Below are 576,716 nucleotides of genomic sequence, written 5' to 3'. Positions count from 1 at the left end.
AGATATGGAGTAAATTAGGCCAATATTTTCTGGAGTTTAGAAGAATGAGGAGTGATCTTATCGAAACATACAAGATTCTAATTGGGCTTAACAGAGTAGACAGAGGGCAGCATGGTGGCACAGTGGTTAGCACTGGGACTGCGGCACTGAGGACCTGGGTACGAATCCCAGCCCTGGGTCACTGTCCATGTGGAGTTTGCACATTCTCCCCGTGTCTGCGCGAGTTTCACCCCCACAACCCAAAGATATGCAGGTGGATTGGACACGCTAAACTGCCCCTTAATTGGAAAAATAATAATTGGGTATTCTAAATTTATATTTAAAAAAACAGTAGAAACAGAGGTGGTTTCCCCTGGCGGGGGAATCTACAGCATGGAGGCACAGCCTCAGGATAAGAGCCCAAACATTTAGGACTGAGATGAAGAGAAATCTCTTCACTGAAAGGGTTCTGAATCTTTAACATTTTCTGCCCCACATAGTTGTTGGATGCTCCATTGTTGAAGGCATGCAGGGCCGAGAAGGACAGATTTTTGATCTCTCAGGAAATCAAGGGATATAGGGAATGGTTGGGAAAGTGGATTTTGGTTGTCTATTCCTCTTCATATTCCTCTTCATATTTCTAATCTTATCTTACGTCAGCACCCTGATAGAAGGCTTCAGTTTAACTACATTTGGTGTCTTTATTAAATATTTTTCTTTCCCGTCTCTCGTTAAGTCTATTTTATTCTTCTGTGCCAAACATATTATCAAAATCCCTTTAGGAGTTTGAACAATCCAAATATAAAATGTCACTTTGTATTATCCTTCAGTCTGTCTTCTGAATACAACAGAAATAAATCAGCTTTCCTTGATTTTGGCTGGACCGAATTTAATGGACATGACAGACCAATCTAGTACTCATAAACCTGTCTTTCTGCAGTTCAACCATGATGGTCAGTCAAAGGGAATTATTTCGAACAACAACATAATCAATCAAATCATTTAAATAAAGCCGGTGCTGGTACTTGATGGGCCTCTATTTCACAATACAAACCTGTGCTTCATTTCCTGCTGTGATAGTGCCATTTTGTACTATTTGGACTTCTAATGTTTTAGAACACAGAACATAGAAGCGCAGTACAGGCCCTACGGCTTCGCTGTTGCGCCAACCTGTGAAACCACTCTAAAGCCCATCTACACTATTCCCTTGTCATCCATATGTCTATCCAATGACCATTTGAATGCCCTTAGCGTTGGCGAGTCTACGACTGTTGCAGGCAGGGCATTCCACACCCTTACTACTCTCTGAGTAAAGAACCTACCTCTGACATTGTCCTGTATCTATCTCCCCTCAATTTAAAGCTACGTCCCCTCGTGCTAGACATCACCATCCGAGGAAAAAGGCTCTCACTGTCCACCCTATCTAATCCTCTGATCATCTTGTATGCCTCAATTAAGTCACCTCTTAACCTTCTTCTCTCTAACGAAAACAGCCTCAAGTCCCTCAGCCTTCCCTCATAAGATCTTCCCTCCATACCAGGCAACATTCTAGTAAATCTCCTCTGCACCCTTTCCCATGCTTCCACATCCTTCCTATAATGCTACGGCCAGAATTGCACGCAATACTCCAAATGCGGCCGCACCAGAGTTTTGCACAGCTGCAACATGACCTCATGGCTCCGAAACTCAATCCCTCTACCAATAAAAGTTAACACACCGTACGCCTTCTTAACAACCCTCTCAACCTGGGTGGCAACTTTCAGGGATCTATGTACATGGACACCGAGATCTCTCTGCTCATCCACACTACCAAGAATCTTACCATTAGCCCAGTACTCTGTCTTCCTGTAATTCCTTCCAAAATGAATCACCTCACACTTTTCTGCATTAAACTCCATCTGCCACCTCTCAGCCCAGCTCTGCAGCTTATCTATGTCCCTCTGTAACTTGTAACATCCTTCCGCATTGTCCACAACTCCACCGACTTTAGTGTCATCTGCAAATTTACTCACCCATCCTTTTACGCCCTCCTCCAGGTCATTTATAAAAATGACCAACAGCAGTGGCCCCAAAACAGATCCTTGTGGTACACCACTAGTAACTGGACTCCAGTCTGAACATTTCCCATCAACCACCACCCTTTGTTTTCTTCCAGCTCGCCAATTTCTGATCCAAACTGTTAAATCACCCTGAATCCCATGCCTCTGTATTTTCTGCAATAGCCTACCGTGGGGAACCTCATCAAACGCTTTACTGAAATCCATATACACCACATCAACTTCTTTACCCTCATCCACCTGTTTGGTCACCTTCTCAAAGAACTCAACAAGCTTTGTGAGGCACGACCTACCCTTCACAAAACTGTGTTGACTATCTCTAATCAAATTATTCCTTTCCAGATGATTATACATCCTATCTCTTATAAACCTTTCAAAGACTTTGCCCACAACAGAAGTAAGACTCAGCAATCTCCTCCCTGGCTTCCCAGAGAATCCTAGGATAAATCCTATCCGGCCCAGCGGACTTATCTATTTTCACTCTTTCCAGAATTGCTAACACCTCCTCCTTATGAACCTCAAGCCCTTCTAGTCTAATAGCCTGTATCTCAGTATTCTCCTCGACAACATTGTCTTTTTCCTGCATGAATACTGACGAAAAATATTCATTTAGCACCTCTCCTATCTCGTCAGACTCCACGCACAACTTTCCACTACTGTCCTGGGCTGGCCCTACACTTACCCTAGTCATTCTTTTATTCCTGACATATCTATGGAAAGCTTTAGGGTTATCCTTGATCCTACCTGCCAAAGACTTCTCATGTCCTCTCCTGGCTCTTCTTAGCTCTCTCTTTAGGTCCTTCCTAGCTAACTTGTAACTCTCAAGCGCCCTAACTGAACCTTCACGCCTCATCTATACATAAGCCTCCTTCGTCCTCTTGACAAGTGTTTCAACTGCTTTAGTAACCCATGGTTCCCTTGCTCGACCACTTCCTCCCTGCCTGACAGGTACATACTTATCTAGGACATGCAGTAGCTGTTCCTTGAACGAGCTCCACATTTCAATTGTGCCCATCCCCTGCAGTTTCCTTCCCCATCCTATGCATCCTAAGTCTTGCCTCATCACATCATAATTGCCTTTCCCCCAGATATAACTTTTGCCCTGCGGTATATACCTATCCCTTTCCATCACTAAAGTAAACATAATCGAATTGTGGTCACTATCACCAAAGTGCTCACCTACCTCCAAATCTAACACCTGTCCTGGTTCATTACCCAGTACTAAATCCAATATGGCCTCGCCTCTCGTTGGCCTATCTACATACTGCGTCAGGAAATCCTCCTGCACACATTGGACAAAAACGGACCCATCTAAAGTACTCGAACTATAGAGTTTCCAGTCAATATTTGGAAAGTTAAAGTCCCCCAGAACAACTACCCTGTTTCTTTCGCTCCTATCCAGAATCATCTTTGCAATCCTTTCCTCTACATCTCTGGAACTTTTCGGAGGCCTATAGAAAACCCCTAACAGGGTGACCTTTCCTTTCCTATTTCTAACCTCAGCCCATACTACCTCAGTAGACGAGTCCTCATCAAACGTCCTTTCTGCCACCGTAATACTGTCCTTGACTAACAATGCCACCCCTCCCCCTTTTTTACCACCTTCCCTAAGCTTACAGAAATATCTAAACCCCGGCACCTGCAACAACCATTCCTGTCCCTGCTCTGTCCAAGTCTATTTTGCTGCATGACAAGAGCCAAATAAAAAGTTACATGATTTATTATGGGCCGGTTCTCTTCAATGCCAGAGACCATAACTTTGAACGAACAAGGGTAACAACAATGGCCACATAGTAAAATCACAAATTTTGATTCACTTTCAAGGTTCACATTCCTCTTTTTAAATGTAGCACCCCAATTACCACTGGAAAGGGCGCATATGTGGACAGTAGTTGAGAAAAAGATCAAGCTTCACATTGCTGGCAACACCGTGCAGGTTCATAAATGGCAACACGTATAAGTTACTAAAGGACATCAGGCACCTGTGCAAGTTTACTTCAGCAAATTATTTGAGAAGAAGGAAGAAAGGCAAAATTTTGCAGTCTTGATTGTTTTAAAAGGAATGCAGTTAAAATTATGCAGTCACTTTGTCAGATTAGTAAGCAGCGGACTGAAAAATAGCAGTGTTGCAGCTAATTGCTGTTACAATTTCCAAGCTTTCGCTTATACTCAGCAACAAAGATCACTTCCACAAGCAAGCCCTGACTTCCCACAAACCAGTGTGTGACCTTATGTGACCTGGTAATGTAGAATTATCTAGATTCAAAAGAAAACACCTGTTAACATTGTACTACTCTTCAGATAATGGAGGTAATATCAAGTGACTTGAGCTTTTATCAATGAATCAGATTTGTTCAAACTTAAAATTAAACAGTTGCAAAAAATGAACAAAGCAGATTTCACTCACTTGAACAAAATGAATTGACTTAATGAATCCAATTGGAAATACTAGTTACATTAGCCCCTGGGCGGGATTCTCCCAGCCCGGGGCCAGGCCGGAGAATCCCCGCAACCGGACCATGCCGCCCCAACGCCGGCACAGATTCACTGCGATCGTTTGGCGCGGCGCCATTCGCGGGCCGCTGTACGCGGCCGGGCCACCGATTCTCGGCCCAGGATGGTCCGAGCGGCCGCTCTAAAACGGCAGAGTCCCGCCGGCGCCGCCCACACTTGGTCGCAGCCGGTGGGAACTCTGCACACCGGGTCGGGGGGCTCCGACCCCGGGAGGGTCCTCCGATGGGGCCTAGCCTGCGATCGGGGCCCACCTCTTGCTTCCCGGGCCTATTTTATTCCCCGCCGGACCCTGAACTCCAGCGCAATGGTGCATCAGGGCCGGCACGTTGAAGGAGGCCATCGCGCATGCGCGGGCTGGCACCGGCACCACTGTGCATGCACGGGTTGGCGCCGGCGCCACTGTGCCTGGCGCAGTTCGCGCCGGGATTAGAGTCTGGAGCGGCATGAACCGCTGCAGTGCCGTGCTGGAGAATCGGTAGTCCCAGCGGCCTATTCACGCCGTCGGGAACACGACGGTGTGGACACTCTGCCGCTGAATGGGAGAATACGCCCCAGGTGTTTAATACTTTTACATGGAGTTTCAACACATTCCTGCTTAGTCAACTGCCTGGCAAGCGCAGAACCACCGAAGAGTCTGCAACAGGGCATTATTCTCTGAAGTCTGCATCGTCACAAGCAAAGCAAATGTTTTCTTTCATGAAATAAAATAATTAGGGCGGAACGTGGCACAGTGGTTAGCACTACTGCCTACGGCCCTGAGGACCTGGGATCGAATCCCGGCCCTCGGTCATTTTCCATGTGTAGTTTGCACATTCTCCTTGTGTCTGCGTGGATTTCACCCCCGGAACCTAAAAATGTGCAGGTTAGGCGAATCAGCCATGCTAAATTGCCCCTTAATTAGGGATAGAAAAAATAATCGGGTACTCTTTAAAAAAAAAAAAAAAAATTTTTTATGAAATAAAATAATCAATCACCGGTAAGATTAAATACACAGAGATTGCCGGCTGGGACAAATTGAAACCTCTTGGTGTCAGGTACCAAAAATGATTAACTCCGACTCATTCTTATTGATCAAATTTAACTGTTTCTAACCTCATACGCTGTAAATTCTCAGTTGCTGAAAAATAGGGAAATATTGCCAAGCCTTAATTTTGCAAACCCTCCCGAGTGCAATTAACACTGGAGAAGAAAACAGTTCAAAATCATTATCGAAATAGCTACTCATAAATCTTGCACATGGGAATCAAGCCCATGGTGAAATGGGATTTGAGAGCGCAAGATATTGGACCAGGTTTTGCAGACGTAATTTAGTGCCCATTTTAAAGTTTTTATTCTATCTTTATTTTGCAGCAAAATGTCAGAACTAGAGAAGTGAAGTGGGCTGGAGCACTGGAATTATACTGCAGTACTGGCTGAGGAGCTAGGTAATAGATGCACAACCGAGCTGCATCGTCACAACAGAAACAGAACATTTAGTGTGACAAATTTATGTTATCCATCTCCATTATAAATATGAGCATAAGACTTTACAGTATTTAAAAGTGAAGCAAGGGGCACGATCGACAGGCACATCCCACCGGAATCTGAGCAGGACAGGCCGACAGATCTCTCCTGAGATTCCAGACAGTCCTTTTGCCTTGCAAAATCTAACCAGATCCTGCAAGACGTCTTGCTCTTTTAACTATGCTCGCGCCAGAACGAACGGCAACCTGTCATCTATCAACCTTGCGGAGAAGACCCCAGCTGGGCGTCATTCAGCAATGGTCACCACAAACGGGGAACAGGCGGAATGGCATTTTTTTGGGGGGGGGGGGTCTCCCAGGTGATCTGAGGCCAGGTGGTCAGCCTTTGGGCAGAGTGGCACCAGGAACTGCAGGTGCCATGCTGACCGTGCAACGATGCCAGGCTGGCATTTTGCCCACGTCGGGATCTGGCCAGGGGTTAGGTGGGGTGCAGGGGGCTCAAGATCCCCCTTGTCAGAGAATTTCAGAATAAATGTTGGTCAAGCTTTGAAGTCTGGGAAATGTTCCTTGACAGTAATATGGCATGTCTCAAACATCCTCAAATCTCCAGCAGCAAGTGAACAGCGAAAGCTGAGTACAGGTAAAGCAGCATTCAAAATCCTCAGCAGCAACATATTTATTCCAGTTCAGCTGTTTAGTCTTCGAAAAGATAATTAATAGAGAAGCACTCGTCACAAAATGGCACACGGCCTCTTTATTGAGGACTAGCAGGCACTTAATTGTCAATCGGACCTTTAATTCTCCTCCTTGTGGCCATTTCAACTCCTTTGCCAAAATGGCACCATGCACTAAAGATGGCCTATGCCTTTTTTTAACAACTCAAGACCCATTTTGGCTACCTGAGGTGATTTGGTGCCAAAACATATGGGGGATAATCACCCCTTACGTTTAAGTAATACATTGCTCAAACAAAAGCAAGAAATATTGGGCGCGATTTACCTAAAAGAGAATAAAATCCCATAGCAGGCACGTTTAGCTGCATGTTCTCCGGCGCTCACAGCGCCAAGAAACACATGACTATAAAACGCTACCCACGTTACACAAGAGGTCTCGGTGGGGAAACGCGCAGCCGAGGCCGCACATAACCCAATTTTGTGTACTGAGGAGCTTTGCTCGCTGGAACTCCCCAGTACAGCGAGAGATCGAGATGCCATGTTTAAATGCTGTACCGATCTCTTGAGGCCCCCAACATAACTAACCCCCAAGTTCCAATGCACAATGGGATCGGTTACGCTTTTGGAATCATGGGAAATAGGAGCAGGAGGAGGCCATTTGTTCCTTCAGGTCTGCTCTGCCATTCATTTTTTAAAAATAAATTTAGAATACCCAATTATTTTTTCCAATTAAGGGGCAATTTAGAGTGGCCAATCTACCTATCCTGCACATCTTTGGGTTGTGGGGGTGAAACCCACGCAGACACGGAGAGAATGTGCAAACTCCACACAGACAGTGACCCAGGGCCAGGAATCGAACCCGGGTCCTCAGCGCCATAGGCAGCAATGCTAACCACTGTGCCACCGTGCTGCCCTTGCTCTGCCATTCATTAAGATCGTGGCTGATCATCCAACTCAACAGCCTAATCCCGCTTTCTCCTCATCTCCTTTGATCCCCTTCACCCCAAGTGCTATACATAACTGCTTCTTAAAAGCATGCAATGTTTTGGCCTCAACTACTTCCTGTGGTGACGAATTTCACTCTCTGGGTAAATAAATCTTTCTCATCTAATAATAATAATAATAATAATCTTTATTGTAACAAGGGGCTTACATTAACACTGCAATTAAGTTACTGTGAAACGGCCCTAGTCGCCACACTCTGGCACCTGATTGGGTACACAACAGAGGAAGAATTCAGAATGTCCAAATTACCTAATAGCACGTCGTTCGGGACTTGTGCGAGGAAACAAGAGCTCCTGGACGGAACCCTCGCTAGCACAGGGAGAACATGCAGACTCCGCACAGACAGCGACCCAAGCCGGGAATTGAACCTGGGACCCTGGCACTGTGAAGCAACAGTGCTAACCACTGTGCTACCCTGCCACCTTTGTTCCAAATGGTCTACCACGTATTCTCAGGCTGTGATCCCTGATTCTGGACACACCCACCATCGGGAACATACTTCTTGCATCTACCCTGTCTAGTTCTGTTAGAATTTTATAGGTTTTTCACATTAGGTAATTTGGACATTCTGAATTCTTCCTCTGTTGTGTACCCAATCAGGCGCCGGTGTATGGCGACTAGGGGATTTTCACAGTAACTTTGTTGCAGTGTTAATGTAAGCCTACTTGTCACAATAAAGATTATTATTCTGAACATCAGAATACAATCCTAACCGATTCAAATCACACGTCAATCCCGCCATCCCAAGGCCCTCTATAGCTGCAGCAAGAAATCCCTGCTCCTGTATTCCCTCTCGCTATGAACATACAAGTTGCCTTCTTTACCGCCTGCTGTACCTGCATGCTTATATTCAGTGACTGGTGTACGAAGATACCCAGATCTCCTTGTACATTCTCCTCTACTAATTTATGTCCATTCGGTTAATAGTCTGCCTTCTCGTTTTTGCTACGAAAATGGATAACCTCCCATTTCTCCAAATTATACTGCATTTGCCATTCATTTGCCCACTCACTTTCCTTGTCCAAAGCACAGTGAAGGATCTCTGCAACCTCCTCACGGTCGTTAAGTCCGCGATGCCGTGATTCCGGGGGTCCCGCTCCTAGCCCCGATGGGGGGGGGGGGGAGAATCGGGTCCCGGGAACGGGCGTGAAGGCTGCCGTGAAACACGGCCAGTTTCACGGCAGCCTTTACGACTCTCCGCATTTGCGGAGAATCTCGTACATAACATTTTGTTCCCTCATCTAAATCATTAATATATGTTGTGACTAGCTGGGGTCCTAGCACCGATTCCTTGGTACCCCACTAGTCACTGCCTGCCAATTTGAAAAAGACCCTTTAACATTGCATTTCATGAAAGTCAATGCAAAACAAATAAACAATCCCATCAGTTAGATTTAAAATTAGCTTTGGTGTCTGAAGGAGTGGAGAATCTCCTGTAGCTGCTTCAAGTTACTTCATTTTCAGAGCAGACTGTTCTGGGCTATTCTTAACTCAACCTCAATAAAAGACTCTTCCATTGTGATGATACTGGACAGTAAAAAATATATGTTCAAAACATGCATATATATTGGCCTGGATTTTGTTCTCAGTAGCAATGGAACAGCTTTTGCCATTCACCTTGTATACTGTTGCCCAGAGACTGATTGCGGGCTTGTCAGTGGGGATTTCCATTAATCAGTCATGGCGCTCTCTACAGGGGTCTGCAGTATGAGAGTCTGACAAGCAATAGCTCTTTGTCCAATCAAACTGAAGCATAATAATAATAATAACAACAACAACAATCGCTTATTGTCACAAGTAGGCTTCAATGAAGTTACTGTGAAAAGCCCCTAGTCGCCACATTCCGGCGACTGTTCGGGGAGGCCGGTATGGGAATTGAACCCGCGCTGCTGGCCTTGTTCTGCATTACAAGCCAGCTGTTTAGCACACTGCTAACCCAGCCTCTATCTTGATGCATGCAGACTGCAAACAAGGAAGTAAAAAAAGAAATGCAAATTACATTTAAATCATTGTTCAGGGTGCAAAATGAAATTTGATGGCATCCAAATGAGATTATGGGAGAAAGAGAAAAATTAAAAACACAAAAACTAAAAGAAAATTTGACACCTGTAACATTTTTATTCTGAAGGAATGAAACCCAACACTTATTCAGCACTGCAGAGAATGTTTGGCAGTAATTATCATTAATTACGTATTACGTTTTCTTAATAAATATTTTTATTAAAGTTTACATTTTTACACTGAACATAAGGATAGATGAGACGTTACAATTTACATGTTGTTCCTTTTGCATTCCCCCCAACCCTACTTCCCGTCTTCCGCTGTTTCTGGATCTTATCCTAAATTACGTCATTATGGCTTACCAGGCCAACATTTTCATCTGTCTTTAGGACTAAGGAAGTGGGTAATTTCCCCAAGTTATGTAATTACAGTGATTTTAAAGCCAAATTGATTGGGGAGGACAGCAACAGTGCACCTCTGACAGCAACTTCTGTTTTTTTATGTTTAACTGTGCACGTGTGAACATACAAGAACTAGGAGCAGGAGTAGGCCATCTGGTCCCTCGAGCCTGCTCCGCCATTCAATGAGATCATGGCTGATCTTTTGTGGACTCAGCTTCACTTTCCGGCCTGAACACCATAACCCTTAATCCCTTTATTCTTCAAAATCTATCTTTATTTTAAAAACATTTAATGAAGGAGCCTCAACTGCTTCACTGGGCAAGGAATTCCATAGATTCACAACCCTTTGAGTGAAGAAGTTCCTCCTAAACTCAGTCCTAAATCTACTTCCCCTTATTTTGAGGCTATGCCCCCTAATTCTGCTTTCACCCACCAGTGCTGAAACCTTATACAATTGTAGCATAACCTCCCCAGTCTTAAACTCCATCCCTCTAGCAATGAAGGACAAAACTCCATTTGCCTTCTTAATCACCTGGTGCATCTGTAAACCAACTTTTTGTGACTCAAGCACTAGCACACCCAGGTCTCTCTGCACAGCAGCATGCTTTAATATTTTATCATTTAAATAATAATCCCTTATGCTATTATTCCTACCAAAATGGATAACCTCACATTTGTCAACATTGTATTCCATCTGTCAGACCCTAGCCCATTTACTTAACCTATCCAAATCCCTCTGCAGACTTCCGGTATCCTCTGTGCCTTTTGCTTTACCACTCACCTTAGTGTCGTTTGCAATCTTGGACGCATTGCCCTTGGTCCCCAACTCCAAATCATCTATGTAAATTGTGAAAAATTGTAGGCCCAACGCGGATCCCTGAGAGACACCACTAGCTACTGCTTGCCAACCAGAGAAACACCCATTAATCCCCACTCTTTGCTTTCTATTAATTAAGCAATCTTCTATCCATGTTACTACTTTACCATTAATGCCATGCATCTTTATCTTATGCAGCAACCTTTTGTGTGACACCTTGTCAAAAGCCATTTGCTCCCCGCTATCTACTGCACTGGTAATGCCCTCAAAAAATTCCACTAAATTAGTTAGGCACGACCTGCCCTTTATGAACCCATGCTGCGTCTGCCCAATGGGACAATTTCCATCCAGATACCTCGCTATTTCTTCCTTGATGATAGATTCCAGCATCTTCCCTACTACCGAAGTTAAGCTCACTGCCTATAATTACCCGATTTCTGCCTACCTCCATTTTAAAAATGGCGTCACGTTTGCTAATTTCCAATCCACCGAGGCAACCCCAGAGTCTAGTGAATTTTGGTAAATCATCACTAGTGCATTTGCAATTTTCCTAGCCATCTCTTTTAGCACTCTGGGAGGCATTCCATCAGGGCCAGGAGACTTGTCTACCTTTAGCCCCATTAGCTTGCCCATCACTACTTCCTTAGTGATAACAATCATCTCAAGGTCCTTACCTGTCATAACCTCATTTCCAGTCACTGGAATGTTATTTGTGTTTTCCACTGTGAAGACCGACCCAAAAAAACATGTTCAATTCCTCAGCCATTTCCTCATCTCCCATTATTGAATTGCCCTTCTCATCCTCTAAAGGACCAATATTTACCTTTGCCACTCTTTTTTGTTTTATCTATTTGTAGAAACTTTTACTGTCTGTTTTTATATTCTGAGCAAGTTTACTCTCATAATCTATCTTACTCTTTATAGCCTTTTTAGTAGCTTTCTGTTGCCCCCTAAAGATTCCCCAGTCCTGTAGTCTCCCACTAATCTTTGCCACTTTGTATGCTTTTTCCTTCAATTTGATACTCTCCCTTATTTTCTTAGATATCCACAGTCGATTTTCCCTCTTTCTACCGTCCTTCCTTTTTGATGGTATAAACCTTTGCTGAGCACTGTGAAAAATCGCTTGGAAGGTTCTCCACTGTTCCTCAACTGTTTCACCATAAAGTCTTTGCTCCCAGTCTACCTTAGACTTCTACCAGTCTTCTCTCATCCCATTGTAATCTCCTTTGTTTAAGCACAAAACACGAGTGTTTGATTTCACCTTCTCATCATCCATTTGTATTTTAAATTCCACCATATTATGATCGCTCCTTCCGAGAGGATCTCTAACTATGAGATCATTGTCTCATTACACAGGACCAGATCTAGGACCGCTTGTTCCCTCGTAGGTTCCATTACATTCTGTTCTAGGAAACTATTGCTTATACATTATATAAACTCCTCCTCAAGGCTGCCTTGACCAACCTGGTTAAACCAATCGACATGTAGATTAAAATCCCCATGATAACTGCTGTATCATTTGTACATGCATCAGTTATTTCTTTGGTTATTGCCTGCCCCGCCATTATGTTACTATTTTGTGGCCTGTAGACTACTCCTAACAGTGACTTTTTCACCTTACTATTCCTGATTTCCATTCAAATGCACACCGCATGTTGTTGTCTGATTCAACCTTTATTATTGCCGATGCCGATACCCTTGTCACTTTTATTACTGAAAAATCTGGATCATTATTAGTTTAAATTCTGTCTTTTAACCTCTGGTATCTGACCATAACCATTCCAGACTAATAGAATAAAAATATCACCATTGACTTCAACAATTGTGGGTGAGATTCACTTTATTTTATTCTAATCATAGAATTTACAATGCAGAAGGAGCCTATTTGGCCCATTGAATCCGCACCGTCCCTTGGAAAGGAGCACCCTACCTAAACCCACATACCAACCCCATTCCCATAACCCAGTAATCTCACATGAGCATGAGTCCACAGCATAAAATTGCCTCAGATTATTCACAATCGCATACAAAGGCAGAAGATGGAAATGTATCACTGGTCCATTCTTCTGAACAATAATTACTACTTGCTTCTGTGTAGCCTCTTTAACAGAGTAAAAGATGTTAGGTTGAAGCAGATTTGAGGAATCATACCATTCTGTACCTAGCCCTGGAGCGTAGAAGAAGCTAACCTCTGTATCAATTTATATAGTATTGACATGTGCTTGATGTGGAAGTATAGATGGAGATTCACTCTGCATCTAACCATGTTTATACCTAACTTGAATGTGATAATGCTGATACCAGTTGTTAAGGTTGAAAAATATTGCAGTTCCCAGCAATCACATCTATTACCTCAAAAAAACAAAAGAAATTAAGGACTTTTTTGTGTGAAAAACATACTATGGACACCTGCCAGTAGCAAGTTCTCCTGTATGATGATACTCGATCATAATCACTACCAGCAGTGTTTACAATTAGTCATGACAGACTATAGGTATAGGTGGTCTGATTAGCAAGTTTGCAGATGATACCAAGATTGGTGGAGTTGCAGATAGCGAGGAGGACTGTCAGAGAATACAACAAAATATAGATAGATTGGAGAGTTGGGCAGAGAAATGGCAGATGGAGTTCAATCCAGGCAAATGCGAGGTGATGCATTTTGGAAGATCAAATCCAAGAGCGGACTATATGGTCAATGGAAGGGTCTTGGGGAAAATTGACGTGAGATCTGGGAGTTCAGGTCCATTGTACACTGAAGATGGCAACGCAGGTTGATAGAGTGGTCAAGAAGGCATACAGCATGCTTGCCTTCATCGGACGGGGTATTGAGTACAAGAGTTGGCAGGTCATGTTACAGTTGTATAGGACTTTGGTTCGGCCACATTTGGAATACTGCGTGCAGTTCTGGTCGCCACATTACCAGGAGGATGTGGATGCTTTGGAGAGGGTGCAGAGAAGGTTCACCAGGATGTTGCCTGGTATGGAGGGTGCTAGCTATGAAGAAAGGTTGAGTAGATTAGGATTGTTTTCGTTGGAAAGACGGAGGTTGTGGGGGGACCTGATTGAGGTCTACAAAATTATGAGAGGTATGGACAGGGTGGACAGCAACGAGCTTTTCCCCAAGAGTGGGGGTGTCAGTTACAAGGGGTCACGATTTCAAAGTGAGAGGGGGAAAGTTTAAAGGAGATGTGCGTGGAAAGTTTTTTTACGCAGAGGGTGGTGGGTGCCTGGAATGCTTTACCAGCGGAGGTGGTAGAGGCGGGCACGATAGCATCATTTAAGAAGCATCTAGACAGGTATATGAATGGGCGGGAACAGAGGGAAGTAGACCTTGGAAAATTGGAGACAGGTTTAGATAAAGGATCTGGATCGGCGCAGGCTGGGAGGGCCGAAGGGCCTGTTCCTGTGCTGTAATTTTCTTTGTTCTTTGTTCTTTGATTGATAGCGTTATTATAACCTAAAATTTGCTTACCCTAAAAGGACAAGCATGTCTGTCAGTATCCAGTGTACATACACACGTACTTTGGGCAGGGTCGACTTGGCAGCACTTTAGGAGTGGGAACCCAAGCTGATTTTACCTAGCCTCCAAACTTGGAGGCCTTGAGTTCCTTAAACAATTCAAGTGAGGTAGCCTAACTGGTTGGGCAGGTGCGCAACCAACCATAATCGGTCAACAACCACAGGGCAGCCCGGTGGTGGCGGTTACCCTCAAAATTTGGGGGCAGTGGAGGTGGCACAGGGGGCTTGGTGGAGGCCCCCACTGCGGGGGAACCACCGGTTTGTCCCAGGGAATATTGATGGCGGGTTCCTGGGGTGGCACAGGGCGGGCATTAGGAAGTTGGGAGACCTGTTTATTGACGGTAGGTTCGCGACCCTGGGTGAACTGGAGGAGAAGTTTGAGCTCCCCCCGGGGAATATGTTCAGGTACCTTCAGGTCAAGGCGTTTGCTAGGCGACAAGTGGAGGGGTTCCCTTCACTGCCCCCGCGGGGGGTAAGGGATAGGGTGCTTTCGGGGGTTTGGGTCGGGTATGGGAAGGTGTCTGACATCTACCAGGTGATGCAGGAGGTGGAGGAGGCGTCGGTAGAGGAGCTGAAGTCTAAGTGGGAAGTGGAGCTGGGGGAGCAGATTGAGGAGGGGACATGGGCGGACGCCCTGGAGGGTGAACTCCTCCTCTTCATGTGCGAGGCTTAGCCTCATCCAGTTCAAGGTACTGCAGAGGGCTCATATGTCCGGGACGAGGATGAGCAAATTTTTTGGGGGTGAGGACAGGTGCATTAGGTGTTCGGGGAGCCCAGCGAAACATGCCCATAAGTTTTGGGCATGCCCGGCACTGGGGGAATTCTGGCAGGGGGTGGCGAGGACGGTGTCGAGGGTGGTAGGGTCCAGGGTCAAGCCAGGCTGGGGACTCGCGATATTTGGGGTTGGGGTGGGGCCGGGAGTGCAGGAGGCGAAAGAGGCCGATGTCTTGGCCTTTGCGTCCCTAGTAGCCCGGCGGAGGATCTTGCTGCAGTGGAAAGATGCGAGACCTCCGAGCGTGGAGACCTGGATCAATGACATGGCGGAATTTATTAAGCTGGAGAGGGTCAAATTCGCCCTGAGGGGTCGGTACAAGGGTTCTTTAGGCGGTGGCAGCCTTTCCTCGACTTTTTGGCTCAACGATAAGGAACCAGGTCAGCAGCAGCAGCAACCGGGGGGGGGTCTCAGGGGGGTATTGTTTAAGTTAATTTGCTTATTGTTCATTTATTTTGTTGTTTATTGGGTTGGGGGGGGGGGGGGTTGTTACATGTGCTGTTACGGGTGCCGGGGGGGTGTTTATTATTGTTATTATTATTATTGTTCTGTTGATATATATTTTTCAAAAAATTCCAATAAAAATTTTTTTTTTTAAAACAACAACCACAGGGCAGAAAGGGAGGAAATTAGGAGGGGAAAAAGAAATACTTGGGTGGTAAATACTTTCAATTCTGTCAATGCCCACTCAACATAGTGTCAGCCAAGAATATCTACAGGGAATCTTTTAGAGCTTATACAAATGATTTTCAACAGGCTACTCCTTTTACGCAGAGGACAATTGAAATAAATTCTGTTAATACTGGTTCTGACAAGAGTTGTAATGTTGGAAATCATTACCCTACAATTTTACTTATTGTCACATGTCCGAGGTACAGTGAAAAGTATTGTTCTGCGTGCAGCTCAGACAGATCATTCCGTACAAAAAAGGAAAATACATAATAGGGCAAACATAAAATAATGTAAATACATGGACCCCGGCATCGGTTGGAGCATCCAGGAGTGTAGTACTACTCGGTAGAGAAGATGTGTGAAGAGATCAGATCAGTCCATAAGAGGGTCATTTAGGAGTCTGGTAACAGCGGGGAAGAGCAGTTTTTGAATATTTTCGTGCCTGTCCTCAGACTTTTGTATCTCCTGCCTGATGGAAGAAGTTGGAAGAGTGAGTTAGCAGGGTGGGAGGGGGTCTTTGATTATGCTTCCCGCTTTCCCAAGGCAGCGGGAGGTGTACACAAGTTAATGGATAGGAGGTGGATTTGTGTGATGGAATGGGCGGTATTCACGACTCTGTAGTTTCTTCCGGTCTTGGGCTGAGCAGTTGCCATACCAGGCTGAGATGCAGCCAAATAGGATGCTTTCTATGGTGCACCTGTAAACGTTGGCAAGAATCAATGTGGACATGCCGAGTTTCCTGAGAAAGTATAGGCTCTGTTGTGCTTTCTTGGTCGTAGCGTCGACATGGGTGGACCAGGACAGATTGTGGGTGATAAGCGCACCTAGGAATTTGAAGCTGTCGACCATCTCCACCTCAGTCCCATTGATGGTGACACGGGTGTGTACGATACTTTGTTTCCTGAAGTCAATGACCAGCTCTTTAGTTTTGATGACATTGAGGGAGAGATTGTTGTCATTACACCACTGCATTAGGTTCTCTATCTCCTGTACCCTGACTCACCATTGTTCGAGATCAGACCCACTATGCTCGTGTCGCAGCAAACTTGCAGATGGAGTTGGAGCCAAATTGTGCCACACAGTCGTGTGGACAGCAGATCAAAGTCTATCTGTAGCTTTTTCCTCCTCGCCAGTAGTTCCACAGTTGGGGGTCAAGGTGTACCACCAAGCCATCTCCAGTATGGAGTCCACCAGCTGTTGGCTAGCCGCCCACTCGTTCCTTTTTGCACCTTGCTGGTAACGTAACAGCCTATGGCCTGTGATATCTGTTCGCAGATTGCCTCATCAGCCAGGAGCTCCAGCCTCCATGGGGAGGTGTTGTGCCTGGCCTGTCTCCAGCCTTACATCCACATAATCAGAGATTGCGATTGTGGAGTACGCCACTCCCACTACCCCTGGAAGCACCGCTTTCCCCGCTACAAACGTTGTTCTGGTATCATAGAAACATAGAATTTACAGTGCAGAAGGAGGCCATTCAGCCAATCAAGTCTACACCGGCCCTTCGAAAGAGCACCCTACTCAAGCCCACACCAGCACTTATTGTCACATGTCTAACTCTCTATCCCCGAAACCCAATAACCCCTCCTAACCTTTTTGGACACGAAGGGCAATTTATCATGGCCAATCCACCTAAGCTGCACATCTTTGGACTGTGAGAGGAAACCAGAGCACCCGGAGGAAACCCACGCAGACACGGGGAGAACATGCAGACTCTACACAGACAGTGACTCCAGGAATCGAACCTGGGACCCTGGAACTGTGAAGCAATTGTGTGAACCATTATGCTACCGTGCTGCCCCTAACCATTATGCTACCATGCTGCCTCTGTGGTATAAACCCTGTGTACCTGGGAGAAGAAGGAGAACTCCTTCTCACCTGCGTGCGTGAACCTCCATGGGTCCACTACCCCCATCTGTTTCATGAAAGTGTTCAATTCTTTTGCCATGTTTGATCTTTTCCGCGACTTGTGGTTTGAACTGTCTGTCTGTCCTATATGCAGTTAATGTCTTACCCCCCCCAACCTCAAGATGAATTGGTGCAAGTCAATGTTGGAGTTTTCTGCCATAGTTTTCTTTTTTTTTAAATTTAAAGTACCCAATTTATTTTTCCAATTAAGGGACAATTTAGCGTGGCCAGTCCATCTACCCTGCACATGTTTGGGTTTTGGAGGTGAAATCCACGCAAACATTGGGAGAATGTGCAAACTCCACATGGACAGTGACCCAGGGCTGGGATCGAACCTGGGACCTTGGTGCTGTGAGGCAGCAGTACTAACCACCGCGCCACCGTGCTGCCCTGCCATGGTTTTCTTCATAGATTTTGTGTCATTCCAGTTGGGAGTATACACGTTTACAAGGATGACAGCTGCTCCTTCCAGGATACCATTAACCATGACCTACCGTCCCCTTTGTTCCGTGACCATCATCATCGCTGCGAATGCTGTCCTCTTCTTGAGCTGTATGGCCACCTCCCTAGCCCTCATCCCATAGCACGATTGGTCAGTCTGTACCACCCAGCTCTTTCTTACCCGCCGTCGGTCCTTCTCCCTCAGGTGGGTCTCCTGGAGGAAGACTATGTAGGCTCTCAGACATTGTAGATGGCGAAGACTCTGGGTGTTTTCATCGGTCCATTAATTTCCCTGACATTCCAGGTGCCTACCTTGTGGGTGCTCCCCAGCATTCCGGGGTTTCCCTTTTTTGGGGATATCCAATATGTCCGTGGTCATCATACTCAACATGTGGCGGTGCCCCTGCACTCCGAGGTTCCCTTTTGTCCAGGGGCCAACCAAGATGGCCACCATCATGATGTACATCATGTAGATGCACCACTGCACTCCGGGGTTTCCATTTGTTTGGGGGCCCTCCAAGATATCTGTCTGCAGTGCTCTTATTTTCGTTGTCACAATATACGGTTTGTCGTAGCCAGCATTCTACCCCTAACTCTCTACTCCCCCCCCCCCCTCCCCCCCGGCCTCTTTGCCCCCAGCTTTCTCCCCCCGCCCTGTTTTACCCCCTTACTTTACACCCATCTAGAGTTTTCTCCCCCACTGCTGCCAGGCATTCTCTCCCCGTCGGGATTGTGCCATGCCCCACCTCGCGCCCGTAATTCCTTGTGCTAGCTCACCCACTAGTGTGGCGGTGCCCCCTTCCACCTCCTCATCCCTATCTTCCCCCCTTCCTCTTCCTCACACCTTTCTGTGTCCTACCTCTCTCACCCCCTCCTTCCTGAGACTCAGTCAGATCTAAGATGAGGCAAATCCATCCCATGCAATTAGTCTCTTCTTTCTAAACTGATGAAACAAGAGTTCTGGTTCAGTGCTGGTGTCGCTGTCTTCCCAGCCCATGCTTGCGCACAAAATCGTCTGCTTCTGCCGGTCCAGTGAAGTAGTACTCCCCATCGTGCAGTCACCCAGAGTTTGGCGGGGTACAGCATGTTAATCTGCACTTGGCTTTTGTATACTGCCACCTTGAATTCTGCCTGGCATTTGGCCAGGTCTGCCCCAATGCTCTGGTACACACAGATCGAGTGACCCTCCCACTTACAGGAGCGTGTGTGCCTTTCCTAATTCAGGATCTTGCTCTTGGTCTTGGTACCGGTGCAATTTTGCGATGATGGCCTGCAAATGCTCCCTGGCTTTAGCCGGAGTGACCTATGGGCTCTGTCCACTTCTGGGGGCTTGGAGAAGCTTTCCCCTCCAACCAACTTGCAAACATAAGGGCCATGTACTCCGTGGAGGGTTCCTGCCCTCGGTACCCTCTGGTAGGCCCAGGATTTGACAGAGTGACCAGTCACCTTGGTCTTCAACCTTCCCCCTCACAGCGTCCCTTGTGTTACCATCAATCTTGCCATCTCCGTCTCCAGTGAGGTGATCCGGTCGCAGCCTTCTTCAGCTCTCTGATCGCTGTCTCCAGTCGCTGCTCTGCCTTTTCCAGTGCCACTTGAAAGGCGACCAGTGCCTGCACTACCGCTGCCTTCATCGTTGCCATCATTTCCTAATTTGACGGCATCTCGGTGCAATTGGAGCTCCTTTGTCCATCCATTCTTTTATCGGGGGCATATATCCTAGCAGCTCATCCCGCTCAGGTGCGGCAGATTTGCTTGTTGCCCCGCGTGTTTAGCGTCGCCTCAATCTTCCTCTCCAAGCCTTTTCTCATTCTGCCGTCTTTTCGGATCCTCAAATTGTTGCCTGGCAGGCCTCATTTGTTGTGGTGGTGTTGGAGGAGGGTGGGGAGTTTTTCCTGGGTATAGCCAGCCATCTATTTCTGGCCCAAAGTGCCTAATTTTAAGTTTATAGAAGAACCACCTTTCATGCATCAGCACATTCTCATCACCAGAGGTCCTGGAATTGCAATTACAAGTGGAGGTGGTTATCCAAACTTTGTTTGGAAATTCATTCATGGACTTTGTGCTGAAAGAACACCCCTCCCATGCCCACTTCACCGCAATCCCCCAGATAGATGGAACGCCCCCACCGACCCTCTGACGGTGAACGTGACCTTCTCCAAATCCAGAAATGACACTGGGTCAACAGGCCAAGCTGAAGCATTAGGCAGAGTGGGAGACCTCCACCCAAAGAAAATTTGCCGACCGGCTACCAATGAGGCAAAGACAAGGACATCAGCCTTCATCCCAGATTGCATCACGGGTGAATCCGAAAACCCAAATATGGCCTCTAAATGTTAGATTTTAATTATTTTTATGGGAATCTGCACAGTAAAACCTCACTCTTTGTGGCAAAATCCACTTCTTCAAGTGTCAAACACTTGTTTTCAACTAATGGCTTTCCATTGATATTCATGGAAAGTCAAAGGATACATTGTTTTATAACAAAAGTAGTGTCATGTCATACTACATACAATGTATTATTTGGTAAGTGGGGAGAGTATGTGTCTAGGTTGCTCTTTTTTGGTGGGTGTAAAGCAGTGCTTTTCAAACTTTAGTATTTGTAGTGCGCCTGAGGAAAATTGACACAGTCCCAGGTACTACCCTATCCAAACTGAAAAGCACTGTCACGTACAACAAATAGAATCAGCTTGTAAAAGCAGCAAGTAACAGACAGATTTTTTAAAATAAACATTTTATAGAGGTATTTTTTGGGTTTACAGCAACAACAAAATAAACAATATACATGAATCTATAAACATAGTGCAAAAGCCGTCTTCCTCCCGAACAGGTCCCAGCTTTATTAAGCCCCTACTCTAAGCTAAACTAACCCCCCCCCCCCCCCCCCCCCCCCCGATGATTAATTTTCCGCAAAGAAGTCGACGATCGGTTGCCACCTCCGGGTGAACCCTAACAGTGACCCTCTCAAGACGAACTTGATTTTCTCCAGAGATAGCTATCCATGTCCGATAGCCAGGTCTCCGACTTCGGGGGCTTGGAGTCCCTCCAAGCCAATAATATCCGACTCCAGGCTACCAGGGAAGCAAAGGCCAGAACGTCTGCCTCTTTCTCCTCCTGGATTCCCAGGTCTTCTGACACCCCGAAAATCGCCACCTCTGGACTCGGTGCCACCCTTGTTTTTAACACCGTGGACATGACATTTGCAAACCCTTTCCAGAATCCCCCAAGCTTTGGACATGTCCAGAACATGTGAGCATGGTTCGCTGCCCCCCCCCCCCCCCCCCCCCCCCCCCCCACCCACCTTGCGCGCCTATCTTCTACCCCAAAGAACCTGCTCATCCGGGCCACTGTCATGTGAGCTCGATGAACGACCTTGAATTGTATCAGGCTGAGCCTGGCACATGTTGCGGGTGCTTTAACGCTACTCAACATGTCTGCCCATAGACATCCTCTATCTCTCCTCCCAACTCCTCTTCCCACTTGCACTTCTGCTCCCCAGTCTGTGTCTCCTCTGACACCATACGTTCCTTGTAAATGTCAGAGACACTCCCTTCTCCCACCCACCCTCTGAAAACTCCCCTGCCCTGTATCCCCCTTGGTGGTAGGAGCAGGAAGGTTGAAACCTGCCTGCGTAGGAAGTCCTGCACTTGCAGGTACCTGAATTTGTTTCTCCTTGCCAATCCAAATTTCTCCTCCAGCTCCCTTAAGCTAGGAAAGCTCCCCTCTATAAACATATCCCCTATCCTCTCAATCCCTGCTCTCTGCCATCTCCGGAGCCCTCCATCCAACCTTCCCAGGGCAAACCGGTGATTATTACAATTTGGAGACCCAACCAATGCTCCCTCTGCTCCCACGTCTCCTCAATTGCCCCCAGACTCTTAGGGACGCCACCACCATGGGACTGGTGGAGTACCATTACGGAGGGAACGGCAGAGGCGCCGTTATCAATGCCCCTAAGCTGGTGCCCTTACATGAAGCCGCCTCCATACGCACTCATGCCAACCCTCCCCCCACCACCCACTTCCTAAGCATGGCTATATTCACGCCCAATAGTACTTACTGAAGTTTCGTAGCACCAGCCCACCCTCTCCCCGGCTCCGCTCAAGCATCCCCCTCCTTACTCGCAGGGTCTTGCCCGCCCATAAAAAGCCAGTGATCACTTTGTTGACCCGTTTAAAAAAGGACCGTGGGATAAAGATGGGGAGACACTGGAACACAAACAGGAATCTCAGGAGGACCGTCATCTTCACCGTCTGCACCCTCCTGGCTAGTGACAGCTGGAGCGCATCCAGCCTCCAAAAATCGCCCTTCATTTGGTCAACTGGACGGGCCAGATTTGTAATAGACAGAGTTAAGCGATTGCACAACCAACGCATCAGATCTAAGCTCTGCAGTCCTGCCACATCCAACCGTGAATCATGGTGGATTACTAAACAACTCCCTGGAGGAGAAGGCTCCACAAATATCCCCATCCTCAATGATGGAGGAACCCAGCTTTTCAACCAGAAGTGCCAAGTGGATGATCCACTCCTCCAGAAGTCCCCAGCATCACAGATGTCAGTCTTCAGCCAATACGATTCACTCCACATGATATCAAGAAACGGCTGAAGTCATTGGATACTGCAAAGGCAATGGGTCTTGATAACATTCTGGCAATAGTACTGAAGACTTGTACTCCAGAACTTGCCGGATCCCTAGCCAAGTATTTCCAATACAGCTACAACACTGGCATCTACGCAGCAATGCGGAAAATTGCCCAGGTGTGTCCTGTACACACGAAACAGAACAAATCCAACCCAACCAATGACCACCCTATCAGTCTACTCTCCCTCCTCAGCAAACTGATGGAAGGAGTCATTAACAGTGCTATCAAGCGGCACTAACCTGCTCATGGACACTCAGTTTGGGTACCGCCAGTGTCACTCAGCTGCTGGCCTCATTACAGCCTTGGTTCAAACATGGACAAAAGTGTTGAATGCCAGAGGTGAGGTGAGAGTGACTGCCCTGGACATCAAGGCAGCATTTGATTGAGCATAGCATCAAGGAGCCCTGGCTAACCAGGAGTCAATGGGAATCAGGGGGGGAAATCTCCACTGGTTGGAGTCATACCTGGCACAAAGGAAAATGGTTGTGGTGGTTGGAGGTCTATCAGGATATTACTGCAGGAGTTCCTCAGGGTAGTTTCCTAGGCCTAACTATCTTGAGCTGCTTCATCAATGACCTGCCTTCCATCATAAATGTGGGTATGTTTGCGGATGACTGCACAATGTTCAGCATCATTTGCAACTTCTTAGATAATGCAGCAGTCCGTGTCCAAATGCAGCAAGAGCTGGACAATATCCAGGCTGGGCTGACAAGTGTCAACTTACATTCGTGCCACATAAGTGTCAGGCAATGACCATCTCCTACAAGAGAAGATCTAACCATCGCCCCTAGACATTCAATGGCATTACTATCGTTGAATACCCCACAAACTTTTTGGGGGTTACCAGTGATCAGAAATTGAACTAGACGAGCCACATGAATACTGTGGCTACCAGGGCAGGTTAAAGGCTAGGAGTCCTAGGGCGATTAACTCACCCCCAAAGCTGTCAACTATGTACAAGGCAGGCAGCACGGTGGTGCAATGGTTAGCATTGTTGCGTCACGGCGCCGAGGTCCCAGATTCGATTCCGGCTCTGGGTCACTCTTCGTGTGGAGTTTGCACATTCTCCCTGTGTTTGCGTGGGTTTCGCCCCCACAACCCAAAGGTGCGCAGGGTAGGTGGATTGGCAACGCTAAATTGCCCCCCAATTGGAAAAAGTTAATTGGGTGCTCTAAGTTTTTTTTTAAACTATCTACAAGGCACAAGTCAGGAGTGTAATGGAATATTTTCCACTTGCCTGGATGAGTGCAGCTCCAACAACACTCGAGAAGCTCTGCACCATCCAGGATAAAGCAGCCCACTTGATTGTTCCTCCTTCCACAAACATTCAAACACTCCACCACCGACGAACAGTGGCAGCCATGTGTACCATCTACAGGATGCACTCACCAAGGTTCCTTCGTCAGCACTTTCCAAAGCCACGGCCACTACCATCTAGGAGGACAAGAACAGTAGATACTTAGGAACCCCACCACCTGGAGCTTCCCCTCCAAGTCACTCACCAACCTGACTTGGAAATATATTGTCGATCCTTCGCTGTCGCTGGGACAAAATCCTGGAACTTCCTCCCTAACAGCACAGAGGTGTACCTACACCGGAAGGACTGCAGCGTTTCATGAAGGCAACACACCACCACCTTCTGAAGGATAAGTAGGGATGGGCAATAAATGCTGGCCTAACCAGCGACACCCACATCCCGTAAATGATTTTTTAAGAAAGTAGTCAGGAGTGGGGCAGAAAATAAATCAGATAGAAAAGGCATACATGGCAATATTACAATAATCATGGGGGACTTCATTATGCAAGTGATGAACAGTTTGGTAACGAATCCCATGAAAAATAATTTGTGGAACGTCTACAAGATGGTTCTTTTGCAGCAGCTTGAGGTAGAGCCCACGACGGAAGAGGCAATTCTGGATTTGGTGATGTGTAATGAGGCTGACTTGATTAGGGAACTTAAGGTGAAGGAACCTTAGGGACAGTGAACACAATATGATCAAATTCACCCTGCAATTTGAGACAGAGAAACTGGTATCAGGTGTAATGCTATTGCATCAGGCAACACGGTAGCACAGTGGGTGGCACTGCTGCTTCACAGCTCCAGGATCCCGGGTTCGATTCCCGGCTTTGGTCACTGTCTCTGCGGAATCTGCACGTTCGTCCCGTGTCTGCATGGATTTACACCAGGTGCTCTGGTTTCCTCCCACATGTCCCGAAAGACGTGCTGTTAGGTAATTTGGACATTCTGAATTCGCCCTCTGCTGTGTACCCAAACAGGCGCCAGAGTGTGGCGGCTCGGGGATTTTCACAGTAACTTCATTGCAGTGTTGATGTAAGTCTACTTGTGACAATAAAGATGATTATATTATTACAATTGAGTAAAGATGACGACAAATACATGAAGGAGGAGTTGGCTAGAGTTGATTGGAAGGAGAGACTGTGGAACAGCAATGGCAGGAGTTTTTGAGTTATTCAGGAGGCACAACAGAAATTCATCCCAAGAAGGGGGAAACATACCAAGGGGAGGATGGGCAACCATGGCTGACGAGGGAAGTCAGGGACAGCATTAACACATAAGAAAAAAGCATACAACGTGGCAAGGATTGTGAAACCTTTAAAAGCAGCAGAGAACAACTAAAAAAAAGCAATAAAGGAGGAGAAGATGAAATATGAGTGCAAGCTGGCTAGTAATATAAAAGAAGATTGCAAGATTTTTTTTTAAAAAGGTAAGAGAGAGCCAAGACATTGGACCATTGGAAAATGAGGCTGGAGCAGTAGTAATGGGGAACAAAGAAATGGTAAAGGAACTGAATAGGTACTTTGCATCAGTCTTCATGGTAGAAGACACAAGTGGCATACCAGAACTTCAAGACAGTCAGGAAGCAAAGGTGAGTGTAGTGGCCATTACAGAAGGTTCTAGGGAAGCTGAAAGGTCTGAAGGTGGCTAAATCACCCAGGCCAGATGCACTATACCCCAGGGTTTTGAAGGAGTTAGCTGAGGAGATTGTGGAGGCATTGGTCATGATCTTTCAGGAATCACTGGAGGCAGGAAGGGCCTCAGAGGACTGGAAAATAGCTAATGTCACATTCCTGTTCAAGAAGGGAGGGAGGCAGAAGATGGGAAATTATAGGCCGGTTAGCCTGACTTCGGTCGTTGAAAAAATTTTGGAGTCCATTATTAAGGATGAGATTGCAGAGTATATGGAAGTGCATGGTAAAATATGGCTCAGTCAGCATGGCTTCGTCAAGGGGAGATCATGCCTGACAAATCTATTAGAATTCTTTGAGGAGGTGAGTAACGAGGCAGTTAGACAAAGGAGAGCTAGTGGACCCGATCCATTTGCATTTCCAGAAGGCCTCTGACAAGGTGGCATATAGGAGGCTGCTAAATAAGGTATGAGTCAATGGCGTTAGGGGCAATATACTGGCATGGAGGTATGAACATGTATGAACATGCAGGTTCAGTTGGCAGTTAAGAAGGCAAGTGCAATGTTCACATTCATTTCGAGAGGGGTAGAATACAAGAGCAGGCATCTACTGCTGAGGCTGTGTAAGGCTCTAGTTAGACCATTTGGTACACTGTGTGCAGTTCTGGGCCCCAATTCTAAGAAGGATGTGCTGGCCTTGGAGGGGATGTGTGGAGGTTCAAAAGAATGAAGGGCTTGTCATATGAGGAGCGATTGAGGACTCTGGGTCTGTTCTCGATGGAGTGTCGAAGGATTTTGGGAGTGGGTGGAAATCTCATTAAAACTTACAGAATACTGAGAGGCATAGATGGAATGGACGTGGAGTAGATGTTTACATCTTGTAGGAAAGACTAGAAGCCGAGGGCACAGCCTCAGACTCAAGGGGCGATTCTTTAGAACTGATGTGAGGGGTAATTTCTTGAACCAGAATGTGGTGATCTGTGGAACTCTTTGCCGCAGAAGGCTGTGGAGGCCAAGTCACTGAGTGTCTTTAAGATAAATATAGATAGGTTCTTGATTAATAAGGGGATCAGGGGTTACGGGGTGAAGGCAGGAGAATGGAGATGAGAAACATATCAGTCACAATCGAATGGCAGAGCAGACCAGATGGGCCAAATGGCCTAATTCTGCTCCTACATCTTATGGTCTTATTTTTTTAATATACATTTAGAGTACCCAATTCATTTTTTCCAATTAAGGGGAATTTAGTGTGGCCAATCCACCCACCCTGCACATCTTTTGAGTCGTGGGGGCAAAACCCACGCAAACACGGGGAGAATGTGCAAACTCCACACAGACAGTGACCCAGAGCCGGGATCGAATCTGGGACCCCGGCGCTGTGAGACAGCAGTGCTAACCACCGCCACCGTACTGCCATTGTATGGTCTTATTTATTTATTTATTTTATAAATTTAGATTAGCCAATTATTTTTTCCAATTAAGGAGCAATTTAGCGTGGCCAATCCACCTACTCTGCACATTTTTGGGTTGTGGGGGCGAAACCCACGCAGACACGGGGAGAACGTGCAAACTCCACACGGACAGTGACCCAGAGCTGGGATCGAACCTGGGACCTCATCGCCGTGAGGCAGTTGTGCTAACCACTAGGCCACCGTGCTGCCCTGTATGGTCTTATAATGGTGAACGACAGTAAGCTGTTCAACTTCAGGGGTATCACAGCCAAATCAGATCCTCACTCTACATCCACAATGTACTTTCCAGGGGGGCCATCAGATATTCATCAGGGCAGTAATTCCTGAATATATCTCCTTAATTCAAGGTCAGTGAGAACAATGTAGCAACCCAGCTCCGAACTGGCCAAGATTAGTTAACTGATCACACTGCAAAAAAGGACATCAACCATTTTAGAGCAGGGGAAATGCAAGACAAGAAAAATAAAGACATCTTCCATGTTTTCTGACAGCAAGAAAGGATGAACAAATATGGGTTGTTGGCAGAGTGAAAGCCAATATGACTAGCCTCATGTGAAAAGGATTCAAACACTTCTGAAACTGTAGCTCCGAGTGTTCTCCATTATGTTCAAGACCAGGTACTTAACGGCAATGCAATAACCTTTAAAACAGTGGCTTTTTCCAACTAGGTGCCCTTCCTTCTTTAACCAACTCAGAAAAATTAGAAGGTTTACACAGATTCTCTGGTTAATTGAGAACAACCTGCCTACAAGCGCCACATGGGCTTTTTTTCCAGGCTTTGTTTTAAGTTGCTCACTGTCTCATTTTTTTTTCCACACAACAAATTCCCACAGGATAGGCTTTAAACAGAGCAAACTTGTTTTGACCTAAACCAGCTGTATGGTGTTTACAGCCAAGGTATGGAAACTGTTTGAACACAGAACGTGTCGCAATGACATGTTGCAGCAGTAACTAGCAAGGAAGTGTTGCAAACAAAACAGTGCACTCTGTCTATCAGATTTGTAATTGAAAATTTGGAAAAATAACGTTCTGCCCAATTATAACAACAAAATAAGGATCCTGTAAGTAATTCCCAGTTAGAGTCCAACCACATATACTTCATTTTGCATGGAAGCTACATTCATTCACTTCCCTGTTTTCACTCCTCATTTATTAAAAGTACTATAATACAGTTGTGTAGGTTCCAGCAAGCCAAGTTATTCTCACCTGCCAACAATAAACACACACTTTCCAGCAGAGGTCACTGGACCAGTCAAGAGCAGAAACCGCTATTGCTTTAATCCCACTTCTTGGGTTAGGATCAGTGAGGCACTTTTCAGGAACTACAACTGTGATCTATCTCCTGGTACATAGTTTAACAGCATACGAGGCAGGGTATTTACACATCAAATGACCTTAGTTGTGCCTGTCGATATATCCGTCACTATTTGTTTCAGCATATGACATAAAAACAGACAAACTTAATATAAATTTCACAACTCTGGTTTCCATTTCAGATCACTATGAAGTGACTCCCTGTTAGAAAGTACATGCCTATGGATACTGGTTGGTCCATATAGGGCCAAGATGTAATATCTTCCTTTGAAGAATAGCAGATGAAACTCACTGTTTAGTTCGCTGCTTCTAAAGCAACCTGGATATGATGCTACATATATGCAACAAAATCCTCAAACGGGTCTGTGCCAATAGGAGAAGGAGCATGATTTTAAAAAGGAAAACTGTGAAGTGAACTGTACAGATAATTCGCACAGCAGACATAATGAGTTCATTTAAAGTCAAGCATTCCACTGCTCACTCCTTGCTTGTTTCATTGAAAGCAGCTAGATATTTGCAGTCTGCTAAACGTGTGTCCAACCCTGCTGCTCCCAGTGGAGTCAAGTACAAGAATTCCCAGATTCTGGGTGGTGCCCACTAATTGGTACAAATAGGCTGTTTTCTGGATTGTGATGTTTAGTGTTCAACCCTCACAGAGATAATTTCCAAAGATTCAGATCTTGTTGTTTACCTTAAACTTTTCACAGAAGTATCCGTACCTCAACATTATGGCAGTTCTTCACATTATCACAGTCACCACCACATTTATAAATTTGCTAGCTCTTATGCCTGGATAACCATACACCTTCAAGTAACACAAACATACAAAACAAGTAAATATTAGATTGCAGAAACCAAAAGCACAGTAAGTGATAGAACATGGTTTATCTTCTGAATCGGCTGGTCAATGGGTTTCTGATCTCAGCTCAGACTTTTGCAAGTGCATTTTTCGTGAAGGATAAACTTCAAAAGGAAAGTGCCATTATGAGAGTCCAGAACACTGTATAGCAAGAGCTTGACAAGAGGCCATGATTATTGGAGCTGCTGTTTCATGTCCAAATGCCGAAATATATATATGTTTTCCTAATTTACAGGATATCTCGAGTTACTGCAGAAATAGATGCAGAAAAGGTTAATGAATATTCCTGTGATTCAGCAGCCTGGCAAATATAAAACCATCCACATCAAAAAATGTTTAAAAGTTTAAACGTTAGGTCCTTCATCTCAAATGCAACAGTCCTAAAGTCCATATACTGCAGCTCCAAATGGCAATTACTAGTCAGTTATTTTGCTGATATTGATGCATGTGTGCATAATAGGAGAGGGCAGGATGAAGAGCACTTTTGATGACCTGTTAAAAATTTTGACCATGTTCACCGTCTAGACTGGGGAGGGACGGTGGTATAGTGGTTAGCACTGCTGCCTCACAAGTGGCAAGGGACCTGGGTTCAATTCCAGCCTTGGATGAAGATTGTGTGGAACTTGTGACTACGTGGGTTTCTTCTGGATGCTCTGGCTTCCTCCCGCAATCCAAGGATGAGCAGTTAGGTGCATTGGCTATGCTAAATTGCCCCTTAGCGTCCAAGGATGAGCAGTTAGATGAGGTTACAGGCAGAGGGCGGAGGAGTGGGTCTATGTAGGGTTCTCTTTCAGGAGATCAGTGCAGATTCGATGGGCCAAATGGTCTCCTTCTCCACTGTAGGAATTCTACGGTTCTAGATTCACAGGTGAATTATAATTAAGATTTTCAGCATATGTTAAATGATACCTCATCATTAGTTTTCACCTTCAGAAACAGGAAAGAATGGTCAAAAATAAAGTTTCCATGGTTTTCGGAACGTATGAGCCCGTTCCTCCAATCAATTAGATCATGCTAAAACTGTATTTTAACTCCATCTACCCATCATGGCTTCCCATTATGGGGCAGCCCCACACCGTTGGGAAGCCCCCGCCCGGACTGCCGGCAAAATGGAGCATCCCGCCGGTGGAGAATCCAGCCCCATGTCTAACAATTTCACTTTAACATGTTCAAGTAGCGTAACACCTTTTTGGAGGGAGAGTCCAGGATTTCCACTACTTTGCGGTATTATCTGATTGTTCTTTGGGACTTGGGGGCAGGGGGGTGTATAAGTGGGGGAGAGAGAGACAAGGGCAGTTCAAGTGACAATAATAAATCACATGAGACTTGACTAATTGTATGTGAAATCAGCTGTAAATGGTACTGGTATAATGCATGGAGAAGTATGCAGTCCCCATCATTAAACGATAGAAAATCTAGGACAGCCAGTCTGTGTGGGTGCTTGCTGTATTATTGATGCAGCTTTTTACACAACACACTTTTGAGTGCAGGAGACTGCAGCATGTTTTAAAGCTAAAATGGGAACTGCACGGAAAGCCTTCCTTCCTCTTTGCCTTAAAAGTCCTGTGGTGCAACACAGCTGCTATATTCAATCAGAGTATTGACCTGACTGTGCATTTTCATTGTAGGATCCCCTTCTGCTCTTTCATACACGGTACTGATCCAAACCTCCACTCTCAATAAAAACAAATCAGGGATCTTCTAGAATAGACTTCAATTGATGTTCCTCATGAGTTGAAGCAATAATTCACTGTGCATTGTACTTACTCCTGATAGAGGTAACGGATTCTCTAGAATAAATACTGAGGTGAATAACTTAAATGCAGACAAAAACCATGCCTAAATTCAAAATCTAAAATAATTGCCAAAATGCCTGAATATTTTCAATAGCTGAGAAGATTAAAGACCACAGGATACTGAATGAAAGCCTAGTATGTTAATGAAAATGGTCCCAGGGCATGCAAAATGAATTTATCAGACTTTTTAAAAGATTTTACAGCATAGCTCAGCATGCTACACAATAGATTACAAGAAGAACTGGTAATCATGCACAACATTCTAGTTATTTTTTTTAATTTAGAGTATCCAATACATTTTTTCCAATTAAGGGGCAATTTAGCGTGGCCAATCCACCTATCTTTTGGGTTATGGGGGCGAAACCCACGCAAACACGGGGAGAATGTGCAAACTCCACACGAACAGTGACCCAGAGCTGGGATCGAACCTGGGACCTTGGCGCCGTGAGGCAACCGTGCTAACCACCTGCATCACCATGCTGTCCTAACATTTTAGTTCTTAACCACATTACTATGGTGAGCAGAGACCAGACACTTGCACATAGAGCAAAGGGGATAGCCAAAGACATATTGGGCTGTTCTTTGAGAGAATGAATGGTTGAGGGCTCAGAACCAATAGTTTGCGCACAGGCTAAAACACACATGCGGCACAATCTAACGGCCATGCTGCCTCCCACTCAGGCCAGTAAATCTCATGAGAAGTCTCTCGTGAGATTCACCCAGCTGGTTACGCCTCGTGAGATCCAACAGGATCTCGTGAAGTGTCGCAATCTGGATCCTGCCACTCACAAATGTGCGGGACCCATTTTTCCACATTCAAGTGTACTTATTCGAATATACTCTCGCCAGAGTTACCCAAGGTGCGGGATCTAATCCCCACGGCTTGAAGACCCCAAGTGTGCTCCATTTAGCACTGGTCTCCACCAACATGGACAAGGCATACTGGCACTTGGGAAGGGGGATATCTCTGTGGTGAGGGTCTAGAGATTGAGGCAATTAAACGCGCTCAACGCAGGACCCTGTTTCATTTCTGTTAAATCATGCCCAGAAGTGTGACATCCAGAATTCACAAAAGGGGAAAGAGAAAAAATTCTCACGCTTCAAGATAAGCAGAATAACAGGAACCAAATGGATTAAACTCATAAAATGTTATGAAAATAATTTTACTTCAGAGGTCATTTAATGATACATTGACGTTCCAATGTTTTGTGACTTAATGTGATTTCATGCATACGGCTTCCCAATCACGTTCATCTCAAACTTAGAAAATGTTGACTTTTTGCAATTCTTTTCCAATTTTCCCCATTTCCTCTCCTCTACTCTGAGCACTAACTTTCATGCCATGATCCATTTGCACAAACGACAATTGCCACATTATTCACATGTAAGCTTTAACAGTGAATACTGATAGACAACCTAACTATGGAAGGCAAAGCACGTCTGCATCCAATAGGCACAAAGCCTGTCTGCATCCAATAGGCACACACTTTCCAACAGGGGCTGACCAACAGTTGATTTTTTTTTGTTCTGTAATTGAAGGCCAATTGTAATGCCTTGAAGAGACTTTGACTTTCAGTGCCAACTTTGACTCAGTTGTAGCACTCTGCTTTCTGCCAGAAGGTTATGAGTTCAAGCTTCACTCCAGAACTTGAGCACAAAGCCCTTGCTGGCTTTCAATGCGGTACAGAGGGGTGTGCATGGCAAACTCATGATTGAATCATCTGAACCTCGGGTTAATCTATGCTCTGCCTCTTGAAGACATTCGCTAAACTCTACTTCCTTGACCTACCTTCAGATCACTTGTCTTACTGCCTATTTCTTAAGCTTGGTGGGTTTCTTTGGTTTAACTACACTCTTGTTAAGCATGTCGAAGCATTTTACTTTCTTAAAAAGTACCATATAAATGCATTTGGTCGTTGATGAAAAAAACAGGGATGAGGTAGGAGAAATCAAGATCCCCAGACATACTATTTTAAAATGTCCAGTTTGCAACCCTGCAGATGACATATTCCTGCATGCATTAATTGAATAAGCTCATGTTTTAAAGACTGGCAGAATCATCCATGGAAAGTAATTTTCCAGGCAAATTGTTTTATGTTGAAGCTGCAGAGGATCAGTCATCAAATATTTTACCATTGCCTTTCTGGAATCCCAGCACCAATGTGATACAAAGAATCCCAAATGCTAAGCAATGCTCTTCTCCATTTACAAATACATATGTTGCTGATGCAAAACAAAAGGTGACAGAGTGGTTAGCACTGCTGCCTCACAGCACCAGGGACCCGGGTTCGACTCCTACCTTGGTTGACTTCCTCATTCTCCCCTTGTCTATGTGGGTTTCCTCCCACAGTCCAAAGTTGTGCAGGTTAAGTGGACTGATCATGCTAAATTGCCCCTTAATTTCCAACGGTTAGATGGGGTTACGGAGATAGGGTGGGAGAGTGGGCTTAGGCAGGGTGCTCCTTCAGAGAGACAGTGCAGACTCAATGGGACGAATGGCCTACTTCTGCACTGTAGAGATTCTATCTGAAGGCAAATATAAAGAGGCCATGTTGTCTGTGCCTTTCAAGGGACACTCTCGGTACTCAAAAGAATTGGATGACTGAATTAACTATTTTGATATGACAGCAGAAGTTGGTACTTCCCATCAGCAGCACACTACCTTTGTATAAGTCACTTCAGTAGAGCTACATTTATGATTGGTTTGAAAAGGATAGAAACTTGAAGGTGCCAAAATAAATGTTTTTAAAAGGCTGATTTGTCACTGCATGATTGAGCCTATACCATACTATGGGTGGTATCAGAAGGAGGAACTTAAAAATTCAAACTGTGAATACTACAAATTCATGCAACGTGACAGGACATGTTGAAAAATAGGCAATCCATTACAAAGTACAGAGCACGTCCTGGCACGTTGTATGTACTAAACACTCATAATTTTGAACACAGTACCAAAATGCTATTGTGGCATTCCAACAGCTAATAGTCAGGCGTGAGAAACTGAAATAGGCCTCTTTCCTCTCCGCAGACCTCCCTTCCCCCTTACTTCCTGCTTGGCTCAATACTTCCTATATTCTCAGGTTACAGATTTTCTGCAGAAATTCTGCCTCACCCAGCAGTGAGAGTTTTTTTTTAAATTGAGGGTGTTACTGACTTGGGAGTAATAGAAATAAAATAATTCAATTTGCATTTTATGTGATTCTCCAGTACTGGAAAAAACCTTTATGACTGATGGGGGTATCTAATGTAACTGGGTTCAACACAGAAGCAATCCTATTATATTTACAATTTATCAAATGAAATCCACAGTATGTAACAATCCTAGGACATATAGTTCTATATCTAGAATAATTTATGATAAATTACTACAGTGTAATCCTATAGATTTTATTATCAATCCATTGGATATCTGTAAGAGTCACTAACAGCCCTACCTATCATTAATCATCTGGCACAATCCATTAAAACCCAGTAGATTGCCTAAAAAATCCTAGGTCCATTGCAAAGTCCATAATAAACAAAATTACTTCAAAGTAGCTGTTCTCCAGGTTGTTTTGTGACATAGTTCCTGGCAATGTATCACCAGGTAACAATTAGCTCATTGCAGTTCAGTCAGTACAAAATGCTATTCAGTTCCTTCCAGTGCAATCCAGTACAGATTTTTCTTGCTATGTGCCCAATAACAAAATGACAACAGTACTTACTGTCAAATTTAAATAGACTGTAAAGGTGGGGAGAAAATTGTGGTCATAATTACTGCGGCATACAATTGCCCCTGTGAATTGTAAAATAGCACCTCCAGTTCAGCTAGTTTCCTTTCTTATTTGAAGTCAGACACCACTTGTGCATATGTACATTACCCTACTTCCTGCTCCAACAGCCACCATTCTTTATGCTTATTGCTCTCATTCATCATACTCATCAAACACTCTCTCCTGGCTAATGCACTTGTGCGACAGGCAACAGCTGTCCTAAAGACACACTGCATGGATTGTTTCCCCCACCCACTCCCTCTTCACCACCCGCCGTTCCCCCCCCCCCCCCCCCCCAAAAGCCCCAAGCCCCAGCCACAAGCACTTTCGAGATTGTTACCTAACATAACTGCTTTTTTTTTGGGGGGGGGGGGGGAATCAGCGAGCGATGTGGTGATTAAATGGCTCATCACTTTTTTCATAAACTCAACAGTGTGAGTTTTTCTTATTAAAGTGAAAACTTAACTGCCTCTTCCAGTGTTCAGGTAGATATTAAAGATCATAGGGAATTCCCCCCGTATCCTGGCCAACAATTTCCCTTAAACTAATAGCACCGAATATAAGCATATATATAGTAGCAGCCTATTTACATCAAAATTATCTGCTATATAGATAACTCATCAAAACTTGTACGAGACACAATAAGGTGGTATATAAATCCAAGTCTGTTCTTCTTCTCGTCTCAATTGCTTAGGAAAAAACTACGCACTTGAAAATAGAGTTCTACACAGCAGCTTGTATTGATAGTGCATAATAGTGCATTTCAGTTCCTGAATACTGCAGTGCATGAAGGATGCAATATAATTTATATCACACTGCTGGGGTAATATGATGCAATGTAAAGACTGCAGGCTGTTGTCAGCTTTATCTGGTCAAATTACAGCAGTGGTGGAAGGGTACATTTTTAAAAATAAATTTAGATTACCCAATTCATTTTTTCCAATTAAGGGGCAATTTAACGTGGCTAATTCATCTACCCCGCACATCTTTGGATTGTGGGGGCGAAACCCACGCAACCATGGGAGAATGTGCAAACTCCACAGGACAGTGACCCAGAGACAGTATCGAACCTGGGACCTCGGTGCCGTGAGGCAGCAGGGCTAACCCACTGCGCCACCGTGCTGCCCTGGTGGAAGGATACATGATAACTGGAGACCGAGCATCACATTCCATAGGATGGTCAATTAAAAGAGAAAGATTAATTGGAAAAGGCACGTGCCCAGGAGCGTTGCTATGATTCTCCCAGCAGCCCACAGTATCATAAGCAGGTTATTATTGTTGAACAATAATAATGGGCGGCACGGTAGCACAGTGGTTAGCACTGTTGCTTCACAGCACTAGGGTCCCAGGTGTGATTCCTGGCTTGGGTCACTGTCTGCGCAGAGTAAGCATGTTCCCCCTGTGTTTGCGTTGTTTTCCTCCGGTGCTCCGATATCCTCCCACAAGTCCCGAAAGACGTGGGTCGGGATTCTTTGAAATCCCGGCCAAGTGTTGACGCCGGCGTAAACACCGGAGTGCTGCACGGTGGCATCAACGGACCTCCTGGCCTAACGATTCAGCGGCCCTCAGGGGACCAGCACGACACCCGAGTGCTGTGCGCTGCTACAGCACCAAAAGGTGGCCCTGCACTGCCGTTGCGGGTTCGCGCATGCACACGACGGCCGTCTCCGTCCCGGCACATGGTGGCCATCCCCACACCTGCACCGAGCAAAATGGTGGAGCCCTACAGCGCGGATGGAGGAAGGCCCCCTCCAGATCGCAGGCGCTTGCCAATCGGTAGCCCACGATCGCGAGCCTGGACGCCGTGAAGGCAGCCCCCCGGTGTCTGTTCCCCCCGCCCCTCCACCAGGGCGGCCATGGATCCGAGCTCCCACCGTGGTACCAGGTTGGAACCACGCCAGCGGGACTCGGCAGAACTAGGTGGGAATTCGGCCGATCGACCGCGGAGTATCGCCGCAGGGTCCTCTTTCACCGGACCCGACCTGCGTCGCATCAACCCTGCGGGCAGGATTGGCGCCGTTTCTCCAGTACCCGGAGGATCGCATCCCTGCGCCGGAATTTCCCGCTTCACCGGTGATTCTCCGAACCGGCGTGGGCTCGGAGAATCCTGGCCGTGCTGTTAGGTAGTTTGGACATTCTGAATTCTCCCTCTGTGCACCCGAACAGGTGCCGGAATGTGGTGACTAGGGGCTTTCTCACAGTAACTTCATTGCAGTGCGAATGTAGGCCTACTTGTGACAATAAAGATTAAAATTTAAATTTAAAATTAAAGCGTTATATTGGACTCAAAGCATTAATTCTGTTTCTCTCTCCACAGATGCAGCCACACCAGCTGAAATTGTTCCAGCACTCCAGCATCTGCAGTATTTAGTCTTTATTAACAGGTCCCTTGTTTAACAGCCCCAGTAGCAGGCCCAGTTGGCAAGTTAGCGGTCTATCCTTTGGTCGAGGAATCACGCATGATAAATTATATTACATCTGAAAGTTTTTTTTAAAAAAACAATTCCTGGACTAAACTTAGGGAAGTACCATTTTGTATAATAATTATTTGTAACTAGAGGTCCAGGATAGAATTGGTGTACTCCACAGTACACACTAGTTCCTACCTTGTGCAGCAAGACAAATAATTTTAAAAACAGATCAGGGTTAAATGATCAGGCACAAAAATCAATGAATACTGTTTGATCATTTTTTTAAAAATAAATTGACAGTACCCAATTCATTTTTTTTTCCAATTAAGGGGCAATTTAGCATGGCCAATCCACCTACCCCGCACATCTTTAGGTTGTGGGGGCGAAACCCACGCAAACACGGGGAGAATGTGCAAACTCCACACAGACAGTGACCCAGAGCCGGGATCGAACCTGGGACCTCGGCGGTGTGAGGCATCAGGGCTAACCCACTGGGCCACCGTGCTGCCCCCCCTGTTTGATCATTTTTTAGAATCAGACAGTACTTCAGCAGAATTTTCTCTTTGGCGACTAGATTGATGGGATTGAGTTTATGCTGTTGTAAATTGTGCAACAACTGTAGGAACAGCTTCCATTGTCTTCAATGGAAATTAAAACTGGGAGAGATGTGCAGCAGGCAGCTGATCGGAAGTTGGTCATTTTGCATTATACCCTAAAGTCAATTTTCTTTATTCACTCATGGATGTGGGTGTGACTAGCTTGCCCAGCATTTATTGCCCATCAACTGAGTGGTTTGCTAGGCCATTTCAGAGGGCTGCATTGCTGTGGATCTGTTCACATACAGGTAATGTGACAAATGGAGGATTTTAGGAGTATTGGGACAATTTAAGGGTTAAAAAGCCTGGGATTATAGTGTGTTTGATTGCAGTGGTCATGTTTTTAAAAAGGATTTTGTTTTGTAAAAGGTCTGGAAGCTTCTAGGAGCCAACAGGTGAAATTTACCAAAGGAATGTGGTTTTCAGTCTGGGCTAATGCACTATGGTTTGACTGAGGAAAAGTACCTGGCGAGTTAATGTACTTTCATCTACAGAGTAAATTTGTTTTCAGCTTGGGGAGATGAAATCGTTGCTGTGAGAAATGCGGAGAGTAAGGTTTTGGACAAGGCTTCCGAGAGTAGGGAGGTGAAGTCTGATCTGTCTGACACAGAGTTCACAATTGTCTCACAGTACGATAATTATAAAAGAATAATAATATTTCAAGCAGAGCAGTCTTGTCTCAGAACAAAAAAGAAGCTGAAACATGTCAGGTAACCCAGCTTTTTGACGACATTCAGCCAAAGTCTGAAGGGGTTCTAACAGGAACTATATCTGTTTTGTAAAGCAAGTATTACTCTATGACATTCTGATTTTAAGCTAGATTGATAGCTGCATGTGCTTTTTCTTGGTTCTTGGTTGTCAAATTGTGTAGTAGTCTTTAAGGAGGTAAGCTGTTGTTTTCAGGTGTTAAGTTAAAGAGTTTAAGATTGTATTCATAATTAAGTTTTGAATTAAAAAGTGTACCAAGGGGCAGCACGGTGCCACAATGGTTAGCATTACTGCCTCACGGCGCCGAGGTCCCAGGTTCGGTCCCGGCTCTGGGACACTGGCCATGTGGAGTTTGCACATTCTCCCCGTGTTTGCGTGGGTTTCGACCCCACAACCAAAGATGTTCAGGGGAGGTGGATTGGCCATGCTAAATTGCCCCTAAATTGGAAAGCCCTCGGCGCGATTCTCCCATGCTGCGCGATTCACCGCCATTTGCACGGCGCGTTTGGCTGGGCCGCCAATTTTCCGGCCTTGATGGGCCGAGCGGACAGCGCCATTCACACCTGCTCGCAGCCAGCGGGAACTCTGCGCGGGGGGCAACCTGTGGGGCGGGCAAAAGCGTTCCTTCACCGGGGGGGGGGGGCCTCCAATGGGGTCTGGTCCACGATCGGGGCCCACCGATTGGTGGGCCGGCCTCTCCAGCCCCAGCCCTATTTTATTACGCGGCCGACCCCTGAACTCCCACATCATGTTGCGTCGGGGCTGGCGCGCTGAGGAAATCCCCCGCGCATTCGCGGGTTGGCGTAGCCCAACTGCCACAATTCGCGGGTTGGGGCGGCGCCCATTTGGTGCAGGGAAGGGAGGCTGGAGTGGCGTGAACCGATCCAGCGCCATGCTGGCCCCCTGTGGGGGCCAGAATCGGTAGTGCCCGCACCAGTTTCGCACCATCGTGAAACGTGACGGCGTTCACAACGGCGAGAACACTCTTGTCTCCATTTCGGAGAATCGCGCCCCCTATTTCTTAGAATCATGTGCAGGAGGTGGTCATTCAGTCCATCAAGTCTGCACCGGACCTTGGAAAGAGCACTCCACCCTATCCCAGTAACCCCACCTAACCTTTTTGGACACTAAGGGCCATTAAGCTTGGCCAATTCATCTAACCTGCTCATCTTTGGACTGTGGGAGGAAACTGGAGCACCCGGAGGAAACCCACGCAGGCACAGCGAGAACGTGCAGACTCCGCACAGACAGTGACCCAAGCCAGGAATCGAACTGGGGACCCTGCAGCTGTGAAGCAACAGTGCTAACCACTGTGCTACAGTGCCGCCCCTTTCATGCAATCACTCCTGGAGAGAATCATTCCTTCTGCACAAATAAACTAAAATATTGGGGTTTTGGTCCAGTATCCTTACCACGGTTCTGTCTGGTCTGAGATCTTAATAATAAGGATGGCAGATTTCCTTTCCTAAAGGATGTTAGTAAACCAGGTGACAATGGCAATGGTTTTATGGGACCTCTGCTGATGTCATGTAAGAGCAAGACGCGTGACAAGTGGCTCCCTGCAGGATCTTTTTTTTAAATCCCTTTTATCCATTTTTCCAGGGGGGGGTTTTGGTGTCCAAACTCAGTTTGTTGAGTGTGTGGACTCTTTCCTGACGGAGGCATGTGGAAAACGTCGACAAAGAAGCTCAATACTAAAAAGAGTCAGGAGAATAATCATTGATAAAAGCTGAAGGAGGAAAGATGGCCACCGCGCCCATTACACTAGACATGACAGGTTTGCCGTGGTGATGGCGCAGAAGCTGGAAAAATTGGGCTAACAGATGAAGAGGCTGCGGTCTTTTGAGCCAAGTTGCATTGCCGCAATGGGTCTAGCTGTTTGTTTGTCTGTGTGGGGAGGGGAGGGGGGGGGGGCAATAACAATTTTTTTAAAACTATGGTTTCATGGTCATCATTTGACTTTCTAATTCCAGATTTTTAGTGAATTAAAATTCTACCATCTGCCTGAATCACTAGTCCAGTGATAATACCACTATACACCACCTCATGTACCAGTGCATCCCCACGACAAATTGACAAATTACCCCGCGAATTTTCATCCTGTTTACAATTTTGTTTCGAGTAAGTTTTTTTTAAATCACCGAATGCTATAAATTCAGATGAATAAATCTACGGAGTGACCCCTGTTGAATTAGTATATCACATGGTGTGAGGCTTTTTAAGTGCGTAGTGCCACAGAAATCGGATTAATTAGTAAGACCCCTCAAGGCATGGTTTGCATTTACCAGAGGTGTTTTAAAATAAACTCTCCATTTGTAACATTTTTATGGCTTTCATGATGTGATGAAGCTATAGCCAGCTGCTCCAGTTCTACTTTAAATGAATAAATCATGACTTGCATCATTTACTAAAGGCTCCAGATGGACATTAGAAAAATAGGGCTACAGATAGACATAGACATAGAATTTACAGTGTAGAAGGAGGCCGTTTGGCCCATTGAGTCCGCACCGGAGAGACCAACCCACTTCAGCCCCCACCTCCACCCTATCCCCACAGCCCAGTAACCCCACTTAACCTTTTGGACTCCAAGGGTCAATTTATCATGGCCAATCCGCCTGGGAGAAAATGCTGAATGAAAAATGACAAAAAATATCCCATGTCAAAGGAAGTGACATCAGCCATTATTAAACCATCCTTCATAGAATCCCTATAGTGCAGAAGGATCCAGTCGGCACCGAATCTGAACCAACCATCTGAAAGAGCACTCTGCCCAGGTCCACTCCCCTGCCCACCCTATCCTATCCACATAATCCAACTTGCACATTCCTAGAGACTACGGGTTAATTTAACAGGGTCAATCCACATAACTTGCACATCTTTGGACTGAGAGGAAATTGGAGCACCCAGAGGAAACCCACGCACACATAGGGAGAATGTGCAAACTCCACAGAGACAGTCACCTAAGGCGGAATTCGAACCTGGCACTGTGAGGCAGCAGTGCTACCGACTGTGCCATCGTAACCATCTTATACAGAGTCTTACTGATATACGTCAAAAAATTGTCTCCCTGGGCAGCATGGCGGTGCAGTGGTTAGCTCGGTTGCCTGACAGCACTGAGGATCCGGATTCGATCCAAGCCCCAGGTCAATGTCCATGTGGAGTTTGCACATTCTCCCCGTGTCTGCATGGTTTTTACCCCCACAACCCAAACATGTGCAGGATAGGTGGATTGACCACTGTAAATGACCTCGTAATTGGAAAAAAAAAAGAATTGGGTACTTAAAATTTATTTTTAAAAAGAAAATTGTCTTTGTATTTGTACTTTATCAACCTATACAGTTTCCTGTATGTTGCATGAACAAGATTTACTGCATATCAGCCTACATAGCTCCCCATACAAATGCTCAGTCTGTACAGCTCCATGATCAATTTATGCAAACCCATGTATTGCCTTATTTCAATCCTTCCATGCTATCCATGCATACAGGTCTTTATACATTGCTTAATCCATATAACTTCCCATGCAACACATCTTTCAGGTCATCTTGAACCATGACACTGATCAACACCTTGCAACTCAGGTCTTTTAATTAACAGAACTCAATCCAGTTCACACTTTATGTCTGCCCTTTATCATAATACTGTTCAGTGCAGCTCCTTCTGTGAAGTCCACTGCCCATCTCCCTGTCCGGTTGTCCGATGGCTTTCCATTACTTATACATGTCATGCCAACAAGATTAAAGAGGTTGACATAGTTTTGCTGGGTTAGTTCAGTGAACAGCACAGCTATTTCCAGCCTCTCACATTTTGAAAGTTCAACAGGCGCAGGAAATCAGCCATTTGTACAGTTGGATTTATTTTTTTTTTTAAACACGTAGCCTGGACTCCTTAGAATCAGAAAAGTCCAGAGCGCACCACGGCGCAGTGGTTAGCACTGCTGTCTCCCGCCACCGAGGTCCCGGGTTTGATCCCGGCCCCAGGTCACTATCCATGTTGTAGAGTTTGCACATTCTCCCCGTGACTGCGTGGGTCTCACGCACACAATTCAAAAAGATGCGCAAGGTAGGTGAATTGGCAATGCTAAATTGCCCTTAATTGGGGAAAAAATTGACTACTCTAAATCTATAAAAAAAACATTTTAAAAAAGAATCCGAAATGTGCCACAAAATTAATTGCTGAAAATGCATCATTAATCAGAATTTAATCGTCACAATCACCAACAATGCCGAACCCTGTATCCTCAATGACAGAATGCATACCCATCAGTCAGAAGCTCAATTCCATATGCTCATGTGTATTCACATATGCAACAACTTTTAGGTTTCCTAATTTTAGGCTGCGAAATTTAAATTAGATTGCTACAGTTGTCAGATATTGAAATTGTCCGCCAATACATTTTTAAATGCCTCCGAAACATTGCTTGTTGCTGGCACTGTTACCAACCTACAAGTCTTACTTCAGATCTCTGATCTACATGAAGGGCCTGTTCTGTGCTGTATTTTTCTATGTTCTATGTACATCTGTTCTGTGAGTGTTGCTGAAAACCTGTTTTCAAATAGAGTCATTAGTTTGTATTAAGCTGCATTTGTTTATCCTTCTCTGCCCAATAACATCCAGTTTGAAGATGGACTATGTTAAGATTGTACAGCAATTAAGTCCCTTTTCTAGCTTTGATTTATATTTTTATTAAACCGATATGCAACTCGCAAAACTGTTCTTTTTCCAGTGGCAGTAGAATTTCTATCTATTGCAATAGAATGTTTTCTAAGTACCTTACGAAAGAAAATGAATTTAGCATTTTCATTTAAATCAAGAAATGAAGGAGAGCACGGTGGTGCAGTGGTTAGCATTGCTGCCTCACGGCGCCGAAGTCCCAGATTCAATCCCGGCACTGGGTCACTGTCCATGTGGAGTTTGCACATTCTCCTCGTGTTTGCGTGGGTTTCGCCCCCACAACCGAAAGATGTGCAGGGTCGGTGGATTGGCTACGCTAAATTGCCCCTTAATTGGAAAAAGTGAATTGGGTATTCTAATTTTTTTTCAAAAAAATGATGGCTAACAATGGCATCATCAGATGCAGACCAATCAAACTCTTCAACAAAATAGGACCAAAAAAAGGAGCTTTGCCTCTTAAAGCATGCATTAGGAAATCCACTATGTAGGAGGATTATTAGGCAGCACGGTGGCACAATGGATAGCACTGGAACGACAGCGCTGAGGATCCACGTTCAAATCCGGCCCTGGGTCACTGTCCATGAGGAATTTGCACATTCTCACCGTGTCTGCGTGGGTTTCACCCCCACAACCCGAAAGATGTGCAGGTTAAGTGGATTGGCCATGCTAAATTGCCCCTTAATTGGAAAAAAAAATCATTGAGTACTCTAAATTTATTTATTTTTTAATGTAGGAGGATTATCAAAAATAAAGAAAACAAATATTGTTTAAAATGCAGCCAAGGTTTTCTGTTGTGCAGTCTTGACTACAGATTCATACTGGATTTAACAAAATGGCTTTATGTACACAGAAATAGGAGCAACCTCTCCCTATATTATTGCAAACTGAACATTTAACAAGAGAACATATCAAAATACTGAGAATGCTTTAATGGTACACTGGACTTTGCAAAGGAAGAACAGCTAGTCAAGTTAACTCCATCAACAGATGCATTACTTCCAAAATGCTTTTCATTCTGTGGACTCCAAGCATCTCAAACAAGTTCATGGGCTACGTGGCTTATTTGCATGTTTGAACTGTACTCTTCTGTGCACCTGAAAATTATCAGGCAACATTAGCTAAATTGTAATAACCAAAACATTGCACAACACGACAGCAGAGTGAATCAGAATGTGAAACTTGAAACAATATTTAGTAACCTGACTTAGAGCTGTAAACTGAAGCAGAGAAACTGCTCAGTGAATTGTAGAAGGGCTCAAATGATTTTGCATCTTCCAGTTGCCCAAGCTACAGTCACTATTTCTGAGAAATGCAATGCAAAATACTAAATGCTCCATTTGGCAAATATAGCTGAATTACTAGCCAATGTGCCTCAGTAAAGATCTCATTGTAAACTTTAAACATTCCCACAGAAACACTCCTTTGTATCACAGAGACTAAATAGTATTTCTTCCTCGAGATTTGTTTATTGTCACGTGTACAGAGGTATAGTGAAAAGTATTTTTCTGCGAGCAGAACAAACAGATCATTTAGTACATAAAAAGAAAATACATAATAGGGCAACACAAGGTACACAATGTAAATACATAGACACCGGCATCGGATGAAGTATACAGGAGTATCGTATTAATCAGGTCAGTCCATAAGAGGGTCGTTGAGGAATCTGGTAACAGCGGGGAAAAACTTGTTTTTTTAATCTGTTTGTGCGTGTTCTCAGACTTTTGTTTGATTTTCGTGTCGTCTGTCATCTTACTGCCCGCGATAAAGCTTTGCAAACTTACTCGCCAATTTCCAGCAGCAACACAAGTCATTTACTCCATTCGGTGTATTTTTGACTAGAAAGCATTGGATGGTACAGAACCCAGAGAGCTGCAAAAAATGAATTTATTTATTGAGGCCATCAGCCACATGTGCAAATGGGGTAGGAGGGGACTGTGGATCTAAAATGAATAAAACCTGTTTATCAGGGCTTGCTTTACAGAGGTTTTTTAAAAAGATTCACTGAGTTACATGTTTAGGAAGCTATCCAAGACCATAACTACAATCTACAATTCCAATGTGCTTTTTAACTTATTTTTCAAATTATTAGCATTTTAAAAAATTAATTTGGAGTACCCAATTCATTTTTTCTAATTAAGGGGCAATTTGGCGTGGCCAATCCACCTAGCCTGCACATAGAACATACAGTGCAGAAGGAGGCCATTCGGCCCATCGGGTCTGCACCGACCCACTTAAACCCTCAGTTCCACCCCATCTTCGTAGCCCAATAACCCCTTCCAACCTTTTTGGTCACTAAGGGAATTTATCACGGCCAACCCACCTAATCTGTACATCTTTGGACTGTGGGAGGAAACCGGAGCACCCGGAGGAATCCCACGCAGACACGGGGAGAACGTGCAGACTCCGCACAGACAGTGACCCAGCGGAGAATCGAACCTGGAGCCCTGGTGCTGTGAAACCACAGTGCTAGCCACTTGTGCTGCCATGCTGCCCATCTTTGGGTTGTGGGGGCAAAACCCACGCAAACACAGGGAGAATGTGCAAACTCCACACGGACAATGACCCAGATCTGGGATCAAACCTGGGACCTCAGCGCCTTAAGGCAGCAGGGCGAACCCACTGCACTACCGTGCTGCCCTTATTAGCATTTCCAACACACATATTTAGTGTAGATCACAATATAGTTAACTTCAAATTAAAAGTAGGCTCCAAGCATAAAAGATTCCGTTGGGCCAAACCCTTCTAATATACTGTACTGCAGAGAACCAACTTCTCATTTCTCCACAGAGATTCTCAGGAGATTAATACAAACCAACGACTCCCTTTATGTAAAATGTGAGTGGATGAAACCATTTAGTGCCTTTGACATAGAAACATGCTCAAATTTGTTTCACAGGATCGGGGTGGGTACAAGTGGTTCAAATGAATGTGCTGCCGCGATTCCTGTTTATTTTCCAATGCCTGCCGATTTTCTTGCCAAAGGCATTTTTAGAGAGATTGAAGGGATGATTACCTCGTTCACATGGGGAGGGAAGGTGACCAAAATTTAAAAAGGTGCTACTACAGACAGGAAGGCAGGCAGGGGGCTTGGGTCTTCCAAACCTGATGTATCATTACTGGGCGGCGAATGTAGAGAAGGTACAGAGCTGGGTCAGAGGGGTTGACTCCCAATCGGTCAGAATGGAGAAGAGTTTGGATATGGGGGTCAGGATTGAAGGCGCTAGCGACAGCGCAGTTCCCGACGGCCCCGGGGAGATACTCAGGGTGTCCGGTAGTAATAGCTTCGTAGAGAATTTGAGGCAGTTTCGACAGCACTTCGGGTTGGGGGCAGGGTCAAGAGAATGTCGATTCGGGGGAACCATAGATTTGAACCAGGGAAGTGGGATGGAAATCTTCGGAGATGGGAGGAGAAAGGAATTAGGACACTAAAAGATTTGTTTCTTGGGGGTCGTTTTGCGGGATTGAAGGAGCTGGGAGCGAACAATGGGCGGGAACAGGGGGGAAATATTTGGATACACGCAGGTTCGAGACTTTGCCAGAAAGGAGATACAGAGCTTCCCAGTACAGCCGGCTTCAACATTGCTGGAGGAGGTGCTGACGACAGGGGGACTGGAGAAGTGGGTAGTATCAGAGGTTTACAGGGCTATTTTGGAGGAGGAAAAGGCACCACTAGAAGGGATCAAGGCTAAGTGAGAGGAAGAGTTGGGAGAGGGTATGGAGGAGGGGTTCCCATGTGATGTGCTCCGGAGGGTGAACACCTCCACCTCGTGTGCGAGGTTGCGGCTGATACAGCTGAAGGTGGTGTATAGAGCGCACCCTACAAGGGTGAGGATGAGCCGGCTCTTTGAGGGGGTAGATGATGTGTGTGAACGTTGCGGGGGAGGCCCCGTAAACCACGTTCCTAAGTTTTGGTCCTGTCCAAAGCTGGAGGATTACTGGATGGAGGTGTTTAGGATAATCTCTAAAGTGGTGCACGTGAAACCGGACCCGGCACGTGGGCGGCCATATTCGGGGTGTCGGACCAGCCGGGGTTGGAAACGGTCAGGGAGGCAGATGTTGTAACCTTCGCTTCGTTGATCGCCTGAAGGCGGATCCTGTTAGGGTGGAGATCAACCTCTCCGCCCTGTGCCCTGGCGTGGCGGGGGGACCTGCTGGAATTCTTAACGCTTGAAAAGGTCAAATTTGAACTGAGGGGAAGGATAGAGGTGTTCTACAATTCATGGGTGTTATTCATTATGCACTTTTGAGAATTGGATCACATCGAACATAAGGGGGTTTGGGGGCTGGGAGGGTTGGGGGGGGGACCCTATGTGGTAATGGTGACTATGGGTGATTCCTGATTCCTTTTTGTCATTTTTTTATGTTAACATGCGGGCCATTGTTATCGATATGGGGATTGACATTACATTTGTTTCTGATTATTGTTTATTGTTGGGTGTAAATTTGGGAGAAAATGTGCAAAAGGAGAATAAAAAAATATATATATTTTTTAAATTTGTTTCAGAGACATAAAATGGACACCTCGCAAAGGAGGGGATACTTGGAAGGTTATTTGATCCAAGAAGCGGACATTCCTGAATTGCCCTCTTATGGACTAAACTGATCTCTCTATGCATCTTCTCTACTGTAGTAGCACTATACTCTGTGCTCCACCCGATGTCTATGTATTACATTGTGTATTTATCATATGTACTATGTTTTCATGTATAGAACGATCTGCCTGGACTTTATGCAGAACAATACTTTTCACTATACCTCAGTACACGTGACAACAAATCTAAATCTATTGAGGATGACTTTAAAGGAGGAAAGAGTGGTGAATAAAATCCAACACAAACAACTTCCCATTCATTCCCAGCATAAAAATTCCAAAGGAACTTATTTTCCAAACACTGTACAGAAATACAATGAAACATTCCTGTTCTCATTGGCATTGTGTAAAATTCCAATACATTTGAGCAGTTTCCTAAATTTTGGAGTTTTATGAAACAACTTTTACAGACAAGCTTTGATATGAAGACCAGGGATATCAAACTGTCCAAAAACACATTTTCAGTTCTTCCATGCAGCTGTTTGTATATGTAACCTCTGAAATGGCTGCTAATACAGTCTCTTTGATCAAATTCAAATTCAAGATCTAAGCCTTTACACTTTTCAGAAGATATAAAGATAAAGATTTTCGCTATAAAGTAATGAATTTTTTAGAACTGAAAATAATGCACCTGGGTGTTTCTAAGAAATGATATCAATTAACTGCACTTTACTCAAATAATATTAAAACAGCTAAATGATGGTGAACACACCACACCTTTGGGAGGATGTACTTGTCTTGGAGACAGCACAGCATAATTTTACCAGAATGATACCCTGGATTTCAAGAGTTAAGTTACAGCGAAGGATTAATAAAATTGGGTTGTGACTGCTGGAAGTTAAGAGAGTTAAGAAGTTGTTTGATCAAAATCATCAAGATATTAAGAGGGATAGTGAAATGATAAAAATAAACTATTTCTGCTGGTTGGAGGATGACTAGGGACCTAATTTACAAATTAGTGCCAGACCTCTCAGGGGTGAAATTAAGAAACACTTCAGATAGAAGTTTGGAACTGTCTTCCGTAAAAGGCAATTAGTGCCAGGTCAACTGTTCATTTTAAATCTGAGACTGATGCATTTTTGTTTGCCAAAGTGGACATGGAGCAAAGTATATGGAGTTCGGGAAACGGTCAGCCATTGAACTCATTGAATGGAGGAACAGACTCAAGGGGTTAAATGACCTAGTCATGATTCTATAGTCCCATACCAAAGGCGGCCTCGAATGTATATTGCAGGATTTAAGATTTAAGCGTTCTGTAATTTTACTTACTTTGCCTAGAGATTTCACAGACCATTTTATCAGATGTCAAGTTTGGATGGTAATGTTCATATGTTCCATTTTTGCATTGTTTTCAACAACTGAGGCACAGAAAAAGCTACGAGTTCCCAAATCATAGAATAATTTGGAGAATAACACATTGGGCACGATTCAATGAAAAAGTTTCCAAGTGTAGTAGCGAGTGGGAACTGCTGTGAGATTCCTGGCACTCGGCGCGGCAATAGAGAGATAATTGATCCAATTAAGGAAGCCCCACGGGCCTCACACCACAAATCATGGCGCTCCAGCAGATTCACCAGGACCGCCACCCCCACACACAATTCGGGAACGCAGACCTGGGGAGGCTCAGAGAGGAGGTCATGGCCTGAAGGAACAGCACCCAGTGCCGCAAGAAGGTGAACGACCTACACCAGGCTGTGCAGGTGTGTTAGCACCGGACTACCCCCCCTCCCAAACCTGGAATGTGCCACCACCCAGCACCATGCCCTGGTCCACCCACCCTCAACTCCCCCCCCCCCCCCCCCCCCCCCCCCCCCAAGGAATGTGCCTGGTACCGCTCCACCCAGCACCGTGCCCATGCCACCCACGCAACACCCCCGCTTGCATAATAATATCTCGGAGAGCCCCAAGGATGCCACCATTGATTCTTCACAGCTCACAGCTTCCATCCCTCCACCAGCGCAGAGACACACGTCGGTGGGCAACAGCAGTGGTCAGACTTCTGGGACACAATTTGGTGAGCACCAGTTGTAGATGTATATCAGGTGGAGGCGAGAACTCACAGGCGAGGCGGCAGTCGGAGTTCTGCTGAATCCCAGTCAGATGATGAACATCTGGACCAGGTTTACTCAAAGCTGATGCAGATGACAGAGTGCAGCCGTGATACTTAGAGAGGGGTGTCAGCAAACCTCCAGCAATGAATGGCTCACGAGTGGCTATGGTCTCCACACCGGTCACCGGCTTCTGTACTGGCACCATTACACAGGTCTTTAGCGGGTACCCTTATCCACCAAGAGGCAATCAGCCATCCTGGGGTGGTCCTCGAAGAGGTTAGGGAAGTCTGACTGCCCCAGGATTTAACTGTTGTGCACACGCTCTGGGAAGCATGCAAGCACATGCATGATCGTAAGGTGTTGGTTGCACAGAAGCTGGATGTTCAAGGAGTGGAACCCTTTCCTGTTGACATAGGGCACTCCCAAATGGCCCAGTGAGCACAGGTGACATGCGTGCCATCTATGAGCCCCTGGACCTGGAGCATCCTGGCGATGGCAGAGAATCCTGCACCTTGTTGCGCTTGGTCATGTCCAAGTTTATATAGTTCTCTCCAAGGCAAACGGGGCATCTGTGATTCTGTCGGATCTCCCTGTGGGCTTGTTTTTTTATTTTTTTATTTTTTGCTTTATTCACTTACGAGATGCGAGTGTCGCTGGTTAGGCCAGCATTTATTGCCCATCCCTAGTTGCCCTTCAGAAGGTGGTGGTGAGTTGACTTCTTCAACCGCTGCAGTCCTTCAGGTGCAGGTACATCCACTGTGCTGTTAAGAGAGGGAATTCCAGGATTTTGTCCCAGCGACAGCGAAGGAACGGCAATAAATTTCCAAGTCAGGCTGGCAGTGACTTGGAGGGGAACCTCCAGGCCACACAAATCCCCACTTGAGCCCTGGAATGATCCTGAGGTGTAAATGTTCAGGGCTGCGATGACTTGACAACCACTGGCAGCAGGTGTCCTCCTCCTCCAAGTAGTGCAAGGTCCACAAGTACATCGCACAGTGGCCTGACAGTCTGATTGTTGCGGCGGAGCCTCCTGCAGCATGTGCTGTCCGTCATCAGCTCGAAACAGGGCTCCGTCCCTAGCTGGATAGAGTTTGGGGAGGACCCCTGCAAATGGGCTGCCGCCTCAAGTCTCTATCGATGCTGCTGCTGCTGCTGTCTGGCCACCTGGTCTGCCAGCAGCACCACTAGGGCAAGTTCTGCGGGGTCCAGAATATTGTCCATACCATTCAATCTCTGTAAGGAATTGGGAGAGGGTGCGAGACTGACAAACAGTGATGTCTTCCACCCCTGGGATCCTCCAGTCCCCCCCATTGCTCTCTGCCACCCCCCCATGCCACCCAGCATGTCCTGCCCAGGCACATCCAGCCGCAGCAGGGGCCCCTACTCACGGCCCCCACACTGCACCCCAGATACCCGCACGTAACGTTATCTCCCCATTGCACGAATCCACTCTTTGGCCGAGGACATATCCCCGGGGCTGGGGCACATCCCCGGTTAGTTGGATGATGGTTGCTGCGTCCGTGGTGTTGACTCCCGCAGTGTTCAGGCACAGTGTCCAGACATCACGGTCTGATTGGGATGCTAGACTCCCACATGGTACATGGCATGCCCACCACGGGAATCCACTTGGGATGTATGAAGTGCTCACTTAACTAGGATTGACAACTCTCTGTTAGCAATAGCCTTCGGCTGCACGGCCAGAGGCCTCCGGGGACAGTGGGATTTATGGGTGGTCGGTGGGACAGACAGGCAGGGACTAGGGATGCCCCTGGAATGATTACACATGATCGAGGAGCTGGCATGGCAGATCCGCGAACGGTTTCCCTCCACCCCCCCCCGGCCAGCTTCAAACCCCGCCCCCCCATGGCAGTGCACGAAACTGAGGCTAGACCCCACCCTCCCCTCCAAGCACAAGAGCAGCAAGTCCAGTGCGAAGATGGCTTCTCACCTCTTCGGGTCCCTGCAGCAGCCCTACCGCCGGCTTCAAGCTTTTAAAAAGGAGTACTAATCTGCGCCCTTGTGACCACTTGCTGGGAAGGCAATTAGATCACTGGTGGTTGTTGGATGTTTGATGGAAATCGGGCTTAAGTGGTGATTATTGGTTTCTCGCCAGGCTACGGTGGGATCCCAATTTCGCTTACGGGAGCAGGCTGGTTGCATAGCGAACGGTTTGCCGCCAGAGCGGTTCTCATTCTTGGCCTCTCCAGCTATTTACAGGCCTCATCATGCTCTCGCTCAAGTGCAATGAGACCACTGAATCGCGCCCATTGTTTCTAATGTTAATATTTCCCGATCTCTTGTTAGCATTTGATGCTCTATGCAGTATGCTCAGACAAGAGGACGTTGAAATTTGAGGTGGTCAAAGTCTCCATGAAATATTGAAGTAAAATTCAATCCAATAAGCAGTACAACATGCTATGCATTACAGTAATTTACATCTTAATATCTCAACTTAGCCCTGGAGTTTCATCGGTGTTTAGTTTGCTAATTTTTGAGTAGAGAATTTAGTAATTGGTTCTGATCGTGCAAAAGGATGGTGATGCCTTTGGTATGAAATTAGTGACATTCACCAGGATCGTAGCAACGTGTGGGATGGTTGTGGTGACATCTGAAATGGAAACTGTGAAGACTGAACAGGCTGAAGGCAAAAACCTGAGGATGCAAAACCAGGAGATCGGAAACATGATCTGGGATTCAGGAGGCAGCAAAGCAGCAGCTTTCATTAGAAAGGACAGGAAACGTGGGAACAATACTGAACATGCTTCTGACTGGTCCAATTAGGATCATTTCTTTCTCCCATTTCAATCCCACTGATGCACCTATTCCTTTATTAAACTTGATTGATTTTGTCAGGGATCCAGTGCATTGGTCAATAAACAGCGTTTTCAAATTGCTCTCTATTCTCACCGTTTGGTAACACTCAAAATTTAAATGCAACAGAATATTGTTATTGAGATATAGCGGAATTGTGCTCACGTTGGCTTAGCTGGTAAATCCCAGGCAGCATGGTGGCGCAGTGGTTAGCACTGCTGCCTCACGGCGCCAAGGACCCGGGTTCATTCCCGCCCCAGTTCACTGCTCGTATGGAGTTTTCGCATTCTCCCTGTGTCTGTGTGCGTCTCACCCCCACAATCCAAAGGTGTGTATGGTAGATGGATTGGCCGTGCTAAATTGCCCCTTAATTGGAAAAAAAAAAGAATTGGGCTCTAAATTTATTTATTTTTAATTAAAACAAACTTGGTAAATCCCGAATTCATTACAGCTAAGAAGATCCCTGGCTCAATCCCCGGTCTATCCTGAACTATCTGAATATGGTCAGGTGACACTACAATTGGCATCACTCAGGCTAATGGCAAGTGAAAATAAACAAGGATGTCCGCGCCTTGTCAATTATCTAATGACTCCTACTGGAAAGTATGCAAGTGTGGGTCAGGCTCGGGTGTAATGCTCTGCGTGGTTGCATTTTTTTTCATTCTAAATTATGCATGAGGACTGAGCACCTGGTTATGTACTGGATGGCTGCAGGCCATATAGAGCCACATCCTAGTCCAAGCTACTAAAAGAGAACTGAACAAAAAGATTTTTTTTTTAAATAAAAAAAATTATCAAATCAACAAAATGTGAGATCTGTAAAATTCCAGGACAGCCAGCATTTCAAAGGGTTGAATTTCACACCCCCTTTGGTTGAATTTCATGCCCCTTTTGATAACACGTCTGCTGATGTATGATACTATTAAAAACAGAACTCAAAAATCAAATCCCTGCAGCAGGAAATCATTACCTCTGAAACATGTGCAATTTTTTCACTCACCAATTTTCTGGTTGAAGATCTTCTCAAAGGTTAGTTCATCTCTTTCCTCCAGGTACTTTTGCATAACACTGCGTATGCTGAAAATTAAGAAAAAGTAAAAATGTAGAAATCTGCCAGTTGTTTCAATAAAGTGCAAAATGTTGACTCCCAACACACCACATGAAATCTTTTTAGTTTCACTACTGGCTGACGCATATGGTTTCGTTAATTAGTTTCTGAAAATCAAATGTGTAACAAATTATGGTCGAGTGAGAAGACAGAATGTTACAGTTTGCCTTTCAATACTACAGAAATTGTCCTAATACATGGCACCTCCTTTTAAAAAGGTTTAATTTGAAAATGTTTATTTTTTAATCTTTCTATTTTTCTTTGCTGCTTCCAGACCTCAAGTCCTACACAGCCAAAGTGGCGAAATGCAAACCTAGTCTGTCAATGCTGATATCTGTCTTGGGCACTTGCAGGGGCTTTTCACAGTAATTTCATTGAAGCCTACTTGTGACAATAAGCGATGATTAATTAATTATTCAATTGTACAACAGCTCCTCTTCCTCTCTCTGGGGAATTGCTTATTTCCACCCTCCATCTCAGAATGACTCTTACTCTGATGTTATGCTCTCTTAGTACATAAATGACCACTGAGCCCTTACTAACCATCACTTTTAAGTGATTTTACCTTTGTTATCTCCAAGTAACAGCTCGTCCCTCCACTCAATATAGTATGGCTGAAGTCATGGCATGGGAAGTTGCAACTGCATACAGCTACAATCTCATGATTTACTATGTTACTGTTATTCTTCATAAACAAACACATTTAGAGGACATGGCCTTGAAAACCAAGTGTGTCAATTATTTGTACAAAGTTCTGACAATCAAATTTAATTTTCACCACTTACTTTCAGATTATATATCATTTGATCATCTGACTTAACGAACTGCAATCAAATCCTCCTAAAAGCAGACATCAGTAGACAACGGCACAGAGATAAAACCCACTAAGGATTAATGTGCTTCAGTTTTATGATATTCTTTATTGATTGCAGGAACAAAAGGTACGTGCATGCTGACACTTGGAGGTTGTTGCCACTTGTTATTTTTACTATATTGATCTCAATAAGCTATAAGGGAAATCTCACATCAACGTACAATATATTATTAATTTATCCTTTCAAATTGAACCGACCACTACCACTTACAGCGAAAGATCGGTTACAACCAGGACTTTATTCTAGTGTTCAGCTTGCCATTGGTTACGTATGCAAGGGTCTCGCGTAAGCAAAAACAAAGCCAAAGTGGGATCTCTTCATGGCTTTCTTATTTCTTGTCTCTGCACCTCTTTCAATATTACTTCCTCACCCTTAACTTCCATTCTGACAACTCTTGTCTTTTGTGAGTGGCCCCTCATTTTGACCATCTTTCAGCCAACAGTGTTGTACTCTCTGAAAATTATTTTCTGAACCCTTCTACTTCTTAACTTCAATGGCCATTTTAAGAAGTTTTTCAACTCTCCTAACTCTTGCACCATGATTCACCATATTTCTTGGATTTCTTTTAACTATTTTGTCTTTGGCGTACTGATGTAAAAGCACCTTGGCACATTAATGGAGCAATACTACAAGTTAAGCTGTTGCGTGTTTTACATGAGTCAGAATTTTAGTCAATCTTCAAAAGGAAGAGTTTCACTTTGTATTGCAACTGACAGTGCTTGCAGGGATCAGTTCCACGGTTTTCTCAGGATCACCCCTTTCCACCCAGCATGTTGTTGTGTAAACACTATGCACTGATGGCTGTGTCAACATCTATATTCCTGATCGCAACACATTCAGAAGAGGATGCAAACCATTTTCCCCAAGAATCAAGACCAGAAGACATAGGAGCAGAATTAAGACACTCGGCCCATTGAGTCTGCTCTGCCATTCAATCATGGCTGATATTTTTCTCATCCCCATTCTCCTGCCTTCTCCCCATAACCCGTGATCCCCTTATTAATCAAGAACCTAAACCTATCTATCTCTGTCTTAAAGACAGTCAGTGATTTGGCCTCCACAGCCTTCTGCGACAAAGAGTTCCACAGATTCACCACCCTCTGGCTGAAGAAATTCCTCCTCATCTCTGGTTTAAAGGATCATCCCTTTAGTCTGAGATTGTGTCCTCTGCTTCTACAAGTGGAAACATCCTCTCCACATTCACACTATCCAGGCCTCGCAGTATCCTGCAAGTTTCAGTAAGATACCCCCCTTACCTTCTAAACTCCAACGAGTACAGACCCAAATCATTCCTCATACGACAAGCTGTTAATTCCAGGGATCATTCTTGTGAACCTCCTCTGGACCTTTTCCAAGGGCAGCACATCCTTCCTTAGATACAGGGTCCAAAACTGCTCACAATACTCCAAATGGGGTCTGACCATAGCGTTATATAACCTCAGAAGTACATCCCTGGTCTTGTATTCTAGCGCTCGTGACATGAATGCCAACACTGCACTTGCCTTCCTAACTGCCAACTGAACTTGCATGTTAACCTTAAGAGAATCGTGAACAAGAACTCCCAAGTCCCTTTGTGCTTCTAATTTCCTAATCATCTCCCCATTTAACCCATCTAACCCACCCCCTAAAATGTTTCCACACAGCATCATTGACATAGCCCTGTGAAGAGATCACTTGATGGTGCCAATCCTAGTGGCACCATTGCAGTGTCAAACCCAAGATGAGGAAGTCAGTGGACCCTGATGACACCAAAGAATGGTGAAGAGACCTGAAAAACATAGACTTTGTCCACAGTTTTTCATTCTTTAAATGTGTATATTATGCCACTAAACTGGAAAGGAGCCAATGCATACCTTTGTTCAAAAAGGGAAGGTAGGATAAAATGGATCTGTTGGTGTAATGTCAGTTGTGAGCAAACTCTCAGAAGCCATAATTCAAAATAATATTAGTAAGTATTTAGAAATGCCAGGGTTAGTCAAGGACAGCAACAACAGACTTGTTAAAAGTAATTCATGTTTGAAAAATTTGCGACCTTTTGGAAAAGTATCTAATTGAATACAAAGTGAATGAATAATATGTACAGTGTATAGGTGTCTCTCAAGAGATTTATTTTAGCAAAAATCAATCATATGCAAGAACCATAGCCACAAAGAAAGAAATTTAAAAATTGGTGCAAATAAGTATTGCTTGAATTAGGGGAGAGATGGAATTAGCCTATTTTTATTATTGGTATACAAAGATGATTTGGCTTGAGCATGAATGATCCAACCTTAAAATTAATTCAAAAAATAGAAGGAGGGGTTTTGACAAACCACAAGAGCTGTAAAAGACTTCAGGGAAAGGCAAACAGGTTAGAAAGACAGACAGGTGACTGATGTAATTTCATGCAAATACTTCTGAGGTAATAGCTGGAAGAAATAAAACAATGAATTGGAGTACATATTAAATGCAAACATGCTGACAGCACAGATCAATAGGGAAGCCCAAGGATGCAAATATTCATGCTCGGAACATGCAAGTGCAAGAACATCTAATCATCAAAAAGTCAACAGTATTTTGGACCTTGTAAATAGCAGCATTGGCGTGAAAAAATGTATACATTTGTGCAATTTATTTGTCAGGTCACAATTAAAATGATGTATGCAGTTTTAGTGGCCCCATTTTGGAAGAATAAATAAAACCATTGAGGTCCTACAACAGATTCACCTCAATGAGGTGAGGATCCATAATTAGGAAAATATTTAAAATTGGTGGTATTATTTCCACAGATGCAAAGAAATTAAAATAAGATTTAATAGTGAAGATGAAGGATTTTGTTTGAGTGAATAGCAAAGAATTATTTCCTCTGACTGGGCAGGGGCCAGTGATAAGATGCTATCAATTTAAAATTGTTTTTAAGAGAGTGAGAGGGGTTCAGGGAAATTCCGACATACATTTCTATGAGTATGCAATGTTTTGTTACACCGACTACTTGAAGCAGAGCCCATTATACCGAAGATTTAACAAATATTTGTAGCAGAGGAAAATAGAGGGCTGTGTGAAAGGGGCAGAATAGTGAAAGACCAATCAAAAATCGAATGCCAAAGAACCTGCACACTGTTGGGCCAAATAGCCTTCTTCTGTATTGTAAGCTTCTGTGAGTCTGTGTATGGGAGAAGTTGCACACAAACTTGGAAACAAATTTTGTTCTCAATACATTTATTATAAAGGTATGGTTTTTGTTCCTGGCAGGTTCCTGCCTTTGTACAATCGCAATCTAGGAGAGCAGTGACCCCTTGTTTGAACCCCTCCAATCTAAATGCCAACCCTGTCACAGTACAAAACAGCTCTTAAGAAAGTCACAAATGACATGTATGTCACTATAACAATGGTAAATTCTCCATCTTCATCATTCCCAAGTTACCTGCAACCTTTGACACGGCTGACCACAGCATCCTCCTCCAAACCCTTTCCACTTGGTGGAACGGCTCTGGTTTGTTTAAACTGTGAAGATGACAACCTAATATATTTTACAATTTTTTGTTCTGTCATTTATAAAATAAATTCAATTTTCTCACCTCTCCCTTTCCACGTTACTGGTTGTCCTCCCAAGTTATTAATATTTAAACGTCAATAGTGACTGCTTGGCTAAAAAAGCGGGGGAGTCATCTCCGCCATGCCCAAGCTTAGATCCATCACGTGGCACAACCCGCCATGCCCAAGCTTAGATCCATCACGTGGCACATGAACTCCCCCCCCCCCCCCCCCCACTTATTCAGGGGCACTGATACTACTTTGGCATACTTTACATTGTCCAGACAACTCAGCGTATACCAACAATGAAATTGGGACCTTTTTGGGTTTGTAACAGCGGTTACTTAAAAACATTGAGCCATTGGGGAGCTTAAAATTACTTAAATTAAAATAAATTCCATGTGGGTGCCTTAAGCCAACTGCCCAACATCTTGGGAATGGCATTCAGAAAGCTAGCGGAAGCAGCAAATTAATTTAAAGGGGCAAATAATGATATTAATGTTCCAGAAACTCAAGATCTTGGTGTGATGTACTTGCAGACATGGTGTAGATCAACATTTTCTGCATTAAGCTTCCTGGTGAACAATAATTCATGGCTGAACACAGAACTGGGCAATTTTCAACAATGTTTTGGATTGGATTTGTTTATTGTCACGTGTACCAAGGTACAGTGAAAAGTATTTTTCTGCGAGCAGCTGAAACAGATCATTTCGATTACCCAATTATTTTTTCCAATTAAGGGGCAATTTAGCTTGACCAATCCACCTACTCTGCACATTTTTGGGTTGTGGGGGCAAAACCCACGCAGACACGGGAAGAATGTGCAAATGCCACACAGACAGTGACCCAGAGCCGGGATTGAACCTGGGACCTCAGCGCCGTGTGGCAGCTGTGCTAACTACTAGGCCACCATGCTGCCCTAAACAGATCATTTAGTACATGAAAATAAAATAAAAAGAAAATACATAATAGGGCAACACAAGGTACATAATGTAAATACATAGCTCCCGGTTTTAAACCTTTGATTTTAGACAATATATATTGTTGCATACATTAGAACATAGAACGATACAGCGCAGTACAGGCCCTTCGGCCCTCGATGTTGCACCGACATGGAAAAAAAAACTAAAGGCCATCTAACCTACACTATGCCCTTATCATCCATATGCTTATCCAATAAACTTTTAAATGCCCTCAATGTTGGCGAGTTCACTACTGTTGCAGGTAGGGCATTCCACGGCCTCACCACTCTTTGCGTAAAAAACCCACCTCTGACCTCTGTCCTATATCTATTACCCCTCAATTTAAGGCTATGTCCCCTCGTGCTAGCCACCTCCATCCGCGGGAGAAGGCTCTCGCTGTCCACCCTATCTAACCCTCTGATCATTTTGTATGCCTCTATTAAGTCACCTCTTAACCTTCTTCTCTCTAACGAAAACAACCTCAAGTCCATCAGCCTTTCCTCATAAGATTTTCCCTCCATACCAGGCAACATCCTGGTAAATCTCCTCTGCACCCGTTCCAAAGCTTCCACGTCCTTCCTATAATGAGGCGACCAGAACTGTACGCAATACTCCAAATGCGGCCGTACTAGAGTTTTGTACAACTGCAACATGACCTCATGGCTCCGGAACTCAATCCCTCTACCAATAAAGGCCAACACACCATAGGCCTTCTTCACAACCCTATCAACCTGGGTGGCAACTTTCAGGGATCTATGTACATGGACACCGAGATCCCTCTGCTCATCCACACTACCAAGAATTTTACCATTAACCAAATATTCCGCATTCCTGTTATTCTTTCCAAAGTGAATCACCTCACACTTCTCCACATTAAACTCCATTTGCCACCTCTCAGCCCAGCTCTGCAGCTTATCTATGTCCCTCTGTAACCTGCAACATCCTTCCGCACTGTCTACAACTCCACCGACTTTAGTGTCGTCTGCAAATTTACTCACCCATCCTTCTGCGCCCTCCTCTAGGTCATTTATAAAAATGACAAACAGCAACGCCCCCAGAACAGATCCTTGTGGTACGCCACTCGTAACTGAACTCCATTCTGAACATTTCCCATCAACTACCACTCTCTGTCTTCTTTCAACTAGCCAATTTCTGATCCACATCTCTAAATCACCCTCAATCCCCAGCCTCCGTATTTTCTGCAATAGCCGACCGTGGGGAACCTTATCAAACGCTTTACTGAAATCCATTTACACCACATTAACTGCTCTACCCTCGTCTACCTGTTCAGTCACCTTCTCAAAGAACTCGATAAGGTTTGTGAGGCATGACCTACCCTTCACAAAACCATGCTGACTATCCCTAATCATATTATTCCTATCTAGATGATTATAAATCGTATCTTTTATAATCCTCTCCAAGACCTTACCCACCACAGACGTTAGGCTCACCGGCCTATAGTTACTGGGGTTATCTCTACTCCCCTTCTTGAACAAAGGGACCACATTTGCTATCCTCCAGTCCTCTGGCACTATTCCTGTAGCCAATGATGACCTAAAAATCAAAGCCAAAGGCTCAGCAATCTCTTCCCTGGCTTCCCAGAGAATCCTAGGATAAATCCCATCCGGCCCCGGGGACTTATCTATTTTCACCTTGTCCAGAATTGCCAACACTTCTTCCCTACGCACCTCAATGCCATCTATTCTAATAGCCTGGGTCTCAGCATTCTCCTCCACAATATTATCTTTTTCTTGAGTGAATACTGACGAAAAGTATTCATTTAGTATCTCGCTTATCTCCTCAGCCTCCACACACAACTTCCCACCACTGTCCTTGACTGGCCCTACTCTTACCCTAGTCATTCTTTTATTCCTGACATACCTATAGAAAGCTTTTGGGTTTTCCTTGATCCTACCTGCCAAAGACTTCTCATGCCCCCTCCTTGCTCGTCTCAGCTCTCTCTTTAGATCCTTCCTCGCTTCCTTGTAACTATCAAGCGCCCCAACTGAAACTTCACGCCTCATCTTCACATAGGCCTCCTTCTTCCTCTTAACAAGAGATTCCACTTCTTTGGTAAACCACGGTTCCCTCGCTCGACCCCTTCCTCCCTGCCTGACTGGTACGTACTTATCAAGAACATGCAATAGCTGTTCCTTGAACAAGCTCCACATATCCAGTGTGCCCAACCCTTGCAGCCTACTTCTCCAACCAACACATCCTAAGTCATGTCTAATGGCATCATAATTGCCCTTCCCCCAGCTATAACTCTTGCCCTGCGGGGTATACTTATCCCTTAAATACTATTAATGCTATTTTTGTGTGGATTTTGTGCTCATCCATGTCAGGGTTAATCATGCTTGGTAATTTAAAAATTACCGGATATCGGAATGAAAAATAAAGCTGCCTCTCACCTGAGGTAGAACCAAAATCAAAGCGCTTCTAGCAATTCTCTGTCAAGCACTTTGAGTTCAAGTACAACCCAGCCAAATGCAGAATTTAAACTGCCTCCTTCAATGAGATCAGGAGAGCAAAAATTAGATGCAGAGTGATGACTCCCATCTCATCAATATTCCCAGTTCCAACTACACCACAAACCCTTGAAATTCCACACAACCATTTTCCTGATTGTTCTGAAGCCTGTTTATTACTGGCAGTTCTAGTTCAGGGACCAGCTGTTTATACCAAACCTGCCTCTTAAATCCAGTGGCAGAATCGTACACCCTTGAAAAACTGACTGCATTAACCTGTATTGGGGTACAGTTCCATGTATACCAGCAGCCAGCCAGTTCCTCACCCAAATGATAATTCTTCTAGTTGTTTGGTAGTACAGAGCTTGAGTATTGGACGTGCTGTCAAAGCTTTTTGTCTTGCACTCGTCAAACAGGTGCAAGAATATTGATTACAAAAGAAAGCAACAATTTATACTGCATGGGAAAAGGGTGCTGTCAGCTCTGATTGGTTGAGGCATTACCATAAATCCACCAGGGAGCAGTTATTCTTCATTTGAGAGTCTGGGGTGCGTCAGTCATGGTAGGCAACACTGACCATCACCCACCACTTTCTAGCAGATACAACTCGGTAGTAGGAAATTAGAACCTTCGCTGATTTTCACATTCCTAGTCTCAGAGCTTTAATTTCAATTTGAACACACCAGGACATGTCAGCTAACTCCAAAAAGACCCAGTACTGAACCCAAGATATGATATATTTTGCCACTGCAACTGGTTGTGTACTTTCTCATTCAAATAGGGAAACTTCCAAGCTGACTTGAATCCAGCCAGCTTCCAAAGAACAATTATTACAAACTACAACAGCAAGAGGAGTATGATGCATTCAGGCTCCTCTTTCATTAGTGGGAGAGCTCTTCGTAATACGCAAATGCTGCAGGAGTGAGTTAAGAATCTTTCATGCTTGTGAAAACATAATGATGATTTACATTCATTCAAAATATATTATAAGCAGGGGTTCATTCCTGGAATCTACATTTGCTTAATTCCTAGTTTCATAACATTCTTCATTTTGGATTCTCTCCCCCCCCCCCCCCCCAAGTTTATCAATTTATGGGGGAAATCGAAATAGGTTTGCCAAAAATCTGAAAAGCCTTTCAGACACAGGCTCAAAATTTGGATGAGATTTAATACTTTATGACCATCATCAATGATGCATAATAGATTGTCATCAGATAACAGCGTAATTACACTGATACTTTATTTAAAGCCTTTTTTTAAAAGCTGTAAAACTTTATTTTTGAAAAATTATTTCCAACATCCCTTGTCCAGGCCGTTCGGTATCACAGTGGTTAGTACTGTTGCCTCATAGCGCCAGGGACCCAGGTTCGATTCCCAGCTTGGATTAATGTCTGTGCAGAGTCTGCACGGTCTCCCAGTGTCTGCGTGGGTTTCTTCCGGGTGCTCCGGTTTCCTTCCACAGTCCAAAGATGTGCGGGTCAGGTGGATTGATCATGCGAAATTGCCCATGGTGTCCAAAAGTTAGATGATGTTGCTGGGTTACGGGGATAGGATAGAGGTATGTGCTTAGGAAGGGTGCTCTTTCGATGGGCTGAATGGCCTCCTTCTGCACTGTAAATTCTATGATTCTATGAACTAGATTCCCCCTCTGGGAATCAGCTAACTTATTTTGTTTCTGTGAGTGCATTAGAACCACAACAAAAACTGCAAGGCTGGTCAACTGAATTGAAAATCTAGTCTAAGCTGGCAAGTCGGTCTCTTTGGGAAAAGAAAATGACATAACTTTAATTTTTATTAAGTCCTACATCAGACACCACATGTAACAGGTATAGTTACATGTATAGTTTTGTAAGTATAGATTTTATATGAACACAAACGATCATCTACAGAACACTATATTTATAACAAAGTAGCTTTGTTCTTTAAGTAGTAGGCAGTAGGGAACAATCGTCAGCAATTTAGGCAAATTTGATATCAGTTTACTTCCTCTTTCTCAAAATTTAGTTTTTCAGGATAGATTGAGTTACAGCCCTTGAATGCGTACAATATGTAACAATCAAAACACTGCAGATATTCAGAAAACATAACACACATACACATGGAATCAGAGAATTTTACAGCACAGAAGTCCATTCGGCCCATCGTGTCTGCACCAGCTCCCGAAAGTGCTACCTAGCCAGTCCCGTTAGCCAGCCCTATTTTCGTAGCCCTCTAAATCCATCACTTTCAAATATATATCCAATCTTCTTTTGAAACCTACTATGGAATCCGCCTCCACCACAAGGCAGCGCTTTCCAAATCACAATAACTCGGAGTAAAGAAGTTTCTCATCTCACACCTAGCTCTCTGGCTGACCATCTCGAAATTGTGACACCCCCCCCTTCCAAATCACAATAACTCGGAGTAAAGAAGTTTCTCATCTCACACCTAGCTCTCTGGCTGACCATCTTGAAATTGTGACATGACACCCCCCCCCCCCCCCCCCCCCAGTCACTGACCTACGAACTAGTGGAAACAAAATATCCTTCTTTATCCTGTCAAAATTGCTCATAATTTTGAACACCTCAATAAGGTCAACTCTTAATCTTCTCAATATGACAAACATGCACCATATTTGCATGTAAATTCATCTAATTTCCCTATGCTCCTGTTTTATTCTGAATTTTTTACATATTATTGTGGAAGCAACGTTATCGACAAACTCTTTCCCACAACACACATTGCACTGCTGTGCTTATGTTTGTTCAAATCAGACAGGAAGGAACCATAAAACCTACAGTCTCATTACTCCTAGCGCGGGTGGCCTATTTACAAAAAAACAAAAAATCATATTGCACCTTTCCCTCCAAAAATGGATTTTGCTGAATATATACCAAAAACTAAATTTTGTATTCAATTTTAAATATTGCATTCACATTTAATCACACGTCACATAAGCTTTTCTGAAAATAAATTATATCATTGCAGGCAGTCCCAATTCTGAATTTTGATCAGTACTATTTTTTAATTTCAAAAACATGTGCTCCAATTGAATTTGCTTATGAATTTTTGATCAAATGAAACAAATTCTCAAATATAATTTCAACTGGGGATGTGTTAATGCAGAAAGTTCACGTGATAGCCAGGCAAAAACAAACTAAATCATTCTAACCTATATTATTTTGGGTTTACACAATTTATTGTGCAATGGTAATGTATATTTTTTTTTATGTATGACCCTGTGTGTCAGGATGTTTTGGACAAATAGATGCACTTCATACATTTTTTTCTTTAAATTGATTTTAATTAGGTGTTAAAATTTTCCCCAAAAAAGCTAATTTGTGTTTCACTCAATTTGGGATATTAACGGTGGGGATGCAGATAATCTCGTATTTAACTGTCGACTAGGTGCTGTTGCATTTGCACCCAGGTTGGGCGCGTTTGATTTCTTAACTTCAGTTTATAACGCACTTTATCTTTCAACGCATTGATGATATTAAGAATTTGTGCAATAAATGACAGCTGCTGCTGCTGTTGTGTTTTGATGGTGATTCAGAGGTGCTACGTCCGCTTGATATGACAAACGGGCTGCAGCTTTTAAATTCGGATTTGGAGGCATTTATACCTCAGGATTCGTTCTTTTTTTCTTTGATTTCTTACCTGGGTTCTGGAAGTACAATTTTCTTGCTAGCTCTGGCGGCTGGAGTCGATTTGCTTTTCTCCATCGCCATTAAATAGCTCACATCAGCCAGCACAGCCTCCAAGTCCGCCATCTTGGTGGGAGAGAGAGAGCGAGAGACACACACAGGCGGCAAGGAAGGCTCTCAGTTCAGCTCAGAGAAAGAGCAAAAGGCAGAGGGACACGGTCACCCACAAACAGCCAAGAGACGGGCACCAGGCAGGGAAGAGAAGACTTCAACCCCCCCGGGGGACAAAACAAGGAGCCCCGTTTCCAAAAACAGAAGAGAGGGGGAGGGGGAAGAGAACCAAGAGCTTCTTCAAGGAGCCAACAGTCAGAAAACTCTGTCCAACTGTATCATCTGGGAACCAGCCAGGCTTCAGTCTTCATTCCTGGTGTCAGAAACCTCCAGGATGGCTCTTGACAGAAGGTCCTTTTCCCCCCTCCCCAACCACCGCTTCCTTCTTCTTCTCCTCCTCCTCCTCTTCCACCACTTGGATCTTCCCTGCTTCCCAACTGCTGTTATTTTGCCCCTCTCTTTTTGGTGCAGCCTGATGCTTTCTGTTGTGCAGTGGCCATGAGCAGAGACTGAAGCCTTCCACTTCCTCCTGGTGTCAAAAAGAGGATCTCTCCGAAAACCTGGAACCGGAGCCGGCTCTTTCTGTTTGTAAACCAGAGGCTCGCCGGATCAGGGTCAACTGGCTGGCCGAGCCTTCACCTCTTTGAGTAAACACCGGAGGAAGTTTAACATTTTTAAGAGGACGCGCAAAAATATATATATATATATTTTAAAGCGTCCGTCGGTAAAGAGAAAACAAACTTCGCTATCTGGGGCTCCACTCGCCTTGCCCGCGGATTCAGGAGGCGCTCGTTTCGCACTTGAAACGGCACATGGGGGTTGTTATCGGAAAGAGCAAGGTTTCGTTAGCTTCAATCACCATCCATATCCTTCCCCACCAACCCACCCACTCAGAGATCCGCACCGCAAGTCAGAACGGGGCATGTTCATCTTACTCCGCCCAACCTGCCATTTACACACAAAGTCATCTCCCAGGAGGGGAGGCTTCAGAAACTCATCTCGGGGATTGGCGCAAAATTGGCGCTATCGGATCGGCCGCCCGTTCCAGGCAGAGTCTGATATTCCGTATTTAACACCTATAGAGATGTCAGAGCCTGCGGAGAGGCTGATTCGAAACCACCCATTTTGCGCCATTTCTCGGTGGATTTCGACCCCCCCCCCCCCATATTAATTGTCTCCTGGGTTACGGTGGGCATTTTAATTAGAAATATCTAATTTCGATTAGAAAGTGAAAACGTTTTTTTTTTAAAACGAAGCAGTCAGTCGTGGGGGTAGATTATATTGGTGATTAATTTTCAGAACATAAACTAGCGGATTTTGTTCGCCACCACACTTGCATTGCTCACTCACACACACGGATGGACCGTTTTGATGATCCTCCGTTCAACGTGGGTGACCTGCACCACAGCAAAAGCAACACGGTCAGGAGTGAAGATGTGAAATCTTGATTATTTTTTTGGGTGGGGTAAAGGAGGCAGGTTGACTTTATTTTCCTTTTGTCGCTCGGGTCTCCTTTTCTCAGAGGAGCTGATTTATTTTTTTGCTGGGGTCCCGATCCACAGCCACTGAAGCTACTGCCATGTTCGCCGAGAACCAGTAAACTCGGCATACACCAGCAAGCAACCTGCATGAACTGAAGGCTAAAGCGTCGTTTACCCCCGCGAAGCATCATGAGAAACCAAAAGAGACTGGTTTAATTTGACATTTTTGGTAAGTTGTCTATTTCTGGGGGTCAATTTTATTTTGCTGATGAGGGATCTTTCTACCTTGTGCCATGCATGATGTTACTCACATCAACATGTGTATCTATCTACATTTGGCAGGTTTACCAAAATCAGCAAAACTACTTTGAAATAATCGTCCATTTCAACTTCCAAGTCAATTCCATTGTGTTCTGTAAACAACCATAATTGAGGAAAACAACTCGTGTCAAAGCTATCATAGCTCATTTGAATAAAGCTTTCACTTCTTTATTTTAAAAAAAACTGTTTCCTCTCTCCCCTGGAAGCATTCACTCTCATTGCAAAATCAGAGGCACGCGTAGTGCAGTATATTTTGTATCCCCAATAAGTTCCAGTAACACTGACCATTGATCCTTCTGGGTTGCACTGCAGCCTGAAATTTCCCACACAGGCTGCACACACGTCCTCCCTCTCAGTTTACCACTTGTGCAAATTCTTTTTAAATGTCGCACATTTAAATTATCCACGCACTCCAAAACATAAATTGACTCATCGGGCAGCGTTTTACGTTTGGGACCAGGAGTCAAATGGGGGTCTCGATGCGGTGATTTTTCCAATTGATTGGCCAATTAGTGGTCAGCAGGCTCTTGAAGTTGGTAACCAATTGGAGGCCGCAGCCAGCCTTTTGGGTGGCGGGAAAGGGCCCATCTATCTTGGTGGGCTACTAACAACTTTTTTTTAATGTGAATTTAATAAATGGTCACAGCTGCCTGGCCACTATTGTGACTGTGGGGGAATCACCTCCATATGACGGCTTGAGGGCACAGGTGGGGAGGGGGAGCCACAGCGTCCACTTGGGAGTGCTGGTGCCACTGGGGGTGACATTTCAGTTGGGCTCTGATAATTGGCCTTAATTGATATTTAACATGTCACTAACTTGTAAGCAAGTAACCCTTGTTCCCACCTCTGAGAAAATGGCTCTAAGAGTAATGATGCCAGAAAACTGACATGCAGTCAATCGCGTCAAATTACACTCCCACCCAACTCTGTTCTCACCCTCTTATCTGGGGAAAAATTCTGCCCATAGTTAGAATGACATGTGTTCACCATATAAATTTGATGTTGTATCTCACAATGATCATACTTCCTCCAGCAATTCCCCTGCCAACACCCTTCCCCCCCCCCCCCCCTTCAATTAGTCTCTCCCTCCCCCTTCTCCCCTATCGTCCATCACTGGCCAAGAGGGTGGCAACACCGCTTACGCCAGTGGCGGGACCCTCTGCAGCCACCTATGCAGGAGTGGTGGCCTCCACCATCCCCGCTGCTCCCAAGGCTCCATCACCGTTTTGTCTTGTGACACAAAAACTCGGGGTGAAGTGTTACCCCACCCCACTATGTCAATCGAGGCCTGTGTCTGTGCTAGGCCGGTTGTCAGCCTTTCAGCCATAGTTACAGCTTCAAAGGTGTATGGCAAGGCTGTCTTCTTTCTGAGCGAGCGATCTACCACAACCTGGAAAAGGAGCTTCACCCTGTTGGGGGGGAGCCATGAAGGCGCCCACCAACACCTCGGCTGCCGACATGACGGTGAGGGAGCACCCGCGTGGCCAAAGGGTGCAAAAGAAGACAAACAGGAAGGTTCAACAGCAGTCAGTTTTGGATCCCTCTGACCTTGACTGACCTAGTGTCCCTGGCTATCAGCTCGAGTGCAGCCATTACGCCTCGTCCCACCATCACCCCCAGCCCGGTGACATTTCATCATCGGGTGCCGGGCTCGACGATATTTCTGCGCATGCACATGTGGGTGGAGGTGCACGGTATTGACTCGGAGGGTGCTCTGTCCCAGCCACAAATTCGAGGGAGCAGCATTGAGGGACAAGGAAGCAGGGTGTGGGGGGGGGGGGGGGGAGCAGCATTGAGGGACAAGGAAACAGCCTTGGGGGGGGCCTCTAGAGATAGACGTCTTTTCGGTGCGTGACCCTCTGCCCCGCAAACGGCGTCAGTCCAGGTGCGTTCCCATCAACATCACGGCCAGTCCCCAAAAGAAATGAGGCAAGGGGATTCTTCCCAGTGTAATTTAGCACTCCGGACTTGTTTGATTTCTCAGGGGAGAGGGTCAGCGATAACCCCCTGCTTCTTGGGTTCTTAGCGGGCTATGATTTGGAAGACCCTCTGTCCCAACCCCTGTCTTCGGGCAACTCCTCCACCATCCCGGAGCTGTTTCCAGAGTTGTTTCAGCGGCCTTTCAGTCACCGGGCGGTGGGGACAAAGCAGGGGTCTGCACCACCACCTCCCGCTGGCACGGGATCCCAGGAGGAGCCCCAGGGATCCTGCCTGTCGATGAACCTGGTGGCAGGATCGAGGCAGGCCCTGGGTTAACTGGTGGGCTCGTGTCGTCCGCCGCACTCAGTGTGGTGGAGGACCCGGGCCCGGAGGGTGACTCTCCGAAGGCTGTCAACTGCCCGATGTTGGGAGCAGAGTGTGCACGTGAGGCTGTTTGCAGCGGCGTGCGGGGCTCACTCGTGCCTGACACTATGTCGCCCCTCACCCCCTCTGGGGGACTCCCGGAATTTGTCACATTATAATTGAGGGTTCTTTTTTTCTTCTGCCGCCATAGATATTTCAGACAGTTCCCTATTGGGCACACCTCCACCAACCCCATCCCTCCATCCATCCCAGCACTCTCCTTTCCCCTCTCTCCCCACCACCGCCCTTCCCTCATCCCCTTCCTCCCCTTATGTTGGTACAGAGGTGAGAGTATCTGGTCTCTCCGGCGCAATGTTTAGTGCTTGTACCGTTTGTTTTTGTACAACTGTGTTGTTTACCATTTTAATGATCAGAATATCCTACCCGCACCCCGTACGTTGGTACTGAGGTGAGGGTACACAGTTTCTCAAATGCAAAATTAGAGTTTGTACTATTTGGCCTTGTCGAACTGTAATGTTTACTGTCTTAATAAAAATATGTCTGGGTGAAAGGTCTGCCCATAGTTAGAATGACATATGTTAACCACATAGATTTGATGTTGTACCTCACATTGATTGTATTTCCTCCAGCAATTCCCCTGCCGAGAATGTTTTCGAGATAGTTTCTTAGAAAAGCGCATTCTGGACCCAACCAGAGAGTTGGCTATACTAAACCTGGTATTATGCAATGAGATAGGATTAATTGATAACCCATGAGGTTATCAATGATTAGTATATTGAATTTTACGTTCAGTTTGAGGGAGAGAATAGTGAGTCCAAGACTGGTATTTTAAACTTAAGTAAGGGCAATTGTGGAATGAAAGCAGAGATAGCTAAAGTGAACTGCCAAATGAGGTTAAGGGATAGATCAATAGAGATGCAATGGCAGACATTTACGGTGATATTTCAGAATACATAAACTAGATATATTCCAACAAGGAAGACAAATTCCAAGGGGAGGACCTAACATCTGTGGTTAAATAAAAACAAAGTTGAAGACTTTATCAAACTTAAAGGAAAAAAATATAATTGTGCAAAGATGGGTGGCAGGTCAGAAGATGGCACAGAATATAAAGAACAGCAAAGAATGACAAAAAGATTACTAAGGAGTGGAAAATTAAAGGTAAGGTAAAGTCGGCATAAACCCAGATGACCATAGGCTGCATTCCCCATTGTGGATCACCACACCTCAGGCAAGGGGCAAGGTTGAGAAGGCGGGGCTTTCATGAATAACCTGGAAAATTAGAGTACGACAGAAAGCTAACTAGAAATATATCGATGAATAGTAAGAGTTTCTATAGATACTGAAATACGATCAGAGTTAGGATTTTGGAGGAGGATAGGGCATCTCTGGAGGGGGTGAAGGCCAAGTGGGAGGAGCTGTGGAAGGCACTGGAAGAGAGGTTGTGGTGGGTGTGAGGTGCAGTGGAGGGTGAATGCCTCAACCCTGTGCGCAAGGCTGGAGTTGATACAGCTTAAAGAGCTGTATCCGTGGAACACAGGGCATACTTGACAAAGTTGAAGATGTGTCGGTTGTTCGAGAGGGTGGAGAATATTTGTGAACGGTGTGGGAGGGGCCAGCCAATCATGTACACATGTTCTGGTCGTGCCTGAAGTTGGAGAAAATTTGAAGGTGGTTCTTCAGCACCATGTTGGTGATCTTGCATGTGGATTTAGAGCCCAGTCCCCTGGGAGCCTTATTCTTGGTGTCGGACTTGCCCGGGTTGCAGACGGGAGCAGGAGCAGATGTTTTAGCCTTCGCCACTTTGATTGCTCGCAGGCAGGTCCTGTTGGGGTGGAGGTCAGTTTCTACGCCCTGTGCCTCGGCATGACTAGGGGATTTAATGGAGTTCTTGTACTTGGAAAAGGTGAAATTTGCTCTGATGGGGTGCATGTAAGGGGTTCCATAAGAGCTAGGATTTGTATATATTACATTTCAAGGAGCTGGTTACCGTTGAATGATCGGAGAGGTGGATTAAGGTGTTGGAGGGAGGGGGGGGGGGCGCAGTTTTAGGGTTTTGTGTTGGTTTTACTTTGTAATGTTAGGTGTTTTGAATGTTAAAAATTTGAATAAAAATACTTTAACAAAAACTACGATCAGTGTTAACAAACTGAGCATTGGTCCTATAGAAAATGAGTCTGGGAAATTAATGGAAAATAAGGAGATGGCAGATGAATTGAACAGGTATTTTGTATTGGAGACAAGTAACATCCCAGAAATAGCTGTAAATCAGGAATTATAAAGGAGAAGGGAACTCAGAAAATTACAATCACCAGGGAAGTGGTGTTGAGCAAGTTGTTGGAGCTGTGGGCAGACAAATCCCCAGGTCCAAATAGACTTCATCCTGGGGTATTAAAAGAAGTGGCTCGTGACATAGTTGATGCATTGATTTCAATTTTCCAAAATTCCCTGGATTCAGGAAAGTTGCCATTAGATTGGAAAATAGCAAATTAAAGTTTTTATTTAAAAAAAGGAGAGATAGACAGGCCTGTTAGCTTTATAGGGAAAATGTTGGAAGCTGTTATTAAAGTTTTTACAACAGGATTTTGTGAAAGGAAAATCATGATTAACCAATTTATTGGAGTTCTTTGAAGAAGTCACATATGCTGTCGATAAAGGGGAACCAATGGTGGTCTATGTTTCTAGAAGGTATTTGAGAAGGTTCCACATCAAAAGCTTTGCGGAAAATAAATGCTCATGGTGTAGAGAGTAACATATTGCCCCATAACATACAGGTTCCCCCAGTGTCGCGTTTAGGGGGAATCCCTCTAGGAAGTTCCTACGTAAGAGTTTACCTGACAATTACTCAGAAGTGCTAACTTCCGCTGGACAGTTGCGCTGGGCTGGGAACCATCCGGCAGAAGTGATTAAATCACTAACTTTGGTTCGTCCCGCCAACCTTACTCTGATAGTTACTTTGAAAAGAGTTAGAAGGGAAAAAACACTTCTAACTCCATAGGAACTATTTTCACATTTTCTCACATTATCACAGGATCATACTCTATCTGCCAAGTTTTGCTTACCTATCTATATCCGTTTGCAGATTCTTGTGATAGAAGATTGGAGAATATATTATTTTGGAACAAGGGGAGTATTATTCCATACAATATAGGATGCATTACAAGTAACGTGATGGCCAATAGCAGATCTCCAATTGCTTACAATGTTTAGAGGCTATGTTATTTTAAAGGAGTGAGTGCAATAATAATCACTTATTGTCACAAGTAGGCTTCAATGAAGTTACTGTGAAAAGCCCATAGTCGCCACATTCTGGCGCCTGTTCGGGGAGGCCAGTAATGTGGATTCCCACAGTATGGGAATATAGAAGCGCAAGAGGACATCAGTTGTGAAAGAATTCAGAAATAAGAACCAAATTCACTGGCTGTTGGGAATCTCTGTTCCCGTTGGCAGCGCACCCCCGCCTGTGCATTTCCCGGTGCCGTGGGGTGGCTTTAATAGGAAATCTCATTTAAAAGAATGGCTGAAAAACACGCGGCTGGGGAACAGGAGAATCCATCCCAACCTCTACCCTTACATAATACAAGAAAATAGGGCTTTCCTTATGTATTACTATTTGTATAAGTAAGTGTATTAATATTCTTTTTCCCCTAGAATAATAATCAAATAGATAATTTATTAACCATATAAGCTCCATAAATAATTAATCCTGCTACACGCAAAAGTCATGTGAAGAAGCAAAAATATCATCACAAACATTACTTGTTCCTAACCTTTATTTAATGTGTTTGTGTATAAAAAGCCCTTACATATTTTTCAGCTGTCTGTACCTTTTGTTATTTTTTTTGGCCAGATGACAGAACACTCTAACTATAGCAAGTACAGCTGCATAATCAAATCTTTTTGTAAACAATTACTTTGGAGTTTTCGGTATAAACAAATGACAATCTAGATATTGTAATAATCTTTTGTTTCTCTCTCTCTTGTTTCCCTTTTCCAACTCTGCTTCCTGAAATAATAAAAAAAAGTCAACAGTGCTTTTCATTGTACACTTTTTACTCAAACCATTTCTGAAATTTATTTTCCAGGTTCATTTCCAAACATTTGGAAAACTCAGAATTCCTCTTCCAAGATGAGGAAAAAGAAATTTCATCATGAGAAAAATAAATATATTCTGTTTTTGAATTCTCAAATGAAAAATAAAAATGGAAATCCTGTAATCGCCTCCTGTTGTTGGCAAGTTATTTTCACTCTGTGCATAAAGGATTGAACCAAGAACATAGAACAGTACAGCACAGACAGGCCCTTTGGCCCTCGATGTTGTGCCGAGCATTGTCCGAAACCAAGATCAAGCTATCCCACTCCCTGTCATTCTGGTGTGCTCCATGTGCCTATCCAATAACCACTTGAAAGTTCCTAAAGTGTCCGACTCCACTATCACAGCAGGCAGTCCATTCCACACCCTAACCACTCTCTGAGTAAAGAACTTACCTTGGACATCCCTCCTATATCTCCCACCCTAAATCTTGTACTTATGCCCCCTTATAACAGCTAAAGAAGTTACATAAACTTGCTAAATTTTACTGGACAGCACACATGATTAACACAGGTAATCTGGGGATACAGACTGTTCTCCAGACTGAGTTCACCTAACAAGATTTAATTATATATTCATAACCTTGCTTGAAACACATCTACTTTGTCAATCATATTGACTCAATAGGAATCTTGTGGCTGGTTTTGCTTTCAAAACCAATGCAAAACAGAGGCCCTAATTCCCATCAAAACCAGACCTAGAGCTGAATCCTGCTTTCCTTAACTTGTTGCACTCATCTCTCATGTATTTTTCTATGATATGTTGCATTTACTTGACATGTTCTGGCACTATCACATTGTTTGTGTCATGATTAACTGGGCTTAATCCTAAAATTGCCTTACATGCATGCCAGCCCTAACTAGTACTTATCCACATATGATACACTTTACTGAAACTCTCCTCGTCTTATTTTAATTCTGCCTCCCTGTCAGCTGAGTTCAGTTCATTCTTTATGCTCCATTGCACATACATACTTTGTTTCTTCACATTATGTGCTAACTATCTCATCATGCACTGGCAATATGCCAAATCATTTAGCCTGTCGTGGTTGAGTATTGTTCACCTTTCTCCTCTGTCTGTGAGTTAGCCACACTGTCTAAAGTAAAAATTATACCGCTGTTAATAGTTTAAATTCAAAACATTGGCTGAAAAGAATTATTAAAATTAATTTACCGGTGTCTTCTTAAATAATTTGAAATTCTGCATATTGAAATATCCTCAAATTGTGACATTCTGGAACTTGTAGGCGCATTTGTTAACATATCAACTGACAGAGTGAAAGCTCTGGAAAAATTATCAGCTGCGAGCCCAGTCATTTGAAAAAAACTGAGACCTCCAAGTGATAATGTTAACAAAGGCACTCCAATGTACAAAGCACAATTTTATATGTCAGTCTAATCATGCTATTAGGTATAAACATTTTAAAAGTATGTTTATTGAAATTTTGCATCACAAAATAACATTCAACCACTCTCCCAACTTGCCGTCACCCCATTTAGTGGGGCGGGATCGAACGAGAGAATATAACCATATAGGTCCAAAATAGACCTCTCGCCAGTCTGAGCCAAAGATCAAATCCTCTTCAGCAAGAATGAAGATGGAGCCAAAGTAAAGGAAGGAATACCCTAACAGGAAAAATCACAAATCTGAAAATAATGAAGGAGGCTCGAATTGGGCGGCTGAAATTTGTCAGACAGCCCTCTCAAGCTGGCAAACCTCCCTCCTACATGTAGGTCCCCAAAATGCTCAGGTCCCTTTGCTTCCTAAGATTTGAATGATGGCTCCAAACCAGAAGGTAAGAAATGGTGATTGTTACAAATAGGGGCTAATGAAGACAGCGAAAGTGGCTTAATGTGCTGCTGAAACAGTTTCCAAATCCTAAGAGAGGAGACCACCATGGGGTTTGAGGAAAATCTAGTGGGAGAAAAGGGAAATGGTGTAGTAATTATGGCAAGAAGAGTAGAAGTAGTGCACGTGGGAACCTCCATTTGGCCCCAAATAGAATCTGGGTCATTAATCGACAACAAAATGTTATGTCTGTTAGCAGCCCAGGAATAAAACAAATCTAGGCGAGCCAAGCCTCCTGTCCGTCTATCCTTTTGGAGCAGAAGACGATGGGTGCGGCCCCTCTGGTAACCCCATAATACAAATGTTCTGCCTCCTGGATCTATTTTCCAGGCCATTCAGTTTGGCGTTTAATGACTTGTTGTTTTCAACCACCAAAGTAAAATCGGCCTCCAGAGAGGTGATCCGACCACAATGATCTGATAATGTCGCCTCCATGTTGTTAACTGTAGCTCCATGAACGTCGACGGTCTTATCTGTGCTTTCATAGAACATAGGAAATACAGCACAGGACAGGCCCTTCGGCCCATGATGTTGTGCCGAACTTTTGTCCTAGATTAAGAACAAATCAATCTATGCCCCAGCATTCTATCGTAATCCATGTACCTATCCAATAGCCGCTTGAAGGTCCCTAATGTTTCCGGTTCAACTACTTCCACAGGCAGTGCATTCCATGCCCCCACTACTCTGGGTAAAGAACCTACCTCTGACATTCCCCCCTATATCTTCCACCATTCACCTTAAATTTATGTCCCCTTGTCTCTGACTGTCTACTCTATCCCCCGATCATCTTATAAACCTCTATCAAGTCGCCCCTCATCCTTCTCCGTTCTAATGAGAAAAGGCCCAGCTCCCTCAACCTTTCCTCGTAAGACCTGCTGTCTATTCCAGGCAACATCCTGGTAAATCTCCTTTGCACCTTTTCCAAAGCTTCCACATCCTTCCTAAAATGAGGTGACCAGAGCTGCACACTACTCCAAATGTGGCCTTACCAAGGTTTTGTACAGCTGCATCATCACCTCACGGCTCTTAAATTCAATCCCTCTGCTAATGAACGCTAGCACACATAGGCCTTTGCACAGCTCTATTCACTTGAGTGGCAACTTTCAAAGATCAATGAACGTAGACCCGAAGATCTCTCTGCTCCTCCACATTGCCAAGAACCCTACCATTAACCCTGTATTCCGCATTCATATTTGTCCTTCCAAAATGGACAACCTCACACTTTTCAGGGTTAAACTCCATCTGCCACATCTCAGCCCAACTCTGCATCCTATCTATGCCTCTTTGCAGCCGTCAACAGCCCTCCTCACTATCCACAACTCCACCAATCTTCGTATCGTCTGAAAATTTTCTGACCCACCCTTCAACTCCCTCACCCAAGTCATTAATGAAAATCACAAACAGCAGAGGACCCAGAACTGATCCCTGTGGTATGCTACTGGTAACTGAGCTCCAGGCTGAATATTTGCCATCCACCACCACTCTCTGTCTTCTATCGGTTAGCCAGTTCGTTATCCAACTGGCCAAATTTCCCACTATCCCATGCCTCCTTACTTTCTGCATAAGCCTACCTTATAAGCCTACCTAATCAAATGCCTTACTAAAATCCATGTACACTACATCCACTGCTTTACCTTCATCCACGTGCTTGGTCACCTCTTCAAAGAATTCAATAAGACTTGTGAGGCAAGACCAAGGCCTCTTCAATTGATCTTATAAGATCCACCGCCAAGCTTTGACAGTGTTTATTAAGATCGCTCACCAAAATCCTGGTGAAAGCCTCAACCGTTAGTGGAGTGGTCGGAGAGGAAGAATCCACCCCCGCCATCTTACCTTCAGAAGATCCCTGTGGGGTTTCAGAATCAGTCAACGGATTTTGGCTCGGGATCTTGGCTTTGTTTCTCCTGGGCATCTCAGAGAAGGAAAACTCTATTCCGCTGAATTACAAGAATTCCTGAGAAGTAAAAGGTTTGTGGCGCCAGAAAAAAGGGGGGGGGGGAAAAAAATCAGCTTTCCAGCATGATCCTCCTCATGTGCGTCCTCCCCTTACGCCACCAGCAGTCATCAGGAATATTTTATGTGTACATTCCGCTAGAATCCTTGGGTCTTACAATCTGCTGCCCTTCAAGCGCACTCATGCCATAATAATGGTGCAAATGCAATACAAGGGTAGCAAATTGCTTCAGAGTTCAGATATACCAAGTTAGAACAGTGTCTCAGTTTTCATTGGGCATTGTGTAACATCACTCGATGGGCTAAATGCCCTACATCTTATAGTCTTATCACTAAAACCGATAATCTGTTCATTATCGCAGTTTTGTTTAAATGATCTTCCAATGTGCAAATTGGCTGCTGTCTTCTTAAATTGCAACAGTTACTGCATTTCAAAAACAATTTGATTGATTGGTAAAACAATTTGGTATGTCCTGAGATAGTGAAATACAGTGGAACTGCATTCTTTCCTTTATCCCTATTGGCATGGCTATGCATTATTCATTTGGCAACATCAGTGCTAGAAGTCCCAGGATGGCAGATCATAGCATATGCTCCCTTCCTTATTTGGATTTTCTCCCCATCTATTTTGAGCTCTTGGTATTTTAGTTTGGGGAGAAAAGGACATAGAACACAAACCGTTTTTTAAAATACTTTGAACGTTTTGACTGATTCAGTTTGTTTTCTTGGTAACTGTTACTGACTGCCCACCCTCATTTGTATTTCTTTTACTTTCGCTGGTCGTGGGTTTTCATTCATGGGATGTGAGCGTTGCTGGCTGGGCCAGCATTTATTGCCTATCCCTAATTGCCCTTGATGTGAGTGGCTTGCGAGGCCATTTCAGGTGGCAATTACGAGTCTTGCTATAAACTTAATCTGGCCCGACTAGTAGACCAAATGAAGGACGATTTCTGAAGGTGGGACGCGCTCCCGTTGTCATTAGCTGGGAAAGTCCTTCTGAGATTCCTTTTTGTGTTCCAGTGTCTCTCCATCTTTATTCCGCGGTCCTTTTTTAAACGGGTTAACAAAGTTATCACTGGCATTGTATGGGCGGGCAAGAACCCGCGAGTATAAAAAGGGGATGCTTGAGCGGAACCGGGGAGAGGGCAGGCTGGCGCTGCCAAATTTCAGTAACTATTATTGGGTGGCGAATAGAGCCATGATTAGGAAGTGGGTGGTGGGGGGAGGGTTGGCATGCGAGCGTTGATAACGGCATCTCTGCCGTTCCCGCCGTCATGGTACTCCACCAGCCCCGTGGTGGTGGCGGCCCTCAGAGTCTGGGGGCAATGGAGGAAGCATGTGGGAGCAGAGGGAGCATCAGTCTGGTCTCCAATTTGTAATAATCACCAGTTTGCTCTGCGAAGGATGGATGGGGGTTTTGGAGATGGCAAAGGGCAGGAATTGAGAGGATGGGGGATATGTTTATAGAGGGGAGCTTTCCTAGCTTGCGGGAGCAGGAGGAGAAATTTGGATTGGCGAGGGGAAACAAATTCAGGTACCTGCAGGTGCGGGACTTCCTACGTAGGCAGGTCTCAACCTTCCCGCTCCTACCACCAAGGGTGGATACAGGATATGGTAGTTTCCAGAGTGTGGGTGGGAGAAGGGAAGGTCTTGACATCTATAAGGAACTCATGGGATCAGAGGACATGCAGACTGAGGAGCTGAAGCGCAAGTGGGAAGAGGAGTTAGGAGAGATAGAAGATGGTCTCTGGCGGATGCATTGAGTCGAGTCAACGCATCCACAACATGCGCCAGGTTCAGCCTGATACAGGTTAAGGTCGTTCATCGAGCTCACATGACAGTGGCCCGGATGAGCAGGTTCTTTGGGGTAGAAGATAGGTGCACAAGGTGTGCGCGGGGGCGGGGGGGGGGGGGGGGGGGGGGGGGGGGGGGGGTGCAGTGAACCATGTCCACATGTTTTGGGCATGTCCAAAGCTCAGGGGATTCTGGAAGGGGTTTGCAGATGTCATGTCCATGGTTTTAAAAACAAGGGTGGTACCAAGTGGCGATTTTCGGGGTATTGGAAGATCCGGGAATCCAGGTGGAGAAAGAGGCAGACTTTCTGGCCTTTGCTTCCCTGGTAGCCCGGAGACGGATATTATTAGCTTGGAGGGACTCAAAGCCCCTGAAGTCGGAGACCTGGCTATCGGACATGGATAGCTTTCTCTGTTTGCAGAAAATCAAGTTCGCCTTGAGAGGGTCACTGTTTGGGTTCTCCTGGAGGTGGCAACCGTTCGTCGACTTCTTTGCGGAAAATTCATCGTCAGCAGAAGGGGGGACGGTTACTTTAGCTTAGAGTAGGGGGTTAATAAAGGTGGGACCTGTAAGGGAGGAAGCAGGCTTTTTGCACTATGTTTATAGACTCATGTACATTGTTTATTTTGTTGTAAAACCAAAAATACCTCAATAAAATGGTTATTAAAAAAATGTCTCGCTGTGAATCTGAAAGCAAATGAAAATGAAATGAAAATGAAAATCGCTTAGTGTCACAAGTCGGCTTCAAATGAAGTTACTGTGAAAAGCCCCTAGTCGCCACATTCCGGCGCCTGTTCAGGGAGGCTGGTACGGGAATTGAACCATGCTGCTGGCCTGCCTTGGTCTGCTTTAAAAGCCAGCGATTTAGCCCAGTGTGCTAAACCAGCCCCTAATGTAGGCCAGACCAGGTAAGGATGAAAGATTTTCTTCCCTAAAGAATATTAGCGAACCAGATGGGTTTTTATGACAATGGATATTTGTTTCATGGCCATCATTACACTTTTAATTCCAGATTTTATTGGATTCAAATATCTCCATCTGTGATGGTGGGATTCGTACCAAGGTCCTCAGAATGTTATCCCTGGTCTCTGGATTGCTAGTCCAGTGACGATACCACTATGCCAACGCCTCCCCTATTTGCCCCTTTGCTATTTGTTATTTGGCATGGTGTCTACATATATAGTTCTCATTTGTCACTTTTCTAATGGGTGTACAATTTCAGCCAATGAATTACAGAAATTTGAATGACGTGCAGCCTGATGTATAACCGGAAGGCTTTTGTTGTCATACCATTTTATAATACCACCAACAGGTCCCTGATGGAATTGTTCATGTTTGAGTTAGAGGATATATTGTTTTATAACACTAGGGACGTTAAGCTGTGTAATGTGAATTGTATTATCAGGGCTACAGATATAGGGTGAACCATTTAATTAAATTGTATTTTTATCAGTTGATATTTTGGGATTTTTATAAGTATTTGGAAATCAATTTTCATTTCCCCATTTTTTGTGAAAGCGATAAATCTTTCGATTTGCATGTCATTAAATGTTTTTACTTACATGACGAATTAAGTCCCTAATTATATTTTATTATCTAGGGTATACAAAAAGCTGGTAAACAATTTAACAACTTGCAGATGGGTACCTTACATTTTGCGACGTTGGAGAACGGGAGAATTGTGTGTGATATAATAGCACTTGAGAGGAGGGATCTAGGCTTTGGCTGCAATGGAAAAAGGAGCGACCCTAGGTGGGAAATTTGGAAGGAAATTGCAGGACTTTAAAGTCCAGGAGATTAGTAACATGCAGTGAAGGCGCAACCAAATCAACTCAGCTCACCGTAACCCCAATATTGTTGAATATGAGGTACCTTCTACAAACCGGGGAAGGATTTTCTCTCTGAGCGTCTGGAAACCGAGTTTGGGATTATTTTGGTTCCCAAACCTGCCGCAGGGGGAACCTAGCCCCAATTTCAAGAGAGGTGGAAATTGTCCTGGTAACAATCTCACCATCCAAGTAAGGACAGTGAGTGGGTTCTGAAAGCTGGAAGGCCAATCAGGGCCATCAAACTTGAAAGGAGCAGCAGTTTGCAATACAGGGTGAATTTGATTTGGTTTGATTTATTGTCAAGTGTACCGAGGTACAGTGAAAAGTATTGATCTGTGTACAGTCCAGGCAGATCATTCCATACATGAAAAACATAGGACATACATAAATACACAATGTAAATACATGGATACAGGAATCGGGTGAGCATACAGAGTGTAGTGCTACACAGTAGAGAAGATGTGTGAAGAGATCAGTTCAACCAGTGTACTTCCTGAAGTCAATGATCAGCTCCTTAGTTTTGCTGACATTGTGGGAGAGATTGTTTTTTTTAATGCATTTTATTCCAAACTATTATAAAAGGTTACAAAACATAAACAAATCGGAGAGCAAACTCCCCAACACACAACTGTACCGTTTGTACAAAATGTTTCCAATTTCCCCCCCCCTCCCCCGCGACAAACAGCTCCTCAAACACGGCCATAAACATCCCCCACCTTGCCGCGAAGTCCTCTGCTGAACCCCTTAATTCGTACTTGACCTTTTCCAGCCGAAGAAAGTCATATAAGTCCCCCAGCCAGGCTGCCACCCCTGGCAGTGTTGCTGACCGCTGTTGTGTTCCATGTCTGGCAAAAAATCCACAGAACTTCTTGTAACTTGTCCAAACCGGGATCTTTATTAAAGCACACATGGTAAGGTAACAATCTGATACATAGCAGGTTATCATGGAGTTTTTTTATACTCCCATGGAACTACCCCTACGCACAACTGCCCTCATGTATGTCTGGGAATCACCGATCTGCCCCCACTTATATCTGAGTGCCTTGTCACGTGACCACGGTCTTGGAACAGCATGGTGGATCTGTACCACCACCTGCTGGTTGGAGGTCTCACCACCAACTATCTACAATATTGTTCACCAGCATATCGCCACTCCAACAGAATTCCTCACCGGGCAATCAGAGTGGTGAAGGCCACAATGTCAGCCTTCCTACCCTCCATCATCTCCACCTTCTCGGATATCCTGAATATCGCCACCAAAGGCTCAATGTCCTCCCCCACTATCCTTGTTAGCGCCGCGAACATCCCGCCCAGAATCTCTCCAACTTTTCACAGCCCTAGAATATATGAAGATGATTTTCTGGTTCCCGCCCACACTTCTCACACTCGTCTGCCACTCCCTGGAAGAACCCACTCATTCTTACTCGAGTCATAAGTACCCTGTGTACCACCTTGAATCAGGCTCATCCTTGCGCATAAGGAGGTCGCATTTACCATTCATAGAGCCTCACTCCATACACCTGAGTTTATCTCCCCTCCCACGTCTCCTGAATCTTCATCACCTGCTCACCTCCCTGCTTTGCAGCCACCCATATATGTTTCCGATCCTGCCCTCCTCTTTCTGGGCTCTGCGTATTTCCTTGGCACTATTGGCTATTGGTAATACTGCCGTCACCACAGCCCTCATGCTGGACCCCCAACAGAAGTCTTCCTCCATCCTAACCCATTCTGCGCCCTTTCTCCTTTCCCCACCGCCTCACCTTCTCCACGTTCACCACTCAGGAATAGTGTAGCAGGTTTGACAACGCCAACCCTCCCTTACGTGTCTGTCACTGTAACAGGATCCTCTAAACCCTTGGTACCTTCTCTTCCCATTCAAAGTCTGACATAATCATGTCCAGTTTTTGAAAGAAGGCCTTCAGTGCAAAGATTGGGAGTGTCTGGAATATGAACAGGAACCTCGGCAGAATGTTCATCTTCACCACTTGGATCCTCCCTGTCAGAATCAAGTGCGGCGTGTCCACCTCTTCAGATCCTCCCTAACCTCCTCCACCAGCTTTGGTAGATTCCATTTATTTAGCATGGCCCATTCCCTCACTCCCTGAATGCCCAGGTATCTAAACCTGTCTCTGGCCACCTTGAATGGCAACCCTCCTTGATTGGCTCACCGACCCAACTCATTCACCAGGAAAACTTTACTTTTCCCGACATTTAGCTTATATCCTGAGAACACCCCAAACTTCCCCAACAGGCTCATGATCCTCTCCATGCTCTCCAGCAGGCCCTAAACATACAATAGTAGGTCGTCCACGTACAGCAACACCCGGTGTTTCCTTTGTCGCCTCATAATTCCTTGTCGCTCTGTCGACCCCCTAAAAGCCATTGCCAGAGGCTCTATCGTTAGCACAAAGAACAGCAGCAACAGGGGGCACCCCTGCTTGTTCCCCTGTGCAGTGAGCCCATGTCATTGGTCCACACACTCACCTTCGATGTCACGAATAACAGGCGCACCCGTGCCACAAACTTCAGCCCGAACCTTCCCAGGACCTCAAACAGGTACCACCACTCCACCTGGACAAATGCCTTCTCCGCGTCCATGAACACCACTACCTCTGGTACCTGAACTCTTGACGGGGTTATGATCACATTTAACCACCTTCTTATATTACTAGAAAGCTGCCTGCCCTTTATAAAACCTGTCTCATCCTCCGCCACCAGCCCTGGGACACATTATTCCCGCCACCACGTTGGTCAGCATTTTCACATCTATATTTAACAGTGGCATAGACCTATATGACCCACATTCCAACGGATCCTTCCTTTTTTGGTGTTAATGTGGTCGTAAACTGCGTCATCATCTCTGATAGCTCTCCGTTCTCCAATCCCACGTTCAACGCCCCAAGAGATGTGGTGCCAGGTCCGTCACAAACTCCTTATGGAATTCTGCCGGGTAGCCATCAAGCTCTGGGGCCTTCCCCGACTTCATACCCCTAATACTGTCCAATACCTCCCTCACCCCTAAGGGCTCCTCTAGTGCCTACCTCTTCCTTTCCTCCAACTGTGGAAACTCCAGTTCATCTAAAAACCATCCCATATCCCCCTTCACCCCCGGATCCGCCCTGTAGAGTTCCTTACAATAATGCCTAAACGCCTCATTTATCTTCTCCCGCTCCGTCCGACACTGTAGTGATTTGCATAAGCAATTGTACATATAAATATGTTTGACCTCCGACCACTAGGTAGCAGGTAAGTTACACCATGTGACACTGCAACCTAGGGGGAGTCTGTAGGAGACGTCGTCGTGGCTAGCTGTGTTTGTGATTGTTCAAGTTTGTTCGTATTAGTTGCCAACCACAGTTTATTATACAATAATAAATTTGACTAGTCTAGAACTACATGTTCTTTGGTGCACTGACTCAATCATTGTCAATGCACTAGAACATAACATGGTACCAGAGGTGGTGAACAAAAATGGCATAAACGCGTTGCTCGCTGCGCAGTGTTTAAGTACAGTAAGCATATCATTAGTGGGTCTGACACCCTATTCTCCGTGTCCTCCGAGATTCACCACCTCCGATGGGCCAAGTTCCCAACGGCGTGGTTCACTTGTGGTCACCAAAATCATGAACTTGGCATTGTGGCTGCTAAGCGAGAGAGAGAAGAGGTAGCACACGATGAAGTGACTGCTCTGGGTCACTGTCCATGTGGAGTTTGCACATTCTCCCCGTGTTTGCGTGGGTTTCACCCCCACAACCCAAAGGGTAGGTGGATTGGTCACATTAAATTGCCCCTTAATTGGAAAAATTGAATTGGGTACTCTAAATTTATATTAAAAAAAAGAAAAAGGTTTGCAGATAGTCAAACAACAACTGAGAAAATCCATGGACAGTTAAGATGATCCATACTTAGCATTGCTCAGCTATCGAGCATCACCTTTAAGTTGTGGTTTGTTGCCATCAGAACTGTTAATAGGTCGAAAGCTACGAACAACTCTGCCATGCCATATCAAACAGCAAGTAAATGAGAAGATAAGGAATCAGTTGCAATCTCAAAAGAAGAAGCAGAAGAGGTACTATATAATAATGTATATTGTCACAAGTAGGCTTACATTAACACTGCAATGAGGTTACTGTGAAAATCCCCCAGTCACCACATTCCGGCGCCTGTTTGGGTACACAGAGGAAGAATCCAGAATGTCCAATTCACCTAACGGCACGTCTTTCACGACTTGTGTGGAGCACCCAGGGAGAACGTGCAGACTCCTCACAGGTAGTGACCGAGGCTGGGAATCGATCCCGGGTCTCTGGCACTGTGAAGCAACTGTGCTAACCACTGTGCTGCAGTGCCGCCCAAGTCAACCAGGACTCTGAAACATTTAAATCTGAATGGTGTGAGAGTGGAGGATCCTGATGACTGGTCAAAATATGCAATAGGATTATAGGAAATAGGCCCAAGATCTTACACTGTAATCACAGAGCAAGGACAGGTACTAAGGAGAAACAGACTGACACTCCTAAAAGTTAAACCACCTGTTGCTCAACTGCAAGCGGTGGTGTCTCTGAAAACTTATATTCTTCAAAACCAACACAACCAGAGAATGAATCAAATATCATTGTACGGTCAGAAGTTTCGAACAGTGATGTAGTCATACCAGTTGCACCTACATAAATGTAAGACTGTCAATCAGATTCATCAGATCTACTGAAGTTAAGAAGATCAACAAGACATAGAAAGAAACCTGGTAGATTGAATCTGTAATTGGACAATATAACTGTACATGATATAAATTATTGTTCTATGCATATCATATCTGATATTTATTGAAATGATGTACCGGTATATATGTTTTGTTCAAAATCTCAAAGAAAGGGGATGTAATAATATGCATAAGCAATTGTATATGTAAATATGTTTAACCTCCAACCACGAGGTAGCAGGCAAGTTATATCATGTGACACTGCAACTAACGGGAGTCTGTAGGAGAAGTCATCGTGGCTAATTGTGTTTGTGACTGTTCCAGTTTGTTAGTATTAGTTTCCAACCCACAGCTTGTTATACAATGATAAATTCGACTAGTCGAGGACGAGATGTTCTTTTGTGCGCTGACTCAATCATTGTACATGCACTAGAACATAACAGACACCACATCCTTTGCTCCAGTCCCTTCCCTGGACGCGGCCTGCCTTCATAGCTGATGCGCTAACATTCGACTCGCCTTTTCCCCGTATTCATACTGCACCCCTTTGCCCTACGCAGATGCCGTACCGCCCACCCCGTTATCAACCTATTGAATTGCCCCTGCAATTCTTTCCTCCTTGCCAATCCGTCCATGGTGGGTGCCCACGAGTACTCTCTATTTACCTCAACTATTTGTTCATTAGCCGCTCATATTCCTCCCTCCTTTCCCTATCCGCATGTGCCTTGAACGAGATAATCTCCCCTGATTGATTTTAGTGCTTCCCAAAATGTGGCCGCCAACACCTCCCCATTTTGGTTCAATTCTATGTAATCTTTAATCACAGCCCGCACTTTATCGCAAAGCTCTCTATCTGCCAACAACCCCAAATCGAGCCTCCACCCCGGCCTCTGCTCCTGTCCCGATCTAAGCCGAATCTCCAGCCAGTGGGGCACATAGTCCGAGATTACTATCCCAGCATTCTCTGCCCTCTCCACCCCAACCAAAACCTCTCGGCTCATCACATAAGTCACATCTCATAAACATATGAGAAAAGGGAAAATTCCCTTCCCCTGGGTTCTTGAAGCACCACGGGTCCACCATAACCAACTTTTCCATAAACCCACCCAGTTCCTTAACCATTAGTATCCTACCCATTGACCTGGGGCTCGATCTATCTACCCTCGCTCTAGAATACAATTAAAATCTCCTCCCATAATCAACTGGTGCATGGCCAAGTCCGGGATTGCTGCCAGCAACCCCCTCATAAAGCTGACATTGTCCCAATTCAGTGCTTTCACATTCATCATTACCACCGCCACTCACCATTACATGTCTCCCACCCAGATCCCTCACTTCCTTCGCGCTCACAAACCCCATTTTCTTGCTCATCAGAATGGCCATCCCGCGACTTTAAATCAATTCCCAAGTGGAAACCCTGCCCCACCAATCCATTTCTTAGCCTAACCTGCAGAGTGGCGCAGTGGTTAGCACTGCTGCCAGTGCTGTCCCAGGTTCAATCCCGGCTATGGGTTACTGTCCATGTGGAGTTTGCACATTCTCCCCATGTTTGTGTGGGTTTCGCCCCACAACCCAAAGATGTGCAGGGTAGGTGGATTGGCCATGCTAAATTGTCCCTTAATTGGAAAAAATGAATTGGGTACTCCAAATGTATTTTTTAAAAAGCGAAACCCGGTCCTTCACATGGAGGTGAATCTCCTGCAGAAAGACCACTTCCGCTTATAAACTCCTTAAATACGCAACGCCTGAGAACTTTCACTGGTTCATTGAGTCCTGGCATGTTCCATGTTATCAGGCTTACCGTGGCTTACTCCACCATTCTCCTCTACCATCTTCTATCCTCCCCTTTCGGTTCTACCCCTGTTAATTTCACCCTGTACCTGGCTCACCCAAGATGGCCCCTTTCTCCGCCCCGACCGTGTTTCTTCTCCAATCTCGACACATCGCATACTCCACCCCCACCCCCGTTCACCTGCATTACCTGCCAGCGTGGCAACTCCTGCCCAAAGGCTCCTCCCACTGAACCCCTCTCTCCCACCCTCACCTCTTTGTTCTGTGAAGAAGGCTCCCCGCTGACCTCTCCCTCCCCCACCCAAACAAAGACTCATTTCAAACCTGATGCACTATCAATTACAACGAGACGAGAGTAGAGAGTAATCGAGGCTTTATTACGCAGAGATGTGTAGCCTCCTGCAGCTGCTGCCGAAATTGCTGCAGCTCGGTGAGCCCACACATTTATACTCCGCCTACTGGGCGGAACCAGCAGGCAGAGATCTACCCCTGTACCTGTAGTACAGGGGCCTTCACGTAATGCACCTTATATACGATAAATACAATACAACAGTGGTGACTACCACATTCACCCCCTTTTTAAAAAGAGTCCAGCGGGGGTGGTGGAAGGCTTTTTACATACAGGTGCTTAACATTTTAAAGAAAGTTTACAAATTCAGACGATCAGGCGCCTTGATCCATCATTGCGAGCGCCGCAGTCCCGGTGGCGATGCAGGCGTCGGTTCTTGTGTCGGTGACTCCGGGAGCATGTCGACCTCATCTTCATCCCCGGGTGGAACTAAGGGGTGGACGGATTGTCCTGGAGCGGGGGCTGTGGTGGGGTGCGCTGGGGGGAGGGGGATGGCACCGGGGTAGGGGGGGGGGGTGTCCAGCTGGCGCCAGGTCCCTGAGGGAGACTGTCTTGGCGGCCGTCGGGGTACGCCACGTAGCCGTACTGCGGGTTCGCGTGAAGTAGCTGTACCCTCTCAACCAACGGGTCCGCCTTGTGGAGCAGCACGTGCTTACGGAGAACGGGTCCTGGAGCTGCAAGCCACCTTGGGAGCGAAACTCCGGAGGTGGACTTCCTGGGGAAGGAGCGACCGAATGGAGTAAAGGGCATCGGGGAATGACCTCCTGCCAGCGGGAGGCCAGGGGATTTCTGGACCGTAGGGCCAAACTGGACGGCCTTGCAGACCATTCCAATCTCCCGATCCACCTGCCCATTTACCCGGGGGTTGTAGCTGGTCATCCTGGTTGAGGCAATGCCCCTGTTGAGCAGGAACTGGCGGAGCTCATCACTCATAAATGAGGATCCCCAGTCGCTGTGGACGTAGGCAGGGAAACCGAACAGAGCGAAGACGGTGCTGAGGGCTTTGATGATGGTGGCAGACGTCATATCGGGGCATGGGACGACGAAGGGGAATCTGGAGTATTCGTCGACCACGTTGTGGTGGTATGATTAACATAGCTGCCTGCCATTGTTGCAGAACACCGGCTTACCATTGGCCCTGGTCTGTCATGTGCCTCTCGGCCGATTGGTTGAGACCAGTCATGTGACGGCTCCCCGATTGGTCGAGAGGCTGAGTTAACCCCGCCTCCAGGGTGAGGTATAAATACCCAGTACGCCGGGCGGTCGTCCATTTACTGTAGTCGACCGCAGGGCTAACATTTAGCTTATTAAAGACTAACCTTTGTACAGCAACTCGTCTCGTGTTCAATTGATGGTTCATCACACGTTAAGAAAGTACGTGTTTCGGTCGGTGGAGGGGAGGGGCCCTTTGAAAGCCATGCTGAGGCGTTCAAAGGGGCAGGAGGCCTTCACCAGGTGCACTCGGTCTGGCCGGTAGAAGTGCGGTTTACATTCCGTGCAGACCTGCCAGTCTCTGGTGATACCCTGATTTCCTCGATGGAGTAGGGCAGATTACGGGCCTTTATGAAGTGAAGAAAATGGGTGACCCCTGGGTGGCAGAGGTTGTCGTGCAGGGTCCGGAGTCGGTCCACTTGTACGCTGGCATATGTACGGCGGGATAGGGCATCGGGGGGCTCGTTGAGCTTACCGGGGGCGATACAAAATCTCGTAATTGTAGGTGGAGAGTTTGATCCTCCACCTCAATATTTTATCATTTTTGATCTTGCCCCGCTGTGTGTTATTGAACATGTAGGCAACTGACCATTGGTCAGTGAGGAGAGTGAATCTCCTGCCAATCAGGTAATGCCTCCAATGCCGCACAGCTTGTACGATGGCTTGGGCCTCCTTCTCGGCGGAGGAGTGCCGAATTTCGGAGGCATGGAGGGTGCGGGAAAAGAATGCCACGGGCCTGCCTGCCTGGTTGAGGGTGGCGGCCAGAGCGAGGTCTGATGCATCGCTCTTGACTTGGAAGGGGAGTGTCTCGTTGACCACGTGCATCGCGGCCTTGGCGATATCGGCCTTGATACGGTTGAAGGCCTGGTGAGCCTTGGCCGTCAGTGGGAAAACGGTGGAGTGGATGAGTGGACAGGCCTTGTCCGCATAGTTTGGGACCCACTGGGCGTAGTACGAGAAGAACTCCAGGCATAGTTTGAGGGCCTTGGGGCAATGGAGAAGGGGGAGTTCCATGAGGGGGCGCATGCGATTGGGGTCGGGCCCTAGAACCCCATTATTAACCACATAGCCGAGGATGACTAATCGGTTAGTGCTGAACACACACTTCTCCTTGTTGTAGGTTAGGTTGAGGAGTTTGGCGGTGAGGAGGAATTTGGAACGGTTAGCGTTGTGGTCCTGCTGGTCGTGGCTGCAGATGGTGACTTATCCAGGTACGGGAAAGTGGTCCGCAGTCTGTAGCGGTCAACCATTCGGTCCATCTCCTGTTGGAAGACCGAGACCCCGTTAGTGACACCGAAGGGAACCCAAAGGAAGTGGTAAAGGCGGCCGTCCGCTTCAAAAGCGGTGTATGGGCGGTCCGCCTTGCGAATGGCGAGCTGCTGGTAGGCAGATTTTAGGTCCATCGTCGAGAAGACCCGGTACTGTGCAATCTGATTGACCATATCAGATATACGTGGGAGGGGGTACGCGTCGAGCTGCGTGTACCGATTGATGGTCTGACTGTAGTCGACGACCATCCTGTTTTTCTCCCCAGTTTTTACAACTACCACTTGAGCTCTCCAGGGGCTATTGCTGTCCTCGATAATACCTTCCCGTAGCAGCCGCTGGACCTCAGACCTGATGAAGGTCCTGTCCTGGGCGTTGTACCGTCTGCGCCTGGTGGCGACAGGTTTGCAATCCAGGGTGAGGTTTGCAAACAGGGAAGACGGGTCAACCTTAATGGTCGTGAGGCCGCAGACAGTAAGGGGTGGTAGGGGTCCGCCAAATTTTACGGTTAGGCTCTGGAGGTTGCACTGGAAGTCCAGGCCGAGTAGTAAGGTAGCGCAGAGATTGGGGAGGACGTAGAGCCGGAAGCCACTGAACTCTTCGCCCTGGATGGTGAGGGTGGTGGTGCAGTACCCCCCGGATCGCCACGGAGTGGGATCCGGAGGCCAAGGAGATTTTCTGGTTAATGGGGTGTACCGTGAGGGAGCAGCGCTTTACCGTATCAGGGTGGAGGAAGCTCTCAGTGCTCCCAGAGTCCAGAAGGCATGATGTCTCGTGCCCATTGACCTTCACTGTCGTCGGCGTGGTCGCGAGTTTGTGTGGTCGGGACTGGTCGATCGTGATGGAGGCGAGACACAGCTGGTCGGCGGCGGTTGCAGGCGATGAGCAGCCAGATGAGGTGCCCGACGAGCAGGGGTCCTGAGGCGGGAAGATGGTGGCGCCCTAGCGGCGCATGTGGCGGACAGTGTTAAAGATGGCGGCGCCCACGGGCCACACATGTTGTGAGGCAAGCAAGATGGCGGCACCCACGGGCCGCACGTGGTCTGAAGCGAGGAAGATGGCAGCGCCCACGGGTCGCACGTGGGGGATTCAGGGACTATAGCGGCGATTGAGCAGACCTGGCACACAGCAGCAAAATGTCCTTTCTTCCCGCAGGCCTTGCAGAGCGCTCTCCGTGCCGGGCAGTGCTGCCGGGGGTGTTTTGTCTGTCCACTCGGGTCCCCCGGGGCTGGTTGGCTGCCGCGCGGCCCAGGCATGGGGTTGGCTGGGGGCGGCTGCTGGTGGGGTCCACTATGGGGTGTTCGTGGAGGGGTCCACGATGCCCAGGAGGGGTGGGCAATGCGGTCGGGGGCATACGCCTGTACATTGCGGGACGCGACCATGAGTGAGGTCGCTAGCGCTTCGTCGCCGCAAGGTCGAGGGTAGCCCCTTCTAAGAGGCGCTGGTGGATGTAAGCTGACCCTATGCCAGTAACGAACACGTTTCTAATTAGCAGTTCAGAATGTTCAATGGCTGAAACGGCCTGGCAATCGCAGTCCCTCGCCAGGGCGTGCAGGGCACGCCAGAAATCTTCCACAGACTCACCGGGGAGCTGATACCGCGTGAATAGGAGGTGCCTGCCGTAGATTTTGTTGGTCTGCTGAGCGTAGTTCTCCTTCAGTAGCGCCAGGGCCTCAGCGTAGGTAGGCACGTCCCAGATAAGGGGAAAGATATCGGAGCTCAGCCGCGTGTTAAGGATCTGGAGCTTCTGTGCCTCTGAGGGTGGTTCCGCCGCAGATCCGATGTATACCTCGAAGCAGGCTAGCCAATGTACGAAGGCCGACTTGGCATTGTCTGCTTGAGGGTGCAGCTGCAGGCGAGCAGGCTTGATGCAGAGATCCATCGTTGTAAAATCTCCGCGTAATAAATCAATTACGACGAGGCGAGAGTAGAGTGTAATTGAGGCTTTATTACGCAGAAATACGTAGCCTCCCGCAGCTGCTGCCGAAATGGCTGCAGCTCGGAGAACCCACACATTTATACTCCGCCTACTGGGCGAAGGCAGCAGGCAGGGATCTACCCCTGTACCTGTAGTACAGAAGCCTTACCGTAATACACCTTATATACGATATATACAATACAACAGTGGTGACCACCACAAAACCACAAGACACCTCCCCCAAAGACAAACAAAAGGCAAAAGCACAGCCAACAGGAAGGGTATGGGGGGGGGGGGGGGGGGGGTGCAGGGGGGAGATAGCTGTCCTCTTACAAACTTTTCCCCACAACTACTCTTTGTCAACCCAACAGAAAAAAGGAAAAAACCCCTTCATATCGGAGGAAATGAAAAAACAAACTCCCAACCCCCACTCTATCCATATTCTCCATTATTCTAGAGTGCCAGCACCTCAGCCTCCACAAATGATTCAGTTCTCCCCCAGTTTGCGCTTCTTAATAAAGTCAATGGCCACTTCTGGGGTCTCAAAATAATATTCCCGTCCTTCAGAAGCCACCCATAGTTCCACCGGGAAGAGCACCCCAAACCTGATCTGCTGTCGATATAACACTCCCTTGGCCCTGTTGAACCCTGCACTCTGGTTTGCCAGTTCAGCTCCGATGTATTCGGACCTTGTTCCCCTTCCATTTGCAGTTCCACTTCTCCCTGGCCCACTGCAAGATCATCTCTTTCTCCACAAACTTGTGACGCCTCACGATCACCGCAGCGGCCCCCCAGCTCTTGGCTTCTCCCTCAGAAACCTGTGCACTCTGTCCACCTCAGGGGCCTTGTCCAGCCACCTCCTCCACCACCAGCCCCGCCAGCATCCCCAAAACATATCTTGTGACATTCGCACCTTCCACTCCTTCAAGCAAGCCAACTGTTTGCAGATTCAGCCTCCTCGACCTGTTTTCCTGCTCATCCACCTCTGCTCTCAACATCTTACAAAGGTCTCCTAAGAGCCCCACATCCACCTCCAATGCCACCGCTCTATCACTGTGTTCAGAGATCACCCTCTTGATCTCTGGAGTTGTGACCCCTGACCCACCAGACATTTCTCCATCAATCCCTTCAGGGTTCAATAGACCCTTTGATGACCTTCAATCGATCCTCTTGCATCTCCTTCCTTTGTTGGCGGAACTCTTCCTTCATGAAGAGTTCATCTGTTCCATCTGGGGCTTTTCTACTTGCACTGACCCTTCTCCCTCTGTCATATTTCCACTAGCTGCTGTCCCACAGGTCCCTTCCAACTCCTTCACCAGATTTTTACCTTCTTCTGCCAGGTTTGGTAACCAGCACATATACCACTTCCGGGGGTAGCTTCTCCTCCAACTTTCAGTTGCACTATTCCATCGAAGTTACACCCGATGTTGGATAAAAAGAGCTCTTTTCTACACCTTCACGGAGGAGCTGCCTTGTGTGCAACCACTCACCGAGTGGCCGTCCATTTTTGGCCAGTCCCGCCGGCGTGAATTATTCACCTCACGCACAGCGGGACCTGGCAGATGAGTATGCGGGGGTGGTCCTTGGGGAGGGCGTGGAGGGATCTAACCCGGGGGGGGGGGGGCCCACCGTGGCCTGGCCGGCGATCGGGGCCCACCGATCTGCGGGTGGGCTTGTTCCGTGGGGCACTTCTTTTCTCCGCGCCGGGCCCCTATAGGGCCCCGCCATATTGCCTGGGGGCCGGCGTGGAGAAGAGAACACCCACGCATTCGCGGAAATACGCCGGCCGGTCCACGCTTACACGAGATCATGCCGGCTGTTCCGTGCATGCGCGAATGTGCGGCGGCCCTTCGCCGCCGGCTGGATTGGCACCAACGACTCCGGCGGCAACCTAGCCCCCTAGAAAGGTGAGAATTCCTCACCCGGGGGGGGGGGGGGGGGGGGGGGGGGCATTGACGCCGGAGTCATTGGTGCTGGTTTTCTCGCGGCATGGGGACATAGCCCCATTTACTGAGAATCCCGCCCCTTGTCTCTCATGACTAACCTCCCAAAGCACTTCATAATGATAGATGTTAAGGCCACCGAAGGTTCGTCTTTGAGGCACGTTGCCTAGTTCTCATTTGGCACCGTTATGATGGTGATCTTCTTGAAGCAGGTGAAATAGAATAAGGAGAGGTTGAAGATGTCCGCGAGCACACCCACCAGTTGTTCGTTAAATAAAGGAGAAGATGCTTCAAAATGGAGATACTCCATTTTGAGGGTGTAGAGAGGAAGAAACTTCTTTCCAGGGCAACCTGCAGCTGTTCCTACACCCAGATAGCCACAGGGGGCCTCTACTGCCGGGAGGTCACCTATAGGCACCTGAATGACCCCTGCCATCTTTAATTGGCCTAAGTGGGCCCTTAGGCTGTGTCAGCTATCCAGCACATGCATGCAGGTCACCCTGCTGTCTCTTACTATCCCTATCCCGCTGCTGCATCAGTGGTCCAGAGGCAGGATGGTACTAGGGAACCGGCACACGGTCTGGCAGAACTATCTGTAGCTCCCATCTTCCTCCGTTCCCAGACCTAGCAGAGGCCAGAATACCTGCCCCTCGGATCAAGCAACACCTCATAGTAGGTGCACATAAGGTTTGACAGCAGTGGGGAGGGATAAAGTCCGAAATGAAATGAATGAAATGAAAATTGCTTATTGTCACAAGAAGGCTTCAATGAAGTCACTGTGAAAAGCCCCTAGTCACCACATTCCGCCGCCTGTCCGGGGAGGCTGGTACGGGAATCGAACTGTGCTGTGGCCTGCTTGGTCAGCCAGCGATTTAGCTGAGTGAGCTAAACCAGCCCCTGGAAAGATAAAAGACACAAAAAAAGAATCAACTCTCGGGAATTGGAATAATCGAATATCAATGTTTGACACGGCTCCATGCTTTTACCTAAGATAGTTTGAATGTAAATATAAATTTGCTAAATATAGTTTATATTTTTACTCCAACAATTTCAATAACTTGTGGGCTAACAACCAATTGTTATGCATGGCTAATTGTGCTGTCAATCATAACTATTGTGGAATCCTCCGTGAACACACATCAGCCGAGTGATTTAATTGGTTTACCTTTATCTTTCTGAGAAGACTGTTCATGATAAAATTATAATGGTAGGTTACTGTTTCTTAATGGATGAATAGCTAAGGAAATATAACAGACAAAAAGAATAGTCTTTATTCGTGCTATATCTTGTTTATCAAAAAAACTGCTCTAAGAAAATGCAGTTTCATATCTCTGGCACAAGTTACTTTGAAAATTATTATAGTCAATGATCCCCAGCTCAAGGAGCAGACTTCCTTCTGTTTATTTTTCTAGATCTAACCGCCCAATCAGGGAACAGAGCTGGAATCGCTAATTGAATAGAGCTACTGTCCTTTTTGTTCTATTTAAACCATATTTTAAAAGGAATTAAGAAGCATATCAGAATGCATTGTGACACTTGTTAGACTAAGTACATTTATACTCGTGAATATTTATTTTGTAATTTTGTGATTCAGTTCCAAAATATGAATGGAAAATGTATCATAAGGCCTGTAAGCTTGGAAACTGTGTGAGAAAAGTCTTTCTAACAATTTGCTGGAACCTATTATAGATTTGAAAAGATCATAGAAAACCTTCTGTTGATCTTGCAGAGTTCAGCTCTCGGTTCATCCTCCGAAGCCCATTGTTGTTTGATAGCATGTTGTTAATGTTTGTTTCTTGCTCTTCTCCATCTTTAAGTAGTCACGACTAATTTCAATTTGGCTTTCGACCAGGATCTGAATGTCCCAGCCTGTAAATCAAAATTTGCAAAGTAATTGTTGGGCCATATTAGGAAGCTTTAGATGAATGAATTAAATACTGTCCACTTTCACCGTTTTCTGTGTCGAGAATACCTCCCTCCACCAGACAATCATCGCCGGCATTCCACCCCCACCCCAGACAATCCCCCCCCCCTCCCCCCCCCCCCCCCCTCCCCCCCCCCCCCCCCCCCCCCCCCTTACAGCGCTGTGGATGTTTTGCCGCCATTGCCTCCCCTCAGTGCCTGCTTCCCCCCACCACACATAAATGGAACCCCCTCCCCAGAGCGACTCCCAGTAGTGCCCATCCCTACCACTGCACCCTGGCTCATCACTGAGCCAGCCTACACTCATCAGTGAGACGCAAGTATAAATGCCCTGTGGATGAGGGGATGATGTTATTATATATGCCAAGCACAATCAGCAGGTTCAGAAGAGGAAATATCAAGCTGAATTACCCACCGATTCCTCTTCCACTACATTACAAAAGTAATTATAACTACAAAAGTACTCAATTGGCTATAAAGTGCTTTGGGGCATCCTGAGGTTGTTAAATAGAAAGACAAGTCTTTCATTGATGTTCCATCAGTATCCCCCACACAGGCTTTCCAGTAATCCCTCCTCCACTGATTTTTCAGCAGATTTTGGATGGACGGTAGCACAGTGGTTAGCACTGTTGCTTTACAACACCAGGGACCCGGGTTCAATTCCTTGCTTGGGTTACTGTCTGTGCGGAGTCTGCACATTCTCCCTGTGTCTGCGTGGGTTTCCTCCGGGTGCTCCGGTTTCCTCCCACAGTCCAAAGATGTGCGGGTTAGGTGGATTGACCATGATAAATTGCTCCATAGTGTCCAAAAGTTAGGTGGGGTTGCTGGATTATGGGGATAGGGTGGAGGTGTGGGTTTAGGTAGAGTGCTCTTTCAGGGGCTGGTATAGAGATGATGGGCCAAATGGACTCTTCCTGCACTGTAAAGTCTATGGTTCTATGACTAAATTAGTCTAGGCTGATGTCCGAATGCATTACTGACGGAGTACTGCACTGTTGGATCAGAAGTTAAACTGAAACCCCATCTACCCTCACGGTTGAACATAAAGGACCCGAGGGCACTATTTTAAAGAATGGCAAGGGAGCCATCCATGGTGTTCTAGCCAGTATTTAATCTCTGAATCACAAAAACAGATTATCTGATCATTGTCACATTGGTGTTTGTGGGACCTTGCTTTGCACAATTTGGCTGCCTTGTTTCATTCATTACAACATCGATCAAAAGTACTTTATTCACTGTAAACTCTTTGGAACTTCCTACGGTTGTGAAAATAAATTTGTTTTTCTTTCTCAGTCACTTCTCCACAGTTTCCTATATACCTCCAGACCCACTTAGGCCCAATTGTATGCTGGGAAATGTAAATCAAGCCCTTTGAGGCATTTCACTTCTTTTGGATCGTTTGAATGTAAAATGCAGGCACCAAATGACAACTGAAGGGTAGCAAAAATGCTTTTTGTAAGTCAGGACCTGTGCAATTGCTTGGAGAGTCTGGACTTGTATTGGATAAAATAGGATTGTAAACAAAATACAGAAAGCGTAAGTGGGTTTTGCAGGCAGTGCAGATATTCCCTTTACACTTTAATAATCTGTCAGGCATCAGGGTGGGCTGCGGCAAAATTCCACCACTACCCCCATCCCCATACAGGCCCCCATCTGGATTAGGCCAGGAAACCCACCTCCAGTACTAAAATACCCCTTGGGCTTGGAGATCAGCTGGCGTAAGCACATTGTGAAAGGTGTGGCAAGCGGAAGACCCACCCCCTGGAGATGTGTGCCAATTACTAAAGCATTGAAAATCCAGCCAATCCTCATTGAGAATGAGCTTTGTTTCCAAGGTGGAAAGACTGAAGAATATTGTGCAGGTGCTTAATGCTGCAGATCTGAGCTTTTTAATCATTTTGCTAAGGTAAAGGAAGCTGTGATCAGTGATTAAGGAGGAAGGGTTGGGATTATATAACAGAGTAAAGCAAATGGGAAATTAATTACTGAATGGATTAAGTGGGGTGGAATTGCGAATAGGAATTGTTGGGACTGAGGTTGGTGTCTAGAATAGTTGGGGCTATGGTTATTAATTATAATTGATGGGGCTGGTATTGTTGGCTGAAGTAATAACATAGAAAATGCTGGAAAGACTCTGCATATCGGACAGCATCTATGTTGAGAGAAACAGAGTTAATGGGCGAGATGTTCCGGCTGTTCACACCAGCGGGTTCTTCAGGCCTGCTGATGGCACACCCCGTCATGGGTTTCTCTGAGATGTGGGCTGGATTCAATCAGAAATCCCATTGAGAGTAGCAGGACTACCACCTAAATACACGCTGCGGGGAGGCCAGAGAATCTTGCCCAGCATTTCAGCTTTTCTTTAGGTTTCAAATTCTGATGAAAGGCCATCAATCTAAAACATTAACTCTGTTTCTTTCTCCAGACCATCACCTCTCATAATCATGGCATGAGTGATCCCCATACAACAATGTTTTTCAAACTTTTGTTCCGGGGACCCATTTTTACCAACCCACCAACCTTCGAGACCCACGCCAGCCGACCGTCATGACCCACATCGTCAAAACTTCATGACCCACCATTTTCACTTATCTTTAATGCGACAGTTGAGCCTGCTTGGTCCTCATTAAATGTTACCATAAGACATAGAAGCAGAATTAGGCCACTCGGCCCATCGAGTCTGCTCCGCCATTCAATCATAGAAGATATTTTCCTCATCCCCATTCTCCTGCCTTTTCCCCATAACTCCTGATCCCCTTATTAATCAAGAACCTATCTAGCTCTGTCTTAAAGACACTCAGTGATTTGGCTTCTACAGCCTTTGACCAGAGCCTAATATAGCCTTAGAAGTACATCCCTGGTCTTGTATTCTAGCTTTTTGACATGAATGCTAACATTGCTTTTGCCGTCCTAACTGATGACCTAACCTGCATGTTAACCTTAAGAATCATGAATAAGGATTCCCAAGTCCCTTTGTGCTTCTGATTTCGTAAGCATTTCCCCATTTCGAAAATAGTCTACGCCTAAATTCCTCCTTCAAAGTGCATAACCTCACACTTTTCCACATTATATTCCATCCGCCACTTCTTTGGCAACTTTTCTAGCCTGCCCAAGTCCCTCTGCAGCCCCCTACTTCCTCAATACTACCTGTCCCTCTACAGATCTTTGTATTATCTGCCAACTTAGTAACAATGCCATCAATTCCTTCCTGCAGATCATTAATGTATATTGTGAAAAGTTGTGGTCCCAGCACAGATCCCTGAGGCACACCACTAGTCACCGGCTGCCATCTTGAAAAAAATCCCTTTGTCCCCACTCTCTGCTTTTTGCCAGTCAGCTAATCCTCTATCCATGCCAGGGCCTTAACACCATGGGCTTTTAACTTATTTAACAGTCTCCTATGCGGCATCTTGTCAAAGGCCTTCTGGAAATCGAAATAAATCACATCCATTGGTTCTCCTTTGTCTAACTTCCTTGTTACCTCCTCAAAGAACTCTAACAGATTTGTCAAACCTGACCTCTCCTTAATGAAGCCGTGCTGATTCAGCCCTATTTTACCATGCACTTCCAAGTACTCCGTGATCTCATCTTTAATAATGGCCTCTAAAATCTTATCAATGACCAAAGTCAGGCTAGCTGGTCTATGATTTCCCGTCTTCTGCCTCCCTCCATTCTTAAACAATGGTGTTACATTAGCCACTTTCCAGTCCTCTGGAACCCTTCCTGCCTCTAGTCATTCCTAAAAGATCACCACCAATGCCTCCAGAATCTCCTCAGCTATCTCTTTTAGATCCCTAGAGTGTAGTCCATCTGGTCCAGGTGATTTATCCACCTTTAGACCTTTCAGTTTCCCTAGAACCTTCTCCTTCATGATGGCCACTGCACTCACCTCTGTCCCCTGATTCTCCTGGAGCTCTGGCATCCCACTGGTGTCTTCCACCGTGAAGACTGATGCAAAGTAACTATTCAGTTTGTCTGCCATTTCCTTTTTTCCTATTATTATTTCTCCAGCGACATTTTCCAGTGGTCCAATGTCTATTTTTGCCTCTCCCTTACCTTTTATATATGTTGAAAAAACTCTTCCTATCTTCTTTCATACTATTAGCTAGCTTACATTCATATTTTATCTTCTCCCCCCTTATTGCTTTTTAGTTGTCCTCTGCTCGCTTTTAAAGGGCTTCCCAGCTCCCTGGCTTCCCACTAATCCTCACCACTTTGTATGTTTTTTCTTTTGCTTTTATGTTGTCCTTGACTTCCCTCATCAGCCATGGATGCTTGTGCTCCCCTTAGCATGTTTCCTCCTCCTTGGGATGAATTTCTGTTGTGCCTCTCTAATAACCCCCAAAAACACCTGCCATTGCTGTTCCACTGTCTTCCCTGCTCGGCTCCTTTTCCAATCAATTCTGGCCAGCTCCTCCCTCATGTCTTTGTAGTTACCCTGATTTAATTATAATTTGGTTCCATCTGATTCCAGTTTCTCCCTCTCAAACTGCAGGGTAAATTCTATCATATTGTGATCACTGCTCCCTAAGGGTTCCTTCACCTTCAGATCCCTAATCAAGTTTGCCTCATTGCACATCACTAAATCCAGAATTGCCTGTTCCCTAGTAGGCTGTGCCACAAGTGCTCCAAAAAACCCATCTCTCAGGCATTCCGCAAATTCCTTTTCTTGGGATGCACTACCAACCTGATTTTCCTAGTCCACCTGCACATTGAAGACCACATGATTATTGTAATATTGTAAAGGGTGAACAGTGAGAGCCTTTTCCTCGGATGGTGATAGCTAGTATGAGGGGACATAGCTTTAAATTGAGGGGAGATAGATATAGGACAGATGTCAGAGGTAGTTTCTTTACTCAGAGAGTAGTAGGGGTGTGGAATGCCCTTCCTGCAACAGTAGTGGACTTGCCAACATTAAAGGCATTTAAATGGTCATTGGATAAACATTTGGATGATAATGGAGTAATGTAGATGGGCTTTAGATTGGTTTCACAGGTCGGCGCAACATCGAGGGCCGAAGGGCCTGTACTATGCTGTAATGTTCTAATGTTCTAAATGTTCTATTGCCTTTTTTACATGCTTTCTCTATCTCCTGGTTTATTTTCTGCCCAGTCCTGACTACTGCTCGGACGTGACTACTACGATCAGGGTCTTTATACCCTTGTGAGTCCTCAACTCTACCCACAGAGTTTCTATGACTTCTGATCCTACATCGCTCCTTGCTATCGATTTAACTTCATTCCTCATTAACAACGCAACCCCTCCCCCTTTGTCCATCTGCCTATCCTTTCGATAGGACACATATGCTTGTAAATTTAGATCCCACCCTGATTCCCTTGCAGTCACGTCTATGTGATGCCCACAACATCGTACCAGCCAATTTCAATGTACGCAACAAGCTCATTTACCTTGTTCCGTACACTGTGGGGATTTAGATACAACACCCCAGTCCTGCATTGACCACCTCCCTTCTCATACTTGTCACCTTTTTTGTTCTGCCTGAGGGTGATGTTCTTCTCTTATTTTTTCTCTCTCTTTCCCCTTCAATTATTACACCTTCTAAGCTAACATTCCGGTTTTCACCCCATTGCTACACAAGACCAAATCCTCCTGAGTGACTGCAGCAAACCTCCCAGCCAGGATATCGGTGCACCTCCGGTTTAGATGAAACCCGTCCTTCATGTATAGGTCCCACCTGCCCCGGACAAGATCACAATTGTCCAGAAATCTGAAACCCTCCCTCCTACACCACCAGTTTAGCCACGTGTTTAGCTGCATTATCCTCCTTTTTCTAGCCTCACTGACACATGGCACAGGGTGTAATCCTGAGATTACAACCTTAGAGGTCCAACTTTTTAAATTACTGCCTAACTCCCTGAACTCCTTCTGCAGGACCTCATCACTCTTCCTGCCTATGCCGTTGGTACCTATGTGTACTCCGACCTCTGGCTGTTCACCCTCCCCCTTCAGGATGTCATGTGTTTGTTCAGAGACATCGATGACCCTGGCACCAGCGAGGCAACATACCATCCTGGAGTCTCTTTCACGTCCACAGAAGTGCCTATCTGTGCCCCTACTATAGAGTCCCCTATAACTATCGCTCTCCAGTACTTTGCACTCCCCTGCTGAGCAACAGAGCCAGTTGTGGTGTCACTGTTCTGGCTGCTGGTGTATCCAAACAGTATCCAAAATGGTAGAGAGGGGAACAGCCACAGGGGATTCCTGCCCTCTCTAGCGGTCACTCATCTGTCTGCCTGCACCATGGGTGTGACCACGTCTCTACAACTCCTATCTATGACACTTTCTGCCATCTGTTTGTTCCTAAATACGTCCAACTGCTGCTCCAACCGACCTGGGAGGAGCTGCCATTGGTTACACTTCCGGAATGCTGAAAGTGTCACAGATCTGCCACATCTCACAGTTACAGCACGGCACCCCGCTGAGTGACATTTATGCACGAGTTAATTAATTCAAATGAATACTTCAATTGTTATTAGATTAAGTTACAATTTAACCAAATGACCCCAGTGCTCGATTTTTATTGTAAAATTAAATGCTAAATACTAATCTCTGTCCTCAGGTTTAGTTACTTCTCTACCTAGTTAATTGATTCATTTTAATTCGTTTTTTCAATGTTTTGTTTTCAAATTTAACAGATTCCCAGCAGTCAATCAGATCACAGCTTTACTGTGATGTCACTTCAGATTTCCGCCCCCCCCCCCACCCCCCCACCCTCAATCTGAAACGGTATTTGTATCACTTACCTTCCCCGGATGCTCTCTGGATCTCTCCCTGCAGATCAACAGTTACGAAGCCAGAAGAAATAAAACAAAACAAAAGGGAAAAAGTACCTCCTCCCACTCTGCACCGAATTAGCACACTGCTCCAAATGACCAAATTTCAATCCTCACTCGGGCTCTCTTGCTCAGACTGTCTCTATTTTGCGTACGCGAAGCTTACTCCCGAGCCTTCCAGGGTTCCCTACTTCTTCCAGCCTTACCTTTTACTCTAAAAGGAATGTGCTTATCTTGAACTCTGGTTAACACACTTTTGAAAGCCTCCCACTTACCAGCCGTCCCTTTGCCTGTCAACAGACTCCCCCAATAACTTTTGAAAGTTCCTGTCTAATACCATCAAAATTGGCCTTGCCCCACTTTAGAATTTTAACTTTTGGGACAGACCTATCATTCTCCATAGCTATCTTAAAACGAATGGAATTGTGGTCACTGGTTCCAAAGGGATCAAGTTTTGCCCCCTCTCAAGTTGGGCCATCCACATATTGAATGAGACATTCCTCCTCAGTACACTCAACAAATGTCTCTCCATCCAAACCCCTAATGCTATGGCTGTTCTAGTCAATGTTGGGAAAGTTAAAGTCCCCAACTATTACCACCCTATTTTTCTTGCAGCCATCTGTAATCACATATTTGCTGCTCAATTTCCCGCTGACTGTTGTAATTGAAAATATGGAAACATGTGTCATTTGAAACATGGAAGCCTAGCAATATCTGGTCTGATTTAAGAAACATGAGAGGATACAGGGAAAGATCCCACAAAGGGTTAATAGCAACTGCAAAGAGCAGGATTACAAATTGCAGATTCCTTCTCCCAAACAAACAGGATTTTTGTATGAACCTAAAAGCAATGTTTCACACCTTCATTGAAATTAACTATCTTAGTAAGCATCTGGAAAGGAAAGGATGAGGTTCAGTTGAATTTGGTGACAATTCTAGGTGTGAAATTTTGCTAATATCAGGTAAATTAAAGAAAATTGGAGACAACCTGTCTACGAGAAACATAATTTAAAGCCAAAATCAAAGTCAAAATTATGAGCTGGGACACAATTGGAAAATAAAACTATAGAAATGACAGGAACCAAACCAAAATTCACACCTCTATTGAAACCAAAGCCTTTTTGAATATCACAAAGGAACTTGAACATCACAAAGGAAACAATGTAATCAGAGACCTGAGAGTGAGGTCATGCCAAAATGAATACTTAGTTGTTTAGAATGTTTAGATCAAAAAAACATTTTACAATCAAAATGAAATAATAGTTACCTTACAATAAGGTCATAAAAACTTAATAACTGTTAGAAAGAGAACATAAACTCAGAGATCAGAGCAGGAACTACCAGAACCAGAACTCAGAAAGAAGCAGAGAAGGAACAAGAGAAGCAAGCAGATTCAGCTTACAGCCAGCTCGGTCATGGGAAAGATAAGACATAGCAGCCGAGCTAAAACAGCTAATACATCTAAGGAAGACTAGAATTTAAAGAGGAGGCAGAGTCAGCTCAGAGATAGCCAGCAGAGCCAGCTCTCATAGCTCGGTACATGAGAAAGATAGGACATAGCAACCGAGCTAACCAGCGAATACATCTAAATAAGACCAGACTTTAAAGAAGATTGATTGTCAATTTGGGCCTGAAGGTCCCTTCAACCAACCAGAAGGGTCCAGAAGCAAGATCTTTTTACCTTTCTGTAAAGACAGTGATTGCAGCTTTCAAAAGAAAAAAATATAATAATAAAATAACTTAATTTAACCTGAAACAGTGGTTATTCCAAAGTCTACTTTACTTACTTAGCAATGCAGGGCCCAGGCTCGATGCTACTAAGTGGTAAGTAGATGAAATCTTCGATGAAGGTATGGGTTATACCAGGGGATAACTTCAAAATCTAGTTTGACCTGAATAGCACCCACTGAAACCTACATCGGAGTCAGGGAATGAGAATCCCTGTTCACCATTTAGAATGTTGGCCCTTTTTGGTTTAGGGGGAATTCTAAGAATAGTGGTGAGTTTTCAACAACACTGTTTGATAGGATCAAAGTGATCTCTCCCTTCTTATTTTTCAGTTCTACCCATATTGACTCAGTCGGTGAACCCTTGGATATATCCCCTCTGCATAATATTCTCTCTAATCGAAAACGCAATGCCCCTCCTCCAGTTCTATCTTTCCAAAAGCATCTGCACTCTGGAACATTGAGCTGCCAGTCCTGCCCCTTCCTTAGCTATGTTACAGTAAAAGCTATAATATCCCAGTCCCATGTACCCAGCCATGCCCTGAGTTCGTCTGCCTCGACCGTCAGGCCTCTTGAATTGAAATGAATGCATTTTAATCTAGACGCCCCTTGCTCTCTGCCCTGCTTTCTCAGACCATCTACCCGGTCATGTTTTGTACACTTGCCCTGTGTTTTATTTCTCTTACCCTTACTGAACCCATTCACTGAGTTATCCACAGTCTCTGTACTCTGTACTATGGCCCTTTTTGATTTTTGACTTTGGTTTTTCTGCCTTTCACTTTTTCCCTTACTGCCTTTTGTTTCTGTCCCTACTTTATTTACTTCCCTCCGACTTCCTGCATTGGTTCCCATCCCCCTGCCACATTAGTTTAATCCCTCCCCAACAGCGCTAGGAAATAATCCCCCAAGGACATTGGTTCCAGTCCTGCCCAGGTGAAGACCGTCTGGTTTGTACTGCTCCCACCTCCCCCAGAACCGGTTCCAATACCCCAGGAATTTTTTTCTCTTAAATTTAGAGTACCCAATTCATTTTTTCCAATTAAGGGGCTATTTAGTGTGGTCAATCCACCTACCCTGCACATCTTTGAGTTGTGGGGGCGAAACCCATGCAAACACGGGGAGAATGTGCAAACTCCACATGGACAGTCACCCAGAGCCGGGATCAAACCTGGGACATACCCCAGGAATTCGAATCCCTCCCTCTTGCACCATCTCTCAAGCCACGTATTCATCTTATCTATCCTGACATTCCTATTCTGACCAGCACGTTGCACTGTTGGTTGGACAAATGCTTTGCTCTGCCTATCTTATACTGTTCCTGCTGTGTTGTAGCTTCACCAAGTTTGCACTTCAGTTTTAAGTATGCCTGATATTATTCTCAGCAAACTCTCCAGTACTTCTCATTGAACCATGTTGTTCTGTTTATCTAGCTCTAAATATGGTGGTCAATATGGTCGACTTCCTTAATCCTGATTATGTTTGCTCTAGAGTCGCCAGGTATCTTTCGATACCGCCACAAGGTTCAAACCCGAATACTGATCAAAGAACCAATGCACCAGTTAGTTAGTTCAAAGTCAATACTATTTATTTACGCACACAATAATCTCTACCCATGCACAGATACCATAAACTAAACTATCTCTCATGCTAACACCGATACTTAACTTCGGGTGCCCACTCAGAGGAACAATGCCCATTGTTCGGATCTGAGGCTGTTGGGTACGAAGAGGTAACAGGAAAACAGCTAAGGTCGTCTGTCTGATGGCGAGCATTGACCTTGGACTAACTTGCTTCTGGTGCAGCTGGTGGACGGGTCTCTCCGCTTCGAGAGCCGTGTCCAAGAGAGCGATTCTCTCTCGGGAGCTTCTCCTTATACCCAAAGGAGCTTCGCAGGCTTTTGGGCGGGCCTTGAACTTGGCCCCAATTAATTGGACCACATCTTGATCATCGGTATCGATCTCGACCAATAAAGGGGTGGGTGCGCTGATGGCTGGACATGTCTTAGGTGGCCGTTGGCCTTGCTTTATTTGTGTCTTTCTGGCGCTGGGATGTTGGCAATAGTATCGGTTACTTGAGTGTCATTCCTTTGTTCCCGGAGATGGGCCATCAATATGCTAATTGACCTACAGTTTCAGTCTCGTCTGGGAGTTGCCTTCTCAATACACATCCAGGCTCTGTGCCTGCCTGCTTTCTTAGCACTGTTCATGTTTCCCTATAGTCTTTGCAAACATCCATTTTGTATTCTGGAAGTGGCCATCCCAGATGGCTACAACCATTTGTGAGAAATTTTAAATAATGACTGTCATTCAATGAGTCCCGAAGCTCTGGTGAAAATGGATTCTGCGAATTGAAGAAAGAAAGAGTGTTATTTATTTGTAGATGAATAAAACGGGAAGGAGACTGACAAACAACTATCCTCTGCTTAGGAGCCAGCAGGTCCAGTCTTCAGATTGATTAGATTCTGTGTCTTTCTCAAGGTAAATAAAGATCTGGCCTTGCTAGCAATGCTCATCTCTTAAGAATGAATAAAAAACTAATTTATCTCATTTCCAGGAGTGTTTCCATGCATTTGTCTGAAATGTTTGATAAATGGGAGAAGTCCACTACCTTTGGCTGCAACACATTGCAGGCGGTTTCTCACAACCTAAGATCACTCTCTCAGACATCTCAGAAGATTGCTACTGCACTATGACACCAGGTATACAAGAATTTTCATGGAACTTCAAAGACTTGTTTAGGGCTTTACAGTCTGTGATGACACTGAATCTGCTTCTGTGCATATTTTATGTTGATGCATGGGATCCTTTGCCTGCTGTCGCACACAATCTCTATATTCAGGAAGTGGGGGTTGTTGTTTTTGCTCCTTTGTACTTCACAAAGGAATCCACCAAACACTGTGACTTGTCCAAACCAGAATATTTTATTGAGTCTCATGTGGTAAGATAGCAATCTAATACAGAGCACATTATCATGGAGTCTACTAACTACACCTCTGGAACCTGCACCTAGCACTGACCATTCATATGTACGTCTTATTACCCTCTCAATCTTCTTCTGAAGATGGCTGGATGTGTCTCCCTTTATATCCGAGTCACAGGTCACGTGACCTTGGTCTCAGGACTGCATGGGGTGTCTGTACCGCCGCCTGCTGATTAGAGGTTGCACACCATCCAACTATAATATAGCCCATAGGCATATCACACAGGAATAATTTAAATTGTTTTTTATAGGTGTTCAATTTATGGCATCCAGGAGCCCAGGGAAGATAACTAATCTGTAAAATTTAATGGTCCTATCTTGTTGTAAATGTTGCTCGTTCTGGGTGAGTGTGCTTTACACTCAATTGGCTCTGTTTTATTCCTTAGCTCTAGAGTCGCCAGGTATCCTTATGATACCGCCACAAGATTCAAGTTCAAGTTCAGATCAATGACTCAATACACCAGTTAGTAAGTTCAAACAAGACACGTTTATTATTACACAGTTATTTACTACTCATGCACATAATACTAAGTCTAAACTGTTCCTACCACTACTAGGCAAATACTGGAATAAGGGAACTGCCAGATCAGGGAACAATAGCCTCTTGCTTTGTTCTGGATCCGCAGGCTTCCAGTTGGTGTGGACAATTGTACGTGCGTTGTATGACACTTACTTGTCGGTGTAGCAATTGGCCAGGCCTCTCCTTCTCGTGTCCAAGTTCCTGGAGAGCTGCTGCAAAGATGTTTTTGCAAAGATGCAAGACTTCAGGGTCCCAGGTTCGGTTCCCGGCTGGGTTACTGTCTGTGCGGAGTCTGCACGTCCTCCCCGTGTGTGCATGGGTTTTCTCCGGGTGCTCCGGTTTCCTCCCACAGTCCAAAGATGTGCGGGTTAGGTGGATTAGCCATGCTAAATTGCCCGTATTGTCCTAAAAAGTAAGGTGGGGGGGGGGGGGGGGGGTTGTTGGGTTACGGGTTATAGGGTGGATACGTGGGTTTGAGTAGGGTGATCATTGCTCGGCACAACATCGAGGGCTGAAGGGCCTGTTCTGTGCTGTACTGTTCTATGTATGCATAAGATAAAGATGCATGGCATTAAGGGTAAAGTAGTAGCATGGATAGAGGATTGGTTAATTAATAGAAAGCAAAGAGTTGGGATAAATGGGTGTTTCTCTGGTTGGCAATCAGTAGTTAGTGGTGTCCCTCAGGGATCCGTGTTGGGCCCACAATTGTTAACAATTTACATTGATGATTTGGAGTTGGGGACCAAGGGCAATGTGTCCAAGTTTGCAGATGACACTAAGATGAGTGGTAAAGCGAAAAGTGCAGAGGATACTGGAAGTCTGCAGAGGGATTTGGATAGGTTAAGTGAATGGGCTCGGGTCTGGCAGATGGAATACAATGTTGACAAATGTGAGGTTATCCATTTTGGTAGGAATAACAGCAAACGGGATTATTATTTAAACGATAAAATATTAAAGCATGCCGCTGTTCAGAGAGACTTGGGTGTGCTAGTGCATGAGTCACAGAAGGTTGGTTTACAAGTGCAACAGGTGATTAAGAAGGCAAATGGAATTTTGTCCTTCATTGCTAGAGGGATGGAGTTTAAGACTAGGGGGGTTATGTTGCAATTGTATAAGGTGTTAGTGCGGCCACACCTGGAGTATTGTGTTCAGTTTTGGTCTCCTTACTTGAGAAAGGACGTACTGGCACTGGAGGGTGTGCAGAGGAGATTCACTAGGTTAATCCCAGAGCTGAAGGGGTTGGATTATGAGGAGAGGTTGAGTAGACTGGGACTGTACTCGTTGGAATTTAGAAGGATGAGGGGGGATCTTATAGAAACATTTAAAATTATGAAGGGAATAGATAGGATAGATGCGGGCAGGTTGTTTCCACTGGCGGGTGACAGCAGAACTAGGGGGCATAGCCTCAAAATAAGGGGAAGTAGATTTAGAACTGAGTTTAGGAGGAACTTCTTCACCCAAAGGGTTGTGAATCTATGGAATTCCTTGCCCAGTGAAGCAGTTGAGGCTCCTTCATTACATGTTTTTAAGGTAAAGATAGATAGTTTTTTAAAGAATAAAGGGATTAAGGGTTATGGTGTTCGGGCCGGAAAGTGGAGCTGAGTCCACAAAAGATCAGCCATGATCTAATTGAATGGCGGAGCAGGCTCGAGGGGCCAGATGGCCTACTCCTGCTCCGAGTTCTTATGTTCTTATGTTCTTATGTTCTATGTTCTGCTGGGAGGGTCGGCTAAGAGCGAGGAAGGCTGGCTAAGAGTGAGGAGGGCTGGCTAAGAGTGAGGAGGGCTGGCTAAGAGAGCCTGGCTAAGAGAGAGAGCTGGGGTTGAGGTCTCTGTCTTATACTGTTTTGGGTTTCGCGCCCATCTGGGCGGACCCTCTATAAACTTGCAATCGATTGGGTCTCTTCCCAATCGATTGATTTGAATTTCTCCAATAACGGGGCTGTTCCTTGATCACTGGGCGGTTCTTTCCACCTTGTTTGTGTCCTTTTGTTTCAGACTCCACTGGCGCCGGGATGTCTGACCTGCTGTAGAATGTTTCAATCTCTTCTAATTGTTGTGTCCATTGTGCCCGGGAATCACCGGGAATCGCTCAATTAATATGCGCAGCTTGTTAGTTTCTGTGCTGTCTGGTTTCTTCACAGACACAATCCACAGAGAGGTTCTGCAACCTGCTTGCCTCTCTGTCATTGTCCAATTTTCCCAGCATGCAACTCAATGTTCCATTTTATGTTGGGAAGTGGCCACCTTCGGTGGCTACACTACCTTACTATGAAGCAAAATGTAATGAATTCTCCAGTTGCATGCCAATACTGCACCCCAGTTAACATCACAGAGATTCCCCTAAGGTAGCCGAATGTGAGCCTATACGTTAAAAGTCAAGTGTGGTCATCCCCTTTCTCGGCACAACATGCAGGCAGATGACCATGACTGTGATACCTCTTGCGATAGGTGGCAGAGCTCCCTAGTTGCCTCTTGATGGGGCATATGCTGCCTCGAAACATTCCTCCCTCAGCAACACAACCTTATTTTCCTACATATTTAACGTGGGGTGGGGAGGGTTGAGTTAATATCTGGTAAGTTCAGTCTTCCATAAATGCAATGGGGCTGATCTTGCTGCAAGAATACAAGGGTGAGCCCAAAAGGAACGCCATTCCTGCTCTTCGGAAGACCTCAGGTGCAGGTGAGGGAATGAATTACCAGTTAGAAGAAATATATTCAAGAGCAGCACAGTGGTTAGCACAGCTGTCTCTCGGTGCCGAGGACCCGGGTTCGATCCTGGCTCCAGGTCACTGTCAATGCAGAGTTTGTACATTCTCCCTGTGTCTGTGTGAGTCTCACCCCCACAACAACGTGCAGGGTAGGTGGATTGGCCAAGCCAAATTGCCCCTTAATTGGAAAAAAAGAGTTTTGGGTACTTAAAATTAAAAGAAATATGTTCAGGCAGTATCGGCAAAATGTAAAAATGTTGTAAAACTGTCATTGTTTATCTTTTTTAAATATAAATTTAGAGTACCCAATTCATTTTTTCCAATTAAGAGGCAATTTAGCCTGGCCAATCCACCTAACCTGCACATCTTTTGGGTTGTGGGGGCGAAACCCACACAAACACGGGAGAATGTGCAAACTCCACACGGACAGTGACCCAGAGCTGGGATCGAACCTGGGACCTCTGCGCCGTGACATCATTCTTTATTAATAAGGGGATCAGGGGTTATAGGAAGAAGGCAGGTGAATGAGGATGAGAAACATGTCAGACATGGTTGAATGGCGGAGCAGACTCGATGGGCTGAATGGCCTAATTCTGCTCCTATGTCTTACGGTCTTATTCTCTGCTGTAGGAACTCTCCTTAGGCTTCGAAACCCCTCACTTTAACCTATCTCAGTTGATTCTGCTTGTAATTCTCAACAAAAATAATTTGAAATATTTTGTCAGCGTAAACGCAGGATCAAACATCAAGTTGCAGTACCATTGGCCTACGTAATATGTGCATGATCCCACTCGGGTCTCAGCAGGTGGATTGAACTGAGGACCAAAATGTGCAAGGGAATTTACAGGGAACGATTTAGCGGCAGGAACTGGAATAAATTATTTCCCTATTTAGCTGCCAAAAAGTTACTTACTTTGATTAAATGCTGAAACTCTGCCAAACCGGCATAAAAATTCCAGGCCACTGTGTTTATCAGATTGGCAATAATTCAAAACAATTCAGGTTTATCATTCAATTTCCAGGCAATTTGACTAAACTCACTTTGAGCATCTCTACTTCCTCTCTGTTTGATTTATTCCTGGATCGATAACAACACTGGTAATCTTCTGTTCTCTTTCACCGTTTCACCCACCTCTCCTTAGCCCTCAGCAAATTTGTCATGCCCAAATTTCCTTTTCCTTAGAATAAATAGAACTGACCACAAACTCCACCATTGATCCTGAATAATGATCCTGAAGGTCAGCATGATAGCACGGTGGTTAACACTGTCACTTTACAGCGCCAGGGTTCGATTCTCCACTGGGTCACTGCCTGTGCGGAGTCTGCACGTTCTCCCCGTGTCTGTGTGGGGTTCCTCCGGGTGCTCCGGTTTCCTCCCACAAGTCCTGAAAGATGTGCTGTTAGGTAATTTGGACATTCTGAATTCTCCCTCTGTGTACCCGAACGGGCGCCGGAGTGCGGCGACTCGGGGATTTTCACAGTAACTTCATTACAGTGTAATGTAAGCCTACTTGTGAAACTAATAACGATTATACAGATTATTCTAATAAATAATATGAGCAAACTATGCAACTGTGATGGGCACCCTAGCGAAACTCATTCCTGTCCTCACCTGAAATCCTTTTTTAAAAATTTTAGAGTACCCAATTTTTTTTTCCAATTAAGGGGCAATTTAGCGTGGCCAATCCACTTAGCTGGCACATTTTTGGGCTATGGGGGCGAAACACACGCAAACACGGGAAGAATGTGCAAACTCCACACGGACAGTGACCCAGAGCCGGGATCGAACCTGGGACCTCGGCGCCGTGAGGCCACAGTGCTAACCCACTGCACCACCGTACTGCCCCCTCACCTGAAATCCTTATGTTGGATTGGATTTGTTCATTGTCACGTGTACCGAGGTACAGTGAAAAGTATTTTTCTACGTGCAGCTCAAATAGATTATTTAGTATATGAAATGAAAATACGTAATAGGGCAACACAACGTACACAATATAAATACATAGACACCAGCATCGGGTGAAGCATACAGGAGTGTAGTGTTAATCAGATCAGTCTATAAGAGGGACGTTTAGGAGTCTGGTAACAGCTTCTCCAACAAGGATCACTGGACAGCGATGATAACCTTGACAATAGATGATAACCTTACCCCCCCCCCCCCCCCCCCCCACACACACACACACACACACCACGTTCCTCTGTCCAAACAACCTGGAAACACCAAAGATGATTGTTGTTTACCAATGTCATCCTAATGAACACCGGCTAAATCAGCACAAATTATACATTAAACCTGCTTGAATCTTATGGTTCTAATTGACACCACCTATTACATTTATCTCCTGAAGAATTAAGGAAGACCAGTTAAAGTAGCCTGAATGTGAAACCTGCTAAGTACGAGACGTTCTGTACAGTTATTGCTGGTAGTTGTGGGGTGTTTGTGAACTATTGAGCTTGGACTGTGCCTAGTTTGTGTCGACTCCACAGACCGTGGGTCAGTTGCAAGTTTCCTCTGGACCACCATAGAGAGGATTGTACATTGAAAAACATGGAGAAAGAATAGAGAAAATATAAAAGCAGACTTGGAAAAAGAAACTGGAGGCCAGAAGGTGGGAAGTTGTTGGATCATTTGGCTGTAAATATGTGTACTCAAACATCACAAAATCATTTTACAAGAAAATGTAAAATGAAGGCGATAAAGCTGTTCAGAGAGAACCGCAAAGGGATCACTAATTAACAGCCATCTGTTGCTGGAATCTGAATGGTGAGTTTGTAAACAGAATTCTAATGACAGCAAAATTTTGCAGGTTCTCTGAGAAGGATTAGACGTTGTTACAGACAATGCTGATGCTATTGCACCAAAACCATCAGGGTGGACTTTAACACTACACATGGCAGAAATAGAGCTGGTGTGGGGGCAAGGTTGGACAATTAAAGTTGCCCAGGTTACTCGCCCATTGGGAACTGTTTTCTTTAACCCACTCAACTGAGCAACCAGCTCCTCATGATGTCTTCAATAATCCCATAGGTATTAGCCAATATTTAAATCTATTTGGTATTGACGGTGATGCAATTTTCCACTTCTTCCTGCTAACTTCCCAGTCAGTTCTGGTTGGAAGGCAAGGGTAGGCACAGTGAGCTGATCGACAGGATAGCCCAGTTCACATTTTAGCTGCAATGGATTAGTTAATCCCATAAACTCCCCTGATGTTCCAGCTGACTATCCTGATGAAGGGGGTTTCTGCCTCCCCTCCCCATGTGGGGTCAGCCAGACATACCTTATGAATGCCCTCCGGGGTCTCCCTTTGCTTGGAGGCCATCCAGGATGGCCTCATTCACCGTATTTTCCATGTAGCTGCATCCCTGCGTCCAAGAGATCTGTCTTTGCCATTCACGCCAAGTGGCTGAGCACCCGCACTCCGGGGTTTCCCTTTTTTTCAGGGTCCACCAAGGTGGCTGCTCTTGGTACCGTTGTTTTTGCTGCCACCATGTGCAGCCTGTCGTAGCCAGTTTTCTACCCAGCCCCCATTCCCCCTGCCCATTTCAGGGTCCCCTTCTTGGGTCTGTCCTTCCATTTTGGGTCCCCTCCCCTCTGTTGCCCCCCCATTTTCTAGTGCTCTCCCCTCCCCGTTCTGCCAGGCATGCCCTCCCTGTCGGGAGCTGTGCCGCGGGTCCCCCCTTTGCCCGTACTTCCCTGCACTGGCTTCGACCCCCTCCTGTGAGCGATCCCTTCCACCCCGTGTTGTGTTCTCCCCCCCACCCCTCTCCACTGCCCTCATCTGTATCTGCCCTTCTCCATGCTCACTCTCACCCAGAGACTCAAAGCTGGGTTGAGAGCGAGGCAGTTTTGTCCTGCACAATATATTTTTCTTTAAAAGGAATTTAACTTCACCGTTGAGGCTGTTGCTGCTAACATCCCAGCATAGTGTCCTCACACCACCCCGTTTGCCTCAGTCAGTGCAGTGAATTAGAACTCCTGACTGTTACCCACAGTTTGGCCAGGTACAGCATACCGAATCACATCCCACTCTTGTACAGGGCTGCCTTTGCTGTGTTAAATTCAGCATGGCGCTTGACCAGGTCTGGCCCAATGTCCTGGTAGACTCGGATTGAATGGCCATCCTATTTGCAGGAACGAATCTGCCTTGCCTTGTTCAGGATCTTGTCCTGATCTTGGTATAGGTGCAGCTTCACTATTATGTCACTTGGCTGCTCCCCGCTTTACGTTTTGGCCGGAGTGATCTGTGGGCTCTGTCTATCTCAGGGAGTTTGGGCTGTGGGCGGTCTATTTCAGGGGGTTTGGGCTGTGGGCTGTCTATCTCAGGGAGTTTGGGCTGTGGGCTCTGTCTATCTCAGGGAGTTCGGGCTGTGGGCTCCGTCTATCTCAGGGGGTTTGGGCTGTGGGCTCTGTCTATCTCAGGGGGTTTGGGCTGTGGGGATGTCTATCTCAGGGAGTATGGACTGTGGGCTGACTATCTCAGGGGGTTTGGGCTGTGGGCTGTCTATCTCAGGGAGTTTGGGCTGTGGGCTCTGTCTATCTCAGGGAGTTCGGGCTGTGGGCTCCGTCTATCTCAGGGGGTTTGGGCTGTGGGCTCTGTCTATCTCAGGGGGTTTGGGCTGTGGGCTCCGTCTATCTCAGGGGGTTTGGGCTGTGTGCTCTGTCTATCTCAGGGGGTTTGGGCTGTGGGCTCTGTCTATCTCAGGGGGTTTGGGCTGTGGGCTCTGTCTATCTCAGGGGGTTTGGGCTGTGGGGATGTCTATCTCAGGGGGTTTGGGCTGTGGGCTCTGTCTATCTCAGGGAGTTTGGGCTGTGGGCTCTGTCTATCTCAGGGAGTTCGGGCTGTGGGCTCCGTCTCTCTCAGGGGGTTTGGGCTGTGGGCTCTGTCTATCTCAGGGGGTTTGGGCTGTGGGCTCTGTCTATCTCAGGGGGTTTGGGCTGTGGGGATGTCTATCTCAGGGGGTTTGGGCTGTGGGCTATGTCTATCTCAGGGGGTTTGGGCTGTGGGGATGTCTATCTCAGGGGGTTTGGGCTGTGGGCTCTGTCTATCTCAGGGGGTTTGGGCTGTGGGGATGTCTATCTCAGGGGGTTTGGGCTGTGGGCTCTGTCTATCTCAGGGGGTTTGGGCTGTGGGCTCTGTCTATCTCAGGGGGTTTGGGCTGTGGGCTCTGTCTATCTCAGGCGGTTTGGGCTGTGGGCTCTGTCTATCTCAGGGGGTTTGGGCTGTGGGCTCTGTCTATCTCAGGGGGTTTGGGCTGTGGGCTCTGTCTATCTCAGTGGGTTTGGGCTGTGGGCTCTGTCTGTCTCAGGGGGTTTGGGCTGTGGGCTCTGTCTATCTCAGGGAGTTTGGGCTGTGGGGATGTCTATCTCGGGGAGTTTGGGCTGTGGGCTCTGTCTATCTCAGGGGGTTTGGGCTGTGGGCTCTGTCTGTCTCAGGGGGTTTGGGCTGTGGGCTCTGTCTATCTCGGGGAGTTTGGGCTGTGGGCTCTGTCTATCTCAGGGAGTTTGGGCTGTGGGCTCTGTCTATCTCAGGGGGTTTGGGCTGTGGGCTCTGTCTATCTCAGGGAGTTTGGGCTGTGTGCTCTGTCTATCTCAGGGAGTTTGGGCTGTGTGCTCTGTCTATCTCAGAGGGTTTAGGCTGTGGGCTCTGTCTATCTCAGGAGGTTTGGGCTGTGTGCTCTGCCTATCTCAGGGGGTTTGGGCTGTGGGCTCTGTCTATCTCAGGGGGTTTGGGCTGTGTGCTCTGCCTATCTCAGGGGGTTTGGGCTGTGGGCTCTGTCTGTCTCAGGGAGTTTGGGCTGTGGGCTCTGTCTATCTCAGGAGGTTTGGGCTGTGGGCTCTGTCTATCTCAGGGAGTTTGGGCTGTGGGCTCTGTCTATCTCAGGGAGTTTGGGCTGTGGGGATGTCTATCTCAGGGAGTTTGGGCTGTGTGCTCTGTCTATCTCAGGGGGTTTGGGCTGTGGGCTCTGTCTACCTCAGGGGGTTTGGGCTGTGGGCTCTGTGTATCTCAGGGGGTTTGGGCTGTGGGCTCTGTCTATCTCAGGGGGTTTGGGCTGTGGGCTCTGTCTATCTCAGGGGGTTTGGGCTGTGGGCTCTGTCTATCTCAGGGGGTTTGGGCTGTGGGCTCTGTCTATCTCAGGGAGTTTGGGCTGTGTGCTCTGTCTATCTCAGGGGGTTTGGGCTGTGGGCATGTCTATCTCAGGGGGTTTGGGCTGTGTGCTCTGTCTATCTCAGGGGGTTTGGGCTGTGTGCTCTGTCTATCTCAGGGGGTTTGGGCTGTGGACTCTGTCTATCTCAGGGAGTTTGGGCTGTGGGGATGTCTATCTCAGGGGATTTGGGCTGTGGGCTCTGTCTATCTCAGGGGGTTTGGGCTGTGGGCTCTGTCTATCTCAGGGGGTTTGGGCTGTGGGCTCTGTCTATCTCAGGGGGTTTGGGCTGGGGGCTCTGTCTATCTCAGGGGGTTTGGGCTGTGGGCTCTGTCTATCTCAGGGGGTTTGGGCTGTGGGCTCTGTCTATCTCAGGGGGTTTGGGCTGTGGGCTCTGTCTATCTCAGGGGGTTTGGGCTGTGGGCTCTGTCTATCTCAGGGGGTTTGGGCTGGGGGCTCTGTCTATCTCAGGGGGTTTGGGCTGTGGGCTGTCTATCTCAGGGGGTTTGGGCTGTGGGGATGTCAATCTCAGGGGGTTTGTGCTGTGGGCTCTGTCTACCTCAGGGGGTTTGGGCTGTGGGCTCTGTCTATCTCAGGGAGTTTGGGCTGTGGGCTCTGTCTATCTCAGGGGGTTTGGGCTGTGTGCTCTGTCTATCTCAGGGGGTTTGGGCTGTGGGCATGTCTATCTCAGGGGGTTTGGGCTGTGTGCTCTGTCTATCTCAGGGGGTTTGGGCTGTGTGCTCTGTCTATCTCAGGGAGTTTGGGCTGTGGGGATGTCTACCTCAGGGAGTTTGGGCTGTGTGCTCTGTCTATCTCAGGGGGTTTGGGCTGTGGGGATGTCGATCTCAGGGAGTTTGGGCTGTGGGCTCTGTCTATCTCGGGGAGTTTGGGCTGTGGGCTCTGTCTATCTCGGGGAGTTTGGGCTGTGGGCTCTGTCTATCTCAGGGAGTTTGGGCTGTGGGCTGTCTATCTCAGGGGGTTTGGGCTGTGGGCTCTGTCTGTCTCAGTGGGTTTGGGCTGTGGGCTCTGTCTATCTCAGGGGGTTTGGGCTGTGGGCTCTGTCTATCTCAGGGGGTTTGGGCTGTGGGCTCTGTCTATCTCAGGGAGTTTGGGCTGTGGGGATGTCTATCTCAGGGAATTTGGGCTGTGGGGATGTCTATCTCAGGGAATTTGGGCTGTGGGGATGTCTATCTCAGGGGGTTTGGGCTGTGGGCTCTGTCTATCTCAGGGAGTTTGGGCTGTGTGCTCTGTCTATCTCAGGGGGTTTGGGCTGTGGGCTGTCTATCTCATGGGGTTTGGGCTGGGGGCTCTGTCTATCTCAGGGGGTTTGGGCTGTGGGCTGTCTATCTCAGGGGGTTTGGGCTGTGGGGATGTCTATCTCAGGGGGTTTGTGCTGTGGGCTCTTTCTACCTCAGGGGGTTTGGGCTGTGGGCTGTCTATCTCAGGGGGTTTGGGCTGTGGGGATGTCTATCTCAGGGGGTTTGGGCTGTGGGCTCCGTCTATCTCAGGGGGTTTGGGTTGTGGGGATGTCTATCTCAGGGGGTTTGGGCTGTGGGCATGTTTACCTCAGGGGGTTTGGGCTGTGGACTCTGTCTATCTCAGGGAGTTTGGGCTGTGGGCTCTCTCTATCTCAGGGGGTTTGGGCTGTGGGCTCTGTCTATCTCAGGGGGTTTGGGCTGTGGGCTCTGTCTATCTCAGGGGATTTGGGCTGTGGGCTCTGTCTGTCTCAGTGGGTTTGGGCTGTGGGCTCTGTCTATCTCAGGGAGTTTGGGCTGTGGGCTGTCTATCTCAGGGGGTTTGGGCTGTGGGCTCTGTCTATCTCAGTGGGTTTGGGCTGTGGGCTCTGTCTATCTCAGGGGGTTTGGGCTGTGGGCTCTGTCTATCTCAGGGGGTTTGGGCTGTGGGCTCTGTCTATCTCAGGGAGTTTGGGCTGTGGGGATGTCTATCTCAGGGAATTTGGGCTGTGGGGATGTCTATCTCAGGGAATTTGGGCTGTGGGGATGTCTATCTCAGGGGGTTTGGGCTGGGGGCTCTGTCTATCTCAGGGGGTTTGGGCTGTGGGCTGTCTATCTCAGGGGGTTTGGGCTGTGGGCTCTGTCTATCTCAGGGAGTTTGGTCTGTGGGCTCTGTTCTATCTCAGGGAGTTTGGGCTGTGGGCTCTGTCTATATCAGGGGGTTTGGGCTTTGGGGATGTCTATCTCAGGGGGTTTGGGCTGTGGGCTCTGTCTATCTCAGGGGGTTTGGGCTGTGGGCTGTCTATCTCAGGGAGTTTGGGCTGTGGGCTCTGTCTATCTCAGGGGGTTTGGGGCTGTGGGCTCTGTCTATCTCAGGGGGTTTGGGCTGTGGGCTCTGTCTATCTCAGGGAGTTTGGGCTGTGGGCTCTGTCTATCTCAGGGGGTTTGGGCTGTGGGCTCTGTCTATCTCAGGGGGTTTGGGCTGTGGGCTCTGTCTATCTCAGGGGGTTTGGGCTGTGGGCTCTGTCTATCTCAGGGAGTTTGGGCTGTGTGCGCTGTCTATCTCAGGGGGTTTGGTCTGTGGGCTCTGTCTATCTCAGGGGGTTTGGGCTGTGGGCTCTGTCTATCTCAGGGGGTTTGGGCTGTGGGCTGTCTATCTCAGGGGGTTTGGGCTGGGGGCTCTGTCTATCTCAGGGGGTTTGGGCTGTGGGCTCTGTCTATCTCAGGGAGTTTGGGCTGTGTGCTCTGTCTATCTCAGGGGGTTTGGGCTGTGGGCTGTCTATCTCAGGGGGTTTGGGCTGGGGGCTCTGTCTATCTCAGGGGGTTTGGGCTGTGGGCTGTCTATCTCAGGGGGTTTGGGCTGTGGTCTCTGTCTATCTCAGGGAGTTTGGGAAAGCTCTTCCTTCCCACCAGGTTTCCCAGCATCTGGGCCAAATATTCCATAGGGTTCCTGCCCTTGATGCCCTCTGGCAGGCCCATAATACAGAGGTTCTGACAGTGCGACCAATTCTCCTGGTCCTCGTCCTTCCCCTTCAATGCCCCTTGCGTTGCCACCAATCTTGCCACTTCTGTTTCCAAGGAAGCGATTCAGTCACTTTGGTCCATTGCAGCTTTGTCTAGGTCCCTGATTGTTGCCTCCTGTGCCTCCAGTCATCTCTGTGTCTTCTCCTACGACACCTTGAAGAGGGCCAGGGCATCCATGACCACTGCCTTCACTGCCGCCATAATTTCCAATTTGATGGCATCTCCGTGTTTCTGGAGTTTCTGAGTCATGAGGTCCATCCACTCGCTTCTCGGTGGATAGTCCGGCGTGGCTCCCGGCGACCCAGCCTGCTCGGGTGCGCCAGCTCTGACTTGCTCCTCGTGTTCGCTATCATCCCGTTCTTCCTCTCCAGCTTTTGCTGGCTCTGCCATCCTTTCGGGTCCTGGAGTTATTGCCGTGTATTTCTTGGTAGTTGTGGTGTCATGTGAGAATGTTGGGGTGGTGGTGGAGAGAGGATTCAATCGGTCTGATGGGTTATTTTTGTACAAAAAAATGCTGTTTTTTTGAGTTCCCGGAGGAGAACCGTCTTCCCTACATCCGCTCAGCATATCTCCCTCACCAGAAGTTGGGTAGAATCATTTAAGAAATGAATATCAGTTGTAAAGACACAAGAAGCATTAAAGTCATATTTGATTCTGTCTTTGCACAAGATCCTTATTAACAACACGGTATATATCATGGGTTCCAAGATAGAAATATAGGGCGCGATTAAACTGCTTCAAGAAGACCACTATCATACCAGTGCCAAAAAAGGAACAGGCAACGTGCCTCAATGACTATTGTCCTTGGCTGTGAGTTCAAGTCACTTTTCTTTATATCTTTAAAATTCTGCTTTTAAAACTCAATTGATATTTCCAGTCTATAGATTAAAAATCATCATTTGGCATAAAGCACATCTTCGTGACAGGATGTATCCCATATTGTAGCACACAGCCCATTCCATCACTGATATACCATGTGCTGCTCTACTGTTTGATATATCATGAACTATACATTGCAAAACTCAGAATGACACTGCACCCTGGTGGTTCAGCCATTTTATGCAAAAAATAATGTGGTAGCAAGCCAGTCAAAGGAGGAAGATCTCAGGTTTGATTACCAAACTAAAGCAAATTGTACAGTAAGAAGTCTTACAACACCAGGTTAAAGTCCAACATGTTTGTTTCAAAGACTAGCTTTCGGAGCACTGCTCCTTCCTCAGGTGAATGAAGAGGTATGTTCCAGAAACATTTATATAGACAAATTCAAAGATGCCAGAAAATGCTTAGAATGCGAGCATTTGCAGGTAATTAAGTCTTTACAGATCCAAAGATAGGGGTAACCCCAGGTTAAAGAGGTGTGAATTGTCTCAAGCCAGGACAGTTGGTAGGATTTCGCAAGCCCAGACGAGGAGGAGCTTAACAGACATCTACAGACGCTGAAAGATGCCCTCGTACGAACGGGATATGGCGCTCGACTCATCGATCGACAGTTCCAACGCGCCACAGCAAAAAACCGCACCAACCTCCTCAGAAGACAAACACGGGACACAGCCGACAGAGTGAAGTTTGGCTAGTGTAGACTTGAGAGATGAACAGACACTTCCAACACTGATGAAGGTTCAACTCAATTTTATTAACTACGTCTAACTAATTAATAGACGATGACTGTGGGTCTAAATGATGCTAACTTAAACTAGAGACCTAAGCCTTGTCCGAACCAGTTGATTCTCTCAGCACGTGTTGTAAGTCTGTGCTAGGCTGGATGAGTTCTTGTTACACTCAGAGGCAGCATCCAGAATGAGCGGGAACCGTGGTGCCCTCTGCCTTTATATTCTGTGTATTCTAACTGTTGATTGTCTGCGGTGTTTGTACATGTTGATTGGTCCCTGTGTGTGTCCATCAGTGTGTGTCTGCACCATGATATACTGGTGTATATTATGACACAGAGTACCCTCCGTCGTCCAGTACTTTCCCGGAGCGGAGAAACTACGACCTCTTCTTCGCAGCCTTCAAGACGACATTGATGAAGGTGAACATATTGCCAAGGTTATCCTGACCCCCCACTACTTGCCTTCAAACAACCGCGCAACCTCAAACAAACCATTGTTTGCAGCAAACTACCCAGCCTTCAGAACAGCGACCACGACATCACACAACCCTGCCATGGCAATCTCTGCAAGACGTGCCAGATCATCAACATGGATACCACAATTACACGTGAGAACACCACCCACCAGGTACGCGGTACATACTCGTGCGACTCGGCCAACGTTGTCTACCTCATACGCTGCAGGAAAGGATATCCTGAAGCTTGGTACATTGGCGAAGCCATGCAGACGCTGCGACAACAAATGAAAGGACATCGCACGACAATCACCAGGCAGGAATGTTCCCTTCCAGTCGGGGAACACTTCAGCAGTAAAGGGCATTCAGCCTCTGATCTCCGGGTAAGCGTTCTCCAAGGCGGCCTTCAGGAGGCATGACAACGCAGAATCGCCGAGGAGAAACTTATAGCCAAGTTCCGCACACATGAGTGCAGCCTCAACCGGGACCTGGAATTCATTTTTTTTTTTTTAAATAATTTTTATTGAAATTTTTACAAAATATAAACAACTCAACTCTATTAACAAAACTACGGTAACACCCCAAGAACAATTCCCACCCAACTTCAAAAGCAACTACAAACAAAAGAAAAAAAAAACAAAAGAACACCCAACAACAAAAGGGAAAGAGATAACACCCGCCACATCCCACAGACCCATGTACACAGTTCTCCCTCCCCCGGATCCAAACCCCCCCCCCCGGGTTGCTGCTGCTGCCAGCCTATTTCCCTACCGTTCCACCAGGAAGTCCAGGAAAGGCTGCCACTGCCTAAAAAACCCTTGTACTGATCCCCTCAGGGCAAATTTCACCTTCTCCAATTTGATGAACCCCGCCATATCATTGATCCACGCCTCCACGCTTGGGGGCCTCGCATCCTTCCACTGAAGAAGAATCCTCCGCCGGGCTACTAGGGATGCAAAGGCCAGAATGCCGGTCTCTTTCGCCTCCTACACTCCCGGCTCCACTGCAACCCCAAGAATTGCGAGTTCCCAGCCTGGCTTGACCCTGGATCCCACCACCCTCGACACCGTCCTTGCTACCCCCTTCCAACACTCCCCCAGCGCTGGGCACGCCCAAAACATATGGCCGTGGTTCGCTGGGCTCCCCGAGCACCTAGCACACCTGTCCTCGCACCCGAAAAACCTACTTATCCTCGTCCCAGTCATGTGGGCCCAATGCAGCACCTTGAACTGTATGAGGCTAAGCCTCGCACAGGAAGAGAAGGAATTCACTCTCTCCAGGGCATCCGCCCACGTCCCCTCCTCAATCTCCTCACCCAGCTCCTCTTCCCATTTACCCTTCAGTTCCTCCACCGAGGCCTCGTCTACCTCCTATATGTCCGAAATCCTCCCTCCTCCAACCCCGAGAGCAACCGATCCCGCACCCCTCGTGGGGGCAGCAAGGGGAACCCCTCCACCTGCTGCCTGGCAAACGCCCTCACCTGCATGTACCTAAACTTGTTCCCCGGGGGGAGCTCAAACTTCCCCTCTAACGCCCCCAAGTTCGCGAACCTCCCCTCCACAAACAGGTCCCTCAACCTCCTAACCGCTGCCCTGTGCCAGCCCAGGAATCCGCCATCAATGCTCCCTGGGACAAACCGATGGTTCCCCCGTATCGGGGCCTCCATCGAGCCCCCCATTTCTCCCCTGTGCCGTCTCCATTGCCCCCAAATTTTGAGGGTAGCCGCCACCACCGGGCTCATGGTATACCTCGTTGGAGGGAGGGCAACGGCGCCGTTACCAGCGTCTCCAGGCTCGTGCCCACACATGACGCCGCCTCCATCCTCTTCCATGCTGCCCCTTCCTCGTCCATTACCCACTTACACACCATCGCTGCGTTGGCAGCCCAATAGTACCCACAGAGGTTGGGCAACGCCAGCCCCCCCCATCTCTGCCTCGTTCCAGGAACACTCTTCTCACCCTCGGAGTCCCATGCGCCCACACAAATCCTGTGATACTCCTGTTGACCCTCCTAAAAAAGGCCTTCGGGATAAGGATGGGGAGGCACTGGAACAGGAACAAAAACCTCGGGAGCACCGTCATCTTAACGGATTGCACCCTCCCCGCCAGTGACAGCGGTAACATATCCCACCTCTTAAACTCTTCCTCCATCTGCTCCACCAAACTTGTGAGGTTGAGCTTGTGCAGGGCCCCCCAGCTCCCAGCCACCTGGACCCCTAGGTACCTGAAGCTCTTCCCTGCCTGCTTCAATGGGAGCCTACCAATCCCCTCCTCTTGATCCCCCGGATGCACCACAAACAACTCACTCTTGCCCAGGTTCAACTTATACCCCGAGAAACCCCCGAATTCACTAAGAATCCTCATCACCTCCGGCATCCACCCTACCGGGTCCGCCACATACAGCAACAGGTCGTCCGCATACAGCGACACCCGATGCTCCTCCCCACCCCGCACCAGGCCCTCCAGTTCCCTGACTCCCTCAATGCCATGGCCAGGGGCTCAATCGCCAACGCGAAGAGCAAGGGGGACAGGGGGCACCCCTGTCTCGTCCCCCGGTACAGCCGAAAGTACTCCGACCTCCTCCTGTTTGTGACTACACTCGCCATCGGGGCCTCGTAGAGCAGTCTCACCCAACGGATAAACCCCTCCCCAAACCCAAACCTCTCCAACACCTCCCACAAATACTCCCACTCAACCCTATCAAAGGCCTTCTCCGCATCCAATGCCACCACTATCTCCGCTTCCCCTTCCATGGCCGGCATCATAATGAAATTGAGGAGCCTTCGCACGTTCGTATTCAACTGCCTTCCCTTCACAAACCCCGTCTGGTCCTCATGAATGACCCCCGGCACACAATCCTCTATTCTAGTGGCCAGGATCTTTGCCAGCAGCTTAGCGTCGGCGTTCAGCAGCGAAATCGGCCTATATGACCCCCACTGCAGAGGGTCCTTGTCCCGCTTCAGGATCAAGGAAATCAGCGCCCGTGACATAGTTGGGGGCAAAGCCCCCCCCTCCCTTGCCTCGTTAAAGGTCCGGACCAACAGGGGGCCCAACAGGTCCAAATACCGTTTATAAAATTCCGCCGGAAACCCGTCCGGCCCCGGCGCCTTCCCCGACTGCATGCTCCCTATCCCTTTGACCACCTCCTCCAGCTCGATCGCCGCCCCCAGTCCCCCCACCTGCTCCTCTTCCACCCTCGGGAATCGCAGCTTGTCCAAGAAGCACCCCATTCCACCCCCCTCCACCGGGGGCTCCGACCGGTACAGTTCCCCATAGAAGTCTCTGAAGACCCCATTAACATCTACTCCCCTCCGCACCACCTTCCCAGCCTTATCCGTCACTCCCCCAATCTCCCTGGCCGCATCTCGCTTCCGGAGCTGGTGCGCCAGCATCCTGCTCGCCATCTCCCCATACTCATACACCGCCTCCTGTGCTTTCCTCCACTGAGCTTCCGCCTTTCTGGTAGTCAATAGGTCGAACCTCGCCTGAAGGCTACGCCTCTCCCCCAGCAATCCCTCCTCTGGAGCCTCCGCATATCTCCTATCCACCCGCACCATCTCCCCTATCAGTCTCTCCCTCTCCCTCTGCTCCCCCCTCTCCCTATGGGTTCGGATGGAGATCAAATCCCCCCTCATCACCGCCTTCAGTGCCTCCCAAATCATCCCCACTCGGACCTCCCCGTTGTCATTGGCCTCAAGGTACCTCTCGATACACCCCCGAACCCTCTCGGCCACCTCCTCATCTGCCAGCAGCCCCACCTCCAAGCGCCAGAGCGGACGTTGGTCCCTCTCCTCCCCCAGCCCGAGATCCACCCAGTGCGGGGCATGATCTGAAATGGCAATGGCAGAGTATTCAACATCCTCCACCCTTGAAACCAACCCCCTACTCAGGACAAAAAAAAATCAATCCTCGAGTGGGCCTTATGTACGTGGGAGAAAAACGAGTATTCCCTGGCCCTTGGCCTTGCAAACCTCCAGGGATCCACCCCCCCCCCCCCAAATCTGGTCCATAAATCCCCTCAGCACCTTAGCCGCCGCCGGCCTCCTACCCGTCCAGGACTTGGATCGATCTAATGGGGGATCCAGTACCGTATTGTAGTCCCCCCCCCATGATCAGGCCCCCCACCTCCAGGTCCGAAATGCGGCCCAACATGCGCCGCATAAACCCCGCATCGTCCCAATTTAGGGCGTAAACATTCACCAACACCACCCGCTCCCCCTGCAGCTTACCACTCACCATCACATATCTCCCGCCACTGTCAGCCACCACATTTAACGCCTCAAACGACACCTTCTTCCCCACCAGGATTGCCACCCCCCTACTCTTCTCATCCAGCCCTGAGTGAAATACTTGGCCCACCCATCCCTTCCTCAGCCGAACCTGGTCCGCCACTCTCAGGTGTGTCTCCTGAAGCATGGCCACATCCGCCTTCAGTCCCTTCAGGTGCGCAAATACCCGGGCCCGTTTAACCGGCCCATTCAGCCCCCTCACATTCCAGGTTATCAGCCAGATCAGAGGGCTCCCTGCCCCCCTCCCCTGCCGATTAGCCATACCCCATCCCTTGCCCACCCCCGGCCAGCGTCCCCCGCTCTGCCAGTTTCCCACGGCGGCAACTCCACCCCTCCAGCACCCCCTGCGTTCTCCAGCTCCTTCCTGACCGTTTCAGCAGCAACCCGGTACCCCCCCCCCCCCCCCCCCAGGCTAGGACCCCTCCTAGCCGCACCCCTCCCTCCATAGCACTCCCGTGAGCCAGCTAACTTCTGCTGACCCCGGTGACTCCCGCCCTACCTCCGACTCCTCCCCATGTGGGACTACCCCTCCTCCATCGTGCCCGTCAACGGGTCCTCCCCCCTCCCCTGCTCTTGCGCGGGAAAAGAAAACAGCCAGCAACGACCAGCGCTTCCCAGCCCCGACCCTGCCCCCACCATCTCCTAGCGCGGGAAACCCGCAGAAAGCCCGCGCTTTCGCCCTGTCCGGCCCCGCCTCCTCCAGGGCTACTCCCATTGTCAGACCCCCCCACCAGCTCCCCGAACTCCCCGTTTACCCCTCTTCCCGAACCCGTCCACCCGACCCCTGCAGAAAAACCCATAGAGAAAAGACAAATCGACATCACCCCACCCACCCTAAGGCCAACCCACATCTTACATTAAACCAAGCAAATACAAATACAGTATTATACAGCATCCCCCATCTTAGACCCTCAGTTTGAGTCCAATTTCTCGGCCTGCACAAAGGCCCACACCTCCTCCGGGGACTCAAAATAATGGTGCCGATCCTTATTGGTGACCCACAGACGCGCCGGCTGCAACATGCCGAACTTCACGCTCCGTCTGTGGAGCACCGCCTTCGTCCGGTTAAACCCGGCCCTCCGCCTTGCCACCTCCGCACTCCAGTCCTGGAAGATCCGCACCTCCGTGTTCTCCCACTTGCTGCTCCGCTCCTTCTTGGCCCACCGGAGCACACACTCACGATCCACGAACCGATGAAACCGCACCAACACCGCCCGCGGCGGCTCATTCGGCTTGGGCCTCCTAGCCAGAATTCTGTGGGCCCCCTCTAACTCCAGGGGCCCCTGGAAGGACCCAGCCCCCATCAGCGAGTTTAACATAGTCACCACATAGGCCGCTAGGTCCGACCCCTCCAGCCCCTCCGTGAGGCCCAGGATCCGCAAATTCTTCCTCCTCGACCGGTTGTCCAGCTCCTCGAACCGCTCCTGCCATCTTTTATGGAGCGCCTCATGCATCTCCACCTTCCCTGCCACGGCCACGACCTCATCCTCCCTTTCGGAGGCCTGCTGCTGCAGCTCCCGGATCGCAGCCCCCTGGGCTATCTGGGTCTCCATCAGCTCCCTGTTGGTTACCTTCAGCGACTCCAGCAGCTCCAACTTAAGCTCCTGGAAGCAGCGCAGCAGAGTCGCCTGCTGCTCCTGAGCCCACTGCCTCAGCTCCTCAAGGCCTCCGCCGGCCGCCATTTTGTCTTCCTTCCCCCGCTTTTTCAGGGGTGCTTTCTCCGGTTTTCTCCTTACCCCACGCCTTGTCCGGACCATAGGACCGTTGGGGTCGACTCCTGACCTCTTCCCACGTCGGGATTTGCCGCCACAGCTCCGTTGAGGGCCCTGAAAAGAGCCCCAAAGTCCGTTCTCAGCGGGAGCTGCCGAATGTGCGGCTTAGCTCCTCATTGCCGCCACCGGAAGTCCGGGACCTGGGATTCATGTCGCATTACATTCACCCCCCACCATCTGGCCTGGGCTTTCGAAATCCTGCCAACTGTCCTGGTTTGAGACAATTCACACCTCTTTAACCTGGGGTTACCCCTATCTTTGGATCTGTCAAAATTTAATTACCTGCAAATGCTCGCATTCTAAGCATTGTCTGGCATTTTTGAATTTGTCTATATATATGTTTCTGAAACGTACTGATGTGTTGGGTATGCTGGGCAGAAGTAGAAACATGAACGCACCCGCATGCAACTGGATGGAGCAGTGGGGTTGGCTCAGGGCCAGGAGATATGTTGGGTATGCTGGGTCTACGTGGACTGCGTTTGATGCAGTGTAGAGAGAGACAAGCTTCCAACACTTGAAGAAATGCAACACGATTTTATTGATCAACTTGTCGTAGTCAATATTTTCCCCGCTTGATGCAGTGTAGAGAGAGACAAGCTTCCAACACTTGAAGAAATGCAACACGATTTTATTGATCAACTAACTATAATATATGCTTAACTGTGGGTTGACACTATGCTGACTTGACTGGAGACCTGAGGCTAACCTGACCAGACTATCTGACTACCACATGGTGATTGTACTAATTGCTGCTCACGAGCTCCGACTGTCTAAGAGGCTGGATCCCAAGAGAGCGGGAAAACTGGTGCCCTCTGGCTTTATAGTGGTCGTGTCCTGTCTGGTGATTGGCTGCTGTGTTCTGTGTGCTCACTGGTCATCCTGTGTGTCAATCACTGCCTGTCTGCACTCCATCATATACCTGGATGTATATTATGACACATATCTTTTCATTCACCTGAGGAAGGAGCTGTGCTCCAAAAGCTAGTGTTTGAAACAAACATGTTGGACTTTAACCTGGTGTTGTAAAACTTCTTACTGTGCTCACCCCAGTCCAACGGCAGCATCTCCACATCAAAGCACATTGTGTGATCTCAGTCAGAATGAGTAAAGGGTGTAGAATTACTCAAAATAAAGAACGCAAAAATCACCTGATGAAGGAGCTATGCACCGAAAGCTCATGATTCCAAATAAACCTGTTGGACTTTAACCTGGTGTTGTAAGACTTCCTACTGTATTTGTATATGTGGACTTCGGGTGAATGTGCATATACAGTAAATTCTCACTTAAAGTTGTGTTAGAATTCCTAAAAATCATGGGCTGGATTTTCCGCAGCCCGACGCCGAAATTGTGGCTGGCGCCCGGGCAGAGAATCCAATTTGACGGCATAATCGAGCCCAGCGCCAGTTCGGCGATTCTCCAGGCACTGAAAATCGGCGTCACCACGGAGTACGCCGCACCGCCGGGGGCCCATTTGTAACCATCTGGGTTGGCCACTTACAAAGGATCCTGGGAAATATGGCCACCTGCAAAGGTCCCGGAAGGGTCACTGTCTGTGCGGAGTCTGCACGTCCTCCCCGTGTGTGCGTGGGTTTCCTCCGGGTGCTCCGGTTTCCTCCCACAGTCCAAAGATGTGCGGGTTAGGTGGATTGGCCATGCTAAATTGCCCGTAGTATCCTAAAAGTAAGGTTAAGGGGGGGTTGTTGGGTTACGGGTATAGGGTGGATAAGTGGGTTTGAGTAGGGTGATCATTGCTCAGCACAACATCGAGGGCCAAAGGGCCTGTTCTGTGCTGTACTGTTCTATGTTCTATGTTCTATGACCATGGGAAATATGGTCAACCCAGGACTCAGATGCTCAGAGCATATGTATATTGGCAACTCAGATAACTAGACGCTATCGAAATCCCCAGCTACTTTGCATTCTAATTTCCCCAGAACAAAAGACCTGTACTCAGGTAGCACATACAGAAACAGACTCATCGGCCCCACTCCCTTTGCTCAGAGAGCCCAAAAAGCCAAGGTCAATGACCGCTCAGGACACGTCCCGCCATCAAGGCACCCGCCCCTTTATAGGCCAAAATCGAAGGCAGTAATCAAAGCCTGCCGAATTATTGGGTCCAAAACTAAGGACCGGCCAAAAGAGCACAAAACCCCAGAAGGATAAAGAGAGACACTGCCATGTGTTCAGTCTCTCTTGGCCCCGGCCTACGCCTAAAATCAATTGCAGCATTACGACCAGAAGACAAGTTCAAGGCCAATGATCGCTACCAGACGGATAAGCCCAGTAGAAAAAAAGCCACTTCTTCTACCCAGCCACGCAAGATCCGAACAAAGGCCTTGTTCATCTGCAAAGAGCCGGTTGCCCTGAAGTTAAGTATAGGTTATTGTGGTTGTTAGGTATAGTTTAACTTGTAATGTGTTATGTTGCATGTCGAAGTAATCCTCGTGTATAAATAAACTATCTTTGAACTTGAACTGACTAACTGGTTGTTTGGTCTTTGATCGATATCCGGTAAAGCCTTGTGGTGGTATCATTTTATACCTGGCGACTCTGAAAAGCAATATTATCATTAATAACTGCCATATCTAGTTAATTTGGCAACATTATTTGTGACACTGGTGGGATAGTATTCCATTCATTAAAAAGAGCAACATTATTGGCGTCTCCGGTGCAAATTGGCAACACATTGCCAGAGGCCCGCGTCCTGGTCGGGGGCAGGTGGATCGGAGACCAGGGGGTTCTTATATGTGGCCGGGGATTTAATGTGCGGGGGTTGTGGCTCGGGGGCGTGGCCGACCGGGGGGTCTCTCTCTTCGGTCTGGCGCCACGGAGCAGGGCGCGATCGCTGGAGGCCGCCGCTGGGCGCATGCGTGCCCTCTGGCCCGTATCTGCAGCAAAAGCTGCAAGATTTGCTCCGGGTCCCTGCTAGCCCCCTGCAGGGCTGAATATTTGTTTAACTTTTTTTCAGGAATTTCAGGAGTAAAATTCCACCGTTTTGACGCCGGCGTGGGGACATAGTCTCAATAATGAAGAATCCAGCCCCATGTCTTTGAATAAAAAATAGGTTCCCATAGGAATCAATGTCAAAGTTAGAGTTAGGTTTCTTCAGACATTTCTCAGCTGGAAAACACAATTTGAAATACTGGACCATACATTTGCAGCAGGGGCTTGAGAACATAAAATCTCATGTTCAAGATGAATTGAAGGGAGATGATAACTCAAATTTCTTTTATTTGTTTTGGAAGAGGCATGTAAAGTTTAGCTAAGTACATAATGATATTAACGTGCGTTGTGTTTACATTCCATTGGGGTTTTTTATGATCACAGTGTGTAAGCAGTTAAGTAATTCAATGAATTAGCAAGTATATCCTTTTCCAACACAAAAGATCTGTTGCAGTCAAAGGAGAGGGTAAAGAAGGGAAACATTTGACAACTATAACCCTCCACATCCCCCCCCCCCCCCCCCCCCCCACCAACCTCCACTCACTTGGTTGTAACAATCCCAATCATTTTTATTCATATTGTTCACTGAAGTCAACTTCTGCATGCATCTATAAATTGAATCTTAGTCTTATACTAATCTTAGTCCAATACTTTGGATTTGTTAAAAAAGTAAAATTATGCGGAAGCATGCCCTAATCAGATAACATACATGTACTTCGCTAAACTTTACATGCTGCACCCAAAACAAATAAATTCAAAAAAATACAAGAGCAATTAATCTCTTGGAGCTTCAACTCATATAGTGACACATCAAAATGGGAAAATGAAGAGCAGGGAACATCAGGTTGGTTATTTGTGTTTCTGTTCTTTGATCTCTTGGTAATACCACAGAGGATATTCAAGAGGGCATTAGATAATTATTTGGAGAGAAACAATTTGCAGGGGTATGGGGAAAGGCAGGAGAATGCCACTAGGTCATGATGCACGTTTGGAGAGCTGGGGCACTCACAATGAGCCAAATGGCCTCCTTCTGCACTGTAACAATTCTGTGATTCTATATAATCACTATGGCTCCATTTTGAGGTTTTTCTCTATTAATAATGGACCAGAGACTAAAGGAGTCCACAAATATAAAGAACTTCAGTAAATTGTATGAAATCAAAGAGCTATTGTTGTTCACTGTCTCCATGCTACCCTCTATGCTATTTGGGTTTTAGCCTCCTTCTTCTATAACTGCTTAGAACGTTGTGAAGTCAGCAGTGATTAATTTCCCTAAAAGCTTGTGCAAATTGATTTAATATCTATTTGGTTTAAACACAAATTATAGCCACAGTTCCTTTAAATACAGCTGTCAACAAGTAGTAAAATGATGGCAGATCCATTGAAATGTTTATGAGTTCTTACCATTTTTAGGATCTCATTCAATGTTCGTCTTCAACTGAATTTAGAAACTTGACACTTGCTGCAATACACTATAATTCTGAGCTAGATTATATTAGATTTGCCCAGTCATTTATTAGACGTTAAATACTTTCTACATTAAAGAAAACTTTGAGCTTTAAAGGTCTTTATGTGATTATAAAATTCATCACTTGAACAAGTTATTTCAATGATCTCCACAGAGGGGATTGGATGATCTCGCTTTCAACACTTTTCTTTTCTGTGGGAACTGGGCTTGAATCCAGCCTATGTTGAATGGATAAATGATTTTCCTTTTTGCCAAGGTAAGGTGAAGTAAATTAAGATTATTTCAACCATTGCATAAAACTGACCCTAATTTATATCTTAAAGGATCAAAATCTGTTATTCTGCAACAAAGGGTGGCTTTGTCAGAACGGGGATTGGGGGGGGGGGGGGTCTAAAAACACCAGGATTCTGAGATCAGGGCGTCTTTTTGAAAAGATCTCAAAGTTGATTTTAAGGCTCCCCCCCCCCCCCCCCCCCCAAGGATATCGGGCCCCCGGCAGATAAGGGGACACCCCTCAACCCCCACATGCAGAAGGGGAGCCCCCTTACCCTCATGACTGCCCACCACATGGCTTTTCCCAGGGTGTATTTTATGTGTTGTTGGCAATCTTCCCATCAGCATTGGGAAAATAATTGTGCATGTTAATGAGCAATGACCAGCCATTGTCTCAGGGCAGTGGCATTTTCCCAGCAGTGCAGGTGATTCATACAGTGTCTGAACTTGTCCATTCAGAGGTGAGTGCACAGCAGGAAGCTGCTGAGCTTTGAAACAGACATTCGCTGAGTATGGGAAAGGGTAAGGCCCCCGTCAGCCATAGACAGAAGCTTGCCATTACAAGAGAAGCTCATTGAGACTTCTGCCGGAGCTTTCTGCAGCATAATCTGCCAATTTGACAGAGCTACAGGCTCTTGTCTATTTCAGGCTCCATGGGGACATGGGTTCAACCTAATCTGAGGTGGAGTGGACCACTGAGGAAAACCAACAGCATGCTCCAACTCCGCATCAACGGGTGGAGGGGTAACAACTGGAGGAACAGAAGTAGAAACATGAACGCACCCGCATGCAACTGGATGGAGCAGTGGGGTTAGCTCAGGGCCAGGAGATAGAAGAAGGTGCACCCCTCAGCACAGGGTATATAGGCAAAAGGTTAGCTTCCAGGACTCACAGCAGCTATGCCTCCAGAGACTGTGGTACTTGTAGATGGTGGTGTCAGACCTTGTGCCCTTTTGGAGGAGGATCTGAAAGAGATATCGAAGTGTATGGATCTCCATCTGAACACTATCGCCAAGAGTTTGGCTGAAGAATGGATAGACATGCAATGGATAGATATGCATTGCCTGCAGTGCTCAAGTGAATCCCATTGTGCAACTAAGGTCATTTCTCACTTCAGGGATTCGCTGTTAACATCTTCAAGATTTCACAATTTTCTGCTTGTAACTGTACAGGTTGCCCTGAGGGCTGCTGGCTCTGCCTCCATGGGAAGATACTTTCTGGTGTAGGCATGATAGACCTCACCTTTCTGACCATCAAGGCTCTGTCAGACAAAGCAGATGTATTTGTAAATAAAAGATTCCATTCCTTCAAAGTGCATCTGGTATGAAACCACTACAAAGGATCCCACAAGTCTGTGCATAGTTTGCAGGGAGCTGGCATGATGTATCAATTTTTAATTTTAATTTTTTAAATTTAGAATACCCAATTCATTTCTTCCAATTAAGGGGCAATTTAGCGTGGCCGATCCACCTACCCTGCACATCTTTGGGTTGTGGGGGCAAAACCCATGCAAACATGGGAGAATGTGCAAACTCCACACCTACAGTGACCCAGAGCCGTGATTGAACCTGGGAACTCGGCGCCGTGAGGCAGCAGTGCTAACCACTGTGCTGCCCCTAGCATGACGCATTTATGAGGCTGTTAATCCCTGATTAATTTGCTGTCAGTCTAGATTCAATAAAATCTGAGATGGATTTGCAGGTATCATATCATTTAATAATAACTAACTTGCAAGGCTGACTCAATCCATAGGACCTCAGGACACACACACTGTCTTCTGCAGAGCCCAGAATAAAGAGAGACTGGGAAGACAAAGGGTCTCTACAGATATATTCAAAATCACAGTAAGATTCACATATAAGCTTCCCATTGGTCATTCTATACACCTCCTGACCTGGCCCTATATCCTAATTGGTCACTTTGCATTTCTCAATCCTGGGCCCCTGGTTACCCAGCATCCTTTTCACCATTCTCACCATGAGGCTACCCTCCCCCGAGCCATGCTTTGCTCATCCCTTTGTTCTCTGTCTGTGAACACATTACCCTCAGGGTCCTACTGTCCATCATATTCGTTTGCTCACTTCCTCGTTCCCTCCTTTTATCATTTCATGATAACCCATCATTCCTAGCTGTAGTTATGGCCCCTCAGCTAAGAAAACTCGTTGCTGCATTTCTAAATCCTATTGCAGCACCCCATCGGCCGCTGCATGCTCGTGGATCCTAACATTCAAGACTCTAGGGGCGGCTATCTGTTCCAGCGCACCCTGCATTTTACCCATCACGCATTTAAGGATGGCCAGGCCCACAAAGATGCAGGCGAGATAGTCAAGAGCATACCGGTTATCCATGGCAAACAACCTGAGTTGAGATAGTACCCTGATTATTGCCCTAAGTTTTCGTTGCCCAGGATGGTAAGGCCACAAATAACTGAACCTGCCCAGCGTGCCAACGGGTGGTGCAGTATCCACGCAGAGGGGCAAGGGACCGTAATAGGGACTAGAGTCCCGATAGCAAGTTGGTGGGGAAATGGGGGTGACAAAACATTGGCCGCTGTACCATTAAAGAAAAAGTAGTATCCTTGCTCCGTGTACAGGCTAGCATCACAATCAGTATATTGATTGAGCAGGGAATCCCCAGTAGCCCATTTGATCCAGCTTTGGAACGCCCATTCGGGCCTTCTAGCAATGCGGAATGCCCTAGACCCAACAGTGATATGAGAGACATTCGCCCAGCCACAAAGGAGCTGGAGGCCTGGCGTCAGCGGGACACAAGTGGCATTGTAACCGGAGCATTGACCTGTTGTCAGGGTTATGCAATACTTTGGATCAGTACAAGTGGAGAACAGACATGTTATATTCATTTTCATCTCTACCAGCAAACACCCGTACCCTGGACTGCTGAAACAATTCTCGTACGACCGGGAATCTCTATTGGGAGTGAAGTGGCTAGGTATATACGCACTCCACCGTCGAAGCTTATCGTACTGAGAGTGGGAATTATCCCGAGGAAGGGGAAGGCGAATAGCTGGTGGGGCCGAACCCGGATCGTAGTGGTGGTTTTCAGCGCTCTGCTCAACTTGATGCTATAGAGAGGGATTGCACTGGGGCCCGGAGAGGGGACGACCCTTTACCTTTCTCAGAGGGAGAGGAAGATGATGATCAGCTAACTGAGCACCCCATGCACAGGCCCTGCTGAAGACTGTGCCCGGTACATAGCATCAAGTTGAGCAGAACGCAGTAAACCGCCACAATATATGAGACCCTAGAAGAGATGTATTGGAGGGTGCCCATAAGGCACTAGAACCATATTTTCAGCAAGTCAATGGTCTGCTCAATAGTTGCCCTGGTTGTCAAATGGCTATAGTTAAATCTCTCATGTGCCTTTGTGGTGAAAATGGCCATGTCTTCAGTGGCAAGAAAAACCTCAGCTGATCAAGAATCTAGGCTTCCATTCCATCACATGTTGGTAAGTTTGAAATGTTCACTTATGGGTACAAATATACTATTGACGAGGTTGCTTGGATCCAGTTGCATGATGGAGACATAATAATTTCACCACTCTCTGTTCCACTCCCATCTCCCCTTTTCCTGCTAACACTCTGCCAATCTCCAGAGACTCCTCCTCCATTGGTATCAGGCCGCTTCATCCCTGAAATAAAAAGTGGGTGGCACTGCTGCCTCACAGCACCAGGGAGCGGGGTTCAATTCCGGCTTGGGGACTGTGTGGAGTTTGCGCTTTCTCCCTGTGTCTGCGTGGGTTTCCTTCGGGTGCTCTGGCTTCCTCCCATAGTCCAAAGATGTGCAGGTTAGGTGGATTGGTGATGATAAATTGCCCGTTAATGTCCAAAGATGTGCAAGTTAGGTGGGGTTGCGGGGATTGGGCTGGTTGTTGATCCTATGTGGGGTGCTCTTTCAGAAGATTGGTACTGATTTGATGGGCCAAATGGCCTCCTTCTGCGCTGTAGGGATTCTATGGGTTTTATGATTTGATATCTTGCTGTGAGTGAGGTGCTCTATTCCCCTACAGTGAGAAAGAGTGTTACTGTTAAGAAAGGTGCAGTGTATGAATCATAACAAGCATTAACATGAAATTAAAAATGAAAATCGCTTATTGTCACGAGTAGGCTTCAATGAAGTTACTGTGAAAAGCCCCTAGTTGCCACATTCCGGCGCCTGTCCGGGGAGGCTGGTACGGGAATCGAACTGTGCTGCTGGCCTGCTTGGTCTGCTTTAAAAGCCAGCGATTTAGCTTAGTGAGCTAAACCAGACATTTGATGAGCTACACTATGGAATGGGGTGTGCCAGGTTATCTCTTCAGGGCTGAGTATACGTGCTGTTTCAGTGTATGAAAGCATGAGATAGAAACATAGGAACAGGCAGGCCTTTAGGGAGCTAGAATGGATGCTCAGAGCGAGAACAAACAGAGTTGTTATCTCTGGGTTGTTGCCCGTGCCACGTGATAGTGAGATGAGGAATAGGGAGAGAGAGCAATTAAACACGTGGCTACAGGGATGGTGCAGGCGGGAGGGATTCAGATTTCTGGATAACTGGGGCTCTTTCTGGGGAAGGTGGGACCTCTATACACAGGATGGTCTACATCTGAACCTGAGGGGCACCAATATCCTGGGGGGGAGATTTGTTAGTGCTCTTTGGGGGGGTTTAAACTAATTCAGCAGGGGCATGGGAACCTGGATTATAGTTTTGGGGTACGGGAGATTGAGAGTATAGAGGTCAGGAGCACAGATTTGACTTCGCAGGAGGGTGCCAGTGTTCAGGTAGGTGGTTTGAAGTGTGTCTACTTCAATGCCAGGAGTATACGAAATAAGGTAGGGGAACTGGCAGCATGGGTTGGTACCTGGGACTTCGACGTTGTGGCCATTTCAGAGACATGGATAGAGCAGGGACAGGAATGGTTGTTGCAGGTTCCGGGGTTTAGGTGTTTTAGTAAGCTCAGAAAAGGGGGCAAAAGAGGGGGAGGTGTGGCGTTGCTAGTCAAGGACAGTATTACGGTGGCGGAAAGAATGCTAGATGGGGACTCTTCTTCCGAGGTAGTATGGGCTGAGGTTAGAAACAGGAAAGGAGAGGTCACCCTGTTGGGAGTTTTCTATAGGCCACCTAATAGTTCTAGGGATGTAGAGGAAAGTATGGCGAAGATGATTCTGGAAAAGAGCGAAAGTAACAGGGTAGTTGTTATGGGAGACTTTAACTTTCCAAATATTGACTGGAAAAGATATAGTTCGAGTACATTAGATGGGTCGTTCTTTGTACAATGTGTGCAGGAGGGTTTCCTGACACAATATGTTGACAGGCCAACAAGAGGCGAGGCCACATTGGATTTGGTTTTGGGTAATGAACCAGGCCAGGTGTTAGATCTGGAGGTAGGTGAGCACTTTGGAAACAGTGACCACAATTCGGTGACCTTTACGTTAGTGATGGAAAGGGATAAGTATACCCCGCAGGGCAAGAGTTATAGCTGGGGGAAGGGCAATTATGATGCCATTAGACATGACTTAGGATGTGTAGGTTGGAGAAGTAGGCTGCAAGGGTTGGGCACACTGGATATGTGGAGCTTGTTCAAGGAACAGCTATTGCATGTTCTTGATAAGTACGTACCAGTCAGGCAGGGAGGAAGGGGTCGAGCGAGGGAACCGTGGTTTACCAAAGAAGTGGAATCTCTTGTTAAGAGGAAGAAGGAGGCCTATGTGAAGATGAGGCGTGAAGTTTCAGTTGGGGCGCTTGATAGTTACAAGAAAGCGAGGAAGGATCTAAAGAGAGAGCTAAGACGAGCAAGGAAGGGACATGAGAAGTCTTTGGCAGGTAGGATCAAGGAAAACCCAAAAGCTTTCTATAGGTATGTCAGGAATAAAAGAATGACTAGGGTAAGAGTAGGGCCAGTCAAGGACAGTGGTGGGAAGTTGTGTGTGGAGGCTGAGGAGATAAGCGAGATACTAAATGAATACTTTTCGTCAGTATTCACTCAGGAAAAAGATAATATTGTGGAGGAGAATGCTGAGACCCAGGCTATTAGAATAGATGGCATTGAGGTGCGTAGGGAAGAAGTGTTGGCAATTCTGGACAAGGTGAAAATAGATAAGTCCCCGGGACCTGATGGGATTTATCCTAGGATTCTCTGGGAAGCCAGGGAAGAGATTGCTGAGCCTTTGGCTTTGATTTTTAGGTCATCATTGGCTACAGGAATAGTGCCAGAGGACTGGAGGATAGCAAATGTGGTCCCTTTGTTCAAGAAGGGGAGTAGAGATAACCCCGGTAACTATAGGCCGGTGAGCCTAACATCTGTGGTGGGTAAAGTCTTGGAGAGGATTATAAAAGATACGATTTATAATCATCTAGATAGGAATAATATGATTAGGGATAGTCAGCATGGTTTCGTGAAGGGTAGGTCATGCCTCACAAACCTTATCGAGTTCTTTGAGAAGGTGACTGAACAGGTAGACGAGGGTAGAGCAGTTGATGTGGTGTATATGGATTTCAGTAAAGCGTTTGATAAGGTTCCCCACGGTCGGCTATTGCAGAAAATACGGAGGCTGGGGATTGAGGGTGATTTAGAGACGTGGATCAGAAATTGGCTAGTTGAAAGAAGACAGAGAGTGGTAGTTGATGGGAAATGTTCAGAATGGAGTTCAGTTACGAGTGGCGTACCACAAGGATCTGTTCTGGGGCCGTTGCTGTTTGTCATTTTTATAAATGACCTAGAGGAGGGCACAGAAGGATGGGTGAGTAAATTTGCAGACGACACTAAAGTCGGTGGAGTTGTAGACAGTGCGGAAGGATGTTGCAGGTTACAGAGGGACATAGATAAGCTGCAGAGCTGGGCTGAGAGGTGGCAAATGGAGTTTAATGTGGAGAAGTGTGAGGTGATTCACTTTGGAAAGAATAACAGGACTGCGGAATATTTGGCTAATGGTAAAATTCTTGGTAGTGTGGATGAGCAGAGGGATCTCGGTGTCCACGTACATAGATCCCTGAAAGTTGCCACCCAGGTTGATAGGGTTGTGAAGAAGGCCTATGGTGTGTTGGCCTTTATTGGTAGAGGGATTGAGTTCCGGAGCCATGAGGTCATGTTGCAGTTGTACAAAACTCTAGTACGGCCGCATTTGGAGTATTGCGTACAGTTCTGGTCGCCTCATTATAGGAAGGACGTGGAAGCTTTGGAACGGGTGCAGAGGAGATTTACCAGGATGTTGCCTGGTATGGAGGGAAAATCTTATGAGGAAAGGCTGATGGACTTGAGGTTGTTTTCGTTAGAGAGAAGAAGGTTAAGAGGTGACTTAATAGAGGCATACAAAATGATCAGAGGGTTAGATAGGGTGGACAGCGAGAGCCTTCTCCCGCGGATGGCGGTGGCTAGCACGAGGGGACATAGCCTTAAATTGAGGGGTAATAGATATAGGACAGAGGTCAGAGGTGGGTTTTTTACGCAAAGAGTGGTGAGGCCGTGGAATGCCCTACCTGCAACAGTAGTGAACTCGCCAACATTGAGGGCATTTAAAAGTTTATTGGATAAGCATATGGATGATAAGGGCATAGTGTAGGTTAGATGGCCTTTAGTTTTTGACTTCCCATGTCGGTGCAACATCGTGGGCCGAAGGGCCTGTACTGCGCTGTATCGTTCTATGTTCTATGTTCTAAGGAGTAGGCCATTCAGCGCCTCGGGCCTGTCCTGCCATTCAATGAGATCATGGCTGATCTGTGACCTAACTCCATTTAGCTGCCCATGTCCCGTAATATCTTTGTTTAACAAAAAAAATCAATGTCAGATTTAAAATCAACAACTGATTTAGCTTCAACTGCTGTTTGTGGGAGGGAGTTTCAAATCTGCGGCACAGTGGCAAAGTGGTTAGCACTGCTGCCTCACAGCACCAAGGACCCAGGTTCGATTCAACCCCAGGTCACTGTCTGTATAAGTGCGAGCATGGTGGCTGAGGCCTGGGGTCCCAGAGGATTTTCCTGATCAGCACCACCTTCATTGGTCCGACAAAGAACAAAGAAGAGTACAGCACAGCAACAGGCCCTTCTGCCCTGCGCTGACCTAAAACCTTCCACACTTCTGGGGCCTGTATCCCTCCATTCCCATCCTACTCCTAGAGAATTTGCAGTAAATACTGAATTGGAGAGAGAGGGCTTTGCAACAGACTACTTGCCAATCCCATTAGAATCAAATACTTATCTTCTCAGCCAAGGGAAACAGTGACAATCTTTGTCTCAATCTCCAGTGCACCTCTATCCCTTTTACGTTCCTCACCGCTGGCTTTCTGCCCTGCCTACAGGCAAGCTCCATCTCGGCAGTACAAATCCCAACAGTTGCTCAGCATCGTTTTTGTTATTAATTCATGAAACCTGGGCGATGAAAACAAGGCCGGCATTTATTGTATATCTCTAATTAGCCTTGAGAAAGTGATGGTGAGCTGCCACCTTAAATCACGGCAGTCCCAATAGTGCGGTTCTTGTGTAGTGCCATCAGGTAGGAAGCTCTGAGATTTTAACTCCGTGATAATGAGGTAATTGCAATACATTTCCAGTAAGAAGTCTTACAACACCAGGTTAAAGTCAAACAGGTTTGTTTCAAACACAAGCTTTCGGAGCGCAGCTCCTTCCTTAGGTGAATGAAGAGGTGGGTTCCAGAAACATATATATAGACAAAGTCAATGATGCAAGACGATACTTTGAATGCGAGTCTTTGCAGGTAATTAAGTGTTTGCAGGTCCAAACGGAGCAACTGGAGAGGGGGAAATTCACAAGTTAAAGAGGTGTGAATTGTCTCAAATCAGTACAGTTGGTAGGATTTTGCAAGCCCAGACCAGATGGTGGGGGGTGAATGTAAAGCGACATGAATCCAAGGTGCCGGTTGAGGCCGCACTCATGTCTGCGGACCGTGGCTATAAATTTCTGCTCGGCGATTCTACATCCAATATATTTCCAAGTCAGGATGGCGTGTGATTTGTTGGAAACTTGGAGTTGATGGTGCTTCTATCCATCCGCTGCCTTTGTTCTTCATGATGTGGAGATGCCGGCGTTGGACTGGGGTGAGCACAGTAAGAAGTCTTACAACACCAGGTTAAAGTCCAACAGGTTTGTTTCTAATCACTAGCTTTCGGAGCACTGCTCCTTCCTCAGGTGAATGAAGAGGTATGTTCCAGAAACATATATATAGACAAAGTCAAAGATGCCAGACAATGCTTTGAATGCGAGTCTTTGCAGGTAATTAAGTCTTTACAGATCCAGAGATAGGGGTAACCCCAGGTTAAAGAGGTGTGAATTGTTTCAAGCCAGGACAGTTGGTGGGATTTCGGAAGCCCAGGCCAGATGGTGGGGGGTGAATGTAATGCGACATGAATCCAAGGTCCTGGTTGAGGCCGTACTCATGTGTGCGGAACTTGGCTATAAGTTTCTTCTCAGCGACTTTGCGTGTCGTGCGTCCTGAAGGCCGCCTTGGAGACGCTTACCCGGAGATCAGAGGCTAAATGCCCTTGACTGCTGAAGTGTTCCCCGACTGGAAGGGAACATTCCTGCCTGCTGATTGTCGCGCGATGTCCGTTCATTTGTTGTCGCAGCGTCTGCATGGTCTCGCCAATGTACCACGCTTCGGGACATCCTTTCCTGCAGCGTATGAGGTAGACAACGTTGACCGAGTTGCATGAGTATGTACCGTGTACCTGGTGGGTGGTGTTTCCACGTGTAATTGTGGTCCCCATGTTGATGATCTGGCACGTCTTACAGAGATTACCCTGGCAGGGTTGTGTGATGTCGTGTTCGCTGTTCTGAAGGCTGGGTAGTTTGCTGTAAACAATGGTTTGTTTGATGTTGCTCGGTTGTTTGAAGGCCAGTAGTGGGGGTGTGGGGATGACCTTGGCAAGATGTTCACCTTCATCGATGATGTGTTGAAGGCTGCGAAAAAGATGTCATAGTTTCTCCGCTCCGGGGAAGTACTGGACGTCGGTTGTGTCCCGCATTTGTCTTCTGAGGAGGTTGGCGTGTTTTTTTGCTGTGGCGTGTTGGAACTGTCGATCGATGATTCGAGCGCCATATCCCATTCGTGCAAGGGCATCTTTCAGCGTCTGTAGATGTCTGTTACGCTCCTCCTCGTCTGAGCAGATCCTGTGTATACGGAGGGCTTGTCCATAGGGGATGGCTTCTTTAATGTGTTTAGGGTGGAAGCTGGAGAAGTGGAGCATCGTGAGGTTATCCGTGAGCTTGCAGTAAAGCGAAGTACTGAGGTGACCGTCCTTGATGGAGGTGAGTGTGTCCAAGAATGCAACCGATTTTATAGAGTAGTCCATGGTGAATCTGATGGTGGGTCCAAAGGAAAAAAATGTCATTGATGTAGCTGGTGTATAATGTGGGTTGAAGGTCCTGTGAGGAGGTCTTGTTCAAGCCTGTGCATGAAGATGTTGGCATATTGAGTTGCAAATCTGGTCCCCATTGCTGTTCCGTGCATCTGGATGAAGAACTTGTTGTCGAAGGTGAAGATGTTGTGATCCAGAATGAAGTGGATGAGTTGCAGAATTGCATCTGGAGATTGGCAGTTGTCAGTGTTGAGTAATGAGGCTGTTGCAGAAATGCCATCGCCATGTGGGATGCTGGTGTAGAATGCCAAGACGTCCATTATGACGAGGAATATTCTTGGTTCAACTGGTCCATGGGTGCTGAGTTTCTGTAGGAAGTCCGTTGTGTTGCGATAGAAGCTGGCGTTCCTTGTACGATGGGTTTCAAGATGCCCTCAATGTAGCCAGAGAGGTTCTCCCACAGGGTTCCATTGCCTGATACGATAGGATGGTCTAGTGCAGGGGTGGGCAAACTTTTCCGTGCAAGGGCCACATTCAGAAATTCACAATTCACAAAGGGCCGCATAGTATATTAAGTAAAATAATTACTTCACCCGGTTATGATTCTGGGCGCCTCATATAGAACATAGAACAGTACAGCACAGAACAGGCCCTTTGGCCCTCGACGTTGTGCGGAGCTATGATCATCCTACTCAAGTCAACGTATCCACCCTTTACCAGTAAGTAACCCAACAGCCCCCCACCATTAACCTTAAAAAAAAATTTGAAAAAAAAAAAATTTTTTTTTTTTTTTTTTTAATGACTTGGTGGGCCGCAGAAATACCTTTGGCGGGCCGCATGCGGCCCGCGGGCAGTAGTTTGCCCACCCCTGGTCTAGTGTGTTGACGTTGTGTATTTTCGGGAGGCAGTAGAGATCGCCAACGGGGGGAGTACATGGGATGAGAGCACGTAGGGTGCTCTGAAAGTCTGGATCCAAGGTCTTGATCAGTCTGTTGAGTTGGCAGGTGTGTTCTTTGGTCGGATCTGCTGGTAACTGTCTGTAGTGTTCCTGTTTGTTGAGTTGTCGGTATACTTCTTTGCAGTAGTCCATTCTGTTCAGTATGACGGTGGCCCCTCCTTGGTCTGCTGGTTTTATGACTATGTTGCGGTTGGTCTTGAGAGCGCGGATGGCTTTGTGTTGTTCTTGGGTAACGTTCAGGGCTGTCTTGTGAATGTGACTGATGAATCGGGCATTGACGCGACTCCTGACAGCTTGAGCATACATGTTGAGTCTAGCGCAACGGCCTTCCGGAGGGGTCCAATTCGACTCTTTCCTCTTCGGTTGCCGCACCGCAGATTTCTCGGTCTGCTGTTCTGGTTCATTGGTTGACTCATTGGGTTTGCTGTCGGCCTCTTGTGGTCTGTGGAAGAACTCCCGGAGCCTCATTCGCCTGATGAATTCCTCCATGTCTGCCGCGAGACTGATGGGGTCCATTTTGGTGGTGGTGCAGAAATTGAGCCCTCTGCTGAGGACTTCGATTTCATCTGGTTGAAGGGTGTATGCTGAGCACAGGTTGAGAATATGGCCTCTATCTTGGTTTCCAGGTTGCGGAGTCTACTGTAGAGCTGGTGTACGAGGTGGTTGAGGAGTGAGAGAGGTACATCGGCAGTCTCTCAGCGTAGTCTGTGTTGTAGGTCGACTTGTGTGGGTTTGTGATCTGTAGCCCTTTCGGGATCTTGTCTGCTTTCTTGCATCTTTGTTCTTCATGTTTGGGAGGTGCTGACAAAGAAGCCGAGGCAAGTTATTGTATATCGCACATACTACAGTCGCAGTGTACCGGTGCTGGAGAGAATTAATGTGGATGGTGTGCGAACAAAGTGGGCTGCTTTGTCCTGGATGGAGTCAAGCTTCTCAGGGGGTGGTTGAAGTTGCAGTTATTCAATTTAAATGAAAAAGAGGAAAATCATTAGCATCAACAAGTCCAAGCTTCAATTTCCAGAAGAAATGATTGGTTAGTGATGAGAAGCAGGAAGACTTGTTGAAATCTCCTGTCCATTTTTACCCATTGTGTTGGCCCCAGCCGCCAGCATTGGCTGAGAATCAGTTAAGATAATACAAGCCAAAGTTTCGACATGTCTGGTCTCAGCATCTCTGTGCCACACGAGGCAAGACCATCACCCAATGTGCCATTTGAAGAGCTTTCAGCTGTTATTGCACATTCACAAAGGTACTCAGCAGCAAGCCGTATAGCCCTGTTCACACCTTTTGGTATAAATTTACTGTATTAGAAAAGAAATTACCAGCACATTTTGTTAAAAATTGTACCAGTTTAAAGGAGAAGTTTTCTATTTTTATTTGTTGAAATAGAAAGGCAGGCCCCAAATTTTATTGGGGTAACTTAGAAAGTTGACAGGCGGGGCGGCATGTGGCGCAGTGGTTAGCACTGGGCCTGCGACGCTGAGGACCCGGGTTCGATCCCGGCTCTGGGTCACTGTCCGTGTGGAGTTTGCACATTCTTCCCGTGTTTGCGTGGGTTTCACCCCCACAACCCAGAGATGTGCAGGTTAGGTGGATTGGCCGTGCTAAATTGCCCCTTAATTGGAGAAAAAATAATTGGGTAATCTAAGTATATTTAAAAAAAGAAAGGTGACCGGCACACAACCCCTCACCTTCCCTGTTGCTGCTAAGGTACTCCCTCCCCACCCCCCCCCCCCTAACATCACAGTCCACTCTGAGGAGGGGGATTAAATCCCACCAATATATGCAGGTACTTTTGCGTCGCGATTCTCCGCTCCCGAGACTAAGTGTTGATGCTGGGGGAGGATTCGTGGATTTCCACGACAGCAGAACTGGCGCTGCTCCTGGACCAATTCAGCAACTGTTAAGGGGCTAGCACCGGCGCCATGTGGAACACAATCGATTCCAATGTGAAACGGAGTGGCATTCGGCGGATTCGCAATTGACCCTCAGGAGGCTGACAAGCTGCTGTTGCACATACACACTGCACTCCCCACACAAACCATCCCAGCCAACAGGATGGCAGCAAGACACATGGCCCCACGATTTACCAACGGCGAGCTTGAGACCCTCCTGGACGCCATGGAGGAGAGGCAGATGACTCTGTATCTCGGCCCGGGAAGGAGGCTGCCAGCCGCTGCCGTTTGCTGTGCCTGGGCGCAGATGGCAGAGGTGGTCAGTGCCATCAGCATCACCATCCGGACCGGCCTGCAGTGCCGTGGAAAACTGCACGACCTCCTCAGGACGGCCAGAGTGAGTAGGCAGCACTAAGCCCCTGGCACCAAACCCATCCCACACACCTGTAACCCCACCCCCCACCAGGAAGGCAGTAGAACCCCCAACCTGCCCCAAATGCCAACACCCATGGCTGGGTACCCTGGTCACTGAAGCCACCAGCTACCCACCCCTTGGGATGCATGTGTCAGACTCTAACGCTTTTTAAAATAAATTTAGAGTGCGCAATTATTTTTTTGTAATTAAGGAGCAATTTAGCATGGACATACCCTGCACATCTTTGGGTTGTGAGGGTGAGACCCACTCAGACACGGGGAGAATGTGCAAACTCCACATGGAGAGTGAGCCGGGGCTGGGATTAAACCTGGGTCCTCAGCTCTGTGAAGCAGCAGCACTAACCACTGCACCACCATGCCGCCCTGAGACTGTCTAACACTGTGCATTTTCTGTTCCCCCCCCCTCCCCTCCCTCCCTCCCTCAGGAGACGTCCGCTCACAACCACAGGGAGCGAGAGAAGAGTGGAGGGGGACCGCTGGACTTGCAGAGCTGTGGGCCTGGTAGCTGGGCCCGAGGAAAGGGAAGTCGCCGGGGTGGAGATCGGCCTCGGGGGAGGAAGTGAGACCCGCTGAGTTGCGGTTCCCCATGCCATGAATTGCAGCCCCACACCCCACCTCCCCAGGACCACTCCCACCCCACCACAATCCCCACTACCCCGGCTAATCATGCGTCTTGTCTTGCCTTGCAGCACCCGCTGGTGATGGGGTGGGTCCTTCTAGTGTCTCCCGTCCCCAATACATGTGACAGCTGGAATCCCGGGAGCAGAGCAGCAAAGGCGACATAGACACAGAGGTGACCCACCCTGGAGCTCGAGTACGATGTTGATACCGATTTCCCGTCACAGCTGTCTCTCCAACACCCTCCACTGTCCCAGAGACACTCCCCTCGGTCGGGCACTTTAGTGAAGAGGCTCCTGGGACACTTTGACGCTCACCACAAAGGTGCTGCGGTACATCACAAGAAGAAGTCTTACAACACCAGCCTTCAAACAACCGCGAAACCTCAAACAAACCATTGTTTGCAGCAAACTACCCAGCCTTCAAAACAGCGACCACGACACCACACAACCCTGCCATGGCAATCTCTGCAAGACGTGCCAGATCATCAACATGGATACCACCATTACACATGAGAACACCACCCACCAGGTACACGGCACATACTCGTGCGACTCGGCCAACGTTGTCTACCTCATACGCTGCAGGAAAGGATGTCCCGAAGTGAGGTACATTGGCGAGACCAGACAGACTCTGCGACATTGGATGAACGGGCATTGCACGACAATCGCCAGGCAGGAATGTTCCCTTCCAGTTGGGGAACAATTCAGCAGTAAAGAGCATTTAGCCTCTGATCTCCGGGTAAGCGTTCTCCAAGGCGGCCTTCAGGACACGCGACAACGCAGAATCACCGAGCAGAAACTTATAGCCAAGTTCCGCACACATGAGTTTGGCCTCAACCGGGACCTGGGTTTCATGTCGCATTACATTCACCCCTCACCATCTGGCCTGGGCTTGCAAAATCCTACCAACTGTCCTGGCTTGAGACAATTCACACCTCTTTAACCTGTGAATTTCCCCCTCTCCAGTTGCTCCGTTTGGACCTGTAGATTTAACTACTTGTAAAGACTCGCATTCAAAGCATTGTCTGGCATCTTTGACTTTGTCTATATATATGTTTCTGGAACCCACCTCTTCATTCACCTGAGGAAGGAGCAGTGCACTGAAAGCTAGTGATTCAAAACAAACCTTTTTTTAAAGACTTGGTGTGCTCACCCCAGTCCAATGCCGGCATCTCCACATCCAGTACATCAGGTGGAGGTAGGTGTCATAATATCCACTCATGTATATAATGAGGTGCAGACAGGCAGTGATTGACATACAGGACGACCAGTAAGCACACAACACAGTGCAGCCAATCACCAGACAGGACACTACCACTATAAAGCCAGAGGGCACTAGGTTTCCCGCTCTCTCTCTGGGCCCAGCCACTGAGACAGTCAGAGTCCACGAGCTAGCCAGTGCAAACACCATGCGGTAGCTAGTAAGTCTGGTCAGGCTAATACAAGGTCTCCAGTCAGTTCAGTATTGTGTCGACCCACAGCTGAACACGCATATCAGTTCTATCGTTGAATAAAACAGTGTTGGATTTTCTCCAGTGTTAGACGTCTGCTTCTAGCTTCCCTGCATCAAGTGCAGTCCACATCGAACCAGCCTGCCTAACACATCAGTAGGAACCCCTGAGAGGGCGGGCGGTCGGAGGGTGGGCCATTATTAGGGATTAGCTGGCATTTAGCCGGGTTTCTGAATCCTGGAAGGGACAGTCCCATTGTTTGTGAAAATGCAATTGCAGAGCCAGGGACTACATGAGGGTTTGTCGGCAAGCATCCAGCAGCTGCAGGTACACATGGAGGAGTTCAACCTCGTGCAGGAGCAGGAAGTGGTGCCGGCTATGCGTGCCACCAAGGCCAACACTGCATGGATGGCGTCCGCGATGGAGGCATTGTGGGCAAAGGTTGCAGCTATGGATCAGCATGTCCAAGGCCTGGGGCAATCTGTGCAGGCAGTGGCTGAGGCCCAGAACAGGGCTGCCCTCCCACAGGGGGCCAAGTGCCAGAGCCACCTGGACACTGCAGCGGTGTTCCTGAGTGTGACCCAGTCACAGTAGGCCGTGGCTGAGCATTGCCCTGGCGCTGGCTGATGTGGCACAGAAGCAGAGAGAGGTTGTCCAATCCCAGAGGGAGATGGCACAGTCACTGGCTGATGTGGCACAGACCCAAAAGGTGGTGGCACAGTCACAATGGTATGTGGCGCAATCTGAGATGGAGGCAGTCCACTCCCTGTGCTCCATCACCGCGACCATGCAGACCTTGGCCGAGACAAGAGCGGGCCTCCAGGACTGGCAGTGGCAGGTGACGGGGAGCCTTGGGGATAGCTCCGCTCGCACCCCCATCCCATGGGATGGCCCTGGGCCTACCGGGCACCCCAAAGGAGGAGGAGATGGTGGGTCCAATGCCGGTGACTCCCAAAGGGGAGGTGTCGGAACACCACAGCACCTCGGACCTCCCCAATCCCTGGTGCATCTGGTGGGCAGCAGGTAGAACAGGGTGGCACCACGTCACCTCGGACACCCGAGTAGCAGCCTAGCCCATCCAGGCCTGGTCTCCTGAGAATACGCTGGTCAATGGAGATCCAGGTCACAGAGCAGGAATCACAGTAGGCCGCCTTCACAGCTGATATACAGTCTAGGATTCACTTAGATGTAGCATTATGAAATGAAAATGAAAATCGCTTATTGTCACGAGTCGGCTTCAATGAAGTTACTGTGAAAAGCCCCTAGTCGCCACATTCCGGCGCCTGTCCGGGGAGGCTGGTACGGGAATTGAACCGTGCTGCTGGCCTGCTTGGTCTGCTTTAAAAGCCAGCGATTTAACCTGGTGAGCTAAACCAGCCATTAGGACCCATAAGGCCAGAAAAGTAGACACCAGTTAAGCCAACATGGTGCAGGGTACAGTTTAGTGATAGGGGCTAGGTCACGTATCTGTTGTCACATTAAACACCCATTCACACTGTTAGAACCTGCCTCGGTGCTCTATCAGATGGGTGTGAGGGGTGAGTTGGTCTTGGCCGGTGTGTGAAGGGGGGTGGGGGGGGGAGAATTGGCAGACATTGGGGGTGGAATTGGCTCAGGGCTGCAGTTCAGCCCGCGCTCACCCTTACGGTGTCCCACCCCTACACTGGCATCGTGTGATGGAATGACCAGCTCGCATGCAGGGATCACCCAGCTGGACGGTGGAAAGTGTTACTGTGGGCAGGAGTCAGACGTTGTCAAACGATGAGGAGCACAAACTAATCGCAGATCTTCCTCCATCCCATGGACCGGACCCGCTATTACTGCCAACCCAGAGCCTGTACCCCCATAGTGTGCCAGGTAGATATCATGGAGGCAGGGGCAGGGGAATGTGATGCCCATGCCCCATGCCAGTCCCCCCCCCACCCCATCCAGTCGGTGAACCTGAAGGTGATCAGAGCGCCCCGTGCACGTTGGCACTGGCGCACAAATGCCATGTGGCCTCCTGTGCCTGCCCGGGTCCCATGTCTTGTCCATCCTCACCCTCCCCCGCATCTTCCTTGTTGGATAAGGACTGCTGTTCATCCTCCTCCTCCACCGCATCGCCCTCTGCTCGCAATGTTGTGGAGGACACAGCAAGCTGCCACAATGCCGGCGACCCCCTCAGCATCATACTGGAGGGCCTCTCCAGAGCAGTCCAGGCCCCTGAACTGTATCTCCAGGCACCTGAAGCACCACTCGATCACATCTCTGGTTGCTGCATGGGTGTTGTTGTAGTGGGTCTCCACGTCAGTCTGTGGCCTTTGAATAGATGTCATCAACCATGACTGCAGCGGATAGCCCGTCGCCCAGGAGCCAATCCCCCAGCTGGCAGTGCGCTTCAAAGAGGCCGGGAATCGTCGGGTGTGCCAGGTTGAAGGCGTCGTGCACACCGCCCGGGTATCAGGCGCAGACATGCATGATGGGCACACATCAGCTGCATGTTCATCGAGTGGAACCCCTTTTAGTTTGTGTGGAGCGGCCTGTCATCTGCAGGCGCTCGTAGGGGCGACATGCATCCCATTGATCACCCCCTGGGCCCGGGGCATGTTGGTGATTGTTGCGAACCCAACTGCCTGGGCATCCTGGTGGGTTTGGTCCACATTGAAATGGATATATTGTGCCATCTGGGCATATAGGGCTGTTGTGTTATCCTTCTTCATAGTCAGAAATCCATAAGGGCGACAGTACAAGGTACAGTGACTGAGGGGAGCACAGTGAATAGGCCCAGTAATAACAAAAGGAATAAAACTGGAGATGTTAAGATTCAAAACAGAGGTAAAAAAACCAACATAAGTGTACTTTACCTGAATGCTCGTAGTATTCGGAATAAAGTAAATGAGTTGGTGGCACAAATCATCGTAAATGACTATGATTTAGTGGCCATTACTGAAACATGGTTAAAGGATGGTCACGACTGGGAGTTAAATATCCGAGGGTATCAAACTATTCGGAAGGACAGAGTGGATGGTAAGGGAGGTGGTGTTGCTCTGTTATTTAAGGATGACATCCGGGCAATAGTAAGGGATGACATCGGTGCTATGGGGGATAAAGTTGAATCCATTTGGGTGGAAATCAGGAATAGTAAGGCGAAAAAGTCACTGATAGGAGTAGTCTATCGGCCACCAAATAGTAACGAGATGGTGGGGCAGGCAATAAACAAAGAAATAACTGATGCATGTAGAAATGGTACAGCAGTTATCATGGGGGATTTTAATCTACATGTCGATTGGTTTAACCAGGTCGGTCAAGGCAACCGTGAGGAGGAGTTTATAGAATGTATCCGCGATAGTTTCCTAGAACAGTATGTAATGGAACCTACGAGGGAACAAGCGGTCCTAGATCTTGTCCTGTGTAATGAGACAGGATTGATTCATGATCTCATAGTTAGGGATCCTCTCGGAAGGAGCGATCACAATATGGTGGAATTTAAAATACAGATGGAGGGTGAGAAAGTAAAATCAAATACTAGTGTTTTGTGTTTAAACAAAGGAGATTACAAGGGGATGAGAGAAGAACTAGCTAAGGTAGACTGGGAGCTAAGACTTTATGGTGGAACAGTTGAGGAACAGTGGAGAACCTTCCAAGCGATTTTTCACAGTGCTCAGCAAAGGTTTATACCAACAAAAAGGAAGGACGGAAGAAAGAGGGAAAATCGACCGTGGATATCTAAGGAAATAAGGGAGAGTATCAAATTGAAGGAAAAAGCATATAAAGTGGCAAAGATTGCTGGGAGATTAGAGGACTGGGAAATCTTTAGGGGGCAACAGAAAGCTACTAAAAAAGCTATAAAGAAGAGTAAGATAGAGTATGAGAGTAAACTTGCTCAGAATATAAAAACAGACAGTAAAAGTTTTTACAAATATATAAGACAAAAAAGAGTGGCTAAGGTAAATATTGGTCCTTTAGAGGATGAGAAGGGAGTTTTAATAATGGGAAATGAGGAAATGGCTGAGGAACTGAACAGGTTTTTTGGGTCGGTCTTCACAGTGGAAGACACAAATAACATGCCAGCGACTGATAGAAATGAGGCTATGACAGGTGAGGACCTTGAGAGGATTGTTATCACTAAGGAGGGAGTGATGGGCAAGCTAATGGGGCTAAAGGTAGACAAGTCTCCTGGCCCTGATGGAATGCATCCCAGAGTGCTAAAAGAGATGGCTAGGGAAATTGCAGATGCACTAGTGATAATTTACCGAAATTCACTAGACTCTGGGGTGGTCCCGGTGGATTGGAAATTAGCAAACGTGACGCCACTGTTTAAAAAAGGAGGTAGGCAGAAAGCAGGAAATTATAGGCCAGTGAGTTTAACTTCGGTAATAGGGAAGATGCTGGAATCTATCATCAAGGAAGAAATTGCGAGGCATCTGGATAGAAATTGTCCCATTGGGCAGACGCAGCATGGGTTCGTTAAAGGCAGGTCATGCCTAACTAATTTAGTGGAATTTTTTGAGGACATTACCAGTGCAGTAGATAACGGGGAGCCGATGGATGTGGTATATCTGGATTTCCAGAAAGTCTTTGACAAGGTGCCACACAAAAGGTTGCTGCATAAGATAAAGATGCATGGCATTAAGGGTAAAGTAGTAGCATGGATAGAGGATTGGTTAATTAATAGAAAGCAAAGAGTTGGGATAAATGGGTGTTTCTCTGGTTGGCAATCAGTAGCTAGTGGTGTCCCTCAGGGATCCGTGTTGGGCCCACAATTGTTCACAATTTACATAGATGATTTGGAGTTGGGGACCAAGGGCAATGTGTCCAAGTTTGCAGATGACACTAAGATGAGTGGTAAAGCGAAAAGTGCAGAGGATACTGGAAGTCTGCAGAAGGATTTGGATAGGTTAAGTGAATGGGCTCGGGTCTGGCAGATGGAATACAATGTTGACAAATGTGAGGTTATCCATTTTGGTAGGAATAACAGCAAACGGGATTATTATTTAAACGATAAAATATTAAAGCATGCCGCTGTTCAGAGAGACTTGGGTGTGCTAGTGCATGAGTCACAGAAGGTTGGTTTACAAGTGCAACAGGTGATTAAGAAGGCAAATGGAATTTTGTCCTTCATTGCTAGAGGGATGGAGTTTAAGACTAGGGAGGTTATGTTGCAATTGTATAAGGTGTTAGTGCGGCCACACCTGGAGTATTGTGTTCAGTTTTGGTCTCCTTACTTGAGAAAGGACATACTGGCACTGGAGGGTGTGCAGAGGAGATTCACTAGGTTAATCCCAGAGCTGAAGGGGTTGGATTATGAGGAGAGGTTGAGTAGACTGGGACTGTACTCGTTGGAATTTAGAAGGATGATGGGGGATCTTATAGAAACATTTAAAATTATGAAGGGAATAGATAGGATAGATGCGGGCAGGTTGTTTCCACTGGCGGGTGACAGCAGAACTAGGGGGCATAGCCTCAAAATAAGGGGAAGTAGATTTAGGACTGAGTTTAGGAGGAACTTCTTCACCCAAAGGGTTGTGAATCTATGGAATTCCTTGCCCAGTGAAGCAGTTGAGGCTCCTTCATTACATGTTTTTAAGGTAAAGATAGATAGTTTTTTGAAGAATAAAGGGATTAAGGGTTATGGTGTTCGGGCCGGAAAGTGGAGCTGAGTCCACAAAAGATCAGCCATGATCTAATTGAATGGCGGAGCAGGCTCGAGGGGCCAGATGGCCTACTCCTGCTCCTAGTTCTTATGTTCTTATGTTCATGTACCATAAGCTGCTTCCTTGATGTATGCTCTGACAAAGGAAGGTTCAGACTTGGAGATAGGTTTAACACATTTATTGAACAATTAACATTCTCCCACTTGAGTTCGACTCTCCTGTTAATCTTGCTATAATAACTCAGTCTAACTAACCAGTCTGCTCTAATCCATGCGGTGGGTGTGATGCTTCCGATCTGCACCTATCCTTCTCTCTGAGTGTCGCCTGTGGAAAGAGAACTGACTGGATGTATCCACCTGTGCAGCGAGCAATGTGCGATCCCAGACAGAACCCTGTGACGTAAACGATCAGGGTGACCATCACCTTGTCGGCCACTGGGCATGGGTGCCCACCCCTATTCTTCCGGGGTGCCAGGTGCACCATGATCCGGCAGAAGTGACGCACTGTCTCCCTGGTCAGCCGGTGTTTTCGATGGCATTCCCGGTCCTCGAATGACAGGCGCTGGCAGTACACACGAGACTTCATGCGCCGCCTGCATTGCACCACCTCCTCCTCCTCGGCCTGTTGCACGCTCCACTGCTGCATGCTCCGCTGGTGCACTCTCTGCTGCTGCACTCTCTGCTGCTGCACGCTCCACTGCTGCACGCTCCACTGCTGCACGCTCCGCTGCTGCACGCTCTGCTGCTGCACGCTCCACTGCTGCACGCTCCACTGCTGCACGCTCCGCTGCTGCACGCTCCTCTGCTGAACGCTCCACTGCTGCATGCTCCACTGCTGCACTCTCTGCTGCTGCACGCTCCACTGCTGCACTCTCTGCTGCTGCACGCTCCACTGCTGCACGCTCCTCTGCTGAACGCTCCACTGCTGCACGCTCCACTGCTGCACTCTCTGCTGCTGCACGCTTCACTGCTGCACTCTCTGCTGCTGCACGCTCCACTGCTGCATGCTCCACTGCTGCACGCTCTGCTGCTGCACGCTCCGCTGCTGCACTCTCCACTGCTGCATGCTCCGCTGCTGCACGCTCCACTGCTGCACTCTCTGCTGCTGCACGCTCTGCTGTTGCACGCTCCGCTGCTGCACGCTCTGCTGCTGCATGCTCCGCTGCTGCACACTCCGCTACTGCACTCTCTGCTGCTGCATGCTCCGCTGCTGCACTCTCTGCTGCAGCATGCTCCACTGCTGCACGCTCTGCTGCTGCATGCGCCACCTGCATTGCACCACCTCCTCCTCCTCGGCCTGTTGCACGCTCCGCTGGTGCACTCTCTGCTGCTGCACTCTCTGCTGCTGCACGCTCCACTGCTGCACGCTCCACTGCTGCACGCTCCGCTGCTGCACGCTCTGCTGCTGCACGCTCCACTGCTGCACGCTCCACTGCTGCACGCTCCTCTGCTGAACGCTCCACTGCTGCACGCTCCACTGCTGCACTCTCTGCTGCTGCACGCTCCACTGCTGCACTCTCTGCTGCTGCACGCTCCACTGCTGCACGCTCCTCTGCTGAACGCTCCACTGCTGCACGCTCCACTGCTGCACTCTCTGCTGCTGCACGCTCCACTGCTGCACTCTCTGCTGCTGCACGCTCCACTGCTGCATGCTCCACTGCTGCACGCTCTGCTGCTGCACGCTCCGCTGCTGCACTCTCCACTGCTGCATGCTCCGCTGCTGCATGCTCCACTGCTGCACTCTCTGCTGCTGCACGCTCTGCTGTTGCACGCTCCGCTGCTGCACGCTCTGCTGCTGCATGCTCCGCTGCTGCACGCTCCACTACTGCACTCTCTGCTGCTGCATGCTCCGCTGCTGCACTCTCTGCTGCAGCATGCTCCACTGCTGCACGCTCTGCTGCTGCATGCTCCGCTGCTGCACGCTCCACTGCTGCACGCTCTGCTGCTGCACGCTCCGCTGCTGCATGCTCCGCTGGTGCACGCTCCACTGCTGCACTCTCTGCTGCTGCACGCTCCGCTGCTGCATGCTCCGCTGGTGCACGCTCCACTGCTGCACGCTCCGCTGCTGCACTCTCTGCTGCTGCACGCTCTGCTGCTGCACGCTCTGCTGCTGCACGCTCCGCTGCTGCACGCTCTGCTGCTGCACGCTCTGCTGCTGCACGCTCTGCTGCTGCACGCTCCACTGCTGCACGCTCCACTGCTGCACTCTCTGCTGTTGCACGCTCCGCTGCTGCACTCCCCACTGCTGCACGCACTGCTGCTGCATGCACTGCTGCTGCACACTCCGCTGCTTCACGCTCCACTGCTGCACTCTCCACTGCTGCATGCTCTGCTGCTGCACTCTTTGCTGCTGCACGCTCCGCTGCTGCACTCTCCACTGCTGCACGCTCTGCTGCTGCATGCTCCGCTGCTGCACGCTCCACTGCGGCATACTCCACTGCTGCACGCTCTGCTGCTGCACGCTCCGCTGCTGCACTCTCCACTGCTGCACGCTCCGCTGCTGCACGCTCAGCTGCTGCATGCTCTGCTGCTGCACGCTCCGCAGGTGCACGCTCCACTGCTGCACGCTCCACTGCTGCACTCTCTGCTGCTGCACGCTGTGCTGCTGCATGCTCCACTGCTGCACGCTCCACTGCTGCACGCTCCACTGCTGCATGGTCTGCTGCTGCACGCTCCACTGCTTCACGCTCCACTGCTGCACTCTCCACTGCTGCATGCTCTGCTGCTGCACTCTTTGCTGCTGCACGCTCCGCTGCTGCACTCTCCACTGCTGCACGCTCTGCTGCTGCATGCTCCGCTGCTGCACGCTCCACTGCGGCATACTCCACTGCTGCACGCTCTGCTGCTGCACGCTCCGCTGCTGCACTCTCCACTGCTGCACGCTCCGCTGCTGCACGCTCAGCTGCTGCATGCTCTGCTGCTGCACGCTCCGCAGGTGCACGCTCCACTGCTGCACGCTCCACTGCTGCACTCTCTGCTGCTGCACGCTGTGCTGCTGCATGCTCCACTGCTGCACGCTCCACTGCTGCACGCTCCACTGCTGCACTCTATGGTGCTGCACTCTCTGCTGCTGCATGCTCCGCTGCTGCACTCTCTGCTGCTGCACGCTCCGCTGCTGCACGCTCCGCTGCTGCACGCTCCACTGCTGCACTCTCTGCTGCTGCACTCTCTGCTGCTGCACTCTCCACTGCTGCACGCTCTGCTGCTGCACGCTCCGCTGCTGCACTCTCCACTGCTGCACGCTCTGCTGCTGCATGCTCCGCTGCTGCACGCTCCACTGCTGCATGCTCCGCTGCTGCATGCTCCACTGCTGCACGCTCTGTTGGTGCACGCTCCGCTGCTGCACTCTCCACTGCTGAATGCTCCGCTGCTGCACGCTCCGCTGCTGCACGCTCTACTGCTGCACGCTCTGCTGCTGCACGCTCCACTGCTGCATGCTCTGCTGCTGCATGCTCCACTGCTGCACTCTCTGCTGCTGCACGCTCTGCTGCATGTCCGCTGCTGCACGCTCCACTGCTGCATGCTCCGCTGCTGCACTCTCCACTGCTGCACGCTCCACTGCTGCACACTCCTCTGCTGCACGTCCGCTGCTGCACTCTCCACTGCTGCACGCTCCGCTGCTGCATGCTCCTCTGCTGCACGCTCCACTGCTGCACTCTCTGCTGCTGCACGCTCTGCTGCTGCACGCTCCGCTGCTGCACTCTCCACTGCTGCACGCTCTGCTGCTGCACGCTCCGCTGCTGCACGCTCCACTGCTGCATGCTCCACTGCTGCACGCTCCGCTGCTGCACGCTCTGCTGGTGCACGCTCCGCTGCTGCACTCTCCACTGCTGAATGCTCCGCTGCTGCACGCTCCGCTGCTGCACTCCCCACTGCTGCACGCACTGCTGCTGCATGCACTGCTGCTGCACACTCCGCTGCTTCACGCTCCACTGCTGCACTCTCCACTGCTGCATGCTCTGCTGCTGCACTCTCTGCTGCTGCACGCTCCGCTGCTGCACTCTCCACTGCTGCACGCTCTGCTGCTGCATGCTCCGCTGCTGCACGCTCCACTGCGGCATACTCCACTGCTGCACGCTCTGCTGCTGCACGCTCCGCTGCTGCACGCTCCACTGCTGCACTCTCTGCTGCTGCACGCTCAGCTGCTGCACGCTCTGCTGCTGCACGCTCCGCAGGTGCACGCTCCACTGCTGCACGCTCCACTGCTGCACTCTCTGCTGCTGCACGCTGTGCTGATGCATGCTCCACTGCTGCACGCTCCACTGCTGCACGCTCCACTGCTGCACTCTATGCTGCTGCACTCTCTGCTGCTGCATGCTCCGCTGCTGCACTCTCTGCTGCTGCACGCTCCGCTGCTGCACGCTCCGCTGCTGCACGCTCCGCTGCTGCACTCTATGCTGCTGCACTCTCTGCTGCTGCACTCTCTGCTGCTGCACTCTCTGCTGCTGCACTCTCTGCTGCTGCACTCTCCACTGCTGCACGCTCTGCTGCTGCACGCTCCGCTGCTGCACGCTCCTCTGCTGCACTCACTGCTGCTGCACGCTCTGCTGCTGCACGCTCTGCTGCTGCACGCTCTGCACAGCTTACATCTCAAGCAGCTCCAGCTCGTACAGCCGCAGGGCATTGCCCAGGGCTGCGGTGACTAGCAGGAAGGCCACCATTGCTGGTTGAATTCCAATATCCATTGTCTGCAGGGCGTGAGAGGCCGACATGTCCACATGGTGTGTACCCCCGTGCCCAACCAGGTCCAACGGGCTACAGGATGCCCAGTTGGCACTGTGGACCCTGTCCCCACATGTCTCCCTCCCGCCTCCTCTCCACACTCTGGGCCCTGTTGGTGCCCAGCAACGTGGGGGCCTCTGACCCTGGCATCTGTCTCTGCTGCCAGGGGTACCATCAGCTGGCGGTGTGCTCCATGGCCCCTGTCGGGCGCCCCCTCTCCGTAGGAGCTACTGTGGGCATTGCCCTTGTTTGGGCTGCGTGCTGCCTCGTCGGTAGGTGTCGGCCAGTTGGGGGAGAAGCTGTTATGGTGGAGGGTGGAATGTGAGGCTGAAGGCTGGGGACTGGGAGGTGGGAATGGTGGGTTGGGGGCATCATTACTGCCGGTGTCACTCTGTAGAACCAGGGACCAGGGTGGGTGGTCAGCGGGGTGCACAGCAAGATGGCTGCCTTGCAGGCCGTGACAATGGTGGTCCATGCCTGGACAGCACCCAATCCTGTGGGGGCTCATCCCGGTTCCACGGCCCTTCCCCTCCGCGGCCCCCCCCCCCCCCCCCCCCCCCGGCCCTGGAAGGCCCCCCTCCCACCCCAGCTAGTGTCAGGACCGGCAGACCACGGTTGTGAATCTCCATATCCTCCCTCCTCTCTCTCATCACCCCTGGCACCAGTTTCACGATTTTTAAACCACAAGTGAACCTCGCCATTGTGGAGGCAGAGAATCAAGGAGGCCCCGGAGAAAACCGGGTCAGGCCCGTTAATGATATGTCAATGGTGTTTACTATACGTGCGGAGTGGACGTATTGGCGCTGCTGTCATGGCAACAGAGAATTGCGGATTTGGCGTGAAACCGGTGCACGCCAAGGGTTTGGCATCAAAACTGATTCTCCACCCAATCATGTTTCCCGATTTTGGCATCGATCGTTGGAGAATCCCAGGCGGAATTCTCCCCTACCCGGTGGGGCGGAGAGTCCCGGCGTAGCGGAGTGGCGCCAACCACTCTGGCGTCGGGCCTCCCCAAAAGTGCGGAATTCTCCGCACCTTTAGGGGCTAGGCCCGCGTCGGAGTGGCTCCCGCTCCACCGACTGGCGTCAAAACTGGTGCCAACGGCTTTTGGCGCTACGCCGATCGGCGTCGGGGCTGGCTGAAAGGCCTTCACCGGTCGGCGTGAGTCCACGAATGCGCCGGAGGGTCAGCGGCCGCTGACGTCACCACCGGCGCATGCGCGGTGGAGGGGTCTCTTCTGACTCCGCCATGGTGGAAGCCGTGGCGGCAGCAGAAGAAAAAGAGTGCCCCCACGACACAGGCCCGCCCGCCGATTGGTGGGCCCCGATTGCGGGCCAGGCCACTGTGGGGGCACCCCCCAGGACCCCGGGGGCCCGCTCGTGCCGCCAATCCCGCCGGCACATAGATGGTTTAAACCACGTCGGCGGGAGAGGCCTGACAGCGGCGGGACTTTGGCCCATCGCGGGCTGGAGAATCGCCACGGGAGGCCTGCCAATCGGCGCGGGGGGCACGCCAATCGGCGGGGTGCGATTCCCGCTCCCGCCGATTCCTGGGTGGTGGAAAATTCCGGCCACGGAGGGGGCGGGATTTACGCCGGCCCCGGGCGATTCCCCGACCCTGCGGGGGGTTGGAGAATTCCGCCCCCCATCCCTGATTTCTGACCTGTACTGAGTTAACTGATTTCAGTGGTTGAACTGTTGGACCATTATATTAGATTTCCCCCAGACCCAAGAGAGATAAATAAATTAAAGTTTTTCCTGTGATTGGAATCCAGTGAAGTTTATTGCAGAATGTACAAGTACAGACCTCAGGTGAGAATAGAGTTCAGCACTTCCCTTCCTTCTCTGCAGTGGAATAGTTTACTGCCAATCAATCCTGGGTTTTCCAGTCGGTAGTATTATTTGGTTGGTGGTGATTCATTTAATTTAAATGGGTTACCGCACAGTAAAATACCATTGATCAGAAAATCAAGGCTGATGTTCCATGTTCACACAGGAAGTATTTCCAGTGTAAAAGATGGCATTAATGAAAGGTACCCAACAGGAGGCTATGTGTTCCGTCATTACTGATACCCCATATTTTTAAAAATAAATTTAGAGTACCCAATTATTATTATTTTTTTCCAATTAAGGGGCAATTTAGTGTGGCCAATCCACTTAGCCTGCAAATATTTGGGTTGAGGGGGTGAGACCCATGCAAACACGGGGAGAATGTGCAAACTCCACACGGACAGTGACCCGGGGCCGGGATCGAACCTGGGACCTCGGCGCCTTGAGCTGATACCCCATATACCAGATTCATCATTAATCAGATTCTTCAGACCCAGGTAGGAACAATATTGATGTGAAATGTCTCCTGTATCTTCTGAAAATTGCAGTTAAAAGGATAAATGTTAAAATCTGTGGTTTTACGTTGAATTGGATGGCAAATTAAAATAATGGATTATCAGTTTATAATAAATGTATTGTTACTATGTAAAGTCACAGATAAAAATTGTTGTATTTTCATAGTGAAATAAAATGCACCAATCACTCATAAAGGATTGTGTAAATACATTGTGGGTTCATTATTTAATCTAGGCACATGAAAACAAATATACATGGTCAGAAAGTTTAAGGACATCAGCAGCAGAGCTGTGTTGTACTGTGTTCTGCTCACAGGCCAATGTGAAATTGGGGCTGGATCACATGACACACTGCAACCAAGGTCAAGTCCAGACAAAACGTGATTGCCAAACTAGCCGGCTCAACATGGGGTGTCGCTACCATTGCCTCCGAACCTCAGCACACGCACTCTCATACACAGTTCCGACAATACTGCATCCCTGTTTGGCCAAGATCACCACACACACACACACACACAATTGACACCAAGATGAATGCTGTCATGTGTATCATTACTGGAGCACTGTGGGATCTCTTATTTTCCAAAAGGAGTCAGGGTCCAATGGGAGGTTGAGATTCTGTTTATTGCAAAACTTGTTCAGTGCAGTTTCAAATATAAACAAGAGAAACAAAAGGCCTAGTGGGGCAAAAGAGAGAGATCAATGGAAAGAGAGCAAAGAAGAGAGAGAGAACCATGACACCAAGAGCTTTTTGCTGCCTCCCCCCTACCCCTATTTGGCTTTCAAGTTTTAAATTGTGACTTCTGAATGGTGCTGCATAGCATCACTCACCCTGGTCCTGAAAGGCTGGTGTGAAATTTCACTTTTATCATCGTGAAACTGCAAATGTATAATCTGACCTTGACTCAGAACAATACAAGCTTGTATCTACAACCCGACTAATTCTTTATTTGACTTTCCCCACAGTTTCAATATTTTCAAAACTTAGTTTTAATATTTCCCCACAAACACTTAGCTCAACACCACTCCCTTGGCTCCCTATTCTGGCAAACATCACTCGTCCACATATCCGCGACTTGCAAAAACCCACAAGGTGATAGGAAAAGTTTGCAATGCCCCCCACCTGTCACTTCATGCTGATCAAGAAGGCCACATAGAACTTCAACGTCAATTCCACCTGGAAAAATGAATGGGATTCATTGGACAAGACAAACACGTACCTGGTCTCAAACCCAACCTACCAGCTGCCTGGTTTCAACCTTCCAAGGAAAGATTGATCCACCCTCAACTGGTTTCGGACCGGCCACGGACCCGACTTAGCCAACCTCTGCAGGTGGGGCATTAGTGCCAGCCCCCTGCGTGCCTGTGGGAGAGAGGAACCTATGTACCACTGTGATGATATGATCTGCATACTCGTCTGCCATTGGGCCAGAACGTCGGCTTACCATTGGCCCTGGTCGGTCATGTGCCTCTTGACCGATTGGCCGAGAGGCTGAGTTAACCACGCCTCTATCAACGAGGTATAAATGCTCAGAAGCCTGACGATCGTTCCTTTCCACTGTAGACGATCGCCAGGCTGTGTTCTAGTTAATTAAAGCCTGACATTGGTAAATCACTCGCCTCGCGTGCAATTGATGGTGCATCAACCACATCAGAGAAGAATGTTCAATCCACAGACTCAGTGGACTCAGGCCTATCCGCACTCAACACAGCAGGACCAGAAAAAAATGTTTGTCTTAGGTACTTTGCATTCAATAAATACAATAAAAACATGACACACTTCCCTTCCAGTGATGGAATGCTGTTATCTCTTAAAGGCTTGTTACAAGGCTGTGCAATGTAGTTTGGACTGCCACATTGTTAGCTGATGGGGGAAGCTTTCATTTAATTTTAAAAAGTTACATTTTACATCATGCTCTGGATGTGTGGAATAGGCTGCCAGCTGAAGCAGTTAATGTGTGCTCATCTGCATCTTTACAGAAAACAAAGGTGGGCAATATCTGGTCAGAGACATGATTGAGAATTGTTTGGGATATAGTAAGAGATGATAGAATACTCAGCTGCTGGGAGCATAGAAATGCCTTCAATTCACCGGGTCAACAATTAATTTTGTGGAGTATAAGGTTGGATTGATAGTCAGGATTTGCCTTTCTGGGAAGCAAGATGACATTCGTGTGATCATCTCACAGGCCGCATTGGTACAGCCGAACTGACACTATTCAATTTGTTACAAGTGGCCAGCCCAGGTTGTTCTTAATCGCAGCCCTGCACTGACACCCAGTGGCCACACTGCTTTATGACAAGCGATAAAGATCATCAAGGTACATGTCACTGAAGATTTGATTTGCTTTGATTTATTGTCACATGTACCAAAGTACAGTGAAAAGTATTTTTCTGCGGCCAAGGGAACGTACACAGTATGTACATAGTAGACAAAAAGAATAATCAACAGAGTACATTGATAAATGGTACATCGACAAACAGTGATTGGTTACAGTGCGGAACAAGGGACAAACAAAGCAAAGATTTCACTTTTTCTCCACATTGGCTGTTTTCATTTTTTTTCTCTTATAAATTTAGAGTGCCCAATCCACCTAGTCTGCACATCTATGGGTTCTGGGGGTGAGACCTACGCAGACACAACGGGGACAATGTGCAAACTCCACACGGATAGTGACCCGGATCAGGATCGAACCTGAGTCCTCAGTACTGTAGGCAGCAGTGCTAACCACTGCACCACCGTGCCACCCCTGATTTTACATATATTATTAAGCAAAGAACCAGCCTTCAGAGGTTTGAGCTAGCGAGGGGTAGTGAGTAAGGTAAATGCAGGTGCGGGACTTCACACAAAAGGAGAGACCAGCGTTCGCCAGTGGAGACGTTATTCGAGCAACTGCTGCTCCCTGCTGACTTGGAGGAGGGTAGGATTGGGTGAACTCAACCTTCTCCTATACTTGGTTCAGTTCAAGATGGTGCACAGGGTACACATGACAATGGGCGAGGATAAGTGTGTTCTTCCAGTGGGTGACAGATGGGTGTGAGAAGTGTGTGTGAGAGGGGCAGTGAATCATGATCACATGTTCTGGAGCTACGGGAAGCTGGAGAGCTTTTGGGGGGGGGGCGGTGTTTGGGACGTTATCCAGGATAGTGGGGCTGAGGTCAGGCCGGACGGACCCTATGATGGCAATCTTTGGGGTATCGGATGAGCCGGAGTTGCTGTTTGGAAGGGGCTTCTGGAGGATGTCATGACCCTCCCCATTCTGATTGCCCGCCGATGGTTCCTTTTGAATTGGAGGTCGGATATGTCGCTGGGCTGGTGTCCTGGTTGGGGGACTTGTACGACTTTCTGCAGCTGGAGAGGATTAGGTTCACTCTGAAGGTGTCAGAAGGGGGCTTCGAAGTTCGGGGGAAGCGTTCATGACTTTATTTGAGGAGCTGTTCGTCGCAGGTGGGGGGGAGTGGGAGAGGAGGGTTTAATATGGGGAAAAATTGTACAAATTGTTAACTATGCTTCGATGGACTGTATATTTTGTTGATATTGTGTATGTTTGGAATAAAATATTTTTTATTAAAAAAAAGAATGCCCCAAATTTGGCGCATTAGGATTCTGTAACCCAGGATGAACTGTATCAAAACATTGGGCGTGATGTACCGGCCGCATCCCATCGGAATCGGGGCGGGACACAGCCGATATATCTGGGAGAGGCCACTCCCGGGATTCCCGATGGCCGTTAGGCCTCCCTAGATCTAATGAGATCCCGTAATCTGGTTCCCGCCCACAATGGTTGAGACCCAGTCTCGCAGAGTTAAGTAAATTAAAAACCCACCCAGCCGTGCTGATGCCAGATCGAACAGCCACCTGGCATCTACTGGCCTCGCCGAGGAGATCCAAGGCAAGTGCCCATTAGTACTCGTCCCAAAAGCGGGCACCAGATGTACTGGCACTTGGTGGGGGGGGGGGGGGGGATCTCCCAGGCGATTGGAGGCCCCCGGATGGTTGTGCTCTGGCCAGGCAGGCACCCTGGTACTGCTGGTGCCACCCTGGCATCTTGGCACTGCCACCTGGGCACCAGGTTGGCACTGCCAGAGTCCAGGGTCGCACTGCCAGGGTACCAGGCTGGCAGTGCCAAGGTGCCAAGCTGACATTTGGCCTATGCTGGGGATTGGGCCACTTCTCATTCTTTTAAACTCTAGAGAATACAGGCCCAATCTCCTCAATCTCACTGTCATCCCAGTCTGGTGAACCTTGGCTGCACTCGCTCTATGGCAAGAATATCCTTCCTTGGTAAGGGGACCAAAACTGTTCACATTACTCCAGGTACGGTCTAACCAAGATTCTGTACAGTTGAAGAAAGACAGTAGCCCAGCAGCACAGTGGTTAGCACAGTTGCTTCACAGCTCCAGGGTCCCAGGTTCTATTCCCGGCTTGGGTCACTGCCTTTGCGGAGTCTGCACGTTCTCCCCGTGTCTGTGTGGGTTTCCTCCGGGTGCTCCGGTTTCCTCCCACAGACCAAAGATGTGCAGGTTAGGTGGATTGGCCATGCTAAATTGCCCTTAGTGTCCAAAAAGGTTGGGTTACGGGGTAGGGTGGGTTTAAGTGGGGTGCTCTTTCCAAGGGCTGTTGCAGACTCGATGGGCTGAGTGGCCTCCTTCTGCACTACAAATAAATTCTTTGAAGACCCCTTTACTCCTATACTCTAAACCTCTTGTGATAAAGGCTTCCTTTATTTAAAAAAATAAATAAATTTAAAGTACCTAATAATTTTTTCCAATTCAGGGGCAATTTAGCAAGGCCAATCCACCTACCCTGCACATCTTTGAGTTATATCATAGCATTCCTAGAATTTACAGTACAGAAGGAAGCCATTTGGCCTATCGAGTCGGCACCAGCCCTTTGAAAGAACACCCCAAATAAGCTCAGACCTCCTTAACCCAGTAACCCCACCCAACCCTTTTGGACACTAAGGCCAATTGAGCATGACCAATCCACCTGACCTGCACATCTTTGGTCTGTGGGAGCGCCCGGAGGAGACCCAATAAGCCATGGGGAGAAAGTGCAAACTCCACACAGGCAGTGTCCCAGGCCGGGAATCGAACCAGGGACCCTGAGGCTGTGGAGCAACTGTGCTAACCACTGTTCCACCATGCCGCTGGAAGGGGTGAGACCCATGCAGAGACAAGGAGAATGTGCAAACTCCAAATGGACAGTGACCCGGGGACGGGAGCGAACCTATGTCCTCAGCACAGTGGGGCAGCAGTGCTAAACACTGCGCCACCGTGCCACCTCTCGAGAATGGCCTTCCTAATTACTTGCTGAACTTGCATATTAACTTTCGGTGGCTCATGAACAAGCACACCCAGGTCCTTTTGGGCATCCATATTTCCAAACCTCTCACCTTTAAAAATACTCTGCACATCCATTCCTCCTGCAAAGTGGATGATCTCACACTTATCCACATCATATTCCGTCCGCCATGTTCTTGCCCATTCACTTATCCCAACCAAATCTCTTTAAAGCCTCTTTGCATCCTCCTCATAACACCCATTCCCACTTGGTTTTGTGCAACTGTAAACCTGGAAGTATCACCTTTAGTCCCCACATCCAATTCATTGATATAGATTGGGGACAACTGGGGCCCAAGTACTGATCCTTGTAGTGCCCCACTAGTCACAACCTACCAGCCTGAGAATTAATCATTTAATTCTATTCTCTGCTTTCTGTACATTAACCAACCCTCAATTCACGACAGAATATTACTCCCTATGCCAGCTGCTCTAATTTTCTTCACTAATCTCCAGTGTGGGACTCTATCAAAATCCTGAAAATCCAAATACACTATCTAAACTGCTCATAAAGTCCTCAAAAAAACCCAAACGGTTTGTCAAACGTGATTTCCCTTTCATAAATCCATGTTGATTCTGCCCAATCAGATCATTCTTTTCTAAGTGCCCTGTTTTAATGGTCTCATATTTCTCCTACTACAAACATCAGGCTAACAGGTGTAGGTCTGAGTTTTCTCTCTTCCTCCTTTCTTAAACAGTGAGGTTACATTTGCAACTTTCCAATTTACAGACACCATTCCAGAATCTACAGAGTTTTGAAAGATACCAGCAATGTATCCACCAAATCTACAGCCACCTATTGCGACTCTCTGGGCTGTAGATCAGCAGGTCCTGGGGATTTATCAGCTTTCAGTCCCATTCATTTCAACAATATTACAGTTTTTACAAATACCAATTATCTTTAGTTCCTCATTCTTACTAGTCCCTTCTTTCGCTATTATTTCTGGGAGATCTCTTGTATCATTGGGCACAAAGTAATTATTTAACTTCTCTGCCATTTCCCAAAGCTCAATTAAAATTCTCCTGTAATTAACTCCTTGATAATCTTTTCCTTTGTAAAAACCTATAGAAACGTTTACAGTCCATTTTTATGTTTCTCATTAGGGGTAGTGGTATTGTCACTGGATTAGTAATCCAGAGGCCTAGGATAATGATCTGGGGGGGACCCGGGTTAGAATTCCACCACTACAGGTGATGGAATATGAACTCAATAAAATAAAATACCAGGAATTAAAGGCCGGGATTCTCCGACCTGGCGCCGGGTCGGAGAATCCCTGGGGGGGGGGGGGGGAATCGCGCGCCGCCGTCCCGACACCGGCTTCCCCATTCTCCGGTGCCGTTTTTCAGGCGCCAGCAGGATCACCGCCGCGCCGGTCAGGGGCCGTTCACAGCGCCCCCCCCCCCCCCCCCCCCCCAGCGATTCTCCGGGCCCCGATGGGCCGAGTGGCCGATGAGTTTGGTCGTGTCCCGCCGGCGTGGATTACTCACCTCTCACACGGTGGGACCTGGAAGGTGAGTGTGCCGTCCAGGAGGGGTGGCGGGGGAATCCGAACCCGGGGAGGGGGCCCCCACGGTGGCCTGGCCTGCGATTGGGGCATACCGATCGGCGGGCGGGCTGGTTCCGTGGGGGCCTACTTTACGCTGCGCCGGGCACGTGTAGGGCTCCACCATATTGCCTGGGGACCGGCACGGGGAACGGAAACCCCACGCATAGCGGAAATATGCCAGCAGTTCCGCACATGCGCGGGGAATACGCTGGCAGTTGCATGCATGCGCGGAATTGCGCGGGCTGTTCTCCGCCGGCTGGAGCTGCGGGGATGATTCTGGCGGCAACTTAGCCCCCTAGAAAAGTGAGAATTCCTCACTTTCGGGGGCCGTTGACGCAGGAGCCGTTGGTAGCGGTTTTCACGCCGGCGTGGGGACATAGCCCCATTTTTAGAGAAAAAGTCTAATGATGACCATGAAACCATTGCCGATTGTCAGAAAAACCCATCTGGTTCACTAATGTCCTTTAAGGAAGGAAATCTGCCGTCCTTACCCGGTCTGGCCTACATGTGACTCCAGACCCACAGCAATGTGGTTGACTCTTAACTGCCCCACCAAGAGCAATTAGGGATGGGCAATAAATGCTGGCACAGCCTGCACACCCACATCCCATGAACGAATAAAAAATATAGTTTACATTCATCAATTTTTTTTAGCAAACATTTTATTAAGGCATTTATGGTTTTATAACAACAAAAGATACAAATACAAATGTAAACATAATTCAATGTGCAACACCCCCCTAACCAACAACCATACCCCGCTAACTTGGCCTACTCTCACACTCCCCAAGTCCCTCCATCTATTCTCGCTGTTCCTAAACTAAACTAACTTACATTCATAATCTTTAAAAGTTCCTTGTTCCTCCTTTGCTAAATTTTAAAATGCTTCCAATCATTGAGCTTACTGCTCTTTTTGCCAACTTTTTAAGTTTCTTCCTATGATCTAATACAATCTTTAACTTCCTTTGTTAGCCATGGTTGGCTCACTTTTCCTGTTGGGTTTTGTGCCTTAAGAAAATGTGTATTTGTTGTAAACAATGTATTAGTGCTTTAAATAATAACCATTAACATATCTTTTAATGTGTTTTCCCAATCCACCACACCTAACTTGCCCTCATACCTTCATCGCTTCCTTTATTTAGATTTAATTCCTTGGTTTCAGACAGAACTACATCTTTTTCAAAATGGAAAATTCTATCATATTATGGTCACTCTTCACTAACGGTACTTTTACAATAAGATTATGATCTCTCGCATTGCACAATACTAGATCTAAAGTAGCGTGTTCCCCAGTTGGTCCCTCAACATACTGTTCTCGATGCACGTTCCAGGAATTTGTTCTCAACAGCATTATTGCTCATTAGATTTACCAAGTCTATATTTGGATTAAAGACTCCCATTATCAATGTATTACACTTGTTACATGCACCTCTAATTTCCTGATTTATATATCACCGCTATAAACAATCCCTACAAATGTTTGATCCCCTTGCTGTTTCTTAGCTCCACCCAATCTGATTCTACATCTTGTTCTTCCGCTCTATGATCCACTCTCACTAATGGACTGATCTCATCCCTTATTATCAGCTCGACCCCACCACCTTTTCCTTTTTGCCTGACCTTCTTAAATCTTTGGCTATTTAGTCTGTTATACAAATGTCTCTTTAAGAAAGGTTTGGTATTACCACATGACTTGGAGCACAGCTTCAGTGTAATTTGTGGGTGGAGCTGGGCTGTGGCTGTCAGGTGAGAGGGTTTTTTAGTGTTTGGGTTTCAGTTTTGTTTTAATGCTTTGGACTGCAGAAGAGAAGCAGTGGTTCCCTGTTTTTATTTTCGAGCTATTCCAGGGAACTGAAAGCACATTGGGTGTGGAAAACTGCCCTGGCAACTTTAAAGATAGAGTTTCTTTCCGGAAGGAGTTTTGAATCTGTTGGTTGGAACTGGATCAGAATCTCAGGGAAAGGACCAGTCCCATTGAAGTGAGATTACAGTGTGCTGGGCCACACCCTTAAAAGGAGTTTTGGTTCATTGGATTTTGTATTGAATTGGAACAGTTACTAAGGGGGATTCATTAAGAGTTGTATACATAGATTACTGTAGATATTGTGTTTTCTTTATGTTTGTAATTGATAACAAATTCTTGCTGTGTTTTATATATATTAACTACACTCATAATAAACTTTGTTTTGAATGCAGCGACTAGGAAGTCTGATGAATCACAGCTGAAGTGAAGGCTCTTGTCCTCATCCTTGCCAAATTCAACATAAAAGTTGTGGGTCAGGTGAACTTTGGAGTTTCTAAGCCCTGGCCCATAACAAGTCCCAAGCCTTGGTCACCCTGCAGCCATGTCCATATGGTGATTATATCAAACTGTTTGCTTCTATTTGTACCATCAATTCATCTACTTCGTTGTGAATGGAATCAGAAAGTATGCATTCAGAAAGAGTACCTTTAATTCTGCCCTTTTAACATTATTCCATGTTTTAACTCTATTTAATGCTGGCCTATGGTTCTGCTGCCTTCCACTTTTCTTTACTACTTTGTACTTCTCATCATCAGCTTTGTTTTTCTCCTATTTGAATTCCCTCTCTTGGTCCCATCCTCCTGACACGATAGTTGAAACATTCAGCAACAGCATTAGTCAATCTCCCCCCCCGTAACCCATCCTCCTTGTATAGGTCCCACCTGCCCCAGAACTGGTTCCAATACCACAGAAATCTAAAGGCCTCCCTCCTGCACCATTTCTCTGGAAATGTGTTCATTCCCTCAATTCTCCTGTTTCTGTACTCCTGAGATTACTGCCTTTCAATCTCTTTCCTAACTTCCTGTAATCTGGTTTAGGACAGCCTCCCTCTTTCTACCTATGTCGTTGGTACCAATGTGGACTCTGACCTCTCGCTGTTCACCCTTCCCTAAAACAATGCCCCGCAGTTGCTTAGTTACCTCCCTGACCGTGGCACAGGTAGGCAACATACCATCCTGGAGTCACATTTGTGACCACAGAAACTTCTGTCTGTTCCCATAACTATTGAATTGGCAACTACTTTTACCCTTTCCACCTGTGCAGCTGTGGTATCATGGACTTAGTTCTTGCTGCACTCCTGTGAGGAACCATCACTCTCACCAGAATCCAAATGGAAAACCAGTTAGTGAAACTCGGGGAACCCCTCAACCTACCTGGTAATCCTACAGTGTCTGGCGGTCACCCATTCCCTTTAGGCATGGTCTCTCTTAACCAGCAGTATAACCACCTCCTAAATGCGCTAACCACATTTTCATAGTTTTCCCCCTCTACAAAGATTTATGCTGAACTTTTGCTGTGTGCTGGTCATGGCCAGGCATCCTACCCAATGTATTCCACTATAGGAAACAATCGGAGTGATTCTTCCACATCAATTTACAAAAGTGAAAACACGATAGAGAAGATGAGTTTGAAGTGCAGGATTTTATTGAATTGGCTCAGCAGTTGTATTCATACAGAACACTGTGGGAAGGCATTCATTTAACCTGTGGTTAGGCATTTAGCAGCAAATCAGTGAGAAACTGATGGCAAGCAGCTTAGGAGCAGAGGTATCTTTCAATTAGTGGGATGAAAGATTCCCCTCTGGTGCCACTGCATATCTCGAATACGTCTGACAGACTGGATCTGAGGCTGCTGGGCTCCAAATTCATTTACATCCTTGTACTCTCTCTTCTCAAGCAGGTACTGGTAACCTCTGTAGCCTGGGTACTGGTATCCAACCCATCTGAAATAAAGAGAAAACAGGAACTACTGAAAGAGGAACACTACAAATCTCATCCTCTCATGCCCCAGATCTCAGCAGGGACAGCAGCTGCTACAGCTGGCCCCACAGCCCTCAGTGAGAGAAAGACATCAAGGCATCATCTTCTTGACCACTCCTGCCGAACATGTGTATGTATGGACATCATGTGAAACAGAATTGGGTTGAATTGTTGAACACTCAGTTGACATTCACTGTCCAGGTTAGACATGAAAAATAATCAGTTGGGTGAAATGGAATTGGAAATAAATTACTCTTTCCTCCCAGGTCAAAATACTCCCTATAGATTAGAAAAATACGAAGAAGTACATCAATGAGCAGGTCAACCAAAGCACAGAATTCTTTGGCATTTAAAAGGACATCTATAGACTGTACCACTGATTTCACCAATGGGTGGAAGGTGTAAATGAGCTGCCAGCATGGCTGAGTGGTAGCACTGTATTCGCTGATTCAGAAAATAGAAAGTTCAAATTTCACCCAGAAACTGAAGCTGACTCTCGGCTGACACCTTTAATTACAGCACTATTGGAGATAATTCAAACTTGGTCTACCCCTCAGGGAGGACTCTTGAACCATCAATATGCTGTCTGTGGAAGCTTACTGTGCACAAATTGTCTGATGCGCTCCCCGCAGTGGCACACAAGGGATTATTTCATTACTTTTGAGAAGTCAAGAATAATGTTATTTAAAATCAATTTATGTCTTTTAATTGGCCATTTTGGGGAGGAAAAATGAAATAAAAAAACATGAAGAGGAAACTTTTTTTTCATTCATTAAGGAATTGGGGTGAGGGGGATACATTTCCATGGGGTCTCCACTCTCTCTCAGTAACCCAAATGGAAACCCTGAGAAATGGCATAAATGATTCTGCTAACCTCCTATCAAAAGACCCATGTGGGAATTTCAGATGATTCCAGATAACGGTGATTAGATTGGTATTGTTAGTGTGTGTATTATCAGAGCTGGGTTACAGAGTTTATGGTAATTTAAGATTGTGTTTGGATCTCTCTTATACTGAGGACTGCATTTTATGCTTAAAACAGTCTGGGGAATACAGCTGAAACTGGGAGTAGCTGGAATTTTCCAATCAGCCCAGACCTTCAAGGTCATAAATATAATTGTTTGTTTTTTGTGTAGTTCTCACCTTCTGGTAGATAAGGAATAGCTTTAACCGTTTTCCTAAATGTACTTAGACAGGCAGCTTATTAGTGAAGACTGTATCTCTACTATAGAGACAACAAGTTTCTGGAATGCTGTGCCTCTGGGAGATAATGTAAACTCAGGGTAAAGTTCATAGGAGGTTACTAATGTAATGGCCTGGAGCCGAGGGTATAATAATCAGGCCATTGTAATTGGAAGTTGTGGAAATTGAGAGTTGGTCTACCTGCTACTGAGCTCACCGACTGTAACATAAGGCTTCCCATAGACTATGTATCATTGTGTGTGTTGTTGGTCAGTATCTAAATATCTTAAGCAAAAGACTCCATTTAAAACTATAATTTCTAGCGTAGAAACAACAGCTTCAACTTTGACAATCCAGCATTTCTAAGTTTGCTCAGATCTATGGACATAGTGCTTTACTCTCCTGACATCAACGTTTCTGAACATGGAAAAGACCTCACAAAATTGGACTTAAATTTTTTTTCTTGTATCTTTAGGGGTGCCACCTGCCTAGTTTTGAACTGGATAGTTTGTGCTTCGAGTGGGAAATCTCAAATCAAATCCAAAGTATTTTTTAAGTAGAATAGAGATCTATGTCTACTTTTGTGTTTTATGACATGGAGTTATTAAGGTTATGGGGGCATAGGAACAGGAGTAGACCAATTAACTCCACAAACCATGCAGTGAGATGGTAGCTGATCTCTGACCTAATCTATAATCTGCCTTTCCCCAATATTCCTTAATACATTTTGGTTAATAAAAATCTAACAATCTTAGATTTATAATTAACAATTGATCTATCATCAAGGAAGAAATAGCGAGGCATCTGGATAGAAATTGTCCCATTGGGCAGACGCAGCATGGGTTCATAAAGGGCAGGTCGTGCCTATCTAATTTAGTGGAATTTTTTGAGGACATTACCAGTGCAGTAGATAACGAGGAGCCAAAGGATGTGGTATATCTGGATTTCCAGAAAGCCTTTGACAAGGTGCCACACAAAAGGTTGCTGCATGAGATAATGCATGGCATTAAGGGTAAAGTAGTAGCATGGATAGAGGATTGGTTAATTAATAGAAAGCAAAGAGTGGGGATTAATGGGTGTTTCTCTGGTTGGCAATCAGTAGCTAGTGGTGTCCCTCAGGGATTACTGTTGGGCCCACAATTGTTCACAATTTACATCGATGATTTGGAGTTGGGGACCAAGGGCAATGTGTCCAAGTTTGCAGATGACACTAAGATGAGTGGTAAAGCAAAAAGTGCAGAGGATACTGGAAATATGCAGAGGGATTTGGATAGGTTAAGTGAATGGGCTAGGGTCTGGCAGATGGAATACAATGTTGACAAATGTGAGGTTATCCATTTTGGTAGGAATAATAGCAAACGGGATTATTATTTAAATGATAAAATATTAAAGCATGCCGCTGTGCAGAGAGACCTGGGTGTGCTCGTGCATGAGTCGCAAAAAGTTGGTTTACAGGTGCAACAGGTGATTAAGAAGGAGAATGGAATTTTGTCCTTCATTGCTAGAGGGATGGAGTTTAAGACTAGGGAGGTTATGCTGCAATCATATAAGGTGTTAGTGAGGCCACATCTGGAGTATTGTGTTCAGTTTTGGTCTCCTTACTTGAGAAAGGACGTACTGGCACTGGAGGGTGTGCTGAGGAGATTCACTAGGTTAATTCCAGAGCTGAAGGGGTTGGATTACGAGGAGAGGTTGAGTAGACTGGGACTGTACTCATTAGAATTTAGAAGGATGAGGGGGGATCTTATAGAAACATTTAAAATTATGAAGGGAATAGATAGGATAGATGTGGGCAGGTTGTTTCCACTGGCGGGTGAAAGCAGAACTAGAGGGCATAGCCTCAAAATAAGGGGAAGTAGATTTAGGACTGAGTTTAGGAGGAACTTCTTCACCCAAACGGTTGTGAATCTATGGAATATCTTGCCCAGTGAAGCAGTTGAGGCTCCTCATTAAATGTTTTTTTAAGATAAAGATAGATAGTTTTTTGAAGAATAAAGGGATTAAAGGTTATGGTGTTCAGGCCGGAAAGTGGAGCTGAATCCACAAAAGATCAGCCATGATCTCATTGAATGGCGGAGCAGGCTCGAGGGGCCAGATGGCCTATTCCTGCTCCTAGTTCTTATGTTCTAGCATCAGTTTCTGTTTGTGGAAGAGGGTTCCAAACTTCTACAACCGTTTGTCTTTCCTTTGAAGACCTGGCTCTGACTTTTAGACCATGCCTCCAACTAGTGACTGACAGCTTTCAGAGAACATTCAGCAACAGCAATGCATAAGTCATTATGTTATACTCTAGCCTTCACCTATCTGGATTGGCAACTGGGAAAAGCTGGCAACCCGATTCACATTAGCATACCTACTACCAAAATGCCAAAGGAATTGGGGCATCAGCAAGACCATGCCCTGCATTGAGAAGACAATGCAGTTAGCAAAAAGGCAAAGGCACTCATTGTTGACCTTGAAGAAATGCCTACAAAGATCTAGCAATCTCTGTGGCATGGATTTTATCTTTCCTAACGTTAGCTTAAATATGGTGCAAGTCAGGGGAATGTCGAGCAACCATTTGCATTGAAGTATTCCCACAGACAGCAATCAGGAAGTAAAATGTATTGATTATCCTTCAATTTTAACAAACTTTTACAGAACAAGATTAATAATTGGGATATATGCATTTCAAGCTGAGTAGTCAATAACAAAGTTTTATGATGTATTTTGTCATATTAAAATTTGTGATTTAAAAAAAAATCAAAATGGAAAAATGTTGGCTTTACATAAACCTAAAATTAATATTTCAGGGCCAGAGAGGTTCTTCATCAGGAGTTATCACTTAGTACACCAGTCACATCATATTAATAAGGAGTGAGTTTTTGGGGGCTGTTTCTAACAGCAATATTGCTTCATAAAGGGAGATCTTCACATTTCAGTGATTTCTAATTGACTGCAGGCTGTGGGAACTTCAACAGGAAACCCGATGGAGATGCATAGGATAATTCACTTTTGGGTTTCTGTGATTAACTGCTCATGTGAATTTCAGACGTTACTGTCATTTTCAGAGAAATTAACATGACGAACTGGCATTACCACAAAATTAAGGTCAATCATTCAATTACTCAAAGGAGTAATTTCCTAATGCACTGGTGGCTCTTCTCAAACGTACCATTGGAAAATTGCTCTCAATAAGTGGAGTCAAAAGATGTTCCTACAATAGTTTTTCCAGAAGTTGAACCCCAGTACTCACGTTCCATTCAGAACACGAATGGATGACACTTTTTCCTGGTATCCATGAGCATGGAAACTTGGTACATCGTCATCTATAATTTCTATTTTCTTTCCAGTAAAGTTAGGGTTTTCGTAGAGTACAATCTTGTGTTCTTGTCCGTCCTGTAGATGTAATGACACAAAGGTTAAGTTAATTTCAAAATAGGGGTAATTAAAAATTGATCTTTTACTGGCCACCCTTTGATTTTTTACTTCCAATTTCCTCCCTGTTTTTCTCCCCCTCTGACAGTTGGGGAGTGTAATGTGATTGCCACCAGCTTTCCACCACCTCACGTAAGTGACCTCTCCTCATCTGGGAGACTGAACACTAAACATCTGGAGGCTGTTTGACTATGGAGGTATCAGTCAAGTTCAACACCATCCCCATCCATCGTCCACATGTATAGTGTTAATGGGATCGATGATAAAAGGGAACCCTAATTCCTTCCTTTTCTATGTTTAATCATTAAACAATTGATAGAATTTGACTGCTGCCTGGGTAAGATTGCAGACTAATGATGGAAGCTAGGACCTTCCTGATCTGCATTAGCATCGGACAAGGACGTGTTTTTACCATCTAGGCAATCAGGCATTTTAAATATTGGTCAGAGTTGCAATGTTTGTCACATCTGCTTGCCCACTTTACTAGTGATTAAAATGAGTGTAATGTCTAGGTCTCTAACGACTAAGATTTGCTGTATCTGTCTCCCGACAATGAGAAGGGCAAACACAAGAAAAACCGTCTGGTGCAAAGTCCCAATTCCTGCTTCATGGATGTCAAGTGCCCTGATTGTTACAAAATCACTGTGCGTTCAGCCGCACACACACTGTAGGACTGTGTGTGGGATGCTCTACTATAGTCTGCCAGCTCACCGGAGGAAAAGCCAGCTTAACAAAAGGCTGTTCCTTCAGAAGAAAGTAGCACTAAAAATGAAATTGGCATTTGAGGGTGGGCGAGACTCCACACAGCCGGGCATCGAGAGTCTGACTGAAGGATACTGATTCTCTTCCTTGGGATCTGGGTGGCAGCATGGGAGAGATAGAGCTGGGAAAGGACGCCATACAACAGTGTCCCGAAGCCTTGCCCACCTGGTTCATAGAAAGCTTTTTTTACTCTCTGGCTGGTATTGAAGTATCTGTTATAATTAAATGAGAATGTTAAAACAAAATTCCTGTTTTGACTATATTTTCATGACCATTAAATTGGCATTGGCGGATAAAATGTCACAAGGAACTATTTACCAGTAAACCAGAAATCCCTGTATGCAAATAGTGAGAAGGACTTTAAACCCTAGCTTCCTCAATAATAAGGAACTTTATATAGATGTAACACAGGATTTCTTCCTAGCCCACCATCTACAATCGCAAAGTGAAGTGTTCACATTTTGGGGAAATAATAACTGGCGGAGTAGGCTGAGAGGGGCCGAGTGGCCTCCTCTTGCTCCCAATTTGTATGTTCTTCCACTGGAGAAGTCCTGAAGAAAAACCTGCAATGTTCCAGTGCCCAATAAGCAGAATCTCCATAGAGGTAGAAGAATAATCACAAGATACACATATTAATCATTATCCAACGAAATAATGAACAAAATCTCCAAACTGTGGTACATTTAAAATATTGGCCGTTTTAAAATCTGACCCATGGGAGGGAGTTACTCTGACCCCCGCACTATAAGGAATCACCAACATTTTCTCTCTAATTGCAATCAGTACATGCTCATTACCGTTGCCTACAGAGGTATGCAACCTTCAGGTTTCCTATTTCCTATTTTTAGAAAGATTTCCATCACTCCCCTGCAGTGCTGATTCATGCTGAGTTCCAAAAAAAGATTTTTTATGTTTCACTTGAGCCACCATTCTTCTTTCATGGGCTTTGATGGTGTGTGTTGACAGCTTCAAATGTATGCCTGAAACTCCACATATGTACATCACAACCTTGGATCAGTGAATTAATTAGAATCAACCCCCGCCTTCCCATTCTGATTGTCCTCCTTCCTGAGCCAGAGATGGACAATTGTAGCACCTCAGTCGCTGCCTCGGTTCAGATCAGCGAACTGAGCTTAGTCAGGTGTTGAACCTGCATGGCTTCCTTATCTAGAAGACCGGGTACTACACCATATTTCTGTTGGTCTGATTCTATTTGGTTGGATTTAGTTAGGTTTTAGCTCGGCAGTCAATGCCAACATACCAGTTTCACAGGTTTGAAGGAAGCAAGGCTATCACTCTTGCGGCTGTTTGTCCAAGTATCCCAACGGGGATATTCTCCTTTCTCAAATACAAATTGTTCACCCTTGCAGCCTGCCTGCTCAAAGCCAACCCATCTGTAAATAAAACAAAGCAGATTTGGTGTCAGTCATTAATGGGTGTTATGCACCTTGTAACAATAATGTGGCACAGTGGTTAGCACTGCTGTCTCACAGTGGCAGGGACCCGAGTTCAATTCTAGCCTTGGGTGACTGTATGGAGCTTACACTTTCTCCCCAGCGTCTGCCTGGGTTTCCTCCGGGTGCTCCAGTCCAAAGATGTGCCGGTTAGGTGGAATTATGGGGTTGTGGGGATAGGGTGGGGGAGTGGGCCTAGGTAGGGTGCTCTTTTGGAGGGTCGGTGCAGACTTGATGGGTGAATGGCCTTCTTCTACACTGTATGGATTCTATGCATTGCCAGCATTATACTTCAATTTTCTTAAATGTGGAAATTTGACATCTTGTTCTTATGGCCTGAGATTAGAGCAAATTTTCTGTGGCATCCTTTCCTGAAGGTGCTGACTCATGTCGAGGTGCAATTTCATGAGCGCCCAAGGATTTCTACTTACTGAAGTTGGATGTTCAATTTTGAGGGTGCAACATGTGATTGCCCAACTTATCCTTACCTTCTGCCCCACATACACGCATTGCAGAAGCGGTCGCTAGGTCATCACCAGCTCCTTGACTCATCGACATTGAAGCTATTTGACGTACCTAGCTAAACACAGAACAGCGGCCTTCCTGGACTGTATCCCTCAGTACAATGACATAATTACTTCACCAGGTAGCCTACTTACCCGCTTAACCAGAAGGATTTCACACATGTCTCTTTACTTTACAAACATGTTCCTAAGAAGGTGGATTGGAGACCAGCTCCCCATTACTCTCTGCAATTGGTCTCAGGGAGAATGAGACCATGCTAGGGCTAATGAGCAGTGACACCCAGAAATTTGATTAAAGTCTTCTTCTTGCTATCTGTTCTTCGGACCCCATGCTCTTCCCTCATTGACTTCTCACCTGCTTCCATTTATAAGACATTTTATTTCATAGATTCATGCATACCCTACTGTGCAGAAGGAGGCCATTCGGCCCATCGAGTCTGCACTGATCCTCCAAAAGAGCACTCTACCTGTGCCCACTCTTTTTCCACCCAGTCTCTTTCCTTTCATTTACCTGTTTTTACTTAAACGACCTTCATTGTTGTTTGCAGTTATCTTCCCTCCGAGTCTTCCGATTCACCCATATTTTTCTTTATAATGTTCCTATAATTACTCAGGTACTGAATTAACATAGATTCAGAGAATTCCTACAGTGCAGAAGGAGGCCATTGGGCCATCAGACTGCACGGCCCCCGGAAAGAGCACCCCACTTATGTCCATGCCTCCACCCAATCCCCCTCCCTAACCTTTTGGATACTAAGGGGCAATGTAACATGGTCAGTCCACCAAACCTGCACATCTTTGGACTGTGGGAGGAGATCGGAGCACCTGGAGGAAACCCACGCAGACACAGGGAGAAAGTGCAAACGCCACAAAGACAGTCACCCGAGGCTAGAATTTAACACAAGACTCTGGAGCTGTGAGGCAGCAGTGCTAACCACTATGCCACCTTGACACCCATTATGCCACGATTAGACCAATTATCTTTTTTTAGTCAGGTTTTTCCAATTCTATCCATATATTTTTGAACAGTCTAACTGAAGTACAGTTCAGTCTGAGAACCTATTTTGTTGAAAAATCTCTTAACTTTGCTTCGGATTTTCACCTTTCAATCCCCTTTGACAATTCATTTCTGACTCCTTTCCTCCATTCCTCCTGACTTCTCTCCATTTGTAGGGATAAGCTATCGATCAATATCCACTATAAACCCACTGAGTCCTACAGCTACCTCGGCCACACTTCCTTACTCTGTGCTTCCTGAAGATCTTTATACATTCTTCTGGTTTCCCATTCTCCTTTGCATCTGTTTTGACGATATACTTTCCACACCAGTGCTTTTGCTAGGTTTTCCTCTATCTGCAACTGAGGAATTCCCCTCTTTATGGTTGATGGGACCGTCATTGAATTTCCTGCACTTCTACTGTCACCACTCCCTCTTCCTCCAAGAACCATGAAATGATTCTGCTTGTCATCACCTTCCACCTCACCGTTCAATGGATCAGCCTCTGCTACTTCCAGCATCTACAATATGACACCATCAAATACCCTCCCTTCTCATTGTCTAAGGTATGCAACATTCGTGATGATTTACTGATGATTCTTTCAGTTTATTTCACTGTTCACCCCAGCCCAATGCCGGCATTTCCACATCATGAAGAACAAAGTCTTTTATTTAAAATAAATTTTTAGAGTACCCAATTAATTTTCTTTTCCAATTAAGGGGCAATTTAGCGTGGCCAATCCACCTAACCAGCACATCATTGGGTTGTGGGGGGTGAAACCCATGCAAACATGGGGAGAATGTGCAAACTCCACATAAGGGGCAGCAGGGTAGCATGGGGGGCAGCAGGGTAGCATTGGGGCAGCAGGGTAGCATGGTGGTTAGCATAAATGCTTCACAGCTCCAGGGTCCCAGGTTCGATTCCCGGCTGGGTCACTGTCTGTGTGGAGTCTGCACGTCCTCCCCCTGTGTGCGTGGGTTTCCTCCGGGTGCTCCGGTTTCCTCCCACAGTCCAAAGATGTGCGGGTTAGGTGGATTGGCCATGCTAAAATTGCCCGTAGTGTCCTAATAAAAGTAAGGCTAAGGGGGGGGGGGTTGTTGGGTTATGGGTATAGGGTGGATACGTGGGTTTGAGTAGGCTCGGCACAACATTGAGGGCCGAAGGGCCTGTTCTGTGCTGTACTGTTCTATGTTCTATGTTCCACACGGACAGTGACCCAGGTCCGGGATTCGAACCCAGGTCCTCAGTGCCGTAGTTCCTGTGCTAGCCAATGTGCCACGTGCCACCCCGTACATGGCATGTCTGATTCATAGTTACCTAGTATATTTGTTCATTTGACCACAAATTCTGTTGACTTTCCTGCAATCTTTCAAATGAAGCATAACATCCACCAGTGGGGCTGAATGGCTTGTTACTGTGGTTTAAAGTTTATATCATTCGATGTAATACTTACGGTCCAGTGTGCACCACAAGGGAGCCAACTTTCCCCAATCCAGTCTCCTTCAAGTTGGGACAAGGGCCACTAACCTCATGGAAGCGTCCCTGGAAATTCTCCTGCTCATACAGGGTCATCTACAACAATGTGATAAAGTCTGATTCAGGCAAGTCATTTCATTATTTTAAATAAGTATGGAGAAACCAATTCAAATACATTTTTAGATTGGAAAGCATATAGCTGAGGGTATCAAACAATTAACCTTGTATAAACAGGGCAGGGTGGCAGACACAGCATTTATGGATGGAATAGGCCAACGTGAAGGAAGAAAGAAGAAATGAATAGACAAACCTTAAGGGCAACTGTGGAGGTGGGATGTTGCTTGGGAGTTGGGTTTTGTTCAGATGCCATTGTTGCCGGAGGGGAGGGGAGGGTATTTGTGTTTCTGCCAAACAAAACAGACAAAAAGGATTGAATGGATTATATTTGTCTGATCATTACTGAAGCAAACTGCAACGGCCTGGTTTTGTGGTTGTAACGAGAGCACAACTTTCAGCATTCTCCATTATTACTCTGTGAAACTGACAACAACTTCTGACATCTGCCTATGTGTAGTCAAATCCAGAAATCCACAATTTCTGTTTTTGATTTCCTGCTCCTCCGTTGGCTGTGTCATTGAAGTTTCTGCAGATGGAAATCAGTCAGTAATCACTGAATTGATGCAAAATTCCACTTTTGCCTTATTTTACTCATGCAAAGAAAACAAATCATGCCTTGTTGGATGGGGTGTAACTTGGTTTTTAAATGGCATGCTGAATCATATTTACTCCTGAACAACTTGTCTAGCCCTGAAAAACAACTTTGTTATTTGTGGAATGCCTTTCTCATTTCCATGATAAAAAATATACTATATTAAAATTATTTTTAATATTTTATCTTCTACATTAATCCCATATGTATGTTCCAATCCTTATTTAAATTCAATTTTCAGTGAATGAAGAGCCTGCTTATTATTCTGAGAATTCTTTAACATGACTGGCTGATAAGCTCATTGAACAGCATCACTGCTGCCGGATACCTGTGTTGACCCAGAACTAGCACCCGCACACAGCAGTTGAATGAGCCTTACTGTCAGGATCTTTCATTGACACAATTAAAACGTGAGCTATTACATTTGATTTTGTTCAAAGTAAATAACGTGAATTGACCCTCCCCAAAATACAAGGCAAGCAATTGCAGGAGGTAATTCAACATGCAGCTGTTCCTCATGACTTCTGCCACTTGCTATCACTGAGGTCATTTGTTAATATTGAGAACAAGTGGAATTTTCAGCTTTCGAGAACAGATTTTTTGGTGCATTTCAAATGGTCAATTTCATTAGAGTCAGACAATGGTCTAAAGCCACAATTGCTCACAATATTCCAAGAGATACTGTAATGGGGTAACTATAAACTATTGAAAAATCTTGTTAATAAACTGCTATTTATTTCTCAATAATCTTCCAACAATAATGCCACAGTGGCTATTTCTTCAGTGTCAATATTATCACTCAGGGAGGAACGTCTACAGTTACTTGATACATTGACAATTGATTTTGGCATTAAAGTTTCCAAAATGGTAAAAAGAAGTGAATCATTTAGACATTAATAATATATTCATGTGGTACAAATGCCTCAAGCCTCTATCCCAATGTTCATGATGTTACTTAAATTCCTTGATTCACTGCAATTTTTTTTTTCTTGGGTGAATTGCATATTTCTAGCAAATGTTCGACTTTCTTTATTGATTAATCCTGCCATGTAGTCACTCCTGAGTATCTGTGATTCTTTATATAAACCATCACCATGCCATGGTTAGATTCCAGACTCTTATGAGTTATCTTACAAATATGAATCATATACATGGTGTGGAATGGTGGCACAGTAGTTAGAACTGCTGCCACACGCCGCCAAGGACCCGGGTTCGATCCCGGCCCGGGCCACTATCCGTGTGGAGTTTTCACATTCTCTCATGTCTGCATGGATGTGCAGAGTAGGTGAATTGGCCACGCTAAATAGCCCCCTAATTGTAAATTTTTTAAAAATAATAATAATAAAGAACCATAGACATGGTATCCATTATTATTCTTGTAATAATGATCTAATTTTGATAATTGATCTAAGGGACTTTTCACGGTAACTTCATTGCAGTGTTAATGTAAACCTACTTGTGACAATAAAGATTTTTATTATTTATTAATTTATTCTTCAGTGTAGAAATTCTGTTTAAACGTGTAAGACAAGGCCATCAAAAGACCATTACTAACTTAGTTTCTCCAACTCTAGGGCTGTTTAAACCTTGCTTTCCAGCAGTCAACAAGCAGGTAGTAAATGTCTCCCATGGAAATTGCCCACGAAGATCACGCTATCTTTCCATGGGTTCTGATTATAATCTGCTCATCTGAACAAGCGGGAGAGACAGCCACCGAAGGCCTTCTATAAATATAAATAGTTCCGGTTCTGATTATGTCATTGGGCCTGCCTGAAAATTTAACTGAGGCCTGTGGGGGAAATTCATTGTGGTTGCCCTGCCAGGCAAACCTAAAAAGTAGAGTAGCCGGCTATAGCAGGTCCTGAAAAGATAAATGGTTTTCCTTTTGTTTTAGCTCCCTGGTGGGGCCAGGAGGAATGGAATACATGCCTGGTAGGGCCAGGAGGAATTGAACGTGTCCTCCACATCAGACAAGGAAACTTAGGCCTTCCTTGCTCCAGCCTCGGTGCCTCTCACCTGCTGACCATCCGGCCCCATCAAACCATGTAACTGAATGAGGAGACCATTCATTTGTGTCCCTCCTGCCCCCTTCAATTCCTCCCTGCAGGCCAGCTGTCACTTACTGTCACCAATATTTTTATGACTAAAATTAAAATGTTCAAAAAATGAAAAGCATGATATCTATTTAATGCCTTGATTTTCTCTTGAATTGGTTGCAACAGCATCCTGGAGACTCGTTTTATATTCCTGGAGTCTACAAGGCAACCTTCGCGGATTAACTGCTCCATTTGGACAGTTCTGATGTAGGTGCGACCCAGCTGTTAAATACCCTCAGGCTGCTGAAGTCCAAATGGTTTTCTTTACGCCCAGGTCTCTTCCCGCACAACACTCGACTCGAGTTAAAATCAGCAATCATGTCTCATTTGAAGAATATATTGTGTTTCATCTTATACAACATTAAAAATAAGTACTTTATCTCAGCTTATACATGCAATTATTGGCTTAATTTTTTATCTTGTTAGCAAAACAACGTATTGCATGCTTAAAACCCTGTACACATATCCAGTCACTGATCTGTACCTTTTAGTTAACTACATCCAGACATCTTACTAGATAACAATTGCAGAACATCTATTTCCTCAAGTAACCCTCAATGGACAAATATACAATAGTAGACAGACACCAAACAAGAGAACATAACTAGCTGTATTAAATTATTTGAATTCTAGTTATTTTACGAAAGTGCATGATTACTTTGCAGATGTAAAAGCTCTTACCAGTATCCAGTCGTGTCAGTGCAGGATAACGGTCTGTCAGAGAATTTATACTGAACTCACACAGAACCATGCCAAAAACTATTTGTTAAATGGTTACAGGGGGCATGTGGATAGATGGATTGGGATTAATGCTAAATAAAGCTTCGCTTTTACTGACGTGCAGAGAGCATTGTTTTGCTGAACACAAGACGGGTAGAATTATTTCATTAGCTTTCAAATTCACCGGGTGCCCACATTGTTTGGGTTTAGAGCAGAGAGATTTGAAGAGTGCCTACATCAGCTCTCCCAGTGCCAGCAGCTGCGAGCATGACCCTGCAGACAAAGCACACATCAGCCCTACTCCAGTGGTTTCCGAGCCAGAATCCTGGTCCCCAGTATTAACCAGAACTTTACCGTAGATTTGGAAAAGGCTGGAAATGAGAGTTGCCGACCAAGTTAAGCATAAGTGGAAGTTGCTGAATATGGTGGAGGAAAGCATGGATACTTTTGCCTGGATTTCCCCAAGTGGGGTTAAATCACTTGACTAAAGATATCACACTGCAGTTACTGGTGCAACATAACATCAATTGCCACTAGTTCAGATACAGCCCATCATCTTGATTGTATTCCTTTTAATCTTTTCGCGTCTGTTCTGAATGTATTGGGAATGTACGTTTTCTCTTTTTTGACATAGTTTATGTTTGTATACAGGAACAGGGTTGTTATTTTGTACAAATAAATCCAGGTGGAACACCTTTAAAATGCTTCCAGATGCTTTTTAAATCTTGCTGCAACCCATCCACTGAGTAGCCCCCTGACCTGATTGGCATCCGTAAGCCTGAATACCAGAGGTGGGGCAGCTCTGAGTTTCCTGGATCTGCGCTGCTGATGTACTCTGGGTAATTAGAGCGAGATATGTGAGGTACAGGAACAGCTGTGATCACTTTATCGAAGCAGAAATGGGGAATTGGTGAGCTTGAAGAGTCTGGGAACTTTACATTGAGATTTCTGTCACTTGGAAATGTTCTTATAAACTTGGTTTTGCAGATGGTTAGATTGCAGAGCTTGGGGCAGGGGAAGACGGGGCAGAATGAAGCTAATGGAAAGGTGGCCTAGCTTTACCTGCTTAATTTTCTCTGACAAGTGTAACGAAGGGAGACATTTCCCCAGGTTTTCCTCCTCCACCTCACACTGAGGCATCACACCCTGAACCATTGAACCATAGAATTCCTACAATGCAGAAGGAAGCCATTTGGCCCATCAAATCTGCACCAGTCCTCTTGAAAGAGCGCCCTGTCTAGGCCCACTCCCTGCCCTATCCCCATCGCCCCATAATCCCACCAAACCTGCGCATCTTTGGACACTAAGGGGCAATTTAGTATGGCCAATCCACCCATCCTGCCACGTGCTGTTTTGCTCCTCTCCTGTAGAAGATCAGGCAGAAAAGAAGGTAGAAGTTCAGAATGATTAATTTTGCCTTTCTGGATTAAAAGAGAGAAATGGGATAGAAAGCTATGCCTGTGCTTCATGAAGGTGCCAGGGCAACAGTGGAGATGTTCAGTCAGTAACCTGCAAACTGCCACCAACCTTGCCAAGAGCTGAGTAAATGACCACCAGCAACGTAACCCTCTTCTTGAAAGACCTCAGAGTTTGAAGGTAACAATGTTTATTTTTCTTCAACTGCTTAGCTCTGTGAAATTTCTTGCCTTGTCAGAACCTCCCTTCTCTCTATTACAGCAGATGCAACATACATTTTTTTTCTTCCTCCCATATCAATGCTCAAGGTCTCAAACACATTCTCCATCAGCAGTTCTTTAAAAAAACTTCTTGCAATCGAGTATTCATATTTACTGCTTAGTGTGGCTCGGTCCTTATCACTGAGGCCAAATGCAGATTGGGTGAATGTTTTGTCTAAACCTCTGTTTTATCCACAACATGAGCTTGACCTCCCTGCAGCCTGTCATGTCCATCTACTGCTCCCACTCTAATTCTATTTTTTGGTGCTCCTTGGCCTCCTGTCCCTACACTACTCTGATCATGTTCAATCTAAATTTTAGCAACAGTGGAAGTCATTTTCTGAATATACGCAAATGACATGGAACTTTGCCTTTTATTGGGAAATCATGGGAAATTGCCTCTGCTATCGATGACAAAGGGGAGGGCTCCTCTGCTACCGGCTCATATTGGAAAACTCATATTTCATATGAGTATCTCATATTCTTCCTTGACGTTCGCCAGCCCTCAGATCTGAATATTGAATTTAGCGACCTTAAACATTGGCTGCCTTCTGGATTTTTCTGTTAGATTAATAATAATAATAATAATAATAATCGCTTATTGTCACAAGTAGGCTTCAATGAAGTTACTGTGAAAAGCCACCTAGTCACCACATTCCAGCGCCTGTTCGGGGAGGCTGGTACGGGAATTGAACCCGTGCTGCTGGCATTGCGCTGCATTACAAGCCAGCTATTTAGCCCACTGTGCTAAACCAGCCCCATTACTGTTAATAATAATGATAATCTTTATTATTGCCACAAGTAGGCTCACAGTACGCAGCAATGAAGTTACTGTTCAAATCCCCTAGTCGCCACACTCCGGCGCCTGTTCGGGTAAACTGAGGGAGAATTCAGAATGTCCAATGCACCTAACAGCACGACTTTCGGGACTGGTGGGAGGAAACCGGAGCATCCGGAGGATAACCCACTCAAACACGGGGAGAACATGCAGACTCCGCACAGTCAGTGACCCAAGTGGGAATTGAACCTGGGCCGGGATTCTCCCCTACCCGGCTGGGCGGGGGGTCCCGGCGTGATGGAGTGGCGTGAACCACTCCGGCGTCGGGCCGCCCCAAAGGTGCGGAAGTCTCTGCACCTTTAGTGGGCCAAGCCCTAACATTGAGGGGCTAGGCCCGCGCCGGAGTGGTTGGCGCTCCGTCTACTGGCGGGAACGGTCTTTGGCGCCACGCCAGCCGGGACCGAAGGGACTTCGCCGGCCGGGGAGGGGGTCACTTCCGCCTCTGCCATGGTGAAGACTATGGCGAAGGCGGAAGGAAAAGAGTGCCCCCACGGCACAGGCCCGCACGCTGATCAGTGGGCCCCGATCGCGGGCCAGGCCACCGTGGGGGCACCCCTGGGGACAGATCACCCCGCGCCCCCCCCAGGACCCCGGAGCCCGCCCGCACCGCCTGGTCCCGCCGGTAAGGATGGTGGTTTGATCCATGCCGGCGGGACCGGCATGACAGCGGCGGGACTTCGGCCCATCGTGGGCCGGAGAATCGCCGGGGGGGGGGGGCCCGCCAACCGGCACGGCGCGATTCCCGCCCCCGCCGAATCTCCGATGCCGGAGACTTTGGGACACAGCGGGGGCGGGATTGACGCCGGCTGCCGCCCATTCTCCGACCCGGAGGGGGGTCGGAGAAGCCCACCCCTGGGATCATGGCGTTGTGAAACAACAGTGCTAACCACTGTGTCACCCATACATCACGTTTCCTTATAAAGCTGCTTGATTCAACACTAAATCTATCTAATGCCTTTTCGCAGATTGACAAATATGAGTTTTGTACATCCACTTTTCACCTCTTTCCAGTTTCATTTTATTTATTGATGTGGAGATGCCAGCGTTGGACTGGGGTGAGCACAGTAAGAAGTCTTACAACACCAGGTTAAAGTCCAACAGGTTTGTTTCAAACACAAGCTTTCGGAGCACTGCTCCTTCCTCCGGGGAATGGAGAGGTATGTTCCAGAAACATTTATACAGACAAAGTCAGAGATGCTGGACAATGCTTGGAATGCGAGCATTTGCAGGTAATCAAATCGTTACAGATCCAGGGAGAGGGATAATCACAGGTTAAAGAGGTGTGAATTGTCTCAAGCCAGAACAGTTGGTGGAATTTTGCAAGTCCAGGCCAGATGGTGGGGGATGAATGTAATGCGATTTTATTTAGTGGCTGATGATCCCATTTGTTGCTATTATGTTTGTCTGTACGCTTGACTTTCAATCTCCACTTCTTCATTGTAGTTTTAAAAAACTATATTGAGCTGGATTCGCCGCAGTCCCGCGCTGAAATCACGTTTGGCACGGGGGCGGAGAATCCACTTTTACGTGAGAATCGGGCACGGCGCCGTTCCCGCGTGATTTACGTGACGCAGCTGGGAGGCCATTGTCAGAGGTCCTCCCAGCGATGCTCTGGTCCCGACTGCCTGAATTCCCGATGGCCTGGTTCTAACCACGTATGGCCGGTTGGGATTCTCGCATGGCGTCTGCGGACTCAGTCCACGGCCGCCCTGGTGGGGGGCAGGGGATCAAGTGCCAGTGGGGGGCCTTATGAGTGGCCATGGCATGATCAGTCGTGTTAGATGGATTGGCACGAGGCAGATCATTGGGACCATGTTTGTTGGTCCAGGTCCGCCGGCTGAGTCCGCCATCACGTTTGGCTCGGCCGCTGGGGGCCGCCGCCCTGCGCATGCGCGGACTTGTAACAGGAAGTGCCCGTATCTGCAGCTAAAGCTGTGGGAAGCACTCCGGGGACTTGCTAGTCCCCTGCAGGTAGGTTGATAGCTCTTAATTTTTTTAAGGAAAGTCTGGCATGTAACGCCAGCCTTTTTAAGCCGGTGTGAGGATATAGCCCCATTTTTGGAAAATCCAGCCCAAGGTATTCCGAACTCAAACGAGGTTGGATTACAAAAACCATCACAAACACAATAGTTATGGGGCAGCACGACGGCGCAGTGGTTAGCACTGCTGCCTCACAGCACCCAGGTCCCAGGTTCGATCCCGGCCCACGTCACTATCCGTATGGAGTTTTCACATTCTCCCCGTGTCTGCCTGGGTCTCGCCCCCACAACCAAACCCCGCATTTGTCCAGGTTAAATTCCATCTGACATTTCTCTGCCCATTTGCAGCCTATTTATATCCTGTTGTATTCTCTGACAATCTTTGTCATTATCTGCAACTCCTGCAATCTTAGTATCATCCGCAAACTTGTTAATCAGACCTGCTACATTTTCTTCCAAATCATTTGTATATATTGCAAAGAGCAGAGGTCCCAGAACTGATCCCTGCGGAACACCACTAGTTACAGACTTCCATTAGGAAAAACACCCATCTACAGCTACTCTCTGTCTTCTATGGCCAAGCGAGTTCTGGATTCATCCAGCTAGTTCACCCCTGATCACTAAGATGAGTGGTAAAGCAAAAAGTGCAGAGGATACTGGAAGTCTGCAGAGGGATTTGGATAGGTTAAGTGAATGGGCTAGGGTCTGGCAGATGGAATACAATGTTGACAAATGTGAGGTTATCCATTTTGGTAGGAATAACAGCAAACAGGATTATTATTTAAACGATAAAATATTAAAGCATGCCGCTGTTCAGAGAGACTTGGGTGTGCTAGTGCATGAGTCACAGAAGGTTGGTTTACAAGTGCAACAGGTGATTAAGAAGGCAAATGGAATTTTGTCCTTCATTGCTAGAGGGATGGAGTTTAAGACTAGGGAGGTTATGTTGCAATTGTATAAGGTGTTAGTGCGGCCACACCTGGAGTATTGTGTTCAGTTTTGGTCTCCTTACTTGAGAAAGGACGTACTGGCGCTGGAGGGTGTGCAGAGGAGATTCACTAGGTTAACCCCAGAGCTGAAGGGGTTGGATTATGAGGAGAGGTTGAGTAGACTGGGACTGTACTCATTGGAATTTAGAAGGATGAGGGGGGATCTTATAGAAACATTTAAAATTATGAAGGGAATAGATAGGATAGATGCGGTCAGGTTGTTTCCACTGGCGGGTGACAGCAGAACTAGGGGACATAGCCTCAAAATAAAGGGAAGTAGATTTAGAACTGAGTTTAGGAGGAACTTCTTCACCCAAAGGGTTGTGAATCTATGGAATTCCTTGCCCAGTGAAGCAGTTGAGGCTCCTTCATTACATGTTTTTAAGGTAAAAATAGATAGTTTTTTGAAGAATAAAGGGATTAAGGGTTATGGTGTTCGGGCCAAAAGATCAGCCATGATCTAATTGAATGGCGGAGCAGGCTCGAGGGGCCAGATGGCCTACTCCTGCTCCTAGTTCTTATGTTCTTATGTTCTTATGATCCCATGTGATCTAATCTTTTGCACCCAGCCTGCCATGAGTGACCTCATTTACTAAAGTTCATGCAGCGACCATCCACAGCCCTTCCCTCGTCAATCATTTCTGTCACCCCCTCAACACATTCAATCAAATTTATGAGTCATGACCTCCCTCATACAAAACCATGCTGTCTGTTGCTAATAAGACCATTCAAATGTGCATGGATCCTGGCCGGGATTCTCCAAAATGTCCCCACGCCCGCTGGAAAATGGGCCAGAGTGATTCTCTGGTTTTAAGAGGGATAGCAGGGCCCCGGCACGCGACACGCAGCTTCTGCTGCCGATACGGGGCCCTGCACTTCTGCGCATGTGCGCGGTGGCCAGCCGTGGGTCCACGCATGCGCGTGGCGGCTGTTTTTGCACCGACCCTCGTGCAACATGATGGAGCCACACAGCGGGCCAGCACAGAGGAGATAGACCCACTCCCCCGAATCGCGCGTGTGCACCCGCCAATCGGTAGGCCCCAATCGCGGGCCTGTCTGTTGTGGAGGACCCACCCAGAGTCTGATCTTCCCCCACCCCCCCCCCCCCCCCCCCCACACCAGAATGGCCACCGCGGACGCGAGACCGAGTTCCCGCCGGGTGGAACCAGGCGGAACTTGGCGGGAACCCGACTGGTCGATCGCGGAGAATCATCGCGGGGGCCTCTTTCAATGGCCCCACACCGGCACTGCATTAACCGCTTGTGTGTGGCTGGGGTCTATTCTCCGGTCTGCGGAGAATCGTGTTTCGTCGCTGCGTGTCTGAGACCCCATTCTCCACCCCCATGCCAAGTGCGATTTTGGCACGGAGGCTCGGAGTATCCCTTATCTCAGTGATAAGGACCGTTATAGCGGCTGGCGTGGAGGGAAAGAGTTCCCCCACGGCACAGGCCTGCCCGCGGATTGGTGGGTCCCGATCGAGGCCAGGCCACCATGGGAGCACCCCCAGGAGAATTCCGCACATTTGGGGCGGCACGATGCCGGAATGGTTCACACCACTCCAACATGCCGTGACCCCCCGCCCCGCCAGGTCTGGGAGAATCCCGGCCCTGTTTAGGTACCTTCAGACTTGAAATTATGTGCGCAAGGACTTTCCATCTTTTCCCCTAATACCATCGTGCGGAATTCTCCGACCTTTAGGGGCCAAGCCCTCACATTGAGGGGCTAGGCCCGCGCCGGAGTGGTTCCCACTCCACCGGCTGGCATGAACGACCTTTGCCGCCACGCCAGCCGGGGCCGAAAGGAGTTCGCCGGCCGGTGTAAGTCTGCGCATGCGCCGGAGCGTCAGCAGCTGCTGACGTCATACCGGCGCATGCGCAGGGGAGGGGGTCTCTTCCGCCTCCACCATGGCGAAGGCCATGGCGGAGGTGGAAGAAAAAGAGTGCTCCCACGGCATAGGCCCACCCGCCGATCGGTGGGTCCCGATCGCGGGCCAGGCCACCATGGCGACACCCCCCGGGGTCAGATCACCCCGCGCCCCCCACAGGACTCCGGAGCCCGCCCGCGCTGCCAATCCTGCCGGTCAGGTAGGTGGTTTAATCCACGCCGGCGGGAGAGGCCTGTCAGCGGCAGGACTTTGGCCCATCGCGGGCTGGAGAATCGCCGCGGTGGGCCCACTGACCGGCGCGGGGGGTCCGCCGACTGCCGTGGCGCGGTTCCCGCCCTGGCCGAATCTCGGGGGGGCGGAGAATTCGGGACATGGTGGGGGCGGGATTGACGCCGGCCCCAGGTGATTCTCCGACCCCCCAGGTTTGTCCCAGAGAGTCAAAACTTTTTTTTAAAAAAATATTTTATTGAGGCATTTATATTATAAATTTTAACAGAATTAGCAACCACACACTAAACATCAAAACCCAGCTAACATGACTTATATATGATGTGGAGATGCCGGCGTTGGACTGGGGTGAGCACAGTAAGAAGTCTTACAACACCAGGTTAAAGTCCAACAGGTTTGTTTCAAACACGAGCTTTCGGAGCACGGCTCCTTCTTCACCTGAGGAAGGAGCTGTGCTCCGAAAGCTCGTGTTTGAAACAAACCTGTTGGACTTTAACCTGGTGTTGTAAGACTTCTTACCATGACTTATATAAACAGCTCCCCAACCACAATTCCCCACCAACTTTCCCCCTCACCATACCCAACTCCCCATGCCTCCCCTTTTTAAGAACCCCCCCCCCCCCCCCCCCCCCCCCCCACCCCCCACACTGCTGACAGCTTAATTTTTCCCAAAGAAATCGATAAATGGCTGCCACCTCCGGGCAAACCCGAGGATCGATCCCCTCAGGGCGACCTTGGTCTTCTCAAGCCTGAGAAACCCAGCCAAGTCACTGACCCACACCCCTGACTTCTGGGTCCACGAGTCTCTCCATGCTATCAAGATCCGTCTCCGGGCTACCAGGGAGGCAAAGGCCAAGACATCGGCCATTCTGGCTCCCTGGACTCCTGGGTCTTCCGACGCTCCATAAATTGCCACCTCTGGACTCGGTGCCACCCTTACCTTCAGTACCTCCGACATGACGTCAGCAAACACCTGCCAGAATCCCCTGAGCTTCGGACATGCCTAAAACATATGGACATGATTCGCAGGCCCACCTGCACACCGCCCATACCTATCCTCCACCCCTTCAAAGAGCCTGCTCATTCAGGCCACAGTCATATATACCCTGTGGACCACCTTAAATTGTATAAGGCTAAGCCTGGCACACCACGAGGATGCATTGACTCGCCTCACGGCCTCCTCCCATAACCCAGCTTCCAACTCCCAACCCAACTCTTCCTCCCACTTCCGCTTCACCTCCCCTATCGGGGCTCCCCAGAGAGTCGAAACTTTACCGACAGTCCCTCCAGACTAGCAAACTGTCCTTCCATGATCGAGTCCCCAAATCTCTCAAGACCCTTCCTTTCCCATGACCTAAACGTCGCATCTCAACTTGATGGCACAAAGAGATGGCTAACACAAACAGGGGCCAATATTGACGTGGATATAAGCTTAAAATGCTGCCTAAATTGCTTCCATATCCGAAGGGTAGACACCATCACCGGGTTCGACAAATATCTCGCTGGGGAAAACGACAACTGGGCTGTAGCCAATGCAATTAAGCTGGAGCCCCTACATCAACCCGCCTCCATCTGTACCCTATGGAGCTCGGATCACTGAGCTATCCCAACACCTTTTCAATATTGACCGCCCAATAGTAAAAAAGCAAATTTGTCAAGTCTAGACCCTCCGACTGCTTATCCCTCTGAAGAACTACTCTACGTATCCTTGGGGTCTTCCCTGCCCACAGAGAAGGAGCCAAAGCTGTTCAGTCACTTCATTATTTCATCCATAGTAGTGACTGATCCATAATATAAAGCAGCAGGTCATCCATATGGAAGGATACCCTGTGCTTCCCCCCCCCCCCCCCCCCCCCCCGCCTTCTTATCCCCCTCCACTTTCCAGGGAATCTCAGTGCAATAGCCAAAGGTTCAATCGCTAGGGCAAACAGGAGTGGAGACAACGGGCATCCCTGTCTAGTACCACTGTTCAATAAAAAGTACCCCGACCTCAAGGTATGAGTATGCACACTTGCCGTGGGGGTATTATACAAAACCTGGACCAAGGAAATGAACCCTTGCCCCAGAACATCAAAGAGGAATGCTTTCTCAGAATCTACAGACGCGATCACCTCGGGCATGAAAGAGGGGGAAAGTATCTCATTCAGCAAACTATGTATATTGGCTGACAACTGACGACCCTTAACAAAGCCTGTCTGGTCTTCACCTCCTGAAGGCAGGCCTCCAAACACAAAGTTGACACCTTGGCAAGTAATTTGACGTCAACATTCAATAACGATATGGGTCGACGTGACTCACATTCTGAGGGCTCTTTATCCTTCTTTAATACAAGAGAAATAGAGGCCTGCAAGAAGCTTGGCGAGCAGAGACCCCGGGACAATGAGTCATTAAACATGTCCACCATCAGCCTGGGGGAGTTAGAGGGGAAGTTTGGGCTCCCCCCGGGGAACATGTTTAGGTATATGCAGGTTAGGGCGTTTGCCAGGCAGCAGGTGGAGGGGTTCCCTCTGCTGCCCTCACGTGGGGTACGGGACGGGTGCTCTCGGGGGTGTGGGTTGGAGGAGGGTGGATTTTGGACGTATATCGCGTAATGCAGGAGGTAGACGAGGCCTCGGTGGAGGAGCTGAAGGGTAAATGGGCAGAGGAGCTGGGTGGGGAGATTGAGGAGGGGACATGGGCGCATGCCCTGGAAAGGGTGAATTCCTCCTCTTCCTGTGCGAGGCTTAGCCTCATACAGTTCAAGGTGCTGCATAGGGCCCACATGACTGGGACGAGGATGAGTAGGTTTTTCGGGGGCGAAGACAGGTATGCTAGGTGCTCGGGGTGCCCAGCGAACCACGCCCATATGTTCTGGGCATGCCCAGCGCTGGGGGAGTTTTGGAAGGGGGTAGCAAGGACGGTGTCGAGGGTGGTGGGATCCAGAGTCAAGCCAGGATGGGGACTCGCAATTTTTGGGGTTGCAGTGGAGCCAGGAGTGCAGGATGCGAAAGAGGCCGGTGTTCTGGCCTTTGCGTCCCTAGTAGCCCGGCGGAGGATTTTGCTTCAGTGGAAGGATGTGAGGCTCCCAAGCGTGGAAACCTGGATCAATGATATGGCGGGGTTCATCAAATTGGAGAAGGTGAAATTTGCCCTGAGGGGATCAGTACAAGGGTTCTTTAGGCGGTGGCAGCCTTACCTGGACTTCCTGGTAGAACGGTAGGGAAATAGGCCGGCAGCAGCAGCAACCCGGGGGGGGGGGGGGGGGGGGGGGGTTGGTTCGGTGGGAGGGAGAATTGTGTACATGTGTTTGTTGGATGTGGCGGGTGTTATCTCTTTCCTTTTTGTTGCTTGCTTTTTTTTTTGTGTTTTAGTAGTTGCTTTTGTAATTGGGTGGGTGTTGTTCTTGGGTTTTTACCATGGTTGTGTTGTTAATATTGTTTTGCTGTTTATATTTTGTGAAAACCTTAATAAAAATTATTAAAAAAAAAAAAAACATGTCCACCATCAATGGTCCGCAAACTTCTTATAAAGCTCAATGGGAAACTGATCAGGACTGGGAGTGTGGCCGGTTTGCATTATTCAAACATCTTTTAGTATCTCCTCCAGGCTTAAAGGGGACTCCAACTCCTCCCGTCTCTTACTATCAACCACCGGAAAGGCCAACCCACCCAAGAACTTCAAACTCTCCTCCAGGGGTTCCGACCTGTAAAGATTCTGATAGAATGCCTCAAAAGTCGCATTCACTTTGACCAGGGTAGAGACCAAGCTGCCACTCTAATCCCTCACCTGTATGATCTCCCAGGAAACCAGCTGGTGGACCAAAAGGCAGCTGGCCTTCTCCCCAGACTAATATAAAACCCCTCTAGAGCACTGCTGCTGACTCACCACCTTGCCCGTGGACAGCAGATCAAACTGCATCTGCAGCATCTTCCTGTTTGCCAGCAGCTCCAGGGTAGGGGCATGCGAATACTGGCAGTCTACCTCAGGAATAGCATCCACCAGCCTCTGCCGCTCCTTCCTAGCCGCTCTCTCCGTCTTCGCCTTATTGGAGATTATCTCCCCTCTGATAACCGCTTTGAGAGCATCCAACAACGTGAAGGGCGCGACAGACTCATTTTTGTTGACCCCTTCCAGGTGAACCCAAACTTGGGAGGAATAGAGCTGAGGGAGCTCCCTTTTAAAATAGCCCAAAATAGATTCCGATACCTGGGATCCAGATAGACAGAGACTGGTCACAGATCCACAGTGGAACCTGACAAATCTGGTGGAGGAAGTGAAAAAGAACCTGCAAAGGTGGGACACTCTCCCACTCACCCTGGCGGGGACAGTGTAGACGATCAAAATGAACACAGAAAAGTACAGCATAGGAAGAGGCCCTTGGCCCTCCAAGCATGAGCCGACCATGCTGCCCGTCTAAACTAAAATCTTCGACACTTCCGGGGTCCATTTACATCTATTCCCATCCTATTCATGTATTAACATGTATGAATATGCTGCCGAGGTTCCTCTTCCTGTTTAGTTCCATATCGATCTTCATCCACAATTCCTCTTCCAAAACGTGGACAGCTTAATCATGGCCTTTGTGTGTGTGTGTGTGTGTGTGTGTGTTGGGGGGGGGGGCAGTTGGAGTTGCCACACTGAAAATGTCGAACCAATTGATGCAACACTTCAGGCTAATCCAGATGTCTCCCATGGCCCCCATTTGTGGAAACCACAGGTTCCCACCAGCCATGCAAGACACAACCTTTAGAAAATGGAGACAGGATGGAGGACGCTGACAGTTAGGGACCTCTACATAGGAAACAGACTAGCAACGCTGAGCGAACTGACGGAGGAATGGGAACTACCGACAGGACAAGAAATGAGGCACTTACAAATAAAACACTTCCTCCACAAAGAGACAATAGTGTCATAATATCCACTCATGGATATAATGAGATGCAGACAGGCAGTGATTGACACACAGGATAACCAATGAACACACACGACACAGAACAACCAATCACCAGACAGGACACTACCACTATAAAACACATGAGGAATTAAGACTCTGCCTCTTCTCACTGGATACAGCTACAGAGATAGTTAGAGTGCACAAGGCCATGAGAACCTTCTCCATGTGACAGAGAGGTAGCCTGGTCAAGCCAGTCTGAGGTTATCAGTTTAGATAATAGAGTGTCAACCCACAGCAGATTATGTACAGCAATCAACAGGTTCAATAAAACAGTGTTGGACCATCTTCTGTGTCGGAAGCCTATTTCTCATTTTACTGCATCCAGTTGCAGTCGATGTTAGACCAACTCAGATAACACATCAAATAGGCTACCCCAGGACCCCAGAGACCATACTATTAAAGGACCTAATGAAAGAGGGACTCTGTGGGAAAATATATGGACAGCTACTGTACAGGGCCCGAACGCCATTAAACGAGACCAGACGGAAATGGGGGGAACGAACTGGGGACAGAAGTGGGTTGGGGACTTGAGAGCGAAGAACTGAGCAGGGCCAACTTCACCTCCTCCTGCGCAAGGCTCAGCCTCATGCAGTTTAAAGTGGTGCTCAGAGCACACCTGACCAGAACCCGAATGAATAAGTTCTTCCTGGAGGTGGAGGATAAATGTGAGCGGTGCCAGAGGGGCCTAACTAACCACACCCACATGCTTTGGGCTTGCCCCAAGCTTGTTGGGCTCTGAACAGCCTTCTCCGAGGCAATGTCCAAGGTTGTGGGGGTGAGGGTGAAGCCATGCCCAATAATGGCAATCTTCGGGGTATCGGAGCAGCCAGAGCTACACATGGGGAGGAGGGCCGATGCCCTAGCTTTCGCTTCCCTAATCGCATGCCGGAGAATCCTGCTCGGCTGGTGGTCAGCAGCATCAACAACAGCTGCAGACTGGCTGGCAGACATGTCAGAATTTCTCCACTTGGAGAAGATCAAATACACCATCCGGGGATTGGATGGAGGCTTCCTTAAAGCATGGGGGCAATTTGTCGGCCTGTTCCAAAACTTGTCTGAGGCCAACAATAACTAGGATGTGGAGATGCTGGTGTTGGACTGGGGTGAGCACAGTAAGAAGTCTTACAACACCAGGTTAAAGTCCAACAGGTTTGTTTCAAACATTCACCTGAGGAAGGAGCAGTGCTCCAAAAGCTAGTGTTTGAAACAAACCTGTTGGACTTTAACCTGATGTTGTAAGACTTCTTACTGAACAATAACTAGCAAAGAGGAAAATAAAAAAAATGAAAAGAGGAATAACTGGAATACACAACCCAGGGTGAGGGTGCAAATTTGGTGCAGAAGTGGATGAACGCTTCAAGAAACAAGGTCAGGAATTGAAGGCTTCATTTAAAACCACGGTGGAGGAAGCTTTGGGTCCAGGGAGCAAGTGAGCAAAACAATTAAAGCGGTAGGTGCGCTGGCGGAGAAACTGGAAAACGTGGAGGAGGCCGTATCGCAGCACAAAGACAGACGGGCGACCTTGGAGGCTGAAATGGTGATCGGCGGAGACAGGAACCAGGGCTTCAGGGCGAAGCTGGATGATTTAGAAACTAGGTCCAGGCGTATGAACCTGAGGCTGGTGGGTCTACCCGAGGGAGTTGAGGGGGCAAGGCCGACCGAATACTTTGCTGCGATGGTGAGGTATTTGCTGTGCTGGAGCTCCTCAGGCTGCACAGGGCCTTGAGGCAGAAACTGCGATCGAATGGCCACCTCGAACGGTGATCATTTAGTTTCATGGTTTTCAGAGAAAGGAGCAGGTCCTGGGATGGGCCAAGAAAACTCGGAACATCAACCTGGGATGGCAACATGGTGAGGATTTACCAGGGCATTGGCACAGATCTAGTGAAATGACGGGCGGCCGTCAATAAGGCGAAGACAGTCCTGTTTAATCAAGGAGTGCGATTTGGGGTTGAGTACACAGCAAAATTAAGGGTCACATTTGACTCAAAATATTTTTATTTTGAAACTCCCGAGCAGGCGGAGGTCTTTATCAAAGATCGTGGTCGAGACACAGCTTGAGGAATGCGGGCAGACGGTTAGTAGGTTGGGATATTGATATTTTACTGCTTTTATTCATGTTCATGTTGTTAAGGTGTTGAGTTGGTTAATGGTGGAGATGTTTGGATGGGGTTGTTTCCTCAGTTCTGTTTTTGCTAGCACTGCTGCCTCACAGCACCAGGGTCCCAGGTTCAATTCCGGCCTTGGGTCATTGTCTGTGTGGAGTTTGCACATTCATAGAACATAGAACATAGAACATAGAACAGTACAGCACAGAACAGGCCCTTCGGCCCTCGATGTTGTGCCGAGCAATGATCACCCCACTTAAACCCACGTAACCCGTATACCCGTAACCCAACAATCCCCCCATTAACCTTACACTATGGGCAATTTAGCATGGCCAATCCACCTAACCCGCACATCTTTGGGCTGTGGGAGGAAACCGGAGCACCCGGAGGAAACCCACGCACACACGGGGAGGACGTGCAGACTCCACACAGACAGTGACCCAGCCGGGAATCGAACCTGGGAACTCCCCATTGTCTGCGTGGGTTTCCTCCGGGTACTCCGGTTTCCTCCCTCAGTCTACAAATGTGCAGGTTAGGTGGATTGGCCATTCTAAATTGCCCCTTAGTGTTCAAAACAAAAGATGTGTAGGTTAGGTTAAGGGGTTATTGGGATAGGATGGGGAAGTGAGCTTGGGTGGAGTGCTCTTTCAGAGGGTTGGTGCAGACTCGATGGGCCGAATGGTCTCCTGCACTATGGAGATTCTATGGTCTTATGGGCTTAATAGTTGTTGGGACACCAGGGGTGGTGGGCTTTATTTAGTATTGGTGGGAAAGAAGATTGGGGGGAGAAACGTGCTTGGGGCAGATATGAGGAATCGGTGGTCACCTTACTCGCATTAGAAAGTGAGCTAGTTGGTGGATGTCAAGTGGGGATGGGGCTGCGACTTATCGGGGTAGTTTGGTTAAATTCGATGGGTCAGAAGGGGGTGAGATGGGGAGGGGCTAAGAAGAAACAACAGGCTATCTATTGCCTGGGCGGGGGGGGGGGGGGGGGGGGGGGGGGGGGGAAATGACAGTGACCAGTTATTATTTTTCTGCCCCACCATTTTGGTGGGATGGGTCACCATCATAGGTGGGCCTGCGGCCTGGGTATCATCGGTGAAGTTATGATATTCTGCAGTGGTAATGACTGACTTGAGGTTGGGGGTAAGCGACCCCCTATAAGGGTGGTCACCTGGAATGTGCAGGTCACCTGGAATGACACAGAGCCATGGAGTTTCGGTCACCTGGGGAAAAAGAGTTCTCGTTCTTCACCTCAGTACACAATGTTTTTCCCGGGATTGACTTCAGATGGGGGCGGGGGCAGTTGTCCTGGCCCTTACTTCACTGGTGGCAAGGAGGCGGATCCTCACGGGCTGGAGATTGATTACACGGCCAAGCACCTCAGCGTGGCTGGGTGACTTGATGGAGTTTCTACAACTCGAAAGTTAAGTTTACGGTGAGAGGGTCATAGAATCATAGAATCTACAGTGCAGAAGGAGGCCATTCGGCCTATCGAGTCTGCACCAGCCCTTAGAAACAGCACTCTACTTAAGCCCACTCCTCCACTGTATCCCTGTAACCCAGTAACCCCACCTGTTGGACACCAAGGGCAATTTAGCATGGCCAATCCATCTAACCTGCACATCTTTGGACTGTGGGAGGAAACCGGAGCACCCGGAGGAAATCCATGCAGACACGGGGAGAATGTGCAGACCCCACACAGATGGTGACCCAAGCTGGGAATCGAACCTGGGATCCTGGACATATGAAGCAACAGTGCTAACCACTGTGCTATCACAGATGGTGGCTGTTCATATTGTGCTTTAAAGAGCTGGTGACTGTTAACTGTTTTGGGGGGGGGGGGGGGGGGGGAGGTGGGAACAGGGTGAGTGGGAGGGGGATTTAGTAAATAAGTTTTATTTTTGTAAGGGAGGAGGGGGTGGGGCGAGGAGATTTTTATTGTTAATTGTTATTCTATGTTTTTGTAGGTTTTGTACTAAATTGTAAAATTTTAATAAAAATTGGGAAGATTCTGGGCGGGAGTGTTCGCAGTCTTAGCCAGGATAGTGGAGGAGGAGATGGACCCGGACCCTTTGGTGGCGATATTTGGAATCTCAGCGAAGCCGGAGCCCATGGAGAGGAGGAAGGCTCATGGAGAGGAAGATGTCTTGGCCTTCGCCTCTCTGATTGCACGGCGGTGAATTTTGCTGGAGTGGCAGTCGGCATTGCCACCGGGGGTAGCGGCTTGGTTGGGTGACCTGTACGACTTCCTGCGATTAGAGAAGATAAAGTATGAGTTAAAGGGCTCTTCAGGGGGGTTTGAGGAAAGGTGGGGGATGTTTGTGACCGTGTTTGAGGGACTGTTCTTCGCAGGGGGGAGGGGGGGTTGAAAAAGGGGAAAAATCTGTACAGACTGTATAGTCGATTGTTGGGAAGTATGTTTCCCGGGGTGTTTGTTCGCTATAACCTGTTTTGATACATGTTTGAAATAAAAAACATTTATAAAAAAAACAATTACTACACAAAATAAGAGCTCATGGTGTAGTGGGTAACGTATTTGCATGAACAGAGGATTGGTTAGCTAGCAAGAAACCAAGAGTAGGGATAAATGGTTCATGTTTGGGTTGCCAAGATATAACGAGTGGACTGTCCCAATGATCAGTGCTGGGACCTTGGCTATTTACAATTACTTGGATAAAAGGACAGAATGTATAGTTGCTAAATTTGCTGATAGCACAAAGATAGGTAGAAAAGTAAGTTGTGAAGAGCACATAAGGCATCTACAAAGGGACAGAAATAGGTTATACAAAGAACAAAGAACAAATAACAATACAGCACAAGAACAGGCCCTTCAGCCCTCCAAGCCTGCGGCGATTGCGTGTCCTATCTAGACCAACCGCCTGTATCCTTCTATACCCTGTCTAATCATGTGCCTATCCAGATAAGTCTTAAAGGTCGCTAACGTTTCTTCCTCAACCACCTCACTTGGCAGTGCATACCAGGCTACTACCACCCTCTGTGTAAAAAACCTTCCCCCGCACATCTCCACTGAACCTATCCCCCTCACCTTGAACTTGTGCCCCTTGTAATTGTTATTTCCGCCCTGAGGAAAAGGCTCCAATTGTTCACTCTATCTGTACCCCTAATAATTTTATAAACTTCTATCAGGTCGCCTCTCAGCCTCCGTCTGTCCAGGGAGAACAATCCCAGTTTATTCAATCTCTCCTCAAAGCTAATACTGTACCCTCCATACCAGGCAACATCCTGGTAAACCTTTTCTGTACTCTCTCTAAAGCCTCCATGTCTTCCTGGTAGTGCGGTGACCAAAATTGGACACAGTATTCCAAATGTGGCCTAACCAACGTTCTATATAACTGTAAAATAGTTATGGGCAAACATTTGGCAGGAGTATAACGTGGGAAAATGTGAACTTGCCCATTTTGGCAGGAAGATTTAAAAAGCAGTATATTAGTTAAGTAGATAGAGATTGCAGAGCTCTGCGGTAACGAGGAATCTAGGTGTCCCGGAATCTGAATTGCAAAAAGTTAATATGCAAATAGAGCAAGTGGGAGGCAAATGGGATGTAGTCATTTATTGCAAGGAGAATGGAATATAAAAGGGAAGTTTTGCCACAGTTGTACAGAGCATTGGGAAGATCACATCTGGAATACTAAGTAATCTAGTGGCCCAATTAGATGAAGGCGCAAATCCCGCAATGGCTGCTAAATCTCGCCTGATCCAATGCTCTGTGCAATTTGGGGGAAATTACACCCACTGTGTGCAGTTTTAGTCTTCTTATTTAAGAAAGCATATAATTGCAATGGAAGAAGTTCACAGAAGGTTCACTCGACTAATTCCTGGGGTGAGGGACATTTCTTGTGAGGAACGATCGGACATATTGGGCCTGTATCCAATGGAGCTTAGCAGAATGAGAGGTGCTTTTTTTTTAAACATACAAGATCCTGAGGGGACTTGGCAGGATGGAAACTGAAAGGATCTTTCCCCTTGTGGGAGGAATATGGGGCACAGTATAAAAATAAGGAGACTCCCATTCAGATTGAGATAAGGGACTGGATTCTCCGCCGGCGGGATGCTCCGTTTTGCCGGCAGCCCGGGGTTTCACGAGGGTGTGGGGCTGCTCCACAATAGGAAACCCCATTAAACCGACTGGCATAACGGAGAATCCCGTCGGCGGGGTGAAACAGAAATGTGGTGCGGCAGGGCGGAGAATCTGTCCCAGAAGTTGTTTCTCAGTTGTTAGTCTGTGGCATTCTCATCCCCAAATTCATTGAATATTTTGAAGGTAGTTACATGAACTTAAAAAATATAATAAATTTAGAGTACCTAATTCATTTTTTACAATTAAGGGGCAATTTAACGTGGCCAATCCACCTACCCTGCACATCTTTGGGTTGTGGGGCGAAGCCCACGCAAACACGGGGAGAATGTGCAAACTCCACACGGACAGCGACCCAGAGCCGTGATTGAACCTGGGACCTTGGCGTCGTGGGGCAACAGTGCTAACCACTGTGCCACCGTGCTGCCCTATTAGATGGATTTTTGATTGACAATGGTGTCACACCGTATATGGATTGGACAGAACTGTAGAAGCCACAATCAGATTAGCCATGATTTTATTAAATGGTGAAGCAGATTCGAGGGGTGGAATAACCTACTCCTAATTTCTAGATTAATATATAACAAGTGCTTGAATCTGACAGAACAAACAAAAATATTATGTTACTTTTCTATTTGTTCCAAAAATTAAAGCATTAAATGAAGTGAAATCATCTGAAGTAATAGAGGTCATGATTAATGACCCACTCAGGCTTGTTCCTCCTGAGGGAGGCAGCATGCAAATTTGGTGCTTCCTCCTCATTTTGATTATTGTAGAGTTGGTCCAAGTAAGGCCCATGCAGCTGTCTGTCTGAGTGTGTCGCATGCAGCGATCTCATGTGGCGCAGCCAGTCAGCTCCTCTTAAAGGGGAACTGCACTCAATGACGGAAGCTGCGGCTGATTGTGCCAACACTGGCTGCAATTTGGAGCTGCATGAATGAAGCAGTGAACAGGGAAGGCTCCAAGGTTTCCAAAACTTTGCAAGGTGTCGGGAGTAGCAGAGAACAAAGCAAACAGACACACCTTCATTCTCTAAGCCTAACCAAGGAGATGGTGCTTCACATTATAGAAGCAACTGTGATGGAGCCCAAAGCATTCGGTATTGTCGTGAATAGTTAGGATGACATTACTGTCGTATGCCCGTTCTCAACTCCCACCTCGCCCTCATCCTGGTGTGTATGATGTGTAACCACAGATGGTATTCCCATGGACCTCTTGCTATAACTTTACCTCAACTTTCTCTTTCTGTAGGTACATGCAAGTAAGGGCGTTTGTCAGGCGGCAGGTGGAGGGGTTCCCCCTGCTGCCGCCGCGTGGGGTCCAGGACAGGGTGCTCTCGGGGGTATGGGTTGGAGAGGGGAGGATCTCGGAAGTGTACCAGGTGATGCAGGAGGTAGACGAGGCCTCGGTGGAGGAGCTGAAAGATCAATGGGAGGAGGAGCTGTGTGAGGAGATTGAGGAGGGGACGTGGGCAGATGCCCTAGAAAGGGTGAACTCCTCCTCTTCGTGTGCGAAGCTTAGTCTCATACAGTTTAAGGTACTGCATAGGGCGCATATGACCGGGACAAGGATGAGCCGGTTTTTTGGGACCGAGGACAAGTATATTAGGTGCTCAGGGAGCCCAGCAAACAATGTCCACATGTTCTGGGCATGCCCAGCGCTGGGGGAATTTTGGAAGGGTGTAGCAAGGACGGTATCGTGGGTGGTAGGATCCAGGGTCAATCCAGGCTGGGGACTCGCAATATTTGGGGTTGCAGTGGAGCCGGGAGTGCAGGAGGCGAAAGAGGCCGGCATTCTGGCCTTTGCGTCCCTAGTAGCCTGGCGGAGGATTCTTCTTCAGTGGAAGGATGCGAGGCCCCCAAGCGTGGAGGCCTGGGTCAACGATATGGCGGGGTTTATTAAGTTGGAGAGGGTGAAATTTGCCCTAAGGAGGTCAGTGCAGGGGTTTTTCAGGAGATGGCAACCATTCCTAGATCTCCTGGCAGAACGGTAAAAACAAAAGGTCAGCAGCAGCAGCAACCCGGGGGGGGGGTCTGTTTTTTTTTTTGTTCTTAGAATTTTCTGTTATTGTTTTCCTTTTTGTGAAAATGTGAAAATTTGAATAAAAATTATTTAATAAAAAGAACTTTCTCTTTCTGAATCTATGCTTTGAGATGCCCAAAAAATGCCACCTGCCCAGCTACAGCCGTTACAGAAAGAAGAAAAGGATCAAAGCCACAGCACTCCTTTCTTAAAATAAATTTAGATTACCCAATTCAGTTTTTCTGAATAAGGGGCAATTTAACGTGGCCAATCCAAGTACTCTGCACATCTTTGGGTTGTGGCGGCGAAACCCACACAAACATTGGGTGAATGTGCAAATTCCACACGGAGAGTGACCCAGAGCTGAGATCGAACCTGGGACCTTGGTGCCGTGAGGCAGCAGTGTTATCCACTGCGCCACCGTGTTGCCCCAATGCCACAGCACTCTTGAAGAGACCCTGTCACTGGATCTGGCACTCACAGTGACCAGCTCAAATATTAGCATCCTGTGTACCTTTAATGGCTAATATAGAGTTGAAATTTGCAAGTAGTGAGTTATCGGGCATTAATTTGCTGTAACCGGGTAGAGAGAAAGGGTAATTTTTATGACTTCTTACAAGAGTGTAAGGTTGAAAATGAGTTCTGGTACAGAGGATTTTGATGGAAGTTTATGGGAATTAGGGGGGACATTCTCCACTAGCTGGAGTCATACCTAGCCCAAAGGATGATAATCATGGTTGTTGAAAGTCACTCATCCCAGCTCCAGCCCATTGCAGTCATGCAGGAGTTGCTCTGGGTAGTATCCCAAGCCCAACCATCCTCAGTTGCTTCATCAGTCGCCTTCCCTCCATCATAAGGTCAGAATAGGAATGTTCATTGATGATTGTTCAGTACCATTCGAGACCCTTCAGATTCTGAAGTAATCCATTACTGCTTGCAGCAAGAACTGAACAACATTCAGGTTTGGGCTCCTAATTTTCATTAAGCGGCAAGTAATGTTTGGGTCACGCAGCTAGGATGTGCTGTATTTATACTGCCTCTGGATCTGGAAATGATATCCCAAGATTTTGATGGAGGAGGATTCAGTGGCAAGGATGACTTCCAAAGGACGACTTCCAACAAAGGAGAATTTTTTTGACTTTAAAGTGCTCAATTCTTTTTTTCAATTAAGGGGCAATTTAGCGTGGACAATCCACCTACCTGCATGTCTTTTGGGTTGTGAGGATGAGACCCACGCAACACAGGGAGAATGTGCAAACTCCACACGGGCAGTGACCTGGGGCCGGGATTGAACCTGAGTCCTCCGTGCTAACCACTGCACCACCATGCCACCCCTAATAAAGCAGAATCTAACCATCTTCCTTTGACATTCAATAGTATCACTAAATCACTAAATGCTCCTCCATCAATAAATTGGGATATCATTGCCAGATCCAGAGGCACGCCCTAGCTGTAACAGCCTTTGTCTGGACAGGTCACCATCCCATGAGGGTACGGCAACATTCCTTGTCAAATTTGGCACTTCAATCATTCTAAAAGCACTCAACAGTGCTTTCACAATTTTGCAATGGCACAAGTTTGATAAATGCCTGATAACTTGCTACTTGCAAATTCCAACTCTATATTACCCTTTAAAGGTACACAGGATGCCAATATTTGAGCTGGTCAAAGAGTGCCAGATCCAGTGACAGGGTCTCTTCAAGAGTGCTGTAGCATTGATCCTTTGCTTCTTCCTTCAAATTGGCAGACTGTCCTTGTAAAGGGTTTATGTAAATGAATAGTCGACATCATCAGTGATTTTTAAGAAATATATTTATATTAAGGCATTTATAAATATGTACATATAACACAACCAAAACTGAGAAAAAGAGGACAAGTGCATCATCAGTGATGAAAGATCACATGATGGCACGGTAGCACAAGTGATTAGCACTGTGGCTTCACAGCGCCAGGGTCCCAGGTTCGATTCCCCGCTGGGTCACTGTCTGTGCGGAGTCTGCATGTTCTCTCGGTGTCTGTGTGGGTTTCCTCCGGGTGCCCCGGTTTCCTCCCACAGTCCAATGACGTGCAGGTTAGGTGGATTGGCCATGATAAATTGCCCTTAGTGGCCAAAAAAGGTTAGGAGGGGTTATTGGGTTACAGGGATAGGGTGGAAGTGAGGGCTTAAGTGGGTCGGTGCAGACTTGATGGGCCGAATGGCCTCCTTCTGCACTGTATGTTCTATGTTCTATGACAACAGGGAGTGGTGAGAGATAGTTCCATGCAGAGCCTCTTGCTGAGTCTACCTTGTAAATGCTTAGCAGGTATGTTGATACGTTGGCTGGTCTACCTTGCAGTAGTACTTGGTGTTCCTTGGTGAATGCACTGAGCAGACCTGTGTTGGCCCATGAAAATATGAAAATATGTGCATAGAATCAGCTGGAATGGATGTTTGACATTATGACCTGGCCGATTAAGAAACTTCTGGTGCCTGCGTGAGCTACCTTCCAACACAGCCTGTGTGGTGCCCCATGCTGGGAAGTGGTCAGGAGCTGTACACTCCATTGGGAGGGCCTCCAGCTTCCATTGTGCCTGCTCCGGTGGTGCTATGGGAGTGGGTTATTTTGTCCATAATTGAAATGGTTCATGAAAGAAACATTTAATATATTTTATGTTAGAATCCGATTGTATATTAAACCTTTTATCATTTAATTAGCATAAATTATTGTCCCTGCATCTTTTCTGAAGTTTTACCTCAGAATAAACAATTCCATCTCAATAATGTCCGATGTATTTTATTTGGATCCCAATGCCAGTGTAAAAGAAAGATACGTCTTTTATCAGTAAGATCTTTTCAGTGGATTTAACTGCAAATCCCTTGATCCTGCCACGCCTTCTTCCATACACTCCTTTATAATAAAATCTATAAAATAATGAGGAGCATAGATAAGGTAGACAGTAGACATATTTTCCCAACAGCAGAGGAGTCTAGAACTAGAGGGCATATGTTTAAGGTGAGACATACAACAGAGACCAGAGGGGACGTTTCTTCACACAGAGGGTGGTGAGCATCTGGAACGGGCTGCCAGAGGCAGTGGTAGAGGCGGGTACAATTTTTTTCTTTAAAAAGCAGGTAGACAGTTACATGGGCAGGGTGGGTATAGAGGGATATGGGCCAAATGCGGGTAAATGGGACTAGCTTAGTGATAGAAACTGGACAGTATGGACAATCTGGGCCAAAGGGCCTGTTTCCTTGCTGTAAACATCAAAAAGTTGGTTTACAGGTGCAACAGGTAATTAAGAAAGCGAATGGAATTTTGTCCTTCATTGCTAGAGGGATGGGGTTTAAGACTAGGGAGGTTATGCTGCAATTGTATAAGGTGTTAGTGAGGCCACACCTGGAGTATTGTGTTCAGTTTTGGTTTCCTTACTTGAGAAAGGACGTACTGGCACTGGAGGATGTGCAGAGGAGATTCACTAGGTTAATCCTAGAGCTGAAGGGGTTGGATTACGAGGAGAGGTTGAGTAGGCTGGGACTGTACTCATTGGAATTTAGAAGGATGCGGGGGGATCTTATAGAAACATACAAAATTATGAAGGGAATAGATAGGATAGATGGGGGCAGGTTGTTTCCACTGGCAGGTGAAAGCAGAACTAGGGAGCATAGCCTCAAAATAAGGGGAAATAGATTTAGGACTGAGTTTAGGAGGAACTTCTTCACCCAAAGGGTTGTGAATCTATGTGAATTCCTTGCCCAGTGAAGTAGTTGAGGCTCCTTCATTAAATGTTTTTAAGATAAAGATAGATAGTTTTTTGAAGAATAAAGGGATTAAGGGTTATGGTGTTTGGGCCGGAAAGTGGAGCTGAGTCCACAAAAGATCAGCCATGATCTCATTGAATGGCGGAGCAAGCTCGAGGGACCATATGGCCTACCCCTGCTCCTAGTTCTTATGTTCTTATGTTCTATGACTATTTCATTATTGCATATTCCACATCATGTTAGGGTATTACAAATCCTAGTGTGGGGAGAATGTAAACTTGTTTAATAGAAGTGGGCTAAGTCCCCAGAAAGCACTTGTCCATTGGAAAAGATGACCAAATACATTTATGTATTACCACAAGTTGTATTAAATCACTATTGTATCTCTTTTCCCCCCACCCTCCAACAATTATTAATTTATTTTAATACCTGCTTTTTGAATTTTAGTGTCAGAGGTGCTTGTGTTAGGAACACTTGTGTCCTGGGATCTCATTATCAGTCATTTAGCAAGCAGCTTTTAAAAGCAGACTGTTTGCACGTACTTCAATAGGAAAGGAACTGATGATCAGTGTTTCACATGGTGCTGGTTGCATGAACAGAGGGATATAACACTAAACAAAAGAGGTATTGAGGGCTTTGTCATTGCATAAAGCTTTAATCAAATCTGTAGTAGTATGCAACTCTTGGCACCTAGAATTATAGCAAGGATATTAATGCCTTTGGGAGAGAGGTCAAAGCAGGATGATGATATCAGGAATTTAAATTTAAAATAAAAGTAAGGGCCTTCTCCTATTCTCTTCAGAACAAAAATATACCTCATTTAAGTTAGGAACAATATGTGAGAAATTGAAGCAAGTTATTTTTGTAAATTTGTCACTTTGGTAAAGGGTTTGACTGTTAGGGTCACAAGTAAAAAGACCATAAGTTAGGATAAGAACAAAAACTGTTTTACATGATAGATAACAGAAGACTGGAAAAGTTACGCAGGAAAACCATTATTTCTTGAACCCACTAGCACAATTCATTTTACGGTTATCCAGGAAAAAACACTGAAATTAATATAGTTAGTTGGTACAAGAGGTAGTTAGGTACATGTACTTCTGCAGAGAGTTGATTGAGGAATACAGTTTGATTGCACATAGGTAGAGTTGGAAGCTAACTAAAAGGAATTATTTTTGCGAGTTTAATAGCTTTTTTCTCTTCCTAATAAATCAAGTAGTCTGGAGTCTATAGTGGAACACATTCCGATACACTAATTCCTGCCAGATGGGACTACAACACTTTGTCAATATTACCAACACTTGACCAGTCAACTTGCAACAAAGTGGTCTCCAGGGTCAGGTCCATGCCTCACCATCTCAGATGTGAGTAAATCTGAAATTATAATGAGGCTATTTATGGTGGCTGGCTTTTGGCAGAAACATTTTTTCTTTATGAACTTGCACCAATCAATTTCCCCTTTCCTGTGGGTGTCCTGAGGTTGTGAAAGGCACTATATTAAAATGTAAGCTCTCAGTTTTGGGGATGACGTAAGTGGGAGATCTGAACGAACCCAATGAACCATTAAAACCCACTCATCATCAATGATAAATTCTCAAAAGAATATCTTTGAACCTAATAAATGGAGCTGGGTTTCAAGAGACTGAAGCTACATATCGTTCTCTGGTGATTGACAAAGCTAATATGATTTTTGATAGTCTTTCATGAAGTCAAAAACACTTCTGCATAACAGGCTGTTCTTTGAGGTTTTGAGGGTATACCTCAACTCATTTGCAGTGTGAAACTAGGTAAAGCACTCATTTTGTTATTTACTCTGAAGGGAGTTTTTTTGACCCTATCAGTAGAGAAGAAATGGGTGGTACAGTGGCAAAATGTTTAACACTGCTGCCTCACAGTATCAGGGACCCCGGTTCAATTATGGCCTCAGGTCACCATCTGTGTGGAGTTTGCACTTTCTCCCGTATCTGCGTGGGTTTGCTCTGGATGCTCCAGTTTCCTCCCATTGTCCAAAGATGTGCAGGTTAGGTGGATTGGTTATGCTAAATTGCCCCTTAGTGACCATAAGGTTAGGTGGGGGTTACTGGAATAGGGTTGGGTCTTGGACCCACAGTACTCTTTCCAAGTGTTGGTGTAGACTCGCTGTGCCGAATAGCCTCCTTCTGCACTGTAGAGGTTCTATGATTCTATAAGTTTACCCATAAACGTGAGGCCCAGCATTACTAATGTGATCCTCTATGATTTGGAGATGAATGGACTGAGATGCCTTCTATTGAGGTGTTGTAAAGTTCTCTAGCTTTATTTTTATAGCGAGGTTACTGAAGAATTCAGGACAAATTACATGTTTTTATTACAGGTCCTGTCATGTTAATGACTAGTTTAAGCTCACAGTGCAACAGGTGATTCATTGGGACATTTTTAGAACTCTTTTAAAAGGGAGTCATTTATATCTAAATTTTCTCACCTCTTCCCTTGAAAGTTTTGAATTATGCAAGGATCTAGTACCGTGGTCACCGGCATCTTATCTATCATGCCGCAGCCTGGATGGTGAGCTAGTTCTCAGGAGCATCATAACTAAGTCTAGCCTTGTACGCACATACAGGCACTTCCCAGTTGGGGCCATTGGACAGTGATCACAGCTGGAACTCTGGCCAATGTATTTTTGCCCCCTTATTAAGGGGTGTATGGTGGTCTTGTGGTGCAATGGTGATGTCCCCACCTCTAGGCCCGAGGCTCTGGGTTTATGCCCCATTTCATGAATTAATGACCATGTTTGTAACATGGCCCAGCAGGTTGATTATCAGCCTGTAATTCCTTCCAACACATCGAATGGCGGATAGTAATGTGGAAGAGTTTCCTGGTCAGTCAAACTGCAGTAGGCAATAGCAAACCACTGCAGTATTTTGCCAAAAATAGTCATAGGCCAGTCCAATGGAAGTCCATGGCCACCAATACACTATTAAGTTATAGTATCTGAAGGAGGAGTCAAGGACTACTGTTAAAGGGGGTGGGGGTAGTGGAATTGTCACTGTGGGTGGCACGGTGGCGTAGTAGTTAGCACTGCTGCCTACAATGCTGAGGATTTAGGTTCGATCCCGGCCCCGGGTCATGGTCCGTGTGGAGTTTGCATATTCTCCCCGTGTCTGCGTGGGTTTCACCCCCACAACCCAAAGATGTGCAGGTTAGGTGGATTGGCCACACTAAATTACCCCTTAATTGTAAATTCTAAATTTATTTCAAAAAAAGGTATAGTCACTGAACTATTAATCCAGAGACACTCAGCAAGATCTGACGACCCAGGTTCAAATCCTGCCACGGCAGATGGTTAAATTTGAATTCAATTTTTTAAAAATCTGGAATTAAAAGTCTAATGATGACCATGAAACCATTGTCAAGTGGCGTTAAAATCCATCTGGCTCTCTAATGTGGAGGAAATCTGCCATCCTTACCTGCTCCGACTGACATGTGACTCCAGATCCACAGCAATGTGTTGACTTTCAAAAGCCCTCTGAAATGGAGGGCAATTAGGGACAGGCAATAAATGCCGGCCCAGCCAGCAACGCCCATGCAAAAATAAATTTTGAGGGAAAAAAATGTGGTTTAAGAAGAAAAGAAATAGAAAACACATGTGAACAAATACATTCATACAGTGGTTCCAGTCAGTCACCATTTTATTTGCAGCAATATTATTTCACAGCATAGGATGAAAGGCTTGTATGTTCTATTTCATTCTTCTCTTTTTTGCATACATTTTACCCCTGACCTCTAGGTCCTCCTCCTGTCTCTTTCAGCTGCTGGCTGGAGTGGTGACCTGAAAGCAGCCTCGCTTGTGCCACTGCATGTCTCTGACACGGCGGATAGACTGGATCAGTGGCTGGTTAGAATCCCATTCATTCCAATGTTTATATTCTGCCTTCTCAAACACATACTGACGTCCTCTATAACCAGGATACTGATATCCCACCCACCTGCAGGAAACAGAACACAAGGTACTTATTAAATCTCTTTTTAATACCAGGATAACTTTCCCTAGCTTCTAGTCCTCAGGTGTAACTCTTATGGTTATTGAAGCCTCTAGATAAATGAAGTTAATCAATATCAGCTTGACTGATTTTTTTTTGGATCTCCCCCAACTAATTCAGGAAGCATGTAATATTTAAATGCTAATTACTGGCAAGAATTAAGATTCACAGGAGACGCAGGTCGGACAATGTCAGGTTTACAGCCTGTAATTTTCCATCCACTAAAATTAATGGATGAATCATCATGGATATGAGTCTGCGATTTGCAACTATATACTCCCTGCCAATAACCTTCCCGATTGTCCAATCCATTCATTAATCTTTTGAGTTTTGTAGGATATGGATTCCTGAGTAAAAATGTTGAACGATACAAAGTCTTCGTTTGCAAATAATTCATTTAATGCATATAATTTCCTGATCCTCTGCAACATTTATATATCTAACTTTTCCTCTAAAGATCAGTCAGGCATGGTTAAAAAATTGACCTGATCTTTGTTGCAACCAGCTATAATCTGTCTTTCTGTTGCTTTTTCACTCCTAAGACCTCTTCTACTTACCCACAGCTGACTTTCTGAAGAAGGCTTTGGGGTTGGGAATTGACACTTACTCAATCCCGCATTCGGAAAGCACAAATCATTTTCAGGTCTGATCTCACTGACATTTCTGTTGCTAGGCTGCAGCTGCCAAAACGTGCTTGAAACTATCCAGGGGCAAAAGAGGCCGGCAAACATAGCCAGTTGACAAGTAAGGCCTGTTGGGGATTGCATTGAAAGTATTTCTGAAGGTTTCATCACATAACCTCAAGCCTTCCATTAATTCACTCTCAGCAGTAGTCACCCAACATGTCTCTCTTCACTGATCCTGAGATCCCATGTCAATCGGAAAATTAAAAGACTCCTCATCATCCATCTGGTTTATTCTTCACTGTTGGATTAACACCATTATTTCTAATTTCCAATATTTTCAGAATTAATAAAATGAAACGTTCAAAGAAAATGTAATTTCCCCATGATTTATCTGCATAGTTACTCACAGGAGTCTCCTGCAAATTAATCTGCACTCTTTGGAGACTAAGCCTGGGCAGTTGATTACTTTAGTTCAGAAGGGGTGGGTGGGAATGGGGCGAGAACGGGTCAGCAATGGGCTTGGAGAGTTTCGAGGGACCAGGAGGATTACTCCTGTTCCTCCTAAAGTCTTAACATTTGTATCTGGGTTTCAATGGTCTGAAGAAAGTGGGCCAGGTCACCTGGCAATTATCGCACAATTCTTCTCAGGTTGTAATTAGGGTCTTACAATAAGCACATAACCTCAATTTTCATTTTTACGTTGCCTCCTGAATGTTTATCCCCCCCTTAATGCCGTAGACAATTGGAGTGGGGAAATATGTCCTCAGCAGATTTTCCACCAGACCACATATCCTAAATTCCCAAACAAAATATTCAGTGATCTACAAAGTCAATTCTCTTTACATAATGACCACTCTATAAAATTATTTTATTTTGTGTCTGATACATTGACAGTAATCCTGGTAGCACCACTTTTGGATGTTTTACCACAAGCTTTACCACTGGGGCTGTTTAGCTCACAGGGCTAATCGCTGGCTTTGAAAGCAGACCAAAGCAAGCCAGCAGCACGGTTCAATTCCCGTAACAGCCTCCCCGAACAGGCGCCGGAATGTGGCGACTAGGGGCTTTTCACAGTAACTTCATTTGAAGCCTACTCGTGACAATAAGCGATTTTCATTTCATTTCATTTCAAGCTTGCCATATTGTTGTGCTGCTTCTTTAGTTGTTCAATTTGGTCCAGGATATAATTTGTTCCCATGTGTAAGACCTCCTGCCCTCATTTCCCTATGTTTACTCTTGATAGTTCTATAGTATGGGCACAGCAGAGCATGCTACAGTGACAGGTATAAGGTACATCAGGAAGAAAGGTGGGCTATGCATTCATTTTTCCAAACACTCAGCAAGAGATCTTCAAACAACCTGACTGCCACAGCAACAAGAGGGGGAGAAGTTCCAGGGGAATTTCATTGATCTAAATAGTGTAAGGTTGCCTTACGTTCCATTGATGACTTTGATGCTGGCTACCCTATTCTGGAATCCATAAGCCCAAAGACTGGGAACATCATCTTCTACAATCTCCATCTTCCTGCCATTATACACAGCATTTTCAAAGAGGTGGATCTTGTGCTCACCGCCATCCTAAAGGAAAGCAAAACAAAGTGTCGGGTGGAACATTTAGTATGATTTTCAGATGCCAGAAGGCAATATGTCGGTAGTGACCCGGAGAACCTAGAAATGAGAGTTGTCTCAAAATACACCAGAATCTTGACAGAAAGTCTTAAGATTTAAATCTCAGTTTAATTAACATTAATGCAACAATAATAACAACAAAAATCTGCATTCATACAGCACCTTTAACCTGAAGTGCATCAACTCCAAGATGTTCCAGAAACATATATCTGGAACATACCTCTTCATTCACCTGAGGAAGGAGCAGTGCTCCGAAAGCTAGTGATTCAAAACAAACCTGTTGGACTTTAACCTAGTGTTGTAAGACTTCTTACTGTGCTCACCCCAGTCCAACGCTGGCATCTCCACAACATGTTAAAATGACATCACTATAATATTCAAATGATCAATCTACCTCCTGCAAGGAGCATTGTCAGCCACCCCTCTGAAACCTGAAGTGGGTGGATTCAAGGCAGATTGATTTCTGTTGTGGTTTCTTTGAATTTTAACCTCTGATAAACCCTAATCCATCCATTTTTGGGAGCTAATATTCAGTTGTCAGTATCTGTTTTTATCTCACTTTTTACTTTTCCCCACAGGATCTGTCTCTCGCCCTCACAGTTTGCTCCACCTCTGCGTATTTGTCCCTCTCATGGATGGTGGGGCTGATGTTTGAGGAGTGATTGAATCGGTTAGGATTGTATTCGCTGGAGTTCAGAAAAATTAAGAGGGATTTCATAGAAACCTGTAAAATTCTTTTCCTTTTGTATAAATTTAGAGTACCCAATTCTTTTTTTTTCCCAATTAAGGGGCAATTTAGCGTGGCCAACTCACCCAGCCTGCACGTGTTTGGGTTGTGGAGGGGTGAGACCTACTCAAACATGGGGAGAACGTGCAAACTCCACACAGGAAAACCGAGAAAATTCTAACACACTCAACAGGGTAGATGCAGGAAGGATGTTCCTGATGGTGAGTACGTCCAGAACCAGGGGTCTCAGTCTGAGGATACGGGGTAGACTATTTAGGACAAAGATGAGGAGACATTTCTTCACCCAGAGAATGATCGGCCTGTGGAATTCGTTACCACAGGAAGTAGTTGAGGCCAAAACATGTTTTCAAAGAGCAGTTAGATATTGCACTTCGGGCAAAGGGGATCAAAAATTATGGGGGGAAAGCGGGATTAGGCTATTGAGTTGGACCATCAGCCATAATCATAATGAATGGTGGAGCAGGCTCGAAGGGCTGAATGAATGGCATCCTCCTGCTCCCATTTTCTATGTTTCTATGCTGTTTTCTTTCTCACTGTGTATGTCTCACGCTGCCCCTCTTTCACCGTTTCCTCGATATGAGAGTGTCTGTCTTTCTTTAACTGTTTGCTCTCTCTCTCTGTCCCTCTCACACTATGGGCTAGATTTTACAGGCCACCCACACGTGGGAAAGGAGGCTTGTGGATCAGAGAAAGAGGATGAAATGTCACCAGGGCTGTGCCCGCAAGCTGCCTGGTATCCCCTGCTGCAACTGTACAAGAAGCAGTTGATGCTTTGCGAGGGCTGTCTGCCCAGGGGCCAATTGAGGCCCTTAAAAGAGCAGTTAATGTCCATTTAACTGCCTTATCCTGTTACAGTGGGAGAGCAGATGCCCAAATCCTAACCCCTCAGTTTTCCCTCGCACTCGGAGGAAACCCACACAGACATGGGGAGAACGTGCAGAATCTGCACAGACAGTGATCCAGCGGGAAATCGAACCTGGGACCCTGGCGCTGTGAAGCCACAGTGCTAGCCACTTGTGCTACCGTTTTGCCCTATGGCATTGCCAATATGACAGATCTGCCAGTCTCTGATTGGCAAGTTGGTCTATGAGATGGAACCTCCTTGTAGTGCAGGTCAGAGCCTGACCTCAGTGATAAATCCAGCTGTATGACTCCCTCACATTGCTCCCACATGGTGTGCCCTCTATCATGTTGTCCACCTCTTCCTGGTTGCACTCCTCGCCTGTCTCTTTCACACTGCTTTCTCTCATTGTGGCTGTTTCTCTCATTGTTTCTATCTCATACTTATTGCTCTTTCAATGTGCGTGTCTCTTTCTTGTTTTTATATAAATTTAGAGTACCCAATTCCTTTTTTCCAACTAAGGGGCAAATTAGTGTTACCAATCCACCGACCCTGCACATCTTTGGGGTGTGGGGTTGCGACCCACGCAGACACGGGGAAAATGTTCAAACTCCACACGGACAGTGACCCGGGGCCAGGATCGAATCCGGGGCCAAGATTGAACCGGGACCTCGTCGCCATGAGGCAGCAGTGCTAATCACTGCATCAATGTGCTGCTCTTTGTGTCTCTTTCTTTGACTGAGTGCATGGATCGTTTTTCTCTGTCTGTTGGTTGTGGTGGAAAAAACATGTAACAAAATGGTACTTACGATGTGGATGGGTCGAAGTGACAGTAGTCTCTCGCTACTGTGACTGTTGGACCATGTGTCCCAGCGTGGGTATTCTCCCTTTTCCAAAACAAACTGTTCGCCAGTGAACTTTTGTCGCTCAAATCCCACCCATCTGGGGGAAACAAAAAATGAACTGCTAAGCACTACATGGATCCAACTGAGAGACTCCATCATTTGTTAACCACCTGGGGTTGAGACTTGGCAGAGGAGATCTTTCAGATAGACTGGGCAGAAAGCTGTTTCTGCACCTATCAGCAGAAGTGACGTGACATTTTCATCAAATTGGTGCTAATTCTGCATTTCAGTTCAGCAGTCTGGGGCAATCACCAACTTTCAAGGGAGATGGTGACAAAGTGGCAAAATCACTGGCCTAGTAATCTAGTGGCGCAGGTTCATAGTCTGGGGACATGGGTTCAAATCCCACCATGGATTTAAATTCAATGTATTAATAAGTTCACTCAATAAAGGTTGGAATTGCAAACTAATCTCATAATACTGCCATTGGTTGTCGCAAAACCCATCTGGTTCAGTAGTGCCCTCTAGAGCAGGCCATCCTTACCTGGTCTGGCCTACATGTGACTCCAGAAGGTTGCCTCTTAACGGCCCTCTGCAATGATCTAATAAGCCACATAGTTTAAGGGCAATAAGGGTCAGGCAATAAATGCTGGCCATGTCCGTGACACCCACATCCCATGAAAGAATAAACCAACATGTGCTGTCTTTAGCAGGGGCACCATTCACTGAGTGGCAGCTGTCTTTTGACACCTCAGCAGTTCATTTCACTAAGTAGTGGAGAGGAAGTGTTATAGCCAAGATAAATCTGGTCTTCTCCCGACATCCAAAATAAATGCACCATACAACAGGAATCAACAAAATATCAATCAGGGCCAGGAATTATGGTTAATTAGCTTGGAGCTGATCCATTGATTATGGGATTTCTGATCTTTGTCTCTCACATTCTGCTTCCACTGTTTGGCATGCAAGTTGTCCTTTTTGTAGCTTCATTTTTAGGTACGCCTATTGCTGCTCCTGGCATACCCGCCTGCACCCTTAATTGAATCAGGGTTGATTCCTTGGCTTGATGGGAATGGTAAATTGAGGTTATGTCAGGCCGTGAGATGATATATTGTTGCTGTGTACAATTCTGGTACTGCCAATGGCCCCCATGGGGCTGGTTTAGCACAGTGGGCTAAACAGCTGGCTTGTAATGCAGAACAAGGCCAGCAGCAGGGGTTCAATTCCCGTACCGGCCTCTCCGAACAGGTACCGGAATGTGGCGACTAGGGGCTTTTCACAGTAACTTCACTGAAGCCTACTTGTGACAATAAGCGATTATTATTATTATTATTCATGGATGCCCAGTTTTGAGCTGCCAGATCTGTTCAAAATCCATCCCATTTAGCACAGTGACAGTGCCACACAACATAATGGAGGTCGAGTTCCCAATTATGATTAAAAACATTCCTGGAGGTTTCATCAAATGATTTGCCCTAATGGTCCAGCCATTATTTGGCCAAGACATCCATCCTTGTGATGCACTGCCAATTGGAAAGCAAAATGATTAATTACCTAATTGTCAGTCAAATAGCTCTTTCCCCCCATTTTCAATATTTTTATATCTGGTAAAGAACATTACAAAAAAATATTTTTTTAATGTCCCTGTGATTTTTCTCTCGGATTGCAAAGAGCAGTGTCCTGGAGATTGATCTTCAATTTGTGGAGACCAGGTCAATCCTGGAGGATTGACATCCCAAGATGGATGGAGACCTCAATGTGAAAATGAAATGAAAATGAAAATCGCTTATTGTCACAAATCGGCTTCAATGAAGTTACTGTGAAAAGCCCCTAGTCGCCACATTCCGGCCCCTGTTCGGGGAGGCTGGTACAGGAATTGAACCATGCTGCTGGCCTGCCGTGGTCTACTTTAAAAGCCAGCGATTTAGCCCAGTGTGCTAAACCAGCCCCTGGTAAAAATGGGATACCGTTTTCACAAGCACTGTGCGGTGGTCACGCCTTCCTATAATGTGATGGACAGATGAATGTAGGTTAAGGTCTAGTAGTCCCCCCCCTCACCCTCTTGTTGTTTCACTTACCTCCTGCCACAGGGGCTATCCAGCAGATTTATCCTCAGAACTTAGCCAGCTCGTCGGTAATGACGCTACCAAGCCAGTCTTGAAGTCCCTCTGCCAGTGTACATTCTGTGCTTTGAGATGTCCAGTGCTCATACAAGGTACTATATAAATGCAAGTCTTCTCCCTCAGAAGATGCAAATATTGGGTCGTAATGGATAGATATCTACCTATATCATCTTAAATACCACATAAATCTTTCAGGCAAGCGATTGGCCTGGTTGTTTTTCATCTTAAAACAACTTGCTGAAGGTTATCAAGAATAGGGTTCTCTTTGCTGATGGCATAGATAACCATATAATTACAAACAGATATAATCCAGACTTAGACAGTGCGCACACTGTGAAGGGTTATCATTGTTTCTGGGTAAAAAGATAATTAACAGTTCAAAAGAATTTGCTGCAAAAACAGCCCAAACTAAAGGGATTTTAAATTCTATTCAGCTGGTTTTTTTTCTAATCATAATTGAGCTATCCTGAGCCAACATGAGCAGTGAAGAGGGCTATAAAAGCTGTGAGGAACCGCCTGACCTCGGCACAATTTCCTCAAGACTTTTCATGGTCCTAGCCAAATTCTTGAGATGTCTATCCTTTCTGCAGTTTACAAAACAAACCTCAAGTTAATTGTTACTTAAGCAATAACAGCTTAACAGATTGTCACCCGGTGCCGTTAAAATGGACAGAGTCGAGAAAAAATCAAATGCAGAAATCTGGAAATAAGATCATCTGACAGAAATCTTTCAACAATAATCATTAGGCTGTCTGTTCTTTTCACATATATGTAAATGTATATACTTACGGACCACTGTCCACATGGATTGATCCTACTTTTTCAAAACCTTTTTCTGCCAGGTTCATACATTCTCCCGTAAACTCAGACTTGCGCCCCTGGAAATTCTCAAGCTCATAAACTGTGAGCTTAAAAATAATAAAATAAAATAAGTCAATGATAGATAAAAAGTAGGATTGTGCTATTACAAAGCTTTTAGGGCTACATGGGAAACCATCATGAGCCATCGTTTGCTGTTGCAGGTTATTTAACAACTCCTGCCATTCGGTGGACTTGCCTGGGCACATTTAAAACATAGAACATGCAGTGCAGCCCATTCGGCCCATTGAGTCTGCACCGACCCACTTAAGCCCTCACTTCCACCCTATCCCCCTAACCCAATGACCCCTCTTCAACCTTTTTGGATGCTAAGGACAATTTAGCGTCGCCAATCCACCTAACCTGCACATCTTTGGACTGTGGGAGGAAACCGGAGCACCCGGAGAAAACCCACGCAGACACGGGGAGAATGTGCAGACTCCACACAGTGACCCAGCAGGGAATCGAACCTGGGGACCCTGGCACTGTGAAGCCACAGTGCTGACCACTATGCCAAATGTGTGCGGCAAATTGCAGAAAGTGAGAATTGATAAAGTTACAATGAGGGAAAGTGGTCATCTGGGACCAGAATGAATAAGGCAAGCAACTACGATTTCCTCAACAAATCAAATTGAAGGATTATGAAACTAACAGGGCATGGAGTGATAAAGGGTGAATTTCATGTCATATCAGGTACACTAAGAGTGTTTGAATATCCATCAAGACTTGAAGAATGCCAGTGTTACAGAATAGAGCAAATTCATTTTGGGCAGCTGATAACTCTATCACATTAGATGCTACACAACTAGATGTAGGCTTCTGCTGACCCAGAAATATTCAATTTTTAAAAAATTCTATTACCTAGTAATATTCCTAAAAACGGTCAGGGCAGCACCCCTTCACTGGTTTCCTGTTAACTATTATTTATTTGCACACCAACTATGCTTCCAGCCCCTCTGTTAAACCTACAATTTAGCAACTGTCAGTGCAAAGTTCAGGGTGTTTTCCTGCTTTGGACTCATGTCTAAGATGGAGAACCCAAAACTTATTTACCATATACAATCCTTGTAACCGACAGAAAGAGTTCAGTTTTACCAATTAGTTTGTACTGGATTCGAACCCAGTGCTCAACAGTTTCCTGGTGCAATTATTTAGAGAATTGTCAGCTGCCGATGAACAGAAAAAAAGAAAAATACAGTGGATTCTGGGAATCTGACATCAGAACAGAAAATGCTGGACATGCTCAGCTAGTCTGGCAGCATCTGTGGAGAGAAACAGAGTTAACTTTGCGGATCTGCGACCTTCATCAGAACCAGGAGAAGTTAGAAATGCAACAGGTTTTGAGCAAATGGAATTGGGGAATTTTGGAAGAAGATCAAAAAGGAAGGTTAACGATGGATGGATCACAGGAAAGATTAAATGATGAAAGGTTCCATGGTACAGGGAGTGGTAATGGGTCAAGAAAAGAAACAAAAGATGTGTCTAGAGTGTGTGTGTGAATGGAGGATGCTGAATAGCGGCCAGCTGAAAGAAAAGTGTACAAATTGAGTAAAAAAAAGAGTAAACCGATCAAAAAAAATAAACAAATTGGAGACAGAGGTTATGAACAAAAATTGTTGAGTTCAATGCTGTGTCCAGAAGGCTGTTAAGTGCCCAGTTTTAAGATGAGAAACTGTCCCTCAAGGCTGAGTTGAGCATCATTGGGACACTGCAGCAGGCAGAGGGCAAGATGGTCAGAGTGGGAGCAAGGTAGAGAATTAAAGTGTCAGGTGACCAGAAACCTGTGGATTGGATGGAAGGTCATTTGGCAAAGTGGTCACCCAGTCTTGAGCTTGATCTCCCTTGGGGAGACCAGAATATGATTAATGAATACTGCGTGCGAAATTGAGAAAAGTACAAGTAAATCACTATTTAACCTGGAAGGAGTATTTGGGGCCTCAGTGGGAAGAGGTAACTGGATGGGTATTGCACCTTCAATGCTTACATGGAAAGGTGCTATGTTGGAACTAACTGGAGAGTGAAGCAAGGGAGTACCTTGGGAGAGAAACAGCTCTAAAACCTGCCACAGGGTAATCAAAACTTGGCGCTAATTTAGCGTTTCATTGCACTGTATGCCATTGTTAGGGCAACAATGTTAGGGCAACAATGACTGAATATTATGATGTAAAACACAAAACTCTTTTTAAAGGGAATAAAAGTAACCCAATCTGAGAAGGTACCGGATGATCACAGCTAAGCAGCCAACAAACTCATTAAAACACTGGAACAATTTGACAAATTGACCACCGTGGGCGAGATTCTCTGGTCCCCCTGCGGCGTGTTTTTCGGCGGCGGTAGGAGGGAGTGGAAACTCCTGGTCCCGCCGCTGTCAGTTTCTAATTGAATGCACCGCACGCCACCAGCTACATTTGGTACCTTGTAGTTGGCTCCTGGGGCACTCTGGCCTTTCCCAGCTCCCAGCTGCTCCGGAACGCTCTGCTGCTCTGCCATGGGCTCACCTTCACACACAATAAAAACTGTTACATTGGACAATGGCTCAACTCTGGCACTGCTCTTCGCCCCAACACAGAGCAACATCACCCAGCATTGCTAATCCCTGCCACACCCCACCCCGGGCTCAGAATTACCCCCACACTGGCACCAGAAACGGATCGCCTCTCCAACCTAACCTAACCCACAGCCTAAATGGCCTTCAAACATCCAAATGGAAAAGGAGCAAGTTACTGTCAAAATAAACCAGCCACTGGCAGAAGTTGGTTTGCAACGTGCGGAGGGAATGATTGAGGAAAAATAACCATTCGACCTGTGAATAAATCTGCAGTCTATAGAGATCAGACAATAAGGAAATCAGCGGAAGAGTGTGTCTGATTGGACTGAATTCTAGATTATTCAACACTTTTATCGGAATAACAATGTGGAATAAACTATCAATAGTGAATGTTACAAAATACCGGTTAATAGGGAGAAGCAGTCTTTATAAACATAATTATTGAAAACAAGTAACCAACCTACTTAAATACAAAATTGTAAAGCCTTGGATTTAAATAACTGAATATAAAAATATAATTCTGATTAATTTGAAACAACGTGTAAGTGTAAAAACGGTTAAATTTCTATTATTAAAATAAAACAAGCAAACAGCATCATTAACTGTTAGAAACTTGTAACTGGAGAGGGAATGTTGCAGGATAGCAGCTGGATACCGTGAGGGCTGGACTCGGCTCGGCGTCTCTCCCCTGCTCCAACCTGGGCGCTGCTTCCTTCTCCATACCTGCTCTGTCCTATATATGGCCTCAGCTCTGAACCTGCTCTTGTCTCCCAACCGCCGACGCAGCAGAATCAAGCGAACATCATCTGATCTGACCGTCAGCGGCACGGGCTCAATGCCACAGCCCACCCAAAAATAAATCTTCCCCACCCTGCCCGCTGATTTGGGGGAAGATTAAAATCTGGGCCCTGATCAGCAATTTTATAACAAACGAGAACTCGCAGCACCAACCGTGCCAAAAAAGCAATAGTGGCCCAAACTGCTGCCATCGACACTTCCATTTGGCTCCAACTGCCATCGCAATCACTTCATTAATGATTTGTGACAGCCTTAATGGAGAGATAAAGAGCTTTATGATTGAAAAATATAAGGGGGAATCAAACTGGGCAGCAGTGTGATGGAGTGATTTAACCCGATTAAGTTGAACCAAAATAAAATTACAGAAAGCTCAGAGCCAGAGATTGGCTGCTTCTGAAATGTGCTCCACAAGGACATTGGCATAAGCAGAATGGATGGCCAAACAGGCTGACCAACTCGCAACTGTTGAAGACATGCCGGCGTTGGACTGGCGTGGGCACAGTAAAAAGTCTGACAACACCAGGTTAAAGTCCAACAGGTTTATTTGGAATCAAGCTTTGGTAGCACCGTTCCTTCCTCAGGTGGGTGATGAGGTTGCCATAGCAGGGCTGTGGGGTGTGTTTGCTGTTCTCCTGAAGGCTGGGTAGTTTGCTGCAAACAATGGTCTGTTTGAGGTTGTGCGGTTGTTTGAAGGCAAGTAGTGGGGGTGTAGGGGTGGCCTTGGCAAGATGTTCATCTTCATCGATGATGTGTTGAAGATGTAGGTTCTCCGCTCCGGGGAAGTACTGGACGACAAAGGGTACTCTGTCGGTTGTGTCCATTTTTGTCTTCTGAGAAGGTCGGTGTGTTTTTCCGCTGCGGCGCGTTGGAACTATTGATCGATGAATCGAGCGCCATATCCCGTTCTTGCGAGGGCGTCTTTCAGCGTCTGTAGATGTCTGTTATGCTCCTCTTCGTCTGAGCAGATTCTGTGTATACGGAGGGCTTGATCATTGGGGATGGCTTCTTTAATGTGTTTAGGGTGGAAGCTGGAGAAGTGAAGCATCGTGAGGTTATCTGTGGGCTTGCGGCAAAGCGAAGTGCTGAGGTGACCGTCCTTGATGGAGATGCCTGTTCCAAGAATGCACCCAATTCTGGAGAGTAGCCCATAGTGAGTCTGATGGTGGGATGGAACTTATTGATATCATTGTGTAGTCATTTCACAAGCCCATCTGGCCTGGGCTTGCGAAGTCCATTCAACACCTCTTTAACCTGCGATTATCCCTCTCTCCAGATCTGTAAAGACTTAATTACCTGCAAAGACTTGCATTCAAAGTATCATCTTGTATCATTAGCTTTTGTCTATATGTGTTTGTGTAACCTACCTCTTCACTCACCTCAGGAAGAAGCTCCAAAAGCTAGTGATTCCATATAAACCTTTTGGACCTTAACCTGCTGTTCTAAAACGTCTTACTGATGAAGAGTAGCATAAATAAATGCCATCCATGAAGCAATAGAGTCTGTTAGAGAGGTGATTATGCTGAAGACATGTATCCACTGGTGATGGAATAGATCATCATAATTTTTATCTCTGGTTATGAGATTTAGAAAGCTCCTGCCAGTCCAACCTTATTTGTGTAAATGACTCCCCAAGTTGGAAAGCTCCATTGGGTCTTATACGTCCAGAAATTAAATTAAGGGGAAAAAACAGCAGGTACTTGCAGGAGGAATTATGTTAGTGTGTTGTACTGGATAGTCTGTAGAGATGTACTGAATAGGATGCTATGTAAAAGGGATTATTATTTAACTGATAAAATATTAAAACATGCTGCTGTGCAGAGAGACCTGGGTGTGCTCGTGCATGAGTTGGAAAAAGTTGGTTCACAGGTGCAACAGGTGATTAAGAAGGCGGATGGAATTTTGTCCTTCATTGCTAGAGGGCTGGAGTTCCAGACTAGGGAGGTTATGCTGCAATTGTATAAGGTGTTAGTGAGGCCACACCTGGAGTATTGTGTTCAGTTTTGGTTTCCTTACCTGAGAAAGGACGTACTGGCACTGGAGGGTGTGCAGAGGAGATTCACTAGGTTAATCCCAGAGCTGAAGGGGTTGGATTACGAGGAGAGGTTGAGTAGACTGGGACTGTACTCATTGGAATTTAGAACGATGAGGGGGGATCTTATAGAAACATATCAAATTATGAAGGGAACAGATAGGATAGATGCGGGCATGTTGTTTCCACTGGCGAGTGAAAGCAGAACTAGGGGGCATAGCCTCAAAATAAGGGGAAGTAGATTTAGGACTGAATTTAGGAGGAACTTCTTCACCCAAAGGGTTCTGAATTTATGGAAATCCTTGCCCAGTGAAGCAGTTGAGGCTCCTTCATTAAATGTTTTTAAGATAAAGATAGATAGTTTTTTGAAGAATAAAGGGATTAAGGGTTATGGTGTATGGGCCGGAAAGTGGAGCTGAGTCCACAAAAGATCAGCCATGATCTCATTGAATGGGAGAGGAGGCTCGAGGGGCCAGATGGCCTACTCCTGCTCCTAGTTCTTATGTTCTTATATAAATCATTATTGAGAGCACTATTAATTCTTATGTATACTAACAATCGAGATTCAGAAACTCAATCCAAATGGATCAAATTCACTAAGGTTACTGCACTATAAGGGGTGGCACAGTGGTTCACACTGCTGCCTCACACAGCCAGTGACTCAGGTTTGATTCAGATCTTGGATGACTGTGTGAAGTTTGCACTTTCTCCCCATGTCTTTGCATCAGTATTCACCAAAGAGAAGGAATTGGTGGATGTTGAATCTGGAGAAGGGCGTGGACATAGCCTGGGTCACATTGAGATCCAAAAAGATGAGGTGTTTGGCCTCTTGAAAAATATTAAGGTAGATAAGTCCCTAGGGCCTGATGGGATCTACCCCAGAATACTGAAGGAAGCTAGAGAGGAAATTGCTGAGGCCTTGACAGAAATCTTTGGATCCTCACTGTCTTGAGGTGATGACCCGGAGGACTGGAGAATAGTCAATGTTGTTCCTTTGTTTAAGAAGGGTAGCAAGGATAATCCAGGGAACTACAGGCCGGTGAGCCTTACGTCAGTGGTAGGGAAATTACTGGAGAGAATTCTTTGAGACAGGATCTACTCCCATTTGGAAGCAAATGGATGTATGAACAAGAGGCAGCATGGTTTTGTGAATGGGAGGGCATGTCTCACTAACTTTTGAAGTGGTCACAAAGATGATTAATGCAGGTAGGGAAGTGGATGTTGTCTATATGGACTTCAGTAAGGCCTTTGACAAGGTCCCTCATGCAGACTGGTACAAAAGGTGAAGTCACATGGGATCAGGGGTGAGCTGGCAAGATGGATACAGAACTGGCTAGATCATAGAAGGCAGAGAGTAGTAATGGAAGGGTGCTTTTCTGATTGAAGGGCTGTGACTAAAGGTGTTCCGCAGGGATCAGTGCTGGGACCTTTGCTGTTCGTAGTGTATATAAATGATTTGGAGGAAAATGTAACTGGTCTGATTAGTAAGTTTGCAGACGACACAAAGGTTGGTGGAATTGCGGATAACAATGAGGACTGTCAGAGGATACAGCACGATTTAGATCGTTTGGATACTTGGACGGTGAGATGGCAGATGGAGTTTAATCCGGACAAATGTGAGGAAATGCATTTTGGAAGATCTAATGCAGGTAGGGAATATACAGTGCATGGTAGAACCAGGGGCTAGTTTAGCACACTGGGCTAAATCGTTGGCTTTTAAAGCAGACCACGGCAGGCCAGCAACATGGTTCAATTCCCGTACCAGCCTCCCTGAACAGGCGGCGGCATGTGGCGACTAGGGGCTTTTCACAGTAACTTCATTGAAGCCTACTCATGACAATAAGCGATTTTCATTTCATTTCAAGAGCATTGACAGTCAGAGAGATCTGGGTGTACAGGCCCACAGGTCACTGAAAGGGGCAACACAGGTGGAGAAGGTAGTCAAGAAGGCATACGGCATGCTTGCCTTCATTGGCCGGGGCATTGAGTATAAGAATTGGCAAGTCATGTTGCAGCTGTATAGAACCTTAGTTAGGCCACACTTGGAGTACAGTGTTCAATTCTGGTCGCCACACTAGCAGAAGGATGTGGAGGCTTTAGAGAGGGTGCAGAAAAGATTTACCAGGATGTTGCCTGGTATGAAGGGCATTAGCTATGAGGAGCGGTTGAATAAAGTCAGTTTGTTCTCACTGGAACGACGGAGGTTGAGGGATGACCTGATAGAAGTCTACAAAATTATGAGGGGCATAGACAGAGTGGATAGTCAGAGGCTTTTTCCCAGGGTAGAGGGGCAATTACTAGGGGACATAGGTTTAAGGTGCAAGGGGCAAGGTTTAGAGGAGATGGACGAGGCAAGTTTTTTTACACAGAGGGTAGTGGGTGCCTGGAATTCGCTGCCGGAGGAGGTGGTGGAAGCAAGGACGATAGTGACATTTAAGGGGCATCTTGACAAATTCATGAATAGAATGGGAATAGAGGGATACGGTCCAGGAAGTGTAGAAGATTTTAGTTTAGATGGGCAGCATGGTCAGCACAGGCTTGGAGGGCCGAAGGGCCTGTTCCTGTGCTGTACGTTTCTTTGTTCTTTTTCTTTGCGTGGGTTTCCTGCATGTGCTCCTGTACCTCCCACAGTCCAAATATGTGCAGGTTAGGGGGATTGGCCATTAATGCCCAAAGGTGAGATGGGTTAAGGGGATAGAATGGGGGAGTGGGCTGAGGTTAGGGTGCTCTTTCAGAGAGTTTGCAAAGATGTGATGGGCTGAATGGCCTCCCTATGCACTGTAGGGATTCTATGAATCTTTGGAATTCTGTGCCCAGAGGGCTGTAGAGGACCAGTCATTGAGTATGTTTAAGACAGGGATCGATAGATTTCTACATATTAAAAACATGAAAGGGAACAGTGCAGGCAAATGTGTTGAAGTCGAAAATCAGCTATACTCTGATTGATTGGCAGATCACGATCAAAGGACTGAATGAATGGCCGATTCCTGCTCCTATTACTTATGCTCTTATGTAAATGGATGCTGAAATGCAAGGACTTTGGGGTTATTTGGTTGAAATAATTGGTCAAATGAGATTCCTATCTGTTTGACATAGGGAGGGAGAAGGTACTGGATGTTTTGGTGGGCTTATAAGTAGCAAAATTCCCAGGTCCACATGAGTTGTATTATCGCAGGCTGCTGTGGGAAGCAAGGGAGGACATTACAGGGGCTCTGACCCAAATTTTTAATTCCTCTCTGGTCATGGGGGAGGTACTAGAGAACGGGAGGACAGATAATATGGTTTCACTTTTCAAGAAAGGTGGGAGAGATAAATTAGTGAATTACAGACCAGGCAATCCCACATTAGTGGGAGGAAATTATGGGATAAAATTCTGAAGGACAGAATAAATCTCCACTTGGAGGGAGGTTTGATCAGGAACAGTCAGCATGACTTTGTCAGGAGGTCACGCCCAACAAATTTGATTGAATGTTTTGAGGAGGTAACCAGGTGTGTAGATGAGGGTAGTGCAGTTGATGTAGTTTATATGGAAGGACTCAGAGGGTGGTGGGAAAGCTGTTTGTATGACTGGAGGCCAGTGTCCGCTCGTATACCACAGGGATCAGTGCTGCATCCCTTATTGTTTGTGGTATATATATATATATATATATAAACAATATAGAATAAAATGTGGGAGGGATGATAAGTAAATTTGCAGATGACACAAAGATTAGCTGGGTGGATGGCAGTGAAGAAGCTGGTCTTAGGTTACAGGAGGATATAGATGGATTGGTCAGAGGGGCCGAGCAGTGGCAGATTGAATTTAACCCTGAAAAGTGTGAGGTGATGCTCTTTGGAAGGAATAACACAAGGCAGTACTCAATGAATGGCAGGACACTAGGAAACTCAGAGGACAGATCATTGGGATACCTTCTGGGGAAGGTGGGACCTGTACATGAAGGACGGGTTGCACCTAAACTGGAGGGGCACCAATATCCTGGGCGGGAGGTTTGCTAGAGCTCTTTGGGATGATTTAAACTAGTTTAGCAGGAGGGTGGGAACCAGAGCTATGGACCAGAGGATAGGGTAGCCGTTGAACGGGCAGAAATAGCATGCTGCAAGTCTGTGAGAAACGATAGACATAGGGTAAAGTTGCACTCAGCAGGATGGGCTAAAGTGTGTCTGCTTCAATGCAAGGAGTGTCAGAAATAAGGGCGATGAACTTAGAGCATGGATCAGTACTTGGAACTACGATGTTGTGGCCATTACGAAGACATGGATTTCACACAGGCAGGAATGGTTATTAAATGTTTCGGGGTTTAGATGTTTTAAGAAGAATAGGTAGGTAGGTAAAAGAGGAGGGGGAATGGCACTGTTAATTAGAGAGTGCACCACAGCTGCAGAAAAGTAAGTAGTCGAGGAGGGTTTGTCTATTGGGTCAGCATGGGTGGAAGTCAGAAACAAGAAAGGAGCATTCACTTTATTGGGCATTTTCAATAGACCTCCCAATAGAAGCAGAGAGATGGAGGAACAGATTGGGCAGCAGATCTTGGAAAGGTGCAGAAGTAACAGAGTTGTTGTTATGGGTGACTTCAACTTCCCTAATATTGACTGGAACCTCCTTATTACAAATGGTTTAGATGGAGCAGATTTTGTCAGATGTGTCCAGGAAGAATTCCTGACTCAATATGTAGATAGGCCGACTGGGGAGGTCATATTGGATTTGGTGCTTGGCAACGAACCAGGCCAGGTGTCAGATGTCTCGGTGGGAGAGCATTGCAGTGACAGTGACCACAACTCCTTGACCTTTACCATAGTCATGGAGAGAGATAGGAACACACAGTATGGGAAGGTATGTAATTGGGGGAGGGGAAATTATACTGCTATTCGACAGGAGCTGAAGAGCATAAATTGAGAACAGATGTTCTCAGGGAAATATACAACAGTAATGTGGGGATTGTTTAAGGAGCACTTGCTGAGAGTGTTGGATAGTTTTGTCCCACTGAGACAAGGCAGGAATGGTAAGGTGAAGGGATGACAAGAGAAGTGGAGCTTCTAGTCACGAGGAAGAAGGAAGCTTACATACGGTTGAGGAAGCAAGGATCTGGTACGGCTCTAGAGAGTTATACGATAGCCAGGAAAAAAACTCAAAAATGGACTTGGGAGAGCTAGGAAGGGGCATGAGAAAGCCCTGGTGGAAGGATTAGGGAAAACCCCAAGGCGTTCTACACGTGAGAAATAAGGGATGATCAGAGTGAGAGTAGGGCTCTCACTCTGATCAGGTGATGATCAGGGCTAGTAGAGGGAACTTGTGCCTAGAGTCTGAGGAGGCCCTAAATAAATATTTTGCTTCAGTATTCACTAGAGAGGGGCCTTGTTGCTTGTGAGAACAGCGTGAACCAAGTTAATAGACTCGAACAGGTTGATATAGAGGAGGAGGATGTGCTGGAAATTTTGAAAAGCATCAGGATAGATAAGTCCTCTGCGCCAGATGTGATATACCCAAGGTTACTACGGGAGGTTAGGGAGGAAATTGCTGCACCATTGGTGATGATCTTTGCATCCTTACTCTCCACGGGAGTAGTACCAGATGATTGGAGGGAGGTGAATGTTGTTCCCCTGTTCAAGAAAGGGAATAGGGAAATCCCTGGGAATTACAGACCAGTCAGTCTTACATCTGTGGTGAGAAAAATACTGGAAAGGATTCTGAGAGATAGGATTGATGATTATTTAGAAAAACATAGTTTGATTAAAGATAGTCAGCCTCTCAACTGGTCATGCCTCACAAGCCTCATTGAATTCTTTGAGGATGTGATAAGACACATTGATGAAGGTCGGGCAGTGGATGTGGTGTATATGGATTTTAGTAAGGCATTTGATAAGGTTCCACATGGTAAGCTCATTCAGAAAGACAGGTGACATGCAATACAGGGAAATTTGGCTGTCAGGATACAGAATTGGCTGGCCGAATGAAGACAGTGAAAGTATTCCGCCTGGAGGTCGGTGACCAGTGGTGTCCCGCAGGGATCTGTTCTGGGATCTCTGCTCTTTGTGGTTTTTATAAATGACTTTAATGAGGAAGTGGAAGGGTGGGTTCGTAAGTTTGCCGATGACACGCAGGTTGGTGGAGTTGTAGATAGTGTCGCGGCTGTTGCAGGTTACAACAGGACGTTCACAGGATACAGAACTGGGCTGAGAAGTGGCAGATGGAGTTCAACCTAGATAAATGTGGTGATTAATTTGGAAGGTCGAATTTGAATGCTGAATACAGGGTTAAAGGCAGAATTCTTGGAAGTGTGGAAGAAGAGGGATCTTGGGGTCCACAGATATAGATCCCTCAAAGTTGCCACCCAGGTTGATAGGGTTGTCAAGAAGGTGTATGGTGTGTCAGCTTTCATTAACAGGGGGATTGAGTTAAAGAGCCGTGAGGTTTTGCTGCAGCTTTATAAAACCCTGGTTGGACCACACTTGGAATATTGTGTTCAGTTCTGGTCGCCTCATTATCGGAAGGATATGGATGCTTTGGAGAGGATGCAGAGGAGATTTACTAAGATGCTTTCTGGACTGGAGGGCATGTCTTATAAAGAAAGATCGAGGGAGCTAGGGCTTTTCTCAATGGAAGAAGGAAGAGAGGTGATCCGATAGAGGTGTACATGGTGATGAGAGGCATGGATAGAGTGGATAGCCAGAGACTTTTCTCCAGGGCGGAAATGGCTGTCACGAGGGGACATAATTTTAAGGTGATTGGAGGAAGGTATAGGGGAGATGTCAGAGGTAGGTTCTTTACACAGAGAGTGGTGGGTGTATGCAATGCACTGCCAGCGGAGATGGTCGAGTCAGAGTCATTAGGAACATTTAAGCGACACTTGGACAGGCACATGGACAGCAGTAAATTGAAGTGTGTGTAGGTTAGGTTGATCTTAGATTAGGATAAATGGTCAGCACAATGTCGTGGGCTGAAGGGCCTGTACTAAACCCGGTGACTATAATCATTGGGCAGCTATGGGCCAAAGACATAAGGCGTTTTAAATGGATTATTGGCTAATTCACTTGTGTTGTGTCTCCTGGGTATGTGGGGCTGGAATTGACCGCGCACTTGCCCAGGGTAGATTAACACTTGCCATTTAGCCCAAGCCTGGATACTGCCCAGGTCTTGCTGCATTTGGGCAAGGACTGATTCATGAACTGATTCCTGGTGCAAGGGCATTCACATTAAAAGGAACCACTTGTTTGCTCAAGGACAAAGCAGGCACGAGTTCAGAATAAAGTTTTTTTTATTACATATGAAACTAAGTCGTACAAAAAAATTTAATACCACAATATATTAATCTTACTGTGATCTGTATTTACACAGCTTGATAAGGGCTGTCTGGAACAAGCATCAGGAAAAGTCAAACCATCATTTAAATCACATCCTCTAACACAATGCTGCAACTGTGTTCCAAGTACAAACCAAACAACCGTCTTCTCCTGTGGGGTAGGGGTAGGAAAATCAGTAGCTCTCACACACCTAGAACTGTGACTAAACTCAGACGGTGTTTTTTTATACAACACAGATCATTCACCGAATCCTCATTCAGCATTGCAAATAAGTATTGTGGTGATTCATTTCTGCCGGAGGTGGATCAAGGCTTTCGGGATGCATTTCATCAAAGACCCTCAAATAGACATCAAGACAGATAATCGTCACCCATGCACCAGGAGTGATTATGAAAATGACCCAAAGACATCGAACATTTTTATTTCTATTCAGGTAAAATAGCTGAAACAGAATTAGCTCCATCACATCAACATAATACCATTATTCCAGAGGAGCTTCTTGGTGGATGCAGTACTGCTGGGTCAGCAATGACAGTTGACAGTTTATTCTTCCTGACCCCCCAAAATCCAATATTGTAATCCTAAATAATGAGTTATATTGCGTTGACAAGATTTGTATGCTACTTTATTTACCCACTAATATTTAAAAGTCTAAAGTTTGAATAGTTATACTTCCCCTATTGGCACATATTCAACTAAATTAAGGGAAAGTGTGCTTTCCCAACTTATTAAAGACTCCAAGTTGATTAATTCTGAACATGGACAATTTGATGTCAGATATTGTGCTTGATCCGATGTTCACATGACATTGACTACCTTGCATAATTAACACAAATTATTTTCTCCGTTATGGGGATGGTCAGAATTAGGGGAGCCAGAAAGCTTTGGTACAACTTCCTCCAAATACTATACTTTGGTACAATACAAATATTAAGATGGTCAATATCTGCTGTACTATTTCCCTTTCTAGATGAACGTTTTAAAATATCAGTACGATTCATCAATGCAGCTTCTGTGCATTCTGAAAACAACAATGCTTTAAATGAAGCTAGACCTATATAACATTTCAAAGTGTTCTCTTCCATCATGTTCCACATCCCTGCACCCACACCACAAGCCGCCTAAATTCACTAAGTACACTGACGCTAAATGAAACTGGAGTAAATGTTGAGAAGGTAGATTTGAAATCCAAACATACCCATTTGAAGCAATTTGGAACTTCGTTTTTACCTCTGCTCATTCCAATCAGACATTACAATGATTGGAGTTAACACAGGAAGCAGTCCATCAGTACAATGGAAACATTCCTATCGTCTTCAGATGCATACCTCTGGTCCCTATTGTGCTCAAGTCTAAAGGAACACTGATGTGTAATGAAACATAAACAATTTATGTCAGCTCCTGCTGAGTTATCCATACCAAATAATATCAATGACATTTCTGGGTCTGCTCCATTGCCTAGTTGCTTTATCCAGTAATTAGCTGGGCCACGCAGATCAGGAAAGTCGTAAATTTGATTTCTGGATTGTATTGATTTAGCTAATATTAGCTAAGTTGACATTAGGCCTCAAGTGTCCTGGGTCATGAGGGAAATACCAGAGTTCCCACTTGTAGTAACTATCCAGCAACCCTTGCTGGAAGAGCACATCTATGGAATCAAAGAGTTTTAGGCTCTGCTGTAACGGTCAAAAGTAAGAAACAGTTAGTCATCATTGGCCATCAATGCTTATTATATATAAACATATATAAATAGTCATTTGAATGAGATAACAAAAGGCAACAGTTTCTACAATAAGGCCAGAGCACCTTTCAGTATAGGAAGAGTAATCACTCAACCAAAACAAGTATTCTCATCTCTCGCCTCCATTATTTTGGGGTATTTCATTGTAATCCAAGTAGTTAAAATGTGAATGCCCAAAGGGAATCTCTCTTCCTCAGTGGACACCTTACCCAAACAACTGCATAGTAGCCTGGAGGCAGAATGTTAGTGATACCACTTTGCTTTAACCTTTACAGCAAGGGTAGCATCGTAGTAATCTTACTGGACTAGTAATCCAGAGACACAGTTTAATGTTCTGGGTAGAGAAGCACAAATCCCACCATGGCAGCTGGGAATTTAAAATCAAGAAATAAATCTGGATTAAAAAGCTAGTCTCAGTAATGGTGATTGCTGGAAGGACCATCTGGTTCACTAATGCCCTTTAGGGGAGGAAATTTGCCATCCTCACACAGTCTGACCTACTCAAAACAATGTGGTTGACTCTTAGCCTCCCTCTGAAATGGCCTGGCAAGCTGCTCAGTTCAAGGGCAATTTGGGATAAATGCAAGTCTTGCCAATGACACTCACATCCCAAGTACAAGGAGGGAGATGTTGAGTTGGAAAGTTGACTCTTTTGAGAGGGATCACCTAACCACAAGCCAATCAGGCAAGTAACATGTTATTGGTAGGCCTGCCACAGGGATCAAGACCCTCAGGGTGAGAAGTCCTGCCCATTAATCAATCAGAATCCAGCAGCTCTTTTGCTCAGCAATGCCAGTGGAGAGAGTATGGCTGCTGTAGAAAATACATACACTAGAGGCCCAGGATCACAGAGTGGCCAAGGCCCAAGATAAATGATGATGGAAGGGGTTTCATGAGGAGAGGGCCATAGGGGAAGTACAGGGTTTGACAGCAAGGGCAGGTTCTCAGTGGCCACCCCCTATCCCTCTTAATGCCAGTCTGAGTGCCCTTCAGCGAGCAACACCACCACTCCCCCACCTCCCAACGAGGCCAGAAGCTACCGACATAGGTTTGCTTGCTGTGCTCCCTGCATGGTGACAGACTGCCTGACATTGGATTAAAACCAGTGGTGGAAGGATGAGCCCCTTAAGTGGACATTAATTGCCCATTAAAAGGCCTCAACTGACAGCGAGTTGAGAAGACCGCTCCTGGACCTTCTGGGCAAAGACTTAACTGGGATGGATGCAGGAAAGTGAGAGAGAATAAAATATCGCCCCAATATAAACAAAATTGTTGCTGCAACATGATAATTCCAGCCATTATTTAAGATTTAAAATTCCTCCCTCATATCTGCTTTGTCCCAATCGCAAATTTAATTATTTTTTTGTTGCATACTGCTGACTATGAACTTTTATTTTAAATATTGATGCTACCCAATGCTTCTAATTTAAAATTCCATAAAGAGCAATTCTCAACATTACCTGCTTCCACACGAGTTTGGCTCTGAACAGGTTTGTGGTTGTATATTTAGGCATTGCATTCTATTTTCTATACCCTTGATTCCACAGTTTTACTATTCCAGTCAGAAATAAAATTATACTAATGGTCTTGTACTTTAGTAAAATCTATAATACCTTTCTGACTTGCACTAAGTCCAGAACAAATGCAGGCAATTAAAAGTTTGCAGAAGCAGAGACCTCAAAATCACATCTCTATTGAAAATGCTGTCAGGCCTCAAGAATGTTTCCATTTATATTGGTAGAATTTTGGAGTAAAAGCATGAAAAGTTACTTCCCAAGTAGGTGAGGTGTTATTCTCGCTTTCCCCCTGAAGGTTTAATTAGAAATGAATATGTTTGTTGAGTGGCTGGAGAGACCACTGCAACTCACTGGAGAGAAGACAGAGACTTTTTTAAAACCATTGTGCTAAATTAGTTCGACTTCCTGTTGTCTGCACGCAGTCTTATTTTTGTTATATATGAAGTTGAGTCATTCATTTGGAGAAATATAGAAGCATCACAACTTCAGTGTTAACTGCTATCATGCCCAAAAATAGTCTGGAGGAAATACACTGTTCCTTTCATCAATCGGACTTGTCAAAGTGTTGGTCAACTGAAATACTTTGCCCATTAATGAGTGCGCGTGGACAAGTTACAATACAATCTGCAACTCTATTTAAGATCACATCAACATTTCATTCTTGACCACAGTCTCACGACAGCACCAGGAGAGAGGTTGCATTATTCTGTCCCTTTCATTTGGCATTTATAGAACTGGGTTATTGCATCTATCATGAAAGATCGACTTCATAAGCTTTGTGCAAACATGTGCTTTTCTGCATATGGAAATAATAAAAGCAAACTAACTTTGCAATCTGTACTAAGTGATGTGAAGGCATGTCCTACAAGTACTTTGCTTCTCCACTGAATTAGAAGACATGGGCAGCATTCAAACTGCATTAAATGGTGGGATTGGAAAGTTGAAATATTAAAAGGTGACACTGATACGAAAGAAAATACTGCAGCTGCTGGAAACCAGAAATATAAACAGAAAAGGCTGTAAATACTCCGTAGTTTTCAACATCTGTGAAGAAGCAGAATTAATGTTCAAAATTTCACCAAAACAGTGGAGGTCCTGTTGTTTTTTATTTTTAATTTAATAAATTTAGAGTGCCCAATTCATTTTTTCCAATTAAGGGTCAATTTAGCATGGCCAATCCACCTACCTGGGTTGTGGGGGCAAAACCCACGCAAACACGGGGAGAATGTGCAAACTCCACATGGACAGTGGCCCAGAGCCAGGATCGAACCTGGGACCTCAGCGGCGTGAGGCAGCAGTGCTGCCCTGAGGTCCAGTTGTTGAGGTGGTTTTTTGGGTGGCCAGGACAATTGGGTTGAATGAGGGGCTTCACGCACAATATGGCAAATTGGAGACAATTAAGACAGGTGGAGGAGGTGACGAATTACGGATGGTGGGCGTGCCATCCACACTGCTAGACCAATCAGAGGCTGCCTGCTCTGAGCTTTAGCAGTGCTGTAGCAGCAAGGGTGGGGCACCTCCATTTTGAGGTGTCCTCAGAAGGGTGGGTGTTAAATAGATGTTCACATGGCTCAAGGTGGCAGGGAAATTCCCTCCAGCTGTAGTTTGAAACTATGGGGACGTAATTTGCTGCCCGTGGCCTTGCAGCAGGCGGCCTCCCCATACGGCATGGAGCTGCTCTGCCACTGGTAATATGCCAACCACCTGTGAAAGTTGCCCTTAATTGGGCCATCAATCATTGAAATTAGCTGTCTGCCTCGGGTTGGCAGATAGCCAAACTGCTGCTCTTCCCACTGGAGGTGGCTCTGTTATTGCTACCTGGGAGGCCGGTAAAATTCCATCCAATGTTTCAGGTCGATGACCTTTCATCAGAACTAGGAGAAGTTGGAGTTGGAGTAAATGGTCTCCTTTTGTGCTGTGAATAATTCCAAGTTTCTACATAATAAGTCACCTGAACACAGAGCTTCCTTTTGATCTTTTTCCCACCCTCCCCTTTTCACTCATTTATAACTTATTGGGCAGGATTTACTGACCACCCGGCTGTTTTTGGGTTGTGGAGTCGACCCGCCAGCGGGCCCCACCGTTGCCAACAGGAATTCCCGTTGACAAACCCCTCAATCGTCAGGAAACCCTTGCGCCAATGGGAATTCCCGTTGACAAACCCCTCAATCGTCAGGAAACCCTTGCGCCAGCGCGGGACCGGAATTTCCCGCCAGTAATTCCCACTGATTGTGTTTCTAACTTTTTCCAATTCCCATGAAAGGTTACAAACCTGAACTGTCAACTCTGATTCTCTGTCCACAGATTCTGCGAGATCTGCTGAGTATTTCCAGCATTTTCTATTCTTATTTCAGATTTCCAATGTCTGTAATACTTTTGTTCTTCTGAACTTGTTGGATGAATTGCTTTTCCTTGACTGCGCATCTTCTGTTCTGCTTTCAGATGATTCCTGAGTTGCCTCGTTTCACCCATCTCCGAACTCAGACCTTGAGAATGAAAGGTCAAAAGAGGGGTTCTGTCTGTACCACTTGGGGGCGGGGACATGGGGATTAACTGGTGCAGTGTACTGCTTGCATGTCTGTTCCAATACCTGCTCAATTTTCAGTTCAACTGATTTTTCCAGAGGGAACGAATTTCTCCAGCAATTTACCATTTTTTGATGAAGGCAAAAATTACCTCCAAGTGTGTTTGCCTAAACCTTGCTCGCATTTGAACTGAAAGCATACAGTCTGAGGTGCTCTAATGGTGAACAGGTCTTCTGGAGCAATGGTCTTGAAGAGGCAAGAGTTCTCAACAAGCATTTCTGAAGTTTCTGAGGCAGAAACTGTTGAAGCAATTAATTCCATCGCCAAACCAGTCAACTCAATTGATCTGTTTAAGGTGATATTAAAAAGGACCATTTGTATTATACGCACTCCTAAAAGAATAATGATGAATAATCACCCCCTGCACATAATGCAAAGCATGATTTGGAAACCAACTGGCAAAGTGCACTATTCAATTTCAAAGGTTATGAGACATAGAGCAATGATATCTGCAGAGAAGGTGGGTATTATACGGATGCCATGATGAGTTATTCATGTTGTATAATGGGATAGCTCTTGCAGTAAAAGTAATTATAAAGATCTTCAAGGTGGCATGATGGCGCAGTGGTTAGGCACTTCTGCCTCACGGCGTCGAGGAACCAGGTTCGATCCCGGTCCCGGGTCACCATGTGGAGTTCTTCCTGTGTCGGTGTGGGCCTCACTCCCAAAACCCAAAAATGTGCAGGTAAATTGGCCACGCTAAGTTGCCCCTTAATTGGGGGGAAAAAAGGAATTGGACATTTGTAAAAAAAAAAAGAAATAAAGATTTTCACAGTAGCCAGGCCCCAGCGGGGATGTTACACCAAATTGAACCTGTAAATTCTCCATACAGAGGTGAAAAGAAAATTCAGCCATCTCAGAGTTACACATTTCTTGGCCTCAATGTGAGAGCAGCATTGGCTGAAGTCCAAGAACACACTCTCTGCCTATCCTATTGCCCAGCAGAGACCCAGGAAAGGGACAAGCATTTAGGATGCTATGCTAAAAAACCCAATTGGACACAGCGGCCTTGCTTAAGAAAGGACTGAGGAATTGTACTAGTTAGAATTTCAGTTTGCTGTTTGATTTCACTGTTGTGAAGAATCAAACTAAACCCACATAGCTGAGTTGACAGATACACACATACGCCTCTAAACACACAGATAAATAAGCAATACATTAGTTAGTTCTTTGAAAATTGGCCATGTGTGTTGGTGACTACTTAATAATTAGATTTGGCACAGTCCAGCTTTGGACATCACTGTTTCAAAGTGGAATGCGATGCACTAAGGGATTGAACTAAAAGCATTAAACTGACTTTCTATGCAGCAACTAAAGAGCTCAATATGGGTTGAAATGGAGAAAAAAAATATTGGTGGTGGGAAGACAAGGAATTCCACACCTCATTATTAATTAAACATAACAAAGGACTCATTTATAAACAATGAATAAACTTTGATCAGATTGTAAAACTAAAATACAAAAAAAGGAAAATTTAGTGATTACAGATATCACATTCACCATCATCGATCTTTTGAAATATAAAATACCACAAACGTTATAATTTCATAAATTTACATTCAGAATAAAGGCTTAGAGAGACTTGCGCAACATTGGCGATTACCCAGATGTCAAGTTTACATACAAACTCCATTATTTCCAGACTTGGTAGCAATCCAAAATTCTGCAAGAAATTCCCCCCCCAGAAGTTCATCACCAGGTATGAAGAAGATGGCAACATGGCTAATACCTGGTCTCTAGGTGATAATGAAAACACATGCAAAACCCAAGATATTGTCTAGGCTGGTGAGTTTACAAAATAGGAAACGTCAATTTAAACAGTATGAAATCTAATCATGCTCAGCCCGTTCAATGGAGTGTGGGACAATTATGGCAACATTTCAAAATTAAGGTTCCCATCATTCAGTGGGATATTTTGGGAATGCACTGTACAATAGCAATGAGGCAATAAGAAGCTTCATTCCAGCCAAAAGACAACTAGGGCTGTAGTCAGGTTGAAAGAAAGAATTACAATGAATGTATATCGAGTCAGGTTGGTGTAGACAAGGTAGGGTTTCCATGTTTGCCTTCTTCGTTAGCTAGAAGCTGGTCCAGTGGCTCAAGTTTGAATTGGCCAAATAACCCAAAACCAAGCTTAAAAGCTCGAGTAAGGGGAGTATAAAGACAGGCACTTAACATAATCTCAGTGTGGAAGTTTAAGTGAGTACTTTGGCCAAAATCACAGGAATTTCACACTCCGTAAAGCTTTATTCTGAATGTTTCACCATAAAAAATATACAACATCCAGGCTTCCTCTCAGGAGCTCACTCTCATTTTAGTGCATTCTCTGAACATTGAGAAACAAAACCCAGATTTAACCACAGTTGTGATACAGCAGTAACCAAAGGTTCCTTTACAGAATGGTAGGAATGTAAACACATAGCACAAGATCTGTGGCAGTTCACAACCAGATAAGGTAGGGTGACTGGAAGCTTGCCTCAGTTCAGGTACTGAAAAACTGAAATCAAATCCTAGGAATTCAGAAGCCTTTTTAAATTGCATCACCAGCACAACGTTCCTTTCCATCAACAATTCATTAACTGTGTGTGGTTGGTCATGTATCTAATAGACTCAGGGGAATCCATCATAACTGTTAACAATGAAATATCCAATATATGCTTTATCATGATGCAGCCCCAATTTGACTGGGTGGAGCAAAGAAAAGAAGGCAGTAGAGGAAGAGAGCATATTCAGGATGCACCAGTAACATGTTCACTTCCTTTATTTTTCTATTTTACCTAGTAATGTAATAAAGTAATTATTACTAGGCCTGTAATAAAGGATATACTGGCTGAATATAGTGCCACACCCTCTAATTATTCTTACATTGTCTCCATTTTAATCAAGCAATTTCTTTTTTTTTGCCTTTCTGTAGATCCACCCATTGTGTAACATCGTCTGGGATGAGGGCAGACAGGTTACTTGGGTCCCAGCATCTGCCAATATTGGTACTTAGGAAGGGGTTGAGAGTTGGTTGACCAGCTGTCTGATATTTTATCCCAATGGATGGTGGAGCTCTTGACTGATACATGGTATTGCTTTCATTCAGATACTGTTTTAATATATTGGCACCTGTGTAAAAGACCACCAAAACCAGTCACCTTTGCAATGGGTATGGGATGACATCTCCACGTGAGGGGTGATGTCTATGTACGCGGTAATGTCTCGCCATGTGGAGATTCCGTTCTGTTGGGGTGGGAGGAGTATCAAAACAAACCTGGCTTTTGCATCTCTGTCACATCAATACTGTGCCACTGTGGATGACACGGTTGCACAGTGGTTAGCACTGCTGTCTCACAGTGCCAGGGACCCGGGTTCAATTCTGACCTCGCGCAACTGTCTGTGTGGAGTTTACACATTCTTCCCGTGTCTGTGTGGGTTTCCGCCCACAGTCAAAAGATGTGCAGGTTAGGTGGATTGGTAATGCAAAATTGTCTCTGGGTCGGGTTACAGGGATAGGGCCTAGGTTAGGCTGCTCTTTCAGAGGGTCGGTGCAGACTCAATGGGTCGAATGGCCTCCTTCTGCACTGTAGGGATTCTGTGAGACTTGTTAATTATACTGTTAAGGTTTGTTAATGTCAATTACAATGTTATGGTTAAATGAAGCAGGTGATGGGTATTAATTGTCACCCCCTCATTAACTTAATTTATTGATTTTGTTTTATTAGAAAGAACCATAAAAATTGGTGATAGCTGGGACACTGGTGGGAATCGGAAGAGAGTTAAAGAAAAGCTCTGAGTCATGGTTTTGGCTTCATAAATTGGTTTGGATTCTATTAACAGCACAGACCCAGGCCGTTACTTTGCTAACGTATGGAGACTACATGTTAAAAAAGTGTATGCGAGGGCAGCACGGTGGTGCAGTGGGTTAGCTCTGCTGCCTCACGGCGCCGAGGTCCCAGGTTCGATCCTGGCTCTGGGTCACTATCCGTGTGGAGTTTGCACATTCTCCCCATGTTTGCGTGGGTTTCACCCCCACAATCCAAAGATGTGCAGGCTAGGTGGATTGGCCACGCTAAATTGCCCCTTAATTGGAAAAAATGAATTGGGTATTCTAAATTTATTTTTTAAAAAGTGTATGCCAAGCCGCCCCATACCGGAAAATGGCCAGCCTAGCTAAAAACTGGGCTTTCCGGTACAAAACCGGATTCCTGGCCTTATGTCTTGTCAGGGCAAAGGGCTGGAGCTGGTTTAACTCACTGGGCTAAATCGTTGGCTTTTAAAGCAGACCAAGCAGGCCAGCAGCACGGTTCAATTCCCGTACCAGCCTCCCCAGACAGGCGCAGGAATGTGGCGACTAGGGGCTTTTTACAGTATCTTCACTGAAGCCTACTCGTGACAATAAGCGATTTTCATTTTTTTTCAGTCAGCCACATTTTCAAGTTTCAAGCCAGTCTTTTCCTCTCCAGATTTACAATTTGTTTACAAAGTCAAACCAAAAAAAACCCCCAAATATTTACACCGCGTTGTGCAGTTACTAAGTTTTAACAGGTTATTGCTTTTCTCCCTGCATCTGAAGGAACAAAATAATAAAAATAAGAAAGATTCCTCTACATTTTAAACAGGAGCACATTTTTTTTAAACAAGGCATTTTGCCGACCTGGCAGGTTGGCAGATATTTCAATAATTCATAAAACACAGGCGAATGTTGCTTGCAAAAAATCAGTATTAAAAGAGAACAGGTTTTGCCAATGATACAAGTACTTTGCACAGATTTGTCAATATCTAGCCCATCAAATTGCGACATACCAGTCAGTCACACTGGCATCCCTGTCATGTTCTGTTGTTTACATTTTATAGAAAACCGATACACTGTCTAGTTCTTCTTAACAAGAGTTCAAGAGGAGTGAATGAACTAAGGATTCTACAAATCAATTCTAGGTGCACTAAGGGGGAATAGGGAAGCGATCAGTGGTTTGAACTTACTCTCCTGATGTACATACTGCTATGTCCATGGCCCCAATGATATCAAAATGTATATATGAGAAGGAGCTCACTGTCGTATTATTATGAAAAAAGATCACCCAGAAAGGTGATGCAAACCTGTTTAAGCTAAGGAATTGATCTTTAGAACTTTCTTTTTGTTTTAATACCATGAGCACCATAGCCTCAGTAGTACACAAACGGATGAGCAATGTAGGGTAATCGCAGTCAGGTGACTGGTGAATTTCATTCCAATGCATTCAGTTCATCTGCTCTTTGTATTAGAACACTATCCAAGAATTTCCCGAATAATTGTAGCTTCGGGAGGCAAGAGTGGGCACGTACACCCAAACTCCGGGGTCACTTTCCCTCCGCATGTACTACATCTATCTTCACTGAAGCACTGTGGAGAGCACCAGCTCAATCACAGCTGTTAGATTTTATTTATTATTTATTTTAAAGTGACATTTCTTCGGGTTTCAGGCAATGAACCCTAGCATCTGACAAAATAGAGCATTATTCTGATTCATTATGAACTTTTAAGCAGCCTATTCACAAATTACTATGGGAAGGCACCATGCAGGTAGCGAGGCAGGAAGCAACAGCAGCAGCACATGTTTTTTTCTTTCTTTTTAAAGTTGGTGGACAATTAAGGCTCGTATCAGACTCATTTTCCTCTTGAGACTTATTCATTCATTCTTCTGTAAAACAAAATACACCAAACATTTCAGTAATGGAAAGAAAACTCACTAAAATAGGGGCTATTCCTCCAGTCCATGATTCAAAGGGGCATATTTTTAACAAGTACACACACGTCTAGTCAGTCAATGGGCACAGTTAATGCATCCATCACACAGCACTATTTCCGTTCTCAACACGGAAATACACTAGTGTTTCTTCTCAACTTGTCACTTGTGCACACCTGTTTGGCAAAAGGCTGCAGCTACTGGCACAGCAACACTAGGGGGAGCACCTCCCACAGCCACTCTCTTGCAAGCGAACACACCAGCCGAACCCAAATCCTTATTTTCTTGCAACGAGGTAACTGCACCTTGTCGACAGTCAATCCCTTTTCTGATTCTAGGGTTCAGCTCCAGAGCTCTCAATAAGACAGATGCTTGGGTGGCCTTGGAGAGGGCACACACAATGTCCACTGCCATGCTATAGAGGTCTTCAGTGCCCAGTGGCAACAGACAGACTTGTACAAGCTGATAATGTTCTAGTTAAATGGTGGAGATCCCTTTGGTTATGTTGGGACTCAGAGTACAACACATGTTTAGGTCATGAATTTGTGGGCTTTCGTTTTGCTGGTTCCAGTTTTGATAAATCAGAGGGCAGCAGAGCAGAGCTACTGATCAGCTGTTCTGGGAAAATTTGCATACGTGCAGTGCGGTCAGCCTAATTTGAAGGTGGCTTGTGGAGGGGCTGTTGTCAAGTGACAGTTAAACCCATCAGAAAACTTCATCAGTGTTTCCCACCCTACCTCCTCCTCTAACCAAAAAACAACCACGGTTGTTGGGAAGCGGGAGCAGGGGCTTGTCGTGAAGGTGAGTGAGTGCCTTTAAATTTGCTTACCTTTCAGCGGGCGCAGGGTTTGAGGGCAGGGTTTGAGGGAATATCAGGTAAGCTCTTCCTTTCTTTTTCTTTTATTTTTCTTGTTTTTTGTTTTGTTTTTAATCTAGAGGTGATGTCAGGGAAGGCAGTACAATGCTCCTCCTGCAGAATGTTTGAGGTGAGGGACGGCGTCAGTGTCCCTGCTGATTTCATCTGTGGGAAGTGCACCCAACTCCAGCTCCTCAGAAACCGTGTTAGGGACCTGGAGCTTGAGCTGGATGAATTTCGGATCATTGGGAGGCAGAGGGGGTCATAGATAGGAGCTTCAGGGAAGTAGTTACACCAAAGACTAGAGATAGATGGGTAACTGTAAGAGGGACTGGGAAGAAGCAGTCAGTGCAGGGACCCCCTGCGGTCGTTCCCCTCAGTAACAAGTATACCGTTTTGGATACTTGTGGGGGGGACGACTTACCAGGGGTAAGCCATGGGGTACGAGCCTCTGGCATGGAGTCTGTCCCTGTTGCTCAGAAGGGAAGGGGGGAAAGGAGTAGAACATTAGTAATTGGGGACTCATAGTCAGGGGCACAGATAGGAGATTTTGTGGGAGCGAGAGAGACTCACGTTTGGTATGTTGCCTCCCAGGTGCAAGGGTACGTGATGTCTCGGATCGTGTTTCCCGGGTCCTTAAGGGGGAGGGGGAGCAGCCCCAAGTCGTAGTCCACATTGGCACTAACGACATAGGTAGGAAAGGGGACAAGGATGTCAGGCAGGCCTTTAGGGAGCTAGGATGGAAGCTCAGAGCGAGAACAAACAGAGTTGTTATCTCTGGGTTGTTGCCCGTGCCACGTGATAGTGAGACGAGGAATAGGGAGAGAGAGCAATTAAACACGTGGCTACAGGGATGGTGCAGGCGGGAGGGATTCAGATTTCTGGATAACTGGGGCTCTTTCTGGGAAAGGTGGGACCTCTATAGACAGGATGGTCTACATCTGAACCTGAGGGGCACCAATATCCTGGGGGGGAGATTTGTTAGTGCTCTTTGGGGGGGGTTTAAACTAATTCAGCAGGGGCATGGGAACCTGGATTGTAGTTTTGGGGTACGGGAGATTGGGAGTATAGAGGTCAGGAGCACAGATTTGACTTCGCAGGAGGGTGCCAGTGTTCAGGTAGGTGGTTTGAAGTGTGTCTACTTCAATGCCAGGAGTATACGAAATAAGGTAGGGGAACTGGCAGCATGGGTTGGTACCTGGGACTTCGATGTTGTGGCCATTTCAGAGACATGGATAGAGCAGGGACAGGAATGGCTGTTGCAGGTTCCGGGGTTTAGGTGTTTTAGTAAGCTCAGAGAAGGGGGCAAAAGAGGGGGAGGTGTGGCGCTGCTAGTCAAGGACAGTATTACGGTGGCGGAAAGGATGCTAGATGGAGACTCTTCTTCCGAGGTAGTATGGGCTGAGGTTAGAAACAGGAAAGGAGAGGTCACCCTGTTGAGAGTTTTCTATAGGCCACCTAATAGTTCTAGGGATGTAGAGGAAAGGATAGCGAAGATGATTCTGGAAAAGAGTGAAAGTAACAGGGTAGTTGTTATGGGAGACTTTAACTTTCCAAATATTGACTGGAAAAGATATAGTTCGAGTACATTAGATGGGTCGTTCTTTATACAATGTGTGCAGGAGGGTTTCCTGACACAATATGTTGACAGGCCAACAAGAGGCGAGGCCACATTGGATTTGGTTTTGGGTAATGAACCAGGCCAGGTGTTAGATCTGGAGGTAGGTGAGCACTTTGGAAACAGTGACCACAATTCGGTGACCTTTACGTTAGTGATGGAAAGGGATAAGTATACCCCGCAGGGCAAGAGTTATAGCTGGGCGAAGGGCAATTATGATGCCATTAGACATGACTTAGGATGTGTAGGTTGGAGAAGTAGGCTGCAAGGGTTGGGCACACTGGATATGTGGAGCTTGTTCAAGGAACAGCTATTGCGTGTTCTTGATAAGTACGTACCAGTCAGGCAGGGAGGAAGGGGTAGAGCGAGGGAACTGTGGTTTACCAAAGAAGTGGAATCTCTTGTTAAGAGGAAGAAGGAGGCCTATGTGAAGATGAGGCATGAAGTTTCAGTTGGGGCGCTTGATAGTTACAAGGAAGCGAGGAAGGATCTAAACAGAGAGCTAAGACGAGCAAGATGGGGACATGAGAAGTCTTTGGCAGGTAGGATCAAGGAAAACCCAAAAGCTTTCTATAGGTATGTCAGGAATAAAAGAATGACTAGGGTAAGAGTAGGGCCAGTCAAGGACAGTGGTGGGAAGTTGTGTGTGGAGGCTGAGGAGATAAGCGAGATACTAAATGAATACTTTTCGTCAGTATTCACTCAGGAAAAAGATAATGTTGTGGAGGAGAATGCTGAGACCCAGGCTATTAGAATAGATGGCATTGAGGTGCCTAGGGAAGAAGTGTTGGCAATTCTGGACAAGGTGAAAATAGATAAGTCCTGATGGGATTTATCCCAGTATTCTCTGGGAAGCCAGGGAAGAGATTGCTGAGCCTTTGGCTTTGATTTTTAGGTCATCATTGGCTACAGGAATAGTGCCAGAGGACTGGAGGGTAGCAAATGTGGTCCCGTTGTTCAAGAAGGGGAGTAGAGATAACCCCGGTAACTATAGGCCGGTGAGCCACACGTCTGTTGTGGGTAAAGTCTTGGAGAGGATTATAAGAGATACGATTTATAATCATCTAGATAGGAATAATATGATTAGGGATAGTCAGCATGGTTTTGTGAAGGGTAGGTCATTCCTCACAAACCTTATCGAGTTCTTTGAGAAGGTGACTGAACAGGTAGACGAGGGTAGAGCAGTTGATGTGGTGTATATGGATTTCAGTAAAGCGTTTGATAAGGTTCCCCACGGTCGGCTATTGCAGAAAATACGGAGGCTGGGGATTGAGGGTGATTTAGAGATGTGGATCAGAAATTGGCTAGTTGAAAGAAGACATAGGGTGATGGTTGATGGCAAATGTTCAGAATGGAGTTCAGTTACGAGTGGCGTACCACAAGGATCTGTTCTGGGGCCGTTGCTGTTTGTCATTTTTATAAATGACCTAGAGGAGGGCACAGAAGGTTGGGTGAGTAAATTTGCAGACGACACTAAAGTCGGTGGAGTTGTAGACAGTGTGGAAGGATGTTGCAGGTTACAGAGGGACATAGATAAGCTGCAGAGCTGGGCTGAGAGGTGGCAAATGGAGTTTAATGTAGAGAAGTGTGAGGTGATTCACTTTGGAAAGAAAAACAGGAATGCGGAATATTTGGCTAATGGTAAAATTTTTGGCAGTGTGGATGAGCAGAGGGATCTCGGTGTCCATGTACATAGATCCCTGAAAATTGCCACCCAGGTTGATAGGGTTGTGAAGAAGGCCTATGGTGTGTTGGCCTTTATTGGTAGAGGGATTGAGTTCCGGAACCGTGAGGTCACGTTGCAGCTGTACAAAACTCTGGTACGGCCGCATTTGGAGTATTACGTACAGTTCTGGTCGCCTCATTATAGGAAGGACATGGAAGCTTTGGAATGGGTGCATAGGAGATTTACCAGGATGTTGCCTGGTATGGAGGGAAAATCTTATGAGGAAAGGCTGATGGACTTGAGGTTGTTCTCGTTAGAGAGAAGAAGGTTAAGGGTGACTTAATAGAGGCATACAAAATGATCAGAGGGTTAGATAGGGTGGACAGTGAGAGCCTTCTCCCGCGGATGGAGGTGGCTAGCACGAGGGGACATAGCGTTAAATTGAGGGGATATAGGACAGACGTCAGAGGTAGGTTTTTTACGCAAAGAGTGGTGAGGCCGTGGAATGCCCTACCTGCAACAGTAGTGAACTCGCCAACATTGAGGGCATTTAAAAGTTTATTGGATAAGCATATGGATGATAATGGCATAGTGTGGGTTAGATGGCCTTTAGTTTTTGCCTTGCCATGTCGGTGAAACATCGTGGGCCGAAGGGCCTGTACTGCGCTGTATCGTTCTATGTTCTATGATAACATCGCTGTCTCTGCGCACATGCAAGGCTTGTGCATGAGCAAACATAGTTTTCAAGAAGTGTCAGGATTTCATGTCTTTGGAAGATTCCTATCTGTGAATCAAGGTCTGACGGCAGAAGCCCTGGTGAACAAGTCATTATCACGCTGGAGAGCCTGGGAACAACTTTAGCCTTGACATACATTTCAGACTGATATACTGTCCCAACAATATTCTTCAACCATTTTCAGAACAGCACCCACACTGCACAACTAGGACATTTTAATTTCACACATTAAATTATTTGTTTCTGAGCATCTCTCTTGTCCCGAGACTTATTGCACAAAGTGTGCAGAAATTCAGGGATGTTGAATATTTGCCCAGCCGTCACTGACCCTCACCTCAGCATAGAATCATAGAATTTACAGTGCAGGAGACCATTCGGCCCATCGAGTCTGCACCGGCTCTTGGAAAGAGCACCGTACTTAAGCCCACACCTCCACCCTATCCCCGTAACCCAGCAATCCCATCTAACCCAAGGGCAATTTAGCATGGCCAATTCACCTAACCTGCACATCTTTCGACTGTGGGAGGAAACACACGCAGGCACAGGGAGAACGTGCATATTCCACACAGACACTGACCCAAGCAGGAATCAAACCTGCGTACCGGGCGCTGTCAAGCCATAGTGCTAACCACTGTGCTGCCCGGTATTAGCATGAAGAGCATCAATGGGGGGTGGCCAATGCTGATGCTCTGTGTTCACTTGGTTGTAATTCTTTTTCAAATCCTCAAAATCTACTTCATTAACAATCTCTTCCACGCCCACCACTCAATCCAATGTTACTCCATAGAAAAATTAGTATTGGTGATTTGGCATGGCAAAACATGATAAATAATAGAGGACAGCTGTTCATGCAGTTAAGGAAGTTCAAGTTCCCTGAAAAAATTGGTCCAGTTAGGACTGAGTAACAGATTGCCCAGCCACTGCATCTTGGCGAACCGGCTGTTAAATCATCAAAGCAAGCAACTAGTACCCTATCCTGCTTGGACATTCCTACCAAGTGATCTACTGCCTTGCACCATCCACACACTCACTGTAACTCATATCTGCAATCCGCTCTGAGACATCCATCATCCACCTATACCTGGGTCGACCCCTCTTTCTGCTGTCCTCCACTTTGCCCTCGACAAGAGATCCCTGCGTTTTTCAGCTCTGATCATATGGCCGAAATACTGACATTTTCTTCACTGGATGTCACTTGGATCTCTTTACTCTTGCAATTTTATTTCTGCTTTTGCCTGATGTTCGGTGCTAATATAACACCAAATGGATGTTGTTGCTCTCCCAACCCGAAACCTGCTCCAGGACTGGCTCCTTCCACACCATGGTATTGCTACTCTTTCTTTCCTAATTTTGTCCATACGTAGCTGGACGTCACATAATGAGAAAGCACGAGGCTGATTTCCGGGCCCAGACCAAAACCTCACACCATTTTCAAATTGTTCTCATCCGTACAGTACTAAACAGGGGATCAAATTTGGGTGAACGGATGGAGTGGCAAGTTCACAGCAGTTCATGAGGTCTTACCCTATCTGGGTGATGCTGACTCAATCGTTTCTTTGATTTTAGTTCCTGTAACCACGGAGGAGGCATTTCCTCTGATCTAAAGGGAGGGATAGAAATGCCAAAGTGTCATCACAATCACATACATCAGAGAATAAAAGATGACTGAAAATGCAGTAAGAAGTGCTAACATACATGATTAACTTTGCATCACTTGTTGAGCTCCTGAAACTGTCCAAACCCAAACAATTCGAACACATTCATCTCCTGTACTGGAACACAGAGCATCGATACACTTAAAAATCTTTTCTTACCCTTCCACTCTGCTAGTTGTAGTTGATATCATTCTGAGTTCATGCTGAGCAGAAGAAGGGGTGCAAGAGTTGCAACGCTGCTCACAGCTCGATTCATCATCATCATCCTCCTCCTCTTGTCGGTTTCTCCGGAGACTAGCCTAGGAAAAAGAGGTAGGAATAAAGCCATAACCATGATGCTAACGTGGAGTACAATTCATTCAAACCAGAAGAAAACAGTTGCTGTGTGAAAAGTGTGCGACTGCATGATTCAGGCTTAAATTGTGTCAGGGTAGCCTTGTGTGAATCACAGTCACTTTACCTCAACAGTATGTTGACAAAAAAAAAAAATCAATAAGCAAGGAAAGATGTTAAACACATCAGGACATTGTTTAAGCTGATCCATCATGTATTCCATGTCACTCATTTACTCTCCGGAGGAATGGTTTTGCAAACATTCGCCCTGCCCCCCCCAAAAATAAATCAAACAAAACTAACATGTATCTAACCTAGCACTCTATATTATACATGCAGGACCAGTTCTTATCCGGTGCATTCCTATGAGCCCGGCAGCTCAAGCTGTTATGGAGGTTTTTATCTTTACAATCTGAAATCCTATCCTTTTCCACAGATTCATCCATAATTAAGGTGTTAATTGACAGTATTAATTGCTCTATCTGAGAGTTTATTTGATACAAAAAAATCCTTCGAACCTCCATTTTTGCACAATGGTTGTTAATGACATACAAAGTTCCTATCTCATTTTGTTTTCGGCTGGCAGCTCAAGTTGCATCTATATTATTTATTTAGTTTTTAAAACCTTTATTGTCACAAATAGGCTTACATTAACACTGCAATGAAGTTACTGTGAAAAGCCCTTAGTTGGCACATTACGGCTTCTGTTCAGGTACACAGAGGGAGAATTCAGAATGTCCAAATGACCCAACAGCACGTCTTTCGGGAATTGTGGGAGGAAACGGGAGCACCCGGAGGAAACCGACACAGACACAGGGAGAACGTGCAGACTCTGCACAGACAGTGACCCAAGCCGGGAATCAAACCTGGGACCCTGGCACTGTTAAGCGACAGTGCTAACCACTGTGCTACCGTGCCTCCCAACATTATCCATTATTCCCACTTTTAAATCTGGGTAATTTCTTCTCAATCGCTTATTTCCAAAAAAAAAAATGTAGTTCTCGGAGTCTCTAAATCTTAGAACCCAAAGTCTTGGTTAAATCCTCCTTAATGTTCTCTGTGCTCTGCCGAATGTCCATTTGAAGAGTATAACGTCCAAAATTACATACATTACATTAAATGGAACATCACCAAAGATCTAAATAAGGTTGGAATAATTTGTTGAAACATAGCCAAAAGAATTTAATTTAAAAATTTTGAAGGGGCAATTTAGCGTGGCCAATCCATCTACCCTGCACATCTTTGGGTTGTGGGGGTGCGCCCCACACAGACACGGGGAGAATGTGCAAACTCCACATGGACAGTAACCCGGGGCTGGGATCGAACCCAGGTCCTCGGTGCCGTGAGGCAGCAGTGCTAACCACTGCACTGCCGTGACAAGGCATAGTCAAAAGAATTTGAGATGGATCCCAGTATTTGATAATAAAAATAGAAATTGCTGGAAACATGATTTTTTTATTCGTAGATGGGTTCGGGGCATTGCGGGCTGCGCCAGCATTTATTGCCCATCCCTAAGTGCCCTTGAGAAGGTGATGGTGAGCTTTGTGGGTAAATAAAATGACAAGTTAATGTTTCAAGTTGATGACATTTCATTAGCAGTTCCAATGAAAGGTCATTAGCCTGAAATGTTGATTTGTTACTTTTCTCCACAGAGGCTGCCTGACCTGCTGATTATAGATTGGCTTTGGCGGAAACCTAAGAGCACATTGGGCGTATGGCCCCTTTGCCGCAGGTACGAGTTTACACAGTGTGTTTGGAAATATAGGAATGTTTTTTTTCTGCACTTCCCTCACTTACCACAAGGTGCCCCCCTGGTCTGCACTTGGCCAGGATCTCTCTGTTTGAAATGAATGAAACTGTATCATGGAACTAGATTCCCCAAGTCTTAATCAATGCAGGTCTCACACAGTGGAAAATGCCTTGAAGTTGGAATGGTGAATCAGCCAGGAATTACAGTGTGCTGTGACATTTATGCCCTCTTTAGCATGGTAGACGACCTAGAAGAAACTCATTTTACCTTTAGTACCGAGGGGTCCATCCCAGGAAACATTGCGACTTTTGAACACGGTGTTATCTTCAGCTTCTGGGTTCTACTCGGACCCTCATCAACCAAACTTCCTACAGATGGCTTGGATTCTGATGAGAGAAGTTTAGAGGAACTGCAATTGGTACAACAGTGAGAAAAATGTGCAAATGCCCCTTTTCCCCTTCATTTCCCAGGTTCCTTGTCCTCAGAAATGTGTTTAAGACACCATTACTCATGCCTGAGCATTGGACATATCAGCAAAGTTTCATTCACAAGGCCATCACAGTTGAGCCAGATATTTCCCTCACCCAACATTCACACACAGCCCAAGTCCTTGACTGCTTGGAGTTGCCATGATGGTACAACTGAGATTTATCCCGTGGGGAATCAGGATTGAACCTTTTTCTTCCCATTCAATGGCATAAGGAGCTGCTGTAACACCAATTGAAATCACGCTTGATGGATGTTCAGAACAGATTAGTGATCGTACAGCTGACAGAAGCATTTGGGGAGAACTCATTGCGGCTATCATGCCCGTCTCTGCCAATTTTCTCTCATTAAATATATATCCAATCCAGCTCATAATGCAGTTTGGGTAAAGGTGGATGAATACACCAACTCCTGGGGCACGAGCAGTAAATTCTGGAAATACTCAAGATGGCCCCTTTGACAAAGAAACAAAATTAACGTTGCAGGTCAGTAACTCTTTGATAGAAAATCTAATGAAGTGTCAGCAATCTGAAATATTAACTCTTCCTATATCTATAAATGCTGCCTGATTGCTGAGTATTTCCAGCATTTTTGAAATTTCCAACCTCTACACTATTTTGATTTTGTGTTTGGTTATTGTTAGGAATGTGGGAGGTTAACAAGATTAACAGTGCACGTGAAAATAAAATAACAGAAAAGTAACAAGATTAGCAGACACCTAGAGGAATACTGAGATGCAATTTTCCCAGTAACAAGATTAGCAGGAGTCTAAAGACATTGAGATGCGAATGGCCATATCAGAAACATTGTTTACCAGAGATCAGTGAGGCTGTACAAATGATAACTTCTAAAGGCCAGAAATTTGAGGGAGGTACACAGCAGAATCCACAGAGAGGAACCTCAAAGAGACTGAAGATTATAACTGCTAGCACCCTCATTGGAGAAGGTGGCTAGATTTCTATTCAACAGACAGGCCAGTGTTAGGATGTTGTCTATCTGTCCTGTGTTCTCTTTTAATCCCTGCCCTGCTGTCTATTTTGATATACATCTCTGTTTAAATTGGAGTCTTTGGACACTGGAAAAACTCCCCTTTTAGATGGGTTGGTCCAAAACATCCCCTTTAGGTTCTGTGGCAGAATCCGTGAAGTTGTTTGACAGACTTGGCAAGGAGCCAATCAGTGCGTATAAAACTTTCAACATTTTCCTATTGTGGCCTGTTGTTGGTGCAGCCAGTCAGAAACTTTCAGGGAAGAAGGTGGGTCTTTTAGATCTTTTGTTCAGTTCTGTTCAGACCCTGAAGTCTCTCCTTTTCCCTCTCTCTTTTTGAGTAAAACATTAACAAACTATTTAATAATAAAAAGGAGAAAAGTTGAACATAAAAGGAAATAACTTGATAAACGTCCACTAGGCTACCTAATCCCAAGATCCTGTCCCACCCTGTCCCAATGCTTTTAAGAAGCATTGTTGCCAAATCTGTGAAGACTTTCCTGTGTAAAGGGATCACAGAGCCCAACAGAACTGAGAAAGAGATCTTGCATGTGAAAGAATAAGTTTTGCAGTAACCTTCGAACTGTATGTGACAGGGGCTGGGAACAGCTGAAGAATTAATATAATAATTGCTTATTGTATGGGGCTGGTTTAGCACAGTGGGCTAAATCTCTGGCTTTTAAAGCAGACCAAGGCAGGCCAGCAGCACGGTTCAATTCCCGTACCAGCTTCCCCGAACAGGCCCTGGAATGTGGCGACTAGGGGCTTTTCACAGTAACTTCATTGAAGCCTACTTGTGACAATAAGCGATTTTCATTTTCATTTCATTTCACAAGTAGACTTCAATGAAGTTACTGTGCAAAGCCCCTAGTCGCCACATTCTGGCGCCTGTTCGGGGAGGCCGGTACGAGATTTGAACACGCGCTGCTGGCATTGTTCTGCATTACAAGCCAGCTGTTTAGCCCTCTGTGCTAAACCAGCCCCTCCCAGTGTGCTAAACCAGTCCCTGAATTAAAGCTTAAGGCGGAAGCATTTGTGATAAAGCCGCCAGAGTTTTGTAAAGAAATCAGGCAATTAAAAACTGCTAATTTCCAGGATCAGAGTTGTATTGTTCTCACAACGAGGCGAAAGCTCCATCTGGTGGTAAAAAGGCATAAGTGCACCAACCTGAGCATCCTGTGTACAGCACCATCTGGTGGCCGGCAATGAGAACTGCACTGACCTGGAATTCCTAGGTGAAGCAATATCTGCTGGTCAAAGGATGGAATTGTGCCTACCTGAACCTCTCGAATAAACATATTCCCAGAGACTGCAACCACAGAGTGAAGACTCATCTCAGGTCTACCACTTTAATCCCGGTTTCATTTTATTCCCTGCCAACCCATACATGGTGTTTATCTTGTGGGTGTCTGTGCAGAGGTGGGACAGGATCTTAGTATTAGGTAGTCTAGTGGACGTTTATCAAGTTATTTCCTTTTATGTTCATCTTTTCTCCTTTTTATTAATAGTTTGTCAATGTTTTACTTATAAATCTGGTGTCTGTAACTCATAGCAACAGTCAAGGGTTAAAGATCTTCCTAAAATACGAATCATTAGTTAATTCACTTATGTTGAGACTCCGAGGCTCTGTGGGGCTGGAATTGACCGCGCACCCGCCCAGGTTGTTATAACACTAGCTCCATCTATGATCCGACTCACATCTAACATTTAGAGCCATGGCAGATTACAGATATTCTCCTATAAAACACACAATTTTGTGCCTTTGCTGAGAGGTTTACTCAGACTTGATCACCCAAGTGATATTGTGCGGTAACTATTAGTTGGATTCGACCTATATATAGTTAGTAAAATTGGATGTTACTTGGGAAAAGGGGTGTCTCGGTGAGTTCAGGTATCGGCATATTATGGGAACAAGAGGTAATTTCAGATAGCACGGTGTTTTTAGTTAATTATACTTCAGTGCTCTAGTGTATATTAGGCTTTTGAGGCGTTTTTTTCTTTTCTTTTACTTGATCAAATATTCCTTATTGATTGTTCACACAACTGCACCGGTTCCTCATTGAGTTGTACATTGTTCCTCACATTATTCAAAACAAATATACACCGCTAAGAACCAGTGTTACAAACTATCCTTTGGGGTTTTAGAGACACTCTGCAGGTAACATCAGCAGATTTCTTAACATTACATACAAGGAATCCGACTGGTCTACATCCTATGCTTATTGTTCTCACTGGTCAAACTCATCCAGTCCCTCACCTAGTCCAGTACCAATTTACCTGTGGAATCTTTGTACATCCAGGAATCTTCACCCATTGGAAAGACGGGGAACATGCTCTCAGTCTGGTCTCCAGAGCCTTTCTTGTGTTTTGTTGGTGCTCGACGGATTGTTTTCTTGCGAAGCTGTATCCGACTCTTCTGGGCACCACTGTCCAGCATGCTTACAGGCTGGAGGAGGGAAATTGGGAAAGAAAGCAGTCAAATTACAAGTTCAATTCTGTATAACCGTATCCCATAATCAATCATTTTGAGTTCATCAGTACAAAGGATGTCATTGCTCGGGAATGAAACATGGCATCTAATGTCAAATGAGGGTGGCACAGTTGTTAGCACTGCTGCATCACAGTGCCAGGGACCCGGATTCAATTCCGGCATTGGGTCACGGTCTGTGTGGAGTTTGTGTGTTCTTCCCTTGTCTGCGTGGGTTTCCTCCGGGTGCTGCGGTTTCCTCCCACAGTCCAAAGATGTGCAGGTTAAGTTATAGAGTTAGGGGATAGGGGGTCTGGGCATGGGTAGAGTGCTCATTCTAAGGGTTGGTGGGCCGATGGGCTGAATAGCATCTTTCTGCATTATAGGGATTCTATCAAATGTCAACATCAAACATTCCCAGCAGGAAAAAATGTTTTTAAAAAAAGCATATGGGATCTTTGGCTTTATTTATGGAGGCATAAAGTACAAAATCAAGGAAGTTAGGGTAAACCATCATAAGATGGTCCTAGGGGGTGACATGGTGGCGCTGTGGTCAGCACCGCTGTCTCACAGTGCTAAGGACCCGGTTTCGATCCTGGCCCCGGGTCACTGCCTGTGTGGAGTTTGCAGATTCTCTTCATGTCTGCGTGGGTCTCACCCCCACAACTCTGTGGAGGGTAGGTGGATTGGCCGTGCTAAATTGCCCCTTAATTGGGAAAAAAAAATGTTCATCACTTTTTAAAAGAATGTCAAGTCCTTAGAGAGATTAGAGAAGAGATTTACCAGGATTGTATGAGGAACTTCAGTTAAATGAAGAGACTCAAGAAGCTAGGCTTGTTCTCAATAGACATGAAAAGATTAAGAGGAAATTTGATCAAAGTGTTGAATTTTGATAAAATATGGAGAAATTGTCTCCAGTGACAGAAATGTCAGTAAGCAGAAGACTCAGATTTATGGAGACAGGCAGAAAAACTAGGGGTGACATGAGGAAAACCATTTTTACACAGTGAAATGTTGTGATCCGTAATACATTTCCTGAATGGCTGTTAACTTTCAACGGAGAATTGGATAATTATTTGAAGAGACTCATTGACAACACTGTGGGGATAGAGCCGGGAATGGGACAAATTGGACAGTTCTTTCTCAAGCAGACATACGTGTGATGGGTTGAACAGTCCCCTTCCGTGGTGTTTCATTCTACCTCCCGAGATTTAATTCTTGGGCACGCCAGGATAATCCAGGTTGGCAGCCCATCTTCTGGTTTGTATTACAGAATGCATTGCGTGAGGAAGTTGTAAAAGTGGTGATTTAGGCTTTACTATAGGTCAGGGGTACCTTTTGGTTGAGCCAGTGTGGGAAGTTCGAAGGAATCGGTGGAATGTCGAGAAGTCAGAGAAGGAAGGGGACGAGCGAAAGTCCCCGGGGAGTGCTGCTGTGAGTCTAACATCAGGAAAGGTCACGGGTGTTGGCTTGTCGGGTGGGGCCGCTCCCAGTATGGTTGGCACTTTTGACCGAGGTGGTGTGAAAGGCTGTTCAGCAAGCTTTTAGAGGTGCATCAGAGAGAGATGATGTCCTCACTCAAAGAGTGGGTGGCGGGGTTGCTTGCCCCAATAAAGGCTGCATTAAGGAAGACATCGATGGAGGTGCGGGAGCACAGAAAGATGGCGAAGGGCGTGGAGGCAGGATTATCGTAGCATCGCGACCAGTTCACCTTGTTGGCCGAGGAGCTGACAAAGGTGGCGGAGGTCAATAAAGGGGGAAGAGCAAAGGAGGAGGACCTGGAGAACAAGTTGAGGAGACAGAATTTGAGGATCGTGGGCTTGCCAGAGGGGGTGGATGCTCAGAGGCCAACTGAGTACTTTGTGGACATGTCGCTCCAGTTGAAGCCCAAAACGAATGAGCCACCAAGGGTAATCCTAGACTCTTCCACACTTACCAGGTGATGGAGAAGGTTTTGAGCTGGGCGAAGCAGAAGCGAGACGTGAAGTGGGAAGGCATTGGTATTCATATATACCAAGATCTTAGGGCGGAATTGGCAAGAAGAGGTGATCTATGGTCGGGTGAAGGCAGCGTTGTCCAGCAGTGGTGTGAGGTTTGGAGTGGTCTAACTGGCAAAGCCGAGAGTAACTCACAACTCAAAGGACTTCTATTTTGAGAATGCAGAGGTGTTCGTGAAGACTGATGATCGGGACTGAGATGAGTTTGGGATTTAGACTTGGATGGCGTGGACTGGGATCTTTTTTTGATTTTTTTTTCCACTGGGTTTTTGTGTGTTTTTTTTGGTGTTCTTTCTTCTGTTCTGTGGGTGTATTCTCCCCGCTCTGACTGTTTGGCTGAGGGGTTGAAGTTTGCTTTTAGTGGTGCTCAAGAAAAATATACAAAGAATTATTTTCAACCTTGCCCGATTCCTACGAGTAGGCACCTTTGCTTACCTCCAAAAATGAGAATCCATGGGGAGTTGGACCAACTTGTGTACCTGGGTCAGTGGATTGCAAACTGTCTGTATCATCTGGCGATTCCAGTTCAAAACTTGAAAGGCCATAATTGATACTTCTTGGGTCCTGGAAGAAGCTCAGATGATGCTCGCTGGTGGGGGTCAACTCTGACTGAGAGGACATTGAAACTCGGCTTTGTACATATTCCTTTCTGGGGCAGGCAGCCGGAATAGTGCTGGGTTCCTTGCAGGGCGATACTGGCCTATAGCTGCAATTGAATAAAACGACAGATAATTGGTCAGGAAAACATTTAATGAGCTTCTTTTTAATTGACCAGAACTGCAGGAAAGTTTTTAGCTTTTTTGTGTCGTACAGTTTGCAATTCAAGCCCAATCCTGCCTTTCCAAAGAGTAGCATATTTTGGAAGGCAATGAAAGCTTGAGAAGCTCTCAATAACTCAATTTGCTTTTGTAACATATCAGCTAGAAGCTACATTTCAAGACAGAGCAAATGATTGCTACTGCAATTTTTTTGAGGAGAATTATTTCACACTTTTTTGAATGCTGTTCCTTTTTAAGATATGGTGTCATGGGACCTGACAATTGCCTCACCCAAATGTCCATTCTTCCTAGATGAGCCTGGAGTGGCAGTAGAACATTTGGATGTGGAGGACCATTCGGACCAAGCCTGATCACCAGCTTCAACTAATGTCCAAAGACACTTTATTCATCCGGGGAAAATATTACAATCAGAAGCTGGAATCCCAACCTGCATTTTCCCTCTTCCTTGTCTGGCGTAGCTGTAGCAGCCCAAGTATTAACTCTGTACACATCAAGATCAAATAAAATACATTATGGTTTGTTATGCCTCAATTCCTTAGGGATTTTGACGACTAAAGTTACCAGGAATCCCACCCACACATTTTAAGGACACAACTTCATTTTCTCCTCACCACATTTTGTAAACTTCATCACCAAGAATATAAAATCAGTATTAATTTGGTGCCCCTATAATTGTTGCTGTTGGATGGATGCCTTGTTGGCAGAGATACCCATTGACTAAGAAGCAACGCTCTCCATTAATAGGGAATGGCAACAAAGCAAGTCCTGCAGCCCTCCCACCAGCAAATTGACCAGTGGAGTTAGCACTCTTAAGCAAACCAAGAGGTAGCTTCAGAATTAGGTAGTGACCACAAACCGTTGTTCCACAAGCGTACATGGCTTCAATCACAGCTCTTGTCTCATTATTCAAAGTATTCTGACATTTATGCAACAGCCTTGAAGCTCTTACATTTCATGCTTGCTGTATTTGTGCTCTTGGCGTGTGTCGCACGGATCAACTTCATCATTTGTGCTGGAACTTCTCTCCTCGTATGTGCCGTATTGATCTCTCTCCTCACAGTTGCAAAATTGGCCACTCTCTTGTATTAGGTCATCGGTGTCCTTAGCCTTTGCGGAAGGGCCTATACAGCACTGCTTCACCCTGTCCTGAAATGAAATAAAGACGAGAGTGTTAGAATAATAATAATAACAACATTATTAATAATAATAATCGCTTACTGTCACAAGTAGGCTTCAATTAAGTTACTGTGAAAAGCCCCTAGTCACCACATTCCGTCGCCTGTTCGGGGCGGCTGGTATGGGAATAGGAAGCACTATAATATAGGATTACTTTACATAATATATTTAGCAAAAAACAGAATTCAGCTGAACAGGTCCACGCCAGTGTCTATGCTCTCACCCTTCTTCAACCAACCCCATCCACTTTTTTGTTTTCACCTTCATGTATTTATCTAGCCTTCAGTGCCTCTGTGCTGTTCACCTCAACTATTCATGTTGTCATGAATTCCACATTCCACCAGAGCCACTCAGCTTCCAACCTCATTAGAGTCTTAGTCCAAACATGGACAAAGTCGAGGCGTAAATGGCTGCCCTCAACATCAAGGCAGCATTTGAGTGTGGCATCAAGGATCCTTAGAAAACCTGGAGTTGATGGGAATTGGGGGGAAAACTCTCCACTGGCTGAAGCCATGTCTCAAACAAAGAAAAATGGTGTTTGTTACTGGAGGTCAATCATCTCAGTTCCAGGACATCACTGCAGGAGTTCCTTATGATAGTGTCTGAGACCCAATCATCATTGACCTTCCCACCATCGTAAGGTCAGAAGTGGGGATGTTCGCTGATGATTGCACAATGTTCAGCACCATGCATGACTCATCAGATACTGAAGCATTCTAAAAGCTGGATAATATCAAGGCTTGAGCTGGTAAGTGGCAGGTAACATTCACCCCACACAAGTGCCAGGCAATGGCCATTTCTGACAAGAGAGGATCTAACCATTGCCCCATGATGTTCAACGTCATTACCGATGCTGAAACCCCACTATCAACATCCTGGTGACTAGAAACTAAACTGGATTAGCCGAATAAATATTGTGGCTACAAGATCAGGTCAGAGACTGGGAATTCTGCAAAGAGTAACTCAGCTCCTGACTCCCCAAAGCATGTCCCAAGTCAGGAATGTGATGAAGTACTCTTCACTTGTATGGATGAGTATATATCCAACACTTGACTAGGGTGGTGAGGTGGTGCAGTGGTTAGCACTACCTCGTGGCGCCGAGGTCCCAGGTTTGATAACGGCCCCGGGTCACTGTCCATGTGGAGTTTGCACATTCTCTCAGTGTTTGCATGGTCTCACCCCCACAACCCAAAGATGTGCAGGGTAGGTGAATTGGTCACGCTAAATTGCACCTTAATTGGTTAAAAAAAAGAATTGGGCACTCTAAATTTTTTTTAAAAGCTTGAGACCATCCAGGTCAAAGCTGCCCACCAGTTACATCCAGTTCCTCCACCACCAATTCACAGTGGCAGCAGTGATTATCATCTACAAGGTACACGGCAACAACTCACCAAGACTCCTTTGACAGTACCTTCCAAACCCACAACCTGTACCATCTAGAAGAACAAGGGCAGCAGAACTTGGGAACACAACCACCTCCAAATTCCCCGCCAAGTTACACACAATCTTGACTTGGAAATATAGCAGTATTCGTTCACCATTGCTCCCTCCCTAACAGCACTCTGCGTGTTCCTACACCACAGGAACTGCAGTGTTTCAAGAGGGCAGCGCACCACAACCATCTTAAGGGCAATTAGGAATGGGTAATAAATGTTGGCCTAACCAGTGACGCCCACATCCCGTGAAGGAATGAAAGAAAATCCATTCTCTGGATAAAGACTTCCCTGCTGGATTAATTAGCAGCTATCTTATATTGATAGCCCCTGGTTCTGGTCTTGACCCTAAGTGGAAATATCTTCTCTAACCAATCAAACTGCGGAGGTGGTGACATAGTGGTATTGTCACTGGACTAGTAATCCAGAGACCCAGGCTAATGCTCTGGGGACCAGGTTCAAATCCCACCACTGCAGATGGTGAAATTTGAATTCAATATGAAATGAAATGAAAATCGCTTATTGTCACGAGTAGGCTTCAATGAAGTTACTGTGAAAAGCCCCTAGTCGCCACATTCCGGCGCCTGTCCGGGGAGGCTGGTACGGGAATCGAACCGTCCGTGCTGCTGGCCTGCTTGGTCTGCTTTAAAAGCCAGCGATTTAGCCTTATGAGCTAAACCAGCCCCAATATAAATCTGGAATTTAAAAAAGTCTAATGATGACCATGAAACCATTGTCGATTGTTGTAAAAATCCATCTAATATTCTTTCTAATTAATGTCCTTTAAGGAAGGAAGTCTGCCATCCTTACCTGGTCTGGCCTATATGTGACTCCAGACCCAGAAATGTGGCTGACTCTTAACTGCCCCATCCAAAGCAATTAGGGATGGACGATAAATGCTGGCACAGCTGCGATGCCCACTTCCCATGAACGAATAAAAAAAACCTGAAAATCTTTAATACAGGTCACCCCTCAGTTCGTCTTTTCAAGAGCCACAGTTGTTCAATCTTTCTTGAATTGTACATGCTCTCAAATTCTGGATTCATCCGAGGAAATCCCTTTTACACCTTACTCCAATCGTGGTCGAATCAAGGTTCTCCACATATCTAACACAAAAGCAAAATTGCTTTCCACTGTTTCTCAATTTCTTGGTTTTTCCAGAAACTATTTTAGTCCTCAGTCCCTTAAATCAGCTTTTTCTCGCCAATGTATTACTTGTGTCCAAGTTATTATGTCGATATACCTTTAAATAACACTGCACTCCCTCTATTTACACATCTGGTTATATAACATTGCGGCTTTCCCTTATTCTATGGTTATCGATTATTTCACTCTCGGCAACTGCATTTGAACTTCCAGCATCTCCCAATGACACAACTATCATTGATACCACCATCCCAACAACAACGGGTGATATACTGGATCAGCATGTTCATCGCTCACCTCTCAAACTTTCATGCTAGCAAAAGGTGTCGCTGTGAAATAAGTTTGGAGAGTTGCAACTTAATTAATTTTCCTAAAGTGTCAGGCTTAGTGTCTGCAACACATATTATTTGCTAAACACAGCTGAAAGTGAAGAGAAAGCCATCTCTACCCATCTTCATTACTGCACAAATACCCTCATTACCAGATCCCAGGAATACAGGAACAAACGTCCTCATCACAGCAACTCATGAGCACCCACTTGGTACTGCTGTAAATGCCAATTGACCAGAGAGTGAAGAGCTCACCTATGAAGTGTACAGCACCATATCCACAAAGTGCTTATGAGACCCTTATCCTCAATACATATTCAACAGCAGTCCATGTGAAGTAGGCTGGAGAGGATCTGTAGTTTTTTTTATTTAAAATAGGAGGGCAGCTTAATAAAGCAGAAGTATGACCCGAATTCATAAAATGCAAATAGTAGCTCTTTTGTCCCCGAGTTCAGGTTCATTTGCAAAAAGCCACAACACTGAGCACAGTCTAACACTGAAGAAGGTACCATTTATTTTGTAGCTGTCTATGTATTATATGGCCGGCAATACATACTATGGCTACAGTCTGCAAAGTGTTGATTTGTTACATGTACTCCTGTTCTGTGAAGTATATTACTCTGCTATGTGTGTCCTACTCTCTTTTCTCTCCCCCATCACTCTCCATTTGAAGTGATGCCACACTGTTGCCCTATCCACTGGTACACAACAGTAACCTGACTCTGAACCAATAACATTGACTTTCTGCTATCTTTTTTGCCTTGGATCATGTAGAAGTTAATCAAAACTCTCCACAATAAACTCCTCGGCTTACCTAGTGGTCTGTACCCCAAGTCCATAAGACTATTTTGATCTATGCTCAAGAATTTTTTATTTATTCATTCATGGAATGTGGGCGTCACAGGCTGTGCCAACATTTCTTGCCCATTCCTAATTGCCCTTGAGGGCAGTTAAGAGTCAACCACATGGCATGTAGGCCAGACCAGGTAAGGATGACAGATCTGGATTGGATTTGTTTATTGTCACGTGCACCGAGATACAGTGAAAAGTATTTTTCTGCGAGCAGCTCAACAGATCATCAAGTACATGGAAAGAAAAGGGAATAAAAGAAAATACATAATAAGGCAGCACAAGGTGTATACCGGCCACAAAGCAGTATACTTTGGAGGCATAAAACATGTTTGAACTGGAGACTCATAGATTGTGTTTCCTTAGGTGACACAGCACCTTCCCAGCACCTCTTTTTACATCGTTTTAACTAGACAGGAAAACTAAATTGAAGTCAAATCTTTCCAAATTGCCTGACACAACCACTTACTGCGGCCATCAGCTCACCTCACTCTGCTTACCACCACTGGTAAAATTAAACTTCATAAACTTCTCTCATTTTCCGTGATTTCTCAAAGAATCACTATGTTTTATAGTCGATAATAACAACAGGTTGATTCAGTTCTGTAGATCTGCAACACTCATCTTTCTTCATTATCCAGTTCTAATAGTCTTACCTGGACTCGATTGAACGAAAAAGATCAATACAACAAAAAAATCATTGGGGCCTGAATGATGCAATGCGTCCCCCACTCTGGGACTTACAACAAATTAAGCTCAAAAGCTCCCACATGAAATGATTTTGGGAATGCCATTAGGAAGGGAGTTGAAGGATTTTGAAACATTGACAGTGAAGGAACAGCGATATATTCCAAAGTCAGTATAGGATATAGTTTGGAGGTGACCTGTAAGTGAGTGGTGTTCTCATATGTCTGCTGCCCTTGTCCTTGTAGAGATATTGGGTTTTGAAAGTGTTGTCCAAGGAGCCTTGGTGAGTTGCTGCATTGCATGTTGCATATATGGTACACACTGCTGCCACTGTGTCGGTGGTGGAGGGAGTGAATGTTTTTTAAAATAAATTTAGAGTACCCAATTCATTGCGCCACAGTGCTGCCGGGGAGTGGATGTTAAGTTGGTGGATACAGATCAAGTGGATTGCTTCGACCTGGACGGTGCTGCTCTTCTCAAGTGTTTTTGGAGCCGAGCCGGATGGATGATCCATCTCGGTTTCCTCCAGAGATCCCCAGCATCATAGATGTCAGTCTTCAGCCAATAAGATTCACTCCACGGGATATCAAGAAACGGCTGAATGTACTGGATACTGCAAAAGCTACGGGCCCTGACAATATCCCGGCAATACTAGTAAAGACTTGTGCTCCAGAACTTATTGTGTTCCAGTACAGCTACAATATTGGCATCTACCCAGCAATATGGAAAGTTGCCCAGGTGTGTCCTGTACACAAAAAACAGGACAAATCCAACCCAGCCAATTACCGCCTATCAGTCTACTCTGCATCATCAGCAAAGTGATGGAACGAGTCATCAACAGTGCTATCAAGCAGCTCTGACTCAGCAATAACCTGCTCATGGGGGCTCCGTTTGGGTTCTGCCAGGGTCACTCAGCTCCTGATCTCATTACAGCCTTGGTTCAAATGTGGCCAAAAGAGCTGAATGCTAGAGGTGAAGTGAGAGTGACTGTCCTTGACATAAAGGCAGCATTTGACTGAGTATGACAGCAAGGAGCCCTAGCTAAACTGGGAATCAATGGTAATCAGGAGGAAAACTCTCCACTGGTTGGAGTCATAGCTGGTACAAAGGAAGATGGTTGTGGTGGTTGGAGATCAATCATCTCAGCTCCAGGCCATCACTGCAGGAAAAGGCCCAACCATCTTCAGCTGCTTCACCAATGACCTCCCTTCCATCATAAGGTCAGGAGTGGAGATGTTTGCGGAAGACTGCACAATGATCAGCACCATTCGCGATTCCTCAGATAATGAAGCAGTCCATGTCCAAATGACAATATCCAGGCTTGGGCTGACAAGTGGCAATTTACATTCGTGCCACACAAGCGCCAGGCAATGACCATATCCTATAAGAGAGGATCTAACCACCACCCCTTGACATTCAATGGCACTACCATCGCTGAATCCCCCACAATCAACATCCTGGGGGGTTACCATTGATCAGAAACTGAACTGGACTAGCCACATTAATACTGTGGCTACCCAGGTAGGTCAAAGGCGAGAAATCCTACGGTGAGTAACTCACCTCCTGGGCACCCCCCCACCTCCTGGGCACCACCCCCCCCCCCCCCCACCTCCCGGGCACCCCCCCCCCCCCAACCTCCTGGACACCCCCCCCCCCCCAACCTCCTGGACACCCCCCCCCCCCCAACCTCCTGGGCACCACCCCCCCCCCTCCTGGGCACCCCCCCCCACCTCCTGTGCCCCCCCCCCCCCACCACCAAAAGCCTGTCCACCATTTACAAGGCACAAGTCAGGAGTGTAATGGAATACTCTCCACTTGCCTGGATAGGTGCAGCTGCAACAGCACTCAAAAAGCTCGACACCATCCAGGGCAAAGCAGCCCACTTGATTGCTCCCCCTTCCACAAACATTCTAACCCTCCACCACTGATGAACACTGGCAGCCATGTCTACCATCTACAAGATGCACTGCAGTAACTCACCAAGGTTCCTTAGACAACTTTCCAAACCCACGACCACTACCACCTAGAAGGGCAAGAGCAGCAGCTCCCTGGAAACCCCACTACCTGGAGGTTCCCCTCCAAGTCACTCACCACCCTGACTTGGAAATATATCGCCATTCCTTCTCTGTCTCTGGGGAAACATCCTGGAACTCCCTCCAGCTCAGTGGGTGTACCTATACCTCAAGGACTGCGGCGGTTCAAGAAGGCAACTCACTACCACCTTTTGAAGGACAACTAGGGATGAGCAATAAATGCTGGCCTAACCAGCGACACTCCCGTCCCAGAAATGAAATGAAAAATCCAAGCAAGTGGAGACCGTTCCATCACACTCCTGACTTGTGCCTTAACAAAGTTCACCATTTATGATAATTACCATGATAACTGCGGAAAAAAACTTAGGCTTGGCAATAGCATCTATATTTAGAAAATGTGGATCTCCGTACGAAACAGTAACTAATTTGCTCTCTCCACAGATGTTGACAGACTCTAGATTTCAGATTTCAAAGAACTACACTTGTTTTGCTTTTTGTTTAGGGTAGCTTCTAGGCTTATTTGACTGTGTAAATATGTACGTTGTTATTGCTGGAAAGGACAGAGTGTCGTTTCATTGGGCTGTCATAAATGCCTCATAATTGGTGCATGAGGTTAGCGAGTTACTCTACTTGAGAGTTATGTAAAACTAGATAAACAGTCAGCATGATTTAAGGCAGACTTGCATTCATATCATGCCTTTCATAACATCAGGGCATCCCAAAGTGCTATAAAGATTATGATATGCTTAGGAAGTGTAGTCACTATTGTAATGTAAGGAACTTAGCCACCAACTTGCACACAATCAAGTCCCACGAACATTGTGATAATGAGCAGATGAAAGGGAAATATCCTCCATTACAAATGACTTTCAGGGATATGGGTAGATTGTGGAACTCCTCTACAGGTCACTGGGAATTTTACGAAACTTTAGAAAACTTTCCCCCCAAGTTCCACACAAAAAGTCTTGAAGCTAAAAACACCACAGGTGCTGCAAGCAAAACTTAGAATGAACACAAAGGTGGTTTGAGGAAAAAAAAATCAGGAATGAAAGGCATTGTGTGGGCTCTTGCAGGAGTCAATGCTCAGACCCCAGCTTGATCTAATTGACATAAAATGGCCAGTATCAGTATTTTGGTGAAGTTTACTGCGCACACTAAAATAGGGAGTGAAAGTTGAAAATCTGAAATAAAACAAAATGAGTTAGAAACACAGTGCTCATACCTTTTTTCATGCTGAAGAATAAGGGATAAATAAGCATAATGATTGAAAAAAAGGAACGGGAAAGAAAATAAACAACAGAGTAGTGTGGAATCATCAGTGACTTTCATTGCTGAATGATGCAAAAGATCATTTCAAGTAACTAAAAGAGCCTCAAGAAGGGCAGCACGGTGGCACAGCGGTTAGCACTGCAGTCTCATGGCGCCGAGGTCCCAGGTTCGATCCCGGCTCTGGGTCACTGTCCATGTGGAGTTTGCACATTCTCCCTGTGTCTGCGTGGGTTTTGCCCCCACAACCCAAAGATGTGCAGGGTAGGTGGATTGAACACGCTAAATTGCCCCCTAATTGGAAAAAATTAATTGGGTACTCAAGGGTTAAAGAAACAGCGAGTTTGCAATGGGAGGTTTTAAAAAATGGCAAGGAAATTGAGATGATAGTAAATATGGAAAGCCTGTTTTAAATTTAAATATTGAAGATTCCAGCCAGTCTACCATTTTGAAAAAGAGAAAGACAGGATGATGAAGGATTTCCATTTTGAGTTGGGGATGGAGAATAGACACTTGAATAGTGTCTTATATAGTGGGCACTGTCTCTTCATCAAAGCCCCTCATATGAGGATCCAGAGTAGATGGTTGCTAATGAATTGGCTTGGTACATTGTACTGGATTTCAACATGTCAGCGTCAAGAGGGCTGCAGAAAAACAGAAACTGGTGTAAATACTCACCAAGGCAGGCAGCAACTGTGGAAAAAGAGTTAAACTTGCAGATGAATGACCTTTCATCACAAGTGTACACTCAGTTTTGCTCTCCACAGATGCTATCTCCAGCATCTGGGTATTTCCAGCAAATACAGTTTCATTTCTAAATTGCAGAATCCACAATATTTAGTTTTTTGTAAGGCAGGTTCGTCATAATAATAATAATAATTGCTTATTGTCACAAGTAGGCTTCAATGAAGTTACCGTGAAAAGCCGCTAGTCGCCACATTCCGGTGCCTGTTCAGGGAGGCCGGGACGGGAATTGAATTTGCACGGCTGGCATTGTTCTGCATTACAAGCCAGCTGTTTAGCCCACTGTGCTAAACCAGCCCTTCATTTACCACTTCGACATAACAATAAGACGTGAAAATAAGCGATTATTATTGAGGGGCTGGTTTAGCTCACAAGGCTAAATTGCTGGCTTTTAAAGCAGACCAAGCAGGCCAGTAGCACGGTTCGATTCCCGTACCAGCCTCCCCGGACAGGCGCCGGAATGTGGCGACTAGGGGCTTTTCACAGTAACTTCATTGAAGCCTACTCGTGACAATAAGCGATTTTCATTTTCATTTCATTTCATTATTACATACTGAAACAACTAAGACAATGTTGATACCTGTTATTATAGCCAGTGGGAAAACTAGGAGGAAGAGAGAATAGATGCGCCAATCCATTTCCTGGAGCCTTGGTGTCAGAGGGTATGTTCCAAAATGTGGCAGGCTTATTTCAACTCCTACTCTCCCAGTTGGAATCTGATGGGATCGAATTGACTGTGTATATTTTATTCCATGGTAAAGAGAAAGTAAAATCAGGTGTGGTTTAAAATGATCTGCCAATCAATTCTTTTCAACTTCCTGCTATATGGGTGGAGTAAAATAACAGCACAGAATTCAGCATCTGAAATGTGTTTTAAAAAATAAATTTAGAGTACCCAATTATTTTGTTTCCCCCCAATTAAGGGGCAACTTAGCGTGGCCAGCCCACCTTTCCTGCACATCTTTGGGTTGTGGGGGTGAAATCCACGCAGACACGGGGAGAATGTGCAAACTCCACACGGATAGTGACTCGAGGCCGGGATCGAAGCCAGGTCCTCAGCGCCGTGAGACAGCGGTGCTAACCACTGCGCCAGCGTGCTGCCATATTCAGCATTTGAAATGATTGGGTTTCAAGGCAGTCAAGAAATGTGCAGAGAATTCTCCACATGACTCAGTGGTGGAATCATCATTCTAGGTAAGGCAATGCTATTGTTTTGGCATGTGGTGGTAATACACTCACATTTTATGATGTATTATGCTACCCACATGCTCCTGGTACCTGCTCTGTGCCTAGCCAGGGCACAAACCTGCTCATTATCTAGTTACTATCCTCCTTGTAAGGGCAAGGGAGATAAGTGGGAAAAGGTTTTGAGTCAGGATAGTTTGAAAAAGATATGGCAAATAAAAGACTGGAGCCTGATGGCAACTGTCCATGTTGTACTTGCTAACATGTTTCCAGTATGAGCACCCCAAGGCAGTATCGAAAACTGAACAGCAGATTTAACTCATTAATGAGATATAGCAGAGCCAACCTATCACTCTGAGCTTATTTCCAGATAACTCTACAAGTTAATACTCCCAAAATGTAGGGTGATCCAAGCTGACATTCTTACCAAAATTCTGTGCTGGTGGGCTACATGGTTGGAGATGCTTGACTTTCATCAAGACCCGACATAAATCAACGGTGTCCTGGCCTGGGGTATTTTCCTTCCTCCTTATTCTTTTATGGGATATGGGTGTTAATTTCCCAGTAACTGAATGGCTTGCTGCACAATTTCATAGGCAGCTAACAGCCAACTACATTTCTGTGGTCTGGAGTCACGTGTGGGCCGTGTAATGATATGTATAATGTAAGGAGTGTGAAAGGTTAACAAGATGATGTTCATGTATCTCAACACTAGATGGCACCAGAGTAGTCTTATAAAAGTCCGTGTCTTTAGGCATTCAGGGAGAAGGTTATGAAGAAGGATCGTGAGAGGTTTTGATAGATTGTTAGCTGTACAAAAAATATATTATAGATTTCTGTAACATTGATTTTCTACTACTGTTTTATTAGCTATTACTTAGTGAAGTGTGCAAACCATTTGAAGTAGTGTAAAATAAACTAGCTTTGTTTCAAATACATAGCTTGATGTTCTTTGTCCACAAAACGTTTTTTAGCCATCTTGGAGAACTATACAAGGAACATCACAGGCCGGACTGCATAAGGACGGCAGATTTCACTCCCTAAAGCAGGGATTTTCAAAGTGCGGTGGTCACCCATGGGTGGGTCCCAGGTGGGTTTCAGGAGGTTTGCGGAGCGATTGGTCACGGCATTGCTGCGGTGGTCCTGATTGTGGGAGAAGCACAGTCCAAAGATGTGCGGGTTAGGTGGATTGGCCATGCTAGATTGCCCGTGGTGTAAGGTTAATGGGGGGATTGTTGGGTTACGGGTGTACGGGTTGCGTGGGTTTAGGTGGGGTGGTCATTGCTCGGCACAACATCGAGGGCCGAAGGGCCTGTTCTGTGCTGTACTGTTCTAAGTTCTAAGTTCTAAGTTCTAGGCACTCAACGACCGCTGCTGGCAGTTTAATTGAGAATGGTGGCCGCTTCCACCATTTAACTGAGAAGAAATTAGGCCGTGTTCAGTCTTCCAGCCATAAGTGGCAGCAGTGAGCAGGTCACACGCCCTGCATGTACACTTTATGTCAAGTGCCCTCTATGTACATGTTTTTGCAGCCAAATCACAGAGGACAGCTTCTTCCATTTTCTAGCTGATGGCAAGTAAGTGGACTGTGAAGATTAATTGTTTGTTTACAAGTAAGAGTCAGCCAGAGACAAAAAGGAGGCAGTGTACCTACTGGACACGATCTCATAACTGAATCTGCTGGAGAGAGCTGCACAGGAGAGTCCAGAGCAGAGCTAGTGTTAGCTCTCGACAGAGCTCCAGTGAGCAGCCTATAAAGAAGAACTTGGGAACAAAGCAGGAAAAAGATGATTTCTTGATTTGTGGTTTTGTCAATTGTGCCAATGCAAATAAGGATGCAAAGCCCATGTGCGTTACATGTGGGGAAGTAAATGAGAGAAGCTTCAGATTTTGAAAGAGAAGTGGTGAGTCAGTCAGTTATTAACTTACAGCTGACTCCAAATGAAAAGACGATGCTTTCAACTGAATTGTGATACCACATTAAAAACACGCCAAAAGCCCATGAAGCTGCCAGCATTCTGAAGTAGCATTTCCCAGGAGTATCCAGTGCTGAGTAAAACGAGCATTTTGTTCCTATTGCCCTTCATAATGACCTACATGTGCGAAGCTGGATTATCCGTTTTCACAAAGGTGAAGATGGCTGAAGTCTGCATCTGATATGCGCATTGCCCTCTCTTCCTGTGAACCTGATTGGAGTGAATTTGTGAGCACCAAGCAGGCTCAATGTTCGTGTTAAAGGTAAGCAAACAGTGCGTGTGTTGCGAAGGTGGGGGGGGGGGGATGAGTCCTGAAGGCTGGTTGGTTGGCAAAAGTGGATCCCAGGAAGAAAAGTTTGAAGAACACCGCCCTAAAGGATATTAATCAACCAGATGGATTTTTACAACAATCAATGATAATTTCATGATCATTACTAGACTAGTTTTTTTTAAAATTGCAGTTTTATTAATTGAATTGCAATTTCACCAGTTGCCATGGATGGGCTTTGAACACACATTAATCCAGGCCTCTGGATTACTAATTCAGTAATATTACCACTATCTCCCTACAAATTAGCTGATCTCAACTAGGGCAACATTTGGATTCCTACAACTGGCTTTTAGGTGGCCCTCAGCTGGAGAAAGGAAGTTTGGCTTTTTGTCGCCAAGACTTATTCAGGTGTCCCCGGCAAGGAGCACATAATTGCCAGGGTTCACTATACAGTTTCACAAAAGAAGAATGCTGACTTGGTTGCACAGCATAGGAGGACAAAGTGCCTAGACTCAGATGAGGAAAGGAGAAATTGAAAAAAACATGTTTCCTAAGAATATACAATATTAATTCCCGAATGCTCTGTGGTCACAGACTGTATAAGCAAGATGTCCAATGTATTATCTGCAGCAAGTTTCCATGAAACCTAATTGCATTGGGATGTTTTACTGTGTTAATGGTGCTATATAATTCAGATTGCTGTTGAAACCAAAGCAGCAATAAAAGCTAATTGAACAGAAAGGTTGATGTTAAATGTAAATACTGTAGGGGAAAAGTTTGCACTCCCAGTAATCTTTAGATTAAACATTTTTGAACAGCAGGTATCATCTCATTAAATTCACATAAAACACAGATCAATTTACTTGCAATCATTTGCAAATCACCGCTCCTCAGGAGTGATTGGCATCAGAAAGAGAACAGCAAATGGTCATCGAAAGATCTTAATGACTGCCCAACACGTACAAATCATTAAGCACAGCAAGCTTAGGGCCGTTTATTATATTGGATTAACTATCAATATGTAGGGTAGGGAAAAGGAAAACGTTGCCAGGTTTTAAACAAGTTATACTACACAAAGATTCACAGCTTCTTCCTTCTTGTGACTCTGAAACACTCCTTACATAAACTAAAATGCATTTAAACCCAGAGCACTACAAAGAGTAGGTAAACATGCTTTAATTGATGACTTTATTGCTGTTTCTGGTTCACAAACAAGAAGGTTGCTCAGGGCCTGACCGAACTCTGGTGTGAAACTTCCGGAGAGGCTATTTTAATACGAAATGATGTCAGACTGGACCTAAAAAGATCTCATACTCTTTAATGCTGACCATACTGTGTAAACATTTGTAACATATATGGCAGATGAGGTGGGTGCAAATGTGTATCATCACACGTGCACCATGGCTCCAACTCTTAGCCACAGTCCAAATGTACTGCAAAGCTTAGGCGGTTTTAGCCCACTGATCCATAAAGGTTAACAACTGGACAAGCTTCAATATTTATTGTACTATCAGGCACACAATCCACAACCAACAATAACCTGTTGTAAAACTCCAGACTGATGCATCATTCTTCACTTACATCAATTTCTATTGATAATGAGGGGTCAATGTCTTTTTAAAAATTTGTTCACCAAAAATGTTTCATTATAAACGGAATAATATAAAACAATTAACCCAAGTTACAATATCAAAGAACAAGACAAACCAGCAAAAGCACAGACTAAATTAATCCCACAGAATTAAACTAAACACATTAACAAATGACGGTGACCAGCTCTGAATGGCTGCTATCTTAGGTAGAATCCTTCTGCCGACCCTCTGATGGTGCATTTAACCGTTGCCAAATGCAGGAAAGACATGTGGCCACTCAACCATGCTGAGGCACTGGACGGAGCAGTTCTCCTCCACCCAAACAGAACTCGCCTCCGGGCTATTAAGGGCTGGTTTAGCTCACTCAGCTAAATCGCTGGCTTTTAAAGCAGACCAAGCAGGCCAGCAGCACGGTTCGATTCCCGTACCAGCCTCCCCGGACAGGCGCCGGAATGTGGCGACTAGGGACTTTTCACAGTAACTTCATTGAAGCCTACTCGTGACAATAAGCGATTTTCATTTTTCAACGAGGCAAAGTCTGGAGCACCGGCGAGACTGAATCCCAAAAACGGGCACCAGGGGACATGGCTCCAAGTCAACATAGAACATAGAACAGTACAGCACAGAACAGGCCCTTCGGCCCTCAATGTTGTGCCGAGCCATGATCACCCTACTCAAACCCACGTATCCACCCTATACCCGTAACCCAACAACCCCCCCCCCCCCTAACCTTACTTTTATTAGGACACTACGGGCAATTTAGCATGGCCAATCCACCTAACCCGCACATCTTTGGACTGTGGGAGGAAACCGGAGCACCCGGAGGAAACCCACGCACACAGGGGGAGGACGTGCAGACTCCACACAGACAGTGACCCAGCCGGGAATCGAACCTGGGACCCTGGAGCTGTGAAGCATTTATGCTAACCACCATGCTACCCTACAGCCCAACATCGAGCATCTCTGACATGATGTTGAAGAAAGAGACCCAACTTGGGACAAGACCAGGACATATGGTTAGGCTGTTCCCGAGAGCAATGTCACACTCGTCTTCCACCCCAGAAAAAAGTCCACTCATTCTCGCCTTGGGTCAAATGACCCCTGGACGCCACCTTGAATTGGATCAGACTAGGCCGAGCAGAAGAGGACATGGAATTGACCCTGTGAAGGGCCTTGCACCATCCTGATCATCCAGAATGGGACCCAATTCACCCTCTCATTTCTCCTTATCCTCATTTAACGATGCCAACTCAGCTGATAGGATCTGGCCACATATGCACGAAACAGCCCCTCCACCAGACCCGGCCAAAGACAAAAATCCTCTTCAACAGGGAGGAGGGTGGTGCAGAGGGGAAAGAGGGATAAACCTTGCACAAAACCTACAAATCTAAAGGTATCTGAAAAGACTGGAACCGGCTCCTTAAGCCTGGCAAATATTCCCTCCACGAACTGGTTCACAAATCTCTCCAAACCCTTCTCCTCCCATGACCTAAACGACAAGTCCAAACCCACTGGCAAAAAAAGGTGATTGTTGGAGAGAGTTGCCCCGGGTTCAAAAAATGCTGTCTGAACTGCTTCAGGCAGCAAGGGCAGCACGGTAGCATTGTGGATAGCACAATGGCTTCACAGCTCCAGGGTCCCAGGTTCGATTCCGGCTTGGGTCACTGTCTGTGCGGAGTCTGCACATCCTCCCCGTGTGTGCGTGGGTTTCCTCCGGGTGCTCCGGTTTCCTCCCACAGTCCAAAGATGTGCAGGTTAGGTGGATTGGCCATGATAAATTGACCTTAGTGTCCAAAATTGCCCTTAGTGTTGGGTGGGGTTACTGGGTTATTGGGATGGGGGAGGTGTTGACCTTGGGTACTGTGCTCTTTCCAAGAGCCGTGGCAGACTCGATGGGTCAAATGGCCTCCTTCTGCACTGTAAATTCTATGATATAAGATTTTCAGGGGGACACCACTACCGGATTCAGGGAAAATCTTACCGGAGAGAACGGCAGAGATGATGTTACTATTGTCCCAAGGCTAGAAACTGTGCAGGTGTTCACCTCCATTTTCCCCCATATGGAACCCAAATCACTGAACTACTCAATGGTACCTTCTGAGTATTGCCTGCCCAATAACAAAATAATACATCGGGTAAAGCCAAGCCTCTTAATAATAATAATCTTTATAATAATCCTTATTGTCACAAGTAGGCTTACATTAGCACTGCAATGAGGTTACTGTGAAAAGCCCCTAGTTGCCACATTCTGCCGCCTCTTCAGGTACATGGAGGAAGAATTCAGAATGTCCAAATTACCTAACAGCACATCTTTCATGACTTGTGGGAGGAAACTGGAGCACCCGGAGGAACCCACGCAGACACATAGAGAACTAGCAAGCGCCGGACAGACAGTGACCCAAGCCAGGAATCGAACCTGGGACCCTGGCGCTACGAAGCAACACTGCTAACCACTGTGCTAAGTGCTGCTCCTGATTGTCTATCTATCTGGAGGAATGCCTGTTGTGTTTGGTGTTCGATGTCTAGCAAGGAATCTACCAAACAACTTGTGACTTGTCCAAACCATGATCTTTATTGAATCGCACATGGTAAGATAGCGATCTGTTACAGAGCAAGTTATCATGGAGTTTCTTTGTACTTTCCTGGAACTATACTTAGGCATGACTATCTACTTGTGCATCTTATAACCATCTCCCGATCACCAGATGCCCTGCACTTATATCTGAGTGCCTTGTCACATGACTCCTGTCGGAGACCGTATGGCGAGTCTGTACCACCACCTGCTAGTTGGATGTTGCATCTACAATATTCCTTGCAGGCATATCACCACAATGCCCTACAGATAATATTTGGGGTCTTACTTGCCCAAATAAATGAGGACACTAATTTATTAACTTTGACAAAAAAGGGCTTGGGTTGAAAAATGGGGAGACATTGAAAATAAATAGAAATCTCGGGGACACATTCATTTCAATAGTCTGAACCCAAGGACAGGCGAGGTTGATCCACTTCTCCAAGTCAGATTTGACACCATTAACCAGACTGGTATAATTTAATTTATGAAACAAGGCTCAATCATGGGCCACCTGGTTTTTCAGGTAACAAAAGCTAGATCTGGCGAGGTGCTAGCGTAATAATCCAGATATGCTCGCCTCCCCAGGGAGGTTAACTGGGAAAGATTCGCTCTTATCCAGATTCAACTTATTCCCAGAGAAGGAGCCAAAACTCCCAAGTAGCTTTATTATCTCATCCGTATTCTTTATTGGATCTATAATATAAAGCAAGTCATCCATGTACAAGGACCCCTATCACCTCTGGGATGCAGGGCTTCAACTGCTTTTCCCGCACTTAAGCAAGTAACTTGCCCTCCGCCTTTAAAAGTGAAATAGGTCAGTACAACGCAGGGCCCTTGTCTTTCTTAAGGATCAAGGAAATAAAGCATTCGCAAGTGCAAAGAGCAATGAATTCCAGGCTAAGAAGTCATTACTCCTATCTTAAATTAGAGGTAAAAATTTGAGCACCAGTTTTTTCTACCAATCAGCCACTGCGTCACCGTGCCACCCACCATGGGAACCTTTTTATTGATTAATTGCCACACCCGGGCCTTACCATCAAAGCCCAAATGAAAACTTGTCCAACCCACCTCTTCTGCAACCTTGTCTAGTCTCTGAACCGCAAGTGAGTTCTTGCAGTAGCACCAGGTCAGCATTTAAACTCTTAAAGTGAGGAAATACCCGTGACTTTTCACTGGGCCATTCAACCTCCTGACATTGCAGGTGACCAAGCGAATCGGGGGCCTCCACTTCAATCTAGAGTCTGCCATTTCCACCAAAAAGGGATTATCCAACAATTATATTGAAAGTACAGCAACCTGGCCCACTGAAGATGGTGGCCAAAGCCCACTAACAAGATTAAACAAATAAAAATCTGCAGTTACCATCAGCAAACTACTCCTCCCCCCCCCCCCCCCCCCCTGTCCTTGTCCACTGACACTACTACACCCAAATATGCATACAGAAAACAGCAAGGCAAACCTAAAATAAACTAGTAACCCGAACCCCAAACAGAACAAAAACACTAAGCGTATTATCTAAAACAGAACTATAATGAGCTGCAGTCAACCCCTCAACGCTTCTCCCGTTAGCTAACTCTTCAGCGAGCAGGGCGGCTCCGACCAGAGTGAAGAAAAACGCTTTCAGGACAAAAAAAGTATAAAAACCCCATACAACATAGTACTCCAAAAGAGTACATTGTATGATTACAGTTACCACAAAAGCCACAGAAAACTAAATCCCAGACTCTGCTTTTGTACAGGTGGCCTTGGTTTTGTTGAACGCGGTCCGCTTCTTTGCTAGCTCTGCTCCCACATCCTCATAAAACCTGTTGGCATGGCCTTCCATTTGTAGTTGCTACGCTCCCTTGCCCATCGTAGGACCCGCTCTTTTTCTTTGAAGCGTGAAACTTCACAATTACTGCTCGAGGTAGTTCGTCAGGAGGAGTCTTCTGTCGGAGTGTCCAGTGGACTCGGTCCAACTCGGGAGCGGATGTTAGTCCACCCTCCCCATCATCTTCCCAAATATCTCTGCAAATATTCTGCAGGAGTTGGGCCTTCCATCCACTCTGGTAGCCCTATAATTCGGATGTTTTGCCTGCTGGAACGATTCTTCAAATCATTCACTTTGGACTTCAGTGCTTTATTTGCATCGGCCATCAGAAACATCTCTGCTTCCAGAGAGGCAATCTGGTTGCGATGCATCAAAAACTCCATCTCCATGCCTTGTATTGTGGGTCCATGTGCCTTTATCACTTTGTTGGTCCTCTTTAATGCCAAACAAATTGCAGCCAAGGCCTCTGCCAATGATTTGGGGATGTCCCAGACACAACCCACCAGTGTTTGTCAAATTCTGTTTCCAAGGTGCTGGCAAGCATCCCGGCCGTTATTGGAGTGGCCAGAGTCCCAGAGGCTGCCTCTGCCATTATTTCCATCGAAGGGCATCGAGAGGCCTTGGACTCTGTCGACAAACTGCTACTTTCAGACTTTTTTCCTCTGGGTGGTCTGGGCATTTCACCTACATAGGTTTCTTATCCCATTAAATATATGGGCTTTTAAACAGAAATACCTCCTGAAACTAAGCTAAAAGGGCTAAAAGTGCAGTATCCTAGTGGGAGCCACCTACTGCACATCTTCCCCCTACATAACACCACCAGAAGTCCAGGAGGGATCAATGTCGTGTTGGGTGGGAATTCTTACTCATGTGGATCCAATTCTTTAAACAACTTGCATTCTTCTTTTTTAATCACCCTGTTCTGCAATACAGTCTATTCTTAAATTGCTTTTGAGGATATTCCTTGCAAAATGGGAAGGAAACTATAATCTAAATTACCTTTCTTGCAAAATTCTCGATGTCAGCAAGTTTTTTTTGGAGTATTACAGAGATAATATATTGGCTGAATGAAATGTACAACACGGTGTACGCAATAACTGGGATTGTTCAAAGTCCAAAAAGCAGCCAAAGACATCATGGGCTGTATTTTGACATTCTGACCCTGAGCAAACCTGCATTGGCAGATCAAATTGGATGTTGGGGGGGATAAATTAAAATTTTGCAACCAACTCCTGCCAGCTACTTTTTGACCGGCACAGGAAACAGCGAGGATTGTGCGTTGATGCCCTCAAAAATGATGCCCAGTCCAGCCTTTTAAATACCTTTCTAAGTTTTAAATGTCCATGAGATTGAGATCTTCAGTGAGGCGGCTGAGTTCCTGAACTGACGCCTGTGTAAAATATGTCAGGTCAATCAGTTCATGAACCTTGGGGGAAGCCTATTGTGGAGTTGGGCACATTTTTCTTTTCTTAAATTTTTTTAGAGTACCCAAATCATTTTTTCCAATTAAGGGGCAATTTAGTGTGTCCAATTCACCTAGCTTGCACATCTTTGGGTTGTGGGGGCGAAACCCACGCAAACACGGGGAGAATGTGCAAACTCCAAACGGACAGTGACCCAGAGCTGGGATCGAACCTGGGACCTCGGCAACGTGAGGCCACAGTGCTAATGCACTGTGCCACCGTGCTACCCGTTGGGCACATTTAACAGGTAGGCTGAAAAGATGTTATCAACTTCAAATGTTATAACTAGATACTGTATGATCAGTTAAGTTTACTGAGGAAGACTGTTTGATGATTACACCATATAAAATTTGCTCCTTCCTTAGAACTAGCGGGTCTCAACGATTCAGGCAGCGTACTTGACCCATCATCTGGAGAAATGACTGGAACAGGTGAAAGAGGTGGTTATATACTTACTGTGGAAGGTAGGAATTTTACTTTACTTTTAGGATAGGAATATGGAGGAGATCCCGATTGGTCAAGTCGTTTGTCATTCTTGTTTGAGACTTTGAAAATGTTGCATTGGTACAGAGGCAGTAATAGGAAATAGGAGAAGCAGGCAATTAAACCCTTCAAGCCTGCTCTGCCATTCAATCAGGTCATGGTTGGTATCTTCCTGGTCATAAATTCCCTTCCCTACCTGTTCCCCATATCGCTTTATCTCTTTTGAATAATCAGAAATATATCTATCTCCTTCTTGAAACCATTTAATGGCTCAGACTCCAACACACTACAAGAGCAGCAAGTTCCACAAATTCACCACCTCTGCGAGAAGTAGTTCCTCCTCATCTCAATTCTAAATCTGCCGCCTCTCAACCAAAATCTGTGACCTCTCGTTCTAGACTGTCCCACAAGGGGGAGTATTTGGTCTACGTTTACTTTATCAGTCTCTTTTAGTATTTCACGTACATCGATCAGATCCCCTCTCATCCTTTTAAACTCCAGCGAGTAGAAGCCCAAATGGTGTAACCAATCAGGGCACAAATATCGCACTGGAGGCAGTTTGGTTTCAGGGAATCAGAAACTTACAGCACAGAAGGCAGCTATTGGACTGCAATGCCCATGCTGGCTCTTTGGAAGGAAAGTTGTGCTCAGTCCCACTTTTTATCACTCTAATTTCCTCATCCTCACCTCTCTGTCCAGCTCCCTTATTAAATTATTGATGGACTCAGCTTCCACCACCTTAATTGTCACAGCAGGAATAATATTCTGCACTCCACCTTTTTCTCAGCAGGTTGACTAATGGTAGGCAACCTATTTCTGGTGGTCATGTGATTGTTGAGTTGTACAGTCATTCTTTTAGTAATATAAACCAGGGGCTGGTTTAGTGTACTGTGCTAAATAGCTGGCTTGTAATGCAGAACAAGGGTTCAATTCCCGTTCCAGCCACCCCGAACAGGCGCCGGAATGTGGCAACTAGGGGCTTTTCACAGTAACTTCGTTGAATCCTACTGGTGTCAATAAGCGATTGCTATTATTATTATATTCCTGCTATTGTTTCGAAAAAAAATCTGCAAACAAGAAAATCAGTAAACTTTTATAATTTCACGTTTATTAGGCGTAGGGATGGCACGGACATCCGACCGCAAGCTCAACTTGGGGACAAATATAACAGCAAGATTGTGAACAGTCTGGTTTTGTGTCAAGACAGTTTCCAGGGAATGGGATGGAGTCAGTAGCTAGGGAGTGGAGTTTGGAGGGGGTCAATAAACAATTCTTCAGTCATCCCATATTTAATTGAAGAAAATTGATGCTGTTCCAGTACTTCCCTGAATAAGCAGTCTGATAATTTAGCAATAGTGAACGAGTGGTGAGAGGTGGTGGTGAGATAGAGCTGGGCACCAACAGCATCCATGTGAAAACTAACACTGGGCTTTTGGTGACGTCACTGACGGGCAAATAGACGGGAAGTAGCAAAGAGTCAAGAGTAGATCCTTAGGTAACATTAGGGGTCAACAGTGCGAGAGTGTAAATAGTATTTATTGAAGACAATATTCTGGCCACAATTATATAATGAAACAATCTAAGTAGCCCAGCCAACTGGATAGCAGTGGAGAGGCATTGGTGAAGGATGGTGTGGTCAACCATGTCATAAGCTGCAGACAGGTCAATTGGGATGGAGAGATATATTTACACATGTCGCAGTCATGTAGAATGCCATTTGTGACTGTGTTAAGCGCTGTTTGGCACGGTGGCAAGGATGGAATCCTTATTGTAGGGATTCAAACATCAACTTCTGGGAAAAATGGGAATGAATTTAGGAGGCGACAACAAAATTCAAGGATTTGGCTGCGGAAAGGGAAATTAGAGATGGGATGGACATTTGCAAGAGTGGTGGAGTCAGTCAAGAAGTTATTTTGAGGAGGGGGTGATGATAGGAGATCTAAAAAAGAGATGGGTAACACCCTAAGAGGGGGAACCATTAACAATATCAGCTGACATGGGTACCAGGCTAGGGAGAAAGTTAGGTGGTCAGCAGTTTAGTGGGAAGAGGGTGAAGGAACTCGGAGGTGAGTCGCATGGTCAAGACCTACTTGAAGAGGGTACGAGAACAAACAAGAAATAAACTAGAGAAAGATGTGAGTTCAGGGCCAAGGCAGAAGGGAGCTTTGGAGGAAGCTTGGATTGATCTGCTTGTGGAAGGAGGGATGGGCAAATCCTTGAGTTCATATTTACTGTTGGAAGTGAAAGCGTAGGAGGCAAAAGAGAGAGGTTTAAGAAGGCGATATGCAGCCAAGAAAAGTCAGGGTTTATCTTTGCATTTCAGGATGATCCTGGAATAGTGAGCAGTTTTAACAGATCATAGCAGGACTCGTGAGCGCTTTATATGGTTCAGCAGATCAAGCAGTGAATGTAAAACAGTTGTCTGCCATTTCTTTTCAAGTCTGCATCCTTGTGCTAAAGGAGTAGTGATGGGGGCTGGACTGGGGGACAGCCAGGGTAAGGGAGAAAGTAACTGTTTTATTGAGAACTACAGCATTAAAGATGGAGGTGAGGTTGTGGTTGAACAAGTCAGGAGCTGAAGAAATGTTGTGGCAAGCAAAAGGTCAAAGGCTAGATTGTTGAGATTTTGAATGTGCAGCTGTAAGTCAATTGGGGGATAGTTTTTCCCAGGGACAGGTACAGGGGAGCTAGGCAAATCGTCTACATTGGCTCCCTGCTTTGAATTCTTACTTTTTGAACTATTTGAAGTTAAAGTCTAATCCAGATCTGCAAATCCTACCATTGCCTTGCCCCAATAACCACTGCAACTAACTGTATGTTGCCGTACATCCATCCTGTCATTCGAATCTGGCACCTTGCACATCCTTCACTCCATTCCACTACTGGAGACAGTCTTCAGATATCTTGCCTCTAAACTCAGAAACTCCTTCCCTAAACCGTCGGAATATTTTCCCAACTTTCAAATGCTTTCTCAAATCATACCTCTTTGCTTAAGCTTCTAGTTATCTCTTGTAACATTTCTACAATGTTCTGCTCTGGAGCCCCTTTGTTTGCTTTTCCTGTTAAAAGGTACAATTTAATTGCACAGATTTGCCCCATCTATCCTCCCAGACCTATTGGTATACTGCAGTCTGGTACATAACTTTACAAAGATTCATTTTGGTTTATCTATACCGTTCCACCCATCTTAGTTATTCTAGTGAAAATCAAACTGCTACTTCCATGTGGGATCACAAGGAAAAAAGATCCACCTCAGTTTTATTCCTCAGGTGTGCCACAAAGAGATCACAAAATATCCTAATGGACACATTCCACCTTGAGGCTTCGCAGAAAATAATCTCAATTAACTGAAGTCCAGTATTGTGCAATGGTTTCATCAATTGAAGATTGGAGACAAGCCTTAGAGATGGAGATTTTCTTTCAAATGAACATCATTACTGGCTTGGGGGAGGGTTCAGAATGCATCAAACATTTTGTATCTCGTGAGTAATGACTTATGCAAAGCAATTTTGAAGTATAAGATGTTGCTACTCAAGAAAAATAATTTTGTACCCAAAGGTACAATGAAGAAGTAATGTTGCTGCACAGATTTTAACAACATTTCTTCTCAATTATAATAGAATCTGACAGAGTACAATACTGCAGTAACCGGCAGCATATTTCATTTAAACAAAACTGCTTTCCCCAGAACAGTTGGATTTCCATTCTAGGATGCAAACCCTTTTGACCAGTGACTAGACTGGACTCGCTATATTAACACTGTGGCTACCAGGACAGGTCAAAGGCAAGGAATCCTACAGTAAGTAACTCACCTCCTCACCCTACCATCTACAAGGCACAATTCAGGAGTGTAATGGAATAATCTCCATTTGTCTGGATTGGTGCAGCTCCAACAACACTCAAGAAGCTCGACAACTTCTAAGACAAAGCAGCCCGCTTGATTGCTCCCCCTTCCACAAACATTCAAACCCTCCACCACCGACAAACAGTAGCAGCTGTTTGTCTCACCCACAAGATGCACTGCAGTAACTCACCAAGATTCCTTGAACAGCACCTTCCAAACCTATGACCATTATCATCTAGAAGGACAAGAGCAGCAGATACCTGGGAACACCACCACCTGGTTACCTCCAAGTCACTCACCACCATGACTTGGAAATAATTTGCCATTTTTTCACTGTCGCTAGGGCAAAATTCTGGAACTCCCTCCCTAACAGCACTGTGGGTGTACCTACACCTCAGGGACTGCAGCGGTTCAAGAAGGCAGCTCGTCAGCACCTTCTGAAGGGCAACTAGGGATGGGGAATAAATGTTGGCCTAACCAGCGATGCCCACTGCGATGCAAATGAATAAAAAATAATATTCACAACTAAATGCAATTTTGCAAATGAACAATAGGTACATGGATTACGGTAGAATGATGGAGTGTAGGTTAATTTGTTCTTACTCTAGGACAAAAGTTTGGCACAACAACATCGTGGGCCGAAGGGCCTGTTCTATGCTGTATTTTTCTATGTTCTAATTTGAGCACAAATGAATAACTAATAGTGAGAGGAGCGGGGAGGAGAGGAGGACAACACAACAGTGAATATCTCATTAGCTGCACCAACCTGAATGCTCGACCTGAGCTGGTTACTGCTTTAGAGAGAGGCATTAGGAGTTAGGCATTGGGAACATAGGACTAAGGAGTAGGGATAGGCCATTTGGCCGATTGAGTTTGCTCCATCATTTAATAAAGGTCATGGTTCATCTAATTGCATACTCAACTCCACCTTCTTTGTCTGCCCCTAGCTGAATCTGAATTGTCAGTGGCTGCATTCATGTAACAAGAATTTAAACACACCCTATTGGACATGACAACGTCTTCAGTCTCTTCAGATATCAATGTCACTGTTCAAAGCAAATTATCAGCTCAGAGAAAAATGTGTTTACAAAATGCTAATCCTCAAAAAAATTGTAATATTAAATAAAGTGTATGGAAATTAAATCCACATTGCCCAATTTCTAGAATTTGTATATCATTACAAGTTATTATAACAAGTCAGACATGAGTGCCCAGGGCTCAATTTCTATATTTTTTAATTCAATATTCTCTTTGAGGCTGTACAATACAGAAAAACTAACCCCTGGGATAAGGTTCTGGCCAATACTATTACGTATGCAAAAATTAATTGCAGTGAATTGTACAGAAAGTCCATGTTCAGCTTTTGTTCCAAATTTTCCACATCAAAGTGAAGAATCTACCTTGGGGAGTTACTTACTATCCCATTGCAGACACATAATGACAAAGACATATTCCCAAGTTCAGTTAGTTACACAGTAAAACTTCCTTGAAGGTCAATCAATCATGTTCTTCAGATTCAATCCCAGAAGTCTCGCTGAATCAGTGATTTTTTTTGTTTCATTTTCAACATTAGCTTCCTTGGGCTGGTTTAGCTCACTGGGCTAAATCGCTGGCTTTTAGAGCAGACCAAGCAGGCCAGCAGCACGGTTCGATTCCCGTACTAGCCTCCCCGGACAGGTGCCGGAATGTGGCGACTAGGGGCTTTTCACAGTAACTTCATTGAAGCCTACTCGTGACAATAAGCAATTTTTATTTCATTTCATTGTGGTCTTTCATAGTGTGAAATGTCGGGTCATGCTGCCCCTAGCTCGAGTGTGCAGAGAGACCTGGGTGTGCTAGTGCATGAGTCGCAAAAAGTTGGTTTACAGGTGCAACAGGAGATTAAGGCGGCAAATGGAATTTTGTCCTTCATTGCTAGAGGGATGGAGTTTAAGACTAGGGAGGTTATGCTGCAATTGTATAAGGTGTTAGTGAGGCCACATCTGGAGTATTGTGTTCAGTGTTGGTCTCCTTACCTGCAAAAGGACATACTGGCGCTGGAGGGTGTGCAGAGGAGATTCACTAGGTTAATCCCAGAGCTGAAGGAGTTGGATTACGAGGAGAGGTTGAGTAGACTGGGACTGTAGTCGTTGGAATTTAGAAGGATGCGGGGGATCTTATAGAAACGTATAAAATTATGAAGGGAATAGATAGGATAGATGCGGGCAGGTTGTTTCCACTGGTGGGTGAAAGCAGAACTAGGGAGCATAGCCTCAAAATAAGGGGAAGTAGATTTAGGACTGAGTTTAGGAGGAACTTCTTCACCCAAAGGGTTGTGAATCTATGGAATTCCTTGCCCAGTGAAGCAGTTGAGGCTCCTTCATTAAATGTTTTTAAGATAAAGATAGATAGTTTTTTGAAGAATAAAAGGATTAAGATATGATATAGATATAGAACAGTACAGCACAGAACAGGCCCTTCGCCCCTTGATGTTGTGCCGAGCAATGATCACCCTACTCAAACCTACGTATCCACCCTATACCCGTAACCCAACAACCCCCCCCCCCCCCATACCTTACTTTATTAGGACACTACGGGCAATTTAGCATGGCCAATCCACCTAACCCGCACATCTTTGGACTGTGGGAGGAAACTGGAGCACCCGGAGGAAACCCACGCACACACGGGGAGGACGTGCAGACTCCGCACAGACAGTGACCCAGCCGGGAATCGAACCTGGGACCCTGGAGCTGTGAAGCATTTATGCTAACCACCATGCTACCGTACTGCGCCTTATGGTGTTCGGGCCGGAAAGTGGAGCGGAGTCCACAAAAGATCAGCCATGATCTCATTGAATGGCGGAGCAGGCTCGAGGGGCTAGATGGCCTACTCCTGCTCCTAGTTCTTATGTTCTTATGTGTTTTGGGAAGTGGATGGCAGGGATTGAGACCATGTAAAATTCAGCTTGTACAATCAGTAGTTGGAGGTGACTTCATTCTGGGTTGGATCTAAATCCAAAGGTGAAAAATGAGTGTCTAATCCACTGAGGCACTGTCCATAACTGTTCTCCATACTTAGATGAAAACAAAATACAAGGGAAACTAATGGGGCTAAAGGCCAATAAATACTGATGGATTACATCATAGGATATTAAAGGGAGTGGCTACAGAGATAGTGGATATACTGGTAGTAAACTTCCAAGAGGGAGGGAGACCAAAAAAAGGTAACTAGCGGCCAGTTAGCTTACCTTCTGTCATTGAGAAAATGTTACGAGTCCATTATAAAGGATACAGTAGCAGTGTATTTAGATATGCAGAATATAATCAAGTAGAGTCAGTATGGCTTCATGAAGGGGAAATCATGCCTGACAAATGTATTCAAATTCTTTGAAGTGGTAACGAGTAGGATAGATAAAGTAGGTGCAATATACTTGGATTTCCAAAAAGTCTTTGATAAGGTACTGCGCAAAAGGCTACTTAATAAATTGAGAGCCTATGTGTTGGGGGTAGTATATTAACATGCATCGAGGATTAGCTGACTGATAGAAGACGGACAGTTGGGATAAAAGGAAATTTTCAGGATGGCAACCTATAACGAGCAGAGTGCCACAGGGATCTGTGTTGGGGCCACAATTATTTACAATATATATTATTGACTTGGATGTGGAAAGTGAATGTACTATTGCCAAGTTGGCGGATAGGTTGGAAGACAAGTGGTGAGGATGACACAGGGTCTACAGAGGGATATTGAAGATTTGACGAGTGGGCAAAAACCTGGCAGATGCAATATAATGTCAAGAAATGTGAAGTTATGCACTTTGGTGGGAAGAATAAAGGAGCTGAATATTATTTCAATGGAGAAAGACATATAGGATTCTACAGTGTTCGAGAGAGTAGATGTGGAGAGATTGTTTCCCCTTGTGGGAGAGTCTAGAACCAGAGGAAATAATCTCAAGAATATGAGGTTGACCATTTAAGACAGAGATGAGGAGGAATTTCTCTGAGGGTAGTGAATCTTTGGAATTCTTTACCGCAGAGAGCTGTAGAAACATGGTTGTTAAGTAGGTTCAAGGCTGATATAGACAGATATTTAATCAGTTAAGGAATCAAGGATTATGGAGTTAAGACGGAAAAGTGGAGTTGAGGATTAAATCATCTGAGTCATGATCTCAGTAACGGCAGAGCAGACTCGATGGGCCAAATGGCCTACTTCTGCTCCTACGTCTTATGGTTGAAAGGCAGCATCTTATCCAGGAATAACTGCAAGGGCATTTGAAATAAATATCATGATTAAACAAAAATCAAAAGCAGGCCTGGCAAATGCCTAACAGGGGCCTGTACCATACATTTATACCTCTTTTCTTCTACAAAAACAAAACATATTCCTGTTATTAAAATCTCCAGGGTGAAAGAACAAATATTATTAAAATGGAATAAAGTGTTGAGTAAGCCGTGGCTCTTTGAGCAGCAAAGTGATGGAAAGTATCATTGACAGTACAGTTTGGGTTCCATCAGAATCACTTGGTTTTAGACCTCAGTACAATCTTGGTTCAAACTTAGGCAGAAGAGCTGAATTCCAGGTGAGGTGAGAATGACTAGCCTTGATATTAAGGTGGTATTTGATCAAAAGTACCCAAGTAAAATTGAAATTACTGAGAATTTGAGGTAAAACTCTCCACTGGCAGGATTTAGACCTAACGCAAAGGAAGATTATGGTGATTGTTGGAGGTCAATCATTTCAGCTCCAGGACATCACTGCAGGAGTTCCTCAGGGTAGTGTCCATGGCCTGATCGTCTTCAGCGTGGCCAATTTAGCATGGACAATTCACCTAACATGCACATCTTTGGGTTGTGGGTGTGAAACCCACACAAACACAGGGAGAATGTGCAAACTCCACATGGACAGTGACCCAGGGCCAGGATTCAAACCTATGTCCTCAGTGCCGCAGTCCCAGTGCTAACCACTGTGCCACATGCCGCCCATTTGTACCATCTATAAGATGCACGGCAATGTGCTAAGGCTCCTGCAACAGCATCTTCCAAACCCACGACCTCTACCATCTAGAAGCACAGCAGCAGGAGGATGGGAACGCCACCATCTGTAGGTTCCCCTTGAAGTTGAATACCATCCCAACTTAGAACCATATCACTGTTCCTTTATTTTCACTGGGTCAAAATACTGGAACTGTCTCCTTTCCTTAACTGCACTGTGGATGCACTTAGACTACAACGTTTCACTGTACCTCGGTACATGTGACAATAAACAAATCCAATCCAATCCAATCCTAAAGGTGGCTCACCACCACTTTCTTACGGCTAATTAGCTATGGATAATAAATGCTACCCTTGCCAGCAAGGCCCACATCCCACGAATGAATAACAACATTTTTCTTTTACAAAATTATGTTTAAGGAGGGCTTTGAACATTGTTAACAAAAGCGGTCATGCACAGCAGGAAGTAGATGTATTTTATTTTACACTTAGATAAAGGTCACCATCTTCTGGCCACATTACCACAGTCTATGTAAAGATCTGCGAGCCAGAGGTTCGCGTGTCCAAATGTTGTGGGCTGCAGCAAGTTGTGAAACTTTGCACACAACAACGGCCCTAAAAGTAACCCACAGTAGGACATATATATATATATATATAAAATGAATGTAAATATAAGCTGTAGCATGGTGAAATGGTTGGCACAGTGGTTGAACAAATGAAACCAACTGAAAGGGGAGAATCACAGCTCTCCCAGAGTGCAAATTACTAACTGTGCATAGCGTAGCTAAATCACTCCTCAATTACCCACATTTTAATGCGTTTAATATACTCAACCAGTTTCTGCATTTCACAGGCAACCCTTTTTCAAAATTCCTGAAGACATTGCCTCTGGGATCCCCAAAATGTTGTACCATTGCTACATTCCGTCATCTAAAGACAGGGCATCAGGGCACGTGGGGATTCTGGGCTTCAATTAGAAAATGTTCAATCTCATTCCACATTGACTTGAGTAGGTGGTCACTTGTTTTAACTATGGCTGGACCCCCCATCAACACATCTCCTGAGATGCTCTATTCAACAAAAATCATCACTTTCTAATGGAGGCCTTGAGATGACATCAGTGCCTTTCCTCTAGCAGAGATGTGAAAACACATAATTCCACATTCGTTTGGACATTTGCAATTTGGCCATGGCAAACCTAACGCTGTTATCCACAGCAACCAACTTCACATCAGCAAAATGGGATCTGGACCAGCTCCATTGCAACATCCATATGGGCAGTTTACACTTAAACTGGAGCCTGAAGTATTTCCTCTGTTAACAGTAGCAGTATTGTGTGTGAGCAGCAGTTGCACTGGGTTTTTACATCTTCATCACTTAAAGAAAAACGAAATCAAAATTCAGCAGAAATTCACTCGGTCTGAAGCATTTTCATTTTTAGAAATGCAGTCATTTTGCTTCTCTGTCCTGTGAGATATCTGCAGCTCAATCTGAAGCCCAAATGAACAATGGCAATGGTACAAAGTTGGCCGTTTCAGGTTTTGCACAGAATTATACAAAGCAGCTGGATCATCTAGTTCCCAGGACGCCCTGTTCTTATTAAAAATAAATATAAGCACTTATGTGGATCTGCTGATATTCAGATCCCCGAGGTCAGGGGTTCCACATAGGAGAGAGTGAAGGAAAAACATACAGAAGGGTTTCATCTGAGCCATTCAAATGAGCTGTCAAATGAGCCAGTTATAGAGCAGCACATGCCTGGTAGCGGGCTGTTCACCTGTACCTCTGCCCTAGAACTCGAGCATTGTTTGGAGTGAATGACTGAAAGGAACTACCAAAATAATGATACTTGTTTTTGTCTGTTCAGAATGCTTTAATTGGTTTGTTTAAAGGCTGCTTTAATTGGTCAGTTGGTTTATTTGTTGTGCAGTGCCCAAGTGCACATCAAGGCATGTGGGATGCACAGAGGAGTGGATGGCTTGATGGACTTTTGGTCCCGGGGGGGGGGGGGGGGGGGGGGGGTGGAGCAGGGTGAAACAGAAGACAAGGGGAGCCCAACAACAAGATTACGCTGGATGGAGGGATTGTTTAAATTTGAATGAAAAAGTTTCAGAAATGCTGAGAGTTGAATTAGGAGAATATATTAGTGTTGATTCTACAGATGAAGATGATGGAAACAGTCTGCTCCCGCCAGGGTTTCTGCACAGTCCAATGGGCTTTCCACCGCATTTGTGACTCTTGGAAGCAAAATTGCTACAATCCTAAATCCTAAATAAGGACTATGCTATGGAACCGGCTTGATGTTAGAAAACTGGTTTCTTTGATGACAGATGCTGAAGTTAGAACAGTCAGATTTCAAGAAAACGGAGTGTTTAATCCTTGAAGAATGTTGAGTCTACTAGATGTAAGCCTGCCTTTTAAACTCAAGGAAAAACAGTTCCTAATTTGTGTTTCATATTCTATAACTATAAACAAGTTAAAAGTCCACACTTGTGACAACATTTATATTTCCAGGACTGAACAACCACAGCCGTATGCAGTTTTTCTTTCCTCAGAGTGAGACATTTTGTTTCTGTTAAAAGTCTTTGATTAAAACTTTTTTAAAAAAATGTTTTTATTGAACTTAATACTTATATTTCAAAAATTTTCAAAACAAAACCAACACATGTATCAGAAAATTCCAAATGACAAGTGACAATAAACCCAGTACTAGAAGTACAGCCCAAACAAATCCCCCCTTCCCCGACTAACAATGACCAATCCCTTAAAGTACATAAACTTGACCTTCACGAGGTACAAAAACCCCGTCAAGTCATCTAGCCACATTGAGGCACCAGGTGGCATCGCCTGACCCCAACTCAGCAGAATTCACCTCCGAGCAATCAACAAGGCGAATGCCAGGGCATCCACCCCCTTACCCGTCCTCAACTCTGGCTGGTTCGACACCCCAAATATAGCTAATAACAGACAGGGCTCTAAACCAACATTTATCATTACCAATATGGCGTTGAAGAAAGACCGGCAAAGACCCATCAGTTTGGGACCAGGCCAGAACACGTGTGTATGGCTCGCAGGCCCTCTTCAACACCGCCTGCACCAATATTCAACCCCCGCAAAAACAAAAACCCTCATCCTGGCCTTGGTGAAGTGTGCCCTAAACACCACCTTGAGCCGGATCAAATTCAGGAATACGTAGCATTCACCTGGCGGAGGGACTCACTCCACACCTCCTCATCTAAAATGGGTCCAAGCTCCTCCCTCCCACCTAGCCTTTACCTCTTCTACCATGATCAGTTCTTCCCCCAAGATCCGTCCATATACCCTGGACGTGCAGCCCTCCTCCGACCCCGCACAGGAGAGTATCCTCTCCAATAAAGTGGATGGTGGAGCGACTGGGAATGTCGGAAAAGTCCGCCGAACAATGTCCGCTACCTGGAAGTGTCCCCCTCCCAAGTCCTACTTTCTCTTTCAATTCCACCAAGCTGGCAAACTACCCCTCCAGAAACAAATCCATCTTTGGTTAAAAATAACTAAGAATCATGCATTTAAAAAAGTAATATTCCAATAAAGATACTCATTTGAGTGCAAATGCTTTATGTATCTCTACTTCATAAAATATGATACACACAATTAGTAGAAATGGCTGTACTCAATAAAAGAGAGATCCCAAAGATAAAAGACAAGGGGTTTTGAGACACCTTCATTTTATAAAATTAGCTCGACCAAAATTGTTTTCATATTTTTTTGATCCAAGTAACTCTGAATTTGTTTGGACATATTCAAGTGACACCGAAAGGGCTGAAAAAGTGTTTTTTATTTTCTTTACATAAAGCATATAACTGGCACACTGCCAACATAGCCTTTCCCTGGTTATATTTTTATGAAGTCAGCCTCTCACAAATCCACCCCAATTGAACCGTGTCTCATCTACTCAACAATATACAGGTACATGTTTCAGGGTTCTAATTTATCGATTAGCACATTCTGATTGCTTAATGTGCCACTATCAGCACCCTTCTTCGTCATCATCACCACCGTTTACATTCCCCTCATCTCTTTGGCCACGACATCTTTGTCACACTCTCCGCAGTCTCCACCTATCACTGGTGCTCTATCCAGCCCCACTGCTACCTGCCCGCCACCCACAACAGTATAAATCTCATCCATTTTTCATTTCTCTGTTCTCTCTCCACAGATCCTGTCAGACCTCCCGAAATTGCCCAGCATTTTCTTTCTTTGCTTCACACTGCAGCATCCGCTGTAATTTGCTTTCATCTTGTAATTTATCTGGTTAGACCGAGAGCAAGATGTCAAAATTCACAAGCAACGTACATAAACTCTCATTGAATTAAAAGCAAAGAACAGAAGAAACCTATACTTAGTAATCTTCACCATCATAAATATTGCCCAATAGGACAGCACGGTGTAGCAGCGGTTAGCACTGCTGCCTCACGGCATCGAGGTCCAAGGTTCGGTTCCAGCTCTGGATCACTATACGTGTGGAGTTTGCACATTTACCCTGTGTTTGCGTGAGTTTCGCCCCCACAACCCCAAAGATGTGCAAGGTAGGTGGATTGGCCACGCTAAATTGCCCCTTAATTGGAAAAAATGAATAGGGCATCTAAATTTAATAAATAAATAAATAAAATGATGCCCAATACAATTAATCTCCTGAAGGAAGGGAATAGCCACAAGTAACTAAAACATCCAAGGAAGATAAACATCTCACTCATTTCCAAAAATCAAGTAAATGCTCCAGCAGATCAGATTTAACATTGCACCGTGCAGCATGGTGGCACAGTGGTTAGCACTGCAGCCTCACTGCACCAGGAATCTGGATTCAATTCCAACCTGGGGTGATTGTCTGGGTCAAGTTTGCACATTCTCTCCATGGGTTTCCTCCGGATGCCTCGGTTTCCTCCCACAGTCCAAAGATGTGCGGGTTAGGTGGATTGGCCATGCTAAATTGTCCCTTAGTGTCCAAAGGTTAGGTGGGGTTATGGGGTTGCAGGGATGGGACGGGTGAGTGTGCCTAGGTGGAGTGCTCTTTCAGGGGGGTTGTTGTAGATTTGATGGGCCGAGTGGTCTCCTTTTGTACAGAAGGGATTTATGGATTCTAACCAATATCATTCATTCCTGGCCAGCTACATTCCCTGATAAATTTTCTGTGGTGTTATTGGGCAGGAAACACTTTGCCCTTGGAGTTTTTGAACCACTTCTGCCCATTCTTAGTCCTGCAACCACTGATCATTTTTAAAAGAGTTAAGTGACACAGCATTAAATGCACGTGCCGAGAGTCTATTCCATGACTCCACTGTGCCAGGGAGAAAATCCTCAGAATCCCGATCCCAGCACGTCATGCTCAGTAAAATGCCCCATAAATTACTTATCATTCTCTCACTCCAATTTTCTCCATCTCTTCCCATCAGATCATTAACACCTTTCTGCACAACTGGTCAGTTGATTATGGGTTGGAATCTTCCTACATCTCCAAGGGTTAGCACACAGATCATGTCTAACTGTGAGCAATGCCACAGGGGATTTGATACTGTGTTTAAAAGGTCTTGCGCTAACCATTTAATTTCCCATAGTTCAAAGTGTGTTTCCTTTTGCTATAGATGCAAAATAAGCCTACTTACACAGCTGCTGTCTGAGTGAACTCAGCAGTTTGCATGTAGCGACCAGGATTTTCCCCATTGAGAACAACAGACTTAAAGGGATAAGCTAAGCCATCAGTAAAGTTGCCCGACATTAGATGAATAAAGTTAAAGAGGTAGAACCAGGAGACAAGTGGCAGAATGAACTGACAGTCAGCTTCAACAAAGAATGAGAGTAAAAGGCAGTTATTCAGAGTGGCAGTAGGTGAGAAGTAGCAGGTGGTGTCCCACAAGTCTCTTAGCTGGTACCACTATTGTTCAAAATTGACATTAAGAATTTGGAATCAAAAACATTTATAAATTTGTGGATATCACCCTCAATGCACCCTCTGCAGCCCCTCTAAATACTTTTAATAATATTGTGACCAGAATTACACACAGTACAGCAAAAGAGCGGCCTAAGGTTCAGTACAGGTTTAGTGCAAACCCCCCTTAACTACTTTTCAGTTCCATCTCTCGAAGAATAAAGCCTAGAGTTTGATTTGCTTTTTCTTTGGCTTTGCTAACCTGTCACACAGTTTCCAGTGTTTGATATCCTTGTGCTGCGAGATTCCTTTTGTTCACTCCACCCAGACTTGCACCTTGCAAGTAGTAAGTAACCTTCCTATTCTTCCGAGCTAAATTCCCCCTTAAGTGTCCAAAAGGTTAGGTGGGGTTTAGGGCAGAGGAGTGGGCCATCAGAAAAGCGTGGGATCTCAGCACATCCCCGGAGGATAAAGTAGAGTGGGAGGAAACGTGTGCTAACAATGTGTTTTATTTACATGTTCTCTGCCAACCAGCTTCCTAGTCAGTCTCTGATTCCATGCCCTTCATGCGCAGAACCTCATCAAATGTATGTAAACTACACTCATTTGTCTGTTTCCACCTACCACCTCTACGTCTCAGTCAGAGTTTGCCTTTCATAACACTGACTCTAATCATCTTAGACATTTTATGATAAGTTGCTTTGCTCAGATTATGGATTTAAAAAAAAAAATTTAGATTACCCAATTATTTTTTCCAATTAAGGGGCAATTTAGTGTGGCTAATCTACCTATCCTGCACATTTTTGGGTTGTGGGGTGAAACCCACGCAGACACGGGGAGAATGTGCAAACTCCACACGGACAGTGACCCAGAGCCGGGATCGAACCTGGGTCCTCAGCGCCGTGAGGCAGCTGTGCTAACCACTAGGCCACCGTGCTGCCCTAGATTATGGATTTTGGCAATTCCCCCATGATTGAAGTAAACGGCCAGGCAGATTTATTTTTATATAAAGGTGGATTATATGATGCTTCCAACTCTCTAGCAGTATTTGCACGTCCAGCAAGTTCTGGACAATTAGAACTATAATATTTCCAATTTTCTTGCCTATTCATTTAATGGATCTAGAGATTTGAACAGCTTCTACCCTTTTATTTTTACTTAGCATAAATTTTCTATTTATATTCATCTCTGTAAAAGTCTTTACGTATCTCTAGTTATTCTTGTAATTTTAGTATTGTATCCTCCTCTTGCACTGTAAAGACCAAAGTAATATATTCATTGAGCACTCAACCATGTCTTTATCCTCCACTACTGACATGTTTTTAAGAACCAGTTCCTTCACTTTTCTACTTCAAAAAAAATCTCTGCTATTACCCTGGATACCACCTGCAAGCTTTTTAGACTCCCCCTTTTGTCCATTTCTGATGCAGTTGGGGATTACATCTGTTCAACAAGGTAAGTTAAATGCAGTTGGTGATCACTAAAAAGCATTTTCAAAAAACAAGAAGGTTTTGGGTGTGTTATAACATGAATATATCATATGGATGTTAAGATCTAGAATTGGAAGACTGATCTATTCCAAAAAGGATTCATTTTAATATCTGGTCTGAAGGAGGGCACTTTTAAATTCCATGTTAAGTGTTTGTCTAGATTTTCCAAGTCCTGGAGTGGGGATTGAAGCCACAGCATTTTACATTGAGGCCAGAGAGCTACAGACTGCAGTAAACCATCACTATAGGAACTTGATGGGGCACTGATAGTCAGCAGATGAGGAATTTAATTGATGGAGAAACAAAGAAAGGAAACTCAAATCATCTTTGTGAACTTAGTGAATATCAGATCTGCACAGTGTAACATCATCTTCTTTTAAAAATTTAAAATAAATATAGACTACCCAATTCTTTTTTTCACAATTAAGGGTCAATTTAGCGTTGCTAATCCACCTAGGCTGCACATCTTTGGGTTGTGGGGGTGAAACCCACGCAGACACAGGGAGAATGTGCAAACTCCACACAGACAGTGGCCCAGGGCTGGGATTCGAACCCGGGTCCTCAGTGTCTATGTAGCAGTGCTAACCACTGCGCCACCATACCGACCTTGTGTAACATCATCTTAATAAACTCCTGTTCTTTATTCAGTGCCGCTCACCTTGTGCAACTGGGCACCAATTTGGTTTTTTATTGCACAGGCTATTCATAGATAGATCGAGCTTGGCGCTGACAAACACTCTTTAAAAATCTGTAGTGAAAAATGTTGTCCTGTCATCAGCTGGGTAACAGGAGTTAACAGCCACTGGAAAGCACAGAAAGACATACAAATACAAGTCCTTTCACTTCAGTTGGAAGGAGACAGATGCCATTATCAATCTCAATTGCTGAGGATGGGTGAAATTCATGCTGTCAGCTATCCTTCAGTCCCCTATTTAACCCTTAGCTCTCAAGTTACAGTGAGCATCTGACCAGACTAAACACTTAACTTTTGTGCTTGATGCCAACAGAGGGGGATGAAATGATTCCATCCATCACTCTGACAAACACAAACTATGCAACAAGGAGAAAGATAAAAATGAAGCATCCGGAAACGAAGCCCTGCTCATCCTCTTAGGTGGATGTAAAAGATCCCATGCCATTATTTCAAGAGGAGCATGGGAGTTATCCTGGCCAATATTTATCCACAGAATCATTTCCATACAGGAGGAGGCCATTCAGCCCTAATACCATTGTCCTGCCTTCTCCCTGCATCTCTGCAGATTCTTAGAAAATAAACAATCATCTAATTCCCTCAAATTCCTCAATTGAAACTGCCTCCATTCGGGCAGTGCATTTCAGGCTGTGGGAAAAAGTTTTTCCTCATATCACTTTCCAATTACTTTAAACCTATACTGGAACAAGGAACAAAACGGCACAGAAACAGGCCCTTCGGCCCTTCAAGCCTGCGCCGATCACATGTCCTGTCTAGACCAACTTCCTGTATCCTTCCATACCCCGTCTGTTCATGTGCCTATCCAGATAAGTCTTAAAAGTCGGTAATGTATCTGCCTCAACCACCTCACTAGGCAGTGTATTCCAGGGCACCAACACCCTCTGTGTAAGAAACTTCCCTCACACATCTCGGGCGAAATTCTCCGACCCCCCACAGGGTCGGAGAATCACCCGGGGCCGGCAAAAGTCCCGCCCCCGCCGTGGCAGAAATTCTCCGCCACCCGGGAATTGGTGGGGGCGGGAATCACGGCCCGCCGATCGGCGTGCCCTCCACGCTGATCGGCGAGCCCCCTGCGGCAATTCTCCGGCCCGCGATGGGCCGAAGTCCCGCCACATAAAGGCCTCTCCCGCCGTCGTGGTTTCAACCACCTCTGGTGGCGGCGGGATCGGCGGCGCGAGCGGGTCCCAGGGTGGGGGGGGGAGAGACGACGCGGGGCGAACGGACCCCGGGGGGTGCCCCCACGGTGGCCAAGCCCGCGATCGGGGCCCACCAATCGGCGGGCGGGCCAGTGCCGTGGGGCACTCTTTTTCTTCTGCTGCCGCCACGGCGTCCACCATGGCGAAGGCGGAAGAGAACCCTCCTACCGCGCATGCGCCGGTGGTGACGTCAGCAGCAGCTGACGCACCGGCGCATGTGCGAACCGGCGAAGTCCTTTCGGCCAGCCCCGACGCCGGGGTGCAGGCGTCAAAGGCCATTGGTGCTGGTTTTGGCGCCAGTCGGCATGGCGCCAACCACTCTGGCGCGGGCCTAGCCCCCAAAGATGCGGAGAATTCCGAACCTTCGTGGAGGCCCGATGCCGGAGTGGTTGGCGCCACTCCGCTACACCGGGACCCCCCGCCCCGCCGGGTAGGGGAGAATCCCGGCCCTCCAGTGAACCTTTTCCCCCCTCACCTTGAACCTGTGACCTTTGTAATTGTTATTTCCGCCCTGGGTAATAGTCTCCAACTGTTCATCCTATCTATACCCCTAATAATTTTATAAACTTCTATCAGGTCGCCCCTCAGCCTCCGTCTCTAGTGAGAACAATCCCAGTTTATTCAATCTCTTCACATAGCTAATACCCTCCATACCAGGCAACATCCTGGTAAACCTTTTCTGTACCCTCTCCAATGCCTCCACGTCCTTCTGGTATTGCGATGACCAGAATTGGACAGAGCACTCTCTCATTTTCAATCCTTTCACGAGTGGGGACAGTTTCTCCAGGCTTGTGATTCTGAATACCGCTATCAAATCTCCTCTCAATCTTCTCTTCTCGAAGGAGCCCTAACTTCTCCATTCTATCTTCATAACTGAAGTTCTCCTTCCCTGGAACTATTCTGTAAATCTCTTTTGGACTTTATCCGATGTCTTTCCATCCTTCCTAAAATGTGGTGCCCAGAACTGTAAGCAATACTCCAGCTGAGGTCTAACAAGGATCTGATACAAATTCAACATAACCGCATTGTTCTCGTCATCAATGGCCCTATTAATAAAGCCTAGGATACTGTATGCTTTACTAACTGCTCTCTCCACCTGTCCTGACACCTTTAAAGACTTATGCACATATACACTGTGTTCCTCTGCTCCTGCACCCCCTTTAGAATAGTGCCCCTTACTTTATACTGTCTCTCCTTGTTCTTCCTACCAAAATGTATCACCTCACATGCCTCCGCACTGAAATCCATCCATCAACTATCCATTCATTCTGTCAACTCCAATTTATCTATGTCCTTTTGGTCATGGTCCTCCTCACAGTTCACTATACTTCCAAGTTCTGTAGTGTCTCGGGCAGCATGGTGGTGCAGTGGTTCGCACTGCTGTCCCACAGCACCAAGGACCCAGGTTGGATGTGGAGTTTGCACATTCTCCCCGTGTCTGCATGGGTCTTACCCTACACAACCCAAAAAGATGTGCAAGGTAGGTGAATTGGCCACGCTAAATTGCCCCTAATTGGGAAAAAAGGATTGGGTACTCTAAATTTGAAAAAAAAAGTTCTGTAGTGTCTTCAGATTTTGAAATTGTTCACTGTTCACCAAGGTCTTGACCATTAATATATATCAGGAAAAGCAAGGGTCCCAATACCGACCCATGGGGAATTGCGCTAGAAATCTTTTTCCGGCCCGAAAAACACCCAGGAACTAGTACTCGAGTCACTCAGACAATTTTGAATCCATGTTGCTGCTGTTCAGCAGAATTCCTTGCCAGACTGCAACATAATGGTGTTGATCTACATCTAATTTTACAGGGTAAGGAAGGAGGTCTCCAAGTCAAACCTGCAAACTTCTACTTAAAAATCTTTAAGAAAGAAAGACTTGCATTCATACAGCACTTTACATGACACTGGGTGTCTGAATGCGCTTTACAGCTGGTAAAGTACCTTTGAAGTGGAGTGAGTCACAGTTGGAACGTCTGAATAAAAATGTTTCATGCACGAGAATTGTTGGAGGCACTATCAAAATTGCAAAATTTCACACTCCCATGGAAACAAAGAAAACAGTTTCAAAATAAGGAAATCACAGATAATACCCTCTGGCTCCAGCCAGATGCAATACCTGTAGCTTCTTGTCTTTGATCAAAGACAGAGGAACAAGGAAGTAAGGCACCCATAAATTCATCCCTCAATTCAGCTGCTCTGAAAATAAACACCTCACACAAGACTGCAATATAATCCAGTAACCTTTCTGTTTAAAAGGTGGCAGAATAAATAGGAAATTCTCCGCCAATTTGATTTTAATAGTATTATCATGGGGATTAACTGGAAAAGTGAGTTGCATGCTGGTCTTTCACTAGAGTTGTCAACTCTGGCTGTCAACTCTGGCTGAACATACTGTGGGAGAAGTTCATGGGAATGAAATCACCGAGATCTGGAAGGGTGGCATGAGGAAATTCTCAGAGAGTGTGAGAGGGGAAACAAACCAACTTAAATTTGGCAAATAGGATGGATTTGCAGTGGGGATGAATACGGATTTGCAGTGGGGATGAATACTGATTTGCAGTGAGGATGAATACTGATTTGCAGTGAGGATGAATACTGATTTGCAGTGAGGATGAATACTGATTTGCAGTGAGGATGAATACTGATTTGCAGTGAGGATGAATACTGATTTGCAGTGAGGATGAATACTGATTTGCAGTGGGGATGAATACGGATTTGCAGTGAGGATGAATACGGATTTGCAGTGAGGATGAATACTGATTTGCAGTGGGGATGAATACTGATTTGCAGTGAGGATGAATTCGGATTTGCAGTGGGGATGAATACGGATTTGCAGTGAAGATGAATATGGATTTGCAGTGAGGATGAATACTGATTTGCAGTGAGGATGAATACTGATTTGCAGTGGGGATGAATACTGATTTGCAGTGGGGATGAATTCGGATTTGCAGTGGGGATGAATACGGATTTGCAGTGAGGATGAATTCGGATTTGCAGTGGGGATGAATACGGATTTGCAGTGAGGATGAATACGGATTTGCAGTGAGGATGAATACTGATTTGCAGTGAGGATGAATACTGATTTGCAGTGAGGATGAATACTGATTTGCAGTGGGGATGAATACTGATTTGCAGTGAGGATGAATACGGATTTGCAGTGGGGATGAATACGGATTTGCAGTGAGGATGAATACTGATTTGCAGTGGGGATGAATACGGATTTGCAGTGGGGATGAATACTGATTTGCAGTGGGGATGAATACTGATTTGCAGTGAGGATGAATAGTGATTTGCAGTGAGGATGAATAGTGATTTGCAGTGGGGATGAATACTGATTTGCAGTGAGGATGAATAGTGATTTGCAGTGGGGATGAATACTGATTTGCAGCGAGGGTGAATACTGATTTGCAGTGAGGATGAATACTGATTTGCAGTGAGGATGAATGCTGATTTGCAGTGGGGATGAATACGGATTTGCAGTGGGGATGAATACGGATTTGCAGTGGGGATGAATACGGATTTGCAGTGGTGATGAATACGGATTTTCAGTGAGGATGAATACTGATTTGCAGTGGGGATGAATACTGATTTGCAGTGGGGATGAATACTGATTTGCAGTGAGGATGAATACGGATTTGCAGTGGGGATGAATACTGATTTGCAGTGAGGATGAATACTGATTTGCAGTGGGGATGAATACTGATTTGCAGTGGGGATGAATACGGATTTGCAGTGGGGATGAATACGGATTTGCAGTAAGGATGAATACGGATTTGCAGTGAGGATGAATACTGACTTGCAGTGAGGATGAATACTGATTTGCAGTGGGGATGAATACTGATTTGCAGTGGGGATGAATACGGATTTGCAGTGGGGATGAATACGGATTTGCAGTGGGGATGAATACGGATTTGCAGTAAGGATGAATACGGATTTGCAGTGAGGATGAATACTGATTTGCAGTGAGGATGAATACTGATTTGCAGTGAGGATGAATGCGGATTTGCAGTGGGGATGAATACGGATTTTGGTGCGGAGAGAAAAAAATCTTGACTCATTCTCGGAAAGGCTTGATGCAAGATCCAATGCTGTGGTTTCAATCAGTGACAGTAAAAATCGCTAAAAGTTTGATTTTAATTAAATGAAAAAGTGATCCGAACCTTGCTCACCGCATCCCTACTAATGCTTGCTGCTTAGGCCAGGTCCCTCAGTGAAATTGCAGCCTGCTAAAATCCTAGCCAATCAGTTTAAGGTTTGAATTTGATTGGACACGCTGTGCTGGGAACAATGTCATCGCGTGGCAATGTCTCATGCCACAAGTTGTAGTTTCTTTCCCCTTCCTGCTGGTTGCTGATGACACATTATAGGACTGCTCCATTCAAAGAAAATCACCCAGATTGTTTTCTTTGTCCACTGGGAGACTGATTCCAATTCGGATATCCTCCTGGCTATTCCAAGAGGCTTGACAAACCTATCTTTCACTCCGATGTAATGAAAAATATCTTCACCCTCAGTGAGGGTGGTTACGGACATGAAGGGCTTTAATTTAAACAGCTCTGATTTCTTCTTACCACCATCCACAAGCAGAAAGGGGTTTCAATTTTAATTTTGTCTTGATCAGCAGTGGTGTGTTTCCCAACCCTTCAGTTTTGGAGTGATTCAATTTTCTATTTAAAATGTTCTATGTTCTAAAAATAACCCCACAGAGTATCCACAGTGTAGACAGGGGAAAGGCATTCAAACCTGGACAGAGCCCCTTTTCTGAGATGCTGCTTGTTTGGTGCAAGATGTTTGTTCGACTTACTTACAGTACAGTAAACAGGGTAACTGGTTCTATCTGTTTGGGGAGCCATGTCCCATGACTCCCCACCTTTCCACTTTGGCTTTGACAGAGGGTGGACATTCCTTGGTCTAGTTTCCTGAGGTTGTTCATGTTCCAATGAGATCGATTTCAGGGTCCTTTGTCCAAGCAGACTAGATTTCAGTGGCCAGACTTGGCTAATAAAATGTAGGTGCCCTGTATATCAATTCCCTTTCATAGTAGTTTCATAGTTCTGCACACTGAAACAATCACTTTTCACCAGATTACATAGTTCAATATACAGTTCAATGGAGGAAGTGTTTGCCAGTCTGGAGGAGCTCAGGGAGAGGGTAGAGCTGCTGAGGGGGAGTGAGTTCAGGTATCTGCAGGTTAGAGACTTTGCGCGAAAGGTGTGGGTGTGGAGGGGGTTCCCTAGGTTACTGAGTTTCACCCTCCTGGAGCGACTGCTGCTTTCGGATGTGGAAGGGGAGGGAAGAATTGGGGATATATACAAGTGGCTGGGGGAGCAGGGAGGCGAGTGGGTGGTGAAGATCAAGAGGAAATGGGAAGCAGAGTTAAGAGGGGAGATCAATTGAGGAGTATGGAGTAAGGCACTGCGTAGGGTAAACAGAACCTAATCTTTTGCAAGGATGAGCCTGATACAATTTAAGGTGGTGCACGGGGTGCATATGACCCGAGTGAGAATGAGTGGGTTCTTTCAGGGGGTAGCAGATGAGTGTGAAAGGAGTGGGCGGGGACCAGAAAATCACACGCACATGTTTTGGGATTTCAAAAAATTGGGAAGATTCTGGGCGGGAGTGTTCACAGTCTTAGCCAGGATAGTGGAGGAGGAGGTGGACTCAGACCCTTTGGTGGCGATATTTGGGGTTTCAGAAAAGCCGGAGCTCATGGAGAAGAGGAAGGCCGATATTGTGGCCTTTTCTTCTCCGATTGCACGGCGGCATTTTACTGGAGTGGCAGTCGGCATCACCAGCGGGTAGCGGCTTGGTTGGGTGACCTGTACGACTTCCTGCGGTTGGAGAAGATAAAGTATGAATTAAAGGGCTCTGCAGGGGGGTTTGAGAAAAGATGGGGGATGTTTATGACCATGTTAGAGGAGCTGTTCATCGCCGGGGTGGGGGTGAAAAAGGGACAAAATCTGTGGACTGTATAGCTGATTGCTGGGAAGTATGTTCCCCGGTGTGTTTATTTGCTGTAACTTGTTTTGACACATGTTTGTAATAAAATACATTACAAAAAAAATATACAGCACAGAAATGGGTCATTCAACCCAACCAGCCACGCCATTGTTGATTCTCCTCTCAAGCCCCTCACATTTTTTCCCTTCTCAATCTATTAACATAACTCTTGATTTACTTCTCCCTTATATGTTTCTCTAGCTGCCCCTTAAAATGCATCTATCTAATCACTTCAAACAACTCTCTATTGTAGTGGGTTCCAAATTCTTACCACTCCTTGAGTAAAGAAATTTCTTCTGAATTCTCTATTGATTGCTTAGTGACTACCTTATATAGATGACCTCTAATTATGCTCTTCCCCACAAGAGGAAACATTCTCTCTGTATCCACTCTATCAAAACCTTTAATTATTTTAAAGACGTCATTAGGTCACCTGTCAGCAATCTTTGTTTGAGAAAAAGAGACTCAGCTCGTCAACCCTTCTCCGAAATGTAAACCCATGCATTTCTGGTATCTCTGCATTCCTTGCACCCTCCCCAGTTCCTGTGCCCTTTCTATAATATGGCAACCAGAACAGCATTTGGTATTATACATGTGATCTAACCAAGGTTTGAGGCAGGTTTAACATAACTATTTGTCAATTCTATCCCTCTAGAAATAAGCTTAGTGCTTGGCCTACTTTATTTTTTTAAAAAGGCTTTGCTAACCTGTGATGCAACTGTTAATGACAGATATATATGTACTCTGGAATCCCTTTGCTCCTCCACCCCACCTAGACTTGCACCTTCCAGGTAATAATTGATCTCTGTTCCAAAATGCGCAACCTCACATTTATTCGTGTTGAACTTCATTTGCCCATTTTGCATGTTTTTTTAATGTTGTTCTGTAATGTAGTGCAGTCCTCCTCAATATTTGACTATCCCCCAATTTAGCGGCATCTACAAATTTATTTTGTGATTCCAAGTTCAAATGGTTTATATAAATTGCGAAGAGCAGTGGTCCCAGCACCGATCCTATGGAACAATACCTCATCCTCTGTACCTTCATTCCCACTCTGCTTTCTGTCTTGAAGCCTTTCAGCAATCCACTCTGCCACTTGTTCCCTGACTCCACATACTCTGACCGTATTCATTAGTCTATTAGTAGTACCTTAAGGTCTTTTTGGAAATTCAGATAAATGATACTACTTCAATACCACTGAAAACTCCCTTTACCTACTTGAAAAATTCAACAGGATTGGGAAAGCAGGTTTTTTCTTTTGAAATCCATGCTGGCTGTATATATATATTTTTTAACTTTTTAAAAATTAATTTAGAGTACCCAATTCATTTTTTTCCAATTAAGGGGCAATTTAGCGTGGCCAATCCACCTATCCTGCACATCTTTGGGATGTGGGGGCGAAACCCACGCAAACACGGGGAGAATGCGCAAACTCCACACAAACAATGACCCAGAGCCGGGATCGAACCTGGGACGTGCCGTGAGGCAGCAGGGCTAACCCACTGTACCACCTTGCTGCCCTTGCTGCTGTATATTATTGCATTTCTCATTTATTGACGTTCTTCTATTCTCTGTTAGTAGGTATTCCATTACTTTGCCTTCCACTGATGTTAAGCTAATTGCGCTACAATTCCCTGGCCAGGTTTTGTCCCCATTCTTAAATAGAGGAATTAAATTAGCTATCCACCAGTCTGGCACTGTTTAACTATTTTAAAGAATAGTTAAATAGGAATAGTAAGGCCTCTTTTATTTCTTCACTAGATTCTTTCAAAATATATGGATGCAGTCTATCCACAGCAAGGTGCTTTATCCTCTTTGAATTTGTTTAGATGGTTCCTTGCATTACTTTTTTATTGTAAAGCAATTATCTCATACTCATCTCATCATTCAATGTCACTTATGGGCAGAGGCAGTGGTAGTGGTATTATCACTGGATTAGTAATCCAGAGACCCAGGGTAATGCTCTGGGGACCTGGTTCAAATCCCACCACGGCAGATGATAAAATTTGAATTTATTATCTGGAATTAAAAGTCTAAAATAAGTGACCATGAAACCATTGTCGATCGTTGTAAAAACCCATCTGGCTCACTAATGTCCTTTAGGGAAGGAAATGTGTCATCCTGGCCTAGTATGGCCTACATGTGACTCCAGATGTGGTTGCCTCTCAAATGCCCCTCAGAGATCAGCAACAAATGCTGGCCCGGCCAGCGATGCCCACATTTCTATCTTCCTAGTAAACAGCAAAGCAAAATAATTATTTCATGTAATATTTTTGCCACCTATTACCTGTGGCATCCTTGGATCCCTTAATGGTCTTATTCGTACCATAGCCTTTTTTTTTGCAATTGACTATTTGGTATTATGTTCTTTGATGATTTCCTCATTGTTCTCTTTTAAAACTTCCTTCCTAATCTTTTCATATTGTCCCTTATCATTCACACCGTTGCCATTGATGTACTTAATGCATATTCCTTCCGTAACACTCCCCTCAATTAATAAAAGTAAATTACTGCGGATGCTGGAATCTGAAACCAAAGAGAAAATGAAAAATCTCTGCAGGTCTGGCAGCATGTGTAGCTTTGACAAGGGGTCATCTGGACTCGAAATATTAGCTCTTTTCCTTTCCTTGCATCTTTATTCATCCCTGGAGCCCCAACCAGTGTTTAGTTTGTTCATTCCTTTACTGGAATGTATTTTTCCTGCATTCTGAATGTTTTCCATTGTTATTCTATTTCGCTTTGAATTGTCAACATTGTTTTTTTTTAAACAAACAATTTTTAATGAGGTATTTTTGTGATAACAAACAAGCACAGTACAAGAACAATAGAGTACAAAGAACAGTAATCAAAAAGCAACCACCGACATCCGTCCGTCCAAGGCCTGCCTATTTAACCATCTACTCAATACTACCCTAACCCCCTTCCCTCACCCCCCCTGCTGATGATTAATTCTCCGCAAAGAAGTCAATGAATGGTTTCCACCGCCGGGCAAATACTGACACCGACCTCTCAAGGCAAACTTGATCTTTTCCAGGCCGAGAAAGCTCGGCATGTTGGATAATCAGGCCTAGACTCCTTCCAAGCCAGTAATATCCGATGCCGGGCTACCAAGCAGGAAAAGGCCAGAACATCTGCCTCTCTCTCCTCCTGAACACCCGGGTCTTCCAACACCCCAAAGATCTCTGCCCCCGGACTCATTTCCACCCTGTCTTCAATACCCCAGACATGACACCCGCGAACCTCTGCCAATACCCCCTAATTTATAGGCATGCCGAGAACATGTGGACATGGTTCGCTGATCCACCCGCACACCTAACATACTTGTCTTCCACCCAAAAAATCTACTCATCGGGGCCGCTGTCATGTGCACCCGATGCCCGGATCAAGCTGAGCCTTGCGCATGTAGCGGTCACATTGACCCTGCTCAGCACCTCCACCCATAGGCCATCTTCCATCCCACAGTTCCTCCTCCCACTTACACTTCATCTCTTCTATATGCGTCTCCTCTGCCCCCATTAATCCTTTGTAGATGTCCGAGACACTCCCCACCCCCACCCATCCCCTAGACGCCACCCTATCTTGAATCCCTCTTAGTGGCAGGAGTGGGAAGGGTGATACCTGCCTGTGCAGAAAGTCCCGTATCTGAAGATATCTAAAATCATTCCCTGCTGCCAACCCAAACTTCTCCTCCAGCGCCCTCAAGTTGGGGAAACTCCCTTCCAGAAACGGGTCCCCCATCTTCTCAATCCCTGCCCTTTGCCATACCCAAAATCCCCCATCTAGGCTCCCAGGAGCGAACCGATGGTTGTCACATATTGGGAACCAAACCGATGCACCCACTGCACCAACGTACCTCCTCCACTGACCCCAGATCCTCAGGGCCGCCACCACCACGGGACTGGTAGAATATCTTGCCTGCGGGAACAGCAACGGTGCCGTTATCAGCGCCCCTAAGCTAGTGCCCCTGCATGAAGCTGCCTCCATCCAGTCCCAAGCCACCCCGGCCCCACCACCCACTTCCCGTAACAGCCTCCCCGAACAGGCGCCGGAATGTGGCGACTAGGGGCTTTTCACAGTAACTTCATTTGAAGCCTACTCGTGACAATAAGCGATTTTCATTTTTTCATTTCATTTCATTTTTTCACTTCCTTATCATTGCAATATTGGCCGCCCAGTAATAATTACTAAAATTTGGCAGGGCAAGCCCCCCCCCCCTGATTCCGCTCGAACATCACTTTTTTCACTAGTGGAGACTTACCCGCCCAAAATAATTTTGTTGATCCTCTTAAAAAAGGACCGCGGGATAAAAATCGGGAGGCATTGGAACACAAATAAAAATCTCGCCAACATCGTCATCTTAACCATCTGCACCCCCCGCTAGTGACAGCGGGAGCGCATCCCATCTCCGAAACCCGCCCCTCATCTGCTCAACCAGCCGGGACAAGTTCAACTTGTGTAACCGGCCCCAGTCGCACGCCACTTGTATCCCCAGATACCTAAAATTGTCTCCCACTAACCTGACCGGTAACTCCCCCAGCTGGCCCTCCTGACCTCTTGCCTGGACTACAAACATCTCAATTCGTATCTCAAAAACCATCCGAATTCCCCCAGAATCGCCAGTCTCCCTCATCCCTACCCCTGGATCTGCTACATATAGGAGAAGTCATCCGCATACAGTGATACCCTATGCTCCACCCCCACTAACCAGCCCTTTCCAGCCCCTAGAAGCTCTCAAATTGCCAGCGGTTCTATGGCTAACGCAAATAGCAGCGGGGAGAGGGAACATCACTGTCTTGTCCCCCGGTGCAGCCTAAAATAGTCCAAGGTCGTCTTATTCGTCCTTACACTGGCTTCCGGGGCCTGGTACAACAGCCTGACCCAGTCGATAAAGCCCCTACCAAACCCAAACCGTCCCAACACCTCCCATAGATAGTCCCACTCTACTCGGTCAAACGCCTTCTCTGCATCCATGGCCATAACTACCTCTACTTCCCTTCCCTCCGGGGGCATCATAATCACATTAAGCAGCCTTGTTATATTGGCTACCAACTGCCTACCCTTGACAAATCCAGTTTGGTCCTCCATAATCACCTCCGGCACACAATCCTCAATCCTGGAGGCCAGCACCTTAGCGTCCACATTAAGCAACAAGATCGGCCTATAGGACCCACATAGCTCCGGGTTCTTGTCCCGCTTTGATATTAAAGAGATGGTGGCTGTGACATCATCGGGGGCAGCACCCCTCTATCCCTCGCCTCATTAAAAACCTTAACCAGCAACGGCCCTAATATTCACAAAAATCTCTTGTAAAATTCCACCAGGAACCTGTCTGGCCCTGGAGCTTTGCCCGACTGCATCGCCTTCAAGCCCTCAGATATTTCTTTGGCCCTAATCGGAGCCCGAACTCGCCAAGCAGCTCCCTACCCACCCTTGGGAAAGTCAACCCATCCAGAAAGCTCTTCATCTCCTCGGGCCCCGTGGGGGTTTCCGAGCGATAGAGTTCACTAAAGAAGTCCTTAAACGCCCTGTTTAGCCCAGCCGAGTCCCCTGCCAGGTTCCCATCTCCGTCGACCACCTTATCGATTCCCCGGCCACCTCCCTCTTCCTCAACTGCTGTGCCAGCATTCTGCTGGCCTTCTCTCCTTATTCATACAGCATCCCCCTCACCTTTCTAAGCTGCTTCACTGGCTTGTCCGTGGACAGTACCCCAAACTCAGCCTGCAGCCTCCGACGCTCCCTTAACACTTCTGCCCCTGGGGTCACCGCATACCTCCTATCTACCCTAGGACTTCCTTGATCAGTCGGTCCGTCTCTGCCCTGCCCTGCTCGGATTGAAATCAACTCCCCTCTCACCACTGCCTTCAGCGCCTCTCAGATGTCCAATCGCCACTGCGGCGTTGGAAGCTCTCCTCACTGGTCTGCAGTTCCACCCAGTGCGGGGCATGGTCCAAATAGTGATGGCCGAGTACCCAGTGTCCACTACCTCCGCCAGCAGATCCCTGCTCAAAACGAACAAAAGTACATGCGAGTAGAAAGAATACTCCCTAGCCGTCGGCTGCCCAAGCCACCATGGGTCAATCCCCCCATCCGCTCCATGATCCCTATCAGCTCCTTTGCCATCTCTGGCACCCTCCCCATTTTCAAGTACGACTGGTCCAGGCTGGGGTCGATAACTGTATTAAAATCCCCTCCCATCACCAGCTTGTGCAAGTGCAGATCCAGTATCTTCCACCCTCTTGATGAATTCAACATCATCCCAGTTCAGCGCATAGACATTAACCAATACCACCTTCCTCCCCTCCAGCTTACCGCTCACCATTACATAACAGATCACCCCCCCCGTCCGAAACGATATTGCCCGCCTGGAATTGCATCCGCTTATTAATTAAAATTGCCACCCCTCTCGTCTTGGTATCCAGCCCCAAATGGAAGACCTGACTGACCCAGTTATTCCTCAGCCTAACTTGATCCGCCACTCTCAAGAATGTCTCCTGCAACATCACCACGTCCGCCTTCAGGTGCGCGAACACACAGTCCCTCTTGACTGGCCCTTTCAGCCCTCTAACGTTCCAGGTGATCAGCCTGGTTGGGGCGCACCGCGCCGTGCCATCCCCCGACCGATCAGCCATCCCCCTTTCTGGGCCCACCTCCCGCCATGCGCCGCCATCTTCCCGCCTCCAGGTAGCCCTCACCCCCAAACTCCTCTCCGTCCCCAAACCCAGGTCCCTCCGTCGTCAGCAGAGTAACTAGCCCCCCCCTCCCAGCAACATCACCCGATAACCCAACCCCTGCCCCGTATTGAACCAATACACACCCCCCACTGTGCTTCCGTGGACTAGCTCACCCAGCTAGCCTGGTGACCCTCGCCTCCGGCGCCACAAAGTCTAACCGTCAACATTGTTGCTCATTTTCTTTTCCCCCAAGTGGCGGCACGTTACAGCGCCTCACAGCGCCAGGGATCCAGGTTCAATTCCAGCCTTGGGTAACTATCTGTGTGGGAGTTGCACATTCTCCCAGTGTCTGCATGGGTTTGCTCCGGATGCTCAGGTTTCCTCCCATAATCCAAAAATGTGCAGATTAGATGGATTGGCCAAGATAAAAAACTGTCCCACAGTATACAGGTTAGGTGGGGTTAGGGGGATAACTGCTCTCTCAGACGTGCAGACTCATTGGGAAAATGGGCTTCTTCTGCACTGTAGAGACTCAGGGAGGGATTCTCCCTTCTGGGGCTAAGCCCGCCGGAAAATGGGCGAGAATTTCCTTGAAGATCCGAGGTTATTCTCCGTTTTCCAGGGGGCTAGCAGAGCCCTGGGGTGTGTCCCGCAGCTCTGGCTGCCAGCGGGGCCCTGCTAGCCAGGCCGCACATGTGCACGGCGGCCGCAAACGGGTCCGCGCATGCGCGCGGCGGCCCACCTCGGCGCAAGTGTCGCCGACAAGGTGGAGCTACACAGCGGGCCTGTGCGGAGTAAGGTAAGTCCCTCCCAGATAGCGATGGCCAGCCGATCAATTGCGGGCCAGGCCACCGTTGAGGCCCCACCTGGAGTCAGATACCCCCATCCCCCCCCCACCAGGACCGCGGGTCCCAGCTCCCACCAGGTGGTACCACATGTAAACCACGCCGGCGGGAGTTCGGCCGGTCGACCGCGGAGAATCACCGCGGAGGACTGTTCCAACGGTCCCCGACCGGTGCCACGTCAACAGCGCGCGCGGGTCCGTGGAAGCGCCGTCGCGCCGGATTTCCGGCGTGAACGGCTATTCTCCGCCCCCCACGCAAGGTGCGATTCTGCCGCGGAGAGTTGGAGAATCCTGCCCTCTATGTCCATGTTTACGTGATATTCTCAGCCCTTCAGAATCAGTTTTTCTCCAATCTATTAACTTGGTTTTCATCACAGAATCCTAATAGTGCAGGAGACGACCATTTGGCCCATCGGGTCTACACCGACCCTCTGAAAGAGCACGCCATCTAGGCCCACGCTCCAACCCTTCAACCACACCCAATACACACATCGTTTGACATACTTATGCCCTTCTCTATCGGCATCTTAAAACACATAATATTATGGTCATTATTGCCAAATGTTCTCCTACTTCCTTCTCCTATCTGGTCCACTTTATCCAAAAGATTCTACCTTTATCCTGATTTCCAGAAACTATAAAATTTAAAATGTGTTGATTTTTCCAAAGCCTGAGAAAGCGTTCTGACCTCATAACTTAAAGAAGTTCTTCCTCATCTCAGTCCTTAGGCTGAACTTAGCAGAAGCAGCGCAGATTGAACCAACCCCTCAATAGCTCTTAACACCATTCTTCATGCATGATTCTTCATTGTGAGCTGTTCAGTTTTTTATGAAACTTCCACACATGTTCACTTTCCAGCTGGAAGCATTATGTAGTGGTCTGACGTTGGAAACCTCGCCTAGAGAATCCCTAAAGTGCAGAAGGAGATCTTTGGCTGATCAAGTCTGCACCAATCCTTTATAGAGCACCCAACCTAGGCCCAATCCCCACCCTGTACCTGTAAACCCACCTCGGGGCAATTTAACATATCCATTCGACCTAACCTGCACATCTTTGGACTGTGGGAGGAAATCGGAGTACCCGGAGGAAACCCAAGCAGACAAGGGGAATGTGCAAACGCTACACAAAGGTTGAAATTGAGCCTGGGTCTCTGACGCTGTGAGGCAGCAGTGCTAATCACTGTGCCACCGTGCCGTCTATCTTAACTTGATGTAACGTTACAACTTAAACTGTTACTTCACTACTGACTGCAGACATCATTGGCTCCAAAATTTTTGCATTTCTCTTTCAGAACCTTGTGCAGTTTCACTTGGAACTGTCTCCTCCAACATGGCGTGTTGGCCATCTCCTTGGCAGCAGTGGGCGGGGGAGCGGTCAAGATCTCTGGAAGCTTTGATGTCTGGTCTACCTGGGAGAAACCTCACCCGCAATGAGCTCAAAAACGTTGTTGACGAACGAGTTTGTGATGTTCAAGGCCTTGGAAGACATGTCGGTGTCAGGGTGAACCTGTTTCATCACTTTGGGGATGTAGATAGTGTAACTTTCTTTCCTGATTCTTCCCTTCTTGGAAACTGTTGTCAGGCATGGTCAGTGCAAACTGCAGACAAAGAATAGTCAGCTCTAACAATCACTTTGTTTGCCAAGAACGACTGGTAAAAGAAGCCCAATTTCCATTTAAGTGTCAATCAAGGTAAGAGAACCCAATAGATGGATGAGTTTAAATTCTCCCTACTGGAAGAAACTTTCTCGGAATATGCGCAGAGGTAATATTTAAATATTTCACGGTGAGAGTTTCTTTGACGAGAAGAAGTTTCTTTAAAACATTGCAGAGTTTTAACTTCAAATCTTGCTTTCTCCATATTGCAGTGAATAACGCGGCATTCAACTGACCCATTTGTCCATTAGAATGGAAAAGATCCCTCTTGCCAGACTGAAGGGGCTGGTCTGATGGTGGAATTGGCTTGATGACATTTTCTTCGAAGCGACCCACTGCAAATGAATACAAGCCTGATTATATTACACTGGCAGCAGATTAGAGGGGGCAGGGGATCATCTTGGGTTTTTTTCTTCTGCTTGCATTGGAGAGGAAGGAACAGGCAGCTTAAGCAGAAAAAATTCAATCCCTTTCAGCGGTACTGTTTGAATCTTTCCCATTGTAACCAGAATAGTGTTATTCCTAACCCTGTGATTACTGCATTTCTGATCAGTGATGCTGGAGTCTGGATTTTGTAAACTCCCAGGTCTATTCAAGCAGCTCATGATGTCACGCTGTCTGCCTCTGTGGCAACTCTTGCCCATATCCCCTGGTCATGAAAACATTTTTATTCCTTCCTCTGTGCAAGAAGTTCAGTTACTGAGCACAGTTCCCATGCTTTACTGAAGCCAGTGAAGACGTTTACAGATGCACTGCTCTTGAAACATTGCTGCAGGGTTCCCTGATCTGTTTACTCCTCCCACACAGCAAAGGCTATGATTATAAATCAGCTAGACAGCGTGTAATGGTATTGTGGAAACTCCAGAGATAAGAAGAAAACATGGATTAAGCAGCAGTTTAGGCCTGTTCCTTCTAAGAAACTGAACGTTCTGTCCGGCAATGCACTCACCCAATTTATTAAAGCTCTTGAGGGAGATGAAAAAAAACAAGAAAACTTCCTCAGAGGGGAGGAGAGGGGGCCTGCTGAAAATTTTCTGTGACATTTCAAATGCCTTAAAATTTCAGGATGTCAATCCAACATAATAATCTTTTGTCTTTAACCCATTTGAATACATTCCCACATGAATGTTCCTAACCCTGCAACATGACGAGAACAAAGTATTCTATACACCATTGGATTGTCTTTATCCTCCAAAATAAGGTTCAATCTCTTTCCAGTTTCTGATAGGGATGACTGACCACAGGCAACCTGAAAAAAAGTTCCAACTGGTAAGAGCTAAATAGCATAGGCTTTGGTAGAATAATCAGATGTTTCTCTTATAGTGTAAAGCTCAAAATTCTAATGAATGGGTGTTGTCCTCTTGACTAAAATCCACTGGTAAAGTGGTTGATATCCTCTTAAAGTCTGTGACATGTCAGCCAATGTCCAAATAAAATACTTTTAAATGCTGGTGGAGGTCTATGCTAGCAACATGAGTTTAAGCTTGGCCACCTAAAGGTCAAGCTGTCAGAATTGGCTGAGTCTGACTGCTGAGGTGACCTGCTCTCTTTTAACTAGGTTTCCCTGGCGAGCGGCCTTAAAGAGGATTTTAGTCAGCAGGACAACACCCATTCATTAGAATGAGTTTACACCATAAGAGAAACATCTGATTATTGTACCAAAGCTCATGCTATTTAGCTCTTACCAATTGGAACTTTCAAAAATTAATTGACAGGACGTGGGTGTCGCTGGTTAGGCCAGTGTTTACTGCCTATCCCTCGATGCCCTTCAGAAGGTGGTGGCGAGTTGCCTTCTTGAACCTCTGCAGTCGTTGAGGTGTAGGTACATCCACCCTGCAGAGGGAGGGAGTTCTAGGATTTTGCCCCAGTGACAGTAACGGAACGATGATATATTTCCAAGTCAGGGTGGTGAGTGACTTGGAGGGGAACCTCCAGGTGTTGGGATTCCCAATTATCTGCTGCTCTTGTCCTTCTAGATGGTAGTGGTCGTGGTTTTGGATGATGCTGTCTAAGGAACTTTGGTGAGTTACTGCAGTGCATCTTGAAGATGGTACACATGGCTGCCACTGTTCATCGGTGGTGGAGGGTTTGAATGTTTGTGGTAGGGGGAGCAATCAAGCAGGCTGCTTTGTCCTGGATGGTTGAGCTTCTGGAGTTGCACTCATCCAGGCAAGTGGAGAATATTCCATCACACTCCTGACTTGTGCCTTGTAGATGGTGGACAGGCTTTGGAGGGGTCAGGAGGCGAGTTACTTCACGGTAGGATTCCTAGCCTTTGACCTGCCCTGATTATTCATTCATAGCCCAGGTTGGGGGCAGCATGGTGGCACAGTGGTTAGCATTGCTGCCTACGGCGCTGAGGACCTGGGTTCGAATCCCGGCCCTGGGTCACTGTCCGTGTGCACATTCTCCCGGTGTCTGCGTGGGCTTCACCCCCACAACCCAAAGATGTGCAGAGTAGGTGGATTGGCCACGCTAAATTGCCCCTTAATTGGAAACTCTAAATTTAAAAAAAAGAAAAAATATTCACAGCCCAGGTTGGGCAGGAACCATTGCAACTTAAGGGAAAAATCTCTCAGAATTGTCAACTTCAGATAAACTAAGCCATTTTAAATTTATACAGCATCTTTCATTATTTCCAAGGAATCCAAATAAATTATTTTGCAGTGCAGTCACTGCTGTACTGGAAACACGGCAGCCAATTTATATCTAACGAGGCTTCACAAGTAGCAGCGAGATACAAGGTCAAAAATGTTTCACTCACGTTGGTTGAGGCTAATTATTAGACAGAACTGGATTTTTCCCTTCTTCTTTCAATAGTGGCACGGGATCTTTGCTGTCCACCCGAAGGGAAGACAAGAGCTTCAGTTTAGCATCTCATCCCAACGGCGGCATTTCCAACACAGCACCATTATCTCAGTATTACACTAGATTGGCAGTGAGATTGTATTCTCATTTGATGATAGTGGGCATTGGACCCACAATCTTCTGACTCAGAAGTCAGAATAGCATCACTGATCCCAAGATTGACGCTTAAAAAATAATCCATTCCACCACTGAAATTCGATGGGGCATGTGTCTTTTCCCCATTCACTCTGATTCTGCTAAATTCCTGATTAATATATGGTGTTTTCCTATTTCACAATACATAATAGAAACTGTTTTTGCTTTTGTTAACATGGAGCTGAAAGAAAATGTTATTGGTGGAAGATATTTAAGTGACAGATGTCTCCAGGTGCAGAAGTTAGCACCATAGATGGGTTACGCTGCAGAAAGAAGCCATCCAGCCCATCGTGTCTGCGCCAGCCAGAAAAAAGAAACTAGCCGCTCATTTTAATCTCATTTTTCAGCACGTGCTCCATAGCCTCACAGGTTACAGCGCTTCAAAAGCAGATAGAGGTACCTTACGAGTTGTGCATCTCAGCCTCAACCACCGACTTCAGCAGCGAATTCCAGACGGCCATCACCCTCTGGGTGAAAAGGATTTTCCTCATGTCCCCTCTAATTCTACAATCAATCACCTCAAATCTGTGCCCCTGGTAATTGATCTTTCAGTTCGGGGAAATAAGTATTTCCTGTCTACCACCCCGTCTAGGCCCCTCAATTAGGTCACTCCTCAGCCTCCTCTCTTCTATGGAAAATAACCCTAGCCTAGCCAATCTCTCCTTGTAGTTTTCAAACCCTGGCAACATTCTTGTAAATATCCTTTGCACTTTCTCCAGAGCAATTATGTCCTTCCTGTAGTGGCAATCAGCTGTGGCCTAATCAGAGCTTTATTCATTTCCTTTTGTATTCAATATCTCGTTCAATGAAGAAAAGCATTCTATATGCTTTCTTTACCACTTTATCACCATCAGGGATCTGTGGACGTACATTCAAAGGTCTCTCATGTCCTCAATCCTTCTCAATATCTTCCCGATTATGGAGTATTCCTTTGCTTTGTTTGCCCTCCCCAAATCCACTACCGCACACTTTCCATAATGAATTCCATTCGCCACTTCTCGGTCTGTCATGTGAGAGTCCCTTTAAGAATTGGATGTTTAGGGAAGCACGGTGTCACAGTGGTTAGCATTGCTGCCTACGGCGCTGAGGACCCGGGTTCGAATCCCTGCCCTGGGTCACTGTCTGTGTGGAGTTTGCACATTCTCCCCGTGTTTGCGTGGGTTTCACCCCCACAACCCAAAGGATGTGCAGGATAGGTGGATTGGCCACGCTAAATTGCCCCTTAATTGGAAAAAATTGGGCACTCTAAATTTATATTTAAAAAAAGAATTGGATGTTTAAGAAATGTACCTTTGAGAAATGAGGCCGATCATATTACTGAAGTGATGTCACGGGGGGGGTGGGGGGGGGGGGAGCAGAGCTCACTTCTGCTTTTTGGGAGTTTTAGTTTCAGTTTGAAGAAAGCTTGGGTGTGGCTGTGAGCTGCATTGCTGGTGATCTCTGCAATGAAGGGCTATCTCTTAATCCTTTGGTGAAATCGGAATTGTAAAAAGGTCTCAGTATTGAATATAAATCTAATGTGCTTCTGTTTGAAGGATTTGTCAAGTCCTTTGGATGTGTAATGTAACAGTTTGCAGGATTGGGTAGTGTATTATTTTCGGGGTTATCTTTGAAGTAAGGGGTGTTAAGCGATCCAATGTTTATTTAAAAGGTTAATTTGAGTTCATGGAATAAACATAGTGTTGTTTTAAAAAGCACGTGTCCATAATTGTAATACTACACCTGGGGAACAAGCCGTGTGCTTCAAAAGCAACAGTCCATTAAAGGTGAGGGTTCGTTGAACTCCATGATACATTTTGGGGTTCTGAAAACACCTCTCCCATAACATGTCCATTCAACTAAATCATTGATATCATTCTGGAGTCAACAGCTATACTCTTCACTATCAAATACACGGCAATTTTGTCATCTGCAAATTTTTCAGTCATGCCAGCCACATTCAAGTCCAAATTATTCATATATACAGCAAACAGCAAGGGCCCCAACAAGGAGCCCTCTGGAACACCATTGGAAACTGTTTTCTGGTGCTGAGCCAATTTTGGATCCAAACTGCCACCTTTCCGTTTCCCATGAGATCTTACTTTTCTGACCAGTCTGTGGAACCTTGACAAATGCCTTACTGAAATCCATGCAGACACCCTCCACTCCAGTACACTCATCAATCCTCTGTTACTTCCTCAAAAAGTTCTATTAAGTTAACGAGACATGATTTTCCCGAACAAAACCATGCTGACTTACCCGAATCAATCTGTGCCTTTCAAAGCGACAGTTAATCCTGTCTCTCAGTCATAGAATCCCTACAGTGCAGGAGGCCAATCGGCCCATCAAATCTGTACCGATCCTCCGAAAGAGAATTCCATAATTGTTTCCAATAATTATGCACTGGCCAGATTGACAGGCCTATAAGTATCTGGCCTATTCCCTGCACCATTTTTAAATAATGGTACAATATTTGCAGACCTTCAGTCATCTGGTACCTCACTTGCTTCTGGTGAGGATTGGAAAATGATCCTCAGAGCATCTGGGATTTCCTCACTGGCTTCCTTGAACAGCCTGCGATACAATCCATCTGACTTTGGTGATATATCCACCGTCAAACTTATTGTATCTAATATTTCACACTCCTTCCACAAGAATGTCTGAATCACACTTCTCATTGACGAGAGAGACAAAGTACTCATTGGGAACCATGTCCACATCTTCTGAATCAATCCACAAGTTACTATGTACATCTTTGATAGGCTCTCAATTTTTCTTAGTTATTCTCTTAATCTTAATGTATTGGTAAAACATGTTCAGATTTTCTTGGAATTTACCTGCCAATACTTTTTTGTATCCTCTCTGACTTCCTAATTTCCATTTTAATTACACTCTTTTACTTTCTATGCTCCTGTCAGTTTTCAACAGTATTAAATCTTTTGTGATGTCATCAGATTTCTTTTTCTGCTTTATCTTGGCCTATTTGCTTCTGGATAACCAGGGGGCTTTAGACTTGCCGGTCCCACCCTTTTTCTTTGTGGGAACACGTTTACACTGTGCCTGTAGAATCTCACTTTTGAGTATCGCCCAACTGTTTGACAGTTTTTCCTTCTAATACTGTAGTTGCATTTAGTCCGCTCTTGCCAGCTCATCTCTCAGCTTTGTAAAATTTGTCTTCCCCCAATTTAGAACTTTTACTCCTGTTCTTTCTTTGTCTTTTTCCATAATGATGTTAAATCTAACTATATTATGGCCACTGTCTCCAAAATGGTCCCTACTGCTACTTCATCCGATTGCCCAGCTTCATTTCCCGAGACTAAAACTAGAATTGCACTCCCTTCTCATCGGGCTGGTTACATGCCAGCTAAAAAGGCTCTCTTGAATGCAGTTCAAGAATTATGCGCCTTCTGTGCCCTTTGCAATGTTGCTATCTCAATTTATATCAGGATAGTTGAAGTCTCCAAAGATTACTGCACTATTGTTTTTACACTCCGTAATCTGTCTACATATTTGCTCTTAACTCCCTTCCACTACTTTGGGTCGATAGTACTCTCCTAGTAATGTGATTGCCCTTTTTTCATTTCAGAGCTCAAGCCCATATGGCCCCATTGGGTGCTTCATTCAGTGTATCATCCCTCTTCACAACTGTAATAATGCTGCATCCCCACCTTTATATCCCCCTCCCTATCCTACCTAAAAATACTATATCCAAGGTTGTTTGGTTGCCATTTTTACCCATTCTTAAGTCAGGTTTCCATGATAACATGGGTGGCACTTGGCACAGTGGGTAGCACTGTTGCTTCACAGCTCCAGGGTCCCAGGTTCGATTCCTGGCTTGGGCCACTGTCTGTGCGGAGTCTGCAAGTTCTCCCCGTGCCTGCGTGGGTTTCCTCCGGGTGCTCCAGTTTCCTCCCACAAGTCCTGAAAGATGTGCTGTTAGATCATTTGGACATTCTGAATTCTCCCTGTGTTCTTGAACAGGCGCCGGAATGTGGCAACTGGAGGCTTTTCACGGTAACTTAATTGCAGTGTTAATGTAAGCCTACTTTTGACAATAAAGATTATTATTATGCTGCCATGTGTCTGTGCCCTCAGCTCATCAGCTTTTTATTTACTATACTCCTTGCATTTACATATGTACCGTTTAACACTGCCAAATTCCTGTTCTGTGCACCATTTAACCTGTCCTGCTTCTGACTTTCACCGTCACTCACTAATTCTCCATCTCCTTTTCCTTGCTCTGAATTTTCCCTCAGGTTTGCCTCCCCTTGCCAATCTAGTTTAAACACCCACCCCCTCCCCTCCCAAACAGCACCAGCAAATCATCTCCCTGCGAGGATATTCGCCCCAGTCCTTAGCACAGGGCTAAAGAACTGGCTTTTAAAGCAAACCAAGGCAGGCCAGCAGCATGGTTCAATTCTCGTACCAGCCTCCCCAAACAGGTGCCGGAATGTGGCGACTAGGGGCTTTTGACAGTAACTTCGTTTGAAGCCTACTTGTGACAATAAGCGATTTTCATTTCATTTCATTTCAGTCCTGTTCAGGTATAACACCACCGGCTTGTACAGATCCTATCTTCCCCAGAACCAGTCCCCCAATGCCTCAGAAATCTGATGCCTTCCTACACCAGCTTTCGAACCACATCTTTAATCGTTCAATTCCCCTGTTTCAATACTCGCTTGCATGTGGGACTAAAAAAAAACCTGTACATTTTTGAAACCCAAAATAAAAACAGAAAATGCTTGAAATATACATTAGGATCAGATAAAATACAAAGTATGGTTAATAATTTGGGTGTAGATTCTTCCGTCATCGGTTGTTTGGGACTACGTGGCTTGGTTTGCATACATTATTGTGTTGTACCAGCATAGTTTAAAAGTCAAATTGGCAGCATATTTACTCTGAAAATTAATCTTATTGACTAACTTGAAGGCAATTCAATGAATCTCAACAGCTTCAGTAGTTTTGTAATGTTAATTAATTAATTCCTGGACTATGCAAAAGCTATAACTCATATCATGGTACAAAGTTTTCACCTGGAAGTATGTCAGTGTGACTGTTTTCTGTGTGAGTACATGTACAATTTGTACATACCCCATGTGTATTCACTGTATGTTCCCTATTTATCTCTCCATGGTGCACCGTCAAAGTGCTGACTGTTATCTTTCGTCTCATTTTCCAAATATTTGTCCAAACCATCATTTTCACTCCCCACCTCCCTGGCCAAGTCATGCTCCATTTGGGACAAACGTTTACTTCCACAAATGAAATGAAAAGAAAATCGCTTATTGTGACAAGTAGGCTTCAAATTAAGTTACTGTGAAAAGCCCCTAGTCGCCACATTCTAGCGCCTGTTCACAGAGGCTGGTACGGGAATTCAACCGTGCTGCTGGCCTGCCTTGGTCTGCTTTCAAAGCCAGCGGTTTATCCCTGTGCTAAACCAGGCCCTCAAATGAAGATGGTCCACAGAGAATTGTGATCACACACACACACACACACACACACACACACACACACACACACACACACACACACACACACACACACACACACACACACGTTAGCTCGCAATTTAAAGGCAGGACTGGTGTACAAAAATACAGGCCCTGTTCGATAAAAAAAACTCGCAATCTACGATACACAGGAAACATTTTCTGTATCAGTTGAATAAAGGTGTGTATCATATTTTCAATCACATGGCACAAAGTCCACATTTACGTTATGCTAACAAGTGTTATGCTGTTTTGTGGATTACATCATTTCAATGCCTTCATATGTTAATGCGTTCTAATATGCTGGCTCAATTATCCTATACGTAACACACGCCCAGTAATTTATGTATAAATTTGAGGTGGACCTATGTTAACAGTCCTGAACACATTCATACTTCACAATACAACATTTTCCGCGGGGATACATTACAGTTGAATTCTGACTTAAAAATGATCAATAATTACTGTGAATACCTCAGGTCTTCATTCACTTCTATTCCTCAATCCATCCTTTTCCAGAAAGTTTGATATCATTTGGGACTAACTAACCCTATATTACAGGTTAAGACTGTAAGATGTAGGGGACAGAAGTAGGCCATTCAGATCATCGCTTTGGGCACCATCCTGGTTTTATGGCTCAGAACCACATAAGATTTCACCCACTAGGCCATTTAAATAATGTTATGGAGTTAAAAGAACATTGATTGGGGCAGCACAGTGGCACAGTGGGTTAGCCCTGCTGCCTCACGGTGCTGAGGTCCCAGGTTCGATCCCGGCTCTGGGTCACTGTCTGTGTGGAGTTTGAACATTCTCCCCGTGATTGTGTGGGTTTCGCCCCCACAACCCAAAGATGTGCAGGCTAGGTGGATTGGCCACGCTAAATTGCCCCTTAATTGGAAAAAATGAATTGGGCACTCTAAATTTATATTTAAAAAAGAACATCGACTGATACAATGCAACAGTGCTCAGAAACTTTGAAATCCAGACACAAGGTGAATCTCCCCTCAAGAAATAGAACTCATTCTGCAATAAGGTGAAGGTCTTTATTATCTGTGATGACAGTGTATCAAGCTGGGAACCTAATTTTAATAATTCGACTAAACCACCTTAAACCATGCCGGCAATTTAATGGAACCTGTTGGAGCGGGCACAATGGCGGTTGTGCGGGAGTTCATGCTTCCATTTCCGACATCGGGAAAACAGCCCCCAATTTAATGGGGTGAGAAAAGTCTGACCGCCCACCTACTGGTGGCAGGATGATTATAGGCCCATTAATGAGCCACGCGAACCCAATTACTGTATCGCTGAGCGCATTGGAACTTAATGGTGGCTCAGGAATTTAATGGATCTCTGGTGGCTCTCAAAACCCATTTAGCAAACAGAGTGGGCTTTGTCAGCTACCTACCAGAGAGAGGGGTCCTTTTTTCACAGTTACTCAATGCCCAATGACGGAATACCATCATCAGGAAGTGGGGTGCTGGAAGCCAAACCGCTACCATAGCATCCAACCCCGCCTCCCCCTCTTGCTGGTGACCCCCTCCCTGTGACCCCCCAACATGGCACACTGTACCTTTACCCAAGGATCCAGCCAAGATCCCTGGTGAGGACAATGGAACATTACCGACAACAGCCACTGCTCTGGATGTGCTGCCAGCAATGGAAAGGTGCTTGGCCTCTGATTGGCTGGTTACCATTGACCAGAAACTGAAGTGGATTAGTCGGATAAATACTGTGGTTGCAAGAGCAGGTTGAAGACTAGGAATTCTGCATTGGGTAACTCACCTCCTGACTCCCCAATTCCTGTCCAGTATCCACAAGGTTTAAGTCAGGAGTGTGATGCAATATTCTCCACTTGCCTGGATGAGTGCAGCTCCAACACTTGACACCAACCAGGACAAATTAGCCCACTTGATTGGCACCCTATTGACCACCTTCACTCCCCCAACCATCAACAGAGCATAATATGCACGGCAGCAACTCACGAAGACACCTTCCAATCTGGTGACCTTTATCCCTAGAAGGACAAGGACAGCAGATGCACGGGAATATCACCACCACACGTTCCCCTCCAAGCCACACACCGCGGAAATATATTGCCAATGGGAAGGGAGCTAAGCACCATGTTCTGAAGGGTAATTAGGGGTGGATAATAAATGCTGGCCTAGCCAGCGAAGTCCACATCTCGTGAAAGAGAATTTTAAAAAAGTGCCTGATTGCACTTAAATTTCATCTTGCCTTCCAGACAGACACAGTATGGGGCTCCCAATGATTCTCCAAGCAGTAAGGGGGGACCTTATAAATTCCACCCCATATCCTAAACTCCAGCGTGTTCACTATGAGGTCACACGGCAAAGAGTCACTAACAGCAATCACAATCACTCTCTGCACAACTGCAAGGAATATGCCAGCTGCCACCCTCCAGGGCTGAGGGTCACTCAGGAAACAATGACACAGATTTAAGAATGTCGCCAAAATCGTATAAATCATTAGGGAAGGAGTTTTAAACCCGATTGTAATTATTCTGTAACAAGAAAAAATAATTCCGTGTCAATAAACACAGTTTAAGCTTACCATAATGTGTGATCTCTGATGCAGGTTTACCTGCATTTAAGTGATATAATAGAAAACAACTGCTTGGCGACAAAGGAACACAAGATAATTTCTATCTGTGGGGTATGCAAACTCACTCTCTACCCTGGATGTCTGTTTCCAAGTAAGAGGACAGTCTCCCCATTTCTACATTTCAACCAACAGCAGCAGGTAGAAACTACTTTCAGTGGGTTATTGTCCTTCTCTGCAGTGGCCGTGGTGCTATTGCTCCCACCTACCATCACTGACCCATCAGTGATTCCCAGCCTCATCTACCGCCTTTGCTCAAGTAACCTCAAAGTCCCTGTTGCCTACCCACATCCATGATTCCCTGATCTGACCTCTGTGCTTCTCCAATTCTGGTCTCCTGTCCAAACCCCACTTTCATTGGCCCACCACTGGTGACCTGGGGGTCAGCTGTCCCGGCTCTGGAATTCTGTCCCCAAATCTTTTCATTCAAGAGACTGGTTTGAAAATCCAACCTCTCTGATGAGATTTGTGACTAGCTGCACTAATACCTCCATCTCTGGGCTGGTGGCAGCTCTCAATGTTCCTGCGAAGTGCCATGGGACATTTTACTACCTTAAAGGCACTGTAGAATGTCAGGGGCTGAGGCCTCACATTCTGTATATTTATAAAATATATAGATATCCCCGTGGCTAACTTCTAAAATTAAAAATAATGGACAAATACTTTAAAATGCCTAAAGCTATTTCTGGCTGTGACATGCAAACAAAAGGAACTTTCTGGCAATATTAGAGAAACTGACATCTCATTATCTCTGAAGACAGGCTAACGACCCTTTGGGCTGCAGAGAACAAATTCAAAGGAAATTATACAAAGGCTAACTATATTTCATAAATTGGGCCTGGACACCAGTGTCTACTAGCACAAAGGACCCGGTAACCCCTTATCAAATTCTTACCCGATTCACTCATAAATTCACTCACCTGATGAAGGAGCTACGTTCCAAAAGCTAGTGATTCCAAATAAACCTAATGGGACTTTAACCTGGTGTTGCAAGACTTCTTACTGTGCCAAATTCTTAATGGTTAGAACATTAACAACCTCAGGAATCTAGACAAAGAAATATGCACCCTTGGTCAAAACCAAAATTGGGGTCACTTTCAATGCCTCTCCCCCCCCCCCCCAACCACAAAGCTGGGAGAACTAGTTGTACGGTATTGCAATGCTGCAACCAGTTTGCCATTTTCTATCAGCCAAGCAGCAGCACCAAAAGGACTGTCCAGGTTTGAAAGCCTGGCTCCAATCCACACTCACTGTTTCTACTTAGGATCCATCTCTACTGGAAAACGGAATTATCCAGCATCAATTTTGAGCCTGCTGGCCTCTGCGAAGGAATACACCATTAGATTATGATTTGGGACACACCTGAAACAATTATTCTTTACTCTTGTGGCCTTTGCCTTTTAAATCTTTCTTTCTCTTCCTCCCTCTTTTATTGTGAGTGACAAGGTGACTACATTGTGATCATCCCCTGTTGTTTGAGTGCATGCAAATAACCTAACCCTCTGAGTTTATCCTATCTCGAGTTTGTTGTGGGGTTATTAATACAAATCGAATCACACCAAATCCAAGGAGTTGGGAAATATACCACCGCTTATAAAAGGGAAAATAAAAATCGTAACACCTTCCTGCTTACGTATGGATGGTGTGAAGAAATAATCAAGGCTGTTTTAAGTTAAATCCCCCTCCAGTCCATAACAATAGCTACAATTTGGTGTTGCGTCCACTTGCTATTAGCAACTATGCTGACTGCTGCCCAGTGATGCACAAATCCTTCCTGCGCCACAGTGCTTTAGTATTAATTAAGCCATTTTTATCATCATTAAACCATATATCCGAGCCTGCGCAGTGTGAACCCTGCAGTTTGCTGAAATCAATATTGATGCCACACCAAAAGGTCAGGCTGCAGACCCTAATTACAGAGCACTGGACAGTCCAGCCATTCTCTTGGAGACTCCACCCAGGGAGCACTGCACAACACCCGCTGGGCACATGTTCTGTTGCTGCCTTTCCTGATGTCGTCAGGTCATTGACCTGATGTTAGTCAATTGTATTGATATGAAAACAAAAAGCAAATATTCAAATTCCTGGCTGTACCTACTCTCCACTTCAAAACTCACCAATTGGCTGCAAGTGCATGGAAACGGCCAGAGGATTCCTTAAATGAGAACAACACTCCAGACTCAAGAATCTATGGAGGCAAGAAACAGGGAAATGGGGGAGGGGTACGGACCATGAGGGGAGGTGAAAGTGGATAGCTACGTGGCCTGGAATAGCCCGACTTGCTTTGTGTAGCTTGAGAACAGCATGTGACCTAGCCTGTACACTTTAACTCAGCTGTGCTCTGATTCTTAAAACATAAATTAATCATTTACATACAAGTAAATGTTCACCTTTTCTTTTGCAACATATACAGCTGCAACAGCACAAAACAATTTACATGTGGTAAAGACACACCTAAAACAACAGCATCTTGAATTTGTATTGCCCCTTTCATTGAATGAAATACTTCAGGGTGCTTTGTATAGGAAAGAACGAATTGAGTGATGTTAGATTTGGGAGAGCTGCCTGAAAGCAAGGTCAGTGGATCAGTTTCGAAGGGGGCTTTTAAAGGTGGGAGGGAAATAGCAATGTTTGAAGGGTTATGTGGGAGTTCCAATGAGTAGGGACTTAACCGATGAAAGCTGATCCACTGAGTGAAAAACATGACAAATGGGCAGCACGGGACACCAGAGTTGAGCCACCATCGTGCCTCAGCTCGGATACAGGCCAAGCCCATGGAAGGATCCAGAAACAAAGAAAAAAAGAGTTTGAATTCAATACGTTAAAAATGAAACAGTGGAGGCCGATTACGGTCGGAATGATGGGCAAGTAGGACTTCTTCTGGGGCAGGTGGATGTAGGTGCTCAAGTTCTGATGTCAACCTGAAACGCTAACTTGATTTCATTCTTCACAGGTGTTGCCTGGCCTGCTGAGCATTTCCAGCATTTTTTGTTTTCATTGCAGATTTTCAGCTCCTAAAGTATTTCGATTTTTGTGTTGATGTATGTGGAAGGTACAGCACACTTAGCTGGTTTGGAGAGTGTTCAAAGGGTCAGGTCTGAGATAACAAGTGTAGGCAAAGGTTTCAATTAGAATGTGGTGGGGGAGGGGCGGGGTGTGTGGAGTGGTAAAGGTGGATGATGTTTCAGAGTTTCTAGCATGTGGCTTTAGTTATGAATAGAGTTCGGGCTTCGGAGCTCAACTCCAAGTTCAAAATGAAAATTAGGTTATGCAATGGCTGACCAGAAAGGGAGACTGATTAAATTGGGAAAAGAAATTAAATGAAATGAAAATCGCTTATTGTCACAAGTAGGCTTGAAATGAGGTTACTGTGAAAAGCCCCTAGTCGCCACATTCCGGCGCCTGTTTGGGGAGGCTGGTACAGGAATTGAACCGTGCTGCCGGCCTGCTTTGGTCTGCTTTCAAAGCCAGCCCTTTAGCCCTGTGCTGAGCAAGACTACACGTTTTAGTTAAGTAGATGTTCAATTTTTTTTATACTGAGCACAGTTGTAAAATAAGGTGAATAAGATGTATGCTTTTTCTAGGGCAGCACGGTAGCATAGTGGTTAGCACAATTGTTTCACAGTACCAGGGTCCCAGGTTCGATTCCTGGCTGGGTCACTGTCTGTGCGGAGTCTCCATATTCTCCTCGTGTGTGCATGGGTTTCCTTCGGGTGCTCCGGTTTCCTCCCACAGTCCAAAGATGTGCTGGTTAGGTGGATTGGCCATGCTAAATTGCCCCTAGTGTCCAAAATTGCCCTTAGTATTGGTTGAGTGGGGTTACTGGGCGATGGGGATAGGCTGATGTGGGCTTGGCTTGGGTAGGGTGCTCTTTCCAAGAGCCGGTGCAGACTCGATGGGCCGAATAGCCTCCTTCTACACTGTAAATTCTATGATTCTGGGTAATCATCTAAATCAGAGTTTTAATTTAATCTGAGCCAGAAATTCTACTTCAGCCCTTTGAGAGGTGATAGGATTCTGAATCAGGTGAGGCAGGGGGAGAGCAAGACTGAAGCAATGTCTTAAATTGTGTTTCTAGAAATTACTGGAAGAGTGAAATTGCAAAATGCTAACCTAAGAGAAACTTCTTGACTGAAATTTCATTATAGACCCTGCTAACATTTGACAACCTATCATGTAACAATCATCGTCACCTACTCCAACACTTCCAGTTGCCGTATAATGTTGAAGATTAAAGGTTAGCATGGCAGCAAAGGGCTTCACAGCACCAGGGTCCCAGGTTCGATTCCCGGCTTGGGTCACTGTCTGTGCGGAGTCTGCACGTTCTCCCTGGTTTAGCTCACTCGGCTAAATCGCTGGCTTTTAAAGCAGACCAAGCAGGCTAGCAGCACGGTTCAATTTCCGTACCAGCCTCCCCGGACAGGCGCCGGAATGTGGCGACTAGGGGCTTTTCACAGTAACTTAATTGAAGCCGACTCGTGACAATAAGCGATTTAAGGGCTGTTTAGCACAGGGCTAAATCGCTGGCTTTGAAAGCAGACCAAGCAGGCCAGCAGCACGGTTCGATTCCCGTAACAGCCTCCCCGAACAGGTGCCGGAATGTGGCGACTAGGGGCTTTTCACAGTAACTTCATTTGAAGCCTACTCGTGACAATAAGCGATTTTCATTTTCATTTCATGGGTTTCCTCCGGGTGCTTCGGTTTCCTCCCAGCAGTCCCGAACGACGTGCTGTTACGCAATTTGATTATTCTGAATGCTCCCTGTGTACCCGAACAGGCGCTGGAATGTGGCGACTAGGGGCTTTTCACAGTAACTTCATTAAAGTGCTAATGTAAGCCTACTTGTGACACCAAAGATCATTATAAAAAATGAAGAAAATTTGGAAAGTTGAAAACAGGGAGCTCACTATTGAATAAATTCTATTCCATTGTACTGGTTCATCTCTCAAATCTAAGATTAGTCCACCTTGGATGAAAATTGCCCCTACTGACTGCCATGGGTTATAATGGTGGTTGAAATGTTCATCGAATCCATAAAGTGCAGAAGGAGTCCATTTGGACCATCAAGTCTGCACAAGCCCTCTGAAAGAGCACCTTATCAGGACCCGATCCCCCATCCTATCCCCGTAAACTAGGGGCAATTTAGCATGGGCAAAACAGCTTTGGACTGTGGGAGGAAACTGGAGTGCCCGGAGGACACAGTCACCCCAGGTCGGAATTGAACCCGGATCTTTGGCGCGGTGAGGCAGCGGTGCTAACCACTATGCCAGCGTGCCGCCCATTCCCACTGTCCACCATGCAAACCTATTTAAAGTACAGCGACGGAACAGCCGCATAATTTGAAGAACGAAAAATATGGCTAGTCAGAATTTTGTAAAAGGTCGTGCAGTTGCAGTAGGCAATGTTTTGCTGAGGTTGAGGTTATGACAGGTTTTTGTCTCCCTCACCTGTAACCTGCCCGCATTAAACAGGACGCCCTCTCTACACCTGACCATGCTAATGTTGATTTGAAAGTGTTTGATGGGATAGTGCAGACGGAGTTTTACTCTGCATCCAACTTGACAAGTTTGAAGAGCACAACAGTAACTTGAACGACAAATTAACAATCCCAACTGCACAAAAAACGCGACTTCACCAGCAGCGTGCAAACTTTGTTCACTGGCGAGGGCGTACAGGGATTTTTTTTTCATATGACCACGCGCCCATCACAAAATATTGTTTTACAATACAATTCAATACAATATTCTGCCACTCACTTTAGGAAGACACCTCTTAAATTGCTGTTTTGGGGGGAATATTTTGCACTTGGCACAAGCCAATTTCTTGCTGGTTGATGCACAGGTAAGAAAGGGATTTCAAATGTATTTTTTTTTATAAACACCAAGGGTGAAAAGCTTACAGTGTCTTGAGGGTCTGAGGTGGTTGAAAGTGTGCTGCTCCTTTTCCTCAGAGATTGGAATCGCTGCTGGCTGCGCACCGAAAACCGCCTGAAGGACTCCCTGCTCCTGGAGGCGAAGTGGCGGAAGGACGAGGTGCGTTTCAGGGGGGCCCTGCCCGGGTGCCCCCCGCCGGCCGAGGCGCCATTGCGGTCCGCCTGGCTGACGGCCGTGCCCACCAGGTTGAGGGCTTCTTGCAGCGACCGCCTGACCGAGCCCATCCATTGGGCCACGTGACCGTGAGCCACCGTCAGTTTATCCCCCAGATAATCCATTTACCAGGGGGAAACGGGCGACACAGACATCCTCCAAAATATGTCAACGAAATAAAAAAAGTAAAAACAAAAACAACAGGTGCTTGGAAAAATCCGCCGTCAGTCCCGTCCCATCTTCCTGTCGCTGGCAGTGGAACCCCGCCGTCTCTCTGCCTGCTGCCTGTTTACTGGAGCCTTTTCCACTTCACTTTCAGAGCACCCGTGGCGGGGGCGGTTAAAAGTTCACACCAAGAACCTCGTTCCTCCAGTTAGACAATCTCCGAAGCCTTGCCCGTCACTGGGCGCCTAATGAAGCTTTAATTAATTCCGAGGTCCCTTTTCACTGGGAGAGCTGGCAGGCAGGACTGGCACCATAAATCCGGCTGTTCACAACAATCCCAGGTAATGGGGACAGATAGTGGCCCATTGCACCCCGGGGGGGGGGGGGGGGGGGGGGGTGATTTCCTTGCCTTGATTTCGAAGAAGGCAGGGCGTGTATTCGGGCTGACACTTGTAAAGAAGAAAAAAAAACCCCACTGATTGGAGGCAGCCGCAGATTACATTTATGCCCCCGCGGTTGCCAGTCGGCAGCCTGGGGGAAGAGTCAGGCGGACGCGGGCAGATTGGAAGCAGACAGTCGCCAGCCGAGGCTGCACCGAGTCGCTCGCAGCTTCTCCGTGAGAGCCAGGGAGATTGACGGTGATATCAGCTCTCCGGCACAGGAATGGTGATCACGACTCAGGAATGTGACAGGCGTTGATAAGTGCTGCAGGACCCCTGTCTGACAAGCCGAGAGTGGATTTAACACAGAATCCGCCCCCCCCCCCCAGCAGCTCTCTGGAGGCTGGGTCTGGAGTATGGCAGTAAACAGTAACACTCACTGCCTTCAGTCATGGGGCTGTGTGAGCAGCGGCCGGTTCTTGCTCTCTCCTTCACACAGGCTCAGCTTCGCCATTCCCTGAAATTATTAGCAAAGATAGGGGAAACAGAAGAGGACATTCCGCACGGGAGAGCTGTGCTGTTGATCATATAGCAGATTTTCTCCCCGATCTCTCTCCTTCCTGCTTTTAACCCCCTGGGAGATCCAGTAATGAGCTATAGGTGAACAAACTGCAGAGGCCTGCCTTCCAGAGGAAAGATCTGGGTTGGGCTTCGTCGAAGTAAAGATCTGTTGCCATAGTAACCAGAGCTCAGCATTTGCCTGTTTGAACGCGCCTTTGTGCCAGGAGTCACCGGACTGAATGGAGCAGTTTGCAGGTAGGGTTGGATAGGAATGGGCTGTTTGGATTCATTCCAGGGACATACAAGCCTCTGGAGAGAGTTTTTTTTCTCTCTCTCTATCCCTCTCACCTTCAGTGAAGTGAACGTAATATTAACCCCTGAGGCACCGGAGAGTTCTTCGATTTGATTTTTCACCGCGCTGAATTGGCCAGAAAGCGATCGGCCTCTGTGTGCGGATCAATAGGGCAGCAGACTCTACCTCAGCGGTTCACCGACTGTGCAGCATTCACTTCAGGGTCACACAAAACAGGAGCCGGCTGCAGCCAAATGGCTCCATCCCCCTGTGACGGGCACCAACACCGAGCATGTCCCTGCGCATTCATTAAAACTGGCAACTGGACCCCGGCACAGGGCAACAACATCCCCTGGCCCCTGTGACTAAGGAACACTGCGCGGCAAATCAAACGCCACCAGAAACTGCTTGGATAGAAAAAAAATACTTTCGGCTTGGATCTGCAAAAAGTACCAGACCTGGATAGTTTTCGCAAATGAGTGTATATGGTGAGTGGAACAGCATCCTTGTGTGATTGCAATCTGTTCACATCCTGGCACTCACGCCCACCCAACACTGGGTCAGCAGCGGCACCAGGTCTGCAAGATCTAAAAACAGGAACGGAAGAGTGTGCGCATTATTCATGCAGATATTTATATTCCTGTGCCGAACAAACCTCTGGATGGCGATCCTGACAGAACGCAGCTCAATAACGGAGTGAGCTCCAATGTCACCCACCAGGTAACACCCATCCCCCGGGCCAGGAAAGGGGGCAAGAACGACCTTGATTGCGACAAGCAAAAAAAAGGGGCAAAACAAACCCCCCCCAACAAATTTAAAATGCAGCAGACAGTCTGATTTTTGTTTTATAACCTCCTGTCCCGGGGTAACCCGTGGATTGCAGAAGACTGGATGTGAATGAAAATTAAAATTGCTTATTGTTACAAGTAGGCTTCAATGAAGTTACTGTGAAAAGCCCCTAGTCACCACATTCCGGTGCCTGTTCGGGGAGGCTGGTACGGGAATTGAACCGTGCTGCTGGCCTGCATTGGTATGCTTTAAAAGCCAGCAATATAGCCTAGTGTGCTAAACCAGCCCCTGATTGGGGCGAGTTAGAAATAAATCTGGATGGTGCATTTGGTACGGTCATGGTTGATCTAATTGTGGCTTCAACTCCACTTTCCCAGCGGAACCTCAATATCCTTTGCCCCCCCCCCCCCCCCCTTGTGAAATAAACATCTCATTCAGCCTGCCGCTACTGCTCCCTGTGGAAGAGAATTCCAGAGACAAACAACCCTCAGAGACAATTCTCCTCATCACCAACTTAAATGGGAGACCCCTTATTTTTAAACTGATACCTGGTTTTGGTCTCTCCCACAAGGGGAAACCTTCTCCAGGAATCAACCCCATCTGTTCCCCTCAGGATCTTTGGAGAGTCTGGATGACGTTTTGTCAAAGCTGGTCATCCAGACTCGAAATGTTAGCTCCCTTTTCTCTCCACAGATGCTGTCAGACCTGCTGAGATTGTCCAGCATTTTCTGTTACAGATTGCGGCATCCACCACAATTTGCTTTTATTTACCCTTCTGGGTTTTACATGTTTCAATAAGATCGCATTCTTCTAAACTGCAATGGATACAGGCTCAACCAGACCAACCTTCATTATAAAATAACCCCTTCATCTCAGCAATCAGTCCTCCAAATGTGCTTTCACTAATGCCCTATACAATTATAGCAAAATTTCCCAACTTCTATGTTCTATTTCCTTTGCAATAAACAACAACATTCCATGTGTCTTCCTAATCTGTACCTACTTGCTGTACCTGCAGTCTAACCTTTTTATGTACCAGGACACCCAGCTTCCTCGGTGCAACAGAGATTTGCAATCTTTCTCTATTTAAATAATCTGCTGCTTTTCTATTCTTCATGCCAAAGTGGATAAGTTCACATTTTCCCACATTCCACTCCATCTACCAATTCTTTGCCCACTCACGTAACCTATGTAAAATCCTTTGTAGACTCTTTACATCCTCCTCACAATTCATTTTCCTACCTATCTTTGTGTCATTAGATAATTTAGCAAACATATATTCGGTCCCTTCTTTCAAGCCATTGACATAGATTGTAAGTAACTGAGGTCCCAACATCGATCCTTGTGGCTCCCACTGGTTACAGCTTGTCAACCTAAACACTCTGCTTCCTGTTAGCCAACCAATCCTCTATCCATATTATAACATCCCCTACAACAGGAACTCTTTTACTTTGTGCCATAGCCTTTGATGTGGCACCATATCAATACCTTTTGGTAAGTACACCACATCCACAGGTTCCCCTTTAACCATGTTACTTTGTGATGAATGTAAGAAATTGGTATATCTATTGTATTTTATATCTATTGCAGTAAGGCTTTTATAAAAGCCTGAGTTAAGGTATATATATGTTGCAGTAAATATTATCAAATAACCAGGTTAAGGTCCAGACTGTGTGTCTGCTAATTCTGCAATTAAGAGGTTGTAAAATATTTAGTAAAAATTAATTTTAATCATCTACTTGTTTACTGAGAGATCCCAAATGCAACATTGATTTGATTGCTGGAGATTCCCTGAAGAGTTGATAATTCAGAAAGGGTTGTATATATTCCTAGCTAAGCAGGTGATGGAACATCTTGGTGGGATACAGATGATGTAATTAATGGGAGGAGCCAGGTGTGTGTAGTTTGGCAATCTGCTAGACGTTTTTATGTTGAACAGCAGCTTTGCCAAATGCTGTCAGGTTGAGCAGAAGAGTCTGACAAGACAGAAGGATTTTCCTGAAAGTTGCTACACTGATGAGCAAGTAAACTTGTAAACTTGTGTGGGTGAATGTTACTTGCTACTTGTCAGCCCAAGCCTGGATATTGTCCAGGTCTTGCTGCATTTGGGCATGAACTTCATGAGCTGCATCAGTACGTGAAAAGTCCCAAATGGTTTAGAACATGGTGGTTGACTACATAGTCGTCAGCAAGCATCCCATTTCTGACCTTATGATGGAAGGTAATTAATGAAGCAACTGAAGATGGTTGGGCCAAGGACATGACCCTGAGGAACTCCTGCAGTGATGTCCTGGGACTGAGACGACTGACCTCCAACCACCCATTATTAGTTCTCCCGACACACTCTCTGGAGGACCCATGCACACTTCAGTTAATCTTTTCTGTTTTTACATACAAAATAGAAGGAGTAGGCCGTTCGACCCTTTGGGCCTGCTCCGCTACTCATTATGATGGCTAATCATCAAATTCAATACCCTGATACCGCCTCCCCCCGTATCCCTTGATCCCTTTAGCCACAAGAGCTAGGTCAAATTCCTTCTTGAAATCCCACAATGTTTTGGCCTCAACTACTTTCTGTGGTAGTGAATTCCACAGATTCACCACCCTCTGGGAGAAGAAATTTCTCCTCACCTCAGTCCTAAAAGGTTTATCCCTTATACTCAAACTATGACCCCTAGTTCTGGACTCCAGAATCGGGAACATTCTTTCGGAATCTACTCTATCTAATCTTGTTAGAATTTTATAAGTTTATGAGTCTTCTAAATGCCAATGAATATAATCCTAACCAATTTAGTCCTGCCCTGCCACCCCAGGAATAAGTTTGGTCAACCTTTGCTGCACTCCTTCTATAATAAGAACATCCTTCCTCAGATAAGGACACCAACACGGCACACAATACTCCAGGTGTGGCCTCACCAATGCCCAATTGCAGTAAAACATCCATATACCTATACTCAAATCCTTGCTCTCTATTCCCCCTCGCTCTGAATCCTTACTTTATCTTTATCCATTTAGCCTCCCAGCTTCACTCCCTAACTGCTTTAAATACTTGTAGAAAGTCTGACTATCTAGGTTAAGGGTAGGTCAGTTGAAATGCAGTGGCAGCTCCAGGGTCCCAGGTTTGATTGACTATCTATTTTATATTTCTAGATAGCTTTCTTCCTCCTTATTATATTTTTAGTAATTTGGTTCTGGTTTTTAAAATCTGACCAATATTCTGACCTACCACTAATCTTCACAAACTGTAAATTACCTTTACATCCTTAGTTTGCCACAGATGGTGCATATGTCTCCTGGAGCATTTCTTTCTCTCAGGAATGTATCTTTGCTGAACATTATGAAATAGCTCCTTAACTCCTGCCACTGCATTTCAACTGACCTACCCTTAACCTATTTTCCAAGTTCATTTCAGTTAGCTCCATCGTCATAACCACTAATCTTCGACCCATTCTTCTGTTCCTCAAATTTTATGTGAAAATCAATCATGCCATGATCACTGATACCTAGAGGTTTCTTTTCAAGAGGGCTAGAATACAAGACCAGGGATATACTTCTGAGGCTTTATAAAGCTTTGGTCAGACCCAATTGGAGATTTGTGAGCAGTTTTGGATCTCGTATCTAAGGAAGGATGTGCTGGCCTTGGAAAGTGTCCAGAGGAGGTTCACAAGAATGATCCCTGAAGAACTTGTCGTATGAGGAACGTTTGAGGACTCTGGGTCTGTCCTCGTTGGAGTTTAGAAGGATGAGGGGGGGATCTTATTGAAACTTACAGGATACTGCGAGGCCTGGATAGAGTGGACGTGGAGAGGATGTTTCCACTTGTAGGAAAAACTAGAACCAGAGGACACCATCTCAGACTAAAGGGACGATCGTTTAAAACAGAGATGAGGAGAAATTTCTTCAGCCAGAGGGTGGTGAATCTGTGGAACTCTTTGCCGCAGAAGGCTGTGGAGGCAAAATCACTAAGTGTCTTTAAGACAGAGATAGATAGGTTCTTGATTAATAAGGGGATCTGGGGTTATGGGGAGAAAACAGGAGAATGGGGATGAGAAAACATCAGCCATGATTGAATGGCGGAGCAGGCATGATGGGTCGAGTGGCCTAATTCTGCTCCTATGTCTTATGGTCTTTACTATGAGGTCATCCATGAATCCTCTGACCTACCACTAATCTTCACAAACTGTAAATTACCTTTACTTCCTTAGTTTGCCACAGATAGAACATAGAACAGTACAGCACAGAACAGGCCCTTCGGCCCTCGATGTTGTGCCGAGCAATGATCACCCTACTTAAACCCACGTAACCTGTATACCCGTAACCCAACAATCCCCCCATTAACCTTACACTACGGGCAATTTAGCATGGCCAATCCACCTAACCCGCACATCTTTGGACTGTGGGAGGAAACCGGAGCACCCGGAGGAAACCCACGCACACAGGGGGAGGACGTGCAGACTCCACACAGACAGTGACCCAGCCGGGAATCAAACCTGGGACCCTGGAGCTGTGAAGCATTTATGCTAACCACCATGCTACCCTGCTGCCCCTTAGTTATTGACATTTTATAAATCCATTTTTAAGTTTTGTAACATCTCCGGTAGTTCACCTTGCATGGAAAATTGCAGATTTGTATTGCACATCCTTCTAACAACCACACTGCACAGAATTACAATGGTAGTGTGTTTCCTCTATATTGTCCATCTCTTTCAATATTAACCTGATTTACCAGCACTTGAAAAACAATTACTTACATTATAGTATTCATTGAGAGTCTACTTTAGTTTGAGAAATATTACTGCAAAGTGGTCATTTCTCCTCTCACACTGCCTCATAATAACTCTACACTTGATACATAACCAAACAGCCAGCTTGGAGTACAGAAGCACTTAGAAGCTCAATTGCCTATTTAGGAAGAATTCTGAGCGAGCACTTCATTGGTCAAATAGGTCACAGGCTTTTCTAATGAAAACACAGTGGTAAACCAAAAATTTCCCCACAAAAGGAAAACATGTAATAAGCACATTAGTCATATACATCTTGGTCAGCTCACCAAAACAGAATTAAATACACTTCTAAATGAGAAAAATTACAAAAATACTTTGCATCTGAAAGAATCCACCAACTACTGGCAATTCGTTTATATTTCACATTTCCAAAATTAGGCATGTTATTTTTTTGTTGCTGCTTGTGAGTGTTTTAATGTCTCAAATATATGAAGCTCACAATTACAGAGAAGTGCAGTTGGGAGTAAAATGGCATCTAGCCGAGGACACAGTGAACACCCAAAATAATAGTCACCTTCCTTTAACTACGAAGGGTTTGACATTTAAATATGAAACAATGGCCTTTGAACCCGTTGTCAAAATAAATCAAGATTTTGATCTGAATGAAACACCCTTAAAGGGAGTTGCCCTGTGCCTGTCATCTGAACAATAAGGTTTCTGAAACTTTCTGCACCTTGTAACTGAAATGGATTCGATTCAGCAGCTTCTTGTGCAAAAGAACATTTTTATTCATTAACAGAGAAACACTCAGGATTGCAACAAAACCCAGGACTTTACTCTCTAGAGACTCCAACTTTCCCAGCACAGACTGGTGAAAGTAAGATACCTTTGGAATCTACATTAAGACTCAACCCCCACTGCATTCCCCCTACCCCATTGACCTTTCTACTCCAAGACAGGGAGTAACATTGAGAAGCCTTCCTGACACCTTACCCAAAAAATGCAAGTCCCGAGTTCAATGCTCAGGAGACATTAGTTGTATTTAATAGAGCAATCAAGGTTGGAAAACCAGTCTGAATTGTAATTGTCTTTTAACATAGCAACACAGATGCCAAATGTATCACCACTATTATCAAAGGTTTTGGCTCGGTCATAGTATTCTTTCCTTCAAGTCAGAGGTTGGTGGTTCAAGCACCCACTCAGAGACTTTTGAAAATGTATTGGCTCACGGGAAGTAGGCACTGCTGGCTCGGTCAGCATTGTTGTCCTTTCCTTATTACCCTCGAGAAGGTGGGGGTGAGCCACCTACTTGAACCACTGCAGTCCATGGGGAGTGGATACACCTACATTGCTGATAGGAAGAGAGTTCTAGGAGTCTAACCAGTGACAGTGAAGGAATGGTGATATAGTTCCAAGTCAGCATGGCGTGTGTCTTGGAAGGAAACTTGCTGCTAATGATGTTCTCATGCATCTGCTCCTCTAGTCCTACCAAATGGTAAAAATCATGGGCTGGATTGTCTGTTTTGGAGAGTCCCCACGCTGGCGTGAAAATGGTAGTCTTTTACGCCAGGACAACTGGTAGCAGGGAGACAGCGTTGAGCTTGCAGCTCTAGCTGCCGATACGGCCCTGAGCATTTCCCGATCCGTGGCCGCGCAAGCGCATCACAGCGTTCACACTGTGATTCATGGCAGACTCGGACCGCAAAAGTAGTGCCCCCTTCGGCCGCTACAAAGATGGGGGATTTAGGGGGTGGCAAAGGGTGGGCATCAGTAAATTGAGGGAGCTGTTTATTGGCGGGAGGTTTGCAGGCCTGGGGGAACTGGAGGATACATTTGGGCTCCCCCAAGGGAACATGTTCAGATACTTGCAGGTAAAGGCGTTTGCTAGGCGACAGATAGAGGAGTTCCCTTTGTAACTTGTCCCTGGCTTCAAGGCCCGACGCGCCAAGGATGACGCCGCGGCGGTGCCTAATGACGTCAGCCGCACATGCGCGGGTTGGACAGCTCAAACCCGCGCATGCGCGGTTGCCGTCTTTCCCCTCAGCCGCCCCGCAAGATGTGGCGGCTAGGTCTTGCGGGGCGGCGGAGGGGAAAGAGTGTGTCCCCTTGAGACGCCAGCCGGACGATGGGTGGGCACCAATCGCGGGCATATCCCCTCCCCTCCCGAGCACTGTCGTGGTGCTCGATCCCCGATCCGCCCCCCCTAGGCCCCACACTTACCTGGCACGCCATGTTCACGACGGCAGCGACCAGGTGTGGTTACCGCCGTCGTGAATAGGTCGGGAACGGCAGGCCACTCGGCCCATCCGGGTCGGAGAATCGCGGGCCGCCGTGAAAAACGGTGGCCCGCGTTTCTCCGAGCGGCGTGTCGGAAAACCGGACACGCCATTTGGGGGGTGGGGGGAGAATAGCGGGAGGTGCGGGAGCGGACCTCCCGCTATTCACCCACCCATCGTGGTTGCGGAGAATCGCGGCCATAGTATTTACATGGCTGTTTCCATTCAGTTTCTGGTCAATGGTAATCCTGAGAAGGCTGATGGTGCGGGATTCAGCAATGGTAATCTTGTAAAACATTAAGGGGTGACGGTCATTGCCTGGCACTTCTGTGATGTAAATGTTACTTCTAATCTAAAAGACAGCGGGCGGGATTCTCCATTGTTTGACACTGAAATGGGGAACGGCGATTGGGTGGAGAATGGCTCTCAACACTGAATGCTTAACACCATTCAGGACAAAGCAGCATACTCAATTGGTAACCCTTCCACAAACATCCACCACTGGCAAACAGTGGCAGCAGTGATTACCATCTACAAGATGCACAGCAGGAACTCACCAAGGCTCCTTTGGCAGCACCTTCCAAACCCACAACTGCTAGATCTAGAAGGACAAGGGCAGCAGATGCCTTGGAACACCATCACCTGAAAGTTCCCACCACGGCACTCACCATCCTGACTTGGAAATAGCCAGCAATGGCCACATCCCGTAAATGCATCAAAAAAATCATAAATTTTCTTTCCTTCCTAATTGTTTTGTCATATTTCTTAACCTTTCCCCGTCTCTTTTGTCCCCTCTCTCTTTCATAGACTATGTATTTACTGTAAGCGTTTTGTTTTTAGTTTCAATGTTGCTCTTATTTCTTTATTCATCCATAGTCATTATTGGCTATGTTGTTCTTGCTATTTAATTATATTAATTTCTCCTCAATTCTATTGAGCCACTATTTTAAATGTTCTCTGCTGCTCTTCCTTTTTTTTATTTGACAGTAACATTTTCCACGAGATCCATCCCCTTCAAATCAATTTCATCACTTCGCCTGTTCTGATTCATTCCCTATTACTAGATCCAACTGTGCTCCCTGTTTGTTGGGCTTTTAACATACTGAGTAAGAAAGGGGTCCAGCACACATTGTAAAAACTCCATTAAGGTTCCCCACAGTAGGCTATTGCAGAAAATACAGAGGCATGGGATTCAGGGTGATTTAGCAGTTTGGATCAGAAATTGGCTAACTGGAAGACAACAAAGGGTGGTGGTTGATGGGAAATGTTCAGAATGGAGTCCAGTTACTAGTGGTGTACCACAAGGATCTGTTTTGGGGCCACTGCTGTTGGTCATTTTTATAAATGACCTGGAGGAGGGCGTAAAAGGATGGGTGAGTAAATTTGCAGATGACACTAAAGTCGGTGAAGTTGTGGACAGTGCGGAAGGATGTTACAGAGGGACATAGATAAGCTGCAGAGCTGAGCTGAGAGGTGGCAAATGGAGTTTAATGCAGAAAAGTGTGAGGTGATTCATTTTGGAAGGATAACAGGAAGCCAGAGTACTGGGCTAATGGTAAGATTCTTGGTAGTGTGGATGAGCAGAGAGATCTCGCTGTCCATGTACATAGATCCCTGAAAGTTGCCACCCAGGTTGAGAGGGTTGTTAAGAAGGCGTACGGTTTGTTAACGTTTATTGGTAGAGGGATTGAGCTTCGGAGCCATGAGGTCATGTTGCAGCTGTACAAAACTCTGGTGCGGGCGCATTTGGAGTATTGCGTGCAATTCTGGTCGCCGCATTATAGGAAGGATGTGGAAGCATTGGAAAGGGTGCAGAGGAGATTTACCAGAATGTTGCCTGGTATGGAGGGAAGATCTTATGAGGGAAGGCTGAGGGACTTGAGGCTGTTTTCGTTAGAGAGAAGAAGGCTAAGAGGTGACTTAATTGAGGCATACAAGATGATCAGAGGATTAGATAGGGTGGACAGTGAGAGCCGTTTTCCTCGGATGGTGATGTCTAGCACGAGGGGACGTAGCTTTAAATTGAGGGGAGATAGATACAGGACAGATGTCAGAGGTAGGTTCTTTACTCAGAGAGTAGTAAGGGCGTGGAATGCCCTGCCTGCAACAGTAGTGGACTCGCCAACACTAAGGGTATTTAAATGGTCATTGGATAGACATATGGATGATAAGGGAATAGTGTAGATGGGCTTTAGAGTGGTTTCACAGGTCGGCGCAACATCGAAGGCCGAAGGGCCTGTACTGCGCTGTAATGTTCTATATGACCTGTATTCCTGTACTACCTCTTCCTGCCAGTTTATATGGAGGTATGTTCCTTAATCATTTAACTTATTTGCTTACATATTTCTTCTTCCACCTCCTTTACACTATTGGGTAGTCATGGTATACCTCTATTTGTGTGATCAACCCCACAGCTTTTATCACAATCTATATGGATTTGCCTCTCATCTTCTGTTAGTTATAGTCCTTTTATACAGCTATTATGTTTTCTCTAATTATGTGTTTGCATAGGTTTCACCCCCACAACCCAAAGATGTGCAGAGTTGGTGGATTGGCCACATTAAATTGCCCCTTAATTGGAAAAAAATGAATTGGGTACTCTAAATTTATTTTTTTTAATGTTTGCTCTGATGAGTACAGCTACCCATCTTCACCATCTTCCCTTCCTATCCTTTGCGATGATGGTTAAACCTGTCAAATTTAGCTGTCGGTCAGACACTTTATGTAGCCATGTCTCAGTGATTTCTACTACATCTAGTTCCTTGCTACAGATCGTCTTTAGGTCCCTAATTATATTTAGGATGCCATGTAACTTTGTATGAAGGCATTTTCATTCATTTTTAATAGTTGCTCATTTAACATTATTTTTAAGTCCTTTTATCCTTGTTTTATGATTGTTTCCTCTCTGACTGCCTATATTACCCTTGTTCCTTACCTTGGTCTGACCTTTACTCCTATCTATTTCTTCTGTTTTCAGACAAAATGTTATTTCACCAGATCTCATCTCTTACTAATTTAGATGTCCTATCATCTTAAGGTAGATGGAAGGTTCTACTTTAACTTCTGAACCCACTATGAATTAATTTTGTTCCTTGCTGGTTAGTTTAAGCGCACACAAATTATGCAAGGGAAAGTCTCAAAGTAATACCCCGGGTAGGGAAAATTCTATGGCAGGAACTGAATGGTGTAGTTGGCGAGTACATTGTTGTAAGACCTGGGCAGAATCTTGCCCAGACCAATGGAATGACTATCTCCTGTTCAAGCTTCCAAGCTTTTCACGTGAAGTAACTTTTGAGTGGAGTCAGGCACACAATCTAATTCTTAAGGATTGAGACCTCACAGCACAAAAACCATCCCAAATCAACTATTTAAGAATTGCACTCTAAAGAGCCCAGAGAAAAATACTCTAAACATAACCCTGTCATTTTCAAACCCAGGGCGGGTATCTGGAGGGTAGGGCTGCCATCGGTCGCGGCGTTCCCTATCGCAGGAAGAGGTGCCCAACGACTGCGACCAACTTTTAAAAATGCTGTCCGCGACCGGCTTTCAGGATGTCGACCATCCTTTGCATCTATGCCCCCTCGGCATAGTGCGCAGGCCCGGAGCCCAGGGAAGCAGACCGTTGCCCTCTGATGTCAGTGCACTGACCGAGGAGCAGATTCTTTTACAGAATCGATGGAGCTTTATCTCCAGAAGAGGCGGCAGAGAGCACGTCACAAATCCCATACACTGACATCACGTACTCTGGACGAAAGAGAGATTCCCCCATTTTACAGCTGCCAGCAGTGCTGGTGTGAGCTCCAGGGCCTCTGATGAACAACTCAGTAAGAAGCTGAAATCAGGAACAAAGCAGTTTAAAGATGATTTCTTGAAGTATGGGTTCATTAAGTGGTGCCAGTGCAAATCAGGATGCAAAGCTCATGTGTGTTATATGCAGGAAAGTGCTAGCAAAAGAAAGATTAAAACCCTAAAAAGTTCAAAGGCATTTGAAATCTATGCATGGCGAATTAGAGGACAAACCTCTTCTTTTTTTCAACTGATGCAGTGAGAACTTAAATCATCTGAAGTCCTTGTCAAAATGTAACATTGAATGACAAAGCAAGTGAGGTCGTGAGGACCAAGCAGGCTCACCTGTCACATTAAAGGTAAGCAAAAATTGTGGGCCGTGAAGGTAGGCCAGCATGGGTTGTGAAGATCGGCCAGAATGGGTTGCGAAGGTTGACCGACCGGCGTGTGTTGTGAAGGATGGACGGTTGGTAAAAATTGTTTCTGGATAAAAAAGTTTGAAAAACATTGATATAACCCATACTGACTGCACCTAGAAAAGTTAATGCTGACACTGTTTCAATGGTGGTATATTTTCCAATAATTTCCCAACCTTAAGTCGGAACAAAACTGATCAATTGTCAGATTAGAAGAGGACAAAGAAAGGTACAACACTATGAATCAATAGGTGGTTGCGATTTTGTAGAATGGCTCATATCTGCATATGAACATTAACACACACATTTAGATCTTTGTGGTGCACAATTAAATATTGTGATTTATTATATGTCATTCTTAAAATTGTAGCTGTGGGTAGCTGGTGAGAAAAAGCCAGAACAAAATCTGCTGTAATGTTAACAAAAACAATTTTTGCTTATATAGTGCCCTTACTGTAACAAAACGTCCCAAGGCACTTCACGGGAGCTTTATAAATCAAATCCTGAGCCCCATAAGGAAATATTAGGGCCAATGGCTAAAAGTTTGGTTAAAGATGTTGGTTTTAAGGAGCATCTTAAAGGAGAAAACCGAGGTAGGGAGGGAATTCCAGAGAATAAGATTTTGACAGCTCAAGGCACGGGGAAGAATCAATTAAAATCCAGGATGCTCAGGAGGTTTGCAGTGGATCAGTGCAATTATCCTGTGGGCTGCAGGAGACTACGGAGAAAGGAAGGGATGAGGCCTTGGAGGGGTTTGAAAACAAGGATGTGAATTTTAACATTGAAGCATTGCTTAACCAGGAGTTAATATGGCCAATGAGCACAGGGGTGATGAGACTCAATGTGAGATAGGATATGGCAGGCAGCAGGGCTTTGGATAAGCTGAATGTTATGGAGGGCAGGATGCAGGAGGCAGGCCACTGGTCCTTTGGGTAGTCAAGGTGAAAGATAACAAAGGCATAGATGAATGTTTCAGTCATAGATGAGCCATGAGAATGTAGGAGAGGGATAATATTATGGAAATAGGTGGTCTTAGTGATGGAGCAGATATATGGTCAGAAGCTCAGGTGAGGTGACCAGAACTGGACACAATATTCCAAGTGTGGTCTAACTAGTGTTTTATAAAGCTACAGCAAGAGCCGCAAGGTTTTGCTGCAGCTTTATAAAACCCTGGTTAGACCACACTTGGAATATTGTGTCCGGTTCTGGTCGCCTCATTATAGGAAGGATGTGGATGCTTTGGAGAGGGTACAGAGGAGATTTACCAGGATGCTGCCTGGACTGGAGGGCATGTCTTATGAAGAAAGGTTGAGGGAGCTAGGGCTTTTCTCGTTGGAGTGAAGAAGGCAGAGAGGTGACTTGATAGAGGTGTACAAGGTGATGAGAGGCATGGATAGAGTGGATAGCCAGAGATTTTCCCCCAGGGTGGGACATCATTTTAAGGTGATTGGAGGAAGGTATAAGGGAGATGTCAGAGGTAGGTTCTTTACACAGAGAGTGGTGGGTGTGTGGGTGTGTGGAATGCATTGCCAGCAGAGGTGGTGGAGTCAGATTCATTAGGGACATTTAAGCGACTCTTAGACAGACACATGGACAGTAGTAAATTGAAGGGGTGTAGGTTAGGTTGATCTTAGATTAGGATAAATGGTTGGCACAACATTGTGGGCTGAAGGGCCTGTAGTGTGCTGTACTGTTCTATGCTCTAAGCTCACCTTGGGACCACATATTGATTGAATCTATGTTGTGAACAGTCTGATTGAGCCTCAGGCAGTTACTGAGGAGAGGGATGGAGTCAATAGCTGGGGAACAGTTTGTCTCTGGCTTTGGTCTTTCCAATATTTAACTGGAGATCACTTCTGCTGAACCAACACTGGGTGCCAGATAAGCAGTCTGACAATTTAAAAAGACAGTGGAAGGGTCGCGAGAGCTGGTGGTGAAGTAGAGCTGAGTGCCATCAGTGTACATATGGAAACTGTGCTGCATTTTTGAATAACGGCCAAGGGGCATCATGCAGATAAGAAATAGGAAGGGACCAAGGATAGATCCTTGGGGGTCACCAGATGCCATGGTGTGGGAGCAGGAAGCGATGGTGATTCTGGAGAAATAAGAATGGAATCAGGCAAGTGCAGTTCAACCTAGCTGGATGATGTTGGAGCATCACTGGAAGAGGATGATATGGTCACATGTTAACTGTGTTGGCTAACATCGAAATGCACATCCCTATCTGAATGAATACCCAGTGACTACCCACCTGGTCTATATTTCAATATATGTACAAAACATCTGCGATCTGTTGGCTCTTCTTTATGGTTAGACAGTCTGGTGCAGTGGTTAACTATACTGTTGTTTCAGCTTAGACGTTTGGACAGATGTTCTTCCATCATAATTTGAATTATTCAAATTCCAAGTTGTTTCTAGCACATGATTCATTGTTCTGTGAAATTAATTTACGCTTTTAAATACAGTGTCTGAAGAAAATGACCAGGATGTAAAAATATATACATCATGAAAATACAGTAGCAGGGTAATTGAAGTCTACCCCTCTTCCTGTTAGTTGAGTGTTACATACTCTGCGGCTACACTGCCTAAAAGTATTTTCCATTCAGACACACAAAACTAAAGAAGGGTTTGGTTCCATTTCATCACAGGTTTTGAATGTGAACACGTTCAGTACAATTCTGCACATTGCATTGAAAACACTTTTGTCCTGGCTACTGTATTTTCATTTCCTCCACAAAACAATCTTCGATAAGTTCTTTAAATTGTTTTGTTAAAATGTATTTTTTAGTAAATTGGACAATGCCTGCATTTGACAAAGCTCGAGTGTTTACAGATTTTACTGTCCATGCTTCAATGCTTCAGTGATCTGGCTTCGATGTTTACAATGATCATTACTCTGCTCTTTTCTCCTGAGGTTCCTTTCACTCCCATTTGTAATTATTATTGATTGCTTGTTTTATTAATAATATGAATATTTTAAAAATGCTACTGATTTTACAAACAGTATCCTGAAGATAACTGCCAGTACTAAAGGCTGTAGAATCCTTTTTCCAACATTTGGCTGTGGGTAAAATTCCCAGTCCTCCTGTAACATCAATTTCATCTCATTGGAAAGGATCCAGCTGTTGTTGAACTGAGCACCCGATTACCCCCCGAGGAGGTCTCAACTCTGGTTCTGCTAATCACAAGAACAATGGAGCTGATCGTCTTAGGAGAGTTAGTATGCTGGCATTCTGATCTCTACAGAGGAGACCGACTCACGCACTCCACACACCACACAATGTATTTTTTACATTTTTGTTAAGGAAGGGAGAATATTTGTAATGATTTAGATGAAGCATTCCACCTTTGTTTGGTGGTGACGGAAGAGATATTGGGGGGGGGGGTTGAGACACCTTTCATGGTTTTCCGAAGAGGATGGTGAGAGGAATATACATGAGCAGCATCAGTCCATGCAGCTGCCAGTGGCTGAGGGCTCCACAGTAGGGTGTCAGATGCTCTTCGTGTCTTCAGACGATGCTTAGTTTAGGGATAATTTGGAAGGGAGATTGGGAGCAAATAAGTATGCCATTCTGTAGCTAAACACCAGACAGGCAGTCCAGAATTTCCCCACAACTAATCTCTGTCTCTTCATTCCAACATTGTGTATGGTGTCATTTTGGGCCCCTCTCCCTTCATCACCAACAATCTGTCCTGGTCGACCCACATGGATGCTACAACCAAGAAAGCACAACAGCGCCTGTACTTTCTCAGGAAACTAACAAAATTTGGCATGTCCACATTGACTCTTACCAACTTTTACAGATGCACCATAGAAAGCATCCTATATGGCAGCATCACAGCCTGGTATGGCAACTGCTCGGCCCAAGACCGCAAGAAACTACAGAGAGTCATGAACACCACCCAGACCATCACACAAATCCGCTTCCCATCCATTGACTGTCCACACCTTCCACTGTCTTGGGAAAGCAGGCAGCATAATCAAAGACCCCTCCCACCTGGCTTATTCACTCTTCCAACTTCTTCCATCAGGCAGGAGATACAAAAGCCTGAGAACACACACTAACAGATTCAAAAACAGCTTCTTCCCCGCTGTTACCAGACTCCTAAACAACCGTCTTATGGACTGATCTGATCTCGTCACACATCTTCTCTACTGAGCAGTACTACTTCACCCGATGCCTGTGTCTATGTATTTACATCATGTATTTTATGTTTGCCCTATGTAATTTCATGTATGAAATGATCTGTCAAAACAATACGCCGAACAATACTTTTCACTGTACCTCGGTACACGTGACAATAAACAAATCCAATCTTAGTTCCAACTGAATGGTACGCCAAGACAGACAAATTCTTCCACTGCTTTCCTGCATAATACATACAGGACATGTTTGGAAGTGGAGACAGTAACCCTCAACTCATTGAAAAGGTGCATGCATCTGCATTTGGAAGTGCTACAACCTGCAAGGCTACAGACCTGCAAGATGGACAGAAAAGTAGAGAATGATGGTAAAAAGGAAGAAGATGCTGAAAGCAGAAAGACAAAACATGTTTATTTGAATTAATAATGCATTTGAATCACAAAATAGCTGATATAATCCATGCTTGATCTTACTGATCCCATCTTAGTAGAGAAGACGTCTAGAGTTGGAAACGTTACAGGTACTTCATTCAAAAATGCTAAAGCATTCAGTACCCATGATACGGGGGGGGGGGGGGGGGGGGGGGGGGGGAGTGCAGGCCGGCATGTAAGTAGGGGCCTCTGGGAGTTTGGGGGGGGGGGGGGTTTGAACGGTGGGGAGTGCAGGCCGGCAGGCAAGTAGGGGTCTCTGGGAGTTTGGGGGGGGGGGGGGGGGGTGATGGGTGGCTGTCCTAGAAGGTAGGGAGTTCTGTAAGGGGGCTTCGGTTGACTCGAAGATGGGGACCACCAAGGACCACAGAGCGGGGTGTCCTCACTTGGAGGGGGGGTGTAGTCTCCATGTGTGTGGGGGGTGACATTGCCCATGGGTAGGGGTCTACATGCTAACTTGGAGCTCTGTGCACCCTTTTAAAATGGTGGACCGATCTCCGAGTTCAGCTCCCTAGTGCTAAAAAAAAAAATTCTAAGTGTGGGCTAAACCGGTGAGAAACTCCCCAGGGCCTAAAAAAGTGACTGTGTCATTGAATAACGATGGAGAACTCGCCGGCAGAGCTGGCGGGAAACTCCCTGAAAAACCCGCCACAAATTAACATTTGGGAACATTGTGCCCTGCGTTTTTCAAAAATGTATTTTCTTTGATTTGCCTTGCAACAGTTTCGTACCTTTGCTTTTTCTGCTAATAGTATTCAGCCAAGGGATTTATGTAAAGATGTAGGAAGGGCAGTTGTAAAGTGAGCTGACATTGAAACATTGACTGCCTTGTTCCATGTTTGCTGATGAATGCTCATTATAAGTTTCAACAGGTAATTTAAAGCTGCAACACCTCATCGTTGGCTGTATGATCCAAGATCAAGGTAACAGAATGAAATGGATAATCCTCCATTATAACGTGACCCAATTTTAGACAGCTGGGATAGAGAACACTGTGCACGGTTTATGTTGCTTTGCAGTTGTCTCTCCTATTTTCCAACACTGTTTCTCACAAGACAGAACTCATGGGTAAACAAGTCAAATTCAGTGGCACAAGTATGATTTAAAACTAAAATGAACAAAGTTTAAGGACCGTGGATTTGAATATCAGAAAGAATTTCCTTCCTGAATCTGTGCTGATAATCGGCAGGGTTTGAATCCGACCAATTGCTGGTGGGGTAATGGAGTTTTAAAAAATAAATTTAGAGTACCCAATTCATTTTCTCCAATTAAGGGGCAATTTAATGTGGCCAATTGACCTACCCTGCACATCTTTGGGTTGTGGGGGCGAAACCCACGCAGACACGGGGAGAATGTGCAAACTCCACACGGACAGTGACCCAGAACCGGGATCGAACCTGGGACCTCGGCGCCGTGAGGCAGCAGGGCTAACCCACTGCGCCACCATGCTGCCCTGGGTAATGGAGTTTTAATGAGGCCGTCCATTCATAGAACCTCCACCCGTTTGATTTTTCTAAGGTTGCCGGTCACTGACCTGTGACCCCACTTCCTCCCTGTGAATGTAGGCATTGTGGTGTTAGAGAAAAAAGTCACAATGCTGCTGGGTGGTATAATATCTGCTGCTCAAGAATTGGGAAGCTCTGGGGCAGCATGTGGTGCAGTGGTTAGCACTTGGACTGCGGCGCTGAGGACCCGGGTTCGAATCCCGGCCCTGGGTCACTGTCCGTGTGGAGTTTGCACATTCTCCCCACGTCTGCGTGGGTTTCACCCCCATAACCCAAAGACATGCAGGTTAGGTGGATTGGCCACGTTAATTGCCCCTTAATTGGAAAAAAAAATAACTGGGTACTCTAAATTAACAAATAAGAATTGGGAAGCTTTAATGGTTTTTTTCAAACTACTAGTCCAAAATTCAGGACCTTCCAGGCAGATTGGTCTGAGCGGTCACCTATGCATCCACCGGAACCCTAGCAAACACCCTAAATGATGAACATGGTCACCTTCACCTCGATGGACAAACAACAAAGTTACCTCTGATAGAACTGCACGTGTAGAGATTGGGTAGCTTACAGCTTGGCCTTGAAATATATTATAGTTCATGAGCCTGCTCACATTCACTACTGAGGCTCATACTTGAAGGATGGTCAATTGGACAAGCTGCTAGAGGGCCACTGGTACCAATGGAACTATGTCACCCAGCAAGAGCCATTCAAAAGAAAAAAGGAGAAAACAATGATAAGAAATAAAGCAGTCTCAGCAATTTGTATTTATATGGTGCTCAGTAAATACACAGAGTACAGCTAATAACAGCCACATGAAGAGGGAAGAAAATACAAAAGGGGTTAATGATGGAGGATGAGCAGAGTTAAGAATTGTTTCAAAGAGACTTCTGACAGTAGCAAGGCAGAGATGCTGAAAGAGGATGGGAGCATAATGGTTGAAGCCAATTATGTCAGCCTGGAGATGGTGGTATAGTGGTATTGTTGCCTGACTACTAACCAAACGGATACTTTGGGGACAGAGTGCAAATCCCACCATGGCAGTTGGTGAAATTTAAATTAAATTCATTTAAAAAATCTACAATTGAAAGCTAGTCATAGTAATGATAACCATGAAACTATCATTGATAGTTATAAAGAAAAAAAATTGGCTCACTAATGTCCTTTAGGGAAGGAGTTCTGCAGTCCTTGCCTGGTCTGGTGTACATGCAACTCCAGATCCACAGCCAATTGGTTGACTCTTAGCTGCTGTCAAGGACAATTAGAGACTGACAACAAATGCCAGCAATGCTCACAGCCCATGAACAAATAAAAAAAAATAACTAAGCTGATTCAAAACAAGGAAGAGTGTACACAGAAAAACAACACTCGAAAATCTGGAGGAAGTGAGAGACAAAATCATGGAGAAATTTGATGTTGAGGATGATGGAGAAATTTGATGTTGATGATGAGATGCCCGTTCTCTGATACATGATCATAGCTCAGGAATAGGCCGTTTAGCACCCTGAGTTCCATTCAATGCGATCATGGCTGAGCTGCAACCCAACTCCATATATTTGCCTTTGCCCCAAATCCCTTAATATGTTTTGGTGAACAAAATGTTAAATCTAAGATTGGCATATTTGACAATTGATGTAGTCCCAATTGTCATTTGCAGAATAGAGCTCTAAACTTCTACCATCCTTTATGTCTCAAAAAGGCAAATTATTTTCTACTTATCTCCTGAAGGTCGGACTCAAATTTTTTAGACAAAGCGCAGACTCCTCCAACCAGCAGAAATAATTTCGACCCCCTCTATCTGTTCCCTTGTATATCTTGAAAATTTTGATTTAAAAAACAACTAGCAGTAATGACAGGATGGTGAGGATTTTTGCTTTGGTGCCGGTTAGAATATGGGTCATATCAGGCGGGATTCTCCGACCCCCCGCCCGGAGCCGGCGTCAATCCCGCCCCCGCCGTGTCCCGGATTCTCCGCCTCCCGAGATTCGGCGGAGGAGACCCCCTCCCCTGCGCATGCGCCGGTATGATGTCAGCAGCCGCTGACGCTCTGGTGCATGCGCGGACTTACGCCGGCCGGCAAAGTCCTTTCGGCACCGGCTGGCGTGGCGCCAAAGGCCGTTCATGCCAGCCGGCAGAGCGCCAACCACTCCGGCGCGGGCCTAGCCCCTCAATGTGAGGGCTTGGCCCCTAAAGGTGCAGACACTTGCGCACCTTCGGGGCGGCCTGACGCCAGGTTTGTTCACGCCACTCCGACACGCTGGGACCCCCCACCCGCCGGGTAGGGGAGAATCTCGGCCATCATTTTCAATGTGTGTGGATAGTGAAAGCAGGAAACCAGACTGGAGAACAATTCTACACTCAGTCAGGGAGTGCCAAAAGCATGAATTTTGGTTTCAGCGACAGGAGAGGGGCTAAGGCAGAGGTCAGCAGATGTGAAAGAACAGTCATGGCAATCGATCAGTTATTCTGGAGGATTAGGATATGCACAGCAGGCTCAGATTTTGGCTCATCCATATCTTGCCAGGTAACAGCTGTGGAAAATGGGAATGGTTCTGGTATGCAGCTGGAGGAGAGGGACAGCCGAGTGACATCGGCATGTACACTTCCAGAAGGCATCAACAAGGAGTAACTTATAAGCAAAGAATTGGAATGGACCAAGGATTGAACTCTGGGATATGATGTGGTGAGTTTTTGAATACAAAAGATCAGCCATTGGAAGGGATGTGCTGTTAGATTTACTTCCAGTTTGAAGGTGCCACTTTGACAAGGCAAGTACTCTATAATCATACATTTGAGATCCCAAAAAGATTTCCAAAGTCTGGCCAATTTGCCTTTTCGAGACAGGCTTCCCATCTCAGTGTGCCGAGTAGAATGGTCACACTAGGCCTTCAAGAGGTAAACAACATGCTTTTAAACCCAGCGATGTCTGCAATGCCATCAGATTGAAAAGTTCATAATGCAATTGAAAACCAAATTGAATACAGAAGCCCTCACTTAATCTCATCCCGCACATTGTCATTTTGCATCGTCACTCTCCAACTAGAAATCTGGGGCGCGATTCTCTTGCCGTGTTTTGCTCAAGTGAGAGCACAACGCAGCCAGGAAATCCTGGGTGAAGCCTCCAGCGGGCCCTCCCGGCTGCCTCTGCGCCTCGGTAAATCCCACAAAATGGTGGAGCTGGAACTCGGCCCAAAAGGGTCGAGGCCAAATGATGGTCTTAAACCTACTTCAGACCTACCTACCCAGTCTCCACCGGCCTCAGTTGATTCTCCGACCTCCCCAGGGAGGCTGCAGCTGGGCGTCGATCAGTGCTGGTCCACACAAAGAGAGGGATAACTGCAGGTCAGTCAGCCTAACCTAACCAAAGAGTCAGCACGAGCAACTGAATGGGCTCCTCCTATTATGCTATATTATCCTCCTATAAATAATATTTATATTTAACATTTCATTATTATGCATGATTCTATGAATTCTACAATTGCTGCATTTTGTAAACTTGTTGACATACTGGCATATTATTTCCATTGCTGTATGCAAATAAAAAATATTGTGTGATGATAATTTTGTTTGGAAGTAGGAAGGTTGAATGGTTCTTTCTCCACTAAAATTCTTGATGTCCACAACATAGGCTGATAGCTGATTGGCATGGCAGGTGAAAGTGCCAGACTGCTGGACATACGTCATCCTGTGCAACGAGAACTGGCCATTAACCAGCAACTGATCTGTCAGAGGCCCAGAATTCCCAGCAGGTCATGTAGTTGCTCTAACAACATTTCTGAGATGGAGTCAGAGGTTCAATTTTAAAAATGGGTCATTAGAGAGAGGGAGAGGCTGGTGACTGCCAAAGAAAGGTATCTGTCTTTTCAGTGTCATGTGAGCCTTTGCTCACCAATTAAAACTGGAAATTCAAGTTATCAATGTGGAATGGCACAATAAAAACACATCCCAACCTCTCAACAATTCCTTCATGTGACTGTAGACTAGTCCAAATTCACTCCTTTAGTTCACGCAACCTCTTGCAGCATTTGAAAAGCACTGTCTATTTCTGAGACAGTTTAGTGCTGTGAGCCTGCAATCTCCAGAACTCGATCAAGATGCCCCCAAACTAATTTTGCCTCAGGGCAGACTGGGCCAGATTCAAGCATGGGTCTAAAAATAAAAGTATGATGTGCTAACCCAAGGTCTGGCCCACTATAGTTATCTGTCACCGAGCTGCGCTGCAATTCGCAGAATATGAACCAAATTCAACTGAGAGGACAACAAACTGCAATCAACCAGGAAGTTGTCACATATTTTGGGCAGGCTTACTAGATCAAATTAGTAGATAGCTCAAACAAGAAGTCACATTCTTCATACACAAGTGCTTTTGGCATTTTCAATCTGTGACAGGCACTATGCCAGCACTTGGGGGAAAGCCAATTGGAATGTACTGCCGTGTAGAGTCAATCACTAGACTCAAGTATATTACCCCCCGGCTTGCAATACAATAGACCTTCTCATTAACCGAGGGTAGCAGAATGATTGGAATAAAGCATGGCAGGGAAGGCAACATCAATCTCTGTTTGGATTGCAATTTGGGTGGTGCCGTGGTCCTCAGGGCCCCGACTGAGGAATGGGGGATGTCGAGTGACAACAGGAATGGGTTGGCCGACATGTCCCACGTTCAAACGGCCTGCCAACATTCAACATCTTTGTTCAAACATGAGGAATGGTCACAAGGTAAAGTATGAGGGAGATACTGAGTCATGGAACTGGCACCCATATCAAGAGGTCATCACTTTCAGGAGAGGAAAAGAATAGGAAAGATTTTAAAAAAACACTCAGTACAATTATTCTCCAAGAGAATATACTTATTTTGCGAAGGATCCAAAAGCAGATTGTGAAGCGGCAACAGCAGAAAACTAAATGAGACCCACTCATCTGATGGGTCTCTCGGACAGGTTTCTTTTCAGAAACAGGAAATTTGAATCTATTTCACTCATGCTTGCTGACCGAAACCTCAATGTTAAACTCTACAATTTCATATGTTTTTTTCAGGGAAGGTAAATCATCACTAATATTTACAATCATAAAACATGAGTGAACATTTTGACCTTGGGGATATTGCAGCTAAATCCAATCCTGCCCCAGCAGGACATTCTTATATAGGCACATCACCAGCAGGGTGGCAGAGATCAGCCACGGGAACTCTGCAAGTCTCCAACCCCCCCCCCCCCTCAACCTTCCTTTGAACCTGGGGTGTATATGGGGAGCCCACCTGTAACCTTTGATTGAAAGAGGCTAATGCAGTATTAACCGGGGACTGGATGTGGACCTGTGTGGCTGAACCGTTCAATAGATAAACTCAATTAGTCACTATGAGGACTTGGTCAACTAACTTTAGTTTGTCCCCTGCACTCAGGAAGATAATAAATACAATGTTCTATGTTCTATGTCTATCTATAGGTGGCAGCAGTGTTTACAGTCACAAGCACATTCTAGAGTTAACCCCTATGCTGGAAAATGTCTCTAATTTTGTATGCAGTATAAAAAGCTCATAAACAAGTACAAAAACAATTTAAAACTATTGGCCTGCATCTTCAAAGAGCTGGAATACAAAGATGTAAGTTATGATACAGCTGAAGAGAGCTCGGATGAGATCCCATCTTGAGTACTACACCCATTTCTGTGCAACACACTCCAGAAACCAAATACTGGCAGCATTGGAGGAGGTACAGTGCAGCTACATTGAATGAATGACATTGGGGTTAACAGTTAAATTATCAGGCGAGATTGCATAGACTGGATTTGTAGTTTCTTGAGTATAGAAGATTAGAAAGTAATCTGCTTGAAGGTTATTAAAGGATTTGATAGGGTAGATAGAGGAACTATTTCCACTGATGTCAGAGAGACTAAAGCAAGAAGAGAATAACCTTACATTTAGAATGAGGGTGATCACCGGTACTTTCAGAAAGCAGCTTTTCCACATTAGGGGTATTGGAAATCTGGAACTCTCCTCCAAAAGGATGTTAAGGCTGGGTCAACTGACAATTTCAAACCAAGTGACCAGGTTTTTGTCAAGCAATGGTGTTAAGAGTTATGGATCCAAGGCAGCATTATAATCACGCCTGATGCTGTCTCTGCCATATATACACAAGAGCACTTTCAGCAAATATCACTGGATCCCATTCAGGAGTAGAAATCTTCATTGAATTTCCCTCCATGTGAACCCAATTGACACTTGTACCATATCTGACCATTAGCCTAGAATGGAAGTTCAACTAGAAATCAAGCTGAGAACTATTCACCTCAAAAGGTTCAGATTCCCACTTTTACCTTTTTTAAAATTAATTCATGGGATGTGGGTGTCACTGGCCTGGGCAGCATTTGTTGCTCATCCTGGAGGGCATTACTGTGGCACTGGACTCACATTTAGGCCTGACCAGGTAAGGGTGACATTCCTTCCCTAAAGGACATTAGTGAACCAGGTGGGTTTTTACAACAATTGACAATGGTTTCATCGTCATCATTAGACTTTTAATTCCAGATATTTATTGAATTCAAATTCCACCATTTTCCCTGGTGGATTCGAACCCATGTCCCTCACCCCCCCACCCAGAGCATTACCCTGTATATCTGGATTACTTGTCCAGTGACAATACTACTACGCCACTGCCTCCCCTGCCTTCATTTTGTGCTATATGATCTCTCCTTAATTGTTTTCTAAATTACAAACCTGGGTACTTTTTCCTTCCTTACGCTGTGTAATTTGTTACTAAATAACCTTTGACCTTGAGGTAAAGGCAACTTTAGCTCAAGTTGCGGGGGGCAAGGTAACACAGTGGGTAGCACTGTTGCTTCACAGCGGCAGGTCCCAGGTTCGATTCCCGGCTTGGGTCGCTGTCTGTGCGGAGTCTGCACATTCTCCCCGTGTATGCGTGGATTTCCTCCGGGTGCTCCAGTTTCCTCCAAGTTCCAAAATACGTGCGTGTTAGGTGAATTCGACATTCTGAATTCTCCCTCAGTGTACCCGAACAGGCGCCGGTGTGTGGTGACCAGGGGATTTTCACAGTAATTTCATTGCAGTGTTAATTAAAGCCTACTTGTGACAATAATAAATAAAGATTAAAGAACTGATGGTTGTAAGAGATCTTTGACAGTGGTTTGGGAAGCTGACTTTTACAACAGGTACCAGCAGGCTCCAGGGATGGGATTCTCCTCTACCTGGTGGTGCTGGCCGCACCGGCGCTGAGGAGTGACGTGAACCACTCCGGCGTCAGGCCGCCCGGAAGGTGCGGAATCCTCCGCATCTTCAGGGGCTAGGTCGGCGTCGTTGGTGCCGTGCCAGCCGGCGCTGAAGGGCTTGGCACCGCGCCAACCGGAGCCGAAGGGCCTCCGCCGGCCAGTGCGAGTTGGCTCATGTGTAGGAGTGCCAGCGTGTGCTGGCGTCATCCCAGTGCATGCACAGGGCAGTTCGTCTCCGCGCCAGCCATGGCAGACTGTTACACCGACCGGCGCGGAGGGAAGGAGTTCCCCTACGACACAGGCCCGCCCGCGGATCGGTGGGCCCCGATCGCGGGCCAGGCCACCGTGGGGGCCCCCCCCCGGGGCCAGATCCCACCACCCCAAGGACCCCGGCAGGGGGTTGGAGAATCCCACCCAAGGTGTCTGGACATACTTGCATTCTCATGGAGGGATTAAGGGCTTGTGTGAGGAACAAATACAGTGGCATTCATAGTGAAATAAAGAGCACAGAATGGAAAAGATGTGCCAAGTCAGGGTTAAAAAGTTCTAAACTACCCTTGTACAGATAAAAATACAAAGCAAACACAATTCAAAGTAGTTCTTTCAGAACTATTTCAAACTTTGTACTGGTTCCTACAGAGGGACATCATGGCCCAGTGTACTGGATTCTTAGGTGCAAATCTCCCATTAAAAATCTTCTCAACCAAGTTTTAACTGTTACACATTGACGCATTATTTAGTCCTTTGTTGCCTTTATATATTTACCTCCTAGCCCCCTATCATCTCCCACCCCCACTAGCCAACTCTTCTGTGGTCATGAGAATGTAGAAGTTCAATCTGTTGTTATATTATCCTGCCAAATGAATTCTCGCATAACAGTTTCAGGTCAGTTATTCTGTTCTGCTTCCTTTATGGCTTGTACGTAGTGTAAGTGGCTGGTTTAGCACAGTGGGCTAAACAGCTGGCTTGTAATGCAGAACAAGGCCAGCAGCGCGGGTTCATTTCCCGTACCAGCCTCCCCGAACAGGTGCCGGAATGTGGTGACTAGGGGCTTTTCACAGTAACTTCATTGAAGCCTACTTGTGACAATAAACAATTATTATTAAATAAGGCAGATTGAAGTGATGACCTGATTCAGGCTACTATCCATCAAGACAAGGTACAGCATGTCACTAGTAAAATTAAAGCTGCCTAATTGTATAGTGCAGTTTCTATTCAAATTGTAGATATTTGTCACGTCTGTTTGGTGGGGCAGTGGAGTGTGGTATTTAAGGGTTACAACGCCTGCAATGTGGGACAGGAGATGACAATATAGATAGTGTGGCTGAACAGGAAGTTACCATCTGATTTTATTGTGCTGGATCAAGATATAATTTAAACTGAAACACAATTTCAAAGCCAGAATGATCTTACTCTCTCCCCTCCTCTGCCCTTCCAGCCTGGTCTCCTTTGTGGCCACTTCCTTTAGCTCAGCCTCAGTGGTGTGGCTTACTGATGTGTTGGTTCTGCCCTCTGGAGCATTTTTCACCTCATTCCCACTTTCAGAACAAAGCCACCTCAACATCTCGGCCTTCAATCAGATCCCAACCTGGTAACAGCGTCTGCGAAATATTGTTGGACATTTTCTTGTGTTGATAGTCACAACGACATTGCAGGTACCTGTATCCAGTCTTTGACATATTTAGCAGTGTGTGATCACGATGCCCTATATTGCTTAACCCGCTCTGGTAAACATATACACGAGCAAATCATAAACTGTGTAAGCCATAAAGAACTGGTTTGACCGTTTCTTTTTCGCACACAGAGAGAAGCATGGTTTGGTAATTTTATTATTTTTTAAAGATAAACTACTCATAGCCATTATTCTATTCATTGTTGTGAAATTGTAACAATATATACTGCAAAAAGTTTGCACGCACTATAAAGAAAATGGATCAGAGTTTTACCGCTTCTTTTGTCTCCAGAACAATGGTGATGTGCCTTTAGATTAATTTTGTATCTTCCATATAATGGCATTTCACATCTCTGCCATTTTCCATTCCTGACACAAGCTCGTAGGCTTTTGCCAGCATTGTTCAGTGGCTGGTTGGTATGTGAGAAATGGAAGAATGGTACCAGAGTCATGCACCCTTTATGTACCCCTCTTGCCACCTGTTCATTGGTCTGCAGTCTTCCCTCACCAAGGTTGCAATCAGAACTAGTTCTGTGGGAAACCACAGTAACGGGTTTGTGTCTCGCCAACAAGTGCAGCAAGAATCTACAGTGGTAATCAACTGGATCAAGATACCAGCCCCATCTCACAGATAGTGCTCAGTACAAGAGAACCCTCTCCCACTCTGTATTATTGCAAAATATAATGAATAACGTGGTCATACAGAACAGTGCAAACATACATGCAAGTCATCCAGCAGGGGGCAGCAGAGCAGAGCTTCTGATTGGCTGTTCCGGGGAGATTTGCATACGTGCAGTGCGGTCAGCGTAAGTTGAAGGTGCACCTGCATCAGTGACCCAAGGAGTTCGACGGAAGTCAAGCACCCGAGGCACTACACGTGTAGTGTCTCTCACCCGCCCTCCTCCTCTAACCTAATAATAAGACCCATTGGGGTGAGCAGGTGAGTGCCTTATTACATTATTATTTTTCTTTTTCTTATTTGTTAACCAGAACTAGGTTGAAAAAGACTATAGCAGAGGTATCCAAGTTTGTTTGCTTTTTAAACTGAAATTTATACAAAGTAATAAATTAATTAACTAATCAGAGATGGCTGGGCAGGTGATGTGCTGTAGCTGTATGATGTGGGAGCTGGCTGTTCCCCTTGTGAATGGCAATTACCACATCTGCAGCAAGTGTTGGTTGCTGGAAGAACTCCGGCTCAGAGTTGATGATCTGGAATCTGAGCTTCAAACACTGCGGCACATCCTGGAGGGGGAGAGTTACCTGGACACTTTGTTTCAGGAGGCAGTCACACCTGGGAGATTAAGTAATTCACATTCAGTAAGTGATCCGGGATTTCAGAGTGTGACTGTTAGTGAGGCAGGCAGGGGGAACCTGAGTTCAGGAGTGCAGGAGCCTCAGCCCTTGACCTTGTCCAACAGTTATGAGACTCTTGCTCCCTGTATGGATGAGGAAAAGGGCTCTGGACAGGATGAGCCAGCTGACCACGGTACCATGGTGCAGAAAGCCATTCAAGAGGGGGGAGTAAAAAGACAAGTAGTTGTTATAGGGGATTCTATAATTAGGAGGACAGATAGTATCCTATGCAAGCCGGATCGGGAGTCTCGCATGGTGTGTTGCCTGCCCGGTGCCAGGGTGCGGGACATCTCTGACCGGCTTGAAAGGATATTGGAGCGGGAGGGGGAGGATCCAGTTGTTGTGGTCCACGTTGGGACTAACAACATAGGTAAAGCTAGGGTGGAGGACCTGTTCGGGGACTATCAAGCACTAGGGAGAAAATTGAAATACAGGTCCTCAAGGGTCATAATCTCCGGATTACTGCCCGAGCCACGTGCCAATTGGCATAGGGACAAGAAAATTAGGGAAGTAAACACGTGGCTAAGGGATTGGTGTGGGAAAGAGGGATTCCACTTCATGGGACATTGGCATCAGTTTTGGAACCGGGGGGATCCGGGGGATCTGTACCGTTGGGACGGTCTCCACCTGAACCGATCTGGAACCAGTGTTCTAGCGAAGAGGATAAATAGGGTGGTCAGTAGGACTTTAAACTTCTGAGTTGGGGGGAAGGGAAAGTGAAAGCGACAGGGAGCATGGAGTTAAATGGCAAGATACGCAGGAGGATAACATGTAGGCAGATGGATTTAAGCTTGATGCAGACTAGGAATTCAACAAAAAGGAAGGATAACTTTGGACATCTTAGGACTTCCAATATCTATAATGATAAGAAAGTTAGCATTAAGGCACTTTACCTGAATGCTCGTAACATTTGTAACAAAGTAGACGAACTAATGGCACAGATCATCGTGAATGATTATGATGTGGTAGGCATCACAGAGACATGGCTGCAGGGGGTTCAGGACTGGCAGTTAAACATCCAAGGATATACAACCTATCGAAAAGACAGGGAGGTGGGCCGAGGGGGTGGGGTTGCCTTGTTAGTTAAGAACAAAATTAAATCTATGGCACTAAACGACATAGGGTCGGATGATGTGGAGTCTGTGTGGGTAGAATTGAGGAACCACAAAGGCAAAAAAACCATAATGGGAGTTATGTACAGACCTCCTAACAGTGGTCAGGACCAGGGGCGCAACATGTACCGGGAAATAGAAAAGGCATGTCAGAAAGGCAAGGTCACGGTGATCATGGGGGACTTCAATATGCAGGTGGATTGGGTAAATAACGTAGCCAGTGGATCCAAAGAAAAGGAATTCATGGAATGCTTACAAGATGGCTTTTTGGAACAGCTTATCATGGAGTCCACAAGGGAGCAGGCTATTCTGGACCTAGTGCTATGTAATGAACCAGACTTTATAAAAGATCTTAAAGTAAGGGAACACTTAGGAAACAGCGATCATAATATGGTTGAGTTCAGTCTGCAGTTTGAAAGAGAGAAGGCAAAATCGGATGTAATGGTGTTACAGTTAAATAAAGGTAATTACGAGGGCATAAGAGAGGAACTGGCGAAAATCGACTGGAAGCAGACCCTAGTGGGGAAGACAGCAGAGCAAAAATGGCAGGAGTTTGTATGCATAATTGAGGACACTGTACAGAGGTTCATCCCCAAGAAAAGAAAGATTATCCGGGGAGGGATTAGACAGCCATGGCTGACAAAGGAGGTCAGGAAATGTATCAAAGAAAAAGAGAGATCCTATAAAGTGGCCAAAAGCACTGGGAAATCAGAAGATTGGGAAGGCTACAAAAACAAACAGAGGTTAACAAAGAGACAAATAAGGAAGGAGAGGATCAAATATGAAGGCAGGCTAGCCAGTAATATAAGAAATGATAGTAAAAGTTTCTTTCAATACATAAGAAACAAACGACAGGCCAAAGTAGACATTGGGCCAATTCAAACTGATTCCGGAAGGCTAGTGATGGGAGACGAGGAAATGGCTGGAGAACTTAATAAGTACTTTGCGTCTGTCTTCACAGTGGAAGACATGAGTAATATCCCAAAAATTATAGAGGGTCAGGGGGCTGAGTTGAGTATGGTTGCCATTACAAAAGAGATGGTGCTAAAAAAGCTAAAAGGTCTTAAAATTGACAAATCTCCTGGCCCCGATGGGCTACACCCTAGAGTTCTGAGAGAGGTGGCTGAAGAAATAGCGGAAGCGTTGGTTGAGATCTTTCAAAAATCACTGGAGTCAGGGAAAGTCCCGGACGATTGGAAGATCGCTGTTGTAACCCCCTTGTTCAAGAAAGGATCAAGACAAAAGATGGAAAATTATAGGCCAATTAGCCTAACCTCGGTTGTTGGTAAAATTCTAGAATCGATCGTTAAGGATGAGATTTCTAAATTCTTGGAAGAGCAGGGTCGGATTAGAACAAGTCAACATGGATTTAGTAAGGGGAGGTCGTGCCTGACGAACCTGTTAGAATTCTTTGAGGAGGTGACAAGTAGGTTAGACCAGGGAAACCCAGTGGATGTGGTCTATCTGGATTTCCAAAAGGCCTTTGACAAGGTGCCACACAGGAGGCTGCTGAGTAAGGTGAGGGCCCATGGTGTTCGAGGTGAGCTACTGGTACGGGTTGAGGATTGGCTGTCTGACAGAAGGCAGAGAGTTGGGATAAAAGGTTCTTTTTCAGAATGGCAGCCGGTGACCAGCGGTGTCCCACAGGGTTCAGTGTTGGGGCCACAGCTGTTCATCATATATATTAATGATCTGGATGAAGGGACTGGGGGCATTCTAGCGAAGTTTGCCGATGATACGAAGTTAGGTGGTCAGGCAGGTAGTGCTGAGGAAGTGGGGAGGCTGCAGAAAGATCTAGACAGTTTGGGAGAGTGGTGCAGGAAATGGCTGATGCAATTCAACGTGAGAAAATGTGAGGTCTTGCACTTTGGAAAAAAGAATCCAAGCATAGACTACTTTCTAAACGGTGAGAAAATTCATAATGCCAAAGTACAAAGGGATCTCGGAGTGCTAGTCGAGGATTCCCTAAAGGTAAACATGCAGGTTGAATCTGTGATTAAGAAAGCGAATGCAATGTTGTCATTTATCTCAAGAGGGTTGGAATATAAAAGCAGCGATGTGCTACTGAGCCTTTATAAGGCTCTGGTTAGGCCCCATTTGGAGTACTGTGTCCAGTTTTGGGCCCCACATCTTAGGAAGGACATACTGGCACTGGAGCGTGTCCAGCGGAGATTCACACGGATGATCCCTGGAATGGCGGGTCTAACATATGATGAACGGCTGAGGATCCTGGGATTGTATTCATTGGAGTTTAGAAGGTTAAGGGGAGATCTAATAGAAACTTACAAGATAATACATGGCTTAGAAAGGGTGGACACAAAGAAACTGTTCCGTTAGGCAAGGAGACGAGGACCCGGAGCCTTAGAATTAGAGGGGGTAAATTCAGAACAGAAATGCGGAGACATTTCTTCAGCCAGAGAGTGGTGGGCCTGTGGAATTCATTGCCGCAGAGTGCAGTGGAGGCCGGGACGCTAAATGGCTTCAAGGCAGAGATAGATAAATTCTTGATGTCGCGAGGAATTAAGGGCTACGGGGAGAATGCTGATAGGTGGAATTGAAATGCCCATCAGCCATGATTGAATGGCGGAGTGGACTCGATGGGCCGAATGGCCTTACTTCCACTCCTATGTCTTATGGTCTTATACTACTAATTACTGATATTCAAACATCTCAATGCTGGCAAAGGAAGATTATGTTCGAGTTCTGTAAACTGCAGTGAGGAACAGTTGTGAATCTTTGGACTTCAGCCATATATTCATTCACTGACTCAACAACTCAATCAAAACAAAAGACGTAACATTTCAAGAACAGTGTACACAGAAGTGGTTACAATTTCTGCGCTCTGTGAAATATCAATACATTTTCACGCACCCTGTGCAATTAACATACAAACAGAAAAGCAGGAAGTCATTTTTAGATTTTGTCACGGAGCTTTGTTGCAGATCAAGAATGATGAATTAGATCTTTTTTTCAGAGCTTCTTATTTGCACAATTTATTCACAACCCCCCCCCCCCAACAACTGCTGCCCTCCCACCCAATCAGTGGTCCAGTAACAAACATACCTTTAACAAGGTGATAAGGGGACTTTACATTATTTGTATGACTCTTTTGCGCTGCAAAGTAAATCAGGAAGTTACTGAAATAGTGAACTTTGCTGTGGCTTCATGTTAATGCTGAGGCTCCACTCATGAAAATTATATTTGGAGTGCTAGAATGTTGCTCTGTTAGAACTTTGGCAGCCAGTTTCATGCTAAGTTCTGGAAACGGGCAAAGAGGGGCTTGATTCTGTCAGAATTACTCATTAAATTTCCAGTCATAGAATTTCTATAACATTTCTAAGATGGTGGATGAAATTTAAAGGAGAGAGATGAACGTTATTACACAGAGACAGAGTATATGCAATCCAGTAATAAAACAACTGTGTTTCATTCCATACACAGAGAATACTCATGATTAGTAACTGAATATGGAAGTTCTCTCACCTGGGAACCAGAGCTATAAAAATCACTCTTAACAATGAATCCAACTCACACAAGGTCCAAACGTGGAGAGGATGTTTCCATTCATAGGGAAAACTAGAACCAGAGGACACAATCTCAGACTAAAGGGACGATCCTTTAAAACAGAGATGGGGAGGACTTTCTTCAGCCAGAGGATGGTGAATCTGTGGAACACTTTGCCGCAGAAGGCTGTGGAGGCCAAATCACAGTGTCTTTAAGACAGAGATAGATAGGTTCTTGATTAATAAGGGGATCAGGGGTTATGGGGAGATGGCAGGAGAATGGGGATGATAAAAATATCAGCCATGATTGAATGGCGGAGCAGACTTGATGGGCCGAGAGGCCTAATTCTGCTCCTATGTCTCATGGTCTTAAAACAAACTCCAAAGTAAACTGACCCTTTCTCACTGACAGCCTCTGCACACATAAAGTGAAGTAATTGGCATAATGTTTGCATAGCTATACAATGGGAGGCATTGGAGTGGGCTTCTCTCCATGGAATTCTACACTCCGTCAGTTGTTATGTATATGATTTCATCAACAAAAATATCAATTGTGAAATCAAAACTTACAAATTCTTCATTTGTTAGCCGAGAAAAGTAATTCTTCAACCCATCCTTTTGCTTGCCTGCTGATCCCAGAACTGCTGTTTGCAGATAAGGTGCAGCTAGACCATAAGGTGTCAAAGTGGAAAAAAATCTAGAACATCAGCTGTCACCTTGCAAAATATGTTAACTTGTATCAGACATCTCACTCAAAGCACAACCCAGTATATATTAGGTCTTCATTGCAAGGTCCCAAACGCCAAGACTTTCAGTACAAGGGCAGCAGATCTATCCAGGTATTGAGCAGGAACACAGCATCTTTACACCCTGGCACACAGACATCATGTTCAGAGGATCGAATTGCCTACCACCACACTAAGTACATTGGAATCGATGAAACAGGCAAACGGATCTATTTGTTTACAAAGAGATTAGCTTGGCCTGATCAAAGAGCATGGCTCCTGTGAAATTATTTGAAAATAATCCACATATAAATTCCTCAGGGAAATCCTGTGCGCAGATATCTCTCTGCATGCTACTTTATTAGCAAAATCGTTTCCCTTCAATATAAGCAAGATGTTACCTGAACACTCAAACTGTTGGTCACTAATATTTGCGGATATCAGGAATCGGCAGCTCACCCACTTCACATCAAACTCATCCAAATTCAGTCGTTCTAAGCGTGAGCTGACTTATTATAGTACCATTTCCCTGGTCTTGCTCTATGACAACATCTAAAGGATGGCATCAGCTTAAAACAGATCATCAAATATGGCATGGTTCAAAAATCAAGTCAACAATGCATTTCTGAAACCCTGACAAGAAGATGGGTCACTTATTTAAAACTCCTAAAAAAAAATCTCAAATTGCTAAATCTACGTACAGCCTTGCATTTTATCTCAATTCAGCATATTGTTTGCCCTCTTCGACACATCCGCCTGTGACCTATGTATCAAGGAACACAGAGCACTATTATAAATTTAACAATGAAACTAGCTGAAGGTTGTTTGACACACATTTAGGGACTTTAAGCTTGCTGCAGAGCAAAGACATCCTGACAACCTGGTCAAGAGAAGAAATCTTCCCTTTGATTCCCTGTGGCATTTAAGCAAATTATGGGGGAGGATATACCAGTCTCCTGTTTAACCAAGTAGTTCTTTTAACAGGGTGGGAGACTGCCATGAGCGATACAACAGGTAGATAACCCCTCTCATCAACAACAGTAAACCACAAAACAAGCTTCAGTGTCAGAACATAAAGTACATGGGAAGAATTGATACACAGAGAGTTAAGACAAACATATGGCTCTTTCTAACCACCTTCGTCCCTCACACATTTAGCACTAAAATTACAGCTGGAAACTGACTAAAGGGTTTACTCCACTTCAAACTTCATATTTGAAACTGGAAAGCTTCAGAAATATCACCTGGTAAAATAGTAGATAGCACACATTCACACGGAAATTTTCTTGACTGCCACTGTTCACTTACCCAGAAATTCTGGAGTGTCCTGCACAGCCCTGGGCAATAATAGTACTCCATCTCCAGTGATGAGAATAACTCTGTGTGTTTAAAAAAATACAATTCAAATGAGCTCACGCTGCGACTTCCTTGTTAAAGTGAGTGAGCACGGAGGGTAAGCTGAGCAAAGTTTCCCGGACACCATTTACTGAGAGTAGCAGTAGCAGTACAGGCACACACATGCATACTCACAAGTAGCTGTTTAGCTCCACTCCCCCACTGCCATCGCCCCCCACCCTCACCTCTCTTCAGCCAGTCTGAAGTATCCACCAGCTGAGTGGGGGAATTACATGACGCACTGGTCAGGAAATGATTACAACTGTCATCTGACTATGCTTTTAAAATGCAGCAACATTTCTAACGAGTCTTTCCTGAAATATGTAGAAACATATTTCTTTCGGGTTTGCTGCCAAGACAGACTCTATAAAGAGCACCGAGTCTGCAAAAGCAGTGGGGCATGAGGAATATATTCGGGACAGCAGTAGGCTGTTGGACTGCATGAAATCGGACAATCCCCTATCCCCTCACCAACAGTCATTTGCTATATATAGTACTTCAATATAAAATGGAAACAGGATGTATTTGTGAACACTGGTTGGGGTGATAGAGAAAAGGAATTGAGCATTCTGTTCTCCACAGACCTGATGCTGTGCAGGATGCTGCGGTTACATTTTTCGATCCATCAAATTAATCCCTGCAATAGGTTTGATTTAGAAACTCTATTTAGGTCTGGGTAATTGTTTATCTGGGTGTTAAAAGGTGAGACACAGCAATTTCAATACAACCTACTTGCATCTTACTCATGTACGGTTTACCCCTTTCTTTCTTGCTGAAAGCTCCTTTTCAATACAGAGTAGCCAGCTTTCTGTGGAGGTTGAAGGATAATCCAGTCAGGGTTTGAACAGTTAGATGATAGCCATAAATCCAGTCAGATTCATGCAATCAATATCTTCTTTCTGCTAGTTCTAGCTGATTAGATGTGAACATTGAAATAGATTTCCTGGCCCCTAGCACCGGGATCACCTCACTCTTTCTCATGTTCAATTTATATCCTGAAAATCGGCCAAATTCCCCCAAATGCAGCCCAACGGTTCCAAAATATATAATAACAGATCATCCATGTACAGCAAAACCCTATGTTCGACACCCCCCCCCCCCCTCCCCGTCCCAATCCCTCTCCATTCCCTCAATGCTCTGAGCACCATTACCAATGGCTCCATTGCCAAGGCGAAAAGCTACGGGGAGAGCAGGCACCTGTCCCATCCCACAGTGCAACCAAAAGGACCCCAAACACACTTGGTTCATCCGCACACTCGTCACTGGCTCCTTGTACAGCAACTGGATCCAATCCACAAACCCCTGTCCAAACCTGAACCGTCCCAGCACCTTGAACAAATACGACAGCTTCACCTGATCAAAAGCCTTCTCCATGTCCATTGCCACCACTACCTCAACATACTGCCCCCCCCCCCACCCCCACCGAGGGCATTATAACTACGTTGAGTAACCTCCGCACATTCGGCGACAACTGCCTTCCTTTCACAAATCACGACGCAAGCACCTTCGCCAAAAGCTTGGCATCAACATTCAATAACGATCTTGGGCGGTATGACCCATACTGCTCCTGGTCCTTATCCTTTGTAAGAATCAGGGAGATAGAAGCCAGCGATAAAGTAGGGGGGAGTTCCCCCCCTCTCCCTCACCTTAATATATGCCCTCACCAGCTGTGGCTCCAGCTCCGCCCTAAACCTTTCATAAAACTCGTCTGGGCCAGGGGCCTTCCCACCTGCATTGCCCCCATGCCATCCATCACCTCCCGAAGCCACACCGGGTCCTCCAGGCCCTGAACCCACCTATCCTCCACTTTGGGAAACTCCAACCCATCCAGACACCGCCTCATCCCCTCTTCCTCCCCACGGAGACTCTGACTCATAAAACCTCCTACAACAGGCCTCAAATACCCCATTCATCCCCTCTGGATCCATTATCACCTTACCCTTCTTCATCCCTCACTCTTCCGATCTCCCTTGCCACTGTCTTTCGTCAACTGAAAGACCAGCATCCTACTCGCCTTCTCCCCCTATTCATGAACTGCCTCCATGGCCCTTCCGCAACTGCCCCACGGCCTTCCCCGTCGACACTAACCCAAACTCCGCTGACTCTCTTTCAACAACCCCTCCTCCGGTGCCACCGAGTACATCCTTCCACCCTCGATCTCATCGAGCAGCCTTGCCTTCTCCACCCGCTCCCCATGCGCCCGAATCGATCAAAGGCCCCCTCCCCCATCAACTGCTCCAGCATCCTTGCCACATACTTGGTGGCGTCTGCTCCCTCGATACCCTTGGGTATCCTGTCTAGCCTCAAATTCTGTTGCCTGGAGCGATTCTCCAGATTCTCCAACTTCTTTCTCAGCCTCTTCTGGCTGTCCACCACCATCCCCAACTCCGCCACCATCGAGTCCATCGCACCTCAGCTTCCCTGACCACCTGCGCTACCTTCTGAATCGCCAGGCCTTCAGCTTCCAACCTCTGCCCCACTTACTCAATCGCTGCTCTGAGCGGCTCCACCACCTTAGCCAGGCCCTCCAAGGCCTCCTTCCTCTGCTGCGGGAACTTATCATTTAAAAACTCCACCAGCTGCTCTGTCGACCACTGGACGGACAGCACTAGCCCCTTGCCCTCTACCATCATTTGGCATACCACGAAAACTGCTCTGCTCCAGCTGCTCTCTTTCACGTGGCACTTCTCGTCCTCTGATCCATGCACCAGACTCACCAGAGGAGTATTACCTTCCCTGGGCACTCACACAAATTTTCGCCCTCAAAGAGACCCCATACGGGTGGAGAAAGACCAACAAAATCCACCTCGAGCGGGAGCCACTGAACATTCCGTCCATGGCCACCACTGGAAGTTCCAAGTCTGTACATTTGCAAGACATTGATATTGTTTTGTGTAAACAAAATGCATTTATACCTGACATACTTTGATACGTTAAGAATGTTTAACTCATTTTTTAAAAATTTCATTATTACCGAGCTGACAAAGTCTCCCAAGCATCTTGTTTCCTAGTCAACTGGAGCAATCGACAAAGGCAAGCCCGTTGAGCGGTTTTCCATGTATTGCCTGAGAAAGAATTTGGAGTGGAGATGGAGGAGCATTGACAAGTGGAGCGTGTTCATCCCCATTTGCCATATGCTCTGGTTGGGCAAGTAATGCCTATATTTAAATAATAAGAAAATAAAATCAATGTCTGCATAAAGTGCTGAAAATAAATTGGCCGGTATTCTCCCCCCCCCGGGTGGGAGAATCGCTGGGGCGCCACGGGAGTTGCGCCATGCCTCCCCGACACATGTGCACGCGATTCTCCCACCCCCCCCCCCACAAAACCAACGCCGCGAGAATCGCCGCAAACGGCGAGCGGCGATTCTCTGGCCCGGATGGGCCGAGCGGCCGCTCCGACACGACAGGTTCCCGCCGGCGCTGTCCACCCCTGGTCGCTGCTGGCGGGAACTGTGCAGGAATGCGATGGGGGCGGCCTGTGTGTGGGGGGGGGGGGGGGACGGACGGTGTCTCCTTCACCGGGAGGGGGGCCTCCAATGGGGTCTCGCCCGCGATCGGGGCCTCTCCCCCCTAAGCCTACCTCCTTTCATGGCCGGCCCCAGAACACCGGCGTCATGTTGGTGAGGGGCCGACGCGCGCAAGAAGTTCCCCACGCATGTGCAGGATGGCGCGGCCCAACTGCGCATGCGCAGGAATGAGTTACCCCCAACTGCGCATGCGCGGGTTGGCGCAGCACCCATTTGGCGCTGCGTAAGGAGGCTGGAGCGGCGTGAACCGCTCCAGCGCTGTGCTGGCCCCCTGTGAGGCCAGATTAGGTCATGCCCGGGCCTTGTTCGCGCCGTCGTGAAACGCGACAGCGTTCACGACGGCGTGGGCACTTAGTCCCGGAAGCGGAGAATACAGCCCATTGTGTCAAATCAATCAGATTGGCCACAATCACATCAAAAAGGTTCGTATTTTCACGGCATTTGGAGTTGTTGCCATGCCAAACACAGGTAAACATTCTCGTGAAAGTCTGACTGTTGAGGTCCTTTTAACACTCTCACTAAAGGCTGGAGTTTTGAAAGGTTGTGTTACTTTTAGAGCTGAGTTGTGCTCAGTCTATAAACACGTAGCAGATTTTCTGGGTCATAAGGACCAGTCTGACGGCAGGACACTCGTAAAACTTCTTTCAACATGTTGATAAACCGATCACAAGCTTCTGTGCAGCCCAACTGCAGAGTGTGTGAAGTCAGGAAGACACTTTCAAAATGTGACAAACAAAATGTATCAAAAATACCAGATACGTTGTGACACTTTAGAATGGTGGCAGCATTTTTCATTTATTATTCTACTGTCAAAGTGCATCAGTATTTAATCCAACCTGCTACTTTGAATCACAAATTCCACTGCTCAAAATGAATACAGGCTGAAGTCAATTTCTGCGTCTAAGAGAATTTTGGCAATTGCGTACAATCTTTAGGCGAGTGTAGCAGCAGCGGGCAAATTCTCCAAGATCTTGATTTCCCACCAATGGCTTGAAGTCACTTTGAGGTTTGAGGGGTGGGAGGTGGTATCAGAGGGTAAGTGGTTGCATTGGAGAGATTGGATTTTTAGAATTTCCAAGGTGGATTATGTTGCAAGAGTTCCTCTCTCGGAGATGCGCCAGATGGGTCTCAGAGTTTGTAAGCAGCAACACCATCCACCCGGGAGGACACAAGGTAAATATAACAAATGGTCAGGGTGCATTCTGACAGAAAGGTGACACATAAGTGGGACAGAAATAGCATGACAGGCAATGTGTGCTTTGCAAATATATATATATATATACATACATACAGAGATCTGTATATCTACAAGCTTTATGTACCTGCTTCATGTCTTATAAGAACACCAGTGTTATATCATGCAATGCATCATGCATTGTGGAGACACTCAAAAGGGTCAAAACGTCCAATTATTGTTAAGTAAACAGAGGCACGGTTTATTTCAGAGCTTAATTATAGTTTGGCCAAGGGCCTTGCAAATTGGAAGCACGGCCCAACTCCAGATTACAGCTCAAGAGCCCCTCGCATGTTCAAAAACTGTCTTGTAGCTGTAATACAATAGCAAAATACTGCAGATACTGGAAATCTGAAATTTAAAAAATGCTGCAGGTACACAGCAGGACAGGCAGCATCTGTGGAGAAGAAACAATTAAAATTTCAGCTCAATGACAGGTCATCTCAGCCTCAAGACTAACAATCCAGTGCAGTACTGAGGGAGTGCTGCACTGAGGGACTGCAGTACAGAGGGAGTGCTGCACTGAGTGAGTGCAGTACTGAGGGAGTGCTGTACTGAGGGACTGCAGTACAGAGGGAATGATGCACTGAGGGAGTGTAGTACTGAGAGAGTGCTGCACTAAGGGAGTGCTGCTCTGAGCGAGTGCTGCGCTGAGCGAGTGCTGCGCTGAGCGAGTGCTGCGCTGAGCGAGTGCTGCGCTGAGCGAGTGCTGCGCTGAGCGAGTGCTGCGCTGAGCGAGTGCTGCGCTGAGGGAGTGCAGTACTGAGAGAGTGCAGTACTGAGAGAGTGCTGCGCTGAGCGAGTGCTGCGCTGAGCGAGTGCTGCGCTGAGCGAGTGCTGCGCTGAGCGAGTGCTGCGCTGAGCGAGTGCTGCGCTGAGGAATTGCAGTACTGAGGGTGCGCAGTACTGAGGGAGTGCTGCGCTGAGTGAGTGCAGTACTGAGGGAGTGCTGCACTGAGCGAGTGCTGCGCTGAGAGAGTGTTGCACTGAGGGTGTGCTGCACTGAGCGAGTGTAGTACTGAGAGGGTGCTGCACTGAGCGAGTGTAGTACTGAGAGGGTGCTGCACTGAGAGAGTGCTGCACTGAGGGAGTGCAGTACTGAGGGAGTGGAGTACTGAGGGAGTGCTGCGCTGAGAGAGTGTTGCACTGAGGGTGTGCTGCACTGAGCGAGTGTAGTACTGAGAGGGTGCTGCACTGAGAGAGTGCTGCACTGAGGGAGTGCAGTACTGAGGGAGTGGATGACTGAGGGAGTGTAGTACTGAGAGAGTGCTGCACTGAGGGAGTGCTGCACTGAGGGAGTGCAGTACTGAGGGAGTGGAGTACTGAGGGAGTGCTGCACTGAGGGAGTGCTGCACTGAGGGAGTGCAGTACTGAGGGAGTGCAGTACTGTACTGAGAGAGTGCTGCACTGAGCGAGTGCTGCACTGAGCGAGTGCTGCACTGAGCGAGTGCTGCACTGAGCGAGTGCTGCGCTGAGCGAGCGCATTACTGAGGGAGCGCATTACTGAGGGAGCGCAGTACTAAGGGAGCGCAGTACTGTCAGAGTGCCGTCTTTCAGATGTGTTGTTTTTTAAAAAAAATTTTTTAAAATAAATTTAGATTACCCAATTATTTTTCCAATTAAGGGGCAATTTAGTGTGGCCAATCCACCTACTCTGCACATTTTTGGGTTGTGGGGGCGAAACCCACGCAGACTCAGGGAGAATGTGCAAACTCCACACGGACAGTGACCCAGAGCCGGGATCGAACCTGGGACCTCAGCGCCATGAGGCGGTTGTGCTAACCACTAGGCCACCGTGCTGCCCTTTCAGATGTGTTGTTAACTGAGGTCCCACCTTCCCTCCCAGGTGGGTACAAAATACCCCGCGCCACTATTTTGAAGAAGAGCAGGGGAATTTTCCATGGTATCCTGCCTAATATCTATCCCCTAATGAACATCGCAAAAACAGATTGTCTGATCATTATCCGGTTTGTGTATGGGAACTTGCTGTGCACCAGTTGCCTGCTGCATTTCCGACATTGATGGCAGTGACTACACTTCAAAAGTACTTAATTGGCTGTAAAGAGCTTTGGGACTGTGGTGATCACAGAAGAGGCAACATCAAAGCAAGTCTTCCTTCTTTTTCAGAATGTGGTTAGAATGTGAAACTCTTTAGCACAATGTGAGATTGTGGAACTCAGAATTGCTACATTTAGGGGAAACTAGATAACCAGATGGGAGAGAAAGAGAAAGTCATGCTGACGGGGCGAGATGAAACATAAGAGTAGGTTGTAGTGAGCATGGACCACTTGGGATCAATGGCCTGTTTCTGACCTCTACATTCTACGTAATTTTGTGTAATGAGCATATCTTCCCCCCCCTCCCCCCAGTGACTTTAAAAAAAAAATTACAGTGCCCAACTATTTTTTTTTCCAATTAAGGGGCAATGTAGCGTGGCCAATCCATCTAACCTGCACATCTTTGGGTTGTGGGGGTGAAACCCACGCAGACATGGGGAGAATGTGCAAACTCCACACGGACAGTGACCCAGGGCCGGGATTTGAACCCGGGTCCTTAGCGCCGCAGTCCCAGTGCTAACCACTGTGCCACACGCCGGCCCTCTTCTCCCCCCCCCCCCCCCCCCCAGTGACTTGATCAATATTAACCTCTCAATCAACATGATCAAAAGATATTTTACTCTATCATTCATCCGTTTTTATATTGAGGAGTTTGCTGTGCATAAACCAACTGCTATGTTAACTGTGTCACAACACGCTGAGCTAGGATACGGTCAATTCCAGTCCCACTTGACCTGCTGTCTCATTAGATTTATTTTAAAATACCCGAGGTCCTTGGCTGAATCCAATAAACTGCAGTCACCAGGTTTGGAACTTTAACACAAGTTTAAAAGTTACCTTTTATTATGTACAGTATTATAATTAAACGTACAGAAAAATATAACTATCTAATGCCCCTTTCCCAACCCCCCTATCCTACTAACCCCACTCTCTATACACACACAGGCACACAAACAAAACATTGAGGAAAGGGTGGTTGAAAGGTAATAAAAAATAAAATAAAATTAAAGGATAAAGGATCTTTGATCAATGGGATGACTTCAGTTAGTGTGTTTGAGATTCAGCTTTTGATTTGGTACTTCTTCCTTCTAAGCTGAAGATGGTTTTCTCTGGCAAGGTTGTCTACTTTCACTGTAGATTCAAGATCATTTCAAGTTTCCATACTAAGATGTGCCAGGCACTCACTGGGTTTTAGATCAGTTCATTACTTCAGCGAGAGAGAGACTGTTCCTTCTCCTTCCAAGAATCCCACCAACGACTCTACTTTCTCAGAAGACTAAGGAAATTTGGCATGTCAGCTACGACTTTCACCAACTTTTACAGATGCACCATAGAAAGCATTCTTTCTGGTTGCATCACAGCTTGGTATGGAGCCTGCTCTGCCCAAGATCGCAGGAAACTACAAAAGGTCGTGACTGTAGCCCAGTCCATCACACAAACCAGCCTCCCATCCATTGATACTGTCTACAATTCCCGTTGCCTCGGAAAGGCAGCCAGCATAATTAAGGACCCCTCGCACCCTGGACATACTCGTTTCCAACTTCAGGAAAAAGATACAAAAGTTTGAGGTCATGTACCAACCGACTCAAGAACAGCTTCTTCCCTGCTCCATCAGACTTTTGAATGGATTTAACTCGTATTAAGTTGATCTTTTCTCTACACCCTGGGCACGATTCTCCGAAATGGAGACTAAGTGTTCGCGCCGTCGTGAACGCCGTCATGTTTCACGATGGCGCGAAACGGGTGCGAGGATAACCGATTCTGGCCCCCACAGGGGGCCAGCATGGCACTGGAGCGGTTCACGGCGCTCTAGCTTTGCATCCAGGCCCGGACTGAGGGCGGTGCCAACCCATGCATTCGCAGTGGCAAAGCCTAGAGGTGAACGGCGCGGTGGAACTCTGCCGTTTCCGCGTGGCCACTTGGCCCATCCGGGCTGGAGAATCAGCGGCCCGGCCGTGGACAGCGGCCCGGCCGTGGACAGCGGCCGCAACCAGCGCCGCGCCAAACGCGTACGGTATGCGTTGTCTGCAGAGCATGCAAGAAACAATACTTTTCACTGTGTACGAATACATGTGACAATAATAAATCAAATCAAATCAAAAGAAAAAGGAGGAAATGTGTTTAAAGATTGTGGGAAACACCTTTGGGGCAGAGGAAGCTGAAGATTCCATTTACTACCTTGGTGTCATGTACCCATCGTCAAAAAATAGGAAGATGTACGAGGCCAATCCATATAAACCAAACAGGGGTGTTCTGTTAGCTTTTGTATCACTTTCCCTCTTACTTGTCAGCAGCATCTGTTGGAGCAGATTGTATAACGTGCTGATTACTGGCAGCTCTATAATCAAATGGCCGAAACTGCAAAAAAATGTAATTATCTGTTGCTGTCAGTAATGCAAGCAAAGGGCACCACGGTGGTGCAGTGGTTAGCATTGCTGCCTCACGGCGCCGAGGTCCCAGGTTCGATCCCGGCTCTGGTCACTGTCCATGTGGAGTTTGCACATTCTCCCCGTGTTTGCGTGGGTTTCGCCCCCACAACCCAAAGATGAGCAGAGTAGGTGGATTGGCCAGGCTAAATTGCCCCTTAATTGGATAAAAATAATTGGGTATTCTAAATTTATAAAGGAAAAAAAAGTAAAGCAAACAAAGCAATGAGAAACCTGCACAACAGAAATGTCCTATTTCAGATGCGGCTACATTAGCGATGTCAGCAATGCCTCGATGGCTGGATCAAAGGAAAAAAATCCAAATTGTAATTTCTACCCAGTGACTCCTTTAAATATATATTTTTTTCATTCATGGGATGTGAGCATTGCTGGCTGGACCAGCATTTGAAATGAAATGAAAATTGCTTATTGTCACGAGTAGGCTTCAATGGAGTTACTGTGAAAAGCCCCTAGTCGCCACATTCCAGCGCCTGTCCGGGGAGGCTGGTACGGGAATTTATTATCCATCTGTTCGGAAAACAAAGGTAGTTTCAATGGATTTTTTATTGGTAAACATTAGAAATCACGTTTAGTTTTCAAATAATGTTTCTGTACACAGAAGGATAAAACCTATAGTTAGATTCTTGCTGGAGGAAAGTGTTTCTATGTGTGGGGGTTGGTTTCAATTCCAACTGTGATTCTATTGCCTTTAGAGAGGGTTCCAGTGTGAAGAATAAGTAGAACTAGCAGGAGTTTCTTACCAACTGGAGGCCCATGTAAGGATAAAAGATTTTAAAAAAAAATTTAGAGTACCCAATTTTTTTTTCCAATTAAGGGGCAATTTAGCGTGGCCAATCCACCTGCCCTGCACATCTTTGTTGTGCAGGTTATGGGGGTGAAACTCACAAAGACACAGGGAGAATGTGCAAACTCCACACGGACAGTGACCCAGGGCAGGGATTCGGACCCAGGGCCAGGATTCAAATCTGGCTGCTCAGTGGCGTAGGCAGCAGTGCTAACCCAGGATAAAAAAAGGTTTAAAGTTTTAGTTGAGTTTGTTAGCAGTTAGTGACAGGACACAGAGTGAACTTCTCTAAATTCTGCCAAGAGAAACTGGACAGGACAAGGGATGGCAAAGATGCAAGCTTCCTCAGGAACTTGTTATAGTCCAGATAACCAGGGAATCGAGACAGAAAGAATGTTCCAGACAACTAGAGACAAAGATATTGTTCAGAAAAATTCAAAGAAGCAAAGTGTCCTGAGTTCAAGAAATATTTGCAGTAACTAGATTTAAAGCAGACTTCAGAGGTGAATGAAACTTCGGATGCTATTTTAATAAGAGTCTGGGAATCGCGAGTTAACGCAATTGTGAACTGTTTATACAGCGGGCAAGACCAAGAAATCCTAAAAGGGGTTGATGTAAAATCCTGGGCTGGATTTGCAGTTCAAAGTTGAGCAGAAACATTGTCTAAAAGAGTAATTTGTAAAACCTGGACTGGATTTCAGAATACAAATCATTATGGGAAAGCACTATTATGTGAGAAGATTTTAAACAGTGGTTCTTCTGAGAGTGGAGTTTGGAAACTTTCATGAGCAATTATCTGGGTGCATGCCAATGGGAAATCCACAGCCGCTAACTTGAATTCAGAACAGAGTGTCTATTTGACCAGAGTCAGCTTGAGTGCTTAAAAGGGACTTTGTGTGTTCATGAGACCAGTGTATTTTAAGACGTACTTTGTAATCTGTGTTAATGCTAAAACCTATGTCCAATTAATAACAATAATAATAATCATTAATGTCACTGGTCCCCGTGACAATATCACTGGACCATCATCTTCCCTTGTGCTTACTTAAAGACTGATGCTCATGCTCTGGATCGCATGAAGAACTGCCAATTGATGGCACATTACAGCAAATGGGTGAAAGTGCTGGGAAATCAAGATGACCTCTTGGTTTCTGTTCACTGATAACCATTTAGCATATTGCAGTGATCAATTAAATTTTTACCAATTGTCGTACGAAAATGAGACCAGTGCTGGTACAAGTGAGTGCTTGACAGTTATTAAGTGACTGCAGGTTCTGGTGAGATTTATATGAGCAATGACTGCCGAGGCATTTGCAGGAACACTGATGGAAACTTTCCATTAATCAGAAAATGACTACATGCTGAAGGCTTTATGAGTAAATGTTTCCATCGTAAAGTTAGATTTATTGATTAAGAAGTAAATTGAAGTGCAATGGCAAGCTTTTATATGATATAAAAATATAAAAACAAAAACATAATATTCAGTTCAGCTAAAATTGTCCATCCATAAAAAAAGTGTTTAAACATATTCAATACCAAACAGGGGAACAGTAAATTGTGTGAATGGGGGGCAGAAAGTTACATATAGATACAAGAAAGACTGAGTGAGTGATCAAAACCATGACAGAGTTCAATAGGGGAAAGTGTGAGGTCATCCACAATAACCCATGAAAGACGGTACAAGGCACTTCAATTGTGAAAAATCCCAGAGCTGGGGAGCAGTCAAGGGATTTAGGTGCCAACCTATACATCACTAAAACCCAGTGGACCGGTATAAAAATGATCAGAATGCGACACTTTAAAGCTTTACTTCAGGAGGATGGAATATTATGAAGAGGAAGTCATGCTTTATTTGCGACAAGCCTAATGAAATGAAAATGAAAATCGCTTATTGTCACGAGTAGGCTTCAATGAAGTTACTGTGAAAAGCCCCTAGTCGCCACATTCCTGCGCCTGTCCGGGGAGGCTGGTACGGGAATCGAACCGTGCTGCTGGCCTGCTTGGTCTGCTTTAAAAGCCAGCGATTTAGCCTGGTGAGCTAAACCAGCCCGTCAGACCTATCCAGAGTGAGGTGCTCAGTTTAGGGTAATGGGAAGGATATATTGATCTTGGAGGAGATACAACACAGTTTTAACAAAATTGAAACAGCGTTCAAGGGGTTTGTCATAGCAATGGGTTATGCAAACCTGGTTCAGTGAAAAGGTTCTGAGGGGTGATCTAATTGAGGCATTAGAAACAATAAATTAATTTGACAAACTCCTTTCTACTGGGGGGAAGTCCAGAACAAGAGGTTAAAATTGAATTTTTCAAATTAAGATGTTAGATTTTCCTGACGTAAGGTTGTCAATGAAGGTAAGTGGACGAAGTATAGATTAGCCATGATCTACCAGAGTGCCAGAACAGTTTGTAAGGGCTGAATGGCCTCCTCCTATTCTTGTGAGAGAGGGAATCATGGCTGGAGCTCAGTTTCCTTCTGCTGGTGGTGAAATATAATTGAAAACTTTACTAGCTAATCAACTGAAATTTAATCATTTCAAATGAAAGTGGTTTGTGAACTAAGGTAACTTATTAACAAAGTTGTGAAAACATCTATTGGTGCTGAGAGATCCTGAGGGGTATTGACAGGGTGGAGGTGGAGTTGATGTTTCCTCTTGTGGGAGAATCTGGAACCCGGGGGTCACTGTTTAAAAGTAAGGGGTTGCTCATTTAAAACAGAGATGAGGAGAAATCTTTCTCGGAGGGTCATGGGTTGCTGGAACTCTCTTCCTCAAAAGGCAGTGAAGCAGAGTCTTTGAATGTTTTTAAAGCAGGGCTAAATAGATTCTTCATTAACATGGGGATGAAAGGTTATCGGGGGGGGGGGGGGGGGGGGGGGCTGAGGCAGGTAATGTGGGGATTGTGGTTATAATCAGATTAGCCATGATCTTACTGAAAGGTGGACAGTCTCGAGGGGCCGAGTGGCCTTCTCCTGCTCCTAATTCGTATGTTTATAAAAGTAAACCTTTGGAGGGAGTATCCAATCAAAAAGTAGCTTGTCCCATTCAAAACTAGGCAGATGTTGGAAGGTTCATATCAGTGTGGCGATACCAGCTTTTATAGAATGATGGAATGGCCCAGCATAGTAGAGGCCATTCAGGCAATCAAGGCTATGCCCATTCTTCCAGAGAGTTATCCAATTTGTCTCACTCTACTGCTCTTTTCCTGTAACCTGCAAAATGTTCCCATTCAAGTATTTATCCAATTCTCTTTTTGAAAGTTACAATTGAATCTTCTTCAATGCCCTTTCAGGCAGTGCATTCTAGACCACAGCAACCCTGCTGTGCCTTCGACCCATACCCTCAGCGTGTCTCTTGTTCCTTTCAATCAATGTCCTCTCATCACCCAACCTCGTGCAACTGGAAACAGTTTCTCCTCATTTTCTCTGTGAAAATTCTTTCGAAGACTTTAAACACCTACATTCAACCACCCCCCCCCCCCCCACCCCCCAACCCCCTCAACCTCTCTGCTCCAAAGAGAACAGCCCCAGGTTCGCTAATCTCCCTAACCAAAAGCAACTGCAAGTCTCTTCAAAGATACTCAGTCACACTGACCGCAAGATCATGCCCAGCCCATAAGTATGGTCGGTTCCAACCTGTACTGGTCATAACATTCCCAACCAAATGGGGCCTGTTAAGGAACGCATGGGCCTCCATGCCTGTGGCGTTAATGCAGCAATGCGACTCACCAAGCTAGGAACAAACAAGGTGGTTAATGCTGTACAATATTACAAAACACAGCTGCCTTTTAGCAGACTTGCTAAAGCTGCATTTCCTTCACAGGGGACACAAGCTGCTTTAGTTAAACAAAATACATTGTAAATATTTTTAATGAATGAACTTATGTGAGTGATGATGAGGAACAAAACAAACAATATATCAGACCCACTTCCCACTCCAGGAGCACTCAAATCAACTGAAGTAAGCTCTCAGAGCAAATGGGTCAGGTTGCCAGATTTTAAATACCTCCAGACAATTGACTGGAACAGCAAGAGGTTTGTCCTTGAGATGCAGAAACTGATTACAGAAACCAGCCACCTTTGTTGTGCCACGTCAAGCCCCTGAGCCGACAAGGTGTAAATGCCTAAACCCTATCAAACTTCCAAGGTTGTCCCGAATGGCAAGCTGGTGTAAACACTGCACTTGAGTGGAAGGCAAAGGGAACTTGGCATTGAAAGCAACATATTTTCCCCGTGCCTATCTAACTAACATTCTTGGCTGACACTGATCTCCTGATGTTAGAACAATACTGTCACAAATACGGATTTAACAGGGTGAAGTCAGTGTAAGAAAACTAATGTACATTGCACCATAATGTATATGGGATATAAGGTAGCACTATATAAAAGATAGATACGCTGTGGAAAGTTTGTGTCTAGGTGGGTCAACAGGGTGTGCCGGAGTAAATGTAAAAGTCATCACAGTCCCTGAGGACCATAGAGAGAGAGCTGACTGATGGTGAGTTAACCTTAGGGTCACCAACCTCAGGTGAAGGACAAGGTTGAGAAGGCAGGCCTTCATCAATAACCTCAGCCGGTATGGGTATCGAACCCGTGCTGTTGGGGATCGCTTCGGGGGCCATTTAAAAATGGCGTCCCAATCTTTTGCTACACTAGGGAGTTTTGGTGAGCGGAGCTCCCAGTGTACACAACGGGGCTATATGTGGCCTCGGCCACGTGTTCCCCATTGAGGCGCTTTATACAACGCAAGCCACATGTTTCCTGGCGCACTGCAAACGTTGGGAAACATGCGGCTAAACGCACTTGCTATGGTGCTTTGCTCCCACTTGGTTGAATCGAGCCTAATGTTTCAGGTTGTGACCCATTCTCTCATCAGAGAGTTGTGACGAAATGGCATAACCTGAAATTTTAACCCTGTTTCCCTCCAAACATGTGGCCTGCAGAGTATTTTCAGCATGTTTTGTTGTTAATTTGATTTTCGGCAAGTGCAATATTTGGGGAGTCAAGAAGTGGATTACCTGGCCTTCGTTGGGCTAATTTGGGAGGTAGGGAAACAAAATGAATGTGTGGCTAACTTTTTCATCTTAACAGCTTCTGTACCAGTTCATCATCCAATATAATAACAGAGTGCTTTGTGACAGATATAAGAGTCAAAGTGGGGATGCTGTTGGCTGGCAGTCCAGCTATGAGCCTAACAACTCAAATCAATGTGCAGTTGATCTAATTAACCAGTTTAGATGAAATCCGAGGGCAATTGTGGACACTATCAAATTTGCAAAGAATGACGGTGATCAGATGATGCTGACAAGTTTACGGTTTAAAATTCTGAGAACCGTAGAAGAATACAGTGCTTATGGGAAATACTGAGCTCCACGGCATTGATATTCTGGAAAGGAATGAGTCAGAGATGGAGACTGAGTAATGACTGCCACACAGCCAGAGAAATTTACAGTATCAAGCAACTATTTATTCTAATCCCATTTTCCAGCACTTGGCCCATAGCCTTGTAAATGTTGTGAGGGTTCCTGCCTCTACCATCCTTTCAGGCACTGAGTTCCAAATTCTTACCACCCTCTGGGTGAAAAGGTCTTCCTCAAATCCCTGCTATGCCTCCTGCTCCTCATCCTAAATCTGGGCTCCTGGTTATTGTCCCCTTTAAACAAAGAGGAAAGTTTTTCCCGATGTACCCCCTCTGTGTCCCTCATAATTTTGCCACCTCTCCATTCAGCCTTCTTTGCACTAAGGAAAACAATCCCAGTCTAACCAACTCTCCTCATAGCTGGAATTCTCCATCCCAGGAAACGTCCTGGTGAATCTCCTCTGCACCCTCTCCGGTGCAGTCACATCCTTCCTAAGGTGTGACGACCAGAACTGCACATACTACTCTTATCTGTAGCCTAATGAGTGTTTTATACAGCTCCATCATCACCTCCTTGCTCTTATATTCTATGTCTCAATTAATAAAGGCAAGTATCCAGTATGCCTTCTTAGCCACCATATCTACCTGTCCTGCTGCCTTCAGGGATCTTTGGATATGCACCCCAAGGTCTCTCTAGTCCTCTGTCCTTCCAAGAGTCCTACCGTCATTATGTATTTTCTTGCCTTGTTAGTCCTCCCAAAATGCATCATCTCAAACTTTTCAAGGTTAAATTCCATTTGCCACTGTTCTGCCCATTTAACCAGCACGACTGTATAGTCCTGTAATCTAAGGCTTCTCTCCTCGCTGTTTACCACACCACCAATTTTCACGTCATCTGTGAACTTACTGATCATACCTACATCTAGATCATTAATGTACACTACAAACGAGGTACACCACAGGACACAGGCTTCCAGTCATAAAACAAACCTTTCATCGTCACTCCCTGCCTCCTGCCACTGAGCCAATTTTGGATCCAATTTACCAAATTGTCCTAGATCCCATGCATTCTTACCTTCTTGATCAGTCTCCCATGTGGGACCTTGTCAAAAGCCTTATTGAAGTCCATGTAGACAACACCAACTGCACTGCCCTTATCTATACACCTCCTTGAAAAATTAATCTAATTTGTTAGACATGATCTACCCCTAACAAAGCTATGCTGACTATCCTTGATTAATCCTTGCCTCTCTGTTGCGTACTTAGAACTTCCATAGAATCTACAGTGCAGAAGGAGGCCATTCCGCCCATCAAGTCTTCACCAGCCCTTGGAAAGAGCACCCTACCTCCACCCTATTCCAGTAACCCAATAACCCCACCTAAACTTTTTTGACCCTAAGGACAATTTATCATGGCCAATCCACCTAACCTGTAGACTGTGGGAGGAAACCGGAGAACCCGGAGGAAACCCACACAGAAACGGGGAGAAAGTGCAGACTCCACACAAACAGTGACCCAAGTCGGGGATTTAACCTGGGACCCTGGAACTGTGAAGCAACTGTGCGAACCACTGTGTTAACGTGTTGCCCCCTACTATACTCCCTGTACACACATGCCTGCATGGCAAAATTTGGTTCCAACTTCATCTACAAGTTTGCTGACGATACGACCATAGTGGGCCGGATCTCGAATAACGACAGGTCAGAATACAGGAGGGAGATAGAGAACCTAATGGAGTTGTGCAGCGACAACAATTTATCCCTCAGTGCCAGCAAAACTAAAGAGCTGGTCATTGACTTCAGGAAGCAAAGTACTGTACACATCCCTGTCAGCATCAACAGGGCCGAGGTGGAGATGGTTAACAGCTTCAAATTCCAAGGAATACATATCACCAAAAATCCATCCTGGTCTACCCACGTTGATGCTCCAACCAAGAAAGCACAACAGCGCCTATACTTCCTCAGGAAACTGAGGAAATTCGGCATGTCCACATTAACTCTTACCAACTTTTACAGGTGCACCATAGGAAGCATCCTATCTGGCTGCATCACAGCCTGGTATGGCAACTGCTCGGCACAAGACCGCAAGAAACTTCAGAGAGTGGTGAACACAGCCCAGTCCGTCACACGAACCTGCCTCCCATCCACTGACTCCATCTACACCTCCCGCTGCCTGGGGAAAACAGGCAGCATAATCAAAGACCCCTCTCCAACAGCATACCAGTGCTGTTGGGGAGGGAATTCCGGGATTGGGATTCAGCGACAGTGAAGGAACGGTGATATATTTCCAAGTCAGGATGGTGAGTGAATAATGGGACCACATTAGCTGTCCTCCAGCCCTCTGGCACCTTTCATCTGGCCAGAGAGGACTTGGAAATTAGCATCACAGTCTCTGCAATTTCCCCCTTGCGTCACAAAGCACCTTAGGATACATCTCATCTGGGCCTGGGGGTTTCTCCACCTTCAAGCCTGCTAAAACCACTAATACCTCCTCCCTCTCATGTTTAAAAAAAAAATTTTTACGGAAAATTTTCATTTATAACAAATAGGACATCAATATCAATAACATCGCCAATGTTACACAATATAATGTAATGGCAAAAGCACACAGAAAAAAAAGACAAGACTAACACACATAATCATTTCACAACAATACCAGTTACCCTCCCGCCAACCCCTTAACAGCTGATGATGACTAATTCTTTCTGGTAATGAATGACTGCCACTTCAGGTAAAATCAGTCCACCGATACCCTAATTAATGGTGTACTTGATCTTTTCCAGATACAGAAACTCCAGAGGTCACCCAACCGGGCCGAGGCACGAGGCGGAGTAGAGGATCTCCATCCCAGCAGGACTCGTCTTGGGGCTATTAATGAGGCAAAAAATCAGAACATCCACCTTAGCCCTGGGACTGCAGTCCCAGCAAGTCCGACACCCAAACACTGTCCACCAATGGACTAGACTCCAGATCCATATTGAGAATTGCTGACATGGTGTTAAAGAAGGAGACCCAAAAGCTTACCATCCTGGGGCATGGCCACAACATGTGGGTGTGATGAGTGGGCTCCTGAGTGAACCGCCGACATTTGGCCTTCACTCCCGCAAGGAACCCACTCATCCTTGCCTTGGTTAGGTGAGCTCAATGTACCACCTTAAGCTGAATCAGGCTAAGCTACGCACAGGAGGACGTGGAGCTCACCCTGTGAAGGGCCTCACACTACACCTCTTCATCCAGAATAGGACCTAAATCCCTCACTCACTTTGTTCCCAGCTGGTCCAGCAAAGCTCTCTTCATTAACATTATCTGCCATAGATATCTCAGACCCCGGCAACAATCGAAGCAGAGTGACTGGTGGGGCTAAAGGAAATGTCGGCAGGCCTTCCGGATAAAATTGCGCAGCTGGAAGTAGCGGAAGAAGTGCGTGCCTGACAGTTGAAATTTCAGCAAGAGCTCATCCAAACTGACAAATTGTGCCTCCACGAACAAATCCCCAACACTCTCGAGGCCCTTTCCCCTCCACGACTCAGCGGCACAAGAAATGATTGCCACAGATGGGAGCCGTGACATGGAGTTCAGTTTGGACTGCTGCCTAAACTGCCTTCGTAGAGATCACTACTGGGTTTGAGGAATGCTTTGCTGGGGAGAACGGGGACGAGGCCATCACCAAAGCCCATAAATCCGGGCCCCCACATGAACCCTCCACCATCTGACCCCCATATGGAATTTGGCTCCCCCAATCACCTTTTCTATATTGGCTGCCCAATAATAACAGAGAAAGGTGGGTAATGCCAGATCCCCCGACTGCCGGTTCCTTCTGAAGGAACAGCCTATGGGTTCTTGGTGATTCACCCACCCAAATAGAGCATAGAACATAGAACAGTACAGCACAGAACAGGCCCTTCGGCCCTCGATGTTGTGCCGAGCAATGATCACCCTACTCAAACCCACGTATCCACCCTATACCCATAACCCAACAACCCCTCCTTAACCTTACTTAACAGAGGTCCGTGCTCCCTCTCAATGATAATCAGTTTTATATCACAGCCCCCCTCCCTGCTTTCTATACCTCCATCGCCCTTTTCCACAGTGAACATTGATGCAAATTTTTTTTTTTTAAATTTAGAGTACCCAATTATTTTTTTCCAATTAAGGGGCAATTTAGCGTGGCCAATCCACGCAGACCCGAGGAGAATGTGCAAACTCCACATGGACAGTGACCCGGATCCGGGATCAAACCCGGGTCCTCAGCACCGTGAGGCAGCAGTGCTAACCACTGTGCCACCTTGCCACCCCTAAATCGATGCAAAAAAATCGCTTAAACCTCACCTACGTTATTCCGCTCCACACACACTGCCCTAATGGGCCCTACTCTTTCCCTGGTTACCCTCTTGCCCTTAATATAAAAAACACCTTTGGATTTTCCTTTATTTAGCCTACCAGTGTTTTTCATGCTCCCTCTTCGCTCTCCGTATTTCCTTTTAAGTACTGCACATTCTATACTCCTGTAGGACATCCATTGTTTTGAGCCTCCTGTATTTGCCATAAACTTCTCTTTATTCTCTTACCCTTTCCTTTTATGGGAACACGCTGGCCCTGTACTCTCTATTTCCTTTTTGAATGACTCCCAATGTTCTAATGTGAATTTTCCTACTAGTTGCTCCCAGTCCACTTTGACCAGATCCTGTCTGATCATATTAAAATTGGCCAACCCCAATTCAGAACCTTTATTTCCGGCATTTCTTTAATCTTAACGAGTTATGGTCACTATCACCAAAATGCTCCCCAACTGACACTTCTACATCTCTGGCTGGATCTGTATAAATCGCTAGTTACGTCACAACTGGAGTACTGCGTACAGTTCTGGTCACCACATTATAGGAAGGATGAGATTGTACTGGAGGGAGTGTAGAGGAGATAAGATGAGGTAAAGTGGCAGGAGTCTGGAACTCACTGTCTAAAAGGGTGTTTGAGTCAGAAAATCTCATAACATTTAAGAAGTATTTAGATATTCACTTGTGTTGCCATAACCTCCAGGGCCATGGGCCAAGTGCTGGAAAATGAGGTTAATGTAGTCAGATCTTTGTTGACCGGAATGGATATGATTGGCCTCCCTTTGTAAACATCTATGAATCTATGGCTCTCAACTTCAATGTATTTTGTGGGAATACTGGGAAATGCATTAGGAGCATAGGAGCAAAAGGAGCAAAATTATTTCTAATTATTACATGTGAACAAATATATAAATAAACTTACTAGGCTCCTCATTCACTGAACGTTACTCAGGAGACGGAATCCATGTCTATATTGATCAAGGTTACTTTAGTATTCCTCGTTCAACCACTGACTGGAAGCTGTGAGGTTTACTGTCACATCATAGAAAACAAATAGAACATCTCAGAATCCATCACATTGTTACAATGCTGATACCTTTGTGTAAACTCAATAAACTGGTATCTGAGCCAGCTGGGTTTAACAGCGCTCTAGAACAGTGGTAACAGTAGACACAGCAAAACTAACTTGCTAACGACACCAGAAGGGATACACCTTTTTTTTAATGAAACCTGTTCGCACAATGTGGGTATTCACTGGCAATGCTTGGGCAGCACGGTAGCATTGTGGATAGCACAATTGCTTCACAGCTCCAGGGTCCCAGGTTCAATTCCGGCTTGGGTCACTGTCTGTGCAGAGTCTGCACATCCTCCCAGTGTGTGCGTGGGTTTCCTCTGGGAGCTCCGGTTTCCTCCCACAGTCCAAAGATGTGCAGGTTAGGTGGATTGGCCATGATAAATTGCCCTTAGTGTCCAAAATTGCTCTTAGTGTTTGGGATGTTACTGGGTTATGGGGATAGGGTGGAGGTGTTGACTTTGGGTAGGGTGCTCTTTCCAAGAGCCGTTGCAGACTCGATGGGCCGAATGGCCTCCTTTTGCACTGTAAAGTCTATGATCTATGATGATGTTGACCATTATTGCCCATTCCCAGTTTTTCTGAATGGAGTGGCCAGTTCTGAGGGAAGTTAAGAATCGATCACATGAGTGTGGGATTGGAGTCGCACATCAGCCAGACTATGTAAGGGCAGCATACAAAAACGGAAAATGCCGGACAAAAATGGTCTGGCAGCATCTGGGGAGAGAGAAACAGATTGTAAAAAAAATTTAGAGTATCCAATTCTTTTTTTCCAATTAAGGGGCAATTTAGCATGGCCAATTCACCTGCCCTGCTTATCTTTTTGTGTTGTGAGGGGTGAGACCCACTCAGACACTGGGAGAATGTGCAAATTCCACACGGGCAGTGACCCGGGGCCGGGATCAAACCTAGGTCCTCAGTGCCGTGAGGCAGCAGTTCTAATCTCTGCACCACCGGGCCACCTAGAGAGAAACAGAGTTAACGTTTCGAGTTCATATAATTCTTCTTCAGAACTGAAGAGGGGTAGAAATGTCATGGATTGTTTAGTGCAAGAGATTAGAGGAGGTGGAGGAGAACAGAAGATCATGGTAGGTGAAAGATGCAGAAATTGACAATGATGTCATGGCTTAAGGCAAAATGAGTGTTAATGGTAGCATTAAGGGCTAATGAAATGCTAATAGTGACACAAAAGTAAGATAGCAGAATGCATTAATAGGAGAACAAAGCTCACTGCTCAGCAAAAACTATTTGCTTTCACTGAGCACCAACCTTTGACGAGTCATAAGGCGAAATTCTCCGACCCCCCGCAGGGTCGGAGAATCGCCCGGGGCCAGTGAAAATCCTGCCCCCGCTGTGGCAGAAATTCTCCGCCACCCGGGAATTGGCAGGGGCGGGAATCCCGTGATGGGCCGAAGTCCCGTCGCTGAGAGGCCTCTCCCGCCGCCGTGGTTTCAACCACCTCTGGTGGCGGCGGGATTGGCGGGGTGAGCGGGCCACCAGGGTCATGGGGGGGGCGCGAGGGGCGATCGGACCCCGGGGTACCCCCACGGTGGCCAGGCCCGCGATCGGGGCCCACCGATCGGCGGGTGGGCCAGTGCCGTGGGGGCACTCTTTTTCTTCCGCCGCTGCCACGGCCTCCACCATGGTGGAAGCGGAAGAAAATCCCCCAGCGCGCATGCGCCGGTGGTAACGCACCAGCGCATTCGCGAACCGGCGAAGGCCTTTCGGTTAGCCCCGGCGCCGGGCGTCAAAGGCTGCTGCCGCCGGTTTTGCCGCCAGTCGGCGTGGCACCAACCACTCCGGCGCAGGCCTAGCCCCCAATGGTGCGGAGAATTCCGCACCTTTGGGGAGGCCCGACGCCGGAGTGGTTGGCGCCACTCCGCTACGCCGGGACCCCCCGCCCCGCCGGGTAGTGGAGAATCCCAGCCGTGGTTTAACCAGGGGCCAGGTGGATCTGTGAGCGCTGGGGTGATGGATGGACAGAGGCTTTAAGTATGGGGGGGAAGCAGTTTTGGATGGGCTCAAGTTCATGGAAGGTGGAAACTGAATATCAGGACAGTGGCACTTCAAATTAGGCAAATAGGCATTCAACTGTGAGGGATTCTCAGGAACTGAGTTGGGAGACATGGTGATAGATTCTGCTACACAACAGCTCATAAATATCACAGATAAGAAAGTGTGAGAAAGACCTGAAAACAGCAGGGAGAGAAAAGAACATGAAGGTGGCGACAGTTCAGGGGACGAGCAATCAAGAAAATTTAAGGAAGGAGAAATGGAAAAGGACCCCACCCTCCCACCCCAGAAAAGAGAGTGTGTGGGTTAAGGCGCTGTCGGGCAGCACGGTAGCACAAGTGGATAGCACTGTGGCTTCACAGCGCCAGGGTCCCAGGTTCGATTCCCTGCTGGGTCACTGTCTGTGCGGAATCTGAACGTTCTCCCCGTGTGTGCGTGGGTTTCCTCCCGCAGTCCAAAGACATGCAGGTTAGGTGGATTGGCCATGCTAAATTGCCCTTAGTGGCCAAACAGGTTAGGAGGGGTTATTGGGTTACGGGGATGGGGTGGAAGTGGGGGCTTGAGTGGGTCGGTGCAGACTTGATGGGCCGAATGGCCTCCTTCTGCTCTGTATGTTCTATGTTAAAGGTTACTCAGGTAGACACTGCACTCAAATATATTTTTAATAAGTGTAATTCATTTGAAATCTGATCTTCGGCCAATCCCAAGACACTAGAAATGTTTTATATTTTAGACCTCTACTAACGCATTGCCAATCAACACTTTTAATGGGCATATTTACCCGTGAAAGACAGAACATGACTTCTTCCATCGGGCAGGAGATACAGAAGTCTGAGAACACGCACGAACAGACTCAAAAACAGTTTCTCCCCCATTGTTACCAGACTCCTAAATGTCCCTCTTATGGACTGACCTCATTAACACTACACCCCTGTATGCTTCATCCGATACCGGTGTTTACGTAGTTACATTGTATACCTTGTGTTGCCCTATTATGTATTTTCTTTTATTCCCTTTTCTTCCCATGTACTTAATGATCTGTTGAGCTGCTCGCAGAAAAATATTTTTCACTGTACCTCAGTACACGTGACAATAAACAAATCCAAATCCAAATTCAATTAGAACATAGAACATAGAACGATACAGCACAGTACAGGCCCTTCGGCCCTCGATGTTGCACCGACATGGAAAAAAAAAACTAAAGGCCATCTAACCTACACTATGCCCTTATCATCCATAAGCTTATCCAATAAACTTTTAAATGCCCTCAATGTTGGCGAGTTCACTACTGTTGCAGGTAGGGCATTCCACGGCCTCACCACTCTTTGCGTAAAAAACCCACCTCTGACCTCTGTCCTATATCTATTACCCCTCAATTTAAGGCTATGTCCCCTCATGCTAGCCACCTCCATCCGCGGGAGAAGGCTCTCGCTGTCCACCCTATCTAACCCTCTGATCATTTTGTATGCCTCTATTAAGTCACCTCTTAACCTTCTTCTCTCTAACGAAAACAACCTCAAGTCCATCAGCCTTTCCTCATAAGATTTTCCCTCCATACCAGGCAACATCCTGGTAAATCTCCTCTGCACCCGTTCCAAAGCTTACACGTCCTTCCTATAATGAGGCGACCAGAACTGTACGCAATACTCCAAATGCGGCCGTACTAGAGTTTTGTACAACTGCAACATGACCTCATGGCTCCGGAACTCAATCCCTCTACCAATAAAGGCCAACACACCATAGGCCTTCTTCACAACCCTATCAACCTGGGTGGCAACTTTCAGGGATCTATGTACATGGACACCGAGATCCCTCTGCTCATCCACACTACCAAGAATTTTACCATTAGCCAAATATTCCGCATTCCTGTTATTCTTTCCAAAGTGAATCACCTCACACTTCTCCACATTAAACTCCATTTGCCACCTCTCAGCCCAGCTCTGCAGCTTATCTATGTCCCTCTGTAACCTGCAACATCCTTCCGCACTGTCTACAACTCCACCGACTTTAGTGTCGTCTGCAAATTTACTCACCCATCCTTCTGCGCCCTCCTCTAGGTCATTTATAAAAATGACAAACAGCAACGGCCCCAGAACAGATCCTTGTGGTACGCCACTCGTAACTGAACTCCATTCTGAACATTTCCCATCAACTACCACTCTCTGTCTTCTTTCAACTAGCCAATTTCCGATCCACATCTCTAAATCACCCTCAATCCCCAGCCTCCGTATTTTCTGCAATAGCCGACCGTGGGGAACCTTATCAAACGCTTTACTGAAATCCATATACACCACATCAACTGCTCTACCCTCGTCTACCTGTTCAGTCACCTTCTCAAAGAACTCGATAAGGTTTGTGAGGCATGACCTACCCTTCACAAAACCATGCTGACTATCCCTAATCATATTATTCCTATCTAGATGATTATAAATCGTATCTTTTATAATTCTCTCCAAGACTTTACCCACCACAGACGTTAGGCTCACCGGCCTATAGTTACCGGGGTTATCTCTACTCCCCTTCTTGAACAAAGGGACCACATTTGCTATCCTCCAGTCCACAGTCACAATTAATCCACAGAACGAGATTATTGCCCATCAGGCCAGTAATGTTCATTGCTGCAGAGAAGGAAGACGCCCTGAACTCTACTCAAGTCCCAGTGTCAGCCATCCTATTGAATGAAAGTGGATGGGAACAATGCTGGGGTGGAGGCTACAGAGGCCGAACAGAAGTCAGGTGGGGGTCTGGGTTGGGTATTGTGGGGGCGGGTGTGTGGAGCATCAAGAGGGGGTGAAATCAGAAAGGGATTGCCCCACTAGTTGGAAGATTCTAAAACTAGGGGGCATAGTCTAAAAATTAGGGTTAGACCGTTCAGGAAAGATGTTAGGAAGAACGTCTTCACTCAAAGGGTGGTGGTAGAGGTTTGGAACTCTCTCCCACTCAAATTTGAAGCTAGAACAGTTGTTAATTTTAAATCTGAGACAGATTTTTGTTAAAGCAAAGATGTTAAGGGATATGGGCCAAAGGATATGGAGTTAGGTCACAGATTAGCCATGATCTCATTAAATGGTGGGAGATGCTCGAGGGACTGAATGGCTACTCCTGTTCTTGTGCAACTCGACAATAATTCATGCCGCAGTACGGCAGGCTGAAGGTCTATTGAGATCGGGGCCCATATGCCCATTGGTCCTCTTGACAGGAGGGCTATAAGTGCAGGTGGCGGGGCAGCACGGTGGCCTAGTGGTTAGAACAGCTGCCTCACGGTGCTGAGGTCCTAGGTTCGATCCCGGCTCTGGGTCACTGTCCGTGTGGAGTTTGCACATTCTCCCCGTGTCTGCGTGGGTTTCGCCCCCACAACCCAAAAATGTGCAGAGTAGGTGGATTGGCCACACTAAATTGCCCCCATAATTGGAAAAAATAATTGGATAATCTAAATTTTAAAAAAAATGTAAAAAAATAAAAATAAGTGCAGGTGGACCCGAGAGCAGGAGCAACATCTTTTAAATTTGATTACCGATAAATAAGATGTTCCTTAAAAAGTTGCATCTGCTAGCTCATTTAGTATTGGAGGATTAGTGTACAAGAAGGATGGGCTGAGTGGCATCTTCGCAATACTGATTTTTCTGAGGCATTTAAGTTCTCCATTTCCACATCAGACTCTTAGATTACAAAGTTAAATACCCTGCTTCCCTGTGCAAATTACAAGAGTTACAATTGTAATACTTACCGTGCTTCCATGAATGGACAAGTAGTTGCAACTAACTATTAATATGAACTGATGATATTTCATTGTCTTTGTGACGTCACAGTATCAGCTCTGAGCTCACTGTAACCGTGTCACGGCACAGATTAGGTCAGGTCTGCCTCAATGTTTCAAACAAGGAAGGAAAGCTAGACTCGAACAAAATCATAATTTAACAAAAGAATGAATTCATGACATAAGCACAAACTTTGTTTCGCTACTTTTGAAGACATTTCTCCAGCACGCACGAGGGAAATTAAATTCAATACCATTTCTCTTCAAATCAACTTAGTCCAACTCTCTGCTCATTCGCTGCTGATCCTCACATCAACTGGGTTTGTGCTCAGGCTCATCAATAGAAACATAAGGGCCACAAAAAAACAATTTTCAAAGTTGGAAATATGAAGAGAAATGATCAGTTCACGTTTCAAGTATAATGGCCATATACAGATCATTTTTAAAAACCCATTTTAAAACCCATTTTTAAGAACTGAAATGAGTGCCCGAAAAATATCAACCCTCACGAACTATAAATGGCCTTTCTGAAGAAACTGAGCAATATTGTTTTTTAAATCCCTTAGCATTTTATATTGTGTGAAGTTGGAATAATGACAAAGTCTATTCCAGTAGCGTGAGCCACTTTTCGACATCTCCACATATTTCCAATTAGTTAAAATGTGGTTCATCAACTTCATGACTTCCTCAATTTCAAAATGGAAGCCAGGCAATATGGCAGCAGAATAGTCCACGACTCATTTTTGAGCGGCAACATTTTGAGTGAAACATGTTTGAACACAGCCTGTTCAGGCACAGTTTAGATATCAAATCAATGAAATAACTGTGGATTTTATGGCTTCTTTGAAAAGCAGAGCTGTCTGTCACAGGACTTACCAAACTTATATGTCCGAGACTGATCTTCTTTTCAGCTCTCTCTCCTCTCTTGCTCTATGCTCTGATGCGCCTTTGCAAGTTATATGGTCCTCGGGCAAATCAGCTGAATGGAAGCTCAAGAAATACCACCTCCATCTTTCAATCAGACACTTTGCAGCCTTCCAGGTTCGACAGGGAGTTTGACAATTTCAGATCTTAACCACTGCTCCCCATTTCTTGTGCAGCAGCCATTGGTAAAGATTCCACTTCTGTAATTTACAGCTCTTCCAAGGCCATGTTTTTGTTACTTGGGTCATTACCAATCCCTTTTGTTTTATGCCATTGCCCGCTTTTCAATTAAATCATTCCTGAACTCCATCACAAACATTTCAATTTGTTCTTTTCTTCACTTCCACCATTTCCCTACCTCTGTACTTGCTTAAAATAGGTTACATTTCCTAACCTTTTTCCAGTTCTGCTCAAATGTTAACAACCCTAAAGGTTGAATGCTTCACTTTCCACAGGCACTGCCTGACTTGCTGCCAGCATTTTCTCTTTTTATTCCGGTTCTCCAGTATTGGCAGCACTTTGCTTTTGTGATTCTAAAGCGCGATGTCTCGGAGGGAGACTCAGCTACTCATTCAGGCGACAGGGAGAGGAACGTCTGGACAGGGAATCTCGACAGGAGCACACTTGCATGTTTCCCAAGGGCTGACTAAAAGAGGACAAGTGGTGACCCAGCTGTCGTTACAAGCAGAGCACGGACCCCTGAGTGAAGAAAGCCTCGGGCGAACGTGAAAAAATCCAGAAGGATAGAATCGCAACACAGGGAAGTTAGGCTAAACGTGCACCAAAACTTGATTGGACCAGAATTGGATTATTGTTTATAGCTTTCTCTCCATTTTATAAAGAGGACATACACATACTTGAGAAGGTGCAAAAAGGATTTACAAGCATGATGCCAAAACTGAGAGGTTAAATCTATCCGGAAAGATTTAGTTTCAAAGGGAAGATTGAGAGGTGACCTGAAAGAGGTCCTGAAAGAGAAGATTGTGAAGGGGAAATGTTTCCATTTGTGGTGGTGACCAAAACTGCTGACCCATGAATATAAAAGATAATCAATAAATTCAATGGGGAATTCAGGAAAAAAAACCCTTATTACCCAAAGCGCAATGTGAATGTGGAACTCATATCCACAGGAGCAGTTGAAGCAAATACGAACATACAGACAAGGAGCAGGAGTAAGTTATTCAGCCCCTCGAGCCTGCTCCACTATGTAATAAGATCATGGCTGATCTGAGCCATCTCAAATCTGCATCCTGCAGAAGGCATTCTGGTCATTCACACCAGCGGGAACGTCTGGACCCGCTGACAGCACATGCCCCATTGAGTGGTTTGTTCCACCCGGGGAAAAAGTCTCTACTCATTCAAACGTTTTATTGTCACTGCTGCCTAGGGGTGCCTTCACCATGAGGTTGTCAATTCATCCTATCCTGTTGCACAATAATAATAATAATCTTTATTAGTGTCACAAGTAGGCTTACATTAACACTGCAATAAAGTTATTGTGAAAATCCCCTAGTCGCCACACTCTGCCGCCTGTTCAGGTACACAGAGGGAGAATTCAAAATGTCCAATTCACCCAACAAGCACGTCTTTTGGGACTTGAGGGAGGAAAACGGAGCGTCCAGAGGAAATCCATCAGACACAGCGAGAACGTGCAGATTCCGCACAGACGGTGACCCAAGCCGGGAATCGAACCTGGGACCCTGGCGCTCTGAAGCAAAAGTGCTAACCACTGTGCTACCGTGCCGCCCTTATACCAGGTCTCGTGTAGCCTGATCTCTGGTTGACTCCAGACATGTTGTTCGAAGAAACAATCCCGAAAACTTTCAATGAACTCCTCATCCTTTTCACTGTACCTCGGTACACGTGACAATAAACAAATCCAATCCAATCCAATCCAATCCAGGCTACCTTTGCTCATTTGACTTTTCTAGTTTACATGTGAATTTAAATCTCTCATGATTATCCCCATACCTTTCTGGGGAGCTCCAATTATTTCTTCCTTTATGTTGCACCCTATCATGTAGTTACTGTTCAGGGGCTGTACATGACTCCCACACACGACTGACTTCTTGTCTTCACCATTTCTCAACTTGACCCAAACGGTTTCCACATTCTGGTTTCCTGAACTGAGGTCACCCCTCGCTATTGTGCAAATGTCATAATTAACTAACAGAGCTACCCCTCCACCATTTCCTCACTTCCTGTCCTTCTAAATATCCTGTACTCTTCAATATTTAGGTCCTAATCCATGAACTCCTGCAGCCATGTCTCCATAATGGCTATCAAATTGTACTTAGTTATTATTGTGTGTGCTCTCACTTCAACTGTTTTGTTTTGAATGCTACGTGCATTCAGATACAAAAAACTTTTAGTTTTTTGCTTTTATTCTTTTTATAACCTCTAATCTCAACCCAAAAATTTACTGTTAGATTTGTACTCTCTATCCATTCCTATCATACATAGCTTGTTTTGCATTTCCCATAATAAAATCCTCTTTTGCCTACTCTTTGATTACCACCTCTTCCCAAATTTGATCCCATGCCCGCACTATTTAGTTTAAGCCCCATCTACTTCCCTAATTATGCAGCTTGCAAGAGCATCGGTCCTTGCACAGTTCAGGTGTAGCCCATCCCAACAGTACAGATCCAACTTTCCCCAATACTGGTGCTGGTGCCCCATGAACCCGCTTGTCCCACACCAGTCTTTGAGCCGTACATTCATCTCTCTAATCTGATTTCTTCTGTGCCAATTTACACGTGGTTCAGGTAATAATCCAGAGATGATCACATTCAAGATTCTGCTTCTTCATTTGGTGTCAAGCTCCTCATACTGACTATGCAGAATCTCCTTCTTATTCCTACATTTGTCATTGGTACCTACATGGATTACAATGTCTGGGCTGTCCCCTCTCACCACCAGCTCCTCTCCAGCCCCAGGCAGATGTCCTGACCCTGGCACTGGGCAGGCAACACACCTGTCTGGACTAGACTCTTTGCTGAAGAGACCATTGACAATCCCTCTGATTATATTATTCCCCACTACCACTGCATTCTCTTTTTGCACACCCCCCCCCCCCCCAACTCAGTGGCTTCCTGTACCAAAGTGCCATGGTTAGTCAGCTCATCCACTCTGCAGCCCCCACTCTCTTCCAAACAAACTGAAAAAGCCTCAAACCTATTGGACAATTGTAAAGGCCGAGACTCATGCACTCTGTGTTCCCTTACCTGCCTCACTTACAGTCACACTCTCCTGTCCCTGACCACTGAGCTAATGAGAGGACCCTGTCCTAAGGAGTGTGACTGCCTCCTGGTACAAAGAATCCAGCTAACCTTCCCTCACCCTGATGTGTCGCATCGCCTGCAGTTCAGCCTCCGGCTCATAAAATCTTGAGCTTCAGTTGCTCGAACTTCAAATCCTTGCTGCAGATTTGGTTGCCCGGGATCAAACTGGCATTCATGAAGTCCCACATGCTGCAGCTGGGATACATTACTATTCTGCCATCCTTAATGTATTTTTTAAAAAATTCTTAAAAAAAAATAAATTTAGAGTACCCAATTCATTTTTACCAATTGAGGGGCAATTTAGCGTGGCCAATTCACCTAGTCTGCACATCTTTGGGTTGTGGGGGTGAAACCCACGCAAACACGGGGAGAATGTGCAAACTCCACACGGACAGTGACCCAGAGCCGGGATCGAACCTGGGACCTCGGTGCTGTGAGGCAGCAGCGCTAACCACTGCGGCACCGTGCTGCCCTTCCTTAATGTATTCTAATTAACTATCTAAATCATTTGAGTCAATTATACTTTTGTTTTTATATATTTTGGTAACCTTACCACCATTTGCTAGATTATTTTGAACCTTAGGAATAGAATAAACCGTGGTCACTTTCCAGATACCCAGCATTTTATTTCATAAATTGAAAGTACCCAATTAATTTTTTCCAATTAAGGGGCAATTTAGCGTGGCCAATCCACCTACCCCGCACATCTTTGGGTTGTGGGGGCGAAACCCACGCAAACACGGCGAGAATATGCAAACTCCACACAGACAGTGACCCAGAGCCGTGATTGAACCCGGGGCCGTGGCGTCGTGAGGCAACAGTGCGAGAATATGCAAACTCCACATGGACAGTGATCCAGTGCCAGGATCAAACCTGGGACCTCGGCGCTGTGAGACAGCAGTGCTAACCACTGCACCACCGTGCGGCCCTAAAGATACTCAGCATTAACCAGCTTCCACTCCTGTAGCAGAGTAAGAGCACTTTCAGAAGGCTGAGAAAGTTAAAAACAAAAATCAAAAAAACAAAAGTACCTCTTTCCCTTACTTCCCTAAAAACAAAGGCACTTGAGGGGCAGCTAAACACGAGGGAGGAAATAGAGGGATGTGTTGATGGGGTTAGACGAGGGGTTTGTGTGGAGAATGAAATGGTTGGGACAAATAACCTGCTTCTTTGTGAACCTTTGATGTAATTCAATGCAAAATCTTACAAAACCAGCAACCAAACATAAACAGAAGGTCCTAGAACTACACAGCTGATCCTCAGTCCGAAGTTGTATTACCCTGTCTTTATTTGACTCAGCTGTGCATATATAGCATTTTCTGTTATTATTTCTATTGTCAGGGTATCTTCATGGAGTGTCCAATTCAGTTTTTCCAATTCAGGGGTAATTTTGGCGTGGCCAATCCACCTAACCTGAACATCTTTGGATTGAGGGAGCGAAACCCACACAAACACGGGGAGAATGTGCAATTCAGGGTTCCTTCATACAATAGAGAAATTTTACTCTTCTAAATAGAACAGTGCGCCTTTAGATTGAACAAATTGAATTTTCATGGTTCTTCATCTGCGGCCCCAAGGCTGGGAGGTGCCAAAATCACATTATTGTTCAACTTTTGATAACACTAAAACTAGTGCAGAATTAAATGAGATTATCCTTTTAATTCTAATAATGGTACTTGGGTGCATAAAAGTGTGCATTACCCCTTTTGCTTCTATTAATACTCTCCTGCGTGTAGTACTAAATAAAGAAGCCGACTATTTCTTTATCCATAGTTATTGTAGCGCAGTCCCAATTATGCCAGGGGTACCTTTTTCCCTGTACTACAGATGACTGGTATCCCAGGCTGGTTCCTTCAGCTCAGCTTTGTGGAGTAGTTGTTCATGGGCTAGAATGGCCAGACCGTTATCTTTCCTATTGCATTTGGTTGTTTATAACATTTTGCCTGTTTCTGATTACTGCCTGTCTTTGACACTGTCCCAGGCGCTGTCCATATCCAGGTTCTGTGCACCATCAGCTCTCACTTTCCGCCTATATCGTGGGGCTATTCTCTCCCCAGGCACAGTTATAACAACATTGAATTGTAAGTGTTTAAAGTCCTGCTAATTTTTGTCCTGAAGGTTTAGATATTGTTACAACCATTCAGGGAGAAAAAATCAACCAGAGTGCCTGCCACCAAATACTTGTAAGTTAATCATTTCCGGCTGGTATCTGTGCAATACACCAAGTTACGTTTATCGTTTGTTCTGCTGCAAAGGACATTTACATTCAAATACAATTCTGCTGAACGAGCAGCATTTATGCAAAGAATATAAAAAGAAGTGACAGAATTACAAAGGAGCATGAAGCATGTGGTGATGATGAAGGGGGTTCTGATCGTGTCCTCCACCTTACTCTTCTGCATCATTAACTCTGGGATCAATTCAGGAACATGGGACGGGATTCTCAGACCCCCCCCCCCCCCCCCCGGCCGGGTCGAAGAATCCCCGGGGGGCAGCGTGAAACCCGCTCCAGCTGCCGTATTCTCTGGCGCCAGTTTACAGGCGATGGCGGGGTTTACGCCGGGCCGGTCGGGGGCCATTGGCAGATCCCCCACCCCTGCCCTGGCAATTCTCCGAGCCCCAATGGCCCGAGCGACTGTCGTTTCCTGACCAGTCCCACCGGCGTGAAATGGACATGGTCCATCACAGCGAGACCTGGCTCGTAGGCCGGCTAGGTGAGTCCTCGAGGGGGTGGGGGTTCCGGCCCCGGGGGAGGCCTCCACAGTGGCTTGGCCTGCGATCGGGGCCCACCGATTTGTGGGCGGGCCTGTGCCGTGGGGGCACTCTTTCCTTCCGCGCCTGCCTCTGTAGGGCTCCGCTATGGCCGGCGCGGAGAAGAACCCCCCTGCGCATGCGCAGGAACATGCCGGCCGGTCTGCGCATGCGCGGAAACCACGCCAGCCCTTCACTGCCAGTTGGCCCTGCACGGGTGTTATGGGGGGCTGGGGAGGGTGCGGGAGGGTCCCTGGATCCTCCCGAAGCACGTTGGGGCTTGAGAGGGGAACGGGGGGGGGGGGGGGGGTCGTGTTGTAGGCAGTTTAAAATTGGCACCCTGATCAATTGCTGTACTGAGGAGTTCCAGCAGGCGGACCTGCTCGGTGTAGAAAACGGGGCTATACCCTGCCTCGGCTGTGTGTTCCCCGCTCAGGCCCCTTATTTGAAGTGAGTGTCGTTTTATAGCCTCGTGTTTCTCGCCGCTACGAGCACGCGGCTAAACATGCTGACGATAAGACTTTGTTCCCATTTAATTGAATCAGGCACTGCAAGTCTATTCTGCTTTGACCTATCAGTTTGTTAATTTGGTCCAAGGACTGTCAGCAGTCCCTCTGATGAGGATCAAAGTCACATTTCAGCAGCAAAACTTGTAAATAGTCAGCAGCCCAATAAGCTGTGTTTATCAGCTTTCTCACACAAACACAATACATAGAAATGTTTGAAAATTCTGATGAAAGGTCCCTGCTCTGAAATGTGAACTCTGGTTCACCCCCTGCAGATACTGCCAGGCTCAATGGGCCGTAACTTCCTCAGCGTGGCAGTCTCCAGTGGATTGCCACTCTCACCATACATACCCATGCTGGGATTCCACCTGTCACACCCAATCATGCACCCTCAGGCTGGGTGGGCCAGGAGCAGCGAAGCCCACCCCCCAGCAGGAACAGCTTGGACTAACTAGGGCACAGAGAGGTAAGCCATTTCCCACCTTCACAGTAGGAGCTGTCACAGAGCGGAGGATTATCGAGACAATTTACAGGGAGCAGTGGGTTTAGGAAATGAGTAGGGGGTGTGGAGGGAGTGACGAACCTGGTTTGGGGGGGGGGGGGGGGGGAGCGCGGTCTCAACCTCAGAAAAGAGGTTCGGTCCAGGAGGGAGGGGGATCGGTCCCGGAGGGGCCTAGTCCTGGAGGGGGCAAAGTCCCAGAAGGGGATTAATCCCAGAGGGGGATCAGTCACAGGGGTGGGAGGGGTGGGGGGAGGCCCAATCCCGGAATGGGATGAGTCCCAGAGGGGGATCAGTTCCGGAGAGGGTTGAGTCGCGGAATGGGATCAGTCCCGGAGGGGGATCAGTCCCGATGGGGGATCAGTCCCGGAGGGGGATCAGTCCCGATGGGGGATCAGTCCCGATGGGGGATCAGTCCCGGAGGGGGAAACAGTCCCGATGGGGGATCAGTCCCGATGGGGGATCAGTCCCGGAGGGGGATCAGTCCCAGAGGGGGATCAGTCCCGGAGGGGGATCAGTCCCGGAGGGGGATCAGTCCCGATGGGGGATCAGTCCCGATGGGGGATCAGTCCCGATGGGGGATCAGTCCCGGAGGGGGAAACAGTCCCGATGGGGGATCAGTCCCGATGGGGAATCAGTCCCAGAGGGGGATCAGACCCGGAGGGGGAAACAGTCCCGGAGGGGGATCAGTCCCGATGGGGGATCAGTCCTGATGGGGGATCAGTCCTGATGGGGATCAGTCCCGGAGGGGGAAACAGTCCCGATGGGGGATCAGACCCGGAGGGGGATCAGTCCCGGAGGGGGATCAGTCCCAGAGGGGGATCAGTCCCGGAGGGGGATCAGTCCCGGAGGGGGATCTGTCCCAGAGGGGGATCAGACCCGGAGGGGGAAACAGTCCCGGAGGGGGATCAGTCCCGATGGGGGATCAGTCCTGATGGGGATCAGTCCCAGAGGGGGATCAGTCCCGATGGGGGATCAGTCCCGGAGGGGGATCAGTCCCAGAGGGGGATCAGTCCCAGAGGGGGATCAGTCCCGGAGGGGGATCTGTCCCAGAGGGGGATCAGACCCGGAGGGGGAAACAGTCCCGGAGGGGGATCAGTCCCAGAGGGGGATCAGTCCCAGAGGGGGATCAGTCCCGGAGGGGGATCTGTCCCAGAGGGGGATCAGACCCGGAGGGGGAAACAGTCCCGGAGGGGGATCAGTCCCGATGGGGGATCAGTCCTGATGGGGATCAGTCCCAGAGGGGGATCAGTCCCGGAGGGGGATCAGTCCCGATGGGGGATCAGTCCCGGAGGGGGATCAGTCCCGATGGGGGATCAGTCCCGGAGGGGGATCAGTCCCAGAGGGGGATCAGTCCCGGAGGGGGATCAGTCCCGATGGGGGATCAGTCCCGGAGGGGGATCAGTCCCGATGGGGGATCAGTCCCGATGGGGGATCAGTCCCGGAGGGGGATCAGTCCCGATGGGGGATCAGTCCCGGAGGGGGATCAGTCCCAGAGGGGGATCAGTCCCAGAGGGGGATCAGTCCTAGAGGGGGATCAGTCCCGGAGGGGGATCAGTCCCGATGGGGGATCAGTCCTAGAGGGGGATCAGTCCCGGAGGGGGATCAGTCCCAGAGGGGGATCAGTCCCAGAGGGGGATCAGTCCTAGAGGGGGATCAGTCCCGGAGGGGGATCAGTCCCGATGGGGGATCAGTCCCGGAGGGGGATCAGTCCCGATGGGGGATCAGTCCCGGAGGGGGATCAGTCCCGATGGGGGATCAGTCCCGGAGGGGGATCAGTCCCGATGGGGGATCAGTCCCGATGGGGGATCAGTCCCGGAGGGGGATCAGACCCAGAGGGGAATCTGTCCCGGAGGGGGATCAGTCCCAATGGGGATCAGTCTCGGAGGGGGATCAGTCCCGGAGGGGGATCCAGTCCCAGAGGGGGATCAGTCCCGGAGGGGGATCAGTCCCAGAGGGGGATCAGTCCCGGAGGGGGATCCAGTCCCGGAGGGGGATCAGTCCCAGAGGGGGATCAGTCCCAATGGGGATCAGTCTCGGAGAGGGATCAGTCCCAGAGGGGGATCAGTCCCGATAGGGGATCAGACCCGGAGGGGGGAATCTGACCCGGAGGGGGATCAGTCCCGGGGGGGATCAGTCCTGGAGGGGGATCAGTCCAGGTGGGAGGGGACTGTGCTCAGTCTGGAAATGAGGGAGGGGCGGGGTCGGGGGGGTTTGGTCTGTTGTGGTGGGGGTCCTCCGGGGGTCGCGGTTGTGTTGGGTGTCCCCTGCGAGGTTGGGTCTGCGTGTTTAAATAGTTCTTCTGGAGTTAGAAGTGGTTTTTTTTTCTTCTTATTCATTCAGAGTAACTATCTGGATGAAACTTTCGGAACGATCTGAGGTTGGTGATTTAAATCACTTCTGTCTGATGGTTCCCAGCCCAGCACAACTGCCCAGAGGAAGGTTGCACTTTTGGCCAATTGCTGGGTAAACCCTTACGTGGGAACTTCCCAGAGGGATTCCAGGCGCATCATAGGGGCACCCCCTAAATGCAACACTGGAGAACCCGGATATTATCGGCCGGTGAGTATTTCCAGCATTTTTGTTTCTGTTGTCAGATTTTCAGTATTGAGTATTTTGCTTTTACAAACTACCTGCAGTGGTTGTCATATCCCAGAGCAAAAGGAAAGCAAGCTAAACTCAGCACAGCACCTTGCCTCAACCTACCCGCTCGTTGGAAAATTGCTCACGCTCTCTTTTGCCTCTTTATAAAACAAACGTTCACTGAATCACTTATTCTCATTTGACATGTAAAAGTCCCATGGGGCAAAACTCTAATGAACTGATGCTGAGGCTGAAGTTGTACCAACCAGTTATCAGGGTCAACTGTTACACAAGACCTCAGGGTACGGAGCCCTACTTGACAAATTACACATTAATTGTTTCATTGTTGAGGACAATGCATTCTGCTGAGATTTTGCTTAGATTGGGATGGGGTTGGGGCCGTGGGAGGTGCACAAGTGATGGTTGCAGCTCTGCATGAGGCAGTGGCTACAATCCAGGCTGTGGGTTGATTCCTTATTGGTGGCAATGCTTTAAAGCTACCACCGACTGGCAGTGGAAACTCCTGTTTCAAATGCTGTAAACCCTTTAGCCTCTCTCACTAGTTGCAGCGTACGACAGGCTTGAATATTGGAACCCATGCCCAGGTATAATCTAATTCAGTATAACCCACAATTGTATTTTTTGAAGCACCAAATTAAATGAGCCATGTGACATCACTATCTCTACTAAATTACTGAGAATCAGTTTGCTATCGAAAGTCCTCAACATCAACAGCACAGTGGCACAGTGGGTTAGCCCTTTTGCCTCACGGCACCAAGGTCCCAGGTTCGATCCTGGCTCTGGGTCACTGTCTGTGTGGAGTTTGCACATTCTCCCCGTGTTTGCGTGGGTTTCCCCTCCACAACCCAAAGATGTGCAAGCTAGGTAGATTGGCCATGCTAAATTGCCCCTTAATTGGAAAAAATGAATTGGGTACTCTAAATTAAAAAAAACAGTTCCATATCAGCGTCTGGATAATTTGTCAAGAATATCAGCTGCAGTTCAGGCACCGAAACACAAATCTCAAAAGACCTTTTTGGTTTTTTATTAAAATGGCATTTTTATCTCAGCTTAGCAATAAAACAAACAGAAATGTTTAACAGGTGCCTCACTCTGAAATGGTTTAATGCTCACTCGCTCAGTTTGAATGTCTATGCACTGGGCACTCAGGCCTGGGGTTCGCTGTAACTCCTAATTACAATCGGCCAGGTGTCACGAGATGCAGACACACACATAATAATATGCAGACAAGCAGCTAATGGACACAGAGAACAGGGCATGACCAATAATCAGGCAGGACACTCGGGGGTGGGATCTGACTATAAAAGACACGAGGCACTCACACTCCGCCTCTTTCCACTGATGAACATCTAGAGAGTCAGTCAAGGGTGTTGTTACAATCTCACACCCCCACCACGTGGCTAAGAGCTAGTCTGGTTCAGTCAGACAGAGTAACCACATTTAACTTAGCAGAGAGACGAACTCACGGAGAATTGTGCTAAATGTGCTATTAGTTCAATAAACCTGATTGAACTAACCTCAAGGTATGGAGTATCTTTCTGATCTAAACTGCATCCAGTTGCAGCCAGTGTTAGACCAGCGTACCTAACACAACACCAGGAGCAGTTGGCGCTGCCGGACTCGGCCAGCACTGGTTTCTCCCGCCACAGGTAACATAGGTCTGTGCTGGTTTGCACCTCGCACAGCTGCGCTCTCCAGCCCACTCGGCCTGCCGTTGGCTTGCTCCCTCCACTGTCCAAACCCTCATCAGCACTTTCCCACAGCCTATCCCAATTCACTGTCCAAATCTACTGCGTCAAGAAAATGATTTAATCTCTGGACCATTAGATTAACCATTAGTCCGAGCTGAATTTGTGGTCAAGTAGTCCTTGTCGAGATGGTCCAGCAGCTTCTTGTAATTATCACCACCAACTTTAATACCATTGACTGTGTCCATGCCCATCTTTGAGATCACCTCTTTGGGGGACCAGATTTCCTGGCTTTGCCGGGGCAATCCTGGGCCGGGATTCTCCGAGTCGCGGGGACGGTGAATTGGGCACCAGACCTGCGATCGGGACTGGGGAATCGCCGCCAATCGCGCTTGTCCGGTCGACGAGGCGCAGCCATTGAAAGCGGCCTCGTGGCGATCTGCCGCCGGCAACTGGCCAAGTTCCCGCCGGCGTCGTTCACTCATGATTCCACCCGGCGGGCACTCGGAGTGGTGGCTGCGGACACAATCCATGGCGGCCCTGGTGGGAGGCGGGGGGATCCATCACCGGGTGGGCCTCGAGGACGGCCAGGCTCGCGTTCGGGGCCACTGATCGGCGGACGTGTGCTATCTGGGGGGTACCTATATTGTTGGGGCCACATGTGTGGTCCCATGGCCGGACATGCAGGGCCCCATATCGGCAGCTGGAGCTGCGCGGAGTACTCCACGGCCCTACAAGCCCCCTTCAAAACGGAGAATCACTCTGGAATTTCTCCAGGAATGTTCAGAGTGATATACGCCCGTTTCCTAGTGGGCGTGGGGGCATAGCCCTATTTTCAGTGACTTCCGCCCCTCGTCTGTCACTGAAGTCCTGATGCCCTGACCTTTTTCTCCAAATTGCTCAATTGTCTCGGTTTTTAGTTCCCGGGTCCGCACACCTTTAACCCACCCCTCACGTTCCACTAACTGTGGGAAAACCCCATTAAAAAGCTCTCTCAAGCTGCCCTGGGAATCGGAATGTCGTTCACTAGCCGAACGATTCGTGGCTTCGCCAGGACGTTCCGGCATGTGCAGAAATCCTTCTCACCGACATCCAGAGCCGGGAGGGGATCAATCTTTAGTTTAGGAAAGATGACAGACAGCGGTATCCATCAACCACAAGCCACACTCGATGAGGTAGTCAGATGGCAACGTTGGCACATTCAGTCAAACTTGATGTTGGAAGATCAGGTTTTTCCTGCTTCTGGCTCTGGGTGCAAACACAATCTCCCACACCTGAGCAATCCTTGCTAATTTGAATCCCAGCTTCCAGCTGAAAACACCTACTGTGCACAAATGAAAATGAACAAGGCTTTTAAATGGAGAATGGTCTTACGTTTGTGCATTGAACAGTAATGTCAGAGTGGAATGGAGGATTCAAATAAAGCCTTGGCTCAATTGTTTTGAGAAAATGAGGCAGACTGTTACTGAAACAAAAGTCTGTGATTCGAAACTCGTGTCTTCAATAATTGACTCTACTAATAGAGTTCGCAACTGGGCAGCACGGTAGCACAGTAGTCTGCACTGTTGCTTCACAGCACCAGGGACCCGGGTTTGATTCCCGGTTTGGGAATAATAATAAATTAACTCTGGCTGAACCTATTCTGGGAGATGTCATCACACGCTGAAACAGTCTCATGCCATTGGTCACCCAACACGTCAAGCAGCGTGGAACCCTGCCTTCCCAAGACTTTTCCGAGTGTCCTGGTTTCGATCTTTGAAAAGGATCCTACCTCCTCACTGATGGACACAAGGTCAACACTCAAGTGGGAAACTCTAATTAATAATAATAATCTTTATTGTCACAAGCAGGCTCACATTAACTCTGCAAGGCAGCACGGTGGCCTAGTGGTTAGCACAACCGCCTCACGGCGCTGAGGTCCCAGGTTCGATCCCGGCTCTGGGTCACTGTCCGTGTGGAGTTTGCACATTCTCCCAGTGTCTGCATGGGTTTCGCCCCCACAACCCAAAAATGTGCAGGGTAGGTGGATTGGCCACGCTAAATTGCCCCTTAATTGGAAAAAATAATTGGATAATCTAAATTTTAAAAAAAAACTCTGCAATGAAGTTGCTGTGAAAAGCCCCTAGTCGCCACATTTCAGCGCCTGTACGGGTTCACAAGAGGGAGAATTCAGAACGTCCAATTCACCGGACAGCACGTCTTTTGGGGCTTGTGGGAGGAAACCGGAGGAAACCCACGCAGACACGGGGAGAACGTGCAGACTCCGCACAGACAGTGACCCAAGCCGGGAACCGAACCTGGGACCCTGGCGCTGTGAAGCAACAGTGCTACCCACTGTGCTACCATGCTGCCATCTTGACAGGCTAATCTGGGAGGGATGAATAAGGGAAGCAACTACTTCCTTAAATAAGGCTCTGTGAAGAAAAGATATTTGGGATTCTCTTTGGTGAAGTTCAGATACACATTTTTTAAACGTACTCACACTACAGTTCTGGCTGCATTGTCAGCTTGCATATCAAAGAGGAGTTTTGGGAGTTGGCGGCTGCAGTTTCAGTCATTGGATTTAATGCTGCAGGTTGTGCAAATACATGCCTGGGAAAAACGTCCCTTCTGCAGCATCACCAAACATTCAGCCCTGGGGCTGGATTCTCCGAGCCTTCACGCCAAAATTGCATTCGGCGTGGGGGCGGAGAATGGTCGTCAAACCCGAAATTGTGACTGCCGCCACTCCCGCGATTCTCCTGGGGCTTGGGCGCACGAACTATGCGGTGCGGGTAGGGGGCCATTGACTGAGGCCCTACCCCGTGCGATTCTCCATGTGAAACCGGCCGAGTTCCCGACGTCGCCACCTATCGGCCGTCGGGAACGTCAAGTGGCAGCTGTAGACTCAGTCCGCGGCCGTCCTGGTGGGGGGCGGGGGATCGATCACCTGGGGGTCCGAATGGACGACTAGGGCAGCGATCGGGCCTCACGGATCTGCAGGCGCACCCGATCTCGGCTGCCATGTTCCACGGGGAGGTCACCACCGTGCGCACGCGCGGACTCCCGACTGGAAGTGCGAGGCCCCATATCCGCAGCCAGAGCTGCGAGAAGCACTCCGGAGCCCTGCCAGCCCCCTGCAGGTCGGAGAATCGCTCAGGACTTTCTTAAGGAAAGTCCAGAGTGAAACACCAGCGTGGGGACATAGCCCCATTACTGGAGAATCCAGCCCCAGGTGTTCCTTTAATTCAATAAGACAAGTATGCTGGATCAGAGACATTCATTCAGAGTAGAGCACTGCCACCTGGTGACAGAATCATGCTGCAGCACCCTACAATCAGTTGAAAGAAAGATTTGCATTCACTCCTCATGACCTCAAGGCCCTCCCAAAAGGGCTTTAGGGCCAATTAGGTGTTTTGAAAGTAAAGCCAATGTTCAAATGTAGAAAACGTAGCAGGCAAATTGTATACAGCAAGGTGCCACAGGCAGCAATGTAACAATGACCCCGATAATAATTTTAGTGATAAGTCTTACAACACCAGGTTAAAGTCCAACAGATCTTGTATCCTGGAATTCCTCAGAGGTTCTGCTCTGAATTTACCTCATTGATTGACAGCACCCTCACCCGAGTCTGATCATTTCGGTTCAATTTCAACTCACAAGGACTTGAGCACAAAGATTTAGGCTGGCCCTTCAGTGCAGTACTGAGGGAGTGTGGCAGCGCTGGAGGTGCTGTCTTTCAGACAGTTTGTTTGCAGTCTCAAATGGATATGCCAGCACGCACACAATGGATTGAAAGGCCTTTTTCTGAGCTGCAACCATTCTATGAAAAGAATCCACATCACAATTTGATAAATGGCATGGGAGTGATACCCTGTGTCCTGGCCAAAGTTTATTCCTCAACCAACAACACCAAGGAACAGATTATTGTGTCAGCTTTCTGTGAGCAAGTTGGGGGCAGAATTTCATACATTACAAAATTACCTGCACTTCAAAAGTACTCTATTGGCTGTAAATTGCTTCAGGTGTCCTGAGGTCATGAAGGGTATGGAAAATAAATCTAAATCTTTCTATCATCGCTTTTATTTTCCTTCCTTTCAAATGTTGGTTCTTTCAAATCCCTAGTCATTCCTCCCATCTCACGCACTTCTGCTAGTCATGCTGCACATGCTGCACGTTTTCAATGGTTCTCAACTGAAACTAGTGTCCAAGATGTGGATTTGACAAGTGGCAGAATACGCAGAAGAAAATACACCACTAAAATCCCTGACATAGCACTTCTCAGTCACATCTTTGTCTGATCTTTCTGACAGAGGGAGATTGTTCCTATGCTGACTAAAATCAGTACTTTGCATTTGCATTAATTACACTGTTTTTAGCAAATGTGTAACTTTAATGTTAAACTTACAACAAAAATAGATAATGTCAAAGCTTGCCACAAAAATATTTGCTGCATTTATACAATGCCATTAATGCAGTTTAAAAAAAAATCCCACGTCACCTCACAGGAGGGCAGGTGGCCAAAAGCAGATTCGACTCATTCTTGAGATGAAGGACTGACCTTATGAACAGGTCGGGTCTATACCCATTGCAGTTTGAGAAGAATGAGAAGTGACCTTATTGAAACAGAAAGATCCAAAGAGGTTTTGATCGGGCAAATACCAAGATGATGTTTCCACTTGTGGGAGTGAGTAAAGCCAGGGGACACAGTCTGAGACTAAGAGGTTTACCATTTAAGGTGGAGATAAGGAGAAATTGTTTCTCTCAAAGGGTAATTCGCAAGTGGAATTTTCTTCCCGAAAGCGGTGGAGCCTGGGTCATTTAATTAATTATTTTAAAAATAATTTTAGAGTACCCAATTCTTTTTTCCAATTAAGGGGCAATTTAGCATGGCCAATCCACCTACACTGCACATCTTTTGTGGGGTGAAACTCACACAGATGTGGGGAGAATGTGTAAACTCCACAGGGACAGAGACCCAGGGCTGGGAATGAACCCGGGTCCTGAGGCAGCCGTGCTAAACACCGCAACACCGTGCCGTCCCCTTGAATTAATTCAAAGCTGAGTTAGATTTTTGATAGACATGGGGAGTTGAGGGTTATGGGGGAGGAGGGGGGGCTGACAACAAAGTGAAGAGTTGAGACCATACCGAGATCAACCATGATCTTACTAAATAGCAGAATGTGCTTGAAGGGCAGCTCTGGAAAGGTTGGGCAAAGTGATAGGCTTTAAGCAGTGACTTAAAGGAGCGACAGGGAGAGAGAGACAGAGAAAGGCAAAGAGTTTAGGGAGGGGATTTTGGAACTCGAGTCCAAGACGGCTTAAGAAGGTTGAAGGAAATCGAGGATATACAAGAGGCCTTCACTGGAGGAATAGAAAGTTCTCAGAGGTTACAGAGATAAGGAGGCTACGGAGGAATTGAACATGAGGATGACTGTTTATTTCAACACTGGAGAAGCGACTGCCGGCACATATTTAATTTTTCACTGAAGCTGAACCTCTCACACGCGCACTTGTTCGATAGATTATCATTATCTGACTATCCTGAGTATTGTGCTGCCACCTGCTGGTACTAGTATATATTGCACCATCCAAAAAAATACAACAACTTTGACATTGATCACAGGGCTGCTGATCCCTGCTGTGGGGAAGCAGATACAAACAGGCATCACACTTTTGCCCATGCGGGGTGGGGGAAGAAAAATAGTTAATGACTGGAAACATCATTTCTCAGCCCGCAGCAGCTGGTTTAGACCATCATTGGAAGCATTGGTGACTGCATCTTCTGGAGATAGGGGTTGTCCAACCTTATACATCAATGGGTTATTTAGTGCATACCATGGAGCCTTGGAGGCAGCACAGAAAGTTTAAAAGCCCATTCCTATTTCCTTCCATATATCTCATTTTGCAGGCACTAACTTGGCGTTCCAGATATCAATCAGGCAACAGCTCCTTCCAGAGTCTCCGAGCTCAAAATGTTTCACACAGGACAAGTCAACGAGTAATTTTTAAAATGTGGAAACGAGGTGTGAGGGATCGGAAGCTGCATTCTGAACATCCCTTTTCTAAGTTATAATTAGCTTCAGGACATGGACAGAAAATAAAACCTGAATGGATGGAAGGGAGGCAGCTGAACACGGAATAAGCAAGGTCATTGGCCAGTTTTGTTTCTTCCCCGTTCCAGCGGCCAAACAAATTATAATTCACTCCAAAGCATGCAGAAGGACAGCACCAAGGCATCACAATTCACATTACACAGCAGCAGCCAACTACCTGTATTCCAGCCATAATGTACATGGCACAGAGATTTACACAACATAAAGCAAACAGTCAGAACTCACTTGTGCAGGCACCACCGCCGAATTAGCAAATCAATATCACTGTTTATTTGATCTATTCCACTGGCTCAGACACATGCTCCCGGTTTGTCACCTTTAAAAAGCAATGATCTCACTGCCACCTCAGCTGCATCTGTTGTTCTCCATATAAACCGCCTGAACCCATCAAATAGAGTTCAGCCCTGATTGTTCATAGAGAGAGAGATAAAAACAAGTCTTATACCCAACAATATTACAGCAAAGCTTGTGACAGGACTAATGATAGGGTTAAAAATGAAGAGGGAGGAATAACAGTACTGAATCTGCAGTGTGTAAATATATTCAACGTGAAAAATGCCACATGCTGTACATTGAGGCTCCTGAGGAGTCAATAAGTTTACATTAACGTTAAAAGCTTTCGATAACCTAAAGCGCAGCATTCTGAACACGCGGACTCCCTTCGCTTTAGTGTTGTGACAGCAATTTTGAATGTGGAACAGGGGTCACAATTCGTACAAGTGCAGCTGTTTCATGATTCGCACCCAAATGATGATCACAATGGTTTCATATATTGCCACAGTCAGTAGGACATAAAGTCTCTGCTTTCTTTATTTAAACCATAACCCTCTAAAAACTTCTTAACAATACTCATTGAATCAACAAAGACAATTCTTGTACAACTACGCACAGACCGGAATATAGCATTTATCCTTTAATCGAATCAAAAAAAGTCAGAGAGCGAGTGAGAGCATAAAATGTCCTCCCCCACCTCCATGTGTGGAGGTGGATGCAAATGGAAGAGAATATACCCTTGTTTTGTGTCACAGCATCAGCTCTCAACATACCAAATGCTCAGGACGGCTGCAAATGCTGAATAATACTGTAACAGTATTAAGGATTTATTTTGAGCCTAAATCCTCACAACTTCACACATAACATGGGTCTGACCTTCCTCAGGCACCTTGTGCAAGTGTGAATTAGTGCAGTCTCTGTGCAGCAGTGATTAGAGGCCAGTTTCCAGAATATTTTCTGATTCCTGAAGCGATGCCAGTCAAGACGGTTGTTAAGTGCAGCATGAACTGGAAAGGAGTCTTTTCCCTTTTGGCTAATTTTCCCGATTGAAGGCAGTGCTTCCTTGCCTGTTTCCACAGTTTGCAGTCTACTGGCATCTGCTGACCTTTTGGCATCTCCTTCGGGGTCTATTCCTCATGTATTAGTGTTATCAGGCTGTTCCGCCAAGGAGACCCAAAGCCCCCCTTATCCTGTACATGTGCTTTTCAACTAGGTGTTACCAAAATAAATAAACTGGATGATGCCACTTGGGGAGGTGGTGGCGTAGTGGTGCTGTCACTGGACTAGTAAACCAGAAACCCAGGGTAATGCTCTGGGCACCCGCGTTCGAATCCCGCCACCTTGGCAGATGGTGAAATTGAATTCAATAAATGTCTGGAATTAAAAGTCTAATGATGACCATGAAGCCATTGTCAATTGTTGTAAAAACCCATCTGGTTCACTAATGCCATTTCGGGAAGGAAATCTGTCTGGCCTACATGTGCCTTCAGATCCACAGCAATGTGGTTGACTCTTAACTGCCCCCTCAAGGGCAATTAGGGATGGGCAATAAATGCTGGCACAGCCAGCGATGCCCACGTCCCGTAAACAAATAATTTTTAAAAAGGGCAGTACAAGCGGGAACAGCCCATCTTGTTTAGGGATAGTAATGATGCCCGGGATTCCTGCTCCTGACATTAAACTGGTCTGATTTCTTATTTTAAACATCGTAAGCCACACACTGGGCCCTGCAATGTTTTGGCGAGTTAATTGAACAGGGGAGCCATGCACACTAGCAAAGTTTCAGGTGAGCTGCCCAGTTTGTGTGAGCTGGTGGATCTCAGCCTGGATGCTGCAAGATGGGTTTGTTGACTATGATGGAGAAAGGCATGATGACTCAGCCGTAATTCCTCCTTCTGAGCCTTGGACAAAGTGCATGTTGTTGGACGTTGGGCGAAGACCAGGTCACATTCTGCTCTCAGGCCGTCGCTCTGCTAGCATTCGAATGTTAAGACCCAACAGTTACCCACAGTGGAGATCAAAGAGAATTCAGGAACCACGACTGCGGCGGCAGGATGTTTGAATCCTAAACAAAAAAAAAATGAGCACTGCACGTAAAAACATTATCAGGGCTAGATACCCAATACTCCATGACATCTCGCGAGCAGTATGTCCATCCTCATTGACAAGAGTAATCTATACTGGGAAAACACAGCAGAAGCCTGCATCAACACCAATATCATCATCCAGACATCATGGCTCCCATTCCTTCTCTCAGTACCAACAGCCCAGACAGCAGGATGCCCGTCCTCATCAATGTCAATGCTATCAGTCCGACGAGAAACCTGATCTTCTGAACATCAACAGCCTTGAGCAACACACGCTCCACTGTCATTGACACAACCTACAACAAAGGAACTTTCCTGATCACAGAGCATCAAGGAACAGAATGTACACCCTCACATCACTGGCACCAACAGCGTGGTCCACTGTCAACATATCAACAGTTATCAGAGCAAAGAGAACGATTTCAGCTTCCTTACCGGCCTGTGGTCTTGGCTTTTCTCCTGTTGCACAGTGGACCTGGAATGCACTTTCTTCTCGTTTTGTTTCTTGGTCTTGGAGGTTACCGGAATCACATTCCCGATTTTCCTCTGAACCTTGCTTGGGAGGTCTGGCTCCCTTTCCACACATTGAGAATCCTGTCACGCACAAAGTAGGTCTTCAATAAGTGACTGAAGGAACTCCCCATTTATACTGTTCAATTTCTAGCAAAACCTTGTGAGTGAGCGGACGTACGCTGTTCGACACTTACACGGGTAGAGCGAGTATAGAGGGATATGGGCCAAATGCAGGTAAGTGGGACTAGCTTGCTGATAGAAACTGGGCAGCTTGGACAAGCTGGGCCGAATCAGCCATATTCCATTATTCTCACTGGTTGCTTGTCACAAGTTTGAAAGTCAGAATCGCTGGCTAATGTAGCAAAACTCAGCACTGATATGTAAAATCCCACAATCAGAAAAGACATTGAGCCATCAGTATTCTCAGTTTCCGATTGATATCGTAGTGAAAAGGAAGACTGTTACATCTCTGCCAAGGGAAGGGGAAAAGGAGAGAAAATGAAACCGAGAATACCATTCCTGGATAAAAGGTCATTCTGCACCCAGTTGCTACCTGGGAGACTCTTGCATTGACAGGGTTTAGGCAAGAAACCAGCTAATCTCTCTCTGGGTAATCGATACAAGGATATATATTCAGATATGTGTATACTGTATGTGAACTGCTCATGCCTTGGCCACTAGAGGGAACTGTCACTGAGAATCTCCAGCAACAGGAAAAAACTGAGCCAAACATTCAGATGGATAAATCATAGAATCCCTATAGAGCAGGAGTCCATTTAGTCCATCGAGTCTGCACCAACCCTCCAAAGGAGCACCCCACCTTAGGCCCAACCCGCCCGAGCCCCATAACCTCACGTAACCTTTTGGACACAATGGGGCAATTTATCATGGCCAAACCGTCTAACCTACATATCTTTAGACTGTGGTAGGAAACCAGAGCACCCGAAGGAAACCCACGCAGACACAGGGTGAAAGTGCAGACTCCGCACAGACACCCAGGATCGGAATCGAATCCAGATCCCATGGATAGACTGACACAGATGCACGCATGCACAGCCAGACATATACGCACAGACAGATACACATGCACAGACATACGCAGGCACAGACACACACACAAAGACACACACACACAGACACAGATGCACTGCTGAGCTGCCACCTTCAAACTGCCACCCTGGCTCTGCCAAACTGGTAGGAGCACTGCCTGGGTGCCAGTGCAAGGGTGCCCAAATGCCAGGGTGGCACTGCCAAGGATCAGGGGGCGAGGAGGGCCATGCCCATGAAATGAGGGTGGAGGAGGTGTTTGAAGGGTTGGGGACTGCTAGACAGGTAAGTAGGGGCATCCAGGGGGTTGAGTGAGTGATAGGTGGGAGTCCTAGAAGGGAGGGGTGCTATAAGAGGGCTTGAGGGGGACCTGAAGAGGGGGGGGGGGGCATGTTCATGTGTGTGTGGGGGGGGGGGGGGGGGGTGGGTTAACATTGCCCATGGATGGGGGTATGGGAGACCCACACAGTTAAAGATCGTGGCACCCTTTTAAAATGGCAGCCCGATCTCCAAATTCAGATAATTATCCTCCAATTCCCTTTTTGAAAGCAACACTTGACCCTGCCTCCCTCACACTGTCAAGCAGTGCCTTCCAGATCCTAACCACTCACTGTGTAAAAAAAGTCCTTCCTCATGTCACCATTACTTCTTTTGCCAATCATTGTAAATTGGTGTTCTCTCATTCTCAGTGCAACAGGAACAATTTCTCTCTATCTCTCTGTCCAAATCCCCCATGATTTTGAGCACCTCTATCAAAATAACCTCTTAACTGATTATAGTAGTCATGGATTTAGCTGCAGGCATAAATAATTATTTTTGTAAGTACATCAATCAGTACGCTCACCGTCTTATTCCCTGCCATTGACCGCACTGCATGCACCAAAGTGTCTGTGACTCGGCTTTGACCTTCTCCCATTGAGTATCTCTTGCCTCCTTCATGACTCCTGGAGTTTGATGTTCCTTCCAGACTCATAAACACATCATCAACTGCCTTTTGTATTTGCCTGCGACTTTCCAGAGGCCTTGGTGTCTTAGGCTCTGGGGAAAATTGGTTTAGCCCTTTCAGAGGAGATTTCTGTCCAGCTTCCTCTCTAAGGCCTGTCGATCTCTGCTCTACTCTTGTAGACAGCCTGTTATCAACCGACATCTCAACTTGATTCTCCTTCTCGAATACAAATTGTGGTGAACCGTGAACTGACCTCCTGAAACTGGTCAAATGGTCCAAGGGTCTAGTTTTACCATCAGGGCACTGACCATCAAATCCTTGGGTTGAACTATCCGTCTCAACGGGAGTTATTTTTGACCTTCTTTCTTCACCCCTGTTCCTTCTATGTCTTGGCCTTAGCTCACTGTGATCATCCTCTCTAGGTTTTCCCTTCTCTCTATTAGCAGATTGTTGTCCATCTGTATGAAGCTCAAGTCGTTCCAAGTTCCCATGCTCTGTATTGATCGAGAAAGGCCTGCTTACCTTTTTGTCATGCTTGGATCGTCTGTTTAAATTGGCGGGTGTGCTGGTCGAAGTGTCCACTTCATGAATTCGCTTACCGTCCGGCTTTTGGTCATTTAAACGAAGATCACACTTTACTAAATCATTGTTTTCATTACATATCGAGGATGGTTGGCTTTTTCTTTTCTCATCCTTGAACCGACTCTTTACATCGGCAGGCGCACTCTCACAGGTATCTCTTTTAAATTCTTCACCACCGCGCTCCTTTAAGTGACTACTTTTCCGATAACTCTTCGCTTCACGAGAAGCAAAGGATGAGCTCTTTTGAATTTTCACAGTCGGAAATATTCCACCAGCTAACTTTGAACTGATGGTCATTGGGATGTTTGCACGTTCTGGCATTTCCCTTGCATATTGAGTCATCAATGCATCTAGGTCCAGGACAGGATTGTGGTACAAATGTTTTCTATTCATCATCTCAGATGTATCTTTGCTTTTACCTGAAGAGGATGATATTCTAAGGCCCTGGTCAGCAGATTCTATCGTCTGATTGGACAAATTTTCTTCATCATCTTTTTTCCACACATCAGAATGGTGGTTATCTATTTTATCATGGTAATGAGAAGACTTTGATTCTTCATTTCTTTTCGATATTTCTTTTATATAATCTGCCATCAAACTATCAAGGTCTAATATACTATGTCTGTTACGGTGTGCTATGCCCTTCCTGTTTCTTGTCTTGTCAGAGCCTGTCATTTTAGGCTGTTTCATGGTTGGTGTTGCATCTTTTTCCTCAGAAACCTCATCCTCCCGGTTTGTCCATGGCATGTCGAGGAATTCATCAGACAATAGGGTTGTTTTGGGCTTGTTTGGCATGAGAAATTTAGGATGACATTTGGAGTTCCCTTCAGGGTAGCCATCTTTTGATCGATCAACTGTCCAATAGTCAGAAGCTGGCAACAGCTCAGATGTGTGTCGGCGTTTCACATAACTGGTCTCAGTAGAACAATCAGAGATATGATCTGTTGTAGAGACTGCAGGGTTAGGCTCCAAGTAAATCTTTTTCCTTCTCTTCTCCCTCCCTTCCTTTGGAAGGACCTTCCCAATTAATTCTATAGTTCCATCACCTTGTGGCAACCTTTTTGCTTTTTTATGGCCTTCCACAGCATCATTTCCCTTGGAATCTTTCACACAAATGGGCTCAGCCGAGGTAAGGGGCCCCTGACTGGTAGCTTCATTGCCCTTTGGCAAACCAAAATCTGTGGGGTTGCCTTTCGAAGTGAAGAATATTTCTGTGTTACAATAGGAGTTGAGCGGAATTATTTTCATTTGTTGCTTTCCATCCTTATCCAGGTCCACTCTGGCTGTGGTTTGCACCTCAATACGAGGTGGCAGATTTGGAATTGTTTTCAGCAGCTCGGATGCTTTACCTTCAGATTTTGATGCCGTTGACGGTGCCTCGAGAGTTGAGCTTTTTTCGGCTGTAAGTGACTGATTCCAATGCCTCTTTACATCAGAAACATTTGCTTGAAGTTTTGTTTGGTCCACGGTGGAATGCGATTTTCTTGTGTGGTGAGTCGTGACTTGGTCTTCAGATACGGTAAGAGGGGAGTAACTGCTTGCTATTTCACTTGCATCTTGCAAGGTCCCAATCTTACCATAGCCTGGAGGGAGTAAAAAATCAGAAACGTTCTGTGCAGTACCCTTTGAGGCAGGAGGCGTATTTACCGAAGACCTGGAAATGTTTTGCTCCTCTGATTTGAAATAGGTCTTTCTTCGCCTTTCTGAGATAGCAGCATCAAGCTCCAAAGGTTTGCTGTCCTTGGTCCCCTTTTCACTATGCATCACCTCAGCTGTTGGTTCCATGGTAGTGTCATTCATTAGCCCAGAGTGGGAAGTTTGTTCTGATCTCCTTCCTTTACTGAGGCAGGGGTATGAGGGATCTTCTGAATGTGAAGACTCTGGCACCGTGTGAAGTTGAACCTCATTTTCAACAACCGAGACTCTTACAGCTGTTATGCACAAGTCAGAATCCGTGGCTGCTTTCTGCCCATCTGAACTTTCAGTGCCAACCCTTGTCATTGAAGCAACACCCACAGAAACACTGGTGTTCGTTATTTGTCTCCTCATCTCCTCCTTGTTGAAACTGGTTTGCTGGCTTATTTTCTCAGAGTGAGTTTTTTCATCTGTGGCAAGGTTATCTAAGGCTTTGATGACATTCTTCGACTGATGTCTCCTCCACCTAAATTCAGTGGCAGCGTCCATCAAGTGTAACTGTTCATTCTTTGTCTGAAAATACATAAAAAGAGGGGTTCAGAATTTGACAAAGTTCCACATTGGAGACTGTTAATGAAAATGAGAATGCATCGAATTGGAGGCAGCTACAGTCTTGAATTGCAAATTGATTGGGAGGTAGGAGACAGTTAATGGGAATATACTCCAATTGGCAGGATCTGACTAATGGTGTCCCCCAGGGGCTCACTGCATTTATAAATTTCATGGTTGAAGCAATGAAGACCCAGATTTCCATGTGTGTCAACAATGCCAACTCATGTATTGCTGAAAAAAAGACATTTTGTCGAAGCTTTTCGTTTTACCACACTGACAATCATTTAAGATCATCAGTCAGGCTCGCAGTGTGGCACATGTATGTGTGCTGGAAGCTACATATATTACACATGGAAGGCAGCATGATGGCACAGTAGTTAGCACTGCTGCCACACAGCGCCGAGGACCTGGGTTTGATCCCGGCCCCGGGTCACTGTCCATGTGGTGTTTGCACATTCTCCCCCTTTCTGCGTGGGTCTCACCCCACAACCCAAAAAGATGTGCAGGGTAGGTGGATTGGTCATGCTAAATTGTCCCATAATTGGAACAAAAAGAACTGAATTTATTTTTAAAAAGAAAATAAACCGCCATGGCTGCACGGTGGCACAGTGATTCGCACTGCTGCCTCACAACACCAGAGACACGGGTTCAATTGCGGCTTCTGTCTGTGTGGAGTTCGTACATTACCCCTGTGTCTGTGTCGGTTACCTCCGGGTGCTCCGGTTTCCTCCAACAGTCCAAAGATGTGCAGGTTAGGTGGATTGGCCATGATAAATTGCCCCTTAATATCCAGGGTTGGGGCAGGTTAGGTTCTGGGTTACGGGGATAGGGCAGGGTGGATGGGGAGTATAAATGGGTAGAGTGCTCATTCGAAGGGCCAGTGTAGACTCGATGGGCCGAATGGCCCCCTTCTGCACTGCAGGGATTCTACGATTCTAATGTGAAGGTAGGTTGAACAGTAAATATTGTGGATAGGAGGTGGACGTTGCAAAGCAGCAGATGGATGAAGTGAGTGGGCCAAAATGGGGCAGATGAAATTCAATGTAAGAAAGCGTGAACTCATCGATTGTGGACCCAAGAAGGTGGGTCAGGGTGTTTTCCCAAGGCCAGTTGATAGGAACAGTGGATGAGAAGCCAGATTCAGTGGTCAAAATACAGAAATTACTAAAACACAGGTACAAAATAATTCAAAAGGCAATTGGAATGTTGCCCTTTATCTCATGAGGACTGGAAAATATAAAATCGTAGAACCAGAGAATCCCTGTAGTGCAGTAGAACGCCATTCAGCCCATCGAGTCAGCACTGACCCTCCTACCTAGGCCCACTCCCTTTAACCCCATAACCTGTACATTCTTGGACACTAAGGGGCAATTTTATCCTGGCCAATCCATCGGAGTACCGAGAGGAAACTAACGTAGTCACAGGGAGAATGTTCAAACTCTACAGTCATTCAAAGTCGGAATCAAGCTCGGGTCCCTGTGCACTGAGGCAACAGAGCTGCCATAGAAGGAGAAGGCCTTTCACCCCCTCATACTGGCCGTCACATTCAATACAATCACGGCCATTGTCCATCTTTCTCCACCGTCCTTTTAATTCCCTTAGTCACCAAAAAATCTATCAATCCGTGACTTGAACATGACTGAGCATCCATGGCTTTCTGGGGCACAGAATTCAAAAGGTTCACAAACTGGAGTAATCCCTACAATCTTCTTCATCTACTCCACCCCTTTCCTGGGCAACAGCCTGAGACTAAAACATCCTGTTCGCAACCTTGCTGTCACATTTGGGACTGACATGAGCTTTTGAACTCATTCACATCATCACTAAAACTGCTGCTTTCCATCTCCATGACATTGCAAGACTTTGCCTGTCCTAAATCATCTCCTGCTGAAACCCTAATTCGTGCGTTGCCACTTCTGGACTGGACTACTCCAGTGCAGTCCTGACATTTTATTTGGAAGATTCTGTTTGTTCTTGTTGAAGATATTCAACTTACATCAATCCTTAAACTCTGACCCTTTATGTTGAGACGATGACCACTCTTGGGGAGATTTTCCAGCGAGGGGAAAGATCCTCCCAGCATCTACCTTGTCATACCCCTGAAGAATTTAACGTTTCAATGAGCTCACCTTTCATTTTTCTTTTCTTTCTTTTTTATAAATTCAGAGTACCCAATTCATTTTTTCCAATTAAGGGGCAATTTAGCGTGGCCAATCCACCTAGCCTGCACATCTTTGCGCTGTGGGGGTGAAACCCACGCAAACACAGGAGAATGTGCAAACTCCACACTGACAGTGATCCAGAGCCGGGATCGAACCTGGGACTTCGGCACCGTGAGGCAGTAGGGTTAACCCACTGCCCGGCTCACCTTTCATCTTAACCCGAAGAAGTATAGGTCTCATCTATTCAATCTCCCCTCATACAACAATTCCCTCACTGCAGGAATCTGGCTTGGGAAGTTTCATTGCATTCCCTTCTCAGGCCAGTATATCCTTTCTGAGCTAAGGAGTCCTGGTATGATCTCAGCAAGATCTGATATAATTGCAGTGATGACTCTTCACTATTATATTCCATTCGCCTTTGCAATTAAAGTTAACATAACACTCATCACCTAATTGTTTGCCATATCTGTATGTTAGCTTCCTGTGATTCGTCTAAAAGGACACCCAAATCCCTCTGAAAATCACATTTTAAAAATATTCTGCTCTTTTTATTCTTCCTACCAGTGAACAACTTCACATTTCTCCACATTATAGTCCATGTGCAACATCTTTAACCACTCACTTAACCTGTCAAAAACCTGCATCTTTCTGCATTCTCCTCACAAGCTAACTTTCCTATTTAACTCTTTTCTTTCAATAAACATTTTATTGAGGTATTTTTTGGTATTATAACAACCTCACAATAAACAATGTACATGAAACTATAAACATAGTGGAAAAGCCATCTCCCTCCCTTACAGGTCCCACCTTTATTAACCCTCTACTCTAAACTAAACTAAACCCCCCCCCTTTTACTGGCGATTAATTTTCCGCAAAAAAGTCGACGAACGGTTGCCACCTCCGGGTGAACCCTAACAGTGACTCTCTCAAGGCGAACTTGATTTTCTCCAAACAGAGAAAGCTAGCCATGTCCGATAGCCACATCTCCGACTTCGGGGGCTTTGAGTCCGTCTCTGGGCTTCCAGGGAAGCAAAAGCCAGAACATCTGCCTCTTTCTCCTCCTGGATTCCCGGATCTTCCGATACCCCGAAAATCGCCACCTCTGGACTCAGTGCCACCCTTGTTTTTAACACCATGGACATGACATCTGCAAATCCCTGCCAAAATCCCCTAAGCTTCGGACATGTCCAAAACATGTGGACATGGTTCGCTGGTCCTCCCACACATTTTGCACACCTGTCTTCTACCACAAAGAATCTGCTCATCCGGACCACTGTCATGTGAGCCCGAAGAACAACCTTGAACTGTATCAGGCTGAGCCTGGCACATATTGCGGACGTGTTGACTCAACGCAATGCGTCCGCCCATTGACCATCTTCTATCTCTCCTCCCAGCTGCTCCTCCCACTCACGCTTCAGCTCCTCGGTCTGTGTCTCCTCTGACCCCATACGTTCCTTGTAAATGTTGGAGACGCTCCCTTCTCCTACCCACCCTCTGGAAACTACCCTGTCCTGAATTCCCCTTAGCGGTAGGAGCGGAAAGGTTGACACCTGTTTACGTAGGAAGTCCCGCACCTGCAGATACCTGAATTTGTTTCCCCTCACCAACCCAAACTTCTCCTCCAGCACCCTCATACTCGGAAAGCTCCCCTCGAAACATATCCCCCATCCTCGCAATCCCCGCCAAAACCGGAACCCCCATCCATACTTCCCGGGGCAAACCGGGGATTATTACAGATTGGGGACCAGACCGATGCTCCATCTGCTCCCACATGTCTCCTCCATTGCCCCAGACTCTCAGGGCTACCACCACCACAGGGCTGGTGGAGTACCGTGCCGGTGGGAACGGCAGAGGCGCAGTTACCAACGCCCCCAGATTGGTGCCCTTGCATGAAGCCGCCTCCATACGCTCCTGTGCCAACCCTCCCCCCACCACCCACTTCCTGATCATGGCTATATTCGCCGCCCAGTAATAGTTACTAAAATTTGGCAGCACCAGCCCGCCCTCTCCCTGACTCCGCTCAAGCATTACCTTCCTTACCCGCGGGGTCTTGCCCGCCCAAACAAAACCAGTGATCACTTTGTTGACCCATTGAAATAAGGACCGCAGAATAAAGATGGGGAGACATTGAAACATGAACAGGAATCTCGGGAGGACCGTCAGCTTCACCGTCTGCACTCTCCTCGCTAATGACAACGAGAGCGCGTCCCATCTCCGAAAATCATCCTTCATTTGGTCTACGAGCCAGGCCAGATTTAATTAATGCAGCCGGTCCCATTCCCGCGCCATTTGAATGCCTAGGTACCTAAAGCTTCCCCCTACTAATCTAAACGGTAGCTCCCCAATCGCCTCTCCTGTCCCCTCGCCTGGACCACAAACATCCCACTTTTCCTCATATTTAGCTTATACCCCGAAAACGAGCCAAATTTCCCTGGAATCCTCATGATTTCTTCCATCCCGCCTAATGGGTCCGATACACACAGAAGCAGGCAGGCTGCATCGAGCGAGACTCTGTGCTCCACCCCCCCCCTCAACAAACCCCGTCTGGTCCTCTCCAATAACGTCCGGAACACAATGCTCAATCCTGGAGGACAAAATTTTGGCCAGCAATTTGGCGTCCACATTCAACAGGGATATCGGCCTGTAGGACACACACCGCTCCTGGTTCTTGTCCCGCTTCAGAATCAGCGACATCGTCGGAGGCAGCACCCCTCTTTCCCTTGCCTCATTGAACATCCTCATCAACATCAGCCCCAATATCCCATAGAACGTTTTATAAAACTCCACTGGGTACCCGTCCAGCCCCGGGGCTTTACCCACCTACAGGCCCTTCAGCCCTCGATGCTGGCAGCCTGCCCTTTTCGAGCTTGACCGGTCCAAGCCAGGGTCAATAACTGTGTTGAAGTCTCCTCCCATGACCAACCTGTGCAAGTCCAAGTCCGGTATCTTCCCCAGAATCCTCTTTATAAACTCCACATCATCCCAATTTGGCGCATACACATTTATTAATACCACCTGCACCCCCTCCAGTTTCCAACTGACCATAACGTACCGACTTTTAATGGCCATAATGGCCCATTTAACCCTCGAACATTCCAGGTGATCAGCCTAGTTGGGGGTTCATTGCTCCCCCGTCTTCGCCGATCAGCCATCCCCTTTTTTGGACCCACCTCCAGCCCATGCTCCGCGCCTCCACCGGCCCACCCCCATGCAGCCTCCGCCCCCAACCTCCTCTCTGCCCCTTGGTCCAAGTCCCTCCCTCGTCAGTAGAACATTTCCCCCCCCCCCCCCAGTAACAACACTCTGTAACCCAACCCCTTTGATAAACCGAACATATGCACACCCCCCACTGCGCTTCTGTGAGCTAGCCCGCCCAGCTAGCTTGGTGGCCCCCATCCCTGGCGCCGGATAGTCTCCCACCTATTGTTCCCTCCCCACCCTACCCCCGCTCATACAAACATACTCCAACATCAAACAATCCCCACACAATTGCCCGACAGAAAAACACCAAAATCTAAACAAGCATACCTTCATCCCCCAACAGTGAAAATGTAAACCTTAACTCACTCAGCTCTGCCACTGGTCCCAAATCAATACAGAAGGCATTACAAACAGCTTCCAGGAGCTTCTTCTGCTGGTCTCTGAGCATCCCAACCTCCATCTTCACCTCAGTTGGATGTTCCTCCTGCTCAGCCAGCGCCTTCTCCACCTTCTGGATCGCCTGATCTTGGGTGTCCAATCTAAGCTTCAGCCGCTCAATCGATTCTTTTATCGGGTCCAAGCAGTTCCGTTTCTGCTTAGCAAAGCCTTCCTGAATAACTTGCATCAGCTGCTCCGTTGACCACTCGGTCGACAAACCAGAGGTCCGGTCCTCCGCCATGCTGTCTCCCGCTGCAGCTTCAGCCCAAACCTTCTCTGTCTTTCTGTTTCTCTGTCTTTACGAGCAATTCTAGTCCTTCTCTCCATGCACCAATGTGGGAATTCAGTGCACAATTGCCTCTGTCTTCAGTTTTACAGTTCAAGTCCGGTAAAAAAATCGGGGGCAAAGGTCCAAAAGTCTGACCCGAGCGAGAGCCACCAAATGTGCAACTTACTCCTTCATAGCCACCACCGGCAGTCCCTTCCTATTTAACTCGGTCAACAGTAAACTTGGACATAACACTCGGCCCCGTCATTGGTGATAAGATTGTAAATATCCACGGCCTAAATACTGATTCCTGCTATACAGTATTCCATTCAAGACAGTCTGCCAACCTGAAAATGAACCATGTATTCCTACTGCTTCCTGTCCGTTAATGAATCCATGCTGATATATTACCCATCCTCCCCATTCCCACCAATACCTTGAGCCTGAATTTTGCACATTTCTATTCGTACGTTATGTTTCAAGTGTTCAGATCATTGTTCGACCGGCACCTGATTCAATGCTTCCAGTTTGTGCACACCTGAGGAAAGATATATTGGCCTTGGAGGTGGAGCAGACCCACAATCAGGAGGGAGCTCTCAAATGTGAATCTGGACCCCTTCATGGGAATCAGGTCATCCACGGGCAAGGAATGCACCTACCCTCCATGTTGAACACCACTTGGAGGAAGCTCAGAGGGCACTACGGGTGCATAATGCACTCCTGTGTGGTTTGGTAGAACCAGCACTGACTTAGCTGGCTGTATCCTGAAGGATAAATCTGCTTAACTGGGCCTGAGGCAGATGATGAGGGAATCAACAGTCGGGAAAAACCTACTAGACTTTGTCCTCACTGTCCCAATAATGTGACTTAATCTAATCTCAGAACAGCACCCTAGAACGCACCAGTGTGATCATGCAGTTTTCTTACTCGCGCCCTGGATGTCAGGAGAGAAGTGAAATATTGGGAATCCAAGTGAGAATTGAACACCGTTGATACAGAATGCTGGGTACACTCTGCAAACAGCAACCCATTTGACCATTGGGAAAGTCAGAATCACAGCCAATACTGTCCCTATATGCTAACCTCTGGCAAGAATCACTGGCTGGTAAGCGGGACCGAAGACTCTGGTCTATTTGTGTTCTCCTAGGCTCAGAAAGACCAAGGCTCACCTTGGCTGAGACATACTGATGCAGACCAGAATCAAACATGGAAGCTTTTGTCTGCTTGGTGCCACCACCCTATAACTTATTTACCCATCGAGTTATAATGGCATGGATCAGCATCTCCTTCACTATTAATTTTTTAATGAATCAATCATATTGCAATTTAACATTAGTGTTTGGAGAATTACATTAAAATATTCCATTTTCATATTTTTCCCACAGGGGCCAGTTGTCCTTCAGAGATTTAGATACATAACGATGTTTCAGGTATAGGCCCAAAACTGAACATTATTTGTCCATAGAGAGATTTGCAGGGAAGTCTGATTCCATGGGTAGGAGGTCTTGTGGCACAGTGGGTCGTGCCCCTACCTCGCAGCCAGAGGTTCCAGCTTTGAGTCCCACTCCAGGATTGATGGCCACAGATGCGTTCACAACACGGCCAAACAGGTTGATCATCAACCTGCAAATCCTTCCAATACACCTATGGCAGTCAATGACAGTGGGAGGGGTCTTCTGGTCAGCCTCGCTTGATTCAGACAGTTGCCCCTCAAGCTTTCGTCTGTGGCAAGGTCTCAATATGAGAAATCCAATGTATTTGGGCAAAGGCTTGGAATAGACACCTTTCCTGAAGAAATGTTTGTGCTTAAATTGTATCTTTCATAACCTCAGAACTTCCAGAAACTTTTCACAGACAAAGATGCACTTTTAAAAATATATAGTAAGCCATTATTGTAATATCGGAAACTCGGCATGGCAATGTGACAGAGACCGGCTAATTTCGGAACACTGGGAGATAACTGTCAAGCTTATCTTTGAAATAGTGCCACGGAATCTTTTCGTTCACCCGCGAGAACAGATGGTTTAAATCACTTTTGAAAGATAGCACATCTGACAGTGTAAGGCGAGTGCCAGGTCAGATTTACATGCTCAGCAGGACTTGGAGGCAGAACCTCTGATGCAGAGGTCAGGCTACCAACTGAGCCATGCCTGACACCACATCATCAATTACATCCCCACCTTTTTTCACACCGAGCCTTGTTAATATAGCAATCAGGGTTTTTTGTGATCGTAAATTCAATTAGCACTTCCTATCTGAAGTGCAAAACTAATGATATGCAGTTCAGAAAGTGCAACATCCATTACTTAAATGATTGATTCAAAAAACAATAAATATTCTCGGCATGAAAAACAGAAGAGCAACAGCTGTTTCCTTCATAAACCTAAAACATTATGTTGCAGTTACAAAGTGATTGGCTTTGCCTGCACTGTCCCATGCTTCAAGGCTCGTGGACTTAACCTTTAATCGGATCCAGTAATTAGTCACCAACCACATCGTTCACCCTAACTAGATTATTAATAGAAACATTTTTTAATCTTGGTAAGCGAAGCAGCAGAAATTTCTGTGGATTGTTAGTGGCTGCTTGTTGTTCAGGCGATTCACTGTTCTGTTGGTAAAGTTCATTGGGACTGAATGGTGGCTTTCATACGAATCTAAATGGTTTTAGCTTATAAATAAAACTCTTTGTTCAAAGTAGGGATGGGCAGCATCAATACCCAATGTCTACACCAACCTAAAGATTTTTGTTTTAGTCACACAAGCAAGGTTTACTTTGAGACGACAGTTAAATAAAAAAAACCAAAGTGTGTTGCAAAGGATGGAAGTCATTACCATGTCCATTTTATCTTTGTTTTCTTTTTCTAGATTCTCCCTCCCTCCCTGTTCTTTAATGTCTTGTAAGATCAGGTGTTCTGGAGATGAAGAGGCTGCCATATCCATCTGCTTCTCATGATGATCTTCATCGTCAATTGTTCGAGTCTCAAACCTGTTGGATAGTTCGTTTAGGGTGGCATGAATTAATCAACTTCATGTGCTTTTCAATCTGAAAAGATTTACCCTTGAGAAAACAGCCTTTCACAATGTAGAACGTAATGGATCATCTTTACTTGATGACTGAAAAATTACTAATTCAGAAATGTTGAAAAAGGTTTTCATTAATCTGGATCAGATATTTTAGTTTGTCTGCCTTATTACAGGTTGGGTATCCTTTATCCATAAATCCGAAAAGCAAACACATCCCAAAACCGCATTCTTTTTGAACCTCACTGACCTTTAAGCATGGGAAGTCCCTGACCAAGGCAACATGAACCCAAGCTTTAACACAGGACATCCCTGACCCGAGCCAACATAACCCTCACTGGCCGTACCCAACCTTTTGCACAGGAAGTCCTTGACCTGAGCCAACACGAACCTCACTGACCATAACTGAACTTTAGCACAGGAAGTCCCTAACCCAAGCCAACACAACCCTCGCAGGCCATACCGAACCTGTAGCACAGGCAGTCCTTGACCTGAGCCAACACGAACCTCACTGACCTTCAGCACATGAAGTCCCTGACCCGAGCCAACACAACCCTCGACGACCACACCAAACCTCTCCTGACCTGAGCCAATATGAACCTGACTGACCGCACATGGCTTTTAGCACAAGTGTCCCTGACTAGAACCGACACAAACCTCACTGACCACACCCAAACTTTAACGCAGAAAGTCCCTGACCTGAGGCGACAGGAATCTCGCCAGCCTCACCAGACTTTGAGTGCGCAAGTCGCTGACCTTTTTAAAAATAAATTTAGTGTACCCAATTCATTTTTTCCAATTAAGGGGCAATTTAATGTGGCCAATCCACCTACCCTGCACATCGAACCTGGGACCTCAGCGCCGTGAGGCAGCAGTGCTAACCCACTGCACCACCGTGCTGCCCCAAGTCCCTGACCTGAATTGACACGAACCTCGCCACTTCACTAAACCTCGGGTGTGCAAGTCCCTGACCTGAACTGACACAAACCTCGCCAACTTCACTAAACCTCGGATGCGCAAGTCCCTGATTTGAGTCGACATGAACCTCGCTGACCAAACCAGAGTTTAGTGTGGAAAGTCCCTGACCCAAGCGGACATGAACCTTGCTGACTATTCCCAATCTTCAGCACGATTTAATGCATGATGTCCCTGACCTGAGCCAACACCAATCTCACTGATCACACCTGACCTTTAATGCATCATGTCCCTGACCTGAGCCAACACCAATCTCACTGACCACACCTGACCTTTAGCGCATGATGACGTTGACCCGAGCCCACACGAACCTCACTGACTATACCCGATCTTCAGTGCAGGAAGTCCCTGACCTGAGTCGACACAAACCTCAGCAACCTCACCAGACCTCGAGTGGGCAAGTCCCTGATCAGAGCTGACACAAACAGGGTCTACCTCACCAGATCTCGAGTGCGCAAGTCCCTGAGCTGACATGAACCTCACTGACTACACCAGAGTTTAGCGTGGGATGTCCCTCACCCAAGTGGACATGAACCTTGCTGACAGCACCTGTCCTTTAGCTCATGAAGTCCCTGACTTGAGCCAACACTAACCTCACTGACTACACCAGACCTTTAGCATAGAAAATCCCTGACCGCACCTGACCTTTAGCACAAAATGGGTGGCACGGTGGCACAGTGGTTAGCACTGCTGCCACAGCGCGAGGGAGCCGGGTTCAATTCTAGCCTCGGGTCACTGCATATGTAGAGTTTTCACGTTCTCCCCGTGTCTGCGTGGGTTTCCTCCGGTTTCCTCCCACAGTCACAAAGATGTGCAGGTTAGATGGATTAGCCACGCTAAATTTCCCCTTAAGTGTCCAAAGATGTGCAGGTGCGTTGGGATTATGGTCATGGAGTGGAGGAGTGGGCCTAAGTGGGGTGCTCTTTCAGAGGGCCGATACAGACTTGATGGGCCAAATGGCCACCTTCTGCACTGTCGGGATTCCATGGATGTCCCTGACCCGAGCCAACACAACCTTCACTGACTACACCTGACCTTTAGCGCAGGATGTCCCTGACCCGAGCCAACACAACCTTCACTGACTACACCCGACCTTTAGCGCAGGATGTCCCTGACCCGAGCCGACACAACCCTCACTGACTACACCTGACCTTTAGCGCAGGATGTCCCTGACCCGAGCCAACACAACCCTCACTGACTACACCCGACCTTTAGCGCAGGATGTCCCTGACCCGAGCCAACACAATCTTCACTGACTACACCTGACCTTTAGCGCAGGATGTCCCTGACCCGAGCCAACACAACCTTCACTGACTACACCCGACCTTTAGCGCAGGATGTCCCTGACCCGAGCCGACACGATCTTCACTGACTACACCTGACCTTTAGCGCCGGATGTCCCTGGTCCGAGCCAACACAATCCTCTCTGACCACACCTGACCTTTAGCGCAGGATGTCCCTGACCCGAGCCAACACAACCTTCACTGACTACACCTGACCTTTAGCGCAGGATGTCCCTGACCTGAGCCAACACAATCCTCACTGACTACACCTGACCTTTAGTGCAGGATGTCCCTGACCCGAGCCAACACAACCTTCACTGACTACACCTGACCTTTAGCGCAGGATGTCCCTGACCTGAGCCAACACAATCCTCACTGACTACACCTGACCTTTAGCGCAGGATGTCCCTGACCTGAGCCAACACAATCCTCACTGACTACACCTGACCTTTAGCGCCGGATGTCCCTGACCCGAGCCGACACAAATTTCACTGACTACACCTGACCTTTAGCGCAGGATGTCCCTGACCCGAGCCAACACAACCTTCACTGACTACACCTGACCTTTAGCGTGGGATGTCCCTGACCCGAGCCGACACAACCTTCACTGACTACACCTGACCTTTAGCGCAGGATGTCCCTGACCCGAGCCAACACAACCCTCACTGACTACACCCGACCTTTAGCGCAGGATGTCCCTGACCCGAGCCGACACAATCCTCTCTGACTACACCTGACCTTTAGCGCAGGATGTCCCTGACCCGAGCCAACACAATCTTCACTGACTACACCTGACCTTTAGCGCAGGATGTCCCTGACCTGAGCCAACACAATCCTCACTGACTACACCTGACCTTTAGCGCAGGATGTCCCTGACCTGAGCCAACACAATCCTCTCTGACCACACCTGACCTTTAGCGCAGGATGTCCCTGACCTGAGCCAACACAATCCTCTCTGACCACACCTGACCTTTAGCGTGGGAAGTCATCATAAGACAAGCTTATAAAACAAAAGCCAATGTGCTGAGGCAGATAAAACTGCCTGAGGAAGGAGCAGTGCTCCGAAAGCTCATGTTTGAAACAAACCTGTTGGACTTTAATCTGGTGTTGTAAGACTTTTTACTGTGCTCACCCCAGTCCAACGCTGGCATCTCCACATCGCAGATATAACTGGAAGAACACTCAGTGACACCTGCCAGCAGAGTACAATGACACTCTGAACCCTCACCTACAAGCAGCATCAATGATAGTGCCACGGGTTTGTACTTATTACAGACATCCTGCATTTACTATTCAGTCTTATATCTTATTTTTCCAGCTATTTTATCAACTTTAGACTATAGATAAACTCGGCTTAGGCTACTGCAATGTAAGTAGGCCTCGTCCCATATACATTTTCAAAATTATTTGAAATTCGAAACGCAATCGGCTGCAATGGTTTCGGACAACAGATAACCAACCTGTACGGCCAAATCGGGCTGGTTTAGCACAGTGGGCTAAACAGCTGGCCTGCAATGCAGAACAAGGCCAGCAGCGCGGGTTCAATTCCCGTACCAGCCTCCCAGAACAGGTGCCGGAATGTGGCGACTAGGGGCTTTTCACAGTAACTTCATTGAAGCCTACTTGTGACAATAAGCGATTATTATATTATTATTATACGTTTTCACTTTTGCTTTTTAACCAGCAAAGTTGCATTGCGACTACATTGACACACTTAATGCACCAGCCATAAAGCCAGTATTTGCAGCTGGGATTTCCCAATACAGCAAAGTCCTGCTGTCATTAAAGAAAAGGCTGAGTAAATGATTGTTTAGTCACCCAAGGGCCACATTCATGCACCTTAAGTCACCTTCAGATATAGAATTGATGAAAAGGGGTGGTAACTGATAAAAATGATACTTGCACATTGTTAATTGAACACCCGACGGTTCCCTGATGAGATAAGCGAACTGTAGCAATTACATTCTGTGCTCTTGTTTCTCCATGACAGGAATAGTCTAGTTGCGAGCATACCAATTTGAATATTCATTTGGACATAACAATAGTTAGGCACATGGTCAAACAAGCGAATGTGAGCGGATGCAATTTTTAAGGAAAAGGCAACTGGGATTGGCTAGGTATAAGGTGGAATAAAGGGGGCTGGAATTAAGTGGGGAAGATGCCGGACGGTAGAGGGGATTGGAGGCATAAGCCTCTGGTAAGGCTGCTAAAGTGGAACGTCCGGGATCTGAATGGGCCAGTTGTAAATTCGCAGGTGTTCACGCACCTCAGGAGCTTGAAAGCGGGGGTGGGTCTTTCCGCAGGAGACGCACCTCCGGGTGAAGGACCAGGTTAGGCTAAGGAAGGGGTGGATCGGGCAGGTTTTCCACTCGGGGTTTGATTCGATATCGAGGATAGTGACGATTTTAATGAGCAAAGAAATGGGATTTGTGATTGCAAACGAGGTGAGGGATTCAGGTGGGAGATATGTGATTCTGAGTGGGGTATTGGAAGGGGAGCTGGTGGTGTTGGTAAATGTGTATGCCCCAAATTGGGATGATGTGGGTTTTATGAGGGGGTTGCTGGCAGCGATCCCGGATTGGCAATGCACCAATTGATCATTGGGGGGGGGGTTTATGATTTTAACTGGGTCCCAGAGCCGAGGGTGGATAGGCCGAGCCCCAGGTAGGCATATGGATAGGATAGGGTATGAATGGCAAGGGAGCTGGCGGCGGGGGGGTTACTGTAGTGAGTCAGGTGATTTTGGTTGGGGTGGAGGGGGCAGAGTATGTGGGGATAGTTATTTCGGACCATGCGCCCCATCGGCTGGAGATTCAGTTTAGATTGGGCTGGGAGCAGAGGCCGGGTGGAGGTTTGACTCGGGGTTGTTGGTGGATGGAGGATTTTGCGATAAGGTACGGGTGGTGATTAAGAAGTATGTCGCGTTGAATCAGAATGGGGAGGTTTCGGAGGCCATTTTTTGGGAAGCACTGAAGGCAGCGGTCTGGAGGGAAATTATTTTGCTTACGGCTCGTGCGGATAATGAAAGGAGGGAGGAACAAGACCGTCTAGCGAACAGATAGTGGAGGGAGTATTTGAGGGTGTCTATCATGGAGGGATTGGTGAGGGGGACAAAGTTGCAGGGGCGGTTTGACAGGTTGACAACGGGGACGGCGGTAGGGCAACTGCGTGGGGCAAAATGAGCATGGGGAGACGGTGAGCCACATGCAGCCGCACCAGCTGTGGAGGCAGGCTGCATCCAGCGAAATACTGCAGAGACGGACTGGGAATGTGGTGTCGGGACTGGTGAAGATAAATGAGGTATTTAGAGAGTACTACCAGGGACTGTACGAGGCGGACCGGGGGGAAAGTGGGGGACATGGGGCAGTTTCTGGACGAGCTGGAATTTCCCCAGGCGGAGGAAGCAAAAAGGCAGGCATTGGAGGAGCCCCTGGGTCTGAGGGAGGTAGCATCAGGGGTATGAAGTCGGGGACGGCCCCAGGGCTGGATGGGTACCCTGCGGAATTTTATAAGAAATGTGCAACGGACCTGGCTCCACATCTGTTGGAGGCATTTAATGAAGCACTGGAGAAGGGGGAGCTGCCGGAGATGATGACGCAGGCAGTAATCACGCTAATCCCGAAAAAGGGGAAGGACTGGTGAAATGTGGGATGTATAGACGCATATCACCATTGAACACGGATGAGAAAATATTCGCTGTTTTTTATTTTAGAGTACCCAATTATTTTTTCCAATTAAGGGGCAATTTAGCATGGCCAATCCACCTAACCTGCACATCTTTGGATTGTGGGGGTGAAACCCACGCAGACACGGGGAGAACATGCAAACTTCACACGGACAATGACCCAGGGCCGGGATTCGAACCCGGGTCCTCAGCGCCGTAGGCAGCAATGCTAACCACTATGCCACCGTGCTGCCCAAGTATTGGCTAAGTTGTTGGCAGGGAGGATGGAGGATTGTGTCCCGGTGATTGGTTGCAGAAGATCAAACAGGCTTCGTGAAGGGCAGGCAGCTGTTGAATGTAGTGATGAATCCGTCAGGGGCTCTGGTACGGGAGGTGGTGGTGTCCATGGATGCAGAGAAGGTATTTGATCGGGTGGAGTGGTGGGTATTGTTCGAGGGTTTGGACCAAGATTTGTGGCATGGGCGGGTTGTTGTTTGTGGCACTGAAGGCAAGGGTGAGGACGAATGATATGCGTTCGCAGAGCTTTGACTTACACAGGGGTACGAGGCAGGGGTGCCCGCTGTCATCGCTTCTGTTTGCGTGGCCATAGAGCCATTGGTGATGGCTCTCAGGGGGTCGGCAGAATGGCAGGGGATTATGAGGGGACAGAGTGTCGCTCTCTGCCGATGACCTGTTTGCTGTGTGTTTCGGATCCGCTGGAGAGTATGGGAAGGTTTATGAGCCTGCTGGGGAAGTTTGGAGGGTTCTGAGGGTACAAACTGAATGTAGGGAAAAGCGAGGATTTCCCAGTTAATGAGTTGGGACGATGGACAAATTCGGGGGGGGGGGGGGGGGGGGGGGGCATTTACGGTAGCGAGGGATGGATTTAGGTATTTGGGGATTCATGTAGGGAGGGAATGGACGGGGCTCCATACCTGGAACTTAACAAAGCTGGTGGAGGAAGCCAGGGAAGATCTGAAGAAGTGTGATACACTGTAGTTGACAGTGGTGGGGAGGGTCCAAGTGGTGAAAATTAATATTCTGCTGAGGTTCTTTTTTATTTTTCAGGCTCTCCCGATCTTTATACCAAAGGCCTTTTTTCGGAAATTGGACACGATCATTTTGGACTTTGTATGGGCGGGGAAGGTTCCGAGGGTGGGGAGGACCCTGCTACAGAGGCGTTGCCGAACTTACTTCATTATTATTGGGTGGCGAATGTGGACAAGGTGCGGTGATGGTGGGAAGGAAAAGGGATTGAGTGGGTTAGGGTGGAGGAGGAATCTTGTAAGGGGTCTAGTTTGAGGTCTATGGTGACGGCAGTATTGCCAATGGCTCCGAGTTGGTATTCAGGGAGCCTGGTGGTTCAGTCCACGGTGAAGATATGGAATCAGCTGAGGAGGCATTTTAGGGTGGAAGATTCTGGGCGGGAGTGTTCGGGGTCTTAGCCAGGTTAGTGGACCTGGACCCCTTGATGGTGACATTTGGGGTTTCAGAGAAGCCGGAGCTCATGGAGAGGAGGATGGCCAACGAAGACCGAGGACCAGTTTGTCGCCGGTGGGGGAGGAGGAGGAGGATTATATAGTTCATTGCTGGGATGTAGGTTTCCCAGTGTTTTTATGTATAGTAACCTGTTTTGATACATGTTGATGATCAAATACTACAATACGTTTTTAAAAATGTTTTTTTAAAGAAAAAGTTACTTCAAAATCAAAAACTTCCAGAATCAAAACTCCACAAACCTTTTTGTTATATCTGACGACAAGGGTCTCGGCTGAAATGATCGTCTTTGGGAGCTCAGGAGTTGTTCCCGCTTGGTATCACTGTTTTCTGAAGTAAAGCTTTTAATTCGCTGCCTGACAGGAACATTAATCTTTTCTGTCTCATTGGCAGGCTGTGAACAATCCGTTTTTGCTGCATTGCTGCTGGCAGAAACGAGGAGGAGACTGATGCGTCTTTTGATTATCCCACCAGAAACTTTATTTTCTTGATCATCAGAGACCAAAGAAGAGTTTTCGACATCAGAGGTTCGATCCAGATCAGAACATTCTTTACCCAACTCCTTATTTGTCCAAATCTTGAGTTGCCCGCGATCAGTTCCCACTTTCTCTTTTTCAGATCTTAATGACGTAGTCGATATTTTTTCTTCCTTTTCTTCTTCTCCTTGAACAGCAGTGATTTTGGTGTTTTTAACGTTGTTTTCCCACAGAATCATTCGTTCTGGGGAAGTCGTTTTCTCTTTATTGTCTCTCGCACACAATGTGAGCGCACTGCCATTTTTTTCACTGATTTCCATCTTTGGGCTTTCATCGAGTGTCTTTTTAGCAGCAGAAAAGTAACCATTTGTCTCGTCTTCATGGTCATTTGGGGAAGCTGAGGACGAGCATTTTGCTGTCACTGCTGCTGACTCCGCCTGTTCAACTACTGCAACGTGCCTGGTATCGGAGGGCAGAGCATTAACATCTTTAATAGTGATGGGAACATTTTCTTTACTGTCCTCTGATTGAGGAATATTTCTCTTGTGAGCAGAGACTTCAAATCTGGCTGTAAGGTCCATTGATAAAGGCCTGGGCTTTGTTAGCCAAGGTTTTCCAAGGGCAGAAGGCTTTTCATCATGTTTTATGGTGATTTCAGAAGGAGACTCTGATTTCTGGACATCTGTGGTCCCAGGGAGCCAAGCAGATAATGGTCTCGGTCTCCTTAATTGGACCCTGAGTGAGGATGGGTTTTTAGTACTGTCTTTTTCCTGGTCTATTTTGTTGTTATCTTTCTCTGTAATCTTGTCCAATTTTCCTAAAAATCCCAATGAAGAGGCTCTTGATAATGATGCAGAGTCTGTCATCCCAAATCCTTGAGGTGCACTCCGGCTGTATTTCCTGGAATGAACGGATGGCTTAGACAACTTAAGAGGTTGCATCGTCCCTCGCAACTCTGGATCCTCTGAACTGTCCCTGCCTTTCCCAATATCTTTGAGACCTTCACTGAACTTCTTTGATTTTAATTTCTGGACTGAGGTTTCCATAATTATGACAGTAGTTTGTTTCGTTTCAGAATTTTCACTCTTTCCCTCTGTTGATTTTTCAGGACTCAAGGTCGTGGTTGAAGAAGGAGCTGCCACGTTGCTCTGTTTCAGTGTCGAATGCAAGTCGAGCGATGTTTCGCCATCCTGACAATGGCCTGCCCTCATCCAACTGATACTGACAGACCCCACTGAAGACTTTTGAGCAAAGGAAGGCGATGTTGACAACACAATTCCACTTGGTGCACGATTTGCCTCTGTGTCCCTGAATCTTGCTTTTGTATCATCTGTATCAATAGCATGTTTCCCTAATGGTGTTAACATAGAAGTAACACTTATAGGCTTAGAAGCTGTAGGTGCTTGTGTGGTCCCTAATGATGTGTATGGCACTGGCAACTTCTCCAAAGAAAATGGTTTCGGAGTAAGTCTTGGTTTTGGTCCTGTTCCAGGTTTGGTTCCTGAGCCCAAATTCAGTTTGCCCTCATTATCAAATATATGGGGAGAAACTGGAGCTGTTGGTTCAAGGGCTTTATTGCTTACACCTGAAAGAGTGTTTATGCGAGTCCACGGCAATCTTGTCTCATTGACAATATCATCCACATCACTCAAGGTATTCGTGGACGTTGGGGCTGGCTTCCCTTCCACCCATGTTGCCATGACAATCTTCTACTTTAGGCATCCACCGTGCTACATGACTTATGTGAAGAGTGGAATCCTACAAAAAGAGGGAGAAGATTGTTTATAAGGTTGTTTCCAAAGAGGCCGCTGACATTAGAATAACTTAAAACATTACAGACATTCAAAAATACAAGCCTATGTCTAGTATCTGTTGGATTAAAAAAAGTGATGACTGTTTAGTGCTACTGCTTTCCCGGGACTGGAAGATCTATTGTGCAGTTACTCATGGGCAGTTTCATTCACGCAACAGGAAATGGCGATAACGGGACTTCCAGTGGTGGCCATGGAGTGAATGGTCGCACACAGAGCAGCTTCGGCTTGATGGCATTGGTTTGGGCACTTTATACCCATTAGTGAGGTAGCTCCGGCAGGAAAGTGTGCAGAAGGTGTAGAGGGAGAGGTTCTCCTCAAGATTGGCATGTCTACTGGCTAACAGACCCGGCAAAAAACAGTTAAAGACCTGGCTAAGGAATTGGAGGGACTTGTGATGCTGCAACAATTGCGAGAATAGCGGAGGCGGAAGGGTCATCGCCAGTTGGAAGGTCCCACATGGAGCAGTTGATGGCCTTCATCAAAGATGGATTTCATCAGCAAAGGAAGGGATTGAGGGAGCAGTATCACCTCTGCGAGAATCGACTGACCATGTAGAGAAGTGTCTTGAGGCACAAGGAGCAATGATATGAGAGGTGGAGAAGGTAGTGCCCGCCCAAAGCAATCGGATCACGGCCCTGGAGGCGGGGGTGGGGGATCTTGGGGGATCTGTGCAAGTTGTTCAGAGTGAAGGTTGAGGAACAAGAAAACAGGTCCAGGATGAAGCTGAAAATTGTGGGTCTGCCAGAGAGTGTGGAAGGAATTAGCGCCACAAAATATGTGTTAAGGATGCTGGCCAGGCTGGTGGAGGAGAGTGGGCTGGACAAGGCCCCAGAGGTGGACAGGGCCCACAGATCTCTTATGGCAAAGAGAGTGGGGAGCCGCCGCGGGCGGTGATTGTGCAGTTGCACAAGTTCGTGGAAAAGAAGATCCCGGACTTAGATACGTACCAGTTGATTATGGGTGGAGATTTTTCTTTTTTAGAAAATATTTTATTGAGGCATTTATAATTTTAATATTTTAAACAGAGAGATCCAAAACACGCAAAAACCCCACAATAACAGACCCAACTCCCCCCACCCCTAAATCCTAACTTAAAAAAAAACATTTTATCAAGGCGTTTATAATTTTATAATAATAACAGTAAACTCTACAAATACAAATATAAACATAGTGGAAAGACCACCTCCCTCCCTCACCTCCCTCACAAGTCCCACCTCCTCTAAACAATAATCTAACAGCAACCCCCCCCCCCCCCCCCCCCCCCCCCCCCACCCCGACCTCTGCTGACAGTTAGTTTTTTCTCCGACGAAGCCGACAAATGGCTGCCACCTCCGGACAAACCCTAGCATTGACCCTCTTCGGGCGAACTTTATTTTCTCCAATCTGAGAAACTAAGCCATGCCACTAAGCCAGATCGCTGAATTTCGGGGCTTTGAATCACTCCACGCTAACAATATCTGTCTCCGGGCTACCAAGGAGGCAAAGGCCAAGATGTCGGCCTCTCTCACCCCCTGGACTCCCGGACCTTCCGACACTCTGAAAATCGCCACCTCTGGACTCGGCACCACCCTTGTTTTTAACACCGTCGACATGACGTCTGCCAATTATAATCACGTATTGTGACAAGTAGGCTTCAATGAAGTTACTGTGAAAAGCCCCTACTCGCCACATTCCGGCGCCTGTTCGGGGAGACTGGTAAGGGAATTGAACCTGTGCTGCTGGCCTTGTTCTGCATTACAAGCCAGCTGTTTAGCCCACTGTGCTAAACCAGCCCCGATGCTAAACCAGCCCCTGCAAAAATCCGCTATGGGTGGAGATTTTAATTGTGTGGTGGAACCGAACATGGACAGGTCGATTCCCAAGTCAATGGGAAGGTTGAGGATGGGAGGGTTTATGGACTATATGGGAATAGTTGATTCATGAAGGTTTAAGACACGGGAGAGGGGGGTACTCCTCCTTCTCACACTTGAATAAGGTGTATTCGAGAATCAATTTCTTTGTGATGAGTCGAGCGGTGTTGATGGGGGTAGTGGGGCGGAGTATGTGGGTATCGTAATTTCGGATCATGCGCCGCATTGGCTGGAAGTGAGGCTTAGCTTGGGAAAGTGCAGAGTCCGGGATGGAGGCTGGATTCAGGTCTTTTGGCAGATAAGGGGTTTTATGAAAAGGTGAGGTTGACTATTACGGATTACGTGGAGCTGAGTCAGAACGGGGAGGAGTTCTAGGAGACGTTGAAGGCACTGGCTCGAGGAGAGATGATCTCGTTCAAGACGCACAGAGATAGGAGGAGGAGGGATGGGCATGGACGGTTGCTGGGCGAGATAGTCGAGGCAGATAGGAGATACTCGGGGCTCCCAGTAAACAGCTATTGGTGGCGAGGAAGACGTTGCAGGAGCAGTTCGATAGGTTGACGACGGGAAGGGCAATGGGGCAGCTATGGAGGGTGCAATATGAATACCGAGAGAAGGCACGCTGTATGCTGGCCACCAACTACGGAGGCAGGCTGCACCCAGGGAACTTTTAAGGTGCGAACAGAGAAGGGGAAGATAGTGTCAGAGCTGCAGGAGGATAAATGAGGGGTTCAGGGAGTATTATGAGCTGTACAGGGCCGAGCCAGGTGATGAGGAAGGAGACATGGGACAGTTTTTAGATGGGTTGGAGCTTCCAAGGTTGGAGGAAGAGAGGAGGCAGGTATTAGAGGAGCCGCTGTCTCTGAAGGAGGTAACAGTACTAGGGGGAAGAAGTCGGGGAAGGCGCCAGGGCCAGACGGCTTCCTGCAGAGTTTTATGAGGCATTTGTAGTAGAGTTGGCACCACTTTTTTTGGGCTGTTCAATGAGGCTTTGGAGAAGAGGGAGCTGCCAGAGACACTGACACGGGTGTCAATCACACTAATCCCGGAGCAGGGGATCGGATAGGCCCATTTTGTTGTTGAATACAGACGTGAAAGACATGGCTAAGTTGATGGCAGGGAGGATGGAGGAATGTTTGCCGGGGGTGGTCGCTAAGGATCAAACTGGTTTTGTAAAGGACAGGCAGCTCCCTGGTAACATCAGGAGGCTGTTAAATGTGGTTATAACTCAGGGGGGGTGGGTGATGGAGGTTATTGTACTATGGATGCAGTGGAGGCTTTTGATTGGGTGAAGTGAGGGTATTTATTTGAGATCTTGGGTAGGTAGGCTTGGGTTTGGCCCGAAGTTTGTGGCATGGGTGCGTCTGTTATATGTGGCCCTGTGGCAAGTATACAAATTAGATGAGTTCATGGAGTTTTGGAGTTCACAGAGGAACAAGACAGGGGTGTCCGCTGTCGCCATTGTTGTTCACACTCGTGATTGAGCCCTTGCCGATGCCCTTAGGGGTTCTGTGAAGTGGCGGGGGATTGTGATGGGAAGCAGGGAGCAATGGATGTCACTGTACACAGACGACCTGTTGTTGTTTGTGTCAGACTCATTGGAGAGTATGTGTAGGATCATGGGAATATTGGAGGGGTTTGGGGCCTTCTCGGAGTATGGGTGAAATGTCGGGAAGAGTGAGATGTTTCTGGTGAATGTGGTGGGGCGGGGAACGAACTTGTGGATGTTGCCCCACAAGGTAGCTAGGGAACGGTTCAGGTATTTGGGGATTTAGGTGACGAGGGGATAGACTACGATGCAGAGATGGAATTTGGCAATGTTGGTGGAGGAGCACAGTAAGAAGTCTTACAACACCAGGTTAAAGTCCAACTGGTTTGTTTCAAATCACTAGCTTTCGGAGCACAGCTTCTTCCTCAGGTGGAGATCGGGGGGGGGGGGGGGGGGGGGGGATTTTAAGAGGTGGGATACATTAAAGATTACACCTGACACTGGCAGGAAGGGTGCAGGTTGTGAAAATGAATGTGCTGCCAAGGTTCCAGTTTGTTTTCCAGGCCCTCCCGATCTTTCACCCCAAGGGTTTTTCCGGAATTTGGAGACAATAGCCGGGATTCTCCCCTACCTGGCGGGGCGAGGGGTCCCGGCGTGATGTGAATCACTCTGGCGTCGGCCACCCCAAAGGTGCTGAAGTCTCTGCACCTTTAGGGGCCAAGCCCTCACGTTGAGGGGCTAGGCCCGCGCCGGAGTGGTTTGTGCTCCGCCGGCTGGTGTGGACGGCCTTTGGCGCCACGGCAACCGGGGCCAAAAGGACTGAGCCGGCCGGCGTAAGTCCATGCGTGCGCCGGAGCGTCAGCGGCTGCTGACGTCATCCCCGCGCATGCGCAGGGGATGGTGTCACTTCCGCCTCCGTCATGGGGAAGACCATGGCGAAGGTGGAAGGAAAAGAGTGTCCCCACGGCACAGGCCCGCCTGCCGATCGGTGGGCCCCGATCGTGGGCCAGGCCACCGTGGGGGCACCCCCCCGGGGCCCGATCGCCCCATGCCCCCCCCCCCCCCCCCCAGGACCCCGGAGCCCGCCCGCGCCGCCAGTCAGGTAGGTGTTTTGATTCCCGCTGGCAGGAGAGGCTTGACAGCGGCGGGACTTCGGCCCATCGCGGGCCGGAGAATCGCTGGGGGGGGGGGGCGGGACTCGCCGACCAGCGCGGCGCGATTCCCGCCCCTGCCAAATCCCTGGTGGCGGAGAATTCAGGACATTGCGAGGGCGGGATTGAGGGTCGGAGAATCCCACCCAATGATTTTGAAGTTTTTATGGGCAGGGAAGGTGCCGACGGTAAAGAGGCAGTGACAGAATGGCGGCTTGGCATTGCCAAACCTCCTGCACTATTATTGGGCAGTGAATGTGGAGGGGATTGGGGGGGGGGGAGGGTTGCTGGGGGAATGAGTGGGTCAAGATGGAGGAGTCCTGTAGGAGATCCAGTCTAAGGGCTATGTTGATGGCTCAGCTGCCACTAGCCACGGGGAGGTATACAAGGCGCCTGGTGATACAGTCGACGTTCAGGGTGTGGAATAAGCTCAGAGACACTAAGTTGGAGGGGATGTCACTATTGACACCACTGTGTGGGAACTACAGGTTTAAGCCGGAGACGATGGATGGGATGTATGGGAAGTGGAGGGAGGTGGGGCTGGAGTGGGTGAGGGACTTGTACTTGGAAGAGAAATTTGCAGGTCTGGATGAATTGCGGGAGAGGTTTGAGTTACCGAGGGGAGAGTGAATTTAGATATATGCAGGTGAGGGAAAAGAGTGGAGGACGTTTCCCAGGTTGCCGGAGTACACCTTATTGGAGCAACTGCTGCTCCCAGATTAGTCGTGAGAGGGTACTATTGGGGACATATATGGGTGGTTGGGGAGCGGGGGCGAGGTGGTGAAGATCAAGAACAATTAGGGGAGGAGTTGGGGGGGGGAATAGGCTGAGGACTGTGGTGCGAGGCAATGCGTTGGGTGAATTCAACCTGTGCGAGGATGAGCGTGATTCAGTTCACAATGATGTACATATGGCCAAGGTGGTGTACATATGACCAAGGTGATGTGCATCTGCCCAAGGTGGTGTACGTATGAATGGGTCTTCTAAGGGCTGGCCAATTAGTGCGAGCAGTGTGGGCGGAGGCCAGCGAATCATACTCATATGTTCTGGGGTTGCGAGAAGCTGATGTACTGGGAAGCAATGATTGGGATGTTGTCTAAAATTGTAGGGGTGGAGGTCAGGTCGGACCCAATGGGGGTGATCTTTGGGGTGCTGGAAGTGCTGTTGCTGTTGGGGGGGGGGCGATGTCACGGCCTTCACCTTTCTAATTGCACGGCGCGAGAGCTTGTTAAATTGGAGGTCAGCTACGCCGCCAGTGGTGGCGCCCTGGCTGGGGGACTTGTACAATTTTCTCCAGCTGGAAAAGATTAAATTTTGGTTGAGGGAGTCAGCGGAGGGCTTCGGGACACGGTGGGGGTTTGTTTATGATAATGTTTGGGGACCTGTTTGCTGCGAGGTGGGGGGCCACAAAAGGGCAAAAATTGTCCAAACTGTGGACTGAGAGTTTTTGGAGTGTGTTTTTTCTGTCCGTTGCTGTTTTTTTTTACACGTTTGGAATAAAATACATCTTTTTTAAAAAATGCAGTAATAGCTTTCTGCTCTGCAGCAGCACAAAAGTTATTAACTTTAGAATTCACTAAAGATTTGCTCATCCATTGGCAAACTATATCATTCTTCCAGTTAGTGAAGAAGAACAATTTTACTGTCTGCAGAATATATCCCAGTATTAATTCATCCAGGCACTCCCCTCCATCCGTCTCCACACGACTCCGTCCCCCTGCACCGCTCCCACACCTTCTCAATATTCGCCGCCCAATAATAAATTAACAGATTGGGGAAAGCTAGGCTCCCCGACTGCCTATCCCTTTGTAAAAGCACCCTGCGAATCCGTGGGGCTTGCCTGCCCAAATAAAAGAAGATATAATTTTACTAACTTTCACAAAGAATGATTCAGGGAGAAAATTGGATGGCACTGAAACACAAATAGAAACCGTAAGAGGATACTGACTGAATCCTACCCGCCAAGTTCAGCGGGAGGTTTTCCCTCCTCCGCAGGTCAGCTTTCACCACCTTGACCAGATCCCCGAAATTTAGTTTATGGAGTGAGGTCCAATCATGGGCACCCAAATTCCCAGATAACAGGAGCTGGACCTGGCCAGGTGAAAGGACAACCTTCCCAGACCAGTTCCTCTCCCTGGGAGAGTTACCGGAAAGTATTCGCTTTTGCCCAAGTTCAATTTATACCTCGAAGGAGCCAAATATCCTAAGCAGCTTCATATGTCCTCTGCATTGCCAAGAGGGCCCGTCACATACAACAACAAATAATCCACAGAGAATTACACCGTCCCCCTATGGTCAGAGGCTCAATTGCTGAGGAAAACAATAGTGGGGACAATGGACACCCCTGTCTTGTGCCTCTCAGGGGGCAACACGGTAGCATTGTGGTTAGCATAAATGCTTCACAGCTCCAGGGTCCCAGGTTCGATTCCCGGCTGGGTCACTGTCTGTGCGGAGTCTGCACGTCCTCCCCGTGTGTGCGTGGGTTTCCTCCGAGTGCTCCGGTTTCCTCCCACAGTCCAAAGATGTGCGGGTTAGGTGGATTGGCCATGCTAAATTGCCCATAGTGTCCTAAAAAGTAAGGTTAAGGGGGGGTTGTTGGGTTACGGGTATAGGGTGGATACGTGGGTTTGAGTAGGGTGATCATTGCTCGGCACAACATCGAGGGCCGAAGGGCCTGTTCTGTGCTGTACTGTTCTAATTCTAATTCATCAGGTGGAAATGCTTCAAACTCAAAAGTATTCGTATGAACGCTCATGGTGGAGACACTATATGAGAGCTGGGCCCAAAACTAAACCGCCCAAAGATCTCAAACAAATAACCCCACTACACCCTATCAAATGCTTTTTCTGCATCTAAATAAAAAATCACCTGGAGAGGGAGGCAAAACAACATTAAGCAGTTCCAAACAACTGCCTACCATCAACAAACCTCGTTTGCCCCTCTGATATAACCTCTGGGAGGCAGAGTCCCAAGTGCATAGCCAAGAATTTCGCCAACTACTTTGTGTTCAGTATCGAAATAGGGCGATATGACCTCACTCTGCTGGACCCTTATTCTTCTTTAAGATTAAGGAGATCAATGCCTGCTCCAATATGGTGGCAAAGTCCCCCAAGACATCGACTCCTTAAACACTTCTAACAGCAATGGGGCTAGCTGTGGCCAACTAAAATGGCCTCCCACAAAGGACGCTGGGAAAAGTCCAGCGTCCTTTGAGGCTGGGGGCCTCACGGTAGCATGGTGGTTAGCATCAATGCTTCACAGCTCCAGGGTCCCAGGTTCGATTCCCGGCTGGGTCACTGTCTGTGTGGAGTCTGCACGTCCTCCCCGTGTGTGCGTGGGTTTCCTCCGGGTGCTCCGGTTTCCTCCCACAGTCCAAAGATGTGCGGGTTAGGTGGATTGGCCATGCTAAAGTGCCCGTAGTGTAAGGTTAATGGGGGGATTGTTGGGTTACGGGTTACGTGGGTTTAAGTAGGGTGATCATTGCTCGGCACAATATCGAGGGCCGAAGGGCCTGTTCTGTGCTGTACTGTTCTATATGTTCTCTATGTTCTAAAGTGGCCAAGTTCAGGGACAGACAGGCTGCAGCTTGCAAATACACAAAAAACTGCTGCACAGACTTTGCAAAGGAACCCAGGAAAAAAACCATATCCAGGCTTTGCCAGGAACAACAGAACTATCCTGTCAATCGCTCTTGTTTACCAGACACAGCTGCACCTAAGCTCCTTATTTGGAAGGACCTATCTGCCCCCATGGCCACTTGCAGGCATGGCCACTGAGTGCCCACCCAAAAATCGATGTGGCAGCCCCTGATTGGACTTGATCGATCAGGGTGACCGAGCACTGATCAATTGATTGACAATGACCCAGAGATCACTCAAAAGGGGTACAAAATCCAAGCAGGATAGAAGGTGCTGCACCACCTTAGAATCTCTGTAGCAGCAACCAACAATGGTGATCATTCACCGACCAAAGTGAAAGACCATCACCTAACCAACTCAAGGAAGGTCAGAGCTAGGACAGACCAGGCCAACGATTGAACATTGAGGACTGCAAGATTCGGGATACAGATAAAGGCCAATATCTGTCTGGTACTTGCTGGTCACTCTGAAGTTAAGTTAAGGTCTTGTCCATACTAGCTTTGTAGTTTGACTTAAGTGTGTGTGTGTGTGTGTGTGTGAGATCGATTAACAGTAACAATTGTGTGATAGTGAATAAATATTGAATCATTGTATGAAACAGACTTGTAGTCATTTGTCCATCATATACGGGTTAAGACACACTGTGGTTTAGGCATAACACAGCTATCCCACAAATGCCTTGTAAAATTCGACTGGGAAACCATCCGGTACCGGTGCCTTACCCAGCTGCATCAGACCCATTAATTTCATAACCTCCTCAAAGGTCAGCGAGGACTCCAGTTCCTTCCGTTTCCCCCGGTCTACAACCAGGATAGACAGGCCATCCAAGAATTCCAACATTGACAACCAGTCTTTCAGACTCTCCGACTTGTAATGGTTACAGAAAAAGCCTCATTAACTTAGCTGGGGCAGAGACCAACCTACCATCCAAGTCCTTTACCTGCACTATTTCCCGAGAAGACACTTGCTGCCTCAGCTGGTGTGTCAACAGGCGACAAGCCTTCTCCCCAAGCTCATAAAAAGGCTTCTCGAATGTCGCAGCTCCACGCCCTTCACTTTCATCACCTCGTACACCTTAACCAAGGCCGCTCGAATCGAGGATATCGGCGTCTCAATCAACTTTTGCATGGTCCTCCAAGGCCTAATTTCTGGAGCTCCACAACTAAGATGCCAGTAAGCATCTCAGCAGACAGTGGAGTGGACCCCGATACTGTAGCAGCCACTGTCATTTTTTTTTAGACAGGACTCTCGAAGCTGCAAAGTGTTATATTACTTGGTGTAATATATATTACTCATTTGCTTCTTCCCAATATGCTTAGAACACACAGTGCAGAAGGAGTCCATTTGGCTAATCGAGTCTGCAACAACCCACTTAAGCCCTCACATCCACCCTATCCACGTAACCCAATAACCCCTCCTAACCTTTTTTTTTGGACATTAAGGGCAATTTAACATGGCCAATCCACCTAACCTGCACGTCTTTGGACTGTGGTAGGAAACCGGAGTACCCGGAGGAAACCCACGCAGGCACGGGGAGAACATGCAGACTCTGCACAGACAGTGACACCAGTTCATGCAGGATTAAACTCTCCAGGTAACCCCAGTGCGTCGATCAAGGAAATATTCTACTATTTATACAGTAGGCTACTAAACCACAAGTCTACACAACTGATCTTATCCTTCTTCTCACAACTCCCTCCCACACACACACACACACACACACGCGCAGCCCCTACCCCACACACACACCCACACACAACACATAACACACAACCCCCGTCCCACACACACGTTCCCACACACAACACACAACCCACACACACAAATCTCTCCCCACACACAAACATACCCACATACGCCACACCACACCCACCCACACACGACCCATTCACAACACAATCCACACACACACAAACAACAGACAACCCCCTCCACACACACACAACTCACACACACACTTCCCCCCCTCCACACACACAGACGCACCCCCTCGCCTCCCCCACACACACACGGCAGGAATCTTTGGTTAACGTTTAGGAATGAAAACTTGGATGACTCGGAGGTTTAATTGTGCTTCCTGCCTAGCCCGGCAACATTAAAGCCAATTATAATGATCCAACCGCTGCTTCATTTGAGAACAGTTAACAAAGTACAGATGGAGAACGAAACCTGGGATCTCTCAGTCCAGAGCCCAGAGCTACCCTGGGATGCCTTTATCCCCTGGTCCATCAAAAAAGCCAAGATCATTATTTTAGACAACAAAATGCAGCACTGAATGGGATAATGTGAGAAAAAGCTTTATGCTGCTGAGACCTGTAAAACTAACACCATCGCTATCTCCATGCCTACCCTCTCCAGTTATCTCGCCTGCCTAGGGCATTGGGAGTCACAGGCTCTGTGCAGCCTCTGCCACCATTTTAATGGAATTCAGCCTCACTTTTCACAGCTCAGCACGGAGGTTACTGCTCCAGATTTAAACAGCCCAATCTCACTTACATGGCAGCTGTTTGTGGTTTTATTCACTCTGATCCCAAGCCAGATAATAAATTCAAGTTGTTAAATGAAAGTTTCACACAAACAAATTTATTTTCCTTTTAATAAAAGGAATTCCACCCCCCCCCCCCCCCCCCCCCCCCCAATCCTGCCCCCTCACCTACTGCAATGTATTCCCTCTTTGTTCGGCTGGTTTAATGTTTCCGCAACTGGCGCACAGTCTGCTCCACCAATGGATGTGTGGGGCCACTACTGGGCACCCATGGTGTGTGCAAGGCTGCCACTGGGCACTGGGGTGCGAGGACGCCATTGGGCAACTGGGCGTTGGGCGGGGTTTTAAGGCTGCCACTGGGCAACTGGGGGTGGACGAGCCTATCACTGGGCACTGGGGGTTGTACCTGCCAGTCACGAGGTAATGGGAATTGTACGAGGCTGTCACGGAGCACTGGGTGGTGTATGAGCTGGGCACTGGGAGGTATATGGGAGTTGTACCTGGCAGTCATTGAGCCTGGATGTACAAGGCTTTCCCTGGGCACTGGAAGGTTGCACGAGGCTGACACCAGGTGCTGTAGGAAGCTAACACTGGACATTGGGAGATGTTGGAGGCTGTCACTGGGCACTGGGAGATCTATGAGTCTACCATTCTGCACTGGGAGATCTATGAGGCTCTCACTCAGGAGGTGGATGATGTTGTCACTGGGCACTGGCAGTTGTACCTGGCCGGCACTGGGCACTGTGGTGAATGTGATTCACACCGGATTATAATCTGTATATACATGTGTCTATATTGTAAGTGCAGTTGCACTACCTGTCCTCCAGGGGGTGTAGCTCTGGGAATGCTCGAGTTGTACGGGGCTTCTTCCTTGGCTCTGCCCAGGACTCCTCCCCCGGAAGCTGCTGTATAAAGATCAGTGCCACATGGTCAGCCGGCCAGTTCACCGAAAGTTCAATGGCTAATAGGCTGGCTCTGTTGGGAGAATATTAAAACCGCTATTCTAATCCTACAAGCACATGTCCGTAGAATTGTTGGTTCCAACAGGCACTGGCAGTTTTACCTGGCAGTCACAGGGCACTGGGAGTATTACAAGGCTATCACATGGCACAGGTGAGGCTGTCACTGGACACGGGAAGGCAAACAAGGTTGTCACTGGGATGCCTATGGAGCAGTCACTGGGCACTGGGAGGTGGATGAGGCATACGAGGCTGTCACTGGGAGGGGTAGGAGGCTGTCACTGGGAAGGGTAGGAGGCTGTCACTGGAGAGGTGTATGAGGTGATCACTGGGAAGTGTATGTGGTGGTCACTGGGAAGTGTATGTGGTGGTCACTGGGGGGTGTATGTGGTGGTCACTGGGGGGTGTATGAGGTGGTCACTAGGAGGTGTATGAGGTGGTCACTGGGAGGTGTATGAGGTGGTCACTTGGGGGTGTACAAGAAGGTCACTGGGAGGTGTTTGTGGTGGTCACTGGGGGGTGTATGAGGTGGTCACTGGGAGGTGTATGAGGTGATCACTGGGAGGTGTATGAGGTGGTCACTGGGAGGTGTAGGAGGCTGTCACTGGGAGGTATATGAGGTAGTCACTGGGGGGTGTACGAGGTGGTCACTGGGAGGTGTATGATGTGGTCACTGGGAGGTGTATGGGGCTGTCACTGGGAGGGGTAGGAGGTGGTCACTGAGGGTGTACGATATGATCACTGGGAGGTGTAGGAGGTGGTCACTGGCAGGTGTATGAGGTGGTCACTGGGCGGTGTACGAGGTGGTCACTGGGAGGGGTAGGTGGTGGTCACTGGGAGGGGTAGGAGGTGGTCACTGGGGGGTGTACGAGGTGGTCACTGGGAGGTGTATGAGGTGGTCACTGGGCGGTGTACGAGGCTGTCACTGCGAGGTGTACGAGGTGGTCACCGGGAGGGGTAGGAGGTGGTCACCGGGAGGGGTAGGAGGTGGTCACTGGGAGGTGTATGAGGTGGTCACTGGGCGGTGTACAAGGTGGTCACTGGGGGGTGTACGAGGTGGTCACTGGGAGGTGTACGAGGTGGTCACTGGGAGGTGTATGATGTGGTCACTGGGAGGGGTAGGAGGTGGTCACTGGGAGGTGTATGAGGTGGTCACTGGGAGGGGTAGGAGGATGTCACTGGGAGGTGTATGATGTGGTCACTGGGAGGGGTAGGAGGTGGTCACTGGGAGGGGTAGGGGGGGTCATTGGGAGGGGTAGGAGGTGGTCACTGGGAGGTGTATGAGGTGGTCACTGGGAGGGGTAGGAGGCTGTCATTGGGAGGTGTATGAGGTGGTCACTGGGAGGTATATGAGGTGGTCACTGGGAGGTGTACAAGGTGGTCACTGGGAGGGGTAGGAGGCTGTCACTGGGAGGTGTATGAGGTGGTCACTGGGAGGGGTAGGAGGATGTCACTGGGAGGTGTATGATGTGGGCACTGGGTGATGTATGAGGCTGTCACTGGGAGGTGTATGAGGTGGTCACTGGGAGGTGTATGAGGTGGTCACTGGGAGGTGTATGAGGTGGTCACTGGGAGGTGTATGAGGTGGTCACTGGGAGGTGTAGGAGGGGTCACTGGGAGGGGTAGGAGGTGGTCACTGGGAGGGGTAGGAGGTGGTCACTGGGAGGGGTAGGAGGGGTCACTGGGAGGGGTAGGAGGGGTCACTGGGAGGGGTAGGAGGTGGTCACTGGGAGGTGTACGATATGATCACTGGGAGGTGTATGTGGTGGTCACTGGGAGGTGTATGAGGTGGTCACTGGGAGGTGTACGAGGTGGTCACTGGGAGGGGTAGGAGGTGGTCACTGGGAGGGGTAGGAGGTGGTCACTGGGAGGGATAGGAGGTGGTCACTGGGAGGGGTAGGAGGTGGTCACTGGGAGGGGTAGGAGGTGGTCAGCGGGAGGGGTAGGAGGTGGTCACTGGGAGGGGTAGGAGGTGGTCACTGGGGGGTGTACAAGGTGGTCACTGGGAGGGGTAGGAGGCTGTCACTGGGAGGTGTATGAGGTGATCACTGGGAGGGGTAGGAGGTGGGCACTGGGGGGTGTACAAGGTGGTCACTGGGAGGGGGAGGAGGTGGTCACTGGGAGGGGTAGGAGGGGTCACTGGGAGGGGTAGGAGGTGGTCACTGGGGGGTGTACGAGGTGGTCACTGGGAGGTGTACGAGGTGGTCACTGGGAGGTGTATGATGTGGTCACTGGGAGGTGTATGGGGCTGTCACGGGGAGGGGTAGGAGGTGGTCACTGAGGGTGTACGATATGATCACTGGGAGGTGTAGGAGGTGGTCACTGGCAGGTGTATGAGGTGGTCACTGGGCGGTGTACGAGGTGGTCACTGGGAGGGGTAGGTGGTGGTCACTGGGAGGGGTAGGAGGTGGTCACTGGGGGGTGTACGAGGTGGTCACTGGGAGGTGTATGAGGTGGTCACTGGGCGGTGTACGAGGCTGTCACTGCGAGGTGTACGAGGTGGTCACTGGGAGGGGTAGGAGGTGGTCACCGGGAGGGGTAGGAGGTGGTCACTGGGAGGTGTATGAGGTGGTCACTGGGCGGTGTACAAGGTGGTCACTGGGGGGTGTACGAGGTGGTCACTGGGAGGTGTACGAGGTGGTCACTGGGAGGTGTATGATGTGGTCACTGGGAGGGGTAGGAGGTGGTCACTGGGAGGTGTATGAGGTGGTCACTGGGAGGGGTAGGAGGATGTCACTGGGAGGTGTATGATGTGGTCACTGGGAGGGGTAGGAGGTGGTCACTGGGAGGGGTAGGAGGGGTCATTGGGAGGGGTAGGAGGTGGTCACTGGGAGGTGTATGAGGTGGTCACTGGGAGGGGTAGGAGGCTGTCATTGGGAGGTGTATGAGGTGGTCACTGGGAGGTATATGAGGTGGTCACTGGGAGGTGTACAAGGTGGTCACTGGGAGGGGTAGGAGGCTGTCACTGGGAGGTGTATGAGGTGGTCACTGGGAGGGGTAGGAGGATGTCACTGGGAGGTGTATGATGTGGGCACTGGGTGATGTATGAGGCTGTCACTGGGAGGTGTATGAGGTGGTCACTGGGAGGTGTATGAGGTGGTCACTGGGAGGTGTATGAGGTGGTCACTGGGAGGTGTATGAGGTGGTCACTGGGAGGTGTAGGAGGGGTCACTGGGAGGGGTAGGAGGTGGTCACTGGGAGGGGTAGGAGGTGGTCACTGGGAGGGGTAGGAGGGGTCACTGGGAGGGGTAGGAGGGGTCACTGGGAGGGGTAGGAGGTGGTCACTGGGAGGTGTACGATATGATCACTGGGAGGTGTATGTGGTGGTCACTGGGAGGTGTATGAGGTGGTCACTGGGAGGTGTACGAGGTGGTCACTGGGAGAGGTAGGAGGTGGTCACTGGGAGGGGTAGGAGGTGGTCACTGGGAGGGATAGGAGGTGGTCACTGGGAGGGGTAGGAGGTGGTCACTGGGAGGGGTAGGAGGTGGTCAGCGGGAGGGGTAGGAGGTGGTCACTGGGAGGGGTAGGAGGTGGTCACTGGGGGGTGTACAAGGTGGTCACTGGGAGGGGTAGGAGGCTGTCACTGGGAGGTGTATGAGGTGATCACTGGGAGGGGTAGGAGGTGGGCACTGGGGGGTGTACAAGGTGGTCACTGGGAGGGGGAGGAGGTGGTCACTGGGAGGGGTAGGAGGGGTCACTGGGAGGGGTAGGAGGTGGTCACTGGGAGGGGTAGGAGGTGGTCACTGGGGGGTGTACGAGGTGGTCACTGGGAGGTGTATGAGGTGGTCACTGGGAGGGGTAGGAGGTGGGCACTGGGTGATGTATGAGGCTGTCATTGGGAGGTATATGAGGTGGTCACTGGGAGGTGTACAAGGTGGTCACTGGGAGGGGTAGGAGGTGGTCACTGGGAGGTGTATGAGGTGGTCACTGGGAGGTGTATGAGGTGGTCACTGGGAGGTGTATGAGGTGGTCACTGGGAGGTGTATGAGGTGGTCACTGGGAGGGGTAGGAGGTGGTCACTGGGAGGGGTAGGAGGTGGTCACTGGGAGGGGTAGGAGGTGGTCACCGGGAGGGGTAGGCGGTGGTCACTGGGAGGGGTAGGAGGTGGTCACTGGGAGGGATAGGAGGTGGTCAGCGGGAGGGGTAGGAGGTGGTCACTGGGGGGTGTACAAGGTGGTCACTGGGAGGGGTAGGAGGCTGTCACTGGGAGGTGTATGAGGTGATCACTGGGAGGGGTAGGAGGTAGGCACTGGGGGGTGTACAAGGTGGTCACTGGGAGGGGGAGGAGGTGGTCACTGGGAGGGGTAGGAGGATGTCATTGGGAGGTGTATGAGGTGGTCACTGGGAGGGGTAGGAGTCTGTCACTGGGAGGTGTATGAGATGGTCACTGGGAGGGGTAGGAGGCTGTCACTGGGAGGTGTACAAGGTGGTCACTGGGAGGGGTAGGAGGCTGTCACTGGGAGGTGTATGAGATGGTCACTGGGAGGTGTATGAGGTGATCACTGGGAGGGGTAGGAGGTGGGCACTGGGTGATGTATGAGGCTGTCATTGGGAGGTATATGAGGTGGTCACTGGGGGGTGTACGAGGTGGTCACTGGGAGGGATAGGAGGTGGTCACTGGGGGGGTAGGAGGCTGTCACTGGGAGGTGTATGAGGTGGTCACTGGGAGGGGTAGGAGGCTGTCACTGGGAGGGGTAGGAGGCTGTCACTGGGAGGGGTAGGAGGTGGTCACTGGGAGGGGTAGGAGGTGGTCACTGGGAGGGGTAGGAGGTGGTCACTGGGAGGGGTAGGAGGTGGTCACAGGGGGGTGTACAAGGTGGTCACTGGGAGGGGTAGGAGGATGTCATTGGGAGGTATATGAGGTGGTCACTGTGGGGGTGTACGAGGTGGTCACTGGGAGGGGTAGGAGGCTGTCACTGGGAGGTGTATGAGGTGGTCACTGGGAGGTGTATGAGGTGGTCACTGCGAGGTGTATGAGGTGGTCACTGGGAGGGGTAGGAGGTGGTCACTGGGAGGGGTAGGAGGTGGTCACTGGGAGGGGTAGGAGGTGGTCACTGGGGGGGTGTACAAGGTGGTCACTGGGAGGGGTAGGAGGATGTCATTGGGAGGTATATGAGGTGGTCACTGGGGGGTGTACGAGGTGGTCACTGGGAGGGGTAGGAGGCTGTCACTGGGAGGTGTATGATCTGGGCACTGGGGGGTGTACGAGGTGGTCACTGGGAGGGGTAGGAGGTGGTCACTGGGAGGGGTAGGAGGCTGTCACTGGGAGGTGTATGATCTGGGCACTGGGTGATGTATGAGGCTGTCATTGGGAGGGGTAGGAGGTGGTCACTGGGCATCGAGATGTGTATGAGGTGGTGACTGAGGGTGGCATAAGGTGCTTGGGTCATAAAATTGGCAACATAAACTGTCAGCTTTTTCTACCCTATTTAATCCCAATCAATAAATATTTAATTGGAATGCAGGTTTCTAAAAATTGATAATTCAATAAGATGAAATTTCATACAGTGCAATAGAATTCTTCATGGTTTATACTCACAAGGGTTTCAAGCCCTTGACCTTGTCTACCAATGCAGAAGATTATCTACAAATTTCTCATCCTTGAGGTGATTTTTTTTTACTTCAAAACACCTACGTAAAAATATGAAAATAATGAGCAGGGTTTGTTTTAAATCCAGTGATTTTATAGTTATTATTCATCTCCCTATAGTTCTTGTCTCCCTGTTATTAGTTACTGACAATGGGATAGTTGCTAAAGTTAAAACGTGGACAAATAAATATTTAATAACTTGCGCATGCAGAATTATTGATTCCATTTCTTTGTGAATTAAGTATGAGTAGCATCAGCAATCTGGATTATTGAAACGACCCTGTGACTCTTGGGACTGTGCGAGCGGGTTGCAATGGGGAATGGCTGAGTGGACTATTCCCTTGCATAATAAATCTTTACCTGACGCTGCTCCCAAATACAAATAACGTGACTTCTGTAGTCAGTTGTTTATGAGTCTATAAACAGGCTGTTGGATTAGGTACCTCCTACTGTAACCCACTAAAACAGCCATGTAATGTTGGAGGTGAACACTCAGAACAGCTTGTTTGTGATTCCCAGACCTACCCGCGAAGACTATCAGCATGAAACACGGTCAAGCTTCATTAGTAAAATTATTTCTGTTAATTTTTTCTAACCTAGTTTCTGTTAGCTGCTATTGCCCTTTCTTGCACAATGATGTGGCTGTTTTAAGGTGCCCAGTCCATAAGGTGCTGCAATATTTGCTGGCATATACAAGTGAGGACTCCAACGCACACACAAAAAATGTTTCCAACAAGCTCGATTTGGAGTGGCATTGTGGTGTTCTTTGTGATTCTGTAATCAGTATGGATGTCGTAATGTTCACAAAGGTCACAGAAGCTAAGTTCAATAACAAATCTAACATTTATTACACTACTTTTTAAAGCTCGACTACTTACTCCTATAGCAAGCAATAATCTAGTAATCTACAATTCACATTCTACTAACACTAGTCTCCACACTCTTATCTGTAACTGTACTCTCTCACTGCTCCTTTCCAGCCCTCTCCCAGAAGCCTGTGAGTCAGTGCTTTATATAGTTCTGCATCTAGCTCCATCTAGTGGTCAATTATGATATTACATTAACCCTTTATATTCTAGACATTCTACATAATGTCACAGCACTAACTAAAATAAAGATCATAGATCTCTGGTTGAATGTTGCTCTCCCAGTACTGCAAAGTGAAATTACCTTAAAAAAGCCCTGCATATATTAAAACCTTGCCATCATGGGCATCTCCGAGCGTACTAAGAACCAACCTGAGGTGGGTTTACATCAGAGTCACTGCAAGCAAAGCACTGCCAGCAGTGAGCAGAACCAATGGTCACAACAGCATCTGAGTGAATGGGCACTGTTGCCAATGCAATAAAAACAGGACCGTCCATTTCTGCAGCATGTCCATGACACAATATTTCAGCAAGTGTGACATAGAGCAGAGTGCTAAGATTAAAAACCACCCAGTTTAAGTGTCTTGTCACAGGGTGGACTACTTTCTGAGCAATGACTTGGGTCCAAACGCACCCTGCTGTACTTTGCCCAAGCAGCCAAGATCCAGCCATGACTGAAAATGTTGGCAGGCAGTTTGAGCACACGGCATCACAGTTAAGACAAATGCTGTTAAAGGAACTATTTAGAGTGCTGCTTGAATTTCTCAAAAGAACTCCTAATTTAAAAAAATGTTGAACAACACTCTTCAAAGTAACTTCAGCATCAGACTGATCCAAACATTAGGGCAGTATCTATGTTCCATTTAGTTTGCCTGTTTGCCCCCAGGACAGCACATTTCCAATTATTGCAGAGCTGTGCACCCGCACGGCATGGGGACACCATTGACCTGAATCATTCCAATTCATTTTCAGAGTATTCATCAGGGCGAGAACAATTGTAGTTTTTCCACTTCCTGGAGGCTGTCGTTAACTCCATCTGGCAGTTTGGCAACACCCTTCATTAGCCTCCTGATGTTAGTTGCACATTGTTCACCGAGTCTAAGCGTGGTCACACCCTTTGGTTGATGTTTATTTAAGGAAGTTAAATGAGAGTTTGCTGGGAGGTAATAATGGCCGTCACACAACATAGAACATAGAACAGTACAGCACAGAACAGGCCCTTCGGCCCTCGATGTTGTGCTGAGCAATGATCACCCTACTTAAACCCACGTAACCCGTATACCCGTAACCCAACAATCCCCCCATTAACCTTACACTATGGGCAATTTAGCATGGCCAATCCACCTAACCCGCACATCTTTGGACTGTGGGAGGAAACCGGAGCACCCGGAGGAAACCCACGCACACACGGGGAGGACGTGCAGACTCCACACAGACAGTGACCCAGCCGGGAATCGAACCTGGGACCCTGGAGCTGTGAAGCAGTGATGCTAACCACCATGCTACCGTGAGGCCCATGTTCTGTGACAGTCCTGCCTCTCAAAAGCCATTCTGGTTGGGGCGAGATTGCCTCAATAACTGGGCACCCCACACTCTGGCAGATTGACTGTGCTGCCCACTAATCACCTTTCCTGTATTACAACAGTGACTATGCTTCTAAAGTACTTCATTCGTTGCAAAGTGCTTTGGAACATCGTCAAGTGATCAAAGGGCCAGTGTAAATAACATTCTTTCTTCCAATCAGTTTTGTTGGGTTTAATATTCCGGAAGCATTCGCTATTATGCCAAAATTTATGCTTCCAATCCAGTCTGACCCTTGTAATAGAAATGTGAACAGTTGCTTTATCCAGCACCTCGGGCTGGAGGAAAGAATCATCCATGCGGACAATCCAGTGATTCTCACAGAAGACAATGTGCAACCGAATGTGAGCGGATAACAGCTCACGGCATGTTGAGAAATAAGTCACATAAAAATACTTGAATCTTTGTTCACACAAGGTTCCTTTGTTTCAAAAGAAGAGGAAACGAGGGGCTTCTGCAATATAAAGTAAAAGTTGCCAGATGACCATAGGCTGCTTTCCCCTTTGAGGGGGTGAGCTGACTGGTGTGGTTTAACCTGAGGATCACCACACCTCAGGCGAGGGACGAGGTCGAGAAGTTCATGAATAATTTGTAATGTAGAGAGAGTCGAAAAGCTGGTACTGTTCTCCTCAGAATAAAAATTTACAAAGTGGTGTCCAAAATTATGAAGTGTTTTGATTGAGTTGGGGGGAAACGACAGATTATGATGATCTGGAATGTATCTGGATCTAAGCCTGATTTCAAAACAGAAATAAGATGTCTGGAAGTTGCATTAAATGTACCACTTTTAATGGGCTATTTCCCCAGTCCACAGCCTCCTGCTACTTACCTTTTAACCTCATAAAACTGAAAATGTGCATATTTCAGGAAAACAGCGCTCATCATGAGTGGTCAACATTTACAGAGTTAGAGAGGGGAGAAAAAAATAACCCCATTTGTAAACGAAAAAACTTCAGCAAGATAGCTGGAAAACAAGTGGGGGACTGACTTTACCATGAGAATAAATACTGTACCTGTAATAGCCAAATAATTATTGCTTTCCAGTAATGTGGGGATAGCAGACTCACGATCATGAGAGCTTGAGAAGAATATATAACAAAGCCTAGTTATGGAGGGTCACCAATCTGAAGCGTTACCTCGGTTTCTCTCTCCACCCACGTTGCCTGACCGACTGAGCGTTTCCAAATTCTTCTGTCTTTATTTCAGATTTCCAGTAATTGCTCTGGTAAAATAAAACCCTTGCATCACCAACGGTTAGTGAGTCTCTTTCACAGTGCCGTGCATATCCCTGAAGGAAAATGTTCTTCCTTCAGCTCCCTGACGCTAAGAGGCCACGCACAACAGAGCGGAAGGAAATAAGCCGATCAAAGACTGGTTCAATTTGAACCAAGTGCTGCTTCCCCAGGTTTGTAACCCGAGTCTGAAATTTGACCTTTTGAGTGGGGATTTAGTGCATGTTTTATTTTATTTTTTAAAAAACAGCCCCCCCATTATTTGGGAAAGCGTACACTTCAGTAAAATGCAACAGTTTTTCTTTGAGCATTACCTTTTTTTCGTTTAAATTTAGAGTACCCAATTATTTTTTTACAATTGAGGGGCAAATTAACTTGGCCAATCCACCTCTCCTGCACATCTTTGGGTTGTGGGAGTGAGGCCCACACATATACGGGGAGAATGTGCAAACTCCTCACGAACAGTGACCCAGGGCCGGGTCCTTGGTGCCGTGAGGCAGAAGTGCCAACCACTGTGCCACCTTTCCGCCCCCTTTGAGAATGACCAATTGACATATTCATGCAGAAGGGGCTGCGAATCATCCTGCCATTCACTACTTTTGTTTTCAATCGGGTCAAAAGACCCATGTTGCAACGTGCTGTTCTTTTGGAAGCGGTGTCATCCAACTTAAATCAAAGGCAGAAACTATTGTGAGTACTGATGGAGAGCGTTGTGTTTATTAAATATGTGCTGCTCGAAGCCCCGAGGACTTCCTTTGATTTTTAAACAGTGAAATCTAAAATGATAATCCAGAAATCTAAGAATTTGAGGGTGTTCAGTTATATATTTTTTAAAGCAATAGATTTTGTGCTTTCCGCTCTGTTCTCTATGTAGCAACAAAAGCAGCTTCATCGTGACTGGACAAACAGAGATTTCCGGAACAAACAGCAAAATCTTAACATTTCTAAACCTCAACAGGATTCTACTTGTGCCGAACAAATGTGCAGTCAATGGAACCAAACAGACCAGTTTGGTGACAATATACAGGTCATTGTGGTTTACAGGGAAATGAGATGCACTCCTTAAAACAAAAAAAATGCTACTGATAACTAGATTACTCTCTCCAAGTAACTGGCCCTATTATTGGGCAGAGCTGGGGCCATATTTGCCCTGCACCGTACTCCAGCAGGAGTCCTTGTAAGCAGGATGTGCAAGGAGCACCCAAACAGGCCCTCCAAAAGCTAAATAGATAAATGTAGCGCTGCGCCATTAGGAGCAGATTTGAGTCCCTATCTGGGATACAATTCCAGAGGTACTGGAAGATCGACTGCACCTCACCCATTCTCCATGCAAATTTGCATCTTGGAGTAATTGGCAACTACTCGAGAGAACGGGCGGCAAGGTGGCACAGTGGTTAGAACTGCTGCCTCACAGCTCCAGGGTCCGAGGTTCAATTCTAGCCTCGGGTGGCTGTCTCTCTGGAGTTTGCACTTGTCTGCGTGGGTTTCCTCCGGGTGCTCCAGTTTCCTCCCAAAGTACAAAGATGTGCAGATTAGGTGGTTTGGCTATGCTGTATTGCCCCTTAGTGTCCAAAATAAGGATAGGTTGGGTTACTGGGTTATGGGGATAGGGTGTAGGTGTGGGCTCAAGTAGGGTGCTCTTTCCAAGTGCCAATGCAGACTCGATGGGCCGAATGGCCTCCTTCTGCACTGTAAATTCTGTGATTGTATGAGGTTCCCCCTTCAACCTAGGGTCAATTGCAAGACCTCCAACCTTGCTGAATCCAGGTATTCAATTTGGTGCATTCCATACAATTCGGTTCTTCGGACGTCCACATAGAATCATCAGGCGAGTCAGCAGGCGAGATCAATAGAGGGGTTGGGGAAGATCTGATAGCTCTTGCAGTCTGACAGATCTTTCCTTGTTATTGTTTTAACCTAGCAAATCGTTTGTGCAACTTTGTTAAAATTATCATCAAATACCATTTATTAAACATTACTTTGGTTGTCAATTAATGAATAAAGTAGCAGCAGAAGCAGAAATGCTGGAGAAAACAGTTCAAACTTGGACTGTGCCAGTAAGAGTTAAACTGACAAAGATAAAAATGATTCCACTTCCTGGTTCATTTTGCTTCAGTTCTCAATACACTGAGCTGTACATTAGTATATATTAATACATATTATCATACATTATGTATTTTTATACACGAGTGTGTTTGTCTCAATGCTCTTGGTTCATATTACAGACTTTGGCCAATATGGATGTCACTGAGCCTGTCGATATATAACAAAACCAATTCAGGTTTATAGACATTAAATGTATTATTTAACAGCTGTATCAATCTCAGTGTCATTATTAGATCTTACTGATACTCAGCATGTGTTAATTTTTCCCGATCCATACTAGTTTTTTTTAAATTTAGGAGTTGCCAATTATCTTTTCCAATTAAGGGGCAATTTAGAATAGCCAATCCACCTTTCCTGCACATCTTTGGGTTGTGGAGGTGAAACCCACGCAGACACGGGGACAATGTGTAAACTCCACATGGACAGTGACCCAGGGCCGGGATTCAACCCCGGGTCCTCAGCGCCGTAGGCAGCAATGCTAACCACTGTGCCACCGTGCTGCCCTGTATCCATGCTAGTTAAACAAAATATTTATATTTGATTTGTCATTTGCACTGCTAAATGACAAGGTGGGGAGAAGTCCTTTCTGAAGTGAAATAAGTCCATTTAACAGTGGATGTGGGCAGGTATCATTTGAACTTCATCACAGAAAAGATTATCTGATTGACCCTTAATACTTCTTCAAACAGTGCTCAAACCTGAATTCTTGTTTTATGAAGCTTTTCACAGTCACAAGGGTGGCATGGTGGTTAGCACTGCTGCCTCACAGCGCGAGGGACACAGGTTCAATTCTAGCCTTGGATAACTGTTTTTGTGGAATTTGCACTTTCGCCCCAAGTCTGAGTGGGTTTCCTCTGGGTGCTCCTGTTTCCTCCCACAGTCGAAAGATGTGCAGGTTAGGTGGATTGACCATGTTAAATTGACCCTTCATGTCCATGGATGTACAGGTGAGGCTACGGAGAAAGGGCGGGGGAATGGGCCTTGGTGGGGTGCTCTTTCAGAGGGTCGATGCAGGCTCGATGGGCCAAAACGCCTCCTTCTGCACTGTCAGGATTCTATGGTTCTACAACACAGTAACGTGGCAAAAGGAATTTAATGTGGACGAGCACAAGGGAATACATTATGGAAATAAAAATATGGAATGGGTGCCCCCCCTCTGAATGAATGGCCGTTGCTAGAGTGTGTGGATGAACAATATGAACAAGAAATTCAAATGTGCAATATTCTAAAGTTAAGAGTTAAAGTTAAAGCAACAAAAATGATGAATGGTATTTTGGGATTTATTTATAGGGCATAAGAGTAGAAAAGTGAAACGGTGACAATCTGTGTGCACATAACGCTCGTTAGGTCAAAGCTTCTATAGAACACCGATACAGTTTTTCAAACTTTTTCCCAGGGACGCATTTTTAACAACCGACCTTAGCGACCCACGCTGGCCGACCTTCGCGATCCACGCAGTCAATCTTCGCAACACGCCATTTTGCTAATTTGACAGGTAAGCCGGCTTGGTCCTCACGATCTCACTTGCTGTGTCATTCAATGTTGCATTTCCATATGGATTGTTCATCAGAGGTCCTGGAGCTCACACCAGCACTGTTTTGTCCTGCGGTGGGCTCTCCTGCAAAGCTCTCTCCAGCAGGTTCAATTGTGACATCCTGGCTTGTTTGTGTCTCTGGCGCTCTCTTCCTTGGTCCAAAAAGATCCATCTTCAGTTCGTCACAGTCTGTTGCTCGCTTGGTGGCAGCTACAAATCAGAGGAAGCTCCCCTCAGTAATTTTGCGTCCAGAGTAAGTGATGCCAATGTACCTGCTCTCTGCCGCTGCTTCTGGCGGGAAGACTAATCAATTAAAAAAAAAACATCTGCTCCCAGAACAGCGCGCTGAAATACTGAGGAGGGGGTCTGCCCCGCTGGGCTCCAGGCCTGCGCACTGCTACATCCGATTGAAGGGGTGCGCATGCATGGGATTGCCAGCATTCTTCAAATCCAGTCACGGACGTTGGGCACTTCTTCCCGCGATCAGGAACGCCGCGATCAATCGCTCCACAACACACCTGACAACCGCCCATGCCCGCCCCCAGGTTGCAACCCTGAGTTTGAAAATGACTGGTTTAGGACATCACATTATACAAAAAACACTTGTGTCATAAACAGCAGCGAGTCAGCGGGATGAGTTTTGGATTGCTCTAGTAAAGAGCCGCCAAAAGCACGATAAGCCAAATGGCCTTCTCTGCCATAAACATCCAAGGCACTATCAAATATCGAGCACATCAGCATAAAAATTTACTGCCACGCCAATCACCTTTCGAAAATAAGAGTGCAAATGTCACTTCGAGGCTCTGCAGTAAAATCTGAAACATGCACTTTTGCGCACTTTAATTTTGAAAACTTAGATGAAGGGCCACGGCTCAGGGTGGAGACATCATCAAGGTCGAAACGTAACGATGGCATTCATTGCATGAAAGATTGGCTCAGCTATGCTGGGGTTTATGCCCCACAGGAGCCTCTTCCCATCGATACTTTGTTTTTTTTTTACTTCTTTCATGGGATATGAGCATTGTTGCTCTGGCATTTCAGGGAGCAGTTGAGAGTCAACCACATTGCTGTGGGTCTGGAGTCACATGTAGGTCAGACCGAGTGAACCACATGGGTTTTTACAACAATCGACTATGGTCTCATGGTCATAATTAGACTTTTAATTCCAGAGTTTCCTTTTTACTGAATTCTAATTTCACCATCTGCCGTGGTGGGATTCGAACCCAGGTCGCCAGAGCATTACTCTGGGTCTCAGGGTTACTAGTCCAGTGACAATACCACTATGTCACCGCCTCCTCATCCAACTGGATGAGCTCAACCTTATTTACCATCCTCCCTCGCGTACGTATCCCATTACCCTGTAAATACATGTATTATGCTGGATTCACCTGAGCTGCTCCATGTGGTCTCAATTCCAGGTTTTCACCACTCTCTGGGTAAAGAAGTTTCTCCTAATTTTTTATTGAGTTACTGGAGACTATCATCCGAGTTTGGATTCTGAAATATATTGATTGCAAAAGAAAGAGAAGGCTGAAAAACAGTGCATTTTATATTATGTTAAACTATTCTGTGTATGGTACAGCATAATTTACATGTTATTTTTAATCTTCTAGTCCCCTTGTTTGATTAAATAAGACTGGAGTTAATGATCTATTCCATAGCAACACCCTGAAACCAGGGAGTATGCGAGTGTGCGAGTGACTACAAATGCTCTGAATCTCCCCTTTTCAGCTGGGAGTTTTAACTGAGCAACATAAAGGGGAAAATGAGTCAGGGTTCAGTGGCGAGCTACAAGGTTGATTCATTTATCATTAATTTAAGTTATAAGGAAGTTGGACTTTTGTCTTTGCAAAGGGTAGACTTAATTGCTTTGAAATTTTCAACCTGATAGAAAGTGATGACAAAATTAATCCATGCAAATTTTCTTTTACGCCGAAGGATTCAATCTTAGAGCGCAAGTTAGAATGTTAGCAACAAATGGCAGAATCATGTTGGACTTTTCCAACCAAAAGTTGTCAGAGATGCGGAATAAAATTAACAGGAAATGCACAGGAACGCGCTATACAAATGGGCTCAAGAGAAAATCGGTGTGTTTCTGAAAAAGGGAATGAGAAAAGGTGTGACGGCAAGTGAACAGGAATGAAATTTATCAACAAGATTCTGCCTGCCCTTTTATCGATTCTTGTAAAGTTTATAGAACCTTTCGCAAAGGTGTGGCAGCCTGCAGCACATAATTCAGTTCAATTACTGACTAACTTGAATCTGATTCCTTCACAGTCTGACATCCGACTCAATTAATACCAGTGAATTATTCCAGCACTTGTCATTTCTTTGACCTGGCAGGAAACAAACAGACACAAATGGTGTGATGACTGAATCTTTAAACCCAAACAGCAAGTAATGAATATGATGGGCCGCTTAACGGGTTCACAGCCCCATGAGCACGCTCATAAGAATATGACAGAAAGGTCAAATCGAGGAAATTTACCCCAAGTGTTCAGCAGCTCCAATATTACTTTAGAAATCCCGGTTAATTTGAATAGTATCCCAAACCCAGACGGTGCAACAATTCCCCTGGCAAAAATCACTCCATCACTTTAATTACCACTCAGGGAACAGGGACCATCTGGGGAATTAAGTGAGATGTGTGAACAAATGCTTTTCTTTAAACAGATGTTCAGGCGTCAATAGGTTGGCGGAAGCGGCAAACCTAAATTACCCCTTTGAACCGTTCTGAGTGCAGGTTACTCAGACGGTTGAGCATCAGACTTTTCATCTGAGTCTCCAGGGTTCCAGTCCCTGTCTGGGTGCTACTTTCAACAAAGTATTTCAACCTTCATGTACCCACGAGAAATGAATCATTCTGTCATACACACAAGGTAACAATATCTGGGACAGAAATGCTCATTTTCAAATGACTATCCTCAACAAAACAGATTCAATTATTCTCAAGTTGGAAAAGCTCTTCTTTTCTTTGTAGGTAACCCACATATAGTCCCCCCCAGACTTGTATGCTGTTCTTATGTTTGCAAAGTAATTTTAAGGATGCCTTTAGTTATGCTCAGCCCACAAATCTTTGGATCGACTGCCAATTATCCATCCTTCTTGGCAGATTGTTAGTGGCGAGACGCAGAGCTCCAATATGAAAATGAAAAAATGAAAATTGCTTATTGTCACGAGTAGGCTTCAATGAAGTTACTGTGAAAAGCCCCTAGTCGCCACATTCCGGCGCCTGTCCGGGGAGGCTGGTACGGGAATCGAACCGTGCTGCTGGCCTGTTTGGCCTGCTTTAAAAGCCAGCAATTTTAGCCCAGTGAGCTAAACCAGCCCCTCTACTGTACTCAATACTGTCACCAAAAGTAAAAGAACACCTTCCCCGGCCAGGATATCCTTATGAAAGATAGAATACAGGAGCATGAGTAGGTCACATAGCCCTTCCATCCTGCTCTGTCATTTAATATGATCACAGCTGACCCTCCATCTCAATACAATACTGCTGCTCCTTCCCCGTACCCCTTGATGCTTTAAAGTTCAGAAATCTATTTCCTTCTTAAATATATTCAGTAGCTTGGCCTCCATGGCTTTCTGTGGTAGAGAACACAACAGGTTCACCACCCTCCGAGTGAAGAAGTTTATCCTCATCTCAGTCCTAAATGGCCTACCCCATATGCTGAGACCATGGCTCCTTGTTCTGGACCCCCACCTGTGTCCAGCTACAGAAATTTTCTCCCCGGCCTCCAGGAAAATGCTGTCCTGAAGTTAAATCAGTAAGAAGTCTTACAACACCAGGTTAAAGTCAAACAGGTTTGTTTCAAATCACTAGCTTTCGGAGCACTGCTCCTTCCTCAGGTGAATGAAGAGGTGGGTTCCAGAAACATATATATAGACAAAGTCAAAGATGAAAGACGATACGTTGAATGCGAGTCTTTGCAGGTAATTAAATCTACAGCTCCAGACGGAGCTTCTCAAGGGCAATTACGGATAGACAACAAATTCTAGCCTCGTCAGCGAGGCTCACATCCCATTAACAAGTTTTTAAAAACAGGGGCTGTAACAAAAGGCTGATGCTACACCAGGTAAGGTGTCAGGATATTGGCTGTTTAAATTGTCAGGCAATCCAGCCTGTACAACTTCTTTTTGAAATCATTTGATTATCTCTGCTTCCATCACTCTCGCGGGCAGTGAATTCCAGGTCATTACTACACACAATGTAAAAATGTTTGTCCTCATACCTCCCCATATTGCCCAAAACCTTAAATCTGTGTCCCCTGCTCCTTGTACCAATTTATCATACAGGGCTGTCACTGTTATAATCAAGCACAGTTACAGCACTGTACTGTTACCAGAATGCTGAATGAGGTGCAGAGCGCACACATTAGCTAAACATTCCACATGCCAAATAGAAATGCTTACAGAATATGACTGGTGGGGGTCTCCCATCAGACATCGAAGGTGAATCTTAATTTAGAAAGCAAGCATGTTCAGGTTTACCATTAACAGCAGAGAGATGTATCTGGAAAATTGCAAACAACCAAATACCAACAGATGTGTTACTCCCGATGCTCAAGGCCTACATTCCACAGCTTTTAGAAACCCACACTTGGTATCTTCCACATGCTTAATGTATTTTGGCCTTATTTCCCACTGGTCCTTCCACGTCCAGAGTCATCCTTCACTATGACTTTTCACCTCAGCAGCTCAATTTTAAAAAGATAACAGATAAAAAGTGGGATTGACGCATTATTGATTTGAATGCTGTCTTCTCGCCATTTGGGGCCGGGTGGTTTTCCGGTGGGGTTCTACAAAAGGTTTCTGGATAAGCTGGTGCCGCTGTTGGTGGAGATGTTTGAGGACATGTTGGCTAAGGTGGCACTGCCGGAGACAATGGGACAGGCATCCATCTGATTGCTGCTTCAAAAGGAAAAGGACTCGGAGGAGTGTGCGTCGGATAGGCCAATATCTCTGTTGAATGTGGATGCCAAGATTCTGGCTAAGGTGCTGGTGTCAGGTTGGAGGAGTGCCTCCCGTAGGCGATTGGGGAGGATCAGGTGGGGTTTGTAAAGGGCACGCAGTTGTTGTCAAATATGCGGCGTCTGTTGAACGTGGTGCTTTCTCCGGGAGAACAGAGGGATCTGGAGGTGGTGGTGACGCTGGATGCGGAGAAGGCATTTGATTGTGTGGAGTGGAGTAATTTGTTTGTGGTGTTGGAGAGATTTGGGATTGGGCCTAAGTTTGGGGCAGAGGTTAAATTGCTGTGTAAAGAACGAAAGGCATGTGTGCGGCGAATGAGGTGAATTCAGTGTACTTGCATTTGAATAGGAGAATGAGGCAGGGGTGCCCAATTTGCCCCCTCCTGTTTGTGCTGGCAGTACAGCCCTTGGCCATAGTGCTGAGGTTCTCCCTGTATGCTGATGGTCTGTTGTTGTATATCTCCAACCCCGGCTCATCAGTGGGGGATATAATGGGACTGGTTAGGAGATTTGGGGCTTTTTTTGAAAAAGGTCTGTGTTGTGGTGGCTTCTCCAGGGGCAGGGGTCAGGGTGGGGAGGTTGCCACTTCGGGTGGCAACAACCCACTTTAGGTATTAGGGAGTGCAGGTGTCTCGGGACTGGGCTCAGCTCTACAAGTTGAATTTCACGAGTCTGGTGGATAGAGTCAAGGTAGATTTATGAGGTGGGACAGCCTCCCCCTATCATTGGCAGGACTGGTTCAGAAGATGAACATTTTGCTGCGGTTTTTATTTTTATTTCAGTGCCGACGGTCTTGTTGCCGAAATTGTTTCTTATGGGACGGAAAGGTTGATTTTGTCATTTGTGTGGGCAGGTAAGATGGCAAGGATTATGAAGATGGCAAGGATTATGAAGATGGTACTTCAGAGAGGGCGACAGTCAGGGTGCGTGGCCCTTCCAAACCATTGTACCATTATTGGGCGGCGATTGCTGAGAAGGTGCATGGCAGGAGTAGGGAGATGGAGGCTTTGTGGGTGAGGATAGAGGCAGGTTCTTGTGAGGGGTCGGAGGTACGGGCGCTGGCAACGGCAATGTTCACGTTTGCACCAGGGAAGTATTCGGGGAGTCCGGTGGTGGTGGTCATGCTAAAGATTTCGGGGCAATTTCGGCAGCACTTTAGGTTGGGGGGCGAGGTTGAAGTTGATCCCAATCTGAGGGAACCATGGAGTTGAGCCAGCAAGGATGGATGCTAGACTTTGGGGATGGGAGGAGTGGGGGTTGGGGTGGGGGCCATCTCGGCGATCTATGGAAGGATTTTAGATGGGCATATGGCGTCTCTGCAGGGAGTTATGGTCAAGTTGGAGGAGGAACAGCTGGAGATGGCTCTGGTGGAGGAACGGTAGTGTGAGATGCTGCGGAGGGTGAATGCCTCAACTTTGTGCGCGAGGCTGGGGTTGATTCAGCTGAAGGTAGTACATACAGCGCACCTGATGAAGTCGAAGATGAGCCGGTTGTTTGAGGGGCTGAAGAATATTTGTGAGCAGTGTGGGAGGGGTTCGGCCAATTACATAAATTCTGATCCAGCTCGAAGTTGGAGAAATCTTGGAGGTGGCTCTTCAGCACCATGTCGGTGATCTTACATGTGGATTTGGAGCCCAGTCCCCTGGGAGCCTTATTCAGGGCGTCGGACTTGCCGGAGTTGCAGATGGGAGCAGGGACAGATGTTTTAACCTTCGCCTCGCTGATTGCTCGCAGGTGGGTCCTGTTGGGGTGGAGGTAAGTTTCACCGCTCTGTACCTCGGTGTAGCTGGTCGATTATTTTTGTAAAGTATTTTTATTCCACAAATTTTCAAACTTTTTTACAATTTACAATAACTCCACAAACCCCCGAACCAACCAAGCCCCCACCCGCCCCCCCCTCCCTCAGCTATCAACAGTAACCAACTGCCCAAAATGCAAAATAAACAAACCTCAACAATTGTAGAACCCATCATTCACCTCCTTTGAGCAAATTTCACTTTTCCCAGGATCAAACACTCCAGCAGGTCCCCCCGCCATAGCCGGCACAGGGTGGAGAAGCTGATCTCCACCCTAACAAGGCCCGCCCAAGAGCAATCAGCAAGGCAAAGGCTAAAACATCTGCCCCCGCATCCGCCTGCAGTTCGGGTCGCTCCAGCACCCTGAATGTGGCTTCTAGGGGACCCGGCTCCACGTCCATCCACATGTAAGATCCCCGAAATGGTGTTGAAAACCACCCTCCAAAACCTTTCCAGCTTTGGGCTGGGCCAAAACATTTGCACCTGGTTCACAGGGGCCCCTCCCATATTGTTCACGGACAACACCGCTTCCAGCAATGAGGAGGCAGGTGCTATTGGGAAGGTGAGGAAGACCCGAACCTTCATATACCAGATACCCTCACCAGCCCAAACTTTTCACCCAGCTCCTCCAGACTCGCAAATCGCCCTCCTAGAAACAGATCCTTCATTTCCTTTCTCCCCCTTTCTTCCCATTCCTGGAACCTTGCATCCATCCTTCCCGGCTTGAACCCATGATTCCCCCTAATCGGCATCCCCTGCCCTCACCCCCGCTCCCAACCTAAAATGCTGCTGAAACTGCCTCCAGATCTTCAGCGTGGCCATTGCCACTGGACTTACTGAATACATCCCTGGGGCCTTCGGGCGCGCCGCCAATGCCAGCACCCAAAACCCGACCCCCTGCAAGAGTCTGCCACCATCCTCACCCACAAAGCTCCCACCTCCCTATTCCATCCCCAAAACCTCTCTGCTCGCCCACCAAGATCGTCACCCCGCCTGAGCCCTGCTATCAAACCCGAATGAAACATCTGACTCACCTACCCCTTTCTAAGCTTCATCTGACCCATCACCCTCAAATGGGCCTCCTGCAGCATCACCAAATCAGCTTTTCAACTCTTTAAATGTGCAAAAATTCTTGCTTTCATCACAGGTCCCCCTAACACCCTGAAAAAAAGAAAAAAAATGAAAATCGCTTATTGTCACGATTAGGCTTCAATGAAGTTAATGTGAAAAGCCCCTAGTCGCCACATTCCGGCGCCTGTCCGGGGAGGCTGGTACGGGAATCGAAGCGTGCTGCTGGCCTGCTTTAAAAGCCAGCGATTAGACCAGTGAGCTAAACCAGCCCCTCACATTCCACATGACCATTCTGACCAGGGGTCTCACACCCCCTCCTATCCGCCATCACTATCACCCCAGACATTGCTCGTCCAGCCGGACCTGTCACCTCCTTTTGCAACCATCGACTCCAGCCCCCCACCCCGCTCCGAAACCTGTTCGACCAGGCTCCAACGACTGCGGCCCCTTCCCCCACCCCACTCACGTTCACTAGCCAACCTTGCCAGTGAGGTGACCTCTGCCAGATCCCCCCCCCCCCACCCCTCCCTCAGTAAACCAGCCCCAAATGCCTCAAACTCATCACCCTTCAACCAAGAAACAATACAGAACCTTACCTGTAAGGAAAAAAACAGAACACATGTAGATAACCCCTCCCCCTCATTTTCGAGACGGAGACAAAATCCCAATCAAATAGAAAACCCTCAATAAAACAATCCCCGTCTCCACCAACCAAGTCCAAATCCCAACTCTCATCTCAGTCCCAGTCCTTCAGCCTTAACGAACGCCTCCGCCGCCTGCACTGTCTCAAAATAAAAGTCCTTCGAGTTGTGAGTCACTCTCTGCTTCGCTGGGTAACCACGCCAAACCTCACTCCACTGCCGTACCTTGACCCATCTAAAGGCACCCCGCCTCTTCGCCAACTCCGCCGTCAGATCTTGGCATATGCATAAACCAACGCCTTCCTACTTCACATCCCGTCTCTGCTTCGCCTAGCTCAAAACCTTCTCCTTCACGTTGTAGCTATGGAAACAGACTATAACCGCCCTTGGTGTCTCATTCGCATTAGGCTTCGGCCTGAGCGACCGATGTGCCCTATCCAACTCATTGCGGGAGGGTTCTTCCCCCTCCCCCGTCAACTCAGCAAACATCTTTGCAAAGTACTCAGTCAGCCTCGGGCCCTCCATGCCCTCAGGCAGGCCCACGATTCTCACATTTTGCCTCCTCAACCTGTTCTCCAAGTCCTCCATCTTAGCTTTGAGCACTTTGTTGGCCTCCTCCACCCTCCACAGCTCCTCACCCATCAAGGTGAATTGCTCGCTGTGTTGTGACAGTGCCTCCTCCAACCCCTTCAACTTAACTCCTTGCTCCCGCACCTCGACCAACGTCTTCATCACTGCCGCCTTTACCGGGGCAATCGCCTCCTCCACCCACTGTTTAAGCAAAGCCATCATTTCCCTCTGAAGCACCTCCAAATGCTTGACAAACAACCTTTCAAACTCCACCGACATCACCTCGGTAAGAGTTTCCATTGTGAGGGGAGCAGCCCCACCCTCTACCGTGACGGGATCGGCCCCACCCTCCACCGTGAGGGGATCGGCCCCACCCTCCACCGTGAGGGGAGCGGCCCCACCCTCCACCGTGAGGGGTGCGGCCCCACCCTCCACCGTGAGGGGAGCGGCCCCACCCTCCACCGTGAGGGGAGCGGCCCCACCCTCCACTGTGAGGGGAGCGGCCCCACCCTCCACTGTGAGGGGAGCGGCCCCACCCTCCCCACCCTCCACCGTGAGGGGAGCGGCCCCACCCTCCACCGTGAGGGGAGCGGCCCCACCCTCCACCGTGAGGGGAGCGGCCCCACCCTCCACCGTGAGGGGAGCGGCCCCACCCTCCACCGTGAGGGGAGCGGCCCCACCCTCCATCGTGAGGGGAGCAGCCCCACCCTCCATCGTGAGGGGAGCGGCCCTACCCTCCATCGTGAGGGGAGCGGTCCCACCTTCCATCGTGAGGGAAGCGGCCCCACCCGACGACCCCGCCATCTTCCTTCCTGCAGGATTCACAGCACACGCTGTTATTGTCACAAGTAGGCTTCAATTAAGTTACTGTGAAAAGCCCCTAGTCGCCACATTCCGGCGCCTGTGCGCGGAGGCCGGTACGGGACCCCTTTATTTTCAGGACTTTTCTTCTGGGACCTTGACGTTATTCGACCTGCTTATGACTTCCCACCCGAACTCATCCAAAAATTACCCCTGAGACCGACATGAAAGTCCAAAAACCAGAGACTCCAGCAGGAACCACCTAATGCTTAACGCACAACCTCCACCTACATGCAACCACCGGAAGGCATGACTGGGAAATTTTATGGAGTTTTTGTACTTGGAAATGTGAAATTTGCTTTGAGGGGAGGACAGTGAGGGGTTCCACAAGAGATGGGATTTGTTTGCACTACATTTCAAGGAGCTGGTTACTGTCAACTGCAAAGGAGGAGGGGAGGGGCAAGGTGGAGGGGGTTTAACTAGAGTATTGGGGGGGTGGGGTTTGTGTTGGTTTTACTTTGTAATGTTGGGTGTTTTAAATGTTGAAAACTGGAATAAAAATATTTTCAAAAAAAAAAAACAAGTCTGTACACAAATAACTCAACCCAGTTCTTTTGACCCGAGGCCAGGTTTAAAAAGTCCAAAGAATCTGACATCTCTATTATAAACAGCATGAGATGTCAGCCAAATCATGGACAACAGTGGTGGATAGAAATTACTGAAATGGAGTCAGTTCAGAAAGCAAATTTTACAAACCTCAGCACTGTACACGTGGAGTTTTCACTATATCCTGAGCAGACAGAAGTCACCTAAACATTTTCTTTCAACAGACCAAACAGGATTCTGGACATCGCCGGTCAACCGCAACTCATCATATACATTCTTCAAGAAACAGGAGTCCAGTTTTGAGCTTAAGACTCGATGATATCATCACACCATTCAAAAGCAGAACAAAGCGCCGCAGCCTCACAGCTCGAGGGAAGCAGCAGCTTTGATGCTGCTCACTGGAGTTTAACGTTTGGTCTCGGCAGAACCCCCAATATATATGTTATATTCACACATTCCTTCCTACCCACCACCAGCGAGACCACACTCACACACTGTTACAGTGACTGCCCTGGCATCAAGAGGTCACCGTGTTCTTAAATAAGCATATACATTAAGGAGGCCGGTTTAGCTCAGTTGGCTGGACAACTGGTTTGTGATGAGGAGCGAGGCCAACAACACGGGTTCAATTCCCGTACCGGCTGAGGGTATTCATTAAGGCCCTACCTTCTCAACCTTGCCCCTTTCCTCAGGTTAAATCTACTGATGGACAGATCTGAGGCGTTCAAGTCAGGCGACCCTGACCTATACAAGAAATCCAGGTACGACCTCCACAAAGCCATCCGAGATACCAAGAGAGAATATCAAACCAAGCTGGAGTCACAGACAGACTCTTGGCAATTGTGGCAAGGACTAAACAACATAACAGGCTACAAAGCAAAGCTGAGCAGTATCTCCGACAGCAGCGCACCCCTCCCCGATGAACACAATGCATTCTATCCGCTGTCAAGTGCCCCAGCAGCCCATAACTCACCCATACTGTAGCCACCGAAGTTGGCCATTCCCTAAATACAAAATGGAGGAACGCAAAGCATACAGGATAAAATGGACAATGTTTGCAGCACCAGCAGGCTGCACCTAGCAGGTGTGGATTCTGTCTGCTAAGAGAGCAGACAGCACCGAAACGAACATTCCGCATACTAATGAGGCAATCTCCGGGATAGTTAGCATATTAATGGAACGATTCCAGAGACAATGGACACAAATGGGGAAGTAACTGCAACATTGTAAAGAATAGCAGACCCCCGGCACCAGCGGGGTTCGAAAACAAAGAGCCTGAAGGCCCGCCCAGTAGCTAAGGAACAGCCTCAGTATTGGGGGGATTCAAACATATCGATTGGGAAGAGACCCAATCGATTCCGAGCAGGTAAGGGAGTCCGCCCACAGGGGCGCGGATCCCTGGGACCTACAAAAGACAGGTCGCACACATGGTTGATTCTTCTTGTCCAGCCCTCCTCTCTCCTTGACCAGCCCTCCTCTGTGGACCAGCACCTCGACCAGCTTTTGCCAAAAGACCTTGAACGAGAGAGAGGAGAGGTTTGGGACAGCAGCCGCCAGCAAGTAAGTGTCTCACAACGATCGCTACCAGAGATAGACACTCCTGACCCCTTTTTAACCTATACCAATCTGAAGTCTGCAGACCAGAGCAGAGCAAGAGGCCTTGCCCCCTGATCCGGCAGTTCCTTCGAGATAAGTATTTGTTTATTTAGCGGTAGGAATAGTTTAATCCTCTTAGCATGTGCATGGGTAGTTTTATAATTGTATTATAATAAACTCAGTTGTTTGAACTTACTAATTGGTGTATGGTTTTATTGCTTTGAACCTGACCTTGAAACTTGTGGCGGTATCTTAATGATACCTGGCGACTCCAGAGCTAAGTAAAGAAACAGAGCCAAATTGAGTGTTAAGCACACTCACCCAGAACGAGCAACAATACCCACCATCACAGCTTCTGAAGTCAGATCGGCCTTCCTGAAAGTTAACCCTCGGAAGCCGACGGGCCTGCACGGACCAGCTGGCAGAGGTGTTCACGGATATCTTTAACCTGTCCCTACTCCACTCCGAGGTCCTCACCTGCTTCAAGAAGACCACCATCATACCGGTGCCAAAGAAGAACCAGGCAACGCGCCTCAATGACTACCGTCCGGTGGCCCTGACTCCAGTCGTAATGAAGTGCTTCGAGAGGTTGATCATGAAGTGCATCACCTCCATACTCCCAGAATGCCTTGGTCCACTGCAATTCGCATACCGTTGCAACCAATCCACAGCAGACGCCATTTCCCTGGCCCTACACTCATCCCTAGAGCATCTCAACAACAATGACTCCTACATCAGACTCCTATTTATTGACTGCAGTTCCGCCTTCAACACCATAATCCCAGCCAAGCTCATATCAAACCTCCAAAACCTAGGACTTGGCTCCCCACTCTGCAACTGTATCCTCGATTTTCTGACCAACAGACAACAATCAGCAAGAATAAACAACACCTCCTCCTCCACAATAGTCCTCAATACCGGGGCCTTGCAAGGCTGCTTCCCCCTACTCTACTCCCTGTACACACACGACTGCGTGACAAAATTTGGTTCCAACTCCATCTACTAGTTTGCTGACGATACGCCCATAGTGGGCTGGATCTCAAAAACGACGAGTCAGAATACAGGTGGGAGATAGAGAACCTAGTGGAGTGGTGCAGCGACAACAGTCTCTCCCTCAATGCCAGAAAAACTAAAGAGCTGGTCATTGACTTCAGGAAACAAAGTACTGTACACACCCCTGTCAGCATCAACGGGGCCGAACTGGAGATGGTTAGCAGTTTCAAATTCCTAGGGGTGCACATCTCCAAAAATCTGTCCTGGTCCACCCACGTCGACACTACCACCAAGAAAGAACAACAGTGCCTATACTTCCTCAGGAAACTAAGGAAATTCAGCAAGTCCACATTAACCCTTACCAACTCTTACAGATGCACCATAGAAAACATCCTATCTGGCTGCATCACAGCCTGGTATGGCAACTGCTCGGCCCAGGGCCGCAAGAAACTTCAGAGAGTCGTGAACACCGCCCAGTCCATCACACAAACCTGCCTCCCATCCATTGACTCCATCTACACCTCCCGCTGCCGGGGGAAAGCGTGCAGCATAATCAAGGATCCCTCCCACCCGGCTTACACACTCTTCCAACTTCTTCCATTGGGCATGAGATACAGAAGTCTGAGAACACGCACAAACAGACTCAAAAACCGCTTCTTTCTTCCCCGCTGTTACCAGACTCCTAAATGACCCTCTTATGGACTGACTTCATTAACACTACATCCTATATGCTTCATCTGATGCCGGTGCTTATGTAGTTACATTGTATACCTTGTGTTGCCCTAATATGTATTTTCTTTTCTTCCCTTTTCGTCCCATGTACTTAATGATCTGTTGAGCTGCTCACAGAAAAATACTTCTCACTGTACCTCGGTACACGTGACAATAAACAAATCCAATCCAATCCAAAATCACTTACCAGTCAGCTCGCCCCTTCAAAGGGGAAAGCAGCCTATGGTCACCTGGGACTATGGCGACTTTACTTTTCATTAAGAGAACCTTAATTTTCATTTTAATGGAGCTTCAAAACTTCTGCCCATCGAGTCCAGCTCAGGTCCATAAAAAGTTCAGAGCAGCTGACTTTCAGCCATTAATTTTGACATTAAATAAACCCTATTTTATATGGTGCTGTTGCCAAGATTTTTTTTTAATAGCGAAAGAAAAGGAACTTGTAAGAACAAAGCAGCTGAACGACACAAAGGTTTCCCTCCGCCCACTACATGGTCAAAAAATCTTACAGAAAAAAATGCAAGGCCGCATTCTGTAATGGGCTGCACCAGCTTTGAGCAACTGTTACCTTCCAGAAATGGAAGAAAATTGGACTAAGCTGGAGGAGACAAGAGGGATAATATAGGTAGAAACCGGGGAATTTTTTTTAAATCAGCGCTGAATGTTTGGAAGTTGGTTGGTTGGGGCCCTTATTTCAACTCCATAGAGCTTATAGAATTGCAAAATCCAAATAATCAGGTTCGAATGTCGGTTTATTCCACCTAATTTGTATCGTAAAGTACAGTCCAAGCTGAAGTACTCACCTCTATTTTTCAGTCCTTTGTAAATCTGGATTGTTGAGGGGCACACATTTGACATCGGCCAAACTGACGACTGCCCCAGCACCGGAGGCTGGACGTGCATCCAGGAGCCATTCTTTCCTTCACCCACACAGTTCACACCAGCCCCATCTCCAAAATCAAAGCAAATTGTGTGGAAACCATCACATTTGGAGGCACTTCAGAGCTGGAGTAACAATCCCAGGAGTGGGGTTCAACCCAGTATGAAACTCAGTTCTGACTCCAGCATGTTGAAGCACTGTGAAATATCTGCTCTTCAGAAGATTCTGGAACAACTGCTACTGAACACTGATCTCAGAGCACTTTCTTAGTCATCGCTCAAACCATATTTGAAATGTTTTGGAGTGCCACATGTGGCTAGTTCTGTTGCGACGTTGCATCACTGAGCCTACATATAGACACAGCATCTTTCACCACATGTTACCATGTTAACACGGGTAAATAAAAGAGCAAGTACTTGGCATTTTGAAAAGGTTGCTCGCGTCTGTCTCCCTGAGCACAGACCTGTCGGCTGAGGGTCAAGGAGTCAAACGTCACACTTTCGAATTTAAAATTAAGCCATGCCCCTCACTGGACCTTCCATGCCTCTCCATATGAATCAAACAGCTAACTTTCACCAATTACCTTTATTGCTAAATCCAACAGGTATTTACTCAGTGCCAAAAAATAAATAAAGTCAATTTTACAAAAGCTCCATGAAAGAAAGTGTGATCTGAAAGCTGCCTTTGTGAGAGGGAGGATCGGCTTCTTCGTAATAATCTGGGTCTTTGTGAAGCTCCAGGCCACTCTAATTGCACCATTTGAGTTACTGAACAAGCTGGTCCTGTGCCAGTCTAATTTGAGGTCCCTATGGTTACCAAGACAAGAAAATCTTAAATCTCTGCTGACTCACAACAAGCTACCCTTTAGTAAATTGCCCAGTTAACCATTACTCCATATGTACAAGCTTTGCCAGTCTAGCTGTCTGTCTGTGGAAGCAGAGCTGACTGAGTCCTGACCTCACCTGTCACTCATACATTCCACCTTGTAAATAATAATAATAATCTTTATTATTGTCACAAGTAGGCTTACATTAACACTGCAATGAAGTTACTCTGAAAAGCCCCTAGTCGCCACATTCTGGAGCCTGTTCGGGTACACTGAGGGAAACTTCAGAAAGTCCAATTCACCTAACAGCATGTATTTTGGGATGTGTGGGAGAAAACCGGAGCACCCGGAAGAAATTCACGCAGACATGGGGAGAACTAGCAGACTCCACACACTGACCCAAGCTGGGAATCAAACCCGGGTCCAGTGCTAACCGCTGTGCTACCGTGCCGGCCCATTGTTGGAGCATTCCCATGCTCCAGAAACACATCCAAGGCCCCAAGAATGTGAATTCTTGATTTCTGCACCTTGGCCTGGTAACCTTCTCAAAAAGATTTACATTGAGCAGGTGCCGTTTGTGATCTCCGGATGCCCCAAAGCCCTTTACAGCCACTGAAGTACTTTTGAAGCACAGTCAATGTTGTAACGCACAGCAGCCAAAGTGTGAACAGCAAGCTCTCACAACCAGCAATGGGATATTAACCAGACTTTTTTTGGTTGTTCATTGAGGGATAATTTGACCATAACACTGGAGTGCCGTGGAATGTTTCTATATCGACCCGAGTGTGTGGATGGTGCCTCAGTTTTTAACGTCTCATCTTGAAGACTACACTTCTGACTGTGCAGCACTCTCTCAGTATTGCACTGGATGTCAGCCTAACCTTTTGTGCTCATGCCTTTGCAGTAGGGCATGAACCTGCTGCCCTAAGATCAGTTATTTTAACAGAGACCAGACCTGAAACTTTTCTGGTCTGTAAGATTCAGTTACTCATCGAGTAAACGTCATAAAGAACTCCGTTAATATAATCTCTCAGAGCATTTAGTAATTATAAAGCATGCGGCAGTTTTCTTTGAAAATATAGATCAAGCGCATCAACAAACTATGTACAATTTGTAGATAATGAACTGCAATTTATTTACCTCTGAACAAGGTTCTAACAGCAGTTAAAAGGGAGAAGCTGGGGTGGCACGTGTTGCAGTGGTTAGCACTGCTGCCTCACGGCATCGATCCTGGCCACTCTCCACGTGGAGTTTGTACATTCTCCCCGTGTCTGCGTGGGTCTCACCGCCACAACCCAAAGATGTGCAGGGTAGGTGGATTGGCCACACCAAATTGCCCCTTAATCGGAAAAAAAGAATTGGGTACTCTAAAAAAAAATTATTTAAATAAAAAGGGGAAGGGAGGCAAACATTTTGTCCTGACCTCCAACATAATCGAAAGAATGTTTAGGATATTAGTCTAACATTACAATCAATAGTACTCAAACCTGGCCAGACAACATCCTAGAAATACTTTTGTCACCAATGACTATAGATGTTCGAATAACCTTGAATCCTATTTTTGACCAGATATTTATCCAGCTTCTTTTTAAAGCAGCTAATCAATACACAATTTGTGGCGCTTGATTGGATTCCGAGTCCCGTCCCAGAAACAGAATCCAGGTTGATATTTTCTAGCAGTAGAGAGGGAATGCCCCAGTGCCAAAGGTGTAACTTTTCAGATGACTTCTTAAACTGAGGGTTTGTCTGCCTCTCAAGATTCCATGGCACTATTTGAAGAGGAGCAGGGCTGTTATCCTGGCCTACATTTATCCCACAACTAACAACAAAGGCAGGTCCTTTATTTAATTGCTATATGTGGGAGCTTACTGTGCCCAGATTGGCTGTCACATTTCCTAGATTTCAAAAGTGACATCACATCAAAAATACTTCATTGGCCATAAACACAGACATCTCGAGGTTGAGAAAGGTGCCATTTCAATGGGCGTTTTTCTTTATATCTGACTAGGAATCCTCCCACATTTGTTACTTCAGACGATAGATCTACCTGGCCAATTAGCAATAGCATCAACAATAATCATGCGAATGCTTCAATGGCTGCAAAGTGGTCCTTTGGAATATCCTGAGCTCATAATATAAATGCAAGTTTAAAAAAATGTACAAATCTACTATTGTGGGAAAGAGAACATATTCATTTGATTCTGCCCTACATCCATCCAGCTAGGTACCTATCTATTATTCAGATTCAATCTCTAGCCTCACTCAAAGATGACCAATATTTTACTTGCACCTTCTTGGTTGTGCACTGATTGATACACACCTCGGGCTGGTCCCTCTCAACCTTTCTCCCCCAATAAAATTCAATTCAATGGTGTGATCCTTCAGAATACAGATCCAAATCTCAAACTTCCATTGCCTCTTTTCAGCACCCTCCCCTAAATCAATGTCCTTTTGAAGGAAAGGTATAAAACATTGGGCAACTTGCCAAATGTAATCTCATCAATCTCTTGTTCATAATTGAAATAAGAGGCTTTAGAAAACAATTGAGGTTTGAGGTGAATTCTAGATCAAGCAATTAATAAATCAAATTTGAAATTATCCTTGCTGAATAAAACAATTATCAATCTCAGTTTGAAATTTTCTGTTGACCGAGCCGATTTTCTCAGGGCAGTAAGGAAATGAGTGTGTGTGAAGTGCTTTCTGATATCAGCCTGGACTGCTTAGCTCTGTTACCCTTGTTCTGGACTCACTCATTAAAAATAAATTTCTCTCTATCTATTTGATCCCTACGCCATCTCTATAGGTTTGATCTTCTTAAACACCTCAATTAGATCACCCCCTAATCTTCCTTATTAAAAATAATGCAAAGTCTTTGTTTAGACAAAGTGGCATATTAAACAGAAACGGTAAGGAACTAATTGATTCTATATAGAATCACTACAGTGCAGAAGGAGGCCATTCGGTCCATCGAGTATGCAACGATCCTCTGAAAGAGTACCTTACCTAGCTCCCCTCCCCCCTGCGCTACCCCCATAACCCCACCCAAGGGGCAATTTGGACATTAAGGGGCAATTTAGCACGGCCAATCCACCTAACCTGCACATCTTTGGACTGTGGGAGGAAATTGGAGCACCGGCGGAAACCCACGCAGACACGGAGAGAACATACAACCTCGACACAAACAGTCACCAAGGTCAGAATTGAACCAGGCGTCTTGTGCTGTGAGGCAGCAAAGCTAACCACGTGTTAGACATTGAGCTTTCACCCTGGAACCAGTGTTTTAACTCCATCCTAATTCGATGAGATAAAGATCTCTCTCTGCTGACGAACAATCTCACATGAACTGAGTGTCAATCCAATTAAATGGGGCAAAGGCCACAGCACAAAACTATTCCTAATTTGGCACTGAAGATCTCACTGTGAGAGGCCACAGGATAGCTGGAAGGAGGAATGGAAAGCAATGCGTGCTTGACTGACCTGGGTGTATTTAATGTTGGAGCTGAGATGGGCAATATTACAGAGGAGAAAGCAAGCTGCCTTTACGATGGGCAAGTGTACAGGGTCTGAAGCTCAGCTCTGGGTGGAGTATGGTACTGAGGTCAAAAGGTTAGTTCAGCTGGAGACAAAAGCCAGAAAGGGGAACTGAATCAAGGTAAGGGTTTATGGTGGGGGCCAAAGACATTGGGCGGGATTCTCTGTTGCCCGACGCCGATATCGTAATTGGCAATCGGGCGGAGAATCCCTGTTTATGACCGAATTGGGCATGGCGGCTGTTTTCGGATGCTCCGCCCTCTCCAAAACGGCATCATCAAGGAGTACGCCGCAAGCCATTGGGATGGCCTCCGGACGTTACCTGAAGGCCCTCCCTTACTCACAAGTGGATATTGGAGAATCAAAGAGCACAGAGGCAGTGGAGGTTTTACAAGTGATCAGCTGGATGGATGTGGATTCTCGAGGGGCAGAGTAGCCTACCCTTGCTCCTATTTCTTATTATCTTAAGTAGTAGTGAAGTTGAATTTTGTTTCTTTGGATGATGTTGCTCAGGAGGTAACATATGAATGAGGAAGAGGAAAGGAGAGGGCCAAGATAAATTTTGGGTGACAAATGTCATGGTGCAGGGGCAGGAATAGAACCATCACTTGAAATGCTCTGGTTATTAATAGATGGAACCAAATGAGGACAGCCCACTGTGCTCGACATTAGAAGAGAGGCATTTGATGGGGATGATATGGTCGACCATGCCAAGGGTTGGAGGACAAGTTGAGAAGAACATGGCAGCCATGAAGGCCCAATGTTTTGAAATGTTTGCCAAACCAGGACTCTTCATGAATCTGGGCAATTTTACACAGGTTTACATCAAGCTGTGATAGAGCCACGATTCAGTAATCTCAATGGACATGTGCGTTATCAGCTGTTGCTTAATGGGAACACTCTCACCTTTGGGTCATTCCAGATTAAGAGCTCAAAAAAAGTCAAGACCGACACTAAATGACTGTTGCTGCCACTGTTAGGGGTATTGTCTTTCCCTTGAAATGTTAATCCGAGGCTCCCATTTTCCCTCTCAGCTGGACGTGAAAAATCCTATTTCAAAAAAGAGGGGTTCCCCCCAATGGCCTGGCCAATATTTTTCCCTCAATCAATATTGCAAAAACCAATTTGTCTGGTCATGATAACATTTCTATTTGTGGGAGCTTGCTGTGCACAACTTACCCACGTTTCCTATGGTATAGTAGTGACTATACTTCAAAAGTTCTTTATTGACTGTAAAGCAATTTGGGACATTTTGTGGTCATGGAAGGTATTATGTCCACAAAAGTTTAATTCCATAGCATAAACATCAAAAGCTGGTTTACAGAATTCAGGAGTCAAGTTAAAGGGACAATAGATTGTTACAATTATGAGGTTTATAAAATTGCTTTAAATACATGCTAAAAGGGAAGGGGTCACATGACCTGTTCTGCAGTCTGCCTAACTCTAAGCCTGGGTGATTTGATCATTAGAGATTAAAGGAAGTCCAGGTTTTTTTTAACTGGGAAGAAGATGCAACGGTGGAAGCAATGGCAGCAACCTGTATTTTAATACAGGATAGTCAGCATGGTTTTGTGAAGGGTAGGTCATGCCTCACAAACCTTATCGAGTTCTTTGAGAAGGTGACTGAACAGGTAGACGAGGGTAGAGCAGTTGATGTGGTGTATATGGATTTCAGTAAAGCGTTTGATAAGGTTCCCCACGGTCGGCTATTGCAGAAAATACGGAGGCTGGGGATTGAGGGTGATTTAGAGATGTGGATCAGAAATTGGCTAGTTGAAAGAAGACAGAGAGTGGTAGTTGATGGGAAATGTTCAGAATGGAGTTCAGTTACGAGTGGCGTACCACAAGGATCTGTTCTGGGGCCGTTGCTGTTTGTCATTTTTATAAATTACCTAGAGGAGGGCACAGAAGGTTGGGTGAGTAAATTTGCAGACGACACTAAAGTCGGTGGAGTTGTAGACAGTGCGGAAGGATGTTGCAGGTTACAGAGGGACATAGATAAGCTGCAGAGCTGGGCTGAGAGGTGGCAAATGGAGTTTAATGTAGAGAAGTGTGAGGTGATTCACTTTGGAAAGAAAAACAGGAATGCGGAATATTTGGCTAATGGTAAAATTTTTGGCAGTGTGGATGAGCAGAGGGATCTCGGTGTCCATGTACATAGATCCCTGAAAGTTGCCACCCAGGTTGATAGGGTTGTGAAGAAGGCCTATGGTGTGTTGGCCTTTATTGGTAGAGGGATTGAGTTCCGGAGCCATGAGGTCATGTTGCAGTTGTACAAAACTCTAGTACGGCCGCATTTGGAGTATTGCGTACAGTTCTGGTCGCCTCATTATAGGAAGGACGTGGAAGCTTTGGAACGGGTGCAGAGGAGATTTACCAGGATGTTGCCTGGTATGGAGGGAAAATCTTATGAGGAAAGGCTGATGGACTTGAGGTTGTTTTCGTTAGAGAGAAGAAGGTTAAGAGGTGACTTAATAGAGGCATACAAAATGACCAGAGGGTTAGATAGGGTGGACAGCGAGAGCCTTCTCCCGCGGATGGAGGTGGCTAGCACGAGGGGACATAGCCTTAAATTGAAGGGTAATAGATATAGGACAGAGGTCAGAGGTGGATTTTTTACGCAAAGAGTGGTGAGGCCATGGAATGCCCTACCTGCAACAGTAGTGAACTCGCCAACATTGAGGGCATTTAAAATTTTATTGGATAAGCATATGGATGATAAGGGCATAGTGTAGGTTAGATGGCCTTTAGTTTTTTTCCATGTCGGTGCAACATCGAGGGCCGAAGGGCCTGTACTGCGCTGTATCGTTCTATATAGACCCAGTCTCCAACGTCCCAAAAAAGTGTCGCATCTCAAGTATAGCTTTTTAAAAAAATATATTTTTATTGGGATTTAACATTTAGGAGCAAAATTTATACAAAATAAACAGTCATAGGGAAAACACACAAACTAAGAAACTAAGCAACTTCATAGAGTTCTGTACAACCAGTTGTCACTTTTCCTGTGACCAAGGTTCCCTTGCCCGCATTTCCTAATTTACACCCGTAATTACATTCAATGCCAGAACTCTTAACTTTATTCATATTTACATTCGTTGTGGTGGTGGTCTGCTCACCTATTTTTCTCTGTGTAGGAGGGTCCATTTCCCCTCCAGCTAATGGCTTTCCTCCCCATCTCTCAGCTACAGTACTCCTTTCCTCCCAGAAGTATTCTCTACCAGCTCCCCTGTGCAGCACCTCGATCCAGAATCCTCTCCTTATCTCCATGCCCATCTCATCCCCCCGTTTCCATCTGGTCTCGTTCAGCAGGGTCCTGACCTTTTCTATGAGTTGTCTGTAAATGTCACCACACTTGTCTTCCCCCCACCCAGTCTAGCCCTACATTGTGTCTAAAGTGTGTCCGGGTAGCTGGGGGAAAGTTTTTGTCTCATTGCGGAGAAAGTCACGCAGCTGCAGGTATCTGAGCTCATTCCCTTTTGGGAGTTGGAGCGTCTCCGATGGCTACCCCAGGATCGCCAGTCTACCTTCCACATATAGTCCTTTACTCTCAATATCCCTCTGCCTGACACATGTCGGCCCTGTTGCAAGATTGTCTTTCGTGCGTTACGGATTTATCCCCCTCAGACAAGGCCATGATTAGTTTGTCGACCCTGGTGAAGAACGATTTTGGGATGAAGATCAGGAGTAATCTGAATACAAAGAGGAACCTAAGCTGTATATAGTCATTTTGACTATCTGAGGGCAGCACGGTGGCGCAGTGGGTTAGCCCTGCTCCCTCACGGCGCTGAGGTCCCAGGTTCGATCCTGGCTCTGGGTCACTGTCCGTGTGGAGTTTGCACATTCTCCCAGTGTTTGCGTGGGTCTCGCCCCACAACCCAAAGATGTGCAGGCTAGGTAGATTGGCCACGCTAAAGTCCCTTAATTGGAAAAAATGAATTGGGTACTCTAAATTAAAAAGAAAAAACAATTTTGACCATCTGTACCCTTCCAGCAAGCGAGAGAGTTGCATCTTTGCAGATCCCTCTTCACCTCCTCTAACAGGCTGGAGAAGTTCCACTTGTGCAGCCTCATCTAGTTGTGGGCTGCTTGTACCCGACCCCCCACACTTCTTACTCTTCTTTTCCCCTGAAATTCTGTTTTCCCCTCCTCTTGCCAGGTGCTCCCTCCATCCAGGGAGAACCGCCTTGTCTCCTTCTTCGCTGTACCCCAGTACACCAGCCTGTTCGCTATTGTAGTGGCTCCCATACCCTAATTTAACCCCGTCTACCTCTGTCCCTCTCCCCCCTCTGCCTGTGGTCACCACTGTCCCTCTCAGACCGCACTCTGGCCATTGCTCTCTATTGTTGCTTGCCGGGCCCATTTTTCTGGACAAACTTGATGGCTTCCTCCGGGATGTCAAAGTATACTTCTTTGCCTTGGTACATGACCCATAGCTTGGCAGGATAGAGCATGCCAAACTGCACCCCACTTTTGTAGAATGCGAATTTGGCCCCATTGAATTCTGCCAGGTGCTTGACCAGTTCAGCACCAATGCCCTGGTCCATGCGGATGGAATATCCTTCCCACTTAAACCCTTTTGCGCTCTTCGCTCACCTCAGGATCCGTTTTTTATCCTAATACCTGTGGAGCTTCACGATTATCATCCGCAGTGGCTCCCAAGCCCCGCTGCTGAAATGACCTGTGGGTGCGGTCGACCAGCTTCCCGATCAATGCTGCGGTGTATTCTGTGGGGTTTCTCCCCTCCGTTCCCTCCAGCAGCCCCACGATTTTTAAGTTTTGCAAACTGATCAATTTCCTTGGTCGTCAACATAGTCTTTCAGCCTCTTCTGGGTCTTGATCAGTCTCACCACCTTGGCCTCAAGTGCCAAAATCTGGTCTCCCTGTTGTGTGGCTGCTTTACGAGGTCCCTTGTCATCGTCTCCTGGGCCTCTAACCTCTGCTCCATTTTGTCCATTGCCTCCTACATGGATGTTGTCATGGCCTCCACTGCTGCCTCAACAGCCGCTAAGAGGTGTTTTTTCATCTTCTCGCTAAGTTTTAGTAACTCAGAGGTAATGAAGCACATCATTTGGTCCATCAGTGCCCGGGTCTGCGCTGGGAGCTCTGTGGGGTCGACCCTCGCCAGTTTTGTGCCTGCCCGTGTGGTGCCTTGTTCTGAAGCTAAGGCTTCCCTCCCGTCGTCTCTGCTGACTTTCCGGCCGGGGGGGGGGGGGTTGGCGGAATCGCCAATAATATTATCATTTTGAAGGGCTGGGGTTAAATGTTATGAGGCTAAGGAAAGAAAAGAAAGGGCAGAATGGTGGCGCAGTGATTAGCACTGCTGCCTCACGGCACCGAGGTCCCAGGTTCGATTCCGGCTGTTCGTGTGGAGTTTGCACATTCTCCCCGTGTTTGCGTGGGTTTCACCCCCACAACCCAAAGATGTGCAGTGTAGGTGGATTGACCATGCTAAAATTACCCCTTAATTTGAAAACATTAATTGGGTACTCTAAATTTATTTTTGAAAGATAGGAAAAGAATAGGAGCATTCTTGGGAGCACAAAGTCACTTTGAATTGTTTTAAGGGTAATTGAATGTCTACTTAACAGGACTGTGTCATAGACATCTGTAAAGTGCATTTTTCTTGTTGTGCTAAAAATGAATGGAGAATTTTACACCATTTTATCCCAGTTTAAAGTATAGGTTATCTACAATGATAGAGTTGAGCCAAAAGTGCTTTTAGTCTTTTGTTACAGTTGATGTCTTAAAACATGACATCTTATGTCATTCTTTCAGTTATTATCTGGAAGTTCAAAGTTTTCAAAAAATGTATCTGTCTCCATGCAGATCCTAATAAGAGCTGTGGCTCCAGTTATACACTCCAGGGGCGGGATTCTCCTGCAATCGGCAGAATGGCCCAACGCCAAGAACCACTCCAGCGGAATCCTCCGCACTTCCGGGGGCTAGGCCGGCACCGGAGGGATTGGTGCCATGCCAACTGGCACTGAAAGGCCGGAGTGGTCCCACACGTGCGCAGAACCGCCGACGTGTTCTGGTGCATGCGCAGGGGGTTTTGTCACAGCTGGTGCGGAGGAAGGAGTGCCCCCACGGCACAGGCCCGCCCGAAGATCGTGGGCTCCGATTGCGGGCCAGGCCACCGCCAACCCCCCCCCCCCCCATGTCCGCATCAGCTGGCCTACCAGCCAGGTCCCGCCATGTGGGACCATGTCTAATCCACGCTGGCGGGACTGGTCAAAAACGGACCTCCGCACGGCCCATTGGGGCCCGGAGAATTGCCAGGGGGCCCGCTGCCAACAGCCCCCAACCGGCGCGACATGATCACCGCCCCCACCTGAAAACCGGCGCCGGAGAATATGGCAGCCAGCGTCGGAGCGGGATTCCCACCCGAGGTTCCTCATTTCGGAAATTAGCCCAGTCCCTTGAGGTTCTTTACCACTGCTAGATCGGATTTTGTAGCTTCCACTGCCTCTCAGTCACTGCATCCGACAGGACGTTCAGAAGAAATCACACATGCTGTGTATTGTCTTTTGAGCCTATCACCATCCACCTTGATCGCTGGAACAGATGCTATTATTCATGGACACAACGCTGATTGGAGAGGAGCTCATTGCTCGCCAGGCGGCAAGAAAGCTCTTTCTCCGCTTAGCACAACAGATGATGTGTTAACTAATCAGCAGGATTAGGTAGAACAGACATCGCTGATTAAACCTAACCAATTACTCCAGCAGTTGTCACACGGATTTTTGCTGTTGATATAGCATTAGAGTGCTGCAGTTTAAATGTCTTTTTTAATTAATAGCAGGAAAAATTGGCAAAGATATTTCTAAAAAGTATCCATACTAAAGTGACACAACATCAGCCTCAGCATCAACAACGTGGCCTGGTTTCATGCTGGCTGTTGCAGGAACTGACGCCTTCTGAAAACCCATGGCAACACTGCAAATGCAGAAATACCGCTGCTTTTTACTGTGGCTTGCTATTCATTTAAAGTTAAATTTGTGAGGCAACAATACCTTCAGTATCCTCAAATTGCAGAGGGACATGCACAATTACACAGTCCAAGTTTCCCGCACATTCACACTCATCGCGAGCTTACTAATGTTATGCAGTTCAGCACAGCTCCCCTGATGGCTAAACACCTAAGGCGGGAAACATCCCGAGGACCATATAAAGAACAAATAACAAAGAAAATTACAGCACAGGAACAGGCCCTTCGGCCCTCCCAACCTGCGCCGATCCAGATCCTTTATCTAAACCTGTCTCTTATTTTCCAAGGTCTACTTCCCTCTGTTCCCGCCCATTCATATACCTGTCTAGATGCTTCTTAAATTATGCTATCGTGCCCGCCTCTACCACCTCCGCTGGTAAAGCGTTCCAGGCACCCACCACCCTCTGCGTAAAAAACTTTCCACGCACATCTCCCTTAAACTTTCCCCCTCTCACCTTGAAATCGTGACCCCGTGTAACTGACACCCCCACTCTTGGGAAAAGCTTGTTGCTGTCCACCCTGTCCATACCTCTCATAATTTTGTAGACCTCAATCAGGTCCCCCCTCAACCTCCGTCTTTCCAACGGAAACAATCCTAATCTACTCAACCTTTCTTCATAGCTAGCACCCTCCATACCAGGCAACATCCTGGTGAACCTCCTCTGCACCCTCTCTAAAGCATCCACATCCTTCTGGTAATGCGGCGACCAGAACTGCACGCAGTATTCCAAATGTGGCCGAACCAAAGTCCTATACAACTGTAACATGACCTGCCAACTCTTGTACTCAATACCCCGTCCGATGAAGGCAAGCATGCTGTATGCCTTCTTGACCACTCTATCAACCTGTGTTGCCACCTTCAGGGTACAATGGACCTGAACTCCCAGATCTCTCTGCACATCAATTTTCCCCAAGACCCTTCCATTGACCATATAGTCCGCTCTTGAATTTGATCTTCCAAAATGCATCACCTCGCATTTGCCTGGATTGAACTCCATCTGCCATTTCACTGCCCAACTCTCCAATCTATCTATATTTTGTTGTATATGGTTGTAAGTTAGTTGTCCTGCCTTCAGCAAACTGTACACCAGAGCCATTACCTGCTATTCTTATTCAATTACACCAGAAGGTAAAATATTTTCAATGTTGCCGCCTTCAGGACATCCTATTAACAATACCAGCCTTTGAAGCCCATCCACCAGATAGAGTCCAAAGTGTTTTGAAGGGTGGCAGAACAGACATAATAAATACAGCATGCTGCACCCTGTCAATAGATGATCCAGAGAATTGTTCAAAGTGCTCATTGAATGTCATTAAGCCATTTTGGAATGAATGTGAACGGCCATCAGTCCAACATCACCCAACTCCCACTGGCTACTGATACTAGGCTCCAATCAGCAGGATACCTCTATAAACTTACGTCACTTGTGTGACAAGTACAGATTTTCAGAGTTCAACAGTCCCTGATAACTACACAAAGATAACATTCAAAGTTTTCCATCACCCTCAGTGTAGTAATAAATCCCAGAGTAATGAAAACATAGGAAATGTCAAGTTGAGGATGAAAAACTCCCATGTGGCCCAAGGTTCATGCCTCCAATTTGCAAATTCTTCCATTTTAGCATACAACTGCTTTCTGAACATCCCTAGGGATTCCCCCTCTACTCCCCCAAGAAGCTGGTTGCTTCAGATATTGATCACTACAGCTAAATAATTTCTTCCTAATACCGGTTTCAAATTTATTTTTCGGGAACTTAAATTTATTTCTTATGGTTCTATTACCTTGGGTTAACCCACCAAATATTTTGAGGGGGGGGGTGGGGATGGAAGCCCAGTGGTAATGTCACAGGACTACTGAACCAAAGGCCTAGGCTAATGTTCTGGGGGACACGATTCAAATCAATTAATAAATCTGGAATTGTAAAGGTGGCCATTAAACTTTTATTGAATGTTGTGAAAATCCACTAATACCCTTTAGGAAAGTGTGGTAGCTATAAGGGGATGAGTTTCCAGAGTGTCATGTGACCCAATCAGCCAATGGAGCCCCCAGTACACAAACCCTGGGGGAAGAGCATGGTTTTCCCAGTCAATTAAGAGTCTTGGAACATGGTAGCCTTTTATCCTGAATATAGTTATTACTTTAATAAACCGTTATTCATTAATCAACTTGGTAGTCGACCATCTGTCAGGATCTGTCAGGCAGCACAGTAGCACAAGTGGATAGCACTGTGGCTTCACAGCGCCAGTGTCCCAGGTTCGATTCCCTGCTGGGTCATTGTCTGTGGGGAGTATGCACGTTCCTTCCGTGTCTGTGTGGGTTTCCTCCGGGTGCTCCGGTTTTCTCCACAGTCCAAAGGCATGCAGGTTAGGCGGATTGGCGATGATAAATTGCCCTTAGTGACCAAAAAGATGAGGAGGGGTTATTGGGTTATGGGGATAGGGTGTAAGTGAGGGCTTAAGTGGGTCGGGTGTAGACTCGATGGGCCAAATGGCCTCCCTCTGCACAGTATGTTCTATGTTCTATTACAGTAAGGAAATCTGCTTACCTGGTCTGGCCTACATGTGACTCCAGATCCACAGCAATGTGGTTGACTCTCAAAAGCCCTAGCTAGGCACTCTGCGGAATAGGGATGCACAGTATGTTCTATGTACTATCTATGTACAACTCTTGCCAGCAATGCCCACATCCCATGGAAAAATGATCAATTTTCTTAAACTGGGCGGGCAGCACGGTGGCACAGTGGCACCGAGGTCCCGGGTTCGATCCCGGCTCTGGGTCACTGTCCGTGTGGAGTTTGTACATTCTCCCCGTGTCTGCGTGGGTTTCACCCCCATAACCCAAAGATGTGCAGGGTCGGTGGATTGGCCACACTAAATTGTCCCTTAATTGGAAAAAATTAATTGGGTGCTCTAAGTTTATGTTTTTTTAAAGTTCCTCCAACGGAATTCTTGGTCTGCCTCCTCTACAGTTGAAGTATTTTCCAATGGTTATACGTTAGCGGTGAACTATTACTGAGATTGCCCCTTTGTTTGAGTCAATAGAGCTCATCAAAGAATCAAGTAACCAGGCTTGACATTTATTTTTTACATTTCTTCTACTGAACATTCGCTTCACATTTTCTTTCATCTCAACTGGTCAGTCATCTCATGTTCTCCACTTTGCTGCCAACTACTGGATCTGAGCCAAGTATTCAAATTGGTTTGTATTAACGTTGCAAACACCAAACAGCCGCTCGCAGGTGGAGTGCGAGTCAATAGAAACCACAGCAGCTGCTGGGAAAGGTGAGGCCACTCCATCACCATGATCGAGCAGGATCCCACTGAAGATTTATTCAATGGGTGTCAAAGACATAATTCGATCAATATAAAAAACAGAGCAGCGCTGAGTAAAGCCAAAACAGCTTTTCTAAAGTTTCATTTGCAAAACAGTGCGTCAAGGGCATGTGAAAGCACTGTGCAGATTTTCAGTATTTCTGTATTATGCAGCAGCAGGCCAGATGTATGCTCACAGCTGTCAAGGTACGTTGTCGGGCAACAATTCCAACAATTCTGAGGCTTCGTGCCACATTCTACCCTCCCCACCAAAAAAACCCTTCAACATCAGCACATTCTATGAGGTAATATTCCTTGAGAACGGTTCTCACTTCTAGTCGCACTGACGGCAATTATCCAAAACAAACCTCATCAACACTCTTGTGCCCTGGTTTCTCGGTATCATTAAAGTTTTCTCAGTCTTGTTAATGCTCACTTGCTAACTCACCACTTTTCTTTCAATCTGCTTGTTCTGTGCGTTCCGGGAGACAAAAGCCCTCATTGTGCCACGTATAAATATTTGAGTATATTAATGCAAGTCCTGCATATTTAGAGTCTTGAGTATGGCTGGAAATCCTTCAATCAAAAAACATCTCTGAAGACTAGTACACCAAAAAATAGCAACTGTCGGACATCAGAAGATTGAACTTTGCAATGTGACTTTGAAAAGGTCAAAATAAGTTGTGGATAAGTTGTGCAGGTGGTATAAAATTACCCCCTGCTAATTGTTGTATTATCATAAGTCTGAGAACTCAAGTCTATCAAGTGAAGAGGAGATTCTGTGGTCACCGAAAGCAATTCTAACTGGCTATTTAAAATTGTAGAGGATAATGTGAAACTTCAATATTTCTTTCTGCAACAGGAATAACGCAACGGATTAACCAAGAAAAGATTTTGCCACCAAGGTGAGAATAAACAAGTTAAAGTCTAAATGAGACTGGATGGCAGGCAGTCCGTCCTTTACCCACAGGGCCTCAGTCTGTTTCAGACAGGAGGGATGCAAGTATCCCTTCAGTGAGTGAAGTGGTGGAGGAAGGAATGTGGATTCTCAGTATTTGATCAGGTGTGCTTTATTTCAGTGGAGGGGGAAAGGCACAAGAACAAGAAAATGCAGAACTTTGTTTTCCACCATGTGATGCAAAGACATCGGGCGGGATCTTCTGGCTGTTCATGCTGATGGGATCTTCTGGTCCGCCGATGGTGCGCCCCACCATGGGTTTGCCAGCGGCGTGGGGTGGATACAAGGGAAAGTCCATTGACAGCAGCGGGACCAGAAGCTCCCACCGATGGCCAACGGCGGCCCCCTCCCAATGTTGTGAAGTACGTCACGGGGAGGCCAGAGAATCTCACCCATCACATAAAAGGCCATAGAACCATAGAATAGAACTACAGAATTCCTACAGTGCAGAAGGTGGCCACCCCATCAGGTTTGCACCAACCCTCTGAAAGAGCACCCTACCTCGGCCCACTCCCCCGTCCTATCCCTATATCCTAACCTGTACATCCCTGGACAGTAAGGGGCAATTTAGAATGGCCAGTATGCCAAACCTTCACATCTTTTGACTGTGGGAGGAAACCGGAGCATCCGGAGGAAACCCACGCAGACACGTGGAAAACATGCACTCTACACAGACAGTCACCCAAGGCTGGAATTGAACCCAGGTCCCTGGCGCTTTGAGGCACTAAAAAGCCTCAAATCTGGCTAGCTTCAAGCCAGGAGATATTTTGTAACACTCAGCAAAGACACATTCTAGTTGAAAAGACAACGCTGGGGGTTGGACAGTCCATCCGCGGCTAAATAAGGGATTTGTTTCTCACAAGGTCATATAACAGTGGCATTATCTTGCCCAGAAAGCAATGGAGGCTGAATTATTGCGTGTTTTTAAGGCAGAGGTAGATAGATTCTTGGCTAACAAGGGAGTCAAAGCGTATGGAGGACAGGGAGGATAATGACATTGAGACTACAATCAGATCAGCCATGATATTATCGAATTGCTGAGCAGGCTTGAGGGGCTGAATGGCCTACTCCTGCTCCTATTTTTACATTTGTACATAAATGGGATGTAGCTGGGAGTGAAATTTGAAAGAATCAGTAATGAGCAGACTGAAGAGGGGGTGACGTGCAAGAGTAGGCATGTTTCTTCACTGAATTGAACGCTGTGGTTGATGGTAGAAGGTCTCTCCTGCAAAGATCGACTGCAAATTCAAATCTATATTAATACATCTGCAAAATGTTAAGATACAACACTAAAGGGCAGCATGGTGGCGTAGTGGTTAGCATTGCTGCCTCATGGTGCCAAGGTCCCAGGTTCGATCCCGGCTCTGGGTCACTGTCCGTGTGGAGTTTGCACATTCTCCCCGTGTTTGCGTGGGTTTCGCCCACACAACCCAAAGATGTGCAGGGTAGGTGGATTGGTCACGCTAAATTGCCTCTTAATTGGAGAAAAATAATTGGGTACTCTAAATTTATACAAAAAAGATAGCACACTAAATAGCAAATTAATCTTAAGCCCATTTCTACTTCCTGATGAGGTCAAGTTTTGAACATAAGTCCAGGACCTCATATTATCCTTTCAAAAGTATTATGTTATCTCTATCAACGAAGCAGAGAAGCATATAAACTGGTGAGCTCCAAAATTCTGGACTTTGAACAGATTTCACAAGCATTTCAGTGTACTGTGGGTGTCTGAATTCTGGACATTTATACCTTTAAGGCAAAAAAGATTGTAACAATGACCAATATCGGGGACTTCCGGTGGCGGCAATGACGTAGGAAGCCGCACATTTGGGAGCTCCCAATTCAAACGGACTTTTCGGCTCTTTTTAGAGCCCAAAACGGAATTTTTTCGACGTCTCCCAGTGGGAGAAGGTGTGCTGATCGACTTTCTCCGCATTTCATGACTCGAACTCGGAGTGGAAAGGGGGAAAAAACGGCAGCAGCTCCCCAGAAAAAACGGGGGAAGGATTCCAAGATGGTGGCCGGCGGAGCACCAGAGGAGTGGAGGCTGTGGGCGCAGGAGCAGCAAGCTGCTCTCCTGCGCTGTTTTGCAGATTTCAAGGCTGAGGTGCTGAGCTCTCTGCAGGAAACGAATAAAAAGCTCTCGGAGATTCAGGCGACCCAGGGTGCTGCCATCCAGGCATTGCAGGCGCAGGCCACTGAATGAGAGGAGGAGGCCGTGGTCCTCGTGAGTAAGGTGGAGGGGCACGAGGCACTCCACAAGAAGTGGCAAGACTGCTTCGAGAAGCTTGATCACCGCATGAGGCGGAAAAATCTGAGGATCTTGGGCCTGGCGGAGGGGCTGGAGGGGTCGGATCTGACAACCTACGTGGCCACGATGCTGAACTCGCTAGTGGGGGCAGGATCTTTCCATCTGCCCCTGGAGCTGGAGGGAGTCCACAGAGTACTGGCCAGGAGGCCTAAGGAGAATGAACCCCCGCGTGCGGTGCTGGTGAGGTTCCATCGGTCAGTGATCGGGAGTGTGTGCTGCACTGGGCCAAGAAGGTGAAGAGCAGCAATTGGGAGAATGGGGTAGTACGGATCTACCAGGATTGGAGTGCGGAGGTGGCTAAGCGGCGGTCCAGGTTTTATCGGACGAAAGAGGTGCCCTATAAGAAGAAGATAAAGTTTGGAATGTTGCAGCCTGCGCGCTTGTGGGTAACTTATATGGACCGGCATTATTATTTTGATTCCCCGGAGGAGGCGTGGGCCTTCGTGCGGATGGAGAAACTGGACCCGAACTAGGGGTTGGGAATGCTTTATTGCTGGTTTCTGCTGTTGCTGTGTTCTCTTTTTCTATACTTTTGTAATTTTGATATGGTTATTTATTGGGGTGTTGATCTGTTTTTTGTTGGGGGGCATTGTTTGAGTTTTGTATTTTGCGGGGGGGGGGGGGTTGGGGGGTTTGTTGTGTTCTGTATAGGGTTGGGGGTATGGAGTGGGGCTGGTATTTGGGAGCTGCGTCAGAAGGGTGTGGTGGGGCAGTGCAAAAGCGCGGGCTTTCCTCTGGTTTCCCGCGTTGCGGGGCTGGGGGGTGGAGACGATGACGGGGGGGCGGGCCTTAACTGGTTCTTCTCCGCGCTGGAGCGGTGCCTGGAGGAGGGACAGGATGGGGGATGATCCCACTTTGGGAGGGGTCGAGTTTTTGGCGGGAGCTTCCGGGGTCAGCAGAAGTTAGCTGACCCACGGAAGTACAATGGAGGACGGTTCGCGGCTAGGAGGGTTCCTAGCCTGGGGGGGGGGGGGGGGGGGGGGGGGGGGGGTGAAAGGGGAATACCGGGTTGCTGCTGGCAGGGTCAGGAAGGAGCTGGTGTGGACCGGGGGTACAGAGGTGAGGTGTTGTCACTGTGGGGACTGGGTCGGGCGAGAGGTGCTGGCCTGGGGCGGGCAGTCGACGGGCTATGGCTAGTCGACGGGGGAGGGGGGCTGGATGCCCTCTGATCCGGTTGGTCACCTGGAATGTGAGAGGATTGAATGGGCCGGTGAAGCGGTCGAGGGTACTTGCTCACCTGAGGGGGCTAAAGGCAGATGTGGCAATGCTTCAGGAGACCCACCTGAAGGTGGCGGACCAGGTCCGTCTGAGGAAGGGATGGGTTGGGCAGGTTTTCCACTCTGGGTTGGATGTGAAGAACCAGGGAGTGGCAATTCTGGTGGGGAAAAATGTGTCGTTTGAGGCATCTGAGGTGGTGGCGGATAAGTGGGGTAGGTATGTTATGGTTAGGGGCAGGCTACAGGGAGAGAAGGTGGTACTTGCTAGTGTGTATGCCCCAAATTGGGACGATGCGGGCTTTATGAGGCGTATGCTGGGACGGATCCCGGATCTAGAGGCGGGAGGTCTGATTATGGGGGGGGACTTCAATACGGTGTTGGATCCTTCACTGGATCGGTCCAGTTCAAGGACGGGTAGGAGGCCGGCGGCGGCCAAGGTGCTGAGGGGGTTTATGGACTAGATGGGAGGGGTGGACCCATGGAGATTTGTGAGGCCGAGGGCAAGGGAGTACTCTTTCTTCTCCCACGTACATAGGGTTTATTCTCGGATAGACTTCTTCGTGGTGAGTAGGGGACTGATTCCGAGAGTGGAGGAGGCAGAATATTCGGCCATTGCAATCTCCGACCATGCTCCGCATTGGATGGAGTTGGAGATGGGGGAGGTGCGGGACCAGCGCCCGTTGTGGCGGTTGGATGTGGGGTTGTTGGCGGAGGAGGAGGTGTGTAGGAGGGGCCGGGCAAGTATTGAGGGGTACCTCGAGGTGAATGATACGGGGGGAGGTCCAGGTGGGGATGGTCTGGGAAGCCCTGAAGGCAGTAATTTGTGGGGAGCTGATATCCATCCGGGCACACAGGGAGAGGAGCAAGAGGAGTGAGAGGGATAGACTGGTGGGGAAGATGCTGGAGGTAGATAGGAGGTACGCGGAGGCACCAGAGGAGGGACTGTTGGGGGAGAGGCGCAGCCTACAGGCTAAATTTGATTTGCTGACCACTAGAAAGGCGGAGGCACAGTGGAGGAAGGCACAAGGGGCAGTGTATGAACATGGTGAAAAGGCGAGTAGAATGCTGGCTCATCAGCTCTGCAAGCGGGATGCGGGTAGGGAAATTGCTGGAGTGAGAGACAAGAGTGGGAATGTGGTGCGGAAGGGGGTAGAGGTGAATGAGGTCTTCAAGGACTTTTACGGGGATCTGTACCGGTCGGAGCCAACGGTGGAGAGGAGGGGAATGGAGAGGTTTCTCGACAGGCTTTCTTTCCCGAAGGTGCAGGAGGAGCAGGTGGAGGGGTTGGGGGCGCCGATTAAGCTGGAGGAGCTGGTTAAGGGGATCGGGCAGATGCAGTCAGGGAAGGCGCCGAGGCCGGATGGGTTCCCGGTGGAGTTTTATAAAAAGTTTGTGGATCTAGTGGGCCCCTTGCTGGTGCGGACACTTAATGAGGCGCGGGAAGGGGGGACTTTGCCCCCGACAATGTCGCGGGCGCTGATTTCGTTAATCTTAAAGAGGGACAAGGACCCCCAGCAGTGTGGTTCATACAGGCCCATATCTCTCCTCAATGTGGATGCCAAGGTGCTGGCAAAATCCTGGCCACCAGGATAGAGGACTGTGTGCCAGGATTTGTACACGAGGACCAGACAGGTTTTGTGAAGGGAAGGCAGCTGAACACGAATGTGCGGAGGTTGTTGAATGTCATCATGATGCTGGCGATTGAGGGGGAGGCTGAGATAGTGGTGGCGCTGGATGCGGAGAAGGCCTTCGATAGAGTGGAGTAGGGGTACTTATGGGAGGTGTTGGGAAGGTTTGGATTTGGTGAAAGGTTTATTAGATGGGTGAGGCTGCTATATGAGGCCCCAATGGCGTGTGTGGCCATGAATGGGAGGAGGTCGGAGTACTTCCGGCTTTACCGAGGGACCAGGCAGGGTTGCCCCCTGTCCCCCTTGTTGTTTGCATTGGCAATTGAGCCGTTGGCGATGGCGTTGAGGGATTCAGGGAGGTGGAGAGGTTCGGTGCGAGGTGGGGAGGAACATAGGGTGTCGTTGTATGCCGATGACCTGTTACTGTATGTGGCGGACCCGGTGGGATGCCGGGGGTGATGGAGCTGCTAGCTGAGTTTGGGACCTTTTCAGGTTATAAACTAAATCTAGGCAAGAGTGAGGTGTTTGTGGTGCACCCTGGAGACCAGGAGGAAGGAATTGGTAGGCTCCCGCTTAGGAGGGCAGGGGAGAGTTTTAGGTACCTGGGGGTGCAGGTGGCCAGGGACTGGGGGACTCTTCACAAGCATAATTTCACCAGGCTTGTGGATCAGATGAAGGAGGAGTTCAAGAGGTGGAACATGCTGCCATTGTCATTGGCGGGGAGGGTGCAGTCCGTCAAAATGACGGTGCTTCCGAGATTCTTGTTCCTCTTTCAGTGCCTGCCCATCTTCTTCCCCAGGGCCTTCTTTAGGAGGGTGACTAGCAGTATTTTGAGCTTTGTGTGGGCACATGGGACTCCGAGAGTGAAGAGGGTTTTCCTGGAGCGAGGGAGGGATAGAGGCGGGCTGGTGCTGCCCAACCTTTTGGGGTACTATTGGCCCGGTGGTGGTGGTGACCCTAAGAATCTGGGGGCAGTGGAGACAGCATCGGGGGGAAACAGGGGGCTCGATGGAGGCTCCATTAGATGGAAATCATCGGTTCATCCCGGGGAACACTGATGGGGGATTTAGGGGGTGGCATAGGGTGGGCATCAGTAAACTGAGGGACCTGTTTATTGGCGGGAGGTTTGCGGGCCTGGGGGAACTGGAAGATAAATTTGGGCTCCCCCAAGGGAATATGTTCAGATATTTGCAGGTAAAGGCGTTTGCTAGGCGACAGGTAGAGGGATTCCCTTTGCTGCCCTCGCGGGGGGCGATGGACAGAGTGCTTTCGGGGGTGTGGGTCGGAGAGGGGAAGGTGTCTGACATTTATAAGGTAATGCAGGAGGTGGAGGAGTCGTCAGTGGAGGAGCTGAAGGCTAAATGGGAGGGGGAACTTGGGGAGCAGATAGAGGACGGGACTTAAGCGGATGCCTTGGAGAGAGTCAACTCTTCCTCCTCATGTGCGAGGCTTAGTCTCATCCAATTTAAGGTGCTGCACCGGGCCCATATGTCCGGGACTAGGATGAGTAGGTTCTTTGGGGGTGAGGACAGGTGCACCAGGTGTTCGGGGAGTCCAGCGAATCACGCCCATATGTTCTGGGCATGCCCAACACTGGAAGAATTCTGGAAGGGGGTGGCGGGGACGGTGTCGAGGGTGGTTAGATCCACGGTCAAACCAGGGTGGGGACTCGCGATTTTTGGAGTTGCGGTGGAGCCGGGAGTGCAGGAGGCGAAAGAGGCCGGTGTCCTGGCCTTTGCGTCCCTAGTAGCCCGGTGGAGGATCTTGATGCAGTGGAAAGATGCAAGGCCCCCAAGTGTGGAGACCTGGATCAGTGACATGGCGGGATTTATAAAATTGGAGAGGGTCAAATTTGCCCTGAGAGGATCAATACAAGGGTTCTATAAACGGTGGCAGCCTTTTCTGGACTTCCTGGCTCAAAGATAGGTATGTTATGTAACTTAATATTGTGTTAATTTAAGTTGTTGTTAATATGTTTTGTTGTTCATTGAGGATGGGCGAATGTTTATGATTGCTATCATTATTGTTATTGTTGGTATTTTATTACGGTTCGTTGTTGTATAAATACAAAATTTTTCAATAAAAATTATTTTAAAAAAAACAATGACCAATATCAAGTTTATATTCCCGATCACCAGGTATTGGCACTGTTAGCTCAGTTTTGAAGAGAAAGTTCTCTGATAGTCAATAACAGCTGAAACAATAAAAGAGCTGAACGTCCAAACAGTTCACAGTAACATAACTCCACAAGTTCTTCTATTTTCAAATTAGCTGGTTTCCAAAACAAAAACTCACTTAACAGCTGCTTATTTAAAGTCTATTAGGATCGCAGGCCAGATCCCAACAGTGGCTAGGACACTCGACCGAATATTTTAGTTTATTTCAAGACTGCGCGGAAAGAATGATTCGCTCCAGGAGTGATCGCATGAAAAAATAGGGTTTTGGATTTCTAAAAAACTTTATTATGAGTACAGTAGAAAACTTTTAACTTCACACCCAAAAAGAACAGCTTACAATTACCCCTTAACACAACTGTACAATTTCCCATTAAGCAACAGGAAACATACAGCTCTTAATCCAGTTTACAATTAGCAGGACAGAGTAATACGTGCAGATTTGGCTCTGGTTGGAACCTATTCAGACTCTGGATGAATATCATTAAATTGCTGCTTCCATTAGGTTGTTTCAGCCTCTTTCTGGTTTTCAGACAGACTGCTCTATTTTACACTATTAGTCTTTTTTAAACTATCCTAATAGGAGAGAATTGTGGGTTCCGTTTCAGGCACATCAAAATTCAGCTCCTCTCTCTCTCTCGGTCAAAGCTTCTCCAAATCACTCACTGTCTCTCTGCCTTCCCTGTGCTCACCCAGCAATGACCTCATCTCCCCAGCTGAAAAACACATTGGCTGGATTCTCCGCCAGCAGGATACTCCATTTTGCCGGCAGCCCGGGGGTTTTCCGACGGCGTGGAGCTGCCCCACAATGGGAAACCCCGTTGACCTGCCGGCGTAACGAAGAATCCTGCCGACGGGGTGAAATAGAAATGTGGCGCAGTGGGGCCCCTGATCTCTGCAGGTTGCAAAAACACATTAACTCCCCAGGGACCTCCCCAGTCAAGCCACATTCCTCTGGTCAATGTCACTTGCTTTTTCCTGGAAGCAAAACAATATCCTTTTTAAAACCATGACCACTGCAGCCAAACATACTATACCCTCCAGCTTTTAACTCTTAACTTGTCCCAATATTTAGACGCCATTATTCCTAAAATCCTCATCGTCATACATCTAAGAATTTTTTGTTCAAAACAGCTATTGTTTTATAATTTAATAATCTTTTTATTGTCACAAGTAAGCTTACATTACCACTGCAGTGAAGTTACTGTGAAAATCACCTGGTTGCCACATTCTGACACCTGTTCGGGTACACTGAGGGAGAATTCAGAATGTCCAATTCACCTTACCAGCGCATCTTTCGGAACTTTGCCGGAGGAAACTAGAGCACCAGGAAGAAATCCATGCAGACACGGGGAGAACATGCAGACTCCGCACAGTGACCCAAGCTGGGAATCGCACCCAGATCTCTGGCGCTGTGAAGCAACAGTGCTAACCACTGTGCTACCGTACCACCCATACACTTTCAGGCATGAAGAAACCGTTAAGGTAGCAATCTCTTCACTGTGGATTGCTTTGAAAGAGCTTTTGGTAGCTTGTTAGCTATTCTAAAATGAATTCAGAGAGATTGCCATTTGTCACTGTTTAAAAATCAGTTCGAAATGTAATCTAAATCAGATTGCAGACTACACAAAACTCTTTGCAAGCTTTACATATTTCTGCAAGGGATTGAACTTTGTGCCAATGCCAATTCCCACACTAACATTCTCCACTGGGAGGAAAACACAGGATTCATTACCAGCTGTATGGTACAGATAACAGCCATTCCAAACAACTCCAGCATGCAAAAGGTTTTTAAGGGCGGTTAGGGGACAGGATGATGTCTGGGAGGAATAATTGAAGTTTTGGGGCCATATGGGTCTGCTCATTTTAACGAGGGTAAACTGAACATAGACAAATTAGCTAGATATGCCCACATTGATGAAAACTACAATAGTACTACACTAAAATGTAGTTATACTGACAGACTCCTTTATTAATATTTGCTTTTGCATGTACCATGTTGTTTCTGCATTGCAGCCTGGGTGTTGGGACAAGGTCCCTCTTAAGAGCTCGTCATCTGAAACACTTCTTATTCTGCCAAGGGTCTATCCCAGAAATGAGCAACATTTTCTCATCCTCTTTTACATCCCAACTTTTGTTTTTGGTTTTTGCCTCAGACTTCCAGCATCCGCAATATTGGAATTTTTACTCTTGTAGATTGCCAGCGTTTGATTATTGTATCAAAACAATCTCTCAAACCTCAGCACAATTGAAGCTCAGTGTTGCCCACAATATGCCCACTCCCACAACAGGAAATATCCAACATTGGCGAACTGCTAGATCAGTGCATAGCTATGGAAATGTGCAACTGAATAAACTATGCAATTACTGGTGGGCTGGAAGAAAGTTTTAACTGCTAATTCATCAAAGCGGACAAAGCGCATGGGCTGGGATTCTCCTAGCCTCCGCGATCAGGTCCAACGCCTTCTCGCGATTCTCCGGGGACCGGACAATCCCACGCCAGTCGCGCGGTCGACGTGGCGCCAGTCGGGGGCCATTGAAAGAGGTCTCTGCGGTGATTCACCGCCTACAACTTGCCGAGTTCTCGCCGGCGTGGTTCACTCATGGTTCCACTCGGCGGGAGCTCAGAATGGCGGCTGCAGAATCAGTCCGCGGCCGCCCTGGTGGGGGGGATCAGTCACCGGAGGGGGGCCTCCAGGATGGCCAGGCTCGCGATCGGGGGCCACCGATCGGCGGGCACGCACGATCTGGGGGGGGGCTATATTGTCGGGGCCGCCCTGCTGTGTGGGTCCACCATGTTGCCCGCACCCGCAAGTGCAGGGCCCCGTATCGGCAGCCGGAGCTGCGGGGACTACTCCGGGGCCCTTCGAGCCCCCTTCAAAACAGAGAATCACTCTGGACTTTCTCCAGGAAAGTCCTGAATGATTCACACCCGTTTTCTCGCGGGCGTGGGGACATAGCTCCATTATCAGAGAATTCTGCCCATAGTGTTTAAAAAAATACAACACACTGGTCTGGTGTCCTTGTGCCGTTAGACACTCTCGGACTATTCCATTGCCAGTGTAAACTCTGCTTGATTAAAACCCACTTAAAAACTCTCATTCCCCCAGATATCTCACTGTTTTCCATTAGAACAATCTAGATATCTAGGGCGGAATTCGAAAAATCGGGAGGGCCGTCGTGAACTCGGCCGAGTTTCACGACGGCCTTGGAGGCCGCTCCTCGCCCCCTATCTCCCCTCCCGGCGGGGCTAGGAACGGCACTCCATAACTCTCGGCCGCGGGGGCGTCGCGCCAAGAATGGCGCGGCTGGCGCAAAATGGGAGTGAGGCTCCAACCCGCGCATGCGCGGCTGACGTCGTGACGCTGACGGCACAAACCCGTGCTTGCGCGGTGGCCGTCTTTCCCCTCAGCCGCCCCGCAAGATGTGGCGGTTGATCTTGCGGGGCGGCGGAGGGGAAATAGTGCGTCCGATTTGGACGCCGGCCCGACGATCGGTGGGCACGATCGCGGGCCTGTCCCCTGCCGAGCACAGTCGTGGTGCTCTTTCCTTGCTAGGCCACCTACAAGCCCCAAACGGGCTTCTCACTCCCGTTTCACGACGGCAGCGACCAGGTGTGTTTGCCGCTGTCGTGAAACGCCCGCGAACGGCAGGCCGCTCAGCCCATCCGGGTCGGAGAATCGGCGTTCGCCGTGAAAAACGGCGAGCGCCGATTCTTCCGAGCCAGGGGGGGGCGGAAATCGCAGGGGGCGCGAAATTTGTCGGGGGGCCCTCCCGCGATTCTCCCACCCGGCATGGGGAGCGGAGAATCGCGCCCCTTATATTTTATCCGTTCTTTTTTCAGGTTGTATTCATGCCTTGTGCAGTCTCTAGGAGTCAGGCTGGTTCCTTAGGGATTTTCATTCCTTCAATCCAGCCAGAATCAAGAGGTTAACCAAAGGGACACTCAAACTCACATCAGTGCGGTCTTACATCCTTTCATTTATATTCAGCATGTCTCACCACAGCTCATTGTGAACGTGTAGTTTTTGGTCAAACTGAACTATGTCCGATAAATGAATTTACGTGTATGTTAAGTGTCCCATCCATAAGACATGAAGGAAATCATAAACTGTTTAAATCAAATCATACTTTCTGCTCTTTTAAAAATGGACTTTGCTAGACCAAACTGCTGCATGATTTGCAAGTTGGCTACAGTTCTGGAAGCCTCCAACAGTAATTACAGGACAAAGTTCAACCCCATCCTTGTGGAACCTCATACCTATCAGTGTGTGGACCCATTACTACAGAAGAAACAAGGGAGCAACAGATGACGTCACCCCAGCCTGTACTTATAATAAAGAGAGAGCGAGAACCATCAGTACTGATTGTTAACCTGTAACTGACTCATTGATCTAGGCCCCTTTGGCATTTAAAGTTTTTGACATTCTGAACACTAACATTCACGCAAATTTTAATTCCTATTTGTGTTTATTTTGTTCAAAGTATATCCTAGTGGTAAAACTCTTTTTTTTCTTAGCTCCTTCTTGTGTGTGTATGTAGTTGCTATGGACATCCCCCCAGATTTGAATGCATGAACAAACGACACTTCTGATTTTACCCCAAAGAGAATTTGTTGCAAATCGTTTTAAAATTAACTTCACAGGCACAGAGTTTGGGGAGGCATGCCACAGCCTATCTCAAAACTAAAAACACCTCTGCTTACAGACAGACGATGAAAAAAATAAAGGATCTTGGTTTGCCCCTCTCACCTGTCTGTAACACCAAGCAATTGGCAAAGTCAATGATGCTCAGAAAACAAAGATAATTATTTTTAAACTTTTCATCAAAGTGGAGGTATTATGATCATTTTCTCTTCGCGACACAATGGCAACTCAGAAGTTTCACATTCAATATCTAACTCATTTACAAAAAGTGTGGTTATTGGGTGCGATTCAACTAAATGGGAACAAAGTCCCATAGCGGACGCCTTTAGCTTGCAGCGCCGAGAAAAACGGCTATAAAACGCCACTCACGTCAAATAAGGGGCCTCAGTGGAGAACGCGTGATCCCGCCCACAATGGGCCGGTTTTACATCGAAACGTCTCGCGAGATCTAACACGATCTTGCGAGGTAGTTTGTGGCGGGTAGATCCTGGGAGTGGGTTCTCCCGGCTTTTATCGGCCACGCTGTGCTGCGACGAGTTGCTTTTCGGGCGTAGCGTGGCCTTTGGATATCACCCATTTTCTTGACAGGCTGGGCCCCAAGACGTGATTTTTCTTCCACCAGTTTGCACATCCACATAGCATGATAGTACACACAGACAGAGAAGGCTGAAGTCATTGCACGCATAGGTTTTCAATAGGCATTGCATGAACCTGGGCTAATTTCTTGTCCACCCTTTTCACCCCTGTTCACTGCTTTTAGTGATGTGATGCTACACTTCCGGGAGCCCACACACAGCACCAGGGTGATATCTTACACTGCCCTTTCTTCACCAATGTCATGACACCATCATGGCAAGTGCTCTCAGGCACTTAATCGCAACTAGCTGTCGGCTCAGTAAGAGATACAGAAGCACCATCTCACTTTGCTTGGATACCTACTTTTCCTTCAGTCTCGTAACTACCATGGGGTTGACTGACTGCTTCTATCTAGCGCCTGAAAGTGAATAGCATCACCTGGAAATCCAATGTGGAGGATAAGCCCAAAAAAACGGATCTAGTATCAATCTCTCAAGCAGCACGCAAAAGTGGCAATAGAATGCAAACTCCTACACAATGGTGGCTGTGATTCTGCTTTGTTTAGTCTGTCCCGTGACAGTCTCACTTTCTGTTTTGAAGAAAGCTTGCAGCTAAAATATTCATCGACCTTTACTCTTTAAGGTACGACTGACAGACCTTCCCCGGATTTCCAGCAGGTTTGTTTAAGATTTCTACAGTGGCCTATCCTCTGAAGATTTTCACATGCAATAACCACAGGACTATAAAAACACAGATAGAGAGAGGTTTCTAAATGATGAGTAAAAGATTATATTTAAATTCGTATCATTTGCAACAATGAAATCTTTTTGGGGGGGAAATCCCTCAAACTTCGTCTCCAAGATACAAATTCACACAATATTTTTTGAAGTGTTTGCGGTGAGGGGGGAGATTGGGTAATAAACACATCTGATTTCTAACAGGAAAAAAATGATGATTCACACAGTTGCTTTAGTCCAACTCAGCAAGAGAGAGTTATATTCTATATAAAGTCTGTAAATGTATAGTGGGAAAAGGAGCCAATCGCTAAGCTTTATCTGGTTAGCTCATGTGTTCTATGTGCACTGCAAGATCCTGGATTTTTTTTGTGTTGTTTAAAGCCGGGGTTAAGCAGGTCATTGTTGAATACAGCCATCTGTTTCCATGGTGATTTGACTGGTTAAAGTATCAGTTACGGTCCCATCACAACATTGACTGGTTACGCTGACCCACTGCTCACGAAAATCCCAGCCTAAAATCTGTGTCAACGTCACCAGTATGCCAAGAACCATTTTTGGCAAAAAGAGAAATTTGCTGCAAGATTTGCGGAAAAAGACCTTTTGCCTCCTCAGTATGAAGGGATTCACCAAGTTGTCTGCCTTGCCGACACACCAGCAAGTTCACAACTGAGTCTGGGGGTTGAATTCTATTGTTCATCGTATCCAGGACTGAACCATTTTCATTCAGATCAGATTGCTGTGTCTGGGAGCTTGCTGTGCACAAATTGGTCATCATGTTACTACATTACAACAGTGACTACACTTCAAAAGTACTTCATTAGCTGTAAAGCACTGTGAGATGCCTGATGGATGTGAAAAGCGCTTTATAAATACAAGTCTTTTTATCATTTGAAAGTCTGTCTTTGCTTCCTCCTCACACTGAAGAAACTTTCCACCGACACATTACAGGCTCCTCAAAAATTGCTACCCAAACGAAGCATTAAGATATTACGTTCTAAAGCTAGCTTGCATTTTTTTTTGCCCATTGCACATTCAGTATTGCGCAACGTCGCTCGGGAGAATGTCTGCATCACACAGACAACTGATCACCTGAGATTTTACACTGCTAAAATACCAACACATCAAAAAGAGGCACATTTGGGATTCATTAAGTTTAGGATTGGGGAAACTGTATGGTTATGGGAGCAGGCTTTTTGTCCACATTATGGTGACATTAAGGTGAGGTTTAAATTCAGTCCATGTTCATTTTAAGCTGCATTAGAAGTTGGCACCAATGTTAGAGTTGAACAACTTGCAGGTTTAAATCAGTGACTGGACACGTTTAGGACTGAATTTGGTTCCATATTCACCTTTTCACACAGGGCTAGATTAGGAGCTGTTTTACAGGTAGGGTGACAGAGAATGTGTTCTTTTTAAGTTTTGGTTTAAGTAGACTGAAAATCAGTGTACATGTTAGGATTGTGGATATTAGGATTAGGATAGCCACAATGGGGTTAATCCACTTTCATTTTAGGGTTAGACTCAGCACAGAACAAAGCAAGCAGGTAAGCAAGCTTTCAACTGATGTATCAAAAGCTTCCACGACTTGTCTACTGTGAATCGCTCAATTTTTAATTCACATAATGATGTGATTAGCAGCATCTCCCTTTATTCGCCACAGTTAACAAATAGATGAAAACAGATATGACCTGGATTTTCGTTTTCTCAATGAAAATGGTGGACAGAATTTAATTGCTTTTTATAAGTGGTTCAAACATTCCTGGAAATTGAAATTGGAAATTCCCGACTGAAATGGACAGCAGCCAATCTCCTTTATTTTCAATCCAAATCCCATTACAAATATTGTCATCTGCGAATGAGACAGCAAGTCATGTTTGTCAACTTAAAGAGCGGGAATTCGGAATTCTGTATTATAACTATGCAAATGATGAATTATTAACTAAAATTTGAAAACTATGTTTTTAAAGACAAAGGGCGCGATTCTCCAATCGCGGGACAGAGTGTCCGCGCCATCGTGAACGCCGTCGTGTTTCACGATGGCGCGAAATGGGCTTGGGCACTAGCGATTCTGGCCCCCGCATGGCGCTGGAGCGGTTCACGCCGCTCCAGCCTCACTTCCTGGCGCGCACTGCGGGCGGCGCCAACCCATTCATGTGCGATGGCTTTACGGAACGCACCGTTCCCGACGCAACATGGCGCAACAAAGTAGACCCGGAGGGGAGGGAGGCTGGCCCACCAATTGGTGGGCCCGGATCACAGGCCAGACCCCATCGGAGGCCCCCCCGGGGATGGAGCACCCCTCTCCCACCCCCCCACAGGCCGCCCTTCCGACCCATCGCGCAGAGTTCCTGCTAGCAGCGACCAGGTGTGGACGGCGCAGGCGGGCCGGAGAATCGGCCCTGCCTTGTACAGCGGCCTGTGACCAGCGCCGATTCACCACACCTAGGAGAATCGCGTGCCGGCATTGGGGCGGGAGAATCCCACCCAATGTATTTTGTTCACTGCCAGGAGCCTCAGGTCACATACGTCACTTTTGTCAGCTTTCAGGATCCCTCCCCAGCACCATTCCCAACCAATACTCAAACATCCCATAGACAATTTGGTGCTTCCCGACCCAAACATTCACAGACCTTGGGATTTCTCTCCCCAGTCCATTCAGATTCCCTCTTACAGCGTTCCCAGATCTCAGGATGACCCCATTTCCACCAAAACCTGTCTTTCTAATGCCTTTGGGTCTGGAGTCACATGTAGGCCCAACTAAGTGGAGATGGCAGATTTACTTTTCTAAAAGGGCACTGGTGAACCAGATGGGTTTTACGACAATGGTGGTCACCATTACTGAGACCAGGGCCGGGATTCTTCCCTACCCAGCGGGGCGGGGGGTCCCGGCATAGCGGAGTGGCGCCAACCACTCCGGCGTCGGGACTCCCCAAAGGTGCGGAATTCTCTGCACCTTTGGGGGCTAGGCCTGCGCCGAGTGGTTGGCGCCAGGCCGACTGCCGCCAAAACCGACGTCAGCGGCCTTTGACGCCCACTGCCCGGTGTCGGGGCTGGCAGAGAGCCCCGCATGCGCGCTGGGGGATTCTCTTCCGCCTCCGCCATGGTGGAGGCCGTGGTGGCGGCGGAAAAAAAAGAGTGCCCCCACGGCACTGGCCCGCCCGCTGATCGGTGGGCCCCAATCGCGGGCCTGGCCACCGTGGGGGCACCCCCCAGGGTCCGATCGCCCCGCGCCTCCCCCAGGACCCCGGGGGCCCGCTTGCGCCGCCAATCCCGCCGCAAGCAGAGGTGGTTGAAACCACGGCGGCGGGAGAGGCCTCTCAGCGGCGGGACTTCGGCCCATCGCGGGCTGGTGAATCGTCGCGGGGGCTCGCCGATTCCCGCCCCCGCCAATTCCCGGGTGGCGGAGAATTTCTGCTACGGCGGGGGCGGGATTTTCGCCGGCCCCAGACGATCCTCCAACCCTGCGGGGGTCGCTAGGCAGCAGTGCTAACTACCGTGCTACCCAACTGCTACCGTGATGGTATTTGAACCCCTGTCCCCCAGAGAATTTACCTGGGCCTCTGGATTTCTAGGCTAGTGACATTGCCACAATGCCACCTTCTACCCCTGGAGAGTGACTATGAATCTTCCCCAAAGTACGACTAAACTCAGGCGTGATCTCAGCAGAGCTGCTCAGATGACACCAGGGATGATGGACTGAAGGGTAAGGAGAAATTAAGAAATTAGAACTCATTGAAGTGACCTCTTTTAAAAAAACCTCATCCTGAACGAAGGTCCTTCCAAAGATTTTGAGGGGAGACAGTGGTGTGATGGTAATGTCAATGGGTAGTAATACAGAGGCCCAGGCTAATATTCTGTGCACAAGAATCCATTTCCCACCACGCCAGCTACTGAAATTCAAATTCAATTGAGAAAGCTGGAATTGAAAAGCTAGTCTCACTAATGGTGACCGTAAACTTTTATCGACTGTCATCTGGTTCACTAATCTCCTTTAAGGAAAGAAATCTGTTGTCCTTACCTGGTCAGGTCTACGTGTGACTCCAGGCCCACAGCGATGTGGTTGACTCTTAACTGCCCCTTGAAATAGCTAGGCAAGCCACTCAAGTTCAAGAGTGGTTAGGGATGGGTAACACATGCTGGCGTTGCCAGCAATGCCAACATCGCAAGAAATATATATTTTTTATAGTGATCCAAGTCAAATTACTTTTTATTTGTAAATTGTCACCAATCATAAAATTCAGGATGAAAAGCAAATGTAAACATGTGCCCAAATTCAACCTCCCTGAATCCAGAACCTGTTGTCAAAAAACTTAAAAACCTACATAAAGATGCGATGAAAAATGATATACTCCACAACAGCAAGATTCAGCAGCTTCACACAAAGATAGCCAGGTTTCTTCCACAAACATTTTTTTTTCTTTTTTAAAAAATTTAGAGTACCCAATTATTTTTTCCAATTAGGGGGCAATTTAGCGTGGCCAATCCGCCTACTCTGCACATTTTTGGGTTGTGGGGGCGAAACCCACGCAGACACGGGGAGAATGTGCAAACTCCACACGGACAGTGACCCAGAGCTGGGATCGAACCTGGGACCTCAGCGCCGTGAGGCAGCTGTGCTAACCACTAGGCCACCGTGCTGCCCCTCTTCTACAAACATGACCTATAATTGAAATCTTACGGCACAGTGGTTAAATTTGTACGTTACACTATAAAACTGGAGTCTTAAAGAGCTGTTGCAGAAATCAAGGGCGCGATTCTCCCAAAACGGGAGAAATCGTAAGGCTGGCGTCAAACCCGGGCGGGTTTGACGCCAGCGCGCCCCTTCCCGACCGGGAACCGATCCTGGTCCCCGGTCGGGGCTAGCAGCCCGACGCCGCAAGCTCCGGCATCACGGGCTTAACGAATTTCGTTAAGCCCGCTTGCCGGAGTTAGCGCCGGCTGACGCGTCATATGACGTCAGCCGTGCATGCGCGGATTGGAAGACTCCAACCCGCGCATGCGCGGATGACGCCATCGCGTATTTGCGCGAAACCCGCGCATGCGCGGGCTGGGATGCCCCTCAGCCGCCCCGCGAATGGATACTGCGGGGCGGCGGAAGGAGAAATAGTGCGCGGGCATCGGGCCCGCTGCCCGCGATCGGTGCCCACCGATCGTGGGCCCATGGCACCCTTGGCACGGCCGTGGTACTGCCGTGCCAATCGGTGCCATGGTTATAAAAAGCGAGTTGTTCCCGCCGTTTTTACGAACGGCCAGACCAGGTGTGTTTGCCGTTCGTAAAAACAGCGTAAAGGGCTGGGACTTCGGCCCATCTAGCAGATGTGAATCGCTGCCGGCCGTAAAAAAACGGCGGCAGCGATTCGTGTCGGGAGTTGGGCGGGGGGGGGGGGGAGAATAGCGGGAGGGCGGGAAAAATGTCGGGAAGGCCCTCCCGCTATTCTCCAACCCGTCGTGGGGGGCGGAGAATCGGGCCCCAAGTTCATCATTCATATGTTTTAGATCATAACTTTCAGTTTTATGAAATAAAGGGTTAAATTAGGATAAGTGGAAAGGCCTGTTGAGAACCTTTTTAAAAAAAAATAATTTCTATTCAAATTTTCACATTTTCACAAAAAAGAAAACAACAGAAAATTCTAAGAACAAAAAGAACAGAACCCCCCCCCCCGTATATACGAAAGAGAAACAGTACATTAACGCCCGTCGTTGGCAAAAAACAGATATTCAACCCAAAACAAAAACAAAGAGACGGACCCCCCCCGGTTGCTGCTGCTGCTGACCTTTTGTTTTTACCGTTCTGCCAGGAGATCTAGGAATGGTTGCCATCGCCTGGAAAACCCCTGCACTGACCCCCTTAGGGCAAATTTCACCCTCTCCAATTTAATAAACTCCGCTATATCGTTGACCCAGGCCTCCACGCTTGGGGGCCTCGCATCCTTCCACTGAAGAAGAATCCTCCGCCGGGCTACTAGGGACGCAAAGGCCAGAACACCGGCCTCTTTCGCCTCCTGCACACCCGGCTCCACTGCAACCCCAAATATTGCGAGTCCCCAGCCTGGATTGACCCTGGATCCTACCACCCTCGATACCGTCCTTGCTACACCCTTACAAAATTCCCCCAGCGCTGGGCATGCCCAGAACATGTGGACATGGTTTGTTGGGCTCCCTGAGCACCTAATACACCTGTCCTCGGTCCCAAAAAACCGGCTCATCCTTGTCTCGGTCATATGAGCCCTATGCAGTACCTTAAACTGTATGAGGCTAAGCCTCGCACACGAAGAGGAGTTCATCCCTTTCTAGGGCATCTGCCCACGTCCCCTCCTCAATCTCCTCACCCAGCTCCTCCTCCCATTTATCTTTCAGCTCCTCCACCGAGGCCTCGTCTACCTCCTGCATCACCTGGTATATTTCCGAGATCCTCCCCTCTCCAACCCACACCCCCGAGAGCACCCTGTCCTGGACCCCACGCGGCGGCAGCAGGGGGAACCCCGCCACCTGCCGCCTGACAAACGCCCTTACTTGCATGTACCTAAAGGTGTTCCCCGGGGGGGAGCCTGAACTTCCCTTCCAGCTCACCCAGGTTCGCAAACTTCCAGTCTATGAACAGGTCCCCCAGCCTCCTGACACCTGCCCTGTGCCAACTCAGGAACCCGCCATCAATTCTCCCCGGAACAAACCGGTGGTTTCCCCCGTATCGGGGACCCCATCGAGGCCCCCACCTCCTCCCTGTGCCGCCTCCATTGTCCCCAAATCTTGAGGGTAGGTGCCACCACCGGGTTCGTGGTATACCTCATCGGAGGGAGCGGCAGCTGCGCTGTTGCCAGCGCTTCCAGGCTCGTGCCCACACAGGATGCCATCTCCATCCTCTTCCATGCTGCCCCCTCCCCGTCCATTACCTACTTACGCACCATCGCTGCGTTGGCAGCCCAATAATACCCACAGAGGTTGGGCAACGCCAGCCCCCCCCCCCCCCCCCCATCCCTGCCCCGCTCCAAGAACACCCGTCTCACCCTTGGAGTCCCGTGTGCCCACACAAACCCCGTAATGCTCCTGTTAACCCGCCTGAAAAAGGCCTTCGGGATAAGGATAGGGAGGCACTGGAACAGGAACAGAAACCTCGGGAGCACCGTCATCTTGACTGACTGCACCCTACCCGCCAAAGACAGCGGCAGCATGTCCCACCTCTTAAACTCCTCCTCCATTTGCTCCACCAGCCTTGTGAGGTTTACCTTATGCAAGGCCCCCCAGCTCCTGGCCACCTGAACCCCCAAGTACCTGAAGCTCCTCTCCGCCCTTTTCAGTGGGAGCCTCCCAATCCCCCCCTCCTGGTCCCCCGGGTGTACCACAAACAGCTCGCTTTTCCCAAAGTTAAGCTTATACCCTGAGAAATCCCCAAATTCCCGGAGAATCCCCATCACCACCAGCATTCCCCCCACCGGGTCTGCCACATACAATAGGTCGTCCGCATAGAGCGACACTCGGTGCTCCTCCCCACCCCGGACCAGCCGCCTCCAATTCCCCCGACTCCCTCAGCGCCATAGCCAGGGGTTCAATTGCCAGCGCAAAAAGTACAGGGGACAGGGAACACCCCTGCCTCGTCCCTCGGTATAGTCGAAAATACTCCGACCTCCTCTTATTCGTGGCCACACTCGCCATCGGCGCCTCACACAACAGCCTCACCCAACTGACAAACCCCTCCCCAAACCCGAACCTTTCCAGCACCTCCCACAAGTACTCCCACTTGACCCTATCAAAGGCCTTCTCCACATCTAGCGCCACCACTATCTCCGCCTCCCCTTCCACCGCCGACATAATAACGTTTAAGAGCCTCCGTATATTAGTGTTCAGCTGCCTCCCCTTCACAAACCCCGTTTGATCCTCGTGGATAACCTGCGGCACACAATCTTCTATCCTCGTGGCTGCCTGTTGAGAACCTGACAAACAACCCTAATGTAAAGGCAAATCAAACAAGGTTAGGTTTAATTAACATGTATTTATGGTACAAGGTTAGAGTTGATAGTAAAGAGAACAAGGGGTGATCTATCGCTATATATCTTAGTGGGACCAGGAAGCCTGGAGAGGGCAATTATATCCATTAGAGATAAATTATTCACATGGGCCACAGAATCAAAGAGCTGTGTTGAAGATAAAATAATTAGTTTCCCTTTATCTTTGAACCATCCCAAAGCATGCCACATTGTCATTGAGATAGGCTGCAGGATTCAGATGGTCTTTTATTTAAGTTAGATGTGTGTTGCTCAAAGAATCAAATGGTCAATCAGCTTGAAATGGGTAGAGTGAAAGAGTCTGCCAGAAGCTGGGAATCGACTATGGGAACTTCAGATGTACAGAAGCTATAGGGGCATAGGGTCCATCAGCAATACAGAGTAATGTCAATGTTTAAATCCCTAAGCAAGAAGACAATGAAGCACACTCTTCGTCTGAGGAGTCCAGAGATGTGAGGCTGTTAAAGAAAAATAGGAGATCGCTTAGCCAAAAGCTAATTGAAGGATCCCATGAAATGTCATTCTTGGAGAATAGTTGGAACACGAAGGAGAGTTAAATTGAATTCTGAAGAGCTGTGGCATACCTTTGGGATGGTCCCTAAAGAAGTGGGTGAACATTCAAGATTCTTGTAAATATATAAAGGAACTGGGGGGGGGGGGGGGGTGGGGGGGGGGTGGATAATAAACGGTAGAACTGAGTTCACAACGTAAGCCGTTATAAACTATACATTCAGCTTGTTTTGTTTAATTATAATAATGCTTAAAATAAAGCTTGTTTTTGTATACAAAAAGTGAAATCTTGTGGAGTACTTAGTCAGTTAATAGAAAATAGAACAGTACAGCACAGAACAGGCCCTTCGGCCCTCGATGTTGTGTCGAGCTTTGTCCAAAACCAAGATCAAGCTATCCCACTTCCTGTCATTGTGGTGTGCTCCATGTGCCGATCCAATAACCGCTTGAAAGTTCCTAAAGTGTCCGACTCCACTATCACAGTAGGCAGTCCATTCAACACCCTAACCACTCGGAGTAAAGAACATAGCTCGGACATCTCTCCTATATCTCTCACCCTGAACCTTATAGTTATGCCACCTTGTAATAGCTACATCCACCTGAGGAAATAGTCTCTGAACATCCACTCTATCTACCCCCCTCTTCATCTTATAAATCTCTATTTCTCACCCTCCTCCGCTCCAAAGAGACAAGGTCTAGCTCCCTCAACCTTTCCTCATAAGACCTACCCTCCAATCCAGGCAGAATACTGGTAAATCTCCTTTGCACCCTTTCCAAAGCTTCCACATCCTTTCCTATAGTGAGGTGACCAGAACTGCACACAATATTCCAAGTGTGGTCTCACCAGGGTCATGTACAGTTGCAGCATAACCCCATGGCTCTTAAACTCAAGCCCCCTGTTAATAAACGCTAACACACTATAGGCCTTCTTCACGGTTCTATCCACTCGAGTGGCAACCTTCAGAGATCTGTGGACATGAATCCCAAGATCTCTGTTCCTCCACATTCCTCAGAATCCTGCTGTTGGCCCTGTAATCCGCATTCAAATTTTTCCGACCAAAATGAATCACCTCGCAGTTATCAGGGTTAAACTCCATCTGCCATTTTTCGGCCCAGCTCTGCATCCTGTCAATATCTCTTTGTAGCCTACAACAGCCCTCCACCTCATCCACTACTCCACCAATCTTGGTGTCATCAGCAAATTTACTGACCCACCCTTCAGCCCCCTCCTCCAAGTCATTGATAAAAATCACAAATAGCAGAGGACCCAGCACTGATCCCTGTGGTACACCGCTGCTAACTGGTCTCCAGTCTGAAAATTTTCCATCTACCACCACCCTCTGTCTTCTATGCGATAGCCAGTTACTTATCCAATTGGCCAAATTTCCCTCTATCCCACACATCCTTACTTTCTTCATGAGCCGACCATGGGGAACCTTATCAAATGCCTTACTAAAATCCATGTATAAGACATCAACTTGCTCTACCTTCATCTACTCACTTAGTCACCTCCTTAAAGAATTCAATCAAATTTGTGAGGCAATATTTACCCTTTACGAATCCATGGTGACTGTCCCGGATTAAGCTGCATCTTTCCAAATTGTCATAAATCCTATCCTTCAGGACCTTTTCCATTAACTTACCGACTACTGAAGAAAGATAAACCGGCCTATAATTACCAGGGTCATTCCTATTCCCTTTCTTGAACAGAGGAACAACATTCACCACTCTCCAATCCTCTGGCACTTACCCCCGTGGACAGTGAGCACCCAAAGATCAAAGCCAAAGGCTCTGCAATCTCATCCCTTGCCTCCCAAAGAATCCTCGGATATATCCCATCCGGCCCAGGGGACTTGTCGACCCTAAATTGCTAATACATCCTCCCTCAGAACATCTACCTCCTCCAGCCTACCCGCCTGTATCACACAGTTACTCCGAAAAATTAAGATAGATGGGTGACGGTGAGAGGGGCTGGGAGGAAGCAGTCAGTACAGGGATTTCCTGTGGTCGTTCCCTTTCGTAACAAGTACACCGCTTTAATCGTGGGGGTTTTGGATTTCTTTTTAAACATTAACAATCACCATCAGGATTGTAACAGAGCCAAGAGAGTACTAATGAGTACACGTAAGCTAATGAGTGGCAAATGATGTTCTTCAGTGCTGGGGCAGCACGGTAGCAATGTGGATAGCACAGTTGCTTCACAGCTCAAGGGTCCCAGGTTCGATTCCCGGCTGGGTCACTGTCTGTGCGGAGTCTGCACATCCTCCCCGTGTGTACTGTGGGTTTCCTCCGGGTGCTCCGGTTTCCTCCCACAGTCCAAAGATGTGCAGGTTAGGTGGATTGGCCATGCTAAATTGCCCTTAGTGTCCAAAATTGCCCTTAGTGTTGGGTGGGGTTACTGGGTTATGGGGATATGGTGGAGGTGTTGACCTTGGGTAGGTTGCTCTTTCCAGGAGCAGGTGCAGACTCCATGGGCCGAAATGGCCTCCTTCTGCACTGTAAATTCTATGATAATCTATGAATTCAGATAACTGCAAGGCACTGTACATCAGAATGGAGGTTATGTGGCTTTCTAATAGCATCCCTACTCCTAGGCCAGAACCTCTGGATTTAATTCCCATGCCTGAACTTGTTGGCCACGGAAGGAGCATTCTTGGTGCAGTTCAACAGGCTGATAATCATCCTGGGAATTCTTCCACTACCAACGTGAAAGGTGGTATGGTCAGATACTCTAAATAAACAATATGTTGGAAGTAATGTTTGCTAAAGTTCAATAGTCGTGACACTTCTTGAAGTACTTCATTAACTGTAAACCTCTTTGCAACACCCTATGGTCATGACAGGCATTTTGTAATGTACAAGAGTCTTCTCTGGCATTAAAGCTGAAGGGGATGCTGAAAATGAACTAGGATGTTAGTTGGATTGTCACTTATCATGTCTGTATCGTACAAGAGGTTAATGAACAAAACAAAAATAATGCTGGATTACTGACAAAATGCCAGACATGGAGTAGAAGTTCCACAGTTCACATCTGAATTACCGTGTGGAGTTCTTCTGCCAATGTCCAACATCCAAGTCCAATCATAGAATCACAGAATTTACAGTGCTGAAGCCACTCGGCCCATCGTGTCCACACCGACCCCAGGAAAGAGCACCACTCTCAAGCTCACAGCTCCACCCTATCCCCGTAACCCTACCCATCCAAGAGGTGGTATAAACTAGAACAATGGAAAACAACTTGATTAGCTAAGATTCTTCATCTGCAAAAGAAAGGTGTTGAGCATTAGGAACATACAAACAATGGCTAGATCGGAAAAGACGAACGGACCCATCCAATATGTCCCAGATACATGCAGCTCAGAGAAGTAAAACAGCTAAAAATCCAGTCCAATTAGGAGAGAAATAAAATGGGAAATTTAACTCGGTCTCAAAATTAGTCTAGGATGTCACACTGGACCTGATTTACACTGAATGATAAATATCTCTTTCCGAGATGATCTCTCACCCAGCTTAAAACAAGTCCAGGTCTCTTAAGAGGGAATAAAATGATTCAGCATTCACCATGCAAGCTGGCAACAGAGTCGGGAGGTCAGACATTAGGAAATACCTCTTTTCAACAGCTGATAGATTACAGGAAAAGTGGTCAAGGGCAGGAAAGTGGTGGGATCAGTTAAGAAAGTTAGATGCGGTGATGGGCAAACTGATAATATTGTGTCTGGATTAAATCAAACAGGCTGGATTTCTTTAAAATCTATACCATGAGATGCTAAAGCTTCTACAAATCCATTGACTAACACTCAATGTCAGCATTTTGTGCAACAGCGCAGAATACCTCGTGATAATTGAATAACCTTTCCCAAAAAACAACAGGCAGCTTCAAATTGCAGCAGCACCAACTGTTTAAATTTTGTATCATTTGCAATTTGGAAACCAGATATCCTATCACCACTGCCGGGTCTAGCCAGGAAGGTGTGACCAGGAGTAGGAGGGCCGAACTCGCTCAATAAAAGTACAAGGAGAAGCTCCTTGGTTCCATTTAAAGGGCGGCCTTTTCCTGTCTGTTCTGAACAGTGGTGGTTCTCTCGGCAGGGACTTGCCTTCAAACCAGAGATTGTTCATGCTGCAATGTTCCTGAGCACCATTCTCTCGCTGAGAGGAAGCAAAACTGCAACGAGCAAACAAAAAGTCAGCGATCGAAACAGCCGCTCTTGTCCATTGGACAAGAGAAACTGTGGAACTACCAGCCTTTTGTGTGACGCCCTGTAAGCAATCTCACCCATTCTTTCTGTCGCATCATTCTCATTGCCAGTCACCAAACCCGGACCCAAGATAATTTTATGGAATCACCAATGGTCATCCAAAAACGTCAGTGGCACAGGAGTTTTGAATGAAAAGCTAGGTAGGTAATCATCAGTTAACTGCTGCCAGCTGTTTGCCACACAGCCTCAATGATTAATGTGCAGACCTTAGAACACCAGCTGCCATTTTCAAAGTTGGTCATTAAATATATTTTCTCCATTTTAAGCAAAATTCCATTTCACGCAATTAACTGCAAAAATTTCCAATTTTAAACACCTGCAGCAAAAGAAAATATTCTATAAACATTGAGTATTTGACTCACCACGATTATTTCAGTTACCCACTGCTGGAGTGTTGCTTACTTGAGGAAACATGTCCTGATAATATTCACTACAGAGGATATAACCTGCACCAACCTCACCTTCATTAATGGAGAAACTAATAGGCTATCACCGAGGTTACAGCTCCCTCATTAAGTGAAACACAATATACATATCTTGCTGTCACATACAAGTCCCACACGCTCATTAAACTGCAGAATCCTCACAGCCCCACTTCTCCCTGTCACTGGCCTTTAAATATGGATGACTGGATGGTTAGTGCTGGAGGTGCTCCATGGCTGAGGAAACACCTTCATTTACAGGACAAAAAGACACTGTCAACTTGTCCCCTGTAGAGGACATAGTTGACCTGGCAGGAGTGAAACCATGATCAAGAAGGGATTCTGATCATGTTTCCCGCTATGTTTGTGTGACTGTTGATTTCAGTGGGTTTCATTTTTTTTAATCAGAGCGGTTTCAGCAGAGGTTTTTTGGTCTCTTACTCTTTGGTGTTGGAAGCTCTTTGATGGTTGCCTGTTCTCTTTGAAGGGGCTTCAGTGCCTAACACCAGGAACTTAAAGAGATGATGGTTACAACCAGTCAGGCTCAAACCAGGCTGTGCAGAACACCGTTAAGGTGGCGGCGAAACACAGTGAAGGAGGTGTACCCATTCATATTTCATAGAAATCCAACAGTACAGAAGGAGGCCATTCAGTCCATCATGTCTACACCAACCCCCTGAAAGAGCACCCACACTATCTCCGCAACCCAAGCTAACCTTTTGGACACTAAGGGGCAATTTATCATGACCAATCCGTCTAACCTGCTCAACTTTGGACTGTGGGAGGAAACCGGAGCACCCGGAGGAAACCCATGCAGACAATGGGGAGAGAGTGCAAACTCCACACAGACAGTCACCCAAGGTCAGAATTGAACCTGGAACCCTGAGGCAGCAGTACAAACCACTGTGCCACCATTCTGTCCTTCATTGACTGTTCCTTCTCCATTAAGAGAATCCTTCTTGATTTCTGTGGATTTGAAGCTGCTGACATTTACTGTCTGTACAACTTCTCCAGCGCTGGGTACTTTGATATGGACTTCAAGAATGTTGCTGCCTGCACCAAGTTCCTGAAAGTGTTTGAGGAAAAGAGAGACCTGACACACCTGAGAATCCTCAAAGCAGAGCCTCTCTTTACTCTGCCATCTCAACGGAACCATGTTTAGGGGGGTGGTTTAGCTCACTGGGCTAAATTGCTGGCTTTGAAAGCAGACCAAGCAGGCCAGCAGCACGGTTCGATTGCCGTACCAGCCTCCCCGGACAAGCGCCGGAATGTGGCGACTAGGGGCTTTTCACAGTAACCTCATTGAAGCCTACTCGTGACAATAAGCGATTTTCATTTCATTTAATTCATTTCATTTTTCATTTCATTTAATTTCATGTGATGACTGTGCACCTTCACAACCCCCATGTTCTGGTCACAGATCTGCTCACCTTCCTTGTCAGCAAGGTTGGCAACTATTCTGAGTTCAAAGACACCTCCAGAATCTGGACCAGCAAACACCAGCTGAAGGTGACACCCCAGACTGATGATAAGGGAGTACTCCTCCCAACTTCCCTCCAGCTTCGCCATCAGGGGAAGCCACGGCTATCTTATCTACACCGGGAAACCTGCAGAAAATCTGGTCATGTAGCGGCCAACTGCAGTGCTTTTATTTGCAAGAATTGAAAGCAGGAAGGACATCAGACAAAGTACTGCAAGCAGTCTAAATGCTGCAAACTGTGTGGCAGTGCAGGCCAGCCCCAAACATGGCCTTATTTACACACAGGCAGCGAAAGCCAAGGAAGGCCAAGCAGACGGAACGGCCAGCATGACTACCGCCAAGGAGACGTGCAAACCTCCAGCCACCAGACTGGGACTGAGGAGGACAAAACAGAAGACAAGGGAAAAGATAGAGAGAGGCAGCAGGCGGCTAAACAACATCATCACACCCCGCACCCCTCAGCGTACCGAAGCAATGGAGGAGAAACCAGAGAGTCAGTTGACTGGGATTTGACGACTGGTGAGAAGGAGCAGGAAGGAGAAGGAAAAGATCAAAGCCACCCACCCCCCCCCCCCCCCCCGCCCCCCCCGCGAGCAGCAAAAATCCACTCTCATCAGACTGAAGGGACAATCCTTTAAAACTGAGATGAGGAGGAATTTCTTCAGCCAGAGGGTGGTGAATCTGTGGAACTCTTTGCCGCAGAAGGCTGTGGAGGCCAAATCACTGAGTGTCTATAAGACAGTAATAGATAGGTTCTTGATTAATAAGGGGATCAGGGGTTATGGGGAGAAGGCAGAAAAATGGGGTTGAGAAATATATCAGCCATGATTTAATGGCTGAGCAGACTTGATGGGCTGAATGGCCTAATACTGCTCCTATGTCTTATGGTCTTATGTGAAACAGACAACGGGGGACTGCACTTCAGGTGAGTATATTTTTGCAACAAAAAAAACTTGCCCTCTGTACAGATATATATTGGGTTTCTAATCCTGTATTTCCAACACCACCTCGGAACACAAATTTAGCAATGGACAACACTGTTGCAAGGTTGAATAGAGCAAACCTTCTCGCCTCCCACACCATACAGAATCTCCTCAGCTGACAGCCAACTATCCTCAGTTCTTTACCGTATCAAATATCTCAACACTGCTGGTACTGACTTTCCCAATTCCCCTCCCTCCATGAGAAAAACACCTGCTTGGCCAAAATTCTTACTACATCCATTTCTTTTGCTGTTACTTACAACTTTGGTGCTAGTGATTCCACACATACTGGTGATGCATTTCCCAGCCTCTCTGCCACGGTTTAGGACACCAGCCAAACCCTGTGATTAGATTACAGTAACTCACTCCAGGATACCTAGTGTTCTATATAATAACTCACCTGAATATCAGGGTTAGGTTCCAACCTGTAACTCACTCCCAAGGTGATCACAATAACCTGCCCATCTCCTCAGTGCAATCAATTCCATTATACACTGTCTAACCGGCCATTAATACAAGGCCACTGATGTCATTCAGCCCTAATTCAGTAATCCAGTACAGTTAAGTTATGAAGAGAGGTTGGATAGACTTGGGTTGCTTTCGCTGGAGCAGAGAAGACTGAGGGATGACCTGATCGAGGTGTACAAGATTATGAGGGGCATGGAGTGGGTGGATAGGGAACAGCTGTTCCCCTTAGTTGAAGCGGACACGTGTTCTACGTCAGGGCAGTAGGTACAGGGCGGATTTGAGGAAAAATGTTTTTAATCAGAGGTGGTTCCGTCTGGAATGCACTGCCTGGGAGGGTGATAGACGCGGCTTGCCTTACATCCTTTAAAAAGTACCTGGATGACCACTCGGCACATAATAACATTTAAGGCTATATCCAAGTGCTGGCAAATGGGATTAGGTAGGCAGGTCAGGTGTTTTTCATACATCGGTGCAGACTTGATGGGCAGAAGGGCCTCTTTTGCGCTATAGTATTCTGCGAATAAAAGAATCATAACCTCCCCACTGTGCACAAAAGAATCCCTCACAATCAGCAAATACCCAGGAACTAGAAAAAGTTAATATGTAAACTTTTACCTCAGAAAAGCATGCTTACAGCACCTAGTTACACTTATTCAAATCCAGTCCTCCTGAAAATTGACAGCACTAAATTCAATTGTTTAATTTCAGAAAATGCCTGGAGATGTTGTCTCCTGATCGTGTTGGTTGCCAAAGCCCAGAGTTACCAGGTCTGGAAACACAAGTGTTCAACTAAAACAGCATCATGGGCACAAGTTCAACTTGATCAGCAGCAGTGACTCACCGATCTCGCACTGGGAGGGAAAAACATTCTTTCGAGAACTTGTGCATCAGCTCTCCTCCCCATCCACCCAAAGGCCAGAGAGTTTATATATTCCCCATTCATTTCTGGATATTTATCTGTCAGATAGGGAGAAGAAGGGAGCATGGGCTCAGTTTCTGCAGTCAATACATTACACAGGCTCCTTGGCTTGGCTGAAGTTTTAGGACGTACATGGTGTAGAAATAAATAAAACCACCCGAGTGCCTCTGCACATGGGCTACAGCTGAACAAAAGCTGTCTGGTCAACAATGTCCAGGGTGGTAGAATATCAGGTCTGTAAACGGTCTAGTTAATCTGAGCACACACTGAGCTTTATCCATCAACGTGGGTGCCAAGCCACATAAGGAGGCATTAGAGCAGATGACCACATGATTGGCCAAAGAGGTAGGTTTAAAGAAGACAGGAAGGTCTAATGAGGGAATTCCAAATATTAGGGCCTACTAAGCAAAAAGCACAACCACCAACAGCAGATCGATTAAAATTGTGAAGCACGGAGACCAGAATTGGCAGCAGGACAGAAACTTTGGAGAGTTTCCGGGATTGGAGGAGGATAGAGAGATAGGGAGGGATGAGGCCATGGGGAAATTTAATTTTTATAGAATTTACAGTGCTGAAGGGGGCTATTCGGCCCATTGAGTCTGCACCGGCCCTTACAAAGATCACCCTACTGAAGTCCACGTATTTACCCTATCCCCGTAACCCAGCAACCCCTCACTTCACCTTTTTAGGACACTAAGGGCAATTTATCATGGCCAATCCACCTACCCGCACATCTTTGGACTGTGGGAGGAAACCGGAGCACTCGGAGGAAACCCACACAGACACGGGGAGAACGTGCAGACTCCACACGGACAGTCACCCAGCCGGGAATCGAACCTGGGATCCTGGAGTTGTGAAGCAATTGTGCTAACCACTATGCTACCGTGCTCGATCAAGGTGTTGTTGCCAGATCAGGAATCAGGGTAGGTTAGCCAGCACAGGGTTGACAAGCGAACACCATTTGGTGTGAGTTGGGATACAGGCAGGAAAATGTTGGATGAATTGAAGTTTTGGAGGGTGGAAATGGGAGGGGAGCCAGGCCACAATTGGAATTATTAGGACTGGGGGTGACAAAGGGATTCACCAGGATTTTGGCAGCAGAAAACACAAGCAGGGGCAGAGATGGGCACTTTTACAGAGGTGGAAGGTCACAGCCTTGGTGATGAGGCAGGTGTGGTCAAAATTCACCTCAGGTCAGATAGGACACCCAGAATGGAAGCAGTGTGACGATGCTGTTGTTAGGATTCACTGTAAATGATGGTGTTTGATGGAGGCTGTTCCATTTCTGTGGGTCACTTTGTCGCCCCATAGAGTACTAAGAAACTTCCTTTAATTGTGAATATATATCAGGACACCTTTCTTAGTTAGTCACCATTGTGCACAAACAAGAGGCACTGTGTTGTACTCAGATTTTAAACTGTGCACCAGAAACAAAACAGGAAAAAGAAAACTGGATTGCTGGAAACACCCAATTCTATTATGAGAAATTGCTGGAAAATGTTGCATTATGTTTGCAGAATTCACAACCTGTGCCTAAGTTTTTCTACAAAACCCCTTCACCTGCATTAATCCTGAGTCTCTATATGCACACTTGTCTTACTTTCCTTCTCTTCCATTCTCAGATCACTGTTCTAGTTTAACAATACTGGGGACCACCAACCAAACCTCTGTACAACCTCATCCAAGCTGACTGCCTCAGCTTTCAGCCAATACTGCGCTAACGCTGGCTACGGGGATTGTATGCTGGCCCACACCCCACCCTGGGCAATGACACTTTTCTCTGTCAAGCTGCATGACGATGGGCCTGGTTATCAGTTTGTGTAACACCATACAGTGGAGACCAAGCATTCAACCACAAGCTGTTTGAACTTATGCAGGAAGGGCTGGAATATCCAACCTGTGCCCCATAAGACAAGTGAATCAGCAAAAAGAGGTTGCACAATAATAGAGTTGTCGAAGAGCAACAGGACCGAGTTTGTGCCCATGGTCCCTCATGACAATCCCCACCATCTCCAGGTGATCAGTGAAAGGCAGTATGCGGGCACAGACACTTTACCACAGGAATTTGACATGAGGTGGCACAAGGAACTAATTTATTACACACTGACTGATAAAATCCACCAGGGAACCCTCCCGTCACAACAGAGAGTAACAGAGGTGTTTCCACAACACCCTCTACGCCACTGTGAGGCAGGACAGTCCACACAATATTTATGTGTCTCACTTGATGCTCCAGCTGGCTGATTTCATACCAACTAATCTATTTATCCTTAAAAGTCGCACAGAAACACATGTATTAATGACGTGTATTGCGTGGCTGCACCCACAAGATTAAAAACATCTCAATAAAGACTGAGTGGCAGAACTTGGATCTTTATTTGCCAAATATATGACTACACATTGTAAAAATGTTGTTCAGACAGGTCCTTGTGATGCACACAAAATGTGTTCCTTAATTATAAATGGCCAAACCTTTAAAGGCGGTCCGCAGGGTGCACCTGAAGAGGTCACGGTTGAGCCGCTTGTTTTGGGGTGGGGTGGGGAGGGGGGACACATACGAGCGGTGTGGGAGGGGCTCGGCTAACCATGTGCATACGTTCTGGTGTCGAAGTTGGAGAAGTTTTGGGGTTCTTTCTTTAGCACCAGGTCGGCGATCTTGCACTTGGATTTGGAGCCCATATTTGGGGTATTGGTCCTGCTGGAGCTGCAGATAGGGGTGGATGTTTTCACCTTCACCCCGCTGATTGCTCGAAGGTGGCTTCTGTTGGGGTGGAGGTCGGCTTCTCCATCCTGTGTCTTGGTGTGGCTGGGGGAACCTAATGTATCATAATTATCTATCATAGAATTTACAGTGCAGAAGGAGGCCATTCAGCCCATCGAGTCTGCACCAGCCCTTGGAAAGAGCACCCCACCAAGCCCCATGCCTCCACCCTATCCCCTTTATCCCCGTAACCCAGTAACCCTATCTAACCTTTAAGGATAATTTAGAATGGCCAATCCACCTAACCTGCACATCTCTGGGCTGTGGGAGGAAACCCACGCAGTCACGGGGAGAACGTGCAGACTCCTCACAGACAGTGACCCAAGCCGGGAATCGAACCTGGGACACTGGAGCTGTGAAGCAACTGTGCTAACCACTATGCTACCGTGCTGCCCCAAATGGAGTTCCTTAATCTTAAGAAAGCTAAATTCACCTTGAGGAGGGCTATGGAGGGGTTTTATAAGAGATGGAGCATGCTTATTCTTCACTTTAAGGAGTTGGCCACCATCAGTTGCTAAAGGGGGGGGGGTTATTTTTTGAGTTATATATTCATTAGTTGGTAGTGGGGGGGGAGAGGGAGGGGATTCTTCTGTTATCTTTTCTACTTTGTTTTTTGTGTTATGTATAAAATGTTAAAAAGCAAATAAAAATATTTTGAAAAAATAAATAAATGGCCAACCCCACAACTTCCACACCCCATTACTAAACACAATGCAATTCAGGGGTCAGATACAATTATTTTTCTTTGACTTTCTCTGCTCTTCTTTTTACTGGCCTTCATTGTAACTAATAATCCTCAGCAAGACACAGGAAACATGTACAATGGCCTAGAATTCCCCCTCCTGTTTCTATTCAGCACCTTCACAAAACAGAATAGATGAAATCAAGAATCTGCCACGTGACTATTGATTCTTCAGTAAGCTGCAACTTTAAATAAAACTGCTAGTGCAAAATGATCAGCAGTCAGCAATAAAATCTGAACAAGGAAAACAAGGAATAAGGAAGTATAAAATGGTTAATAATCCTGTCTAGAACTTGTAGTATTGCTGCAGGCTGTATGTATCAAACACCCTCCTGTTGTGGGGCAAGAAAGGGCAGTTATTTACAAATTTAATTGAACTACCCAAATGTCTTCATATTTCCCCCATTTGACTACATGTTGTCAGCCCCAGTTACATAAAATCCAGCCGAAGTGATTCAGCCATTTTAGTTCCCAGTTTTTTTTTTATTTGTTCATGTGACATGGGCGTCGCTGGCTGGACCAGTATTTATTGCCCATCCCTAATTGCCCTTGAGGGGAAAGTTGAGAGACATCCACATTATTGTGGGTCTGGAGTTACATGTAGGCCAGACCAGGTAAGGGTGGCAGATTTCCTTCCCTAAAGGACATCAGTGAACCAGAAATGATAGAGAAAACACTGGAAATCTCAGCAGGTCTGACAGCATCTGTAGGGAGAGAAAAGAACTAACATTTCGAGTCCAATGACTGTTTGTCAAAGAGTCATCGGACTCGAAACGTTAGCTCTTTTCTCTCCCTATAGATGCTGCCAGACTTGCTGAGATTTTCCAGCATTTTCTCTTTCGTTTCAGATTCCAGCATCCGCAGTAATTTTCTTTTATTAGTGAACCAGATGGGTTTTTACAACAATTGACAATGGTTTCATGGTCATCGTTAGACTTTCAATTCCAGATTTTTATGGAATTCAAATTTCACCATCTGCTGTGGTGGGATTCGAGCCCAGGTCCCCGGAGTATTACTCTGGGTTTCTGATTTCCTAGTCCAGTGAAAATACCATTACACCACTGCCTCCCCAGTTGTTATACAGGCAGTGGACAAATGCCATGGCTGCCACCAGTCACTTGTTATAGATGGCAGCCCACAATGACAATACAAACCATCTTTCCTGCTTATTTTATGCCCATCTCTTCCTTTCCTGGAACTTTTGACTCCTTGCAAGGGTATGCTGGCTCTCGTGTTCCTGTTCTCACTTTGCTATTTGTGGGACTTTTCTGTGCACAAATTGGTTGCTGCATTTCCTACATTACAACAATGCCTATGGTTCAAAAGTATTTCATTTGTTGTAAAATGCTTCAAGATGAATGCTGGTGGTGATGAAAGGAGTTACATAAATGTATTTTTTTTCATCCATTACTCAAAAGTCCAGTCTGGTTATTTAACAACAGAGCATCACAGCAAACCTGATGCTGCTCTCAAATGGAGAAGCATATAGGAGGCATCACCCATCAAAAGGTGGCAGCCTGGCTTATTCTCCCCCCCATTTAACTCAATTGTCATACTCCAATCACAGCTTTGCTGAGCCAAACTATGTGGTCAACCTTTGTCCATCCTGGTTTGCACAGCCCAGTCATCCCGCACAAGAACTCTTTTGTGGAGCAGAATAAAATGCACTGTCCTGTTAGGGCGAGCGAATTTTGTACACTTTCGGCAAAGGGCACACAGAAATCTTTTACTAGGTTGTAACAAGATGACGAGCAGACACTATACACCACAGCCCATTAACCATCCAAAAACACAAAGGGAGTGAACCTCTTGCCCACTCACCAGAACATGAATGGATTTGTATGGATAAAGTATGACATTATTAGATTAGTTTCCTAAAACAAATTGAAACACGGGGAAAGGCTTGGTCAAGGGAGTTACCCTGAATAGAAAAGAAACAATACACAGTGCCTCATGGAGGCCAGTGGGTGAGGATATTAAGAAAAATAGGCTGTGATTCAACACGCCAAACAAAACTCCCTTAGCTAATCCTATCCACAAATCTCAAAATCCAGAGAACCAACCATGCATCTAATTCGTCCTCCCACCAAGAATGTTTTTAGAATACATTGCTGCAACCTACGATGGGTCAAGGTATAATTCAACAAGGCACCCCCCCCCCCCCCCCAAAACATGGAGAAAATAGCTTTCAATAAAATAGTCACACAAACTGCACAGCACGCTGAAAAACGGAGGTGTCACAGAACTGAGTGTGTGTTTTAGGATTATGGACAGATTGCACATATGCCCTGAAGCTACACCCTGCTCCCAAGACCCAGAACAATACAAGTGAATATTCTCTTCAATGGGGGGGGGGGGGGGAAGGATTGTTCTGTTTTAGACACACTGCTGATTGGTTTTAGACACACTGCTGATTGGTTTTAGACACACTGCTGATTGATGTCAATTTATTGAACACCCAGACCCTACGTGTTATAAAAAATCCTTTAAAAGCACTCCATGCCAACAACACAAACCCATTTGTCCCCAGTACTGACAGTCAGTTCCTCCGGCTTTGTGTGAAAAGCAAATCCAACACAACAAAGGGAAGAAATTTGCCCTTTTTAAAAATAAAAGGAACAAAAGCAAAAGTTTCTCGCTGCCTGCCGATGACTCGCTCCCTTTCTCCTGCCTTACCCATTTACTCTCACAGTGAGGGAGGGGAATTAAAGGCAGTTCGGTGTCCGGGGTCACAGAGCTGCGGCTGGGGAGGGGAAGGCGGAGATTGTCCGCCCCGAGCCTCCAGGGCAACGCCAGAGCCCCGGGGCTGCTCCACTTCAAAATGACATTGTTCCCCACACCAGCTTCCAAACTTTCCAGGTTACATTTCTGACCAAACTCCACTTCCTTGAAAGTCTCGCGGGGACAATGGAAATCAATAAAGTCCCAAACACAATGGTCCCCAAATAACGACACTGTCCCTCTGATCAAACTGCTGTTACCTGAGAAACGTGGCGCTTCCTCCTCCCCCACCGGCTGCGACCTCCTCAGTGTCTTCCTCCACCTTCCACCATTTCCACCTGACTCTGACCCTTCACCTCGTCTCCAGGCCGGCCAAACCCGGGACAATCTACTCCTGCTGGAGGAGATCCAAGAGAGGAGGGACATGAACACAACCCTCAGCTCCCAACCCAACTCAAACAAAAACAAAACAAAATCCACAGCTACTAAACAACATACTCTGCTGGTACAGCTCAGAATTACAACCATGGCCACCAAAAACAATCCGAAACCTCAACAACCTGCAAAAACTGGAGGGACAAAAGGATGTCCACAAACCACATTGTACTCCAGTGGGAAAAACTGAGAATTACAGTCGACAGCAGATGGATTGATGACAGGAGCCAATTGGGGACATATGGCCAATGCAAAATCAAAGTATTGCAGATGCTGAATATTATCAACCTGACACATTAACTCTTGTTTCTCTCCACAGATACAGACTGACCTGCTGAGTGTTTCCAGCGTTTTCTCTTTTTAAAAAAAAATTTGTTTGACCTTTTGTCAAACAACAACTTGTGTTTATATAGTACTTTCAACGTAAGGTGCTTCTGAGGAGCAAAGGATGAAACAAAATATGACACTGAGCCATGCAAGGTGATTTAAAAAAGAATCTTTATTTCAAACGCCAATGCGCAGAGTTGACAGGGCAAACCCTTAATTCATCTCATTGTTTGCTCCAAAAAACAATTCAAATTGAATCCAATTCATGGTCTCCACAAGAGAGACACACAAGATCCAAGCAGACAAGGAAATGCATTGCACCTCATCTTAGGCTGGATCTTAGCCAGAAAACTTGGCATCTGGTTTGAAGTGATTTTAGGAACTTCTGGATCAGCCACCCAAACAATAGATGGAATAAAAACTCATTTGTCAGGTATAGAGTTAGCTTGCATCTGCCCAGTTTTAGACTAGTTTTTGGGTGAGCTGTTTGGAAAATTGGTCAAATGCAAACTGGATATTGTAACAAAAATTTGTTTCAGCCCCAGCACAAACTGGGGTCTGATTCTGGTAATCTAGATTCTAGATGCTTGCATTGCTGCTCCCGATTTCCCAGGACTGCTTTCAACTACTGCAGATTTAAAATTCTTGAGCTTTTATGCATATGTTTGAATGAATAATGTTACAACCAGTCTCCAGGTGAGTTGTTAACCTGGATGAAATTCCTCAGTTTGTTAACGTCTGGCTGGGATACAGAAAAAGTCTTATGTCCCAGATGTAGGGCGGCACAGTAGCACAGTGGTCAGCACTGTTGCTTCACAGCACCAGGGTTCCAGGTTCAATTCCCAGCTTAGGTCACTGTCTGTGCGGAGTTTGCACGTTCGCTCCGTGTCTGCATGGGTTTCCTCCGGGTGCTCCGGTTTCCTCCCGCAATTCCCGAAAGACGTGCTGTTAGGTAATTTGGACATTCTGAATTCTCCTTCTGTTTACCTGAACAGGACTGTGTCGACTTGGGGCTTTTCACAGTAACCCCATTTCAGTGTTAATGTTAGCCTACTTGTGACAATAAAGATTATTATATTATAATAGGGGGGGAACTGGCTCCCTTTCTTTATTTAACACCCTTTGCTGGTCGCAACAGGATTATTCTAATTCCAGTCCCAATATGTATGTTTTAAAATAAGCCAATTTTACCAGGCTCTCTTGAGTTAAAGGAGGAAAGGATTTATTAACTACAAATGCACAGATTAGAAATGAGAATTGAGCCCAAAGTATGCCCTGGACTCGCGAGGTGTAGATGATTGAGCATTGCAGCTGTTGCGATTTGAGATAGCAGTAACGCCGACTTTAGCACGTGAATAGTTGGTTTTGAGACTCTAGTTTTCTGCAGTTTTGAGGAGAAGCTTCCCTGTTTCTGTTTCAGTTTCAGTTGTCGTCTTTACTGACTTGGCTTACTTCAAAAGACACCTGCAAAAAACTTTTGCCTGGGATCTGCTGCTGGTTGACTTTCTTGCTTCTGTGTCACACCCACTTGTGACATACCCAGCACTGGTTCGCACACACACAGACACAACTGTGGCAGCTTTTCAGCTGGCTTTTATCCAAGTCTTTGCAAATTGCTGGAAAACTAAGTCCACAAATCCATCTGGGCATTACTCACATGAATAATGTCATCTGATCCCACCACTGTCAATGGGGTTTCCCGTTCTATGCACCGCTCAACGCCGGGAAACTCACGGCAAGAGTTCATTGTCAGCAGGACTGGAAGATCCTGCTGGCAAGAATCATACAATTTACAGTGCAGAAGGAGGCCATTCAGCCCATCGAGTCTGCACCGACTCTTGGAAAGAGCACCCCATTTAAGCCCACACCTCCAACCTATCCCCGTAACCCAGAGAATGGCTGGGAAATTCCGGTCGATTTTTTTGATGAGATTTACTCATCTCCCATTATGTCTCATTGTCTCCACCAGAGATAGCAATTATTTTCTGTATGCTTTTGAAGTATCCTTGTCTGGAAACAAGGTGTGGTTCCATTGTCTCATCACCCACCAGCAATTCAGCCAGTGACTGACTTTACATTCTCAGCCATCTTTAGCTTGTCTGTCCATTTTAAAAGACTCACAGGTTTTATTCACAGTTCAATATTTCCAGATGCAATTTGATGTTTTTCTTTAATTATTATAACAATAAAAAAGTAAGGTTTAGAACATATTAGGAAGAATTCATTCACAATTCTATATGTGATAAATCATTTGCTAAAGGAAACTCATCCAGAACAACCTAAATATTTATGCAGGGTTAGATTTTCAGTTGTCTGTGGAGTCGGGAATAGGGTGTGATTTACAAATCATGTCCCCAAGGGGCATCTGAAGGGGGGTGTCCTGAGATGAGACCCCTTAAAACCGGATAGCTCGGATAACACTGGAATAGTTCTACATAAGCTAATTTATTAAGGATTGAGACTAATCATAGAAAGTATATCCAGTAATCATTATTAACCATTAAACATGTATTTTTAGGTCATAGCAGTAACGAGCATTCAAACTCTTGCTAAAAGCAGTGGCCACAATGCATGATGGGATTTACGCTAGCTAACTTGCCCATGTTTTTAAGACAAACAGGATCAGACAGAAATTGCATGGTCAGCAATAACACAGTCAACTCAGTAAGCAGTTCTTATCAATAGCCCCACCATCCTGTCTCAGACAATCCATGGTGTAAAGGGGAACCAACTTCAACATCCTGCCCTGAGATGAACAATAAGATCGGCAGGAACTGGCTGCGGTAAGTAACATGGGAATAGCAGAAAGACAACTTCAGAACAGATAAAGTATCCTTGGAAACAACAGGTGGCAGGATGGGGTTAAATCATGAGTTGATCACAATCATCATGTTGTTTAAAGTAACCTTCATTGGTCACGATCAACTTGACAGCTCAAAGGATTGGATCAAGTCCAACTGAGGTGGGCTATTGATTTTTTTGGAAAATTGTATAATTAGGACATCTGCACCAGTGTAAAGCAGAGTGGTTTTGGCATTTATCTAAATCACTCTCCCTCGTACGTGGAAAAATAAAGCTGTTTTATCCAGAGTTGATGTGTCTGCAGGTCTGTGTGTTCAGCTGAGCTGTAACTAAGAGGGAGGAACCCCACATAAAAGCCAGCTCAATACTCAGTCCTTGAAAACACTCCTGCAGCATCTCTGAATCCCACTGTTTCTGGAACACACTCCAATTTTCAAAGTGAGGTTGGAGGAGCGAATCGAGAACCCACTTGCCTCCAATTAATGACATGCTGGCTCCTTGAGGACCTCATTAATAAGCCGGGAAGGGCAAGAGCAGGTTTTTCAATCTGGAAGTTGACAAATGCGAACTGCCTCCTGCATACAGTTATTATAAAGCAGAATATTGCAGATGTTGGAAACCTTGAATAAAAACAGAAAATGCTGGAAATTCTCAGCAGGTTCAGCGGTGTCTGTGGAGAGAGAAAGGTTAAGGTTTCAGGTTGATGACCCTTCATCAGAACTGAAGTGGTGGACAGGGATGTGCTGTGCAGATGCACAAATGTTGGCTCTCCTCGTGGAAACTCGAATTTAGGCACTTTTAAGCCAAAATAGCCATTTAAATCCGGGAAAAACACTCACCTCCTCTTAATACCATGACGGCAAAGGAGGCATGAAGAGTAGCAGCAACCTTAGGGGCCAAAGAAATATCAAGACCAGTAAGAGCCGGGGGAGAAAGACCAAGGCGGTGGCAAACAGGCAGGGAGACGAGGTCCTGGCCTGAACTGACTGGGTGGACCGCCAGATCATATGGCGGGCTACCTCCTGAGGAATGAATGGAGGGAATTCCTAAAGCAGGAACTCCAAGAGCTCAAGGATGCCATCAAATTTGAAATTATGGCAACGGTGTAAGTGTCGGTAGTGGAGGTGCTGGTCACCCTGCAAACAGCGTTAGAAAAGATGGATAAGCAGTTAGAGACGCAGGAAGTGACGACCAGAGAGCTGGGGAATGCCGCGACCGACCAGAGTGATCGAATCGCCTCGCTGTAGATTGAGATGGCAGGGTTGGTGGTGGCATAAGGGACACTAAGGGGGAGGAGGCGAGGACCAGGAATATCGATTGGACCGACAGAACCTCCGTATTGTTGGCCTACCGGAGCAAACAGAGGACAGAAGCTCTATGGAGTACGTGGCCAAGATGCTGGGCAAACTGTTAGGAAGAGAAAGCTTCCCCAAACCCCCAAAAGAGGACAGGGCCCAGAGGTCACTCCGGTCAAAGCTCAAGGCTGGGGAATAGCTGGGGGCCATCATAGCGAAACTGCACTGGTACTAAGACCGGGAAAGGATTCTAACTGGGCAAGACATACAAGGTCCTGTACTTGGGAGGGATACTCCATCCAGGTGTACCAAGACATTGAGGCAGACCTGGCCAAGTGTCGCGCGGAATTTAGCCAAGGCAGCCCTTTATAAGAACAAAGTACGGTTTGGAATGCTGTACCTCACCAAGCTCTGGGTGACTATCCAGGGCAGCGAGCACCGGCGGACGCAGATTAATTTGTACACAAGCATGAGCTGGAACCAGCAATGAAGCAGACACCTCAACGTATTGGACAACAAAACATGCAGAGACATGGGAATGAAGTGCCTCATCTTCAATTCTGAGGTTGAGTTGCAGAAAGGAGGCGAGAGCAGTAGGTTGCAGGAGGAGGTGAGGAGGAGGAGGAAGAGGGAACAGAATGGTGACCACAGGTATTTTGGATAGCCCTCCGACATAGGGAAACCCCGGAGTGCAGGGGTACATCCACAAGGTAAGTATGGTTGAGCTCGCAGGAAAGGGTGTACAGAACCCCCCCCCCCCCCCTCCTCCCCCCATCAGAATACTGTAGTCACCTGGGAAGTCAGGGGACTTAACAGCCCAGTGAAAATATCTAGAGTCTTCGCCCATCTGAAAAGTATGAAAGCCGACATAGTCTTCCTCAAGGAAACCCACCTAAGGGATAAGGACCGACAGCGAGTAAAGAGCGGTGTGGGACAGACGTACCATTCGTGCTATGGGATGACAGTTGGGGGGTTGGCCATACTGCTCAATAAGACCAATAAGTCCATGGACCTAGAAAGACTTGATTACCTGCAAAGACTCGCATTCAAAGTATCATCTAATAAAGGAGCTACGCTCCGAAAACTAGTGATACCAAATAAACCTGTTAGACTTTAACTTGGTGTTCTTACTGTGCCCACTCCAGTCCAACACCGTCATCTCCACATCATGGCTCAATAAGAGGGCAGCATTTACAGCGACGAGGATGGTACATCGTGGTTAGCAGTGTCCCTGAGGGTTACCAGTGGTCCTTGTAAATGTGTACACTCCCAGCTGGGACGACGTGGAATTCATGAAAAAGACTAAAATCCCCAAAATAGACAATGACTCATCATGGGGGGGGGCAACTTTAACTGCATACAGGACCCACGGACAGGTAGATCAAAGCCCAAATCGGGGAAAAAGTCAAACATGGTGAAGGAACTGGGCATGTTCATGGAACAGATGGAGGCAGTGGACCCATGGAGCTTCACACACCCAGGGTTGAAGGAGTTCTCCTTCTTCTCCCAGGTACAAAGGGTCTACACCAGGATTGACTTCTTTTTCGGCGGGGAAAGTGGTGCTTCCAGGGACAGTGGGAATGGCGTACTCCGAAATCATAATCTCCGCCCATGCTGCACACTACGTGGATATGAGGTTGGAGTTGGGCTGGGCTCAATGGCCCCATGGAGGCTGGACACAACCCTCCTGGCCGACCAGGCATTCTGTGAACAGATATCACAGGCCATAGGCAGGTACGTTACCAACAACCAGAATGGGGAGGTCTCACCCTCCACGTTCTGGGAGGCGCTGAAGGCAGTGTTAAGGGGGGAAATTATTGCCTACAAGACATGCAAAGATAGGAGGGAGAAGGCGGCTACGCAACAACTGGCTGACTCCAAACTGAAGGCGGCCCCGACGATAGACTTACTGTCAGAGAGGAAGAAGCTAAAAATGGACTTTGACTTGCTCTCCATGGGGAAAGCAGTGCACCAGCTCCGTTAGACACGGGGGACCTTTTACAAACACAGAGACAAAGCCACTTGCCTGCCAGCTCACCAGTAAATAAAGTAGGCAGCCACGAGAGCAGGAGCTCATGTTAGGAACAGCAATGGCAGGCCAGAAAGGGTCACCGAGGCCTTTGCAGCATTCTACCGGGGGCTCTACACCTCCAAGCCCCTCGAGGGAGACTCGAGATGAAGCAGCTCCTCGAAGGACGGGACATGCCGGTAGTGGGGGAGGAGAAGGAATGGGGCCTGGAACCGGCATTAGAAATGGGGAAGTCATGGAGAGTATCAACTCCATGCAGGTGGGGAAGGCCCCGGGACCAGGTTGATTCCCAGCAGACTTCTACAAATAATTTGTACCAGCATTGGCCCTGTATTTGCAGGAAATGTTTGCAGACTCGCTGGTAAGGAGCTCCCTGCCACTGACACTAGAACATGTCTCAATATCGCTGATACCCAAAAAGGACAAAGAACCGACTGAGTGCGGATCCTTCAGGCCCACTTTGCTACTCAACGTAGACGCAACGATCCTGGCAAAAACCCTGGCAAAGGGTTACAAACTCAACCTGAGCAAAAGTGAGATCTCCCTGATGAACTCGCAGAGGGGAGGGACAGACCTGGGGGGACTGCTGTTCAAACAAGACCAAACCAAATTCTACCACCTGGGGATCCAAATAGCCCACCACTGGATGCAGATCCACAAATGCAACCTCAAGAGCCTTCTGGAGGAAGTCACAAGAGACCTGTAGAGGTGGGGCCCACTCCTGCTCTCGCTGGTTAAAATGAGCGTATTGTCCAGGTTGCTCTTCCTGTTCATATTCCTCCCGATCTACATCCCCAAGGACTTCTTGAACACAGTAGACCATAAGACATAGGAGCAGAATTAGGCCACTCGGCCCATCGGCTCTGTTCCGCCATTCAATCATGGCTGATATTTCTCTCATCCCCACTCTCCTGCCTTCTCACCATAGACAAACTAATCATGGCATTTGTGTGTGGGGTGGGGATGTAGGAGGGGGTCCAAGGATCCAAAAGAAATCCAACAAAATAAAAGAAACATGGGGGCCTGGCTGTCCAGAACCTACATTTCTACTACTGGCAGGTCACAGCAGAAAGAGTGAGAGAATGGGTGAAAGAACTGGGAGCGGAGTGTGTGGAATGCATTGCCAGCAGAGGTGGTGGAGTCAGTCATTGAAGCAACACTTAGACAGACACATGGACAGCAGTAAATTGAAGGGGTGTAGGTTAGGTTGATCTTAGATTAGGATAAATGGTTGGCACAACATTGTGGGCTGAAGGGCCTGTACTGTGCTGTACTGTTCTATGTTCTATGGAGTGGGTGAGGATGAAGGAGAATTCCTGCATAGGGACATCCTTCCGAGCCCTAGTCACAGTCGCTCTCCCATCCCTCCGACCAAGTACTTGAGAAGCCCAGTGGTGGTAGCCACGTTCTGAATGTGTTATGAGAAGAGACACTGCAATATCCTCTCTGAACCCCATCTACAACAACCACAGGTTTACTACCGTAACAATGGACGTCACCTTCAAAAGGTGCAGAAAGGACGGGTTAGGGACATGTACAAGGATGGGAGAGTAGCGACCCTGGGAGAACTCATGGAGAGGTTCCAACTACGAAAAAGAAACAAACTAAGACACATACAGGTCAAAATCTTTCTCCATAAGGAAACAACGATGTACCCCCAGATACCAGGGCATTCGCTGATGGAGGAACTGTTGGATGCGAGCGACCCAGGCAAGGGAAATGTGGGGACCTGTATGAGCGACCGTTAGAGGAGGTACACTCCTCCCAGGACGAGACAAGGGAAAAATGGAAGGAATTAGTAGAAATTGAAGTAGAGGGAATACTCTTGATTGAAGCACTGCTCAGGGTGAACTCCACCTCCACATGCTCAGGGCTGAGCCGAACACAGCTAAAGGTGGTTCATACAGTGCACCTAACTGGAACCTCAATGAGCAGCTTATTTCCGGAGTTGGAGAGGTCTGTCCGGAGGCCACAGACTGAAATGGGGACCCACTACAAGGACGCCCATAGCTCGACCCTGGGCGTGATCAAGCGGTGCTTCAGCATCCTGAAAATGCGGTTCAGGTGTCAGTATAGCACGAGGAAGGTCTCCCACATCGCAATGGCCTGCTGCGTCCTCCACAAAATAGTGTGGCAGAGGGGCGACATACTGTAGGGGGAGTATGAACGGCAAGCCTCGTCCAACGAAGAGGATGCTGGGAAGGCAGGGATGGGTAGGACAAGGAACCCGGGTAGGCACGGGAGGCCGCACAACATGTGCGCCTGGGATAACGCGCACGGGACACTCTAATCACCTCCGTGTTTACTGACTAGGGGCTGGCCAGTGGCACGTACATCCCAACCCATCACCTCTCCCATGAACACCATCCCTGCGTACTGCCCCCCCCCCCCCCCCCTTGCAACCCCTTCCATGATACATACCTGTCGCACTACGGGGTGGGGGTCCTGGGTTGGCAGTAACAGCGGATCTTGTCCATGGCATGTAGGATGACGACTGTGTACTCTGCGATGAGCTCTGGTGCTCCACACTGTTTGACAACGTCTGACTCCTGCCCTCTGTAGCACTTTCCACCGTCCACCTGGCTGACCCCTGCATGCAGCTGGCCATTCCATCACATGGTCCCACCTAACCCTGGGGGTAGCAGAGGTGGGAATGGCTGAGCTGGGGGCCCTGAGCCATGCCCACCCACTACGTTTGCCATCCACCCCCCCGGCCTCAGTGCCCCTGCGGTCTTCCCATGCCAGCCCATCTCTCACACTCTGCTGACAGAGCACCGAGGCAGGTTGTAATGTTGTGCACAGGTGTTTACTGTGAACATATATAAATATATACACACAGCTTTGTACCCTAGCCCCTAAGACTATCCTACATGCTGCAAAGGTGCCAACTTAACTGGCATACGGCTGCGAAGAAGCTCGCCCCTGAGGCTCGTCTTCACCTGGCACTGCCAGTCTCGGAGGCTCATGCCTGCCCCGACCACGGTCTCAATGCTCGCAGCGATGGAGCACAGCGAGTGGACCACTTCTCTTTGGGGCTGCGCCACATAATGCTGCAACTGTGCCACCACCTTCTGCGCACCTCCCACATCGGCCAGCGCCCGGGTAATGTCGCTGACGCCCTCAGCCATGATCCGCTGTGACGGGGCCTGCTCTGCAGTGCCATTGCAATGTCCAGGTGGGCCTGTGATAGACTGCCCTGTCCTGGGCCTTGGCCACTGCCTGCAGAGTGCCCTAGGCGTTGGACATCCTGACCCATGGCCGAAACCTTTGCCCTCTAGATCTCCACCTTGGATGCCACCCGTGCGGTGTTGGCCTGGGTGGCACGCATGGTCAGCATCACCTCCTGCTCCTGCAGGCAGCACAACTCCTCCAACTTCACCTGTAGGCGCTGGATGTTGCTGACCCCCTCATGTAGTCCATGGCTCTGTTACTGCATCTCCATTATCGACTGGACCGCCCTTTTCAGAAGCCCAAAACCCACCCTGACGGCAACTAGTCCCTGGAGTCGGGATGACCTTCGACCATCGACCCCTCAAGTATTCCTACCTCCACCTGCACAAGACAGTGTCCCAGGAGCCTCTTCACTAAATTGCCCAACTGAAGTGAGTGTCTCTGGATGGTGGGACATTGGAGACAGCTGTGCTGGGAAGTCAGTGCCGTCCCTGAACTGGCGCTGCAGCTTGTCTCGGGCTGTGGGTTGAGGGCTCCCATCAGTGTCCGTATCCTTCCCCTCCTCGCTGCTCTCCTCCTGGGGTTGTGGTTGGGATTGGAGAGGCACCAGGAGGGCCTGCCCCATCACCAGGCAACCCTGCAAGACACAAGACAAGATGAGACCGCGGGTTGGGGTGGTGGAGGAGGGGCAGTGTGTGTGGGGAGGAGGGGGGTGGAGGGAGCAGTGTGTGTGTGGGGGGGGGGGGGGTGGTGTAGGGGTCGTGAGGGTGGTGGTGGGTTGGGGGCTGGAGGTGGGGGTGGGGCAGCTTCACACATGCCATGGGGCAGTCCCACACGTGCCATGAGGCGGTCCCACACGTGCCATGGGGCAGTCCCACACATGCCATGGGGCAGTCCCACACGTGCCATGGTGCGGTCCCACACGTGCCATGGGGCAGTCCCACACGTGCCATGAGGCGGTCCCACACATGCCATGGGGCAGTCCCACACGTGCCATGAGGCGGTCCCACACGTGCCATGGGGCAGTCCCACACATGCCATGGGGCAGTCCCACACGTGCCATGGTGCGGTCCCACACATGCCATGGGGCAGTCCCACACGTGCCATGGGGCGATCCCACATGTGCCATGGGGCAGTCCCACGCGTGCCATGGAGAACCACAGCTCAGTGGGGTCTCACTTGCTCTCCAGATGCTGACCTCCGTTCAGTGACCTCCCTCTCCCCGGGCTACCAAAGATAAGGGAAGGTTATCCCAACTTGCGGAGCCGAACCCAGTCCCGAGCCATCTGCATTCCAGATACCTAAAGTGGGTTGTTGCCACCCGAATGGCAACTCCCCCCCCACCCCCCACCCACCCCAGCTCCCACCCCAGAATAGATGCTACAAATATTCACTTTTCCCCAAATTTAACTTACAGTGAAAAATCCCCGAATCTAAGCACTCACATTATATCTCCACTGGAGAGCCTGGATTGGGAATATACAGCAGCAGATCATCCCTTCTCCCCCTACATTGATCCGAGCACCTCAGCACTATGGCCAATGGCTCTGCCGCCAGCACAAACATAGGGAACTCCTGCATTGTTCCTCTGTGCAAAGGGAAGTACGCTGAATTCATCTTGTTTGTACACACACTTCAGCTCTGTCAACAAGGAACCGTTTTATCCCTGAGTCCCCTTCAGGGATTTCAGAGGTGTACAGTCCCCCGGTAGAAGGCCTTGAATGCTTTGTTGGCCTTTTTTGGTTTGACTACCAGTCTACCTCTGCTATCCTTCACCTGCACTATTTCCCTTGTGTCTGTCTGCTTTCTCAGCTGCTGAGCCAGAAGGCGGCTAGTCTTGTCTCTGTGCTCATCAAAGGTCCCCCAACCCTGGCAGAATTGGTGCATTGCCTTCCTGGTGGATAACAGGTTAAAGTTCATTTGCAGCTTTTTCCTCTCTGCCAGAAACTCTACAGTCGGGACCTTAGAGTACGTCTGTTGACCTCCTGTATGGAGTTGATCAGTTATTGTGTAGCCATCCTCGCTTCCCTCTCTCTACACGCCTTGTAGGTAATAATTTATCCCCTAATCACAGCCTTCAGTCCCTCCCAGAATGTGGAAGGTGAGACTTCTCTGTTCCAGTTGTTAGTAATGTAGTCACCTATGGTCTGTGATATTTTCTGGCAGAAGACCTTGTTGGCTAAGAGGGTCATGTCCAATCTCCATATGGGGCGTTGGGCATGGCGCACCTCCAACCTCTCATCCATGTAATGTCAGAGATTACAATCGCGGAGTATTCCGCTCTAACTATCTCTGGAAGCACCAATTTTCCCACTGCAAGGAAGTCAACGCGGGTGTAGACCTTGTGTACTGGTGAGAAGAACGAGAATTCCTTCTCACCTGGGTGCAGGAACCATCATGGTTCCACTACCTCCATAAAAGTGCCCAGTTCCCTAGTCCCTTTAAGAAAGGTTTTTGTCTTATCACATGGCTTTAGTGATGTCATTGTGTGGGTGGAGCTGAGCTGTGTCTGTGAGTTTTATTTTTGCTTTGAGTTTTGTACTGGTTTGAACTGCACAGGATGAAAGAAGTGTCTTTCTCTATCTTCCTTTTAAAAGCTGTTCCAGACTGCTTGGTAACCGAAAAGAGATTATTGCTTTCTGGAAGGAATCCAAATCTGCTGGTTGAAAAGTGGAAGAGTGTCATTGACAACAATATTAGTCAAGTGAGAATACAGTGTTCTGGGCCACGCCTTTGAAAAGGGGTTTCTAGTTTTAATTGGATTTTGTTATTGCATTGGAACAGTTAAGAGGGAATTCATTAAGGGTTATAAATATATTACTGTAGCTGTGTAGGGTCTTTATGTTTGTAATTGTAATTAAAAATTCTTGCCGTATGTGTTTATACAAATGTTAACTAAATTCTTAGAATAATGCTTCTTTTATGATTGAAAGCGCCTACGAAGTCCGTTAAATAACACCTGAAAGGAATGCTCTTGTGCTCATCCTAGCCAAATTCAACATAACAATTATAGGTCAGATGAACTCTATATAATATTCTTCTCTATAATACACTAACTCTGGCCCAAAACAATACCATCCCCTTGGTCAGGAATCGTTTTTGTCGCTGTGAACACCGTCCTCTTGCTTATGAAAGTTGCTACCCTCCTAGATCTCGTCCCGTGGCAGGAATGGTAGTCTGTTCCATCCAGCCCTTCCTTACCCGTAGTCGGTCCTTCTCCCTCAGGTGGGTCTCTTGGAGGAAGACTATGTCGGCTCTCAGACTTTTTAGGTGGGTGAAGACTCTGGATCTTTTCACTGGGCTGTTAAGACCCCTAACGTTCCTGCTGACTATCCTGGTGGTGGGTTTCTGTTTCCCCCCCCTTCCTGCAGGATCAACCATATTTACCTGGTAAATGCGCCACTGCACTCCAGGGTTTCCCTTTGTTAGTAAGGCCATCCAAAATGGCCACGGTCACCATCCTCACCATGAGGCTGGGCCCCTGTGTTCCGGATTTCCCTTTGTCCAGGGGCCACTTAACATTTTTTAAAAGGTATTTGATTGCAAACATATTCAAAAGTTCAAAAACATAAATAAATCAGAAAAAATTGTCCATACCTCACAGTACACAGTTTATGCAGGTTCCCCTCCTTTCTGCCCCTCCCCAACACTGCGACGAACAATTCCTCAAACATGAACCATCCCCACCATGCCTCAAAGCCCTTCACTAATCCCCTCAATTTGAACGATCTTTTCCAGCCGGAGGAAGTCGTACAGGACCCCAGCCAGACCACCACCCCCAGTGGAGCTTTCGACCACCATTCCAACAGAATCCTTCACCGGGCAATCAGAGAGGTGAAAGCCACAACGTCAGCCTTCCTCCCCTCCATCAACTCCGGCATTTCCGACACCCAGAAATCGCCACCATTGGGTCTGGCTCAGCCACGACCCCACAATCTTCGATAATGTCCCAAACATCCCCTCCCAATATCTCTCCAACACACAGCCCCAGAATATATGCATGTGATTTGCTGGTCATCGCCTACACTTTTCAAACTCGTCTGCCACCCGCTGAAAGAACCCACTCATCCTCGCCTGAGCCATGAGAACCGTGTGCACCACCTTAAACTGAATCATACTCATCCTCGCACACCCTGCGTTTCATCTCACCCCACACCCCCCCATCCTATCTCTGCCCAGCTCCTCCTCCCATTTCTCCTTAATCCTCACTAGCTGTCTCCTCCTGGCTCCCCCAGCCTCCATATATATCTCCAATCCTTCTCTTCCACATCCAGGAGCACCAACCGCTCCAACAGGGTTTACTCCGGCAGCTTGGGAAACCCTCTCCACTCCTTCCATGTAAAGTCCCTCACTTGCATATATCTGAACTTACTTCCCTTTGGCAACTCCATCCTCTCCCGCAAGTCTTCCAGAGTTGCATACTTCTCATCCACCCCTCACCCTCGCCAGCCCCTCTCTCCACCTCCTTTACATTCCTCTCCCCCCGCTTAAACCCATGGTTCCCACACAGCGGTGTTAGCACCGATATCCCCTCAATCCTAAATGTCTCAACTGGTTCCAACCCTAATCGTGGACTATACCACTGGGCTCACTGTGTACCTCCTCAATGACAATGGAAGTGCTGCTGTCACCATGGCCCTCAGGCTGGACCCCCTTCAGGACTCCTCCTTCACCTTGACGCACTCCAACCCCTCTTGTTCCCATCTGCGTCGACTGCGAGCGCGTGACTGGTGCCGATTCTCTGGTCGCCGGAGAATCGCGTCCCGGCGTCGTGGGCCGTCTCGCCGTCAACTCCGATTCTCTGAGCCGGTGCGGGCTCGGTGAATCTTGGTAGAGTACTCTGCAACTGTAGGACTTCCCATAAAACTAATCACTAACTTCTGGAATGTCCAAAATTAACTAAAACTTGGAATAAAGACTTGGGGGGGGGGGGGGGGGCATAGTGGTGCAGTGGTTAGCACTGCTGCCTCTAGGTGCCGAGGACCTGGGTTTGATCCCGGCCCCGGGTCACTGTCCATGTAGAATTTGCACACTCTCCCCGTGTCTGCGTGGGTCTCACCCCCACAACCCAAAGAGGTGCAGGGTCGGTGGATTGGCCACGCTAAATTGCTCCTTAGTTAGAAAAAAAGAATTGGGTACTGTAAATTTTTAATTTAAAAAAAAGTTCTTTGCGGCAGCCATGGAGCGAGTGGTCGCACATAAAGTGGCTCCTGCCTGAGGTCAAATTCTTTGGCCCTTTTTGCACATTTTGCAGCGCTCTTGCAGGTGGAAAAAGTAGGAACATTAAAGAGTAAATTATTCTCCTTCGGTGGGTAATGTCGAAGAATTACCAAATGAGGAGTTCAACGAATAAGGGGCACCATTTGGAACAGGAGGACTTTCGTGGTTCAGCCGGGGAAAAGATGGTGGACGGACCTGTGGGGTGGCATCGTTGCCCACACAATGGTCAACGGAGCAGTTGGTGGAATTTCTGGCAGCAGAGTTTAAGCAGCAAAGCAAGGCAGTCTCCGAGGATCTGGCCAAGTTGGCAGAACCGATTGGGTCTGCCCTGGACAGAGCAGAAGCTGAAGACACAGAATGCATCGATCCAGAAGGTGGAAGAGACTGAGGATCAGTTGGAGGCTGAAATGTTGATGATGGCAGATGGTCAGAAAAAGTTGAAGGAGAAGGTCGACGACTTGGAGGACTGTTCGAGGAGGCAGAACGTGAGGATTGCGGGGCTACCTGAAGGGATCAAGAATCGCAGGCCTTGAAGAATGTGGCCAAGATGTTTGAGAAGTTAGTGGGGGAGGGTTTTTTTGGCTGTCCTCCTGAAGTGGATCAGCACATAGGTCACGGAGGAGGGAGCCGAAGGCGGGAGAACTGCAAAGGGTGATCATTATGTGGCTGCACTGGTACTTGAACAAGGAGAGGATTACTGAAGTGGGCGAAGGAGAAGCATGAGTGCAGCTGGGAAGGCATTATGGTCTGTACCCACCAAGACGTGGGAGTGGAGTTGGTCAAGCGTGGGCTGGGTTTAATAGGGTCAAGGTGGCCCTATTCATGAACAAAGTGCAGTTTGGGGTGCTGCACCCTCCTTGTCTGTGGGCCACTCATGGGGGACAGGGGCACTACTTCGACACTCTGGAGGAGGTGAACAACTTCTGAAGGGACCATGGATCAGGGGACATTTGGGAATATTTGATTTTGGTGGGGTTCACCTGTATAACAGACTGGAGATGTTGACCTCAGGGAGGGTAGGGAACTGTATGTTTTGGCCAGTGCCTCTTATGTTTGGTTTAGTTTTTATTACCCACTCTGTTTAGTTAGTTGTATAACAGTAGAGTTTTGTATCTTTTTTGCTGCCCTGTGTTGGGGATGGTGATGTTTGTATTATAAATATGTGTGGGGCTGGGTGGGGGGAGGGTGGGGAGGGGTTTGGTGCAGCACGGGGGTTGGGTGAGGTGGGGGGGAAGGGTGCTTTGGTACAGAGGAAGTTGGTCTTTTGCCTTGGGTGGGGGGTCATCTGCTCGCAGGTAGGCTGGTTAATGGAAGTGAAGATCCTTGGGTAGAGGAAGGGAGGGGGTATTTGGCTGGGCTGGTCTTCTTTGTGACTTGGGTGGAGATGGTGGTTCTGGGGAGGTGGGATATTTTGTGTTTGAGATGAGGAGGGGTTGAGGGGATGGGTGAGTTACTGACATTGAAGGTGTTGTTGTGGTTCAGTTGGCTGGCGGTGGGAGGGGATGGCAGCAGCCATTTCGAGGGGATCCGGGAGGTGGGCAGGACACTGTCCTGGAGGAATCCACTGAATTGTGAATCTGGCTGATCAGGGTGGTGGGAGCGGGGCTTGGAGCTCTCCGATCAGACTGGTCTCATGGAATGTTAGGGGACAGAATGGACCGATCAAGAGTTACGTTTGAAGGCAGATATGATGTTTATGCAAGAGACGCACCTGAGGGTTGCGGATCAGCCGAGATTGAGGAAAGGGTGAGTGGGGTAGGTATTTCATTGGTTAGATATTAAGGTGAGGGGGTTGCCGTGCTGATTAGTAAGAGGGTGGCGTTTTCAGTTTGCAGCATAGTGGGTGATCCAGGGGTTGGTATGTGATGGTGAGTGGGAGGCTGGAGGGTGCACCCATGTTGTTGGTGAACATCCAACCCCCTCCAACTGGGGTGATGTAGATTTTATGAAGAGGGCGCAAGCGAAGGCTCCAGACCTTGTCATGTTGCGGGTGATTATGGGGGAATCTAAAGACTGTTTTTGATCCTAGGCTGGATCGGTTGTGTCCTTTTTTTTTCTAATTAAGGAGCAATTTAGCGTGACCAATCCACATCTTTGGGTTGTGGGGGTGAGACCCACACAGACACGGGGAGAATGTGAAAAGTTCATATGGACAGTGATCCGGAGCCAGGATCAAACCCGAGTTCTTGGCGCTGTGAGGCAGCAGTGCTAACCACTGTGCTGCTCTCGGATCTCAGACATATGGGAATTGATGGAATGGGAGAGGCCCTCGGTGGAAATTAAAAATGAAAATGAAAAGAAAATCACTTAATGTCACAAGTAGGCTGTGAAATGAAGTTACTGTGAAAAGTCCCTAGTCGCCACATTCCGGCTCCTGTTCGGGGAGGCTGGTATGGGAATTGAACCATGCTGCTGGCCTGCCTTGGTCTGCTTTCAAAGCCAGCGATTTAGCCCTGTGCTAAACCAGCCATAAGGATATGGAGGATATAAAGCGGGAGTGGGAGGAGGAACTGGTAAGGGGAGGGGTATTTGAGGCGGGGTTATAGAGTGAGGGCCTGCAAAGGGTAAATGCGACCTCCTTCTGTGTGAGACTAAGCCTCATTCAGTTTAAAGTGGTACACAGAGCGCACATTACAGTGTCGTTGGTGAGGTTTTTTTCTGGGGTTAGAGGGCAGATGCTGTCGGTGCTCTAGGGGAGCAGCTAATCACACCATTATGTCCTGTGCCTGCCCAAAGTTGGAGGGGTTCTGGAAGTCCTTTGCGGGGCTATGTCACAGATTCTAGGGGTGAGAGTGGCTCCAAGCCTGAAGGTGGCAATATTTGGGGTGTTGGGAGGCTCCGGGAGTGCAGGTGGGGAGTGAGGCTGATGTGTTGGCCTCCATGTCTCCCCGTTAACCTGGAGGCAGTCGTGGTTAAGGTGGCGGGATCCAGACCCACCTCTGAATTGAAAATGCCTTTGATGCGACCATCAATTCACACGAAACAAGGAGTAGGAGTAAACTGTGGCTTTAATCAACTAGAACAGTGCCTGCCTGCAACTGATCTGTTAGTGGGAGCCGCCTACAGGGCGACTGCTCTTTATACCTTCCCTCAAGGGGTGGAGCCAGGGGCGGAGCCCACACAGGCCCCAACATGTTACATTATAGGTAATACCATACAATGGTCCATAGGTGGAGCCCTCATGGACAACAGCATAATACAGATAAGCACATGGTGAATTGTTACAGCAATACATTCACCACATTCACTTCCTGTTAAAAAAATTAAGTCCGGCGGGAGTGACGGGTTCATAAGTTCAGCCTGTCCGGCGCACGGATTATGCGTTGTGAACGCCAAAGCTCTGGTGTCGCCGCTGGCCCGGGCATCAAACTCATCTGTGCTGGCATCGGTAATGAAGAAGTTGCCAGTGTGGGTACAGATGTGGACTCCGGGAGCGTCTCTTCTGGAGCTTCATTCCTGTGGGTCGGTGAAGGGGGAATGGCGGGCGGGAGGGGGTGCGGGTGTCATGTAGGGGCGGGTGCACTGGTCAGCGTAGGTTGGGTGGTGTAAGATGGGGTGGCGGTGGTAGTGGAACCTGCGGGTGCCAGGTCCCAGAGGGAGACCGTATCCTGTCGGCCGTCGGGGTGTTCGATGTATGTGTACTGGGGGTTGGAGTGACGAGCTGGACCCTCTCGACCAGGGGGTCGGACCTATGGCTCCTGACGTGCTTGTGGAGCAGGACAGGCCCTGGTGTCTTCAGCCAAGGCAGAAGCGAGGCCCCTGAGGTGGATTTCCTGGGGAAAACAAATAGGCGGTGTGGTGAATGTAACTTAGTATTTCACACTGTATTTACCAATACCATTGTAAGCGCTGTAGCGTTATCCGACCACTAGGGGGGAGTAGCTCTGGGAATGCTCAGGAGTTTGTACAGGGCTCCACCTTGGCTCTGCCCACGACTCCTCCCCCTAGACTGCTGTATAAATAACCGTGTCCAGAGCCAGCCTGCAGTTCATCGAGAGTTCAACGGGTAACAGGCTGGCTCTGTAGTAATTAGAGATCTTAACGCATGTGTCTCGTGAATTGATGGTTCCATCAGGCGGTCATGAGGGGTCTTGTTTGTGGCCGTGCAAAGTAGGGACCGAATAGAGTGGAGTGCGTCGGGGAGGACCTCCTGCCAGTGGGAGACCGGGAGATTCCTAGACTGTAGGGCCAGGTTGCGTTCTCCCTCCCCATCTGCCCATTTCCCCTGGGGTTATAACTGGTAGTCCTGCTCGAGACGATGCCTTTGCTGAGCAGGTACTGGCGCAGTTTGTCGTTCATGAACGACGAGCCCCGGTCGCAGTGGACATACGTGGGGAAACCAAACAGGGTGAAGACACTATGTAGGGCTTTAATGACGGTGGCCGCGGTCATGTCGGGCAAGGGATTGCAAAGGGGAAGCGGGAGAACTCATCGATGATGTTGAGGAAATCTGTGTTGCGGTTGTTGGAGGGGAGGGACCCTTTGAAATCGATACTAAGGCGCTCAAAGGGCCAGGATGGCTTTACCAGTGGGCCTTATCCGGTAGATAGAAGTGCGGCTGGCACTCCGCGGAGATTGGACAGTCCCTGGTCATGGATCTGACCTCCTCGGTGGAGTAGGGCAGGTTGCGGGCCTTGGTGTAGTGGAGAAGCCGGGTGACCCCTGGGTGGCAGATTGTCATCGTGGATAGCCCGGAGTCGGTCGTCTTGCGCGCTGGCGCATGTGTCGCGGGTCAGGGCATCTGGGGGCTCGTTGAGCTTCCCAGGGCGATATACTATATCGTAATTATAGGTGGAGAGTTCGATCCTCCACCTCAAGGTCTTATCATTCTTGATTTTGGCCCGCTGCGTATTGTCGAACATGAAGGCTACCGATCGTTGGTCGGTGACAAGGGTAAACCTCTTACCAGCGAGGTAGTGCCTCCAGTGCCGCACGGCTTCCATGATGGCTTGGGCCTCCTTTTCGACTGTGGAGTGTCGAATTTCGGAGATGGTGAGGGTTCGTGAAAAAAACGCTGCGGGCCTGCCTGCCTGATTGAGGGTAGCAGCGAGGGCGACCTCTGATGCGTCGCTCACCACCTGGAAGGGGACAGACTCGTCCATCACATGCATCGCGGCTTTGGCAATATCTGCCTTGATGCAGCTGAATGCCTGGTGGGCCTCAGCCGCCAGTGGGAAGATGGTGGCCTTGATTATAGGGTGGGCTTTGTCCGCATAGTTGGGGACCCACTGGGCGTAATATGAAAAGAACCCGAGGCACCTTTTCGGGGCCAGTGGGGAAGGGGGAGTTGCAGGAGGGGGCACATACGGTCGGGGTCAGGCCCTAGAACCCCGTTTTCCACGACGTAGCCGAGGATGGCTAGTCTGGTCGTGCGGAAAACGCATTTCTACTTGTTGTAAGTGAGGTTAAGGGTTTGGGCAGTTTGGAGAAATCTCTGGAGGTTGGCATCATGGTCCTGGTGATCATGACCGCAGATGGTGACGTTGTCCAAGTACGGAAATGTGGCCCGCAGCCCGTACTGATCCACCATTCGGTCAATTGTTCTTTGGAAAACCGAGACCCCGTTTGTTACGCCAAAGGGGACCCAGAGGAAATGGAAGAGGCGGCCGTCTGCCTCAAAAACTGTGTAGTGGCGGTCCTCCGGGCGGATTGGGAGCTGGTGGTACGCAGACTTCAGATCCACCATGGGGAACACCTGGTAGTGCGCGATCTGATTAACCATGTCTGCAATCCGGGGAAGTGTGTACGCATCGAGGTGCGTGGACTGGTTTATGGTTTGGCTGCAATCTACAACCATCCGGTTCTTTTCCCCGATCCTGACGATGACCACCTGGGCTCTCCAGGGGCTATTGCTGGCCTCTGTGATCCCCTCCCGCAAGAGTCGCAGGACCTCGGACCTGGAAAAAGTCCTATCCTGGATGCTGTACTGCCTGCTTCTGGTGGTGACTGGTTTGCAGTCGGCGGTGAGGTTTGCGAAGAGTGGGGGAGGGTCAACCTTTAGGGTCGCGAGGCTACATACGGTGAGTACGGGTAGGGGCCCGCCGAACTTCAGGGTGAGGCTCCTGAGGTTACATTGGAAATCCAGTCCCAATAGGAGAGGAGCGCAGAGGTCTGGGAGTACATACAATTTAAAATTGGAGTACTCGGCGCCCTGTATTGTGAGGGTTGCGGTAGTGCACCCTTGGACCTGCACCGAGTGCGACCCAGCAGCAAGGGAGATGGTTTGATGTGCCGGGAAGATTGGAAGCGAGCAGCGTCTTACCATGTCTGGGTGAATAAAACTCTCTGTGCTCCCGGAGTCGAAGAGGCAGGGCGTTTCGTGTCCGTTTACCCAAACGGTCTTCATAGAGCTCTGGAGGTGTTTGGGTCGTGACTGGTCAAGGGTGACCACACTGAGTTGCGGGTAGCCGGCATGGCCGAAGGTGCTGGGGCAGTCCCAAGATGGCTGCCACTGTTGGTCGCACGTGTTGGGCGGTGAGGAAGATGGCGTCCAAGATGGCGGCCCCCTTGAATCACACGTGGTGGCCTGCGTGGGCGAGGATGGCCAAGGTGGCGGCCCCCGTGAGTCGCATGTGTTGTGCGGGCTTGGAGATGGCTGCACCCACGGACAACATGAGGCCGATGACGCATCCGGGGAGCGAAGCTGCCACACTGCAGGATCTGCGGCCCTGTGAGTCCAAGGGTCGGGCCTGCGATTTAGAGTTTTTGGACCTGACCTGGCAAACTTTAGCAAAATGTCCTATTCTCCCACAGTCACTGCAATTCGTATTCCGGGCCGGGCAGCGTTGCCTGGGGTGTTGAGGTTGGCCGCAGAAATAACAGGGTAGCCCCCCCATGGTGAGTGGGCTGCTGCGCGGCACAGACCTGGGGCATTCTTTGGTCTGTAATCCACGAGGGGGTTGCCTGATCGGACGGGAACGTGTTAAGGTTTTGGAACGCTACTTCCAGAGAGGAGACTAATTTTACCGTCCCTTCCAGGTCTAGGGCACCTTTATCGAGTAGGCGCTGTCTCACGTAGTTGGACCTGACTCCAGCCACGTAGGTGTCCCGGATAGCGAGGTCCATATGTTGAGTGGCTGTAATGGCCTGGTAATTCCAGCTTCGTGCAAGTACTTTGAGGTTGCGTAGGTACTGTTCCAATGATTCCCCGGGACGCTGGCGGAGAGTGGTGAGGAAATGCCGCGTGTATACCTTATTCACAGGCCTTACGTAGAGGCGCTCGAGCATCGCGAGGGCGCCTGCGCAGGTGGAAGCTTCCTCGAGTTGAACAGAGATTTGATGGCTCACCCATGCGTGGAGGAGACTCAATTTCTGTTCGTCGGAGGTGGAAGGCGAGGAGGAGGTGGTGAGGTAGGCCTTGAAACAGCGGAGCCAGTGCGAAAAAATCTCTTTCGCCTCTGCGGCCTGCAGATTGAGTTCCAGGTTTGAGGGCCGATTCCATAGTGGCATTGTAGTTGATTAAATTGATGCAACCATCAATTCACAAGAAACCAGGAGTAGCAGTAAACTGTGGCTTTAATCAACTAGATCAGTGCCTGCCTGCGACTGATCTGTTAGTGGGAGCCGCCTACAGGGCGACTGCTCTTTATACCTCCCTTCAAGGGGTGGAGTCAGGGGCGGAGCCCACAAAGGCCCCAGCATGCTATATTATAGGTAATACCATACCATAGGTGGAGCCCGCATGGACAACAGCGTAATACAAATAAGCATATGGTGAATTGTTATAGCAATACTTTCACCACAGTCTTGAATAAAAATACTTTAAAAAAATTTGGAATAAGTGTCTGAGCAACATGAAGGAGCACTAAGCATTGCAAACTTGAGCCACCCACTGCTGGTCTAGGGTTGAAATGTTGGGGGGAAAATTGGCAGCTAATATGTTGTCTGTGTTGAAACATTATTTTTAAACTTGAAATTTCAGTTTCTGAGTAAGGTGTGTGCACGGCAGAATTCTTTAGTCCTTATGCAGGCTCCTGGTCCAGCACTACCCCTCTGACCCAGAGAGCAGGGCACAACTGGCAAAAAACATTTTCTGTACAGTAGGAAACAAAACAGACAGTTTCTCTAATAGTCTTAAGGGAAGGCACAGTTGTACTTTTTGAAGCTGCTGGTGGAAAGCTACACACAGGCGGGAGCATAGTCCTCAAGCTGATTTCTGTCTTCACCTGCCACCAATCTGCCGAAACAACTGTCTATGTGGTGGTGGAGGTGAGGGGCAGCAGAGACAGAGGCCAAGAGACTAGCGCTAGGACATTAACTAATAATTGATGAGGGTAGGACAGGTAAATGCGCTCCAAATAATCATTCCAGAAAACATGTAAATAAGGTCAGGATCCTAGGCTTACCCTTATACAGTTTAAGGTGGTCCACAGGGTACATATGACTGTGACCCGGATGAGCAGGTTTTCTGAGGGGGTGGAGGATAGATGTGGGCGCTGTGCGCTGGTGTGCCTGCAAACCATGTCCGCATGTTCTGGGCGTGACGTTATATCAGAGGTTCTGAAAGCGAGGGTGGTCCCGAGTCCAGAGGTGGCGATTTTTTCTGTGTCAGATGGCTCGGGAGTCCAGGGGGTGAGAGAGGCCAGTGTCTTGGCCTTTGTCTCCCTGGTAGCCCGGAAAAGGATCTTGTTATAATGGAGGGACTCGGACCCCCTGAAGTCAGGGGTGTGGGTGAAGGACCTGGCATGGTTTCTCAGGCTAGAGAAAATAAAGTTCACCTTGAAGGACTCGGTGGAATGGTTTGCCCGGAGATGGCAACCGTTTATCGACTTCTTTGAGAAAAACTAAGCTGTCAACAATGGGGGGGGTTTCAAAGGGGGAGGCACGGGGTTTTGAGTAAGATGGGGGCAGGTCGGTCGGCGATGAATTGCTTTTTGTTGTGCTGGTAATGTATAGCCACGTTGGCTGGTTTGGGGTTGTGTTGCTGTTTGTGTTAAAATTTAAAATTCAAATGCATCAATGAAAATAACTTTAAAAAAAAATAAGCAGAGGTCAGGATCAAGCTAGGTTGACAGGGCGGGATTCTCCAAGCCTCCACGTTGAAACTGAGATCAGCGCAGGGGCGGAGAGGGGCGTCTTAGGAACGGCCAGGCTTTTGATCAGGGCCACCGATCCGCGGGTGAGCACAATCCCGGGGAGGGGGGGTGTGTGGCTATCTTTTTGGTGCCGCCATGTCGTGCGGGACGGCCGAAGCAGGCCGCTGCCGTGCGTATGCATGGACCCCTGACGGAAGTGCAAGGCCCCGTATCGGCAGCCGGAGCTGCGAGGACTACTCTGGGGCACTGCTAGCCCCCTCAAGGTAGGAGAATCATTCTGGACTTTCTTCAAGAAAGTCCAGAGTGATTCGCCCGTGTTTTCACGCTGGAGTGGGGACATAGCCCCATTATTGGAGAATCCCACTCATAATCGTTCATACAGTTGAATATCACAGAAAGAGGAAGGACAAAGGGAGGAAACTGAAAAAAAAAAATTCAATATAAAAAAAGAAAATTCAAACACATAAAACACAAGCAACTTAATTTTCACAAGGAAATTGTGGTATTTTGTTTTACAAAATCATAATGGCAGCTTCCTGTATGTTAATGGCACAGACTCTTTGCCAGCCCTGTTCAGCTAATGAAATACTCTATATTATGCAGGAAGAACCTTCAATCCTGTTACATAGGCCTTCACCTGATAACAATTGCACAGAAGTCTGGACCTTAAAAATAGTGTGGGCTCACAGAATTACAGGTGGGGCTGGCTCTGGCTGGTTAACATGGATGGAAGACACAATCCACTTGGAGGTCCTTGTCTCACTAAACATTGGAAATGGAGTTCCTCCCATATGGAACACCGCCTTGTTGGCCTCTTTTGCGCGGTTGTGTAAATTCTGACTTCTGAAACTGCTGGAGGTAGAAGCGTGTGGCCAAGTGGTTTGACATTTTTCTTAGGGCCAGAAATGCCGTAAACAATTCCAAAAGCAGGAAAGTGAGGTAGACAATATGAACAGCCTGCTCCAGGGGTAAGATGATGATGGATTGATCGACGAGGAGAAAGAGAATAATAGGCAACTGGATTGTAAAGGACAGCAACCAAAATCCAGCCAGCTCTGGCAACTACAGGTAAAAATCCAAATGGCAGAATCAATAGTTAGTACACAATAATACCGACAGTAACTCTTAAACAAAGTATAATTATAGGAATGCATGAACAAATTTGTCCTCCATTCTGTCATTCATTGGAATCTTGACAGATCCATATCTTAACTCCATCAGCTCACCTTGGCTCCCTTAATACCCTTGGATAGCAAAAATCTATTCTCATTAGATTTAAAATTACTATTTGAGCCAACATTTACTGCTGTTTGTGGGAGAGAGTTCTACATATCTTTGCATGAAGTAGCACTTTCTAACTTCACTCTTGAATGGCCTGGCTCTTACTTTAAGCTTACGTCCCTTGATTCTAGACTCTAATGACAGAAACATTTCTCATCTATCTACACTATTAATTCCTTTCAAAATTCAAAACAAAATCATTCAAATCACCCTCAACATTCCAAGGAATACAAGCTTAGTTTACACAATCTTTCCAAATAATGTCACCTTTGGAGTTCTGGGGATATTCTGGTACATTCTACCCTTAGCTATTCAGAATCACAGAATGGATACAGCACAGGAGGCCATTCAGCCCATTGTGTCTGTACTGGCTCTCTGAAGGAGCAATTTACCGAGTGCCAATCCCCAAACAGCTACCCATAACCCTGCAAATTCTTCCTTTTCAAATAATAGTTCCATCCTGAGGTGCAGTGGCCATCCAATTTAAATCATCAATCAGGATTGAGAGGAATCTTGGGGCGGTGCAGTAGTTAGCACTGCTGCCTACGGTGCTGAGGATCCGGGTTCAATACTAGCCCTGGGTCACTGTCCGTGTGGGGTTTTGCACATTCTCCCCGTGTCTACCCCCACAACCCAAAGATATGTAGGTTAGGTGGATTGGTCATGCTAAAATTGCCCCTTAATTGGAAAAAAAATAATTGGGTACTCTAAAATTAAAAAAAAAGGATTGAGAAGAATCTTTTTCGGGTTTAACAGCAAAATTGAAAAGTATCTGTACTGCAGATTTATTTTACAAAAAAAACCCAATGGAATCAATGATAAACTGACATAATATAACCTGATTACACTGAAGAGACAGAAATCTTGAAAACTAGTTATTTGTATTAAAAAACAGATTGCTGGTGATAAACAATGCTCAGAACAACCTCATTTTGTCTTTCAGGTGCTGATTGCATTATTTGAAGCATTTAATTTGATCAAAATTACCCTGATTTATCGTGAAACTTAGTAAACAGCAAACCTATAAATTTCGACCTTCCTTCAGGTTGGTAAACTTTGTGAGACCTCTTTTATATCTTGGAGGGTACATTTATATAATTAGGATAGCATTTTATGTTGGTTGGTGCGTGTTTATTAACTTGTACTGGGAGATTTTCCTTTATCGTATTCTGTACAACCATGAATGTTTCCTTAATGACAAGAGGTAACAGAGAATACAATTCTCCATATTTTGGGTGGCTCCACTAAGAATTTGGTTTCTGACTAATCTTTGGCTGTTCCTCTGAACCAGCTTCTGAGCAGTTTCAGCAGAATTTGAAAGGATGTTGCTTTCTGGTCCTCCAATTTGGTAATAGTGTTTGGAGCAAAATAAAATTACTAAAGGACACATGAAATGAAGAGAAATGAATTTCTCTCTTCTTCCCCTGAAGGTGCAAAATCCTTGATGGTACCATTTTACAGCAATAAAGCGCTGCGGGACTCAATAACAAGGCTGAGTGGGACGTCCGCACCTCACTGGCATGGCAATCCTGCCTTCTGGAACAGTGTGGGACATGTTCAGATACCATGTAACCAGTAAGTTAAAAAGATTCCTGCAAAGAAATAACACTCAAGTTGCAGTTATACCAGGAGGTGTAACAACTGTAATTCAATCTTTGGATGTACTCCTCAATAAACCATTCAGGGATCATATTCAGCCAAATGGAATATATGGATGGTTGACAGAGAATAAAAGTCACAAAGAGTGGAAATATGCACTCTGCCCTGCTTGATGTTTTGTGTGGTTTTGTCGTCAAATCGTGGGATACTAGAAGTCCACAAACTGCCATCAGATCACTCATCAATTGTGGAATGTTCGATTCCATGGTTGGAGAGAAAGTTGATTTGTTGCGGAGGGATGATGCTGAAAACAAAAGCGCCTACTCTGACCGAGAGTGGAAACCTTAGTTGAAGGGTCCATAATGAGGGGGCATCATATTAAGATGAGGGGCAGGAGGTTTAGAGGAAATTTGAGGGAAATGTTTTCACCCAGAGAATGCTGGGAGTCTGGAATGCACTGCCTGGGAGGGTAATATAGGTAGGAAAACTCACAACCATTAAAAAGTACGTGTGAGCACTTGAAATATCATTACATTCATGGCTATGGGCCAAGTGCTGGAAAATGGGATTAGTGTGTATTTAGTGTAGTTTTGTCAGTAAGACTCGATGCATTAATGGACCTCTTCTGAAATGTATGACTCTATGACATTGAAACCTTAGCCAAAGTCACTCAGAATGAATTTGATCAACTCTGCATCGGGTGTAAAAACAATTCATTTCTCTGGTTTCAAAATGTTTTTATTGTGGTTTATTCAATAAATTGTGCCAGATTAATTTAAGATGAATTACCAGTATTATGTTTTTATTCATATTTCAAAATGACCAGCGCACTGGCAGTTCACATTTTATACCAAGTGAACTGTGTCTTCGGAGTGATATTTGGAGACTTCAGAGGTTGACTTAAATGCTGACATCTATGGTTATTGTCATTTTAACGCACTCACCTTTTCCTGCAAGTTTCCCAAGTAGCCTAGAAAAAGTCGGACACACTCAATTAGTGTGAGAATGATCACAGCTGCCAACAGCAGCCACTGGTAGTATCCTGGTAACATGCTGTACTACTCCAGAAAGGGAATGAGGAGAAACAGAGGTTAAGTCAGTACATAACTGTTCAGTGTAATTTAGTGGGGAATCTATTAATCAAAATGAAGAAGAATCTCAATCAGGTTAACTGCAAAAGTAAGAAATATCTTTACTGCTGCCACTTCATCGTTGTCTTCAGTCGGGCAAATGGAGGAGCTCCAATGTTAGGTTAGCAATGTACAGGGCTAGGGCAGCATGGTGGTGCAGTGGTTAGCACTGGTACTACCGAGGTGAGGACCCGGGTTCGAATCCCGGCCCTGGGTCACTGTCCATGTGCAGTTTGCACATTCTCCCCGTGTCTGCGTGGGTTTCACCCTGACAACTCAAATGCAGTTAGATGGATTGGCATGCTAAATTGCACTGAATTGGAAAAAAAAATAATTGGGTACTCTAAATTTATTTTAAAAAACAATGTACAGTGCTGAATGCTTTTATCAGTCCTAACTTGACCCTCTCCTAATCACCTTCTTATTTCCTGATCGCATGTCTCCCTCACCTGATCGGCCATCCTGATTCCTTCCCTTATTCCCGATAGCCTCCCACAACATTCTCTGGCAGCGTGAACACATTTCTCAGCCAATGATTTTCTCATAATGGTTTTCCCTTACTGGAGCAATATTTAATCTCCAGATGGCACTTCCATGTTGTCGCAGTAAAGATTGAGAATTCAGAATGGAAATTAGACCTGTCTCAATTGCGCGCCAAAACTAGTTGTCAGCCGCAAAGACCCTTCACAAATCAAAACATCAACTATAAAAGGAACACCCCTCTCACTGCTTTTTTCTGGAGAAACACCAGTTTTCAGCAGGAGATATTGCTGCATTTGCTATAAAATAGACTTTGCTATGTACACTGCCATAACTCCCAATTGCCTCTATCGCATTAAGCTCACACAATGGTATCAAGAGACACTCGGAACAAATTTTCACCTTAAGTTGGAGCATGGTCACTTCCGACACCCACCAGAATGGAAAGAAGAAGACATTGAAATACAGTGCCATCTGTAAAGGCAGGCTGGACACCATCTCGTTAGCTGTCAAGAGAAAACAGCTCAACTCAGTGAATCATTAAACATTTTACTATGGTATTTGGTAGAATAGCTTGATAGAGCCAAGAGGTAGAATAGCTTGATAGAGCCAAGATTGACTGAGCTGTAAAGCTGAACACATATCAATTCTGCACAGTTGACAAGTCTCAGTTACAAGTGGTAACAGAAGAGGAAAGCCAGTGAAAAGTGACCAACAGCCATTAATGTAACAAGAGTCTTTTGCTTGTGCCCGAGGTCTCAAACCATTTAATATTCTTTTACAACTAATTTTACTTAATAAATGTAAGTTTTCTTTTATTTGGCAGATAAACAAAAAAGAAATCAAGCAAAGAGGTTAAAAGCCACAGTCTGAAGGAAACAACCTGTGTAGTAACAGCTGCCAAGTGTCCCATGGCATTAGTTAATGTTAACACATTTTGAAAACTCTCAGTTTATCAACACATTATACATGTATTTTGTAAGATAGTGTGGTAACTAACGAAAATTCATCTCTCAGCCATAAGCAAATGAACTAACCACATTTGCTCTTTGTGAGACCTGCTGTTCAAATATTGATTGCTGAATCTGTCCATAAGACTACAGCTACTATGGTTCAGAAATAATTAACTGGTTGTTAAATACTTTGGGGTATACCGAGGAGATGAAAGGAACTGTACTAAGCTAAATGTAAGCGTTTCCTTTTCTTAGTTATAAGTCTGCTTGCCTTTTAACATATCTGTGTAAAATTGCACATAATCTGCACCGGCAGTTACTGCAAGTACTGGCATTATCTCTACAATACGAGTGCAATGATGTGAAAACAGTGCAATGTTAACAGAAAACTTATAGAATTTGGGGTTTCTGGTAGTATTATACCTTTGGTATCCTTGCATTAGGTTGTTCAGGTTTTGACAATGTGAGTTATTGTCAGTGCTGTATCCTATTTATAGCTCTTTTGATTATTATTCCTATTACTATGTAAGGGAGTTCCCTATAGTTGACACACTCTGAGTTACTGCTGGTATTGTGAATTCCTGTGTAAATATGTTGTCAGTAGATCTTTGAATTATTGCCAACATTATGTGGGAGTTCCCTGTTGAACTCTTTTGTATTTTCCAGTCTTTGGGTTATTACTACGACGATGCATGGGAACACTTTCTGTTAGCCTGTCATGTTCTGAGTTATTGCTGGTTGTTATATGTCTAAACCTGCATTTTCTGCTAAAGTGCCTTACCTGGGATTCTGTTATGTCCATCACCAGAGTCTCGAGTTTTATTGCCGATGAAAAGAGATCCACTGAATTTTGTTAGATTCTGGCTAATATTATGAGGCAGAGAAGAATACAAAGACATTGCTGGTAGCAGACTCTGCTCCAAGTTAAATCCTTCACAATCCCAGCACCATCTGGTCAGTAGTAATACATCAGCCTTCCGGAACAGGGGCCGAAAACCAAAAATACGTCAACATTCTTCTACTGTGAACAAATTGTCAGTGTCCGTATCACAGTATTTTATCAATATGTTCACTGCTAAAACAATTGTTTTTTCCATATCAAGCAAGCTCTTTACTCTTCATATAGCAATGATGAGCTTATTGGAGACTATATCTGAAATGTAAACAATAAATGGGTTATAAATTCATAGAATATGAGAATCCATTTGGCCCTGGGCTGGCTTTTACAAAGGACAATCCTATTTGTCCTAGTTCCTCACAACACTGCAATTGTTTTCTCCTTGAAGTGTTTATCCAATTAGTGTTTGAAGGCTTCTATTTAATTTGCATCTTGCAGCCTGTCAGGCACTGACAGCTCCCACCTTCTCAATGTTTAGTTGGAGGAAATCTCTGCTCATGCAACAAAGCAAACAATCTGACATTTTAATTTTAGACAGTGGGCGTGACCTAATCTAGCTGGAATGGAATCCAATGTTGAGCGCGTTTAGCCGGGTGTTTCCAAGCACTGGCAGTGCTACTGTTAGTGTAAGTGTAGTTTTAGAAAGATCACACTATTGAGCAGGACTTTGTTGCAGGGAACGTCTCACTGAGGTCATACTTAGTCCCGTTTGCTTCACTGAGGAGCTCAGCATGGCTGAAAATGGAATTCCGATCTCCTCCTGAAAAAAGGAGTTCAGGCAAGCGAAGCTCCTCAGTGCAGGAAAGGGCATCTAGTACGACCTCGGCGGGGCGTTCCCTGCTGAGGCCCAGGATTGCAACAAAGTCTTGTTCAATTGCCTGATCTTTTTCGGCGCTGCAAGCGTCAGGAAACACGTGGCTAAATGCACCTGCCCCCGCCACCCCCCCCCCCCCCCCCCCCACAACGTGACCCCCGGACTCCCCAAAGCCCCAACTCACCAATAAGGGGGTCCTTGGGACCCCCTCACCTCACCTCGCAAGGACAGGGCATCCCAGGGCTCACACCCCTCTGTAGGAAAAATGCAAGCCTGACACTTTGGCAGTGCCCCTGCCAATGCTCTGGGCGCCTTGGCAGTATCAGACTGGCACCCAGGTGGCATTGCCAGACTGGGAGTGCCATGATGCCGAGATAGTACCATCAATGCCAAGGTGCCATCCTGTCCAGAGGGCAACCACCTGGGGCCTTCCGATTCTCCAGGAGACACTTCCCCAAGTGTCAATCTGTCTGGTCCTCATTTGTGGGGACCAGTACTGAACGGCCGTTAGGCAACAATGCTAACCACTGCGCCGCCCCTTTTATTCTAATTTTCAACATTTTACAATAACCAAAAAGCAGAGTCATCCAGACATTCGACAAAGAGTCATCCAGACTCGAAAACGTTAGCTCCTTTTTCTCTCCACAGATGCTGTCTGACCTGCTGAGAATGTCCAGTATTTTCTGTTTTGTTTTAATAAACATTTTATTGAGGTATTTTTGGTAACAACAAAATAAACAATATACATGAAACCATAAACATAGTGAAAAAGCCATTTACCTCTCGTACAGGTCCCTCCCTTATTGAGCTCCTACTCTAATCTAAACTACTCCCCCCCCCCCCCCCCCCCCCTCCCCGGGTCTGCCGACGATTAATTTTCCGCAAAGAAGTCGACAATCGGTTGCCACCTCCGGGCAAACCCTAACAGTGACCCTCTCAAGGCGAACTTGATTTTCTCCAAACAGAGAAAGCTATCCTTGTCCGATAGCCAGGTCTCCCACTTCGGGGGCTTTGAGTCCCTCCAAGCTAATAGTATCCGTCTCTGAGCTACCAGGGAAGCAAAGGCCAGAACGTCTGCCTCTTTCTCCTCCTGGATTCCCAGGTCTTCTGACACCCCAAAAATCGCCACCTCTGGACTCAGCGCAACCCTGGTTTTTAACACCGTGGACATGGCGTCCGCAAACCCCTGCCAAAATCCCCTAAGCTTCGGACATGTCCAAAACGTGTGGACATGGCTCGCCGGTCCTCCACCCCAAACAACCTGCTTATCTGGGCCACTGTTATGTGAGCCCGATGAATGACCTTGAATTGTATCAGGCTGAGCCTGGCACATGTTGCAGACATGTTGACTCGACTCAACGCGTCTGCCATTGACCATCCTCTATCTCACCTCCCAGCTCCTCCTCCCCCTTGCGCTTCAGCTCCTTGGTCTGCATCCCCTCCGACCTCATAAGCTCCTTATAAATGTCCGAGAGCTCCCTTCTCCTACCCACCCTCTGGAAACTACCCTGTCCTGAATCCCCCTCAGCAGTAGGAGCGGGAAGGTTGACACCTGTTTACGTAAGAAGTCCCGCACCTGCAGATACCTGAATTTGTTTCCCCTCACCAACCCAAACTTTTCCTCCAACGCCCTCATACTCAGAAAGCTCCCCTCTATGAACATATTCATCCTCTCAATCCCCGCTCTCCGCCAAAACCGGAACCCCCCGTCCATACTCCCCGGTGATTATTACAGATTGGGGCCCAGACTGATGCTCCCACTGCTCCCACATGCCACCTCCACTGGCCCTAAACTCTCAGGGCCGCCACCACTACTGGACTGGTGGAGTACCGTGCCAGCGGGAATGGCAGGGGCGCAGTAACCAACGCCTCTAAACTGGTGCCCTTACATTTCATTTTCAAGCCGCCTCCATATGCACCTATGCCGACCCCTCCCCTACTTCCTGATCATGGCTAAATTAGCTGCCCAGTAATAGGTGCTAAAATTTGGCAGAGCCAGCCCGCCCTCTCCCTAACTCCGCTCAAGCATTACCTTCTTTACTCACGGGGTCTTGCCCGCCCAGACGAAGCTCGTGGTCACTCTGTTGACCCGGTTAAAAAAGGACCGCGGAATAGACAGTATTTTCTGTTTTTATTTCAGATTCCAGCATCTGCTGTAATTTGCTTTTATAGTAAACCCCAGACACAAGAGGAACCCTCCATACCCCTCTTAACGGACACTGGAAACTAGCTCTCTAAAATGCAAAATGAACATATCCCAACTCTTGTGGAGCCCATCAGTCACCCCCTGAGGGCACATTTCACCTTCTCCAATGCTAACAGCTCCATCAGGTTCCCCAGCCATAGGGCAGCATGGTGGCGCAGTGGGTTAGCCCTGATGCCTCACAGCGCCGGGGTCCCAGGTTCGATCCCGGCTCTGGGTTACTGTCTGTGTGGAGTTTGCACATTCTTCCCATGCTAAATTGCCCCTTAATTGGAAAAAATGAATTGGGTACTCTAAATTTGAAAAAAAGGTTCCCCAGCTACGCCGAAGCACAAGGTGGAGAAGCTGAACTCCACCCCAACAGGACACACCTGCACGCAATCAGCAAGGCAAAAGCTAAAACATCTGCACCAGACTGCATCTCCGGCAGGTACGACACCCCAGGGGACGCCTCCAGGGGACCAGGCTCCACATCTACATATAAACCTGCCGAAATGGTGCTGAGAACTGACCTCCAAAACCTTTCCAGCTTCGGGCAAGACCAGAAAATATATAAATGGTTAGCAGGGCCCGTCCCACACCACTCGCAGACATCCTCCACCCCCTCAAACAGCCGGCTCTGCCTCGACTTTGTCAGATACGCCCTGTGCACCACCTTCAGCTGTATCAGCCCCAGCCTTGCACACAAGGTTGAGGCATTCACCCTCCACAGCACCTCGCACCACAATCCCTCCTCTAATGCCCCCCAACTCCTTTTCCTACTTGGCCTTAATCCCCTCCATGAGTATCTTATCCTCCTCCAGAATGCGCCTATAAATCGCTAAGATGACTCCCTTTTCCAGCACCCCCCCCCCCACAAACTGTCAGCACATCCTCCAACATTGTGTCAGCGGGTGCTATCGGCAAGGTCTGAAAAACCTTCTTCGCTAAGTCTGGCATCTGCATGTACTGAAAACTCTCCTCCTGCACCACTCTAAACTTCTCATTCAACTTCCCCAAGCTCGCAAACCGCCCTCCTAGAAACAGATCCTTCATCTCCCTAATCCCACTCTCCTCCCATTCCTGGAACCTTGCATCCATCCACTCCGGCTCAAATCCTTGATTCCCCCTGATTGGCATCACCCTTGGCCCCTAATCTAAAGTGCTGCCAAAATTGCCTTCAAATCTTCAGCCTGGCCACCACCACCGGACTCTCTAAATACTTCCCTGGAGCCAATGGGAGCAACCCCGAACCCCTACACAAACCCACCTCCATCCTTACCCACAAAGTCCCTATTCCAATCCCATATCTTCTCCATATTCCCACCCAGTAATAATACATCAAATTCAGGAGGCCAAACCCCCACGATTGCTGTTGCCTCTGAAGTACCACCTTGTTATCCTGGCCACCTTCCCCGCCCAAATGAACAGGGAAATCAGCCTATCCATCCCCTTGAAAAACGCCTTGGGCAAGCACTGAAATAAAAACAAAACCCGCAGCGAAAGGTCACCGTCTGACGTACTGACGACAGAGGAAGACTATTCCACCTCAACAAATTTGCTTTCGCCCTCTCCATCAAGCTTAAAAAAGTCAGTTTCCGAAGACCTGCCCAATTCCGAGCTACCTGCACCCCAGATACCTAAAATGAGAAGCTGCCACATGGAATGGCAACCCCCCTACCCGCCCCTTCGTCCCTGGAGCGGATACCACAAAATACTCACTTTTCCTCCAAGTTCAGTTGATATCCTGAAAACGTCCCAAATCTTTTCAGCAAACCCATTATGTACCCCAGTGAGGAGCCCAGCTCTAAAATGTATAACAATAAATCATCCGCGTACAAGGATACCCTGTGCTCCACCCCGTTTCACTATCCCCTTCCACCACAGAACTCCTCAGCGCAATGGCCAAAGGCTCTATCACTAACACAAACAGAAAGGACATGGGGCATCCCTGCCTCATTCCTCAATGCAATGGAAAATACCCTGGGTTCATGTCGTTCGTATGCACACACGCCATCATATTCTTATACAGCAACTTCACCCATGCCACAAATTTATGCGCAATCCCAAACTTCTCTCACACCGCAATCAGATCGCTCCACTCCACCCGATCAAACTCCTTCTCCGCATCTAATGCCACCACCATCTCCAACTCCCTTTCTTCTGAAGGATAAATTCAACATTCAACAGCCGCCGCACATTCGACCACAGCTGTCTGCCCTTAACAAACCCAGTCTGATCCTCCCCAATCGACCCCGGAGGTACACATCCAATCTTAGCGCCAGCACATTTGCTAATATGTTAGCGTCTACAATCAGGAGAGATATGGGCCTGTACGACCCACACTCCACCGACCCCTTAACTTTCTTTAGCAGCAATGGAGCGACGGAGGCCTGTCCCATCGTTTTCGGCATCGAACATTTCCACCAACAACGCACCAGCTTATCCTTAAATTTCTTATAGAATTCCACCGGGAAACCATCCGGCCCTGCCGCCATCCCCAAACTGATTGCACTAGAAAGGATGCAAAGAAGATTCACCAGGATAATGCCTGGCTGGAGCATTTCAGCTATCAAAAGAGACTGGATAGGCTGGTGGTGTTCCTTGGAACAGAGAAGGTGAGGGGGATCTGATTGAGGTGTACAAAATAAAGAGGGGCATAGATAGGGTGGACAGCAAGGAACATTTCCCCTTAGCAGAATGATCAATAACCTGGGGGCATAGATTTAAGGTAGGGGGAGGAGGTTTAGCAGAGATGTGAGGAAAACCTTTTTCACCCAGAAGATGGTTGGAATCTAGAACTCACTGCCTGAAAGGGTGGTGGAGGCAGGAAGCTTTACAACATTTAAGAAGGATTTAGATGAGCCCTTGAAATGCCATAGCATACATGGCTATGAGCCAAGTGTTGCAAAATAGGATTAATAATAATCATCTTTATTATTGTCACAAGTAGGCTTACATTAACACTGCAATGAAGTTACTGTGAAAATCCCCTGGTCACTACACTCCAGCGCCTGTTCGGGTACACGGAGGGAGAATTCAGAATGTCCACATTACCTAACAGCACGTCTTGCAGGTCTTGTGGGAGGAAACTGGAGCACCGGGAGGAAACCCATGCAGAGACAGGGAGAACGTGTAGATTCCGTACAGACAGTAATCCAAGCAGCATACTTGCCTCAGATACACAAATGACTCGAACACAGAAATATTGTTTCAACATTTAATACAGAACCATTTAATTTCAAAATGTTAAAGTTACTCAATCAATTTTATTATACTTCTCACATAAAACTTTTCAAAACAATAGCATTTTAATTGCGACAGATGAATACTTGATCTGGAGCATGACTTAAATATCTCAAAGGACACCACCTCACATACAAATGCATTATTGTGGTGTCTGCTGTCATGCGAATAAATATGGCAACTATTCTGCACAGGGCAATTTGGCACGAACAGAAAGTGGATGAATAATTCGTTTATTGAGGATGACTGTTTGGCTCTGGCACTAGATCTCCTTAGTAGTCTTCACTTAGGGCTGATGGGATGTTTTGACATTCTTCTCAAGTGCAAGATCAGTGAGACAGCGCGTCGGTTTACCATCTCATCGGGAGGACGGCGCTAACAAAAATGCAATATTCAGATTTATTGCACCAACACACTGGATAATTAACACTCACGTCTTGCACGAAATAAACTGTCATGCCAAGTATCAGTCTTGCAACACACTTAAAAGCGTTCACAACTAAGCCCCCTAACCTTTGGCAATTGTATACAAATGTTACTTTATATTGACATTTATATCGGAATTGAATCTTTTGGAGTGAAAAGAATGAAAACGCTAAAGTGTGATTTTCATTTGGAATAAAACACTATTTTATCTACGGTAGTATTCTTTCAATGCGACAATTCAAACAAACAACATAAATCTTGCAATAAATAAGAAACTGGGGTTAGAAAGACGTCTCGAGTCCGTTTGGATGAGCCTCGCTTCATTGGTACGCATGAAGATTCCTTTAACATGAGGGATCTGTCCATGGTGGCAACGTCCACCCGGCTAACCCAACTAACAACAGCGTTAAACAGAAGCATTGAACACAAACTGGGACCTGCTTGGAATACAGCGAGGTAATTCAGAACACCAACAATCCAACACCAGGTTGTTCAGATCCGAATGAAATGTGAGTAACAAACTCTGGAGAAGGCGGGAGGAGGGCGGCGGTGACTGGGTCTCTTTCCATTATCAACCCGAGCCGAAGGAGCAGCGGTTGGGGAAGCCGGGCAAACGCTCACCTTCCCTCCGAATCCGTGCGTCCGCATCCAGTCACCGAGCCTGGGCCAGGGGGAGAGGCCGGAGCGTCCGCCGCCGGCTACTTGATGATCTGGAAGTCCGAGAATTCCCGGCGCTGGATTTGCTTCTGGTTGTTGAACTGGGCCTGGTCAATCTTGGACTTGGGGCTGCCGGTGTCGCGGAGCCAGGCCTGCATGACCCGGACCTGCGCCCCGGCTCCCTGCAGCTGGCCCCGCACCGTCCCCTGCGGCGTGTTCTCCACCCAGCCCGCCAGGCCCAGCCTCTTGGCCTCTTTCTGTGTGTGTTTCCGGAAGAAAACACCCTGCACCTTCCCAAACACTTCAAAATCCAGCGACAGCAGCTGGGCTTCACCGCCAGACGACATGGCAGCAACCGGCCAGCGTCTTAGCAACCGCCACATCCGGCCGGGCAGCCCCTCAGCGACAGCCACATCCGGCCGGGCAGCCCCTCAGCGACAGCCACATCCGGCCGAGCAGCCCCTCAGCAACAGCCATATCCGGCCGTGCCGCCCGTCAGCAACTGTCACATCTGGCCGGGCAGCCCCTCAGCAACCGCCACATCTGGCCGGGCCGCCCTCAGCCATCGCCACATCCGGCCGGGCCGCCCCTCAGCGACAGCCATATCCGGCCGGGCAGCCCCTCAGCAACAGACATATCCGGCCGTGCCGCCCCTCAGGGACCGCCACATCCGGCCGGGCAGCCCCTCAGCAACTGCCACATCCGACCGGGCCGCCTCAGCAACCGCCACATCCCGCCTTGCCGCCCCTCAGCAACAGCCACATCCGGCCATGCAGGTCACTTAGCAACCGACACATCCGGCCGGCCAGCGTCTTCTGGGAAACAGAGTACGGAGTGACGTCCCGGAAGGGATGAGAACTACAGATCCCAGCAACCTCACGCAACAAAAGTGGAGGTGTGGGATTTATTGTATTCTTGGCTGGGGCAGCGTTTACTGTCCATCCTTTATACCCTTGAGACTCAGTTACATTGCTGTGGGTAATAGAGTCACGTGTAGGCCAGACCAGGTAAGGAGGGCAGATTTCCCTCCATAAAGCCCATCAGTGAACCAGGTGGGTTTTTACAACAATCAGCTTTGGTTTCATGGTCATCATGAGTTTTTAAAAAATATTTTTATTCGAGACAATTTCAAGTATATACAGTCAAAAGAAAGGGAAACCAACAACATCAGTCATTGTTGAACATTAACCATATCCTAACCACCCTCATTATCACATGTAATAATCACCTAATAATAAACTGCCACCCTTTAATAAACTTGGCTTGGTTTTCCCCTATCATCCCCAGCACACAGTCCTCTATATGCGTTGCCATCAGCTTCGATGCCTGCAGGGCATTGTTCTGGTTCCTTGTCGTTTTTTAAAATCAGCGAGATAGAAGCCTGAGACAGTGTGGGCGGGAGCTCTCCCTTACCAACCGATTTATTGTACATCTCGACAAATAAGGACCCCAAATCAGAACCAAACATTTTTATAAAACTGCTGGGAACTCATCTGGGCCTGGGTCCTTCCCGACTGCATTGGGCCTGCACAACACATTACCTCCCCCAGCCCAAACGAAGCACCCAACCCCTACACCCCCCCACCTCCGAACCATTGGGAACTCGAGTCCATCCAGAAACCGCCTCATCCCCCGCAGGGGGCTCCAAACTATACAAATTCCTGTAAAAGGCCTCAAATACTCCATTTACCTCCCCCGACTCAGTAACCAACCTGTCCCCCCCGATCCCTCATCTGCCCAAACTCCCTCACTGCGACCTTGTGGTAGTCACCACTAAGTAGTATTACATGTATTATGATAAGGCCCGTATAGTAGAGGTACATGGGTAAATCCCTGTCTGCTGGCTCCGCCCAGTAGGCGGCGTATAAATGTGTGTGCTCTTCGGTGCTGCAGCCATTCTGGTTCAAGCTACAGGAGGCACAACATCTTTGCTCAATAAAGCCTCAATTATTCCACTACTCTCGTCTTTGTGGTAATTTAAAAAAAAATTTAGATTACCCAATTATTTTTTCCAATTAAGGGGCAATTTAGCGTGGCCAATCCATCTACTCTGCACATTTTTGGGTTGTGGGGGCGAAACCCACGCAGACACGGGGAGAATGTGCAAACTCCACACGGACAGTGACCCAGAGCCGGGATCGAACCTGGGACCTCAGCGCCGTGAGGCGGTTGTGCGAACCACTAGGCCACCGTGCTGCCCCATCTTTGTGGTAATTGATAGCACATCAATTTATTGAGCAAAGATTTTTTAAAACCATGGATCTCTGCATCAAGCCTGATCGGTGTCCTTTTGGACGGCGTCTCAGGACCCCTGCTCGTCTGGCTGTTCATCGGCTGCCGCTACTGCCACCACCGCTGACCAGCCCGGGGCCTCCCAGCATCTGCCGCAGCTCGCCTCGATCACCCTGGACCAGTCCCGGCCCCACAACCTTGCGACCGCAACAACGACAGTGAAGATTGATGGGCACGAGACGACCTGCCTTTTTGACTCCGGGAGCATGGAGAGCTTCATCCACCCCACTACGGTAAGGCGCTGCTCCCTCCCAGTACACCCCATCACCCAGAAAATCTACCTGGCCTCCGGATCCCACTCCGTGGAAATCCAGGGTTACTGCATTGCGACCCTCACCATCCAAGGCGTAGAGTTTAGCAACTTCCGGCTCTACGTCTTCCCCCACCTCTGTGCTGCCTGGACTTCCAGTGCCACCTCCAAAGCTTAACCTTAAAATTCGGCGGACCCCTACCCCCCCCCCCCCCCCCCCCCCCCCCCCCCCCTCTCACCGTGTGCGGCCTCACGACCCCTAAGGTCAACCCACCTTCCCTGTTTGCAAACCTCACCCCGGATTTCAAACCCGTTGCCACCAGGAGCAGATGGTACAATGCCCAGGACAGGACCTTAATCAGGTTGGAGGTCAAGTGGTAGTAAGAAAGACTGGGGAGAAGCACAGGATGGTAATTGACTACAATCAGACCATCAATCGGTACACGCAGCTCAACGCGTACCCCCTCCCACGTATACCTGACATGGTCAATCAGATTGCACAGTATCAGGTCTTAGAACATAGAACATAGAACAGTACAACACAGAACAGGCCCTTCGGCCCTCGATGTTGTGCCGAGCAATGATCACCCTACTTAACCCCACGTAACCCGTATACCCGTAACCCAACAATCCCCCCATTAACCTTACACTACGGGCAATTTAGCATGGCCAATCCACCTAACCCACACATCTTTGGACTGTGGGAGGAAACCGGAGCACCCGGAGGAAACCCACGCACACACGGGGAGGACGTGCAGACTCCACACAGACAGTGACCCAGCCGGGAATCGAACCTGGGACCCTGGAGCTGTGAAGCATTGATGCTAACCACCATGCTACCGTGAGGCCCATTAGCTACCGTGAGGCCCATAAACTTTTCCACAGTGGATCTGAAGTCCGCCTACCACCAGCTCGCCATCTGCCCGGATGACTGCCAATACACTGTGTTCGAAGCAAATGACCGCCTCTATCACATCTTTACTCTTTACGTCTTTACTCAGAGAGTAGTAAGGGCGTGGAATGTCCTGCCTGCAACAGTAGTTGACTCGCCAACACTAAACGCTTTCAAATGATCATTGGATAGGCATATGGACGATAAGGGAATAGTGTAGAGGGAATTTAGAGGTGTTTCACAGGACGGCGCAACATCGAGGGCCAAAGGGCCTGTACTGCGCGGTTATGTTCTATGTCCTTAGGGTTCCCTTTGGCGTCACTTATGGGGTCTCGGTCTTGCAGCGAGAGATGGACGGAATGTTTGACTGGTACGGACTGCGGGCCACCTTCCCGTACCTAGATAACATCACCATCTGCGGCCACAAATAGGACCATGACGCAAACCTCCAGAAATTCCTCCAGACCGCCAAACTCCTTAATCTCACGTACAATAAGGAGAAATGCATGTTCTGCACCAACCGCTTAGCCATCCTTGACTATGTCATGGAAAATGGAGTTCTAGGGCCCGACCCCGACCGCATGTGCCCCCTCATGGAACTCCCACTCCCCCACTGCCCCAAGGCCCTGACACAATGCCTGGGGTTTTTCTCCTACTATGCCCAGTGGGTCCCTAATTATGTGGACAAGGCCCGCCCACTCTTACAGTCCACAGTTTTTCCCCTGACCGCTGAGGCCCGATAGGCCTTCAACTGCATCAAGGAGACATCGCCAAGGGCATAATGCACTCGGTCGACGAGTCCCTCCCCTTTCAGGGCGAGAGCGATGCATCAGATGTAGCTCTGGCCGCCACCCTCAACCAGGCGGGCAGGCACGTGGCCTTCTCCCGCACCTTCCATGCCTCCGAAATTCGGCACTCCTCTGTCGAAAAGGAGGCCCAAGCCATTGCGGAAGCTGTGAGACATTGGAGGCATTACCTGGCCGGCAGGAGATTCACTCTCCTCACTGACCAATGGTCGGTTGCCTTCATGTTCAATAACGCACAGCGGGGCAAGATCAAAAAGGAGGTGGAGGATCGAGCTCTCCACTATAATTTTAAGATTTTGTATCGCCCGAAGAAGTTCAACGATCCCCCTGATGCCCTGCCTGGGGTACATGTGCCAGCGCACAAGTGGACTGACTCCGGGCTCTCCACTATGACCTTTGCCACCCGGGGGTCACCCGGTTCTTTCATTTCGTCAAGGCCCGCAACCTGCCCTACTCCATTGAGGAGGTCAGGTTCATCACCAGAGACTGCCAGGTCTGCACAGAGTGCAAGCCGCATTTCTACCGGCCAGATCGAGCGCACCTGGTGAAGGCCTCCCGCCATTTTGAACGCCTCAGCATGGACTTCAAAGGTCCCCTCCCCTCCACCAACTGCAACACGTACTTTCTGAATGTGATTGACGAGTACTCCCGGTTCCCTTTCGCCATCTCATGCCGTGATATGACTTCTGCCACGGTAATTAAAGCCCTCCACAGCATCCTCACTCTGTTCGGTTTCCCCACCTATATCCACAGTGTTTGGGGATCCTCTTTTATGAGCGACGAGCTGCATCAGTTCCTGCTCAGCAAGGGCATTGCCTCGAGCAGGATGACCAGCTACAACCCCGGGGAAACGGGCAGGTGGAGAGGGAGAATGGGACGGTATGGAAAGCTGTCCTGCTGGCCCTGCATTCTAAAAATCTCCCGGTCTCCCACTGACAGGAGGTCCTTCCCGACGCGCTTCATTCCATCCGATTGCTCCTCTGCACCATGACTAACGAGACCCCTCATGAACGTGTGTTTGCCTTCCCCAAGAAGTCCACCTCCGGGGTCTCGCTCCCAACATGGCTGACAGTTCCTGGACCTGTCCTCTTCCGGAAGCATGTGCGGACCAATAAGTCGGACCCCTTGGTCGAAAGAATACACCTCCTACACGCGGACCCGCAGTACGCCTACGTGGCACACCCCAACGGGCGCCAGGACACAGTCTCCCTCCGGGACCAGGCACCCGCTGGATCCCCACCTACGGCCCCTGACCTGACACTGCTCCCCCCTGGCTGCCTCTTATACCCCTGCGCCACTCGCCCTCCCCCCAGCGAACCTCACCGCAGCCCCCACCCCAGCAGGATCCGTCCTCCCATTGGTTCCACTCAGGGGTGACGAAGACAAGGACAACACGCTCCCGGAGTCACAGGTGACCAAGTCGGTGCCCACGTCACCACCAGGACTGAGGCGATCGCAGAGGAGGGTCAAGGCCCCCGACAGACTGAACTTGGAATGTTTTCCACCACCCCACCAGACTCATTTTTTTAAAAAACGGGGTGAATGTGGTAGTCACCACAAAGCAGTATCACATGTATTACGGTAAGGCCCGTACAGTAGAGGTACATGGATAAATCCCTGCCAGCTGGCTCCGCCCAGTAGGCGGTGTATAAATGTGTGTGCTCGCCGGTGCTGCAGCCATTCTGGTAGCACCTACAGGAGGCACATCTTTGCTCAATAAAGCCTCCATTATTCCACTACTCTAGTCTTTGTGGTAATTGATAGTGCATCAGACCTGCCTCCTCAACCTATGTGCCAGCACCGTGCTGACCTTTCCCCATGCTCATACAGTGCTTCCCCCTCACCCGATGCAGTGGCCTCACTGCCTTCCCCATCGACATAAGCTCAAACTCCATTTGGAGCTTCTTCCTTTTCTTTAACAGCACCTTAGGGGCCACAGAGTACATCCAATCCAGCGTTAAGGTGACCTCCACAAATTCTTGCCTCTCCTCCCTCTTCCTGTATGCCCGGTGTGGTGATCCACTACTGTGTAATTGTGTGTGTGCCTGTATTAGGGGATGTACAGCAGTACCTGTACTACAGGTTCGCCGGTAGCCCCTGCTGGCTAGCTCCGCCCACAGGGAGCCGTATAAATATGTATGAGTTCTCCTGAGCTGCCATTCTACCAGCTGCAGTCGGAGGATAAACATCGAACTGTAATAAAGCCTCTCTTGTACCGAATCGAGTCTTTAAGTGCAATTGATAGCGCAACAATTTATTACAGTTAGATTTAGGTAGTTAGGTATGTCTATGGTTTAAATTACAGGGAAATGAACTCCAAAATGCCTTGAAAACACTTGGAACTGTATTTTAAGCGCTTGATTTGAGCATTTCTCCTGGTTAACAGGGAAACAGAAGTTTGGGCCAGCGTAAAATAACAAACTCACTTCTTTTAAATTGACCTTGCTCCTATTTTCCTGTTTTGTCATTATGTTCCTTTATCTATTTCTTCTTTTAAAAATAGTTTTTATTGGTTTTCACATTTTTATGTTACACATTCCAGTCACAAGTTGCATCACCATGCAAGTAAAACAACCAAAAAAAAAGATTAAATAGTTAAAAGTGAGAGATAAGCCAAAGAAGAATGAGTAGAAAACAATAACAACACAAACAAATGAGGATCATGATACATATTTACATGTTCTGTTCCATGTCGTCTGTATACATGTTGCTAACCGTCAGTGTCCGCTCGTCCTGGCTCCACTTTTTGAAGCTGGCATCCGTTGTTGAAAGTGTGAACCTGGCTTCCGGTTGCGGCTATGCGGAGCTAAGCCGCATGTTCGGCAGCTCCCGCCAGGAACGGACTTTTGGGCTCTTTTTAGGGCC

The 576,716-nt window shown here is 46.8% G+C and overlaps 6 protein-coding genes, 1 long non-coding RNA gene and 1 pseudogene across 12 annotated transcripts in view; 2 read left to right on the top strand and 6 right to left on the bottom strand.

Annotated features, from left to right (window-relative positions):
• The window catches only part of grk3 (G protein-coupled receptor kinase 3), a 408,882-nt gene extending 342,843 nt beyond the window's left edge, over positions 1–66,039 (bottom strand). Inside the window, exons 1-2 of one of the 2 annotated variants that reach the window (XM_038778587.1) lie at positions 65,390–66,039; positions 53,825–53,901 (exon numbers count right to left, since the gene is read on the bottom strand). In XM_038778587.1, coding sequence (XP_038634515.1) covers positions 53,825–53,901; positions 65,390–65,502 — 190 coding nt within the window. In that variant the 5' untranslated portion in view covers positions 65,503–66,039. The remainder of the gene's footprint in view (positions 1–53,824; positions 53,902–65,389) is intronic. The other variant, XM_038778674.1, reaches the window with a different exon arrangement.
• A 389-nt stretch (positions 66,040–66,428) lies between these two features.
• On the top strand, positions 66,429–73,815 carry LOC119954366. The gene is made up of 2 exons (XR_005458228.1): positions 66,429–67,197; positions 73,679–73,815. It is a non-coding gene; the product is annotated as an uncharacterized LOC119954366 (long non-coding RNA).
• A 97,729-nt stretch (positions 73,816–171,544) lies between these two features.
• On the bottom strand, positions 171,545–186,792 carry LOC119953766 (beta-crystallin B2-like). 2 transcript variants are annotated; one of them, XM_038778455.1, is made up of 6 exons: positions 186,767–186,792; positions 182,025–182,118; positions 181,692–181,810; positions 178,524–178,656; positions 176,319–176,461; positions 171,545–171,864 (listed from the first exon to the last, which is right to left on the bottom strand). In XM_038778455.1, the coding sequence occupies exons 2-6, from the start codon at positions 182,082–182,084 to the stop codon at positions 171,696–171,698; spliced, it is 624 nt and encodes a 207-aa protein (XP_038634383.1). In that variant the 5' UTR covers positions 182,085–182,118; positions 186,767–186,792; the 3' UTR covers positions 171,545–171,695. The 2 variants fall into 2 exon arrangements, with proteins under 2 accessions (XP_038634383.1, XP_038634321.1); XM_038778393.1 differs by lacking the exon at positions 186,767–186,792 and adding an exon at positions 185,201–185,481.
• LOC119977030 lies at positions 176,692–177,265 on the top strand (annotated as a pseudogene).
• A 26,593-nt stretch (positions 186,793–213,385) lies between the features above and the next one.
• Positions 213,386–224,955, bottom strand: crybb3 (crystallin, beta B3). Of its 4 annotated transcripts, none has more exons than XM_038778291.1 (6): positions 224,924–224,955; positions 223,840–223,922; positions 221,356–221,474; positions 218,408–218,540; positions 215,816–215,958; positions 213,386–213,700 (listed from the first exon to the last, which is right to left on the bottom strand). In XM_038778291.1, the coding sequence occupies exons 2-6, from the start codon at positions 223,912–223,914 to the stop codon at positions 213,520–213,522; spliced, it is 651 nt and encodes a 216-aa protein (XP_038634219.1). In that variant the 5' UTR covers positions 223,915–223,922; positions 224,924–224,955; the 3' UTR covers positions 213,386–213,519. The 4 variants fall into 4 exon arrangements, with proteins under 4 accessions (XP_038634219.1, XP_038634158.1, XP_038634073.1 ...); XM_038778230.1 differs by lacking the exon at positions 224,924–224,955 and adding an exon at positions 224,696–224,741; XM_038778145.1 differs by lacking the exon at positions 224,924–224,955 and adding an exon at positions 224,576–224,686.
• Positions 224,956–234,037: 9,082 nt separating this feature from the next.
• Positions 234,038–532,081, bottom strand: LOC119953538. Its single transcript, XM_038777951.1, has 12 exons — positions 531,892–532,081; positions 438,281–440,272; positions 430,431–430,584; positions 418,599–421,490; positions 416,630–416,788; positions 261,929–262,125; positions 260,636–260,906; positions 258,014–258,182; positions 254,531–254,649; positions 252,340–252,479; positions 252,050–252,125; positions 234,038–245,604 (listed from the first exon to the last, which is right to left on the bottom strand). The coding sequence occupies exons 2-12, from the start codon at positions 440,212–440,214 to the stop codon at positions 245,593–245,595; spliced, it is 6,123 nt and encodes a 2,040-aa protein (XP_038633879.1). The 5' UTR covers positions 440,215–440,272; positions 531,892–532,081; the 3' UTR covers positions 234,038–245,592.
• A 24,343-nt stretch (positions 532,082–556,424) lies between these two features.
• Positions 556,425–562,744, bottom strand: LOC119953472 (transmembrane protein 17-like). Its single transcript, XM_038777830.1, has 4 exons — positions 562,170–562,744; positions 560,838–560,941; positions 559,770–559,883; positions 556,425–557,007 (listed from the first exon to the last, which is right to left on the bottom strand). Exons 1-4 carry the CDS (start codon positions 562,285–562,287, stop codon positions 556,708–556,710), a joined length of 636 nt encoding a protein of 211 aa, XP_038633758.1. The 5' UTR covers positions 562,288–562,744; the 3' UTR covers positions 556,425–556,707.
• A 5,744-nt stretch (positions 562,745–568,488) lies between these two features.
• On the bottom strand, positions 568,489–570,334 carry LOC119953411 (acylphosphatase-1-like). The gene has a single exon (XM_038777711.1). The coding sequence runs from the start codon at positions 569,992–569,994 to the stop codon at positions 569,653–569,655; it is 342 nt and encodes a 113-aa protein (XP_038633639.1). The 5' UTR covers positions 569,995–570,334; the 3' UTR covers positions 568,489–569,652.
• Positions 570,335–576,716: the final 6,382 nt, after the last annotated feature.

Source organism: Scyliorhinus canicula, chromosome 1 (genome assembly GCF_902713615.1).
Source record: "Scyliorhinus canicula chromosome 1, sScyCan1.1, whole genome shotgun sequence".
NCBI lineage: Eukaryota > Metazoa > Chordata > Chondrichthyes > Carcharhiniformes > Scyliorhinidae > Scyliorhinus > Scyliorhinus canicula.
Note: the sequence above shows the minus strand (reverse complement) of the source record. Positions and strands in the feature narration are given on the sequence as shown.

What these genes read in the sequence shown, in the direction of transcription:
- LOC119953411 (XM_038777711.1), bottom strand. Translation starts at nt 569,994, where the DNA reads ATGTGGCGGTTGCTAAGACGCTGGCCGGTTGCTGCCATGTCGTCTGGC.
- crybb3 (XM_038778291.1), bottom strand. Translation starts at nt 223,914, where the DNA reads ATGGCAGAGCAGCAGAGCGTTCCGGAGCAGCTGGGAGCTGGGAAAGGC. An exon ending in CCCCAGGAGCCAACTACAAG is followed by an intron (nt 221,475 to 223,839) that starts GTACCAAATGTA and finishes ATTATTTTTAAG; the next exon opens with CTCACAGTTTATGAGCTTGA. An exon ending in ATCAAAGTCATCAATGGAAC is followed by an intron (nt 213,701 to 215,815) that starts GTAAGGCAACCT and finishes TGTTTCCTGCAG; the next exon opens with GTGGGTGGGATATCAGTATC.
- LOC119953766 (XM_038778455.1), bottom strand. Translation starts at nt 182,084, where the DNA reads ATGGCATCTGAACAAAACCCAACTCCCAAGCAACATCCCACCTCCACA. An exon ending in CCTCCACAGTTGCCCTTAAG is followed by an intron (nt 181,811 to 182,024) that starts GTTTGTCTATTC and finishes ACATTGTTGTAG; the next exon opens with ATGACCCTGTATGAGCAGGA. An exon ending in CTTGTGGTGCACACTGGACC is followed by an intron (nt 178,657 to 181,691) that starts GTAAGTATTACA and finishes TTTTATTTACAG; the next exon opens with ATGGGTTGGCTTTGAGCAGG.
- LOC119953538 (XM_038777951.1), bottom strand. Translation starts at nt 440,214, where the DNA reads ATGGCAACATGGGTGGAAGGGAAGCCAGCCCCAACGTCCACGAATACC. An exon ending in AAATACAGCAAGCATGAAAT is followed by an intron (nt 260,907 to 261,928) that starts GTAAGAGCTTCA and finishes ATTCAATTGCAG; the next exon opens with CTATAGGCCAGTATCGCCCT. An exon ending in ATGGATTCTCATTTTTGGAG is followed by an intron (nt 258,183 to 260,635) that starts GTAAGCAAAGGT and finishes TCCCTCCTCCAG; the next exon opens with CCTGTAAGCATGCTGGACAG.
- LOC119953472 (XM_038777830.1), bottom strand. Translation starts at nt 562,287, where the DNA reads ATGTCTTTGTATTCTTCTCTGCCTCATAATATTAGCCAGAATCTAACA. An exon ending in TGGACATAACAGAATCCCAG is followed by an intron (nt 560,942 to 562,169) that starts GTAAGGCACTTT and finishes TTCTCTTGACAG; the next exon opens with CTAACGAGATGGTGTCCAGC. An exon ending in TGACCATGCTCCAACTTAAG is followed by an intron (nt 559,884 to 560,837) that starts GTGAAAATTTGT and finishes TTTCTGGAGTAG; the next exon opens with TACAGCATGTTACCAGGATA.